Source organism: Mustela lutreola, chromosome 3 (assembly GCF_030435805.1).
Source record: "Mustela lutreola isolate mMusLut2 chromosome 3, mMusLut2.pri, whole genome shotgun sequence".
Lineage (NCBI taxonomy): Eukaryota > Metazoa > Chordata > Mammalia > Carnivora > Mustelidae > Mustela > Mustela lutreola.
In genome coordinates, this window is record NC_081292.1 from 38,610,445 (window position 1) to 39,184,315 (window position 573,871).

Here is a 573,871-nt window from a genome sequence, read left to right on the forward strand (position 1 = left end):
AATCAAGAAATGACAGAATAACCAACCATTAACAACGCCTGGATACCTTTAGTCTCCAAACAAAGTAATCAGCCCTGAGGAGGATTTCTAATGAAAGCATCTTTATTTGCCAATTGTGGTTTCCAACCCATTAGCGAGTTGTGAAACCAATTTAGTGGGCGTATGATCAGTATTTTTAAATTTATTTTTTATGTACTTTTTATCCTTTCCCCCCCATTTTTAAAAATTTGTATTTAAATTCTAGTTAGTTAACATACAGTGTAATATTAGTTTCAGGAGTAGAATTCAGTGATTCATCACTTACATACAATACCCAGTGCTCTTCACAAGTGCCCTCCTTCATGCCCATCCCCCATACCCTGCATCCCCGCCCCCCATCTTCTCCGACCCACCTCTCCTCCATCACCTCCCAGGTTTTTTTCTATCCTTAAGAGTTTCCTATGGGACGCCTGGGTGGCTCAGTTGGTTGGACGACTGCCTTCGGCTCAGGTCATGATCCCGGAGTCCCGGGATCGAGTCCCACATCGGGCTCCCAGCTCATGGGGAGTCTGCTTCGCTCTCTGACCTTCTTCTCGCTCATGCTCTCTCTCACTGTCTCTCTCTCAAGTAAATAAATAAAATCTTAAAAAAAAAAAAAAAGAGTTTCCTATAGTTTATTTTCCCTCTTTTTTCCCCTTCCCACATATTCATCTGTTTTGTTTCTTAAATTCTACATACGAGTTAAATCAGATCAACACTTTTTTTAAAATATGAAACACAACAAAATAAAAATGTTAGAATGCATCACAAATTACAAGGATGTTGTTTCATGAAACTTTCGTTTCAGTGGGTATATTTGCATACATGTATGCACTAGGTTACAATGTAAACATCTTCTTGTGTGTTACAGTCGAAAAGGCTTGAAAAATTTAGGGCAGTAAAATATGCTTCCTGCTGCCTAAAATCAATAGCAGACAATTCCATCAGCTTATACTGCCTTCCATTATCCTAGCTAGTCCCAAAGACGCTGCTTTAAAACCCCTGCCCTCTGCCTGCCGCTCCCCCCCCCTTCTGGGTCTCTCTCTCTCTCTCTGGGTCAAACAAATAATAAAATAAATCTTAAAAAAAAAAAAAATTCCTCTGACTCCTCAGCAACACCTTCAGTGCATTCTTACACATGTGATTCTCAAAGTGCTGTCCATGAATGCCTGGTGGTCCCTGAGATCCTTTCAGAGAGTCTACAAGTTCAAAACTATTTCATTATAAGCTTCTGACATTATCTGCAACTTTTAAAGATATTTTATTTATTTGTTCACGAGAGACACAGAGAGAAGCACAGAGCAGGGACCCTGACGTAGGACTCAAACCCAGGGCCCTGTGCTCAGAACCTGAGCCAAAGGACAAAGCTTAACTGACTGAGCCACGCAGGCGCCCTGAACGTGGTTTGCATTTTCAGTGTGTGGACACCTGCAATGGTGGAGCAAAGGCAGGACGGCTGACGCTTCTTGGAGCGCTAGCACCAGCCACCGCAGCGGCCCCAAATCGTGGCAGCCCGTGTATATGGCACTGCCATGCACTTGCAGATTTGTCTTAAAATGCCAATTTCACTTAACAGTGACCTTGATGAAGCAGTAAAAAGTATTCACTTTATTAAATGTTTACCCATGAGCGCATACCATTTTAATCTTCTGTGTGAGGAAGTGGGAGGTGGTCACAAAGACCCGGACGCAGACCGATTATGACGGTTGTGTCAAGGACAATCATTTGTGCGGTGAGCTGAATGAGCTGTTTGTCGGTGGAATGGCATTTTTACTTGAAAAAGCTATGCTTATTCAGATGTCGGTATTTGGCAGACAACGTCTCTAAAATGAACAAAGTGAGACTATCACTTCAAAGAAAACAACTCAAAGTATTTATTGCCAATAATAAAATTCCAGCTTTAGCGCAAAAATGAAAATTTTAGAAAACTTGACAGTATACCAATATTTAAACAATTTTAGGATGAAGTCAGTGGTGATATTGATAAAAGTGAGTGAGTGATGCTGTATCAGGAAATATTTGGAACATTCAGAAGATCTGCATAACTCAGTGAACCAATACTTTCCAAAGGACCAATGCGTGGATTCAAGTAGGAGATAGACCCTTGGATTTTAAAGTGATGGGATGCAAAAAGTCACCGATATGGTTTTAGAATGCACCAACGTTGAAGAAACTAAGCTTTAAGAACTATCACTTGCTGAGTTCTGGTGTCAAATCAAAAGGGAAAATCCAATTATCTAAAAGGGTTCTTAACATATTTCTCCCTCTTCCAGCTACCTAGTTGTGTGAGGCCAAATTTTCTTCACCTCCTTCAACCAAAAACGATGTATCACATCAGATTGGACACAGAAGCAGATACAGAGCTACAACTGTTTTCCGTTTAGCTAGACATTAAAGAGGTTTTTAAGAATGCAAAACAATGCCACTCTTTTCACCTCTTCTCATTAAACGTCTCTTATCTATGTTACTCTGCAATGAACTTCTCCGTTTCAGTGAATAAAATAAATTTAACTTTTTTTCCTGGCTTCCATTTTTAAATACAATAAACACTGGTAAATATAACACACATAAACAAAGTTCTCTGGGGTCCTTAGTGATTTTTAAGAGGAGAAGGGACCCTGAGACCAAAATGTTTGAAAACCACTATCCTGGGCGCCTGGGTGGCTCAGTGGGTTAAGCCACTGCCTTCGGCTCAGGTCATGATCTCAGGGTCCTGGGATTGAGTCCCGCATCGGGCTCTCTGCTCAGCAGGGAGCCTGCTTCCCTTCCTCTCTCTCTGCCTGCCTCTCCATCTACTTGTGATTTCTCTCTGTCAAATAAATAAATAAAATCTTTAAAAAAATTGTTAAAAAAAAAAAAAGAAAACCACTATCCTGGACCTTATTTGATTCCTCTTTCAAAAGCCAGCAAATCCCAACAAATGAATGTATATTTGAGCTTCTGAGTCAATAATCAATTATACTGGGCACCTGGGTGGCTCAGTGGGTTAAGCCTCTGCCTTTGGCTCAGGTCATGATCTCAGGGTCCTGGGATCGAGTCCCGCATCAGGCTCTCTGCTCAGTGGGGAGCCTGCTTCCTCCTCCTCCTCCTCTCTCTCTCTCTCTCTCTGCCAGCCTCTCTGCCTACTTGTGATCTCTCTCTGTCAAATAAATAAATAAATTCTTTTGAAAAATAATCAATTATGCTGAAAAAAATAATAATCAATTATACTGCTCAAGATCAGCTTGCTAATAGGTAGGGACTGGGGGTATTGAAAGCCACTGCCAGATTTAAAAAATGAATTTCCTAATGGAAGAGTGTTTAATGTACGTGTCAAATAGTAGGTAAGTTTCACATAGGGCTTCCAAAGAAAACCCTTAATGTTCTCTCTCCTGCTGATCTTGATTTTAAAGTGTTTGCTTTTAATTACTGCATTATCAAGCTGGGTATCATATAAAAACATAACCTTTATGCATTAGTAGAAGCCACAATTCTAATCTGGCACTTTAAATTCCTCATCTTACCTGAGCCGTGTACAAAACACAATGCCAAATGCCTGTCACCGGGCTCCAGACACCACGCTCAAGAACCCATTCCCCCAAACATCTCCAGAGCACTCCAGAACAGACGTTACCCTGCAATGAAGGTTTGTATGAAATCAACATGACTTAATTACACTCATCATACTGAAAGTCAAATTCTATGCCAATGATACATGGCACTTGGAGCTTATTTTACAAACATTAACTAATTAATCTGCAAAACATCCCTGAGAAGCAAGGCATAATGATATATGAGCTGACAACCTAATTATATCTAATTATTCATAAGATTTTCTCCCTTCCAAGTGTTTTCTATTGCCAGTTCAGAGAAGCAGGCCTGCTACGTGCTTAAATCAGTTGTGGAAATCAGCTATCACTTATTCCATCCAGAATACTCTTGCTACAGAGTGCCCATTTCCTTTTAGAACAGATCATCCTGCACCATTTTCCACTGGAACAGTTCGTAGAAACCCCAGAGCCCCCAAACATTAATCTAGTGCTGAACTCACAGTTCTAGGTTGTACATGGCCATCTTTGCTCCAGTTTTTCCCCCAGGCAATTTTGGTCATTATCCCAATTGCTCTGACTAGTTTTGCTTTACTGTCCTTTCTTCTCACGGCATCTTTTTCCACCGTGAAGGTACTCGGAGACGCGAGACCAATCATCCATGCAAATTTCCTCCAAATTTATTTCCTCCAGATTTCGTCAACAGAAAGCCAATACGGACTTCTCTATCATTTCTGTCACCTGCTTGACTCGAACACTTGGGGTTTCCTCAAGCTCTCTGCATTCCCCCCCTTTCTCATCCCACTTGAAATTAGGCAACTTTGTTCTAGCTGATAATTCTACTTCGGCTTCTAAATTTTCTCTTTAACAGCAAGTTGGGTCTTGAAAGTCAATGCCATATGTTTAAAAACATTGCTAGAAGACATATTTGTGAAGTGTGTTGTTACGATGTGTGTGTGTGGGGGGGGGGAAGGTATTATACAATTCTGAACATGCATAGATTATCTCAGGAGTGGGAAATAAATAACAATTCTTATGAGAGCTGCATTGGGGTTCTCCAGAGAAACAGAACCAACAGGATGTGTGTGTGTGTGTGTGTGTGTGTGTGTGTGTGTGTGTGTACAGAGAGAAGAGAGACTTATTTAAGGAGCTGGCTCACACGATCGTGGAAAGCAGTAAATCCAAAATCTGCAGGGTAGGCGGGCAGGCTGAAGATTCTAGCAGGAGCTGGTAGTGCAGTCTTGAGTCTGGAAGCAGACTTTTCCTTTCTTGGGGGGATTTCCAATCTTTGCTCTCAAGGCCTTCAACCATTTGGATGAGGCTCATCCGCATTATGGAGGACACTCTACACGACGTCTACTGATGTCAATGTTAATTGCATCTAAAAAAATACCTTCTCAGCCACATCTAGACTAGTCTTTGACCAGACAGCTGGGCATCATAGCTTAGCTGAGTTGACACATAAAATTAGCCTCACAAATGTTTCAGGAAGCATTTTAGGCAATTGTCTATATTTTTCATCTCCTTGACTTTACCAGCTACCAAAGTACCCCCTATACGAGGGGTTCACTATTCAGTAGCCAAGTAAATAAGTGTGTGTTGGGCTTGTGTTTCCAATAAAATTATAAACTTGAGGGATGATACTTATCTTACATTTCCTATAGCTATGGAAATCATTTGACCCAAATTTTCCAGGGTAGTAGTGATTTCAAATCTCTGTCCCCATTGTCACACCAGTGTCCTCATTTTTAATTATGGAAAACATGGTTAACATCCCTCGAACAAGTAGTTTCATGCAGAGCACAGTCCTTAAATCTAACTAAATACTGACTGATTAAAATGCAATTTCGAGTCAGTGGACATTTTGCTTAAAATATGACAAAATACAACTGAGGGAAATTATCATTTCTCTTCTCATTTATTCATAAGACACAAAGTGCAGTCTGGTTCTTGTGTTTTAAATTTTCCATGTCCAGTACAGGGTGTGGTTATAATGAATTGCCGAGCCAATATGAAGAAAGATGTTTGGTAATCAAGGGCAAGTTTAAACAGTATTAAACATTTTTCTAGGGTGAGTGAACATGCAGGTAATGTACCCAGGAAAGGGCTTGTGTGGAAAGGGAGGGACACAATTAGACAAATAAAAAACCCCTCTTTATGGATTCTCTGTGCGGGTAATACAACTTTACAACTTCAGAAGGAAGGTTGATGATTTTTTTTTAAGATATACGAAGACATTAGAATCAAAAAATAAATAAAACATTTTTTCCAATAAAAGTTGCTTGGGGCATTTCTGGACTGCAGGAATTATTTTCCTACTTTATAATCTGATGTGATTTTAAAAACTGCTGGTTTGTTCCAAAATGATATCTCAAAGGAGTACAAGTTATACCACTTGGAGTTTGGATAACTCTGGTGAAAATTTAAAGCTATTATAGAAAAATGAGTGATGAATGATCTTCAAGGAAGCCAGAAAGTGCTTGAACCAAAAGCCTTCAGATATGCAGTCAAAAAATTAGTGAGTTTTAGTAATGGTTTGGGTACAGGGGTGAAGATATGGAAGGAAATGAGAGATGTCTCAGCTGTGGCGGGAGACTGGAACTATGCTGATCTCATTATGAGAGACAGAGAAATTAAGGGAGAGAACCGGCTTGGAATATTTAGCAGAGGAGTGAAGGTGATGAGTGATTTGGAGCATGCTGAATTTAAGGGGAACATGGAGATACCCCGTAAAGCAAGCAAGAAATCAGAACCAGAGCTGAGTTCCCAGGATCTTTACAATAGAATTTAAATAAAGCCCTCACTATTAACCATGGTTAATCCCTTGCCTCCTCGACATCTACCCAAGTCACAAATGTACCCTTCCATCCAGCTAGATGGGGTGATTTGCAGGCCCCCTACTTTGAACCTTCTGGGACATGGGATGGTTCTCTCCTTACCTGGAATGTTCTCTTTCTTTCTCCAGCTCCACTCCCACAACCCCCTACTCCAATTTTATCTCAAACTTCAGATTTTATTTTAGATGTTGCTTTCCTAATTGCCCCCTTACACACACACACACACACACACACACACACACACACACACTACTGTGTTAGGTTGTTTGCCCTCCTATGAGCTTCCAGCGTACTTAGTATTTATTTTCCCCATTACACCAGGTAGGATCCTGCTTATTCGCCCTCCCATCCCACTCAAGTTTAACGTTCCCAAGGGCAGGCACTGCATTTGTCCTGCCCCTTATAGCATTCCTAACTCCATTACATGTTGTAGGCCCTCGCTAAATTGAATGAACAAATGAATTACCGGAGAGGGTTAAGCATAGGGCAGATCGCAGTGGACAAAGCCCTCCAAACGCATGACTGAAAAAAGAGGATGATCGTGGATGGTCGGTGATAGTTGATATTTCAATACAAGCTTGGAAGTGCTTTGAACAATCAACTCCCTCTTGTATGTGTGCATCTCATGGAATGGGTGTTGAGGTTATGGTGTTGTATTCTGATGTGGTCTTTCTAGTGAGACAGGGCACCCGTGTCAGGAGTGGGTGTATCTTCCAAGAAGCCCGAACACTTTCCCTAGAGCACCCACCTGGAAAATCAGAGGGTCCTCAGACAGGAAGTGGAACTGAGGGGTGGGCTTGAGGGTGGGCGGAAGGAGAGACTTGATCATGCTTTCTTGGTCTGGAGCCATACCTTCCAATATAGGGGCCCCTCTACTGGAACTGGATTCCTTGAGGCTGCTGAGCACTTGAAATACGCTATCTGAATTGAGATATGCAGCAAGTATAAAAAACACACCAGGTGTCACACTTAGTACCAAAAATATTGAATAATTTTGATTTTGATTTTGATTGCATGTTGAAATGATCTTATTTTGGATGGAGTGGGTTAAATAAAGTACATTATTAAAATTAATTTCACTTTTTTTTAACTTTTTTTTTTTAACAAGGCTACTAAGACTTTTAAAATTCTGTGTGCAGTTTACATTATATTTCTTTTGGACAGCGCTGGTCTAGAGTGAAGAGGAGGTCTCGACATCTCCAAATGTCCTCCTGGGTGGTGTTGTGAAGGCAGCAGATGGAATAGGTCTGAAGGCCTGAAAACTAAGCCAGGTCTTGTAAAAGCAGAACGACTTACAAGCATCTCTCTCTCTTGTTTCCACTCTCAGTAAAGGCTTTTTTTCTGGTGCCTGAATGTGCCGGACACCACCCTGGAGGATAAACCAGGTGGAGAGGGTCCTGCTCTCACGAAGCGTGCTGTCCAGCTACACGATTCATTCCATCTCCTCAGTCTGGAGATTTCCTTCCACTACTGCCGACCTCGACCTCGGAGGAAAGCCGGGGGGGGGGGGGGGGCAGTGCGCGTGGGGGGGAGGGATGAAAGCACAGCAGTTATTATTACTTTTGTTTATTTGTGGTTGTGATTAAATTTGTTGAATGTTTACTCTCTCTTGTGCAGGCTAAGTGAATGCCTTGTCTTGCTGAATCTTCCTTCAGAATTCTACAAAGCAGGAACCATTAGGATTCCCTGTAAAGAGCAAGAAACTGAGGCTTGAGGAAGTAGAATCGCTCACCCAAGGTACACGGCTGGTTAGAGACAGAGCCCAGACTGAAATTCAGATCTGCCTTGATTTGGTGCGTGCACCTCACCTCCCCCCCCAACCCCCCAAGCCCCCTCACACCCCCCGCTAACCACCATAACACCACACTTCACCTCCTCACGGCTACACAGATGACAGCCACACTGTGTCTCCAGCTTGTGGATATTTACTATGGGTAGGCACTGTCCTGAGGATTTGATACTTAACAGATTTAATCTTCATAGTTACCCTAAGGACTGTGGTTGTTGTTGTTGTTGTTGTTGTTATTATTATTATTCTCATTCTACAGATGAGGAAACTGAGTCCCAGGAAAGTGAAGTATCTGGTTCAAGATCGTACAGCTACTAAACTGTGGCATTATTTGAATCTTAGTTCTCCTACATAGAAAGTTCTCTATGGGTTCCATCTCTCTAAAATGCCCGTAAAAGATACTTTTTTTTTTTTTTTTTAAATGTGTCTCAGAGTGGGATATTTTTTTAACATGTGTCTTAGGGTGGCTCAGTTGGTTGAGCCTCTAACTTGTGATTTAGTCACAGGTTGTGATCTCAGTCGGGGTTCTGGGATGGAGCCCTGCATGGGGCTCCATGCTCAGTGGGAGTCTGCTGGAGACTCTCTCTCTCCTCCCTGCATCCCTCCACCCTCCCCCTGCTTGTGCTTTCTCTCTCTCTCTCTCTCTCTCTCTGGCTCTCTTTCTCTCTCTCAAATACATAAATACATCTTTTTAAAAGATGCATCTGGTAGGTAAAGGCCAACGCTCTTTGATTAGACACCAATATCTCAAGACATTTTAGGGAGAGGAACCTAGTACCTTCCAGAGTTGCCCTCTCCTCCCCTACGTAGCCAGGGGAGAAAAACACTGTCTGATATAATTCGAGGAAAATACAATTCCTCCTAGACTCAGGCTTCAGAGTTGAAACATGCCAGAAGGTCATCTACTCCAAACCTCTCATTTTACGAATGAGAAAATGAACCCCAGGGGGGTGGCTTGTGGAGGGACTTGCCTACAGCCATCAGCTGGGTCATGGCAGAGCAGGACAGGAGCACGTGGGTTTCTTACAGTGTTTCACTCTCAGTGACCTACACAACCTCCTGAGGACCAAGGAGGGTCTGGAACAACTGCGGGGAGGAAGGTGAGCTGCCCTACTTGCTGATGGGGGTGAAGCTTACACTGTCTCCTCACACACACAGGGTTTCCCTGTTGTCCCTAAAGCAAACCAAGCCCAACACTGAGCAGGGGCTATGGACCCAGACGAACAAGACAAACCATATAAAAATAGCATTCACTGCACGTGAAAACAGGTAGAGGCTTTTTCTATCGTTGCTTTTTTTTTTTTTTTTCTTTAATCATATGCAAATCCAGCCTTTGCCAAGGGAATAAATAAAACTGGGAGAGTCAGGGATATCTGACCGGCTAGACAGGTTTACAAAGTTGTGCTTTGGGGGGGCGGGTAGGAGGGGGGCAGGGAGAGGGTGGTGGAGATGCCTCTCGGAGATGCAGATGACTCTCCCTGCTGATCCTGGAAAATTAAACGCACAGTGAAAAAGTTTTAATTAGCAACCTGGCCCTAAAGCTGTTCCTGGATGCTACTCTCCAAGTATCAAGCTGTTCGGTGGCTCAGGAAGGAGCCCACCCAGCCTCGCCCCGCTGTCTCTGCACACAGTCACACTTTCCACAGTCATCCCGGGGGCTCTCCATCGTTCCTGACAGTCTCTCTCATTTTGGATACACCCTTCCCTCAGGCCCTGCCCAATGGTCACAGATGCCTTGAAGCTTTTCCAGACTACTCTGAGCCTACTAATCACTCCCTTTTTGTGACATCTGAAGATGAACGTCCTCCTGCACTTACCCCTAGTTAACTCGTTTACAGTCGGTTTGCATTTATTTATCTCTTTATGTGTCTGTTCTGTCTCCTAAACTATAATTAAGCCACTCAAAGCAAGGGACAGATCTAGTTTCCCATGTGAGTTCTGAATTCCTTCCTGGTACAGAGCCATGAGAGCAGAAGGCACCCGGTAAACCTCGGATGCTGTCGATGACGGCATGATGGTAATGACGGCGGAGAGAGAGAGAGAAAGTAAATCCTATTCAAGTAAAGCGGTCATAGAAAACCTACAGCACAAATTGGATTAGAACAGAAACCAAACTCCAAGCTAAAGAAAAATGGTACAAATAATGAAATTCATGTCCGTGAAACTTCTGCCAGTCACATTTGTCACACCTGGTTCCATAGGCCATTTCATTGGTATTCAATGCAATACAGGACTTTTTATTTCCCTCTTTGAGGCACTCACTGTGATGGTTCATTTTGTATATCAGCCTGAGTGGGCCACAGGGCACACAGACATTCAGGGCACTCAGACATTATTCTGGGTGTTTCTGCTAGGGGGTTTCTGGACTCATCCCGAATCCAGAGTCTACCCAGTGCTTGCATCAGTAGACCAAGTAATGCAGACTGCCCTTCCTAATTTGGGGAGGCCTCCTCCAATCAGTTGAAGACCTGAATAAAATAAAAGATTGAGTAAGAAGGAACTCCTCATCGCCTGACCAATGAGCCGGAACACCAGTCTTTTGCTTCCTTCAGCCATGAACTGAAAAGCTGACCCTTCTTGGGTCTCAAGCCTTCTGACGTTGAGACTAGAACTTCCATCAGCTGTCCTGCATCTGTATCCTGCTGGCTACAGATCTTGGGACTTCTTAGTCTCCATCATTTCATGAGATCTGTGTTCATACCTACATCTACATCTCCTGTTGATTCTCTCTCTCTCTGGAGAACCTGGATTCATTCTCCCATGTAGCAAGACTTCTTAACAGAGCAGCAGAAGTCCCAACATTAGATGAGCACTTTAGCTTCCCTAAGCTGAAATCTTTTGGTTTTGTTTTTTGTTTTATTTTATTTTTTTAAGATTTTATTTATTTATTTGACGTCACAAATAGGCAGAGAGGCAGGCGGCGGGGGGTGGGGGGAAGCAGACTCCCTGCTGAGCAGAGAGCCTGATGTGGGGCTCAATCCTAGGACCCTGAGATCATGACCTGAGCCAAAGGCAGAGGCTTAACCCACTGAGCCACCCAGGTGCCCCGGTTTTGTTTTTTAAAATGACTAATTTTTTAAATGCTTTTAAGAAACACAAATGCCTCACCTACTTCACAGAGCTTTTGTGAGGAGCAAGTGAAAGAACAGATGTAAGCCTGGGGGAGATATGAACTGGAAGAAAAAGGTTAATACTAGGATATGGGTAACTGTACCTTGACCTTGGCGGCCATTCAGCTAACCCTGTAATTCTCACATCAGGGCATTTTCATTTAGCAATTACATCTAAAATCTGTCATGTTGGGGCCTAAAATTAAATATTTTATTTCTAAAATTAGGGTTCTTTTTTTTAATTAAATTTATTTATTTTCAGCATAACAGTATTCATTATTTTTTCACCACCCCCAGTGCTCCATGCAATCTGTGCCCTCTATAATACCCACCACCTGGTACCCCGACCTCTTATTTAACTTCCCTCAGTGCCTTCTCCAGTTTGGGACAAGCCTCATCAATGACAAACGTATTATGAGGTAAGATTTAAGAGGCAATTTTACACGCCCCGTTTTCATCTGTCCAATTCTTACTCCTTTGACAGAAATACTCCTTTGGGTTAAGACGTCATGGTACAGGAGAGTCCATTTGGAAAGCAAATAATCACGGAAGAAGTTAATATCTTGGCATGGATCCATTCCCAGATGCCTCCTTGAGAGTGGAGAGCAAAGGAATGAGACATGAGACAATACAGTTTAAGAGGAGGCAGAGGGAATGATGTTGGGGGTACCGTCTGGGGAGGACCAGCCTGGGCGGGACACAGCCTTGGGAAGTCATACATTGTCAGACGTCAGTAAAGGCAGGCGGGATGGGGTGGGACATGTCCCCATTAGGGAGGTCAGAAAAGAGGACAGGGCCTAAGGAAAGGGGCCTGAAAGAAGTCAAGACAAGGTCAGAGTCCCAAAAAGGGGTGGGCACTAGATTAACCTTTTGCCAATTGGATACTTGTGCGATGGCTGGCTCAGACACTGTTTCTCTAGGCCGGAGACCAGATCTTCTTATCAGCTCTCTCCTCCCTTGGCCTCGCCCACCTCCCTCGTGACCTCTCACTAAACCCTGCTATTTTAATTTCCGCGTTGCTTGGATCCTGCCTTCACATCTGGTTCCCAAAGATACAATTCTGCGGCTGCAGGCCCTGAGGGTCACTCCAGGACTGTGCTCCACCTTTCACCCTGGTTCCCCCGCTTAAGGGCTGCATCTCCCCCTTCAAGAATCTTCTCCCTCTAGTGTAGATGACCCCAGCACCCCCTTTCCCAGGAGGCCTCCCATGGCTTCACAGTGCTTCGCTAATTAATGAAACTCCTGACCCCCAGCTTGCAGACCTCTAACCTGCTCCTAATCTAGGGTCCTTCTTAGGACTAGCTAATGCTCCCATAGTGAATTGGAGTTTATTGAAATATAATCTTCAACCATCATTTGGCGGGCGCCCCCAATACTCAGCTGGAACTGCTCAGGCAAAGATCACTAAAGACTTTTATTGTCATTATTGCCAAAGCACGCATGAACACCTTTCATTTATTGTCACGGTGTCCTCTTGGCCATCTGTGGCCCTTGCTCTTGCCTGTGTCCCTGGCACGACTCCCCACAGCGATGACTACTGCTTTGGTCTGCTCGGCCCGCCTCTCCTCGCCTTGGTAACTGCTCCCACCTCCTTCAACGAATGAGCACAGGATCCAAATCCCTCTGCCCTTGGTAACTGGTCCCGAGATGGGTTACACGTCCCCAGATCAGGCTAGTTTTCCACCAGGACTTTCTAAATGCAGCTGGCTGAGCACACCCTTAATCAACTGGTGTTGCTCTGTAACAGATACTCTCAAGATCTCAGTGGCTTATAACAACCAATACATATTTTCTCATCCATGAGTCCTCGGGCCAGATGTGGCAAGGGTTGGCTTTAGGTGGGCTCTGCAGGTGTCTTCATTCTCTCTGGACCAGTGGCTACCTAAGGCCCCTCTTCTCAGGATAGAGCCCAAGTATACAGAGCAAGCAGAAACATGGGATACCTCTTGAGGTCTCGGCCCAGAACTGTCACATTTCCAAAGCAAGTCATGTGACCAAACCCAGCATCACTGAGAGGCTGTCTCTGGTGGGAGGAACTGTAGTCATTTGGCAACTGGCTGGTAGGGGGTAGGAGGGTAGCGGGGAGGAGTTGGGGTGAATAATACATATATTCCTGCATTGGGGGTGGGGGGGCATGAAGACCTGGGAACAATAACCCACCTGTCACACTCTCTTTACCTTTCTGAACCCAGGCTCTAAGGACAGACACCAGGAGTTGCTGTGGCCATATCCCCACCAGGTGAAGCTGCCCTGAGGATGAAGCCCAAACCCAGAAATCAGGTTCCTGGATCTAGTGGTCTGGCTCCATCCCGGCCGTCCCAGGTTTTAGTTACGAGTTACTGAACTTTCTTCTGGTTTGGGACCTGTCGTTCATGTGCCAAGAGGCCTAGCAAACATACTCTCTTACCTCTCAAGTGGTCCTTGTTGGCCTTGGGTTCTGCATCAGCTCTTCTCTCTCTAGAAAAGGGGTCAGCAAACTATGGTCCGTGCCAGCCACCTGTTTTTGTAAATAAAGCTTTATTGGGACGCAGCCACGCACTAATTCACATGTGGTCTGCTGTTGCTTCTGCATTACAACAGCAGAGCTGAATTGTTATGGTAGGAGACCGTATGGTCCACAAAGCCTGAAATTTTTTTTTAAGATTTTATTTATTTTTTTGACAGACGGCGATCACAAGTAGGCAGAGAGGCAGGCAGAGAGAGAGGAGGAGGCAGACTCCCTCCTGAGCAGAGAGCCCCACGCGGGACTCGATCCCAAGATCCTAGGATCATAACCCGAGCTGAAGGCAGAGGCTTTAACCCACTGAGCCACCCAGGCGCCCCCAAAGTCTGAAATATTTATTCTCTGGTCCTGTATAGAAAAAGCTTGCCTAGTCCTACTCCAAAAGACAGGGGCTGTCTGCTCTTCCTGGTCTGTCTCATCCATCTGCATGCTGGTGGCTCCCAAATCTCCCTGGCCCGGGACGTCACCCCTGCATCTTAAGATAATCCAGCACATGCTTTCTGCTCAGATGCCCCACCAGCTGCTCAAATTCAATGAGTCCTCAACTCAACTGAACTCACCCTCTTCCCCTAAATGCAATCCTCTTTCCTAGTCCCCGTGTCGATAAGTGGTGCTGCCTTAGCACACATTAGTCCAAACTGAAACACAGCTTAGACCCTCTCTTCTCTCTGTCTCCCCTGCATCACACCTCCTCTCCCTCCTTTCCTCTCCCTTCCCTGCCCCATCCATGGGTTGTGCTGGCTTCACCTGGAAACATTTCTGAAATCTCTGCACTCTCTAGCCTTTGTCACGTGTCCTCACTTGAGCCATTGTTGGCTCTTGGCTTGGCTCTCCCTCTCTGGTATGGTTCCCACCTAAACCATCACTGCTCTTCCAACAGGAATCTTTTAAAGCACCTGTCCTGGGCACCTGGGTGGCTCAGGTGGTTGAGCAACTGTCTTCAGCTCAGGTCACGGTCCCGGAGTCACAAGATCGAGTCCCGCATCGGTCGCCCAGCTCCATGGGAAGTCTGCTTCTCACTCTGACCTTCTCGCCTCTCATGTTCTCTCTCACTGTCTCTCTCTCAAATAAATAAAATATTAAAATAAATAAATAAATAAAGCACCTATCCTGTATGTTGGCTAATTGACCATAATAAATAAATAATAACACATCAACCCTGTCCTCCTGTTCCCTTATGTAAACTTGTTCAATGGCTTCCATTAAGAGTCAAGTCTGACCTTGATAACCCAGCACACAAATTTTCTTTTCCCTGGCCCTACTTGCCCTTCTGTCCTTATTCTCTGGTAGATCTCATCCCAGCCATGACTAACATGGAAACACGCACGCTGCACTGTTTCTGGCCTCTGGCCTTGGTTTCTGCTCTTCCTTCAGTCAGCCCTGCTCACTCCCACCTCCCTTCTGCCGTGCCTAACTCATCCTTTGGGATTCGGTACACTCAGCACCCATTTCTAGGTGGCCTTCGCAGGCTGCATTGGCCTTTGCAAACTGAGCTGAAAACAACTAGCTTGTTGTCTCCCCACTCTCACGCTAAAGTCAGTTGGAGTCTACCCGTTTACCTGCCCGTCTGCTCAAGTCGGTGTGAGCCGCTGGGCTCAGAGCCCGGGCTTCATTCGTTCTGGTGCCTTCGGCTCCTGGCACCGAGTGCTTGGGGAACGGAGCTGAACGATAAAGTGTTTTTCACTCACATTACCCTGTAGTGAATGTTTACAACAGTTTTTGAAACAAAATTACTATACCCAGCTTTATGAATTAGGAAACGGAATCTCAGAGAGTTTGTCTAAAGCCACGCAGCTGATAAGGAGCAGAAGACCAAACTTAAATCTGGGTTCTACCAACCTTGAAATTTCAGGAACTTTGACCACAAAACCTTGCATTTTATTCTTCATTAATCTTTTGTATTAGTTATAAAATACACTACACTTATAAAAATTATGTCATGTGAGACATAAATGCATATCTTTTATAATAATAATAATAAAATAAATGCCCACGTAGTCCATGACTCAGTTTAGGAAGTAGAATATTGCCAATACCTTTGAACCGCTATCCAAATTTTGTGTCTATCATCCCCTTGCTTTTCTTTAGATTTTCCTACATATGGATGTACAGTGTATTGTCTGATTGTGCATGCGTTTGAATCACACTGTATATAATCTATGGACTTGCTTTTTTAACTCAATATTATGCCTAGTGTGGCAATTTCATTGTTGTTTAGTAGTTTATTGTACAAGAGTATCAAAGTTCACTTGCCCACTGTTTCTGTGGATGGACACTTGAGGTATTTTCAGTTTTTTTGTTGTTGTTTTGCTTTCACAAAGAGCAGTTATCCTTGAATGTCTCTCCTGCTATCCATGTTTCTCTGGGGCATATACCTAAGAGTGAAGTTCAGAGAAGCACTTTTATCTTTACCAAATCATGTCAAACTGTTTCCAATATCAATAGCATCAACAGTGAAAAGAAATTTGTTACTCCACATCCTTACCAAAATTTGTATGTGTTGTGATCTGAATGTTTGTGTCCCCCCAAAATTCATGTGTTAAAATCCAAATCTCCCCAAAGGTTGATGATATTAGTAGGTGAGGCCTTGGGAATTGGAGCCCTCATTAATAGGATTGGTAACTTATAAAAGAGCCTCCAGAGAGATCTCTAGCCTCTTTTACCACGTGAGAACATTGCAGGAAGGTGCTGGCTGTGAATGAGGAAGAGGGCCTTCCTTGAATGTGGCCACGCTGGTGCCTTGATCTTGGACCTCCCAGCCTCAGAACCGTGAGCCATGAATTTCTATTGTGTATAAGCTACCCAGCCGGTAGTATTTGGGGAGAGCAGCCCAAATGAACTGAAACGATATATAAATTTAAAAAAATTTTTTTTTTTTTTTGCTAACTAGGTGGGTATACATTGATTCTCATTGGGCTTTTTAATTTGCCTCTTTCTGATTATTGGTGAGATGGAGACATTTTATATGTTTATCAGCCATTTATACTTTATTTAATGGAATATGTTTATTTATGTTTTTGCCCATTTTTCTGCTGGGCTATCTGGCATTTTCTTATTGACCTATGGGAGTTATTTACATATTTTGGATGTGAACCTTTGTCAGTTACATGTCGTGACAAATCATGTTCCCACTTTGTGACTTATCTTTTTATACTTTATGGTTGACTGATATGCGAAAACTCTTAATTTTATTGCAGTTGTGTGTATTAATCTTATCCTCTGTGCTTTGTACTTTAGTGTGTATTTGTTTCTTTAAAGAATTCTGCCCTCCCCCATGGTCATCAATAGTGAAAGACAGCACTGACTGAGTACTTTCTATGTTTCAGTACTCATTAGCTCCCTTTCACAGAGGATGAATGCAAAGCACAGAGAAGTTATGCACCTTGATCAAAATCACGCAGCCAATCTGCAATGGAGTCAGGATTTAGCTTCAAGTGATGTGGCACCAGAATGGAATTCCTTGAATTAACTGTGGAACAGACCTCCACCATTTCAGCGCTCAAAACAGGCAGTTGATCAAAGGCTTTTGGCATCCTGTAAAGTGAACAGGATATCCCCTGAAGAAACCCCACAAGAGGCAGAGGCCGTCATAAAGCCCTGAACAGCCTCCAGCAACTCCTACGCTGCTGGGACCAAAATAGCTCACGCAGCATTCCTGCCGCCTCCTTGTGAACTGTGTGGAAAGGAACACTGGTCACGAATTCTTTGTTCCAGCCACCCCCACGCACGAGGACAGCCACAGGGACTGCGGTGGCATCTTGGAATCTGGAGAACAGCATGTCACAGGCTACACATCATACTTCTTCTGTACCAAGTGTTGTCTTCCTCCAAAATTAGAGGGTTTTAAACAAATGCAAAGAAACAGAAAATGGCCTTTTTAATTAAGAGATAAAATGAGAGTGATTTGAGCTTAGCAGAGTATGGGGGCCAGATCATAAAATATCTCATATGCCAAGCTTAAAAAGTTGTGAACTTTATTGTGTCTGTGGGGAGGTTTGGTGGTGTTTGAAACAGGAAGGTGACATGATCCACTTATTATCTTGCTTGTTAGAGACCATGTGACTAGTTACAATCTGGCTGATAGAATAGACTGAGGAGTGGCGGTGCCAGGCTCTGCTGATAGTACCCTCCCACCCCATCCTGGTTTCTTCTTTGCTGGTAGAACTCTCCTCCCACTGTGAAGGCTGGAGATGCCTGAGAGTCACTTTCCCTGCTTCCCTCGCATGTAGAGCATGGATGAGCCTGTGACCCAGTCCTGGCTAGGGGGACCTGAAAGGGAGTCTGCTGGGGGATTCTGCAAAAAGGTTTTCCTCCAATCAAAAGATGCATAAGAAGAAATCCCGCTTGGGCACCTGGGTGGCTCAGTCTGTTAAGCATCTGCCTTTGGACTCGGGTCATGATCCCAGGGTCCCTCCCGCTGAGTAGGGAGCCCACTTCTCCCTCTCCCTCTGGTTCTTCCCCTGCTTGTGCGCGCGCTCTCTCTCTCTCTGTCAAATAAATAAATAACATCTTTTTAAAAAGAAGAAAAAGAAATGCCTCACTCCCCCCCCCCCCGCCCCCAGATGTTTACATGTAATGCCTGGAGCTGGCACCACGGAAAGGTAAAAGCCTGATGGTAGAGCAGAAAGATGGAAGTAATGACATCATTGAGCCACACAGAACAAAATTCCCTCCGGGGATAATAGATGCTTGTTGTCTACGCCACTTTTACTAGGATATTCTGTTACTGGTACCCTAAAGCCGCTCAGCTGAAGGAAGCATTAACAAAGTCACCAACACAAGTTAATGTGATATTATTAGAAGATATTTTAAAAGGCACTTTTCCTTCAGGTATTTATTTGAAATAAATGAGCCTCTTAAAATTACAAATAATTAGCTACCATATTAGCTGTTCATTATGCATTTTGGATGCTCAAGCAGGAAACTACACAGCTTCCCAGATGGCATGTCTTATTATTTCTCTAAAAATGATATTTTTCTCATTGTCTTCTCGCATTCGCACGCTTCCCCTAGTAAACACTGAAAACTTTCTCCCAGTTTTTCACTAGGCGGCAATTCTCTTTTGGTGAAGGTCTCTCTGTAATAAAGTCCTGACGGTCAAAATACATTATGTAAGGAGAATCTCGGCATTGTGTAAACAAAAGAACTGCAAGTTCCGGGGCTTCAGACAACAATATAGAATCACAGGATTCTCAAGGTCGGTGATACCTTACAAGCCATCTGTGTAGTAACAGTAGAATTTGAATATAGACAAAAACAAAACATCTAGAGTTCTCTGAGGCCATTAACAATGATCTCCCGTTCCAAAATCTGATATCCAGCAGCTGGCAACGTTTCAGCAATTCCTTCTGGTTCCACCTGAAGGAAACCCCGTTTCTGAAGGAGACGTTGGGGTCCTCCAGCTACCACCAGGAGATTCCTTCCTTCCTTGCGGGAATGATTTACTAAGGACCTATCAGTCCTTGACAGAGATTTAGTGGATCCACCTTTGTTCTGGAGTTGCTTATGGTATTTTCGGGAACATGCAAACAACTTCGCAAATTCAAGTGATCGTGAGCTGGAACTGCCCGATCCAGACGGGGTGAAGGGGGCAGCTCTGGGCTAGACAGAGGGGGTTCTCTTCCATTCCCTTCAGTGCGTACCGACCGAGCGCTCGGGGTGGGGGGGGGCTGCAAGCGCCTTTGGAGGCCCCGCCCCCTCGCCCCAGCAGGTGCGGCCACCCGCGCGCACGGGGATCCGGTTTGGCCAGCGAGGACGCCGAGCGCCCAGGCCCCGCGGCCCCGAGGATGCGCCGCAAACCGGGCCGCCCCGGGAGGCCGCAGACGGCGGGGGTCCCCGCGGGTCGCTGGCGCGGGAGGAGCGGGGTCGCGCCGGGGAGGCCGGGGAGGCCGGGGTGGGCGGGGCGTGCGGGCGGGCGGGAGCCGCACCTGCGGCCGCGCGGGGGCGGGAGCCAGGTGCCCGCGGCGATCCCGCCGGCCCGGGCGCGGAGCAGGAAGTGGCCTCGGCAGGGCGCCCCTCCTCCGCGGCGCCGGGCGGAGCGGAGGGGCCGGGAGGCAGCCGGAGCCTGAGCCCGCGCGCCGGGAGCGAGCCCCAATGGCCGCCGCCTCGCCTGCGGTGGACGAGCTGTCCCGGAACTTCACGTACTGGGCGCTGGGCGCCGCCAACGGCTCCCTGTCGGGCGCGTGGTACCGCAGGAACCAGGTAAGGGGCCGGCCGCCCCCGTCGCCCGCTGGGGACACGGGCGAGGCCGCGGCGCCTCCTGCTCCTCGGCCGCCCGCCGGCCGGCTCTCAGAGCTGACGTGATGTTTCCACACGTTCACTGAACCGCCCCTCATGTGCGAGAGCGCGGGGCCCCCTCCGCCGGCCTAACTCTCCCCGGCATCCGCCCCTGGGAGCGGGGCGCCACCGACCTCTGCGGGGTCATTCCTGGGCCTCTGGGTCCCGCACGATCCCGCCTCTCCGGCCTGAACCCGCCTTCTCCCCCGAAGGATTCTCGGAGTGTGGGGTGACTCCCCTCCACCCGTATTCAATCCCCCTCCATCCGGATCGTTTTACAGTGAAAATACGTGACACCCCGTTCTCGGAAGCAGGGAACTTGTTAAGGGCTCGCAGATGTCACCTCCGCGCTCCGCAGATGCTCTGCGCGCGCGTGTGTCCCCGCTGGCTCAGCAGGGTGCTTCCATTTCCGTGCAAAGAACACCCATATTCTTGGGGCTGCAACTGCATGACTCTCTCCTTCTGTTTCACGGATCGTCAGCCTAAACATTGCCAGTTTATGCTGGAAAGATACACCGAAGGAGATCAAAGAGGAGCGGAGCTGCCCATTTATTTTTGTCTTGGTTTAAGATCAGAAAAACGGCCCTGGCCAGCCCTTCCTCTAGCCGCCTGTATATTCTTTTAAGTGGGGGCTAGCGATCTGCATGGAGTGGACCCCGAGCCTCCTCCTGGGTGCATAAGTGTGTTACTTTTTTCTTGCTCTTTAATAAATCCGTGGGCCTTTTTGGTTCACAACAAAGTAATAAGATATTTGTTACTGTTGAGCTAAGTCGTCTTTAACCAATAATCAAAGGTCTAGAATTCCTCTAAGAACACTTGAAAAGTGTTTTGAATGCTAATTTCTAAAACATTAAAATTTTGTTTTCAGAAATTTAACACAAAATTATTTATATAAAGACAAAATAAGCATGTGTCCACCTTATGCATTTTCAGCAAAGGAGATGGTATTGCTTTAAGTCTGTTTTGCCACAAAACGCACTAACATAGGAAAAATGAGGGGACTCAGAGCCCCTTGGTGGCTGTGCGTAATCTAGTCCACCTCTTTCTTGACAGGATTTATGAAGAAAAGAATTGCTTCTTATGGAAAGCTCTTTGTCTATCTGTTAAATTATGTTTATGCTAGTATATATTATAAGCATGCTCTAATGTGCTTATGCTAGAAGCACTCCCAGGAAAGGTTTAAGAATGAACTTTTTATCTTTTGGTAAAGAAATTAGAGGCTTAGTAGTTGTGACTTAAAATGGCATCATCTGAAACAGGAGAAAACATTGTTCTCATAGTTGAAACTCCTGTAGTCAGTTTTCCTTGCTATTTCCTGGAATTCAAGATTGTCTTGGCTCTCTTAACATCAAAACAGATTACCACGTGACATAAATGTGGGGACCTAATTTGACGATTGCAAGGCCTAACTTGCCTTTGACAGTGTAAATTTGTACAGGTTTAAAAGGGTGTATCCAGAATATGCTAATTGAAATTACTCAGCGACATATAAACTACAGCTAGTTTGAGATGAGGTTGTATCAAGTTTTCCCATTATTATGCAAATTTAGTTTATTTTTTTTTCCCCCTGCCAAATGTAGATGACTGAAAATGGGAGCAGCTCCAGAAAAACTAAGTTTGAGGTATCAGCTTAGGACTCTTACACTCAAAATTAGCCTGGGATGCTGGGTAGTCATGGTTTAATCAGTTTTATCACAACTGAACTACTTGATGACAGTGTGTATTCACCCAGAACCCAGCTCTCTGGATCTTTCCACGTGAAACCATCAGACTGATAAATTAGCCTTACTCCTAGAGAAAGACCAATCCTCTCACATAACAGCTGGATATTTAACAGTAGTCTCTTCGAATCAACATTGTCCAAGGCAAACAGTAGTCTCTTCGAATTAACATTGTCTTCTATAGGAAGAAATCCCGAAGCAGATAGAAAGTGGGAAAAATGTTTTGGGAAGCCAGAGAAGTGAGGTCTTTGGCCCTTTTTTGTTACTCAAGTGTCTGTCTATGGAAGCACAGACACAGGGGAGTTCTGCCAGCATATTTTCTTCATGTTTGATCCACAAGTTTTCAGTATAAAAGGGTAACATTTCTGAGATAGTTATCAAGGCCCCTGCCTAGTATGAAACACGGGTATACATTCACTCTTTTTTCCAGGAGTGTTATTAGATGGTTGGGTAAATGAGCTATGCTGCTACCTTCAAAATAAGGCAGTATGTTTTAAGTATCATGTGAGTGATATAAAGTCCTGTGGAAATTTGGAGCAAGGTGGCTTTGCACAGAGGCCATCAAGGATGTTTTGTGGAAAGGTGGTATTTCAGCTGTGCACTTACAGGTGGACAGAGTTTCACTCTGGGAGTGCACAGGTGGAGGAACGTCTGGAGGCTAAGGATAACCCATGTGGCCTAGAGGTGACTTTCTGACTATTGTTGTATCTGATGTGGAAATCGGGCCATTCTGGTTGCAGTGGAGAATGGAGACTGTAAATTGGAAATATAATTTGTCTTAAGTGTCTTAAGTGTACGCATGGATTGCCTTGAAGGACTGGTTAAGAAGTTTGGACTTTTATCTTGTAGGCAACAGGGAGCCCTTTTTGTTTTTTGTTTTTTGTTTTGTTTTGTTGTTGTTGTTGTCTTTGGCAAGCAGTGTGAGAATCAAATCAAATTAAATAAAAGAAATTTAACTTGGGGTTAGCAAAGCTGATTCAGAGGCCTCAAATTGGCTAAATCCGGCCCACAGATGTGTCCTGTTTGACCTGCAGAGAGGCTTAAAAAAATGTGTAATACATTGCCAGCATTTAAAAGCAAGTAGATCATATATAAAGTTTCAAGTGCCAGTGATGTCTTTAAATGTTAAAAGTTCTAGGAGCACTTGGCTCTCTCGCCCACGTGGTAACTGTGCTGAAGTTCAGTTTAGAACAGCTGTGCTCCCCACCTAAACCCCTCCCTTGACTCTCCTCTCTAACCTACTAGCCTCTGTAGGCACTTAATTTGCAACCAGTGTTAGGAGCTGTTCTCTAGTCTCTGCTGTGAATTAGTGTGTGCTTGGGCTTCAGTTTTCTTTGCAGGAAAACAGGGTTGGAATAAAGGATCTCGGGTCTCCCTTTTGCTATCTGCTTGATTAAATAGTGCCAAACCAAGATTGTGGAGAGAACGGACAGGATAGGATGAACGTGGTAAATATTGTGAAGAAGGGGTTTTGTCCCTGGTTCTTAAAATTTAAGGATATTGCTAAGTATCTAAATTCACAAGCACATTGTCAAAATGGTTTATTCTGCATAGGGTGAAATGAAAATTTGGAATTTTTTATCTCCCTTATTTGAACTTTTGATTTTCAATGGTTTGAGTGTTTAAAGTCAAGGTATTTAGAAGAACATTGATACAAACTTGGCCAGGAAGAGGCAAAGTCAAGAGTCTGACATTTGTTATACATTTACTATGTAACACTTTGTAGCTATTATCTCAGTGGAGCCCCCAACAACACCTCTTGTAAGGTACATATTAGCCTCACTGTTCATGTAAGGAAACCCTAAATAATTTGCCCCAAGATCAAATAACAAGAGTAACTACACAGCTCTCCTTTTCCTAGGCCATTGCTTAGAAACTATGGCTTGAAAGAATGTGGTGGTGAGAGAAAGGAATGAGTGTAACTTACTTCATTGCACTAAAGAAAATCATACTGAGTTTTATATCGCCCTTTTATTGATTTTGCTTTGCTATGCTACTGTCTATTTCTTTTCTGCTGGTAGCTGCATCTCTGTATCTTGAAGAAAGAAAGGTGCCAAAATTTGCAGATAACCAAAGTGCTGGGTAGAGATTGCTGGTCCTTTCCATTTCCTTTCCAAGGAAAAAATCCTTTTTTTGTTTCATTTATGCTTATTGATTTTTTTTTTTTTTTTTTTTTTTTGCCTTCCTTATATCTCCAACATGGCATTTTCCTGTTACCAGATTTTCTACAAGATGTATGTATGGGGCAGCAAGAGGAAGGAAGAAACAGATTACCTCAAAACAACTATATCAAAGCTTTTCTAAAAACAAAATAAATCATCATCATCATCATCATCATCCCACAGTTTTTGTTAGAGGCAAAGAGTCTTACTGCTCCTGTGAATTTGGCAGACAAGATGTTTGCATTTCATCCTACCTGATCTCCTCCTTATGGCTTGATTTATACTAACTAGTTATAATATTTGTATTGATGCAATCAACAAAATTCAAGCCATGGGAAACTTTGCCATTTTACAGGTTGAAATGGCTCCATTTCTTTAGAAATCATTTTTACAAGAAAGAAAAGGAAGAGAATGGAGAGGTTGTAAATTAAGAGACCTAAAAAACCTATAGATTAAAAAAAAAAAAAAAAAGCCTTCAACTATAGTGTTGAAGGATGCCCACTTGGGTGATGAAACTATAAGAGAAGGCAAGAAAATGATTGCAATAAAGTTGAGCCAGTAGTTTCTTGTGGGAACGGAGCTGGTGTGATGAGATGGGGTGAAGGGAGGGCTTTGGGTGGGGCTTCATTTCTTTTAGTGTCTTGATTTGGATGGTGTAATAAGGGTGTTTGCCTTATAATAATCCATTTTAGTGATTTATTGATCTGTATCATTCTCTTTGCAGTTGTTTATATCTATTTTCTATAATTTTTTTCATTTTATAAATATTATTAGCATTGCAATAACTGTTCAACTTGCATGTTTTACCCAGGTAGATAATGGTATATACCATATTCACCTTGTGGGAAGTCTGCTTAACCAAGCAATTGAGAATTACTTAAACAATTTCTTTTAAAAATGATGATGACTGTTCAAGTTGGCCTTTGAGAGCTTTACCATGGAAGGGATGGTGTTCCCCCAGAGCCCTCCTTTCTGTTGTTGTAGAGTGCAGTTTTAAAACTCAGCCTTTTTACCAGAGGTGTTGACAAGTTTCTTAATTTCTCCAAATCTTGGCTGTCTCTATTGAAACGGTAATAATAATAATACATACATACCTTGCAGAGTTGATGTAGGAATAGAATAATGTGACATATGTCTGAAAGTTAGCAAAGTGCCAGACACAAAGAAAGTGCTCCAATAAATACTAGCCATTATTACTAGTAATATTACAGTCAACCTAGTTTATAGGAAATGTCATAAAATAATATTTCTGATAATTAGTAAATCTTGGATTCAGCTCATTGCAAATGGAAATAAGAGGAATCATGTCAGATGTTTGATGTAACCTTTCTTTTTTTAACCTAAAGCTGTGATTTCTCTGTATCTAGCACCTTCCTCACTCCCTTTGGTGTTTCCCTCCCCGTCACTCTGCAAACACATTCACATTCCGGAGCACTTCTTAACTGCAGTACTTTCCTAATTGGAACACTGGTTATTTTGTAGTACTAAGGGAGGGATTCTTCCTCTGTCTTCTGCCACTTCCCAGACTACTGGGCTGGGGAGATGGGTGTGTGGCACTGGGAACCATGACAGAGAGCCTAGGTAGCAGTAGTGTGATCGTATTACAGACACTGATTGTAACTTAACCAGCAAGACCAGCACTCCCAGCTTGGGAGGGCTCAGATGCTATTAATGTTGAGATTTCCATGGCATTTCATTTTAGCTTGGGTTTGCCTGTTTGTTTATTTGGGTTTTTTTCTGAAGGTCCAGTATCACTCTATTCCAGTTACACCTCTTTATAACTCATCTCCCACTATGTTCCAGATAGACTTATATTTTTCCGTAAAGTCAGAGCTCATCTTCCAGTCCTTCCTGGTTCTCCAGAAAGCCCTGATGGCCTGGCTGCTGACAGATAACATTCCACTTTCCCTCACACAGTTCTTAACATATGCCTTCTCTTGTCACTTGCCCTGCCCTTGGTCATTCTTCCAATGGCCTCCTGTCATCTTTGGCACCTGTCAAGAGGTGTGGACTGTCTCCTTATGTAAATACAAGCTAACATATGCTTAGTCCTGAGTGCCACACCTCATCAAAGATTGTGTTTGTCCTGGCCGCACTCCTTCAGAGATCTTGGCCTTGACACGTCCTTCCAAGGTCTGCCTGCCTGCAGCCTCAGCCCTGGTTTCCGAAGTCCCCCACCCCTCTTTCTTCATACCTCTCCAACTGGCTTCTTCTTGCAGTAATGTGGACCGCTGGCCAAACTAAGTTTCTATAGGAGTCTGTCTGTCTTCCAGCTTAACTTCGTTTCCCTAAGCAAGAATGCTTTGTAATTAAGAGGCATTAGTGTGCAGGTCACAGGAAACCTGACACTAACTGGCTTACACAACGAAGGAAATTAACCAGCTTAACGTGAAAGTCCAGGAAAAAAACAGGTCCAACCAAAGCCTGACCCAGAGGTTCTGACGACATGGTGCAGGCCCAGTACCTCACTGTCCTCTTCACCTTTTGTTCCTTAGAGTTTGTTGTTTCCACTTTTAGAGACTCACCCCACTAGCCCACGTTCTTCCTTTCACTTCCAGGAGAGGAAGCTTGACTTTCTCCACCAATGAAAAGAAATGGGCGTTAGCCTGACTGGACAAGGTTAGGTCCGTGGCCTTTCCCATACCAGTCACGAAGGCCAGAGTTACTGGGTTTAGCCTCCCCAAAGAACACGGGCACCTTTAAGAAGGGCTCGCCAAAAGAGGGGTCCTGTAACTAAGAGAAGGGCATACTGTGTGGCCCTAACAACAATGTCCTCCTATGGATTATTGTCGACTTGGGCAACTCTCAAACTAACACCCTTCTCAGCTCATGTAGGACCTTCCCTTTTTGTCTCCTGCCTCACATGGGCAGCCCTGAGAAGTTGCCCACTATTTAGCCTGCCTACCTTTGTGGGTGAGACCAAACAGGATGATCTCCTTAAAAGCTCAGATTATGGGATCAACTTCTGAAATATTTTTATTAGCATCATGTCAAGTAAGTGGTGACTTATTTCTAAATTCTAGATTTACCCCCTAAGACATCACCCAAAATAAATAAATGAAATAAATAAATAAGTAACCTGAAAAATAAAAACCAACAAGCAATCTTCAAAGAGTTCCTGTCTTTCCTACTGATGGAAAAGTCAAAGGAAGTCATCTGGCTGAAGTAGTATCCCTTGCTTTATCTCTATCTTGCCTATACTTGCTCAGAAATTTTTTTATCATCAACAATCACCTCTTCAGTAACTTGGAAACTCCTAAAAGTTTAGTGGATTTAGATGGAAAAAGTATCGTGTATGAGTGCAATGCTATATGGGACCCTAGAAGCCGTGTTAGCATTTCCAATAGTTTATTCAAGTTTAAGGTGAATCCTGTGAATTCTGGGGCTGCGGGGGGGTCTTTATTTCTTCTTCAGCCTCTGGGCTTGCAAATCTCTGATTGTTCCAGGGATGTTAGGGACATAGCTGCACTGTGTCCCCTGTTGTCACAGCCCATGTTAAACTCGATCAGCAGATCAACAAATGAAGGCCTAAAATGCAGTCAGCATTTCAGACAATAAAAATCACAAGCAGAGAGCTGTTCTTAACAGATAGTGTTAGACAGTGATATCACAGAAATCAGAAAACACGGACTGTGTCCTCAAAATGTAGCTATATGTATGTGACATACATTGTGTGTGTGTGTGTGTGTGTGTGTGTGTGTGTGTGTGTGCGCGCGGGAGAGGGACAGGGAGAGAGAGAATTCTTTATAATTACTTGATAAACAATATTTGGAGGACTGGCATGAAGCTATACTATCTGATAGACTATGTCCATTAAGCTTCCAGACTAACAAAGCCCAGCTGTGTAATGGTAAATAAGAACACCAAAGCAGAAGAGGAAACTAAAATGCACCTTTGGATGTGGCTGGCTGAGTCACGGCAGTGGAGAAACGAGTGGTTCTTTGTGGGCAAGGTACAAGCAGACCTCATGTTATAAGCAGCTGCTGCAGCCATAACGTTGAGAATAAAATCATGAGTTACATGTAGTGTTTTATTAATCTTTGGAACAACATTTGCACACCCAAATCACCGTTACCATCACTGGCCGGGAAGGAGGAGCTTGTGGATAGGGGAGATTATCTGGGCTACGAGGACTGGCCCTTTGGAGGCGATGGAGAGTGCAAGTCACAATACCTAAACGGTGTAGAAAACTTGAACTTGATTCCTGCTTTGCTGTCAGAAAGATCTGGTCTAATGGGTGGCAAGGGCCGCAGGCGTCTTGGCAGAAGTCTGTCAGAGAGCAGCACTGTCATTATCTCTCCCTCCTACTGAGGCAGAAACTCACCCATTGGCTGATGCCTGACATAGACCATAGAGTTCAATCTCCAATCTCCAGGGGGGATGGAGAGCTCAAGGCAGGCATCCCTCTTCAGAAGGACAGAGACTCCAGAAACCCAGGCAGGTGTGAAGGAATGACTTAAAACTACAAGAATTCTCAGGTTCCCAGCTTTCGGGTAGGAAGCCTCTTTCAGCCTGGGCTAGCCCCACAGAAGGCAGAGTACAATCCTGCTTCTTCAAAAACAAGGGATTACAGAGTTTTTTAATTATTATGAATATGCTCTTGCAAAATTTGAAAGTTATGGGACCTTTGATCTATCTGGATAGAAAAATAGCATTCTTTGTGTTTGGCATGTCTGCCCTTGTTTCAAAATTCCCCTCACAACCTTCTAGGGGCTTGATTTGTTTTATAATAGAACCAAGTTTCAAGACTTCCTGAACCAGTATTTCACCTTTCTTGACAATTGTTGCTCTCCTTTTAACAAAGTGTTAAAGGTCCCCAAAGAATGTGTTGTTAAATATATTACTTTTCCCATAATTTTTTTCTACTGAAACTTAAATTTCTCAAAGGCAAAAGGTTTATCCTTAATGGAGTTTATAAAAATAATGAATGCACAATTATGTAAGTCAGTGTGTTCCCAAGCAAAAGACAAGATGTAATAGTTCTTAATTGTATGGGGAGGCAATATGTTGGGCTTTTTCTGCCTAGGTTTTAAGGTTGATTACAAACTGGCATGGAACCACTTGTAAGAATAGCAACGATAGACTGTGTTATGTAACCCAGATCTATTCTGTGGCTTTAAATCACCAGATTTGGATCCAGTGCCATGAGATTTTCTCAGGATGGAAAGGTAATAACCTTATAGCATACAACAACCGAGATAACGAATTAAAAATCTGTATCTGAACATTTTCTTTCTTTCTTTCTTTCTTTCTTTCTTTCTTTCTTTCTTTCTTCCTTTCTTTCTTTTTTCACATATGGTATTATGGTTTTAACTCAGTTTGGGTTAGTATTGCAGACAACTCAATTATCTGCAAAGGCAAAGGAAATTAGTGGTAAGAATAGCCAACCCATTCAGTAATCCAAAAAGCATTCCATGTTTCAGGTTGTCTCCAATGTTTAACCACGATGAATATGAATATTGATTCTCCATGGCCCTGTTGTAATTAACTCTCCCTTTGCCCCTACTTCTCTGAACTCCTGACATTGTCTCCCAAATGGTTTTCCTGTTCTCTGGTCTTGCTCCACGCCAGTCCATCCCTCACACTACAGCCAGGAGGAAACTTCTTCCAAGTCAAATCTGGATCTGTCCTCTAGTTTGGAGTCTTTTGTGCCCCTTATAGATTCATGGCAGATAACGGCTCCTGCCTGCCTCTCCGGTCCAGCTCTCCTGGCATCTTCTACTGGAAGGCCCTTCAGGCACCCTGTTGACTGCAGATTGGATTAAGTTAAAGATCTTGAGATCAGAAGACTATCCTGGATTATCTGGATGGACCATAAATGCCACTTTAATATAAGAGGGAGACAGGGAGATTTCATACAAAAAAAAAAACAGACGGTGATGTGGCCGTAGAGATAGAGATTAGAGTGATAGAACCGTAAACCAACGATAGGCCAGCAGCCACCAGAAAATGGGAAAGGCAAGAAACAAATTCTCCTCTAGAGCCTTCAGAGGGAATGTAGCTCTGCCATCTTGATTTCAGCCCAGCGAAATTGATTCTGGGTTTCTCGCTTCCCAAACTGTGAAAGTATACATTTCTGTTACTTTAAGCCACCGAGTTTGTGGTAATTTGTCATCACAGCCACGCCTGTGACTAATATACGCTCCAAGCTAGGCAGATTCGCACTCTGCCCCTTCCATTCCCATGGGTTCTGTAAAGCATCTACCTCTGTGACAGATTTAACAGGTGGTAGTCTGTTATCAGGTGCTTTTTCTTCTTCTGAGCTCCTTGAGGATCCTTTGCATCCTCAGGTCCTGACATAGAACCCAATATTGGGCCGTTTGCCAAATAAACCCCAACTGGATGCATGACCGAATGAATACCTCCTTTGTGAGCATCCTCGAGTTGTCTCTGCCGTACTTACCATTTTCTCTCCGACCCCTTGCATTTCGTGTCCTTTTCCTCCACATTGTGTGTTTCTCCCAAGCAGTATCTGCACGTGGTTTTCAATCGTGCACTTGTTTTATTTTCCCCCCGTTTAAGATCGTTCCTTGGTTTGGCCGGCTTGCTTTATATTTCTTGCTTTTCTTATTATCATCTCCTCTTTTAACTCTTTTTAAATGAATCCATATTCTCTTTAACGTCATTGAGTCTGTAAAGCAGTTTTTTTTTTTTTAGCTTCTTAGTTTGAAAATTTTCCAACTCATAGAAAGCGAGGAAGGGTAGAGCAGTAAATACCACGTGTCCTTCAGCTGCAGATTCGCCAGTTGTTAACACTGGGAAACATTTGTTTGTTCTTTCTCGCTCTCTGTATTTTTTTTTCACCTTGTACTGTAATATATCATTTCAAAGTAAGTTGTATACACTATGAGTCTTCACGCCTAATATTTAGGTATTTTAAAGTATTACCAAGAATTTGGATGTCCTCCTGTCCCTTCCTGCCTGGTCTGGAGGTGAGGGAATTGTCTACCAGTTTACAAGGTGCAAAAGCAAAACAATCCCAGCTCATTCCTAAGAGTTTCCTGTGACATGGGGTGAACTGAACACCCATTTCTCAGACATGTCATCTCCTTGCAGATTGAGGTTCTTAGGGTCATTCCCGCAGGGACTGGTTGACCTAAATCACTCAACCTGTGATATTTCCAGAACTAAAACTAAATCTGTCACTTGCGTGCTCAGGCCTATTTTACTGCCCTGGAACAGGAGACATAGCATTATTCCAGTTGCAAGGTGAATATGACGATTACAGCATTCCAGACTAGCTCTGAATCTATGGTTCTTTTGAACCACACACTAGCTCTTATTGGGGTAGAATTTATGTTCTGAAGGCAGAGCCAGGAATATGCTTGAGTTCAAAGTCAGAAACAGGACAGACTACTCGCAATTCCACACACCCGTGTTATACCCCACCTCCATCTGGCCAAACCACCCCACCCATGGATTATAGGTCAATAACTTTATGCAAAATATCTAAAGAACACTCTTGGCACAAAAAGTAGGATAGAAGATTGTTATTCCAAATAAAACAAAAACATCCTTGATACTTATCAGCGCTGATATTTTGAATCTCATTCCAGATAAATTGTTTGCTCTGGCTCCCACCATCTGTTTGCCAAGACATCCTGGAAACGTCAGGAATTAAGCTACAGTGGTGACAAGAGAGAGCACTGAACAAATTCAGGGCATCTTTCTGTGTGTCCGGCCTGTACTTCTAACTGCATTATTGAGCAGTGGAGAAACTTTTCCTTTTGATTATTATCTTTGCTTTATTTGACTTGCGCTGAGAAAAAGAAACAGATTTTGCGATTTTAAAATTGTAGTAAATTGACAATGACTAGCCAGAAGGTTACTGATTGCAGTCGGTGAAGACATAGTGATTCAGGCATGAACGGGATGCCTTGGGGCCAAAATTTGCCTGCTTCTAGCTATGTGAATTTGCACAAGTCCCTCTTCTTCTGTGGCCTTCTGTTCTTTCCTGAGCAGTCTCCAAATCAGCAAGGGGAGAAAGGGAGTGGGGGAAGGAGAGGAGATCTCAACTCCCATTAATTCTAAAATGCTAGAGAACAGAGAACACTGAGTAAAGTAATGATGTAAATGAGACATCTTTAATTTAAATGGTGTTTTATAAAGGTCTTCTCACTGTATGCAAATGATACTCCTGACTACAGATGAGGATTTTTGTAGTAATTAAAGTACATTTACCCGAGCCTCTAATTGGAAACAGCGTTTAATACTGGTTACTTCAAGTTACTGTACGTTCTTGAAGGTAATTAAACCATCTTCTTTTAAAAACATTGCAAATTTGAAGTATCCCTCCCCATCAATTAGGGGTATTAATGAGGATTTACTGTATTACTACTATTTACAATCATGTGTGAAATGAATTTAATGAGTATGCAATTAACCTTGAATAATTAGGGAAAGTTTCAGAAAAATGAGAATAAGATATGCTGAGTTTATCAGGAAACTGTTTCTGACACCTGCTTCAATACTATATATTACTTGTTTGTATGATAAGAATTAACTAGATTTTAAACGTTAACAAGCACCTTTTTATTGCATACTAGTGGAAACTCTTCATTGTCAAAATCTGATTTCTGGGACAAGCTTGTGTTCTCACAAAAGCTGAGAGCTTGGAATATTTAAACTCCAGCTGATTACAAAGTATTTCCTTTGATATCCTCCTAGGACCAAAGACCAAAATGTACTATTTCTAGATAGTTTATAATCAGTTCAAATAACATTTAATAAGCAACTTCATTCTGTCAGGTCCTATACTAGTGATTAGGGTTACAAAAATGAGTTGACAAGTAAGTCACAGCTCTGCCCTCAAGGAGCTTGTAGTCTGGAGGGAAAATGAACTTGTACAAAATCATCACAATATTGTAGAGTATATGTAGACATAGAAGTAGATGAAGATTCAATTCAGAGGAGGAAAGTCAGAAAAGCTCATTTAGAACTAGTCTTTTGTCAGAGGGAAGTCAGAGGAAATTGTCTGGAATTCAGTATAAAGAGATAAAGAGTTGGAAATATGATATTAATAGGAAACAAGGAGGGAGTATTTAAGGGTCTAACATTACTAATAACAGGAGTTCTATGTGGAGAGAATAGAACAAAAGGGAGAGGACATTCAAAGAGATAATAGTTGAGAACTTAGCCAAATTGGTCAAAGACATGAATCCTCAACTTGAAGCGTGAGTCCTAAGCAAAATGTAGTTCACACACCAAAAAACTGTAGTGAAACTGCTGAAAACCCAGGACAAAGAAAATCTTAAGAGCATCCTAAGAAAAATGACAGACCATTTGCAAAGGAACAACAATTAGGTCGACAACCTTCTTCTAAAAACAAGCCGCACCAGGAGACGATGGAATAATATTGTCAGAGCACTGAATGAAGCAACTATCAACCTGCACGTTCAAAGGGAAAGGTGACATAAAGGTATTTGGAGAATAACTGAGAACTAGAATTCAAGGATTTCATTGACAGAGCTACTAAAGATTTCTTCAGGAAGGACACTGAACCCAGAAAAAAATTAAGATGTCAGAATATAATATCCAAAAAGTAGGAACAACCCAAATGTCCACCAGCGGATAAATACATAAATAAAATGTGGTATACCTTATCATAGAATGTTCCATAGCCATACAAAGGGATGATACACTCTACATACTTGATACATGCTGTTACATGTTACAACATAGTAAGCCTTGAAAACAACATGCTAAGTGTAGAAAACGGGACACAAAAGGCCACATATTGTTATGAATAACTTAACATATTGTTATGAGTCACCTTATATAAATTGTCTACAATAGGCAGATCCATACAGATGGAAAGTAGATGGGTGGTTGCTAGGGACTGAGGAGAGGAGGGAATGGGAAGTGACTGTTAATGGGTGTAGAGTTTGGTTTTGGGGTGATGAAAATATTCTGAAATCAGTGGCGACAGTTGCATAACTCTGAACATTCTTAAAACTATTAAGTTTACTATTTAAGTTTTAAAGGGTGATCATGATGGTATGTGAATTGTATCTCAATAAAGCTATTTTTTCAAAAGAGCAGTGATGAGCAAAGCGATAAACATGGGTGAATAAAGCAAGTATTGATTGTATGACACAATCATAACAATGATTAATTTGAGGATCTAAAAGCAAGGTGGAACTAACATACCATCAACACCCTGTAGGATAGGAGAGGAGAGAATGTAGTTAAAGCAAAATTTTTTTTGTAGTTAAAGCAAAATGTTCAGGAGGTTAGAAATATTGATTAACATTAGAATTTATATCAAGAATGCAAGATAAATTTAATAGAGAAACTGCATTACTCATATATTGCTTTGAGGGTTGTAAAATGGGACAGTTACTCTGGAAAATAGTTTGGCAGTTCTTTTCAAAACTCAAAATAGACTTACCCCATGGTCTACCACTTACACTTTTGGCATTTATCCCAGAGAAATGAACTTATTTTCATACAGAACTTGTACACGGTGTTCATAGCAGCTTTATTTATACAGCCCAAAACAGGAAACTACTCAGAATGTCATTCAGTGGGCGAATGGTTAAATAAATTGTGGTACACCCATACCGTGGAATGCTACTCATCATTTAAAAGGAATGGACTGTTGATCCAACAACTTGGATGAACCTCAAAGCTAATGCCAATTTTAAAAGTAGTTCCATTTAAGTAGTTCCATTTAAGTAGCACATGTAAATTAATATAATTCTAGAAATGGAGAACAGATTAGTGGTTGCTATAGGTTAGAGATGGGGAGGGGAAGAAGATGGGTATATCAATAAAAGCGTAACACAAAAGAGAATCTTAATGGTAATAGTACAGATGAGTATCTTGTTCTCACATACATCCACATACAAGTGCTAGCATAAATGGTAACATTTGAACAAGATCTTTACCAATGCCGATTTCTTGATTTTGACGTTTCATTATAGTTGTGAAAGATGTTAAATTTGAGGGAAGGCTGGGGAGGAGTACACAGGACCTACCTTTACATTTCTTTGCAGCCTACTGTGAGTAATTATTTAAAATAAAAAGTTTTTAAAACTTACAGTAATTACTAAAAGAAAATAAATAAAATGTATAACTTCCTAGCCAAAAGAACAGGGGAAGGAAAAAAAGAACAATCAACCAAGATCCAACAAGATTGAGGAAAGGAGAAAATAGAAAGCAAAGAAAAAACAAAATAGCTACAAATACAAAGATGGTGAAAACAAACAAAAGTGTATTTATAATCACAATAAATAAAATGGACCAAACTTCCCATTTAACAGAAAGTCTCAGGTTTTGTTTTTTTAGTTCAGTTATTTTCAATGTGTAAGAGGCCTGACTAAATATAATGACACAGAACTATTGAAAGTAAGTGATGTGGAGGGGCGCCGGGGTGGCTCAGTGGGTTAAAGCCTCTGCCTTCGGCTCAGGTCATGATCCAGAGTCCTGGGATCGAGCCACACATCAGGTGAGGTCATGATCCCAGGGTCCTAGGATCGAGCCCTGCATCAGGCTCTCTGCTCAGCAGGGATCCTGCTTCCTCCTCTCTCTCTGCCTGCTTCTCTGCCTACTTGTGATCTCTGTCAAATAAATAAAATCTTAAAAAAAAAAAGAAAGTACGTGATGTGGAAAGTGGCTAATATCCAAAGAAAACAGCTATATTATGACAATAGCAGATAAAAGAAACTTTAAAGTGAAAACGTTATTGAGATTAAAAGAGTCAATATATAGTGATAAAAGGAACAATTAACTGAGAAGATAAAACAATACTGATCTTTTATATACCAATATATAACACTTTACATTTTTTTAACACTTTATATTTTTTAAAGCAAAATTCAATATATTTAAAAGGAAAATGGATAAATCCATGTTCATAGTTATATTTTTAGTATACCTACATTAGTATTAAGAGTAGAAAAGATCTGGGGCGTCTGGATGGCTCAGTGGGTTAAGCCTCTGCCTTCGGCTCGGGTCGTGGTCTCAGGGTCCTGGGACCGAGCCCCGCATCGAGCTCTCTGCTCAGCGAGGAGCCTGCTTCCTCCTCTCTCTCTGCCTGCCTCACTGCCTACTTGTGATCTCTCTCTCTCTCTGTCAAATAAATAAAATATTTTTAAAAAAGGTAGAAAAGATCTGAGCAATGAATTGATGGAGATAGGTAGATAACAAAATATATATCGAATGTATTAGCCCAACATACAAGCATACACGGAATACTTAATAAAACTTGACCATTCACTATTAGGTCACAAAATAAATTTCAGCTTATACCATACTAGGTCAAAAAGCAAGTGTTACTTTATACACAGCTTGTTTTCTGCCCACAATTCAATAAAATTGAAAATTGGTAACAAAGTAATAACCAACATCCCCATTCATTTTTAATAAAATCAAAGAAAATTGCATGCCAAAAGTTAAGCATGAAGCTAAAACAATAGAGTGTACTTATGGAAAACTGTAGAGCTGCGCTTGCATATATTATTAGATAGGAAGAAACAGGAAAAGCTAATGGGTTAAGTGTCTAAATGAAGATGAAAAAAAATCAGTAAACAAGGGTAAAAGCAAATCTAGGAAGGAAAAAATTGATCTCTGTCAACTTGAGAAGAACATTATCTCTGGAAGGGAGAAGAGACTATAAGAAAGTGAGCTATATTGGTGGTATTTTATTTCTTTGGGGCAAAAAAAAAAGTATAAATACTTTGTGTATTAAAAATAATTCTTTGGGGATGGCTGGGTGGCTCAGTCAGTTAAGCGCCTGCCTTTGACGCAGATCATGATCCCAGGATCCTGGGATCAAGTCCCACATCGGGGTCCCTGCTCATCGGAAAGCCTGCTTCTCCTTCTGTCTGATGCTCCCCCTGCTCACAGATACACTTGCACTTTCTGTCTTTCTCTCTCCGACAAATAAATAAAATCTTTATTTTTTTTTTAATTTATTTGACACAGAGAGCGAGATCACAAGTAGGCAGAGAGGTAGGCAGAGAGAGGGGGGAAGCAGACTCCCTGCTGAGCAGAGAGCCCAATGCAGGGCCCGATCCCAGGCCCCTGAGATCATGACCTGAGCCGAAGGCAGAGGCTTAAATCACTGAACCACCCAGGCGCCCCTAAATTTAAAATTAAAAAAAAAAAAAAAAATCCATGGCCAAATCCAAGATGATGTAGATTTATTCCTATGTTTCTTCCTGAGAATTTCATAGTTTTAGCTCTTAACTTGGGTCTTTGATTTGAATTAAATACTATATATAGTTTATGATCAGCAGCTGTACCATTTAACCTCCTCTTCAGCAGTGCACCTGGGTTCCAATTTCTCCACATCTATCCAACACTTGTTACTTTCTGTTGTTGGTGGTTTTCTTAAATTGTAGACATTCAAATGGGTGTGAAGTGGTAGCTCATTGTGATTTCAGTTGGCATTTTCCTAGTGATTAGAGCTGGTGAACGTCTTTTCATGTGCCTTTTGGCCATTTGTGTACCTTCTTTGGAGAAATGTCTATACTTGCCCATTTTTAATTGGGCTTTTAATTTATTGTTGAATTACAGGAGTTCGTTATGATGGATATCAATCTTTATGAGATACATGACTTGCAAATATTGATTCCTATTGTGTAGATTGTCTCTTCACTCTATTAATAGTGTCCTTTTAGATTTTGTTTATTTATTTGACAGACAGAGATCACAAGTAGGCAGGGAGGTAGGCAGAGAGAGGAGGAAGCAGGCTTCCTGCTGAGCAGGGAGCCCAATGCGGGGGCTCAATCCCAGGACCCTAGGATCATGACCTGAGCCAAAGGCAGAGGCTTTAACCCACTGAGCCAACCAGGCACCCCATATAGTGTCCTTTGTTGAACAAACAATTTTAATCTTGGTGAAGCCCAGCTTATGTGTTCTTTCTTTTGTTGCCTGTGCTTTTGGTGTCATATCTGAGCAATCATTGCCAATTTTTAAACAGCCTGGTGGTGTTTAAACTACTCAGTGAATGATTTAAAGAACTGAAGTAAGTTATTTCTATTCTACGATTTACTGTTATAATTATGGAAGATTTCATCATCATCCATTCAATCCCAAACTTCTTCTGAATCTTTATTTTCCTGATTACTGCCAAATGCATTCGATTATAAATTGAAAGCATGGAAATAGCACAATTGATTATGATACAGTTTTTCCCCATGAGGAATAGTGATCAAAATTATTGCCAAGTGCCTTTATTAGAAAAAGAAAATTCTTAACTGATTAAAGGCTATGCATATTATATATCAACTATTAAATGGGTTTTCAACTTTTCTGCTTCATTTTTTAAAAACACTGAATTTCACTTCAGCACATATAATAGAGTTCTAAAACTTCAAAGACATTTTGCATTCTGAAAAGGGTTCCTTGTGGTTATAATATTCATTTGAAATTCAAATAACTCCTTGGAATTTGAAGCTAGCTAGGAGTTTTGTATTTTTTAAAAAGAGAGAGAGAGAGAGACAGGGAAGATCCCTGATACCATTGCTAATTTATACTGCTGTAAGATGTGACACATTTGTACCTAGATAGGAGCAGCAAACACATCTTCTGAAGTCATCAGATAATACATGCATTCTCTATAGTAAACATCTTAGACAATGTGTAAGAACTTATTTTTAAACTCTTTTTGTTCTACTTTTAAACCATTATATACTTTTTCCAGCAAGTATTTTTCAAGAGCTCTTAATTTTGTAAAGTAGATGATGTAGATGATCCAATAGAAGCCTAAGACTTGGTCCTCTTCCCCCAACTTGCCATCCATCCATCCATCCCTAGAAAGTAACGATGCACAAGACAGTATAAAAGAAGAAATACAAGCATTTACCGTGTAGAGTCTCAGAAAGTAAGGACGGACTGCAGTAGAGTATGAACAGGTCTCAAGGAGGTGGACCTCAGCAGGCCAGGAGGGTGAAGTAGGCTGGATGGACCGAGGAAGGGCCTGTTCTCTCTAGGCGAGAGGGGAGATAGGAGCCAAAGTGTGACAGACTGGAGAATGTTGTGTGCTGGGTACCGGAGTTAGAGGGTACATTAAATAGGCTGCGGCCAGTTGTCAGGGCAGAAAGAGGACAGATTATGGGGAGCTGGTGTGGAGTTTTATATTCGATGCAGCTGACTGTGGAGAAACACTGAGTTCTTGATCAGAGGAGTGGTGGGAAGATGTAGTCTCTCTCCATGGAGATCACAGAACTTTAGAAGTAAAGGGATTTTGAAAACATCTTATTCAACATCTTCTTGTTTCCTGAAGCCAGGGAACTGAAATAACTTACTCAGAGTCACCCATTAGAAAATAGCAGATCTGATTCTCAAACACATCATTTCTTCCAAGGCCAGCGATCTTTCCTTCATTTCACCCTCCTCCAGAATATAGGCAGAGAAAGGAGTGAGGGAGACCAGATGGGCAACAATTATGAAGTCCACACTTGAGGCAATGAACACCACAATCAGAGGCGTTGCTGAGGAAAGTCGACTGAAAGGGCAAATAAGAAGCACCCTAGTGAGAAAAAGTCAGAACCTGGTAACTGTTTTCTTTATTTGAGCCCAAATAGGCAAAAATCTAGAGAACTCAGTACAGGATTGTGCTAGTTCTAAAAAATAATATTTGACTAAAGCGAAAAAGACAAATCCTAGTAAAACCACTATTCATAATCCAAGTGGCCCTAGCAAATGGGTGCTAAGTAAATATTTGCTAATGAACAAATAAATAAATGTATCAACTTAAATTTTGTTAGTTTTTGTTTCGTTTTGGGTTTTGGTTTTGAGGGGGGGTGTTGTTTAGGAAGTAGCTTACAAGTGTTATTTTAACAAGAAAACATTTTCTTTTACAGATTCACCTGTTGGGAGTTTTGCTAGCCATTTTAGGAAATTTGGTAATGAGTATTTCCCTAAATATTCAGGTAAGAAGTAGTTTATTTTTCTAACTCTGTAGTTTGATCCAGGAACACATTATGACTTCAGGAGGCCTCGGGTACTTCCTGGGATCCTTCCTCCACAAAAATAAACAAGTATATCTGATGACCTCATTGATGTAAAGACAAATAGAGTCTAGGATAATTGCATTCACTTTCTTCTTCTGATTAAAATTAAATTTTTTTTTAAAAATCAAATGTTTCTGTGGACCTGTTAATAATATCACATGGCCAAGGCAACGTGCTTCAGTGGCTTGTGAATCTATACCACAAATTTGTACCTAAGAAGTTCACAGTCTTGGCACAAACCAAGATTTATTTTTAATGTTCTGTGCTTTCTTCTAGTACTCTTATTATTTTTTTAGTTTTTAAATGTAATGTAGAGTGGTACATATGTATTAATAGAAAGTACGTTCAGCCATCATCAAATCAATAATGAAATAGAGCTTTATTTAATGGCCAATTTTCCAGGAATGTAGATGTTTCAAATACAAGGAAATACTCAAACCATGTGTAAACAAGAGTCCACCACCCGACCCCCTACTAGCAAAGCATCTGCCCTGCTATGTTACTATGGTAGCTGTTTGACTCATCCATTGAAATCCCTTTTCCAAGGGGTTTTCTTGAGTAACTTATTATTTTCATTTCATCAATGTTTATTTTGGCATCTGGACTTTTTTTGACCTTCTAAAGGAAGTGCTGTGGTGTGGTGGACTAAAAGGGCACTTAATTCTTTAGCACACTGCTCATCTTTGGAGAGCAATTAGTAATGCTAATTTTACAGTTATGAGAATTAAGCAACATTCCTATATAAGGAAGGCCCTTTCCACACAAAATCCCCCATCAGTGGCAGTGACTTCTGCAGTTAATATGTTTGGAACAAGCAGAAAACCATAATAATTGTTCTGTAATAATCAGTAAGTAAATTTTAAAAACCATGATGCAAATGCATAGGACCAAAAATGTTCAAGGCAAGTTTTAATTGGATAGAATATGTTCTTACTTACTTTCTGATTTACTTCCAGAAATATTCTCATGTCCAATTGGCGCACCAGGAACACCCAAGGCCCTACTTCAAGAGCGCGTTGTGGTGGGTTGGGGCTGCCCTCATGGCTGTGGGCGAGATGGGCAACTTCGCCGCCTACGGATTTGCTCCCATTACTCTCATCGCCCCATTAGGCTGTATGTCTGTCACAGGTGAGCCATTTCTCTGTGTTTTAACAAAAACAAATGTTTAGAGATCAGAATAATTGGCAAAAAAAAAAAAAAAAATCCACACACATATAACATGAACAACACATGAGTAAGAGAAGAGAGTCGACTTCCTGTTTTCTTAGCATTTAACTTAGAAAAATTACCCTAACTTCACTGATCCGCAGTCAGGCTGCCCCCTTACCCATAAAGGAACCTGCACTTTGTAACTGTAGTATTTATGTTTAAAAGCCTGATTTCCAGGGGCACCTGGGTGGCTCAGTGGGTTAAAGCCTCTGCCTTCGGCTCAGGTCATGATCCCAGGGTCCTGGGATGGAGTCCCACATCAGTCTCTCTTCTTGGCAGGGAGCCTGCTTCCTCCTCTCTCTTCTCTGCCTGCCTCTCTGCCTCCTTGTGATCTCTGTCAAATAAATAAATAAATATTAACTTTTTTAAAAAAGAAAAGCCTGACTTCCAGTATCTGCATCTTAATAAATTAACAGGAACAGCAAATGTTATATCATGCTTTTTAAATTATCAATGAATTATCTAAAAGCGTTTGTGATGCATCATGCTTTATTCATATGTGAAACTGACATTACATGTACTTAGAGTGTTTGATGCCTGATCCTGACTCCATAGTTCAGTATCTCTTTTACATTAAGAATTAAATATTGTCATGTGTGGGGGGACACCTGGATGGCTCAATCGGTTAAGCCTCTGCCTTTAGCCCAGGTCATAATCCCAGCATCCTGGGATTGGGGCCGCATCAGATTCCCTACTAATGGTGGGGCATGGGGGTCTGCTTCTGCCTCTCCCTCTGCCCTTCCTCTCTGCTTGTGCATCATTTCTCTCTCTCAAATAAATAGATAAATAAATAATCCTTTAAATAATCCTTTTTTTAAAAAAAAGAATTAAATATTGGGGCTCCTGGGTGGCTCAGTTGGTTTAGCATCTGCTTCTGGATTTAGGTTCAGCTCATGATCTCAGGATAGTGGGATGGAGCCCTGTGGGCTCCGCCCTAGGCCTAGAGCCTATTAAGAAACTCTCTCTGCCCCTCCCCCTGCTCACGTGCTCACATCCTTGCAGACTCTCCCTCTAAAATAAATAAATATATCTTTTAAAAAAAACAATTAAATATTGGTTATTCTACATTACTATAAGAATGTGTAATTTTATAGTACTGCCAGAATTAACCTACTTTCAAAATTTATGATTTACTAAATATATCTAGAAAAGAGAATATGAGATGTTGCTAAAGACTAAAAAATAAAAGAGCAAAAATCACTGCTAAAAAGATGAATAAATTTTCTAAGCCTTGTTAAAATCAATAAAATCTTTTTAGATTTACTCTTTATTTGCTGCTATGGCAACAGCATGTTTTTAAATGTGAATTTGAAGCCTCCACTGAAGTAGAAAGGAGTTGATGGTTATTGTCTGCTAACAACTAGATCAAGTGTAAGATGCACTCATATGCTCCAATTTAATATTTCTCCTTAAAAAAATGATATTCTTAAAGAAAGCATAGTTTAAACCAAAATAATATATATTTGAAAAGAATGTAATTTATTTTGATAGTAGTTTCCCCCTCTTAATCACTCAAAATATTGTATTTAAAATATTTTCATGGTATACTGTAGTAGGATATCTAGCAAAGAACACTTTTTCAGCTTTCTAGGAATTGCTCACGTAAAATTGCCATCCTGTTATTACTCTGAATAGGCACACCATTTATGTAATCATTGCTGTCTTTAACATTCTAATAAAGTGAGCAATTTTAGCATATCTTCTCTTTGCTATACATACCATGTATACAGACATTGTAGATTTCTTCTTTCTTCTCAAAATCTGAGAAATAATAGATAAAAGTTCTAGTTATATTGTAACCTTGGGACCTCTACAGGCCCCAATTATTCTAAAAATGTTGTATTATTCTTCATAATGACTATATGTTTAGAGCTGGTTTTCATTTTTATTTCTTGTTTTGCTTCATGCTTAGCTTCCATGAAATAGGCAAAAAAGTGTCCAGGAATATAAACAGACACCTGGGGAGGGTTGAGTGTACCATATGATAATGAAATTTTCCATTTATCTTGAGTCTCCCAGGTACTGGTAATCCTTTTTTCTGGGAACAAGAAAAAGAGAGCTACTCCAACTAGCCCAAAGAAAGGGGAGTGTGGCTGGATTTATTGCAATGATCAGGGATTTCACAGAAATAAAATACAGCCAGGCCCTGTTGGGACCTAAAGTGAGAATTTGGAAGTTACCAGAGATTAAGGGTCCCTGGATACCCCTCACAGACCTTCAGGGAAGCTGCCTGTGAAGCTGCTCATCTTGGCCGGACTTGCTCAAAGCTCCCATTAATAGTAAGAAGCTTAAGTTTTCTCACTCACCTTAGACAGTGTCCTGTCCTCCCCAAGTCCTCATGGGGCCAGTCTACCTACTTTCAAACTCTGAGCCCACTGGTTTGACAGATGGGACTACTTTCAAACTCTGAGCCCACTGGTTTGACAGATGGGACTTTCTCATTGTTACAGAGCATTTTTCGTTCTGTGCTCTTGGCCCCAGTTAATATTTCAGTGTTAGAACCTTTTCAGCAACCTCCCTCTCTGCCCATAAAATGATTCAAAGAAGTAAAAAAAAAAAAAAACAAAAACAAAGACAAAAAACTTATAGCTTCAAATACAAACCATTTCCTACTTTACAATCTTTGCAAACAGCAATATATGCTTATAATATTCCCACAGCATTCCGGAGCTGAATTTAGGTTACTGTGAAGTGTTTTGGGTGGGTTATGGGCCATTGGTGATTGGCAATATTCCCCAGAACAAACCGCTACCACCCTGAGATTCTTTTTTTTTTTTTTTTTTTTTTAAGATTTTATTTATTTATTTGACAGAGAGAGTTCACAGTAGACAGAGAGGCAGGCAGAGAGAGAAGCAGGCTCCCTGCTGAGCAGAGATCCCGATGCGGGACTCGATCCCAGGATCCTGAGATCATGACCTGAGCCGAAGGCAGCGGCTTAACCCACTGAGCCACCCAGGCGCCCACCCTGAGATTCTTTATAAAGATTCTAGAAACTCTGAAGGACCTGAAGCAAAAAAGGAAAGAATTTTTAAAATAGCCATATCATATGGCTCTGTGTACAGATGAGACAGAAGAGTGTCCATGTTTTTCTGTGCTGGAATTTTTCCTCTTATTATTTCTTGGGAGATTCATGAAAGAAATCAGACTTCCTTCTGAGTTTTAAGAAAACAGACCAAAAAAGATACTGTATTTTGGATGGAATGGGAGCTTGCATATTCTTTTCTGGCCTTTCTTCTATTTTTTGTTGTTTTTATTTAAAAAAAAAAAAAGAAAGAAAGAAAGAAAATTTTAAAAAGCTGGACCTCCAAAGTAGAGTAAGTGTTTTCTTTCGTCTTCCTTCCTCTGCTTAAGTGATCTGGTTCGCACCAACCCTGTGTTCCTTTCACCCTTCCAGAAGTAAGGAGAGATCCTATGGAGGTCATCCTGTGCTCTGATCTCACTGCACACAATATGCCAGGCCTGCTAATATGTCAGACCCTCTGTCTTGTCTTCAATCATCAAAATTCTTTTTCCCTTTGTAACTTCAGTTGAACAGATTGTTCTCAGGACTCGTGTAGAAGAAACACTATGATAAGCATTATGGCTCTTTCAGTTTGGGCTCTTCCCACATGGCGGTCTCCAGCCATCTTCCTGTCTGTCCTTTCTTTCCCTTTCTGTGTGCGTGTGTTCTGCTGACCCCGCTGCCACGCTCACCTTGAAGCAGCCAGTGCTCAAACGCTATTTTACCGGTGGCTCCAAAGGTGTTCTGAGAAACAAAGAGCTCCACGATCAGAAAGATCTCTGCCGTATTGGATTTTCAATGTTAGCCCGGTTTCGTGAGGGCAGGGCTCAGCAGGGCTCAGCCCAGGACAGACCCACGCACACTGTGAGTCTCCCAGAGACAGATGCAGTAGGCCAGGTTTCCAGAACCTGCTGACCACACAACATTTTTACATGAAGCACCGCAAAGGACAGCAGTTCTGCAGAAAACCCTGTAAGGAATTCTTAAGGCAATGCTCACGTGAGTAATTATCCAATCTCCACTGCCTGGCTTGGGCAAGTTATCCAGCCTGCCTGAGTCTCAAGGATTGGGTAACAGGCCATAATCCTGGCAGATTTGAATGCCCAGGCCTGGGTCTGGCTTTTGGAGAAAATGCCCTGGTATCCTTGTGTCGCCTTGCACTTGGAATCTGTTTTTCTCACTGAAAAATCGGTCCAAAGGCTCATTCTGACTAATACGCTCGTTATGCTGGCAAGGTGGTTAATTCTGGATGTTGACTTGTGTCTGTGTTTCCATTAATTAAGAAAGCTTAATGGATGTTTTTCCTTTTTCTTTCTTTTTTTTTTTAAAGATTGTATTTATTTATTTATTTTAGAGAGGGAGATAGAGCAAGTGAGTAGGAAGAGGAAAGAGGGAGAGGGACAAGCCGACTCTGTGTGCACTGAGCAGGAAGCCCAACACAGGGCTTGATCTCACAACCCTGAGATCATGATCTGAGCCGAAATCCATACTCGGACACTTGCTTTCCCAACTGGGGCCCCCAGGTGCCCCTTAATGGATGTTTTCAATTTCGTCTACAGCCTAGGCTGGATATTTGTCCCAATAAAACAGGGCAGGTAAGTGGTCAGGAACACACGCTCTGGGGCCACACAGCCCAGCTCTAGGATTGACATCTCAGTTCTGCCGCAGGAAAGCTCTGTGACCTCACACAAGTAGTATCAACAGGTTGAAGCCTCAGATCCCTAATCTGCAAAATGGGGAGAGAAAAGAGTTCTTACCTCAGAAGTTGTGCTGGCGAGATGAGGATGGCAGGAACAGAATAAACACAAACACCTAGGAACAGTGTTGGACGCAGACTACAGTGTTTGACATAATGACAGCTCTAGTGGTTGTCGCTGTGACTTACAGTAATTATGATCACTCAGAAACAAAGCATGTTATTCTTTCTAAGGGCATCTGTTCCCCACCCCCAAAAGATGGCTGATGATTAAATTCTCTAAAATGGAGGAGCCAGTTTAAGAAAAGCTCTTTATTGTTCTTACCCATGTAATAGTTAGTTTTCAGGGAGTGGAAAAGTAGGATCCTTGCAGCTCATGGGTCCAGCCATTGAACTGCAATTACCCTTTGACCTCTCCACATGCTACCTATCAAAACATGTTGGAAAATACCAGAATTTCTGAATAACCAACCAAGACAAAATACATTAAACACACACAGATATTTGTCAGAGGAAAAGCATGGCAGCCTGAGGTGTGTGTGTGACTTCGTGTCTTTTCACTCTGGCTTCATAGCACTTTTGTGAACTTGCTAATTGACTTCAGAGAGGCTGAAGGACCGATTTCTTTCAGGCCTAGCTGCAATTTGGGAATGTGTGTTTGGAGAAACTATTATACCAGAAATCGAGTGAAAAGAAAGAAGTTGGATATTCTGTGCAGTTTGTAATAAAATTTTAAACTGCTGCTAATCCTTCCCTCCTCAGAAGGCCTTTCTTGGCTTCTAGACTAAATTAAACAGGCTTATTCTCTATTCCCTTAACACCCCACGTGGGCCCTCTTCTTGTCCATGTGGTGCCTTTTTGTGACTAGAAAAAGGTAGCCTTTCTCGTGCTGCTTTATTTCTGTTTGTCTGGAAATTATTATAGTATGGTGATGTCATTAGTAAAGGACACTTTGGTACCACCTGTCATAAAATTGTCCTGAAAAATACACAAATCGACAAAATAGGCGATGTGCTTCCTCAGACGTTGTGTCTTTGTGCACTCTGCCACCAGCAGTCCTGGTCCTACATTTCCCCTCCGTCAACTTTTGTCATTCTCATAATGATCTGCTTAATGTCTTTTCCTCACCATTTAACTGAGACCCAGGGGACATGGCTGTGTATGTCTGCTTGCATTCCATCTTTTTTTCTCCAGGAAAGCAGAGTGCAGGGAAATCATATAACACAGCTTTGTAGACCTGGTTTGAATTTGAAATTTGATAAAATGAGGATAGGATGTTCTGTTCTAGGGTGTTAGAAGACAAAAACACTTACTTAAAAGCATGATAGTTGAGCATTTCATTGCAAGGAGCTCATGGAAATTCACTTCTGTACATGCTTAAAAGTTTATAAGCTTGTCCTCTGGGGGTTAAGTTAAATTATTTATGCATCTGCAAAGTCAAGCCTTACATTTAATGTTTTCCTTTTCCCCCTCATCTTCATGATGTATCTATGCTCTGCTTAAGCATTGAAAAAAAGGATGCAGCCATCAACAGTCAAAAGAATTGAAGTCCCATGGAATTAAGGAGATTCATGGTAGACCTTAGTCAATATAAAATTAATTTTTCTGGGGGTGGCAAAGGAGATTGTTTCAGGGGCAAGGAGAGTAGGAGAAACAGAACATAATGAAAATACCAATGACAATTTTCAGTTCTAATATCCCTGAGTGTATTGACTTAAATTAATCAGAAGAGAGTTCACAGAATATACCACCTCCTTCCAAGTTAAATTCAGGCAGGACTTGAGAAATAAAAGTAAGAAATGAGTATGGAACGAGCAGCCGCTCTGTCGGTAATGTATGAGACACATAAACTTGCTATTTTACTTCATTCTTGCCCAGATGACTAGAAGCTGGTAATGGATAGATTAGGCTTGAGATGAATTACATGAGATCAAACACTTGGAATCTTACATGGAATGATCGAATCAATAGCAGCAAGATCTCTTTGGCCCTGGAAAAATTTCCTAAGAGAAGTAGTCACCGTGTGACTGGGCTAATTCAGATGACAGCTGGAGAGCCAACTGCACGGAGAAAATGAGGAGAGAATGAGACCTATGACCGATAAGGCTTTTCCGTCTCCATTTTCCCCCAACGTACTGGCTTCGGCTCCAGTGGAAATCCATGGTGTGAAATATATGTTGTTTCATGTATCTGTCTTGTGCTGTGATGGAACTCTGAGCTGAAGTGTATCTGTAACCCATTAGGCGATGGTCATAGTGTAGCCAGAAAACCCTGGTGAGGCCTTGGGAACGCTAAAGAAGTCATCTCAAGCAGAAACTTTGGTCTCCAAGATTTTTATTAGAAACAAATGAAAGGAAACCTAAACAGACCAATAAGCAAGTGACCTGTAGCATTCCACGAATCTAGATGCTGCGAATTCTCCCAGACCTCCGGAGCCCCGTGCTTAGTGCCAGGCTGGATGAGATCACTGGAGCTCCAGACCACAGCGGCTGCCTCTGGGCACTGCACATGGGCATTTATTTTAATGTCGGAAATATTCCTTTTTTTTGGTGGCTTGCTGGGTTGTCTGCTTTAGCAGATTTGTCCCCAAATTTCAGAGCACAAGATGAAGCCCTGAAGTTCTCATTTTATGTCTGCTCATGCACTCAGCTGAAAGCATCCCTAAAACCTAAAAAGCTCTATTTGTAAGGTCTTTCCCACTCATGCTGATTTTTTGAGGACGCCATAAATATTTCTAGAGAAATTACTCCTGCTGAAATAATACGCTATTATATAAATTTATAATACAGAGTTAATCTTCTCAATAATGGAGTTTTTACTTTTTTGGAGTCTTTTCAAGTGTAATCACTAATGTGTGTCAAGAAAAATGTAGAAATGAAAGAATGATTACTCTTAATCCAGGTGAATTTCCTTATTTGAAATTATACAAATTACCTATGAACTATTTCTATTTCTATCTTCAATAAATGACAATAGCAATTTTTTTTATTAACATGAATTACTTGACACTTGTATTCCTGCCAATATGGTAGAGCACCTTTTTTTTTCTCTACAAAGAAACATTTCTCAAACCTTCACATCCTCAGACTTTCAAATCCAAACTCCATGGAGTACGTTGTAATTGACATATGTTCCCCCTACAATGCTACAACTAAGAGGGAATAATAATTTGGGGGTAGTCAATACCACCATACGGTTATAGTTGATTGAGCCTGGGAGCACACTGAACATGTCCACATGTTTGAAGCTTGATTGTGAGTGACAGGAAAGTGCTTTCGTGGTTCACTTTTTAGCAGTGCAATAAAGTTGCCATTATAAGTGGTCAGAAACCACAAGCCAGATATTTACATGTGAAGATCTGTTTATAGCATTATTATATAAATATGTTCTTTTCATGTCAGGGACTATTTTTTTACAAAAGGGTTTCCTTTACTACTTTGTCTTTTGCTTTCCCATTGTGTAAAAATATACCCCAGTTTCTCTTCAGATCATAGAGGTTAAACAAAAAATTGGATGACACTAAATGAAAATTGATGAAATGTTCACTGTGGGCTAGATGAGATTCCAAAAACTGGTGTCCTGTAGGTCAGATCTGAACTTTGCTGTGTTTTGTTTGGCTTAAACAGTGCTTTGAAAGACTATAAACTAATTTCCCATGTTTAAAAATTGGACCATGACACACAAAAAGTGGTTTGCCTTAAAGAATCAGACGTGGTAGTCCTGGACTTGCATTTGGCTAGGGCTGAATTACGGCTGTCACCTTTCACTGGTCTTGTATAATCTAGGTCACTGGTCCTCATAGCTACAGCAACCCACCCTCGTCACACCAGTCTACCATCCACAGCCCATCCCCCTTCATTGCCCCAACCACCACCTTCATTATTTTGCCCTCTGTAGAGGATTGCCTAATTGGACCCCTAAACATTTGAATTCATAACCCATGGACCAAAGGTTTTTTGGTTTTGTTTTTTATAACTGAATCAGATAAGAATATTATATCCATATCAGAGTTGAATAAAGTGTAATTGATCATTTTAGTTCAGGGTTAAATTTGCCTTTTGAGGAATAGTCACAATTGCATGAAAAAGAATAAAATACCTAGGAGTAAATTTAGCCAAGGAGGTAAGAGACCTGTACACTGAAAACTATAAGACACTGATGAAAGAAATGGAAGAAGAAACAAATAAATGGGAAGATAGTCTGTGCTCCAGGATTGGAAGAATTCATATTGTTAAAATGTCCATACCCAAAGCAATCTACAGGTTCAATGCAATCCCTATTAAAATTCCAGTGGCATTTTTCACAGAGCTAGAAAAGACAATTCGAAAATTGTTGGAACCACAAGACTCCAAATAGCCAAAGCATCTTAAGAAAGAACAAAGCGGGAGGCATCATGCTCCCTGGTTTCAAACCACATTACAAAGCTATAGTAATCAAAACTGTATGGTATGTCATAAAAACAGACCCAGATCAACGGGTCAAAAGAGAGAGCCCAGAAATATACCCAGGAATTTATGTTTAATTAATTTACTACAAGGAACCAAGAATATATATTGGAGAAAGGCCACTCTCATCAACAAATGGTATTGGGAAAACTGCACAGGCACATGCAGAAGAATGAAACTGGTCCACTATTTTACACAAAAATTAACTCAAAATGGATTAAAGACTTGAATCTAAGACCTGAAACTACAAAACTCCTAGAAGAAAATGTAGACAGTAAGCCCCTTGACACTGGGCTTGGCATGTTTTTTTTTTTTTTTTTTTTTTATTCGACACCAAAAGCAAAGGCAACAAAAGCAAAAATGAACAGGTGGGACTATGTCAAACTAAAAAGCTTCTGCACAGCAAAGGAAACTATCAACAAAATGAAGATGCGAGCTACTCAAAGGGAGAAAATACTTGCCCACTATATATCTAATGAGGCATTAGCTTCCAAAATACATAAAGAAGTCACATAACTCAATAGCGAAAATAACAAATGACCCAATTTTAAAATGGGCACAGGCTCTGAATAGACTCTTTTCAAAGAAAACATGCAGATTCCCAATGAGCATGTAAAAAGATGCTGAACATCATTAATCAGTAGGGGATGGCAAATCAAAACCACAGTGCACTATCACCTGACCTGTTAGAATGGCTGTCATCAAAAGATAAGAAGTAACAAGTGTTGGTAGGGATGTGGGGAAGAAAAGAACTCTTGTGCAGTATTGGTGATAAGGTAAATTGGTGTAGTCACTTTGGAAAACAATATGGAGATTCCTCAAAACTTAAAAATAGAATTACCATATTATCCAGCAATTCTGCTTCTGGATATTTATCTAAAGAAACAAAAACAGTGACTTTAAAAGATAAATGCATCCCCATGTTCATTGCAGGATTATTTCCAATAAGTAAGATACAGAAATAATCTGGGTATCTATCAGTGGGTTAATAAAGAAAAATAAGGTATTAATACACAATGGAATATTATTCAACCATGAAAAAGAATGAAATCTTATCATTTGTGACAACATGGATGGACCTTGAGGGCATTCTGCTAAGTGAAATAAGTCAAAGAAAGACTAATACCATATGATCTCACTTCTATGTGAAATCTAAAAAAAAAAACAAAAACAAAAAACAAAAAACCAAGCTTATAGATGCAGAGAACAGACTGGTGGTTGCCAGGGGCAGGGAAGGGGGGATAGGTGAAATGGGTGAAGGAAGTCAAAAGGTACAAAGTTCCGGTTATAAAATAAATAAGTCATGGAATGTAACATACACACCATGGCAACTACAGCTAATAAAACTGCATTGCATATTTGAAAGTTGTTAAGAGTAAATTTTAAAAGTTCTCATTATAAGAAAAAAATATTCTGTAATTATATTTGGTGACTGTTGTTAACTGGACTTAGTGTGGTGATCATTTTGCAATCTGTCAAATAGCGACAGAAGTAATGCAATCCCAATCAAAATACCAGCATTTTTCATAGACCTAGAATGAACTATCCCAACATTTGTATGGAGCCACAAAAGAACCTAAATAACAAAGCAGTCTTGAGAGAAAGACAAAGCTGGAGGGATCACAGTCCCAAATCTCAAGGTATACTCAAAGCTGTAGTCACCAAAACAATATGGCACTGGCACAAAAAAGGACACATCAATCAATGGGATAGAACAGAGTCCAGAAATAAACCTATGCTTATTTGGTCAGTCTATGAAAAGGAGGCAAGAATATACAGTCTTTTCAATAAATGGCGCTCACAAAACTGAACAGCTGCATGTAAGAGAAAGAAATTGGACCCCTTTCCGACACCACACACAAAAATAAACTCAAAATGGATTAAAGACCCTAAGTGTGAAACCTGAAACCATAAAAATCCTACCAGAAAACATAGGCAGTAATTTCTCTAACATCAGCTGTAGAAAAATTTTTCTAGTTATGTCTTCTAAAGCAAGAGGAACAAAAGCAAAAATAAACTGTTGGGACTACATAAAAAACCAAGCTTTTGCCCAGTGAAAGAAACCATCAACAAAACAAGAAGGAAACCTACCGAATGGGAGAAGATACTTGCAAATGATATATCCAATAAGGGGTTAATATCCAAAATGTATAAAGAACTCAACACCAAAACCCACAACAATCCAATTAAAAAATAGGCAGAGGACCTGAATAGACATTTTTCCAAAGAAGACATACAGATGGCCAACAGACATGAAAAGATGCTCAATATTTTTAGGGATACTTAAGGGAATCCCCACAAGTGGAATCTAAAAAAACAAAATGCATAAACAAAGAACAAGCAGAATCAGGCCTATACATAGGGAGAACAAACTGGTGGTTCTGAGGGGAGGGAGTGGGGGTTGGGCAAAATGGGTGAAAAAGAGTGGGAGAAGCGGGCTTCCAGTTATGAAATGAGTAAGACATGACAGTAAAAGGCACAACATAAGGAATATAGTGTTTATTGTAATAATGAAGTAAAAGGATAGATGGTAGCTACACTTGGGGTGAACATAGCATAATGTATAAACCTGTCAAATCCCTGAGTTGGACACCTAAACTAATGTAAGATTGTGTGTCAGCTATACTCAAAAAATTAAATTTTAAAAGAGTACACTAACCTTGATGAGCTCTGAGAAATGCACAGAATTGCTGAATCATTACATTGTATCCCTGAAACTAATATAACACTGTATGTAGTTATACTTCAATAAAAAATAAAAACAAAAACAAAAACAAAAATCCATGGGTGCCTGGGTGGTTCAATCAGTTAAACTTCTGCCTTCCACTCAGGTCATGATCCCTGGGTCCTGTGTTCGAGCCCCGCTTTGGGCTCCCTGAGCAGCAGAGCATCTGCTTCTCCATCTCCCCCTCCCCCACTCGTGTGTGCATACTCCCCCCCCCAAATAAATATATAAAATTTAGAAAAAGAGGGGAAACCCCAAATACAAATATCAAATCATTATATTGTAATGTCTGTCAATTATAAAGTATTTTAAAAGATTTTAAAAATTAAGTTGTCATAAAGGGTAAAAAATGAGAAGTAGTAAATGTGAACAAAATATTTTTAAGTGCCATAGTATGACACATTAAATAGTAATCAAACTCTTCTGTACTGTTAAACCTTTAGCAAAAAGAGAGTTAAGGGGTGCCAGGCTGGTGCAGTGGGTTAAGCCTCTGCCTTCAGCTCAGGTCATGATCTCAGGGTCCTGGGATCGAGCCCCACATTGGGCTCTCTGCTTGGCAGGGAGCCTGCTTCCTCCTCTCTCCCTCTCTCTCTCTGCCTGCCTATCTGCCTACTTGTGATCACTCTCTCTGTCAAATAAATAAATAAAATATTTAGAAAATAAGAGCTAAAATTACACATATAAATGTAAAAATGGAGTCCTCAGTTCTCTATTCTTCAGACACAGAGATCTAAACTCACCTGTAAAAATCTACCTATGAGTTTTATTGTTAACATATAGAAATATGATGCTTAACTTCTGATTTATTAATTCCTATAGCAGTTATTACAGAAGAAACCCAAATCAAGTTCATGTGACCTTTCTGAATTCCCATGCCCCAGATTATTTTATAGTTATCTTTTTCTTTCACTTGTGGCCTGCTATGGATCTTAGAGCGTCAACCCTTGACCATGTTAAGTGAAATAACTCTTCCATAATAACAGCCAGTCCTTGGACAAAGTCTCTGAGATGTTATAGAGGAGGCAGAGAAAAGACAAACAAACTTGGCGTTCATTTCGGGGAGCGTTATGAAGCTGAACACCAGGGCACGTGGCTACCGCTGGAACTGGCACCCTCCCCCACATCTAGACTTGGTTCAGCAGAAGCCACCAGAATCTTGCTTGGCCTTAATCTGTTTTCATCTGGTAACCTGATTCAGAATTCCCTCATGTAAGCTTCTCCGTGTCAACCTTGACTGGAAAGGACCTCCATTCTTTATATTTTTTTTTAATATTTTTTTAAAGATATTTTTTATTTATTTGAGAGAGAGAGAGGTCACAGGCAGAGAGGCAGACAGAGCGGGGGAACCAGGCTCCCCACTGAGCAGAGAGCCCGATTTGGGGCTCCATCCCAGGACCCTGGGATCATGACCTGAGCCAAAGGCAGAGGCTTTAACCCCCTGAGCCACCCAGGTGCCCCAAGGACCTCCATTCTGATTGCTGATCTGAGTGACACCTGAATGGCTAAAAATAGAATAGTTGACTGTCCTATAATTGTTGAGAGTCTTCCTGACAGTGAAGCATTAGAACTTTAAGGCCTAGTGAATACATTAATAAAATGCCTCATGGGAACACCATTTTGTACCAGAGAAAGTACTAGAAGCTTTCTTATTTTTTCCCCTTACAGAAAATATTCCTGGTGTCTTTTTTTTTCCCCACCATAAGTTCTACGTAACCACTGTTTAAATTTTGGTATATTATCTTACAAATGCTACCTCTCACTTTTTCTTTTTTAATGCATTATGTTCATTGGGGTTCAGTGTCTGGCTCTGGAGTCCCTGTGTGACACCGTGTCATGAATTCAACCCCAAGTGCCCACAGATACGCTCTTCGTAGACCTGTCTGTGAGCACTCTGTTTCGGTCTGCGTCCGTATGAGGGCCAGAACGGAAAAGGGTTCTTGAACCTCCGCCCAAATACACCCCCAGTCAAAAATCTACACAAAACCATGAGTGCTAAAGTGAATGCTCAGTAGTCACTATAGTTTAATCACACCTAGCACAAATCTGTTTAATTCACAACTGTGGTCTGTGTTAATGCTTTTTAAACTATTGGTCTTGAAATGCTCTATTTCCGAATATTAACTTTTACTATAGGAGTAAAAGCAGAGTAGTTCTTTCCTCTTCCTAGGTGTTTACTAGGCAGTAGTGGTTGTTACAGCAGCAATGAGACAGGGTTGAGCTTGACAAATCTCTGATTGCAAATATATACATGGCACATTTCAGATTATTTATTTTTTCTCATTTTAAAAATTTACTGCTCCCCTTAGAAGTCATGTTATAAGCTGTTGCTCAGATACTGTCTTTTTGCACAGCACAGCTCTCATTTTAACCATATTTTGAAAGATAAATGAATTGTGTTTCTTAACAGAATGTTCTTTTTTATCACTTCCTTCGCTAGATAAATAAAACTAAAAATCTAATTCTTTCATCTAACAATTTTGTAGAAAAGTTCACATTCTCTTAAACAAAAACAATGAGTACAGAAGTATATTAGACATAAGATCTTTCAGAGAGTAAAAGTAGCATATTTATGTTCATAAAATGCTGACAACTTTTATGGCAATTGATATCATTTCGTGCATATGGTATATTTCAAGTTTATTGTTACCAATCCTGTCCCTTGTTAGCAATGAAATTGTCCCCTACAGAGCAATTCCCCCATCCCTTCTAAAAGTGAAATTATTTACGAAACTGGTTTAGCAGCGAGAAGAGAAGAACAATGCTGTTCTCCCTTCCAGGGAGGCAATGGAGTGTAGTGTCTGTGCAAGAGCCCTGGACCAGGGTTGAGGAAATGTGAGCTTTGGTTACAGTTGTGCTATAATACAAATGTTTGTTAAATGAATGGATCAGTGAATAAACAGACCACTTCTGTGGACCTACCTCCCAAATACCATGTTTAGGACCTGGAGTACATTGTCTCTGTATCTCCCACCAGCTCTAAGTTGTCCCCATTCTGGGTAAACCATGTCTCCCTTCTCCCTGGACTCATTTGCTGTGAGGCAGTAGTCTCAAGGATTGTTGTCACGGAATACTTGTGGCATGTGTTAGTAGTGACTCTTCACCTATTTCTTATTAATCTACCTCTCTCCACTTGGACACATTCCTTATGTAATCACACAGGGAGTCAGTGATGGGATGCGAACGGGGTCTTGGTTTTGATACCTTCTCTAATTCCCTAACATATGAAACTAGTTTCCCTGAATTGTTTTGGTTCAAATATGAAATGGAAAATTTTCCGATGTTTTTACACCTGTCCCAAACTCAATTCTTAATATAATGGGCTATGTGTCTGTACGGAAAACATTGCTTTAGTGTTTGTAAGCCACACCACCCAATTAAATTCATGCTTGGCGAATGTTTTCCATGCTCTGTTTATTCTGTGTAAAACATCCATTCCGATAAATAACTCGCCCAGGAGAAGTTTGCAAGGACACAGCTCAGCTTGAATAAGAGCTAGTTGAGAAAAAGATGGAGAAAGCATGAGAGAATCCCAGCTTATCTTGAATGGGGGCTTCTGGTGTGGTTTTGTTTTAAATCAGTTGTTAGAATACCAAATATAGTGATATTCAAATTTAACTGATTTAATGAATTATTATACAGACTCATTAAAATTTCTATCTATATAGAATTTTAAGTGACATGGCACGTGTAATAATATGCTAACTAAGGAAACTGAAAAAAAATTTGCATTACAATTTTATCTCAACTAAGGTAAAATAAACACGCCAACATATTAACAGCAGTTTTCTCTAGATGATGAGTTATTTTTATGATGACTTTTCTTCTGTATATTTTTACTTTAAAAAAATCAACTTAAAAACATCGCTAACAATTTCTGTTAAAAATTTAAAATACAGGGGCGCTTGGTTGACTTCATCGGTTAAGCATCCTACTCTTGACCTTGGCTCAGGTCATGATCTCAGGTCGTGAGATAAACCCTACCTTGGGCTCCATGTTGGGTGTGGCGCCTACTTAAGATTCTCCCTCTTCTTCTCCCTCTGCCCCTCCCCCAAATTTAATTAAATTTGTTTTTAACTTAAAAATCTAAATACAAATTATGTTGTGTATTATTTTGTATTATTGCAAGTTTGGATTTTCCCAAGCCTCTACTCACAGAGGAATGGCTCCATGAGAGGAAATTCAAAGAGATTCAACATATCCTATATAACCTGATGCCATAGTAGGTCATGGCTCGCTGAAGGTTGAGGGTTCAGTAGCATCAGTCATGGGAAAGAGGATCTTATGCCATGAGGGCCAGCAAATAGCAGGGCAGAGATCCCACAAACTCTCTTCTTTGTGTGCTAGGCAGACCCAGGAGATCTTAGAAGACATATCTCAGAGTCAAGGGAACTGATGGTCTTTGAGGGGAGACAGGCAAATAAACCTTCGGTTTAATAAGAAAGCTATATTGCAGGGAGTAAGTACACAAAAGGGTGGTTTGGTCATCGGTCTAGGAGAATCCAGAGGTGATTCTTGAGTCAAGAGCTGGTCACAAGAATGGAGGCAGAGTTGCAAAGGGGAGAACACAAATCAAAGTCCTTTAGAATGAAACTAAACGGTGTTTCTGGGAATTCTGATGATTTGAGTAAGGATGGGCGTAGAATATAAAAGAGATCAAGAACAAATATGGTGAGTAAAGTGGCAGGAGACGGAGGTCTGAGCCTGAGGTGAAGCTGGCCTGAGCAGCCCAGGGACACGGGACTGAAGAAAAGGGGATGGGCTGGACGGAGGGTGAAATTCAGACCCAGCAAACCCGAGATCCTTTTGGATGTGTAGTGGGAGGGGGGGGGGTGGCAGGAGTCCTAGGAGTCTGGGGCTCCTTAGAGGTAGCATTAGAATAGGAATTATCAGAGGAGATGAAGGCAAATCATGGGTTTCAGTCTGGTGTAGATTTAAAGTTAAAACGTCCTTCCTTCCTTCCTTCCTTCCTTCCACTCTTTCGTTCCGTCTCTTCTCGCTCTTTCTGCCTTCCTCCCTGACTCTCTCCCTCTCTTCCTCCCTGACTCTCTCCCTCTCTTCCTCCCTCCCTCCCTCTCTACTTTCCTTCCTTCCTTCCTTCCTTCCTTCCTTCCATTTATTCATTTAGTTACGTAGTAAGCTTTTATTATGCCATTGCTGTCTGCAGGGCACTAGCTCAGCCAATGTCCTTGGTCCATTGTAAACCAGGCCAGTTTCTATGTATCCTCAAGCACCAGGAAGAGAAAGTTGTTCTCACAGCCACAGCTACTGGGTGCCTCTGACCAGGACATAGCTAGTCCACGTATAAGACACAAAGGGCTTAACTCCTTTCAAACAGCACCACATAATGTATGTTTTTATACTGGAAAAGCCACTAATGGCCATTTTCTTTCTAGGTAGCGCCATTATTTCTGTTATGTTTCTGAAAGAAAACTTAAGAGCTTCAGATTTACTAGGTAAGTAATTGGTTAATTCATGTAATTGTAGCGCTGCTTAATCAGGAAACAAATAATACTATCGATAAAAAAAATAGGTGCATGAAAAACTGGGGACAAATTACTGAAATGGGTAAATCGGAGATGAATGGTGTTTTCCTGGAGCTGCCTCTCCTCCTTCTCATGAAATAGTTCAGTTGTCATCATGCCCGTGGCTCATGCTATTGGCCACAGTAAATTATTATTTTACATTACTATTATTATGAATGTTATGAAATTTTCATGAGCCCAATAAAATCCAAGAAAACATCTGTGTTACCTAATAGAGGAACTCCACTTCAAATGCTGTATTTGTTTGACTGTTACATGGAAGAACTACATAAAAATGAAAACCACACAAAAATCAGATGCACCAATTAACTACCTAATTTGTATTTCGCTCTTTCCAAAAGTAACACAGAACATTCCCCCTTCAAAATTTTATTTAGAAATACAGCTACTAGTGGAAAAGAACAGCAACCTTCCTGACAGAAAGATTGTTCTTATATAGCAAAACCATCATGTGTTGGTTGTGTCTTCCTCCTCTTATTGGAAATATCCCTTGTGAGAAGAGTTCTGGAACTTCATATTTTCTTCCTTGACAAAATGCTCTCTGAATTGCTGCTGACATCCGATAACAAATATGATACTTTAGGCACTTTAAATAAAGGCAATGTCTGCTCACTTCCAAGGAGATCAGATTTTTTGTAAAATCTGAGCTTTAAATGTGACTCCAGTTTTGGTATGTTGAGAATTCGTTTTCCCTTATTGTGTTTCCCTTGAGCCCAGTGTCTTGAACGTGTTTTCACTTCTTCTTCCTCCTTGGTTTGAGATTCTGCTAGTAGAGTTTTTAGTCATCATCATCAGATTTGTCATAGTTACAATGTTTTCCCAAATATAGTCATATGTGCATTGTATCTTTTCACATATATTATTGTTCTGTACTCTTTTTTAAATATATCACGGCTTATGGAATCATTTGGGGAAGAGGCATAAAATCAGAAAGGAGAATGAGCATTTGTCTGAGTTTTACGAATTAAAAAAATTAGGTCCTGAATCACTTTTCTCATTTATCAAATGTCTCCAGGAAACTAAATCATTTTATCTAACATATGTCATCTTTTGTAGTTAATGGTTGCTTGAGTTTAAATGAAGCTGAGGCATTTAATGAGGTAGTACAGGTGGATATGTAGGCAGACTTGCTAATTATTGTGAACACTGGTGATAAAAAGATGATGGCAATGGCATCTCTGCCCTCAAATAATACAGTCAATGATACAATGTATAGAGTAGTAAGTTTTTTAAAAGCAGAAATTAATATGTGTCTTAATGCCTTGAAGATTTAGTTTAGAAGAGGGTTTCTCAACCTCAGCACTGCTGCCATTTTAGGCTGGAGAATTCTTCACTGAGGGGGGTTGGCCTGTGCATTTCAGGGTGTTCAGCGGGATCCCTCCTCGCCTTTACCCATCAGATGCCAGTAGCACCGTCTGCCCTCATACAGCAACCAAAAATGACATCGACATCACATGTTGCCAAATGTCCCCTGGGGGATGGAATCAGCCCCAGTTGAGAACCGCTAGCTTAAAATAAATAGAGGTTACTCTAGCTGAGAAACTCAGAGAGAACGTTTTAGAGCGGGAACATTTCAGTCAGTTCTGCTGGCTGGATAGGGCAGGCATGGGCCATTCCTAAGCATTTGGAGGGTGATGTACAAAGGAACTAACATGAGAAATATTAACAAAGGTATAAAAAGGCAGGGTAAGTTTCTACTTAATTCTGCACTCTAACTGCTGCCAATCAGCTTAGGGAAAAAAAATCAAGTCACAACTATGGAAAAGGAAGAAATAAAAATATCAATGTGTGCAGATGATTTGCTTATGTACTTGGAAATCCCAAGACCAACAAAACATTACTAAAACTAGCTCAACATCAAAGGGTATAAATTAAACTCACTTTCATAGGCTCAAATCTGGATTCGACTTTTTCTGTCAACTATGTGGCCACGTAATACTATGTAACTTCCCTGGGCCTCAGTTTGTTGACAAATACAGAAGACTGTTCAAAGGATCAAATTGGATAATTTGTATAAGCACATAAAGTCTTGTTACTATAATTGTCGTCATTTCTGCAATCAACTTCATTCCTGAGAGGTAATACTAAAAATGTAATATTGGCAATAAGAAACACACACACACATATACACACATACCAAAAGACAACGATAATATAAAGAATTAAGCCTCTGTTAACTCTTTGATTCTTCGCTAATTTCTCCTATTTTAAGAAGAGTTAACATTTACTGAATAGTTCCTCTTCCCAGGTGCTATTAGTGTTTTATATGAACTATCTCATTTAAATGTAGGAGCAACCTATCTACAGAGCTGATACTTAGAGAGGTTAACTAACTTGCCCAAGGTCCTGTAACCAGTGAGTGGTAGACCAGTATTCTAATAGTGGCAGTCTGATACAACCACAACATGATGGGTAAGGGTGAGTCTCTAGTGACAGCTGTGTGACCTTTTGAAGTTACTTCATCTCCTCTTTCTCCTCACCTTTAAAATGAAGATGATATTACCTACTCTGTAGGATTAAATGAGTTCACAGAAGCAGAACTCTTAGAACAGAGCCTGTCACGTAGTAAGCGTTCCGTATTATGACCGTTATCACTGCTACCTCAACCCCCCACCCCTACATGTCCTCCCGTGGTTCATAGGAGGAAACCTTGATTAGGATATCTTTGCAAACTTCAGTAATCCAACTAATATTTTTCACAATTCCTGTTGGGTATTTTTGCTTTCCTAATTTAATGCTTTTTAAGTAGGGCTGTATAACTGATGTCACATTCGTTTCATACTGAAGTTACAAGTGATCGATTCTTAACTTTAGTGGTGTAGGAAGAAGAAACAAGGGAGCCATCCATCCCTTACCCACACCTCCCACAGCAATGTCACAACATTATCGTGACCTGAAATGCAATAACCCACTTCAGACTAGGGGAAAAGGACTTCTCCCCAACCTCACTCAGTAATCTGTTAAGTCACAGGTATTTTCTTTGGGTCTGTATTGCTGTTGCCTTGAGAAAATTTTGCTCTTTCTATAAAGAGCTAAAAATTCAGGCTATTTTTTTTTCCTTCTCTACAGAGACTAAAACCAAACAGGGAAAAGAGTACTTAGTGGCTTAAAAAAAAAAGATTAACATACAAGCATGCTAAAAATTAAATTGTCAAAATGTGCAAAAGAAAATCATTTATTTTTCCCTGCTTCAAGCAAATGAAAGTTTGTTTTTCATGATGGAACAAATGAAGATTTTGGGGCCATGTGGAAACAAGCTGAACTAATTTATTGCCAAATGTTGCTCTGTGGCTATGAAGCTTTTCACCACTAGCCTCAAAAAATGACCTCACAAAAGCTATGTCTGAAAGGAATCGCCAACTATTATTAACTCAATGACAGGCTTTGGACTGTGCTCTGATTCTTAGTGGACTAATAACTTTAAATTATTTTAATGATTATTTTTCCTTTAAAAAGCTCCAGATTTCTCTCCCCTTCAATCAGCCAAAACCTATATAGTACTTTCCCCTCTCTTCTCCCTTAGTCATCAAAAGTACTAAATCCAATAGAATGTGAGATCCTAGTTGACATAAGTCCAGATAGTATCATCATTAAAAAAAAAAAAAAGTCAATTCATCAGTACTCTCCAGAGACCAGTAACTTGATTACTTCAAGTGACCTATAAATGGTTTCCCCAGATAGAATGTCAAGAGATTAATAGTGACATGAGGACCATCTCTTTCCTTCCTTCTCCCACACCAAATGGTCAGCTTGGGTAAGGGCCAGTATTGAGAATACTGATCTAGCCAAAACAAACATCATTTCTGGTTGAGAGAACAGATTGGCTCTTTTGGTTTCAGACCTGCCTCAAGCAAAAAGGTGCTTTCACGATAGCACAGGACGGGACCCATGAGCAGAAAGAGCTGCCAATTTTCAATTAAATTTTAAGCGTAACTGAGATAGTTTTGGACTCCTAGTGGTCAGTATCCTGAGGTAGCTCTGTGTCAGGGCCCTCTGTCACATCAGACCTCCAGGTGAACCTTCAAATCCAGTCAGCTCTTCTTGTCCAACCAAATTCCTGGAATCTAGCAGGTGTGGCAATTAATTTGTACCTGGAGAGGAAGAGACTAAGTCACAGAGAGATAAATAACATGCCTAAGCCTTTGCAGCCGGCAAGCAGCAGTGAAATTTGAATTCTGTGGGGGCAGTTTCAGCGTGGTTTAGACTTTCATGATCTAAGTTTTGACCTGGAATTTAATCATTTATGTGGGCAAAGAGCAGACCAAGTGCAGCTTCCCCTCCTTGAGTATGTTAGTGTTTCTAGATGACTCTCTTGGGCAAACGGACCAGTAGAAGGTAAACTAGCAAGTTTTCTAATGTAGAGACCTGTGTCTTTCCAAAGAAAGAATATTTGTGGCTTTACTGAGATAAAAATATTAGGAAAAGACATCTCATACCACTTTTAGAAAAATATGGGGTATAAATGCATTTTAAGGAAATTTATATAAGGAGCTGCTAATGAGTGTCTTCAACACTTTTAAACACTCAGGAAACCTGGGCACGTGATCCATAAAGGAGACTGTGAGTCACACAGACAAATACAAACGACACCCCGTAAACAAACATGTAACAGCCGTTCTCTGGAACTACCTCTGTAATTGTCAGAGGAAGCTGAAATTAAAGTTATTAAGAAGAAACAATGGGTGACCTATTGATCTGCCCTAGACTCATTAAGTAGACCCACAGTGAAATGGGGCTCCGATGATATAAGGCACGTGCAGAAGGACTTTAAAAGTATAATGGCAAAATCGTGAGTCATTTTATTTGTTTTCAAGGAGTTTTGAAACCCACTGAAGATCTATATTGGTAGAAATGGGCAGAGTATGCAAATGTGGAAGCAGATGGGAAACAGGGACCCCCTGTAGGAAAGTTAAGTTAAATAACACTCCCTCCAGAGAATGGGACATCATGCTGATTTAAAAGGAATGAGGCTGCCCTAGATACACTGATGTGAAATGTTCTCCAGGATGTTCTGCTACATAGAACAAAAGCAAGGTACAGAAGAGGGTATGTAATATGCTGCCATTTGTGTAGGAAACTCAAATGCGTGCTCTCTCTCACACACCAGCATAAAACACCTCTGAAAAGGGAAATCAAAGAATTGGTGGCAGTATTAATTTCCAGGAGGGGAACTAGTGGGCCATGAGGATGTATGAGAGATTTACCTTTTTACTTACAACCCTTGTGTGTCTTTTGAATTTTTTACCATATGCTCATGTTACCCAATCAAAACTCAATTTTAAAATAAAGAAATGTAAGGACACTAGATACAGTTAGTGGAGATTTTTTTTTAAAAATCACTGGCAGAGGAACTCAATAAAAATAAGAAATTTGGATTTCACAAAAGTAAGCTTGGAAGTCTCCAAGATTTTTAAGTTGTATTCAATCCATTTATTCTACATCACCATACCAAGTTTAGAAATCTGTTTTTTTGTTTTTTTTTTTTAGAATCCCATCCTCCTAGCAACCCTATATTGAACAATTATAAGATCTTTTTTCTTCTCCAAAGAAGAGGTGGGGCTGACCAGTAGTTTTGCCCAAGTTATTGGGTACCTGTAAAATTTATTCTTTTCCTTTTATTGCAATGCTTAATAATATATGTTGGGTTTTTTCATTTTTAAAATTCTCGGTAGAAGTAGTTTTTAAAATTTATGTATATGAAGGAATATGCCAGACAAACGTGAAGATGTGTGAGCTGTTCATTTATGTATTCAGGGGGAAATGTATTCAGGGGGGAAATGTATTCGGGGGGGAGAATAACAATGCTGAAAAAATAACAAAATAGTATTGAAGCGAAAAAAAAAATTTTGTGTATAATTTCTGCCTTCACAAAGTATTACAAAGTAAGCTCTTACATTAGAGGAAGGTTATTTTATAGTTTCTACAATACCTTGAAAGCTATCATCTAGCTTTTGTGAAGAGCCAAATGCTGTTTGTTCTCAGAAATAAGAGTTCAAAACCTTAAATCATTGGTTAAGAGGAGTAGGAAGTTGGTGTCTTCCAGTTGTGAGATTTTATAGATAAACCAGATTGCTTCAGGTTGGAGTCAATGCTGGTTGTAAATTACACACACAGCAATGCTGACCTTAGTGATGAAACCAGTTGAATTAGGTTTTCAAGGGTGCTGTCTGAAAAATCCTACTTACCTCAGTTTTTCCTCTGCCGATTATTAGTAAATAAGCAGTTTTCAGTGTTATTTGGAATGTCAAGGCCCCCCTTTACTCCTCTTTACGTGACCTCTCTTCCCACACAGATTCCTTTCCATTATTTTAAGTACTGTGAAAAGGATGACAGTAACACATTCTTTACATAGGTTTATAATGTGGATATTTTACTAAGTTACCCCTAGAATTCTAGATTCTAAATGGAATGAAATAAATCTTTTAGCAAAGCCAACACTCACCTTTATTATTTCTGCTAAAAGGACTTCAAAACATGGCAGTGATGAATGAAAGTGATCTTTTACCAGTTTCAAAGCGTAAAATTGTGTGTGTGTGTGTGTGTGTGTGTGTGTGTGTGTGTGTAAAGGCTTCAAAGATGAGGAAGTACAGAGTAGATCATCAGGTCATCCGGTGGTGGACTTCCCTACTCTCTGGGCTCTGATGGATCTAGATCTATCATGCACTTACTGGTCCACATAGAAACAAACAACCAGCTTGCATATGTTTTCATGTGTCCAAATACACGTGTTCTGATCTTTCCCACCTTTGGGGAAAGGTTTTCTGAAGAGGCTAGGATTCATCTGGAACAACAAAGAAAAATCAGAAGTTATGACCCACCCCATCCTTTCCCTGGCCCTTATCCTCCTTTTAAAGACAATGTTATCAAGTGAATGCACAATGCTATCTAGGGATGGCTTGATGAATTATTTTATTTTATTATTTTTTAAGATTTTATTTATCTATTTGATAGAGAGAGCAAGACACAGTGAGAGAGGGAACACAAACAGAGGGAGGGGAGAAGCAGACTTCCTGCCAAGCAGGGAGCCAGATGTGGGGATCCAACCCAGGACCCTGGGTTCATGACCTCAGCTGAAGGCAGACACTTAACAACTGAGCCACCAAGGTGCCCCTGATGCATTGTATTTTAATAAGGAGGGACTATAGGCAGTTTTATAAGTAATTCTCCATCTGCAGGTAATGTTTGCATTGATGAAAAGGCTCAAATATCCCTTTTCAACTTGGTTTGTCTTTTCAATTTTATTTAAAGGTATGACATTGGCATTTGCGGGAACATATTTATTGGTGAACTTTGCTCCAGATAGAAATCAGTCTATCTCTGCAAGAACAGTCCAGTATTACTTTGTTGGCTGGCAGTTCCTGATCTATGTGGTAAGAATCTTAAACATTTTACTATCCCAGAAGTTATATTATCTAGGCCACTGGTAATGCAGACGTTAGCAAATGAATCAAGTCTTGTCTTCTCAGCATTAATAATCTCATTAAATTGTAAATATATTTGACCAAGACCAAAGTATTTGAAATACTAAATCAACAATAGAACACCCCCAGTTTCCTGAGTATCCTATTCCTGGGGGTGACTTGTCACTGAAACAATTTCCACAATATTTAATCCAGCAAATTCCAGAGCAGCATGTTTTAGGACAACTCAGAGTAAAAAACAAACCCAAAAAACTTTCTTCCTAGGTCAAAGGGAAATGCCTGAACACACATTTAACCTCACTGGCTTTTATTCGAGATAGAGATTTTCTTCCAAAAAAGTATTCATTGAGACCAATGCAACAGGTTGTCTGGGGAGAAGTAGACAGCAGTAGGATAATACTGGGAGATGTGTAAAAGAAAGAATGGAATGAGCTCATGTAGAAATTTGAAGGCACTAATTGGGGTATTTTATTTGACTCAGTGATTGTATTCAGTGGGTATAGTGAGAATGTGCTGGAGGTAGTTGGTTTAGGGTGAAGAATCAGTATGTTCCAGGAAGGGCAGGTGGTGAGAAGAAAACTGGGGTAGACAACCTGACCATCTAACCAAGAACCATATTAGTAAAATAACTGTGAATTCAACAAAAAGAATCAAAGCACAGAGAATCACACATCTTTAAGATTAGAAGAGACTTCAAAAAGCTATCTGTCTAGTCCTCTGCCACTATAACAGGAAACTCATATGATCCTACTTCATACACCTATTGTTCTAGATGTGACATTGGGATTTGTAGGGACATGTATTTTTGGTGAAGTTCACTCTAACTGTAACCCAGAATACTACAGTGGAGACTATGTAGTACTACATTATTATCTGACAGTCTTTAGTCTGTGTGACAGGAATTCTATGTATCTTGCCATCTCTGATATAGAATTCTGACCACTGGAACACAAATCCTTACAGGTATTTTCTCTTTCTAGCCTCCCACTATGCTCCTTTCTTATTCAACAAAGATACTTAGGTTTCTCTGCTTTAAAAAAAAAAAAACATTTAAAAATCCTCATCTTTACACACTCTGTCATAAACTGTCCTGTTTCCCCTCATTCCACTCTCCCCTCTACTTTCCCAGCTCCTAGTCACTCTTTACTCATTTTAATCTGGTAGATTACCCCCCGCACCCACAAATTGCCAAGTGGAATTGCTTTTTTGGTACTGCTTCTTCTTGAACCTTGTGCAACATTTACTCATGACCCAACATCTCCTTGAGGCCCTCTCTTTCCTAGCTTTCTGTTTGTTTTCCCTATTTCTCCTCTTCCTCTCTAACCATCCATCCCATACTCTGGGTGGGCACCTCCTTCTCTTGTGCCAGTCACTCTTAATCTATTCATGCTACATACTCTTCCAGGGTTTGCTTGGGCGATCCCATTGTCAACCCCATAATCCTATAGGAGGACCTCTAAATCCAGACCTACACCTCTTTCCCAGTCCTCCTCTGAGTTGCAGATCTATGTTCTCATCTGTCCACTTATGACTCATCTTGCCTGGATGTCTCATAGGTTCCTCAAATGTATCATCTCAAAAATTGAACTCAATGTCTTCTCCCCTGGGCTCTCTTCTTTTTTGTACTAGAAGACTTCCCTTCCTCCTGCTCTCTATCAACCTTTAGGATTAGACTTTCCAGCTCAGATTAGCCTTCCCTGGGCCTATCACACTTTGTGCCTCCCCTCTGCCCCATTGTAATCCTCCTGCTTATCCACAAGATCTAACCTTTGAACAGATTTCATCAATCAAATCCAAGGCTCTAAAAGCACTTATCAAGTGTTTCATAGTAGCCTAGACTTGAAGTCCTTTTGACATGTTATTATTCTTTGCCTACAAGGCAAAACAAATTCTTAATCCAGTAAGAAAAGGGTCACATACTCTGTGACCAGAAAATGAATAGCCTGAGTCGAATCCTTTGGAGATTAAAGTTGCATCAAGACTTAATTTCCTGAATAAACAGCATTGTTTGATGATGACATATATTGTTTTAATAACAGAGGAAACATTAAAAAGAACAAACCAACTTTTTATTAAACCTTAAATTTCCATTTTAAAAAAACCCTCTGGCATTACTTGCATTTTTTGCAACTTTCCAAAGTCAACTCTTAAACTCATTTATTCATTTATTCACCAATTCATTCAACTGATTAGACACCCAGGGTCTAGAGAAGAATTCCTGTAATAGGGATTTTAGAGTTCTGGGAGAGGCCCGTATTCCTATAAAATAATGAAAGTATATTTGAAAATAAATGTCACCCCCAAAATGTAACTAATTTCAGATATTTATAAGGTAGCATAAAATAAATCTGTAATAAAGTCACATTTGATTTAATTTTTTTAAAGATTTTATTTATCTATTTGAGAGAGAGAGAAAGATCACAAGTAGGCAGAGAGGCAGGCAGAGAGAGAGGGGAAAGTAGGCTTTCCCTGCTGAGCAGAGAGCCCGATGCTGAGCAGAGAGCCCGATGCGGGGCCTGATCCCAGGACCCTGAGATCATGACCTGAGCCGAAGGCAGAGGCTTAACGCACTGAGCCACCCAGGTGCCCCAATGAAGTCACATTTGAATAACACTATTGGCAGTAGATTCTAAAGGGAATTATCTGCGTTATCTTAATTTGGAATTTTAATCCATTATATTTTGCATCTCTTAAGACTCTAGAAGTTATCAATTATATGCTAAGATCTTGAGCTGGAGTTGGATTTGAATCTGTTAAGCATTGAAGTAATTAATATTTAATCCTTGGAGGGGGAAGTCTCTGTGCTGTTTCTCCCAACCATGACTGCAAAGATCATAATTATGGCCATTAAGACCCTTCTTTGAAGTGTCATTCATCCAGCTGTTCTTGGATTACACCAAGGATAAATGCAATACCTGAAGTGCTTTTCAGGACAGATCAAATAACTAATACCATGAGTAAAAATATTTTAAAGTCTGGATAAGTTTTCCATTTCTCAAAAGCGGACCATTAAATCATAACCCAGCAGGCCAATAGCATCTCCAGGCTTACCTGTCCCAGGCGGATGTCCTGGTTACCTTTCAGGCATGCACGAGTTGGAGGCCTCAGAAACAAGAGCCCAGGAGCCTATCCTCTGAGCTGGTTCTTTTTCTGGAAGGAAGAGGATTTGAGAAGCCTGGTGTCAACGGGCTGGCGAAGAATGATGCATCTTCTGCTCACCCACTAATATGGCCTTTCCCGGCCTGTATTCATAGATGGGCGGCCCCAACCGCTGCTTTGTCAAAAACCAAAAACAAGTTCATATTGGAGCTTCAACTTGCTAGGGAAGCGGCTGCATAACATGGCCCTGTCTGAGAGATTCACCTCTGTTAACATGTTCAAAGCCAGAGGTCCTTTAGGAAGGGAACAGACTTGCCGACCACGGCGTCCTTTCCTCGAAGGACCTCAACCTTTGGTTGAGTGACACCCGTCTATGCAGGATGCAGAACCGGAGTGAGGAAATTCGGCCCTGACCCTCATTTACTTCGTGTTCTTTTGCAGGCTTGGCTGTGGCCCTTTTGCCCACCCAGACTTTCCAGCAGAGCATTCAGGTGGAAACTTGGGTCATGAACATAAGATCCTTCACAAAAGAATCTCCATGGTGCTCACTTTCCCTCCATCGGACAAAAAACTAAATCCGCAGAAGCAGCGGCGAAACGCTATTGCTTGGAGTAATTCTAGACTGTAGCTGATTATTATTAAGTCAGCCTTTCCAGCAGAGTTGCTTCAGAACCCACCACCAAGTGTCAAAAACCTGAAGGGAAAAAGAGCGGTTTTCCGCAGACATCACTCTGTATCTCATGAGGTTCATTTGCTTTGCCGTCAGGATACATGCACGCTCACGGAGCAGGCCGAGCTCTGTGCAGAGCTCTGACTCCCTTCTGTCCTTTTCCTCTGCAGCATATCAGGAAACTGAGGCAGGTAATTTGCCCAAGGTCCCGTAAGAACTAAGTGGCAGAACCAGAATCCAAAACCAGGGAGCTCACCTCCAGGGTGCATGTTCTAGTCCATTTCAGTACAGACCCCTCTATGCAGAATTAGTAAAAGCTGACCACTGAGAACCACATCTTTGTCCTCACTTGATCCTAAGGAGAGCCTTGGCAGAGCTCTTCCCCCCCCCCCCAAGGAAGTCATCTCAAAGTCTTGACTTTCAAGAAAGGACTTGGTGAGAGAAGATGAGGTAAACATGGGCTCAGATTTTTGTACTGCAAGTGGGGCACCCAGCGGTGAGATTTTGTGTCTCTCTTTTGTCACATCATCCCATTGCCCAGTGCTCTTTTCACTGCCAAAAACAAGAAGGTGAATTGCCTTTAAATCTAATGAGATTAGAGAATCCATGCAGAAAAGCCGGAGTCAACTCAGAAAATTCATCCCGAAGATTCTATTCCCCTGGAAAGATGTCAGACAACAAAACCTCAATTCATTTCCTCTTATCTCCGTAACAAATTGTCACAAGCTTCGTATCTTAAAACAATACAGATTTATCGTCTTATTTTTGAAGGTCAGAAGTCCAGCGTGGGTCTCACTGGACTAAAATCAAGGTATTGGCAGGGCCATATTCCTTGCTAGTGCCTCTGGAAGAGAATCCGTTTCCTTGCCTTTCGCAGCGGCTTGAGACCACTAATATTCCTTGCCTCTATTCTTTCTCACGTTACCTCTCTCTCTGACCAGGCCTGGGAAGGTTCTCTGTTTATTAGGACTCATACAATTACTTCAAACTCACTCAAGGTTCCCCACCTCAAGGTCCGTAGCCTTACTCACATCTCCAAAGCCCCTTGGCCACATAGAGTAACGCACACACGTTACAGAGATTAGAACGCAGGCGTCTTTGGGAAGCCATTATTCTGTGTACCAGACCTACATCACTTAACGCTTCTGAGCCTTGGTTTCCTCTTCTGCCAAACAGGGATAATAGTGTGCGCCTCCTGGAGCTGTGAGGATTCAACAAATTAATGCAAGTTTAGCGAGTGGTGAGCCTGCTGTCAGTGCTGCTGTTATCTCTAACCTCTGAGGTAGTGATCAGCAAAGCAGCCTCCTCCTGGGTCACAGCAGCCTGTGGAAATCACAGCTGTTTTAATATTGGTATTTTCAGAGAGGAGGAAATAATGTTGCACGCAGGGAAAAAAACTAGCATGAATTCGTGCCGCTTGAATATTTTCTTCCTGGGAGCTCCATGACCTCTTGCAACAAGACAGAACATAGGGCAGCTACAGTCATTCTGAGTCACAGGAGCTCATGTTTTATTTATCTGGAGCCACAGAGATGGAATTTGGAAAAATGTCATATGTGATATTTGAACTGATAACCACCCTCATTTTCCCCCACCTCCTCCTGAAAGTAATCATCCTCTTGCTAATAGATTTAACTAACACACTCTGTGCATTAGGGCAGGAAGAGCCTCCTCTCTCCAGCAATGAATACAGGGTCCCTAACACTGCTGTGAGTCGTTTGTGATCATATCACGTGAGAAATGGAAGCCTGGGGTTGAAGCGGGGGGGATGAAGCCGACAGGGATATTTCTGTTAATAGTTGGTGATCTGTACAGGCATTGAGACATCCAACGTTTTGATGGCAGCTTTGGGGAAAGCAAAGTGATAGGAGTTTAATAGCTTTTGCAGCATGATTTGATTAAATTAAAGGCCTGGCAAATAAATCCTATAAGAAAAAGTTTAAGTAATTAGTTTAATTAACCAGGAAAAGACTGAGGGATGACTTAATCTCCCATATGAGATGAAAGGTTTTTAAATGAGGAAGATATGGTCCTGCTGCTTTCCATGCCCACAGAGGATTAAGGGGGGGGACAAGCAAACCTTGAACTGAAACAGTAGAGATTTATGTTGAATTAGAGAGGGCTCCATAAGTAAAATGCAGACCTAAATGTAGTGAAGTCCTTAACTCTAGTACTTTAAAAAAAATATGTGTATATATAGCCGTGGTGTTTTTACTTGTCTGACATCAGAAAAGTAAGCATTTGTATTTATGATTTCAGTCCAGGGTTCCTGCATTCTTGAAAAAAAAAAAAAAATGCTTAGCTTTAGGTTATCTTAAGGGCTTCAAAAAAGAAAAACGTTAAAACCAAAATAAAATTGAGAACTCAAAACTACATTAGCGTTTTCTTAAGGGTAGGAAAATTTTAGACATTCAGTCAATTAATATTTATTGAACACTCAGTTTATTAGACATTAGGTCTGTTTTTCAGCAAGTTGCTCATAATAAATATGAAGTATAATTTATTCATTAATTCCATAAATACGTATTGGGTGACCGACAGTGTCCCAGCACTGAAGTCCATGGTGAGGAGGACAGATGAGGTCCCCATTCTCACAGAACTGGTGTGCCAGTCTGAGAGACCGAAAATAAACACATAAGTGGATGAACAGGATATAGTCCAGATGATGATAAAATGCTCTATGGTAGATGAGGGGTGGCTCTGTTAAATCAGAGTAGTCAGAGAAGACATCTTGGAAGAGGTGACCTTTAAGCTGAAATTAGAGTGATTGGAAGGAGCCATTGTAGGGAGATCGGGGAAGGAGTATTCCAAGCAACTCCAGTAGCTAGTGCAGGGGCCCCAAAGGCAGGTGCCATCTGAGCTCTGCCGAGAACTGGGGTGAGGGGTGTGGGGGGGAGAGGCCCTCTGTGACTGGATCATGTGGGCCATCCCGGATTTTATTCTTAATGGGATAGGAAACCATAGGAGGTCTGAGCAAAGAAATGATTGGATTTAACATGTATTTCTACTACGTGTATCATCCTGGATAGACCTCATAAACAGTGCACCGTTAAAAGCCAGGAAGTGAAAACAAGTATGATTCTGCACATATGAAGTCCGAACATATGCAAAAATAAACAAGGTGCTATTTGAGAACACATAAAAGGTAGTAAACTATAAAGAAAATGACTAGTAAACACAAAAATTCTTTGGAGTGGTTGCTGGAGGGATCCTAGAAGGAGTAGAGTACAACTGGGGAGAGGTGTGCAGGAGACTTCGAAGGCTGTGGTAGGTTCTTTCTCTCTGGCTGGGTGCAGGGCATGTGACTACTCAACACACTATGTAAATACCTTATGTGTGTATCATATATGTTCTGTACGAATGACATATGTCATTATTCAAATTCTGCTTTGAAATTATTCCTCTGGCTGCTTAATGGCTGGATGGTAGAGGCAAGAGTAGAATCAGAGAGAAGTTGGAAACTCTTGCAGTGGTTAGAGAGAAGGTGACAGGGAGTCGGGGAAGGGAAGGAGTTACTGGCTGGTGCAACGAGGTATGTATTGATGCCATTCTTGGGTGGAGGTGAAGGCCCCAGGAGGGACAGGTAGGGAAGGAAGGCACTCAGGAGTTTAGCATTGCCCATATTTGTGTGATATGGCTATGAAACACGCATGGGGAGATGCCTTGAAGATAGTTGGATAAAAGAGACTGGAGTGGCCCATCTCAGGGTCACTGGCATATCGAAGAGGGGAGAGCTCTGGGTCTGGATGGCTGAGGCTCTTTCTGTTGTTCTTACATGTTTATGATTGTCCTCAGGAATGCCAGGCATCGTCAGATCTCACAAAATCAGAAAGAGAAGTGTGGCATTCTGAAGACTTCGTAAAAATAATTTACAGCTTACTCTTTTTCATCCTTTTTTTTCATTTCTAGATTTTAGAAATATTAATTTTCTGCACTCTGCTGTATTTCCATAAGAGAAAGGGAATGAAGCACATGGTGATTCTGCTAACCCTGGTGGCACTTCTAGGTAAGGACGTGCGCTGTTTCCTAATCCTCTAATCGAGCCTCACAGAATCAGGAAAGAGACTCAAGCATTCTATTCCTTTCTCATCGTTTCTACTTTTGAACTCTGATCTGTTAAAAAGAAACCCAGTCTCAATTATGCAAGTTCTATTTTGAGTATCACATGGCTAGAATTGGTCTGTTTAATTCTTTTAAAAACCTATGGAAGGATCTTTACTTCTTGGTAATTTTATTTGCTCTCTAACAATTTGAGGATTGTTCTTCTCAGTATATAATTGAAAATTATTAAAAGAGGAACATATGAACCATCCCAACTGAAATTTTTGTATCAGGAATTATTTATCAAGACCTATCTTGTTTATAGGTTTAAAAAAAAATTTTAATAAAATATGGCTAATAAGAAATGTAAATGTAAGCAGTATGATTTTCTTAACTACAACATTTCTTTCATTCATTGTTGATCTGCCCATCTCCTTTTCTTTCCAGAGGCACCTTCTAAAATTTGAAAACGGTTGCTTCTATAAGCCCACCATGTATTTTTAAATCTACGTCCTTTCCTCCTCTCTCTCATACACACACACACACACACACACACACACACACACACAATATAAATCAACACTAGGAGTTTTCACTAATCATTGGAAAATTACCTTTTAAAAAATTATTTATAATTCTTCTTTTGCCTCTTCTTTGCAGAGAAGACGATCCATGCGTCATGTGTTGTTTGCTATGACTCTATGATTATGCTTATACCGCTGGGACAGGTAGCAGCCCTCATGTTAAGGAAGGGCTGGAGCTTTCTTTTTTCTTTTTTTTTTCTTCTTTTTTTTTTTTTTTCCATTTCATGAACTAGTTCACTCCTTTGAATCAGAAGATTTGTATTTCTGATAGTTCCTTGTACAAACAAATTTATACTATGTTTAAGTATGCTGTTGATCAAATGAAAAGAAAAAGAACTCTATATTTGTTTCTTTCCAAAGTACCAGATAGGGAGAACAAAAGCAAACAAGAGACAAAATGTACATTATATAGGAAAATACTTAAAAAATCAAGGAAATTTTATTTATTTTTTTAAGGAAATTTTAAATAGGAAAGTAAGATAACCATATTAAGATCTGACACATCAGTTATGATCGTAGATGTAAATGGAGTACATTTACCTAATAATAAAGAAAGATTGCCAAATTGGATTGTAGAAAAATTCCCAGATTGATTTTGATAAAGATTCTGAAATTGGATTCAGCCAGTGTTGTCTGGTTCAGATCTGTGAGAGATGTAGAAATAGTGCCCTTTCTAACTGCCCCTTGCTGGTTGTTAAATACTTTGGCTTCATACAGAACAATCATCTAAAAAAGTAACTCAGTTTGAAAGTAAAAGAAAACAGAAGGCCATACTATGACGATCTAAGTTAAAACCAAGGTGGGAGCATTAAATGCAACAGAGGCTCCTAGAGGCCCCACATTAGTATTTAGCTGCTCAGCAGGGTGGGCCCAGGGCTTGGGAGGGGGAGACACCAACACCAGGAGGCCTCAGGAGACTAGAACAGCAGCTCTTTTGAAAACTACATTCCCAGAAATAGGACAGGAGTAGGAGACTTCTCTTAGCTCATGGAAGGTAGGTAGACAGAAAGGTATGTAAAAATAGAGGAATGAGTCCTTAATTTTGATCTAATGTTGAACTCTAAATAAATCCTGAAAGCAGACCATACACCTGCTTCAAATGCCTGTGTGACTTTTACAGAAGTTAATCGTATAATTGGCCACAAAGAAATCCTTGATGAATTCCAGGAAGCTGAAATAGTACAGACCACATTCTCAGATCACAGTGAAAGAAAAACAAAATAATAACAAAAATAGAAATGAGTAAAACCGTAACATCTGGAAACGTTAACACTACTCTTAAACTGCAGCTGGGCCCAAGCAGAAACCAAGATTTCACTGCAGCATGTATTTTTAAAATTATTATGAAAACACTTAGTATTAAACCTATAGTTTATGATGAAAGCTGTATGCAGAAGGAAATTCATTGCTACAATGTAAGTCAAGCATTCCACTCAAAAAGTTAGGGAAGAAAAACACTGAAATAAAGCTGAGGCAAGCAGAAAGAAGCAATTAATACATGTAAAAATTAATGAAATAGCGACTAGAAAAGCAATGAATTGATAAATAAACCCAAGAATCTATTCTTAAAAGACATTAAAATAGATCCTCCGTAAGACCAAAAAAAGAAAAAAATCTCAAATACCCAAAATTAGAAATAAAATTGAAAACAGATATGAAAACTTGGTTAAATTGTTAATTTTTAAAGGAAAATAACTATCGAGCAAATAGAAGCTACATCCTGAAAATAATAGGACTATGTACTTTACTTTCAACCTAGATGGTAATGCATTTAAATCTTTTTTTTTTTTTTAAGATTTTATTTATTTATTTGTCAGAGAGATAGAGAGAGTATAAGCAGGCAAAGTGGCAGGCAGAGGCAGAGGGAGAAGCAGACTCCCCGATGTGGGACTTGATCCCAGGACGCTGGGATCATGACCTGAACCGAAGGTAGGCCGCTTAACCGACTGAGCCACCCAGGCACCCCAGGCCTTTAAATCTTTAGGAAACAGATTATTCTGATACTGTTCACACTATTTGAGAACCTAAGAAGATAGTTTGCACCTGTTTTTTTTTTTTTTTTTGTATAATCAGTATAAATACTGACCCCAAACAGCACACATAAAGAATACCGTGGACTAATTTCCCTACTGAATATTAATGTTAAAGTCTCTAATAAAAAATTAGCAGGTAGAATCCAGAAAGGAAAATCATTCTTCACTTAACACCAAGTGGTCTTAATGAAACTAGTTCTTTTTCTTTGTAACACTTATAGTAATTTGTACTTGCATAGTCTACTCATATGCTTATATTCTAGTTATCTCCCCCACCAGATTAGTCATGTGTTATCCTGTATATAATTACCTAGAACTGAGGACAGTGAGTACAAAGTAAACATTTTGAGTTAACTAAATTAATTACGGGAATGAACGGATGGTTCCTTAAGAGATCCATTAACATAGTTCATCATGTAAATGACTCAGAAGGGAAATATCATGTAAATAGATGCTGAAAAGACATGCTGAAGTTTAATATCCATTCCTAATAAAGAATTCAAAATGCAGGGGCGCCTGGGTGGCTCAGTGGGGTAAAGCCTCTGCCTTCGGCTCAGGTCATGATCTCAGCGTCCTGGGATCGAGCCCCACATCGGGCTCTCTGCTCAGCAGGGAGCCTGCTTCCTCCTCTCTCTCTGCCTGCCTCTCTGCCCACTCCAGCCCCCGACCATCACCATTCTCCTCTCTGCTTCTGTGACACTGGAAAAAACCTATTTCTCTTAACCCAGAAGCTGGAGCACACCCATTGGTGAAAGCCAGGAAGTGTTCTCACTACAGTAAGAAAAAGGAAAAAGACACCCACTCTGCTTTCTGCCTACCTGTGCTGGCTGGGCATTTTACAATGATCAGCAATGACTTTTACAAGAAAGAAGTGATTGTGAAAATCCTGCAGCAGCTTTGAAAAATATGTAGAGTGTCAGGTTAAACAAAAAAATGGCACACAGCTGCATGCCTACCTCTGTTGTGATTAAAAGCATGCACAAGGCGTACGCTGGAAATGAATGAGAGGCAGTAGGCAGGTGGTTTTTTTTTTTTTTTTTTTTTTACTTTATTGTCATTATTGTTTGTGTAACAGGTTAAAAAATGAATTAAAAAAGAAAAGAGAAAATGAGGGCTACTGGGAAGAAAGAGATTTGGTGTCTGGTGGGTAGCGCCCAGACCCGTGTGGCTGCAGTCTTCTTCCTTAAAGGAATCTTAAGACTCCCAGCAGAATGCTTTTGGCTCATCAGGAAGCTAGGAAATCTTGGAAGTCCTTCTCTCTATTCTGCATACTCAGATGTAGAGAAGCCAAATTAATAAATGAAATATTAATGGCTCTAATAAGGAGATGTTGATGGCATTTGGGAAAGTCTCTGGAAGGAGCAATTGATGAAGTAGGAGGGAACAGAGAAGGCCAGGTTTCAAACGCAGGTCAGCTCTGTCAGGTAAAGACAGCACGGCTGTCATGTCTGTTGTTGAGAATTAAGAAAATGGAGAGACCCATCAAGAAAACATATAAAAATCCATGTAACTGAGCACTGCCGCACGGTATGATGGAGTGTGACTGGTATTCTATAGAAGGCAGCATATTTCAGTATATTTCAGAGGAACAGCAGCTGTTAACAAAGTCCCCTCTAGGTGATTTTCCTAGGCAGTTGGCAGAGAGGTATGTAAAGATTTATGTTCAGGAATATTCATCACAGCCTCATTTTTAATACCAAAAAAGAAAAAAAAAAAAGATGCAACCTTCACATGCAAAAATAGGGAATTGCCAAGATAAAGTATATATTGATGGAAAGGTATACTCCACAGCTAATGAAAATCATGCTTTAGAAGAATATTTAATGACATAGAAAATACTTAATGGCAATGGAAAATAGGTTCCTAAATAGTATATACTGTATGATTCATATATTATAATATATTCATACATAGAGATGGAAAAATAGCTGTAAAGAAATACTCCCAAATGTTAAAAATGATTTGGGGATGAGTGTTGAGATTACAGGGGATTTTCTCTTTTTTTCCAGGCTTTTTCTGCATTTTTCCAAATTTTCTTAAAGGAACATGTAAACTTTTATAGCTTAAAATAATGAGTGTGGGTTTTTTTTTAAGATTTTATTTACTTTTTTGACAGACAGAGATCACAAGCAGGCATAGAGGCAGGCAGAGAGAGAGGAGGAAGCATGCTCCCCCCTGAGCAGAGAGCCTGATATTGGGGGGGGGGGTTCAATCCCAAGACCCTGAGATCATTGCCCAATCTGAAGGCAGAGGCTTTAAACCACTGAGCCACCCAGGTACCCCAAAATAATGAGTTTAAAGATTATTCATGGGCGCCTGGGTGGCTCAGTGGTTAAGCCGCTGCCTTCGGCTCAGGTCATGATCTCAGAGTCCTGGGATCGAGTCCCGCATCGGGCTCTCTGCTCAGCAGGGAGCCTGCTTCCTCCTCCTCTCTCTCTGCCTGCCTCTCTGCCTATTGTGATTTCTCTCTGTCAAATAAATAAATAAATAAAATCTTTAAAAAAAAAAAAAAAAAAAAAAAAAAGATTATTCATAATCCAAGTGCCTAGAGATAACCACTGATAGTGTCTGGATATAGTTTCTTCCAGCATTTTTCCTAGCCTCTTTTTCTGTATATAAAAAGAGAAGATACATAAACACTTTATATTCATATATATATATATATGCATTTAAATTTTGTATTTTCACCTGTCCTCATTAACCACATGTCCACCCGAAACTAAAATGGAAATAGTCACCAGCCTTGAAGTAACTTGCAGAGTTCCAATAAAGAGTGATTAATCAGTTGATGACTGTACATGCTTTGAAAATACATTGATTAACTGTAGCAAACCGATAGCTGGTGTAGCTGTTGAATAAAGAAGTCTAGTTTTGTTTTTGTTTTACAGTTAAGTATAATTTAACATCAGATGGTAGTTGAATTAGATGACCTTGAAGGGCCTATGCAATCCAGAGGTCGTGAGGCTAATGGAACAGTGTGTTCAACTCCTTCTCATTAATGATCCCTTTGGGAAACCTGGCTGTTCAGAACGGAAGGCCATACACACATTGTGCTCTAATTTTAAGCAAAATTTTGAGGAGGAAGCCAAGGTCCCTCAAAAGCTAACCTTACAAACTTAAACCATCAAATGACACACATCACAGTCCATATTTCAAATTCCTGGATTAGCTAAAGTATGACTATTGTCATAATCTGTAGAAAACATGTAAAACGATGAGGTCAAAAGACATTTTAAGATGAAGAGGGGCCTGGTTGGGAGGGCCTCTTTGTTCAGATTAGGGGTTTGTTTTTAGAATTTATCACCTGTTCTCCTCTGTTAATTATGACTTTTAATGGAAAGAAAATGCCTAACTTGGAAGTATGCCCAGTACTCTTCAAATTAAAATATATTTTCATTTTTTTGAAAAGGAGATGAGAGGCTTTCCCTTGTTAGCCATCAGCTATTTTAACACACACACACACACACACACAGACACGTATATGCATATACATATATGTGTGTGTATATATATATATATAATATTCAAAAGCTTAAAGGGATAAAGCCCAGATATATTATGACCTGGTAGAGCAACAGCACCAAAGATAATGTTTCTCCTTCTCATTGCCTTTGACTTACAGTTATTTGATTTCATGTAAAAATCATGTTTTAATTTTCTGTAGGTTTCAGCTAAGTTATGGAATTACATGTAACATTAAATGACCAAAAACAAAAAGAAAACACTATTTTCTTCCTACAGAGACATGGTGCCTCTAGAAAATGCTTCATTGCTTTCACATTATAAACTTATCAAGTCACTTCATTGCTATTTGGAACCTATGAAAAATTTTTTCTCCTACAGATAGTTACCTCTTTAGCATAGAGAACAGACGTTGCTTGTGTAAATCTTAGATTTATGGTTGACTCGGAGAAATACATACTCAGCTCTGGCCCCTCTTCCTACCACCATCTTTGTCAAAAGAAAAAAAAGTTGTTTTTTCATGAAACTTCTAGACATTTATGAACAAAAAGGCTCATATGGAGACTCAGTACAACTCTTAGTAAACTCACAGAGTGAACTGACTTCCACGTTCCAGTTTTCTCATCTGTTTGGCTTTCATTTTTTTTCAGTATAGTTTAATAGTTATTTTCCCTTCCGTGTCACAAGGACTGTCTGACTTTTCTTCTGTCCCCACTTCATTGTTTTCTACTCTCCCATCTCCTAGTAATTATAACCTCTGCGGCATCCTTTCAACAGTTGGGGCTGGAAAATAAGCATCTTGCTGCAAAGATAAAAAGCACCCCTTCGCACAGCCCATCTTTAGCTGATTTAAGCAAATTCAGGGTCCAGCGCGGCTTCTAGAGAGAGCTACCGGTCGTCTGGAGCCCCGTCCCACCACCGCCTCACGCGAGCCTGCATTCCGAAAGCCTAATGGGGGTTATCGACGGCTCCACTGTGCGAACGGGAGGTAGTTCTGTGTCATTCTATCTCAACAATGTTTTTTGTGTGTGTGTTTCTTGTTTTCTTTTTCAGCCTCGCTGACTGTTATTTCGGTAAAAGCCGTCTCCGGCATGATCACTTTTTCTGTGACGGAGAAAATGCAGCTAACTTACCCCATCTTCTATATCATGTTTATCATCATGATCGCGTCTTGTGTTTTCCAAGTCAAGTAAGTTAGCTTCTGAGAACTTTCACCTTTCAACCTTCCAGGGCTTCTCTGAGCATTAATCTTTATTGGCGTCCATTGATAATTAACATGAAGTGTAACTGGTTTCTAAGGGTGCCGGGTCTACAGCTGATCCTCAGCCAGCATGCCCTGTTTTCTCCTTCATGCCCAATAAGAAGCTTTTGCTGAGCCCTGCCTTCATGTCTTGTGAGTTCTAAAGTATGGCCGTAATCTAGCAAAGTGTACTTTGATACTTTCCTGATGCTCTTCTGCTTGTAATTAATATCCGTCATATGCAGGTTGTCATTAGCAATAAATCAGAGGGGCAGGTCCACAGCCAGGATTTCATTCTAAATATAGGAAATGCATGAACCCTTCACCTTCATCCCTAGCTCAGGCTCATTAATTGCCCAGGGATGGACAAAACCAGACATTTGGCCGGGAGGGAAATCCTTTCCCCAGAACCCTGCATGCTTGGCCAGAATTTTCTTTGTACCCCTGGGATCGCGGAATGATTGCTTTATGTTTCTCTTGGGGCCTAATAGTGGTGACATGGAACTTTTGCGATTTCTGTTCTTCTCTCCCCCCACCTCCATCTGCTCTAGTCACTTCTCCTCCACTTCACATCGTGATTATGCCTTTGCCTGCAGAGGCTGTCTTTAGTCAGCCAGGAAGTTTTCTGTTTATCCCAAAATGCTATACAAAAGCACTATCCTGGTACCAGGAAATCAGAGCCTACCCTCCGGAAGAGAGAGCTTCCCTCCATGGGCACCTGCAGTCAAGTCTAACCTCCACGGGTCAGACATGGGCAAGGACTGGGGAAACTCAGTGTTCGGTCACTGCTTCCTCTGTCATCTCCTTACGGGAATGAGTGTGTTTCTCATGCTTGACCCTTGCTACTTTGTTTCAGCTCCCTTCCTTCTTTTGAGTTCATCAGCAGAGCTAGAGTATCTCTTGAAGTTTCGTGACTAACATCGTTATCTTTCAACTGGTTGTACGAATTTCAGTGGCAGGCACACGGGAGGGTGCCCCGCACTCCCATCCCCCTTCTTCTAGTCCCTGCCCCTGCCCCGATGGAGCTGCGGTGAATGCACTCCAACTGTAGGACTGGCCACTGGGCAAAACCGCCCGAGGCAGTGTTTGTTCATAGATTTGTGCATATATGTAAGTGTGTCCACGTGGACACCTGTGTATACACATCCTCTCAGGTACACCTGGGCTCTATCCACAAACATTTTTTTTTTCAACTGTGCTACAATAGGACCTAAGCGTTTTAGTTTGGGTTTTTTTCTTTTTTTAATTGTCCAGTTGGTGTCAGTGACAGGGCAGCACGACTTCCTGGTGGGGGCTGGAATCACACTGGTGGCCAGAGAGAGACGGCGAGCTCCCACATGTGCTCTGCAGCTGGAGCCCTGAGCATTGTTTTCGAAACGTTAAACATTCCCTCACTCCTCCATCTTCTTTCTTGGCACGTGGCATGTCAATGGATAGCTACACTATTCCCCAGATATGATATTTAACAGATTCTAGGGTCTATCCTCATGAATCAGCTCCAGTGTGATACTGGTCCAGCAGCTTGAACCGCTTCCAACTCAAACTTCTGTGGCCTCAGAATATGATTAATTGCTTTTCATTGTTACTGTTGTTGGTTTAAACAGACCATAAAACCTGACATCTGATCTCATCCATCAGACGCATATAAGCTATGACTGCTGATTGGAAATGCCCTTTTACTGCACTTCCTCTCCCTTTGTAGTTGTAGCTTAAGGACATGCGTTTCTTGATGTTATTGTTAACTTATTGCTGAGCGTTCCTTAAAGCCAGAGCTCCAGTCAGTGCCTTCTGCTCTAGGTTCCTGAGTCAAGCCACGAAGCTCTACGACACAACGATGGTGGTGCCGGTCAACCATCTTTTCTTTACGACCAGTGCCATTACTGCAGGTGAGCCTTGGTTTCCTACCCTTCGGTGACTCCACCCCCACACCAGGCGTCCATCAAGTTTCTCTCAGGGTAGACGACACACTCGAGGAATCTTCAGGTTATAAGGAATTGTGTAGGCCACGTCTCATCATCCTCCCCTCCGCCCAGGACTGAATTTCCTCCATGACGTCCTCTAGGACAGTCACTCTGCTTTGTGTGAAGGCTCCCCGGGGCTCTTTGTCTCCGGAGACAGCACAGTCCTCTTTTGGATCACTCTAATTATCTGGAGAGCTCAAATTATTGGGAAGTGTTTCCTTATCCTGGACTTGAAACTACCCTCCCTGTGAGTTTGAGACTCTCATCTTAGTTCTGCTTTCAGGAGTCTTCTCCTTGCCAGCCCTTCTGATAATCAAAGCAGCTGAAGGGTCCTCTCGTGTCTTCTCTCTGAACCAAACATCCCTATTCCCATGAACGCTTCCCTCCATGTCCCTCACTGCCCTGATCAGAGAGAGGGGTCCAAAACTGAATCCAAAACTGAATCTGGTGTTCCAGGGCAGGCCAGGCAGATGACAATAGAAACTGCCATCTTTGCAGCTCTGGCCTCTATTTTTCTACTATTATAGTTCTTTGGTATTTACTGACAATTTACTGACAATTGGTATTACTGAATATATATATATATATATATATATATATATATTTCTTAAAAAATCGTAAATTTGAAACTTGATCCAAATCAAAATACAGTAGATACCAGTATCTCACTCCTAAGTCTAGTACTTATGTAGCCTGGCTTATTGGATGTATTTACTACCTTCTCAGATTGGACGTTCATTTCCCAAAGCAAAATGTATGCATTTTAGAAGCAGTTAAGGATTAGGTCTCCTAATTGGCTCATCTTTCTTATTTCATGGTAGACAATGTGACTGCTAGTGGGCAGTTTTTAAGAGTAATTGATGCCTTTCTTTTATTTCCTAAAATTGAAACTTAAAAGAAAGATCGTATAGCAAGACATCTGATTTTTTTTTTAGCATTTGATGCTTGTTGACAGAAGAAAGTAATAAAAGATTGCACATTTGTGTGCCCTAGAATTACTAGAAGAAAAAAAATAATAGGGCCAAAAAGAGTTACAGGCATGACAGACAGCCTAATAGTTAATATTAATGTTGTAAAGATGTGTAAAAAAATGTAGTTCCCTTGAAAAGAACATTTTGTAGGAGGACCAACAGGGTTGGAATGTCAATACTCAGCACACCAAGTAATTGATGAGTCAGGGAGGCTGGAACTTTCTGGGAGCAATCATTCATCTGCTGTTGCTGAAGTGTGGAACGGAGGTGAAGCTTCTTGACTAACTTGCCCTTTTTGCCCCCATCGAAAAGTCTAGCTTAAGATTAAAACTCAGTACCACATTTTGCCTGCAAACTAGTAGAGTTTCTGTTTCATTCTTTTTATTGCACTAACTGGTAGCAGCAAGCTATCCCAGGTGGACTCGTGGAGCTGGGCGGCACGGTGCCGCCCTCCCGGAGCTCCGTTTCACAGTCTTTACCGAGAGTCCGAAACATGTTTCTAGTCTCTGATCCTACAGCTTACCACCACCAACAACCCAAACAACCCAATCTAAAACTGGGCAAAGGACTTGAATAGACATTTCTCCAAAGAAGATGTACAAATGACCAATAAGCACATGAGAAGATGTTTGACATCCCTAACCACTAGGGAAACCTAAGTCAAAATCACAAGGGGATACCACCTTAACACCTATGAGGATGGCTACCAGCAAAACAAAACAAAAACAACAAAATTAACAAGCACTGCTGAGGATGTGGAAAAATCTGAATTCTGCGCACTGTTGGGAGTGTAAAATGGAGTAGCCACTATGGAAAACACTAGGGCAGTTCTGCCAGACATTAAACACAGAATCACCATACAGTCCAGCAATCCCACTTCTGGGTGCATACCCCAAAAAATCAAAAGCAGGGACGTGAACAGGTATCGGTACACCAGGGTGGTAGCAGCATTATTTACAATAGCCAGAAGGTAGAAACAACTCAATTGTCCATCAGTAGATGAGTGGAAAAGGAAAATGTGGTATGTCCTATGAGGAAATATGATTCAGCCTTAAAAAGGAAGGAAATTCTGGGGTGCCTGGGTGGTTCAGTGGGTTAAGTCTCTGCCTTCGGCTCAGGTCATGATCCTGGGATCGAGCCCCACATCAGGCGCTCTGCTCTGCAAGGGATTCTGCTTCCCCCTCTCTCTCTGCCTGCTGCTCTGCCTACTCTGCCTACTCTGTCAAATAAATAAATAAAATCTTAAAAAAAAAAAAAAAGAAAAGAAAGAAAAGAAATTCTGACCCATGGCGACAACACGGATGAACCTTGACGACATTATGCCGAGTGACAGAAGCTGGTCACAAAAAGACCAGTGTTGTATGATTTCTCCTATATGAGGGATCTGGAGTAGTGAGACTTACAGAAGAGGGAAGCAGAGCGGCGATGGCCAGAGGCTGGAAAAGGGGCAAATGCAGAGCTGTCCGTTAATGGGTATGGACTTCCATTGTGGCAAGGTGAGAAAGTTCTGGAGATAAGTTGCTCAACAGTGTGAATATACTTCACACAATGACTGCAAACTTAAAAATGGTTATGACGGTAAACTTCAGGCTATTTGTATTTTACTACAAACTTTTTAAAAGATTTTATTTATTTACTTGTCAGAGAGAGAGAGGGAGGAGGGGTGTCAGAGCAAGAGGGGGAAACAGGCCATCCCAGGACCCCGAGATCATGACCTGAGCAGAAGGCAGACACTTAACCAACTGAGCCACCCAGGTATCCCTTTACTACACATTTTTTTTTAAAGAGTCATTTCTACTCTTTACAAAAGAAATTCTTCTTTAAGCAGCAATAACAGAAAACAAATCCTAAAATACTGAGGAGGAAAAGAAATATGTACAAAGAAGTTTGTTGCTACTTGACTAAAGCAAAAAAAATTCAAAGCAGCTTAAAATGCTCTTAGAGAAATGAATATTATGGTGCATCTGCTTAGAATAACATGGAAACGTTAAAATGATTACAAGGAAGTATGCCATAACATGGAAAAATGCTCTCAAAATGTTCATCTGCTCAACCAGTATTTCTTAGAACTGGACGTGGCTTCTTCCTGGGCAAAGTTTATTCTCTAGGTGAGGAGGCAGGCTTGTGAGAGCACTCCTGGCCATAGGACTCTGTCTTGTCCATCATGGTAGGCCCAGCACCTCGCACAATGGCTGGCATGCAGAACTCAACAAATATTTGTTGGCTGATGAGCCAAGCTAATGCCACACAAACACACACATGCACACACAAATTCAACTCCATGTGATACAACATTTAAAGATAACTTTATTTTTTTAATTGAAGATTTTACTTATTTTTTGACAGAGAGATAGCAAGAGAAGGAACACAAGCAGAGGGAGTAGGAGAGGGAGAAGCAGGCTTCCTACTGAGCCAGGAGCCTGGTGCAGGGACTTGAACCCAGGACCCTGGGATCATGACCTGAGCTGAAGGCAGACGCTTAATGACTGAGCCACCGAGGCACTCCTTAAAGATACCTTTGAAAAAGAATAACTCTCTGAAGGCTTTGGGACCTTAGACCAAGAGGTCGTCATCAGGATCAACAAGGAGAGAAGACAAGTTTATCAGAGTAAATAACACATCCAGACTTTCCTTTCCCCAAAAGGGAAGACCAGAAGGAAGCAAAAGAAGAGGGTGTTGGCAGTGAGAAACGGAGCTGGAGAAAATGGCTTCCGTGTCCTCTGGGGCGTAAGTGTGCATGGAGCATTGCCAAGAGTGTCAGCCTGGGTGGCCAGCCGCTGAGCTGAAGGAGATGCTGTGTCCCAGGCCCCAGAGTCTGCCCAGAGCCTCAGGTCAGGCCTGCTGACCCCTGGCCTAAAAGTGTAGGTGGGAAAGGTCACTAGAGGTTTTTTTTTTTTTCCTTGCCTGTTCTGGTGGGACAAATCCTAGACTGGGTAGGTATTTTCTATTTCCAAAAGTTATGTCAACTCTGTTAATTTTAGAATAATAATACATCATATGAAGTCTACGAATCTGTGTTCTTTTTGAAATCATGAAAAATAGAAGTGTGGCATGCACATATTTTTAAACATAAGCTACTGAACGTGCATTTTAAGGGTAACTATCCTTAGAAAAAATAATACATGACCATAATTTGAAAAACCATGTAGCTAGTATATATGTATTCTTTCCCTAAAATCACATTTGTCTTTTGTTCTGGTTACAGGTATCATATTTTATCAGGAGTTCCATGGTGCAGCTTTTCTAACTGTATTTATATATATTTTTGGGTAAGTAGATGTCTCATAAGTAAGGAATGTGAAATCCTATTACTTTTATGTGGGTTTTGGCATTCTACCTGAGGTATAGAAAATTGGAAGACAATATAAGAAACATTAGTTCCCTGAGCTCTTAAAAGAAACCTAGTTTTCATTTAAGATCCTCCACAGGACCCCATGTCTTTGACTTGGTAATTTGGGTCTCTCTCTGAGGCTTCTGAACCTGGGGATTTTCAATCCCAGCCATGGTCTAGAAAAATCCACCACTGGCTGTTGTAGCTACTCCATGATGTCTCTCTGCTAAATTAGACCTACCTCGCTCTTGGAAATTTCTAGGTTAGAACCCAGCCAGGAACCACGGATGCCTGTAGGATCCCCTAGAATAAATGTTAAGTCTAGGGCAGATTATTAGCTTTGGACCTAATAACTTCAGATTGGAAGTATCCCTTTCTTGTGTCTGGGTGCCCATCTTCAACCCTTTCTAGAGATCTGGTAGGCATCGTCACTGACATTCTTGCAAACAGAGAGCAGACCGTGGACCGACTATCGTCCATGTATCAGATCGTCTGCGGGATCTGACTGGCACTCCATTCATGCTTAGCTGCTTCTTGATCTCGTGTTCTGCATGGCCATTATGCAGACTCGAGCCCAGGCTATTTTCAGCATAGAAAACCATCTAGCTTGAAAATCCAATTTCATAAGATACTTGGGCAAGCCTAAACTTCTAGGATCTGGAAACTGTGACTATTCTTATGGCCAAGGACAATTAAATTTCTTAGAAAATTAAAATATATATATATATTTGCTCATGTTGCATGCCAGTAATGGGTCTGGGCATGCATGGATAGAAAATGAGACCTAGTGTCTACCCAAAGGGTTTAGAGCCAGAATTAGCCTCCAGATGGTAAAAACCTGGGGCAGAGATTTATTGGAAGCTTCCCAGGTCTTGGTTCTGGGGAAAAAATATAATTGGCTGCAGCAATTAAGACAAGTTCTAGAAGCTTACCATGAGAAACAGGAAAAACAAAACCAGTGGAATTTATGTCATCATGTAGACTATGGAGCTGGTATTTAACACCACGGGTTGTTTCAGTGTTGTGTTCTTTATTAATATCACTCTTACAGGTGTTTTCTATCATTCCTCGGTGTGTTTTTGGTCACAAGAAATCGAGAAAAGGAGCATCTGCCGCAGTCCTACATTGATTTTGGAAATATTCCGGGTAAAACTGTATATTCTTTACTTATGATGGGAAACTTGATCCTTATAAATTAGTAGTTGCTGGCATTATTGGGGTGTTAAAATTAATATAAAACATAATTTTTATCCTCAAGAAAATGTCTTTTTAACAATGAAACCAGAGGCAACGTTTTAACTGTCAGTGTTAATAATCATTTATTTGAACGTCAGTTTTGCACAGACCACTGGGGATATAAAAGAACTGGCCCCATTTTCTTGATTTGGGGGATGTTACAAATTTCTTTTTGTGCTTCCTGAAACTGAAAAAGGGTGGGGATAGGAGGAGGGAATGGCTACCAGGAGAGTCTTTGAAGGAACATCCCAGGAGAGGAGCTTAGACTGGTAAGGACCATCGTTCTGGAAAAGATTGCAGAAGCCTGTGCACGGTGGGGCCGAAAGGGACATCCTTCACGGTCACCTGAACACGGAGAGCTTCTCCCCCTCCACTTTGCCTTCTTCATCCCGATCCATTTCACACCCCCCATCTTTTCAGTCCTCCACTCTCCTTGGGAAATAACTTGCTGTTGTCATGTAGACAGCAGAAGCGTTGTTCAGAACAAAGCCAAGAGTTGGCTGTATCTTCACCTCCTCCCCAGCCTACTCAGTATGTCCAGTTTTGCTAGGCATTCGGGGCAACCTATGGGTTTCTAGACAGAAGTAATGATGATCTGACAGCTTCCTCTCCCATTCTGTTAGGTCCCCAACTTTGAAGCAAAAGCCATTAACGCCTCATCCTTACAACTGAGAAAACATGACCTAAGGAGCTCTGTGTTCTCTTTCCCTCTTGGGCCCTCTTATCCCCTAAGAGCATTCCAGGCCAGAACTGGCTCTGGTGGCAAAGGTGGACATTGTGAGTGACTTCTGTGGTCAGAAGCTCTTGGGTAGAAAACACCATTTAACTCGATTTTCCAGTTCACAAAGCCCCATACACAGGATCAGCAGCAGCTTTTAGAAGCTGCTGTGGAAGTCTGCTTTTCTTTGTTGTTACACACATTAGACCAAACACGGAAAAGGGGAAAGGGCACTGGGAAGGAAGGTGTGGAGATGAGTGGACGCTTCACGTTCATCTCTTGACCGAGCCAGCCCAGTTTCCGTGCCCCGCAGAGGAGGCCCTGTGTGGGGGGAGCCCGCTGTCTCCTGTGGAGAGCATGTGGTCACCACAAGGGACACAGAGTTCCAGGGCCCTTTCTTCCTGATGTTGATCTCTTCTGTGTAGAGGGTAACGGCAGAGCACTATAAAAAGGGACTAAAATGTGGCCTAGAGAGAGGAGAAAACATTATTAGACGCATTCCTTTCTAAGAGCACAAAAGATTTTTTTGTGTGTGACTATTATCTCCACAGGGAAACAAATGTTGGACAAAATACAGCCAGATTCAAATGGCTTATCCTACGGAACCCTGCCTGATGGAAGTGACTCAACAAAGAGCCAAAGTGGAGAGAAGAAAGAGGTCTGAGCTGCTGAGAGGGATGCCACTGGCCTGTTATTCGATCCCACCTTTAAAAACCCTCCCCTTGTGTCCCAGCTAGGTCGCACTGATGTGCACAAGCATCACCATCTCCGGGCCCTCGACCCCACCTCCGTCTGCACGGACAGCTGGGGCCTTCCTAAGCTTTGACAGTCTCATGTCTTCACAGAAGGGGATTTGAAGTGTTCCCACATTCTGGATGCCCCACCTCGTGAACATCGACCCAGCTAGATCTTAATTAGAGCCTGGCTTCCTGAGCAGGACCGTCACACAAAAATGTGCGTTCACGACTTGGCTACAGAACACGCACAGGCTGCTTTTCCCACACGACTTCGAGCGTCGGCTGCTTGGCTTTAAAGAGTCACGTTCATCCCCCAACCTCGCTCCAGTACCAAAGGTTTGAGAGGATCCGTTTCTCCTGCGACATCTTTTATGAGTCTTCGCCGTAAGGATCTCACCTTTCTAGTCCTGAGTTAGAACGGTGAATCATCTTTTTCTGTTCTAACTGCTCTTTGAAAATTAAGACTATCTTTAAAATGAGAGTCTGTAAGTGGCCTTCCGTGATGTGTATATCTTGACTGGTGGACTTTTTCAAATGAAGAAAGGAACAGTTTAAGAATTAAGACCAGTTTTTCAAAAAATATAGAATGATGAGCATTTTCTTCAGCTACATGATCTGATCATACTTGAATTGAGACTGAAAACTTCATCTCCTATGCCGGTATTTCTGTGGGTCTTATGACTTACCTAGGAGGTTTATTGTATATTTTAACTCTTGACACAAGTCTCAAAAATTGTATTTAAGTTCTAAGTGTTATTTTCACGAGCACACCATTTCCTCCCCCAAGTTATTATCCCAAGCTTTATAAATTCTTCTCGGCAAGAGTACAGCCATGAGTAGAGAATTGGATTTTAGCCATTTAAGTCTGTAGATGTAGCCAGATGGCCCAACCTGCGTCTAGAGAGGAAGGCCATGTGCTCCTGGACCTGAATGGCTTTTCTTCTGTGACTGGTCACTTACCTACCAAGATTCATTTGCAGATAGAGTTCATAATCCTATATGTTAGTTATGATCTACTAATATATTTAAATGACAAGAAAAGAGCTAGCCTTTACGGTAAACAACATCAAGTCAGAAGCCCTATCCTTAAAGACATGTCAAAAGCTTCCCCTCACTTCTGATGTGCCAGTCCAAGGCTCTTCCAACCAGCTGTCTTGCATTTGTGAAGGTTGTATAACTCAGAGCTATTGAGACTGTAATCTTAACTGCTTTGGGTCTTTGAGCGTTGTTCTTTGTCATAACCTATAGTGCTGGCCAAACTGAACCACAAAGGCGAGATTTGAATCCATCGCCAATGTATGAATAATAACCTAGAGCCCATGTCTGGCTTTTGAACTCCACTATTGTGGAATGTATCCCCTAATTCAAATAAAGCAGTCCTATAATGTATGGCATGTTTTACTGAATTGGTCCAACATGTTGGCACCGTAAGGCTCTGCTAAGAAATGCGTCTGGTGTCTTAAACTGCAGATTTTTGATGACTCTCAAAACTGGTTTCAAAGATGGCAAAAATATTTAGACTAAAGAGTTTCACTTGAAGTAGGACTACACTTATAGCTACAGCACGTGGTTTTGAGCATTGTAGAATTTTGTGCAGACACAAGCGTGATGCCAATATTTTAGTAGTTGCCAACATCTGCATCTTTTAAAAAGTTTTGAGAAATGACATCGACTTACACACTTTTAAGCAATCCAGCAGTGTTTTAGAAGTCCAGGCAACATATAAAATACATTGAGACCTAATTTTACTTTCCATACTGTTTCTTCAAAGCAAGATGAAGAGGAGTTTTAGTTGTACTAGCTCGTAAGATTTTTTTAAATTACAAAGTGCATGACAACCACCAAAGCCAACCCCGTACTTCTCTTGGCATTGTGAATTGGGGACCTTTAGCCAACAACTTGACTCATTGGACTATTTGTCTAGACGAGGGGTCTGCAAAATTTTCCTGTAAAGACACACAAAATAAATATTTTTAGGTTTATTGGCCAGTGTTGCCTGTCACAACTACTCAACTCTGCCATTCTAGCATGAAAGCCAACACGGCTGATATGTAAACGAATGAGCATGGCTGTAGGCCAGTAAAGTTTTATTTACAAAAACAGGTGGTCAGCCTTAGGACTGTAATGTGCCAATCCCTGATCTAGATTCCTTTGCTCTTGCCATGCAATTTTGTTCTTGCTCCTTGGGCATTCAGGAGTTGAAAAGGTGACACTTCATGATTCATGACAAACAAGGATGCTATAGGATTGTGGAGCTGTGTCTTGATATTTACATTAGGATCTTGTTGTTTACATAAGATACAGATGGAAGTGATGAGCTTGTTTCTCTTGTAAACAATAGTTCAGAGGTACCTGGGTGTCTCAATCGGTTAGGTGTCTGCCTTTGGCTCCGGGCATGATCCCAGGGTCCTGGGATGGAGCCCCATGTCGGGCTCCCTGCTCAGCGGATGGGGAAGCCCGCTTCTCCATCTTCTCCCTGCTCATGCTCTCTCTCAAACAAATAAATCTTTAAAAAAAAAAAAAAAAAAAAAAGCAGTGATTCTTTTCTGAGCACCCTTGCCTATATTGGAAGAGCTTTTCCAATCCCACATTGCAAGTTGATAATAGCTTCGGAAGTGAGTACTAATGACCTCTCATTAAAGCAGAGGACTTTACTACCCAATTGTTTTCAGTTTAAGTGTTTGCTTGTTCTATACCCATAATACTTTCACTACCAGAATCACTTGGAGAAAAAAAAAACACAATAAAAACTTCTCAAGCGGTGACTCAGAATGTATTTTTCAACACCCCCTTGCCACCCCCACAAGCTCCTGGAAATTCTGTTTCGTGGCAGAGAAAGACTGGGCAAGGACAGATTTCATAGATTATTGCAATTTCAGTGCTGTTGAAGAGTAATGGAGATGATGTGCAGGTCTGGCTCCGAAAGGAGCAGGTGTAATGGTGGACACGACTCAAAGGGGATTGAAACCCTGAGCCACATTCCCGAAAGCCAAGAACCCTCGTTACGCTCACTCCTCGTTTCCAAGCACACAGCTCATCCAGGAGTGTATACGCTCCGCCACACTCAAGGCTGCTTCATACTTGCCAATTTAATAATGATCTTGTGGACATAAATATAGCAGTTACTTAAAATGAACCTTCCCAACACCCCTCCAGACTGCTTTACTTAAATTCCATGGCTAGTTATAGGGACAGTCCTTGCACCGGGCAACCACAATCGTCACACACGTGTCTGGCACTGGTGGCTATGAGTGCTTCCGTGAGGTTGCTAGATAAACACCACGCATTTTAAACTTTTCAAATAAGATCTCAGAATTGAACCTACCACGATTGTGTGGGAAGTTTAGGAACTGTTTCTAATCGTTAGACTCATCAACAGTCTGGCTCTTATTATGGCCATCTTGAAATTTAAAAAAAAAAAAAAAAAGGAGAATTCCACACAAACATGGTTTCCATGCAAATATAGACCAGTCTTGGGCTATTAAACCTAGTGTTTTAGCAATTGTGGTAAGCGCAGGGAAAAGCCTTCCCACCCAGGAATTCTAGATCCTGTCTCCTTTCTTACCAGCCTCAGGGTACCACACAACACGCAGCCCTGTGCCAGGAGAGCAAATCAGTCACAGGAGCTATGTCCTGTCCAGAGAAACATTTTTTTACATTTATTTTTATTTTTTATTTTTTGTGAGAAAGGGAAGAAACTCCTCCTTCGATGTCGGTCCTTATTGGGAGTTAATGAGTCCCAACCACAATGTAAAAGAAATATCAATTTCGATATCAAATAAATGTGGTGTTTCGGGATGCACCCAGCTGAGCCGAAAGCTGCCAACAGTTTCGTGGAGTTCTAGGCAAGATGCAAGATAGTCTCCGTGTTCCAGGAAAGAATCTCCTTCCCAGGGAACTGGCAAGTGCCTGATGGAGAAGGAGGCCATCCTTTCCCGATGTGACCGGCCCGCATGAACCCAAGCCACTTTGCACATCTGAGTGGCTGCTACCCAGACGCGAGCTAATCCTTCCAGCCTGCACGCATCCCACTTTTGGAGCTGTTTCCTTCATGGTTCTAATTTGAAAACCAACCTCAGCAATTTTCTGAGGTTTGGACTCTACTCCTTCTGTCCAAATCTCCTCACCTAAACCTCCTAAATGCTCAGCATGGACCAGGAAATGACCCAGCTCAAGAGCTGACTCGAAGTTGGAGCTGGCTGCCTGATTATCGACCCGACCCGGTCACCACATGCCTCAAACTTAGCAGCTATTAATTCACTTCAACATAATTAATCACATACTATTTTTGATGCAATGTGTTTAAAGTTATTAGGACTATAAAAATGAGTTAGACAGGAAGACCAGCTGTCCAGGCACTTACGGTATGGTGGGAGAGAGCATCACTGTCCTCTCTCGAACCCTTCTAATGCGCCAGGCACGAGGCTAAGTGGCTAAGTCCCATACTTGTGTGAGTTATTGAGTCCTTACACTTTCTCTACCAGGAATGTCACTGTCCCTATTTTAGAGATTAAAAAGCCAGGACAAGGGACAGGGAAGGAGAAAAGAGGCATGGAATTTAAGGAAGCTCATGGAAACGTCCCTGTCAAAATAGTGAGAGGGCTCCCCCTGTACCCATTGGACCCCAAGAGTGAATAGCTCCTAACACGTTGTTCCCTAAGCACCTCATGGCATCCTGGCCCTAGCCAGAAAAGGAAAATGGTTTGACCAGTGTCATTCAGCTGGCAAGTGGCAGAGCTGGGATTGGAACCCAGGACATCTAATTCTGCAACCCTCACTCTTACCACCAGTACCAATATGCCTACACTACACAAGAGAACATCAAGACTGCCCTGGAACACCTGGGTGGCTCAGTCAGCTAAGTGTCTGACTGTTGGTTTCGGCTCAGGTCATGATGTCAGGGTTGTGAGATCGAGCCCCACACTGGGCTCCGCGGTCAGCGTGCAGTCTGCTTGAGATTCTCTCTCTCCCTCTCCCTCTGTCCCTTCCTCTGTTCTCTTAATTAATTAATTAATTAAAATCTCTAAAAAAATTTTTTTGGCGGAGGGCTCCTGGGTGCCTCAGTTAAGTGTATGATTCAGCTCAGGTCATAACCCCAGGGGCCTCAAGCCCTGTATCAGGCTCTCTGCTTGCTGAGAAGACTGCTTCTCCCTCACTCTTGGCCCCTCTTCCCTCTGTCGTGTGCTCTCTCTCTCATGTATATAAATAAAATCTTAAAAAATGATTTTTTTTTTAAACTTTAGGTGCCTTCAAAGACTTCAATAAAGAGCATGGAAGCCCTGAAGAGAAAGAGGTCATTTTTGACCAGGAGGCAGTCTTCAGAAAAGAACTAGGGATTATAGTAGATTAAGGCATGCTCCCCCCAAAAGATATGTCCACCTCCTAACCCCCAGAACCTATGAATGTGATCTCTTTGGCCAAAGGGTCTATGCAGATGTCATTAAATCAAAGATCTCGAGGCGATATCATCCTAGAGTACATCCTGGATTACCCGATCCAGTAACAGGGGTCCTTATAAGAGATGGAAGAGGAAAGGACACAAACACACTGCGGTGGGGGTGGGGGGAAGCCACATGAGCACAGAAACAAGGATCAGAGCCACAAAGCCACAAGCCAAGGAATGCTGGGAGGAGGCAAGAAAAGACTCTCTCCTAGAGCCTTTGGAAGGGGCACAGGCCCGCTGACACTCTGACTGCAGACTTCGAGTTTCCAGAACTGTGAGAGAGCACACTTCTGTTGCTGGAAGCCGGCCTGGTGCGGTACTGCGGTATCTTGCTGTGGCAGCCCTAGGAAACGAATGCAGATCCTGAGCTGGTCTCTGACGCTCATGTAGAATTTAGACGTAGAAGAGAAACTGAATAGCTCAGAGTAAGCCTGGGGACATCTGCCACATGGAGTCACGCAAAGAGAAAGGCAACTGGTGGGATGAGAAAGGCAGGTTAGAAAGACTTGAGTGGCCAGCTCTGACACAGAATGAAGAGTTTGGGTTTGGTTTGGGAGGTACATGATGGCATTAACTTCAGTTCTGGGGGCTGGGGGATGGGTGGACCTAGGCACATTAAAAAAAAAAACAAAAAACTTGCCAGTCAGAATTTAATGATATTCCCCTTTCTCTTTCTTAGTTGTTCACCATCGATATTAGATGGCATCAAAATATTCAGAAAGTCATGGGGCGCCTGGGTGGCTCAGTGGGTTAAAGCCTCTGCCTTCAGCTCAGGTCATGATCTCAGGGTCCTGGGATCGAGTCCCGCATCGGGCTCTCTGCTCAGCAGGGAGCCTGCCTCCCCTTCTCTCTCTGCCTGCCTCTCTGCCTACTTGTGATTTCTGTCTGTCAAATAAATAAATTTAAAAAAAAAAAAAAAACTTAAAAAAAAATATTCAGAAAGTCAAGGCTGAACTCAGACTCTGCATCGGTGGTACATCACAACCTGCCAGAAATGTCCTGTGCAGCCAGGCCGTGAGGCTGGGCGGTGCCCTTTGGGATGGCTTCAGGCAGAAAAGCTGGGCCCCAAGAAGGATGCACTGGGCCAGCCAGAGCTGCACTCCCCAGAACCTGAGCTGAGAGATGTGGAGTCAAGGGGTCAGGTGGGGAGCGGAGATTGGAAGTTTCCTGGTGGGGTGGCTTGGGGGAGGGTGTGAAGGTAGAAGGGGCAGCAAAGGCATAGCAAGCCACAGTGGGTGGGACATTGAAGTTAGAGGGAAGAAGGAATTATAAGCATTAAAGAGCCACATTTGTTGGCGGTGGAAGGGGAGTAAGTAATATTGTAAGAGAAGGAGACACACAGTGGGGTTGACCAGAGAGCTGTGGGGACAGACTGCCACAGCCCAGGCCCGTCCTGGGAAGGCCTGGGTGTGTGACCTTACCCCCCTCCATTCGGGGGCTTACAGTAACAGCCAACACCTTCTCCAGCTGGCTGGAGAGACTGTGTGTTCCTGGCCACCAAAACAGTCTGATTTTCCCAAGACTCACGGGGTTTATAGAAAACCTCAGTTAGATGTTTGAGAACAGTAGGAGAGTGTTCAGGTAGGGGCCCGATAAACAGACCACAAGTGCCTGGGAGATCCTCGGCTTAATCCTAATGAGCACCAGAAACCTGTTCCTTTTTTTTTTTTTTTAAAGGCGGAGCAATCCTGAATATACGGTAATTTAAGGATGGCCAAGGCATCTGCTGAGAGGGAGGATGAAGACAGGTGTTCAGGGGAGCAGAAGACACACTGGGAAACCTCATCGTGGAGAGAAAGATCAGTCACCCCTAACCATACAGACAGGGGAAATCCTTGGAGTTCAAGGGCAAAAGAGCCTTATAAACCCCTCATTCCCTGACTCCACCAGGGAGAGCAGATGGAAACAGGGAACCCATGGCCACAGCAGAAAAGAGGAAGGCGTCTGTCTGAGCAGTACACCTCAAGGCCAAACAAGCTTATGGTGCATGGAGCCCGTCTTGTGTGCAGGACCCGCCTGCATCCCTGCAGACCGCAGAGCCACGACCACCCTCTCTCTGGGGCCCAGAGATCTCCGGCCACAAGCTCCAGGCTGACTCGGGTTGGGGGGCGTGGGGGGACAGGAGCTGGGGCGGCCCCCTCCCCCGCGGCTGCTAAGAAATCAGGCTTCTGCGGGGGAGACCGGGGGGTGCCCCTCACTGGCCTTCTCTAAAGCAAGCCACCTGCTTCCTGCCCCGCGAGGCCCCAGCCTCCAAGGTCTCCGCAGAGGAAACAGGTCCAAGCCACCGCTCAGGAATGAGGGCCTTGGCACCGCCTCCGTGTATATTTGCTGTTCGCTACGGAGTTCTGTGGAATCCAGACTCATTTTCCATTGAAACAAGGGAAAGTAAAGACAGCACCAAATAAAAATAGATTTCTGGCGTTTCCTGTTTACCCAAGGCCGCTGCTCTCTGCAGGCTGGGGGCTTCTCTGGACATCTGGAGAGAACACCCCCCTCCAGCCCCCCCGAGGAACATAAAAGTGATGACTTCTCTTCTTCCATGTTTCTATTTCCTGTTCTTTGGTTGCTAGTAGGTTTACAGGGCTGCGGGCGGGGGGGTCTCCTGGGGGAACTCCCAAATATCCTCTCTCTAGCCCTATTTGGAGGAAAACCAATTTCTGGGTGCCTGTCTGCCTCTAGTGACCCCTTCCCCCCGTTTACCGAGTAGAGCTCCTTATTCTGGCCTGCTGGGCCTCAGCGAGAAGACACAGGAGGACGAGGGGGTGACCACAGGAAAGGGGGATGTAAGGCCCCGGCACAAAGATCTCAAGTTCTGCTTCAGGATAATGTACACAGTGCCCAGAGTCCACAGCAAAGGCACAGGTGACAGGACAGGAAAAGCTCATCCAGAAGGACCGGGCAGAGATGCTGTGGATATCAGGCCTAAGGACACATGTGCAACTTCATGTCCTTTTGGAAAACCATGGGGATGTCCAACATGTTTGGGGAAAAGGTCTGAGTGGTGAAGCAGAGGTTCCCGGGTGGGCTGGGGGTGACAGGTCCTTGCTCCGAATCAGTATGTGGCCCCTTGGCCCAGCCCACGTGCTGCACATGTTTTCCCCATCCAAAAAACAGTGAGAGCGGCCCCGCTTCCCTGACTTGAGTTTTGCATCACAACAATAAAGTTAATAATGAAAAAAACATTCCCCCCGTGGCCAGGGGCGCTCTCCTCGGGCAGACTCTCCTCAGGCAGAGCGTTGGATCTCCAGTCTACCAACATCAATTTTTCAGAGTAAACCAGAGCCTATTCACTGATTTTTATGAATGATTGAAACAACAAAACAGATTGATTTCATTTCCGTAATTTAGCAATTGACAATTACATAAATATCTTTCTAAAGCCATCAGGATGAAAACCGTTCTGTTCTTCAGCGCATGGGAAATGAAGTTAGAAGAAAGCCAAACCAAGACGCTACTGGAGGGAACTGTTATGGGCTGAAATGTTTGCCCCCACACCCCGAATATGCACTGAAGTCCTAACCACCACTACCTCAGAATGAGACTTGATCTGGAAACCGGGTCGTTAGATTACCCCCTATAGAGGTAATCAAGTTAAAAATGAAGTTGTGAGGCCAGGCCCTGCCCCAGTATGACTGGTGTCCTTTTAAAACCGGGAAATTTAGACACAGAGACACATGGAGGGAAGACGATGTGACAATGAAGGGAGAAGATGGCCAGCTACACCCCAGGACACACCCAGGGCTCCCGGAAGCTAGGAGGGAGGCACAGAACAGAGTCTACTTTTTTTTTCTTAAAGATTTTATTTATTTATTTGACAGACAGAGATCACAAGTAGGCAGAGAGGCAGGCAGAGAGAGAGAGAGGAGGAAGCAGGCTCCCTGCTGAGCAGAGAGCCCGATGTGGGGCTCCATCCCAGGACCCTGAGATCATGACCTGAGCCGAAGACAGCGGCTTAACCCAGTGAGCCACCCAGGCGCCCCCAGAGTCTACTTTACTGCCCTCAGAAGCGACAGCTCTGCTCAGACCCCGATCTTGGGACTTCTAGACCCTGGAACCGGAAGCTGAGACATTTCTGTATTCCGCACGTCCAGTCTGTGGCACTCTGTTGCAGCAAAACTTTTGTTTCCATCGATTCCCAGCATGTGGTGCCCATGATTGGGTCGATTCCCAGCATGTGGTGCCCATGATTGGGGCACCTCCATGGTACTAACCTGCATGGGAAGCAGAAGCCCCCCAGCACCACCACCACCCCCACCCCCACACATTCCCACTATAAAAACTGGAAAAGCAGGACTCCCTGTCCCCAGCCAGAGAGTTCACACTTCTTCCCACAACATTGAGTCTGGAACTGGAGGCCATTAAGGCCATTAAGCACGCCCCCAGGAGGGGGCGTCCAGCATCCGGTTATCACCCTGCGCTCCCATAGGGGTGATGCCACTCAGTGTTGGCCAGAACCCAGCCATTGGGTTTCACATGGTTCCTGCCCCCTCTCCAAGCCCAGTCCTACAGTCTTCCCACTGATTCTGCGAGCCACTCAACGAACAACTCAGCGCAGAGCTGCAGAGAGCTGAGTGTGGCCACAGCGTCTTGACCTGCATTTCCAACCCCTGCTTGACCAGTGTCCCTCGGACAGTTTGCTCTCAGTATGTCCAAAAGCAAAGTCATCACCCTCCTCCTCTTCTCTTTGCTCCAACCCTGGCACCAAACCGCACCCCTGTTCTCCCTGGGCCCAAGCTGGGCCTCACGGCCATTTCTGACTCCTCCCTTATTTGCCCCCTAATCACTGGACAGATCACGTTTGACCTCTCTCCCAAGCATCCCACTCATGCCTCCCCTTCTTCCTAGACTCCCAGCTTTTGCCTTCATTTTAGGTCCTTCTTCCCTCCCCCAGCTCTCCCACCAGTTCGCCCCACGGTCCCCGTGCCCTCAGATTCCACCGCGTGCTGCAGGCTGGCACAGAAGGGCAGGCATGGACTCAGGACTCAGCCTGAGCCTGTCTCTCTCACCTCCCCCTTTTGCCCAGGCTGTGACTCCTGCCCTAGTTGTCTTCCCACCCCTTGCCCTGGATGAAATCTTCTACCCTGCAAAGCCTAAATCGAACACAGAGATATAATGATTTTATCAGCCAGATGTACGCCTTCTTAGCTTGTCCCACTCTGAGTTAGTCACGGGCATGCCCATCTGATTCCTGCTGTCCAATTACAAGTCTGTGAAACAAGATGGGCCCTGGACTTGTCACCACCTCCACTGCCATGACTTCTGTCTCACACTGGATCATTGCTCCATTCTGAGTGGCCATTCAGTAGAAAAGCCCAAGTCCAAAAACCTGATGTAATCCAACCTCCAGGAGGTTGCCCTGGAAAGCCCCTCCTACCCCCTTTCCTAATTCCTTTCCACCTTCGTTGCCTCCTTGAACATACCACATATACCCCTGCCACGGGGCCTTTGCACATGCTGCTCTTGCTGCCATGTTAACGGTGAAAGTTCTCTAAATCTTTGCTCAAATGTCACTGACCATCTTATTTAACATCACAAACCATCCTAGCTTCACCCAGCACTCTTAGGCCCCGTGACCTTTTCCTCTTCTTCCTCTTTCTTTCCATAACATTACTCACCCCTACAATACTGTATGATTTATGTAGTTATTATATTTATTATTCACCGTCTGCCTCTCCACCCTTACCTGCCACAACAGGAACTCCCCCAAAACAGGGATCTGTGTCTGTTCTGTCCACTGATGCCTGGTATGTGGTAGATGCTCAGAAAATATTAGTTACATAAATGACTCTCTGTATGCTGCATACACAGAGCTCTAACAATCACTGGGTTCCCAAATCATACTACTTTTTTTTTTCAAACATAACTGCCTGGTTGCTTGGCTGCTCTTCCTGGCGCTGCCATGGAAACCAACAGCCCAGGGACAAGTTGCTTCCCATCAAGTCAGGCAGTGTGTATCACCCCCCGCCCCCTGCCCCCGAACACACAGAGGTGTGCCGTGCCCCCCACAGCCCGGGTACAGGATGCCATGGCCAGCCAGCTGAAAGTATCCAGGATGCAAATGACCTAGGACCAGTACCTCTACTGCTGGGGCGGCCTCGGTCTTTCTCCAGGACCCCGAGCCGTGAGCCGTGGAGGATCTCAGGAGGACTCGCCCCTGGCTGACATCTGCCCACACAGACCACACATTCTGTTCTCGGGAGATTCTCCAGTCCGAAAGTGCCCATCGCCTCCCCCAGGAATCGTTTTTTTCTCTATTCCCAATAATAGCAGACATTTACGAAGCACTTTCTAAGGACAAGGCACTTTACGGGTATTATCTCCGCGCCTCAAAACACTGCAAAGTAACCATTATTATTCCCCCATCAGAGCTGAGGGGCTGAGGCTCAGAGAGACTGAACAGCGTGCCCTGGGTCACAGAGCAGTTCTGTGGTGGGTGAGTCCAAGGCAGAACCCTGGGCACACTGTTCCCGCCCTCCGGGTTTGCTCCGCACACCTGCGGGGGGGTGGGCAGAACCCCTGGAGCATGCGCATCCCACATATATGCACACACATGCACATATACACACGCATGCACACACGTGCACAGCGCAGCAACACGGCCTGGGGAACACGGTATCACCGGAGGGTTTTCCGAGGGAGGCCCAGCTCTCTCTGGAGGTCTTTAAAAACTAACAACAGAGGGCGCCTGGGTGGCTCAGTGGGTTAAGCCGCTGCCTTCGGCTCAGGTCATGATCTCAGGGTCCTGGGATCGAGTCCCGCATCAGGCTCTCTGCTCAGCGGGGAGCCTGCTTCCTCCTCTCTCTCTCTGCCTGCCTCTCTGCCTACTTGTGATTTCTCTCTGTCAAATAAATAAATAAAATCTTTAAAAAAAAAAAAAAAAAAAAACTAACAACAGAGAAAAGATCACTCCTTCTCTCTGGAATGACTTGCGCACAGTCGTGCCTGAGAGCAGAGATGAGCTGACCCCTAATGGTCCCGCTTGGCTTTGTGACAATGACAAACCATTACTGGACAGGCGGACTGACTGCCCGAAGCATTACTAAATCTGTTTTTAATAACATTACCAACCCAGGACCAAACCCTAACCCGGCCCTGCAGTCAAGTCCGTCATCGCTGGGGAGAGAGAGAGAAAGAGAGAGCACTGGGTCAGGGAGGGCAGAGTCGGGGAGACTGGGGACAGCCTGTTTGTTCTGAAGAATGGTTGGGGCTTCTTGAGTCATAGACCAGCTCGGGGAGGAGAGGAGGGCTTGAAGATTTATCTCAGAGGAGGGCTGGGGAATGAGAAAGTCAAGGGCGAGGAGACCATGTGGGGGCCGCAAGGAGAACGGCCGGCCTGGCTTGAAGGTGGCCTAGGGAAGGGGCGCAGAGACCGTGCGGTGGGCGGACACACAACACGTAACATGTGTGAGTCAGGAGCACAAGGAGAGCACCAGGTGTGTCTAAGATTATCAGGCAAAGTGTGTCTGATGAGCTGATCGCATGAGTCAGACCTTAAGTACTGCCTTGGAGGTCCCCCATGGGTCACACCCGGTAGGTGCTGAAGAAATCGATGGGCCTTGAGGGGAGGACAGGAGCCAGCCCCAACCTTCCAGGAACTGCAGGGCAGTCATGGGGACCCGGAAGGTGACAAGGGGAGAGGAGGGTAGATGGGATCTCAGGGCAGTAAGGCCAGCCTCCCAGGGCCTCTGGCCTCTGGCCCAGGCCCTCAGACACCGCTGGTGTTGACAGCCCTCTGTCTCCTCCCATAATGCTAGCATCTGGCCTTTTTGTGTCAAAAAAGAAAAAAAAAAAAAAAAAAGGACAGTGTTCATATTGGGCAAAAAAATGCCAGACTGAGCAGGAGAAAGTCCTGGCTCCCGTGTGTGAGCTCTCAGAGAGCTGAGAGCGAAGCTGCGGAGGCTGCTGGTGGGGACATTGAGCTGCCCTGTCCCCCAGCAGTGTGGCTGGGCATTACCACAGGTGACACAGGCAGGGCAAGATGGCCTCCTTTCTGCCCCGGCCCAGGACCTGCCCTTGGCTGACTCCAAGAATGCAGGGACTAGGAACATTTGCATCGGTGTCCCCAGCCGACAAGCCACGGTGTGGCTCCTGGTGGCTCCTGGGAGAGCGCGTGTCCGAGATCCGGGCGTGCCTGCAGCCCTGCAGCCTTGTAGCCCTGGCCGAGGGCTCAGAGCGTGATACACCTGATGCCCCCTTAGGAAGGAAAGGTGAGACCCTTCATCAGCAGACGGGGGCTGGAATTTTAGATTCCTGTCCCCATCTATCGGAGGACACCCAGGGACAGGGGACACAGGTGGAGGCCACACTGCGGTAAGGAGCTCCGGTGCTCAAGATCCTCCCATGGCTACCCAGCTCGCTTGGAGTAAAAGCCAACGTGCTTGGTCTGCCCCCTCACCCTGTGACCTCGGCCCCCACTTCCCCTGCTGGTTCCCGAGGCAGCCACGCAGCTTCCGTGGTCTCTCAAAAATTCCTGGCCGCTCCTGCCTCAGATAGGATGCTGGCTGCTCAGGCTTCTGCCGCCACTGCTCCTCCGTCTAGAACATTCTTTCCTAGGAGTCACAGCCCTGGGCCCTTGCCTCCTTTGGGCCTCGACTCAGATGTCCCCTGCTCTGCCAGCCCTTCCTGACTCCCTCACTAGACCCACAGCCTCTCCTGACACTCACGCTGCCCCTTCTTTTCCCCACAGTACCTCTTGCCACCAAATACCCAACTGAATGTCTTTTATTTTTTGCTTATTGTCTACCTCCCCAAGCAGAATGCAAGCGCCTGGAGGGCCGAGATTATTGTCTGTTTCATTCCTGCCACTCTGTCCAGGGCTCACCACGATGCCTGGCAGCTAGGATTTACCTGTGCATTGTCGAGAGGAGGAGGGCAGGGAGGGAGAGAGAGAGGAGTGGACAAATAAGAAAAAGAAGAAAAAGGCACACAGCCCCTGCTTCCAAGGCCCTTGCTGTCGGGCTGAGTAGGTCCTTTTGCTTAGAACATCTTAGGAGCAATACAGCTCATTTCTCTTATCCAGTGTTTAAAAATGTCACTGCCTTTGCAGCCCTGCCCTGCCCATCCCAAGCAGAAAACCCTATCGATCTCAGTCCTTTCCTCCTAAACGTTTGGTCATGATCCAGCCGGAGACTCTGAAGGGAACAAAGAGGAAAGTCATCTGCTGCCTTGTGGTCCTCGCCCAAACCCGCCGGCTTGGGGGCTGAGGCGGAGTACTGAGCACGGGGCCTCACTGAGGAAGGTGGGTGCCCCCTGGGGGGGCTGCGCAGCACTGAGGTTGCAGAAGGGGAAGCCCGGCAGTGGGGCACAACCCGGAGCAAGTAATTTTAAAGTTCTGCGGGGCTGCACAGCTCCACCCTTAGTGCCGAAAGTTTTCTCCAGAGCACGTGATTCAAGGCCCAGGGCAAAGGCTGCATTGTCTTTTTTTTTGACCTTCCACTGTCTTCTGTTCAGCCTGCAGGCCAGCCCGCCCTGATTCAATGTGGGGGAGGGGATTCCCAGGGCAGGGATGCCCAGAGGTGAAATGTACTTGCTGCCTTGGAAGTCAAGGAGCAGCACTGTCTCCTGTGACCTCAAGTCATGGCCCACAGTTGGGTTACAGGGCCTCTGGGAGAGGCAGCAATTAAATCTTGTCAACCCACTTCTGATCCTACTGGAACTGACTTCTTGAGGTTCCTTCCAATCAGGTCTTTTTTTCCCCCCCAGGCCGGAGGCAAAGTCTAAGAGGAGGCTCAATGGACATGACAATGAGGGACAGTGGGAGAGGTAGGAAGGGAAGTGAGAGCAGGAGAAGCAGGGAAAAGCTGGATAAGGGTCCCCCCCTCCCCCGCATGCCCAGGGCTCCCCTGATGGTTCATTCATCTCTAGAACAAACTACGATGGTACCCTTGCAGTGCTAGGGATCCGGCAGTGACCCAGCCCGCCCATCCGAAATTCAGAGTTCCGTGGGACTTATGCTCCCATGTGGGGATAGTCAAGGTCTGTGCAAGGAGCACAGAGAAAGAACTACATGGAATCTGTAGTGGGGGGTGGGGAAGACCAGGAAGGCTTCACAGAGGAGGCATCACTATACACACCAGTGAAGTGAGTTTTCCCAGTCCTTGTCAGTTAGAGAAATAGGCACAAAAGACTGAACATCTCATTCACTGTCAAAGCGGGGTCGCAGCCAAGTCTCCTGACCTCTAGCAAACATACGGCACATTGGCAGGCTGTCCTGTTTGACACGGCTCTCGGCTGTCGCCAGGGGCGTGAGGCTGTTACAAAAGAACAGGCAGAGGGCTAGGACCCAGCAGAGACCCCACGGCCATTTACCAACATGAAGCCCAGCAGGACCAAAGACGAGCGGCTGTCCCCGTGTCACCTCCGTGACCAGGGAGATGAAGCTCGGTAGCACCTTCGCCCGACTCCATCTGGGCACACAGCCCTCGCTGAGGTGACAGTCTTCCAAACGCCCGGTGCCAGCCTCGCTGGCTGGAGGTGGAAGCTAATTCTTAGCATGAGAATTGTAATAGTTACTATACAGTGTATGCCTTTTTGTGCTGACTTGTTTCACTCCCCAAAACGTCTTCAGGGTTCATTCGGGTGGCAGCAGGTGGCAGAATCCCCTTCCTTTTTAAGGCTGAATAATATCCCATTGTATGTCCAGACCACATGGCGTTTATCTGCTTATGCCTTGACTGATATGTGGGGTTGCCTCCCCGTCTCCACGGCTGTGAATCACGGTGCTTGACTCTGTTCAAGTCCCTGCTTTCAGTTCCTTTGGGTGTGTCGGGCAAGTGGAATTGCTAGACCCTATGGTAATTCTGTTTTTACTGTCTGGAGATGGCACCTTATCATTTTCTGAGATCGTTATTATCTAACAGCTATGAATAATAGAATCATTAGTGAAAGCAGCCTCAGGCAAAGCACCTTCACTGGGTCTCCATCCCACAACTGGTCGTCTGGGCTCAAATCCCAGTAGAGAGCCTTCCCTCACTTGCATTCAGAGCTGCTGCCGTACCTTAAGCTTTCCCAGCTCTGCTCACTTCTCGCGCGAACAGTCTGAGGAAAGGAGACTTGCCAGGGCAGGAGGGTAAAACGTCAGGATTCAGACAGAGGCTGGCACCTGGGCGACGCAGCGCTCCCCTGGCCCTGGGAGGCACGGTCCTGAGCCGGGGTTAGAACTGGGGCTGGTGCGGCTGTGCTGCCCAGGTCATGTCACTGACATGTACACGTCACATGTACCGACCTGGGCATTTAAGGATTAAGTTATGTAACTATGTGATCCCTAACAAAATACTACAGCCCGGGTGGCTTCAACAACTCAAATTGATTTCTTATCCTTCTAGAGACTGGAAGTCCCAGATCAAGGTGTCAGTAGGGGAACTGAACTCTCAGTCTGAGGCCTGTCCTCGGGGCTCCTAGGTGGCCGCCAGCTCACTGTGTGCCACGTGACCTCTTTGTGCAAACGTGGAGAGACCACTAGCTCTCTGGGGTTTCTTCCTAGGAGGAAACAAATCCCATCTTGGGGGCCCAACCTTCATGAGCTCATCTGAGCCTAACCACCTCCCAAAGGCCTCAGCTCCAGAAGCCACCACTTCGATAGACGAATTTGGGGGCGGGGACAACATACTTTCGTCCATCCCAACATCTCACCCCGAGGTGTCCCTGGGTGCCAGGCGTGGCATTGAAGGCTTTTCCCCATTACCTCATTCTGCCCTCACCTCACACGGCTGCGCAAGACAGAAGAACTTTGTGGCTAGCGGGCCCAGGAAACCAACAGCCGGACGGAGGGTAAGCGCTCAACCAGGATTTGCCATCGCTTGCCCCCACTTTACAGATAAGGACACTGAGCCTGAAAAAGTCTATAAACTTGGCCCAGAGGGGAGCTGGGCAGAGATCCAGGCTTCACATGGACGGCACACCGTAGGCTTCCTGGCCCTCGGTCAACACTCAGGGGACAGTAGGCCTGGCCCCGGATGAGGGTCATGATGTTTCCTTCCAGTTCAGACAGCTGTCCTGGCCGCTGTTGCCTGGGTATGGAGGGGGGACCCCACACAGACAAGCCCCTGTCCCGGAGGCCCATGCCCCCTTCCCCACACTGATGTCTCAGCCTCCGAGCCTTCCCCCTCCCATGAGCCATGACCTGACTGCAAGATGCAGCTTCCTCCGTTGAACTGGAGCTCGCGTGGGGATATTTATTTGAGAGAGAGAGAGCGCACTTGTGAGGGCACGAGTAGTGAGGGGAGAGAGAGTAGCAGGTTCCCACTGAGCAGCGAGCCCGACACAGGGTTCAATCCCAGGACGCCAGGATCATGACCTGAGCCAAAGGCAGATGCTTAACTGAGTGAGCCACCCAGGCCCCCAGTGCAGGCTTCTGATGGCCAAGGGAAGTCATATGTCCCAGCGTGCACCGCAGCTGTGGCCAGTGACTCCAGCCTCCTCCCCATCCTTCCCTTGAACTTGGCTTTGAGAGTCCCCTGCGCCCCACAGTGCTTGAGAGAGCTTCCGTGGGCATGCGCGTTAGTCTTTGCTCTTCCCAGGTCAGAAGGGTGAGTCATAGCCCTGCTCCGAAGCCTGGTCTGAAGACGCCCACACACCCTCCCCCCTGCGCACCCGCGCAGGCACGCGCGCGCGCACGCGCGCACACACACACACACACACACACACACCCTGCAGCCACTTTATCTTAGCGCGTGTGTTATCTTTCTTCCAAATTGCAAGCTCCCTGCGGGCAGAAAGCAAGAGAACATTTTGTCCGGAGTCCCCTGAGAGGCACCGAGCTCCAGCTGTCACTCCAGGAAAGCTGATCAAACCAGATTGAGTTGCTGGAGTGAAACCAGAAGCTCCCTGGGCATCTCATCATCACCCCAGAGGGGCCAGAAATGTCCTGGTGAAAGAATGTCTTTGTGTCTCAGACACTCATTCCAGGCCTCCCCCGAGAGGGAGAGGGAGAACTCAATCAACAAGAAGGGCTAGAAACGTTTGCTTTTTTCTCTTTTTCCTTTTAAGGCATGTTTGTTTTATAATTGGCCCAAATATTTTAATTCCCACAAAGACGTGTCACCTCCAGGCTCCATAATGTTAAAATGTCATCGGGTAACCTCCCTGAGGTTGCTTTCCACCTCCCCCATCGGCTGTCAACAGCCCCCTGGAGGGCACAGCACAAAGCCGGGGTGAGGCAGGAGGGGTAGGTCTCTCTCCTGCCACTCCTGCTTCTATATATATGCAAACTAGGGATACGCAATAAAACAACTGTCTCAGATGCTCAAGCTAAATCTTGCAAGGATTATGTCTTGCTCTTCTCTGTAAACCGCCCAAGAACTGCTGTCTCCAGAACTATTGTCCTCAGACACGGAGAGAACATCATCCTCTCCCAGCGGCATCACCCTTTCGCCTGCGGCTCTAGGAGTTTTCTCCCACCGCATCTTTCTGTTCTCAGTCGTAAGCACACTTTGCTAAATAATGGTGCGGGGTGGGGGGATCTTTTATTGCTCTTCAGAACATTCATCTAAGCCCTAGAATCCTCAAACACGACTTTCAACTGGGGATGACCCACCCTCCGTGAGCAGCCAGGGGTGGACAAGGGAAAGCATCAAGTTTTTCTGGTCTTGGTAAAGAAAATTCAGGTTGGTTTTTTTGTGTGTATTTGTGTGTTTGTTTTGTTTTTTAAGATTTTATTTATTTGAGAGAGCACGCAGGCATGAGTGGGAGGCAGAAAGAAGCAGCCTCCCCACTAAGCAGGGAGACAAGGGGCTCAATCTCAGGACCCTGGGATCATGACCTGAGCAGAAGGCAGATGCTTAACTGACTGAGCCACCCAGGCGCCCCAAGAAAATATAGGTTTTCGTTCTTTTTTAAGGCTGTGAAAAACTGTCCTGCTTTCTTCGTATTCATTCTGAAGAGAGCGACAATGTGCTCCTCTGCCTCCGCAGGTGGGGTGTGTACCCACCCCCGGGGGGCGGGGGGACGCCAGGGACAGACCTGTTCCCACAAGCCCCTGGGCTCCCCAAGGCCAAGGCCCGGTCTGCGACTAGAGAACTCCACAAACACCTGCTGAGTCCAAAGGAACCTAAGGCTCAGCCAGTTCTTGGGGCTGCAGCACTGAACTACAGAACCCAACGCCCCTCCAGGGGCTACTTTCCTGGGCCTTGGAAATCTCTCCGGCCACAGTCCACCGCAGTCCCGGGACTGAAAGGCGGCTCCTCTCCCTGGGACCTACGAGGTCTCCTGTGTCGGTCCACAGCGCCACCCCGCGGTCAAGCCTGGGAACTGCGCCGAGAAGGCCCCTGTCCCCTGTCATTGCATCATCCTCTGGGGCCCTGGGTTTGAAGAAAACCCAGATCCGGAGCTGCTCTTCCTCAGCCCCTCCCTCTTCCCCTACGAGGTCTCTGACACTGGACAGGCGCTGCTTGGACCAGTTATTTTGATCCTTATACGTTAAGCCCTTGTTTAACCAGATACTTAAAATGGGTCACTGTGAGAACCCAAAATGTATGAGAGAGACACAGGAGCAAAGAAAGGGTGCCGTGAACTCTTACCAAAGAGCATGTCGGGTAAGGATGCTGACAGATGCGGGCTCGAGCCCAACCAATTGTGTGACCCTGGGAAGCTCTGTCACGTCCTCGAGCCCTCAGCTTCCCTTTCTGTAAAATGGGGATGGTAAAGCTCATAGAATTGCCTTGAGGATAAAAGAGCAGATGCCAAGGCATCGTACACAGCAAGTGCTCAACAGACACAAACATAAAACACGTGTGCTTCTCTGACTGCTCTGAGTCTCGACTTCGGATGGTGAGGTGGACAGCAACTTTAGTTTCAGTTTATGGACAAGAACACTGAGGGTCAGTTTGCTTAAGTGACCTGCCTGTTGTCTTTCAGCCAAGGAGGGACAGGAGTTGAAGGCAACTTCGGTTCTTGCCTCCCTTGAAAGAAGGTGGGCAGAGGGCAGAGCCCCTGAAGGAAAGTCAGAATGGTCGAAAGACAGTACAGAAGAGGAGACACAGAATTTGCACCCAGCAACCTCCTCTCTTCCTTCCTGGATTTTAGATTCTTTCTGGAAAATTCTTTCTTCAAAAGTTGGTCTTGAAGAAGCCCAGTCAGGAGATGTGCATTCTGGTGCTAGCTCTGCTGAGGGGCAGCTGTGGGACTGGGTGAACTTCCTCGCCGGCCAGTGGGACTCCCCTGCTCCGGGCCTCTCGTCTTTCACTAGTCACTCGTCAACGGCCTGTGCCTTGCAGGTGGGAAAGCTGCCCAACAGTCACCCTGCACTGTCCTTGGGCAGGAGTGTCACCATTTGCCCTCAGAGACCTCGGGGAAGGAGGAAGAAAGGACACAGAACTCTGGCTTGAGGGACGACAGATGGAAAGAATAATTCTTAACTCAATCACATGAACGGGAGATTAGCATTAATCCTTGCTGGGCCTGAGTGACCGCCCGAAGAGGCCGCACCAGCAGCCGGGGGAGCAGCAGGCTGAGCGCGATGCAGGCTGGGGAGCCGGGCCCCCTGATTTATGGGCAACAGTCAGAAAATGAAGTGAGCGGAGGCTTTGGAGACCAACATGGGGCAGAGCGGGAGGAGAGGCAGACTTCGTGCAGACTTTTCCGGGTTCAAAAAGGGAGGGCTCCGTGGTGTACCCGCTCCTTTCTGGGGAAGGGGTGGCCGTGTGTGTGTTTTCGTGTTTTGCTTTTGGCTGATGTTTCAAACATGAGCGGGCCAACTGGGAGACGTAATCACAGGCCTTTCATAACTGCCTAACGATGGCAAGATGAATGGTTTGGGTGGTGCTGGAGTCATAAATAACAGCAGCATATCAGGGCAAAACTAAAGAGCGAGAAAAGGGAGTGAAATAAATCTACTGGGATTCCAGGGCCATCTTTCCCAGGAAAACATCGGGATGAGAGACTTGGTTCCTGTGCCAGACCGAGAGCCAAAATCCTCAACACTCTTCACATGGCACCAAAGCAGCACGGCATTGACCTTGAAGCACTTGAGGGCAAGTCCAGGCCTGATCGAGGTTGGGATCTAACCCCTCGGGTGCCCAGCCTGGGACAGCAGACTCGTTGTGCCTAGATGGATGGCAGGAGGCAGCACGGCCTCATCGCAGACCAGGATGAACTCAACCTTGAAGTCAGCTGCCTTGTGCTTACACCCGGAATCTGTGTCTTTCCAGCAAATGATTAAGCCTCTCTAATCCTCACTTTCCTGGTCTGTAAAATGGGGATAATAATAGAAATCTGGCTTCCAAGTTTAACTGGAATATTGCACACAAAGCCTGGCATATAGTGGGGTACCCAGTGTTCCCCCTTTATCATTACTAATGACCGCATGAAGTAGCTGGAAACTAAAAGAACCATTCCACTGGCCAAACTGGTGAAACTAATTTTTCTTACACCTCGGGGAGATGCAGGCTGAGGAGCCATGACCATGAAAATGGAGGTGTCCTGCTGGGGTTGGGGGCTCCCTAGCCTTCCCTGCTCTTGGCCTGACTCTGTGGTTAACGCAGCCCCCTCCTCCCCCTGTCCTCTCGGCCTTGACTAGGGGAAGTATCCACAGATCAGGACTGGGAATAGGGTGGATACCCTGTCCACAGCCATCCTCATCTCTGGCCTTTGGGGAGGGCCGGGAGGGACAGAGCCCTCTGTGACAATGCTGCCCCAGGAAAAACAAAACCCCAAATTCCAGTCCTCACTGACACCACCCCCACCCGCGTCCTGAGAGAGCTCACTTCTCTTTCGTTACCACTTCGTTCCCAGCCCTGGTATGTTTGACAAGCTTTCGCGGGAGCCAAGCTCTGCCCTTGGTAAGAAGCAATTCCTAAAATTTCCAAAAAAAGGACAGCTCTACAGACCCCTGACAGAAAACAATGAACGATGCATAAAGGAATTTCATGGCTTTGCACAAGAGCCCAAGTTCCAGGCCTTTCTGAGGAAATCTTTCTTTTGTTCTGGAGCCTCTGGCCAGCTTGTCACCTCTCAACCTGGTGCGGGTGCCCTGAGGTCTTCAGCCTCCCTTCTCTCGCCTCCCAGGGCTCAGTGGTCCCAGGGCCAGCTCAGGCCAAGTGCCCACTCGGCTTTTCTCCTCTCAGTGGGTATCCACATAGACGTCCCAGCCACGGCTCCCAGGGCAAAGGAGAGGAATGCTCCCTCAAAGGCCACTCAGGCTTGCGCGGGCATGATGTGGGTGGACAGGAATGACTCGGGGCCATCCAAAATGCTGGGTGAGACCAAATACCAACACACTCTGACCTCTCTCTGGACACGCTTCGGGCTCCATCTCTCAACAGGGAGTCAGGACCTGACATCCCAGACACATCCCTCCAGTGCCTAACAGCTGAGGGGTGAAAGCAAAACGCCATCCCAGGCGCCACTGAAGGATCCCCTAAGTGCGAGGTCGTGGGAGCTTGCAGGGCCTGGCAGAGTACCCACAGATGGCTTAAAGGGACATCTATTAAATGCTGGAAGAAACTCAAGTTCCTGACAGAAGAGTCAGCAGCCAGAAACTAGGCCTCGCTATTAAAACAAACACACACACACTTCGGCCCCATAAATACCTAACTCCCCAAAAGGGTAACATTCACATTTGTGAAAAGTCAGTGTCAAAAATACCAGAATCTTTGGGGGCACTTGGATATCACAGTCGGTTAAGCGTCCGACTCTTGGTTTTAGCTTAGGGTCGTGAGATGGAGCTCTGCGTGGGGCTCTGCCCTGAACACAGGGTCTACTTGAGATTCTCTCTCCCTCTGTCCCTCCCATTCGTACACACATTCTCTCTCTAAAATAAATAAATCTTAAAAAAAAAAAAAAAAAAAAGAATGTTAGGAGTGGGAAAAAAAAACCCAGAAGATGCCTATCCTGGTGATCCTCAAACACGATCCCATGATTGGCCTGTGTTGGAATCATGTCGGGCGCTTAATAAAAATTACAGATTTACAGATTCCAGGGCCACGCTGCAGATGCTCAGAAACGTGTGTCTGTAGCAAGTTCCCCAGCTGCTTTGGGTGATAACCAGGTTTGGAAGCCACTGACTCAGTCCACACCGCTCCTGCAACTTTTCTGTGACTAGAAGCCCCTAGCGGTCTTACTCAAATGCAGACCTGTTTCAGGTCTGGGCTGCAGCCCGAGAGGCCATGTTTCTCATGCTGATGCTGCTGGTGTCAGGCCCACCCCCTTCCCCAACCTCCTCCATCCCACCGAGGACACAGGTAGACTGAGTGGCAGACACGGTGCGGGGTGGGGGAGGGGTTAGAAAACAATGAGGCGGGCAGGGGGCACGCACACGTGCCCCTTGGCTCCTAGAAAAGTTGCACCAGGTAACAGCCCGTCTCCTGAGGGCTCGGGTGCAGGTATCTTTTATCCCGACTCACGTTCCCGCAGGACACTTCTTGTCCAGCCCTCTCTGCAGCAACCAGCCGGCCGCAGGTGTGGCCCCAAGGCACCTTGCCTTCGCTGCTCCTCTTGTTTCTGCCCTTGGGGCTTCTGGGGGCCCTTCCCTGCGGTGCCCACATAGCCGACTCAGCCCTTCTAGCACCTGTGCGAAGATGCGAGGAAATGAGCACTCCCTGGGGCAGCCCTTGACCGGGGGGCCTGCAAGCTGGTAAATACAGACTGTCTCCTCTCTCAGAGGTGCGTCCCCTGTCTCCATAGGTCAGCAGCTGAATAAAGCTCGCTTGGATCGGCTTCCACGCCTTCTCAGTTCGCTCTGCCAGGCTCCACATTCCCATCTCCTGAAGTCACCTGAAATAAACTACCTGCAGGTCCGCTATCCGGGCTCTGCTTCTGAGAACTACCACGCTCATGCTTGCCTCAAGTAGTAGCTGCGAAACCCTGCAGAGCAAGGGAAGAGGAAGCTGGAGACTTCAGAGAGGGCCCCCGGTGACCCAGAACATCTGAGACTCCCTGAGGCCAGAGGCCCTGCCCGAGGCTCACGCAGCTGTGCAGGATTGTTCATGGAACAAATTATGCTGTGTCCAAAAAGTAAATTGAAGATCCTCTGTGAGATGTTGGAAACCAGAAGGAAAGCTAAAGAATGAGGATTGTTTCGTTCTCCTGGAGAGGAGAAAGCAAAACCCGCTTCCTAAAATTAGGGGCTAAGGGGCACCTGGGTGGCTCAGTGGGTTAAGCCTCTGCCTTTGGCTCAGGTCATGATCGCAGGGTCCTGGAATCCAGGCCTGCATCCATCCTGCTCTCTGCTCAGGAGAGGGTTTACCTCCCCCTCGCCCTCTGCCTGCCTCTCTGCCTACTTGTGATCTGATAGCGTGCTCTCTCTCTCTCAAATAAGTAAAAATAAAGGAATAAAATGTTTAAAAATGAGGGGCTAAAGGCCCTAAGAAAGGGCTGGCTCTCAGTCTGAGCTGACAGAAGTAAGGATGAGGGGTGATAGGCTTATGCTGGGGCTGAAGGGGCCGTGCAGCCATTGTACAGTGCCGAGGGGAGACTGTCTCCCTGTCACTGGGGGCATTCAGCTTGGAATGGAGGGAGGGCAAACTTACCAGGGATAATGCGGAGGGGATTCATTTTTCAGAAAAGAGCTGAGAAATTGTTTCTTATCTAGGACCCTCTTTTTAAAATCCTGGAGATTAGGGTGCCTGGGTGGTTCAGTCGGGTAAGTGACTGCCCTGGGCTCAGGTCATGATCCCAAGGTTCTGGGATCAAGCCCTGCATTGGGTTCTCCGCTCCGTGGGAAGCCTGCTTCTCCTTCTCCCTCTCCCTCTGTGATCTCTCTCTAGTTCACACTCTCAAATAAATAGATAAAATCTTTTTTATAAAATGGAAACATCTCAAACCAAGTCTTTTTAAAAAGATTTTATTTATTTGACAGAGAGAGCTCAAGCAGGCAGATCGACAGGCAGAGGGAGAGGAAGAAGCAGATTCCCCACTGAGCAGGAAGCCTGATGCAGGGCTCCACCCTAGCACCCTGGGATCATGACCTGAGCCGAAGGCAAATGCTTAACAAATGAGCCACCCAGATGCCCCTCAAATCAAGATTTTTAACAGTATGTTTCTGCCCCAAAAGAAGGAATATTGATTGACCCATAACTTCATAACCCCCCGCGCCCCAATTTACACAATGATGTACACAACTGAATCGTATTTTAGTTCTGATGTTTTTCCAAAGTGTCTGTTTTCTCATGAGGTCTTGGCACCACCTAGTGGCGCATTAGTCCATTGCAACACATGCCTGGGTTAAAACAGGCTCATACAATTTACTATCAACACGCTCTTTGATTAGCACAGCAATTCAACAAAAATAAATGCCAGGCATAAGTTAGGGACTCAGCTAGAGCCTGGAGTGCAACAGTAATCAAATAAGACATAGTAGCCCCTTCATGAGGCTCACAGCTGTAGACAATGAAAAGTAAATAACCAAAGTATTATAGCTTGTGATGCCCTTCAAGAAATAAACCCTTCTGTGATAAAAAATAACGTAGGCAGGAGGAAGCCTCTCCGAGAAATATGAAATCAACTAGGAAGGATGGGGTGAGAGGGGACAAGGGTGCAGCGAGCGGGGAGGAGGGGCTCTTCCACAAACACGGCTCCGTCTTCCAAGTCCTGGGGGCACCAAGGGCTTAGCTGTCCAAGAAGCCAAAAGAGGGCGCCTGGGTGGCTCAGTGGGTTAAGCCGCTGCCTTCGGCTCAGGTCATGATCTCAGGGTCCTGGGATCGAGTCCCGCGTCGGGCTCTCTGCTTAGCAGGGAGCCTGTTTCCTCCTCTCTCTCTCTCTGCCTGCCTCTCTGCCTACTTGTGATCTCTCTCTGTCAAATAAATAAATAAAATCTTAAAAAAAAAAAAAAAAAGCCAAAAGAACAGCGATTGGAGGGAGAAACTAGGAGGATCCGGTGTTTATAAACATTTCCTGAAGTGAAAGCACACAATGGTTAGGGTAGGTTCTTCTAGAACAGTACCTGACTGGGGTTAAATTTTCATTTTAAAAAAGCAGGGAAGGGAAATGCCATTACATGAACTTGGCTGTTCATTCCGACCCTGCAGGACCCTACTCGTGGCCATCAGTGTCAGCCGGGTGCCTCACTCAAGACAGCCTACGTCTGCTCCCTCCCTGCAGGTTTCCCCGTCACTGATAGGCTTCTGTGCTCTTGCCTAACTACATGGGACCCTCACATTAAAAGTCTAGAACAGCGGTTCTCTATCGTGGCTGCAAGTCACCTCAAGGGGCTCTTAAGAATCCCAGTGTCTGGGTCACACCCCTCACCAGTTAACTCAGCATCTCTCGGATGCGGGCCCCAGGCACCCGGGCTTGGAAGACTCCGCAAGAGACTCCCGAGATGGAGCCAAAGTTGAGATCCCAGAGGCTCTGAAAGGGAAGAGAAAACAGAAACCTCATTTTGTACTCAGTGGTGAAGGTTATGTAAGTCATGAGCCAGGCTGTTCTTTCAAGCCCAGGCCTTCTCCCCAGGTGGAAGCCCCCACTCGGGGCAGCCCAGGCCCACCACGACATTCCCATGAAGTTCCCACCTGGCTGTTTCACAGCGCAGTGCACAGACCTGTGAGCTGGGCCTGTTCCAGCCACAAGGGTGGTAAGGTCCAGTCATACCTTCCCAAGGTGCAAGGGCTCAGAAGAGCCAGACCTCCCACCCCTACAGCCTCAGCCCAAGTCACATGTCAGAGCAGCCTTGGGGCTTTTGAAGAAACACCGCTGCTTGGGCCCGACCCAAGATGGCTTTCTGGGCAGTCAGGATTCTAACGAGCAGCCAGGAGTGAAAGTCCTGGTTGTCCAAAGGACAGTACCCATACCCCTGAGTTCTGGACTGGCCCTTGGTGGCAGGGATAGCTGTGTAACAGGGGGTGTGACTCTGAGGACCCCCGGTGGTCTTTGTGTGATGTACTGTTCCCTGCTGAGCAGCCCAGTCCTGACCAGTTAAGACCACCCAGCTGTCCATCCAGCTGTCACCTGTCCACCTCCCTTCCCACTGGCCCTCCCTAGGCCTGCAGCAGCTCCGCCAGCAATGCTGCGGCGAGTTTCCAGCAGAGCCATTACCTACAAACTTCCTCCTACCAGTGAAAGAGGAGGAACATTCGGGTTCATGCTAATGAAGCTCCGTAAGGAACTGGCAACGCGCTCTGAACCTGAGAGGTACCCAATGGATTTTTATATGAGCAATTACTGACGCTGTTTTTCTTTTTCTTTTCTTTTTTTTAAGATTCTATTTATTTGTTAGAGAGAAAGAGAGAGAGAGCACGCGCATGAGCAGGGAGAGCAGCAGGCGGAGGGAGAAGCAGGCTCCCCTCCGAGCAGGGAGCCCAATGCCGGGCTTGAGCCCAGGACCCTGGGATCATGACCTGAGCCGAAGGCAGATGCTTAAGAGACTTGAGCCACCCAGGCACCCATGACCCTATTTTTCTTAAAAGAAAGCTACTGGTACACATCTCAAGGTCTAGAAGGGTATGTGCCAGAAAGATAACGTAGGTTACATGTCGGTGATTTTAACTGTTGTTGCTGTTGCTTACCAGCATATTCTAGGTTTTCTATGATGAATATTAATACAAAAATATTACTTGTGTGTAATATTTTTGAAAAGCTGGGCATCATCTTACAGAAGGAGTCAATTCTGTCTTACACCACTCAGGTGGTGTGTAGCTGGTCTCCAGGTGCTGAGCTCACAATGCTGCTTTTTGGGACACTTCCTGACTTGGCAAACTCCGGAGGCTTCACCCCTATGACAAGAGTCCAGGGGCCACGTCGTACTTTTTTGGCAGTTCTGCAGCACCGGTAGAATCAAAATAAACACATTTATTCATTTTTTGCTGTGGACAGTAACGCCCTTCCTGTGTCTTTTCACAGGAGAAATGGGTTCCTTCCCGCATATGTGCAGATTTTGTCAGTGATTCTGCGAAGTATATTCCCTGAAACTCATGTTCTCTGGATAACAGGTATGCCAAAAGAAGAACAACGGGGGAGAGGGGGGAGTCTGGGAGAGACAGCTCGATTTCCTTCCTGGAATCTGCAGGGGCTGGGTGACACTCGTGTGGTGTGAACCAGCGAGAGGAGAATGCGGACTGCAGCCCTCCCAAATCTGTCTGGCCATCACTTTCCAGGAGACAGCTCCAGGGACCAGCGCTCCCATGAACCAGTTTTGGGAAACGTGAATCTATCCTTTCAGCACATAGTTCCTGGGCCTTTTGACACAAAGCAGAGTAAGTGTGCCCTGTCCTGTCGTGACGGCAGGGCGGCAGGCCCCAGGCGGGGTGCTAGGCAGAAAGAGGTTAGGGGACTCAAGGCATGCTCAGGCATCTCTGTCATCCAGCGAGCTGAGCCACAGACGGAGTGGCCTAGAGCCAAGAAAACCAATGAGGAATGGCCCAATAAACACTCACAACTGAACATCAGGTGACATTTGAATGTATTCTGTTTACAGACACCACTAAGTCACACTGGTGTTTTTTTCTTTCTTTCTTTATTTTTTTGCAGTCTCATTTGGGTTGGACACAAATACATCCAGAGGCATGGTGAGAGGGAGACACATGGGACAGCTCAGTAGCCACTGGAACACCTGCTGTCTCTCCCCGCAGCCCGTCTCCCCCAGAGACATTTCTAACGACTGCTACTGCAAAACCCAATACATTTACACGAAATAACGCCTAACTGTACATTTAAATTAAGAAACAAACCCCACTCGGGCTCTGCTAGAAATGGGGGGCGGGATGACAAGGGTCTGAGGGTGTGAGACACACAGGGTAACGAAACGTGAATGAGCACCCAGTTTCTCCGCAAGTGAAAAAAGCAATGACGGCACTCCTGTGTGGGACAGGACAAGACCTCTTTGACACCCTGCTCCATTGTCAGGTGGACATCGTGACTGCATGAGTGTCTAAAAGAGGCCGTCCTTTTAATCACCTGTCAGAGAGGTAAGTACTACAATGGTACGGCCACGTTCCCCAAAGTGTGTCCCTAAAAACACTGGTCCTACAGAGTGCTCCTTGCAAAAGGAGTTTGGGAATCAAAAAGATTTAGAAAATACTGTAGGCTGTTATCTGCTTCCTGGAGAGACACAATGCATATTATCAGATGGAAGGTTCTAGAAATCCCCCAAAAAGAAATGCTTAGCTTCCTTTAACCCATAGTTTCCCAAATCAATGAAGTTAGAATCTTTTTTTTTTTTTTTTTTTTTTTAGATAACACACTTCATAGAACATATTTTGAGAAACCAACCTCCATGGCTTTGAAAAATTTTTTGCAGAAACAAAAAGCACAGAAGAACCAAGTAGCTTCTAGGATCATGTATCTGTTGGTCAACAGCAAAGGGACAATGGGTCCTAAAGACCAGAGCCCCATTCTGATTCCACCCGAAACCCTCTGCCATACACCGAGCCTGCCTGAAACAGGCAGCAATTTTCCACGGTTTCCTTCTGCATGGTGTCAAGTGTTAGGCACGCTGATTCCAGGACGGACTCGAACATAGTCCAGATGGGGGGACCCTATGTCATGCACAGAGGCCAAGTGTTTATAGCCTTTCCCTCGCCTGTAACAATCAGTTAAGCAACCACTGTTGCTTATCTCGTGTCTACAGGGCTTACAAATACACTTGACAGTCCTTTGTTCCTACTGAAAAAGGAACAAGAAAACATACAGAGCATCTAATGATTTTCAGCAAGAGTGACACAGACCAAGAAATCAATACAAAAGCTATCCATGCCCAATACTTTTCAAGTGTTACAGTAAGGACAAGGAAAGATGGAAGCAATCCAGGAGATTACCATGAGATTACCGGAATGATGTCAGTATCCCTTCGTCTGCATAATGCCTTATCTTTATTCTCATTTCCAAGGAATTTCGTGTGATATTTCGAAGCAGAGGATGGCAAAAACAAAACTCTCCAACGGGGGGACTTGGCAAACAAGCAGTTAGTCTGTCTCTGCTGTGGGGTGTCCATGGGCGCTCACACCTCCACGGCAATTCTCGCAAACCGATACTGCGGGGAGGCGGGCGCCCTCAGCAACACGAGCCCCCTCTCGGCTGCCGGCTGGGTGGACAGCATATCCAGCAAGCCCGTCAAGCTGACAAACCCCAGGGCTTCTCCGCCGCCGACGGCCATGGAGAAGTCTCCTTGCGTGACAAAGCCGAGGAGAACTCTGGAGCAGTGAGAAGTCACCCCAGGGAGGGGGCCTGACCACAGGCCCAGGGTCAGAGCTTGGTGTCCGGCTGCAGGGGGGCCCCCGGCCAGACCCTCACGCTCAGTGGGCGCCTGTTTGTTCTGCCTCTTCTCCACTTTCTTCCTCTCTTTCTGCTTCCGAATCTCGCTCTTGAAGGGGTCACTGTGCTTGGATTCCTGGGGCCCACAGTACAGCTGATCCTGACGGAGCCGAAGGAAGTCCTCCTCGGTGGGGACACAGATCATGGAGTGCGGCTCGGGGCTGCCCTTCCTCAGCAGGGCCAGGCTGACCCACACCAGCGCCCTGGGGAAACGCTCCAGGAGGGGCAGGCAGGCCGCTCTCGTCAGTGCTGGCTCCCCGCTGCCGGAAGCCCGCCGGGCTGCCCGCTTGTCCCTGGAGCTGGGCCCACACCAGGTCGACAGCTGCTTCAGCCATTTCCTACTCCTACGTGAAGTGGGAGACACATGTTTGAGAAGATTTTGTTTGGGGAGAAAACATGCCGTCAGAAGACTGGGCACTGTTGGGAGTTAACTTGGTTTTTTTATAATCCATGTAGGGAAGGATCAAAATGGTAATTTCTTCAAAAATTGAAAACAGACATTAATATATTTTTGTCATATTTTTCTTCTTATGGGTCTACCATTTGTAGATGAAGGCCTAAAGGTTTAAGAAGCTGAAGGTAGAGAAAAATGAGACAGAATCTAAGGCTGAGAGAGACAGCTCTGAAATGAAGGAAGGACAGGAAATGAAGTTACTGTACAGAAAAGAAGTGCGAGGCAAGAGGGCTGAGCACAGACCAGAGCGGGACTGGGAAGCCCCATCGAGCAGGGAGCGGCAGGAACACCCTTCGTACAGTGGCCTCTCTGACAGGACCATGTTACAATGAGGGGACATGGAATCACTCCTAAACTCTGGTCATTCCAAAGGAACCAGAAGAAACGGAATTCGGGGATGTAAAGGGAAGAATGCTTACTCAGAGTTCACAGAGGGAACGTTCCTTGTTACCTCGGGGCACCCTCTGGCGCAAGGGGACAGCTTTGTCAGCAAAGACTGAATGAAATAGGTCACAGAAAACAACTGCTTTGGTTTATGTCAGTGGGTGACGGTACTTTAAACCATCTGGGCACATTAGTATCGTGCCCCATATCAGATGTGACTCAGCTATGTCCCCGAGCCCTCTGTGGACTGGGTGACACAGGACTGGCTTGTCCCCCACCCCCACCCCTACCCAGAAAGTCCAGATGTTCCCCAGGGCTTTGCATAAAGGGACAATGAGAACCTTTACAGCCTATAGCCTGGTCAGAAGGAAAAGAGACCACGTAAACTGTATCCAGGGGTCATGGGCACTTACCGCAGAACACAGAGGAGACTGCCGGTGGCATCCTGGCACGCTACCCACTCGGTCCCCACCCGGGCTGGGCACTCTGTGTCCATGGCTTCTCGGGGCTCACTGCAGCTGCTCAGAGATGTGCCCCCTTCGTCAGACCACAGATCCGTGTTTTCAGGTGTGGGAGCGCAAGGCAACTTGTCTCTCCTCGAGTCACTGTCCTCACCACTTGGAGAGGAGGCCACAGAGGGTTCCTCTTGGGCCTGGACTCTTGACTCCCACTCCTGAGCTAACTGCTCCCAGGGACAGCAGAAAGGAGCCAGGGTGCCAAGCTTCACATAGTTGGGCCGTTTTGCAGGAGGGCGCCTAGTGAAAATCAAGGAGGAGAACCAATTTTTGAACAATTTAGGATCGGAACCACAAAAATAATTACGGCCATTGCACTACATCTCTACTTGAAAAACAAACCTACAAAACAAAGTTTTCCAAGAAGTATGATAAAGATAACAACCAACTCTATTGGCCAAGCTTCTTTGTTTCCTTTGGTTTTACTTTTAAAAGGTAATACATCCAGCAAAGCGGCCCCACGTGGCCACCTCACAACTCCAGGGGACGCCCTTCCTGAAAGACCACAAGTTCACAGTGTCCCTGGAGTCGTGCTGCAATGTCCCAGCGTGTGACAATGTTCTAAGTTCCACGGGAACGGAAGGGGTGCTGGTGAGGTTTCTCCCCCCACTCGACCTGTAGCTGGTGAAAAACGGCCCTGGGGTACTTGTCTCACTTGGGGACACGGAGGAGGAAATGAATGACCCAGCCACCCTCCAAGAGATCATGTCATTATCTGTTTTGTAATGCATCCTTCCAGAGACATTTTGTGGACCTATGTGCAGATATGTACCCTTTTCTTTCTGTTTTGTTACCCATTTTACACAGGTGGTGATATCCCAGACTCGGTACTTCTGTTTAACTGTTTCCATTTCACAACATACCTTGGAGATCATTTCATATGAGTACACGAAGAGATCCCTCATTCTTTTGCAAAGGGCTGCCTATCTTAGTCCTGGGTTATACCCTAGCTGATGAGATAGTCCCCTACTGCACGGCATTTTGGTATTTTCAAATCTTTGCTTCTAGAAACAATGCTGCAACGAATGACCTTGAACATGTCACACAAGCACAAGTATATCCGCAGGATAAGTTCCTGAATGAACTGCTAAAGCAAAGACAATGAGCACTTGCAATCTGAGAGAGATTTCCAAAATCACAGGGTGACAGTAATCAGCTTTTTTCAGCAATGTATGAAAGAAGAGCCTTTTAGCAATACCACAAGCTAATGAGAACCAGGACCCTGAAAGGCAAGGAGCAGCCGTACCGTTGGCCATTCTGGGCTGAAGGACTCTTAGGGAGTCCCAGACCCCATAGGACAGCATCCTATGGGACAGGCCCTGATACTCCTTCCCTCACATGCTTCTTACTTTGTGCCATGCCCCAGGGCCCCAGGCAGACAATGAACCTGCAGATTTAATCAGGGGTTCAGTTTGAGCCTCTGCTCTGAAGTTTGAACCAAATGTGTTCTGGCCTCCCAAGACAGGCAGCTGGTAAAAAACACCCTCACGGTAATTGCCTCCCCTGAAGACCTTTACATGGAAATAAATGAGCTAGTAACAAGAAAAAAAAAAAAAAAAAGGTGAAAAACACTTAAAAGTAAATAGTTTATACTCATTAAACAAAAAATTAAAACAATAAGATGTTACTTTTTCCATCCATCAGTTCTATCAATATTATAAGTTGGTAATATCCTATATTATTCGGAGTGAGGGAAAACAGCCACGCTCCTAACTACAGGTGAAATCCTAAATTAATACAAACGATAATTGATGGATAGTACAAAAAAGTCTTTGGGCTATATATATATTTTTTTAAACGAAATCTTATTGGTGGGATTCAGCCTAAGGTGTGTGCTTTCTTTCCTGTCCAACTCCTCTCCAACGACCGCAGTTTCTTTCTTACATGCCATGGGCCTGGGGGGCGGGGGGGGGGGTGTCAGATGATCCCCTGATGCCCCCAGACTTTGTCTTCTCCTTCCTCCTCCAAGATCCCAGCTCCCCCGAAGCACACGCCCTCAGCCGCTCTCCCTCCTCAGCCAGGTCCTCCTCTAGCCGCCCACACACCCCCTCCCCCGCCCTCTCGACTCTGGTCACTCAGCGGCTTCGACACCTACCAAGATCAGCTCTGACGCCCTGGGCTACCAGAAACTTCATGTCCTCATTTCCCATCTTTTACTTCAACTCAGACACCCACTCTCCTGGTGCCACTTAGTTTTTGGTCACTGCTATCACCTGCTCCTCCTTAACATCTCAATTTCAAGTGTCTACCCTCAGAGCGATACCTCCCATTCCAGCCCATCTGCCCCTCCCTCACCACAACTCCTCAAGCGCTGGAACTTACTATTCCTCCACCATCTCCTCATAGCTCACCACCGTTCTTGCATGTCTTTTCTTTTTGTTTTTTAAAGATTTTATTTATTTATTTGACAGAGAGAGAGAGAGAGAGAGAGTGCACAAGCAGGGGGAGCAGCAGAGGGAGAGGGAGAAGCAGGCTCCCCTCTGAGCAGGGAACTGGCCGTGGGGCTCGATCCCACGGCTCGATCCCCTGAGATCCCCTGAGATCATGACCTGTAACCAGCTGAGCCACCCACGCACCTTCACTTGTCTCTTCTTAAGCTTAAACTCTCCGGTTCATAAGAAGAATCATTCCCTTACAGGTACCCTCAACTCCCTTGACCTGGTAAAGCCCATCCTGGTTACATCCAACTCTCTAACTACCTCCACGCCAGCCCCGATCAACAGAACAGGGCTGGGGAAGAACACCCAGAAGCCCTGAATGGTCCTGCTGTAAACAAGTGCACGCCCTGACATTTCTCCAGTCAATTCTATCTTCTGCTCATCCAGAAAATGGTCTCTATAGATTCCTCTCTCCTTGAATCTCCAACAGCCTCTCTCCCCTTCTTAGTCCTAACTGATAACCTCGCCTCTCTTTTCACTGAGAAGCCGGTCATGATCAGGAGAGTTCTACCTATCTCTGGGCCAGAGTCTACCCTCCCTAAATCTGCATTTTGCATCTCAGAGTCAGCCTTCCAGTAGACTAAAATGAACGTTCTGAGCCTCTCTCTTCCCCACTCAAGGGCTTTGCTCTTGCAATGTCAGCCTCCCTCCCTCTGCTGGGTCCCTCCCCCACCAGCCTAGAAACATGTGCTTCCATCAAGAACATAAGCTCCATGGGGAAAGGCACCAGTGCCTAGAAGACATTTGACACATGGTAGGCTCTAAATAAATACATTAAATGAATGAGTAAGTCAAGACAAACAGGTAAAGATGCATATGGAAAGCAGAGATGCATCACAGAAGCGCAGAGCAAAAAATTAGAAATAAACTAAAGAGCCGCTGATAAATTACAGTTCAATATATGGGAGCCCTGGAGGTAACTGCTGAGTTCTATTTTGAGCAAGGTTGACAGTTGATGACTCACAAGCCAAGCCTGGCCCACTGTCTGCTTTTCTATGACCCAGGAGCTAAAAATGGCTCTTGTGTTTTGAAATGGTTAAAAAAAAAAAGACGAATTTATGGCACATGAAATTATATGAGATTCAAACTTGTGTGTCCACAAACAGAATGAGGCCGGCCCACAGCCACGCCCGTTCCTCTGTGTATCATCCGTGATCGTCCCTGTGCCACAAGGCAGAGCAGAGCTGAGTGGCTGCCATGGAAACCAAAGGGCCTGCAAAGCCAAAAATATTTATCATCCGGCCTTTTACAAAAAAAGTTTGCTGACACTTGGTTTAGAGTCACATTTATTGATACAGGAAAACTATCCATAATAGATTGCTAAATAAAAAGTACAGGTTTTGAAATAGTATATATACTATAATCCCATTTCAAGAAAATTTGTACCTAAGAAAAATCCGCATGGATAAAGAAATCTAAAGGGTGAGAAATAAGTACTATTGTCAAATAGTACTTAACAAACACATAGAAGACTTAGTATTCTGGGAGGCATGAAATACATGATTACTGCCTTCAAAAGAGCCCATAAGCCAGCAATCCAGGAAAGCACTCCTGTCTTTCTACTCATTCATTCACCTGTCACTTGACCAAGTCCGAACACGCACTGCCTGCCTCTGTGGTTGGATGGTGAAAAAGAAAGCACAATCATGGAGCTCATGGTCAAGGAACTACACCATCCCACTATCTCTCCATTCATCAGTCAACAAAGACAGTTACTAAGGACACCATGCACCAGGCACTGGCTAGATGCCACTGACGCCACAACAAACAAGGGAGTCTCTGTGCTCCCGGAAGCCTGGAATGGAGGTGAGAGTCAGGCTCTAAAAGGTGGCATGCACTTCACAGTGTAAGAGATGCAAACCCCTTCGCTGGCCAGTCCCCCAGGGAGAGAAAAGAAAGGAAAAAAATAAGGCTAGCTGGATAGATACCGACATGTAAAAATAGTTACTTATCTGTCTGGATGGAAGGAATACACCTGTTTACAAAGCACTTTTACACATTCCCATAGTTTCATTAAAGTCTCATAAATACATACCTCTATAACTGGTAGTAAAAAAACGCAAATGCTATTTGGAAGGGACAGGCCCCCAGTTTAGGCACGCACCAACATCAATGTTAGCAAATGACCGTGGGAAGGGTCTCTAACCTGGACAGGCCTACAAGAGCCACATATAAGACGATCTCCTCACTTCACTACGTCTTGTTTTATTAATTCAAGGAAAAGTCTATGAACCCTCCACGTTATGTAAGAGTTACTGAAGCCATTCCAAGCATCACTGGCCAACATTGAGAAGGCCCTTCTCTTCCTCACAAGATGTTAGGAAACTGGAGAAGCTGGTTTCTTACCTTTTGTATTTTTCAAGGAGGTTCTTGGCTTGCTCCTCGGCAAACACAACACCCGCGGGGCAGTCTGGGAAATCTCCAGGGATGTCCGGTGACCTTTTGTACTGCGAATGCATCACAGACTCTTTTAACCCGCCAACTCTTGCCCCTCGATAGATCTAACAGAAATGTCAAAAAGACCCTATTAATACACCAACCTACAGTAAAATTAGTGTTTAATGTTTGTATGGAGAAAATGCAAAACCACCTAAATGCCCATCAAAAAGAGAATGGGTGAGTGTGGAATAATCCTAAAAGGGGTTATACACGAGCAAAAATGATGGAACAGCTTCATCCATCAACACAGAAAAAATCTCAATGTTGAGTGAATATAGTAAGTTGCAAAAGCATAAATGTGGTGAGATATATAAAGTCTAAAAACAAAATATAGTTATTTTATGTGGGAATACAGAGCATACTTAAGAAAGCTATAAAAATAGGCAAGGTAGTGACAAACACTGAAAACAGGAATAGTGATTCTTTCAGGAAGAGGACGGGCAATGGAGCTGGAGAGAGTGCTTCCAATAATTCTGTCATGTTTCATTTCTTTTTTTTTTTTAAAGATTTTATTTATTTGTCAGAGAGAAAGAGAACACAAGCAGGGAGAGCAGCAGGCAGAGGAGAAGCAGGCTCCCCACTGGGCAAGGAGCCTGATGTAGGACTTGATCCTGGGACGTGGGAATCATGGCCTGAGCAAAAGGCAGACACTTAATAGACGGAGCCACCCAGGCTTCCCTGTAATGTTTTCTTAAGCTACAGGATGGGTGAAGGGTCCATATGTATTATTTCAGTATCTATACTTTTTTGTATGCTTAAAACAGATCATAGTTTAAAAATTAGAAGTGTTTTAAAATATTCCCCTTCTTTTTATTATTATTATGATGATGATCATTTTATTTATTTGACAGAGCGAGAGAGAGTAAGAGAGTACAAGTAGGGGGAGCAGCAGGCAGAGGAAGAGGGAGAAGCAGGCTTCCTGAAAAGTAGGGAGCCCGATGCAGGGCTGGATCCCAGGACCCTGAGATCATGACCTGAGCCAAAGGCAGTCCACTAAGCCACCCAGACACCCCTATTATTATTTTTTATTAAGTAAGCTCTACACTCACTGTGAAGCTTGAACTCATGACCCCGAGATCAAGAGTTGCATGCCCTACCAACTGAGCCAGTCAGGAGCCCAAGAAATGAATCTTAAATGATTAACCGAATGTCTATTATACCAAGCATAATTGCTAAAATTTACCTATGTGATTCTAACAGTCTTATCTATTATACTCTCTGGTTCAAAGTAATATTTAAACTATCAAGAAGAGGGATGCCTGGGTGGCTCAGTTGTTAAGCATCTGCCTTCAGCTCAGGTCATGATCCCAAGGTTCTGGGATGGACCCACATCGGGCCCCCTGCTCAGTGGGGAGCCTGCATCGCCCTCTGCCCCTCCCCCTGCTTGTGCACACACGCTCTGTCTCTCTCAGACAAATAAATAAATAGAATCTTTAGAAAATAATAATAATAAAAAAACTATTGAGAAGGAAAAAAAGCATTGGATTTTAATAAAGCTTTTAGCTGCAGCTAGTAGGAATACATGGTCAGCACTTAAAACTAAAAAAGTTATGCTATACATCTATAAAAATTAGAAAATTATAAAAACTGCTTTTAAACTGTAACAAATTCTTTTGAGTAAAAAAAACACCACACACATAAAACAAGACAAAAAGCTATCTCAGGGGCGCCTGGGTGGCTCAGTTGGTTAGGCATCTGCCTTTGGCTCAGGTCATGATCCCAGGCTCTTGGGATCAAGTCCCATGTCAGGCTCCCTGCCCAGTTTGTTACCACTACTATTCAAAAATCAAGACACTTCTGGGGTGCCTGGGTGGCTCAGTGGGTTAAGCCTCTGCCTTCGGCTCAAGTCATGATCTCAGGGTCCTGGGATCAAGCCCCCGCATTGGGCTCTCTGCTCAGCGGGAAGCCTGCTTCCCCTGCTCTCTCTCTGCCTACCTTGTGATCTCTGTCTGTCAAATAAAAATCAGGACATTTTCAAAATCTCAGAAATTCATACTGTGTCAGCCCAACTCTTATTAATGACAACCCGGCTCTGGGGACATTATGAAGTACCCTGGATCAGAATTATAGCTCCAAGGGTAGAAAAACAGCCCTCGATTTCTAAGTGGGGCATGCAGTGCGGAATACTTTCAGCATGTGGAATGGACTAGGAATGTATTTTACACTCTACAGTGGGAACGGAAAAGAACTTACAAATGGAATCCAGAAAGCCATGCCCCAGCCTTTGGGGAACAGGATGTCCCAGCCACTTCCCCAGCCTCGTCGGTCATCACCGGTCACCTTCCCTGGCTGCTGAATCAAAAGTATAGGTATCTTGGATTCCTGGGGACCTAGAACAAGCTGTGACCCGGGCACCAGCAATTCACTTCTTCTCCGGTTTAAATCCTAAAGCGGAAGAAAATCATTCAAGACAAACAACCCTAATTTTCTGGGAGATTCTACTGGCTCTCCTGATGAGCAGCTTTAGAAAGTTAAATGCTCTTTCAAAAAACAAGGGAAAAAAATGTTCTCAGTAAATAAATGGAAGCCATTTGAAATACATGGTATTCCTCCTTCAGTGATTTTCCTCTATACAAGTGTTTCGGTAGAAAATGCCAAATTATCTTAAATTTGAGCTACACTATACCAGATGATTCAAAGTTATATAATAACCCACATCCATTCTGCTAACTCTTATGTCAGGATTAATTTTGTATTTGGATGTTCAGTCCTTACATTTACTTTGGTTAAGGTTCGTTGTCAGGAGGTTTAAAAAAAAAAAAAAATGGTGGGTGACATAAACAAACAAACAAACAAAAAAAGGTACAAACAATAACTTCTCAAGGAGGGGTGACTGGGCAAACACTCTGGGGCGCTTGAGAAATTTTTTCACCAGGTCTTAAAGATTTAAAGATGCTATAAATTACTTGTTATGTGGACTGTAGGGAGTGGTGCACAACAGCCCCTCAGACTTGTCTTGCCGGCTGTAAAAAGAGATGAACGGGCAAGAGAGAGGCCTAGCACCCACAGGAAAGACTACACAAGAGACCGCCGCCACGCAGCCAGTCTGCCTCCTACCTCATGGATGCTCCTTGATCATGACCAAGTCCTGAGTAATCTTCTCACCTCTGGGCTGAGTTTCCACTACCATCTCTACATGGTGTTGATTCTAAAATATCCATCTCCTAGCCCCAGCTTTTCCTCCTGGGATCAAAACCCGTCTCCTGGGCATCTACTCCGACGGCGAAGTCCTGAGGACCTTCCAACTCAAGTTTATCCAGGACTGAATTCATCTTCCCTACAGCATCTGCTCTCCTCCTGTGTTCCCCACCTAGCTGGGGGACTGACTCACTCACTCATTCATCCATCCATTCACATGTCTGCTCTTCATTCATTGAATTCCAAATGTTTACTGAGTACATTTTATGTGACAAACACTCTTCTAGAACTTGGGAATACAGCAGTGATAAATCAGGCTCTGGGTCTCTTTTACCTGAAGTACTGAACTCAAGCTAGCCTCTTAGGAGCTAATTTACATGTCTCCTCCTTTCCCACTTCCCGCCATCCAATCCACTCCACCCACATGGTCTCAATTCAGGCCCCCCTCATGTCCTCAATTAAGGACTATTTGCAGGGTCTCTTTTAAGGCCATCCAACCACAAGCCCTCTCTTCAGTTCCTCTGCTGGAACCCCCATTCCTAGTCTAATCTACCTTCTACAGTGTTGCCGGGTGAAATGTGATCACGTCACAGCCCAGCTTCAAACCATCAGTGACGCCCTATGTCCTTTGCCCAAATCCTTTAAATACTTCAAGGTCTCTTATACTCTGAACCCTTTTACTTCTTCATCTCCTGCCCCACCCTCAACTCCAAGCTACTGACTCACTTAGAGATTCCTGAACACATCATCCTGGACCCTTGCACATGCTGGTCTCACTTCCAGCAGCCTTGGCTCCTGGCCCTCAAGAAGTCTGGTTTAAATCTGTCCACCCACCTAAGGGTCAGGTCAAACACCAGCTCCCCCATCCAGGAAGCTTTTCCCAACTTCCCTAGTCTGGGCTTAGTGTCCCTTCTTTGGGCTTCCTTTGACCCTGTACTTTCTCAAACACATCCTAGCCATCTAGCCCATCAATCTACTATAATCCCTGATCTGGGTAAGAGCTCAATCACTGTGAGATTAAAGATAGAACATTTAAGGGAAAAAGAAAATAAAAGAAAAACATATATTTAAATCGTGGAATTATCATTTTAAGAAAAAGTCTTCGTAGTAAATTTTTCTTGAGATTATTCTTCTCTAAGAACAGAAAAAAATCATAAGTAAGGCATCAATAAATTGAAAATAAAAGGGAGTCTATGGGATTCTCTAAAGGACGAAATAACTTTTACGGCATCTCGAGTGAGGAATTTCAACCTGTCTTCAGGACTTGACCAACAATCCTTACACCATTAGTTACCTGATCCGAGATTTTATTCTCTGTGACATTCTTACAGATAGCTTGGCTCCAAATAAAGCTATGCGCACAGTCCACAGGCACACCCTCCAGAAGCAGTTGTCTAACTTTCTCATTATCTAAGAGGGAAAAGAAAGAGCCTTCAAACTACATCCTTTAGATCAACGAAGTCAAACTCTCAACATTGCTGGTTGACCTTCTGTTACAAGAAAATATTTTGTAGGTGCTCACTTAACTTCTCTAGATGAATTTAGTTAACTAGAAATTAAGCTACTCCTATAGTTGGTTTCATAAAAGAGCAAAGGCTCCTAAACTTATTTTTTGACATGTATTTTTAATGTATAAGATATAAAGATCACAATCAGGTAAATAACTGCCTAATCCCACATTTAAGATAACCAAATTCTAGGAACCCCTGCACAGTGAACAATTTCTTTATAACACGCTAGGACAGTACAAGCCATATTTTAACTGTTCATTTAAGGGCTCTTTATATCATTCCTGTCCCAACAGCTGTGAGCCAATAGATACCAGCTTTTTCTTCTGCTCTATTATTTCAAGTCTCTTATAATCCTTTTCCATTCAACTGAATATTTATTCCTTCTGTAAAACATGTTTTTCTCATTCCTTTAAAATGAGCCTATTTTCTGTGAAATGTATTGTTTCATCCCTTTAAAGAAACTGCACCATGCAAAAAAGTACTCCAGTGGGAAAAAAAGGAGAAACTTTTTCAATTAGAAACACATATACTGATAGAAGAGATTTCCCACATGAAGTCATTGAAACACTAGGGGGAAAAAAATCTTCCAACTCTCTTTTATTGGACTGAAAAATTAAAAGAAAGAAAATCAGACAATTCATGAATTTTGGCTAAAGTCTAAACTACCTACACAGAAAGGTCACACTCAAAGGCACATACCTGCATGGGTCTGATGGCTGGAAAAAAATAAGGTGGAATCGACTGGCCCACAATGTGACAGATTTCAGGGGAGAGCAAAGATAGAGAAAATTACATTGATGTAAAGATCTGAGATCAAAGCTCCTTAAAGCAGAAACTGCTTCTAGTCCTCTATCTTCCTCATGGAAGATAATAACCAACAGCATCTTGAGTACCAATGCTGTGTATGTGAAAGTTCCCACGGCCTGTCTAGGAGCAAACGGGCTCCGTTTCAAACAGCCTCTGTCCACCCAGAATCGCTTTCCTGTGGAGAGCTGCCAACAATGTGAGTGTCAGAACTGGGACTCTACAAAAGACAGGGCTGAGCCTGAGGCTTGCAAAGGCACAAAAAAGATGCCCACAACTCCAAATATTCTAAAAAATAATAATAAATAAATAGATGAAACAAAGTAGGTAGGACATCCAGACAATGGAATATCAGTCAGTGTTAAAAAGAAATGAGCTACTGAGCCACGAAGAGACATGGAGGAACCTGAAATGCTTACTACAAAGTGAAAGAAGATATCTGAAAAGGCTACATACTGTATGATTCCAATGCGATGACATTCGAGAAAACACAACTATGAAGACAGTGAAAAGATCAAGGGCTGGGAGAGAGAGGGAGGAATAGGCAGAGCACAGATTTTTAGAGCAGTCAAACTATTTCATGATACTACGATGATGGACTCATGCTGTTCCAAATTTGTCAAATCCCACAGAATATAAAACACCAAGAGCGCACCCTGATGGAAACCGTGGACTTTGGGCGACAATGATGTGTCAGTGGAGGCTGTGTGTATGTGAGGGCAGGGGAATACAGGAACTTTCTATTCCTTCTACTCAACTTTGCTGTGAACCTAAAACTGTTCTAAAATATGAACTCTATTTAAAACATATCAGAGTATGCCTGAAGGCAAAGGGAAAGACCCTTTTAGGTCAAGAGTCTAGTACTGAGGGAAAAAGAATGTTACCAGCTGAGCCAGCATGTACCTAAGTGGGCCTAGAATGACAATTGATTCTGAATGGAATTCTAAATCCTTGACCCAAGACCCAAATAAAGAATACTTTCTTTCATACCAGGCAAAAGCCTTCTAATTCACTGCATAATTACAGAATAACTTAAAGGTTGAAGAAAATAGTTTTTCTTTCTTAAATGTATTTGAAGATGACCAAATTTTAAATTAAAACTTTCTTAATAAGTTTTCCTTAGGGAAGCAAAGGAAATTAAAGTTTGCCTCGTTTGGGAATCAAATAAACCAAAGTTAGTCTTCAAATTCACTCTATTCTAAATTAAACCTGCAGAACAGTTAAAAGAGACCAACTGAAGCTATGAGGGCTTTTTCTCCCAAGAGCAGAAATGGAGGAGTCAGTGCAAAATGACCAATAATTGGACACTTCATGAAGTCACCTGAGGCTCCGTGCTCTAAAGGTACTTGGAAAAGCTGTAAAAAGGGATGATCTCTCACCTATCCCTCTAAAGCCAACTCGATTCTTCCTGTGTTTTGGGTAGACACTATCGAAGAGTACATAAAGAGAAAGATTAAGGAGAATAAATCCTACAATGACAGTGCAACAGGAATTATATTTCAAAAATCTCACATGGAAAGCCAGTTACTTACATAGTGCAATGCTGTTGTTAAGTTGAAAAGATTTGCAAAAACAAATTAGTAATATTCAAATCAAAATCCAGGATCAAACGATCAAGTAAACTTCTTCAGCGCATCTGACAATATGCACCGCTACTTCAAGTTCTTCACCGAAAGACTATTTCCCTCCCTACAGTCTTGCTATTCTACTCCGAACACTTCTGACACTCAAACGTGCAGCCATTTTCCCGAGAGCAAGCAATCCTGCAACACGGGCTGGGTGTCCTACAATTCACACCAGTTCTGACACACCTTCCTGGAGATGGTGTCAGATCCCAGAGGTTAAGGACTCAGTCCCACAAGACTGCCCCTTCTTCAGATGCCAGTTGGAAGTCCCTGGTCTCCAATACCTCTGACCAGCTGGCTAGAAATTGGTCCCACCTATACGACCCCCTCCTCAAATTCAGTAATTGGCTAGAATGGCTCCCAGAACTCAAGAAAAGTTTACTGACTCCATTACTGTTTTGTTTTGCTTTGTTTTTTAATGAAAAGATTTAACTCGGCCAACAGCCAGATGGAAGAGAAACACGGGGTAAGTATGAGGGAACAAGGGAACAAGGAGGCCCTGGCCCTCTTCAAACTCACTGCCCTCCCAGCATCTTCAAGTGTTCAGCAAACGGGAAGTTCTCCAAACCCCAACTGTATAAGATTTTACACAGTCATAATCAAGTAGGCATGACCAATTAAATCATTGCCTGTTGACAATCAAACTCAATCTCTAACCCACCTCCCCCTCCCAGAGGCAGGTCTGGATGGGGCAGGGGTAGAAGTGTCTGAGAAAGTTCTAACGCTCTAACCTTGAGGTTGGTTCCCCTGGTTAACCAGCCCACCATCCTAGAGACTTTTTAACCTCATTAACATAAAAGTTGTGACTGAAAGGGGCTTTAATGAATAAGAAAAGACACTCCTTTAGCCTTTAAGGCTTTAAGGCTGTTATCACTTAGGGAATTACAAGGACTTTAGGAGCTCTATACCAAGAAAGGGGCAGCTGCACGAAGACCAAAATACATATTTCTTATTATATCGCAATATCACATTCATATACCCCTTCTTTTCAGAATCCTCAAATCCCCAGTACACACAAGACAGTTTGTCCTGCAAATAAGAAGGGCAAACCCTTCTTTGTGGTTTAAGTAGCACCAAAATTGGTCCATTTTGTCCAAGTTAAAATAGGCAGAGAACGACTTCAGATGTAGAAAGAGAAACTGGAAGTACATCAGAGAATTAAGTTTTCAATCATCATGACACCGAGACTTTTCCAAGGGATTAATCTTTTATTAATTGACCCGGCTCATCAAAGTCTATTTCTAACTTTAGTTTTAAGTTATCATCCTAGATGATATGTTACATCTATTAGTGATATTGTTATAATCCTAATTCCTCAAAAAGTTTAATTTTTTATGTAGCTCACATACCATTACTTCTTCAATGAAATTACCTAAAACAGGTTTTAATAAAATACAACAAGGACTACCAAGATGGTAGGCTCTTAAAGAAATTAAATCATATGTCTTAAGGTAGACTTTAATTTTCCTGGAACTGATTCATATGAAGATAAAAGCATTAAAAAGAATTTAACACGTAACTACCTCATTCCAAAAAGGGATCTGAGGCAGCAAGGGAAAGTAAGTGGAGTTGAAACTACAGCTTTAAGGCAATTAAGATAGTCAGTGTTTAATGCTCAGTCAACACTGCAACTTTGAGGGTTGCATCAGACAATAATGCCATTAAAAAAGAAAAGAGGCAACAACTCACTGAGTAATATCTGAGGCTCCATGATTAACTAACCTGCCGACAGAGCTTCAAACTCCTCTCATCCAACCCCCCTTTCATGTAAGGATCTGACAGACTAATTTGTTGCTCCTTTAATAAGCTATTAACTACATGTGGAGGTTAAAAAAAAAAACAAAACTGAAGTTATTACTACACATACCTGTATTTTTCCTCTCAAAATTCAGAAGGTAATTTTAATGATTCTTCCAATTCAGTATTTAAATGACAGTAAATACAACACGATATTATCACCATTGTTGAGAATCAGATCAGACTAAAATTTTAGCAGGCTCCTAACCACCATCTGATGCCACCCCACCCAACAACCTCCCACAGGCCACTCTACTGAGTCTAAACCAAGACTTCTTACCCTTCAGCACCTGGGATGGCCTTGCCAGGATTCGAACCTGGATCATCTGTATGGTCAGACAGAGGCTTCCAATGAGCACAAGACCAGCTGCGGGTGCAGATCCCTTCCTCACAATTAAAATTCTGAAATGCCAGGCATTTTCAGAGAACCCGGTTTGCAGAACGACAGGTTTTTACCAGATACTAAAAATAAAGAACTCAGGTGAAAAAAAAAAAAATGAACTTAAGGATAAGGCTACACGTCTCCTAGCTAAAAGACACTTCCATACACACCATCTCCTTTGGTTATAATCACCTTGAAAGGGAGGCAGGTAAAGATCACCCTAACTTTTTACAGATGAAGTCAATGCAGACCTGTCAGAACTCTTCTCATAGAACTAAACTACTCAAAATTGAAAGGAAAACCAGGAGTGTTCTAGAAACTTTACCTTGGCATTTTTCTGGATTGGGCAAAACTTTGGACCTCTTTGGAGGCAAATTTATTCGAGGATCCCCAACAGTCAGTCCCAAAATAGTACCGGATGGAATTTCTGCTGGTGATGTAATTCCTTTAACAAAAAACAAATAAAACCCAACCTTTTACAAAGTCATTCACAATATATACACTTGCTTGAATATTCAAATTTTTTAATAAAAATTGCTTCTTGGGCTAATTATTAAAAAACCTACATTCCTCTTTTGTCCCATTAATACTTGAAGAGAGTAAATTAACATTCATAGAGAGTAACATTTCTTACCAAAAACATTAAGTTAACATAACAGATTATTTTACAACATGGACATGTAGATTTCCATTAGTGATAACTACAGTAGCTTCACACACAAACGTAATTGTGTACGGATAAGTAGAGACCTTCGTTTCAGTACCTGAGCTATGTGTTTACCTATCATATCAGAATGCCAGTTATTTGGCATATTAACATAAACTCAGAGTTTCCTAATTCACTGAGTCAGGCACCACTCTTCCATGTTCTCTTGCTGTATTATGACAAGGAGTTCCAAGTTAAAAAGCACTGCTCCATGTAGTTAGCTCAACTGTAAAACACTCTTTTAATGCACTTCCCACTCCTCCCTCCGTCCCCAAACCACCCGGTCAGTCTTCCCTCTGAATACCTCCCAACAACTCAAAAATGGCTTCTTGTCTGTGATGAAGGGAAACGCTATCAGGATTCTTACAGGTTTCAATCCACCAGTGGTGAGGTGTCTTCTCCGTGTCTTCTCCCTCCTGAAAAATAACAACTCCTATTCACCAGAGAAATGATGAATCAGACTTGATCATTGTTAGGGCTGAGATTCGTAGACAACTGCTCCCCTGTTTAACACACTAATTCATACCAACCTAAGTGCTCTTCTAATCAGAGGCATGGACATAGCATTACACTTCTCTCAAGATTTCACACACTAAAAACCACACCTATGGTTTTCAGAGAGACACCTGTGTTCTTCTCTCAGCACACTACTGAGGAAAGAGGCCTGCCCCTTGCTCCTCTCCCACTACTGCCAACTTCATACCAATTTAAGCAATAAGACTTTCCCCACAAAAAGAAACACCAAACCTACACAGTCTGAAGAAATCTTTGGTAAAAGGATATCTTACAATTGCTTTATTCCTAGAAACTTCAAATAAGATACACAAGTCTTCTACTTGTATTTTTCCCAGATAGAATGAGGAATTGAGCAAGGTTTCAAAAATCATCTCAGCGGTACTTGGCTGGCTCAGTCAGAAGAGACTGAAACTCTTAATATCAGGGTCATGAGTTTGAGCTCTATGCTAGTACAGAGATTACTTACATGAATAAAAATATAAGAACCTGGGGTGCCTGGGTGGCTCAGTCAGTTAAGCATCTGCCTTTGGTTTGGGTTGTGATCCCAGGGTCCTAGGATTGAGCCCCGTCTCGGGCCCCAAGCCCAGCGGAGAGCCTGCTTCTCCTTCCCCACCCTGGTTCATGCTGTTGCTATCTCTGTCTCTCAAATAAATAAATAAAATCTAAATAAATAAATAAATAATTTGAAAAAAGAAAAAAGAAAACCAAAAAGCACCTCCTTACCAGGTGCACACAGAGCACAAGACTTACAGCCATGATTCATACGGAAGTTCACTGAAGTAGGACGTGCTCCTACAGATTCTATGGAAGCAACCTGTTAACATACAAGCTATTTATGTCACTCAGATAGCATAGCTTATTGGTTTAAAACACAGGCTCCGGAACCAAACTTCTCAGGTTCAAATCCTCCCTGAGCGACTTACGAGCTGGAATGGAGCCCCTCCTCTGTGCTAAAAACTGGGGGACAGAGTCCTTGCCCTCACCAAGTTCAATATGAACATCGCCTAAGTACACAAGCAAATCTAAACATATAAACTGAGAAATGTACAAAATGCAATGAAATACAATATAATTGATTTCATTTAACTTGAGGGTCAGGAAGGGATTCCAGAGAGAAATGAGATGAAGGCTGAAATCTGAAGACTAAGGAAGGTTTACCAAGCAAAGAGGGTGCGAGGACAGAACATTTGGCCAGGTAGGAAGAAAGGAGGTGTGAAGGCTTTAAGGGAGCGGAGACCTGACATATTCCAGGACCTGAGAGAAGGACAGCACAGCTGAGCTGCAGTGCGGAGAGACAGAGCCAGAGGCAGGAAGCCACGAGAGCACGCAGTCACATGAATGACCACAAATACAGTAAGAAGCTACTCAATAGCTTTAGATCGGGAAATGACAATATATGAACCAACTGGTAAGAGACCATTCTGTTCCCTGTGTGGAGGCTGTGGTGAAAGGAAGGAAGAGCAGAGGAAGTGAGGAAGCTGCTTCGGTGAGACACACTGGTTGAGGCCGGTGTAGAAGCAGAGAGAGAGAGAGAAGTAGCTTTTGATTTTTAAAGTATTTTTCTTCTAACAGCTCAAAATCTGTTCCCACCTACATCTTGTCTAACCACATGAACTCTGTGGGAGGCCCCGGCACGCAAGGGTCAGCTGTGCTAACACAAGGAAACAAACCAAATCTGAACCTGGAGCGTCTGATTCCTAACCTCGTTGCTCTTCTCTAGACCTGCAGGGGCAACTTGGTAGCCACCAGCCACAGAGATCTATTTTTATTTAATTTCTAGGTAATTAAAATTCAATGAAGGTACAAATTCAGCTCCTCAGTCACACCAGCCACATCTCAAGTGCTCAAGAGCTACATGGGCTAACAGCTACCACACTCGGCGCACCCTTGCCGAAAGCTGGACAGGGCCACGCTAGACATACTGCTCTTAACCTTTTCGGGACCACAGACCTTTAAAACTAGCCCCAGAGAGCCTTCTTACATTGCTGGAGGGAATGCAAGCTAGTGCAGCCACTCTGGAAAAGAGCATGGAGGTTCCCCAAAACGTTAAAAATAGAGCTATGACCCAGCAATCGCACTACTGGGTATTTACCCTAAAGATACAAATGTAGTGATCCGAAGGGGCATGTGAAGCCGAATGTTTATAGCAGCAATGTCCACAATAGCCAAACTATGGAAAGAGCCCAGATGTCCATCAACAGGTGAACAGGTAAAGAAGATGTGATATAAATATACAATGGAGGGGCGCCTGGGTGGCTCAGTGGGTTAAAGCCTCTGCCTTCAGCTCAGATCACGATCCCAGGGTCCTGGGATCGAGCCCTGCATCAGGCTCTCTGCCCAGCAGAGAGCCTGCCCCCACCCCTTTGTCTGCCTCGCTGCCTACTTGTGATATCTGTCTGTCAAATAAATAAATAAAATCTTTAAAAAAATACACACACACACACACAATGGACTAATATGCAGCCATCAAAAACCTGAAATCTTGCCATTTGTAACAATACGGATAGAACTAGAGTATGTTATGATAAATCAGTCACTTATGATATGATAAATCAGTGAAATCAGTCACTCAAAGAAAGTCAAATACCATACGATTTCACTCATGTGGAATGAGTGGAATATTCCATTCATGTGGAATAAGAAACAAAACAGAGGATCAGGGGCACCTGGGTGGCTCAGTGGGTTAAGCCACTGCCTTCGGCTCGGGTCATGATCTCGGGGTCCTGGGATCGAGTCCCGCATCAGGCTCTCTGCTCAGTGGGGAGCCTGCTTCCCTCTCTCTCTCTGCCTGCCTCTCAGTCTACTTGTGATTTCTCTCTGTCAAATAAATAAGTAAAATCTTTAAAAAAAAAACAAAAACAAAAACAGGGATGCCTGGGTGGCTCAGTTGGTTAAGCAGCTGCCTTCGGCTCAGGTCATGATCCCAGCATCCTGGGATCGAGTCCCACATCGGGCTCCTTGCTCCACAGGGAGCCTGCTTCTCCCTCTGACTCTGCCTTCCACTCTGTCTGCCTGTGCTCGCTCCCGCTCTCTCTCTGACAAATAAATAAATAAAATCTTTAAAAAACAAAACAAAACAAAAACAAAAACAAAAAAAAACAGAGGATCAGAAGGGAAGGGAGGGAAAAATAAAACAAGATGAAATGAGAGAGGGAGACAAACTGTAAGAGACTCTTAATCATAGGAAACAAACTGAGGGTTGTTGGAGGGGAGGTGGGGGGATGGGGTGATGACCATTAAGGAGGGCACGTGATATAATGAGCACTAGGTGTTCTGTAAAACTGATGAATCACTGAACTCTGCCTCTGAAACTAACAATACACTGTGTTAAATGAATTTAAATTAAAAAAAAAACAAATAGCCCCAGAAAATATGCACCACACAAGTACAAACAAACAAAAAATGGCACAGAATTTTACTAACTTTAAGGGCTATGTTACCCACAAAACTCACAAAACTCACCATCTACATGGATAGTCTGCATTTAATAAGAACAAGTCTGTTTACTTATTAGATTCACTGAGATCTGTTCTTCTAGAAGTGGAAGGTGACCAAGTCTTTGATAAGAAGCAGAGACAGAGAAAGAAACATTTATAGGCCGTGGCCCCAAACGGTACCGAAATATGTTAGGTCTCACAAATTTGCTAAGAAGGACATGAGTGGAATAAAGCACCACAGTCGCATTTACTCTCACGGTCTGGACAGAAGCGGCCTTCAGTGCCTCGGTCAGGATGGAGTGGGAAAGCGGACCAATCAACCGGAGCCTGTTCATCTCCATCGTCAAATCACTGAAAGAGAGAAAAGGTCTCGAGATGGAAACGTCCACCGTACACAATGTCTGAGCCACTGGTGAAAACAGAGCAAGTCTTCACTAAAACTATTCAGTGGGTTCAGAGCGAATCCAGCCTGTACCTGATTATAATGCCTGTGGCTGCGGAGATCCAAGAAGATGGCTGGTGTGGGTCTCTAGTTCCGTCACCGATGACTTTTTTAACAGGTTTAGCATTTTCTCCATCATCTTTCCGTTTTCTTTTCTTGCCAATTTTCTCATCAGGCAGTTCAGTTTGGCTTTTTTCTTCGGATGTTGTCAGCAGGGGGCCGGGGGTGCAGATGGTGGGTTTGATGGGTTCCACACACTGGCACGCTGCTTTGAGTTCCTCTAAAATATCCTAAGGAAATATTGAGACACTTCAGGGGGTTTAGTTCATATGATTTTTTATTCCCTTTAAAAAATTTACATCTTGGGGTGCCTGGGTGGCTCAGTGGGTTAAAGCCTCTGCCTTTGGCTCAGGTCATGATCCCAGAGTCCTGGGATCGAGCCCCACATCAGGTCCTCTGCTCAGAGAAGAACCTGCTTCCTCCTCTCTCTCTCTGCCTGCCTCTCTCCCTACTTGTGATCTCTGTCTGTCAAATAAATAAATAAAATCTTTTTAAAAAATAAATAAATAAATAATAATAATAAATAAAAAATTTACATCTTTATCCCTTTACAAATTAAATGAAATTCACCATCATCAAAAAGCTTTTGGGGCGCCTGAGTGGCTCAGTCGTTAAGTGTCTACCTACAGCTCAGGTCCTGATCCCAAGGTCCTGGGATGGAGCCCTGCATTGGGCTCCCTGCTCAGTGGGAAGCCTACTTCTCCCTCTCCCACATAAGCCCCCTGCTTGTGTTCCCTCTCTTGCTGTGTCTCACTCTATCAAATAAATAAAATCTTAAAAAAAAAAAAAAAGCTCTTTTGTTGCTTCTAAACATGGCATGGCATTTGAAACAAAAAAGCTCCTAAGTGTCAGAGGCGCCTGGGTGGCTCAGTTGGTTACACCTCTGTCTTAGGCTTGGGTCATGATCCCAGGGTTCTGGGATTGAGTCCCGCCTGATTGTGCACTTCTCTGTCAAATAAATAAATAACATCTTGGGACACCTGGGTGGCTCGGTTGGTCAAAATCCCACAGTCTTGGGATCAAGTCCTGCATGGGCTCCTTGTTCAACAGGGAACCTGCTTCTCCCTTTGCCTGCCTCTCCCTCTACTTGCGCTCTCTCTCTCTGACCAAAAAAAAAGAAAGAAAGAAAGAAAAAATCTTAAATAAATAAAATCTTTTTAAAAAACCAAACTCCTGGGCGCCTGGGTGGCTCAGTGGGTTAAGCCACTGCCTTCGGCTCAGGTCATGATCTCAGGGTCCTGGGATCGAGTCCCGCATCGGGCTCTCTGCTTAGCAGGGAGCCTGCTTCCTTCTCTCTCTCTCTCTCTGCCTGCCTCTCAGTGTACTTGTAATTTCTCTCTGTCAAATAAATAAATAAATAAAATCTTAAAAAAAAAAAACAACCAAACTCCTGGGGCGCCTGGGTGGCTCAGTGGGTTAAGCCGCTGCCTTCGGCTCGGGTCATGATCTCAGGGTCCTGGGATCGAGTCCCGCATCGGGCTCTCTGCTCGGCAGGGAGCCTGCTTCCCTCTCTCTCTGCCTGCCTCTCCATCTACTTGTGATTTCTCTCTGTCAAATAAATTAATAAAATCTTTAAAAAAAAAATAAATAAATAAAAAATAAAAAATAAAAAACCAAACTCCTAAGTTTGTGAAGGTTAATGAAAGAGTAATGAAAACAACATGACTACTCTGAACAGTTAACATTTTTTTGAAAATGAGGTTAAAGAGAAAATTTACGGCTTACCATATGAAACCAGTGAATAGACCAAAAAAAAAAGATTAACAGAGATTAAAAATCATCAGACTTACTTAAAACAGCTACTCCTCATCAAAGAGGCTCTGACAAGCACATAGATACCAGTGAATTCAGTCATCATGGGAGCATCAGACCAAATGCAGCCCTTCAAGCCACTATTTATTCAGTGGGTCTTTATCTCTACTTTTGCATATGGTTTACCAAAACGTAAAAGGTCAAGATTTGCTTCGTTTCATATTCACATAACATTTTTTTCCCTCTATTCAAATACCAAGCTATCCACCCAACTTTTATACTACTTAAACTTCCAAAGCACTGATTTCAATGGTAATTAAGAATGCAGTAATAGGGGCACCTGGGCGGCTCAGTCATTAAGCATCTGCCTTAGACTCAGGCCATGATCACAGGGTCCTGGAATCAAGCCCCACATCGGGCTCCCTGCTCAGCGGGAAGCCTGCTTCTCCCTCTCCCACTCTCCCTGCTTGCATTTCCTCTCTCACTCTGTCAAATAAATAAAATCTTAAAAAAAGAAAAAGAATGCAGTAACAGAGTTGTGAGGAAATCATCTCAAGGATTATACCTGTTTAAGCGTTGGATGAAGCCAGATCCACAACTGCCTGCTCTCAGAAGTGTGACTGGGGGTCCTCTCAGACTTCCAAATAAACGTGACAGGCCCCAGCATCTCTCGAGGGTATCTGTTTGCCCGATAGAGCAGGACACTTCCTTGGCACTTCCCAGACAGGCAGTGAACTGCCGCGAAAGTCAGTCCTGATGTAAACAAAGACAACACGTAACACGTCATGATCTCGGTGCTTAGATGGCGGTGCTATCGCTCAATTGCCACACTGTTTCTTGTTGTCTATCTCCCTGAGGGATGAGGTTTGCTTTTGATCACTGCATAGATCAAAGCCTGGCACACGGTAAGTTCTCAATAAACAGTGAATGAATGATTTGAAGAGGTTTCTGCCTGACTGAAGTCACTCCACCCGAACAATGGCTCTCTCACTTAACACCTGACAACGTTAGAAATGATCTGAAACAACCCCTACTTCTCTAACATTAACACGCTCCTTGGGAACAAGAACTCTCGCATTTTGATATATGTTTAAATTCCAAAAAGCTTCCTTGCTAGGGATATGAGTAAATACTCAAAGACTAAAATAGTGCTCAGCTTTGAAAAAGGTTTACCTGCATCTATGCTACACATCGGAGAAAGAGCCTTCAGGATTTCTTCCTCTTTGCCCTTCAACTCCAAACAACAGTAGTAGGATAAATCCTGCACAGAGGGAGAGACATAATTAAATACTCAGGAAAGGACATGGGGGAAAACTGTGAGAAGCCAAAGGCCACATCAGAAAAACTTCCACAGGTCCATGACACAGACCAAATTGCTAAAGCTATCATTTCATAAATCAAAATCTGAAATCTGTCTATTCCTAGCACATTAGCAAATATTCTTTTTTTTTTTTAAGATTTTATTTATTTATTTTATAGACAGAGATCACAAGTAGGCAGAGAGGCAGGCAGAGAGAGAGGAGGAAGCGGCTCCCTGCTAAGCAGAGAGCCCGATGCAGGGCTCAATCCCAGGACCTTGGGATCATGATCAGAGCCGAAGGCAGAGGTTTTAACCCACTGAGCCACCCAGGCACCCCAAATATTCTTAAACCAATCTTAAGCAAAGTCAAAATGAATTTTCATTTAAAATGTTAAGTTACGGTATCCTTGTCAGAAAGAATATCTGTGAGTGCTCCTAGCTGGCTCAAATGCCCACTGTTGGATAAACAGATAAACAAGATGGGAGTATCACATACAACGCAGTACTATTCAGCCTCAAACATGAGGAAATTCCAACACATGAGACGACATGGCTGAACCTTGAAGACATTATGTTAAGTGAAATAAGTCAGTCTCAAAAGGATAAATATTGTGTGATTCTACTTATATGAGGCATCTAGAATGGTCAAATTCCTAGCGACAGAAAGTAGAATGGTGGTTGCTGGGAGCAAGAGGGTGGGCAACGGGGAGTTACTGTTTAACAGGGGTAGTTTCATTTTGAGAAGATGAGAAAGATCTGGAGATGGACGGTGGCCATAGTTACACAACAACAGGACTACGGTTAATGCCACAGGAGTACGCACTTAATTAAAGGGCGTGCCTGGCTGTCTCATTCTGTAGGGCATGCAACTCTTGATCTGAGGGTTGTAAGCTCAAGCCCCATGTTGGGTATAAAGATTATTTAAAAAACAAAATCTTGGGGCGCCTGTGTGGCTCAGTTGGTTAGGCATTGGCCTTCGGTTCAGGTCATGATCCCAGGTTCCTGGGATCAAGCTCTACATCAGGCTCCTGGCTCGGCAGGAAGCCAGCTTCTCTCTCTCCACTCCCCCTGCTTGTTTTCCCTCTCTTGCTCTGCCTCTCTCTGTCAAAATAAAAAAAACAAAAACCTTAAAAAAGAAAGTAATTAAAGTGTACAAATTTGATGTTATACACATTTAACCACAATTTTTTAAAGGTTCTTATATTGATTATTTTGCTATATTGCTCTCCAGATCTTGGTATCAAAGAATCACAGTATCAATGGCTTTCAAAACTTGGTCAAGGCTTCCAATTATGGAATGAACAGGTCACGGGGCTAAAAGGCACAACAAAGAATACAGTCAATGATACTGTAATAGCATTGTGTGGTGACAGATGGCAGCTATGCTGCGGTGAGTGTGGCATAACAGAGAGAAGCAGAATCACTGTTGTACACCTGTGACTCATTAAGACTATGTGTCAACTACACTCAGATAAAAAAGTTAAAAAAAAAAAATCTGGCCAAGGTCACCCTGCCATTGAAAGATCCTCTGCCTAGAGGAGATTTCTAAATATTTACTGGGAGAGAGAAAGCAATTTGTTAGCAACTGGGATAGGGGAGAGGGACAAGATTAATACTACCACCAGCTCTACAACAAACTGTCCTCTCAAAGAATTTGGAACAAACTTCCCAGCATCCCACTGAATCATAAGCATCCAGAGCAGCATTTTGAACATAGCTCTAAGGGCACACAAATATTTGGTGTGGAGCAATGACTTCTAAATGAATCAGTACTGAAGAAATCTCAAATGTGACCACCAAGACCCTGCAGGACCTGGTTCCTCCTTATTTTTCCCAAACTAACCTCCCCTTCACGTTATCTTCAATCCCACTCTCTTCGTCTTAATCACACCGAATTTATTTCCGTTATTCCGTCTTACCTGACTTCCTCTGCCTCCCCGACTCTCCCACTGTCTTACCCCTTAGGATTGAGCCCAGACATCACTTCCATTTTGTCGAAACAAATCGAAAAAGAAACGCAGCCGGAAGCACACACCTGAAGGAGGCAGCGGTTTGTCATGGCTCGGTAGCAGGCTCTGTGGCTCTTCACCGTCGGCCTCTCCCCCAGACAGTAGCCCCACTTCTTGACCATGTGAAACCGCTTGGCGTGCCAGATGTGAGTCTCCAACCATATGTTCTTCTTTTGTCTACGGTTGAATTCTAGCACCCGGTTTTTGTGGCATCTTCGAGCTTTATGGCATTTATTCTTTGAATGTTCTTTTTTCTGATGTACTGCTTTCTCGGCCTGCGGTTTCAAGGACAGAGGCAGATCCTACTTTGTAACAGTCTCAAAACAAAGTTATGTGTGAGGAATTCAAACGACTAGCTTTAGATTAGGTAGACTCCATTAGTACGCTTAATTTTTTTTTAAAGATTTTATTTGAGAGAGACAGAGCACAAGTAGGGGTAGGAGCAGAGGAAGATGGGGAAACAGACTCCCCGCTGAGCAGGGCACCCGACACGGGGCTCAATTCCAGGACATGGAGATCATGACTTAAACCGAAGGCAGATGCTTAACCCACTGAGCCACCCAGGCACCCCAGTATGCTTATTTTTTTAACTTGGTTATCTCTCCAAAGAGCAGAAGGGGAGGCAACAGAATGAAGACCTCAGAGATGGGCAAACTTAGAGAGGAAGCCCAGTCCTATCACTAACTGGGCAAGCTTCGTGGACTATGAGGATTAGAATATTTATAAAAGGCTCCACACAATAACACAAGCTTACTGTGGCTATTCATTGAAAGAGCAAGACAACAGTGAGATGCTAGCTTTTTTGTTATTGGGCTTTTAACCTCTGAGATTAGAACGAAACTCAAAACATAGGATGAAAAATATCAAGCGAGGAAAACCTATATATTTCACATTGGCTAGGTCCCGAGAGACAAATGCCAAACCTGATCACTAGGAAACAAACCTTACTTTATGTCTAGAAAGCACAAAATCCCTGTTCAGTTTTCACTCTTAATCTCCTTCATAGCAGAGCAAAACTTTCAGGCGGGGGGGAAACAAGCCCCAAAACTCTTCCCCTTTAGTCTGCGGATCTCTTAGGATAAAGAGTTTATGTTGATGAACTCTAACCCCACCACCAGAATAATACCAGTTCAGAGAAGGTGTTCCATGGAGAACTTTTGAATCAACTAGCAGAGACATGAGTAGCCTAGACATCTGACAATGCCCAACCCAAGGATTTTGGTGAAGCTGAAAACAACTAGACTTGAATGACAAACCCTAGTGTCAGGTTTTCGATGTTAAAAAACTCAAAAGGCAAATACCAGACACTGATGCTTTTTTCTCTTACCCTTCCAACTTTGAGCTGGCCACACTCCCAAAATACAGAATTAAAATCGCTTATTTGGTAAGGTTAGGATTTTATTTTAAATCTGGCAGGGGACCATCAACTATTTAATGCCATTAGAAGGGCTTCCAACCTGAAAATAAAAAAAAAAGGGGGGGCTTCCAAATAGTATGTGTAATATCCAAATGCCCGCTAATTAGATAGCAAGGGGTAGGGGAGGAACCATGATTAAATCAAAATATGCAAAATGAGCACTTTGCTTTTTTCATTTTAACTCTATTAGGTTAGCAGTTCTCAATTTTTTTTAGGAACTACTAACTGAAACATTTACACTAAGTGAAATTCATACCTCTTTCTGGGCAATCTCCCGCAACCGCCTGGGAAGGCGCTTGACGTTGTGGCTCATGGCTCTCCGTCTCATGTGCCGGGGCAGGGTCTGGAAAACCAGCGAATTAGAAGACTTCTGGGTCACTGCTTTCAACATAGCACTGATTTCCGCAGCTCGGGCTTGAGCAAAAGTAGAAGCTGTCAACAAAACCAGCACCATCAATAAAGATTAAGTCTCAAATCCGTACTTCTGGTAGATCTCAGAAGGAAGAAAGAGCTGAAGTCTGTGGGCTTACAACTCACCCACCACCTGAACCCCCAATTAGATTAATACCAAGGGTGGTTATTTCTGTATTAAAGATTATGAAACTATTCTGTTTCAACTTCTCTTTTCTACCAGGATTCAGTGTTACTTTTCTAATCAGATAAAAAGTTTAAAGCAAGTTTACAAAGAATTTCTTAAAACAGAGGCCTTCAGGCAATATAATCTCAGCCATTTTTAAGGGCAACAATCCCATAAGAAAACAAAGAAAAAGCAAGATTTTAACAATGGTTGTGACTTCAAAGGCTTTTTTTTTTATATACATATATATTTTCTGCTTTTTCCAAATATGTACCCATAACTATTACTACTTTTCCTTTTAGGAAAACAGAAATTTTTTGGATGTAAACAGGAGGCACAGAGGTTAGAAGACACACCTACAGAATACAGGGCTGGGGGATAGCAGAGGCGACAGGAGACAAGGTCTAAAGGGCCTGGAGGTCGTATCCTAGGACTGTGTTAAATTTGGTTTCATCTTTGCAAAATGGGTGCTGAGACGCAGAGATGGCATTTTATATTTTAAAAACGGGTAGGGGAAGGGAAAAGAAGATTTTAGGACAAAAAGGAAGAGTTCACAGATACGGACTTATAAGAAGACAAGCAAGAGGGAAAAGAGAGACTGAAGAGAGGAGATCAATCAGGTTCAGGGAAGCTACAGCCAAAGTCTAGGCCGGAGGCGAGAAGGGAGGAGGAGAGGGGAGATGGGGAGGCAGGGCCCAGACAGATACTGAAATCCGGCTTTATCGGAAACGGAGAGCTCATCGTGTAATCAAACTTCACTTCTTCACAAACACCTACCAGTTATATACTTGGGAATTTCCTGAGACATGCCCTCGGGACCTGCTTTCCAACCTCCCTTCTTTTTAAACATGATTTTGGAGGAAGACTGCTCCTTCACATCAGGATCCACGGGGGAGTGGTGGGTCATTTTGGTTTGCCGCTGTCGTGAAGTTCCGGGGAAAGGCTCTGATTTATTTTCAGAAAGGAAACAGAAAGAAATAGGTCAGCCTTACCAGGGATCTGCATTACAGTAGAGAACATTCACTAAGTGGCAACACTAATCATGTTTTTAATCCTACAACCACCCTGTAAGGAGGTTATTACTATCTTCCCTTTAAAGAGGAGGCAATCTCAGAGAGTGAGGTGAATGAATTACCTTGCCCAAGGTGACCATGCTAGCGGGCCTTACACTGGCTAATGTTGTCAGCATGACAAACTAACCTTGCATATAACTGATACAAGGGACCTTTTCTCCAAACAGTACAAAATAGATTTTTAAATCTCAGCTCTCTTAAATGCTACAATTTACATGATTTTGTATATTTAATCTTTTATCATAATTTTCTGGCACACTCAAGTTGGGAGCCCATGCTAAATTAAAGAAAGAAATAAAAGCAAAGTCTCTATACAAATGTCTGGGCGATGAAACCACTGACTTTGAGATAATATTGAATCCCTGTCTGTAAATGGAGGGAGACCTCAATAGAGAATTTTATGGTGTTCCAGCTTACTTCCATTATAGTTTGTCGCTAGGAGGTTTAAATGAGATAGTATGTGTTAAGGCTTCTGACATGGCATAGTAGGCATCAACTATTGGATCCGAATCTCAAATTTTGAACATGTGTCTAAAACTCAGTTAATCAGACCCAATCCATGCTCTTCTTTGAAGTGTCCCCATAAAGTTCTTAGTCACCGACTTGCTGTCTTTCCAAACTGGCATTTTCTACTGCTACCCAATGAACAACTATTACCTTCATATCATAAGGTTCTAAAATCAGCACATAAGTTAAACGCATATAAAATAAACATACTGTGCCTCTTAGGAAATAAAATAGTGTGAATTTTTTTTTAAGATTTTATTTAATTATTTGTCAGAGAGAGAGAGAGTACAAGCATAAGCAGGGGAAGCAGCAGAGGGAGAGGAAGAAGCAAGCTCCCCACTGAACAGGGAGCCCTATGCTGGGCTCCATCCCAGACCCTGGGATTCTGACCTGAGCTGAAGACAGATGCTTAGACTGAGCCACCCAGGTGCCCCGAAAATAGTGTGCTTTAATAGTAATTGTGTTGAGGCAGAGTTATAACCTACCCACTCTAATATAGCCAATTATATTCCCAGCAGTTATGTACTATAAAGTCACAAAGAACATTGAATTAGCAAATACTGAACCACTGTTCCTAGAGGAAATACATACACATATCACACTGATTGCCATCTCACACCATTAAAACAACTCATCCTGGTACATTCTGTTTCCTTTATTTACAAAGGAAAAAAGAGATTCAGAAGTGCTAAGTGATCTGCTGGAACTCAATCCCCAGTGGGAGACAGAGCTCCCTGGGCTCTGCTGCGAAACCCTGCTAGTGTCCCCCATCTGGTCATCTCTGTTAGAAAGCAGAAGCAAAAAAAAAAAAAAAAAAGAAAGCAGAAGGAAGAACACAGTTGGGAATCTCAGCTAAGAACGTCCATATGGAGCGACTCAAATTTCTCCCATTTCTTCACAAGTCCACGAATGACCACCAAAGTACCATAAGTATTAATTTGGGGGTTACAAATCAACTTATTTGCAAATATAAAACGTGGGAATAATGAGGGTCAACTGTATCTGTTTTTAATGCAGGTTATTCACTATTTTAAAAAAACTATCAAAAAGAACTGACAAAGGACGCCTGGGTGGCTCAGTTGGTTAAGCGTCTGCCTTCAGCTCAGGTCATGATCTCAGAGTCCTGGGATCGAGCCCCAAGTCGGGCTCCCTGCTCAGTGGGGAGTCTGCTTCTCCCTCTCCCTCTGCCCCTCCCCCTGCTTATGCATGTACTCAGGCTCACATGCACGCTCTCTCTCTCTCAAGTAAATAAAATAAAAGTCTTAAAAAAGAGAGCATTTTTATCCAAACAGAGTGGAGAAAGTACTGTGTATCTTACCTTGTTTTTGAGCTTGGTGGAAAGGTCTTCCACCTCCATTATGGTACTTTGTGCCCCTATCGGCCACAAAGCCAGAAGATAAAGTCACATTAGTGGGCTGGTTCCTCATTTTCTTAGCATGTTTTCTTTCTTTTGCATTAGACATTTCTGGAAAGAAAGTAATAAATTTAGTACAGGCACAGGGAACTTCCATACAAAAATAGAAATACGTGTAGTAAACAAAAATTCATGTACAAAATCTGATTCTTCACTATAACGAATCTTTACTTAGAGGTGGGCTGATGAGATCAAAATGTTATCATGATACTGATCCACAGAAGATGCATCACCAGGGGCACCTCTAGGGGAGCCATGAATGGTATTAACACCAAAAAACCAATTCAACAGGAAAAAAATAAGTCTACTGATGGAAGAGACCATTATTAGTATATTCCAGAATGTATCGCCAGATAATTCAATCACATCCCAATGCTGACACTGCACAAAGTCTATTGAAAGAATGAAAAATAAGTTATGAGAGAAGATCCCTCTGCCAAGGCAAAAAATTCTTAGTTGAAACAAGAGCCACCTGAATCACTGATCTAGACTACTCGCTACTCTGATATGATGCCCTCTACAAACACATAAATTACTGATGTTTTCATTTCTGCCACTGAGACAAGGCCAGCTGTACCTGTAATTCATAATAGCCAAAAGATTTCAATTTAAAACAAGGATAAAGGACAAAATCCTTCAGTAGCCTCATGGATTTACTCAGTAGTTCTCAACTCTCAAACTCAACAGCCCTCTTTTTCTTTCTGTTTTCCAGTTTATTTATTTATTTGAAAGACAGAGCAGTGGGGAACAGAAGATGCAGAGAGAGACGCCTGGGTGGCTCAGTCAGTTAAGCCGCTGCCTTCAGCTCAGGTCGTGATCCCGGGGTCCAGAGATCGAGTCCTGCATCAGGCTCAGCAGGGAGCCTGCTTCTCTCTGCCTCTTCCTGCCACTCTGCCTGCTTGTGCGTGCACTCTCGCTTTCTCTGACAAATAAATAAATAAACTCTTTAACAAAACAAAAAAAAAGAACAGAGAGAGGGAGAGAGAGTCTTGGGCAGACTCCACACTAAGCATGGAGTCCAACATGGGGCTTAACTTCATGACCAAGTTCATAACCTGAGCCGGTATCAAGAGTCAAACCCTTTAACCAACTGAGCCACCGGGGCGCTCCTCCCTCTTCTTTCCTGAATGGTCTGAAACATCTGTTTTCTATATTGAAATTAAATTAATAACATAACCTACTAGTCATCTAACTTTTGACAATATATACCCTACAATATGTGGCCTAACTATAATGTAAAGGAGAACTGGGACGCCTGGGTGGCTCAGTTGGTTAAGCAGCTGCCTTCGGCTCAGGTCATGATCCCAGCGTCCTGGGATCGAGTCCCACATCGGGCTCCTTGCTCCGCAGGGAGCCTGCTTCTCCCTCTGCCTCTGCCTGCCATTCTGTCTGCCTGTGCTCACTCTCTCCCCCTCTCTCTCTCTGATAAATAAATAAAATCTTTAAAAAAAAAAAATAAAAAAAAAATAAAGGAGAACTAAAAAGTAATTTTAATAAAATAGCGTGTACCTTCTGCGTGTAACTATGTCACCTCTACTGGGTGGCCTTATGTAATAGGGAGACAGTCTGAACTCAGGGGTGTAATCACAACACAGGCCCAAGTACAGGCACTGCTGCAACCTGTAGAGCTGGAGAAGAGGCCTGGAAGCCCCCATGCCATGGTCATTAACTCTTTTCTTACTGACTATAGGGAATCTGAAGAGTCTGGAGCGAAGAAAAGAAGCTCGGAGTAGCAGAGCCAAGCCGTTCTCAAAGCATTTCGATATTTTAACACTAGTCCTTACTGGTACCTATACATGGAATTACCACGAATGCAACAGCTACAAAGGCAAAGTAATATAGGTGGGTTGTACCAGAGCCTCAAAGAGAAGGCAGCAATGCCACTGTCAACATAGCTTTCCAAACTAGTGAACATCCCTTGCTAAAGCAGCGAAAGGAAGAGAGGTGGAAGGAATACAACCTTTAGATTTACTGCACTCCGAGAAAGTTCAGTGTCTATTAAAACCATGTATCGGATAGTTTGTGCTTTTATGTAAAACAGGTACTGGGCTACTTACTGTGACACTTCCCTGCACACACCAGCATGTGTAACATCCCTGGTCCCTGCCCGAGAAATGCCAGCAGTGTTACCCCACTAGTTATGCCAACCAAAAACACTGCAAAAACTAACAGACTGCCACATCAAGACGTGCACCACTCCCACCGAATGCCACTGAATTAACTGCCACCCATTCACTTACCTCCTTCCCAATGCAGGGCTTCATTCAAAATAAAAGTAACCAGTGTTGTATAATATTTAAGGACCCTTCCTTTGGAGTTAGAAAAATCTGGACCAAGTATGTTCCTTAACACTTTTTAGTTACATAATCTTAGGAAAGTTACTTTCCCTCTTTGAGCCTCAGTCCCCTTCTCTATAAATGGGAATCATCACAACGTTGCTGTGAGAATAAGGTAATGTACATAACATACTGAGAATGGCACTTTGCAAAAACTAAGGGCTTCATTTACGGTAGCTATTACTCTCAAACAGAGGAGAGATAAAACTGAGCAGGCCCAGGGAGGCCAGATTGAAATTACAAAGATTATGTCATCTCACTTTCACCTAAATGAAAGACAAGTACATGTACATCCAAAACCATCTCTCAAATTTAAAAAATATATAGGAAGCAAATGAAGTTCTGCAGAACCAATCAGCTAGTGAATGACATGGCTCAGATCAGTCTGCATTAAGAACGATTCAGAATGATTTCACAAAACAATTTCATTCAGCTACTATTATCTGCTTGAATCAGAACTTACCTAGCAAGACAGAGCACACTGCCAGGGAAGTATGCTACTGATTCAATCTGGATTTGAATCTACTGAGCACTAAAACAGACAGGAGGAGGCTGGCACTCGGGGACTGGAGTAAGCTTTGATACCAGACTGAAAAACTAGCAGATTGAACTAGCAGTGGTCCTCTAACAGTTCTAACAGCAGAAGAGAATGACTATAGATTATATCCTTATGAGGTCTAAAGATTTTGCTTAAAAATAGCTTCCAGAAGATATTTTAACTCCTACCTGGACAATCAGGTGAGTTTTACATCTATTCCTAATATTCAGTTTGTGTGTTTCCACAGTTACTCCTTTAGCTATTAATGAGCACTAAGTATATGCCAGTATTTTCAAATGTGTTTTCCCTAAAATCTTCAAATAAATTGGACATAGGGGTGCCTGGGTGGCTCAGTGGGTTAAGCCGCTGCCTTCGGCTCAGGTCATGATCTCAGGGTCCTGGGATGGAGTCCTGCATTGGGCTCTCTGCTCAGCAGGGAGCCTGCTTCCTCCTCTCTCTCTCTGCCTGCCTCTCTGCCTACTTGTGATCTCTCTCTGTCAAATAAATAAATAAAATCTTTTAAAAAAATAAAATAATAAAATAAATTGGACATATCATGTTTTCTCACATCGCTTACTATCACCTGGTTGACCAGAGATATACCCCTTTAGAACTACTTCAGTTTGACAACCTGAGCATTAACCATTAACCTGATTTCTCCCAGATCTAAAAAGTTGGTGATTTGGACAGATATACAATTTCCCTTAAGAATACAGGTATCTTGGGGCGCCTGGATGGCTCAGTGGGTTGAGCCTCTGCCTTTGGCTCAGTTCATGATCTCAGGGTCCTGGGCCCACAACGGGTTCCCTGCTCGGTGGGGAGCCTGCTCCCCCCTTTGTCTGTCTGCCTCTCTGCCTCCTTGTGATCTCTCTCTGTGTCAAATAAATAAATAAAATCTTTTTAAAAATATTTAAAAATAAATAAATAAATAACACGGTTATCTTGGAGCACCTGGGTGGCCCAGCTAGTTAAGTGTCCAACTCTTGGTTTTAGCTCAGGTCATGATCTCAGGATTCTGGGATCAAGTCCCCCTCCAGCTCCATACTCAATGTGGAGTCTGCTTGTCCCTCTCTCCCTCTGCTCCCCGCCCCCCCTTATACACACAGTCTTGCGCTCTCTCTCTTTCTCAAATAAATAAATATCTTATTAGAAAAAATGCAGGTATCTTGTTTCACAAGAAATATTTCACACAAGTTAAATTATTTGTCATGCCCCAAGAGAGCTTCTTATTTAAAGAATCATATCGTGAATTATTTTGTATTTAAAAGTACCTCCTAAATTGTCCAGTTTAATCAAATTTAACAGACTTTTGGTATCTATTCTGTGCTTATTAGTTTCAGGCTGTGTGTATACAAAAGTAGCATAAGGTTGTAGCTTCTTTTCTTACAGAATTTGGTTGTCTTAAACAGCTAACATTTATGGAGAACTGTGTTAAGTGTTAAGCATTATTCTACATGCCTTACTCATTCAATTCTCAAGACTCCATAAGGGAAATACTAGCACCACCTGTATTTTATAAATGAAGAAACTGAAGCATAGAGAGGTAACATAACCTCACCCAGGCCAATAAGATTGTAAGTGTGCTGGGAGTCAAACCAGGCAGTCTCGCTCTAGTCACTATTTTTAAAAACCAAAACAATTAGGAAAAAAAGACTACAACATTAAAAGACCAAATTTTGCAGTGTGGTACAATAGGAAACTGAGTAAGAAGGGAAAATGTGAATCCACCGGAAAAGTCAATGAAAAAATAGGATTTTAGGGGGTTGGAATTTGGATGGGGAAGAAAGAGTATTCAGGAATCTTCTGTGTGATTTCTGGAGCGAGGGCTCTGGATGTCCTGAGTAGGATGAGACAGTAGGAGGGGTAACACTGAGCAGGCCAGGGAAACCATACTGGAAGTTCTATTTCATTCCGTGCTTGGAGCCCCAAACCAATGAAAAAGCTCTGAAGGCTCTTGAGCAGGAAGTAAGAAAACCAAACCGTTGCAGTATGCAGGACAAAGGAGAAGGAATAACAAGGACTTTCTTAACATTACGTTTAGAAGCAGGGCAGGACAGGAATCTTACCTGTCTTTTCCACTGTTGTCCCTCCAGCTCCAAGCAATGTGCCTTGCACAAAGCAGGGCTCAGTATGTATTTGTTGAATGTAAACCTGCACGCATAAATGGAGTGGAGCGTGCTTATGATGCCTTTATTAACAGAATAAGAAATACCTGGCTAAGTACCACGCCTTCTGACACGGCAGGACTATCTGCCAAGCGACCAGCCTATCTTCCTTTTTGAAATCAGACCCCAGTCACTCGGGATCGGTTCAGATCTAAGGAGAATGCACAGAGCCCCTGCAAAGCCGGAGGAGCCCCCAGGAATGGGATATGGGAGGGGCGGACGGTGGACGACGCCCAGATTCTCAGCGCGGTCCCCTTAAGGACTCAACTCATTCCTTCAGAGTGCCCGGCAGGACGGGGGCGCAAGCCCATTCCAAGGGCGGCGTCCGCCCGGCGGGACAATACGGAGAAATGACAAACGCAGGGGGCTTGAGCTCAGGGACCGAAGGAGGCGCGGGGCGGCAAGCCGGGCCCAGGCGCCGGCTGCCAGAGGTCAGGGGGGTCTGAGGGAAAACTGGGAGGAGAGCTGGGCCGGTGCGCGGGCCGTCGCCCACTCCCCCCAAACTCGCGGACCCTGAGGCACACCAGTCCCGCACGACCTACCTGCCAGAAGCTCTGAGGGAGAAATCCAGGGCTCCCCGAGTCAGAATGACAAGGCTCTGCGACAGTCCCGTCCGTGGAGACGTGTGCGGCGAGCAATCTGCATAGCGCATGCGCCAGTGCCCCCGCGGCCTCCACGTGGCCGGGAACCTGGCTGAAACTACAACTCCCAGAATGCCGAGCGAACTTGCTCCGGGAGAAGAGTTACTGCATGGACTGGCCCCTGGGCTGGTTAGTCCTGGTGAGACGCTACTGGAGGCGGTGTACGGGTTTGTTCTCTTGGAGGGACGGACAGCAAGCTAAAAGGGTTAGCCATGGCGTCTCTGATAAGAAAGGTGATCAGCACTGCGAAAGCCCCAGGGGCCATTGGTCCCTACAGGTAACGAGACGTGTGGGAGCGCGGATGCACTCTGGGCATGTGGGGTCGGGGGTCCGGAGCGGCGGCCACTCCGGGCCAGAGCTGGCGCCGGCCGCGGGCTTCATCCGGTCTAACCTAGCTCGAACTCGCTGAACCCGGGAAACAACTCAGGAAAGAGGCAGCGCACCTGGAGATCCGTAGAGCGGGAGCCTGTGCTCCCAGGGACTCTACCCCGGACCTGGAGGGCCAGAGCGCTTCGCCGGCCATAAGCGGTCAGGTTTTGAATTTTTTTTTTTTTTTCCCGGTAACCATTTTATCGAGATATAATTCACATACCCATAAAATTCACACCTTTAAAGGGTACAGTTCAGTGATTTTTTAAAATTCTACTGACAAAGTAGTGCAACCATCACTATATAATCTCTGAATATTTTAATCGCCTCCAAAAAAAAAAAGCAAACAAACAAACAAAAAAGCACATATCCATTAGCAGTCACTCCCCAGTCTTTTCCCCTAACCCCTGGCAACCGCTAATCTATTTTCAGTTTCTGTGAATTTGCCTGTTCTGGACTTCTTGTGTAAATGACTACAACATGTGGACTTTATGATTACAGCTTCCATTTTAGCATCATATTTGGTCTAACCCTCTCAATTAAAAGGAGTAAATTCCATGAGCAGATGGATCTGGAGAGAGCTGAATTCTTTTCACAGAAATGCTTAGCAGATACATGCCCATCTACCGAAGGCACTTTTTTTTTTTACGACCGATACCGAAATGCATTGGGATGTTTATGAATTCGTTGCCCATGCTCATTTCCCACTAGTAAAGTCAAATACAAATCACAACAAAAATCGTTTCCTAAGATTGCCTTGACATGCTCTAGCTAACTATATGTATACTGGCCAGAAACCCTACCCTGTGTACATGCATTTCCACTTGTCAGAAATGCTGCAAATATAAAAAGGTTAATTTCTTTTTTTAAAAAAAATCCCTCTTTTTTTCCTTAAAACGTCTCAGCTTTAAAACAATTAGATCCTCTCCTATGCCTTCTTGGAGACGTTTTTCCCTTAATGTAATTTTTGTTATTTTAAATTCTTCGCTAAAGTATACCGTGTAAACCTTTTCTCATTTTTCCTTTTTAAAATATAGTGTGTGTTCACTATTAAAAGAACCACAGATGGAAAACTTCTACAACTGAAACACTTCAGCTATGATAGGCATATATTGAGCACCTACTATATGCCACGCACTGCAGAAGCTACAAAAAAATGTGTAAGAATTAAAGGAGTGTGAAAGATACTCGGGCATGTGGGGGAAGAAAAAGTAACATTTTCATTTGGGGCATGCATCATGACAACTGACCTCCTCCTTCTCTGAGTCCCATCTTCATTTTGCAAAAAGAAAGCTTAACCTGAAAGTGAACTTGTCCAAGGTCAGATAGTTCATAAGTGGCAGAGCTTGATTTGATTTGATTTCTTGATTTGAGCAAGTGGTACAGCTTCCTCTTCTGTACCACATTGCTGTGAGAAATGACACTTAGAGGTACAGAACAATAATTATTATAGCAGGGTTAGAAACAAAATGCAATGGAAGTAAAGGGTCGGGGGGTGAGGGATGGGAAAAGAGAAGAAAGAAATTCATGGAACTTGGGCAGAGGAAGAAAAAGATCTAGGAGGGCTCCTGCAAGAGGTAGTCCTTGGGCTGGGTTTTGAAGGTTCTGTTTGCCATCTGTATAGTACTGTTGTAAATGATTTTTAAATTACTTTGCTAAGGAATTAAGTGGGAAGTCAGAGGGAAGGACATGAGGCATAGTTGTAGAAGAATACATGGCATAAAGATATTTTGGAGGAAATTTTAGTAATCCAACAACGACTTCTCTCTTTTTTTTTCCCATTTGCCAAATCTGTGTACCACCTGTATCATAATTTACTTAGCATTTTTATTTAAGCAGGCTCACTTTAACAAAATTAAAAAGGAAATTTTACAGCAGTACTCTAAATAGAAGACAACCCAGTGGAAGGTAACAGAAAAAAGAAAATAAGCTCAATTAAATAAAAAGCATAATTAAATCCTAGGAAGCTGCTGCAGTTGGCTCAGAACCCGAGGCCAGCTCTCTTTGTTAAAAGTGATACATTTCTTTTTTTCTAAAATTGATCTCTTTTCTCCTTGATGTAATCAGAGGATTGATGTCATAATTGCTAACATTTACTGATGCTCTCTGAGCACAAGGCACTGTTCTAGGTGCTTTAATGCTTTATGTGCACAGTTATTGTGACAGTACTTATTTTTCAGATGAAGAAACTGATAGACATATGGTTAAATAAGTTTCCCAAGGTCAACCACCAAGATGGGCTGTGACAGAATTTGAACTTAGGCAGAGCTCTAGAGCTCAATCTTCATCAGTTAGTTTGCTGTCTCCTACCACGGAGGAACTCAAAGAGGATTTAAAAAAGAATCCTTTCCTTACTGTGATTCAGTTTGCATGTGACTTATACTTTGGGAAACCCTGGTTCACAGTTGGACTTTGACTCTGAATTGTTTTGTCTCCTGCTAAAAATTAGCTTTTACCAAAGTCTGGATTGTGATCCTTCCCAACTCTAACCTGGAGAGTAGAAACTTTATTTTGTAGGCACTGAAGAGCCTTCAGATGTTTTTGAAGAGGAAGTGACTTGATCACTTTTCTTTTTGAGTACTCTGATAATTATTTGGGAAGGACATTAAGACTAGTTCAGGGGGTATTACGATAAAAGTAAAAAATCAGTAATATTTTAGCTCCTCTGCCTGGTCCCTCTTCCTCCATTACCCACTGGTTTTACTTCAGAGCAAAAGCAACCCTTACCAGAAACAAACACGAAGTGATTATAGAGCCTGGAGCATAGACCTTCCTCAAGTGTGTACTTTGTTCAGGAAAGCAAGCATAACAGCAATATTCCTGATTGACCTGACATCAGCTAACTTTATAAAGCTGCAAGGGGAAAAAAAGGGAATCAATGAATATACCAGTGTGATTAAAGACAAAACATCAACCAGCTTCACAATGGGCAGACGTCCTAGGACGTTGTCCTCTTGTGCTTTTTTCTACCCAGAGATCATACAAGGCCACTAAAAATGGTGCTAATATTCAATATTTTATCTTGAAGAAAACCACACTCCAACTAACTAGTCATATCCTCATAAAGTTAATTAGACATATTTGAAGAACCATTTGGAAACCAATTTTTGTGCATGGAGCTGGTAGTGAGCACAGTTGGAAAATTCTGGTCTTCAGGAAGAATTCAAATGTGTTGAACCTCCAGTCCCTGGCCTTGTGACAGACAGGGTGTTGTCACCAATTAGCTAATCAGCTCAGCCCATTTCACTTTTCAAATCAGGACGGAACCTTGAGAGATTTCAACATCACATTGCCTGGCTTTCCATTTTGCCAACACCCCACCAAAATAGTCGTGAAATTTGGAAGTGATAGTCCAGGTGGCATAGATTATAGTATGAGAATTCTTACTAAGATGCTTTTGAAAGTGTTACTACCCTTTGACCTGGAAATGGAACAGTAGACTTTTAAATGTTTTAGAGTCTAATGACTTGTCTATGGATAGTAGGATGCAATGATCAGAGGGTCAGCTATTTAATTACCTTTATGAACGATCTCTTTACTAATCTGTAAGAGATTAACTCACATAGGTCAGATAGTCTTAGACGTCTGTTAATTTTCTAAGAATAAATGAACTCCTTTTTACTATCACAAATTTTTTGACCAATGGTAATGTATATGGGCTTAATCTATGTTTCATATATGGGGAGAGCTAAAGTTACTTTTGCAAAGGGTCTAGGGTAGCCTAGTTCTACACAGGACAGTTAATAAGAAACCTTGTTAGCTGATGATACTTTTCAACCTGAGGAAAGCTTACACATTAACAAATTCAGTAGTTACCTGTTTCTGGGCCGGGGTGAAAGCCAGGTAGTTGAGAAGAATTTCTAGACTTTCTAAGTCTTGTTACCAAGTTTAGATCTACCCTCTTCCACGCTTCAAAGCCCACACAATAAGCCAGTAGGTCCTGCTAAAAAGATTCTTTACTGACAGTCAAAGTCAATTAAGCTAGTAAGTCATTAGCAAAACATCAACAAGAAGGTATTGTGTGCCCACTATGTGCAAGGAGTCACCTGGGCCCTGTGCAGCTGGAGAAAGTGGGACACAGCTCTTGTAATCCGGGAGTTTACAGTCTGGCATACCCCAGAGATAAGATAACAGACTGAGCTATGCTGTGAGGCAGGATCCTGCACGTGATATAGGAAAAGCTCCTCTGAGGTTTAGATGAAAAAAAGGCTTAGTTACCTGCCCAGGGAAAATGTATGTGTGATGGTTTTCGGTGTCGTTTTGTTTACAATAGCAAAGTACTGGAATCAAAAGTAACTAGTTAAAGTATGTCCACAGGGTGAAATACTACACAACTGTTAAAAGAGTAAAGATGTATTCTATATACAGTTATGGGAAGGTCGTGATATACAGTTGAGCAAAAAAAGCAAAATGTAGAGAACGGTTTAATACACTTCATGTTGTATTAAAAAAAAGAGCTTAGTATACTACATGTACAAACAGGAAGAAGATAAATATATTCATTTTTATTTGCATATAAATGAAGAAACTTTGGAAGACTCTGTCAAGAAGAGCACTGGTTATCTGTAGGGACTGGAAATAAAGCAGGAAGAAGATAAGGAAAGAAGGGAGGAGATTTTTCATTGAGATTCTTTGAATAGTTTCTAGATTTTTTAACCATGGAATGTTATCTTCTTCAAAAAATTTTAAAAATTTAAAGGGGCCCGTGGCTGGCTCAGTTGATAAACTCTTGATCTCAGAGTTATAGGTGCAAGCCCCACATCGGGCACAGAGCTTACATACATCCATACATACATAAATGCCATTGTTTAAATTATAAAGAAAAAAACATATGCTCAGGAAAATCAGGGGAAACATCATGAAATAAAAGAAAGCTTGGAGCATATTGGAAAACGCCATAGGGAACTAGATTAGAAATGAGGATGTAATATTGGAAATATAAAATTAGAAATGAGGAGATGCTATTACTAGATAAGCATGGAAATGGTACAACATATTTTATTTCTGAATTTAAACTGCTACTAAGGTTTCTTTATCAAATTTTAGAAATGGTGGCACTTATTACCACTGAATTGTGTACCTAAAAATCGTTAAAATGGTAAATACCTTTTACCACAGCTAAAAAGAGAGAGAGGATTTCTTTATCCAAAAAGTTTTTAAAAAAAAATTGAAGTTGATGTGTTTGGTCCTTTTTCAGGTCTCAGTGTGGCTTATTCTGTTTCTTGTTATTTTATCCTAATTCTGAAATCTAGTGTCCTCATTACACAAGTCATTTCCAAAAGCAAGTACTTGGCAGAAATGAAGTGTGTACCCTTCCAGATGAATCTTGTCTGAGAATACTTATTTTCTTAGGGTGCTCTTGGCATTGTGTTTTTGTTGTTTCACAGTTCTACTGAGGTATAAGTTACATTAAAATTCACCTTTTTAAAAAAAAAATCCCCCCATTTTTAAGTGTAGAGTTCCATGAGTTTTTGTAGGTGTCTGGACTCGTGTACCTGCCACCACAGGCAAGTTTCAGCACATTTCCGTCTCCCCCAAAAAATTCTTTCATACCATACATTTGTGGTCAATCCCCACTGATTTAGGAAGCCACTAATCTACTTTCTGCTGCTATTCTGTCTTTTCTGGAATTTCATGGAAGTGGAATCAAATACTATATAGCCTTTGGTTGGATATCTCTGGATTTTTAAAAATTTTTTGTTTTTCTTTTTTGCTTTTGTGAATAGTGCTGTTCTGAACATTCCATAGGTCTTTGGACATATATTTTCATTTATTTTGGGTAGTTGCCTAGGAAAGAAATTACTGGGTTGCAGGTTAAGTATATGTTTTAAGTTTTTAAGAAATTTGCCAAACTGTTTTCCAAAGTGTGTACTGTTTTGCATTCTCACCAGCAATGTATAGGGTTCTGGTTGCTTCCCATCTTCACCAATACTTATTATTACCAGTGACCTCTACTTGTGGATAGTGATATCTATTATGGTTTTGCACTACATTTTTCTAGTGAGTAAAAATGTTGAACTCCCTCGCTCTTGTACTCCCTAGCTCTTCATGTGTCTTCTTTTTTTTTTTTTAAAGATTTTATTTATTTGTCAGAGAGAGTGAGCGAGAGCGAGCACAGGCAGACAGAGTGGAAGGGAGAGTCAGACGGAGAAGCAGGCTCCCTGCAGAGCAAGGAGCCCGATATGGGACTCGATCCCAGGACGCTGGGATCATGACCTGAGCTGAAGGCAGCTGCTTAACCAACTGAGCCACCCAGGCATCCCCATGTGTCTTCTTTTATGAAATATCTTTTCAAATCACTTGCCTATTTTTTTGCTGGGTTATCTTCTCTTACTGTATTATAAGAGTTCTTTATATATTCTGGATACAAGTTCTTTGTTGGATATATGTTTTGTAAATCTTTTCTCCCAATCTGTGACTTCTATTTTCACTTTCTTAAAGATCTCTTTCAAAAAGCAAGTCTTTTTAATTTTAATGCAGCCCAATTATTAATTCTTTTATTTGACATTTTGTGCTTTATGTGTCTTAGCAAAGAAATCTTTGAGCATTGACTTTCATATTTTGTATCTTATACATACACCCAGTCTCTCTTTATTGCAGTCAAGCCGTGTTAGTCGACAGGACCATTTACATTTCAGGACAGCTGGGCATGGACCCTGCAAGTGGACAGCTCGTGCCAGGAGGGGTGGCAGAAGAAGCCAAACAAGTAAGTCATTTTTTTCACATTTGAAATTCTCTTCTTTACCACTTTTTCATGTTAAGCATCCATTTGGCTGACATTTTTTATAGAGATTATCAGGTAAATGCCTTTAGAGTTACATCCTGACTGATTGAAGACAGTTCTTTGTCAGTAGAAAGTTCGAAATTTGAGGAATCATTTAACAAGCAAAAGTCTACCGTCTAAGGTGACTTCAAACCTGAATTATTGGGTATTCACTAAACTGTGGTTATCCTTTTACAGTATATACATATTATTGAATTATATTATATACTTAAAACTGATACAATATTTTGTGTCCATTATCTCAGTAAAATTACTTAACTCTCAAAGTATTGAAATCAGATAGTATCTTGTCACTTCTACATGGATTGGGATTTTTTTTTTAAGATTTTATTTATGGGGTGCCTGGGTGGCTTAGTCAGGTAAGCATCTACCTTCATCTGAAGTCATGATCCCAGGGTCCTGAAATTGAGCCCCGTGTTAGGCTCACTGCTCAGTGGGGAGTCTGCCTCTGCCTCTCCCCCTGCTAATGGTGTCTCTCTCAGATAAATAAATAAAATCTTTAAAAATAAATAAATTTATTTGTCAGAGAGAGAAAGAGACAGCACAAGCAGGGGGAGTGGCAGGCAGAGGGAAAAGCAGGCTCCTCGCCAAGCAAGGAGCCCAGTGCAGAACTCAATCCCAGGACCCTGGAATCATGACCTGAGCTGAAGGCAGACACTTAACAGACTGAGCTACCCAGGTGTCCCTGGATTGGGAAATTTCTTATCATGGCCACTGACCTACAAGAAAAACACCACAAAAGTAAAAGTCAACATTTGTTAGTAAGAACTATCAAAGATAATGTGTAATGTGTTTTTCTAAATGAGAGTGGGGAGTACAATTCTAATCCAATAAATAGAATTAAATTATAATTTTATGCATTCACTGAGTCATTGGTATTATCCAAAGACACAAAACAAACCAAATGTCTGTCTGTAAGAACTAGTGAAATAAATCATGCTGGAGCCATACATTAAATTAATGCAGAAAAGTCCCCCAAGGTAAATTGATATGTGATAAAATAAAACCAAGATGCAAAACAGTTTGCACAGTGCGCTACCATCTGCATGTGTGTGCACATTCCTGTTCATGCTGGTATAAGCACTGACTGTCTCCACCATGATACACAAGAAACCAGAAGCAGTGGTTCCCTCTGAAGGAAGCTGGGCAAAGGGCAGTCAGGGTGAGAAACATCCTTTCAATGGATATGCTTTTTAATAGCTTTTGAATTCTTTGCCATATCCGTATGTTACCTGTTTAGAAGATGGATTTTAAAAATATTTATATCAAATATTATAATGTGATCAGTAAAGTGGAGGGGAGCAATGAATTGAAAAAAATAATACGTTAAGGAAAGAGTGAAAAATGTTTTTCCAAAGTCCAGAGTGTCGAACATATACTTAGTTTACTGATTTTTTTTTTAGAAAAAGACAGAAGTACTCTTTAAAGTGAATTTTTGCTTTAAAAGAAAATATGTTTTAATGAATCTTGGAACACTGAAAAGATAAAATTAAATTAAAAATAAATAAATAAAAGAAAGTATGTTTTAATGCTCCCAGCCCATACTTATCCTCCAAGTGATGATTAGGAACTCTAAGGGCTTTCTCTGTTTCAGCTGAGTGAACATCGGCTAAGAACTTCACACACTCAAACACTGAAGAAGAAACCTCAGTCTAGTCTTTTTACTCACAAAAAGAGACAAAGTCTCACTGTATGTCAGAAAGATCCATTTCTGTTAAAAGCCAAGAAGCAATTCGATTGTGTAAAGGTAGGCCTAGAAAGAATAGAATTTCCTAGAACGGGAGAGTTTTTCTGCAGCGTAAGCTATTCGAGGGGTTATTAGCAAAAATTGATTAATTGCATTGAATTGAAGCTTTGCTATATAACATTAGTGCCTTTGGCCTTTCTCGCCTTGCTTCCTAGGCTCTTAAAAACATGGGCGAAATTCTGAAAGCCGCAGGCTGTGACTTCTCTAACGGTGAGCGACTTGATCCTCCTTCAGATTACTGTTTGATGTTTCTGCGGGCTTTTTGAAGAGCACAGAGCACTCAGTAATACATCATGCCACATCTTCCTTGCTTTTGAAAGTTGTTTTAATTTCAGGCCCATTTTAATCAAGACCGTCAGAACTGTATGTTTCTCTCAGTAATGTTTTGGGTGAGACCGAAAAGCTGAACCTGCTAACAATGTCTCTCTCTTCTAGTGGTAAAAACAACTGTTTTGCTGGCGGACATGAATGACTTCAACACTGTCAATGACGTCTACAAACAGTGTAAGGAATCTGGCGTCTGCTGTATTCCATTTTAACAAGACATGAATCTTTTAACCTTACTGAATGTCTGTTAGGCATCAAGAGTGATAGGAGATGCTAAAGAAATGGTCATAGATTCTGTCCCAAAAGAACAGTCAGATTGAGAACATGCAGTGAGGCCCCACGAAAAAGATCTAAGACATTTCTATGGCACTCCCTAGGAGAATATACTACAACCCTACGAATTCATTTTCCCCAAGCTTAATATTGTTATATGCTTCTCAGGTTTTTTAAGCCCTCCTGATGATTTTTTTAACACAGAGATTTTATTTTTTACTGCTGTGATAAGGCCTCACCACCACCTCTGTTCTCAGAATCATTAGCTGGTTCATTAACATTTTTTATGTTTTGGTTTCCTCACATGCAAAATAGGGATAAAGCTTTAAAAAGTTGTTGGGATGCTTAAATAAGAGTTCATACAGCAGTAAGTATTGCTTTAAACATAAGATCCCGTTCATATCAAACAAGATCAAAGTCTCAAAGGATGTACTTTCATTTTTTTCCAGAAAGTATTCGAGTATCATAAAGTATTCAATATGAGTATTATGAATATTATTATATTATATATAATATAATATTATAATATTATATAATATTATGAATATTATTATGAATATCATAAAAAGTATTCAATATCATAGGAATTTAGGGCAAAATATTTTATCAAACAGATACGAAAGTGAGCTTTTCTTAGTGTTGCTTATATCTAAGAATGGACAGATCTATGAAGCACTTACCAGAGTCTTAATTGTGTAGTCACAATACAAGCTCTGAAAACTAAAATGAAATTCTTTCACATTTAGATTTCAAGGATAGTTTTCCTGCAAGAGCTGCTTACCAGGTTGCTGCTTTGCCCAAAGTAAGTACATCTTAAACTGACTAATGTACATGGTTATGAATTTCTATGTTGTTTTCTGAGTATAACAAACTAAGCACTTTTGCAGGAAATTTTTTAAAGAAAAAAAAGGAATAATCTCTGATTTCCAGGATCTTAAAGACTAAAAGGAAATACCCAATATTATATGCAGGGGGGGTATTAAGAAACTGGAGAAATTTTTTTTTTTTTTTTAAATTTTATTTATTTATTTATTTATTTGACAGAGAGAGATTACAAGTAGGCAGAGAGGCAGGCAGAGAGAGAGAGGAGGAAGCAGGCTCCCTGCTGAGCAGAGAGCCCGATGCGGGACTCGATCCCAGGACCCTGAGATCATGACCTGAGCCGAAGGCAGAGGCTTAACCCACTGAGCTACCCAGGCGCCCAAGAAACTGGAGAAATTTTTTAAATTTGTCTTAAAAATTAAGAAAATGAGAACTCAGGGTCACACATGAACATGAACACAACAGAATCAGAGGGACTTGAATTGTAAGAAAAAGTGAAATATCAGCTGTATTGTTTTCACATACTTAAGAGACTATACCCTGAGCCAGGGTAGTGAGCTCTGCAATAAAAAATTTGCCTTGAGGGGTGCCTGAGTGGCTCAGTGGGTTAAAGCTTCTGCCTTCAGCTTAGGTCATGATCTCAAGGTCCTGGGATCAAGCCCTGCATCGGGCTCTCTGCTTAACAGGGAGCCTGTATCTCCCTCTCTCTCTGCCAACCTCTATGCCTACGTGTGATCTCGCTCTCTCTGTCAAATAAATAAATAAATAAAATCTTTTTTTTTTTTTAATTCACTTGCATAACGAAATATCCAGACTTCCATTCGAAAAATAATCTCAAAACCCATGTCCCACATATTCTCTCACCATTGTTACCGTGATACTCGAATGTGATGAGAAGCCCCTAGCAGCACAATATTCCTACCTACAAAAAAAGCAGCCTACTGACTTCCCTATAAAGAAAATTTGTCTCCTGTGAGTGGTATGTTTGTTGTTTTAATCGGTTGTTACTTGGAGTGGTCAGTATTCTCAAACTAAGGTATTGGGTGTAGTAGAAGGAGCTCTGAACTTAGAATCTCAAGACATGGGTTTGAACCTCTGCCATTTAGCATGGTGTCCTGGGACAGGTTAAAACCCCCTCTCCAAGCTTCTCGGGATGGAAGGGAGAACACTGTCTAACAGAGCTGCCTAGAGCGTCCTGTGAGCTAAGGCACATGAGCACATCTGGCATGGGAGCCTGGCCTGTCCAGGCTTCTCCGTGAATGCTTCCCTATCCTTCCCTTCTTTGGAAAATGTAATGTTAATAATGCTGTATCACTATCAGTTGTATATGTTTTTAGTAGGTATTCTAGAGCTCTCTTCATTTGTAAAAAATTACCTACCCATTGCTCGATGATTTTCCTTGCAGGGAGGCCGTGTGGAGATTGAGGCAGTGGCTGTCCAAGGACCTCTGACAACAGCATCGCTCTAAGTGGGCCCAGCGTTATTTAGTCTGGAATTTTAACAATGTTTTCAGATTAACATCTTAATTTTTACAGTTGACGTTGGAAAGTGTATGACTGACTTAAAACATTTGGGGCCATTATGGAAATAACCATATAATAAGGGGAGTTAAGCCTGAACTGGGGATCAGATGACAACTCCAGTTACTGGTGTCATAAATCACACTCACACTCATGTTCCTAGATGTGGGGAGAGAGATGCTCGTTACATCTTTACACAAATAAATGAAAGGAAAGGGAAATAAATCATAGGAAAGAGGGGTTACTATTCTTGATAATTAAGAGCACACGCAGTTCAGTTAAATCCTGTTAATTGAATGATGTGAAATACTTAGTTCTCACATGAGCTATATAATTCTGCTTTACTTGAGTAAAATTAAAGTACTAAAATTTGAATGGTAGAAGTGAAGGAGAAGAAAGTGGACCACAATTTTAATAGATAATATTTTTCTAATGGAAATAAAACAGACATGCAGATTTTCCTTGGTGTGATTTTGTTCACTTATTTTTTAACAGTTTAATTTGTACAGTAAAGCACATTACCTAGTGGGGGGGAGACCATGAAGTTAAAACCCCAATTATTTTTTCTCAAAACTTAATTCTGACTTTGTACATTTCTACATTTCTACACTGTTAGTTAATCAGGCTATGTATAATCATTTTGTGTTTGCTCCTTTAAAGTCTCTTAATTTAGAAGACTGCAAACATGAATACCTGCTTGCTGTAGGATAAATTCCAACACAGAAGTATATAGATTAAAAAGGTAGAAATAGGGGCGCCAGGGTGGCTCAGTCGTTAAGCGGCTGCCTTCAGCTCGGGTCATGATCCTGGCATCCTGGGATCGAGCCCCGCATCGGGCTCCTTGCTCAGCGGGAAGCCTGCTTCTCCCTCTCCCACTCCCCCTGCTTATATTCCCTCTCTTGCTGTGTCTCTGTTAAATAAACAAACAAAATCTTTAAAAAAAATAAAATGTAGAAATAGTCTGCACTCACTCTCCATTCCACTTACCTCCCCAAAGAGAGCCACTGCTAAAAGTTTTGAGTATAACCAGCGGTTTTCTGTTCTTTCCATACTTGATCATCCAGCTTGGTTTTGGCTTGTTCACATAATGGAACTGAATATATTATTCTACAGATTGCTGTCTTCTGCCTTGAAGATCTTCCATGTACATGCATTTTTAAAGCTCATTTTTAAAGCTGTTGCAGGGTATCCTTATGGGAGAATATCACCAGGTGACTTAACCACTCCTCCAAACAATTCAGTGTTTTCAAGAGTATGGTATTACAGCAACGCTATAATATTCTTATAAATTCTCATACATACGCATACCATTCTTGGGTGTGCAAGAGCTTATTAGGGCATCAAACATTACAAGCATCCCACTTTTATAAAGATAATTTGGTGACCCACTTCTAAGTTGTTTCACAAATATTTCAGCTTCTTATAGAAATGTCATGTTAGGGGCACCTGGGTAGCTCAGTGGCTTAAAAGCCTCGGTCTTCGGCTCAGGTCATGATCCCAGGGTCCTGGGATCAAGCCCCGAATCGGGCTCTCTGCTCAGCAGGGAGCCTGCTTCCTCCTCTCTCTGCCTGCTCCTGTGCCTACTTGTGATCTCCATCTGACAAATAAATAAATAAAATCTTTTAAAAAAAAAAGTCATGTTAATCCAGAAAGCTTAGTCAACCAAAAGATGATACTAGAGGCAGTTAAGGCAACAGTTTTTAGAGCACAGACTTTGGAGTAAGTGGGGTTTGAGGCCCGCATCTATCACTTAACTAGCTCTATGACCTTCAGCTAGGTATTTAAGCTCCTTAATTAAGCCTCAGTTTCCTGAGAGATAATTGTACCTCCTCAAAGGGATATAACGATGAAATAAAATAATGTATATAAAAATGACTTCGCAGAGGTTAGCATACAGGAAAGGCTCAAAAAGAGCTACATGTATTCAGCAGTACTGGGGAATTGTGGATCGTAGAGAATAATGTGCCAGGTAGGAAATTTTCTGCTGCTGGATAACTGACCTTATTAACAAAGACTGAGTATGACAACTCTTAAGTAGGCAAAGTTGGGGATTATGGGAGTGTGAGCTGATAAAATTAGGCACTGGACATTCTCTTGGACATCTTTAGATGAAGCCGAATAGTCGAGTGCTTCATGGTATGGACTCTCGAGCCAGACTACCTGAATTCAAATCTTCCACCATTCCTATGCTTTATAACTTGGGGCAAGTTATTTTAAGTTCTCTGTTTTGTTTCTTCTCTAACATGTCTGTTTCATCTGTAAAATGGGGATAATAGCAGTACCTACTTTGTAAAGTTGTAAGGGTCGAACTGATGTGTACAAAGCACTTGGAATAACGCCTGGCCCGCAGCTGTGATGGTGAGGATCATCACAGGAGCCTTGCCATTATTCGACAACAAGAAATAAGCTGCCAGGCCATATGAACTGTGACTGCACGTTGCTAAGTGAAAGAAGCCAGTGTGAAGAGGTTCCATACAGCGTGGTCCCAACTCCTACATTCTAGAAAAGGCACAACTGTGGAGACGGTCAAAGATGAGTGTCACTAGTTTGGAGAGCGGTGGAGGGGGTAGGGGAGGGAGAAAGAGGTGAAGCACAGAGCTTTTTAGGGTGGTAAAACTTGTCTGTAAGGTACAGGCTTGGTGGATGCAAGCATTATGCATTTGTCACAAAGCATAGAATGAACAACACAAACAGTAAACCCCAGTGTCAACTCGAGATTTCGGTTAACAGGGTGTATCAGTGTTGGTTCATCAGTTGTAACAAATGGACCACACTCATGAAAATGTTAATAATCAGGAAGACTGTGGGCCATGGGGAGAGAGAGTATGCATGGGTCCATTCTGTACATAAAAATGCCCTAGAAAAAAACAAGCTTTGTCGTGTTTTAAGGACTGTAGCAATGCAGTCTGTGGTAAGGTATTAAATAGAAAGGTTTCCTTTCAATTAAAATGGTTGTTCATAGTTAACCAGCATTTCCTAAAAATACGAACACAAGTAAATCAGCAAGGGACAGATTCCACCCCCCACCCTGAAATGTGCTGGAGAAAATGTTGACAGGTGATGAAATTTGTCTAGGATGACGCCTGAATTTAAGTTACCCAATAAAACCAGTTTGTTTTTATGTTATCAAAGAGACTAATTTTTATGCATGGTTTAGATAAAATAAATACCAAATCCAGCTGAAGAAAGGAACACGACCAACACTTTCTGAGCCTTATATCAACCATTCTCAGTCCTATTATTGTTGCTTCCCCCAAAGACAGCTGCAGTCCCAGATTTTATGTTAATCATTCTTCTTTGGCTTTATTGTTTGGCCACATAGAAGTTAGGCATACAAATGATCATTTACTTTTGCCTGATTTTGCATTTTATATTAATATACTAAACATGTTTGACTTGCCCTTTTCACTTAATATTATGGTTCAAAATTTTTTAAACGTCTTTTAATCCTGAGTAGATACAAAGGAATATTAACCACACATGCTTCCACCACAGTTTGAGAAAAAGAACATTCTTATTGCAGTAGGAGACCTGACGTGATGCTCCAGTCCTGTCCACCTCCCACGCATCTCAGGAAACCAATGTCCTGAATTTTGCATTTATCATTACTTCCTGTATACGTTTGCGTCAGAGGGAGAAGCAGACTCCCCATGGAGCTGGGAGCCCTTCTCCTCGCTCATGCTCTCTCTCACTGTCTCTCTCTCAAATAAATAAATAAAATCTTAAAAAAAAAAAAAAAAAAGGTTTCCTTCTAGCCCCACTTTGCTAGAAGTCCTTTCTTCCCTTCTTCCTTCCCTCCTTCCTTGAATAATTGTCATGAGTGCTGTCAATTTTGAAATAAAGATCCCAAAACTCTTGCCCTCAGGGAGTTTAACTTCTAGTGAACAGACAATAAGAAAACTGGTAAATTACCCGTTAGGCAAATTGGTAGTGACAGAATGAGTAGAGGTTACCAGGGGTTGGGTGGAGGGCAGGGGGAGCTATTGCTTCATGAGTACAGAGTTCCCGCTGCAAGTGATGCAAGAGTTTCAGAAATGTGATAGTTACATAACATTGTGAATGTATTTAATTCACTGGATTATGTATCTAAGGATAGCTAAAATGGCAAATTTTGTTATGTATGTTTTCCCACAATTTTTAAAAAGTTAAACAAAAAAATTATGTTAGCTTATGGGGAGCTGTAAGGAAAAGTAAAGCAAGAGGAGTTGGAGAGTGTTGGGGATTACAATTTGTTGGTTTTTTTTAAGATTTTATTTATTTATTTGACAGAGATCACAAGTAGGCAGAGAGGCAGGCGGGGGGGGGGGCAGGGAGCAGGGCCCCCGCTGAGCAGCTACCAGAGCCGAAGGCAGAGGCTTTAACCCACTGAGCCACCCAGGAGCCCCGGGGATTACAAGTTTTAAAAAGATCAGTGGGGGTGCCTGGGTGGCTCAGTGGGTTAAAGCCTCTGCCTTCGGCTCAGGTCATGATCCCAGGGTCCTGGGATGGAGTCCCACATCGGGCTCTCTGTCCAGCGGGGAGTCTGCTTCCCTTCCTCTCTCTCTGCCTGCCTCTCTGCCTACGTGTGATCTCTGTCAAATAAATAAATAAAATCTTTAAAAAAAATAAAAAATAAAAAATAAAAAGGTCAGTGGAAAGAGAAGGTGTCACTGAGATGATACTGGAGTTCAAAGTGGCTGTTGAAATTTACTGAATTTTTTCTGTATCTGTAACATCATCATGATTGTTCTCATTCACTTTGGTAATATGTTAAATACAACTGATAAATTTTTTATAATATAGAACCAACCTCCCGTAAAATAAATTCAACTTGGTCAATATATGTGTTTATATATGTTCATGTGTGTGTGTGTATTTATATGTTTTGTACCCTCAAATTTAGAGTGATACATTTTGTTTAGGATCTTTACATCTATGTTCATCCGTGAGATTGGCTTCTCCCTCCTGGTTGTGAACCATCTATCCTTGAACATTTGATAGAATTTACCTATTAAAAAGTTTGGGCTTGGGGCTCCTGTGTGGCTCAGTGGATTAAAGCCTTTGCCTTCAGCATGGGTCATGATCCCAGGGTCCTGGGATGGAGCCCCACATTGGGCTCTCTGCTCGGCGGGGAGCCTGCTTCCCCCTCTCTCTCTGCCTACTTGTGATCTCTGTCAGATAAATAAATAAAATCCTTTAAAAAAAAAAGTTTGGGCTTGATAGTTTTCTTTGGGGAGAATTTGTGAAACCCTGATTCGATTTCTTTCATGGTAGCAGGAACATTCAGCTTTTCTAGCTTTTCCTTCAGTCAGTTTTGATGATTTACATTGTTGTGGAATTTGCACACTTCATCTAAATTTTCACACTTGTAGGCATTTTTCCAATCTCTTGCATCCTAATATGGCTTACTTAGGCTTCTGTTTTGTTTTTGTTTTTAATCAGTCTTGTCCAGAAGCTTATCAATTTTACTAATCTTTGTACAAAATTGTTTTGAGGCTCTGTTGATCCTTTCTAGTATATCTTTTCATCATAATTCATTTCTGCTGTGATAGCTAATATTTTCTCCAGCTCATTTGTAAAACACCTCTTTCTACTTTTTTTTTTTTAAGAAGATTTTATTTATTTATTTGACAGACAGAGATCACAAGTAGGCAGAGAGGCAGGCAGAGAGAGAGGAGGAAGCAGGTTCCCCACTAAGCAGAGAGCCCAATGTGGGGCTCCATCTCAGGACACTGATATCATGACCTGGACCGAAGGCAGAGGATTTAACCACTGAGCCACCCAGGCGCCTCCTCTTTCTACTTTTAATATCAAGACTCTTATGTGTAAGTGACAGAAACCCAACTCATACTAGTGTAAGTGGAAAGGAATTCATAGGCTTGTGTAGCAGAGAAGCCCAGAGTACAGCTGGCTTTATTTATGCATGCATACTCCAGAAATGTCCTGGCTCCAGCTGTCTCTTAGGGGAACTAGCTGCAGGCCCAGGCATACAGACTCATAAGGTTCTAACACCTGCACTAAGACATCATTTTCCGTTATCTCTGGCAGGAGCTTCCCAGAGAAAGGTCTGACTGGTCCAGCTCAGGTTAGGGGCCCATTCTTAAACCAATCTCCCTGACTGGCCAGGAAATTAGACCAGGCCAGGCTGGGCGTAAGGGGCACAGTTATATAGGTCTTGGCTTCAAATCAAACCCTAGAAAATAAAAGCTAGAAATAAAATACTGGTACCCAAGTTAATCAACTTGTTAGTGGCTGGGTTGTGGTTTTTTTTTTTTTTTTTTTTTGGACAGAGATTACAAGCAGGCAGAGAGGCAGGCAGAGGGGGCGGGGGGAAGCAGGAGAGCCCGATGTGGGGCTCAATCTCAGGACCCCGAGATCACGACCTGAGCCGAAGGCAGAGGCTTTAACCCACTGAGCCATCCAGGTGCCCCGGCTGGGTTGGGATTTTGAGTCTTCTTTCTACACCAAAGGAGAATCACTAGATTTTGCTAAACGTGAAAAAGAACAATTTATTTCCTGTTAGTCTTTCAAACATACAGAATAGCAATCTCTTCAAAATGTGTTATCACTAATGGATCATGAGAAGTCTAAAAGGAGTCACCCATCTTTCTCGGCTATCGGCAGATTCCTTACCTTTCACAGAGGGTGTGATTTAAAAAATACTTTTCTTATGGAAGGATACAATGAGTCAAAGGTAATTTTGTGTGTTTCTGTAATAAAAACTCAGATAGAAAATACGCCACAAAAAACTTTCAAACATTTTATTTCTAATAAAAATTCAATCAAAATTGTAAATATTGAACCAGCAGTACAAAATAATTCTATAAAAATTTTGGCCATATTTTCCTCTACAGCCAGTTATATTCAATTCTGAGGAAATCATCAAGATTATATAAGAATAAAAACCATTGGTCATCAATAAATATTTACCGAGTGCCAAATTTATACTAGGCTCAGTAGGGCACTTTCTCTGCCTGCTAAAGAGCTTACAGTCTTTTCTATAACATTGGGTTAGCAGTTAGCATTAAAAGTAATTCCAAATAAAATATTAAGTTGCAGTGTTTTTCCCTAAGATATCAAAAAATTATCATAAATTGTGGTCAGCTAAGTGCTAATATACTTGGGCACAGCTTCTCTCCCTATAGCACTAATCAATATTTACTAACATAGCAAGTATTACTGGAACATTCTCTAAAACCTATTAGCCCTCATAGAATCCAATGAGGAAAATCCAGAAATGCTGCACTCAGCCGTTCAATAGACTTAAAGTTCTATTAATAGTTGAGCTTTGGCTAACTTTGTATTTTGTGATGCTAACAGGAAAAAGAAGCCCTCCAAAATACATCAACATGATTTTTGACTGACCCAATCATGTGAAACATTTAGATTTCATCTTTTAAAATTTATATTTTTTGAAGTTTCTACCATGAACATGTATTCATTTCATACTAAGAAAAACGTGATTATTTTAATAATAAATCCCTCCTTGGAATTATCACCTAAATAATCATTATGTCACATTCAAATACTTAGACAATACCAGTGTTATTTTTACCAAAGACACTTTTTAAACAAAACTCTAATATCCAGAAAACATGAAGCAAATCTGGACTGACTGACTGAATAACTACTATCTATGGTTGAATTAGTTAGTCCATGCCCTCACTGAATTCCTGGGAGGGTGGTGATGGTCAGAAAAGTCACCTTGTGGGGCGCCTGGGTGGCTCGGTCATTGGGTGTCTGCTTTTGGTTCGGGTCAGGATCATGGGATCAAGCCCCGTGTCAGGCTCCTTGCTCTGCAGGGAGCCTGCTTCTCCCTCTCCCATTTCCTTGCTTGTGTTCCCTCCCTAGCTGTGTTTCTCTGTCAAATAAATAAAATGTTAAAAAAAAAAAAAAGAAACCCCTCCCAACCCAAAGCCCCCCTCAAGCAGCTCAGCTGCCATAGAAAAGCATCTGTTCTTGTCCTTGAATAATTCTTTTTTTAAAAAATTTTACTTTTTATCAACATACAATGTATTATTAGCCCCAGGGGTACAGGTCTGTGAATCTCCAGGTTTACACACTTCACAGCACTCACCATCGCACATACTTCCCCAATGTCCATAACCCCACCACCCTCTCCCTACCATGAATAATTCTTTTTAAATGTTTGGAATCAGGGTTGCATAAATCAACTCAATATAATATGCATTACTTTTTTCATAAATGTATATAATAGCACGATGATATTTTGCTGGTTACTTTTATTTTAAAAAATCAGAGAACCACCTATGTTCTACAGGAAAAAAAATGAGGCAGATTTCAAACCAAAGTGAGTATCCCTTTGTCAATTATACTTCAATTCTTTAAAAAAAAAAAAAAATAGCATCCCTAACTGGTTTCTCAGAACTGTTTTTTTCTGGAAACTGGTGAGACTTGCTGATCTCTGTTCCCAATAGTAGGTAGGAAAATCATGTTTATTCATCTCAATTTAGCACATTATTAAACCTTCTTCCACCTTCAAAAGTTATTAAAACCTGGCTTTGATGTCTGGAGACTTCTTTCATTAGTCACAGAAATAATGATATGGGTGTGAGCTTACAGTATTCCCTATACTGTCCAATAAGTCTGCTGAGTGGCGACGTATTCCTCTCCTGGTTCCCCCCACCCCAGGGCACAGCTTCTGGGCTCGAGTTCTGGAGGAGACTGGGTATTTCTTAGCCTTGCGACTGGCGCCCTCTGTTGGTAAATCAAACATTCCTTCCTTCCTGGGACTGCCGGCCGGCAAATCATTTCTTCACCATTTCCCTCCCACTTATTTGTAGAAAATACTGCGACTAGCTTAGTAGAACACAAATGGGGCTACAATCCTGGGGCTATATAGCACCCCAGGATGAAAGAATCCACCCCCAATGATAGTTCCTCTATTAGTTCATGACAAAACAGCTCAAGCCTTTGGTCCAACTTCTATGTTTTAAATTTGGGGCAAAACTGATGACCTCTTCTCAGAGTGAAGAATGCCCTGGGCTATGCTGTCGGTCGGTCTTGGCAAAAGAGAAAAATTCTAACACGGGAAAGGATAGATTAGTCGTTTTACGTGTACTTTTCACAACACAAGGGCTATGTAAATTCTTATTTGTCTTTTAAAATGTGGATATAAATACACACTTGTGTTTTAGCATAGGCATAAAGCATGGTATATATATCACCTTCTTGTGGAAGTATATGCAAGAAAACTTATCTTTTCATGGAAGGACTAAAGATAAGGGAGGGAGAACTTCACTGCCCATTTTATACCTTTCTGTATTGAGTTCTACTACAGGCACTTATTACTTTATTTAAAAAACTAAATATTTAGATGACATGTTTCAATTCTAGAATATTCACATATTATGGAACATTTTAATTTGAATAAAAAATACTAATATCATCTAAAAGAACAGTTTCTAAAAATGTCTAGTAGCCACATTAAAGGCCAAAGTATAAAAAGTGCCAGAAATGTATATAAATTTAGATACAAAAGCTAAGAATAAATTATTTTAGTAATTAATGGAAATTGATAATAGAATTATTAATTTTAATTTATTATTAATGGAAATTAATAAGTGGGAATTAATGGGAACTAGTAAGATTAATAAACAATTAGAAAACTTATAACTCTATAATAATGCCTTTGAGACAAAATTCGTTCAAGAACTAGTTCTGAGCAGGTCTCTTTAACACATGCTACCAATAAAAAAAAAACCTACACAACAGAGAATGGACCTTCATGTCTATTAAGTAAACGAAGCCTACTATTTAAGTGCTTCACACAAAGAAGAATTCCACCTTTTAAGGAGATCATTCATAGTTACACTAAGTGCTATCATTTCTCCTTACTAGATATCTGTTTAAAAATACCTTTTGGTCAGGGAAAACCCCCTTGGATTACAAAAGGCAGCTTGAAAGATGTTATATCTGTTCTGATTTATTTCATTTCCTGGCCACGCCATAGTGCCATTTTCAGAACTACACTGAATACACAGCTTGTTACTGAGCTTAGCAGCCCCCATGAAAATGTCAGTGTTACACAAACTGATCTGTAAAATCTACTCTTTTTAAATGAATTCAATGTAAATGGGAGCCCTTGGTATTCATTATTCATTTACTGATTTGACAAATATTTATTAAGCACCTTTCGTGTTCCACTGAAGGGGCTAAATGCCTGCATTAAAGATAGATAAAAAGTTCCAAGACTGCAGCAGCAGTTCCAAATCACAACCCAGCAACTCAGCAGAAAAGAGGATGTCACCTACTCAAGTACTTTCTCTTGCTGTCTACTTCTACTCTTTAAAGTCACAAACATAAACTAATATTAAAATCAGAATAAAGATGATAATTCTTCCCTGTAGCCTATATTCTTGAAATTACTTACAGATCATCTTAGTAGTCATTTTAATATCAAAGCTAAAGTAAAAGAGTCTAGTTAATTCATTTGAACAGTTATCGTAAAAAATAGATATTTGCAAATAAGAAAAGACACCAAGTGTTTCTAAAATATAATTCTATCCTGATATTAATGAACACAAGGCACTCAAGGGTAGACAAGATTGCTATCATCGTTACCATTCACCTATAATCTTTTACCAAAATCCCTTGGAAATTTTGGAAGAATTCTTAAAAAGTAACTTTCGATTTTAACATTAATGAAATATTTTAACATTAATGAAATATTATAGATGGTTTTTATTTATTTTTTCAAAGACTTTATTTGCTTATTTGGGATAGAGAGAGCACAAGCCAGGGGAGAGAGGGAGACTGAGAAGTAGGCTCCCTGCTGAGCAGGGAGCTAGAGGCGGGCCTTGATCCTGGGATGGAGCCAAAGGTTGAGATGCTCAACTGACTGAGCCACCCAGGCGCCCCATTATAAATGGTTTTTAAATTCTAATTGCTTAGCTCCTTTCTACCTCTAATGCCTAACATTAAATCACAGTAATCTAAAACCAAACAAAAATAATAGTACCCAAGGAATAAACTTCACATAGGCAACTAAACTAGGTGTTTTGCTTGTTTTTAGAAAGTGCACACACAGGCTGTGCAGGAGTGGGGGGGAGGGGCAGAGAGGGAGAGAGAGAATCTTAAGCAGACTCTAAGCTCAGCACAGAGCCCCGTGCAGGGCTGGATTTCACAATCCTGAGATCATGACCTGAGCCAAAATCAAGAGAAGGATGCTTAACCGACTGGACCCATCCCGGTGCCCCTCTAATCTAGGCTTGAATTCTTATTGTTTGTTGCTTCTGAAATACATTTAAAAGTCCATTTATTTAAAATACCTTTAATGTCAGTCGAAAGGAGAACACCAATTAAAATCCTTCACGTAAGTTCAAAATTCAAAATGGCACATGGAAAATGTGTAGCCTTTCGGTGTCTAAATACCTGATCTTACAATAGCACCAGAGATGCGTTCCTTTGATGAGGATTTTGTTAACACATTGAACACACCATGATAAATGAGAGCCGGCTGCAGTAGACAGACTTCAAGTGAGACGTAACTAGAGGGACACACTTTCCAAGGTTCCTCCCAGCTTTAAATTCTGCCACAGGAAAGCAACACTAGGTAGAGTTTGCCCTGACACTGTGTTCTTTCTCATCCCATTGTAATTATAACCGTGTAACCTTATCATCAGGAGCTCCCTAATTTGTGCTAACCCCTTTCTCCAACCCCCTACAACTAAGGCTTATACCTTCTTTTCAGAGTCTCATTTTCTAAACAGAATAAACCTATTACCACAATGAAGAAAACACCCTCACCCTCCAGTAATTGTACACCCTACTTGTCACGGGCAATGGCTGCTGCAGTCTTGAATGCATTACTGTTCTAAGTGCCTAAGACAACTGTGTACGGCTTAGAAGTTTTATGGAACAACCTAATCAAGAACACGATAACCACACTCTTTGTATAAAATACGTACACATGAAAAGATAAGATAAAAGATAAGATCTATACCCACACACTTCAGTCCATTTTTTTTCTCTGTTATAACACAACTGTGTCCGTTCATCCTTCTACGATCACGCCAATCTATGTGGCTGCGGCAAGACCCACGGCTTCCCCTGTTTCTTCTTCTTTTGTTCCAGGCCCTTCACTTCCTTTCTCGTTCTCCGCCTCTGTTTCAACCTTTTCTCCTGTCTCACCTGGAAAAGTAACCAAAGGAGATAGTAAGAGATGCTCATTTGTCATTAACAATAAAGTTCCTGACAGCTGGTTTCCAATGGGGCAGCTTCTGTTCTCTAGGTCTAATTAGTAAGTTTCTCTGGTGGGGTCAAGAGAGGCAATTGCCTTGATTCTCTCAGATCCTCTGAATGGCCAATGTCACTTGACATCTCCTACCTTGGCATCCCCCTATATAAAATGAGACTGCAGAATTACCCAAGAAGTGAGAGCAGAACATAATATAAATAAAAAGTTCCATTTATATTTAAATGAAAAGGTGGTCTAGGCATGCCCATAAACCTATTTTGTTGGGCCATGATGGTGTTTAAAGAAAATAATCATTAATTGCAAACAGTTGAAAGTCTGAAAAATAAATAAATAAAAGTCTGGACATTGTAGATACAAATTTGTCTCCCTAAGAAGTCAGCATGGGCAACATTGGCCCCCATGCTCATGGACAGAGCCAAGAGGCAGCTGCTCTTTTAACATGTTGGTGCACCTGTTCAGTATCATGCCCACAGCTCCCCAAGATACAACACATGGCCCTCACTTGACTCACTGTCGTTCTCCTAGGCCTGAATGACCCAAGTTTGCTAACTCTAGTCAGACAAATACATGTTTTTACTTGCTCCTCTCTTGTTATACCTGGAGTATTTTTATACACCTTCATTAAAGCGCTTACCTCAATAGACTGTGGTAATTTATTTAAATTCTGCCTTCTTCCCACCAGACTGTGAGCCCCTGGAGAACAGGGCCTATCCCTCACCCCTGCAGCCCCCGCACTTGGCATATGACTGGGACTCCAAAACTGCTGCTGTGGTCGTAAATGAGTTAAGAAGCAGATGAATGAATGCTTTCCTCAGTTACCCAGCAGTATGCAGCTAAAACTCACTAAAATGTAGATCATGGCCTAGAAGACATTTTTAAAAAAATTATGACTGTAATAAAGGTCAAGTACATTTTAAAAACACATATGCCAAGAGATGATGCATTGTCCCTAGTCTTCTCATAGGGACAAGAAGCCAGCGGGAGAACAGCAGCAGACTGACAGTGATTTACTTTTTCCTAAGGATAAATTGGCAAAGATGAAAACTGCCCTGTTCTATCCATTCGTTGGCATTCTTTCATTAGGTGAGTTCCCCACTAACCACCTATTCATCTCTACTTCGGATCTTCATCCCATACATGGGCCCAGTGAAAAGTAAACTTGGAAAAATTCAGAGTAAGAGAGAGAGCATGAGAGGGGAGAGGGTCAGAGGGAGAAGCAGACTCCCTCGGAGGTAGGAGCCCAATGCGGGACTGAGCTGAAGGCAGTGGCTTAACCAACTGAGCCACCCAGGTGCCCCGCTTTAGAAAATTTTTGCTGGATTGCTTCCCAGCCATTTGGCTAAGACCAAGTGTAGAAAATTTCTGCTGGAGAGCCAAAAGCCTATTTTCCAGGTATGGAAGCCTTTTTGGTCTGGGTCAAATGAAGTCCAACCACCCAAAACAGCAATCCCCAGTGATGATCTCTCATGCAACACATCTAAACAACCATCATAAATTTACCTTCAATGTGTTGGTCCTCTTCATTAGTGTGCATTTGCTTGACCATTTCCATATTTGCTCCTATTTCTAGAATTCCCACTGGATGCTCCATGCTTCCAACTATCATTCCTTCAAGTTGACTCTGCTCCATGTTTCTGGGACCTTCAGGAGTTTTATGGAGCAACTCACTGTTTACAGCTTTTCCCACAAACTGACTTCCTTCCAACACTTCCGGTGTTTCATTCTCTCTGGGATTGGTTTCTAGAGGTTGGGACTGTTCATCTTTTCCCAACATTTCTTGAAGTTGCCGCTCTCCAGCTGTTCCCACAAACTGACTTCCTTCCGATATTTCTGGTGTTCCATTCTCTCTGGGAATGGTTTCTAGAGGTTGGGACTGCTCATCTTTCCCCAACGTTTCTTGAAGTTGCTGCTCTCCAGCTGTTTCCAAAAACTGACTTCCTTCCAGTACTTCTGGAGATTCCTTCTCCTTGGGAACTGTTTCTGGGAGTTGGGTCTGTTCACCTTTGCCCATTGCTTCTTGAGGTTGTGGCTCTCTGGCTGCTTCCAGAGGAGGGATTTTATCAGATGTTCCTAGAAGTTTCATCTGTCTGGCAGTTTGTGGATTCTCAGTACCCTCCACTGCTCCTGGAGAGCTCCTCTCTCCTGTGGCCCTCAAAGGCTTGGTGTACTTGAGGTCTGTTCCTCCAGATTCGGTCTCAGCATTTCCTTGTAAAGGCTGAGCCTCTGCCACTGCTCCCATGTCTTTCTTCTTTCCTCCCATAACCAGAGTATCATCTTTGCCACCTGGCTGGGGTGGCCCCGACTCCTCGGGTCTGTCTAGAGGCTGAGCCTCTTCTGTGGATGCTGGTGGATCCGCAGCACTGTTTGCCAGGGGCCATTCATGGACAGGTTTAACTCCGTTAGCTGTAGACACTGCTGAAATCTTGAGCTTCTCGAAGGGGGCTGGACTTTCCTTTTCCACCTTGCCAAAAAGAGTGGATTCTTTTCCCAGTGTCCGTGGTTTTGGTTGGGCAAAGCAGGACTCACTTTCTTCTGTGATTGAAAAAAATACACATTTAAAGTTGTTTTTTGATCATTCATTTGAAAGAGAAAAAGAAAAAATCAAATTGTTGATTCGTTTCTATCCTGAGAAAGAATATCACCATCAAGAAATAATGGACATCGGGGGCACCTGGGTGGCTCAGTGGATTAAGCCTCTGCCTTTGGCTCAGGTCATGATCTCAGGGTCCTGGGATCAAGTCCTGCATCGGGCTCTCTGCTCGGCAGGGAGCCTGCTTTCTCCTCTCTCTCTCTGCCTGCCTCTGACTGCTTGTGATCTCTCTCTGTTAAATAAATAAATAAATAAAATCTTTAAAAAAAAAAAAAAAAAGAAAGAAAGAATGGACATCATTGGGGAAGGTATGTGCTATAGTGAGTGCTGTGAGGTGTGTAAACCTGGCAATTCACAGACCTGTACCTCTGGGGCTAATAATATATTATATGTTAATGTAAAAATTAAAAAAAAATAGATGTAGGGGTGCCTAGGTGGTTCAGTCGGTTAAGCGTCTGACTTGGGTTCAGCTTGGGTCAGAGTCTCAGGGTTGTGGAATCAAGCCCTGCATCGGGCTCCAGGCTTAGCACAGAGTCTGCTTGAGATTCTCTGCCTCTTCCTCTGCCCCATGCCCCTCTTTCAAATCAATAAAATCTTTTTTTTTTATTTGACAGAGAGAGAGATCACAAGTAGGCAGAGCAGCAGGCAGAGAGAGAAGGGGAAGCAGGCTCCCTGCTGAGCAGAGAGCCCGATGCAGGGCTCGATCCCAGGACCCTGAGATCATGACCTGAGCCAAAGGCAGAGGCTTAACCTACTGAGCCACCCAGGCGTCCCAATCAATAAAATTTTAAAAAGAGTAGATTTAACATTCAAGAAAGTCCTGTGTACAACTGAACAAAGAAAGGCCATACCATGACCCTAACACTCCCTAAGTCAAACTTCTTTACTGTCTTCAGCTCAAACACCTTATCTGAAGCGTTAAGGTCCTCCAAAACCACGGTGTTTTCATGTTTGCTCCTCAGACATCTTCTCATAGTTTCTGTCCCATTTTCTAAGTAAGCATATTTCACTTTTTTTTCTCCTGTCCCTTCTGCTTCTTGCTCTTTCTCCTCCTTAGCACTGATAGAAGATTTCGAGTGTGGTTTTGGGCTGCTAGAGAGGTCTTCCTTTTTCCTGAAGAAGAATGGCCCTCAGTGAAAGGAAAGGGTCCCATGACTGAGACGCTCCACTAGGTGAAGACCAAGACATCTGGGAAGGGAAAGTACAGGGATAGCTCAGCCTGGGTTTCATTTCATTTTGGAGGAGGAGCAGAAATCATGAAAGAGTTGGGAACCATGCATTTTAATTCTGGCCCTTCCACCAGTTGTGTGACCTTGAAGACTTAGCTCCTAAGTATCTCATCCATAAAATGACAGTGACTCTCTCTCACTACTTGTCTCCAAGCTGCATGAGGCATCACATTAAGCACTGAACGTGAACATGCCCTAAACAGTTAAGACAAGCAACTTGGCAACATAATTCTACTCTATGACCCAGGAATCCTCTTTCTGGAAATTTATCCTAAAAACAAAAATGTCAGAAAAAAAAATACATGTCAGGAAAAAGCTTTAAATATATCATCTCAGTATTCCTTATAAGAGCAAGAGGTGGCAAACAAAAGTCAAATAATTTGGGGGAAAGATACATATTCTGCTGGATGGAATATTCTTATTCCATGAAAAAAATAGGATTATGAAGACCATATGCTAATGTAAGAACATAATTATGATAGAAGTTAAAATATCAGCACGCACAGTGGGGTTAATCAAATGAAATGGCGCATATAAAGTGTGTATTAGCACACGGTCTGCTGTGCCCCTAAGTGCTCAGTAAGTTAGCTATCAATTTTATCACAGTATGATTACAGCATTGTTAATCACTGGAAGGGAAAGAGGGGGTAAGAGAAAGACAATCACAAACAGAGGGTGAAAATAACTGGGAGGAAATAAACAAACATGCTAAAATGGGCCTCTAGGTAATATATTTCTATTTTTTTCCCCTGAAAATTGTTTTTCTTTTCATTATTTTTAATCTTTTTTCCCTAAGTTACTCCCCACCCCAGTTATATATGTGTACATACATCTCATTACCTAATGTAAGATGCATGGCTAATATTTGGATCTCCTGGGGCATCTGGGTGGCCGGCCCAGTCATTAAGTGTATGCCTTTGGCTCAGGTCATGATCCCAGGGTTGTGGGATCGAGCCCCACTTTGGGCTCCCTGCTCGGAGGGAAGCCTGCTTCTTCCTCTCCCACTCCCCCTGCTTGTGTTCCCTCTCTAGCTGTGTCTCTCTCTGTCAAATAAATGAATAAAATCTTAAAAAAAAGAAAAAAAAACCTCGGATCTCTTCTCACTTCCCTAGGGGCAAGTATCTTAATTCATTTAGCTGTTTTGGGGGGATGTTTTTCTTCTATATCTCTAAGCAAATTGTTACTTCATAATCTCTCAGTTTGGGCATTTCTGTTCAGTCCCACCATAGAAAATAAAGATTTGGGCTCCTTCTTCTCCCACTTCTGTCACCCCTACCCTCTCCCTTTACACATTCACATTTCCTTTCAATTCAGCCATTGTATATAAGCAATCATTGAAAATGAGAATTATTTGTTATTTGGGTAATATCCAGGTACATGTCCATAGAACAAGTATGTCTGCTAGGAGGAACTGAGCCAAACAGTAAGCTATTACCTTGCATAAATTAGTTTTCATTTCTCCCTGAGTTAATAATGTCATAGTTCTTCCCTTCCTTCATTTGTGTATTATCATTAATTCAACTCATTGCCAATCGTTTCTCTTTTTATTTATTTTAAAGATTTTATTTATTTATTTGAGAGAGAGTGAGTGAGAGAGAAAGTGCACAAGAGGGTTGGGTCAGAGGGAGAAACAGACGCCCTGCTGAGCAGGGAGCCCAACGTGGGGCTCGATCCCAGGACCCTGAGATCTTGACTTGAGTTCAAGGCAGACACTTGAGTTCAAGGCAGACACGTAACTGACTGAGCTTCCCAGGTGCTCCTGTTTCTCCTTTTAATACATTTGTTCACATCCAATCATTTCCCATCTTGCCTCTGGGACTGGGCTTGAAGCCCCAGGTGGAAAGTAATGTAAACCGAGGCTTGGAGCAACAGAGTTTGGGAAGGACTGGGGGCGATTCTGGGCCCTGGCAGTGGGTGCCCCTGGGAGTCAGATGTCAGAACAGAGAGAAGGGCTATCCTTTGGCTCTCCCTCAGGTCTCAGCATGAATGAAGCTTTCAAATGAATAGCCCTTTAGACCACTTAACAAAAGGGATTTCTCAGGCTTATAAAGAAATTTCATTATGACGAGACGATTCATTAAGATCTCACAAGGGATGTTCTGGAGATGGCTGCCTTAGGGAATTAACAGGGAAATGTGTTAATATACTAATCACAGATGTCTGCCAAATTATATTTGCCGGTAAAATAGTTATTACAGTGATTAGTACTGTCAGTTATAGGAGACAGACGATTTCCATGCAGCTGGGCCTGCTGTGGGTGCATTCCAGAGGCATCAATCTTCTAGAGCAGAAAGCCGTGGGGGATGTCACAACACACCCCAAACGAAGTCACTCAGTTGTATATTTTGAAAGACATATTATGCCATCAGACCGAGCCAAGTTTTTCTCCAAAATCAAAAGCTTTGTGAAAAGTTCTCTATCCACAGAGAATGTCACAAGTGTCCAAGCGATCTATCAATTTGTGCCACATAACTAGAACATCTATGCACGTGATCACCGTATCAGTTTTCATTCTTAGGTATTTTCCTAATCTTACAGATAAGCTTGAAGTAGGCAAATGTCCTCAACACAGAACATTTTTATAATATAGTCAGTCTGAAAACAGCCAACCAAACTGGGAAATGTTACAGAAGAATGCCACTGTATTTTCCTACAGTAACCCAAAGGAGATAAAACATCTTTAAAATGACCACCAATGGGGTGCCTGGGTGGCTCAGTGGGTTAAAGCCTCTGCCTTCAGCTCAGGTCATGATCCCGGAGTCCTGGGATCAAGCCCCGTGTCGAGCTCTCTGCTCAGCGGGGAGCCTGCTTCCCTTCCTCGATCTCTGCCTACTTGTGATCTCTGTCTGTCAAATAAATAAATAAAATTTTTAAAAAATAAATAATAAATAAAATGACCATGAAGTATTAACTATAGAGAATAAATGGATGATTACTGGAGGGGATGCGGCGGGTGGGGGGTGTTAAACAGGTAATGGGTACTGAGGAGGGCACCAGTAGGGATGAGCACTGAGTGCTGTTTGTAAGTATCACAGTTACTGTTTGTAAGAATCACTGAATTCCACAACTTAAACTAATATTGCAGTGTATATTAACTAGCTGGAATTTAAATAAAAACTTAGAGGAAAAAAGAAATAAAATGAACACCAAAAAAGAGAGAGAGAGAATGTTCTAAGTATAGTGACACATTCATTTTATATTTATATCGATTAATTGCATTCTGCTTGAATTTTGAAATGAATGTATTTTGGAAGTCATGGTTCTTAATGAACAGCCCCAAAGTTCTTTCTCTTATGTGACAGAAGAGGGTAATCTGTTCTCAAGGAGAGGACAGAGATCATATGACCTTAAAAACAACACCCATAAGGTAGGGGGTCTGAGTCCTGATTCCTGTCCTCACTAGCCTGATGATGGCTCTTTGTGCCTCAGTTTCACCAGCTGTAAAGCGGGAACAGTATTAGCAGAGTTGCTGTGAGGATTCTGTGTGTCGCCTTGCATGTGGAAAGCACTAGCTCGTGACTGGCACTGCTGGGGGATAACACAGAGGGTGTCCTGCCGAGGGGCGAGGGAGAGCTGAACTCCAGCCTTTGTGCATCTGCAAAGGGGTGTCAGGAGTGGGAAGGGCATCTTTTTCCAATTTCACAAAGGTCCTTTATGGCCTCCTGGTGGCCTTGCCAATAAATTACAGCTAACTTAGCAACAGAAAGAATGAACTGCAACTTAAGGAGCTGGGATAAACATGCCCCTAAACACTGGAAAGTGAAGAAGGTACGACATCCTTTCTTCTAGCACGCAAACTTGGAAAGCAGTGAGATCTTTGGTCCACCCATAGGAGACATTCTCGGCCTAATCTGTATTATTATGTAATAAATACTGTGGAGGGACGCATTGTTTCCACATCCAAAGTTGTTTAAAGATGTATGTGTTGGGGTGCCTGGGTGGCTCAGTGGGTTAAAGCCTCTGCCTTCAGCTCAGGTCATGATCCCAGGGTCCTGGGATCGAGCCCCGCATTGGGCTCTCTGCTCGGCAGGGAGCCTGCTTCCCTTCCTCTCTCTCTGCCTGCCTCTCTGCCTGCTTGTGATCTCTGTCTGTCAAATAAATAAATAAAATAAAATAAAATAAAAAAAGATGTGTGTGTTTTCTGAACCCTACATTTTATCAAATCATACACTGCTCTGGGCCTAATCCTTTGGTGCTCATTATTTCTCTTGGTTCTGTTGTAAGCTGATCCGTGAACAAATTTATTGTGACAGCTGAACTAACAGAACCCTTGTTGTAAGCACCGTTGTGATAGGCACACAAAGAAATGAAATACTAGGCAACATTACAGAAGGGATTAGAACGAGAGCTAACATACCTGAAATTCACATTATGATGGAAGCTTTTCAACTCAGTTCATTACCCTGATCAGACATGAAAAGTTTCTACCCAGCAAGGAGGAAAACTTGAGGTCAATATTTCCTATCCCATGGCTGTGACATATTAGACATCCCAAAGACCTCCAGGTTTTCTAAAGAATTGGTGAGAAAGGGGCACCCTGGTATTTTCCCTTGCTGCCACCATTTCTAGTTTCTTTACTTTGGACCTTTGGGAACCAAGACGCAGCAGGCATCAGCCCCCAGGCAAGAGTCTACTCATCTTCTCCTTTTCTTACTCTGCTTTGTCCTCAATTTCATCCCATCATTTATCCAACAAACATCTGTGGGCCCACCAGTGGTGCTGCTCTAGGTGTTTCTGCCCATTTCTCTCACCAAAGTGTCTACAAACACTGTCCCTGTGGGCTCATCCCCAACAGTGCATTCTGTCATGAGTAGATGTGAACAGGGCGCTCATTTTGAAGAGAGAGGAACTTATGCAAACCCCCACATAACTGAAGTATAAAACCATGACCAAAAAATCCTATAAGAGGGTAAATAAAGACTAGAGAAGCCATCCTTCTAACAGAACTCTCTAAGATGAGTTTTCACCATCCCAAAGTAAATTCGATCAAGTTTGAAGGTAAACCTGATGTTGAGGTTTAACTGTAGAGGAACAAGACCATGTCGTTGGGGAGACACTTCTGGAACACTCGAGGCAGAGATGCTGGGCCGGGGAGGGGAAAGGCTGATATTTAAGAGCTACAGGGCCAAGTAATGACAAATTGTCACCTCCTGCAGAAATCGTGTTCCAACTTCATTTCCTTTGGTTATTTTTCGACTCCTAGAAGAGACACTCTTATTTCAAAGAAGCTGTTGCACAAAACGTCACTTTTGAAATGAGCAACAGAATTCACCACTGAGAAAGACATTTTTTTCATCGACTGATGCTCACTACTGGCACCTGGGGATCCAGCATTTGGGCAGAAATCTAGTCTTAAAATCAAAGGCATTTCAATGAATGAGGCAGAGGAGAGAGAAAGTGAAGATCATGTCTCTGACAAGCCCACACTGTGACACTTGACCAACCTCAACAGACCTCGCCCACCCTGCTTCTCCAGGAGGTACTACAGCGGCTCCTGTTCATTGAGGCACTTTGCCTTCAGCTTTTTTTTTTTTTTTTTAAAGATTTTTTTTGATTTGGGACACCTGGGTGGCTCAGTGGGTTAAGCCGCTGCCTTCGGCTCAGGTCATGATCCCAGGGTCCTGGGATCGAGTCCCGTATCGGGCTCTCTGCTCCCGGGAAGCCTGTTTCCCCCTCTCTCTCTGCCTGCCTCTCTGCCTACTTGTAATCTCTGTTAAATAAACAAAATAAAATCTTTAAAAAAAAGATTTTATTTATTTGACAGACACAGATCAAAAGTAGGCAGAACTGCTGGGGTCATGTCCCTCACTCCCCATGGGCATTGCTGCTCATCCTTAGACAGAGGGTCCGGGCTCCATCCTCATGCTTGCCTGTCATATAGTCAGCACTGGGGATCAGGTGAGTACGCTGATTTAGTGATGTCAAGGGCCCGGGCTGGTCTAAGTAAGCTCCACACCGGAGAGGGAGATTTTTCTCAAGCTTCCTTCATGTCACAGAACTGGCTGGGTTTGCTAAGCCCCCTCCTCAGGGAGGTCCAGGAAAAGGAGCCTTCTCATTTCTCCTCTGAACTTAAGGTTAATGGCATGTTCTATTCCACCCTGCGCTCCAAGGGCAGCGAGCAAGTGGCCACACCGGTGTGAGCTGGCTGTTCCCCTAGCTCAGCCACGGTGCCTGTGCTTGACTCAGGGGGGGTGCAGGGTATGAAGGCCTGTGGGCAGGAACAGGTGCCCGTGCCTGAGAAGCCGAGTATTCCCATGAGCAGTTAGCAAATTGGGGGCTGGGATCAAATATTAAATTTTACAGCAGAGCAGTCGTATTCACAATGGACGGGCGGGTAGTCAGTGCCCCCCTGAGGCCCTAGGACTAGAAGAGCAGTGGCAGACGGAGTAGGACCCCAGGACTTTCAGGTGACCACTGCTGTGACTCTCTCAGGTTGCAGACCCACGCTCTGTTCAGATGATTTTGCCTCCACAGAGAGGGAACAGTACAGATCGCACTGTGGGAAGTGAGGGATTTTATTTTCCAGAATGAAAAGCTACTTGTCTTCCCCTTACAGTCCTAAGCACCTGGGAGGCCAACATGGGGCTCTGGAACAGACATTTGAAAATTGAATTGAATGAGCTTCTTCATAAAGCAGGGCATAAGAAAAAGCTTTGATATAGGAAGAGGCAGTTTTTTTTTTTTTTTAAAGATTTTATTTATTTATTTGACAGAGAGATCACAAGTAGGCAGAGAGGCAGGCAGAGAGAGAGGAGGAAGCAGGCTCCCCGCTGAGCAGAGAGCCTGATGCGGGACTCGATCCCAGAACCCTGGGACCATGACCTGAGGTGAAGGCAGAGGCTTTAACCCACTGAGCCACCCAGGCGCCCCGGAAGAGGCAGTTTTGACCAAGAATCACGGCAATGATTAAGCTAGAAGATTTCAGTAAGACGAGAGTATAAAATAAATTCCTACACTTACCCTTTCCCAAGCTTCAGAGTCTTCAAACAGAGGATTAGAGAAGCTTAGGGAGGCAGTAATAAGTCACACTGAGAATGTGTACCCTTGAGATGATGTGATGATGTGGTGTGAAGGGCACTTTACTTCTGTCATCTTTCTCCCAGAGCCCACAACCCCAGGAGCATTGTAAAAAAAAAAAAAACAAAAAAAAAAAACAAAAAACCAGCAGACAAAACCCAACTGAGGGATAGTCTAGAAAATACCTGACCAGTACTCAAAACTGTCAAGGTCATCTAAAACACGACTGAGAAACTGTCATAGTCAAGAGTGGTCTAAGGAAACACAATGACTAAATGCATTCTGGAGTCCTGGATGGAACTCTGGAACAGAAACAGGACATTCGAGAAAAACTGAAGAAATCTGAATAAAGCATGGACTTTGGATAATAATAATTATGTACGGAGGGCACCTGGGTGGCTCAGTCAGTTAAGTATCTGACTTCGGCTCACGTCATGATCTCAGGGTCCTGGGATTGAGCCCCTCATCGGGCTCCCTGCTCAAGGGGAGACTGCTTCTCCTGCTCCCTCTGCAGCTCCTCCCCATCTTGCTCTCTCTCTCTAAAATAAATAAATAAAATCTTTTAAAAAATAATGTATCTGTATTGGTTCATTAATTGTGATATGCATGCGCTACTCACATAAGATGTTAATAATAAGGGAAAGTGGGTATGGGGTCTGTGGGAGCTCTCTGTATATTTTCATAATCTTTCTATAAATCTAAAGATAAAAGTTGTGGTTTTTTTTTTAAAGAATAGCAGCAAAAATACAAGAGCATGTAACCTAGCAATATAAGATCTGATAACTGTAGAAAAAACTTTGGTCATTCACATACCACCTTTTTTTTTTTTTAAGATTTTATTTATTTATTTGACAGACAGAGATCACAAGTAGGCAGAGAGGCAAGCAGAGAGAGATGAGGAAGCAGGTTCCCTGGTGAGCAGAGAGCCCAACGTGGGGCTCGATCCCAGGACCCTGAGATCATGACCTGAGCCGAAGGCAGAGGCTTTAACCCACTGAGCCACCCAGGCGCCCCCATATACCACTTTTATGATTTTTAATTTTTGTACCACTTGTGTTATTACTTAATATATATATATATATTAAGTAATATAAAAATATTACTTAATATTTTTAACAGTCCCTTTTCTTTTGCAAATTTACTAAAAAGAAAAAAAGTCAGAAAGCATTCCTTTTACTAAAAAGAAAAAATAGACTAGAGGAGCATTAGCTGGGGGAGACTGAGAAGATAAGGACAGATCAAACAGGGCAGTCTGCATAGTGTGTCATGTTTTCATCCTGCAGGGACCCTTTATAAAAACGTTTTAAAAACAAGCCTCTGAATAAAGCAGAAATGTCCTTTTCACTGAATGTAAGGACAAATATATTTTAGGCTTGAGGAAGTATTGTCCCCAAATGGGAAAATGCTGGTAAGAGGAATAGGCAATTAGCTCATAGACAAAAACAAAACAAAACTAAAAACACAATAACTTGGTTTGATGGTGCATCCAAAGAAGTAGATCCTGAAGACCTTCCTTTTAATGGAGAAGAGGCAGGTCAATCACTGAGAGAGAGGTTCACTCTGGGAAGCTGGAGGTGGGGGTGGGGGGGTTGGGGGGGGAGTGATGAGTTGATGGGAAGGCTAGAGCTCAGGTCATAGGGAAGGCTTGTTGAAACACAGAGAAGTTTCAATCTTTGGCTCATGAGGTCAAGTTCATTTTATTCTAACTGATGTTAATTGGTGCTATTTTGATGCCCACTTTGAACTACACTGTCAGGGCTACAGAGTGTGCTGTTTGTAAATGAAATGTGACTTTTGGTGACCCTAAAGTAGATAGAGAGGGCAGGAATACCATTTTGCTGTCTATGGATGCTTTTTGATCTTCTATCTTGACTTTCCTATTTAAGGCACATTTGGACACTTCACTTTCGTAACCAGCCTTATATGATGTGCTCATCTCAAAGCAAGTGTTCAGAACCATACATACTCGAATGTTGAGGAGTGTTCAGCATGAATAAAGAACATGTTATCGAGTCTTGAGGTCTTTGTCTTATTGGAGAAGCCAGCCTAGAGGAGCAGCCAAAGGGACTGCTGAGTATGTAGTCTGAGAAAAGAGGGTCATCTTCCCTAAGATGTAGGACTCTAGCCCACCCAGTGACTGCAGCCCAGCCCAGTTATCCTGGGGACCCACAGCCCCTTGGGCCCTTCCATGGGGAAGAAAGTGATGTCAGTTGAACTTGCCCCTCTGACACAGGCTGACCTTTCTTTTCCTTGCCTATTTCCAACGACCATTCCTTGTTTCTGAGCATACAATCATCACCTGGCCTATTTTGTCCACCTTCATAAAGCAATTCCCATAGATATTTAGCTATCAAAAACAATGTGGGGCACCTGGGTGGCTCAGTCGGCCCGGCCCTTGATTTCAGCTCTGGTCATGATCTGCCGGTCCTGGGATGGAGCCCTGTGTGGGGCTCCTCGCTCAGCAGGGAGTCGGCTTGAGGATTTCTCTCCCTCTGCCCCTCCCCCTGGCTCATGCTTTCACTTTCTCTCTCTCTCAAATACATAATAAATCTTTTTTTTAAATGTGGGTTGGGGGCACCTGGGTGGCTCAATGGGTTAAAGCCTCTGCCTTCGGCTCGGGTCATGATCCCAGGGTCCTGGGATTGAGCCCCGAGTCAGGCTCTCTGCATAGCGGGGAGCCTGCCTCTCTGCCTACTTGTGATCTCTGTCTGTCAAATGAATAAATAAAATCTTAAAAAAAAAATTAAAAAATAAATGTGGGTGGGTTTTTTCCTTCAGTCCTCACCCTTAAAGGGCAAATCTCTGATATCCTTGAATATGCACAAAAGAATGAACTCTAGAGCTACACAGCAACTCCCAGGGAGGGGATCAAGCAACATCAACAACAGCAACGTCTCTGGGAAAGTAAAGAGGTTTCTGAGGTTATTTTGATGCTTTCCAGACATTAACACTCACTTGGAGAGCTATAGTCTGGTATTTTGCTTTAAAAAAAAGTTACCTGGAACTGCATACCCTTAAACACACCAGGTGCTGAAGCCTGGCCAAGTTTGGTGCTCTTTATCAGTTTTGGTGAGCCCTGCAGGAACCCCCCACAAGTGGTAGGTTTTTATTTTAAACCCGATGTTGTAAAACATTAACACAGAAGTGAAACTGTGCACATTAGCTGGGACGTGGGGCAACCTTACAGGTGCATGATTTAAAAGAACACAGTGAAGCTTTGTTTGGCTGTGTTGACTCTTGCCTGCCTGATGAGGAGACCCTCTCCACAACCCACTCTCATCCCAAGCCCACCGCAGCCAACGTTGCCTTCCAAGTTTCTGTTATTCCCTGGGTCCCGATTCCTACTCTCCCTCGGCTTTTCTATGTGGTACCTTCATGCCCTTGAATCCCCATCTCTGTCAATCCAGCCATCCACCCATGCACCCACTGGACAGACAGGGATTGTGTTCTGCCTACAGGTCGGGCCATACAACAAGTTTGGCAGAAGAGGGGCTGGACCCCAGAGGGAACTGGACTGTGAGAAGAGCAGGGGCTCCTGAGTCACACGAACTGGGCTGCAGCCCCATCCCTTGCTAGCTCTGAGATCTCGGGCAAGTGATCTCTCCTCGCTAAACTGCAGTTTCCTAGCTGTTTTTGCTGATACTGATGTTTGCTTTAGAAGATTCTTGTGGGGATCAGAGTCTTAAATACCCGGAACCAAGTGGGAACTCCTACCTGTCTCCTGCCTTCCCCTCCAAGCCCATGTTTTTTTTTTGTTGTTTTTTGGTTTTTTTTTTAAAAGATTTTACTTATTTATCAGAGAGAGAGAGGGGGAGAGAGCAAGCACAGGCAGACAGAATGGCAGGCAGAGGCAGAGGGAGAAGCAGGCTCCCCGCTGAGCAAGGAGCCCGATGTGGGACTCGATCCCAGGACGCTGTAATCATGACCTGAGCCGAAGGCAGCTGCTTAACCAACTGAGCCACCCAGGCGTCCCCAAGCCCATGTTTTGATGTGGCTGCACTAATCTCGAAAATCCTTCAATTTTATTAAAAAAAAAAAAAACTTACTGTATCGTTGATGAGAGAGTAAACTGGTACAAGTCTTAAGGAAGGCATTTACGCAGTTATCCATGAAAATCATAACGGCACATACCCTTTGACTTAGTAATGCCACTTTGGGAAATGGTTCCACAGCTACTCTTGCACGCATTCAAAATGATGTATATATAAAGGAATTCACTGCAGCCTTGTTTGCAACAGGAAAAGATTGGAAACAAACCAAATATCCATCAGTAGGGAACTGGCCAAACAAATCACACAATATATTGTTAAGCAAGGGTAAAAAAGGAGAAAGACACTCTCTATATATCAATATAGAAAGATCTCCAATTTGTTTGGTGAAAAAAACACAAGGTGAAAAATAGTGGGGATGATACATTTTATAGGGACACCTGGATGGCTCAATTGGTTAAGTGTCTGCCTTTGGCTCAGGTCATGAATGATCCCAAGGTCCTGAGATCAAGTTCCACATCTGGCTCCTTGCTCAGTGGGAAACCTGCTTCTCCCTCTGCCTGCTACTCGCCCTGCTTGCACTCTCTCTCATTTGCTCTGTCTCTGACAAATAAATAAATAAAATCTTTTAAATTTACATTGTATATTGTAGATGGGAGTGGGAAATGATATTTGCAATGTATAAACAAATTTTGGAAGAGTATCCAAAAAACCTCCACTCAATAAAAGTATTTACCCATGGGCATCATTGGAACTAAGCAGATGGTGGGAATAGGGCAGGAGGTATACTTTTCAAAGCATGCATTTTTCAAATGTTTTCAAATTTTTGAGCCACGTATGTGGTTCTTATATTCCATTTTAATTAGCTGTATATAATAACCACCCAATCACAAAGACCTGCCAAGCTCTCTGTGCCAGGCTCTAGAAGGGACACAAAGACATACTAGACTTGGTCTAGACTTCCAGCATTTTTTTTTTCTTAAAGATTTTATTTATTTACTTGACAGAGACAGAGATCACAAATAGGCAGAGAGGCAGACAGAGAGAGGGGGAAGCAGGCTCCCTGCTGAGCAGAGAGCCTGATGTGGGGCTTGATCCCAGGACCCTGAGATCATGACCTGAGCTGAAGGCAGAGGCTTTAGCCTACTGAGCCACCAGACTTTTTTAAAGCCACCCAAATAAAAAAGATTTTATCTATTTATTTGACAGAGAGATACACAGTGAGAGAGGGAACATAAGCAGGGGGAGTAGGAGAGGAAGAAGAAGACTCCCCACCAAGCAGGGAGTCCGATGCAGGGCTCGATCCCAGGACCCTGGGATTATGACCTGAGCCAAAGGCAGACGCCCAACAACTGAGCCACCCAGGCGCCCTGACTTCCAGCATTATAAAGGAATAAATCCCATTTTTATATATAATATCTGCAGCCAAGCCGATTAAAATGAGTTATAATGTTGATGATATTTAGACTTCAATTACAAAGAAAAAACGTTTGTCTACTTAGGACTGAAATATCACTGTGTGAAAATATTGGCTGAAGGTATCTCCACAGTACAAAGAACAATTCACATAACAGTGTGAAATTCAAGCCTCGTTCAATTGCCTTGGTAACACGGACTCCAAGCAGCTAGTGGAGAGTTGAGGGTAGAATAAACAAATGATTATAGCTAGCAGTGGAAATGTACCTATTAACCTAGCAGTGAAACTGTCAATAATGACCATCTATTTACTTCGTCCGTGCTGGTGCTGAAGCTGGAAGATTTCAGGAAGAAGTCTGCCAGAAATAGTTGGCATTTATATTAGGGAAGAGCAGGCAAGGATCACACATGGACATAGGAGGCTGGCAGCACAGGGGGACGCTTCAGGTACGAAAACCTAGAGACTTGTGAGTCCGTTAAAGTCCGTAAAGTCAACAAAACCTTTGTGTTCAATTCCACCGGACCCTCGGGGTGCTGAAAAGAAATTTTGAATATGGCCCCCAAATTTAGACTTGATTCCACAAATACAAGAAAGTCCACTCAATCTGTATAATCGTCCTTTTGGAAAGAAAAGCCTCTTTCCTCCTAGATTTTAGGGCATTCAGTAAAAACCTATGTGTGACTAGCATATACAGGCCCTGTTCAACACTTTGAAAGCACTGACTACCCACTTGTGTCCTGGTCCCCCACGTCTCTTTCCATAGTCAGTCACCTTCAGAGGTGAGGGAAAGAAGCTTGGTGGGATTCCATGTCTGATGGGTCCAAGCAAACACAGCCATGTGATCAGTGGAAGGGCTTTTTCTCTTTAGCCTAACAGCTACCTAACCAAACAGCTGCTATCTGACTTACATTTAAGCCCAGAAAATAAGTACCTTCATATTTTGATGGTACAGGAAAAATCCTGTAGAGTCATAATTGATCTCAGAGGTAATCTAGCCCAAACCACTATTTAATGATTATTTTGCTTGTAAGCTAATATTATGTCATGTATGACAGTTCTTAAGCTACTTAACAGAAAATTCAGAATTTGTCAGTGCAAATCCAGTCTACAGGCTAGTTCTCATATTTTAACATCAACCCATGTGGGTTTAAGGTTGATATTGTGAATTTATTTATTTTTTTTTTAAAGATTTATTTATTTATTTATTTGACAGAGAGAAATCACAAGTAGATGGAGAGGCAGGCAGAGAGAGAGAGAGAGGGAAGCAGAGAGCCCGATGTGGGACTCGATCCCAGGACCCTGAGATCATGACCTGAGCCAAAGGCAGCGGCTTAACCCACTGAGCCACCCAGGCGCCCCGATATTGTGAATTTAAAGAATGTCTGGTAGGATATGAGGATTATCTGTATCCCTGTGGAAGGGACCAGAAGTTTCTCTACATCTATGTACTCTGCTCAAAATAGCTCTAGGGTTAAATAAATGTCTTCCAAATATTCCTAGTTTATATTTGGAAGTAAATACAAAGTTCATATTTTACTGACTCATTTGGGATAAAGAAATACTTATTAAAATATGTTCATTATATATTAATATAGAACAAATGTATTTATTACATATATCACAACTGTATCATATTTATTACTATAGATCTTATCTAGGGATTTTGATAAAACTATAATTATATTATTAAACTTATTAAATTATAATATTATATTATACTTAATTAGATTTCTTTTGTTGTTTGGAAAGTGGATGACATACAAGTCTAATGGGGATCCAGAGTGATCTGAGGCAAAAACAGATTTAAATCTAGTTATCAAAAAATGATTTAAGGAGAAACAGGTCAAGCTCTGGAAGCAGAGGACTTGAATTCAAAGCCCAGCTCTGACTCTGAAGAGTAAATAATTGTCCAAGGTCACAGGGCTCCTTATCTTTGAAATGGAGATAACTATACTTACAGTATTGTCATAAAGATTAAGTGAAGTAATTAATTCAACAACTATGTGCCAAGTATTGTTAGGCACCAGGGGTACACTTAATAAAGGTACTTACAGGACATTTAATAAACTTGGATTTTTATTTTAATCTAAAACTCATACACACAGACTTAGGATTGGATTTAGGATTTAAAGAAGTTTTAAGCTGCACAAATAGGAATGAATTATTTATTGAGCCTCCAAGATCATGGAGTTGAAATGCTGATGAACATACAATAGTATCCAATTACAAGAGAGTATTGTGTGATTGGGGATCAGAAGCAAAATACACCTGTTGACTGATTCAATATGTGCATTGAGCAATTTATGCAGTGGATTAATTTTCTATACGCTTAACCTGGTTGTTGGGCATTTTAACATTTCTTTCAGAACAACATCCAGGAAAACTTAGAACAATAAGGAAAGCATGAATAAAAAATGAAAGGGTGTGACTTATATTGATGGTTATTAATACTGGCGATAAAATGTTTTTTTTTTTAAACAAAGTTATTCATTATGTTTTGAAAGGATTAAAAACTCATTCCCCTTATTAGATACTTATGCCCTTCCCTAAGAGTAACATTCCCCAGAGTCATGTTTTTATCAGTTAAAAAATATCTGTAATGGGGGGGTGGTGTCTGGGTGGTTCAGGTGGCTGAGCTCCCTCTTGAATTCAGCTCAGGTCATGATCTCAGGGTCCTGGAATCAAACCCAGCCTCCACACTCAGCATGGAGTCTGCTTATCCCTCTTTCCCTGCTCTTTCACATGTGTGCATGCACTTTCTCTCTTCAATAAATAAAAAAACTTTAAGAAGTAAAAAATAAAATCTACAATGATGATACAGTGCTCAGCTTTAAGAAAAAAAGATTTATTTATATATTTTTTAAACATTTATTTATTTATTTATTTGAGAGAGATTGAGAAAGCATGATCAAGCAGGAAGAGGGGCAGAGGGAGAGAGAATCCTGAAGCAGACTCTGCACTGGGCGCAGAGGCCCACTCCAGGGATCCCAGGACCCTGAGATCATGACCTGAGTGGAAATCAAGAGTCTGTGGCTTAACCAACTGCGCCACTCAGGCACCCCCATTTATTTATGGGGGGGGGGCATGAGACAGCGTGCACATGCAAGGGGAAGGAGCAGAGGGTGAGCCTCTTCAAGCCCACTCCTGCTGAGTGTGGAGCCTGAGGCATGGCTCAGGATGGGACTCCATCTCACATCCCATGAGACCACGACCTGAGTCAAAACCAAGAGCCAGAGGCTTAACCCACTGAGCCATCCAAGTGCCCCTAGTGTTCTGCTTCTTAAATCAGTATGCTACTCCTGGGATATCTGGGGCCACAGAAGGGGATAAGAGAAACCAAAATATGGTCTACCTTCTTGAAGCATCAATTTTCCTCAGTTTTTCATATTGAAAACAACAAGGATTTGTCATGGAACAGAATGCAAAATCTACCCGGTTTCATAAAATAAAGTGAAATATCAAAGAAATTGTTCCTTGTTCTAGCCTCTTTAAAATTTTTTAAAATTTATTATTATTATTATTATTATTATTATTTTGCACTGACCTCTTGAGAGCATGTTTGAGGTATGAGGCTTTCGTTTCTTTAAAAGAAAGGTTAGCATGGACGTTGAGGAGGGTATGTGCTTTGGTGAGTGCTATTAAGTGTGTAAACCTGGCGATTCACAGACCTTGTACCCCTGGGGATAAAAATATATGTTTATAAAAAATAAAAAATTTTAAAAAAAAGAAAGGTTAGCGAGTATTGTACATTAGGAATGGATTTTTCCATCACTTCACATCGTTGTCAATGACAAAGGGTTTGGAATCACTTTTATATATATGGTTTTAATGACTTTGCCTATTTCCAAACTTTTTATTGCTTTTAGAAATAAATTTATCATACACCATGAAAACAACTGCAACACAACAAACATACTTCTGACTAGGACACGGCGTCTGAACTTTGAAACAGCATTCACGAGAATCCTGTGCTCTCTACTTACAGAATCAGAGGGGAAGGCGTTTCTGTTATTGGAATAACACAAGGTGCTAAAAGAAGACCTCTGAAAAGGAATTAACTGGAATATAAAATTTCCCCTAGCGTTAGCCTTGAGTATGACTCCAAAATAACTTGAAGGAATTTGCCTACCCTTCGAAACTTTGTCTAAAAATGTTAGCCATTCAAAATCTTAGAAGTGCACATAAAACCCAGTCACTCTCTAGTTAATTAATCTGCTCTTACTCTTTTCATAGCACTTCTCACTGTCAGAAACTTAATCATTTAACTTGTTTATTGCCTGTCTCTTTGACCCCTAACACCCCTCCTCCAAGAAGGTCTCTTATATCTCCAGCATCTAGCCAGACACCTGGCTATGACATAATAGACGTCCAAAATACACTTGTTGAATTTAGGTGATGACCACTTTTTATCCCATGGATATTCGTCAGGAAATACTGAAGCCAAGGATAGGGGAAGGTGTATCTGACCTCTTTAATAGAGCAAGAACCTACTTGATGGAGTGAACGTCCGTCCACCTGTACCATCTTTGATGCTGAAAGGCTGACGAGAGGGCAAGGTCTCAAAAGAAAAATGGGTACCACGTCTCTCCTCACGACCAGACGAATAGTTACCAGTTCCCAGTGAGTTTGCAGCTTTATATAATCTGAAAGTTCGTACTTTGGGGAGATAAAAGAGCACCTCTTTTAAGGGTCGGAAAACACTCATCTGTTTAAGGGAAGCCGCCGCCAACCGCGGTAGGGATTGAACGCCATCTCCCCGGTCGCCGGCGGGTAGGGCGACCCCGGGCCCAGCCCTCGGCCTCCCGGTTCGGGCAGCGTGCGCGGCGGGGCGCACGGGGACCTCCACACCGCGGGTCCAGCGGCTTTCCCGAGGGAGTCGCGAGGCGCTCAGGGCCCACTCCGGTCGTCAGCGAGCAGCCCGCCCCCTGCCGGACGGGGCGGACACGAGTCGTACCTTTCGGACCCCCGGGGAGCAAGCCAACTCGAATCCCGAGGACCGGGCGGCGTTGGGGCCGGGTCCCCTGCTCACCTCTGCGGAGCCCGCTACTGTCGCCGGCCGTGTTGAGGGCGCTGCTGGAGCAGCCCATCGCGGGCAGAAGGGCGGCCCTGTGGACCAGCGCAGCCACCTGTCCCGGCCCCGTGCGGGCGTCGGCCCGGAGCTTGGATCCCGTGCAGAACGCACCAGCGGCGGAGCGCTACTGCAACTCTGCCCGCCCAGCACCGGCGGGTGCGCAGCGCAAGCGCACGGCGGCGCGGCGCGGTGGCGGTGCGCACCTGGAGAGGGGAGGGTGCGCGGCAGAGGTGGAGGGGGTGGAGGAGGTGGTCCGGGAGGCGGGAGCGAAGAAGCTGGAGAGGACAAGGACAGGGAGCCAGGTGGGCAGAAGGTGGGGAGTGCAGTCGAGGAGGAGAGGGAAAAGGCTTCAGAAGCAGGGATAGGGATGGTGTCCCTAACGGCGAGGGCGAAGGGCTGGGAGGGCTCATCTGAATCATCACTAAATAGCTGGAGAGGGGAGGAGGCGATTGTGGTCAGTGGATATTGATTGGTAGACTAGCTTCGGATGGCAGTCTTATTCTTACATAACGTCAGTACTGTTACCACGAGGAAGTTTGCTGTTGATATACTATTTAATCCACCTGGTAGTCAAGTTCAGTCAATTGCCCAATCTGGGACCACACATCACATTTAATTGTTGTGCCTCTCTTTAGTTTGCTTAATATGAAGTAGTTCCCCCAGTCTTTGTCTTTCATGACCTTGACCTCTTTTAAGAGAATGGGCCATTTATTTTGTAGAATATTTCTCGGTTTGGCTTTGTGCGGTGTTTCCTTAGGATTGTTTTCAGGCAGTGCAGTTTTGGCTGGAATGCGCGATGTTATGTCGTCTGTGAATTCCCACCGAGAGCAAATGATGTCAGTTTCCTCCATTATTGGTGATGCTAACTTTGACAGGTTAGTTAAGGTAGTGTCTGCCAAGTTTGCCACCAAAAAGTTACTATTTTACTCATTGTAATTTATTGTAATTTACTCCTTGTAATTTAAGACTAACATCCTATATCTCATCAAACTTTTATCTGCCCCTGTTAGCATACATTAATATTCTTGCTGGGACCAATTATTACTATGATGGTTATCAAATAGTGGTTTTTCTAATTACATATTTCCTTCTACATTTATTACTTGGCATTCTACAGTAAAAGGGAGCACTTTCCCTTTTCCTCCATTTATTATTCACTTATTTATAAGAAATAAAAACTCATGGATTCTTACATATTCAATGGGTCATGTTACCATTTGTGTTGGTTTTTTAGAGCTGTGATACGACAGACTGATCGATTTAAACAAGAAAAACTTACTCTCTCGTAGTTCTGAGACTAGAAATCAGAGAACAAGGTGTCAGTAGTGTTGGTTTCTTTTGAAGGCCTTTCCTGGGTTGGGATGGCAGTGTTCACCATATATATCTTCACATGGACTTCCCACAGTAAGCATCTCTGTCCTCATCTCCTCTTCTTACAAGAACACCAGTCATATTGGATTAAGGCCCACCCATATGACCTCATTTTACCTTAATTAACTCTTTAAAGGCCCTGTCTCCAAAACAGCCACATTACAAACTACAGGGGTTTAGAACTTCCAACATATGAATGGGGAGGGGGGGGCACAATTCAGATCATAACACCATCATTATTAACTTGGATGCTCAAATTGTCTAAAACTTGACAGATTTCCCTGTATGAGTCACGGCGGTAGACAACTATAGTCTTCACGGTGTGTAGAGGCCTCCCTCCCTCCCTTCTCTACCTCACTTCTCCCCTTTCTTACCCTTCCCTTCCCTTCTTCCCCTCTTCTCTCCCTCCCGCAGCATAGGCCTGACAAAGCCTGGGCTGCCCAGCAATCAACTCACAGATCCCTTCGAATGAAGAGGAGACAGGGAGGAGACGGGGGATCTTTGAGCAAGTACACTTTGTAACATTACAATAGGCACTGTAACTCACCTTCTAACATTATGTCCAGGGTTACTGTGCCTCAAGGAAAGAGAAGTATTTTGTTTTTGTTTTTAAATATTTTATTTATTTAGTTGACAGAGAGAGAGAGATCACAAGTAGGCAGAGAGGCAGGCAGAGATAGTGAGGAGGAAGCAGGCTCCCCGCTGAGCAGAGATCCCAGGATGCTGGGATCATGACCTGAGCCAAAGGCAGAGGCGTTAACCCACTGGGCCACCCACTTGCCCCAAGAGAAGTACTTTGAAAGTGGCTAAGGATTTGGCTAGATTCCAAGTCCCTGGGCAAAATTACAGAATTTGTGCAAGGAAGTTTAGGGGGAGAGATACGTGGATGGACCTTTCAGTATAGGCCAAAATTTGGGAAATATTTATGTCTTGTTTAAATGCTATTAAAAGGACTTCATAAACTGTGCTGCCATAACAAAATGTCATTAACTGGATGGCTTAAATAACATATTTATTTCTCATAGTTCTGGAGACTGGGAAGTCTAAGATCAAGGTACCAGCCAATTTGGTTTCTGGTGAGAACTCTTGCTGGCTTGCAGATGGCAATCTCCTCAGCGTGTCTTCACATGGGGCTGGGGCAGGGGAGACTTTTGTTGTTGTTGTTGTTAAGATTTATTTAGTTATATTAGACAGAGGGCAAGTGGTGGGGGGGCGGGCAGAGGGAGAAAATCTTCAAGCAGACTCTCCTGCTAAGTGTTTGACTCAAGGCAGGGCTGGATCCCATGACCCATGAAATAGATCAGAGCTGAAACCAAGAGTCAGACTCTCAACCAACTGAGCCATCCAGGCATCCCTGGGACTTCCTCTTCTTTTTTTTTTTTTTTTTTTTTTTTTTTTTTTTTTTTTTTTTAAAGATTTTTATTTATTTATTTGACAGAGAGAAATCACAAGTAGATGGAGAGGCAGACAGAGAGAGAGAGGGAAGCAGGCTCTCCGCTGAGCAGAGAGCCCGATGCGGGACTCGATCCCAGGACTCTGAGATCATGACCTGAGCCGAAGGCAGCGGCTTAACCCACTGAGCCACCCAGGCGCCCTGGGACTTCCTCTTCTTACAAGACCACAGTCCTAACACATTTGGGCCTCACCCTAATAACCTCATTTAATCTTAACTACCTCCTAAACCTACCTCCCCACTGAGTCACATTGGGGGGTAAGGGCTTCAACATATGGATGGGGTACGGAGGGGACACAAGTCAGTCCACAGGCAGACTCCCACTTCAGAATATGCTCTTTTTTTAAAGTTAAAGTCACATTTAATTTTACTTAGCTAGTGAAAGTTTTCCAAAACTCCATTCTTCCTTGAAAGAGATGCAGTAACTCACAAATTAGTTAAATATGAACACTATCTTGAAATTCTCTGAATCCTAATGCTTTCATGCTAAACCAGGGCTTACTGGGCCCAGTTATAAGTACCCACTTTCCCCCCATCAATTATCTTTTGGGAGTTGACTGGGGTATCTTACTTTTCCTTGGCAATAATTTATCAGCCAAGCCATGGTCTCTTCCATTTTCTTCAGAGGAAGCATTTTATAATCAGGTGAACAATAATAATCTGGTATCCTGTGGATGGAAGTCTTTTTCATGAGCCCCTCAATGCTTGCTCAATGGGCTCAGGACTAGGATGGCTCTAAGAACAGAGAAAGAAGCCCTACATGAGCTCGACTGCATGTTCCTCTACTTAACATGATTTACCTGGCTGAGTGCCCAGTTTGCCAGCTGCACTAACAATGACCATAGTAAGCCTCCGAAATGGTACCTATACCTTGAGCGGCCCTATGACGCACTTCGTGAACGAATTATAGGACCTCTTCAGTATTTTTTTTTTTTTTTTAATAGACATAGGGTTAGGGGCACCTGCGTGGCTCAGTGGGTTAAGCCGCTGCCTACAGCTCAGGTCATGATCTTGGTGTCCTGGGATCGAGTCCCACATCGGGCTCTGCTCAGCAGGGAGCCTGCTTCCCTCTCTCTCTCTCTGCCTGCCTCTGTCTACTTGTGATCTCTGTCAAATAAATAAATAATATCTTAAAAAAAAATAGAGATAGGGTTAGATTTGTTTTTCCTGTACATCATTATAGTATCATCAAGACATTACACCAAGACACTACATTCATTATCTTATCAAATAACTCATTTCACTATGAGACAAGTAAGGTAATGGGTTAATTTCTATGGGATTTACTGGTCTTTTCATCTAACTCCACAGCCAGAAGCTAAACCTATAGGATGATGGAGGGGCACATTAAACACTCAGTTATGGCACCAGCCAAGAGAAAACATCTTTGAAGGTTGGGGTACTGCCCTATGGTTTGCAGAGCATGTTTTGAACCAGTGACTAATAAATTGGACTGCTTCTCCAATGACCAGTATACACAGATCTGGGTCTTGCTCTCCAGGCTTCTTGTTCATTTGGTAAACTACAACATATGCTTAACTTCTTATGCTTAACTAAGCTAGTTTGTTTCTGTTACTTACAACTTAATTATCTAGACTAATATACAATACTTACCCTACCTCCCCTCTCCCTGACCACTCTCCTTCTTAGCAATTACTTGTCCTATCTTAATCCTTCAGTCTTACTGTGATAATACCTGAATATAACTTATACTGTGATTTTAAATGCTGATAGTACCTTGATGGGAATAGTTCATAAATCTTTTCACCTCCAAGTACTCCTTTTATCATTTTTCTTCAACATAGCCATGTTTTGATGTTGTCCCAAATTTGCATTTATTATTTCACCATTAACTGATTCTGATCAGTATTACCATATTAAATTAATTAAGTTCTAGTTAAAAGCAAAAACATCAGTGTTTTAGCTTATGTATCACACCTTTATTAAGGAAGAAAGTACATGTACATGGCAGGCTTTTCAAATTATTGAAGATAATATGTAAAATGTCACATTATAGAAGATAATATGTAAAATGTCACATTATAGATACATAGGAACCCCATTTATACTAAAATTTCAAAAACTGACTCTTAGAAATATAAAATAACCTAAAAACAAACATTTATAGACATCATCCTACGTTCCAAGTTTTACTCCTTCACAGTAAAATAGTGAACAAAGTACTCTGGGTTCTTCGTATCCAAGAGTATAAAAAACATATGCTCCTTGGATGGAAAAATTGTTTTTAAAAAAAAAGGAGAAAGCATTTCTCTGGCCTATTTTTTTAATCCAGTGCAGTCTGGAGCATTTGCAGTCTGGACAGAGGGCATAGAAGAAATATTTTGAATTCCTTATTATTGTCCTTTAATGGTTCAGAATTCTTGTATTGGTGTATCTGTGTTTAGTTAGTTGAAACATATCCAACATTCATTAGGTTTACAGGCTATTTTAACTTAGAATGCCCATCCCTTACTCTCTTCATCAGATTTCTAAGCATGTATAATGTCTAGGGTGATTTAAGACTGTAAAGGTTGGGTTAAACAAATAGAGTTCCAAATTACAGTTGACCTTTGAACAACACCACTTAAACATGGATTTTTTTTTTCTGGTACAGTACTATAATGTACTTTCTCTTACAGTTTTCTTAGTAACATTTTCTCTTGTTTATCATAGAGTACATAATATATAGAATATAAAAAATGCATTGTTTATGTTATTAATAAGGATTTTCTGGTCAGCAGTAAGTTATTGTAGTTAAGTCTTTGAGGAGTCAAAAATTATACATGGATTTTTGAAATGCATGGGGGGGGGTGAGTGCCTCTAGCCTTTGAGTTGTTCAACAGTCAACTGTACTAATGGGCTGCTTCCAAATCTGGACATTGAATAACTCATAGCTGATGATAATATAATCGTTTTAACTGCTTAACAATAAGGGGATGGGCTAGTGTACAGAACTAATGAACATCAAATGAACTTGTTAGTATTTGCTCTAAGAGGGAATGCAGCCTGTCACTTTTAATTCCAACAGCAAGTATGAACTTTTGCACAATGAAAGCAGGTGCTGCAGAGTTCTCAGAAATTTGGAGCAGCAATTTTAGTGAATGAAAACCGAAGTCTTGGGTTAATTCTGTTCTATCCCATTTACCTGTTGGTATTTTTTTAAAAATCACTCTGAAATGCTACCAACTGATATCCAGAAAAACAAAAATAATATCTAGATGGCAAAATCCTTCTTAAAGCGTATATACTTCCCAACTTTTTAGTATGAAGATTTTCAAACTCAAAAACGTTGAATAGTGAAACTACCACCTATGTATCCTCCACTTTAAATTCAACAGTTGTTAACACTTCACTGCATTTGCTCTAATGCAGTAGAGCAATCTGTTTATCTTTGTTTTAGATTTTATTTACATTTATTTCAGCGACTCAAAAAGAAGCTGCAGGGGCGCCTGGGTGGCTCAGTGGGTTAAAGCCTCTGCTTTCGGCTCAGGTCATGATCCCAGGGTCGTGGGATCGAGCCTCGTGCCTCGTATCTCGTATCGGGCTCTCTGCTCAGTGGGGAGCCTGCTTCTTCCTCTCTGCCTACTTGTGATCTCTGTCAGATAGATAAATTAAAAAAAAAAAATCTTAAAAAAAAAAAAGCTGCAATCATGACACTTCACCCATACATACTTCAACAGACATCTCTTTAGAATAAGGGTATGACTTAACGCAGTTATTTTTAATAATAGTTAAGAGTAATCTTTTAATGCAGGGGTCAGCAAACGATGGCCTGCAGGCCAAATCTGGCCAGCTGCTTGATTCTGCAAACGTTTTATTGGAACACACCCACTATATATTGCCGGTGGCTACTTTTGTGCTACGGCAGAGCTGAATCGTTGCCACAGAGAACATATGGCCCCAAAGGCGTAAAGTATTTATTCTTTGGCTCTATAGGAAAAGTTTGCCAATTCCTGCTCTAATAAGCACAAGTGTGGAAAATTTTATAAAATCTTCTTGAGTCAAAAGATATGTCATTTTTGCATGGTAAGTGCTTCTTCCCCTAGTGTATAGGTTTTGTAAAGTTGTGAAAGACTTCAGATGTGGGTGGGTGGCTATGGTTGGAAGGTTGAAGAGATGAGAGTTGGAATGACGAAGAGTTCTAACATTCACTGCATATGTGTTCTGTACAAGGCCCTACGCTAGGTGCTTTATTTTTTTTTTAATATTTTAAAAAAGATTTTGTATTTTATTTATTTGACAGAGAGACATCACAAGTAGGCAGAGAGGCAGGTAGAGAGAGAGGAGGAAGCAGGCTCCCCGCTGAGCAGAGAGCCTGATGCGGGGCTCCATCCCAGAACCCTGGAATCATGACTTGAGCCGAAGTCAGAGTCTTTAACCCACTGAGCCACCCAGGCGCCCCGGCTAGGCGCTTTAGACATCATTACGTTTACTGGGATCCTCACAATACTACAAGGTAGACACTATTTTAGTTTTCTGATGAAGAAACTGAGGCTTAGGGAGCTTAGACAATTTGCCCCAAGTCATGCAGATATTAAATAGAAAAACTAAGAACCTAAGACTGTCTCCAAAGAAATGTAGCAAAATCAGTTAAGATTCCTTAAGCAGAATTCTCAAATATTTTGTGATCATGTTTCATACATAAAGTGCTTTGGGCTTCTCTGGCTTCCAGTACAAGACCCTAGTAAGATTGCTGGGATCTTTAAAGTATATCAAGGACATATATAGTTAGGACCAGAAACTTGTTATAATGAAAAGCACCCCAGATAAGTCTTACCAAGTACTTTAGTTATTTAATCTCTAAAATGGGGGTACTGGGGCGCCTGGGTGGCTCAGTGGGTTAGAGCCTCTGCCTTTGGCTCAGGTCATGATCCCAGTGTCCTGGGATCGAGCCCTGCATCGGGCTCTCTGCTCAGCAGGAAGCCTGCTTCCTCCTTTCTCTCTGACTGCCTCTCCACCTACTTGTGATTTCTGTCTGTCAAATAAATAAAATATTTAAAAAAAATAAAAATAAAAAAAAAAATAAAATGGGGGTACTAAAAAGCTTTGAAAATATAGGGCTCAATATAAAAGTATAAAGCCTTATACTTAAAGAACAAATTAATATACATTAAAAATAATTAAATTTTATTAAATAATATATTTTAAAAAACCAAATAATATACATTATTTCATTTTTGTCTTTACCTAAGCAAGTATGCCTCAAACTCAACTTGGTTATCTCATTCTTCAGTTTTTTTGTGGTTTTTTAAAAGTAACCTTTATCCCTAGCATGGGACTCAAACTCACCACCCCAAGATCAAGAGATGCATGCTGTACCAACTGAGCCAGCAGGTGCTCCCTATTCTTTACTTCTCAAATTCTAATATTTATAAGAATCCCCAAAGATGCATATTAAACACAGATTCCTAGGCCTCATCAGGGATTTCTTCTACATACCTGGGTGGAGTCCAAGAGTCATAATTCAAGGTATTTTTTAATCAGGTGATCTGGCAGCCATACTTTCAGATATAACTGGTGTTTCAAAAGACCTATTTAAAATCACCACTTTATTATTAAAAAGGAACTTTACATAGCAATTCATGCTATACAATAATTCAAGTAGTACTGAAACATGTAAGGTAAAAAAATGTCCTCTCCTCACCCACTCTCCTCATAACTTATCCAGTGGTTAAGTTTTGGTGGTTAGCTTTGCAGACTTGAATTTTCTATGCATATACAAGCACATATATTAAGAATGATAGGGGCGTGTGGGTGGCTCAGTGGGTTAAAGCCTCTGCCTTCGGCTCAGGTCATGACCCCAGAGTCCTGGGATGGAGCCCCGCATGGAGCTCTCTGCTAGGCAGGGAGCCTGCTTCCCCCTCTCTGCCTACTTGTGATCTCTCTCTGTCAAATAAGTAAATAAAATCTTTAAAAATAAATATTAAAAAGAACAGCTTTTTTAAAAAAGTGCTAAAATCAGGACGCCTGGATGGCTCTGTTAGGCGTCTGCCTTCTGGTGGGGTCTTGGCCCCAGGGTCCTGGGATGGAGTCCCCAGTGGTGTTAATTGCTCAGGAGGTAACCTACTTCTTCTGCCTACCTCTCCCTCTGCTTGTGTGCTGACAAATGAAAAAAAAAAAGGTGCTGAAATAAGGGGCGCCTGGGTGGCTCAGTGGGTTAGGCCTCTGCCTTCAGCTCAGGTCATGCATGATCTCAGGGTCCTGGGATCAAGGCCGGCGCTGGGCTCTCTGCTCAGCTGAGAGCAGAGAGCAGCTCCTCTGCTCAGCTGCTTCTCCCTCTCTCTGCCTACTTGTGATTTCTCTGTCAAATAAGTAAATAAAATCTCTTTTAAAAAATGTTGAAATATCCTTGTTCACATGACTTTGAGAAACTGTGATTGTTTCTGTAGGATATATTCCTAAAAGTTGACACACGATAACGACTTACCTACCGGTACTGGTCCGATTTTAGTTTTTTGGTACTAGCGAGAGACGCTCTGTGCGTGCTATTTTGGCCCATCCGTCACTGGACATTGATACCAAGGTCCAACGTTCACAACAAAAACATTTGTAAATTAGGTCTGTTTATTGAGCTCTCTGAAAATTCGGCTTATAAAGTTGCGCTAACACCGCCACCCAAGAGGTGCGTTTGGGGAAGTCTGCGTGGGGCTCCACCTTTCTCCGAGAGGCCGGCAACTTGGGCGAGGGCAGGAGAGGGCACCCAGCTGCTTCGGCCTGAAGGGAACTGACGCAGGAGGTTAGATCCAGGAACTGAGGCTCACCGGAGTCCTCCCCAAGAGACGCGGCTTCGGTATAGATAAGCTCAGACGCTCTAAGACCATAGTCCAGCCGCCGCCGCCCCTTGCCACTGTCCCCTCCCGCCTCACTCTCAGTCGGCTTCTCCAACTCCCTCCTGGTTTGACGTTCCCGGTTCCTCAGTCCGCAACTCGGAGCAACACACTAATGCAACTTCAGGACCGGCAGGAAGAGGGAATGCGCAGCTGTACCGCCATTCCACCTACCAGAATCAACAGCAGTCAGCACCGCCCTCGTCTTTTTGCCCCGCCCCTTCCGCCTGCGGCTCACTTCCGGTTCCGACGACTCGGCTCGGCTGTGAAGAGCTTTGCATTGTGGGAGCTCTTTCCTTTCTCTCTCCCGGCCATTTTGGCGGCTGCTCTTGGTGAGTGGGCTCCGCGGGGCCCAGGTTTCGGCAGTGTGGGGATCCCAGCGAGTTGCCGTTTGGAGCTGCTATCCTAAACTTCCTGTCCTGTCCTCTGTATGTTCTAGGTTGGGGCCGTCCCGCACCTAAGACAGGAAGATGGTGGCCGCAAAGAAGACGGTGAGTGAAACACGCCGGGGCCGGAAGCCGATTCACGTGGAAGACTTGAGTCTTGGCCCCGGGGAGGCAGATCCGAGCACACTGGGGAGACAGCATGCCCACTGGCATAGAGGGGCTCAGGAGGAAGCCGAGTGGTTCTCTCAGTGATTTAGGACCCTAGACTTAGGAAGTTTATTAAAGGGCTCGGTTTCCAGAAAGCTGGATGCTGTTTGAGATGGTTCAAAAACAAGGCCTTAAGGTCCGTCTGAAATGTTTGCTTTGTAGAAAAAGTCGCTGGAGTCCATCAACTCCAGGCTCCAGCTCGTTATGAAAAGTGGAAAATACGTGCTGGGGTACAAGCAGACTCTGAAAATGATCAGACACGGCAAAGCGAAGCTGGTCATCCTCGCCAACAACTGCCCGGCCTTGAGGTAATGGAAAGGAACCTGGAGGGGGTGGGTCGCCCACTGTATATTGATCGGAGTGAATACCCAGGAGTGCTAACCATGGGCAGTCTGCGTAGTACGAATTCGGTTTTATGTAGAATTTTTACAAGCGAGCACTTGGAGAATTCACGGTTTCTTAAGTGGTGTTTGGGGCTGACCGCCATCATGTTTTCTCGTTGTGGAAGCTTCTCTTCGGGGGAAAAAAAGTGTGGCAGAGGGGTAAAAACCACAGAACGTCGAAGTTTGAGGGAAGCACAGACACATGCTTGTATTTCCATGTGTTTTGTGTCCTGCCTTTTTGGTTATTTCTTGAAAAATCATTTTTTGAACTCGTTATCGTGTAGAAGAGCTAATAGGATAAAAGTTGAGGCGGGCAGTGGAGCTGCAGGTTTCTAGTTCCCCAAGTGTTTGCTTGACTTCACTGTTTGGAAAGTGAGCTTAGTATGGAAAATAAGTTAAAGAAACTTGGACTGTGGAGTTCCCTACGGCACATTGATTTTTCTGTGGTAATGCATAACTTCACAGGATTTTAGGTAGGGTGTCTGTACATAATTGGCTTTCCTGGAGTACTCCATCCTCCATGCCATCCTGTGGTTTGGTCTTCAAGCTTAACCTCCTATGTGCTTCTCAGCACAGTTACTGGTCATCTTGTTAAATGCTGGTTCTGATTTCGTGGGTTTGGGATGGGACCTGACATTATGCATTTTTAACAAGCACTCCCACGACTGCTGGTCTGCGGATCCATAATCTGAGTAATGGTGCTGTTCTATTAGAACTCTTCAGATTTGTAAAACCTTCAGTGTCCACCTGTTCAGTTGACACAGAAGTGTTAGCTTTGTGTAAATAACATCACTCCCCATCTAAGATTCAGCACCGGAGAGTAACAGAAACAGCTTATCTTTTAAAGATAACATGTGCTTGAATTTGGAACCTTCACTTACTATTCTGTGCCTGAATGTCTTCATTAGTTATAAAAAATGGAGTATATACTACTTAGGAGGTTGTCCTGGAATTCTATGAAGTGTCTGGTGACTAGTGATTGTTAAGTAAATACTTTATTTCACATCTTACTCTCTTTTCCATGAGCATAATTTACAAGTGTTAAATGTAGATATTCAGAAGATACTTGATGATTCTTGCTGATACTTACGGACCCTATTCTTACAGGGGATCAAAGGAAAGGATGGTTTGTTTTGGCTAATGGATATGGTACTTTTTTAAAGAGTAACAACTGGTTTAGTTACTTTTGGAAAGGCTTACCAACATTAAAACTAATGAAGAAAGTAGTGACATTTTATTTGTCAGTCATTTGTGACCCTATTCATTTGCTTGTCTTCTGGTTTCTGAAGGAAATCTGAAATCGAATACTATGCCATGTTGGCCAAAACTGGTGTCCATCACTACAGTGGCAATAATATTGAATTGGGCACAGCATGTGGGAAATACTACAGAGTATGCACGCTGGCTATCATTGATCCAGGTATTTTTTTTTAAGTCAGAATAATTTTTTTCCTTTATAATGTAATTACAGGTATTCTTTGCTATACCAATGTCTGATCCCTAGGTTCAGATACTGAGAATTTGGATAGAGCAAGTGATATCCTGTAGTTTTATTTCACAGAGAATTGATAATGAATATCAATACATTGTAATAGATCTTGTTATAAGTGAAATCTTTTTACTTTGAAATGAATTTGGTTTGAAGCACTTACATAATTAGGACCTTGGTAAAGGTGAAATTATAAATGGGGAGAGTATTCAAATGAAATAGTTGAAGAAAGGAATTTTTACTGTCTGCCTAAGAACAGATAAAATTAAGTTGAGGAAAAGAAGTTCCTACAAATACAGATCATGTTATATTTTGAACTTACGAGTTTTTAATTCATAAAATACTGCGAATATTCTCGCTGTTCTGATTTTGTAATAATCAGGGCAGGCTAAACATTCGCTATATTAAGACCATGCATGTGTCCCCAGACCTAGTTCTTTCCCTAGGTTTGGTTTTATCAATGCTGGTGATAAACCACGTCTGATTGATAGATATATCTTATATGGGAAATGCCTATGACTAGGTATCTGATCATCTTGAGAAATGACAGCAAAGCTAGTGTCAGAACTTTTAAAGATAACCATTGCTAATTTGATGATTACCAGTTGTGATTAAATGACTTGTAAAACTATTGTGTTTTATTTTCTAGGTGATTCTGATATCATTAGAAGCATGCCAGAACAGACTGGTGAAAAGTAAATCACACGCAATTTTTCTTTAATAAAACTGGCCACAGCTTGTTTTAAAAACATGGTATTTGTTGCCGTTTTTTCCTTTATATCTTTTTGTTTCCATACCCTTTCTGAAGATAGGATTTGAGGGGATAAGGCAGTTAGATGTGGTGGCAAGACTTTTTGGTTAAGAACTCTATGTCCCAGTATTTGTTTTCCTTTTTATAAAGGGAGTGCAGAGTTCCTTTCCTCTACTAGATTTTTTTTAAAGATTCCAGTCTTTTAAAAGTGTTGATACTATTGGCATTTTATATTTGAGTATGTTTGAGAGGCAGCAAAGATCAATATGTAGAATTTAATCAGAATTGCAGTTTGTAATCTGGCTTAGATCTACAGATTTGAGTAGTAGAGAGGGTAAAATGAGATTTGTACTCCCCTTCCAAAATTTTGTGTGTCTGAGAAAAGTTTTATTGAACTTTAATGAAGGATTTTTTTCTATGGGTGTGCAATGGTTGAGATAGAAGATCTATACTTGGAGCGCTTCAGAAGAATCCCAGGTCTTCAATAAGTGCTAAGTCCACAGTTGCCCAAAGTTTGTTTTATATTTTATTCCTAGAAGATACATTGTGAAGTATGTTTGGTGTTCAGATTTTGGGGAAACTGCATTCCATATCTTCCAAATATGTCGGACTGGAACCCTTTTCCCTCTTTTATTTCCTTGGGGACATTTTCAGGAGTTACTTGGGAAAAAAATATATCTTGATTTACGGAGTCATATGTTGCTGGTAAAGTATACTCTACACATCCGTGCTGGGCTTTCAGGCTGCAGCCGTGTCAGAATTAACCTTTTCTTTTGGACTTAAGATCTTAAACAAAGATCTTAGCTCGTAGGCAGTTCAAGTAGTAGATGAGTGAGACATAGGAGATGAGGATGCCATCAGTACATTGTACAGAGTGTCCATGTCCCAGTATTTACTGAACTTGGAATCACAAGAGTCCTTTTTTAATAGCTGTGGAACAACCACGGGTGGGTGAAATTCCCAGTTTTGTATAGGAAAGGGAATGGGTTGATACTGCATGATTCTAATTTGTGTCTGAAGTTAATCTGAGGTCGTAGATAAAATTTGAAGAATAGTTGTAACTAACTAGTTTTCTTACTGATTGTTCAGTTAACTTAGTATTTCTCAATCTGGGAGCACTACTGACATTTTCCCATGGGACAGTTCTTTGTTGTGGAGGACTGGATACTGCAGGATATTTCTCATGGTTTTCCATGTTATGATACCCAAAATATTACCCCATGTTTTCAAAAGTAGCATCTCCTGGTTAAGAGCCACAGAGCTGTGGAACTCTGTTAAGCATTCTAAAGTGCTCGTATTTTCATATCTAGAGACTAGTGTGCCCAAGGTGGTTTAAGATGTTTGAAGTTTGTCCTTGAAAAGAATTGCTTGGTCAGAGTATTGCTGGCCTCTAGTGTTATTAGTCTGTTCAACGGTTGTGAGAACTGTTTGTCTTTGGGTTAAGTAAGTTTGTGTGCTTATTTTCTACTTGGTAAATTTTGCCTTTCAAATTGAGCTTGCAGTGATACAGGTTAATTTTGGATTGTTTTTCCCTCCAGGTTGATAAGTTACAATTTAATTTCTTCAGGAATGGTTTCTGTAGGATACAATATCACAGGTACCAGTATACCATTTCTTTGTAATGATTCTGTTGCAGGATTTTTGGCTGCAGGCATTTTAGAATGATGGCTTTTAGGAAATAATTTTGTGATTTCTTGGGGCTTCTGTATAGTGATAATACACTATAAGGTCATTGAGCTTTTGCCTTTATCTGTGTTTTTTGTGTACTCATTGTTTAGGAAGAAAGGAATTTTTTTTTTTTAAACACACAAGATATTTTCTAATCTTTTTTTTTTTGAAGATTTTATTTATTTATATGACAGACAGAGATCACAAGTAGTCAGAGAGGCAGGCAGAGAGAGAAAGGAGGAAGCAGGCTCCCCGCCGAGCAGAAAGCCTGATGCGGGGCTCGATCCCAGGACCCTGGGATCACAACCTGAGTCAACAGCAGAGGCCTTAACCCACTGAGCCACCCAGGCGCCCCGGAAGAAAGGAATTTAAAGTTTAGAGAAAAGGAGATTAAACCTCACTCATGCTGGCTTAGGACAGCTGTGAAGAATGCCATTAAAATGCTGCCAGAAATAGAGAAAATACTACTGGCCAGGAAGATCTGGGAAGGTCTAAGTTGGTATTTTTAAATGTTATTTTCTGATTATAATCAAAGTAATGTGTTTGGCTGGGAAGCTCTAGTATGCGGGAGATTGCAGGAAATTCCAGCCAACTGGATTTATCGCATACTTGTGCTAAGCTACCTGTTAGGTTTGGAGATAGAAATGTCCCAAAGAAGAGTTTGGTTATTGTGGAGTGTGTTAACTGCAATTGGTATGGTATCATGGCAGGGGCAAAACGTACTTAGAAAAGAAACCAAACTCTAGGCTGGTCTCGAATGCAGTTAGTTGGGCCTTTTGGAAGATCTGGTCCATGGAAAACAGTTCTCTTTGCTTTCATACCTTATTTCCAACTGCCGCTTCACACTTGGGCTCCCCATGTCTGCTGTGGCATCTGCTTTCCTTTCCTCTTGCCCTCCTTTTCCAGGCCTACCCCAATAGCCTCTTCCAGTCTAGACTGGGTGCCTCTGAGTTACTATAGAACCTTTTTTATGGCATTAATCACACCTGTTTCTCACTAAACTAAGGAAGGCCCTAGAGGACAGACTCCGCTTTGTATCACATGAGTTCAAACAGTAGGATGAATAATGACTTTTAGGGCTTAAACATTTACTTAATTCTCTTTGATAGGCTTTTGACTTTCTAGGCCAGAATTTCATCTTCATCTTGTTTTGATAGTAGGCCTTGAGCATCTATACATGTACTGTAATTTACTACCTCCTACCTGTTTGCCTCAAAAGAGAATTAAGGAGTAGGAATCTGCCAAAGTACTTTCCTGAGCTAAGGTAAGTAAAGCATTCATTCATTGACTCAACATATACATAAATTACCATCTTTGTGTCAGACATCATGGACTGCTGAAGAGTAAAAACATAATGGCTAATAATTGAGTATCTAAAATGATACTTTACTAAGTAATGTGCACATTAAGCCATTTAATTCTCTTGACAATTCAGTGAGATCATACTTCATTCCATTTGACAGTTGAGGAAATCAAGGCTTGTAAAGGTCACCACAATAAGCCTGAATGTAAAACTTTTACACCTAAGACCTGTGTAGAGCCAAATGAGGAAAAAGGAGAAATACTTCAGATTTTAGACATATGTAAATTTTGATTGGTTGGAGGCATTTGTTTCCTTTGAAGGCCTTCTCCCCAACATGAAGAAACTTGAAAACTGATTAAATGTATTTAATAGCTAAACATTAAGGGTTGGGGGGGGTGCAGTCTAGAGCCACTAGGGGGAGCTGGGACTCAACGGAAAGTGAAGTACAGTTGAGCTAAGGAAGCAATGCCTTACCTTAACTGGGAGTACATCTCAGAAGGTAATGCCAACCCAGGCAGTACTTACTAGCGAAAGCCCATTCAGGACCAACTGGGTGACTCAAATACAAATACATGGTTTAATACTTTGAATTGCAACTTTTCTATTTGGAGAAAATCAGATGATTTTTCAGATAAGATTGAAGATACACGAAAGAGATGTTCTCAGTCTACCACAATGCCCTTTGGGAGAACATTCTGATGAAAACACTCCTCTTGAAATATTTAAACAAACTTACTGAAAGTGTTCTGTGTAAAAAGAATCACTTGGCATCAAATACAGTAGCTTCCATGGGAAGGGGGGTCTTTTTTTTGGTTAGAGATTATGGGAGGGGGGTGGGGGGCAGAGGGAGAAGGAATCCCTAGGCAGACTCCCTGCTGAGCACGGAGCCATACTAACACCCATCCCAGGACCCCAAGATCATGGATCATGACCTGAGCTGAAACCGAGAGTCAGATGCCCAACTGACTGAGCCATTCAGGTGCCCCTGCCTTTGGCTTTTTTTTAATTTTTAAAGATTTTATTTATTTATTTGACAGAGACATCACAAGTCGGCAGAGAAGCAGGCAGAGAGAGGGGGAAGCAGGCTCCCCGATGAGCAGAGAGCCAGATGCGGGGCTCAATCCCAGGGCCCCGGGATCATGACCTGAGCCGAAGGCAGAGACTTTAACCACCGAGCCACGCAGGCACCACTACCTTTGGCTTTTTAAAATTCAGCTTTGAGTTTTACTATGTATGCATGTAGGTCTAGTGCCTTCCTTTTAAATGTTGTATGGTATTTCTGAGGTAGGGATCACATAATTTTATCAGTTCCCTTTCTGATGATTTCAGTTATTTTCAACTGGTGGTTTATAAACTCAAGTAGCGTTCTTCTATGGGTCGCCTTCTGTGCATGTGCTGAAGTCCTCTAGTTAGATGCTTGTGAGCGCAGCTGCTAGAGTGCAGGCTGGTGTGCCTTTTCAGTTTTACTACGTATTGACAGATTATACTCCAAAGAGCACGCCTATTTGCATTTTCACTAGTGTACAAGAGCCCCATTTTCTTCATCCTTGCCAACACTGTAGTCCAATGCTAATTTTTGCCAAGCTGATTGTTTTAACTTGGGTTTTCCAGATTGCCAGTGAGAGTCGAGGTTGACCGTTTCCCACATAACCATATTTTGCATTTAAAGTGAACTAGGAATTTTACACAGAATACCATTCTCTGAAGTGGTGAATTTTAATATTGTATTAAAAAAATCCAACTTAATTCAAGTACATAGGTTTTATGAATTTATGCATACATCCATATACATATATCAAGATAAAAGTCCAATACAAAAAAATAGTCTTCCTATGGCCAGTGTTCTACAGAAGTAAGACTGCAAACTAATTTAGTCAAATGAGATCACAACACTAAGGCAGGATAAAGCAAAAGCAAATCATGTCCACAGTATGTTACAGAATAGCTTGCATAGCTTATTTATTCTCACTCGTTAATCTCATTTTAGGGTTCTGAAGGACTTTTTCTCAAATTTATACAAGTTAGTGTTGCACTTTTGCCTTTGTGTTCTATAGCAAACCAGCTTTCTAAGTCCTAGTCCTGTTTTACTTTACAACTTTTTAGACTCAATAGCCTGAGCTTTGGGGCTCAAGCTGCTTCCGTTGTAACATTTGATACAATGGCATACAAATACATAGCACATTTCATATCTTCATCTGTATCTCAGGCGGTTTTCCAGGGCTTCCATCCTTTGTGTCATTTCTTCTAGTAAATCTCAAATTAAGGAAGAGGAATCTGAATTGTCTATTTTTATTTACAATCAAATACAATTGGATGTCGCTATGTAAAAATTTGTCCTCAAAGATACAAACCTCTGGTTTTCCCCATTTAGAAAAATTTTTTAACTCTGATTGAAGGTTTATAGTAAGCCATTTAACACATGCTATCAAGACTATGAATCCCTTGGGGCATCTGGGTGACTCTTACCAGTTAAGTGTCTGCCTTTGGCTCAGGTCATGATCCCAGGGTCCTGGGATCATGTTCCACATCAAGCCCAAGCTTGGGTTCCCGGCTCAGTGGGAAGCCTGCTTGTCCCTCTGCCTGCTGTTCTGCCTGGTTGTGTTCTCTCTAATAAAATCTTTTTTTTTTTTTTTTTTAAGATTTATTTATTTATTTGACAGGCAGAGATCACAAGTAGGCAGAGAGAGAGAAAGAGGGAAGCGGGCTCCCCGTGGAGCAGAGAGCCTGATGCGATGCGGGGCTCAATCCCAGGACCCTGGGATCACGACCTGAGCCGAAGGCAGAGGCTGTAACCCACTGAGCTACCGAGGCACCCCAAATAAATAAAATCTTAAAAAAGAAAAAAGACTACAAATCCCCTTCAGGTTAAACACTTCAACATCAAAGCAAAGTAGTTGAGTTACCAAAAAAAAAAAGTTTTTTTTAAATTTTTAAAATATTTTTTTGAGAGAATGTGTGTGAGGGGGAATGGGGCGAGGTGGGGGGAGAGGGAAAGAGATTCCCAAGCAGGCTCCACCCTCAACACAGAGCCTGAGGTGGGGCTCAATCTCACAACCTTCACATCATCATCTGAGTCAAAATCGAGTCAGGCTTAACCAGCTGAGCCATCCCTTTAAAAAATGTTTTTAAATTTTACTCACACCTGTGTTGCTTATAAATTAGTTTGCAGTAACATACCTTTAGGAGCCAGAAGTGACAATTTGGGGAATAATATAGTAAAGAGAATTGGGTTTTAATAAGATGATGTCACGAGAGTAAAGAGATGGGAGAGTTTTCACCCATGATGCCAGATAATGGCCAAAGGGTAGCAGCACTGAAGACTTCTGACCTATGCTCTTTTACAGATAACTTCCTTAGTCTCTCGTGAAGCAGACCCTCTGAAGTGTGGTGGGAAAGGAGAGAGGCGAGGGGCATTAAAACAAGCATTTGTTTTCATGTAAGCTCCTTAATACCCTCCACCAGTCCCCCTGGCAGAATGAGAGCCTGGATTCATCACCTACATTAACCACTGTCAGATTATTTTACTTAGGGGAACAGATTTCCAGCTTTCAGAAAGGGAATCGCTACATCTGTTCCTTATTATATAAACCCATTGGCAAAGAGAGAGTTCAGAATTCAACCTTCTCCCTATAGGCTAGTTGATGCATGCTGAGATAGAAATGAGCCAGCTTTAGTAAGCTTACTGAAATTTTAAGTTCAGAGCAACTGGCCATATAAAAACACTGAATCCTCATTTCTCCATTATCTCAAAGCATTCCTTTTATGTGTAATATTGGTTTAATGAATCATTGAGTCTGCTGTTCCCTTGATAAAATGTTTCATCTTAGAGTGCTGATATAAAAGATCCCAGCTGCCAAACAAACAAACAAAAAACCCCAGTCCTCTAGAAACTACATGCTTACCTACTGTGGCTGGCTGCAGTGTGGCCTGGGGCCGAAAGAAAGGTTTGGAATTTAGATGGGAGTTTGAAACTTCATCATTCTACATTCTTTGCCGAGACTTACCATACCTTTGATGAACATCAGACCTGTACAGACCCTTTTCCTCCCAGCAGAGAGGGAGTTAAATTTTAACTCTGTCTTCTCTTATTTTGTGTACTGACTGGCTGGCCTCAAACGCTGAACCCTAGAATGGCAGAGAGCAACCAAATTCTTGACCCAAGCTTGCCATGAAGCTTGGCTTGCCCTTGATGTTCAAACACCTAGCAGGTTGCTTAAGAAAAAAGCCTTTCTACGAGTTCACTACTCATGGATTTATGGAAATGACTTCATTTAATACATACCGACAGATAGTATCTGTGAAGTTCGGTGAAATTCTTCAAATCACACAGACAAGCACAGTATTAGAAAAGGATATAGCGTTGAGTTAACTTTCTCACTTCTTCATTTGCAAGGTTCTGGAACATGATAAGGTTTTCACATTTGCATTGATCGTGTTTTTCTTCCAAAGGACTTCCTGAGAAAGCACATGGAAAGTGTTCACTCACCTCTGTAACCCACCAGACTTCCCAGATGCATAATAATAGGACTGAATCAGCATAGGGAAGAAACCAAAATGAAAGAAATGTTCAACTTTTTCCACACAGCCAGATCCAGTAAATTTCAGGAGAGGGCTGCATGGATTTCCAACACCGAGAGCTGCCGCTAGTGTGGACTGCAGGGAAGGCTATTCCCATTTCTTTCAGCTAATTTTTCTAGTTCTCATTTTACTTAAGCCCCTCTCTTTCCCCCTTTCCCATTTCCTACTTCCTCCTTTCCTTTCCTCCTTGCAACTGAGTCTGTTGGCAAGCTAAGGGGCTGGTATCGAGCCACTGGAAGCAATACTGTATTTGGAATTACCTGGAGATTTTGTTGAATGGAAAAGTTTTTGTGTGGACTGTGAAACACTGTCTTCTTCAAACAGATATCGATGTTGCACTGCAAAATTAGAACAGGAAAGTAGGTCTCGGATATTTATGGTGCCTGGCTCAGATTCTGTAAAGAGAAAGAAAACTGAAGTCAAACCTGCTTTACATGTTTGTGATTATAACAGCTGTCAGTGGTCAGAGTAAGGTACTTAGTATTCCTAGCTGTGGCACACAGCTCTACTTTGGGACATACTGTGGCCAAAGACTGGCAGTAGAGACATTACCAAATATGGCTTAAAAGTATAGAGTAAATGTTTCCTATCTGATCGAGGAAAAAAAGCCATAGTTGGCATAATTCAAATCTTACTGACTCACTTTTTATGACTTTTGTCTGGGGGAAATCATGGTAGAAGCATCCACCAAAAGTTCTAGAAACACTGCTTTTTAAAATTTACCTGTTGGCTTTTTTTAATTTTACCTGTTGGCTGGTGGATCCTCTTTGGCAGTTCCTCTGCGGGGGAGTCCTGACTTCCATCAGAGTCTTCCAGAGCTGAGGGGGAAAAGATGACCAAAGGGAGTGACAGTCGTCTGCGTGCGTGTGTGTTCCTTAGGAAACGTCCCAGACCAGCTCCCCACCTACCTGCTGTCACCCAGGGTGTTTCAGTTTTATTTGGTAACACCAGTTTCAAAAAGCAATTGGTTTCCAGGGTAATCCAAGACCACACTAGGGACATTCTCTAGTAAGAGAAACCTGGACCCCTTAAGTGCATCTTACTTAAGAATGCCCTCACAAATTCCATGCCTAGAAGTTGGGGTGGGAAAAAAAGTCACGTTGGCCAAGGACTAAAACTGCAGGGGGACCCCCTCTAAGAGGTATTTCAGTTGGAAGGAAACAGCCAAGAGGTGAAATCTCTCCTGGGCATTAAAAAGGCCCTCTCACCCCATCCCCCTCCCTCTTATTGCTTTCCTTCGGAGGAGTGAAACACATCACTTAGCTTAGGATTTGGCTGGTGACCGAACCTGGGGCAGGAGTAGCGAGCCAGGGCAGAGCTGCTCTACCTGTCCTGGCACAGTGAGATCAGCACGGAAAGCTCTGGGACAGAACAAAATGGAGGTTCTAAAGGGCTGGCTTGTGTTCTGTAAACAGAAGAACCACTCCTTGCAGCAAGGTGTTCCTTACATTTGAAAGGATTCCCTTCCCTTTCCAGTCCAATTACAGGCATCTCCTAAAATGGAACCTCAGCTCTGTGCTGTGTATAATGGTTGTGTCTTAGCTCAATGTTTTTTTCTAGAGGGCTTTTGTGGGGATGAACTGTGCTCGTGTGTCAAAAGATTGATCACACTGCCAAGCCCAGAGCAAGCGCTCACGCAGTGTTAGCTGTGAATCAATCCTGTCTTCTCTCTCCTGTTTCCCCCTTTTTGGTATAGTGTTTCCAGACATTACTGGCCCCAAACACCAGGGAGGCACTTTTTTGAGCACTTGGGAGGAACAGGTTGAGAATTGCTCCTCCAAGCGTTCATAGCTGCTCTCCTCGAGGTCAATTACAGTACCTTCACATATGCCCTTCTTTAGTTTTTCACTTATCTCTCCCATCGTGCTGAAATCTTCGGCATAGAAGAGATGTTTGTCCGTGGGCTCAGAGGCAATCTCCTGTAGTTCTTCCTCAATGGCTTTTCCTACCCCGACAGCATACATAGTTATGCCTATGTTGCAGAGCAAATGAAGAAGGTAGTTAGAGCTATGTTCCCAGGGTCTGGAAGTTGCGTGTACCATACCTAAAGCCGGGGTGCATGTTACGTGGTGTGACTTGAGGGGTCCAGGTCAACCCCCCTTTATCTTTCTGCCATTTTTATTTCAGCCCTATGAACAAAAGAAGGGGTTCCAATGAGGGTTCCAATGAGGCACTAGGGGAGGTTGGGAGCTAGACCACCAACCTGTTGCTTGCTCAGCTCTGGGCAAGGTCATTGAACAAATCTTCAACTTCTGCCTGAATTAGCCTTGGGGATAAAGTAGAAAAGAGCAGTATCTTATGGCTTATTAAATGGGAATCTCTTCTGGGAGAATTCCAAGAAGCAGGTCAATTTATGACCTTCTAACCTAGTTTCTACTTCTTAAAGGTACAGGATAGGAACCTTTAATGATGGGGCAGGGGGTGTGCAAGGGAAGCTGCATTCTACCTACTTCTCTTGAAAGGACAAAGCCTTATGAGGAGGTGCTGAGCTGAAAAGGAAAATCTGCAGACCCTTGGAAATCCTCTATGTCAGACAGAAAGAATAACCCAAGTACCAACCTTAGATATCAACAGGGATATGAGATTGCTCCAAAACCTTTTCTAAACAACAGAAATTAGATTCCCTTCCTCCATATAGGCTTCACTTGAAAGCAAAACACAGTAAGAACTTAAATTCTCCTTCATTTTCAACATTTTTTAGCCTTGATATCTTGTTCTGGCTAATTCATTAGGCCGGATTAAAAAAATACACATAAAAGTGCCTCGTTAAGCCAAGGGGCAAGAGTTATGCCTTGTTCTAAGTCTATGTAGGTTCTATCGGCAAGATCAACATATTTGTCCAGGAGCCCAGTGACTTCATGCAAACTTCCTAAAAAGGATAATTACTATTTTAAGATTATATTAGCTATGCATAATTTAATTCACTTGAATTATATTGAATTCATTAATTAAATTCATCAGAGGATGTCACTTCAGATAAATTTTGTTGATTTTAGAACCAAATAAACATCAATATCTCCTACCACCTGCCCTTGGGTGATTGGTGGAAATCTAAATGGGGGAAAGAGGAAAGTAGACCAGTCTCAATGAGGCAAATAAAAGGAGACAATACTGTCTTTGGAGACAAGCTACTTCTCCCAGTACACTTTAAAAATGCAGGCTAGAGGGGTTCATGGGTTTGATATGCGTTCTCAGGCTATTTTTACAGTTCACTCAGAGGATTCAGGACAGGACACTTTTTGGCTACTATTCTATTGGCCTAGAGGAAAAGGTATCAATCCGTGAGGTACACAATAACAGTAAAATGGCCTCCATCACAAAGAGTGTTTGAATGTCAGTGTGAGCCAGCCTTTCTGTGAGGAGGGACGGAGTCCACTAATAAGACTGCTAGTACTTTCTCTCCTTGTTCATTTACTCTCAAGTATTAGTCACACATGGACTATGTGCCAGGCCTGGTCTAGGTACTAGGCCCATAACACCTGAGATGAAGCCCTGGTCTGCATACCTTCTCCCCCCTTACAGCAGTTGCTAAAGTAATGTACCCTCAACAAGTTCTTAAAGAAAGTGGCTTTCAAGCAAACTGCTTCAAGACCTCAAATTTTCTCATTTCCCCCAAGGAATCCAGTCACTTCGCCTTCTTCTAGCTCTACCAACCATCCTAGCTTTGGGGTTTCCTTTTTCTGGGGGGCCACAGCTCCTCTGCCACACTTTGCATCTAGGCACAACTAAAGAAACTTCCCGTCCTCCCCTCCCCCACATCATCCATGAGTCTAGAAAACATCAGAGAACAGGCTTTGCTTTCCTGAGTTAACTGAGTCATGCTCTCTCCCAACATTTTGACTTTCTTTAAAGCTAACTTTTGCCTCCTACAAACACAAGGGTGTTCGCTATCATAAGGTGTGCAGGGTCGCTCCTGTCCACTGGAGGTCCCACACTGGCCAGGAAATGGCCAGAGACCGGTCAGGTGTGGTTGGTGTAGACTACGCGGGGGTCCCATCATGGCCTCTAGGGGGCAGTACAGGAAAGGTGTATCTAAGCTTGACCAGCAGCCTCTCCCAAAGCTCAGGGCATCTCTCACTCACCACCTGGCCACCCAGTGACTCTAAGAACCCTGACCCTGGACTGACCTGCACCACACCTCTACCCCTTATTACCGTTGGCCTGGGCTTTACTGGCCCACTCTGAGACGTCATCCTGAGCCCGTCCATCCGTGAACACGATGGCCACTCTGGGCACCCGTGTGGAGAGAGGTCTGGCCCCTTCCACTTGGGTAAAACTTCTCTCAAACATGTGTTTCAGAGCCAGCCCCGTCATGGAGCCCTTGCCCATGTATTTCATGTGGGCCACGGCTTTCTTCATGTCCTTGGCCGACTTGAAGCTCCTCAGGGTAAACTCTGTGCGGACCTGCGTGGAATACTGGAGCAGCCCCACTCGCGCGGCTTTCGGGGACACCTCCAGAGAATCTATGATGCCGGTGACAAACTGCTTCACAATCTCAAAATTCTCTTCTCCGAGGCTCTTGGATCCATCGATCACAAAGACCAGGTCAATTGGGCCTTCAGTGCATCCTACAGGAAGGAAAGGACAGTCGAGATGGCCAAGTGGTCAAAACGCACTTGGAGTAGGAGACAAGCATGCTTCAGGAGGCAGGACCCCTTTGGAAAGCCCCCTGGGTTCCTCAGATCAGACACAGGATGGACAGAAGGGGCTTGGAGAGTCACAATCCACGGTAATTTTCCCATTTGCCTTCCCGGTGGCTTGTTAAATTTTTTTTTTTTAAGATTTTATTTATTTATTTGACAGACAGAGATCACAAGTAGGCAGAGAGGAAGGCAGAGAGAGAGAGGAGGAAGCAGGCTCCCTACTGAGCAGAGAGCCCCATGCAGGGCTCGATCCCAGGACCCTAGGATCATGACCTGAGCTGAAGGCAGAGGCTTTAACCACTGAGCCACCCAGGTGCCCCATTGTTAAATTGATTGAAAGAATATTCTTCACAAGCAAAATCACAAGACAGAGGTACAAACTGTCAGAGAAACCAGGCCCACACTGTACTCTGGGTCACTGACAGCCAAGTCTGGGAGGGGCTGTGGGTAGAGTACACTGTAGGGTCTGACAGCACAAAAGATTCCTACAACTTCCCTCCAGGAGGGTGACATCCCCCCAGGGCTGGCATTCTGACAGACGGCAGACAAGGAAATTCTTAAATTCTTAAATCCGTCATCTCTTCCTTCCAGCGAAATTTCCTAGTCACTGAGCTGATATTTGTTACTCTGTGTCTTCCTAACAACTACTAATTTATTTGACAAAAACTGGCTTCTTGAGCACCTGCTTCACGCCAGGCAGTGGACACGGCAGGAAGACAATAGGGACTGAGGCAAAATCCCTGACATGCCGTAGCTTCCAGCCCCGCAGAGTCGGTTAGCCCCCCGTACCGCCCACCAGCTGCTACCTGGTTATGTGTCCTTCTCTCTGCTCTGCCAGCTTCTCCTCAGCAAGGGCCATTTCTTTCCCCCCATACCTGGCACACAATAGTTGTTCAGCAAATGCTTGTGGACGGAGTAAGTGAAGGAGGTGGTGCCCTTTGGGTGCCGTACCTGTAAACACCCCACTGACCCATTCAAACTTAGAAATGAATCATCGCTGGGAAATTTTTTTTTTTTAAGATTTCTTAAATGTATTTGTTTGACAGCGAGAGACACAGTGAGTGAGGGAACATAAGTAGGCGGAGCAGGAGAGGGAGAAAAAAACTCTCCAATGAGCAGGGAGCCCAGTGTGGGGCTCCATTCCAGGACCCTGGGATCATGACCTGAGCCAAAGGCAGACACTTAATGACTGAGCCACCCAGGCGCCCCTTCACTGGGAATTCTCTATACGGAAGCTCTTCAGGCAACTTGGACGGCTGACAGGAAAGCCCGCGTGAATACTTAGGCAATCTGGGTGTGGACAGACTTTTTGTTATTTAGGGCTGCATAAAAGAATTTACAGATCCCAGATGAATGATCTCATTTCCAACGGTCTACGGTACGCAATATAACGTTCTCTTTTCTGTATCAAGCAGTTGTCTGATTTTGGAAAATGGAGCACAATAATACAAGCAAGTAAGGACACACAAAAGCAAATGATATGCTAATGCGTGTGTGTGTGTGTTGTTGGGGGTTGAATTCTTCTCTTACCCCATTAAGTGCTTGTTCCTGTTACTCAACTTATTGATTATTAGCAAAAGAGGAAAAAGCCAAGTCTCCTCTTCATTTACATTCACAGCCTGTTCTTGAATCAAAAGAATAAAAATTTAAGACTCGGGCAGCACACACATGACTCTCCAGCAGCCTGCAGAAATACTGGAATAATTTTCCAGCAGTAGGTCTGTTTCCCTCTCTTCCCCCCCACACTCTTTTCTTACAGAACAAAATCAGTCCTTGCAGCCTCTATGCAGAGAGAGAGGCACAAAAGGCTTCCAGGAAAGAAGGATGCTGGAGGGAGTGGAAGAACTTCAGGGCCAGAAGGACCAGACTTCTGCTCCCAGACCAGGAAGAATGATAGCTTCCTTGTGGGCTACTTGTTTGCAGAGGGCTGTCCAACCGTACTTGGGCATTTTCTTTTCGTGGTTAAGTCAAGGAGACTGCAAGTGGGGCTGTGATTTGCCTCCGGAACTTCATTTTCAAAGAGGTCCCCCATTTCAGGGCTGGACAAGACCTTTGAAGGTCATTAGTGCTGCCCTCTTGTTATTTATATCCTTATAACATCCTTACGCAGTAGCCATTCAGCCTGGCCTTGAACACCTCTCCTGATGGAGAGCTCATCACCTCCCCGTTAAAGCCCTGTCTCTGGACATGTCTGCTGCTGCTCGATACAAGAGCTACTGTTTGGCGAGTGGTTGGTAATGTGCCAGCACTGGGCTAAGCACCTGTAAATACACAATCTCCTTTAATCCTCATGAAGATTCTGTGAGGCATTGTTCTCAGATTATAGATGAAGAAACTGATGCTCGGAGAAGGGAAATAATTTGTCCAAGATCACACAGGTAGTATGAACAGGGGTTGAAGTCCAGGTCAGTCTGACCCGAAGTTCATGATCTTAACTAATCACACAGCTTCCCTGAAAGTGTCTTTGTCCTCATGCTGAGCTGCAGTTTCTCCCCACTGTTCTCTCCTTCCCCAGCGCTGTCCTATAAATCACCAATGAGGTGACTGTCACTTTGGTAGTTGAATGGTACCTCGAGTCTTTTTCTACAAAGATCCTCAGTTTCTTCCTTTATTTTTCATTTGACATTGTGCTGAAATTCTTAAATCCTGCTTGTCATTGTCCTTTTTCTTTAAATATTTTTTTCTAAAAAATAATGCATGCACATGGAACAGAATTTAAACATTACAAAAGGATATATGTATGTATGTATGTGTGTGCATGTAAGTATGTGTGTGTATCTATATATTTAGATAATACAAACAGAAGTGGAATTGCCTTTTAAAATTGCCCAACTGCCTTCCTCAAGGCTGTACTGATTCAGACACCTAGTAATAAATGTATTGTCATTACAATACACCTTTGTCAACCTAAGGAATAATCAACCTTTTTGATCTCTGATAATAGGTTTTTAAAAAAGATATCATAGCTTTAATCTCCTAGTAGACATTTTCTCTTTTTTAAAAATGGTTTTGTGGGGGGCGCCTGGGTGGCTCAGTGGATTAAGCCTCTGCCTTCGGCTCAGGTCATGATCCCAGGGTCCTGGGATCGAGCCCTGCATTGGTCTCTCTGCTTAGCAGGGAGCCTGCTTCCCCCCGCTCCCCATCGCCTGCCTCTCTGCCTACTTGTGATCTGTTGTCTGTCAAATAAATAATAAATAAAATCCTTAAAAAAATGGTTTTTGGGATGCCTGGGTGGCTCAGTTAAGCATCTGTCTTTGGCTCAGGTCATGATCCTGGGGTCCTGGGACTGAGTCCCGCATCAGGATCCTTGCTCAGTGGGGAGCCTGCTTCTCCCTCTGCCTGCCGCTCCCCCACTTGTACTCCCTCTCTAGCTGACAGATAAGTAAAATCTTAAAAACATAAAAGTAAAAATGGTTTTTATGTTTCATGTCATGTTTAGAAAGGTCTTCTTTTTTTTTTTAAGATTTTATTTATTTATTTGACAGAGATCACAAGTAGGCAGAGAGGCAGGCAGAGAGAGAGAGAGAGAGAGGGGTGGAAGCAGGCTCCCTGCAGAGCAGAGAGCCCGACGTGGGGCTCGATCCCAGGACCCTGGGATCATGACCCGAACTGAAGGCAGAGGCTTTAACCCACTGAGCCACCCAGGTGCCCCTAGAAAGTTCTTCTCTACTCTGAGATTACAAAATAATTTACTTAAGATTTTTTTTTCTGCTACTTGGGAAGGCATTTTTTTTTTTTAAGTGTTTAAACATAGATCTCTCTTTTCCTAAAATGCAATGCTCAGACTGAATGTAATTCCCCAGAGGACAAATTTTGCCTCTCTCATTCCAGCTATGCTTATTCAGTCTAAGATCACTCCAGCCTTTTGGCACATAATGAACTTACTGTCAACTCAAACAAAGTTTTTCCACAGGTGCCTCAGTTAAGCTCCATGAAGGGAGAAGCAGAGGTGAGGGATTTGTTTCCTGAAAATACTCCAAAGAGCGATTGCTCCCAAGCCAAATTCAAGCAGAAAGCCCAGTTCAGATCACTTACTCTTGCACCGTCTTCCATCCTCAGCTAGAACAAATCCCTCTGAGCATTTGCAGATGTAGGAGTTGCCACTATTAACACAAATGTGTTCGCAGCCGTGGTAGGTCGACTTGCAGATATCCTTCCCTGAGGGAAACACGGGGAGATGAGCAACTCCATCTGTGCAGGGATGAGCCGGACTGAGTGGTCATGTCAGGACAGATCAAGGAATTAATCCATTTTTTAAAAAACCCATCTCTGTTTAAACTTTCTTTTATAATATGCCCCTTTTTTTTTCATTCTAATACTCAGGATGGGGCATGGGAAAGGAGAAACTCCTCTCAGAAAGCCCCAGCCTCCACAAGCCTGAGTGGTGAGATGGATGATTGGGTATTTCTTATTAATTTCTAGAATTATTTGATGTTGCTTTGGGGTTTGATTTTCCCAAGCTACTGATTTTTTTCCCATAGATGTCCCAAACACTCCAGTTTCAATTAACAGACATTTCTCATGTGTGAGGTACTTTGAATGCTTCAGAGTAGTTACAGCCCTCCAATCTTAACAATATGCTGTGAGAAGACGAAAACAGGAATAATTATACCCAGTGTATACATGAAGAAACTCAAAACATGTCACGGAGCCACCTGAGGCCATGCAGGAAGTTGATGGCAGAGCTGAGACACGCGTCTCCCATGTGCCCCTCCCCCATCACATGAAAGCCTACGGCTCTCTTCTGTCATTAGCTCCCTCAAAGGAGAAGCTTCCTATAAAGTTGGGATTGGTAACTACAGATCCCTCTAGAAGTGGAAAGGGTGGCAATTGGTCTAGTAATCAAATTGCAGAGGTTGTGCCTGGTGTACAATAGCTCAATTTACTGAGCAAAAAAATACATTGTGTGGCTAAATGGCACCCATGTGTACACGTGCGTTCACAGAAATAAAATCATGAACATTCCGCTGGGGCAGACACAATGGGCAGAACGGCAGGCATGACCTCCACTGAGGGAATGCTGTAGTGTGACGGTAAAACAGGGCTGTGCAGGCAGATCTGCAGCGTTAGGCCAGGGTCCCGCCAGCATCCTGGAACTCAGTTGTTCAAACAGAACATCTCACTAAAGATAGGAGCCTCTCGTCCTGGTGGAGGAATGAGGACAGTGAGCTCCACTCAAGCCAGCTTTGTTGACATGTGGGAGTCCCAAGTTATCTCAAAGGAGTCTCTGAGGTAATGCCCCAAAATCAACCTGAAAAGCAAATGAACTGATTTTGCCTTAACTAAAAAAGAGCCATCCTGCCCACTAGAGCAGAGTGTCAACAAAAGCAAATACAATTTCAACACCAACACCCCCTGCCCAACGCCCAAATAGGGACTAATAGCTCAGAATCTCCCAGTGGGGAAAAATCCTTGCCCTGGGCTCTTCTAATGCCCACTTCACCAAGCTCATGTGTCCCATCTGTCTCTTTTTTGGGGTGCTGTGATGGTTAATTTTATGTATCACCTTGCCTAGGCTATGGTGCCCACCTCTTTGGTCAAACACCAATCTAGATGCTGCTGTGAAGCTATTTTTTAGATGAGTTAACATTTCAGTCATTAGACTTTGAGTGAAGGAGAGCACACTCCATAGAGCTGGCCTCATCCAACACTTGGAGGCCTTCAGAGCGGAAGACTGAATCCCCCACCACCACCCCAAGGAAGAAGGGATCCTGCTTCCAGAATGCCTTTGGATGAGAACTGCCACATCAGCTCTTCCTGGGTCTCCAGACTGCTGGCCTGCCCTACAGATTTTCTCCCTGTCCATCTGCCCCTATCTCCATGACTATCTCTATAAATAGACACATGCGTGCATGCGTACACACACACACACACACACACACACACACACCCCTATGGGTTCTGTTTCTCCAGGAAACCTAATGCACCTTCTAAGTAAACTCTCAGAATTCTCTCAGACAGACCTACAGAAGCAAACAATAGCAAAAAAGAATAAATAAACCCACAGAAAAATCCCTTAGTCCCTCTCCCACCCTCTACCCTTACTTATAAGGTCTTCCAAGAAGAAAAAGCACTGTAATTATCCTTTGATCCTCATAGTAATTGCTGGCAGAGATTCTAATTCTGTCCAAGATTAGCCAGGCTCTGTGGGAGGCTCTGGGCATCCACACAATGGTTGTGCAAGGGCCAGCAACTAGGAGAAAACGGAGAGACGCAAAGAGCCTGACAACTCGTGACCTTGACTGAGAAAGTCCTGAAGAACTAAGGGTCTCCTGCATGGGTCACTAGCAAACACTCTCAGAGCACCCAAGGCAGGAACTTGTAACAACAGGGGGAAGATTTTAAATACGGAATGAAGTTATCTAAGTGTCCAAGTCCCGCCGATGGACGAAGTCATCTCAACCTGGAGGCAACTTACTTCGGCAACGCTTCCCATCCTCAGCAAGCCTGAATCCTTCCCGGCACTTGCAGAAGTACGACTCATTACTGTTCACACAAATGTGCTCACAGCCATGGTCTACTGCTTGGCAGACGTCCTTCCCTGAGGACAGCAGAGCAAGTCAAATCAATTTCACCAACATAAATTTTCCCCTGGGCTTCCCCTTGGAGGATTCACCCATCTCAGCTGCCAGACCCCACACCCACGGGAGCTCAGTGATCCATGGGAAGAAAGTAAAATTGAGGATGAAGTTCAGTGGGTCTAATTTAGGTAAACTCTTCCAACTTCCTCACTATCATCCCCCCCCCCCATCCCTCACCATCACCACTTCAATATCCCATTAAATGCAATCAATCATTGGCTTTCTGCAGAGGCAGTTTCTGAAAGCAATAGGAAGCATTGTGGGTCTGATGCGGTAACTTTGAAGATTAAACCTCAATTTAGACTGGCATTGAAATCTAATTTTGGTTTTGTCCCTGACCTATAGCTTTGGAGAATCACTTAATCACTTGGACCCATACCTTTCCTGTCTGTGAACTATGAGAGTCATAATTCCAATTACCTATCTTTTCTTGAAACGTGTCAGCACAAGTTGCTCTTTGCAAGTGCTCTGAGAAGCTTGAGGAAAAGATGACTGATAGGGATGAAAATCATTTGCTCAGGGTAACGCACTCCCCTTTGATGAAACAGAGATGCATCTTGGCCCCATCTAAGAGGCTTTGCTTTCTGACACATAAATATGGACTCATCATAAGGTGGGTCTCTACAAGAGATTTGTGCTCCCAGCAACAACACGATAATATTATTAAAGAAAAACAGAGGGTCAGAGAGGTGAAACAACTTGCCCAGCTAATAAAGGGCAGGGCTAGAAGCTGCTAGAATCTTGTTTCTGGCCATAGGGCATAAATGAACAGCTTCAGTTGTACCTCTAGCCATGGCTTTTCTCATCTGTTCATTTATTTGTTTTCTTTTAACAGGCTTTATTTTTTAGAAAAGTTTAAGATTTACAGAAATTGGAGAAGATAGCATAGCGTTCCTATAAACCCCAGACCCAATTAGTAACTTATATTAATGTAATACATTTGTTATAATTAGTGGACCCATACTGATCCATTAAAACCAACTAAAGTCCATGTTTTTTTTTTTTTTAACATGTCCTTAGTTTTTAACCTGATGTCATTTTTCTAATTCCACCCAGGACCCCACATTATATTTAATAGTCATGGGGCAGTGGCTTTCGAGGGGAACTGAATTCAGCAGAGATCAGGATGGCAGAATTCATGCAAAGGTCAGACACAGTCATGTGAGACAACCCCAGTAAAAACGTACTTCTGCAGGTTTTCCCATCTTCGCGGAGTATATACCCTTCAAAGCACTGGCACACAAAAGAGTCTTCATTGCTTACACACGAATGTTCACAGCCGTGGTCCCCCAAGGCACAGGAGTCCAATTCTGGGAATCCAATTGGAGTGAGAGAAACAGAAGGAAATGGTTCATACATTACTGACTTATTCAATCTTTTTTTAGTAACTTATTCCATCTTAAAAGATATTTGAGACACCTTAAATTAAAACACTGTCTTATCCCATGATGCACATTTCAAAACAGAAAATATGTCTAGGGACAAAAAATTCTTCATATATAAAGAGTACACAAAATAAAATCATTTCTATAAAAAATGTACAAAACACATGAAAGATGATTTATAGAAGGAGAGCTATAACATGGCCTATAAATATTAGAAAATAAGTGCATCTTTGTTGGCTATCATATAACCATGATACCAACTTATCCAATATCTACTTATGTACGCAGGTACGTGTCACACTTATGTAATCCGTTCTTCATCTGCTCCTGCTGTCATCAACTCTTTCATGCGTTCCTACTCTGAGTCAGGTACTCTTCTAGGTTCTGGTGATTTAACAATGAATAAGACACCGTTTCCTCTTCTGTGAAGCTTACAGTTGGCAGCAGGTATGGGAGGGAAGAAGGGGAAAGACAAACAATAAAACAAATAAATATGTCAGACAGGGAAATGGCTGTGGAGAAAAGCAGGAGAAGGGAGAGAGAATGTGCCCAGGCTGGAGAGGGCTTGTATTTCACATTCTGCAGGCAGATACAGTGCCCCTGAGCAGAGCCCTGAGGAGACGAGTAAGTGTGTGGTATTTGGATGGAACAGCACCCTCAGCAAGGAACAGCATTTGCAAACTGCAGAGGTGGGAGAATGAGTGGCACATTTCAGGAAGAGCAAAGAGATAGCTGGGACCCACGCAACCGAGCCTGGCAGGGGACGAGGCCGGTAAGGCCAGCAAGGGGCAGACCCTATGGGCTTCACGGGCAGCAGTGGGATCTGACTGAGGAAGGGTCCCTGGAGGGTTTTTGAGCAGTGAGGTCACATGAACTGGCTTTGTCATAAAAGGCGTACTCAGTGTGGGTGAGGTAGAGCATGGAGAGCTGGGAGAAACCTCTTCCCGGAAGTCGGGTGGCCCCGATCAGGATGGTGACAAGTGTCAGACTGTTGGCTGTATATTGAAGGTAGAGCCTACAAGCTTTGCTGATGGGTTGATTCACAGAGGCCATCTTCATATGGATAAGAGAGAAGAGGCATGGATGCCCAAGGTTGCAGGACAGAGCAAAAAGAAGGGCTTTGCCTCCACAGTACGGGGGTGGCTTCTGCTTGTGACTCTGTGAAAACCAAGCTGGTATTTTAAAAGCCTGATACCGAGGCCACGGGGGAAGTGACTTCTTATAAGAACAATACACAATTCTGAGTCAACGCCATCAATTCAGATGGAGAATTTGACAATGGATACACATTGAAGTTATGAAAGCAAGGCTCCAAAGTACTTAATCATTTGTACAATCAGGCACAGACCATACACTTATTTCTAAGGCATTTTTGCAGTATTTCTTTTTGGAGGGGAGTCCTGTGAACCGCCCCGTCGATCAGTCAAGGCAGCTGTTCTTATTCTCACTCACTGGGAGACTCGGGCTGGGGAAGGCTAATGGCTCGCCAAGATCAATTGCTAATAAGTGATAGCATCAGACTCAACATGTAATCTTCTGATAATAAATCCCATGTTTTCCCCCAACTACACTGCACTGCCATATGGTAAAGTAAGCCTTCAAACATGAAGGGAATTTTGCCCATCTTCTTTTGGGCAGATGTGCTGCCAAAATCTTTGAACAATGGGAAAATATTATGTTAACTAAAATTATAACTGCAGAAGAGAGTCAAAGCAGAGCTGGCCTGTCATGTTTGCTCTGAACATGACTGACTTCTCCGGGCACAATCTAGACTCATTATTAATGCAGAACATTCCCCAGTGGCTTCGGGTCGTTCCTCACATAGTGTTGAGTGGAAATACAATTGAGTGATCCACAATACAGACAGCTGGCTGGCTGTGGAGGTGAGCATTTTTTTCCTCACCATGAATTTATATTAAGAATACTCCATTTTCCAACATAATGAAACAGCTGTAACTCTTTCAGGCCAGCCTTGTCAAGCCATAATGCAGACAGATACCCTCCCCCCAGCCCCCAATCCAGGACACCCTTTCTTTCTGGAGCTTCCCCCATGGCCTGTCCTGGCTCCGTCTCAGACCGTCATGGAGAAGAGTGGCTAAGTCTTGCCACACAGACCCTGAGCCATGGTGGTCTGCACCTGCACTGGCCAGATGCATCAGGAGCCTGCCGAGCCCAAAGCCACTGTCTACGTCACCCTTGGCTATGTACAATCACAGCAGTTCCCAGCCCAGAGTTTCTGAGCTCTCCTGAGAGCTCGTTCACATTAGCAGCTGTTTGAAATTTTATTGAGTGCATGCTTTTTTTTTTTTTAAGATTTTTATATTTATTTATTTGAGAGAGAGAGAGAGAGAGAAAGAGCAAGCACAAGCAGGGGGAGGGGCAGAGGGAGAGAAAGAGAAGCAGGCTACCTACTCAGAGGGGAGCCCAACATGGAGCTTGATCCCAGGACCCCAGGATCATGACCTGACCCAAAGGCAGCTGCTTAACCAACTGGGCCACCCAGGCGCCCCAACTGGGTGCATGCTTTGAAAGCCCAGGTGGAGTTTGGGTTTTTAATCTTTTCCTTCCTTATCCCCTTAGAGCATCTAATCGGTTGACAGTAGAGCTGTGGTGAGCTCTCCACCTCATGTGAACATTAGAATCACCGGCAGAGATATTTTTAAAGGCAGAACAGGCAAATGGTTCAAAATTCAAACACATTAAAGGGATATGTCCCCTAAGGAGGGGTATCTGGCATCATCTACCAAAGTTACACAATGGACATGTGACCCCGGAACCTCAATTCAAGAATTCTCTCCTACAAGTACCTGGCACCACAGGAAGGGATATACTTTCAAGCTATTCATGGCAGCATTGTTTGTAATAATGACAAGTGGGAAACAACCCAAGTTTCCGGCAACAAGGAATTAAGCAGCTGTAAAAAGAATGAGAATGTTCTCTCTGTAAAGATCTGAAATCTTCAAAAAGTACCATTGAAGGAAAAAAAAAAGGCAGAGGATGGGGTATATAGAGTACAACATTTTTTGTGTGGGTAAGAAAAGGAGTGGGTATGTAAAAGCATATACTTGTATCTGCTTTTACTCACGTAAAGAAACATGAAGGATAAATAATAAACTAATGAAAATGGTGTATTAGTTATCTGTTGCTGTGTAACAAGCAACCCCAAAACCTAGTAGCTTAAAACAACATTCATTATCTCACACAGTTTCTAGGGGTCTGGAATCCAGGAGAGGCTCAGCTGGGGAGTTCTCTCTCGGGGTCTCTCATGAGTCTGGGGTCACGCTGTCAGCAGGGACTGTGGTGATCTCAAGGCTCTACTGGAGCTAAAGGATGTGCTTCTGAGCTCACTCACGTCATTTTGTTGTTGTTGTTGTTTTGGTTTTGGGGTTGTTTTTTTTTTAGATTTTATTTATTTATTTATTTGAAAGAGAGATCACAAGTAGGCAGAGGGGCAGGTAGTGAGGGGTGGGGAAGCAGGCTCCCTGCCGAGCAGGGAGCCCAATGCAGGGCTCAATCCCAGGACCCTGAGATCATGACCTGAGCCGAAGGCAGAAGCTTAACCCACTGAGCCACCCCGGCGCCCCTCACTCACATCTTTATTGGCCGACATCACTCAGTTTCTCACTGGAAGGAGGCTTCAGTTCCTCAGCATGTGGGCTTCTCCACAGGGCAACTTATAGCATGGCTTCCCCGAGAGCCAATGATCCAAGAAATGATTGAGAGGGCTCCAGATGGCAGCCAGTGTCTCTTATAACTTAATTTGAGAAGTGACAAGCCATGGTTCTTTCCATATGCTATCGGTCACACAGACCAACAGTGAAGGAGGGGTCCATACAAGTGTATGACTACCATGAGATGAGGATCACTGGTGGCCATCTTGGAGGCTGGCTACCACCACTTACTGATAGGAAGGGAGGTAGGGAATAGGATGGGAGGGCAAGAGGGGGAGCAAAGCTTCTTCTTCTTGTTTTTTTTTTTTAAGATTTTATTTATTTGTTTCTTAGAGTGAGCACAGGCAGACAGAGTGGCAGGCAGAGGCAGAGGGCAAGGAGACGGCTGAGCAAGGAGACCCATGTGGGACTTGATCCCACGATGCTGGGATCATGACCTGAGCTGAAGGCAGCCACTTAACCAACTGAGCCACCCAGGCATCCCAGGAGCAAAGCTTCTTAATGTACATTTTTTCATATTGGTTTGAGTCTTAAGCCCTGTAAACCCCTTACTTATTCCTTTTTTTTTTTTTTTTTTTTTTTTTTTTAAGAGAGCTAGAGAGCATGTGCACATGGTGCAGGGGGGCAGGAGGCGGGGCAAGGAAGAGGCAATCTCGTGACCCTGAGAGCATGACCTGAGCTCAAATGAAGAGTCAGATGATTAACCGACTGAGCCACTCTGGCGCCCCAACCCCTTACCTACGTCAAAAATAGGCCAAAATTTAAATAAAAATTCTTATGGGGAGCAAAGGATTTACAATGAAAAGTTTGCCTCTCTCTCACCTTTGACCTTCTACATCATCACTTTTAAAGCCAGCACCATCATTTAACCAGTGTTTTATTCAGGCAGGCATTTAGGCGGTGCCTAGTCTCCTACTATTATAAACATTATTGTAATGGATATTCTTGCGTATATGGTTTCGCCTACAACATGAAGACCTATCTGAAAGATAAATATCCAGAAGCAAAAATGCCCAGTTAAAAGGTATGAACATTTAAAAGCTGATAAACATTTCCAAGTTGTCCTCTAACGAGGTTACACCAGTATAAGATAGTCCTGGCTTCTGGGGGTCTAGGGTGCTTCCTGGGCATCTGGCTGTCTTGAAAGCCTCACAGGTGATTCCAATAAACTACCCGAGGAGAGATGCGGTTGCTGGACCCAGACCTTGTGTCCAGACACCTTCTCAAGCATCTAGATTACTCTGCGCCTCCACCACCAAGAACCAGACACCGCTGTCTTTTTCTTGGGCTGCTGCATCTCCTGACTGGTTTCCACACACTCTTTTACCCCCTCCAATCCATTCCCTCCCCTTGTCCTAAGACCTCTTTTCAAAATGCACATCTTCTCACATCACTTCCGTCCTCTGCCTGAGATCCTCAGAGTCTTTGGAAAAGACAGAATCCCTGAAACGTCCTCTGGGCCACCCTCCCCCAGCTCTGAGCACCATTGTTCAATGCGTACCTCAGTACCAAGCCGAGGGCCCAGTCACCACCATGGTCGGCACAGCCACTCCTCTGCCTCTCCTTCTTCAGTCTCCCTGCCCCCCCTCCATCTTCTGAGGTCTTCCTGGACCTCCCCACACGGGGCCTCAAAGCAGCAGGCATCCGCCCCTCTGATACCACTGCTGTCACTGAACAAACCTGCTGGTTTGGGTCTTCACCTGTGCTCTCCCTGGGCTGTGCTCGCATGGGCTCTGATCAAGAGACCACACGCTCACTCCGCCTGCCCTTTCCTCCTGCATCTCCCATTGCCCAGTGCAATGCCTGGTGCACCACAGGCCCTGTAAACACCTGGTGAGTAAAAGGAAACATTTCCTCAGTTTCCCACTCTGAAAGTTAAGGGTAACCAGACCGTCCACCCAGGGGTTTTGTGCAGATGTTTTATTTTATTTTATTTTAATTTTTTTTAAAGATTTTATTTATTCATCTGAGAGAGACAGAGAGAGAGCATGAGTAGGAGAGGGGCAGAGGGAGAGGGGGAAGCAGACTCCCACTGAGCAGGGAGCCCAGTGCAGGGCTCCATCCCAGGACCCAGAACACAACCTGAGGCAAAGGCAGATGCCTAACCATCTGAGCCACCCAGGCACCCTTTATTTTTCTTATTTTATTAAAGGCTTTATTTAGGGGGGGTGCACCTGGGTGGCTCAGTCAATTAAACATCTGACTTGACCTCAGCTTAGGTCTTGATCTCAGAGTCACGAACTCAAGCCCTGCATTGGATGTGGAGCCTACTTTAAAAAAAAATTATTTTTAAGTAATCTCTATACCCAACATGAGACTTCAACTCATCACCCCAAGATCAAGAGTCACATGCTTTACTGACTGAGCCAGCCTGGTGCCCCTAAGATTTTATTTTATCATTTTATTAAACATTTTATTTTTAAGTAATCTCTATACCCAACGTGGGGCTTGAACTCTCATGACCCCAAGATTAAGAGTTGCATGGGCAAGGGCACCTGGGTGGCTCAGTTGGTTGAGCCCCTGACTTTGGCTCAGGTCATGATTTCAGGGTCCTGGGATCAAGCCCCCTGTCAGGCTCCCTGCTCAGCAGGGAGTCTGCTTGTCCCTCTGCCCCCACCACTCCCAGCTTAGGCTTGCTCTCTTTCTCTCTCTCAAATAAGTAAATAAAATCTCACCAAAAAAAGAGAGTTGCATGTGCAGATTTTTTTTTTTTTAAGATTGTATTTATTTATTTGACACAGAGAGAGAGAGACAGTGAGCAGGGGAACACAAGCAGGGGGAGCAGGAGAGGGAGAAGCAGGCTTCCCGCCGAGCAGGGAGCCCGATGCGGGGCTCGATCCCAGGACCCTGGGACCATGGCCTTAATGACTGAGCCCCTCAGGCGCCCTATGCAGATGTTTTAAATGAGAGCCCTGTGGAGGCTGGATGCTGGGGGGTCCTCACTCTCTCCCCCACACCAGCCTTTCAGAGTGCACACTTCACATCTGCTCAGCAAAATGTCCAGTTTCTATCAATCCCATCGAGGATGCTCTGGGTCACTCATAAGTTAAAGAACCACATGTGGTAAGTTAGAAAACGCCCAAAGTGCACTCCAGTCAACTTCCTGACCACAGGTTCTAGCTGCTTCCTCTTCAACCAAGAGGGAAACCAACTTGGAGTCAGCTTCCTCCCAGAGCCAGATGGTCCCCTATGGGAAAGTACTTCAGTGTTTCCAGAACAGGCAGAGGGAGCCACCATTCCTGAGTCATCATCATGGGGCACCTTCAGCCCAGGGAGAACGTCAGTACCCCAGCAAGGAGTACATCCATTCAGCAAGTGTTTCTGGAGCACTTTGCTGAGCACCCCACAGGCCTTGTCTTGGGGCTGGAAGGGCCCGGGAGATTAACTGGTCCAACCCTTTATTTTAGAGCTGAGGAAACGGATGGCCAGAGAGGAGAAGTGACTTTCCCAAGGTCTCTGAGTCTGCCGAGGTGAACTGTGTCAGCTGTGCTGGGGACAAAGCTGGGATTAGACCACAAATCTACCACCTTCGTGTTTTCTGGTCCAACAGCACATCGGAGCTCAGCAGAGTCTCCTCAGGCTGGAAGATTGTCAGAGAACAGAATCAAATCATTTCCTCAAAGGAGGCTGGGCCTCCAAACAGTATCATGTAACTCTAGAGGCTGGAGGTGGTCTGTCCCCCTGCTCCTCAGGTCCCGCTCTCCCCCCGCTGCCCTCGAGCACTCGGTACTCAACACTCAGCACACTCACTCTCTGGGCTTCTGCATGCTGTTTCCTGTGCCTGGGAAGCTCTTCCTCTTCTGTCTTAGGCTGTTCTGGCTCCTATATCAAAACACCATAGACTGGGTGGCTTGTAAAGAGCAGAAATTTATAGCTTCTGGTTCTGGAGGCTGGCATCTGAGATCAGAGTGCCGGCATGGTTGGGTGAGGACCCTCTTCCAGGCTGGAGACCTCTCTCTGTACCCTCACATGGTGGAAGGGATTGGGGGAGGTATGGGGGTGGTTCTGCGGGATCTCCCCTATTAGGCCACTAATCCCATTCATGAGAGCCCCATGTTCATGACCTGATCACCCCCCAAACCTCACCTTCTGATACCATCACCTGTGGGAGTTAGAATGTCAACATATGAATTTGGGAAGAGAGCAACACTCAGTCCATCATACCCTCCATCTCTGGCTAGCTCACTCCTTCAATCTCCAGATGTCAGATCGACCATCTCCGTCTCAGGAAACTTTCTCTAGACTAGCTGAGGGTTCCTCGGCCCCACGCCCCTGGGGTGCCTCTTCTTCCCACATCACATGAAAGGTTTTTAATTTCCTTCTTCCCTGAGAAACTTTAAACGCTTGTCAGGGCAGAAACAGAACCGGCATCCACCCCAGGAAGGCAGGCTCAGTGCCCGGCACAACGTGCCCAGCACGCTGCAAGTTCAGGGTCAATATCTGTGGAGAATGAGAGCAAACAGATGGAGAGCTTAAGGAGGTGTCCAGACTCAAATCCAGAGTCTAGACTCCTAGGACAAACTACTGAGAAACATCACTTAAATAAAACAGATGAGGAGGTATGAAAATCTCAGGAGGCAGGAAAAACACATTTCCCTCCAGGAGAAGAATGCGCTTCCTTTCATCCTTAAGGAGGCAGGTCCACACCTTCCATTCAGCTCCCGTCTTGAAGGGGATCTACAATCTGTGATCAGGATGATTACAGGTTTCAGGACAAAGCGGGGGTGTTCAGGACCCACATCCCACGAGCCTGCGCGCTGATGGAGACAGCAGCGCTTCCATCCAGATTCCTCATCCGGTGAGTCACGGACGTCTGTGGCATGGCTACGGCTAGGTCATGTGTTCCGTGGTCTCGCACCTCTGTGGTGCTGACAGACGGCAATCCTGTGTCTGCGGCTCCACGTGGGAGGTTGTGAAAACCAGCCCAGCCCCGGAGGGAGAAAGCCACCGTGGCCTGCCAGGAGGGTTAATGAGGCCCTGGAGATAGAATTACACCATTTTGGGGCGTTTCTTATAATAAAACTAGGAGCAGCTAATCATTCTCTAACTCTGTAATGGCTTTTGCTCAGACAACCCCAAAAATGGCTCAGCTGAGTCGTCCCCTTAGAGGGCACCTCACTCTGGGCACCAGGTCCCGAATCAGGGGACCCAGGTTCTGGTCCTGACTGTGCCGCTGACCCTTGGGCCCAGCTTGGAGTGCTGTCTTTACCTTTGGTCTTTCCCACCAAAGAAACGTTAGACCTCGAAGCTTCCTTCTCCTGTCATGTGAATACACTGAGGGTGAAGGTGGTCTTCTCCCCTCACTGCATGCTAAGGACTGAATTGTGTCCCCTTCCCCGCTACCAAATTCATACTTTGCAATCCTACCCTCCAGTGTGGGGGTTTTGGGAAATGAGATCTTTGGGAGGTAAGGAGGTAATGAGTTGCAGATGAGGTGGGGACCCCATGATGGGATTAGGGTCCTTAGAGCTTGTTCTTGTCCCACCCCCACCCACCCGCCCTCCAACTACCACCATGAGAAGATGGAGCAAGAAGGCAGCCATCTGCAAGGCGAGAAGAGGGTTCGCATCAGAACATGACCATGCCGGCACCTTGATTTGGGACTTCCAGCTTCCCAGAGGCTCCCGGTAGCGGCTGGACAAGGATTCCCAGTGCTCTGTGGCTTGTGGCCCAGATTCCCGTCAGCACCCTGCCCTTGCCAGAGTCTGACAGCAGCCTTTGGGGCTCCTGAGTCTGACTTCTCCCAGGGTGGCCTGTCTCTACAGCCCCTCCGATGGAAGCGGGCCCAGCCCTAGGAGGTAGGTCTCTAAGGCAAGGTGCTACCTCAGCCATTGCCTCGCTGCAGAGCAGTCTAACGGTGGGAGGAAAGCTAGGGTTTAAAGCAGTTTACAAGTTCCCCAAACATTTCAAATTTGTCTCTCCCTGTGCCACTTGGCAACCCTGACGGAGAGGCAGAAATCATCATTCCAAGTTGACAGTTGAGCAATCTGATCCAGAAAGGGTCAAGTCTTTTGGCCAGGGTGGAAGCAGCAATATTTAAACCCAGTCTCTGGGCTCTCAGTTCAGTGTTCTTTTGACTCTGTCACATTATTTCTCAGATCTGGGCAAAGGGTAGCATGGGGTGAGAGGGCAGAGGAGACGCGCCCAGTGGGGGCTGGCAGCGGGAAGTTCTCCGTAGGGAATGTCGGCTACGAGCGGGGTCTCCACCAGCAAGGCTGGGAAGGGAAGGTGGCGCTAAATGGAGAAAAAACAGCCTGGACGTACAGTGGTCCCTCAGAGAATAATGGGACTTACCCTCTTAAGGAACTGGAGCAATCGGGGAAGACCTGGGGTGGGGCTCGAGAGGTGGAGGAAGGGATTCTCTGACATTGCCAAGGTCAGAAATGCAACTGGAACTTTCTTTGGGGGACAGTGGGGAGCCACTGAAGGCTGCTGCACAGAGAGCAGGGCCTATGCCCGGTGCCACAGGAGAAAAAGACAGGTGGTCTCTGACCATTCACTCTCTCACTCGATGAACTTGGTTGAGCATCTCCTGTGGGCCAGGCCGGGGAACTCTGACTCAGAACAAGACTCAGCGTCACCCCAGGAGCTGGCCCCCTAGTGGACAGTGGGTTCTGCGCACATCCAGCCTGCGGAGTCTTTCCTGATGCTGGGACGCCCTTGCAAAAGTCTACCTCAGGGAAGTCACCAGGAGCTAGAGGGGAGGAGGCCTCTCCGCTGCAGCTTCTGTAAGACACTACCTCATTCCCCTCCCCACCATAGCCCCCAGTCTGCGCATCAACCCCACAATGCAAGTCTCTTGGGGAGAACCTACAATCACAGTTTGGGGGCCAAGGATATGAAGAAGGGAGGACAGGCTTCATCCCAGGGGCTAGAGAGCCCAGGGTGCCTGCAGGTGGACGGGGTAACAATGCCCACGTAGTCTGAGGGCCCTGGGAATGTGGGTCTGCCCTCTATGCTTCAGAGAACTTCTGGAAAGTGAGTGAAGTGTTCTTCAGGCCACCCGCTATCAAGGCTCTAAGAGGAGGCCGCCTGTCTGAAGGGTGAAGGACACCCTCACACACTGAGCCGGGCCTGGCTGGCCCGTGGCGGGGCCCCCCCTTCCCCAGCACAGCAGATTGTTCCAAAAAGTTGGGAGTCATGTCGTCAGGCTTTTTGTCAACTGGCACAGAGCTGGGAAACTTAGCCCCCAGTTAACGATGGCCACACTGGAAACAAAGGCTATTATTATAGGACGGGGTGGCTGAATCATCCCGGGTCAGACAGATAGCCTTCAATTAGGGGAAGAGTTCGATGCTGGTGGGTAAAATTCATTTCTTTATGAATGGGAACCACCATTCTCAGAGGATAATTCTGACCTATCTGATCATCTCAGAAGCCTTCAGAGTCACAACCACATATAAATAGATACACATCAAAATTCACTTCTGATTGCACTGCACTTAAATGGCCAAATGTGCAACATTTAAGTGTCAGAGGCCTCACTCCTATGGACCTGGGTGAGGAGGGACGGGGCGTGCGACTATAAGGGGCGGTGTTCGCTGGGAAGGGCTGTGAGAATTTCTTAGGCACCCTCCAGCCAGCTGATAGTGGGCTCTTGATAATCACAGTAAGGTGTGGGGCGGGGAGGGGGGCAGAAGTCGGGAGGGGGGAATAGACAAAGGAAGGACATGAATAATCCAAAATGGGGGCGCCTGGGTGGCTCAGCGGGTTACGCCTCTCCCTTCAGCTCAGGTCATGACCCCAGGGTCCTGGGATCGAGCCCCACATCAGGCTCTCTGCTCGGCTGGGAGCCCGTTTCCTCCTCTCTCTCTGCCTGCCTCTCTGCCTACTTGTGATCTCTGTCTGTCAAATAAATAAATAAAATCTTTTTTAAAACAACCCAAAATGATGGAAAATTAAAGCAAAGCAATAAAAAAAACCCATGCCTCTGGCTCTGGCATGCAGCCCCATGTAGACGCAGTTCCCCGCGCCCACCCTCCTTCTGTGCCCCAATGCCCTCCCCGTGCCAGTGGCAGTAGCCGCAGGATGGGATGACCCATCCGCAAGAACCTATCGCTAACTCGGAAACCGTTATCTCACCGTCTGCAGGGAGGGGCGCACCGCCGCTCAGCCGCCCATGTGAAGGGCCACTATGGTACCCGGAGTCGGGAAAGTTAGTCCTGTCACCAGGGAGACTAGCAGGCTAGGGGGAAGGACATCTGTAGCCCTTTCCCTCCATTTCTGACACCATCTGTCAAAATAACTATTTTTTCTGTCTTTACCTTAGTCCACTGGGAGTACAGGGCAGAACAGACAACATTCTCCAGTGAGGAGAGAGGGAGATCTAAAGGCCATTTTTTTTTTTTTTAATTAATGGAACAGTGGGGCGCCTGGGTGGCTCAGTCATTAAGCATCTGCCTTTGGTTCAAGTCATGATCCCATGGTTCTGGGATCGAGCCCCACATTGGGCTCCCTGCTCAGCGGAAAGCCTGATTCTCCCTCCACCCCCCCCCCCCGCTTATATTCCCTCTCACTGTCTCTCTTTGTCTCTGTCAAAGAAATAAATTAAACATCTGTTTTAGATAATTAATTAATTAATTAATTAATGGACCAGGAAGTGGGGCTAGCTGCAAGGATATATGTGCTCAGGAATCATCACTGCCAACCTCTCCATCTGCTGACAGATTATGTGGTTGGGGGAAGGATGTTTTCTCAGGAACCTCCCCCTCTCCCAAGACGGACTTCTATGGAGGCCCACAGACCAGGGCTGGGACCCACTCCTTTAACAGAGGGAGCCTTAGACTCCTGACTCAACCTGAGCTGCGGTTTCCCCGCAAGGGGGACTCCACAGTGGGGAGAAGCACTAGGGCTCAAATCACTGAAGGAGGCCTTTAATGCCCACTCGCACAGGCCCAGCGAAACCCTGCCTGGCTCCGCGCTCCACCCACAGCCAGCCCGTGCCAAGTCCCGCTTGTCACCAGACCCAGAGCACTCACTGGCACAGGTCTTCCCGTCCCCTCGGAGCACGTGTCCCTCAGGACACTGACAAGCAAAGGACCGGTCCGTGTTGACGCAGGCGTATTCACAACCGTGGTCACTCAGCAAGCAATAATCGGCCCCTACAAAGCCAGACAGCCAGGTGAGGTGGACAGGAAGGCTCTGGGCTCCTGAGGATGGCCATCAAGGGACCCCCGTCTTGTCTGTCTCTCCCCACTCACCCCACAAAGTCATGCAGTCTGCTCCCCCACCCCTCAAGGGCATGCAGTCCCCGGACATCCGCCACCATCAGTCCCCAGAGCACAGAAAAGGCCAGAGGATCAGGAGGGCCCTGAACCACCCTCCTCTGAGGCGGCCATGTTTTTCACTCCCATTGCAAAGCTTTTCCACCAAAGAGAAGCATAGGGGGAGTCTTACTGGAGCAGGTCTTGAGGTCCTCGTTGATGAGGAAGCCTTCTGAGCACTGGCAGACGTAGGACTCCTCCGTGTTCAGACACAGTTGCTCACAGCCGTGCTCCTGCTGTGCACAGTGATCCACTCCTGCGTTTGTCACACAGGAAAACACAAAATAACCCAACAATAAGGCTCACCAGCCACGGACATTAAAAACACCAACTGCTGTGTGGGGGTGGAGGGGTGGGGTCCTAGGAGCTATTGACTTCGTTGGCATCACAAAGAGCGCTGCTGGAAGATTCCATTCCACCTGGTGCAAGGGGCCTCTAGAAATTCAGCCTAGTTTGTTCATTCTCGCAGTGAAGTGTCTACACCTCCCGTGTTGGGGTTAGTGACAGCAGCACTTTGTGCCAGGGCCTTGGCGCCCTCATCTACAATCCCCAGTGCCACAGGCAGGTGGGAGTCCCATCTCAGAGAGGAAAGCAAGGCTCAGGGAGGCTCAGCTGCCTGCCCAAAGCCACAGAGCTTAGGAATGAGAGTGGTGGCATCACACAAGCTGGGCTCAAATCCCACTGGTACCACTTCCTGGCCAGGCAATGCTGGGCGGTCCCTGGGCCTCTGGGCCATGGCTTCCCCACCTGAGAAGTGGGGATGACGACAGCTGCTTTCTTAGAGGAATGTGGTGAGGAGAGGACCTGACAGAGGTACGGCCCTCAGACTAGAGCTGACACACAGTAATCGCTGAGGGAAAGCTTACTAAGTATTGCTGGGAAAGAATTAATAGTAAAGTTTCATTTTTCTCTGAAAATGACACAGAAAAAGTGTTTTCATCCCCCCCTACCCAGGACACCCAGATGCAGAAAACCACCCAGAGCCACAGGCTGCCTGTGTGGCCAATCCTGGTACCCGAGCCCAGCACAGCTGGCCCCGCTGGGCAGTGAGCAGTGAAGGACAGTGAACACAGACCTGTGGTGAGCGGCTCCCACAGACAGCCCCACAGGCTGCCTCCCAGATTTCCTTGATGGAGAAAATGCATACCCAGGGACTGGAGACACATTGAAGGCCTTGTGCCGGGCCTTTGGCTCCGCAGAAGGGCCCAGGGTGGTGCCTTCTAGAACATTGCACTATTGGATGCACCTACTGCAAACTCTTGCAGGATCTCAGGGGCCAGAAGCCTGGATTCACATCTTGGTTCCACCGTGAACCAGTCATGGGACACTGGGAAAGTTACTTAATCCTTTGGTGCCATAGTTTTCTTGTTTTTGAATAGGGATAAGGCTGTAGATGTCTCCTATGGCTACAGTAAGGATAGAGTGAGTGGGTGCCTGGAAAGGGCTCACCACAGCCTCAAGGAGTATGCACTTCACCAGTATGCTTGCTGTCATTAGGGCTGGGGCTCCCTGAGTACTTGAAGGGAACAGGTTACCATGGCTTTCTTTGGGAACTAACTCCTAGGAAGAAATGGTTTGGTTTATACTCTCTTGAAGCAAAGCGGTCATTCTTATTTGATCCAAGAGACAGTATGGCCCAATCTCTTCTGGGGCCCATTCTGAGCCCTGCTAGGTTCCCCCAAGGCAGGCTGGGAGAGAGGAACAGGCTTGGCCCCTAGGGCTCTAGGTGGGCTCCATCAGGTTGTGCCAGGTCTGTCCTGGGACACTTGCCAGGGCGGTCAGCTGGCTGACCCCTCACTCCTGGAAGAAGGCAGAATGTACCCAGATCCATCTTTACCAGGGCATCCCTGCTCCCCACAGGCTTCTCATCAGGACTCAGAGATTTCCAGAGGCAAGTGCAGAGCAGCGCTAACTTTCTGGTTCAAAAGTTCTTTGACCTCCGAGATCAGTCCTTAGAAAGCCTACTGGAGGCACTTTGTTACCTCTACAGACTGAAGGGGCACAAGTTTTCCTGGGGATTGCTCTATACCTAATACTTCATCTGTGAAATTTCCCCTTCTGGCAGTCTGAGGTCCAAATGTTCAACAGCTGCTCTGTTCTCATCCACAATCTCTCTCTGTCCACAAAGCCGGAGCAGATGTGCGGCCTGCCGGGTAGAGAGCCGCACAAAGGGCCCCTTCTGTGCTGGGCCATGTCACGGAGCCCCTCTCCCAGTGGAGCAGGGTCACAGTGCTCATGAGCCCCCACCCCCGCTGGCCTGGACCAGTGGAGACTGTGCCTCATAAACCATGATGGAACCTTCCAGCTGGCAAAGCCTACAAGTTTCCATGCATTTACATCACCAAATGGAGATTTGTTGTGCCTCTTACACAAGAAAATTAAGAAAGGCTTCACAAAAAGTCCCATATTTCCCAGCTCTGCCCTCAGACCAGCTCTGTGGTAGCCCACGTACTTTCTGAAGTCTGTCCCTTTTGGCCCCTTGTCCTAGCCTGCAGCCACACTGGTCACTCTCCCAGGCTCCGTGGTCATAATGAATGATGATCTTTCATTGTGTTTTCCTTGTGCCAGGCCCAGGCTAAGAGACTGCTTATTCCCCTTAAAAACTTGAGCACATCATTACTGCTACTACTGTCACTTTTTTTTTTTTTTTTTTTTTAAGATTTTATTTATTTATTTGACAGAGAGAAATCACAAGTAGATGGAGAGGCAGGCAGAGAGAGAGAGGGAAGCAGGCTCCCTGCTGAGCAGAGAGCCCGATGCGGGACTCGATCCCAGGACCCTGAGATCATGACCTGAGCCGAAGGCAGCAGCTTAACCCACTGAGCCACCCAGGCGCCCCACTACTGTCACTTTTTTAAACAGATGGGAAAATCAAGGCTTAGCAAAGTTATATACCTTGCCTGGGAACACATGTCTGATAGGTAGTCGTGCTTGGATTTTAGATTCCAGCAGGTCTGGCTTAATCAGCACTCTCAACAGCGAAGACTAACATTAGCTGATATTTATTGAGCGCTCATTAATATGTAGCAGCACTTTGAAACATTTCCTCAGTTTCCTACTCTGAAAATTAAGGGTAACCAGACCCTCCAAGGAGGGGTTTTGTGCAGATGTTTTAGCAGCACTTTTCTTTTTTTAAATTTAAATTCAATCAATTAACACATGGTGTATTATTGGTTTCAGAGGTAGAGTTCAGTGACTCATTAGTCTTCTATGATGCCCAGTGCTCATTATGCCACATGCCCTCCTTAAAGTCCATCACCCAGTTACCCCATCCCCATCCCCCTCTCCTCTCCTGCACCCCTGTTTGTTTCCTATGATTAAGAGTCTGTTTTGTCTCTCTCTCTCTCTGATTTAGTCTTGTTTCATTTTTCTCTCCCTTCCTCTATGATCCTCTGTTTTGTTCTTAAATTATGAGTGAGATCATGATAATTATCTTTCTCTGATTGGCTTGTTTTGCTTAGCATAAGACCCTTTAGTTCCATCCACATCATTGCAAATGACAAGATATCATCTTTTTGATGGCCGAGTAATATTCCATGGTGTATACATACCACACCTTCTTTACCCATTCATCTGTCCATGGACATCTGGGCTCTTCCCATAATTTGGCTATTGTGGATATTTAGCAGCACTTTTCTAAGTGTTTTATACATATTGATTCTTTTAACCCAGTCCTGGAGGTGGGTAGCATGAATAGTCCCATTTTATGGATGATGAAACTGAGGCAGGGAAAGGTACCTGTCAGACCATCCGGCCCTTAGGAGACCTAGCAGCTTCAGAAGTGAGCCCTGGGGACTACGTGTGAACCATGTCCTCCCATCCGAACTGCCCGCTCCAGCACACTCACGGCTGCAAGTCTTGCCATTGGGGTCCAGGGTGTAGCCCCGGCGGCAGCGACAGTAGTAGCCTTCCTCCGTGTTGATGCATTCATGCTCACAGCCTGGTTTGTTCAGTGCACAGTAGTTGATCCCTGAGGGGAGAAAGGGCAGACTCTCCTGAAAATTCTGAGCTTCTCCCACGGCTGTGCGGTCAGCCCCTCACGGCACATACTCAGTAAACAAGGCGCTCTACAGGACAGAGAAGACAACTCTTGCTCTCTGGGAGCTGGTTTGAAGGAGAACCTGGGATCAGAAGTCTGGATTCCTCCAGCTTGGGTCTTTCTGCCTTTTGATGATCAAAGGCAGGTGAAATGAATTGAGGACCATAATCCCTAGCCTGTCCCTTCACAAGAAAGAAATACCCAGAAAATCTAGTTAGTCTTTCTTCCAGTTAACCTGATCAGTAGGGCTCAAAGCAGTGATATCTGACAATGACATTGAACAGCACAAGGCAGAGCCAACAAAAGTTCATCGTGCAAAACACATCCAGCTCTCTAGGGGAGACAGGCTGGGGTAGTTCCATTGAGAAGGGTCCAAAGGCTTAAGCTCGCTCCACATGAGATCATGGCGGCCTCCATATCAAAAAAAGTGGAGAAGACACATCTGATGTTGCCCCGGGTTGTGGCAGTTGTGTCCTGTATAGACATTTGTCCCGATCCAAGCTCAGTTTCTGCCCCTAGATGGGAGTGGCATCATAACCAGGAGCCAACGAGCATTTCATTTCCTGGTAGAAAATGTTTGAATCACAGGAGCTCACAAAGAGCAGGTTATAGGGGAGATGGAGAACAGGGAAATCAAATGACCTCGTGGAGGGCCTTCATGAGACTGGTGTTGGAAGAACTGTCACATTCGTGGCTGAACTGAAGCTGTCTAACTCATTGTTCTTTCTTCTGGGGATGTGGTAGACACTGCTGGTTGCCTTGACAACAACCATTACCCTGTATTCTTGGCACTAAACCCTGACCCCCAAGACATGAGTCATGACTGATCTAAGCCAGCCTGGCAACCATCCCTCCAAGGGGCTATGATGCATCCTCCCAGGTGACTGGTGAGTGGAACTTTCTAAGGGCACAGAGTTTGAGCAGAAGTGGCTGCAGATGGAGCATGCAGAGAGCATTCTCTCCACACGCAAGGAATGGCCAGAGAGGAGAGACACCACCACAAGCGTCATTGACCCCTTGGCACACTCTGTAACTCATCGCTTCTGCATGAGGGGAGCTGAGCGTGGTTTCAGCCCGGAACTTGTCAACCACATTACCCGTGTGGAACAGAATTGAATACTGGGAAACAAGCAAGGAACTTCAGTGAGGAAAAAGGGGTCTGTCAATAAAACACTGGCCACATACAAACAGACCAAAAAAAAAAAAAAAACCAAAACAACAACAACCAAGCAAAAAGACACAGAGTGCAAAGAGCCCTATAGTCTGGGGCCACATAGCCGAGGGTCTGCAGGAATCATTTCCTTACACATTCAAAGAAAGGTCAAATTGTTTTCGGTAAATGCTGTTTTTATAAAGCCAGCATTCAGCCACTATGGAAAGCAGTATGGAGTTTCCTGAAATAGAGAATTATTCTACTTGTGGGTAATTACCCAAAAGAATCAAAAGCAAGGACTTGAATTTAGCCTTAAAAAGGAAGGAAATTCTGAGATATGCTATATTGTGGATGATGCCTGAAGGCATTGTGGGAGGTGAAATAAGTCAGACACAAAAGGACAAATATTATATGATTCCACTTATATGAGGTAACTTGAACAGGCAAATTCAGAGACACGGAAAATCGAATGGTGGTTGCCAGGAGCTGGGAGGCGGAGATAGGAATGGAGAGTCATTGTTTAATGGGTATAATTTGGAGAGATGAAAAAGTTCTGTAGTTTAAGGATGATTGCACAATAATGGGAATGTTCTTAATGCCACTGAAGTGTACACTTAAAAATGTTTAGAATGGTCGTTTTTATGGTATGTATATTTTATCACAATTTCTTAAAAACCAATCTCTGTCTCTCTCTTTTTAAGGATTTATTTACTTATTTGCGAGAGAGGCAAGACATAGAGAGAGAGCATGCCCACACACAAGTGGGGGGAGGGGCCAATGGAGAGGAAGAGAATCTCAAGCAGGCTCCCTGCTGAGCCATGAGAGGACCCTGAGATTCTGACCAGAGCCAAAATCAAGAGTCAGACACTCAACTGTCTGAGCCACCCAGGCACTACCCCCAGCATTATTTTAAAGAAAGATTTACATATGAAATAATTAAACTGAAAATCATTCAGAGTCTTAAAGATGTTACCACTCAGCTATCTGGCAAACAGCAAGGCAGCTCTTCTCCAAAGGGTTCCTGACTGCAAAGGTTTAACCGTGGATCTTGGCCGCCTTTACATGCTTGAGTTACATTTCTTCACATGTGCATCACTTCATCAGTATTTACTGAGTACCTACTATGTGCCCCAGATCTGGTTCAGTCTCCTCGCTAACCGTAAGTGCTACACACAGGCCGGGCTAGAGGGTAGCTTTACCTGGTGAAGCCCACGTGAGATCAGTTGGCAAGACCATCAGACAAAACATTTTAAACAGAGCTTATAGGGGCCAACTCACAAGAAAGCTGGAGACGTTGCTGAGAAGGTACAACATAAAAACATGAAAGAGTGGGGACCCCAGGCAGTGAATTATAATGCCCATGGAGTGGCTGGCACAGAGAGCACATTTCAGAAAAATTGTACAGGCTACCAGATGTTAAAGCAGGACGTCCTTTGGTTTAGCAAATCCAGGTCCAGAGAAAGAGAGTAGTATGTTCAGGGTCGCAGGAGCAGTATGAGTGACACGGCTAAGACCAGCCCTCACATCTCCCAGCTCTGTCCAACCCGTGGACGCCATCCCAGCTCTTCAAGTATGATGTCTCCGAGCAACGGCGAGCACAGCCTTGGTGCCAGCATGAGCCATCCTGGAGCCCAGCACACAGGTCACACCCACAAAGGATTCTACCCGCAGGCCCCACCTCAACAGCCAGGCCAGTCCCAGTTTCTGCGCTTTGCACCACCGCCTTAATAATTTATGCTTTAAAATGATGACAGTACTTTCTAGAAAAAGGAATTGTGCCCAGATGAGGAGGAAGAAGAAAGCCCAGCCAAGAGAGTTTTCTTCAGTAGAATTCTGTCTTGAACAGAACTTTGTTTTCCACCTTAATTGGATGACATCAAATTCCTTGGAAAAACAGATTTCTTATTAGATTTGAAAATCACCCATATCCATCCACCATCAATTAAATGCAAATGGCTGTACCCTGAGCTCGAGGTCCATAACGCTCTTTAGATCTTCAAACTCCTAATAACGAACTGCAGATTTAAATTGAATTGCTTGTTTCCTTCTTCCATGTAATGCCCCAGAGAGACAGGGAGCGCTTACTTCCATTAACAGCTGTCTGCCATAATGGACAGAGTGCAAACATTCAGTCAGGGGAGAGGCTGACCTCCTGAGCCCAGGGCTGGGTCTGCACAGACAATGGAAAATGTAGCAATGAGAGAGGATGTTGGGAGAAGGACTGGTGAGGATATGGGGTTTTAGAAACAAATTCCATTTTTCTTGGATGAAAAAGCAGGACACCTGGCTAGAGAACATGGAGCTGCAATTGCTAAACAGAAATGAACCAGCATTAGAGACTCGGGACTGGGCCACAGCCTGGAAACAGGCCCATCTGTGGGCTCCTCTGTGGTGGTCAGGCTACTCCCCACGGTCACCTCCTCTCCACTTGCACTTCTGATCTTGACCTCCCTCCTCGCCTGATGACTATGCATGTGTCCACCACCTTAGACCCTCCTCTTACTCCAAGTGACTCTCCAGGCAGGATGTGGGGGAGCGGCAGAGGTTGAAGGAATCCTAGATGATTGATAAGAGACGAAGAGCTTCAGGGGCGCCTGGGTGGTGTGGTCAGCTAAGTGGCCGACTCTTGCTTTTAGCTCAGGTCATGATCTCAGGGTTCCATGCTCAGTGTAAATCTGCTTGAGATTCTCTCTCCCTCTCCCACTCGTGCCTGCTTGCTCGCTCTCTCCTCTCTCAAATAAATAAATAAATAAGAGATGAGAGCTTCAAGCAAATTCCTCTGTACTGATGGCCCTATCTCTAACTTGTTCCCTTTTCCCTCTATTAGTAACACACATGAAGCTGGCAACCACAACGTGTGCCTGAGTTGAACCAGATCTAATGATCCCCTACTAAGAACTTTTGGTCTGCAACAGAGTCCACCTGGGACTGATCTTCCCTGGGTATAGTTAGCCACGGACACACTTATCCCTAGAAAAAGGTGTAAACAGCAGAGAGGAGTGGCCTGGCCAGAAAAATTGGCCCTTCACCATAATGAACGCATGTGTGGTCTAATGGAAAATATTCCACCTAACTGTTTTCACATTCTGAATGCTCTCAGTGCAGATTCTTATATAATACTCGAATTTTCCAGGGCTTGCATCTAGGCAAGACCGTAGGAATTATCTTTTATGAGAGAGGCTCAGTTTCAAAACATGGGCTCTGCAACCATCCCACCATACAAGGTCTAACGCTTATTAGAGTGAGTGGCTAAGTCCGTATGTCCTGGGAGCAGAATGGGCCCTGTCTGGATTCAGTTCTATAGCCTACAGGGCTTTTTCAAGAGAAATTCATGGTCAAACATTTGAAAATTCAGTCCTGCCTACAATACAGAGCCCTGCTGTACATGTCGCCAGGAAGAGGCAAGGGAAGAAGTGCATGGGAACATACACCCCTAAGTGGGGCCTCCAGAAAGTTCTGTAAACGAGACTGCCAGGAGAACATGAGCAATTTGGTGTCGACTGACTACGGAAATACTTCTTTAAAAAGTTCACAATCTGCACACCTTAAAAGGGCCATCTTTCTAAAGAGATCGAGTAATTCAAATAATAGTGACAATTTCTCAGGATGATAAATCTCAAAGAGATCCGTTTACTCATTCCTTCAGTCATCCGCTCAATAAGTCTTGTGTTACACCTCCATGTGCCAAGCCCTTGGGGAGCTGAGGATTCAAGAGTGGGAGAGTGAGAAGCCTCTCTGTCCTTGTGGACCTTCCATTCTAGTGGTTTCTCAGGGACAGTCTGGTTTAAAGAGATCCCATTTGGGGAAATGCTCTAGTCCCCCTTGATGCGCCAGCTGACTTGAGCCACGCAGCATCTCATTCATTTCAGCCTGTTGACACCATGTACCTCTTGAACCCTGCAGGGATGCCCCAGAATCATAGTTTTTCCTTCCTTCATGTCAAAGAGGATAGAGCAGCAATTTCCGCCCCCTTAGCAACCATCAGATATCTCAACTAGTATAACGGGAAGAAACTAACCTCTTTTACCTCCTGTCTCTGGGCCCAGACAAGTCCCAAATACACGTTGTGGTGCTAGTCAGTCTCTAGAAATCATCCCTATCACAGAATCAAGGATGACAAAAGGTAAACTCAAGGGCAGAAGAGTGTTCGTGAACACAAATGCTAAGTACAAGTAAATCTGCTTAAGACTTGCAAGGACAAGGAAAATTAGCAGGGCATTGAGGGAACAAGCCCTTCTACACCCAGGGCGACTTACTTCTGCAGGTCTTCTTGTCTGGATTCAGGGTAAAACCTTTTAGGCAGCGGCAGAAATAGGACTCATCTGTGTTAACACACTCGTGCTGGCATCCATGACGAGACGAGGCACAGTAGTCTATCTCTGGAGAGAAAGAAAAATCATAATAATGATGAACGAAACAATAAGTCAAACAGGAAAACCAAGGGATATTCAGTCTTCACTTTCCCTAAACAAATAAATTCCTGTAACCTCAAACACTCCTGCTATGAAGGGATCTCTCAATAAAGCTATTTCCATGTTTAGAGATACGGCCCCCCAGCGAGAACTTTCTCGGCATGTTACAAAATGTTTATGCAGCAAATGAATTTGTGAAAATGCTTTCCTTGTCCTGGTTCATGTAAGAGCCATTAAAATAGAAGAGTGTGATGGAGAATCTGTTTGTTGTATCAAAGGCTGGGAAGAGAGAGCTTACTTAGTTCAATGCTTTATGGAATTTATGCAATTAAAACAATGAAATCTTCCCAAAGCCTAACTCCAAACCACTTAAATCCCTCAAACACTGAGCCAAACAACAGGACACCAAGTCAGATCCTGGGAAAATGGAGTGAACAGCATAGATATTCGGATAGCAAAGTACTGTTCTCATTATTTCACTGGACTCCTCTTCGCTTAGATTTTTCTCAAGCCTTCCCAGTCGGAGAACATGATCTCTTGATTAATTCAAACCAAAACATCAAGAAAAAACAAGGTTACATGGAATTTTTTATAATGGGGTTTTAACTGTATAAGCATTCTTAGATAAGGAAAGTGGCTTCTATGGAAGGGTCTGATCAAAGTTTTTTGCTCTCATGGGAATTGGACCCACTGCTTAAAATTGCTCGAAATAGTTGGCCACTGATGGGGTCATAAAAGAAATATTTTTGTTGTGATGAAGATTTTTATTGCATTAAGGAATACGTGACCTAAGGATATCACTTTCATAATGAAACATTTGGTATAAATGAGCTTTCCCAGCCAGTACCATAGGAAACAAAATGAGTAAGAGAAAGGCACACAATATCCTTAAAAGGAAAAACATTGAGTGAATGCCAATTCTTCCCAATTTAAAGTCATGGCATGTTAAAGGGACAGAAGTGTATAATAAACTCATGTACATCGCACTCAGCTTCAAGAGAATCAATCTGTTTCTCCTATATTAGGATTCCATGTTACTTTGAAACAAACCCCAGATGTTCTATCATTTTGTCCATAGATACTTCATAACGTATCCTTAAAAGATTGGAACTCTTTATTTTTTTAAGATTTTATTTTTAAGTAATCTCTATACCCAATGTGGGGCTCAAACTCACAACCCTGAGATCAAGGGCCAGCCGGCCCTCAAAAAGACTGGAAGTTTTTTAAAAATATATCATAATCACATATGAGGTTATTTTTTTTTAAACTTTTAATTTGGAGACAATTTTAAATTTACAAGAAGGAGCAAACATAAAAATTCAAGGATATAAATACAAGAAACACCCATATACTCTATCCAGATTTACCTATTGTTAACATTCTACCCCATCTCCTTTATCATTTGCTCATCTTTCTGAACTCCTTGAGGTCAGTTACATACATCTTGGTCTTTTTTCATTCAATACACTGTGAGCTTCCTAAGGGAAGGGATATTCTCTTGCATCACCATAGTATAGTTATAAAATTCACAAATCTACATTAATATAATACTTTAATCTACCATCCATATTCTAGTCATATGAGTTATCTAATTGGGCTGTTTATAGTGTTTTTACTCTTCCATTAATAGGATCCAGTATAGGGTCAGAGATATATTTAGTTTTCATTTATGCTTAGCTTCCTTTAATCTAGAACCATGTGTCGAATGTGGCCATTTAAATCAAAATGGGTTAAAATTAAATTACATTGGGGGCACCTGGGTGGCTCAGTTAAGCATCAAACTCATGATTTTGGGGTCATGAGATCTAGCCCCTTTTTGGACTCTGTGTCTGCTTGTCCCTCCCCCTCTGCTCCTCACCTCCCCACAAGCGTGTGCACCGCACGCTCTCTCAAATAAACACAGGAATGAATAAATAAATAAATCTTTTTAGAAAATTAAATTAAAAACCCAGTTCCTCAGTCACACCAGCCACTTCTCAAGTATTCAATAGCCACAGTAGCTTCTGACGATTGTACTGGGTAGTGCACATACTGGACATTTGCTTCATGATAGTAAGTTCTTTTTTTTTTTTTTTTTCAGATTTTATTTGTTTATTTGACAGACAGAGATCACAGGTAGACGAAGAGGCAGGCAGAGAGAGAGAGAGAGGGAAACAGGCTCCCCGCTGAGCAGAGAGCCCGATGCGGGACTCAATCCCAGGACCCTGAGATCATGACCTGAGCCGAAGGCAGCGGCTTAACCCACTGAGCCACCCAGGCTCCCATGATAGTAAGTTCTATTCAGTGGTGATAGTCTAGAACATTCTTACAGGCTCTCTGGGTGTTATGACATGCATGGTTCTGAGTGATACAGTCTCCCCTACCTGTTTTGAGTTGTATTAAGAAACAACAGGCAAAAAGCACATATTTAGGATGAACAGCTTGATGAATTTTCGCAAATGTATGCTTCCACGAAACCACCACCACCATCGAGATAATGAACTTACACGTTCCTCTCTAAAGTTTTCCAGTGTCTCTAATTCATTCTTCTCCAAATCCTCTGGCCCCGTATAATCATTAATCTTTCAAAAGTTTCAGTTTTCAGAATTTTATTAAAATGGAGTATTCTTACTGTAGGTCTAGGTTCTTTTTTTTTTTTTTTTAAGAGTTTATTTGAGAGAAAGAGAGACAGAGCATGAGCAGGGGGGAGGGGCAAAGGCAGAGGGAATGGAACACGCAGACACCCTGCCTAGCAGGGAGTCTGATGCAGAGCTTGATCCCAGGACCCTGAGGTCATGACCTGAGTTGAAGGCAAACGCTTAACTGACTGAGCCACCCAGGTGCCCCCTGTCTAGATTCTTTCACTCATCATAATTATTTTAACATTCATCCATGTTCATGAATATCAGTAGCTGTTCATTTTTATAGTATTTCATTCCATGGATATACCACAGTTTATTTATCCATTTACCTAGTGTAGGGATTTGAGTTATTTCTAGTTTGGGGCTATCACAAATAAAGTAGCCAAGAACACTCATGTATATAGATCTTTACGTAGACATCGCTTTTATTTTTCTTGAGTCAACATCTATGAGGAGAATGGCTGGGTCATATGGTTGACATGTGCTTATTTCTTAAACATTCTCAACAGCACTTTATGAGAGTTCCAATTGCTCCACATCCTCACCAACACTTGGTCATGGTAGCCATTCTTTTAGGGTGGAGTAATTGTCTCACTGTGGCTTTATTTTGCAAAATAAACTCAACTAACACTGTTGCATATATTTTCATATGAGTATCTGCCATCTCTATATCCTCTTTAGAGAAGTATATGTTCAAATCTTTTGTCCATTTTTGTTGGGTTGGTTGTTCCCATTATTAAATGTCAAGAATTTTTTATATATTCTAAATATAAATTTTTGTTGGATATAACTTTTGCAAGTATTTCTTTTTCAGTCTATAGTTTGCCTTTTCATTTTAATAATGGTGTCTTTTGAAGAATAAGAGCTTTAATTTTAATGAAGTTCAAGTTATTCACTTTTAAATTTTTATCAATTGTACTTTTCGTGTCCTATTTAAGACACCTTTGCCTAACCCAGGGTCACTAAGATCTCCTGTTTTCTTCCAGAATTTTTATAGTTTTTATTCTTATATTTAAGTTTAAAATCCATTACAAGTTAATTTTTGTATGTGGTATGAGGTGAACTTGAAGTTACCTTTTTTTTTTCTTCTTTTTTTTTGCAATCCAATTGTTCCATTTGTGGAAGACATTATCCTTTCCCCCATTAACTGCCTTGGCATCTTTACTGAAAATCATTCCACCATATATGTGTAGGTCTATTTCTGGACTCTCTGCTGTCCCGTTGACCTGTATGTCCATCTTTACACCAATACCACACTGTCTTGATTACTGTTGTTTTTTTTTTTAAGATTTTATTTATTTATTTGACAGCAGAGATCACAAGCAGGCAGAGAGAGAGGAGGAAGCAGGCTCCCCGATGAGCAGAGAGCCTGATGTGGGGCTCGATCCCAGGACCTGAGATCATGACCTGAGCCAAAGGCAGAGGCTTAACCCACTGAGCCACCCAGGCGCCCCGATTACTGTTGCTTTTTAATTAGTATTATAAATCAGGCAGTTTAAGTTCTCCAATTTTGTGCATTGTTTTCAAAATTCATTTGACTTTTAATCCTTTGCATTTTCACATATGTTTATTTATTTATTTTTAAAGATTTTATTTATTTATTCAACAGAGATCATAAGTAGGCGGAGAGGTAGGCAGAAAGAGGGGAGGGAGGAAGCAAGATCCTACTGAGCAGAGAGCCCGATCCTGGGCTCGATCCCAGGACCCTGAAATCGTGACCTGAGCCGAAGGCAGAGGCTTAATACACTGAGCCACTCAGACACCCTTCACATATGTTTTAGAATGAGCTTGTCAGTTTCTTCTTCTTTTTATTTTTTTAAGATTTTATTTATTTATTTAATTGACAGAGAGAGAGAGAGAGAGAGAGAGACAGTGAGAGAGGGAAAACAAGCAGGGGGAATGGGAGAGGGAGAAGCAGGCTTCCCGCTGAGCAGGGAGCCTGATGTGGGGCTTGATCCCAAGAGTCTGGGATTATGACCAGAGCTGAAGGCAGACGCTTAACAACTGAGCCACCCAGGCGCCTCCAGCTTGTCAAATTCTGCAAAAAAGCATGGTATGATCATGATAAATATTGCTTTGGTGGGTAGATCACTTTGGAAAGAACAGGCAGTTAAATATTAAGTCTTCGGATCCATGAACACGATATATCTGTTTTGCTAAGTCTTCTTTAATTTCCCTTAGCGATGTTTTGTAGCTTTCAGTGTATAGATGTTTCACATTTTTGGTCAAATTTATCCATAGATAACTACATATTTTGATGCTATGGTAAATGATATTTTTTAATCTTAATTTTGATTTTCCATTAAAAAAATATAAAAAATAGTTGTGTTTTGCATATAGACCTTGGGTCCTACAACCTTGCTAAACTCTTAAAAGTTCTAGTAGCTTGTTTGGTAGATGCCACTGAATTTTCTACACAGATGATCATGTTGTCTGTTAATAAAGACGCTTTAATTCTTCCTTTCCAATCTACATTTCATTTCTTTCTTTCTTCCTTATTACAATGGCCAGAACCTATAATACAATGCTAAAAAGAGGTGGGGAAAATGGGTGTCCTGTTTTGTTTCTAATCCTGTAAGGAAACTTTCAGTCTTTCATCATGAAGTATGATGTTACCTGATGGTATCTCCACTGATGGACTTTATTAGATCGAGGCAGTTCTCATCATTCCTGGTTTGCATAGAGGTTTTTTTTTTTTTTTTTTTTGGAAAATTGTAACTGAATGTCAGGTCTTGTCCAATGTTCTTTCTGTATCTACTGAGTTGGGCTATATGGCTTCTGCTTTTTTTTGTATATTAATATTGTGAATTATACTGATCAAGGTTTGAATCTTAAACAAACCTTGAATTCCTGGGATAAATCTCACTTGGTTGTGATGTACTCTCCTTTTTATAGACTGTAGGATTTGATTTTTAAAAAATATTTAAAGAACTTTTACATGTATTTGATGAGGGATATTTGTGCGTAGTTTATTATTTTTCTGAGTTTTGTGTTGGGGTAATTCTGGCTTCACAGAATAAGTTGAAAAATGGTCCCTCTTCTTTGATTTTCTTGAAGCATTTGTGTAAAATTAGTATTAGTTCTTCTTCAAATGTTTGGTAGAATTCACCAGTTACGCTAACTAGTCCTAGGGATGGTTTATAATTTCTTTTAATAGATAGAGGCATTATTTACATGATCTATTTCTTCTTGAGTTAATTTTAATTTGAACAGACTTTTCATTAATCAAATAACAACACCAAAAACATATATATTTGTCAATTATCTCTACATATTACTATATAGTTTTATGAAAAAGGTAATTAGATACGATAATAAAGCAATGATAAAAAAATTTTCTCTTAGCAAGTTAGCAAAAAAGTTTTAAATCGCCTCCTTAAAACACTTAGAGAGGAGTATAAGTTGTTACAAACTTTTTGGAAAATAATTTTGCAATACAAATCAAAAGACTTAAAATTGGGGTGCCTGGGTGGCTCAGTCATTAAGTGCCTGCTTTTGGCTCAGCTCATGATCCCAGGGTCCTGGGATTGAGCCCCATATCAGGCTCCTTGTTCAGCAGGGATCCTGCTTCTCCCTCTCCCACTCGCCCTGCTTGTGTTCCCTCTCTTGCTGGGTCACACTCTGTCAAATAAACAAATAAAATCTTAAAAAAAACAAAAAACCTTAAAACTGTTAACAGTCTTTGACTCCATAAATTTCCTTTTATGCTTTATTTCTGGTCAAAAATGCAAAGACTCACATATGAGGATGTTTATCACAATACAATTTGAACAGCCAAATTGTTGAACAGTTTGTGATACATACTTACAATGGAACATCATGCAGAAATTAAAAATGTTTTTAGATGTTTTTGATAAAATTTAAATGACACGTGAAAATGCTCATAGTTTAATGTTATCCCATATGACCTCAACTCCATAAAAATATATGCATATGCCTTAAAAAAAACTGTAGAGAAACATAGCAAATCAGTATTTTTTTTTTTAAAGATTTTATTTATTTATTTGACAGAGAGAGATCACAAGTAGGCATAGAGGCAGGCAGAGAGGCGGGGGGGAAGCAGGCTCCCTGCTGAGCAGAGAGCCCGATGCGGGACTCGATCCCAGGACCCTGAGATCATGACCTGAGCCGAAGGCAGCGGCTTAACCCACTGAGCCACCCAGGCGCCCCGCAAATCAGTATTAACCATGGTTGTCTCTGGGTGATGAGAGTATAAGTCATTTTATTTGATATGATTTCATTTCTATATGATCCAGTTTTCTACAATAAGTATATATTACTTTTATAATCAAAAAAGGCATTAGAAATAAGTATACATGCTCTTAATTGTGAAATGAGTTGCCATGGAAAAGAGCATTAAAAAAATAGAAAAAAAGAACAGTGTGGGAAGTGCCCAGTAACAGAGAAAATAATAATCAGGGAAAATTGCTGGGGACATTATGTATAGCTTCTGATGTCTATATCCAAAACACAAAATATGGGCAACAAACAAAGCCAGTTTGGGTTTTTAGAATAGGGAAGTGACTATGACCTCAGTATCACTGGAATTTGGGGATTCAAAGATATGACTATGGAGAGCACAGGCTCTATGTTCCATGGACCATAACACAACATAGTTATGTCTCACTCTGTTGTCTGCTGTCCCTCAACATTACAAAGACTCACAGTGCCTGCCTCAGGGCCTTTGCACTGGTGCTATGTTACCCCTGCTTCAAAAGTCTCCTCTCCCTCCTCCTCTTCCTCACCTCTTTCAAGTCTTTGATCAAACGCCAGTTTCTTGTGAGCCCATCTGACTCCGCTCCAATAGAATGTCCATACGCACAGTGTTTTGGTCTGTTTTTCTTACCACAGCATGCTGTCTCCAGTAGTTTCTGGTTACATAGTAGGTGCTCAACAAACATTTGTTGAATGAATAATGGTGATCAGGATCACTCTTAATCAGTGTTACTCTTAGATGTGTAAACATTGCCCACTAAGAACCAACACGGGGTCACTAAGGATATAAGACACCCTTCTTCAGGCTTCTTTTTGCCAAGCTCCTTAAAAAGCCTCCCTCCATGAGGATCTCAGCTCAGCAGTTTACATCTTCTGGGTCCAGACACTCAGATGGTCACAGACCCAACCAATTATTCTTTCATCCGGCACACATTTCTCCATCTGGTCTATGGGGTACAGGGCTTTCGTCAGCAAATTGGCTGAATGTCTATGAAAGTATAGATAGTTCCTACCACATTTTCCATGCCTGACTAAATTATTCTGATATGACTCAGTTTTAGTGACCAAGAAAATACAAGAAGCTTAATTTGTTCTGTCAGTTTGAAAGTGCAAGGAAATAGTTATCAGCTTAGTTTAAGGAATCATGTCCTAAGAGTCAGAGCTGCACAGAGTGGAATGCACTGTGTGGGGTGTTGTGAGTATCCTGTCAGTAGGAGTATTCAAGTGCAGGCTGGATGATGGCATGGTGGAATGTTGTAGGACAGGTGGCTGGGCTAGAACTAGGTTGAACTTTAAGGCTGCCTCCAATGGAGAGTCACTGATGCACACAGGTCTCACAAAAGTGGCTTATTACAGTAGCTTAACCATGAGCTGGCCAGGAAACCCAAAGACTGATATATTTTACACAATCTGTATTTTATGTTGCTGACTCAGTATAAAATTACTCCCTTTCTCCGTGTTTCACTTTTAGTGAAAAGTACAAATATTCATGTAGTACTTTCAAAGCATTCCTCTTTGAAAAAAAAGGATGGGAATGTCAACCAAGTTATCAGTGGAGTCTAAAACACAATGAGTATAATGCTCTCAAAGTCAGTAAATAATAAAATAACAAAATAACAAGTAGCAATGCATTATTATGTAAATTACAAATGTTTATAATTGCCTTAACTCATGAATTCCTGTCCAGTGGATGGAAGCCCTCTATCTTTCCCATGAAAAGACCCCGAACATCTGGAAATGTTCTCATGCCTGGCTCAGTAGTAATGGTTTCACATTAGACCTCAAAAGGTCTTACCATAATATGATCTAGCGATCTGAAAGCAGGGCTTGAACAGACACTGGAACATTCACGTTCATAGCAGCATTATTCCCTATAGTCCAAAAGTGGAAGCAAGCCAGGTGTCCAGTGACAGACGAATGGATAAACAGAGTGTGATGTCTACATATAATGGAATATTATTCAGCCTTAAAAAAGAAGGAAATTCCAACACAGGCTACAACATGGAAGGGTGAATCTTGGAGACATGATACTAAGTGAAATAAGCCAGCCATAAAAGGACAAATGTTGCATGATTCCACTTACACCAGGACCTAGAGTCAGCATATTCATATGGACAGAAAGTAGAAGGGTGGTTGCCAGGGGCTGGGGGCTGAGGAGGGAATAGGGAGTTATTTAATAAGGAGGAGTTTTAGTTTGGGGAGATGAAAAGTTCGGGAGCTGGATGGTGGAGATGGTCGTACAACAAGGTGAATGTTCTCAATGCCACCGAACTATACACTTCAAAATGGTCACAGTGGTAAACCTATTACATATATTTGATTATAATGAAAAAAAGTCTTGCCAATATTTTGCAAATTAATGGTACTTGCATATTTCTACTCTTCTCCCCTCTACAAAATATTCAAGATAGCTTTGGATGGGTTGCTACAAGGTACAGGATTGATATAAAAAGTGCTTTTTTTTTTTTTTTAGTACTTATGTATTTTAAATTATTCAGGAACATAAAGCTCTATTATGTCTATTTTGGCTTAAACATAAATTGATGATGCTTGGTAAATCACATTGACATTCTCTTATTTCCAGACAATAATTACATACTTAGTGATTAGATGAAGCCCTCAGATATACTCTTGGTTAAAAATAGAGACGTTTAAGGGACTGAGTATCTTTTGTTTTATTTCATTTTCTGCAAGTTTATGAGAAGTGGAAAAATGTTTTAGAAGATCTCTCAACATCACAGCAGCAGCCAGGCCGACTTGGCTGGAAGCTGACATGATGCCTCATTAATTACTAACAGGTTGGCTGCCTAGATTCTGAATTTCTGCCCCCATCCTGTTTCTGTCTTTTTATCTGGCCCCTCTTTCACGGTTCTTGCTCTTGTCCCTCACAGATGTGGGGTGCTCCCAAGGCTCTCAGTTCTTCCTGCTGGATTTCACTTTATTTCCTGCTCTCGCAGCTTTCCAAGTAAGCCAGGGGGGCCCTTCCTCTCTCCAGTAACCTCCCCAGGTCTGGGTCTCACGCTGCTCCTGAGTATGGGAGGAAGAGGGTCCCTTTTCTAGGGGACACATGTCCCCAATGCTGCCTGCCCAGACTCCTATAAGTGCCTAACACTTCTCTCTGCCCATTCCTGGGTCTTGACTCTACCAGGGTTCAGAGGCAGCTGGACTGCTGGGCTCCGTGCCTAATTGGAGAGGCTCCCAACTGGACCAGTCCGTCCCCTGCCTCCCAGACAGACCTCTCCTCCCAGTGCCCCTGTGCTTCGGTGTCCACTGCCAGGGTCCCCTTGCTGGCATCATCCTGGGGCTTGTAACCCTCCACGTCCCAAGAGCTTCTGGGATAGGAGACATGCTGAGCCACAGGGTGGGGGTGACGGTGAGGCAGGAGGGAGACGGGATGGGATGTGTGTTTGCCTCCAAGTCTCATCCCAGTGGAAGCCTGGGGCCCGGTCTTGAATTTTTTATGCACGATTAAACTTAGCTCAGGCGTGTGGTATAAAATAAATACCGATTTAAAATCTTTGAAGGCAGTATCATCCCTTCAGAGAACTGGCTCAGCACCGGACAATTTGCCCAATGGTTTCTGCGGATGATTTCATCTAGTTTTCAAGACAACACTCTGAAGTGGGCAGGATTCTCATCCCTATCAGTTGAGGAAACTGAGGCGCAAATAACTCGCCCAAGCCCACCCAGCGAAAGAAGAGAATTCAATCTGAGGCTGAAGGCTGCCCCTTGGTGCCACACGGCCTCCTCTCTGGAGAAGAGAACGGACCTACCAGCCCAGCGACCACGTTCCCTGCCACGACCACAGCCCAGGCTGCTGGCTTATGGTTCCGAATGTTCAGAAGGGAAGGGAGACGAGAACAGAGGAGTCTTCGCCTTCATTCTCTTCTTCTTTCAATAAACTGCGTGGAGGTCCTGGGCCGGGCGTGGGCCTGAGACTGTCTGGTTCATATCTTTGCATTTCTTTCCTCCTCCAGGCCCCCACCCTGTCTCAGCCTTCTTCGCCTGGTCAATAAATGAAGGCTTTGCTTTCAAGACTCAGCCCAGATATGCTATCGTCCAGGAAGGACCTCGCCTTGCAGTTGGCCCATGGTTAGGACTCCAGAAATGGTGTGTTCTGACTGAAGGTGTCCCTTGCAATTTCATGCTCCAGCCCATCCTCCAGCTCCAGTGTTTGGAAGCTGCTGGTATTTAGGGATCGAGGGGCAAGTTCATATGTCAGGAGTTTTGTGGGGGATGATTTTTAAAATACTGTGCAAGTATATCCTGCTTTATATCGTCAATTTCTTTTAGAAAGGTTATGGGTAAAAGAACTTTTTATGAATTGAAATCCTATTTTCTCATTGATGTATGTTTCAGAGATGACTTATGCTAATCCGCTGTTGAACTTCATTTTTTAGGGGCACTGGGTAGCTCAGTCGGTTAAGTGTCTGCCTCTGGCTCAGGACATGATCCAGGGTCCTAGGATTGAGCCCCACATCGGACTCCCTGCTCAGCCAGAAGCCTGCTTCTACCTCTCCCTCTGCTGTTCCCCCTGCTTGTGCTCTCGCCTGCTCATTCTCTTTCTCAAAAAAAAATACATAAAATCTTTTTAAAAACGACCAAACTTCATTTTTTAAAAATGCTGGACCCTAATACTTTAAAACCAAGCTTCTCTCAGGTGAACCCCTCTACAGGACGATAATCCATACACAACCTCGGAAGTGCGCTGAACACCTTCACGCGTAAAAGAATGCTCTTGCAATCCTTTTGCAAAACATCTTTAATTTATAATTTTTTTATGGTCAGATTTCAGGAGCTCAAATTAATTCTGATTTGTGTATGTATAGTTAAAATTAAAGAGAACTAAATATGTCAAACAAAAGCATGAGCAATTCTCGGCAAACCGCCTTCTGGCCACCCCTCCCCCACCCCAAAGCAACCAAAATCAACTCCTTTCAACTCAGCGATTTCCCTGTACTCGTGTGGAATCGGAGCTGAACCCACAAGCCACAAGGCTTCAGTGAAAGTATTCCTTAAGCTCTGTTAATACTGATGGGCATGGCCTGGCTGAGCCAGCATGAAGTAAGATGGTCCAGTTGTCAGCACACTCAGCAAATGTTGGAAGAACATTCCCATAGGGGTCTCCAATAAAGGACAGATACCTCTGTCAAATGCCTTGAAGAGTGAGGTCGAGACAGAGTGGGCTAAAGTCCCAGGACAAGTGAAGATAGGCCTAACAAAGGAGGAATAGAGGCAGGTCTCAGACTCCCCAGCACATAATCTTGTCTTACAACATGCTTGGGAGAGGTCCCAGTGCCACAGTGCCCATAGCGAGGGCACCAAAAAATGCCGGTGGTGTTGCTGAATGACCATATTGTACATCTGAAACTGATATGACACTGTATATTAATGACACTGGGATTAAAATAAATGTAAGTAAATAAATAAAATGTGAGGTCCAAAAACAGTCCCCCAAAACACAGACACACAAACTTTTTTTTAATGTAACTTACTTGTGCAGGTTTTTCCATCTGGGTTAAGAGCAAATCCCTTAGGGCACCGGCAAAAGTAGGAGCCGTCTGCATTCACACACTCGTGTTCGCACCCGTGGTTCTCTGAGGCACAGTAGTCCACAGCTGTAAATATTCAAACACAGAGTTGAAGTAGAAACACAAACAGGAAAGCAAATAATTGGATGGAATGGAGATAGCAGCATACTTATACCACATATAAATGAAGATTAATATCTTTGCCCCCCCAAAGAGTATGGAGAAAAGAGGAATGAACCAAGGCTTCTCCCTTCCAATAGCCAAAAAATAATCAGGGATCTAGAACAGATAGTTTATAGCAGAAGACAGACTTAAGAACCCAGGACCAACTGTATTTAAATGTTAAAGAAATGCAAATCAGGGGCACCTGGGTGGCTCAGTCAGTTAAGCATCTGAGGTCTCAGGTCAAGATCCCAGAGTCCCAGGATAGAGTTGGGCTTTAGGATTCCTGCTCAGGGCGCCTGGGTGGCTCAGTGGGTTAAGCCGCTGCCTTCGGCTCAGGTCATGATCTCAGGGTCCTGGGATCGAGTCCCGCATCGGGCTCTCTGCTCAGCAGGGAGCCTGCTTCCATCTCTCTCTCTCTCTCTCTCACTCTCTCTGCCTGACTCTCCATCTACTTGTGATCTCTCTCTATCAAATAAATAAAATCTTTAAAAAAAAAAAAAAAAAAAAGATTCCTGCTCAGCAGGGCGTCTGCCTCTCCCTCTGACCCTCCTCCCTCTTGTCCTCTCTCTCTCTCACTCTCTTTCTCTACAAAAAAATAAAATCTTAAACAAAAAAAAGAAATGCAAGTCAAAACCATCACAAGGCTTACAATACTTACAACTATTAAATGGCACAAATAAAGACAGGACAAAACCCAAGAGTGGCAAGGTAGCCTGGAAAGAGAGTCAGAGCTATTCATGGTGGTGGCATCATAAATTGACAAAAGTCCTTTTGGAAGGACATTTGGCCATGTTCATTGTGGAAATGTGACCCAAAGAAATCATTAAGAAAAGGGGGAGATAAACTATATGAAATAAGCTATTTATAGCAGCATTATTTATGGTGACAAGAAAAATCTGGAAAATAAGATGAACATTTAATAATGGTAAATGCTTTAGTAAATTATGAGACGATGTTTTGTCCTAATTCTCATTAATTCTATAAATGTTTACTGAACACCTACCCCGGGCCTGGCCCTGTTTTAGGGGCAAAGGATAGAGCAAAAAAACAAAACAGACACCAATGCCAGTCATCATGGGGCTCACATTTGGATGATGGAGGTAGTGGTCAAAAAATAAAGTAAATATGTAAATCAGATCGTCTCGTAGGAGGTGGAGAGTATTCTGGGGAAAAGAAATAGAGCCTGTGGGTGGTGGGAAGGATGGTGGAAGTTAATAGAAGTGGCCAGGAGAGGCCTCGGGAGAAGGAGGCAGTGGGGTAGAGTCTTGAATGAGGAAAGAACAAAGCAGATAACTGGGAGGGAACAAGCACCGGGGCAAAAGGAACAGCAAGCACGAAGGTCACGAGGTGGGCATCTGCCTGGTGTACTGAAGGACCCGCAGGGAGCTCAAGGTGGCTGGAGCAGAGACAGGCGGGAGGTGAGGACAAGCGCATCGGGAAGCACTGAGGTCCACTGTGATGACTTTGGTTTTTACTCTGAGTAAGCAGGGAGTCCCTGAAAGGTTCTGAACACAGGGATGGAGAACAGACCACAGAGAGCAAGTATGATAGTAGAAAACCAGTTAGAAGGCTACAGTCATCCCAGTGAGGAACAAATGGTGTGGGACAGGGGTGGGTCGGGGAGACAGCGGAGGCATGTTCTGGGTCTTCTGGGCTAACCGTGTTTCCCAAGAAGATAAGTTGAAGTCCTCACCCTGGTACCTGTGAATGTGATCTTCTTTGGAAATAGGGTCTTTGCTGATACAATGGAGTGGCAATGAGGTCCTATGGGTGGGCCGTAACCCAATATGGATGGTGTCCTTCTAGGGAGAGGAGAATGCTACAGGAAGACACGGACACACAGGCGGAACACCCCACGAGGATGGCGGCTGGAGTGATATGGCCGCAGGCTGAGGAATACCAAGGGTCAACAGTCACTGCCAGAACCAAGGAGGATTTCCCCTCCAGGTTCCAGGGGGAGCATGGCCCTGCCAGCCCCTCAGCTTTAGACTTCTAGCCCAGAACTAGGAGGCAATACCTTTCTGTTGAGTTCAGTCACCCAGTTTGGGGTCTGTTGAGATGGCGGCCCTAGGAAGCCAATACACCAGGTATAAGTTGAGGTGGGGACCGTGGGGGGTCCTGCTGGAATAGAAGTGGGAAGGAGCAAAAGAGAGGGAGGAAGGTTGACTTGGGGGATCTGGCGTGAGGCTGGAGCTGCTGTCATCCAATGGGGGGAGGCACAGTGGGTTTTGTGGGAAAAGATCAGGAGTTCCATTTGGGGCACTAGATAGTTATCAATATTCTCATCCTAATATAATTGTAAATAGGAAGACAGATATAATTTGGTGAGAAAAGTAGATCTAAAAATGGAATATTTACAAGGATTACACCCAGGTGAAATAGAGCTTCTAGGTATGTCTAAAGCCTAGAAATCAGAAATAAAAATTCTTGCAGTGTTTAGGTGGTAGCATTATGGATGATTTGTTTTTCCTTTTAAAAATATTTCCTTGGGATGCCTGGGTGGCTCAGTTGGCTAAGCGGCTGCCTTCGGCTCAGGTCATGATCCCAGCGTCCTGGGATCGAGTCCTACATCGGGCTCCTTGCTCGGCAGGGAGCCTGCTTCTCCCTCTGCCTCTGCCTCCCATTCTGTCTGCCTGCGCTCGCTCTCTCACCCTCTCTCTCTCTGACAAATAAATAAATAAAATGTTTAAAATAAATAAATAAATAAATAGAAAATAAAAATGTTTCCTGTGGGGCCTGGGTGGCTCAGCTGGGTAAGCATCTGATTCTTGGTTTGGCTCAGGTTGTGTTCCCAGGGTCATCAGATGAAGCCCCAAGTCCAGCTCTGCCTGCACTCAGTACAGAGTCTGCTTAAGTTTCTCTCTCTCTCCCTTGGCCCCTCCCCCCTTTCCAAATAAATAAATAAATAAATAAATTCTAAAAAAGCATTTCCCAAATAGTAAATTTTTGGTATTTTAGAATGTTGCATTTTGTTTTTTTAAAAAAACTTTTGTAATGAAATTATGTATATTTTTTAAAAAAGCATTTCCCTCTATAATATTTTAGGATATTCCAGTATCAAAACCTTGGAAATAATAAAAAGGAAATAGGGTCCACAATTACTACGTGTGTGATTTACAAACCAAAACCTCTCCCTGGGAGGATAATGGCATACTTAACATAGCAATCAAAATATGCAAAGGAAAAATCTACAGACTCTTAAAGGCTGTGTTGTGCTTATCCTTTTACTTCCAGGCTTCGTTCATTAAGTCTAAAATATCATTTTTGTGACTCTGCCTCCCTAAAGAGTTCTAACAGCACCTAATATTTGAGGGTTTAATACACAAGTCATTGTGGGAACAGGACATTCACATAGTTGCAGGATCTGCGTGTCATGGGACCTAAGCCAGTTGCTAGAGTTGAGTCATACCATAAATAGTGATCTAGCACCAGATTCTTCTAAAAGCTAATGTCTCATTATTTAAGAACCATTGTAACATTGCGCAAATAGTCGCGGAAACAGAGGACCCTGAGACCAAGCCCTGGCATGGATCCCGGTTTGCAGGTCACAGGAGCAGGCCATGCTGTGGCCCACACTGACCTGTGTTGGCACTGGTCACCTCCCACCTCCGACCTCCCCATGCTAGGCCTCATCTGCCTTCTTAAAAATTTCCCAACCACTGACAAGGGGCACCTGCTTGTCAGCTTGACCCACCTTAGGCCACTTTTTAGTGTCCCCACCGAAGAGAAGAGTTGCTCCTCTGATTTCCAGGTTCCAGGATGGTGATAATACCACAATGATGAATGGAATGCTATCTATATCTAAAGTCAGAAACTCAAATTCTCCCTCTCTCCTGAAACTTCCTCTTACATGCCATGAGGTATAATTTCTGAGTCCAGCCAGCTCTGTCCCTGAGAGAGACACCAGAGTATGCTGGCTCCTTATTAGAGTGAGGACAAATTGGAGGCTTTGCTTAGGCCTAAAATCTAGGCCCTATACTCCAAACTTGCATTTTTCCAGAATGCTCTAGAACATTCAGTGTTGGATCAGGTGGTTAACAGAGTTGTACAGAAGAAGCTCTTTCTTTTTTTTTAAATATATATATATTTTTATATATATATATATATATATATTTTTTTTTTTTAAAGATTTTGTTTATTTATTTGACAGAGAGGAAGATCACAAGTAGGCAGAGAGGCAGGCAGAGAGAGAAGAGGAAGCAGGCTCCATGCTGAGCAGAGAGCCCGATGTGGGGCTCGATCCCAGGACCCTGAGATCATGACCTGAGCCGAAGGCAGAGGCTTAACCCACTGAGCCACCCAGGTGCCCCCAGAAGAAGCTCTTTCAACTGACCTCCACTTCCCCAATGCCTGATCAATCAATGCTTTTCATTCCCTCTGGGAATATGGGACCTGATGCCCAGAGCATACAAAATGCTCCAGGCTTTTGGAACACCTGTGCTGCTGAACAGCTGTGGCTGAGCTGTGTGGTTATAAAGCAGCTGTGGTGGAACACCTGCGCTCCAGAACACCTGGGTTCTGGTGTTCTGTTATTGACTGACTGCATGCTTGTAAAGTTTTGGTTCTCAAAACGTGGTTGTGAACCAGCTGCAAAAATCATCATTTGAGACCGTGTCAGTCATGCAAATTCTCAGATCCCACTACAGACTCAGTGAATCAGAAACTGGGTATAGGACCCAAGAATCTGTGTTTTAACAAGCCCTCCAGATGATTCTCATGCATGTTAAAATTTAAGAACCACTGCCAAAAAGAGCCAAAGTTGGTTTTGTTCCCAAACCTATATATGCCATTTATATATGTTATTGTAAATAATTATAAATACTATAAAAACCAATTAAACATAGGCATTAAAACAAATTGAGCTTTTTAAAAAAACAACTGAATTGAAAGCTTTGGAAAGAACTAATTAAAGCAATTTGCTAACCAAAATTGCGTGGAAGCGGGCATGGATAAAACATGTAAAAGATTGGGAAATTTTCATGAAAATTTACAAGGATTCTGCCCTTAGACTAGTTTACAGAAGTCTTCCAATTCTTGCTTCAATTTAAGGAAACCAAAGTTGAAAATCGTGGACAGTACATTATGGACATGATTTATGTAAGAAAAAAAATTTTAATCATAGATTTTAGAAATGGACTTCAAATTAGTACTTTTTAAAAGTGTAATTAAAGGTAATTTTTATTAAAAGGACATTTATGTGTTTTCAATAAAAACAAAAAGGTTAGGATAGGTTTGGATATGTGGTTTTTTTATGATTCCACTCTTTGAAAGACACTTTCTACCAATCGGCCAACCACAGGCTCAAGCTCATGGCTTCTCCTGGACTTTGATTCTCTCGCTGGTTTTGGTTTTTGTGCGCTCAGCAATCTAGGGAACTGAAGGGGGGAGGGGAGGTTGGCAAGGCGGGAGTCAAGCATTCCTGGGCTTCAAGACCCTGGCCTGTAAAACCCCAGAGTGTCCAATCCCTGCCTTGGCTTGAGAGCCACTCACTGGCTTTCTGCCAGGCTGCTGGGGGACAGCAGAAGAGGCCATTACAACATCAGATGTAGAGGAGCCCACTTCAAGAATGTGAACCTCAAAGCTTTTTAAGACCAAGAGAGTTCCAGTCCATTCAACTCTGACACCCTTTGTCACATGCTTTGGGTTCTTGGCCTAATTTCCTTCGTTGCAAAACTGTACTTGTAAAAAGAGAGGCCAAGTTCAGGGGCAGATATATGGAGGTGCTCCATGTGTGTAGCTCAGAGATGCTCCTTGTTCCAAGTCTTCATCTCCTTCAAAAAAACCTTTTCTCAGTTGTTTTGCCTGACATTTCCATACAATCTCCTTTGCCTGCAGGACGTGTCATTCCCTAATTGTAGGGAATCTGGCTCTCCAGATCACAAAGGGTTAAAATCACAGGGTTAGAAGTGGTCTCCCTACATTCAGGCTCTGTGTCCAAGGATAAATGATACTTTGGTGCAAGGTAATGGAGCCCAAGATGGAGGGTCTCCGGTTTACAACCCGGTCACATTCCAAAGATTTCTCAGGAGGCATCAGTCTGCAAGGGGATGGCATCAGTAGAAATAGGATATTTCAAAGAGGAACATTTGGGTTTTAAAGTTTGTTGACGACAGAGTAAAAAAAAAACAAATTCATCGTTGGAGAAATGGTAGACGCATTTGACTTGCTGAGTATACAGGAGACACCCACATAGAGTCAGGGTCCTAAAAGCTCTCTGCTGAGGGCCCAGCTGGGTTTCTATATGCAGGAGTCTGAAACTCGGAGAGTTTCTTATTGATTTGGGAACAACAGGGAAGCATTCTGGGCTGAATAGTCTTTCCCACACTAAATACAGATGTTTAAGTCCTAAACCCAGTCAGGATATAACTGTAGTTGGAGGTAGGACCTTTAAAGAAGTGATTCAATGAGGATGAAGCCATTTGGGTGAACCCTACTCCAGTCTGACAAGGGTCCTTATAAGAAGAGGATATCTGGACACTCAAAGAGGCACCAGGTAAGTGTGTATCCAGAAGAAAGACCACACGCAGAGGCAGGAAGGGACCGACCTTCTACGAGTCAAGGAGAAAGACCTCAAAAGAAACCAACCCTGGTGACACCTTGACCTTGGAGTCCTGGCTTCCAGAATGAGAAAATGTTAAAGCCACTCACTCTGTGGCTTTGTTATGATCCTAGCAAACCAGTATGGAGAGAAATCCAATACTTAACAGGTTGGAATTGGGGGAGGTCACACATCAAACATGGGTGGTTAGCTGATGGTCTAAAAAGCTGACGTTTCCATATAAAAATGGATCGTCCCATCCCTTGTCCCCAACTCAACTACCAATCATCAATGAAGGTGACTGGTAGAGCAGAATCCAGGGGGAAAGCTCTGAAGGTAGCAGTAATGCCCCGCTAAAGCCCCATGGCTATGTGCCACCATTGTTCTGAGTACGTGCCTCAATCTGATTCTGTAAACGTAGCATACATCTGACATGCTGTTAAATGGAAGCATTCGAAAGAAGACAAAAGTTAATAAAGGTTATAGAAATTCAGGGGTGCCTGGGTGCCTCAGTCGGTTAAACATCTGACTCTTGCTTTCATCTCAGATCATGATCTCTGGGTCGTGAGAGCAATCCCTGCATTGGGCTCACGTCAACACAGAGTCTGTTTAAGATTCTCTCTCTCCCAGAGCACCTGTTTGGCTCAGTGGGTTAAAGCCTCTGCCTTTGGCTCTGGTGATGATCCCAGGGTCCTGGGATTGAGCCCCACATCGGGCTCTCTGCTCAGCAAGAAGCCTGCTTCCTCCTCTCTCTCTCTCTCTGCCTGCCTCACTGCCTACTTGGGATCTCTGTTAAATAAATAAAGATCTTTTTAATAAATAAATAAATAAAGTGTTAAAAAAAAAAGATTCTCTCTCTCCCTCTCCCCCCTCTCTGCACACCTCCCCTCCCACACACTCGTTCTCTCGTTCTCTCACTCGCTCTATAAATAAGTAAAATATTTAAATAAAGAGGATACAGAAATTCAAATTCAGCTAGTGTTTATCAGTTGCCTCTGTATCAAACAATATAATGCCAGTAAAATTTTAACAAATGTCTTACATATATCCACTTGTTGAACCCGCACAACATTCCTTTGAGGTACAAAAGATTTGAGGTACAAATTATTGTTATCCTCAATTTACAGATGAAGTCACTGAAACAGAGACAGATTAAGAGACTTATAAAATGTGGTAACATGGGGCGCCTGGGTGGCTCAGTGGTTTGGGCTGCTGTCTTCGGCTCGGGTCATGATCTCAGGGTCCTGGGATCGAGCCCCGCATCGGGCTCCCTGCTCCGCAGGAAGCCTGCTTCCCTATCTCTCTCTCTTTCTGCCTGCATCTCTGCCTACTTGTGACCTCTGTCCTTCAAATAAATAAATAAAATCTTTAAAAAAAAAAAAAAATAAAATGTGGTAACAATAGTACCTACCCCATAGAGTTGTTACAACTATACACCAATTATGACTTTGTAACATTCAATAAATGTGGCTTAGGTTTTTATCACCCTGCATCTTTATTTAGATAAAACTGAATTTGGGGGTTAAGAAATACCTTAATGCCATTCATTTGTTCTACAACCACTTACTGAGCAATGACTGTACAACAGGCATTGTGTTAAACCCTGGATAGTCATGACAAGCAAATACTACACATAAGACATCTTAGAAGAAAGGCAGAAAGGAGAAGCCAAGCTTTTAGCAAAGATTACTTCCAGGAAGTGAACCTGAAGAGGAATGGCTTTCAGAGTTTGACTTTATACACATTTATTCTGACAATTTCTTTAATATGCAAAAGCTGACTTTGGAACTGCAAAAGCCATAGAAGGAACAAGGCTTTTTAAAATATATGACGGCTTGAGATTGTGATCAATCACTCAGCCTCCGTCGATGTACTGAAACACACAAGTCTACTCTGTGAAAGATGAAAATGACACTCATTGGCCTCTCCCCAAGAGTTTGCAATCTGCTTAGGCAGATAAGATGCAAACTGGACTAGAGTTACCCCCAAAGACAAGACAGTTGGTAAATACCAGAAGAACAAGTACAGCAGAAAAGTAGAGGGAACTCAATTAAAGCAAAAGGAGAACCTAGGCTGGGAATCCATCCTCGATCACCTGAATGTGGAATAAATTCAGTACTGTCCAGACTGAAATGAGCAATTAGGGACATGGGACTCCAACACTAGAATTTAATGTTCGTCTAACTCAACAATGGAAATTCTGTCTTGAAAAGTCCTGAGGATGGCTAAGAATTGGATTTTCATGCAGGTCACAGTCATAACTCTGGGATGAGTCAAAGTGCTAGACCCACAGCTTTGAAGGTTTGGTCCTTTCACCTGTAGCTGGATGTAATGAATTTCGACCACACGTCTCTAAATAGATAACTTAGAGTTGCCGGCCCCGCTGTCTCACCACCTCCCCTCCCCCTGAAATCGGCCCTCTGTTCCACCTCTCTTGGTCATTCTCAGTGGGTTTCTGGCCATCGTTGTGTCCCTAATGGCCAACAGAGTGTCTGGCAGAGAGTTTGGAAATATTTGCTGAGATGAATCTGTGACTCAACCCAATGGCTTTTTCTCTAAGTTCTGTTCCCTTTGGCCTTGCTGGAGGATGACATTGATATTGACCTGGCCTAGAAATTCTCTTTCCCATCATATTTCATGACTTCTGATTCTTTTGCCCACCTCTCCCCTCCCCCACCCCCACCTTAGGCTGTTCCTTCACGGATATTTCTTCTGCCCAACTTGTCCCCCCGGCTCATTACATGTGGCTCAGGCCAGCAGGCTCGGGCTTTCACTCTCTCCTCACTCCATACTTCAGGATAGCCAGGAAATGATGACGACGACGATGATGATGATACACATTGTAATCATGATAATAATGGCCTTGTGTGTATTAGAAACTTGACTCCTTACCTTATTTAATCCCACTACAATATGGATGAGAAAAACAGAGGGTCAGACATGAAATGACCCATGACCAGTGAGCAGCCGAACTGGGATGGAAGCCCAGGTCTTACTGTACTGAAGGTCAAAATAGACACACACACAAATACGCATTTAAAGTGAAAAGTAGATGGAAATTAAAATTTACAAGAGAACGCACTGCGTGGCTTCCCAGCTGTGCTGTTGGTTCTAATCTCCTCTCATGGTGAGGTGACCTTACCTCCTTCCTCCTGACAGTTCTTGTCAGGGTCCCACCTTAACTTCAGACTCACCTTGTCTAAAACTGCTCGTTATCTGTCAGAATCAATGGAGGCTTAAACTCAGGAGCGACTTCAGACTTTTCCTCCGCCGCTTTACTCACAGTGTCACCTCACGCCTTCCTCCCTCCCTCTCCATCTCTTCAGTCGTCCCTCAAACTCTGATCCTTGTCACCTCTCCTTGAGGACTGCCAGAGTCTCCTGACTGGTCTTTCCATCCCTCACCGTCTTCCTTCCGGAATCTATCCTGCAGTACACCCAGAGATTCAGTTTCCTCAAATGAGGCTTTACATTTGTCACTTCCGATTAGAAACCCTTCAGTGTCTCTCTTCCAGAGATGAAGTCCAGACTTTTCACCCTGGTTTTCGAAGCCCTGAACGCTCTGCTTGCAGCTGGTATCTTCAATTCCTTCCTCTACGTCACACCTGCAGGCGCTCTCTGCTTCAGCAGAGTGGGTCTCTTCCACTGTTTAAGCCAGGCTGGCCTTAACTGGGGTGACCCTGTAGTTTGTCACCCCAGACTAGAACTCTTTGAAAGCGAAAGGGAGGGCTGTTGAGAAATAAGCCAACAGGCGCAAGCAGGGATCATGCTGGATGAACTGGGATTTATGGTCCCCATATTCTTTTTTTTTTTTTTTTTAAGATTTTATTTATTTATTTGTCAGAGAGAGAGCAAGTGAGAGCGAGCACAGGCAGACAGAGTGGAAGGCAGAGTCAGAGGGAGAAGCAGGCTCCCCGCGGAGCAAGGAGCCCGATGTGGGACTCGGGGACGCTGGGATCATGACCTGAGCCGAAGGCAGCTGCTTAACCAACTGAGCCACCCAGGCGTCCCTGGTCCCCATATTCTTAACGTTCCCATCTACACACTGGTCATCCAGACCAGCTGCTGACAGAGAGCTTCCAGAGTCCCCGCCAGCCTTTGCTTCACTAAATTTCCTGTCTCGGTCTGACACCTGGAGTCTCCATCTTTGACAAGCCCCTTCCGACTGCTGTCCTCGAGTAAGATCACCTGCTTAGCTTTCAGTCTGGCATCCCTGTGACAGTCTCCCCCTCATCTACCTACTCTCAGGAGCAAGGGCTGCCCCTCCCAACCCAGCCTTCGAGCTTGGAGAGCTCCGCCGTGTCCACACCATTACCGCCCTTCATGTCTCCTTGGACACCTGTCCAATGGCTACCCTTCCTTCCTTTCCTAGATTTTCCCCACCCTGGCCATTAGAATGACTTTCTTCTCTGACCTTCTCTAGTTTCTCTTACTTCCGCCATTGGCTCTGCACTCAGCATAGCTCCACCAAGCAGCTCTGGACCTCTAGAGACACCAAGGTTCTCTACCACACAGGGACGACAAGGCAATTATTTGTGGCAACGCTCAGAAAACTGGGTTCCTCACCACCCTCCAGCTTCCTAAGGCCCAGGGCAGGCCTCCTGCCCCAGCCACAGCCCCTACTGCCCTTGCCCCATCTACTCCTTGTTGCCCACACAAGCTCTGGGCCTTCCCGGCTCCTTCCCTCTCATGATTAACCAAACACACTCCCCCTTCTTCTTGAAGCTTATCCACTGGCCTTATTCCCAATGGCCCAGGTTCCTTCTGACCCAACAGCCCCCAATGTTTCCACCCATTTAATTACCGATAAAGGAAAAAATATGTTAGACACAGTAAACAGCATGACCTCATTTTGTTCAACATTAACAAAATGTTTTGAATTAGATATTTTTGTAAGTTTTTATTTTATTTTTTATTTTTATTTTTTAAAAGATTTTATTTATTTATTTGACAGAGAGAGAGATCACAAGTAGGCAGAGAGGCAGGCAGAAAGAGAGGGAGAAGCAGGCCTCCCGCAGAGCAGAGAGCTCAATGCAGGGCCTCGATCCCTTGACCCTGAGATCATGACCTGAGCCAAAGGCAGAGGCTTAACCCACTGAGCCATCCAGGCGCCCTTTTGTAAGTTTTTTAAAAGATTTTATTTATTTATTTATAGCACGTGCATGAGTGGGGGGAGGGGCAGAGGGAGAGAGAGAATCTCAAGTAGATTCTACACCGAGGGGCTCGATCTCACAGCCCTGAGATGGTGACTTGAGCCAAAATCAAGTGTCAGGTGTTGAACCCACCGAACCACCCAGGTGCTCCTTGAAGTAGATATGTGTGTGGGGAAAAGTCTGGCAGAAAATACAACAAACTATTAATAGTGATTTTTCTCATCTGCTTAATCCCTTTTTTTTACATTTAAATTCAATTAGCCAACACACAATACATCATGAGTTTCAGATGTAGTGTTCAACAGTTCATCAGATGCATAAATCACCCAGGGCTCATCTGTTTAATCTGTTTATCCTCAATGAAAGTATATTACTTGCAGGATAAAAATGAGTGAAGCATGTTGACTTCTCTTTTGCCCCCATTAGTGGGTGTGGTAACTTGCTCCCTATCACTGTCACCACCCGCAGATTAAGAAAAAAATAAATAAAATCTCCAAGGCTTAGGAGACCAATTCCATTTGTGGACCTCTGATGAGGGCAGCTTTCATTCCCGTCAGCGTGTAAAAACAAGGAAACAAACCCACTCGATTCTCACCTGCGAAGAAGATGCCACTAATACTTCTGTTTTGTGGCTTTTTCCTTCTGCATCCTTAGCTAAGAATCAAAGAGTGCTGGAAAATGTAAATTCTATGTGCAATATAAGAATCGTTCACTGTGAGAAGCAAGACGTAAGGGGAAACAACAACATATCCCCCTGAAAACAATGGGATATGGACGAGAAAATGCAGGATTTAGAGTCAGTAGCTTCCCCCTCTGACGTCAGTCGAGTCCTTTCCCTTCCTTAGCCCCCAGATTTTTTGGCTTAGAGGTACTGAGTTCAGTTCATTGAACACCTACTTCTTGCCAGTCACTGTTTGCTGGAGGAAGGACGAATGAGACCATGTGAGTTTAAGGACACACTGGGAAGTGGCATTAGGGACTTGCTGGCGCGCTCTCTAAGTGCTTAGGAGAACCATTATCCTTCATTGAAGAAATCAAATGCCACCCCCAGCTCTTCTACATCCCACCAGGTCACACAAGGTGGGGTTGCCCCAGTGGGAAGCCACTCAACTGATAGCAAGCAGTTGCCTGAAATTCCAAGCACTGCCCTTGCAACTTCTTCCCAGGCTTGCCTTTGAGGCAACTGTTCCTTTCTTCTGACAATGGTGTCTTCTCACAGATAGCTGGGCTCTCATTCCTGGTGATCCCTTGGGCCCATCGCTGGCAGATCCATGCTTAGCAGGAAGGCTGCTTCCATCTTTGAGGGGCCACTCAGCAACCTCACCCACCAGCAAGGGAATCTCATGAACAACACACGAGCTGTACTGAAGTCAGGCCACCCCAGACAGCCTCCGCGTTTGCTGAAAATCCACCCAGTCCTTTTCAAGGGAGGCAGTATATAAAGGGATGCTTATATTTACATAGGTGATCATAAATCTGCCTTTTGTTGAGGACCTCGAATGAGATCATGCTAGCCTCAGCTGTAAAGGAAGTCTTCAGAGTTCAAATTCAGACTAACAACTAGACCAGAGAAAGGAGCACTTTGTTGAAATTCAAAGGAGAGTACTTGGATCTGTGGGAGGCTCCCCAGCCCCCTCACTGTGCCCAGCTTGCCCTTCCTCATTCAACAAGGCAGGGGAATACTCACCCACACATCTTTTCCCGTCCTCAGCCAGCATGAAGCCGCTGTAGCACTGGCAGACGAAGGAGCCCAGCACATTCACACAGAGCTGCTCACAGCCGTGGTCCTCCGCCGCACACAGATCCTGGACTGGGGCAGAGTCGCACCATGAGAACACAGCTCTGAAGGACATGACTCTCAGTACACCGCCAGGCAATTGTTAAAACCACTTTTAACATATTAAGCCACTGTAATCCTACCATCCAGAGGCAACCGCTGTTAACATTTTGATGCATCTCTATGTATAAATAAAAACAGAGCTTTCGAAGTGGGACTTATTCACCTCTAGGAAACGCATTGAGTAATTTCAAATTAACATCGGTTTTGTATTTGCCTCATGTTCTTGAAAGTGCTCTGAACCATTCTGGTGCCTCCTGTTAAGTCATCACAAGCAAGCATTTGCCCTCATCTGCATCAAGTACCCTTCCTGTTGTTCGAGAACAAAAATGCTTTGTCATCCCCGTCTCAGCAGCATACGTGAGATCGTCTGGCACGATCTTTGACACTCTGCAGACGGGGAAGCCAGAGAGAGAGCACTGTGAAAAGACCGTCTACTCTATCCACCCCAAACATGGCAGGTCCCAATTCTGCATCTGTCCCTTTGGAAAATATTTCCCCTCACTCCATTTGTCTACCCGAACGATCTTTGGAAATCCTCCTTAAGCTCTATTTCTTCACGCCACTGACAAAGGAAGAAAATGTGATGCCAAAGGAGGTTAGATCGAGGTAACAAAGATTACTAGGGAGAAACGGATACCTGGTTCTTAGCAGAACTCTTCAAGTCGCATATTTATTACGCGCTGAGCCCTGGCTATCCACGCAAATGCAATGTGAGAAGGCACTAGCAGGAATGCATCTACCGCAAGCAAACTAAAAATATATCAGAGGATGAAAAGGTTAAAGGCATTTTCAATCCATCACTGACTAAGTCTCTCTTTTGAAGAAACAGGCTGATGTGATGACATTATTTCTCAGCAAGGAGAATGGCTTGGTGTTTTATCTAGCTCTTCCAGTGACTTAACCATTAAAGCTGGAGAAAACCAAAGAGCATTAAAGGGATCAAATATGTTAAAAAGAGTTTTCACTGGTTAAAAGCTATCACTAATGACAGCTATGATAAAAACTCAATTAACTAGAAAGCTCGATTGTTCCCCGAATCCAATGGTTATGCTTAAATGTAATCTCCAGTGTCATTTGAGTTTTATTGTTTATTATGCTTTTAGATAAATACAAAATATTAAATTGATAAAAAGATAAAAGCTGATTTATTCTTCACTTCTATTAAATGCACTAAATCATTTTTAAAAATAAAATCTGCCTCATTATATTAAAAATGTTTATGTCTAAGATTGTACAAATAGGGGCTCTGGCTTTTAAGTGCTAAAAGATGTATTTTCATTCCCGAAGCAATGAAGTAGATGAAGAAAACTATAGATGCAAATTCTTCTATCTCTTACCAGTATATTTATAGCTTAGATTTCCAATTGGGAACTCCAACTGAGATTTCCAGTGGATTTAGACAGAAGAAAAACACCAATAACCAAAACAAAAAACAAAAACCACTTTAGCTCACGTAAAAATCACAGTGAATAATTAATAATAAAAACCTTCAGTTACAAGCCGAAGCCAGAGATCTAATAAACATCTGAATCACACGTGCACCCGAATGTTTATAGCAGCAATGTCCACAATAGCCAAACTATGGAAAAAACCTAGACGTCCATCAACAGATGAATGGATCAAGAAGATGTGGTATATACACACAATGGAATACTATGCAGCCATCAAAAGAAATGAAATCTTGCCATTTGTGACAACATGGATGGAACTAGAGCGTATCATGCTTAGCGAAATAAGTCAAGCAGAGAAAGACAACTATCATATGATCTCCCTGATATGAGGAAGTGGTGATGCAACATGGGGGCTTAAGTGGGTAGAAGAAGAATCAATGAAACAAGATGGAATTGGGAGGGAGGCAAACCATAAGTGACTCTTAATCTCACAAAACAAACTGAGGGTTGCTGGGGGGAGGGGGGTAGGGAGAAGGGGGTGGGATTATGGACATTGGGGAGGGTATGTGCTTTGGTGAGTACTGTGAAGTGTGTAAACCTGGTGATTCACAGACCTGTACCCCTGGGGATAAAAATATATGTTTATAAAAAATAAAAAATTTTTAAAAAATCTGAATCATAGGATATTCTTCATTTATTCAATAAATGAAGTACCCCTTTTGTCCCAGGCACTGGGGATATAGGGAAGAACCACAGAGACAAAGGGGTTCCTGCTGTCACCCAGCTTGTATTCTAAGGGTCAGTAATGGGAAGCTCTAGGAAGAGCATTTCTGATTAAAAGAACAGCAAATACAAAAGTCCTGAGGTAGAAAAAACTAGCCCCATGGCCAAGGGTGGATTGAAAAAGGTTGTCAGGTAAGCATTAGAGAATGCAGAAGGGCCAGGCATTCTGGGCTGAGGGAAGAGTGTGAGTAAATGTGCAGAAATGAGGAAAACGGGCCAGGCCTGGTAGCTGAATTCCATGCTGGGAATTCCAAGGGAGGTGGCAGGAGGGAAGATGGAAAGGATACCTGACGCGAGATGACAGAGGGCCAGAAGGCTGAGAAGTCAATTCCATTCAGCAGGAGACCCAGATGAAAGTGTGAGTGCTAGAGTGGCGCCCAGAGGGAGGAGGCTCCAAGCCCAGCCAACCCGAAGAGGTCTTCCTGGAAGAGGTGCCACTTGATGGAAGTCATGAGCCATGAGTGGGGGTCACCAGGGAGAGAAGGCTTGAAGGATAACGGGAACTCAGGATTCGGTGTTTCCTCTATCTCCCATAGTTTTATTACCCTTCAGTGAAATGGATCAAAAGGAGCATCTGACGGTTTCTTTAGCTCTGGTGAAACTTATCAGACTTCTAGCTGTTAAATAAAAATCACTGCTTTGTTTGGGAACAGTGGTAGTTTTTTTGAATTCCATGCTGAAATAGCTCTGGTCTGCTGGAACAGTGATAGAAAAATTAACCTCCTGATAGGAGGACCTTCAGCTGTTCTCCGGAGCCAGAGCTATCCGCCTCCCCTATCAGCAGTCACCTCTCCCCTGGGCATGTACCACAATGTCAATTACACAGGCATCCATACGCCATCTATTCATTGTGTCTCCCTCGCTAGTCTCTAAGCTCCCTCACGGGGAGGAGAAAGCACCTGCTTGAAAGCATTGTGGCTGGAAAAGGTCATTCCAGCACAGTGGAACAAATTACATCCCCAAATCCCAAGGCCATCTCTGAAGATGGGGGGCCCGAGCTCCTCCACCTGGGTATCCCTTCTCTGCTCCGGCTGCTGCTCTGCCTCCTTTGGTGTCCAGTGGGAACCCTGCCTAATGGCGGTTACAGAGGAGTGGTAGGAGCAGAGGTGCTTTTTATTCTTACTTATAATGATCTGCTTTCAAATTTTCTAACATGGGCTCTTAACAAGAGCTTTTATAATAATGAAAAAAAAAAAAAAACCAACATGTTACAAAAGAACCCCTTGGAAAGCAGCATTTTGAAAGCAATGAACCAAGGCCTTGAAGCAATCCTCTTTTTGTGCCCCCCTCCCCACAAGACTTCTCCTCACAGGGTAGGTAAGAGAAGCAATGCCCATTCCTTTCAGGATGGGGCTGGGACCCCCACGGAACAGTCTGTAAATAACTACAAGGTTTGGCTGACAGAAGCAGCAGCGCCCAACCTTAGCTACCCATTAGAACCATCTGCGGACTTTGGAAAATCGTGATACCCAGGGCACCCCCCTCCTTACCTCAAACGGGCTTGGCCAAGGAGTGGGGGGAGGGGGTAATGCAAGCAGCGGTGTTTTGTTTAAAAGCTCCCCAGAGAACTCCAGCACCCAGCCAGGATGAGAAATGTCGAACTGGATAAAAGTCCTTGCAATCATCTGAGGGGAAAGTGCCCATACCCAGGAGGCAGTCTCCCCCTTTATTAACTGAGACTGCCAGGCTCAGTTTCCTCTTTCAAATAAACCTCAGAATGAATGCTGTCTTCCCTTCCCTCTCCAAGTGGCTGAGAGGACTGCAGACACTACGTGAGGGCGCAGAGCGTGGTAGGACCAGGAGGCTTATCGCTTGCATTCCAGAAGCCCGGCCCCACAAACAGTGCGCGTGCCAGCTGGCTTCCTGTGTGTTGTACTTTCAGACTGTTTTTATAATGTGGGGGATTTATGGCCCGTAGGATCTGCACTGTCCCAAGGGAAACCACTGAGGGATTAACTTAATTAAACAAAGACTAAGGAAAAAATACAGACTAGGTTCTGACAAAACAATGTTGTTTTTCTGGCAGTGCTCACTTCTATTTGAAACAAATACAGATACTTTTTGAGGATTCCTTATGCTTTTGAAAAACAGCGCTTCTTTTTCTCACAGCCCAGGAGGGTTTCCACCCAAGGGTAATAAAATGATGGGGGATGGGAGACGCACTGAATTCTGAATTCTCATTATCCTTCCAAGCCTCCTCTACCTGGTGATCCCCATTCATGACACATGACTTCTGTCAAATAGTACCTCTTCCAGGAAGACCTCTCCTGGGTGGCTGGGCTTAAAGGTTCCTTCCTCTGGACTCCACTCCAGCACTCACAGGTTTATCCAGTGGTACTAGAAAGACCTGATCGTGTCTGCCTGCTTCACTGGAACATGAGCTGATTTTACTCACTGATTTGCCAGAGCCCGACACAATGTTCTCACGGGTGTCATTGGTGTTCTGTTTAGTGTTCATCTGCTGAAAGTACAGTGACAAAGGCCCATACTCCCTGTCTCCCAACAGGGATATTCCTAGTGTCCAAAATGCATAAAGAACTTATCAAACTCAACACCCAAAGAACAAATAATCCAATCAAGAAATGGGCAGAGGACATGGACAGACATTTCTGCAAAGAAGACATCCAGATGGCAGCAGACACATGAAAAAGTGCTCCACATCACTCGGCATCAGGGAAATACAAATCAAAACCACAATGAGATACCACCTCACACCAGTCAGAATGGCTAAAATTAACAAGTCAGGGAATGACAGATGCTGACGAGGATGTGGAGAAAGAGGAACCCTCCTACACTGTTGGTGGGAATGCAAGCTGGTGCAACTACTCCGGAAAACAGCATGGAGGTTCCTCAAAAAGTTGAAAATAGAGCTACCCTATGACCCAGCAATTGCACTACTGGGTATTTACCCTAAAGACACAAATGTAGTGATCTGAAGGGGCACGTGCACCCAAATGTTTATAGCAGCAATGTCCACAATAGCCAAACTATGGAAAGAACCTAGATGTCCATCAATAGATGAATGGATAAAGAAGATGTGCCATATATATATATATATATATATATATATATATACACACACAATGGAATACTATGCAGCCATCAAAAGAAATGAAATCTTGCCATTTGTGATGACGTGGATGAACTGGAGGGTATTTTGCTTAGCACAATAAATCAATCAGAGAAAGACAATTATCATATGATCTCCCTGATATGAGGACATTGAGTGGCAACGTGGGGAGGTGGGGGGTAGGAAAAGAATAAATGAAACAAGATGGGATCGGGAGGGAGGCAAATCATAAGAGACTCTTACTGTCACAAAACAAACTGAGGGTTGCCGGGCGGAGGAGGGTAGGGAGAGAGTGGTGGAGTTATGGACATTGGGGAGGGTATGTGCTATGGTGAGTGCTGTGAAGTGTGTAAACCTGGCGATTCACAGACCTGAACCCCTGGAGCTAATAATATATTATATGTTAAATAAATAAATAAAATTTAAAAAAAATATATATATATATATCAATTGATGTCTGTCCCATGAAGATTATACTCAAGTGGGGGCTGGCTCCTATCGACCTACATGACAGACTGTGCACGTACGTCTCTGCCCTACCCTGCATTCAGCAAGGACAGGCAGGGGCATGAAATCACCAGCACTGGCTGTATATACCCCACAGGAACCTGAGAACCTTCCCACTCAGGGCATCTTCCCCTGGAGATCTGATTCTTAAACATTTTCCAGCACACCACTGACAGAGGCCAGACATAAAATAAACAGGTAAACCATACATTATGTTAGATCTCTCTCTCTTTTTAATATTTAATTGGTTTATTTATTTGACAGAGAAAGAGAGGGAACAAACAGCATGGGAGCAGCAGGCAGAGGGAGAGGGAGAAGCAGGCTCCCCGCTGAGCAGGAAGCTCAACAGCCTGGATCCTAGGATTCCAGGATCATGACCTGAGCCTAAGGCAGATGCTTAATCTACTGAGTCACCCAGGCTCCCCACGTTAGATCTTACAAGTGCTTCAGAAAAATATTATCTGGTCAAGGGAGTTGGGAATGTGGAAGGAAGGGAACTTGTGTTTTATATGCTGTGGTCAGAAGGTGGTCTCACTCAGAAGATTCTTTTATACAAAGACTTGAGGGAGGAAACATGGAAAAGGAAGGAGCCAGGGAACTGAACCTTGGAGAAAAAAGAAAAAGGGCAGTTACGGGTCTTGTGGCGCTGGGCGAGGTGGGGGCGGGGGGGGGGATGGAGACAGAGTGAAAAGAAGATCTTCTTCGGAGCCAGATCTGCCTCCAGCTAGCTGGCTTGTGTGACCTCACATGAGTGATTTCTAGAAGACCCGATTTTCCTAGAAGTTAAATAATTAAGTGGAGAAAACATTGCAGGGCTGAGATAACGAGACGAGTTAAGCCCCTGGCAGATATATGGATACTCAGCAAATGCTAGCCTCCTTCTTCCTTAGACGGGTACAGAAAGGTCTTGGAGGCACAGGCCCAGTTCAGCATGCAGGAGAGGTGGGCTCCAGACAAGTTTCGCCCACAACACCATTACAATCAAGTGTCAATTTACAGACGCCTCTGAGAACGCCACACATGGACGTAGCTTCAGATTTCTTTAAATAACGTCGACATATCCTTGACTAAGTTTTGCTTTGTTGAATTGCTGAATTGATCTGATACAGCAAAGCAGGCAATTTTGAATTTTATAACAAAAGATCTCACCACATGCAAGCAATGTCTTGCCAGAAGGCAATCATTAGCACAGAGCTGACAGTCAGCAGAATTTACTTGCTTTTAGTTCCTTGTGAATTGTTGGGAGGGATATTAACTGCAGCTGCTTAGTCTTACCAGGTGAAATAAATCAGTGAGGATTTGATAACTCAGAGCCCCAGTGCTGTGCTCAAATCCATCCCTAGTGTTTGCCCCGGGGCTCAAAGGCATCCTAGATTTAAGTGCCTGCCTTCATTTATGATCTCGAAACCCTGACGCCGCGCCTCAGCCAGAGAACTTGGAAAACCTCCATCTGGTTCCGCCGGACGAAGAGCACGGGACAAGGGCTGGGGGCTGCCGTGGCTGACATCATGCCAGGCAAAATCAAAGGGGTTTTTATTGGCTTTTCAGAGCTTTTGACAAGCTACACTGCGTGCTGTTCCCACCAACAACAGTTTAATCTGTCCTTTGGAGTTAAAGCAAAATGAACACCTTTAAAGACACACTCCACTTTTTTAAACAGCTCCTGCTGTTACTCGGCCGGAGATGTAGAAACCACAAGTTATCCATCCCAGCAAGAGCGAAGAGAAATGTATTATTAGGGCTGTTACTTCACTCAAGTGGGAGACAATGGGGTTTCCGCCCACACCAGTGTGAAAGCCCTCCCGGAATCAGGCCTCCACAAACCCGAGCCTGGGTTTTGGGGACCATCCCCCTTCTTTCATGGTGCCTGAAAGCACTAATCTTATTTTGACAGCTGCAGTTTGGACTTAAAGACTCTCGACAGTCAATGTGAGTCATCGGCCTTGTGCTTCTAACGCTGGAAGAAACAAAACAAACCCAATGTCACCGAGAAAAACAAACCTGTCCTTTGGGCAAATCCCAGCTGTGCCTCTCCCCAACTGTCGATTCCTTTGCCAGTCAGTTCTCCTAGTCACTCACAAGATTTTCGTTCTGAGAAGAGAAATGGGGAAAGAATCCCCCCCGCCACACACCTCCCTGTAAAGCCTTAAAACATAAGTAAATCTGACCCAATGAGGTGCATGGAAATAAACAAGCATGCACGAGTAATGCCCTAGTCTTGTAGAGCGCTTTGCAATTTCCAAACAAGGGCCTTCATCTCGTTCTTAATATTAACTCCCTACTGAGTGGAGTCTTTAAGATCCGGTTTAAAAGGCCTCGGTGGTTTCCAGAGTTGGGCTTAATCAGGATTGCCTGGAGAGATTGTTCACACACCCATTCCTAGGTACCACCGCAGAGTCCCCATTAGGGAACTTTAGGGTTCTCCCCCCCTCCCGGGGGGGCGGGGGGTGTTGCCTTTCCAGCCAGTTCCTCTGCTCAGCTGCTGCTTGTCTGGGGGGCCACTTTGAGAACCACTTATCTGGGCGCTTGTGAAACCAGGAACGCAGAGAAGAAGCTGCACGAGCCTCAAACTCACTTTCCCCTGACCGGTGCTGATTCTTTTACAGCGTTCGTCTCCACTCGCACCCGGGCAGGACTGCTTCTCCCATGAGAACGCCACCCAGCCCGGATTCCTTTGTTTTCTTTTCTTCTTTAAAAAAAAAAAAAAAAAAAATCCTGCAGCCTGGCCCAACCAGAGGGCGAGCAGGCTGCACGTTACCATATTCAGGTCCCCGGACCTGGACCCCCAGGGTGGAGAGGAGGCCTGTGGCCACGTCACCCAGCTCAGCAGCCTCTGCTTCCGCTCAGGGCGGTCCTAGCAGCACCTGGGCCCTGCGATTCCACAAGCGGCAGGCTGGCGGGCTGTGGGGGCAGCCTGCTCGCTCTTCCACACTCTCTCCTTGCTCTCACCATGGGCAGCCCCGAAGCTCCGACCCTGACCTTCTCTTTCCACGCTCCCTCTCTCCCTCCAAGATATGATCCGTTTTCAGGGTCAATTACTACCACCAGGCATATCCAGCCTGGGGTTATCCTTGAACTCTAATGCCTCATCTCCAGCTGCATCCAACCACTTGGGTGGGCTGCTTCCCAGACTCGCTAGTTTTGCCTCACTTCAGGTTTCCTTTCTGAAGCTAGCTGTCATTTTAAATTCTGCTACCATCCCCTGACCCCCATCCCACAAGCTTCTGTCATAAGCTCCTCCCCGGGGTGGGGCTTATTGCGGTGGACTCCTAATAGATTCTGTCACTGAACGGACTGAGCGGATAGGAATTGTAAACTGATTGCTTCTTTCATCTTCCGCTCCATAGGTGCGGAGCATAAAGGAAACCAAGATCTGAGTGTTTCTTGGGTCGCCAACATAAAAGAGAAGCACTCCTTTTTCTCCTACTGCCCAGGAAGAGTGCCTAGAGGGAACCAGTAAGTGTTGGATGAATGAGTGAACGGGTGGATGGTACTTCTCCACCCACTTTCTACCAGTTTAAATCCCATGTATCCATTACTGCTAAAATCAATTTACTAAAATGTGGATTTACCATCGACACCCCATGACCAGCTCCTTCTACCCACCAAAGACCAATGCTGGGACTCAGCTTGAGAAACTAATTGCTCCATAATTTGTTCCAGCTTGCATTCCTTCCCTCAGCCCCCACTAATGCCCCAAACAAACTGTTCCAGACAGGCAGGCTGGTCTAGTTAGCACCCTCAAAGACAGCAAGCCCTGCCTTTCTCTCAGACTTGTTGGAAAAAACCCTCTTCCACAACACCTTCCCTCATTGTTTCCCGATCTTTCTCCAATCTTTTGTCTTGCAGCCTCCGTCTCAGCATCACTTACCTTCCAAAACCACCTTGTTCTGACTTTCTTTCTCTATGTTAATAACCTTATTGAGTTGTAAATGGCATACAATAAACTGTACATGTTCAAAGTACGCGCTTTGATAAGTTTGTCTTGTCAACATGATCATCACAATCAAGATAATGAGCATATCCATCACCCCCAAACCCTCAAAATGTCCTCATACCCCTCGGTAATCCCTCTGCCCACTTCCCCCGCCACTGCCCGCCTCATCCTCAGGCAACCACGAATCTGCTGTCACATAGATTACTTGTCATTTTCTAAAATTTTCTATAAATGGAATCATACACCATGTACACTGTTTTGTTTGTCTTATTTCATCCAACATGATTATTTTGAAATTCATCTAGCGTGCTGCTTGTGTCAATAGTTCATTCTCAAAAAAAAAAAAAAGTTTATTCTCTTCATTGCCTTGTAGTATTACAATTGTGATATGCAAATATCACAATATGTTATCCATTTACCTATTGATGGACATTTGGGTTGTTTCCAGTTTGGGACTCTTACAAGTAAAGTTGCTGTGAACATTCATATTCAAATCTTTGTTTGGACATAGGAACATGTGGGCGACTCAGGGCTCAGTTGGTTAAGAATCAGACTCTTAGATTAGGCTCAGGTCATGATCCCAGGGCTGTGAGATCAAGCCCCACCTCGGCTCCATGCTCAGCATGGACTCTGCCTGAGAGTCTCTCTCCCTCTCTCTCTCTCCCTCCTCCTCCTACTCGAACACTCTTTCTCTCTCTCTCAAATAAGTAAATAAATATAATCTTTAAAAAAAAATCTTTGGACATAAACATTACTTTCTTTGGGGTAAATAAAGTTTGAATGGCTAGGTCATACGGTAGGTATATATTTAACTTTGTAGAAAACTGCTAATCTGTTTTCCAAAGAGTGAACCATTTTTTACATTCTTGCAAGGGACAATGATAGTTCCTGTTGCCAACTTTGCCACCATGTATTATGGTCAATGTTTTAAATTTTATCCAATCCAGTAGAGGTATGGTAAGAATCTCACTGTGGTTTTAATTTGTATCTTTCTAGTAATTAATAACTGAACATCTTTTCACAGGCTTCTGTGCCATCCATATGTCTTCTCTGGTTTATATCTGTTCAGATTTTTGGCCCATTTTCACTGGGTTGTTTTCCCATTATTGAGTTCTAAGAATTCTTTATATATTCTAAGGTCCTTTGCTGGGTGTGTGTTTGCAAATATTTTATCCTAGTCTATGGCTCACCTTTTCATTTTGGTAGTAGTGTATTTTGAAGTGAAAATGTTTTGATTTTTTTTTAAAGATTTTATTTATTTATTTTAGAGCGAGAACATGAGCAGAGGGAGAGTCAAAAGGGGAGGGAGAGGGACAAGCAGACTGCACACTAAGCATGCAGCTCGATCCCCCGACCCCCGAGATCAGGACTGAAGCAGGAATCAAGATTCAAACACTCAACCAACTGAATCACCCAGGTGCCCCCAAATGTTTTAATTTTGATAAAGTTCTGTTAGTTGAGTTTTCTCTTTGGTGTTCTGTATTCTATTTTTAAAAATCCTTGCCAAATCCAAGGTCATTCATTTTTGTATATGGTGTGACGTGAAGGTCAAGATGCATTTTGTGCACATGGCAATCCAATTGCTGTAGCACCGTTTGTTGATGACATTATTCCTTCCTCATGAATTGCTTTGGCGCTTTTCTCAAAAATCAGTTCACATATGTGCGTGGGTCTATTCCTAGACTATATATGCTGGTTCATTGATGTCCACCAACACACACTGTTTTGATTGCTGTTGTTTTATAATTAGTCTTGAAATCAGGTCATCTAAACCCCCCCACTTTGGTTTTTTTTTTTCCTTGGAGTTTTCATTGATCTCATTATTCGCAGATTCCATATTTGCAAAGTCACCTACTTTCTAAAATTTACTTGTACCCCAAATCGATATTTACCATATCTTCATGGCCATCCATGGATGTGCACAGAATGGTGAAAAATTTGAATTACCTGAAGCACACATTCCCAGTTGAGGTCCAAAAAGACAATGCTTCGCCTTCCTGTTTTCGTTCTCATACTGCCAACAAACATCCTTTTTGTGTTCTATTTGGTGCCATGTTTTGTTTTTTTCCTGCCTTTTATGCATTTTGTTAGGTGATTTTACTGTTTAAAATGGCTCTTAAGGGACGCCTTAGTTGGTTAAGCCGCTGCCTTCGGCTCAGGTCATGATCCCAGGGTTCTGGGATCGAGTCTCGCATCTGGCTCCTTGCTCAGTGGGGAGCCTGCTTCCCTCTCTCTCTCTTCCTGCCACTCAGCCTGCTTGTGATCTCTCTCTCTCTCTCTCTCTGACAAATAAATAAATAAAGAAATAAAATCTTTTTTTAAAAAAATGGCTCTCAAGAGTAGCATGGAATGCTGTCCAGTGTTCCTAAATGCAAGAAGGCTGTGACGTGCCTCACGAAGAACAGGTGTATATTTGGTGATCTTCATTCAGGCCTGAGCAATAGTGCTGTCAGCTGGGAGTTCAATATTAACCAGTGAACAGTATATACTCAATAAAGTGTCTTTACATAGAAACACACGTAAAACAAGGCTATGTACTCATTGATGATGTGGCCAGAAGCTCACAAGAATGTAATTCTGTATTTCTTCCAGGAGCATTGATCTAGTAATTGCTAGTTCTGAGTTCACAGAGGCTTCCAACCATCATGAATAATGAGAGTCAACTGTATTTGACTATTATGGTTTGGGGTTTTTTTTTTGCATTTTCATATATATATTTTAGAATCAGATTGTCAGTTTCTACCTAAAATCATCTGCTGGGATTTTTTTTTTTAATTTTTTATTTTTTATAAACATATATTTTTTATAAACATATATTTTTATCCCCAGGTCTGTGAAACATCTGCTGGGATTTTGATAAGGATTGCTTTGAATCTATAGATCAATTTGGAAAGAATTGACATCTTAGCCATATTAAAGCTTTCATTCCTTGATATGATATGGTCTTCTCGCCATTTATTTAGGTCTTTTGAATTTATTGCAGAAGTCTGTTATACTTTTCAGTGTACAGATCATGCACGCTTTTGTCAACTTTATCCCTAAATTACATCTTTCCCATGCTATTATAAATGGCATTTCAATTTCTTTTTCTTTTCTTTTCTTCTTTTTAAAGTAGCCTCTTTACCCAGCACGGAGCCCAATGCAGGGCACTGACTCACAACCCAGAGATCAAGATCTGAGCTGAGATCAAGAGTCAGATGCTTAACCAACTGAGCCACCCAGGCGCCTCTGGTATTTCAATTTCTGATTTTTGTTGCCAGTATGTAAAAATATAATCAAATAATTTCATATATTGACTTTGTATCCTACAACCTTATTCATTTATTAATTTTAGTAGCTATTTTTTAAGATTCCACCCACTCTCTACAGAAGCAATCACATAGTCTGTGAATAAAGACAATTTTACTTTTTTCTTTCTGACCTATATGACTTTTTAATTTCTTTTTATTTTTTTATCAGTTAGAACTTCCAGTGCAATGCTGAGAAATGGTAAGAATGAACATACTGTCTTGTGCCTTCTCTTAGGAGGAAAACATTTATCTTTCACTCTTGAGTATCATATTAACTATAGGTTTTTCCATAGATACCCATTATCAGGTTGAGAAATTTTCCTTTTATTGCTAGTTTGCTGAGAGTTTTTATCATGAATGAATGCTGGGTATTGTTCAATACCTTTTCTGCATCTACTGAAATGATTATATATTTTTTCACTTTTTAATCTGTTAATGTGGTGAATTATGTTAAAGCAAACTTGCATCCCTGCAATAAAACTCATTTGGTCTTGATTAGAGGATATAAATATGGATTCTATTTGCTGAGTTTTTAAGAATCGCTGCATCTAAGTTCATGAGGGATGTTGGTTATGATTTTCTTTTCTCTAACAATATGACTATTTTTTATGGACCAGGCCCCTTGATTAAACTGTAAAATAAAAGCTACTAAATCATCTGTGTAGCTTGGAAAAAATAATGTCAGGAACATATTCGACGAATGAAAGCAATAAAATGCATTTGGTATGGTTCTTGAGAGAGAGAAAAAATGAGAAAGCTGGATAAGAAAGTTTACATTTTTTTGCCAAGTGAAATTTTCTAAATGTTGCGTTTTCAATATTTTTCCAGATAGGTTAAATATTCAAGAAGGGAGGGAAAATTCCTTATTTAAAAACGTAAATAAAGAAAAGAGATAAGAGATAAAGTTCTTTCTTATTAGTGGGAAAGGAATTCAAGGGAGGGGGATGGTAGGGGAAAACAGAAATGTGAAGACAGGTGTACTTCATGGGGTTTTTTCCCATTTTTTTTAAATGGGAAAAATGGGAGAGGGAAGGACATACACGTCTTTTTTAAAATTTTTTAAAAGATTTTATTTATTTATTTGACAGAGAGAGAGCACAAGCAGGGGGAGCAGCAGAGGGAGAGGGAGGAGCAGGCACCCCACTGAGCAGGGAGCCCCAAGGCGAGACTTGGTTCCAGGACCCTAGGATCATGACCTGAGCCACAAGCAGATGCTTAGCCGACTGAGCCACCCAGGTGCCCCGAGGACATAAACTTCTATTGAGCCCTATGGGCTAGGTACTATGCTAATGCTTCTACATAAATTTCATCTAATGGTATTGGATAGGGAAGAGTTTTTGGAGGACAGAAGAATCCACAATGTTGACTTCCAGTACATTCCAAATTGCTCATATGAGCAGACTTTGAGGGTAATATTTAATATGCTTGATCTAGTCTTTGAATGGAAGGGCACATTTTGAGACAATGACCAACTAGTATGCAGAAGAGGATTATTTGGACAGTGAAGAGACCCCAAATCCAGCTACTTAAAGAGCTGTTTATGCTTCTCCCCAAAAAGAGAAAATTAATAAGGGATGTGGGATAACACTCTTCAATAATCAAAAGGTTTTCTCTTTTTATTTGGAAAAGGAAATATACTTTCTGGTATAGAGCTTTAGCTAGCAAAATTGTATCAAAGGTGGGAATTACAGGGAGTAGGATTTCAGCTTTGTCCACTCTATCTGGAGGTGGGATGGAGGTGTTTTGCAACAACCTGGTATCCCAGGTGGTGAATGGACAGGCAACATCATCCATCTGGGGCACTAGGAGGGAATAGAATTCTTGGGTTATGTGGAGGAAGGGAGCTAAAAGTCTAACAGCTAAGGTCCATTTCCACTTGCAGAATCTCTGAGTTAGCTGTGTTGGCCTCCTCCCTCCACACAGACAGGTACCAATACAACAGGGTGGGTATGGTGTGTGTGTGTGTGTGTGTGTGTGTGTGTATGCACACACGCACATCTGAAAGCAATCACCTAAGAGGTCCTCTCAAATCATTCTGTAGGGTGACAGTGTCATAGCAGTTGATAGTGGACTTGGGGGAAGGATAATCATTTGAATATGTGTCTTGCTGAATTACTACTGAGCGAGCCTCCCTTGAGATCAGTGAGCCTTGGAACCTGCCTGTCCTCCTGGGGCTAGAGGAATTTCTCTGGCTGCAGGGTTCTCTTGTCGCCATCTGGGGGCCCTCAAGGATCATGGGACAGTATCCAATGGTGGTTAAGGGCTAGGAATATGGAGTCCTGCATAACAAGATTTGGATTCTGCTTTGGTCATAGTATTAGCCATATGACCTTGAGTAAATTGTCTGACCTTTTTGGGGGGAGGTACCTTATCTTCCTTATCTGTAAAACGAGAATGATAGAATCCACTGTGAGAGCTCATTGTCAGAATTAAATGAGATAGCACGGATAAAGCACTCGGAGGGCTCCTGACACATGGAGAACACGTAATAAGTGAATGGGCTCTAGTTCAGCCCGACCTGCGCAGCACACGCCACGGAGCAGAGCACCGGCTGCAGTCACTTTGGTGCAATCGCCAAGGGCATGGTTGCAATTACATTAGTTATTTGAATTACTCCCATGCCAGAATGTGAGCTCCAAGAAACATAGACATTGCTGTTTTATTCACTATTTTATTTCCAGTCATGTGCATGCTGCCTGGCCCATCTTACATGCTCAAAAATGGAAAGAAGTGTGTCTCATTCCTCTCCAGGCCCAGAGTCTTTCTCCATGTTGACAGGGACACATCCCTGCCAGCAGTTCCTGAACAGAGGTCAAGGAATGGCCCAGCCTTCGCTTGGCACAACTTTTAACTGTCCACCAGACTACAACCACAGGCTAACAAGGACTTATCGACGAGGTAGATATGAATTTGTCACCAGCTTCCCCATTTTATGGGTGAGGAAGTTGAGTCAAGGAGTTTCAATAACCAGCTCGGGAAGAGACAGGCTGACCTGCAGCAATGCTGGGATTGACATTGAAATCTGGTTCATGTACCATTTCAGACCAAAGAGTCAGAGAGAGAGAGCGAGCGACAGTGAGCAAGGCTCTCTATGACTGTCCCAGCGCAGCTAAGTCCAGTCCTGCTAGTGCAGGTGGTTGAACTACTTCCGGGTGACCAGAGGGGCTGGGTCAGAGGGACACCAGAGTCCTGGTTCCAGCTCCTTCCCTTCCCCCCTACCTTGAAGCCCTTCCCTTCGGCTCCCTTGTTGCCTGACGCCAGTGAATCTGAGTGTGGCAACCATTCATGTCAGAAGTTCACAGGAAATGCAGACTCCTGGCCCACACCCCCCTCAGACCCACTGACTCTGCCTCTCTGGGGTGACACCTGGGGCTCGGTTTCCTGAGTGGTTCTTGGTTATTGGAGCTGGAGCCCCTCTGCCCTGGACCACCTTGTTCCTCCATCTAGTCAGTCTGTCTGAAGCCCTGGGCAGTTTCTGCACCCGCAGCCCTGAACGGGAGGGAGCCCAGGCCAGACCGACACCAGGGAGGGCCCAGGGGGCCTGAGGGCTTGAGGTGGGACCAGGCAGGGCCTGACAGAACCTGGAGCAGGAAAGATTTTGCTCAGGACTCTGAGGGGAGAACATTTTCTTTTTTATTTGCTAGTCTCAAAATTCCTCTGACTGGACCAAGCCAGCCCCTGGAAAGTGGCCATCAGCAGAAGCCCCCACGCAGCAGGGGACTGGGGCAGAAGACAATGGGAGGAATTTCTTGAGCTGCTAAGAAGGGAAGGGCAAGAAGGGAGTTAGCAGGGGGCCCAAAGGCTGAGCATTCTTCAGAGAAACCCCTTGGGGGCGGGGGAGCTCCTGAAGAGGCTGGGAGAGGGGACAGGCAGACCGCGCAAAGAAGGTATAAGGATCCAAGAGACGTTTAGGTTGTTTGCTGAGCAGTGGGTGAGATGACCTTGCCAGAGCTGCCCCAGCTCTCCAGAGAATTCTATTAAGCCCATGAGTATTTGGTGCGGGTGATTTTTGTTGTGGAAACTGAAGAAGGGTCAGAGGTTCAAGCAGAAGATGGGAATGATTCAGGCTGCACTCAAAAAATCTGGGATTTTGCGGTCGGACAGGAGCCAAAGAACACAGAGCGCCTGAGATTCAGAGTCCGAGGTCTCGATGCTTCCATGGGCCACAGCACTGGAGGAGTTGAGCAGATGTTACCTCATCGTGGGGAACAGGAAGGCCCCTATCCAACTACTCTCAACCCCGAAAATGAAGTGAGGAGAAAACAGGAAAATGTGGTTTGGCTCTATAAATGTGACACTAATTACAGCCGTTTGTGCAAATGCTTCCCATTAATGCTTAATTGCTTACCATGTGGTGTAATAATTATGCATTGCATGAACTGTGTGCCAGATTAGCTGAGTTTTATTTCCTCTGTAGGGGCCGGTCTTCCTCTCAAGTCTTGAATCTTGAATCCTGAGAAAGCCTGGTTTGGTGGCCCGGTTGTCTATGGGCAACCAACCACGCGTGGCTTTTCTTACAACTTAAAAATATATAGACGTAAGCCCACACTCAGCATCTAAGCAATCTCTCTAAGAGGCGGATTGCCGCTTGCTGGCTCCAATGTCAGTACATGGTCTGTCCATTTTTGGCCAAAAAAAGAGAATGTGAGTTCTATTTACGTCTTATCTATTTGACCTTTTTTTATTTAAAAGACCTATAAAGTGTCCTTCACCAAAGCTACTAGATCCCTGCACACCTCTAAAACAGAACTGGAATCATCATTCCCAGCCAGTGTTAATAACTCATCCAGAGTCAATGCTTCAGAGAAGAGAATAAAATAGAGAAACAATTCCTCGAGGTACAGTTAATAGAGACAGTGGATAAAAAGTCTCCCCGGTGGGTCCCCTTAAAGAACAGCTTGGAAGTAACACAGACCAGTTCATGAATTCAAAAAGGTTATTTCTAAGAAGGTGCCTTCAACGATTTTCCAAACTCTCTCTGCTTGCCTACTATGTGCCAGGCTCTGGTCCTGGCACTGTGATGGTGGGGGGCGGTGGAGTGGGGGAGGCCAACCTAAAATGCACGAGTTATAAAGCCTCTTTTCTTTCCTTAGGGAGATGATGACTTGGTTGAGTGAGGGGCCACAGATGAACTCAAGAGGCCCTCGAGAGAGTGGGGGAGGACAGTACGATAACATTAGCAAAGCAATCTTACTTCTGCAAGTCTTCTGATCCGAGTTGAGGATGTACCCTTGTTTGCACCTGCAGACGTACGAGCCGGGGGTATTGATGCAGAAGTGGGCACAGCGGTGCTCCAGGATGCTGCACATGTGGACCGCTGAAAAGGAAGATACACCAAGTTAAGGTGATGATGACGCCTTCTCTGCCTTCACCCACCCACGTGTATCCAGAACCTGCTGTGAAGGAGAACGCAGGACCCAAAGGAAAGCAAAGTGCTGTCCCTACCCTCAAGGGGAAGTACAGCCTCTGGCTGGACAAGACAGTCTTAGATAATTGCCATTAGCAGTACACAGATAAAGGCCCACAGAGGGTTCAAGGGAAATGATGCCAGGTTAATATATGAAACTGCTGATAAAAACAGGTCAAAAATGATCAACCAAAGAACAGACATTTCATGGTTCAATGAATAATGCTTAACTGGGGAATCAGAAAGTTTACTGATACCGGAGGGGGCTTTGGCTAATGCATAGATTTTCAGCAGCAGCAATGGGGTTGAAGGAGAAGCTATTAGTTAAATGAGGACGTGGCAAAGAGTCAACAGTTTTTCAGGACCATAAATCCCAAGAGAAATCTTTTACTATGCAAAAGTGTCATACAGAATATTGTGGAGTAAAGAATGCATTCCTAAGTTCCATGTTTCCATAATCTTTTAATCTGATCTTAATTTTTAAATATCTGCATTTAGTTTCTGAAGTCCTTTGGCTTTCAGATACATCAATTCTTGCATAAGTCTATCAGGAGCTCATAAAAATGCTCACTGTTTTTTACATCTTAGTTTATTACTTTATTCAATGTAATTCAACTTGAACGCATTTAAAATTAACAAGCATCATTATCCACAGGGTACAAGTTATGCAAGTGTTCTCATAAACAAAAAAGATGCCTGCGTGTAGAAATATATTTTTATGAAGCTGAAATAAAAGAGGCTTTCAAAAGCTAAGAACAAGCCCACTAATCCAGTGCTTAGGAAAACCGAGCTACTGATGAGACTGATGGTGTATGTTACAGAGATGTCTCGTTACCAGTAGGTAGGAAATAAATAAAGGGAGTAAAACTTCAAATTCTGAACAATACCATTTAGGATGATGGTTGTGAGCTTCCAAATGCAGTGTCGCCATGACTTTAGAGAACGTGATTCTGAGAATAATGGGAATTGACTGCCTATCTCAGATATGATCAGATACGTGAGATCTAGCTTATTCCCTTCCAACACTTGATCTATCGGTCCTATGATTGATTCTTCCTCGTTGTATTTCACCATCTCCCCATCAGCCATCATTTGAGCAGTGCCCAAATTTTCACACTCACTCACGATGCTGTGACGAACGTTCTCAAACGCATCTCCTTGAGCCCAGATGCAGCTGTTTTGCTGGGACCGGGTCCCCCGTTTGAATAGTGTGGCCTACTCGCCTTGCAAGGTGTCCCATGCCAGCTGTGCATGAGGGTAACGATGCCCACAGCCCCCAAAACTTCCGCACTTGGGATTATCAAGATGTTCAGTTTCTGACAGTCCTACAAGTGGATCATCATTCTGCTTTTAATCGGCACTTGCTCTGCACCCCGGAAGGCTCTCTTCCTACCATGGACTGCTGGAGCCCAGTGACCCACAGGCCTGGGGGCTTTCCCGAGGAACGTTCAGTGTGTCCCTCTCCTCTGTAGTGAAGGCAGTCTAAAGTCCAGGCAAACAGCCACATAGCAGTTATCCACCAGTTGAAGCCCCGGTGACGAGCCTAGTGCCTGTCTTCTCACCAGGACCCTGGCAGATGAAGTAAGGGGACAGGAGATGTGACGCAGAGCAAACATCCATTGGCAGCAGGCAGCACAGGGGTGAAGAGGGAGGGGCCCAGAAGCAGATGGCCTGAATGCTCCGCCTCACCACTTACTATGACTTCGTATGAATTACTTAATTTCCCTAAACTCCACTTTCTTCACCTGCCAAATGGGGAAATTACAGGAACAACTGCAGAGGGTTTGGGAGTGATAGCTTGTTCCCAAGGCTCGTGTTGGCCGTGTGCCATGAAAGAATGGGAAGCAGGAGACTGGAACTTGGTATAATACAAAGGGCATAGGATGAAAAGCCGTACTTGTGCCCTAGTTCCCCTCTGCCTGAATGAGGGAGGGGAGTTCAGGTAAGTTGGGTAGCTCTTTAGACCTGTTTTTTACCCTGTGGAATAAAGGCATGAATGGTGTCTAGGGACCCTCAGTACAGACATTTAGTTTTTTGTCTGTGTAACACACCCCCCTACCTTTTTCTAGAAGCTGCCCTCCCTTCTCACCTCAAATGCATGGGGACTGTTGAACCTGTCCCCACGCATTTGAGGTGAGAAGGGAGGGCATCCAGGAGGGGGCTGCACTCTTCTCCTGATTTCCAGGAGGTAATAGAATATAATCTCCCCCACCCCCAAAGCTGGTTCAAATTGAATTTCTGTTCCTTCCTTTCTTTTTTTTTTTTTTAAAGATTTTATTTATTTATTTGACAGAGAGAGATTACAAGTAGGCAGAGAGGAGGAAGCAGGCTCCCCGCTGAGCAGAGAGTCCGACGCGGGACTCGATCCCAGGACCCTGAGATCATGACCTGAGCCGAAGGCAGTGGCTTAACCCACTGAGCCACCCAGGCGCCCGAATTTCTGTTCCTTTCAAGCAGAAGAATCCCAACCGTTTTTACTAAGATAAAATAAAAAAATTTCCATCTGTAAAATTTTATGGATGAGTGATTGGTGTTTCCAAAGAACATCAGCTGTCCCCTGGGACTGGCCTCTGAGGTGGGATTGAAGGGGAGGCGATCATCTTGCCTCCTCCACTGGCCTCCAGAAGGTCTAATGGGTTGCAACTGGGTCAAGGCACTGTGTTCTGGGGAAGGAATCACTAATCAGCAGACTGGGTCATTGGCAGGATTGGACTTTTTTACACTAGGAAATAGGAATCTTATTAACAAATGTATAAATGACCAAAGGAGTGCTAGGGCTGACTAGGGATCTAGAAAAGAACACTTATTGGGTATATAGAGTCAACTTTTGTGGAAGTCAATCTTATCTCCCACCTAACATTAGAGGGCCAAAGGGCTGTACTAAGCGTAGGCTTTTCCCAGGCTTGTTCATGAAAGGTGTGTCTTAGGAGCACTACTAGAGCCTTCATCTGTGCCGGACCTGGGTGGGATGGAGCTATTAGGGGAGGAAAGGCCTGCTGATAGAGCAGGGACTGATAGAGTAGGGAGCAAGAGGTTAATTAAAATCAGCAAGTGAGTCACCAGGAAGCTCAGGATAGACCTGAGTTTTTCAGTCCCCAGATTCAGTGCCCCCTCTCACTGGGAGGCAAAAATGGCAGGCCCCGGGATAGTGTAGGTTTGGGTCATCTTGTATACAGGGCCTCAATTCACAGGATGCCTCGTTTCCAAGGCTCTCTGGTGCTCTCAGGGGTGGCCTGAGAATGCAACCTCAGCATTCTCCCCCTTGCTGTGGCTGGTGTAGGAATTTACTGCTCAGGGATATAAAGCCACCGCTGTGCCGAAGTTCATGTCCACACAGCCAGTGAGAGCCAGAACGAGGTCTCCCAATCAAGGGCAGTCTGGCTCCAGAGCCTGAACTCTTCCTAGTTTTACAATACAGTTTCCTGCTTCCATCACACAGGAAGACTGCCTATCTCCTCCGACCCACAGATCCAGCACGTTTTTCAGCTCTGCTGGAAGTGCAGAACCCCAGCCCTCTTCCTTCCGAAATCCTCTCCCTACCTGCACCATGGCCTCCATTGCCCTGCCTACCCCTTCGTCCGCCTTTTTCACACTGTGGGTCACATCTCCTTAGCAGGCTATAACATTAAGAGAGAATCTGGACTGGTTCTTTGCTGCTGTTGTTATTGCTTTAATGACACAGAAAATCCATCGGAAATATCATTCCTTTCCTGGCTTCTTGCCATGGTGCAACCCCACCTCCCCAAGTGGCCAAGAAACTCCTACTCATCTGTCGAGTGTGGGTAGCACACAGTGGTCAAGAGGTAGGCTCTGAACTAGAATGCCTGGGCTTACACCTCCACTCTACCACAGTGCTGTGTGACCCTGGACAAGTCATTGAACCTCTCTGGGTCTCAATTTCCTCTTCTGTAAAATAAGAGCTGTAAGAGCACTTACTTCACAGATTTGTTGTGTGAATAAAATAAGCCAATGTACGCTAATAGCTCAAATCAGAGCATTAATATTATGATATTAATAACAATAAATGGTAATGATTATTATTATCATCTCCTTTCCACAGCCCTCCTGGAGCCCCTAAAGAGACCCAGGTGTTCTCTGATCAGAGGTCCCTCAGTCCAGGTGACTTTTCAAAGAGCACATTTTGGAGAGCTGACATCCCGTTTCTCTGCGGTGAGAGAGAGCATCTTCGCACAAGCCTGGAACCCTCGGGCCTGGCATGTGGAGGGTAAGAGCTTGGGCCAGAGAGCGTGCAACCTGAATCTCCAACCCCGCTCTTTGAAGTTGCTTATCCTTCCTAAGCCTCAGTTTCTGCTTCTGTAAAATGGGAGCAATAACAGCACCTGCCCCATAAGCCTGTTATAAGCACTAAATGAAAAGACAAGTGGAAAGTACCTAGCCCAGGACAAAATTAGCTGTTATTCTCAGAGCATAGCTCAACGAATGTTTAAGGAAGAAATGAGACTTCCAAACCCTCACAAAGCGCCGAAACTTGGAAGAGGCTCATTCCTGCTGTCTGATAATCGGAGTGCAGATCAAAACCGAGCCCATCTGCCTAGCCTGCTGGTCCTCCGAGTATCTGACTGCAGTCACACACAACATGGTGCACACTGAATGGGGCTCTACAGTTGATAACCCGCATTCCCACATCTAGTCTGGAGGTAAAATCCCCATTTTACAGATTTGCAAAGTACCCTAGGGCCGGCAGGGGGCGACGCTGAGATTCGAGTCTGCTCCTCCGCCTCCCACCCAGCTCCCGGTCAAATTCTGAGGTGAATGCCAACCTCAAAGCTGGTTTACCTAGTGTGGCTTGAACTTGGGCGGGGGGCGAGGGGGCGGTGTCAGAAAATGGCTTACCTTTATTTTCATCTATTTATTATTATTATTATTATTACTTTTTTTTTTTGACGAGAGAGAGGTCACAAGAAGGCAGAGAGGAGGCGGGCGGGGGGCGGGGGTGGGGGGAGCAGATCCCCGCGGAGCTGGGATCCTGATGTGGGGCTGATCCCAAGACCTTGAGATCACAATCAGAGCCGAAGGCAGAGGCATAACCCACTGAGCCACTCAGGCGCCCAAGGCAATGGCTTACCTTAAAAGAGGGATTTACCACCTCAGAGGTGCGGAGGAGTGGAATGAGCCAGACCTTTGGAAGCAGCACCCACCTTCGCCTGGCAGCTCTCGGGGAATTCACTTGAGCAGTTTACTAGGGTGCAAAGAGGGAGGGATCCTACTGTGTTGCCTCCCCCCCCCCCCCGAGTTTCGTGAGGATCAAATACAAGAACAGAAGGGGAAGTGCTTTACAAATGTCGGTTATTGCCATCTTAACTGCTCGGTGGATGACGAGGCCTCGGGGCCTCCTCAACCTTTGAAGATGGCTGGCGAATGGCTCCGCAGAACCGGGGATGCTGTGGGAGCAGAGCTGGTCTCCTGAGGCGGCCATGCAGAGAGACGAACAAATGGCAGAATACCGATATTTTCTTCGAGCTTCCAGATGACAACAAAGTCCGGGGTGGAGGGTCCAAACGGCCTTTTAATTTTGCCGACAGAGAAGCTCCTTCTTCAGACAAGTCAACAGCCTCCGCCTCAGTCCGCCTTTCCATTTGCTGATCAACCCAGAAGGCCTCCATTGACATTTTCCGAGACAAATGAATAAACCCATCAGAACGGTTACGGAACCAATTTCTGTTTTAGTATTTCCAGGAAAAGGGGAACATAAATTCTGCAGAAGTCATTTAAAGTCATAAACCTTAACATGTTTGCAGCGCATTCTACTGGCTGAGGTTGACCAGGTGACCGGCAGCCAAGGCTCGCCTCAGCCTGGCCCTTCAGAGCTGCCCGGCCAAATGGCACTATTGAAAATTCTCCAAGTGACACTGCAGAGAAAAAAGTTCTTTTGCCTGCAGGGCATTGTGGTTTTGTTTTGTTTTGTTTTTTTAAGGAAATCTTTTGATTTGGGCATCAAGACACAATGGAGTCTCTGCTTTTTGAGGTTAGTTCTCAGCCAGGATTTTTTTTTTTTTTTTTTTTTAAGACGCAATGAAACACAGTTTTTGCCCCCAAGACTTCGGTGGGGCGGGGGGAGGGGTGTTCCTAGGCTCTGTCAGAGTCTGAGAACAGGGTCAGAGTCCTCAGAGCCCCCAGAGTGTCAGTGTCCTGCTCCCGGGGAGCTGGAGATGAGTCTAGTCCTTAAACTCATTCTCCACAGCCACGCCTGGGGAACAACAGTCATCTCAAAATAGACATTTCCTTTTGCTTGCCCACCAAGGAAGCATGGCAGCTGGAGGGGACAGGGACAAATGGAGGTGGGCGAGGCAGGACTGGACACTGTTTACCAGGCCAGGAGGCAAGTTTCCAGTTTCCCGGGACTAGCGAGGAGACTGGGTGGGCCCCTTGGCACCCCCACTTGAAGGAGGAGATGACAGGAAGCCAGGGGAAGAAGGAGGAAACTAGGAGGAGGGCAAGTTAGCCCACAGGGAAACGCTGAGTCAGAAGCTCCAGGTGAGGGTCCCTGAGAGCCATGCGGTAAGGAAGGGAGAGCAAAGCCTTGTGGAGACTAGGGCCAGAAAGCCAGAGAGAGTGGAAGAGCCTTGTAGCAGAAGCAGCTCAAGGACATGGGGAGGCACCCCCCTTGCAGGAGGAGGGGACCTCAGCTCCGTCCTTCCCGTGCACCGGGCCTCTTAGAGGAGAAAAGCGCCACCACTTGCATCGCCATGGGCCAACACTGCTTGGTATTCGACCCCATCCAAGGAGATGTTGTGGTTTCTTTTTTTTTTTTTTCCCCTCCTGATCCCATCTCTACTCCAAATCATAAAGTTTAACTTAGGGAATGCCGGAGCAATCCAATGTGCTGGAGAAAAACTTTGCCTATCTGCTCCTCTTCACTCAGCAGTTTGGGTTTGAACATCCCTTCTCCAGGGAATTTTCCCTGAGCACCCTGACCTGGGTGAGGTCCTGGCCTGAATTCTTCCTCCATGCCTCTGTCACAGCTTCAGGTACTTCCCTGGGTCATTATAGCCTTACTCTCTGACCCCTCAGCCAGCATGCAACCCCAAGACACGCTGTGTCTATCCTGGCCTTTACCCAACACCCTTGCCAGCGCAGTACCTGGGACGAGGTTAGCCCACTCTGTGCTAGAAGATGAAAGAAGAAATCCTAATGATTCCCCTGAAAGAGGCCCAGAGGAGCAGGACTTACTGCACAGCTTGTTCTGGAACACGGAAGTCAGTGACTCCATCTGGCTGAAGTTGGCCACCAGAAAGACGTGGTCCTCATGGGGCTCACTCCCGATGGCCTTCAGTGTATTGAGGTCCACCTGGCCCACACCGATGGCAAAGATCAGGATGCCCGTGTCCCGTGCCTTTGCAGCCACCTCGGCCACGGAGTCCTGTGGCCTCCCATCGGTCACAATCATTATGACCCGCAGCACATTCTCCCTCAGGGGGCGGGCCCCCTCTGCTTCCGAGAATGCGATGTTCAGGGCGTACTGGATGGCCAGCCCCGTCATGGTGCCAGTGGACAGGTGCCTCATCCTCTTGACCGCACGCTCCACTTCGGACTTCCTCTTGAAGGTCTTGAGGGAGAACTCGTTCTTGACGGTGCTGCCATACTGCAGGAGGCCCACCCGGGTGACATCGGGGCCGATGTCCAAGAACTGCAAGATGTCCACAATGAACTCCTTGACCTTGGCATAGTCATGGGTGTTGACACTGCGGGAGCTGTCAATGATGAAGACCAAGTCTGCCCGCTTATTCTCACAGGAGCTCTCTGGGGAGAGAGGAGAGGTCAAACTCATTAGAGAAGCACTGAGGGCCCCTGAAAGCTGGCTGTTCCTAGAAAGCCCAGGGGTCCGGAATCACCTTGCAGAACTCTGATTTTCCTTGGTTTTTCTTCCCCCCTCGGGAAAGCATGAAAGGTGTAATATGCATGACTGGGAGATCATGAGTATTGGCTACAAGGAGAAACTATTTGTGCAGGATAAACTAACACTTCAGTTCCTAGAAAGTCATCCATACAGTTTGTAGGTGGGACAAATACCTGATCGGGGTCAAGATGATTTGATGATTGACTAACTGCCCCATAAGCTTGGATGGATACTGCAGGGAATACACCACAAGCCAATGGCCCATGTCAAGGAGCTTACAATCCACCTTGGGAACTTAACTAATGGACCAAATGAAAGAATAATTACGTGAAGCAGTGTGGTGCTTACACTAGATGTTCCGGGAACAGGAATGTTAGTGGGCTGGGATCAAGGAGATAGGATATGAACTAGGTTTATGCAGTGTTTGGATCGAGAGAAGGAACACATGGAGAGAGGCACATGAACAGAAGCCCAAGATGGCAGGAATATGGTGGAAATGGAAACTACTAGGAGGTGCAGAGAGGAATGGAGCTGGAGGGTAACCTGAAGCCAGCTATGAAGGGCCTGAGAATACCTTAGTGTCACATTATGTCACTGAGCTGAGCTGTAGGGAGCTCGCATAATAATAAGTCAATTGAAGATGTTGCAGACAATTGCTGCCCCAATCTTGCTGAGAGGGGGACTCAACCTTAACTGGAGGGGGTGGGGGAACATAGTGGAACTGGAAAAGGGACCGACCAAAAAATATTTCTATCTTTTTTTTAAAGATTTTATTTATTTGGGGTGGCTGGGTGGCTCAGTGGGTTAAAGCCTCTGCCTTCTGCTCGGGTCATGATCCCAGGGTCCTGGGATCAAGCCCCACATCGGGCTCTCTGCTCAGCAGGGAGCCTGTTTCCCCCTCTCTCTCTGCCTGCTTGTGATCTCTGTCTTTCAAATAAATAAATTAAAAAAAAAACCTAGTCTGTTTAAAAAAAAAGATTTTATTTATTCATTTGACAGATTTATTTGACAGAGGGGCAGGTGGGGGCCAGAGGGATATGTGGAAGCAGGCTCTCTACTGAGCAGAGAGCCCAATGCGGGGCTCGATCCCAGGACCCTAGGATCATGACCTGAGCCGAAGCCAGAGGCTTTAATCCACTGAGCCACCCAGGTGCCCCCCCAAAACATTTCAACCAAAGACACCATTAAATGGGAAAAAGGCCAATGTCAAGTCTCTACCCCACTCCCGCCATACTTATTCCTTCAGCCCCCAAGCAAGAAGGCTAAAAGAGGTTTGAGTCTGTGGCTGAAACTCATCACATTCTGGGAAGAGGCTGATATGGGATGAGATGAGAGGCCTCCTGCCTCAGAGGGTGGAAGCTGGGTCTCCCTGCTGGAATTTCTCAGATGTTCTGAGCTACTGCCTCCAGCCAGCAGGGAGTCCCTCCTCCCCTTCCCAGATTCTGTAGCTAAATCCAGATTTGACAGGGATTAGAGAAGGGATCCCAAATGCTTGTCCTAAATCCTAGTCACCACAGCTGCGAGAAAGAGAGAGAAAGCCAAATATGAAACAGTGAGCCCAGTCATCAAAATGAAAAGTGGGAAATGCCATGAAGTCATCCTGTCCACCCCGGCTTGCCAGGCTGTGACTCGCCCCGAGCGAGTCACACACCTCATCCACTTATGGCCTCATAAGTCTTTCGATTTGGGGATGAGGAAGCACCCCTGAACAGCAGCATCCTGGCAAGGAGACCAAGCTTGTGCTGCACCCACGTCTAACACTGGGGCTATGTGAATTCAAAGTGAGTTTCTCAAACCAGAGGCCCCAGACGCCACCTTTGAGGACTCTGGGAGAAAGATCAATATAAAACCTGCCATTTGTGTGATGTTTTCAAAATCCTTTCTCCAGAGCACATTCATCACTATGGTCTCATCTGAGTTTCAGAATAAGCTCTTAAGAGGAAAGTACAGTGTCATACCCATTGGATACATAGAGGTACCAAGAATTGGAAAATCTCTTCTCATGTAGAAAAAAGCCTATATGGAGACACACCAACACCCACCACATTAGGGGTTAGTGAGAATTCAATGGGAAGAGGGTGGCCTTGGGCCCCACAGTGTGGGAACCCTCTTGTCTGCCCACACTGCCCCCCACTTCTCCCCAGGGGAGAAGGCTGCTACTCCTGGCCACGTAGTCCAGGTTGCCCATAAACACCTGCCTTATGAGGCAAATGGCTGAAATCCAGTCCAGCGCTGGGCCCCCAGGGCTGCATCCATCCTGAGAAGTACCTAGAAGGGGTGCCTCTTTTTATTTTCACAAAAGTGCCCATGGTCTAGCATATAGCCCTTGGTTGGAGCCGGAGGACAGACCCACAGGTCTCAGGAGCCAGGCTGGCCCCCGTCCAGGAGCCACAGGCCCTCCACCATTGATGTGTGAACTTACTGCAAGGAGAATGTGGCTCAATGTTCTCTGCCTGGGAGGGGGAACGGAAACCAGGCTCAGACCCTGCCACGGCGGGAAATATAAAGGAAAGGCTGTTTGGAAGGAGAGGAGACAGCTGACTGGCCCCCTAAGAACGCTTCCTCTGGAGAAGTTTGGAAGCAGGAGGTCATCTGGGGTTGGGATTCTTGCTGTGGGTCTAGGTCACCATATCAACATCACATCAAACATCACAGTCAATTTAAAGGGAAGCCTGGAGGTTCCACGGGGAATGGTGTGCTCAACTGGGTTAGTTTCCGTCAAAACAAGTATATCATTTTCACAACGCCTGGGCATTGACCGAAACACCACAAAGGTTCGAAATGGTGTTGGAGTTCCACAGGAGCCGTGTCTGTGAGTGGAAAGTGAGTCTTGGCAGCCCAAGTGAGTGAGTTTTCTTCAAGACAATTTCTCAGGTCTCTTAAGGGCTAAGAACCACAGTCTTGCAGCTTGTCCCTGAGAGGACCAGTTCAGTGGTTCTCAGACTGCAGGTGCCTCCCAAGCCCCCAGAGAAGCATTAAAAACTGAGATCGTGGACCACACTTCCAGAGTTTCTGACCTTGTAGATCCAGGGTGGCACCAGAAAAATCTGCATTTCTAGCAAGTTCCCAGGTGAAGTTGATGCCGCTGGTTAAGGAACCACACTTGAAGAACCATTAGTTGTAGGTACTAGAGAGATCGCTAGAGGAAAGACGTTCTGGCAAGTTTGTTTGTTTATTTTAAGATTTTATTTATTTATTTGACAGATAGAGATCACAAGTAGGCAGAGAGGCAGGCAGAGAGAGAGGAGGAAGCAGGCTCCCTGGTGAGCAGAGAGCCTGATGTGGGGCTCCATCCCAGGACCCTGGGATCATGACCTGAGCCGAAGGCAGAAACTTTAACCCACTGAGCCACCCAGGCACCCCGTTCTGGCAAGTCTTGACCTCACTATCTCACTGTGAATTCCCCAAAGTGGGAAACTAGTCTCATTCATCTTTCCAACCATGCAGCTGGGAACAGAGTTAAGATTTCCGTCAACATTTATGGAATTAAATAGAATTCTGGCTGGCAGAGCAAGGTTCTAGGTGGAAGGAATTGAACCAGAGCAGTCATTTCAAGGAAGTGGATGAAAACCACAAAGTCAAAGTGCTCTAGAGCAGGTGTGGCTCTAGAGTCAGATTCTAGTCACAGATTCTAGACCCCAATATTCACCATTTTATGAGGAAGTATGGCCACTTTTGAACTTTGGTTCACAGACTCACAGACTAATAAATTGTTAGAGCTGGAGGGGTCTAAATAAAGTCAAGTCACTCAGTGTACACAAGGGAAAACTGAGGCTCAGAGACGGCTCATTAGGGTCAGACTTGGGATGATACTGATGGCTCTTCCACCATCTCATGGTGGACATCTTGGAAAATTCACAATACAGGTGGCGTTACCACATGAGCGCTGTAGATGCTTGGGAATATTTGCTGGGAAGAGTCCCCATAGCTTTTCCACATGGGGACTGCTAAGAGGTGTTTCCAGAAAATGGACTCTCCTCTGTGTGTATTCCTTTCAAAGATTGGTTCTGATTAAGAGCATCCCCGTCTCCCAAGCCTGGGAAAAGAGCACACAATCATCCTTCTGGCCCCTCATGACAGACTTTCAACAGCACTGGATGAGGTTTTGTGGGCAGATCATAAAATGTCATCCCTTGAACCACAAAGTGACAGTCTGGACCTTGTCAACTGCACTTCAGTACTGTCAACTTGCCTTCAAAGCCCACAAGTTAGGCAAACAAGTGTCTCTTACTGTTGAACTTGAGCCAGGACAATTTTAAAAAACATTCCACTCCAGCAGGATTCCAGTGTGCAACCTTGGAGTGATTTCCATTGCTCAGGGTTGCAGACTTGTCACTAATCAGCCTCCCTTGCTCTGGCTAAATTCAGTCATGGCTGTGGAATTGGACAACAAATATTTGGTACCATCTGCCTGGGATCAAAGCATGCTTGGAGAAGGAAAGTATGTGAATATCTGTAACTTGCAGAGAATCAAAGGGGGCTCCGAAACGCTTAGTGAAGCGACGTATAGTCCTATGACCTCAGTGTAAGTCCAGTCTCTGCCACCTTTTGTCCACGTGATCTGAGCCTCTCCTTGACCTCTCTGACCCTCAGTCTCTTCTTCTGCGAAATGGTGATAATAATACCTCCCAGTGATGTGGTGAAACTCAAAAGAATAAAATAATAATTTATAGCTACTCTTTATTGAGCACCTAATATGTACTGGGCCTTGTTCTGAACACTTTCCAAGTGTTGGCTTATTTATTCTAGACACTGTTACTATTGCCATTTTGCAGATGAGGACAGTAAGCCTCAAAAGACCAAATAATTAGCCCAGGATCTCATACTTAGGAAGCAGAGGAGCCAGGATCTGACCCCATCTTGTCTGGCTCTGTAGCCCATACTCTTAACCGCCAAGCAATACTCAAAAAGGATTTTGTCCTTTTCAACCCGCCATCGTCAGCATACTCAAGGTGCCCCAGGAATGCACCGGCTTTTGGGGGTCAGTTCTTTCCTTCCCTGGAATCCAGGCCTGAAAGCTATGGCTCCAACTTGCCTGCATCCTGCCAAGCGCTTCTCCCTGCAAGATGCCTATCTGCATTTTTAAAAATGTAATAGAATGATAAAACAGATGCTTGCCTCCCTGAATAGCAGCAGCGCTTCTGTCAGGCTGCTGGTCACTCCCATTCTCACTCACCTGACAAGTGCTTGTTGAGAGAGGAGTAGGAGTAGGAGCAAGGCCGGGGAGGGTGGGGTGGGGGTGCTGCGGGATGGGGCAGGTGTGAGGGAGAGCTGAGGGAACTCGCATCCCAGAAGCATTTGGTGTCTGTGAATTGAGGCTGGTCAAAGACAGCCAGCCAGAGAGACGAACAGACTGAGAGAAAGAGACTGCCAAGTAGAAGGGCACCACAGGCTGACCCAGTTCCGTGCTCAAGGAGGTCTCAGAGGTGCCCACAGGAGCCTGAGGTGTGGCCCCCAGGGCCACTTCATGTAGCTTTGTTGCCATGGGCCTCCAGACCATGACTAGTGGTTGGGACTTACAGGTGATTTCATGGACATTTCAGAGGCAATTTAGCCTATTTTTTACTTTTGTCCCTGATGTGACTTCACCTGAAACTCCCCTGTATTTAGGGCCCTTGACTGGGGCCTGTGATTCTTGGCCTGTGCTGGAAAGACCGCGGTCCTTCCCTCCCTCTCCGATTCCCTTATTAGTCAGTCGCCAGCTGCTGCAGGACCTTCGGCCAGACACTCGGCAGAGCTATTGATGAGCTATGGCCTGCTTTGAAAGCGTTATGCTCTACTCACATCTTCCTAAAGAACCACTGGGGAATACCCTGCAAACTTGATTACCTTCTATTAGGGAAACACCCTGGCCTGCTTCGTGGTATCTAAAACATACCTTGGCCCCGTTAGCAAATCATTCCCCACTTGCTAAGATTTTCCAAACGTGTTTCCAAATTCTGGGGCACTTATGGTTCTCTATACACCATTACATACGATTCTGGGAGCAGTGGCTAATAAACCGAACAACAGAGTCAGGAGCAGAAAGGATTTCTGGGCACTGAAATAATGAGTCAAAGCTGACAAGATGAAACCTAACTGGTATAAATGTCAAGCCCTGCACATAAGGCTCAAAACCCCAAGTGTATAAGCCATAGGAAATGAACGTCTGGATTGATAGCAAGTCACATGATAAAGTCTCAAGGCAAGGCAGCAGATCCCAAGCTTTACCCATTGTCCCCCAGTCTTCCGGTGCTGGCACCTGTGAGACTCCCTAATCGATCCCAGGCTAAGGATCAAAGTTCAGCCACAGAGTAGCTCCTAACACAGCTCCCCCGAGTTCCCTGGAGGGGCCTGGAGGGGGCTTAGGAGTGAAAACTATTTGCCAACCAGACACTTTGCAATGAAGCCCATTAGATACCCCCCCGTTCCCCCCCACCTCCACCCACCAACCTTAATGCCCCAACCATCTCATCAATGGCTTTCCTCGCCTGAGAGAATAGAGAGACTCTCCGAACCAATGGAACACACACTTCTTCTCTTTACATCAGAAATTTCCTATATGTAAATATTTTGGTGAGTTTCATTGATCAGAGTCACCGTAGCTGAAGGTGGCAGCTGTACATTCTCAGGATGCTGTTTCATCAAAGCAATTTCTCCAAAAGCCACTACCATAAGGTTCATGGACAGCAAAGTCAATAATGTTCATGGGAGAATGAACTAATGAACTCTTTGGCCCAGAACTCCCCGCCCTCTACCCTATACCCCAGTGATATCAAACGGTCTGTCGTTCCCTACATCCTCTCTGAGCTGCCTCCTCAGCTTAAGACTCAACCCTGTGGCCACCTATTTTTTAAAAAACCCTTCTTAGATGCCCAGCCCCCAAACACTGGCCTAAATGAGGCCTTTCTCTGAGCCCCCTGGTACCTCCCCATTTATCTCTATCTGAGCATGTTCCTCCCTACGTCTCATGCGTGGAGCTACCCAGCCACAAGTGGTATCTCCTGTGAATCCCTGGTTCCCGCACAGTGTCAGGCATGACGCGCCATCATTCCTTTGATGTACATGTGACTGGGAGGAGTGGGAAGGTGGGGAAGAGAGAAGGTGCAAATCCCTCTCCATGAGCTGGGAAAACTGGTCAGTTTTCCAGTATCCTCAATGTCTTGAAGACATCTTGAAGACATCAGAGACACCTCAGTTGTGTATATGAAATGCTAAGCCCTAGGCAGCACCCTTGACCCAGGGAATATGAATCTCTGGGGCCAATGCCCAGTAATCTGCACCTGTGACTCCTTCGGGTGATTCTTGGACACAACACATCTGAGAACTCTATCCCGAGGGGTATGTGAGCCAGGGAGAGACTGGCCACACACCCAAGAGACCAGAGAAGGCGGTATCAGGGGATCCCTTCCCAAGACCAGAAGAGTCCTTGTAAACATGACAACCGTACATCCTGGGTCTTCTCACATGCTCCGACCCACATTCTGCACCGATGTTGGACCATGTACATGTCAGATATGTCCTGGCTTTCAATTAGGTTCATAAAATAAGTAAGGCAGACACCACTGTTACCCCAATTCTGAGGCTTAGAGCTTGAGTAACCAGTCCACTGGTATGGAGCAAACGAGTGGGGGCAGAATGTCACACCCACATCAGTCTGACACTAGCACCTGTACTTTGTACCCTGTTTCCCGGTCGGTGACCTAAAGTAAAGAGTCTCCTCTGAACAGGAAAAAACAGAGAAGAGCCTTACCCAGTGGCCCTCCTCATTGCCAGTTAACACATTTTTCCCTGGACAGAATCTGGGGAGGACTGGCAGCAGAGACTGGATGAGCCCCAGGAGTTAAAGGTCAACCCAAGGGGCACCTGGGTGGCTCAGTGGGTTAAGCCTATCCCTTCGGTTCAGGTCATGGTCTCAGGGTCCTGGGATCGAGCCCCGAATTGGGCTCTCTGCTCAGCAGGGAGCCTGCTTCCCTTTTCTCTGCCTGCCTCTCTGCCCACTTGTAATCTCTTTCTCTGCCAAATAAATAAATAAAATCTTTAAAAAAAAAAAAAAGAAAAAGGTCAACTCGAGACACATCCTTCTCATGCACATGTCCCCTTTACCCTCTGCTCTGAGCCAGTGCCCTGGGAGTCACCACTGTGCCTCAGCCTCTCAGATTCACCTGCTGCGCTTATCCGTGTCCAGAAGTGTCTTCTGCATCACCAGGCAGTGGGGACAGTAAGCACTATTAATGGCAATGTACAACGATGTCATCCCACAAACACCATACCTACTGGCCCACAAGCCCACAAAACAATAGGACAGACCTCTGAGGTCACAATTAGCTTTATTCATTTTCATTTCACCCATGCCTGGCTCACAGCTGGTACCCAGAAGGTAGTGAACCAAACAAAGACACTATGGGCAAAATACAGTGCTGGAGGTGTGGGGAGGGGACAGGGAGAAGATGTGGCAGTCCCTGCCCTCAGAGGGCTACCATCCAGGGTTTCGGTGAGACAAGCCAACAGAAGCTTGCAGAATGAGTCAGGGGAAGGTGAGTCATTGTTTGGTAATCCTATTCATAACAGACACGTGGCCAGAAGAGCCTAACAAGTAGTTACCAGAGACAGGAACTCTGAACGAGGACGCATGAACAGCCAAAATACAGAGCAAACACATGCTCTACCCCTTGGCCAGCTCCTGAAGAGAATACCCAGTACCTCCAGATGGAGGGCATTTCCATGGACTTCCTCCTCTGCCCCCATTTACCCTGCTTTGAATGCCTGGTTGAGGAAGAAAAAAGGTAGAAGACAGCTGGGGGAAAGGAAAGAGTGGCTTTTAGCCTCTCTGGTTTTCTCCTCCCTTCTGTGTGGTCTTTACCATGGACTTGCTTGTCCCAATGAGCTGTGCAAAAAGCAGTGGATACCACTCAAGATGCCACGTACCACATGCTTCTCTCAAGAACGCATGACCTAGGGTCAGGATGTCAACCCTTCTTCTAGTAAGTTCTTTCCAACAGCCTCAGAGCAGAACCAAAGTTCAAGGGCAGCAGCTGAAATTTCAGTACCGTCAGGGTTGCTCTGCAGACACTTTCCCAAGCTGTTACCAAGGAGAACATTGGCAGGGCAGACAGAGATGAGTGTGGCTGGGGGAGATGGATGTTATCTGGCTGTGGAAAAACATAGCGGGAAGTTTTTATGCAAAAATATACTCTCCAGTGTCACAGTGAGATTTTTGTTGTTGTCGTTCTTTTTTAAAGAAGGTTCTGGTGAATGATCTTGCATCTTTTGGGTCACAAGGAGGGATTCTGGATTGACACCAGCTCAAATTTCAGTTGTCCCTGCTGACTGTCATAAATTCCTTGAGGAACACAGCTCTCTAAGGCTCTCAGGGAGTGTGCACCAATATGCCAGCAAAATGGAAAAGAAAAAGAAAAAAAGGAAAGAAAGAAAAAAAGAAAAAAACATGCCACATCACACCAAGTCTCCCTTCGTAACTGTTAACATGAGCTGAAAGAAAAGACATCATATGAGGTTCAACAACCGTGGTTTCCAGAACCCTGGACAATTTTCTTTGCCAAGAAGCCAAAGAGAAAGCTGCCCCAGTTTAGCCCTGGAGAAAACAGTTTCCAAAGAACTGAATTTCCTTGCAAGGTAGCAGTTTGCTAGAGTTTCACTAAAAAAAAAAAAAAAAAAAATGCTCCTCACATCTCTCAGAGTTTGTCGTACAAACAGGTTTTCTCCCAATTTATAAAAAGATGTATAAAGAAGCCCAGAAATCATCCATGGTTTTAAAACTCATTGGGCTAAATTTGGTTCAGAGTGAATTTGGTAATCTCCACCAAAACCCCTCTCACTGTCTTTCTTTCTTTCTGAAACTGAGAAATGCCTCATATCTTAAAATCATAACCTAGGGGCACCTGGGTGGCTCAGTGGGTTGGGCCTCTGCCTTCAGTTCAGGTCATGATCCGAGGGTCCTGGGATTGAGCCCCGCATCGGGCTCTCTGCTCAGCAGGGAGCCTGCGTCTCCTCCTCACCCCTCTCTCTGCCTGCCTCTCTGCCTGCCTGTGATCTCTGTCAAATTAATTAATTAATTATTTAAAAAAAATCATAACCTACACACACACACACTCAAAACCAGCCCATCCCCCAGTACGAGACAGTACAGAAAGTACTGGGGAACAGGTGATTTGTCCTCTCTGCAAAGTGAAAAACATCGTAGGCAGCTTGAAAAAAGCAACTGGCATTTAGCCCACAGGAGCGTTTTAACTTAATAAATTGAGCAAAGGCCTCCTCTGCTTTCTGGGCGTTCGGCTCACGGAAGTCAGGAGCGAGCAGAGAGACCTGTGAGGAGCAATGCAGGGTCAGGCTGGGAGAGATACTAGCCAGGAGAAGGGGGCCCTGGGGCAGAGTGTGGCACGCCTTTCCCTGGAAGGGGAGAGGAAGGTGCGCACGGAGGCAAGGGGCGGAAGGTTTCCAGGGCCCTGTACCAGCGAAGGCAAAGTTGCTCCTTGGAGTCACCTCTCTCATCATTTTGGTTTGGCTGAGTTAAGCCAAGGGCTCCCTTTCTTTCTTTTTTTTTTTTTTTTTTTTGTTACTGAGACATACAGCTTTTATTTTTTTTTTAATTTTTTATTTTTTCTAAACATATATTTTTATCCCCAGGGGTACAGGTCTGTGAATCACCAGGTTTACACACTTCACAGCACTCACCAAAGCACATACCCTCCCCAATGTCCATAATCCCACCCCCCTTCTCCCAACCCCCCTCCCCCCTTTCTTTATGCTAGGTGCTGGGAATACGGTACGAGAACCCACCTTGGTCTGGGAGGAGCTTACAACCTTTGAAAGAAGACAGATTCATGAAAAACATAAGCAACAAGAACCAAAAGGAGGACACTGGCTCCCAAGACGGTGGGCAGGGAGATTGCTGGAGAAGCTGATGGGTGCTATATTATTTTATGGTATTATTCTATTATTATCAGATGAGCAGGGTTGGCCAGGCAGAGTTGGGGGTGGGTGCTGTAGGCAAGGGGTCAGTGTGAGCAAAGACCAGGAGGCCGGAAAGGAGTAGGGGGCACGTGTGCGTGGGTAACTGCAGCGGGCGTGGCTTGGCTGGATCTTAAAGAACAGGATGGGGATGACAGGGCCACAGAGGGAAGGTCACATGTGCCTCCTATTAAGAAGTTTGGACTTCACGGGGTGCCTCCCTGACTCAGTTGGTAGAGCACACGACTCGATCTCGGGGCCGTGAGTTCAAGACCCCATTGGGTGTAGAGCTTACTTTAAAAAAGAAAGAAGAGGGGCGCCTGGGTAGCTCAGTGGGTTAAGCCACTGCCTTCAGCTCAGGTCATGATCTCAGGGTCCTGGGATCGAGTCCCGTATCGGGCTCTCTGCTCGGCGGGGAGCCTACTTCCCTCTCTCTCTCTCTCTCTCTCTCTCTGCCTGCCTCTCCATCTACTTGTGATTTCTCTCTGTCAAATAAATAAATAAAATCTTAGAAAAAAAATATTAAAAAAAAAGAAAGAAGAAGTTTGAACTTCATTAAGGAGCCAGCAGGAATCCCCTGAAGGGTCTTACCTGTGCTATCATCCTCCTTCAGGACATATCCGAAGGGCTCCTGCCTCAACCCAGACTTCACTCTTCTTCATCCCTGACCCAACCCAAAACCCGTCCCTCCAGGCCCGCGCCCCTTGAATGGAACCCAGCCTGGTCTCAGACGTGAATTAGTATCTTCCATGTATAAAGTAATAGAGAAGGCATCAGAGAGGATTTGAAGACAACTCCTTCATCTTTAGGAGCTGAGTTTCTACCCTTTTGCTACCTAATCCTGGAGTGAGTCTACCCGAAGGACTTTCAGTGGTGGAGCAGAGAACTTAGGTCAGCAGCTGGGCCCTCCCAACTCAACTCATCTCTCCTTGGGTCCCCACTCCTTCCCCTCTAGTGCTCACCCTGGTTAATTCAGAAAGAACTATTGATTGAATGTCAGTTGGGCCTCGGCATCGACTCCCACCTCTTTCATGAGTCTTCCTTTATGCAGAAACGAGAAAGACAAGAAACCCACTTCCCAGACCCCCTTGCCGCTAGGGTTCTGGGTAACTGTGAGGCGCCACCAATTAAATATACCCACAAAGCAGGAAACAAAGTGAAGGCTGTTTCTACTGGCAAGCAAGGCTGTAGAAAGACAGGTTTCGTGTTCTAGTATCTGTTCACCAGCTTCATAGATCCAGTTATAGTGGCTGCAGGACCCTGATCCCGGCAACAATTTTTTTTTTTTTTTAAGATTTTATTTATTTATTTGACAGAGAGAGAGCACAAGGAGCAGAGGGAGAGGAAAAAGCAGACTCCCTATGGAGAAAGGAGCCTGAAGCAGGACCCCATCCCAGGATCCTGGGATCATGACCTGAGCCAAAGGCAGATGCTTCACCAGCTGAGCCACCCAGGCATCCTCCAGCAACCAATTCTCGAGTGATGGTTCCAACTCCCACTTCTCTGATCTTTCCAATAATCATGTAAATACCTTGTTCGCAGAACGAAATCGTTTTCTGTTTAAAATGCCTAGAGCACTTTGCTTCCTGCACTGGTCCCAGCGGTCCCCGCCACTTGTCAACACGTCTGCCTTCTTGCCACCTCCCTCATTCACAGTGGGTTCCAGCGGAGTTTTGGAAACACACCAGAACAAAGGAAAACACAAGTGGGCATGCTCGGTCCTCTTCACAAAACTCATCTGAAGGGCTAGTGGCCCCAAGCTTTGTGGAAGCGGGGCCAACTCTCTTGCCCTCCCCTGAAACCTGTCATCCTTCTCTCCACGGGGACTCCCCCAGGCACCTAGACTGCTGGCATTCTTCAGTTCCTTTGGAAACTGTAGCCTCTCCACTTGATCTGATGCGTCATCTCCTCCATCCTTCCTGAACTTGGCCTAGACCTCCGCTCCCTCAAATACACTGAGATGGTGTATTAGACAAAAGGAAAACGATGGAGTCAGCTCTTTGTTTCCTCATCACTCAGAGTGCTTGGGTGAACACGCAACTCCAGCTGGTACACTCGACTCCGTGAAGCTCAACGCCCTATGTTAGGGTTGCCATGGAAGCCAGAAATAACATTTCAAGCATCCCTCACAGCCTTGGTGACTTTGGTTTCTAGGCTGTTCTACAAATAGTCTTTCTTGCAGCTGCTCATTAAAATGAAGATCGGTTAATAAGACAGCGTGTTTAACAAATGAAAATGGTATTTGTCACAGACCAGATAATCACGAAGTACTTAGGGTATGCATACTTTGAAACTGAAAAGGGGGGCCCCTGGGTGATTCAGTCGGTTAAGCATCTGGCTCTCGATTTCAGCTCAGGTCACAATCTCGTGGGTTGTGAGATCCAGCCCTGGCATCGGGCTCCGTACTTGAAGATGCTCTCTCTCTGCCCCCTCCCCATACGCATGCATGCTCATTCTTTCTCTCCGTAAAGTAAATAAATAAATCTTAAAAAAAAAAAAGAGAGAGAGAAAGAGAGAGAGAGAGAAACAACAGAAAAGGGATCTTCAAGACTGGATTCAATTTCCCTATTCCAGAAATGGAGAGGATAGATCACGTAGTATAATGGTAAGGTAGCCTCCTGACTCTTGGGCCACCCTCGTTCCCCTACCAACATGCACTCACCATCCTGGGCAAGTGACCTGCTCTGTCTAACTTCAGGTTCCTCTTCTAACAGATGGGGACAAGGACCTGGCTTATAGAGTTGTCATGAGGATTAAGTAAATTAATGTGTGTAAGATACTTAGAATGGTACCTGGCACAAAGAGTCAAAAACTCACTTATTGTTGTTATGATGATGCTTATTATTATTACCACCTGGTATTATGTTGAATGTTGTCCAGAAGCAACATGGCGTAATGCAGAAATCACTGGACTGGGAGTCCAGAGATTCGTGCTCTGATCCCTGTTCTGCCATCAGCTAGATGATATTAACCACATAACCACCTTCTTCTTCTTCTTCTTCTTTTTCTTTTCTTTTTTTGACCATGTCACTTTGATCTCTAGGGTTGGACTAAATGACACCTCAGTTCCTTTCCAGTTCTAGCTGGGTCTAGTTTACACCAGGGTGTTAAATAAGTTAAATGGAACTGTTCCTTGACCTTTATAAACGGTTATATCCATATCTATAATGATGGCTAATATTTATTGAGCAATGGTTATCTATCAATACAATGCTAAATGTTGTACATGTATTAACTCCTTATTTTTCACAACCTGTTGTCCACATTTAACAGGTGGGAAAACTGAGGCACAGAGAGTTTTAAGTAATTTGCCCAAGGTCACATGGTTGGTAATTGGTAGGGCCAGGATTTAAATCCGGGAATCTGAGGCTAGACCTCATGCTCTTCATGATTAATCTACAGGAAACAACAAAATCAGATACTACAAGTAGACAAGGGTGCAAGCTGCATGACTTTATAGGACATTAACGCTCTCTAGTTGTAACTGTAGGGTACTCTACCGGCTGTATCCATAAATTCCCAGCAACTGGTACTGTTCAAAAAGGTTTCAGGAAACTTGCCACAAAATAAAATAGTTCTTAGTTCTTTGTTACACTCCAGAGATGCTCACTTCTACCAACATCTTGCACCTCCATATTGGCATTAACTTCCCACCTGGCATTTCTTTGTCCCTCTAAAGACTGTTCTCAATCCAGCAGCCATAGTGATTCTGTGGCAAGTGAAATCACCTCACTCCTTTGTTTAAGACCTTCCGATGGTTCCCATCTTTCTCAGAGAAAAGACAAAGTCCTAGACATGGCCCCCCAAAGGCCGGCTTGTTACTTCTCAAAGAAATACTACACTGGCATTGCAACTCTGAACACTTACGAGTTGTTCCCTCAGCCTGGAACATTCTGGATTCCGTTACTTATCCCCTCACCTGCCTTCGGGTGCCTGTAGAAAGCAACCCCCCTCTGGGTGAGGCCTCCCCTGCCCCGGTCACGATCTAAAACTCCCCACGCCCACGCCCAGCACATCTATCCCTCTTTCTGGCTTTTCTCCAAAGCATTTATCAACTTCTCTCTTATGTATTTTACTCATTTATTTTTTATTATCTGTTTCTATTGGAATACATGACCTGAGGTTGAGGATTTTTGCCTGTTTTGTTCCCTGCAATGTTCCCAAGACCTCCAGTGCTAGGTGACACAACTCTTTTTGTGAGATGAATGGATGAAAGGGCGACTGAATAGGTACATATCTAGGCATCTGTAATGCGAGAAACCAGCATCGGACTCCGACTTGAAGACTTCTCAGAACTCTCCTCTTACCTCTCAAAGGTTAGTCCTGGGAAAAAAGACCTGAAGCATGCCTGGATATTTATATTCCTAAAATTATACAGAAATAGGATTAAATCTACTCTTGCAGGGAAGAAACCTCCAAGAATCCAACAGACGACAAGGCAAAAATAAGCACATGTTACTTTCATAACAGAAAATGTTTTTTAAAAATGTTTAAAAGTTGGGGATGGATGTTTACTCTAACTTTTGAGGCCAAACCAGAACTCAAGGATGGAGGTTATAGGATCAATCTCAGCCTGCTACAGAATAAGGAGAGTATGTATGGATTTCAGTCAGTTATGTTTCAAGATTTCTAGAAAAATTCATGAAGCATTTACTACACAAGTTTTAAATTGCATTAAAAACATTTAAATTGCATCTAATACATTTCTATTTATCATACAATCCTTAAACTGCAAACAAAACAAACACAACATACAAACAAATAAAAAAAAACCCAGTAATAAAATCTATAGCTTTGACATTCTTTTTTTAGTTTTTTTAATGTGCACCAACCATTTGGGTAATTCTTTTTCTTGTCCTCTCTTCTTTCAATTTAATTATCACTGCTCTCTTCCCATTTTGTGTACTTTCAAGACAATGGCTTAACACAGTACAGCAGACAACCCTAGTGGTTGACTACTTAAAATTCATTTCTCTCCCCCACTCCTTTCTGCTCCATTTGCCTAAGATTTCAAGCAACTAAGAGGCAGCCATGGGCTCCATAAGGGCAGGTCCCTCCCCACCAGGAAGGTGTCCTTACTGAACAAAGCCGGTCGTGGTTATCCCACTATCCAGACTCAGTAGCTGGAGTAAGCACTTGATTCAGTTTTGGCCAGTGGGGAGTAAGGGAAACTCTCTTGAAATTTCCAGGAAAGATTCTGGTCTCTGATGAAAGGAACAAACCAAGGGATGTTCTCTTCCTGACTTTGTTCTCTTCCTGACTTGACTGTGGTCATGGAACAAAGTGATGTTTGGAGCTGCAGCAGTCATCTTGGGACTGTAAGGCAAAAGCCTAAGGAAGGAATGCCAATCTCCTGGGATGACACAGCTAAAAGCTAGAAGGAGTTCTGGTCTCGATGACAAAGCTGAGCCACAGCCACGGACTGGGGATCACGGACCTCCATACTTCTTGTGAGGTATTCAAATATCTTTTCATAAAACCACTGTTAGCTTAAGCCAACTGCAATCTACCTATTATCCAGAGATTTCTCTAGTGATACCAAGCTTGCTGCAGAGCACCTCCTTAATGAAAATGTATGCCATGTATGAAGGAATGGATCTGATTATACAGATTTTGACATTTTAAAAAATAAAATGTATTAAACTCTTCTGCTAAGTGTGCATATTTTCTAAAATGCTCATGTTATCAACTCAGTAGAGGTTCTTCTCTAAGACCAATATCTGATTTAAGCCTCAAAGAAAAAAATGCTGTCTTATAGCTAAATCAGTAGATGCTCAAATAGATAAATACAAGTTAATAATACCAATAATTACTATTATTGTCACCTCTCACAATTCATTCAGTATACATGTATTTTTTTAAAAGAACCATTTCTTATTTTTTTTAATATTTTATGGGGCGCCTGGGTGGCTCAGTTAAGCCTCTGCCTTCGGCTCGGGTCATGATCTCAGGGTCCTGGGATCGAGCCCCGCATCGGGCTCTCTGCTCAGTGGGGAGCCTGCTTCCCCCTCTCTCTCTGCCTGCCTCTCTCTGACTACTCGTGATCTCTGTCAAATAAATAAATAAATATATATATATATATTTAAAGATTTTGTTTATTTATTTGACAGAGATAAATAAATAAATATATATATATACATATATATATATTTAAAGATTTTGTTTATTTATTTGACAGAGATAAATAAATAAATATATATATATACATATATATATATATTTAAAGATTTTGTTTATTTATTTGACAGAGATCACGAGTAGCCAGAGAGAGGCAGGCAGAGAGAGAGGGGGAAGCAGGCTCCCCGCTGAGCAGAGAGCCCGATGCGGGGCTCGATCCCAGGACCCTGAGATCATGACCTGAGCCGAAGGCAGAGGCTTAACTCACTGAGCCATCCAGGTACCCTACTATACATGTATTGAGAAGTTACAATGCCAGATGCTTTAGACCCAGAGATGAAAAGACCTAATTCCTAGATTTAAAGATGTCACAGTAGAGTGGGCTCTGTTAATTCCACTTTGCAATGTACAAAGTGTTTTTTAAGAATAGATTTTAAAATAGACAATAACAACAACAGGCGTTTATTGAAGGCTTACTCTGCGCCAGACTCCATGCCAAACTTTTATCTGCGTGGTCTCCTTGTGTCCTCTTTCCCACTGATTATCATCCCTGTTTTATAAGGGAGACAAGGTGTTGAGGGTGATTGTGTTACTTATTCATGGTCACACAGTGGAAACCCAGCATTCACACTTATTAAAAGGCAGCTACTGTTATTTTTAAAACCAAGCTGACAAGTGCAGTGGCAGGTGCGGGAACATTCAAGAGCCACAGTCGATTAGAAGCTTGTAGGAAAACAGGAGGATCATTAGGAAAAAGGAAGCCATCTTGGGCTCTCTGAGGAGCTGGAGGCTCCCAATCAAGAAATGACAGTTCAGGACACCATTCTGTGTTTAAAGGAAACATAGGCAAGGTTCTTTTCCCTTCTTGAACTTTAACCTGTAAACCAAACTATCAGTCGAGCATCTCCAAGGAGTGTCCCTGTGGATACCCCCTAGACACTGAAACTAAACATGGAGTTTGAGCTCACACAAGGCACTCAGTGTTTGTTGAGTGAATAAAGATTTAGCTGCTCTGGTTATGTGTGGTAGTTTTACGTGACAGCGGTTTGTGGACAGGGATAATGTCTGTCTTGTCTGTGTTTGTGGCTCACCTCAGCTTCAGTGGCTGGTTGGTTGATGGCTTTGTTCCAGCCCTGACTCAGTCTGACCACTGGCTGGGGCAAATGTCTACATGAGAAGACACTATGTAGTAGGAGGAGAAAAGGGCTCCTCTGAGCCCCAGGTGACTTAGTCCTAAGCCTTAGGTGCTGCTGGTGAATCACTTCACCTTGAACAAGGAACGGTATCTCTGGGCCGTGGTTCCTTCTTCCTCATTTCTTAAAATTTATTTGTACCAAGGATTTCCATGACAGTGTGGGGAAGCCCATGACTCCTCCTCCGAATAAACTTGTTAAATGCCTGACATAAAATGCAACACCCACTAGGATGGCTACTATTTAAAAAATGGAGAATAACAGGTGTTGGAAAAATACAGAAAACTTGGAACCCTTGTGCATGGCTGGTGAGAATGTAAAATGGTGCAGCCACCGTGCAATTTGGTTGGGCAGTTCTTGAAAAAGTTAAATGTAGATGGGGCACCTGAGTGGCTCAGTCGGTTAAGCATCCGACTCCTGATTTCGGCTCAGGCCATAATCTCAGGGTCGTGAGATCAAGCCCCAGGTCAGCCTCCATACTAGGTCTGGAGCCTGCTTCAGATTCTCTTTGCCTCTCCCTCTGCCCTTCTGCCTTTCTTCCCAGCTTCTGTCCCCACTCACACACTTGTGTTCCTTCCCTCTCTCTCAAAAAAAAGTTAAACATAGAATTTCTATATTTCTCAGCAATTTCATCCTTGATACATAGCCAAGAACAATTTAAAGCAAGGACTCAAACAGACACTTACCCATGTTCATGGCAGCATTATTCACAATAGCCAAAATGTAGAAACAACCTGTGTCCATCAGTAGATGAATGGAGACAGAAAATGTGGTGTACACATATAATGGACTATTACTCGGCCACAAAGAAAAAGTTCTGACACCTGCTATAACATGGATGAACTGTGAAAACATTATACTAAGGGACAAAAGTCACAAAAGCGCCACTATTCTATCACTCCACGTATAAGAAGTATCAAGAATAGGCAAATCCATAGGGACAGGAAGTAGAAAAGAAGTTCCTGGGGAAGGGAAGATGGGGAGGTCCTTCCTAACAGGTAGTTTCTGTTTGGGATGATGAAAAGTTCTGGAAATAGACAGTGATGATGGCTGCACAACGACGTGAGTGTTCCTGATGCCGCTGAATTGTACGCTTCAAAATGTTCGAGATGGTTCATCTTATGCTTTGCGTCTCAATTACCACAATAAATAGACAAGTAAATGCAAAGGGTAAGAAAGGAGGCCAAGTATTTGAATTTCAGTTATCAAGTTATTTAAAAGTTGGGGATGTAGTAATGTATGGACTTTCAAAAATAATATTGAGTAACAAGGTCGGTGGGGCACCTGGGTGATGCAGTCAGTCAAGCATCAGCCTTTGGCTCAGGTCATGATCCCAGGGTCCTGGAATCGAGGCCCCCTTCCCCCCTCCTCCCTGTTCATGTACTTTCTCACTACCTCTGCATCTCTCTCAAATAAATAAATAAAATCTTAAAAAAATAAATAAATAACAAGGTAAAAAGGGGGGGGTCTCCTAACTAGTGTTGCATGTCAACGGTATTTTTAAATATCTCTGCCGAGTCCATGATGCACCATGGAGACATCTGCAGTTTCCTTTGGTGACATGGTGCTGCTGTTTCTCCTGTGGTTTGTGGTTTACAATCATAATAGATGGAAATGCTCAGCTGCAGTTAGAGGTTAGTGAAAAAGTATGTGATTTTTTTCCAATCCAAATTATAGGCCCAATGAAGTCTGTCTAAAGATTCTGGTGGTCCATGGCCCCTGGGGTTAAAAACCTCTCAGCTCTCTCTAGGTAAACCGATGTGATCTAGGAATGGCTTCATTTCTACATCATCAATAAATTAACATCTCTGATCAGATCTTTTCTTATCTGTAGTGAGACTGTCATCAAATCTACCTCTCAAAGGCTCTGTGAAGAAAAGGGAGATAAGGCTAGCAAAAGATGCTTTCAAAACCTGTAGAGCTCTCTTAACAAAGGCTAGGTATTACCAGAGAAACCTAATAGTCAATGGAGACTTCTTCCCCCCATACCTGGCACATCAGCCCCCAGGTCTCAGTGTTCCCTCAGAATTTTGGTAGGAGTTTTGAGAGCTATGGGAACAAAACGCTGAGCACTTATTGTTAAATACCATGCCCTGTGTTAAATAGTGCTATGACCTGTATTTTGTATGTATGCCGATAGATTTGAAAATACAAATTAAGGAAAATGCCAATTACCAAAATAGACTCGAGAAGAAATAGGAAACCCCAATAAGACTCATGACTGTTAAAAAAAAAAAAAAATTGAATTAGATGTCAGAAATACCCTCTCTACAGAAGGCATCAGGCCCAGATGGTTTTATGAGTGAGTCCCACTGGCCCTAGAGGCCATCTCTCATGGATCCCATACCAATTTTCCTGTGCTGCCTACAACTAGGGAATTTGCCTCAAACCCCAAAGCATGGCAGGTAGGGGTCCAGAAAGGACTCTGCCATACCAACAGTGCCCGAAACAATCCTGGCCTTGCCCACTGTAGATCCTCAAGGTGTATCTGTTCAATGAGTGGATGAATGATAAAACTGAGGCAAATCATGAAACAAAAAAATAACGTATTAGAGCTAAACGATTTGGGCACAGAAAAATAGCTAGGTAAAATTGATGTCTTTTCTAGTCCTCTTCATTTTGGAGATGAATTCAAGTTTGCCTGGACCAAGAGGGTGGAGGAGCCTGCTTCCTTCAGTAGATGGGACCATCATACAGGACAGCTTTAGGAACACTGGCCCTCTGGACACTTGTGGATAAATAGTACCTATAAGGGGAGGGCATGCTTCCCTGGCTACCCCAGCAGTGAGTCCTAAACACTGAAGGATTCTGCATCTTTCACTTGGCCCAGCACAGCTCTTGTAACGTGGGGATTCTCAGGTCATACTCCTTCAGTGAATGGATCCCATCAACTGGAACAAGCCTTAGGGTCAGGGCGGGGGAATTAAGAGCTAGAGATGGAAAGCAGCCTCTCACGGTCTTTGCCAGCTCTGAGCCCTCTGGACTGGATTCCTCCACAGTTACATTATGGGCCAACCTGACTTTAAAGACCTTTGAGGTTCATTCTCCCCAGGATTCTCATGGTCCAAATGCCCCACATGGCACGTAATGCATCCTGCCTTTCCAAAGGTCCCTCCTGGCCCTGAGCCCATGTCATCAGATGCCTACATTCCTCGTTTCTCCCCTGCATCAGCTCCTTGTACATCTGGCCATCAGCTCCCTCTTTGATGTTCTCACTCCTTGGCTGGGCTTCGGCCTTACGATAACTTCTCCCTCCTCCCCCTTTCCCGGCCCCACCGTCCTCTGTGAAGCCAAAATACACACATGGCTCTCCTTTCATCTTTCCCTATAAATCAGTCTCCTCTGGATATACTGAAAGAAGGCTGTTCTGAGCTGGTGGTTCTCATTCTTGGCTCTTGAAAAGTCTTACTCGGACTTGGCTTCACATCCTGGCTACGCTGTACTCGTTTCCCATCTCCAGCCCTAGGAAGTCGGCCTCCCAACCCACCATGTTCGTCTAAGGACTCAGAAACCTCTGGAGTCTCTTTGAACATGCTTCCCCGGCATATGTCTGCAATATTCTAGCACCTTGAAATGGGAATACATGGTAAGTCAGAAAGGAGAAAGAAGCTCTTCAGGAATGTGTCAGAGAAGACGTATTGTCATCCATGATGACAGTGAAGAGCAGGGCAACTTGTTTGGACCTGCATCACATCCCCCCCAATTCCTAAGTTGAGGTCTTAAACCCTAGTACCTCCGAATGTGAGTGTATTTGGAGATCGGTTCTTTAAAGAGGTCATTAAAGTCAAATGACGTCATCAGGATGGGCTCTAATCTGATCTGACTGGTGTCCTCATAAGAAGAGGGAACGTGGAGGTAGACAGGTCCAGATGGAAGGCCACGTGAGGACACATGGGGCAATGGCAGCACTTTGGAAGGCGGCAAAAGAGGTCTCAGAAAAACCCACACTTTGCCAACACCTTGATTGTGGACTGCTAGTCTCCAGAAAGGTGAGAAAACAAATGTCTGGAGGTTAAGCCTCCCAGTGTATGGTGCTTTGTTATGCCGGCCCTAAGAAACTAATAGACAACTCAGGTCTCTGTATTTCCTCTTGAGAATACATGAAATATGTATGGGTTGATCACTCAGGAGACTTTCTGAAATAGCTCCTCTTATAATTCCAGTATCTAGGGGTCATGAAATATTTAAACATGAACTTTTTAAAATAAAGATGATTATTCTTTCTAATCATTTCGAAAGAATATAAAATGTTCTTTTAATATTTTCAGGGGAGACATGAAGAAAGATATAAGAAAGCATTTTATCAAATTTGTAGATGATTCTGAATTGCTATGTTAAGGAAGAAAAAGATTTTAATCAAGAATGAATAACTTAAATGAAGAAGATAAAATTAATGCAAAAAAAAACCCTCAAAATGTCCCACTTAAGTTAAAAACACCTGCTCTAAGATGGCTATTAAGCCACTCAAAGTAAAGGTCTAGTCACATTCACAACTGCAAGCTGTACATGAATTAACCAAAAAAGCAAAAACAATTAACCTGTAATCATTCTTTTCATTCATTCAATTAACATTGCCAAAAATGAAGCCCAGGGATTCAACAAATTATATGTTGCCAGTCACTAAAAATTTCTCAGTTTTTCTCTTGCTTAAAATTTGTTACTGGAAAGGCTCCTATGGCAGATTGTTCCTGGAAAGAAAATACTTAGCTTTTTTTTTTTCCTTTGGTAGGAGAGAAAGTTCTTATCTCCTAGTTCAGTTCCTAATTCTGCAGGCAACTCCATAGAATCCTAGACCATGAGGGTTCACAGATTAGAGGCTTATTTTAAAACCACACAAGAGGGGGTGCCTGGGTGACTCAGTGGGTTAAGCCTCTGCCTCAGGCTCAGGTCATAATCTCAGGGTCCTGGGATTGAGCCCCCCATCGGGCTCTCTGCTCAGTGGGGAGCCTGCTTCCCCCTTTCTCTCTGCCTGCTGCTTTGCCTAGTTGTGATCTCTCTCTCTCTCTCTCTCTCTCTGCATCAAATAAATAAATAAAATCTTTTTAACAATAAAATAAAATAAAAAATAAAAACCACACAAGGCTTTCCGCATCCCCGAAACCCAAGGAGGTAAACTGTTTCCTTCCTGGGCTACAGAATTTCCCATGGAAGGAAAACCTGTTTCCTTGAAAGCATGGGTGTTTAGCTCTTCCTTGCCTCTGTGAGGTCTTGACAACAAGCCTGGACCCCTCTGTAACACAGCCTTCAGAGAGCCCCTCGACCTTTTCAAGCTAAACATCCTAAGGTGTTTCACATCTTTTCCACATGCCCTGGCTTCAGAAACCTTCACCACCCTGGCGGCTCCTCTCTAGACACTCCTCTTTGCTCATTTGTTCGTTCATTTACTCCTCCAGGTGTTAACAGAGTCCCCGCTGTGGACCTGGCATGTTACCGGTCACTGCAGATTCCACACAGACGATGAAACAGCCAATCGTGGCACAGCCTAGAATTGCCTCGCTGGGACATAGAGCCTGCTGGGGGAAGGCAGTGTTGGAGTATTAAATCCTGACCTAAGAAGATTAGGAGTGCTTCCGTTGAGCCCTGAAAGATGAGTCCAGTTGGGTGGGACAGAACAGAAGAGGTAGGGTTGCGGAAAAGAATTTGAACAGAAGAAAAAGCCTGTTGCGTTCTCATATCCCTCCTCCGCTGCTCAATGGTGACTGACCTTGAGCAAGACATTTCACCTCTCTATGTTTCAGTTTCTTCATCTGTAAAGTGGGGACAATAATACAGAGTGACGTGTGAAGTGCTAGCACAGTGCCTGACACATAGAGATGCTTCTCCCCCTCCCTCAAAAAAAGACAGCCCTCATTATCCTCACTTTAATTATTATCATCAGTTAGGGAGACCTCGGATGTGATTGGCCAGAGGGGTAAGATCGGGTGCCCGCCCTCGGACAGGACAAGCCATCAAGGGAAAGAAGAGAGGCTATGTCACCCACAGGGAGGGTGCTCCCCACTGCCACCTCCTCATAGACGGCACTACACAGACTAAACACATGGGCAAGCTGAGGATAAAACATCCTGGGACTGAAGAAGGAAGTAAGGGAGGGAGGGAGAGATTTAAGAGGGAGAGAGAAAGGAGAGTTACAGAAAAGGAGGATGAAGGGTTTAAGAGAGAAGAGAAAGGAAGAAAGAAGGGGAGACAGGAGAATCTGTAGGAGAAAAAAAGGTCAAGTTACTTATTCACTGGCTAGGAAGGCTTTTTTTTTTTTTTTTTTTTTAAAGATTTTATTTATTTATTTGAGAGAGAGAATAAGTAGCGGGGGAGAGAGAGAGAAGCAGACTCCCAACCAGCAGACTCACTGCCCTGCAGGAAGCCCGATGCAGGGCTCAATCCCCAGACCCAGAAATCATGACCTGAGCCAAAGGCAGATGCTTAACCTTAACCAACTGAGCCACCCCGGGGGACCCCTGTCTAGGAAGGCTTTGTAACTTATTGGAAGTCACATAGTAGGCTTTTCTTTCTTTCTTTTTTTTTTTTTTTTAATTCTTCCAGTATAATTACAAGATAGGAATTCACAATTCATTTTATACAGTTTATTCAACATGAATGCTAACAGAGACACTGGTTTGTACAAGAAGCAGCGAGCACAGGCAGGGAGAGAATTATTTTATGCATCTGGCCTGAACAGCAGCCACGTCAGCCCCTCCCCCCCAACCTGAGTCCTTGTTTCTAGCTGCCATTGAATAGCCTGGATGCACACTGGAGGGCTGAAGAGGGGGTGTGATGGCACTTCAAAGGACTTTACTTTTGAAAAGCCTCTGCTATAGTGAAAACAATCTGATAAGCTCTGCCCTTCATTTTTATAATCAGATCTGATAACAAAGACACACACCAGCCACTGGATTGCTTAGCTGTGTGTTAATCCGTCTGCTAGAAGAGGCTGGCTCCCTGCACGGCGGGGAGGACCCCTTCACCAACTCCCCATGGAGAGAAAACTGCCAGCAGCTTATTTTCAAAGCTTCAGACGGGGTGGACCCAGCCTACAAGTCAGTTAGTTGATACTCTCCGACTACAGTGTTCTTACAGATGTTACTCACCCCTGCATTGTGTTTCTGGCTCGTGCCCCACAGCATCTCCTCCTAAAATCCTTTCCTCCTGCCCATCCCCCTGACCCCACTTTCTAGATTTCTCTTCTACAGTGATTTTCCAATGGAGAGCTCCAGAAAGGCAACCTCTCAGGTTCCCAATTCAGACCTACTGAATCAAACCCCCTGTGTTCCTACTGTCCCCTCTACCTCCCTTTCTGATCCTGCTACTCCACCCCACCCGCTGTCCTGCCCCCTCTCCCCTACTTGGTCCTTGCCGCTTCCAGTCGGCGATGAGAGAAGAATTAGGTACAAACAAGTCACAAACAAAAGGGGGGAGATGCTGCTGCCCAGCCTCCTACCTGATTCTACTGCTCCACCTCTTCTGTTTCAAAACCCTCCTTAGCCTCCAGATTATGGTTCCCCCTTGGCTCTCCCACCTGCAGAAAGTGAAAGAAAGCCAAGGACTGCACTGGGAGGTTCAACCACAGAAGCCAGAGAAGGGACATCAGGAAGGCACAGGAATTTAGATCTGTCATCACATCCTAGATGAGACCTGAAGATCACTGACTTCAACCACCTCCTTTGGTAGACGAACAAACCAGAGGACCCAGCGACTTGCCCAACGTCACCTGCTAAGCGTAAGTGGAATCAAGACTACAACCGTCCACATAGGGATGAAATCAGCCACCTGTATGTCTCATCCACTCAGTCATTCAACAAGCACCAAGCTTTACTGTGGGCTGGACCCAGCACCAGGGCTTGAGGTCCACAGACCCCAAGGGAACCAGCAGCAGCAGCATCTCCAAGTACGGATGGACACTTCATGGTTTGCTCAGAAACTCCTGGTCAGGGAGCAAGCTCGAGTGTGAGGTGCCTTTTCCTTTGTTCAAACACACCTACCCTAAGCCATGCAACTTCTCCCTAAGAGGCATGGGGTGGGAATGGGCACCTTTTCTTCCTGGGTTTGCAGAAGTTTTGACAAGCTTGCCAAATTGCTTAGCTTCTCTGAGCGTGGGCTTCCTCTCCTGAAAATGAGATAAACCAATAACCACCTTGCAGTGCTTCATCTTTTTTCTCTCGGATTCAATGAGCTAGCAGGGTCCTACTCCCAGCAGGGGCTCCGAAATTGAGAGCAGCCTCCCAGAGGTGCTCTGAGACCTGAAAAACCGTCTTGATCTTCAAAGGTTTATAGTCTGGTGGTAAAAACAAGGCAAGTAAAAAAATATCCAGAGTAGGAAATCCATCTTGGGTAGGCGCCGCTCTGACCCCTTGGAAGATAAGGCAGACAGGGTCGACCACTTAGCAGAGGACCCGTAGGGGGCGTGGCCCATCCCAGGAGGGTCCTGCCTGACTGTGAGAGGGACAAGTGGCATTTGGACTGGCCCTGACTGATCACTGGCCTTGGCTAAGGAAAGAAATTCCAGGTAGAAGAAAGAGGCCGAACAAAGCCCCTGAAAGCTCAGGGAAGGAGACAAAAGTTCAAATCGTGATAAAGTGGCTCCAGGGAATATAAAGCCTGTGGCCTCAAGGGGTCTCTCTCTCCAGGAGCCAGAAACTCTGACGGCCTGTGGCATCTGCTGTTCTTCCCTCATTGAGAGTACCAACATGTGTCAGTTAGGAGGATTGTTTTAGGACGCTGAAATTCATTTGCTGGCAGCCAACCCTTGAAAACGTTAATTATTTTCAACTTAGGCAAAAACCTCCATTGGCAAGAGAGTAGGACATTCTTAAACTCAATTCTCTTGGCTGGCCCCTTCCTTCAGGCATGTTGCTAATTTTGCAGGCTTCAGGTCCTTATATGAAACACATTGCATTCTCACTAATATTTTGATGTCAGATTTCATTAGAAATGTATGTAGGAATGGAAATAAGTCCCTCATAAGTGCTGTGATTTCCAAGGAACAGAACTTGGAGCTGTATATGGTGAGTTTTTGGAGTGTCTCCATTAGCTTTATTTTTAAGTAGCAAATTAACTGTTGTGAAGAAATTTCACTGAATTCTGTAGCCCTGACCTCTGGAATTTTCCCTAGAGAGTATATGTTGGCAGGAGTAGAGGGGGTGCATCAGGAAGAAGGGGTTCAGCTCCCCCATCCCTTAACCGTATTATGGGGCTAGCCTCCTTGAAAACCTCTACCTTCCACTTAAAGCGCTCTCTCTTAAATCACAAACACGAACTCTGTGTGGGTACTATTGCTCCAAAGGTGTATCTGTTACAGGGAAGGGAAGAGCTTTCGAGGTTAGCAGAAATAAAATGAGCGAGGTTGGTAAATTTAGAAAAGAACATGCATGTCAACAAGACCTTGTAGAAGGCAAACAAAACAGGGAGAGCCAGCCCACAGAAGTGGAGACACTTTGTGGACTCTCATTCTAGGAGGGAGGAGTCCAGTAGAGTGGGAGTTTGGGCAAAGGGTTAAGGTTTCCAAAAGGCTGATAAGAATCCTGCGGTTCCCCTGGCAACAGCTCTGCCCCCATAAGGCAGTGATAGAGTAAAGAGAAAAACTGTGCACAAGCAAAGGAGGCAGTAATTGGGGTGGAGACAACATGACTTCTGGTGCACCCCACCTTGAAGGGAGCCTAAGGAGGAGTTGGGAGTTTGGGAGGGGATGTGCGCCGCTGATAAAGAATGAGGACAGAGGGATGAATCTGGAAGCTTTCGCTGGCTTACACTCTGGGTACAGCCCATCCTGCAGCACCGACCCCATTCGCTAGCCAGGACGCCTGGAAGGGACTTGGAGCTGGAGAATGGGCTCCTTCATTCTCCTGGTGGCCTGTGCATAGAGGCTCTCCCTGCCCTTTGCCACGGCCCAGGAAGGCTGAGGCTCTCCAGACGACACAGAGAATGGAAAGCGGGTCAGCAGTGATCACTACCGGTGCCCAAACTCTTTGTTGGAGCCCCGGAGACCCCGGCCCTCAGTGATTTGGTTCCCTCCTCCAGCTTGTCTCCGGTTCACACCACCCGCCTCATGGTGTGGCAGTCCTCCAGGGCCTGACCGGGTCCCACCTGACGCTCGAGCCTCAGTGCTCCCGCCCGCTCGTCCCTCAGCGGGGAGCTCTGCTTTCACCAGGAACGCTGCCCTAAAGCAGCTATTTTCCAAGGGTGGTTTAGGGGTCCCTGAGGGTCCCTGAGATCCCTTCAAAGGGCCCATGAGGTCAGAACTATACCCATAATAGCACGAATATTTGCTTTTTATATTACTATTTTCCAATGAGTACACAGAGCATGAAAAGTTTACTGATGTGGTTTTCATTTCCATATTGCAGCTAACCTTTAAGAAACCACCATTTGCCAAGTTTGGGTGTTATCTCAAAGAAGAATATCCGCAATTACATGAAGAGGAAATTAAAATGCTTTTCCTTTTTCAGACTACGTATCTGCAGGAGGCCATAGTTTCTTCATGTAGTCCAACCAAAACATTTCATGACACACTCAATGGACAAGGTAAGAATCCAGCTATCTTCCTTTAAGCCAGACACGGAAGAGATTTGCAAAAATGTAGAAGAGTGCCATTCTTTTTTAACTAAGAAAAGGTCGCTTTTTATGCAAGTATTTATATGTACGTTAGGGGTTATGTTGTGGGTCTCTTATCGCTATTTTTAAATTAATTAACTCATTAAGGAATTTTTTTTTAAGTTCTCCACTTTAGCTTATGACCCAGTAAATGTCAATAGATCTTCGAGGTCCTCAATAATTTTTTACTGAAAAGGGATCCTGAGACCAAAACGTTTGAGACCCACTGCCTTACATCGAGTGAACGGCAGGCCGCATGGAGCTGTAGGTTAGCTAATGTAATTTCTGCTGCACATCAATGCACCAAATTAACGATCTTTGTCCATGTCTGTCTCCCCCACTACACCTGTGCTTCCTGAACCCACAATGTCTGCCACACAGCAGAACTCGATGAATGAGGGACGTAGAAGATAAGCCCACAGGACACACATCACCCCAGACTACCGCCTGGGCTGCCTGCAAACATTCATAAGTGGGGCACATACATACATGCATTATTTTTTTTAATTGGCTCAAGTTGTTACTGGAACTCTGATTTGACTTTAGACATACAGTATAATTTTTTTTAATCAAAACATTCAAATGAGGAATTAACCTAAGAAGCAATTCTGTTTCTCTGTTAAAACATTTGGAGATATCCTTGCAAGTAAGTAACTAGTGAAATAAGTCACCCAGGGTATGCGTTCAATACAGACACAATGATTTGCCATAAAAGTGAAATGTGCCTGGGCAATGTTTAGAACATCGAAAACAAAAAGCTGAGAAAAGCAAACGCCCATAAGAGGGAAGATACAATATCCTGTGAATGAAGAGGAAATCAAGTATTGGGACAAGGACTCCAGTGAATGTGGCTTCTGCATCTTTGTTCCCTGTCAAAGGAAGACCAAAAGCAGATGACACTTAGAATCCAGGCCAAAGCTGTGGTTTTTGACGTCCGGTTTCATGATTCTCATTCAATCACATTCACAGGTCCAGCAGCCCTCCAAGCACACCTGGGAGTGGCCACTGGCCACTCTCTGGAGTGAGAAGAGGCGCCCTGTTCCATCCTTTTTGTCTCTGGCACATTCTCCAGCAAAATGAGGAATAGGAGGCAATACTGGACGTGGGGCTGATTTCAGACAACGAGGGGTTTCTACTTCAAAGCCTGAGCTTGGGGTGACAAAGAGGACAGTGAATGCTGACAGCTAGCTAGGGAAGATGCAGTATGTGTGGGTCGGGGGGAGGAGGAATTTGGGGCCAAGAGGAGTTTGTTTTTCCAGCTAAGTGTGTGGTGGCTCATTCTGAAAGCCGCATCAGAAACCCAACTGCGGGGAGGGGTCCTCCTGGTTGCTCAGTGGATTAAAGCCTCTGCCTTTGGCTCAGGTCATGATCTCAAGGTCCTGAGATGGAGCCCTGCATCAGGATCTCTGCTTAGCGGGGAGCCTGCTTCCTCCCACCCCTGCCTGCCTCTCTGCCTACTTGTGATCTCTCTTTCTCTGTCAAATAAATAAATAAATAAATAAATAAATAAATAAATAAATAAATAAAAAGAAAGAAAGAGACCCAACTGGGCAGTTGCGGCTGGTGCCATATGAATCAGGCATTTTAAGTGTTATTTTTTTTCCCCTCTGTGTGTGTGTGTGTGTGTGTGTGTGTGTGTGTACACATACACGTTTATCATCTTGAATTTGTTTTTAAAAAAGCCCTTCTGTGTACTAGACATGCCCGAGTCCAAGCCACATCTGCAAAGGTCTTTTGCTGATGTCACTATGGAAACACATTCTCAGAAGACTAAAGACAAGAAGGCCCGATATCATGGGGCCAACATTTAGTGAAAGATTTTAACCTCTCAAAACAGAGTGTTTGATCACTAGCCATCAGGGAGATTCAAATTAAAACCACATTGAGATACCACCTTACACCAGTTAGAATGGCCAAAATTAGCAAGACAGGAAACAACATGTGTTGGAGAAGATGTGGAGAAAGGTGAACCCTCTTATACTGTTGGAACCCTCTTACACTTTGGAAAACAGTGTGGAGATTCCTCAAGAAATAAAAAATAGAGCTTCCCTATGACCCTGCAATCGCACTACTGGGTATTTACCCCAAAGATACAGATGTAGTGAAAAGAAGGGCCATCTGTACCCCAATGTTTATAGCAGCAATGGCCACGGTCGCCAAACTGTGGAAAGAAACAAGATGCTCTTCAACGGACGAATGGATAAGGAAGATGTGGTCCATATACACTATGGAGTATTATGCCTCCATCAGAAAGGACGAATACCCAACTTTTGTAGCAACATGGACGGGACTGGAAGAGATTATGCTGAGAGAAATAAGTCAGGCAGAGAGAGTCAATTATCATATGGTTTCACTTATTTGTGGAGCATAACAAATAGCATGGAGGACAAGGGGAGATGGAGAGGAGAAGGGAGTTGAGGGAAATTGGAAGGGGAGGTGAACCATGAGAGACTATGGACTCTGAAAAACAATCTGAGGGTTTTGAAGGGGCGGGGGGTGGGCAGTTGGGGGAACCAGGTGGTGGGTATTAGAGAAGACACAGATTGCATGGAGCACTGGGTGTGGTGCAAAAACAATGAATACTGTTATGCTGAAAATAAATTTAAAAAAATAAAAAATAAAAGAGTGTTTGGGGGTTCCCCTGGTCTCTGATTATAATTTTGAATGCTGAGGCAAGCAGGCAGTAGGGCGCTTCTCTCAATAGCCTTCAGAGGGGGTCAAATTCTGCCAGCTGGCCACCAAGCTATAAAACACAGCTTCCGAGAACTTCATAGAACAACAGTTGTCATAAAGCTATCACTCATTGCCTCCCTAGAGTTTACATTTAACTTATTTTCTCCTCACAAAAATATTCCAAGGTCAGCATTAACATTCCCATTTTTATGGATGGCAAACTGACCTCAGAGGGACTACACCGCCTAAGTATACGCACGTAGTAAGTACCAGATCTATGCCAAAACCCATTCTCTTTCCACTGGCCAACCTTCCTATTACCTCCACATCTGGGCTTGCCAGAGCCTGTACTTACAACCAGCTCCGTTTATCCACACTCTGTATGTTTTTAGGATCTCTCCTTTCTCTTGCAGAAAGAGAAAAATTCACCTGAAGAAAACATGTCCATAAGAGAACCCCGATATTTTCTACTCCAAATATCTTGATTCCATTCACAGTGTCCACATCTCTCTTCTGAGTCTGCTCCCACCTTCCATGAACCCACCTACTTGTTTTCCCACGCTACCATGCAGGGGAGCATTATTAACATGGATTAGCTGGACAAATCCAATTAAAAACTCTCCTAACATCTTTGTTCAGAGAAGTACCACCAGGACCTTTTCAGATCTTTTCCTTGACCTTTTCAGATCTTTTCCTTGCATACTGGAGAAAAGTCATGAGCCTCAGATTAAACGGAAGGATCTGAAATAGAAGGGTTTCTATTTCATTTTGAGAACCCCATACCCTCATTGCCGATGAGATCTACTCCCTCTGCCACCCCACCCCATCCCCCAAAACCCAGGGATAAGAGCGCTTCCCTACTGACATGTGTCCATCCCCGGTCAGGAGGTCCGCCCATAAGCCCCTCTTCCTGCTTGCTTCAGAGGCAGAGCCCCGATCACTCACCCAGGAGGGCCGTCTGGGGGTGGGTCCGAGAGTGTCTCCCTCTAGAGATGGACCTCGAGGGGGGCCGCTCCCTGGCCTCAGTGGGGAGGAGAAGAAGGGTCTGTCCAAGCACCAACAGAAAGCAGCCCACCAGCATCTTTTCCATCTTCGAGAATAGGAGGAGGGGAAGGCTGTGACAGACACAACAGGAGAAGGGAGCAGGGTGAGATTTCCAGGTCTCCTTGAACTCTAGGCGCTGCAGACCCGCTGTGCCACCTTTTCAGTATCAAACGTGCCCCTTGTCCTTAACATGTCATTTATGTGTTTGATCCTTAAGAACCCAAGGAACTTCCATTGGGAGGTTCTTGAATACTCTGAGCAGGGCAAGCGTATGAAAATTTTTCATCATTTTGTTCTCTCTGAGACTGAATGGAAAACTTGACAGGGGAAAAAAAAAATCTAACCTCAGGTTTCTCTTTAGTTATTTATTATCATTTGTTTATAATCATATTCTATATCTTGGATTTGAAAAAGGAAAAAGTATATCTGAAGATTCCAAATACCATTACTCCTTCAGTCTGATAATAGGGTATCCTCCAAATAAATATATATAAATTCCCAAGGCATTCAGGTCCGGCGGACACAAGGTAGCATCCCATAGCGAGCCTCCCTGCCTCCCCCACACGAAAGTGAAGAGGCAGCATGGTACACAGTGGGCAAGGGCCTGGACTCCGGCACCAAACTTCCTGGCTTTGAATCCCAACTCTGACACTCACCAACTGTTTCTTTAAGACCCTGGCCAAGCTACTTAACCTCCCGAGCCTTGTGGGAATATGGGATACTATTAGTTAACTGAGTGAGTTAATACATGTAACTGAAGCATTTAGCATAGTGCCTGGCACACATGGGGAGGTGGGGACAAGCAAATGAGCAAAGGCGCTGGGGGACCAGAGAATAGGATCAAACCCAGTGTTGAGCAGGAAGCTCGCAGGTGCGTAAAGAACTCTAACTCTGAGTTGAGCTCCAGGTACCCCCAGGAGCAAGGGGACTTAGAACCAAAGGAACCCTGTCTACCAGGACAGCACTGCCTTTACCCATTTTCTGTATTGGCATAGGCGGTATAGAGGCTCAGAAGGATTCTAAGCAGGGAAGTGACAGGGTCAGAACCAGGTCTTTCCAGGATAGCCAGTCTCAACGCTTCACATGGGACGAGAAAGGAACTTGGCCACATGGTGAGTGACATCAAGACTATTCTGTCTGGGGGCACTTGGGTGGCTCAGTGAGTTAAGTACCTTGACTCTTTTTTTTTTTTTTTTTAAGATTTTATTTATTTATTTGACAGAGAGAGATCACAAGTAGGCAGAGAGACAGGCAGAGAGAGAGAGGAAGAAGCAGGCTCCCTGCCGAGCAGAGAGCCCGATGTGGGACTCGATCCCGGGACCCCGAGATCATGACCTGAGCCGAAGGCAGCGGCTTAACCACTGAGCCACCCAGGCGCCCCAGTACCTTGACTCTTGATTTTGGCTCAGGTCATGATCTCATCGTCGTGAGACCGATCCCCACGTCAGGCTCCATGCTGAACATGGAGCCTGCTTGAGATTCTTCTCTCTCCCTCTGCCCCTGCCCCTCATCTACTAGCCACCACCACCCCCTGCTTGCACTCTTTCTCTCTCTCAGGTAAATAAATAAATCCTAAAAGAAAAGACTGTCCTGCTTGGCAAAACCTCATGAAGAAGGCAATGTCCTGAGACTAGGTTTAAATTTCCCACTTTCTACGCATATAACGAGTGTCTTTGCAATTTATTAATTTACATAAATTAGGTGGGGAGGAGGGAAGACTTAAGGTGGAACAACATTTAAGTAACATCACATGCATATAAAATCTTTACTGAGTTCTTATCTCGTGCTTGGCAATTTCACCCAACTGACTTCATTTTATCCTCATGCCTAACTTGCAGAAATCAGAATGATTACCTCTGCTTTTTAGAGATGAGGAAACAGAGGCTCAGAGCAGCTAGCTCAATCACTTGATCAAGGTCAAACAGCTAAAGTAAGTAGCAAAGCAGGGATTCAAACCTAGGGTAAGCAGGCCAATTTACCAAGTCAGTGATTAGCAGAAAACCCAATGAGCTGCTGGTAAAATGCGCAGAAGACAATTCACAAAAGGGCATGGCTGTTTTGCTGTCAGAGGCAGGAACAAGGCAGGGCCAGGCCAAAGACCATTTCCCAAAACTTAAAAACAAAAACAAAAACAAAAACAAAAACCCACCTCGGAAATAAGTGAATAGTTTGTTCAGCAGATTGCTTTTAGGAGTTGACCTGGCAATAAACCCAGGCTGTCAACCTTCAAAGTCCACAGTTTTGCACACTTGCTATGTACAGCTAAGTCACTTTTCCCCTATGCATTAAAATTATATTAAAAATAGCAAATGGGGGTACCTGGGTGGCTCAGTGGGTTAAAGCCTCTGCTTTCGGCTCAGGTCATGATCCCAGAGTCCTGGGATCGAGCCCTGCATTGGGCTCTCTGCTCAGCAGGGAGCCTGCTTCCTCCTCTCTCTGCCCACCTCTCTGCCTACTTGTGACCTCTGTCTGTCAAATAAATAAATAAAATCTTTAAAAAAAAAAAAAAAGGAGGAAATACTGTATTTTTTAAAAATATAGCAAATGTTTGGGGGTGTCTGAGTTGTTCAGTCGGCAGGGTGTCTGCCTTCGGCTCAGGTCATGATCACGGGGTCCTGGGATCTAGCCCAGCATCAGGCTCCCCACTCTGCAAGGAGACTCATTCTCCCTCTCCCACTCCCCCTGCTTGTGCTCTCTCTCTCTCTCTTGCTCTCTCTCTCTCTCAAATAAATACAAAAAATCTTAAAAAAAAAAATAAATAAAAACAGCAAGTGGTTGTACAGCACTTACTATGTGCCAGGCACTGGGCCAAATGCTTAATTTAAGTGTATTAAATCATTTAATTCTAGCAGTGACTCAGAGAAGGTAGGTGATTTACCTAAAGTTATGCAGCTGATAAAGCCATGAGGCTCAGGGGCATACGGGCTCATTCCTGAGAACTACAGCCCCCAGCTTTTTAAACAGATTAAATTCTTCACTAATTAGATTGGCCCCTTTTCATAGCTTTAACTGTGAGATTCTTTCCAAGAAAAGGAACACTTAGAAGATTGTGCCTCTTTCTCTAGTCTTAAACCTACTATTTACTTTCCAGCTTCCTGGGTATTCATCACATTTTATGTGACTTTATAAGTGTGTTATGTCATTTATATGTGATTTATTACTTTACTGCTTTCTCCCTCCTCCAAACTGAGAAATACCAAGGCCCCCTTTATTTATTTTCAAACGTATACAACATGTTCTCTAGGCCCACTTCCAACCTGACATATTTGCATTTAAATCCAAACATTTGGAACATGATGTGGTGGGTGATTAGCATTTTCCAAAAACAATTTCATGTGGTTGGGGTTCCTGCTGATTTCAAGAGGTATTTGTATTTTGAGATCACCATCACTAACCAGAAGGCACTAAGGATAGGGGAAGGGTAGGGAATGAAAAATAAACAGAGCTTGGGGCCCCTGGCTGGCTCAGTCACTAGAGCCTGAGACCCTTGATCTCGGGGTGGTGAGTTCAAGCCCCATGTTGGGTGTGGAAATTACTTAAAAAAAGAAAACACAGAACTAAGCACTTCTAGGTATCGAACACCAAACAGGTTACTCTTATCTTCTTTGTGCCTCAGTCTCCTCATCTTTTTTTTTTTTTTAATTTATTTATTTGACAGAGAGAGATCACAAGTAGGCAGAGAGGCAGGCAGAGAGAGAGGAGGAAGCAGGCTCCCTGCCAAGCAGATAGCCCGATGCGGGCCTCGACCCCAGGACCCTGAGATCATGCCCTGAGCCAAAGGCAGAGGCTTAACCCACTGAGCCACCCTGGCGCCCAGTCTCTGCATCTTTAAAGTGGGGATAAGAAATAGACCTGGTTGTTGTATGGATTAAATCAATCTATATATATAAAGCACATAGAACAGTGAATGGCACATAGTAAGTGCTCAGTAACTACTTGTTGTTCTTATCATTATGCAATCAAACCAATTAATATAAAGTACACAATGGTTGTTTTGTCATATTAAGCCATTTAACACACATGAAATTAACATTTATGCTTATTTATTTATGACCAGTATAATAGAACGATGACATACAAATACATAACTTAAAAATAACACTAGTATCTGAAAGTATTTAAAACGTTTCTTTTTCAAACTGCAGTGGCATGGCCAGTCACAAGCTGGTCGAAAAGATTTGCCCAACATTTCTGATCTGTTATTTATATCTGACTGTATAAACTCTTATAAACCCAATAAAAAGAAGACAAAAAGCCCATCTGAAAATATGTGAAATATTCACACCAGCACAGGTGACCTACTGTCCTAGTTTACCCAGAACCGCCCATGTTTGAGCACCAGACATCCTGCATCCTGATAAACTCCTCGTTCCTGGTGAGACTGAGATGTTTCCTCTTGCTACCAGCAACCTCGCTCCTCGGAATTCACCCAAAAGATACAAAAATTCATCCACACAAAGACTTATACTCAGATGGTCCTAGAAGCTTTATTTATAAAAACTAAAAACAGGATACCACCCAAACGTCCACGTATCGATGAGCGGATTAATTAACTGCGGTACCTCCGTACAATGGAATGCTACTCGGCAACTAACGGTTGGATTTTAAAATAATTATACTGAGTGCAAGCAGCCAGACACAACAGATCACATTTGGAATGATTCTGTCCATGTGACATTCAATAAAAAGCAACACTACAGGACAGAAAGCAGATCCGTGGTTCCAGGGTCCTGTGTGTCGGAAGAGAAGATCAGCTACAAAGGGACATGAGGGAAATTGGGGGGGGGGGTGTGTGGAAATTAAGTGTTTATATCATGATTATGGTGGAGGAAACATAGATGTATGCATTTGTCAGAACTCCTCAACTGTCCCCTAAAAATGATGAAATTTATCGGTATGTAAGTTATACTTCAAAAATGCTGTTTAAAAGAAACTAAAGGGATGTGGGAAAGAATATTGTACACACGCCCACATAAAGCCAGTAGGACAATATTAATATAGACAAGATAGACCTTTTTAAAAAAATCAAGTGATGGGGTGCCTGGGTGGCTCAGTGGGTTAAGCCTCTGCCTTCGGCTCAGGTCATGATCTCAGGGTCCTGGGATGGAGCCCCTGCATCGGGGTCTCTGCTCATCAGGGAGCCTGCTTCCTCCTCTCTCTCTCTGCCTGCCTCTCTGCCTACTAGTGATCTCTGTCTGTCAAATAAATAAATAAAATATATTTTTTTAAGATTTTATTTATTTAACAGAGAGAGATCACAAGTGGACAGGCAAGCAGAGAGACAGAGAGGAGGAAGCAGGCTCCCTGTGGAGCAGAGAGCCCGATGCGGGACTCGATCCCAGGACCCTGAAATCATGACCCGAGCTGAAGGCAGAGGCTCAACCCACTGAGCCATCCAGGCACCCCCATAAATAAAATCTTTAAAAAAAAATGAAGTGACAGTGAAACAAGAGAAAAGAAGTCAGGGCATGGAACCCTTATTCATAATGTTGCTCAGCTGGGCACTTAGAGCTGAGAGCATTGAAGGACGGGCGCCAGTTCTAGTTGGGAAATGGGCTGAAGCTTGAGAAACGGGTCTTTTCATGTATGGGCATAGGAGGATGGTTGTGCTGGGAAACAGAGGTTAATTCAATCTGAACAGATTCCATGAAGCATTTAGGGGCACGGAAAGAATATTTTTTAAAAAATACAACAGCTTTGACTTTTGTTTTAACTGTGTTTCTCCTCTCCATGGGACAATGAGTCTTTTCATTAAGCTTTAACAAGGGGGTAGGGGAAAAGGGAGAGGAGACTGCTCTGACCCTCTTAGCCTTGGGTTCTTCTACGTGTCCCCATTCCAAATAAACTGTCCGGCGAGTAGAATCACAGCAGAGCCATCAGGATGTGCTGTGGGCCTTGAGAGGAGAGGCCCGGCCTGTTAGAACACCCTGAGGGATCTCAGTGCGATGACTTCTCTCTCTGGGTTTTAGGGAGCTGTAAAACGAGAGGCGTGGCGTGAGAGCCCTGTTTCTCAAGCCAAACCAGGCCACAGGCCAGCACAGTCCTGCGATCTAAAGAAGATTGGGCATGACTTTCTACAAGGTGGTAAACTCTGTCTCTGGACAGGAAGAGAAGGTGGAGGGGGTAAGCCGTTACTATTTTTTAAGTGCCTACTATGTGCCGGGGAGTGACCTTGGGCATTCTGGGTATTATCAGCTCACTAGATCCCTACAATCCTTCTGCGAAGTGGACGAGTTCCCAATTTTATGCTACTCTCCAAGACACTCTCCCAGCCCTGAGAGCTAGCTAAGGGACAAAGCCAACCTTCTATCCCTGCCATCTCCCCAGCCGGAGGAACTCAGATTCTTGTCATAGCTGGTGCCTCCCTCCACGCTGGTCCCCTTGGCCTGGGAGCCCTACGTTAACCAAAACTGCGTTCATTCCTCAAGGCTCAGCTCATCGTGTTACCCACTCTCTAAAATGTTCTCCAATTTTCCAAAGAAGGATTGATGTCTCTGTGAGACCCGAACAATGGGTCGGTTGTCCGCCCTAGCCCTCGGTTTCTTTTTCTTGCTACCAGATCTGTCTCCCTGCCTTGTCTGTGAGCTGACCGTACCTGGTCATTGCTGTATCACCCACATGCTGGGGGCCGAATTTAATAAATAAGTCCTTAGAAAATAGACAAATGTTGAACAAAAGCACTTATTGAACAGCAAAAGATCAATAAATGTTGAATCAAACGGGCCCAGTTCTACAACCGACGACTGCCAAAGTCTCAGCTCATGTCTTTCTCTACATAGGATATTTGTCTAAATACAGGTGACCCCAATGGCTATCTCCTGTGACAGGAGGACCCCCTCCCTCAAATTTCTTGGCCAAGTTAAATACATAATTTTAAAAGGATATAGACAAAATATCAGCTATCGAGTCACAATAAATAATGCATCAACGTAGTCACAAATGCCTATTCAAAATGCTTTAAATTACAAAATAATATATCACTTTAGAATTAAGGCTTTTCTCCTTAAAAATGTTCCATAAAACAATGTTTGAAAATGCTTGCCTTTCGAACATCACTATTTTGTCAACAGTGAAGATATGTTTTGAGTCTTCCAACCTCGCCACCTGTGTCTAAGTTATCTGAGCTACAGAACTTTCCAGACCTGTATATGATGCTGTCCTTGGACATTTTATCTCGGGCCAGCAGCTGTCACTTACCCACGTAATATGAAGACACCATATCTCCACCACTTGCTCCCTCATGGTGTTCTTCTTTAAAGGATTGTATCCAGCATCACCCAATCCTTGCTACTGGGAAATTGTGCCCTCGAGCATAATTACAAAATCTGTGTCAATTTGTTTATTTTTGCGTCAATTTGCTTATTGTTTCGGTGTGTATCTAGATGTATACATGAGAACATTTTGAACTAGTGTGTCTTCCCCAAACAGCACTTTGCTTAAAATCTTTTCTAGATTCCCTGTACTTTGAGAGACTTTGCAAGGACTCAAAGGGCAATTTCCTCTTTCCTAAGGAGTAATTTTGGCGGGGGAGGGGGGGGGGCTCCCCTCATATTTTGGTATATATGGTCATTCCTTCCATATCTTATTTTCCCTTCCATGCACTTAAGCACCAAGTCCTGCCATTTTTTTTTTTTTCCCTCAGTGATGTCTTCTCACTCATGTCTCTTCCCTTTCCATCCATACCGAAGTCACAGCCCTAGACCTTATTCCCATCAGAGAGACCACTGGTGGTTATCCCCCAATATCTTCCTACCTCTCCTTCTTTGGTAATACCCCCACTTTTGAGCTGGATGTGTGATGGGCTGGAGTAAAGACCATGGCTCCCAGTCCTCCCTTCTTGCCAGCGTGACTACATGCTGGCCAGTGGATGACCACAGTCATGGTATGTACAACTTCTGGAAAGTGTCCTAAAGGAGGGATGTGGGATTGACCTCCTTGCTTTTTGCCTTCCTGCTGGCTGGAATGAGAACATCCTGGCTGGATGCCCAGCAGTCATATTGAACCATGACCCACGACAGACATGGAAGCCACACTCTGTGATAAAGCGAGGCACAGGAGTATTGGTCCCTGACCCCACTCACACTTTGGACTCACCGCCTCCAGGCTTCTAGAATGCAAGACAGAAATAAACTTCTTTCTCTAAGCTGCCATTATTTCACCTTTTTCTGTAAGTTGGAATGGAACATCAGTCCTAATTAATAGACTATTTCCAAGTCTCACCTAGTGAATCCATTTAGCACCAGTGCTGAATTCAATCTCCCCAAAACACTATTATGCTTATCATGTTCCGGCCCAAAAACAGCCGGTAGCTTCCAACTTCCACATGCCTATAGGATAAAATCTGGAGTCCTTAGTTTAGCATTCAAAGCCATGTTATCTGGCCCTGGGTTATAATGCTGACCTCTGCAAGTCCCCCCACCTACCCCACCAACACACACACACACACACACACTCTCTCTCTCTCATTAACCCTTCAACCGCATAACCTCATACAATGTTTCTTACTCTCTGCTGGTTGGATGGAGTTTGTAACAACAGACACATGGGTAGGTGGTCACCCCCTTTCAAAATGAACTGTGAATGGAAAGAACCCAAATGCTCCTTAACAGAAGAACAGATACACTGAGGTAAAGTCATACATGGGATATTATACAGCAAGAGAAAAGAACGAATTACCACTTTATGCATTAACGTCATGAATTTACAAACAAAATACTGAACAAAATAAAATTCAAAGTGGGCAAAGCTAATCTTCCATCACAGCAATTAGGGTAGTGGTTACACTCTGGTGTCTGTGTGCAGAAGGAGGCATGAGGGGAGTTTGGGGTGCTGGTTCTACTGATTCATCAGAATGCTGGTTACACAGTCATGAAAAGTAATCCTGCTGTATCCCTAATTGTGGCTTCCAAAGTCCCCAAATCTGGCCCTCAGGTGCCCAGATCAATGTGCGTTCTGGGCTGTGCCCATGCTACCCCTCACCACTGACATCATCACTGCCGCCAACTTCTGACAACGGCCCAAGCCTCTGGAATCCAGCCCAGACCTGCCTTTCTCTCTGAGTTCCTTTCAGGGTCCTGCCAGGTAAGGCAATAACGGCCGTCTGCCAAGCCACATGGCAGGGTTCAAAGATGACCTCACAGTCTGGAGCTCCAAGTGGCAACTGGTCCCTTGGAAGGGCCTCTCTGGCGCTATTTACTAGCAACAGTGACGACATGCTCCATGCTCCTTAGTGCTTCAGCCTCCCTCCTCCTTCCTCCCACGACCCTCCCAAGCTACCTCACAGGCGTGTGAAATAGGGCAGCCCTCCCCAGCGTCCCTAAAGACAGGGAGTCCCAAGAGACAGCGTTCTCTTGAACACGGTGCCACAGGCCAGAGGGCTGGAGGTCCTGGGGGAAAGCGCTAGAAACTCTGACCCACATGACTGGTCTTGAACTCCACCACTCACCCCTGAGTCTTAGCATGTCTTCTGTCACTGCATGCCCGGCTTCACACCCACCACCTGGTGCCCGCCGGCATTGGCACCCATCACACCCTATGGCCTGCTTTTCCTGAGACCTGAGCCTGTCTCTACTCCCCTTACCAGCCGCACCCCGGCCTTACTCCTGGCCTTCTTTTAGGCACCCGTCAGAGCTCTTTCCAGGAAAATTGTGGGATCCCTTTCTAGAATCTCCAAAGACCCTCTTATTTCTTTGCTATCTTTCAAAAAGCAATCATCTGTTTTCCTTTTCTTTAAATCTTGGGCCTCATCACAACTACTTCTTGCGGAACAGAGATACCTGGTGCTTGCTGTTGAGAGCTTAGGGCATGACTAAGAGGAGGGAGACCCAACAGGGCTGAATTCTGCTACGGCATCTCCAGTGAGCAAACCCAGGCCACACTGGCTCCCGTTTGCCTGGGTCTGGATGCTAGGAGCAAGGAACTCTGGAGCCCTGATTTATTTTTTAAAAAAAGAGAAAGAGAGAGAGAGAGAATCCTGGCAACTGGAAGGCCTAAGGTGGAATTCTCATGGCAGGAATAAAAGTATGGACAAACAGTGAAAAGCCATAGATCTCTGCATTCTTAAGTGGATTCTCCTCTTCTTCTTCTTCTTCTTTTTTTTTTTTTTTTTTTAAGGTCTTATTATTTGACTCATACAGAGAAAGAAGAGCACAAGTAGGCAGAGCAGCAACCAGAGGGAGAGGGAGAACCAGGCTTCCCCCTGAGCAGGGAGCCCGATGCGGGGCTCAAACCCAGGACCTGAATGGAAGGCAGGCATTTAACTGACTGAGCCACCCGGGTGCCCCTCGTAAGTGGATTCCAAGGGGCCAAGCTTCAGGGGGCTAAGAGGAAGCTTTCCAGTCCACTGTCCATAAACCCACTGTGGTATCTTGACATGGTTTTATGAAGCTGTCCCTTAGAAAGCAGGAAGGGAGAGCTGTGGAAGAGTGGTCTCCAGACTGAAAAACCCCAGTTAATCACGTGTGGATTATCTGTCCCCGTCATGTACCTGTGGAGAGGCTATATTCCTGAGTTGGGAAGGAGGTACTGCTCATAAGAACTCCTTGCTTTTTCTGGAAAGAGAGGTAATAGAACTCACTACCTAGCTTTAGGACACGTCTAGAACTATTCTAAGGACCTTAATCCTCACCCTGAAGGTGAGGATTTAATTCTGCCCTGAAGGTATTAACATCTCCACTACACAGATGAGGAAACTGAGGCATAGAGTAGTTGGGTTACTCCAAGGTTACCAACCTGTGAGCTTCCCAGCCAGGGTTTGGACCTAGGCAGGCTAATCCCAGATTCTATGACCTTGACCACCGACCCCTACAGCCTCCCCTCTCCTGGAAGGCCCATTCAATGCACTTGGTGGAGATGCTTCCTGGCCCCCTGATTCATGACAATTTGGAACTTGGTCAGTTGGGTTAGTCCGGGGGGAGGGGGGCGGTGTCTGTTCCCGAGAAGCTGCCTTCCTGGGCGTCCAGTCCTGGCCACCTTGTCTCCTCCCCAAACTGTCCAGGGTTTCTAGCAACCACCACAAAATACCCCCCGCTTTTTCTCCCATCTCCACATGGAGAGACAAGGGAGAACCAAGAACAAAATCCAGATAACAGGGCATGAAAATACCAGCCGACCGAGGGGAGGAATCCGATTCGATCTGGCCTGCCAGTGAGAAAGAAATCTCACTGGATGCCTGCTCAACAAGTCTCAGCCTCCCCGTCCCCGCGGCCGTGGGAGCCCAGGTCCGGAATGCGCGCTGCGGGGCACAGCGCCCCCACGGGGCACTGCGGGTGCGCCCGGGGCAGGGAGCGCTCCCCGCTCGCCCGGCGAGAGAGTGGCCAGTCTTCTCCCCGCCTGGGGGGTCCGGGCAGCGCCGCCCGCCACCCGCGCGCGCCCAGCAGGGTCGGGAGCCACAAGCCCCCGGGCGGAGGGGGCGCCCGGACGGAGGGGCCGCGCCAAGCCGCAGGCGGGGGCCGGGGCTAGGCGGGCAGGCAGGCCTGGGGCAGCGCCCGCGTGCGCCCGTCCGCCCGCGCTCTGCGGGTCTGGATGTCGGTCTGTCAGGCGGTCGGCCGGTCTGTCCGCGCCTCGGGGCGGCGGGGCCGCGCGGAGATCCCCGGGGAAAGCGCGCCCCGCTCACCTGCAGCCGCCGCCGCCGCGGGCGCCTGAGCAGCGAGACGGGCGCAGCCACCCGGGTCTTCGTCGCCGACCTCCTCGCCGCTCGGGGAGGCGCCGTTCTCCTCGGGGGTCGCTCGCGGGAGCCGCGGAAGAAGCCCGAGCCTCGGCCGCTGTCTCCTCCTTCGCCGCTTCCTCCAAGTCCCATCCCAGAGCGCTCCCCTCGCTCGCTGGCTGCCTGCGAGGCTCGGGGCCAGCGCGGGAGGGCGGCGGGGAGGCGGCGCCGCGGCGAGGGTGGGGAGCGGGCCGGGCGGAAGGAGGGGTGTCGTCTTCGGGGATGGGGAAGGCGCGGGAAGGGAGCGGCGGCCACTGCGGCCCCACCCTGCGGGCAGCGGGGGAGCCGGGCACCCTGGCCGTGCGTCCTGCCTGCTGCCACCCCGGTCCGCTCGGCCCCCTCCGCCAGCCCAGGCGGGCTGCGGACTCCAGGGGTCCGGACCGCAGACTCTGAACAACAGAGGCTCTGGGGGACTTGGCGGGGTGGGGTGGAGGGACAGCATCTCCTGAGGCAAGGGGGGCATGGCAGGGGTACTGTGTCCTGAACTTGGGGTCACGATCTGCAGGAGGCATCCATCGATGATGGTGATGAAGAAAAAGTGGTGAGAATGGGGATAACTGGTGACAAGTGCCAGGACCTGTCTTGGCAGTGCCCAGAACATCCCACCAGTGCCAGTTCTTATTCACAGAACGTCCACTGGCCGGGGACCAGACCAGGCCGGGGTGGGGTAGCGGGGAGTAAGGATGCCAGGACAGAGAGGAAACAAAGTTCCTACTCTGAAGGAGCAGAGAAAATCTAGTTCAGACAAGACTTTTTGTAATTATGCGGGAAGATATTTCCAACTTTATAAGGTGGGAGTACATGACCTTAGAGGTCCCCGCAGAACTTCGGAGGGATGCAGATGACAGGAGGGGACCCCGGCATGGAAAGGGCCTGGTGTGCCGCTCCACACCCTACATGCGTCTCCTGACCAGCCCCATGAGGGGGCAATGTACACCAGGCCAGCACATCTCCTAAGGATGGCTCCAAAATTCTATCCCCAAACCACTAACCCAACACACCCAGGTCAGGTTTTAACAAGCTATGGGGGAGAGGCAGCAGAACTAATGAATTTCAAAACCTTTGGAGGTGCCAGAGTCTGATAATTTAAGTGCTCTTGGCTGCCTTTATTCCTAACCATCCCTTCTATTTTATGATCGAGTTGGTTTCTGGAATATAAATGAGCACCATATACAAAATCAATTCCTTAGAAAAGCTCCAGGAGCGGGGAGTAAAAATTCCAGTCATAAAGCGACAGGTTAACATACTCAAACCACCAGGCAACTTCGTCGTGCCATATTGCAGAGAGAGACTCTTGGATTCATGTTCCTTTGTTCCCCTAACCTGCACCTTAGGCCCCCGGGGCACTCCTGACTGCCTGTGCAGGTCAGAAATGGTTTCTTTCTTTGTCTCTGGGAGGAGGTAGGTAGAAGTCAGAAAGCAGAGGAAAGTCTTCAGGAAATGTTTGGTCTCTGAGGTCTTGGATCCCACAGAAGAAAATTCTTCCTGAGTCTGGGCCAGTGAAAATCCCTTAGGAGCTGGGGAAGTTGAGTTGCAGTTTCTGGAAACTTGCATATAAAATGCGTTGCCTTATTCCAAGACACCAGTATGTCCAGTAATTTATCAAGAAAACAATGGCTATTCCTAAATCCTTCCAAATTTTAAGGAATTCTAAGTAAGTAACTGATTCCAGGGACTCTAGGATATGCCAACTAAAATGGGTGTTTTTCTCCAGGGAATTCTGTCAGAATTCTTCGGAATAGGAAATTTCTGTACGAAGCACTCCTGGGGCCAAGTCAAATAGGTCAATGAGTTGTTCTACCTTGTGGAATGATCCTCAGGTCTGCCAGAAAAAATGAAGCGTAAGTGAGCTCAGTGTCCTGAAATACCAAGTCGGAAAATATAGTGCCTTCACTTCCTGGTCACCTTCTAGGTGAATGCAAGTTGATAACACCAGAGGCTCTTGGGGAGAACCCAGATTTACCTTTTCTGCCAAACGCCTTGCTACCAGCTTAATGTACAGAGAATCTTATTCAGAAGAAGTGTGAGTTTAAGATTTTCAGTTCTCATGCAGGCAATCGTATGCCCACAGATAAGAATGAGGGTATGTAGTATCTGAAAGTTCAAGAGTTAGTTGGAATGGATAGCCATCCAGATTCATTATACCTGGTAGCTCTACCAGGTTCCAACCTCAGCTCTCTATCTCCACATGTGGTCTATGGTGGCGTAAGGACTGGGGTGAAGGGGACACCATTTGACCCAGGGCTCACAATCATGACTAACTTCATAGAGAATTTTGACGTAGGAATTCATCTGTTCCTTATAAACATTAAGAGTTTCTGTTTTGTTTTGTTTTGCTTCCTAGAGGGCAGACTGAAATGAGACTATTAAATGGGAAGGGTTCAGAAACCAAAGAGCGGACAGGTTGGTTCATAGACCCATAACCTAAAATAAGCCTTGTACTAAATGGGTGAGGAGAAATATAGAATTGTGGTCTCTCCTCCCTTACACTGTGTTTCTCAGTGACTGATGACGTTTGAGTTCCATGTAAACTGTTGGCACACCACCCCTCCCCCCACCCACATCAAGGAGAAGGGCAAGATGTCTTACCTAGGAGACACTTCCCATTTGGGCCAGCTGCCAGTCGGTTGGGACTGGAAGTTAAGAGAGGAGCATTGCGAGGCGGTGGCTGGGTTTGTACTCCAGCCCAAGGCAGTGCTTCCTCTGGGGCGTCCCATCAGCATGGACAATCAGTTCCATGTCCAGAAGATCCTCCTTGAGGACAGGCTAGCTGTTGGTACTCTTGACCCAGGTGAAATGATTTCTATAAAAAAAAAAAAACTACTACCCCACCTTGGAAAGACAAGATGAAAGTGATCAGGAAAAATCTATAGCCAGTCAAAATTTTATTTAGGAAAACAATTTATGTTTTGAAGAGGACTCACATGTTTATATGTGATCTTGAACTTGGGCCATTTGCTCCTGAGGGCAGGGACCAGGCCTTCTGCTTGTTTTTGGATATTGCCCTATGCCACACAGTGGAGGGGAATGGGCTGCTATGGCCTGAGCCTGGAGTTTAGAGCCTTGTAATGTTTGTGAAATCAGATTGATGAGTCTCCCTATCAAAAACCAGAGATAATAGCAGGACGTGAGGAGTTTCAATGCATAGGCAAGAGCTAGTGGAAATCTGACTTGTTTTCCTGGATATTGGCACAGCTAAAACACTGCCTATCTTCCTGGAGACTAGTTTCCCCTTTAGAGTGGAGGATATGGACTTGCTATGGATGGAAGCATCATTCTGCTACTTCTTTCATCCTTAAACCTAGGAATTGCACAAAGTAGTCTGCTGTTAGAAGCCAATCGCCTCGGGGCTCCTGGGTTGCTGAGTCGGTTAAGCATTAAGTGTCTGCCGTCAGCTCAGGTCATGATCCCAGTGTCCTAGCACGGAGCCCAATATCTGGCCCCTTGCTCAGAGGGAATCTGCTGCTCCCTCTTACCCTACTCGTGTGCTATCTCTCTCTCTCAAATAAATAAAAATCTGAAAAAAAAAAAAAAAAAGCCAATAGCCTCATTCCTGTGACACTCAATTGACTACTTCCTCTCAATGCCACTAATAAACCAGTGTCTACGTTGGTTGTCCAGTGTGAAATCCGATTGCAAGATCCTCAGGCGAGGACTCTGTGTGTCTGTCCTACCGAATCCTCTAGGATGCTAACAGAACTCAAAAATGACTCAAGAATAACAAAAGTAGGGGTGCCTGGGTGGCTCAGTGGGTTAAGCCTTTGCCTTCGGCTCAGGTCATGATCCCAGGGTCCTGGAATCAAGCCCTGCATCGGGTTCTCTGCTCCGCGGGGAGCCTGCTTCCCTTCCTGTCTCTGCCTGCCTCTCTGTCTACTTGTGATTTCTACTGTCAAATAAATAAATAAATCTTAAAAAAAAAAAAAAAAAGAATAACAAAAGTATCAGAAGTCAGGACTTTTCCATGTTCTCTCTTGCTGAAGAAAATAAGTGGGTGTGGTTATTACTAGGGTTCAACAGAAGGGGAAACACTACAGAGAGTCCAGTGGGAAGAATAAGGCAAAGCACCGGGGAGAGCTGCAATAAGTCATAAGATGGGGAAAAATCAGAGGTAGTGAAACAAAGTGACCAATTCTGTTGGGAAAGCAGTCTTTGAAAAGATGCAATGGAAATGTCTTGACTCATTTAAAAGCAAGAATGGACAAAGCAATTCCCAAGTACAGAAAGTGCCAGAACATTACTGGCTACGTGTATACTATATGAGAAGGGAAAGAGGTTGAGAAGAGGATGGAATAACCAAAGTTTTAAAGAGTTGAAAATTTCTTTCAGTTAGAGCAAAATGTCTAAGACAGCTCTGCATCCCTGGGCAGGACTAATGAGAGAGCCCTGCCTAGCACTGCTTTACCATTAGCGCCAGGCTTTGCATGCGGGCAGAAGAATACTGTCAGAACCATTGCTGAAGATCAATTACAGGCATACTCAGAGATACTGTGAGTGTGATTCCAGATCGCTGCGGTAAAGCAAGTAGCACAATAAAGGAAGTCGAGCAAATTTTTTGCTTTCCCAGTGCATATAAAAATATTTTTATATATTTTTTAACCCACTGAGTCACTGGGGTGCCCCCCAAATTATATTTTTAAAAATGTTTATTTAGGGATACCTGAGTGGCTCAGTGGGTTAAACCTCTGCCTTCAGCTCAGGTCATGATCTGAGGGTCCTGGGATCAAGTCCCATATCGGGCTCTCTGCTCAGCAGGGAGCCTGCTTCCTCCTCTCTGCCTGCCTCTCTGCCTACTTGTGATCTCTCTCTCTCTCTGTCAAATAAATAAATAAAATCTTCTTAAAAATAAATAAAAATGTTTATTTAAATTCAATTTAATGAACATATACTGTATTATTAGTTTAAGGGGCAGAATTCAGAGATTCACCAGTTGCATGTAACAGCCAGTGCTCATTATTTCAAGTGCCCTTGTTAATGCCCATCACCCAGTTACCCCATCTCCCATGCATCTCCCCTCCAGCGACCCTCACTTTGTTCCCTATAGTTAAGAGTCTCTTATCATTTACCTCCCTCTCTGTTTTTGTCGTATTTTATTTTCCTTCCCTTCCCCTATGTTCGTCTGTTTTCTTTAATTTCATATATGAGTGAAATCATATGGTATATTTCTTTCTCTGACTTACTTCGCTTAGCATGATACCCTCTATGACTATCCACGTGATTCCAAATGGCAAGATTTCATTCTTTTGATGGCTGAGTAATATTCCATTGCATATTTATACCACATCATCTATATCCATTAAAGATGGATATCTTTATCCATCTGTCAATGGACATCTGGGCTCTTTGCACAGTTTGGCTATTGTGGACACTACTGCTATAAACATCAGTGTTCATGTGCCCCTTCCAATCACTATATTTGAATCTTTTGGATAAATTCTTAGTAGTGTAATTGCTGGGTCACAGTTCTATTTTTAACTTTTTGAGAAACCTCCATACTGTTTTCCAGAGTGGCCGCATCAGCTTGTCTCCCACCAACAATGAAAGGGGCTTCCCCTTTCTCTGCATCCTCGCCAACATCTATTGTTTCCTGACTTGCTAATCTACACTATAGTCTATGAAGTGTGCAAAAGCATTATGTCTAAAAAATGTGCATAACTTAATTTAAAAAGATTTTATTACTAAAAAACGCTAACCATCATCTGAGCTCTCAGCGAGTTATAGTCACTGATCACAGGACTTCAAAAGCATAAATGAGAAAAGAAAAAAATAGATAAATTGGAATTCATCAAAATTAAAAGCTTTTGTGCTTCAGTGGACACGATAAAGAAAAGACAACCCATAGAATGGGGAAGATCTTTTCCAAACCATAGATCAATAAGAGATTTGTACCTAGACTATATAAAGGACCATACAATTTAATAATAAAAATGCAGTCCAATTTATAAATGGCCAAAGTTTTTGAATAGACATTATGGCAAAGAAGGTATCCAAATGGTCAATATGAGAGTGAAAAGATGCTCAACATAATTTACCATTAGAGAAATTCAAATCAAAACCACAAGACATCACTTCACACCCACTTAAATGACTGTAATAAAAAAGTCTGGCAAGCAGTTCTACCAAAACCTGCGGGCCAGCACCTGCCCTGCCTGGCACCAGCCCCGTCCTATGGCCCTGCCACGAAACAATGAGAGAGACAGTTCTTGGCAGGCTACTGCCCCAGGGCACTGCACAGAAAGGAGACTGAAACACACCCCATTCTTCCTGTGAAAAAGGCCTATTTACTTGTCCTGGAACATCCGCCCATGGACCAGGCTTCAGGTTTACCACATATCTAGAGGCTTTGGAAATGCTCTCAGGGAATGCAGGTTGGGAGGACACTCTCACTTGGCCTTACTATAGCTTGTCAGTACCACCCAGCAAGCAGCTTATACACTTGTCTGGAACCCCAGTTTTTGCAACTGTCACCAACGGAGCACCTCCAGATCACCTGGTCCGGAGGCCAGCAGCATTAACAATTCTGGTCTCATAAGTCTGCTTATATTTGCAAACCTTAAAAGCTGCCACCTGAAGGAACAGCTTCCAGTCAACCTGAAACGAGGTGCTGAGTGAGATCCTTCTCTGGAACACTTACAGGTCTTGGCGTTCTCTTAACAACTGGGACCTATCAAGAATAAATCAGGCTGCTCAGACAATCACAAAGTTTCCAGAGACAACCAAAAGCTAGGGCAAGGTTCAACAACAAGTTTTATCTCCTAGACAAGACCATGCCTTCAAGATGAAGAGGTGACTGTTTCATCAATACACAAAAACAAACACAGAGAGTCAAGCACAATGAGGAAACAGAGGAATGTGTTCTAAATGAAAGAACAAAATAATAAAACTTCAGGAAAATACCTTAATGAAGCAGAAATAAGTAATTTACCTGATAAAGAGTTCAAAGTAATGGTCACAAAGATGCTCACCACGTCTGGGAGAAGAATGTGGGAATAACAATGAGAACTTCAACATGGATAAAATACCGAACAGAAGTCACAGGGCAGAAAAATACAATAACTGAACTGAAAATACATGAGAGGCATTAAACAGCAGACTGGATGAAGAAAGGATCCACAATCTAGAAGACAGGGCAGTGTAACTCACCTAAACAGAGCAGCAAAAAGAAGAGAATTTGAAAAACTGAAGATCATTTAAGGGAACTGTGGAATGACGTTGAGTGGAATAACATAATAGAGGTCCCAGAAGGAGAAGAGAGAGAGAAATGAGCAGAAAACCCAAGTGAAGACATAATGGCTGAATTCACATTCTTCTCAAATGTCCATGAAAAAAGACTGGAAATAACAAGTGTTGCTGAGGCTGTGGAGAAACTAGAACCCTTGTGCATTGCCTGTGGGAACAGAAAGTGGGGCAGCCACTGTGGAAAACATCTGGGCAGCTTCTTAGAAAGTTAAACATACAGTTATCACATAACCTGGCCATTCTACTTAGGTATATACCCACACAGAATCTTATACACAAATATTCACAGCAGAATAATCCATAATAGGCAAAAAGTGGAAACAACCCACATGTTCACCAAGTGATGGATGGATAAGTAAAATGAAATGTCATCTGCAGTCTAAAGGAATGAGAGACTGATATATGCTGCAAAATGAATAAACCTGGAAAACATGCCAAGGGTAAGAGCCCGTCACCAAAGACCACTTGTTGTATGATTCTATGTCCAGAACAGGCAAAGCCCGTAGAGAGAAATAAATTGCCTTGCGCTGGGAAGGCTGGGGGTGGGGATGGGGAGTGACCATTTGTGGGTATGGAGTTTCTTTTGGGGGTAACGAAAATGTTTAAAAATTGTGGGGATGGTTGTAAAACTCTGAATAATATTAACCATTATGTTGCAGCCTTTGGTTTGGTGAATTGTATGGCATGTGAGTTACATATTAATAAAGTTTTAGTTTTTAGGACTCATTTCAATTCTGAATCTCCATGCAAACATTTCGGTTTCTCCTGGAACCAGACTGCTCCTCTTCTTCATTTGCACACCCTGTTTTGAATGCTCTTTTTCCTGCAACCATGTCTCTCTCGCATCTCTCGCATGAAGGCAGGAATGGCTTCCTGCTCCATTCCTCAGCTTCCTCGCCTGTTTTTTTCTGATTATTCTGTGGCTCTTGCTTTCCACTGCTGGACTCGCCTGCTGGTGGGGACTTTCGTACTTGTGTACTATGGTCCCCCTCACAGGTCCCCCTCACACATCTTTACTAGAAGACTTGTGATATTCTTATAAAGGATGAAAGGCAAACATGCTTTATCACAAGTAGCCTTCCAGGGGGTTTGTTTAAATCCCAAGCGCCCAGGAAGTGGATGAACACATCAACCGTACGTCAGTGGCACATCTGCTGTTCAGATTTTTGCCACGTACACCCAACGCCTCAGAGTTCCGTAGGGTCTCATATTTGGTCACTGAGTGCTTTAACAATACACTGATCTACTGGGAAGGGAAAAGAAGTTTTGAAGGAGAGGCACATCGAGCGATTTACCTTTTCATTCAGAGCCCTACTGAATTAAGCTCACATGTAAAAGGAAACTGATCACAAGAATATCACGACCTAAGAACGCTGTTTTCTTTTGATTTCAAACAGAAGTAGAGCATTAGCTAGCCTCTCATCTTAGCTGCTCTTTAATCTTTCCTCAGAGATCAATCCTTTGATTATTGTGTTGTTTTTAACTCATCACCTTTACAGCTTTTACAGCTAGACGTCAGGATGCCCACTCCCCAAATTACACACAACTGCAGCTGCTGTGTTGGTAGGCTTTTCTGGAAGAGGGACCCTCTCTGTTCCCTTGCATGGTCAATAGGAATGACATATTTTCGGGGTGCCTGGGTGGCTCAGTGGGTTAAAGCCTCTGCCTTTGGCTCAGTTCATGGTCCCAGCGTCCTGGGATCAAGCCCCACAAGGGGCTCTCTGCTCAGAGGGGAGCCTCTCTCTCTCTCTGCCTGCCTCTGCCTACTTGTGAACTCTGTCAAATAGATAAATAAACTCTTAAAAAAAAAAAGGAAGGAATGACATATTTTCTCAGCAGGCCCTTCTGTGAGAAGAGAGCTCTGTGGAGCCTGAGCCCCACTGAGCTGTTCTTCAGAATTTGTCACACTGGAGCCAGAATTTGGAGCACTGGATGCCTCAGTCAGTTAAGCGTCTGACTTTGGCTCACGTAGTGATCTTGGGGTCCTAGGATTGAGCCCCACATCAGGCTCTGTGCTCAGCAGAGAGTCTGATTGTCCCTCTCTCTGCTTCTCCCCTCTCTTGCTCTCTCTCACAAATAAATACAATCTTTAAAAAAAAGAGAGTGGGAGGCACCTGGGTGGCTCAGTCAGTTAAGCGTCTGCGTTTAGCTCAGGTCATGATCCAGGTTCCTTGCTCAGCAGGGAGCCTGTTTCTCCCTCCCCCTCTGCCTGCCCCTCCCCCTGCTTGTGCTCTCTTGCTCTGTCAAATACATAAAATATATTTTTTAAAAATTGCCATGGGTGGTATTACAGGTGTTTTTAATTTCTCTCGTGTGCTTATTTTATTCTTATTCTAGTAACTATTTGTGAATTTCTTCCGTTCACCAGACAAATACCAGGCAGTGAAGACAGAACCCTAAGGAAGAAAGACACAGACTCGAGTTTTCTTACCAACTGGACAAGGAAAGCAAGATTAGGGACACCTGGGTGGCTCAGTCTTTTAAGCAGCCAACTCTCCATGTCTGTGAATCGAGACCCTTGTCAGGTTTCATGCTCAGTGTGGATTTTTTTTTTTTTTTAAGATTTTATTTATTCAGTTGACAGATCACAAGTAGGCAGAAGCAGGCAGACAGGAGGGGAAGCAGCCTCCCCGATGAGCAGAGAGCCCGATGCGGGGCTCAATCCCAGGACCCTGGGATCATGACCTGAGCCGAAGGCAGAGGCTTGAGCCCACTGAGCCACCCAGGTGTCCCTCAGTGTGGATTCTGTTGAGATTTTCTCCCTCTTCCTCCGCCTCTCTCCTCCCCAGCCCCACAGATCATGCATATGTGCTCTTTCTCGCTTTCTCCCTAAAATAAACAAAATCTTTTAAGAGGCTAATTCATTTAGGCCTTAAAAAGAAGAATAGCAACAGGAATCAGTGTTAAGACGTGCATTGGCTGGTCACTGGATATACTATGGAAGATTGTAAAGTGAATCACTTCCAGACTAGTGGGTCGTAAAAGCTTCCAGAAGGGGGTTTCTCAAGTTGAGATCCGAAGGATAGATTGTTGGCTTTTTTTTTTTCTCCTTACAATACATGACTTACGTTATTTTTTAAACGCCCACAAGTTTACAATGTTTCCTGGTGCCGGCATCATACCTGGATTCACTGTGAAGTTGCTTAAGGAAGATGGCTTTCAGGGATGCAGCCGTAAGACAGAAGAAAGCCTACAGCCCCAAGGGAAAGGACTGCTCTATTCTGTCTCCTTCTCCTTAGACCAGCAGGAAAGGCTTGTTGACACAAGCTTCCTGGGGCAGGGGCAGGGAAGGAAGGTGAGTCTCAAGGCCTCCAACTATTACCCCAAGATGGTACAACAATTACAACCCCATTCTACTCACTCACATACTAGTCTGAGTTAGAATGCCGGAAATCTTTTTTTATTTTTTTCTCAGATGTATTTAAGTGGGGGGGGGGGGTGTAGAGGGTGAGGGAGAGAATCTCAGGCAGATTCCACAGAGCATGGAGCCTGACCTGGGGCTCCAACTCACGACCCTGAGACCACCACCTGAGCTGGAACCAAGAATCAGACACTTGACCGACTGCCACCCAGGTGCCCCTTCCTGAAATCTTAGTATGTTATTTTCCTCAACAAAGATAAATCAGTGCAGTTTTAAAATGGTGTCTAATTTCCTCAAAAGCAATTGCTCACTTAAAACGATGAACCGCTCTGAAAGGTCCACTATATCTGATCTTTCTTCCTGCCTGAATCAATTCTTTGTTTTTTTAAAGATTTTTTAAATTTTTTGAGGGGGGAGGTGGTCAGAGAGAGTGAGCACAGGCAGACAGAGTGGCAGGCAGAGGCAGAAGGAGAAGCAGGCTTTCTGCTGAGCAAGGAGCCCAATATGGGACTTGACCCCAAGACACTGGGATCATGACCTGAGCCAAAGGCAGCCGCTTAACCAACTGAGCCACCGAGGCGTCCCTTTTTTTTTAAGATTTTATTTATTTATTTGACAGATAGAGATCACAAGTAGGCAGAGAGGGGGAGAGGGAGGGGGAAGCAGGCTCCCTGCTGTGCCAAGAGCCCAATGTGGGGCTCGATCCCAGAACCCCGAGATCACGACCTGAGCCAAAGGCAGAGTCTTAACCCACTGAGCCACTCAGGCGCCCTGAATCAATTCTTTATAGTAAGAATTAAAAGGTGGTATTTGCAGAACACTTTCCAGTCCAGTTAAATAGGAAACTGACAGCTTTACTTACGTAATGCAAACCTCAAGACAAAGGTCCACCCCAAGTTTACAGAGCTCACATGGCTTTGCATGACATGTTTGCCTTCTTGGAATGCATTCATTTTAATAACTGGAAGTCAGCCGTTGTTAGTAAGAAGTGAGAGGCATATACAGGATTCTGGGATTCTAGATGTCTTAAATACCAACACCCACTCACATGGCCTTAATTGGCATCTAAACCCTGGCTCTGCCAGTAACTGGTGTGACTTCGGACCGGTTTCCTTCCTTTAGAAGTCTCCTTCCCTCCTCTGTACTATGCAGATGAAGTTTGTACATGCGCAGTGCTCAGCAGAACGGAAGGCACACTGGAGGGGCTCAGGAAGTGGTACACGTGGTTTCACCTGATCTAAAGGTGGAAACCACAGGTCTGGAGACTAATCAGATATGAGGAAAGGGAAAAAGAAGAACAAGACAGAGGACCAGTGATTTCGCTCCAAGTGGCATGACTGGAAGGATGACTGGGAGGATGGGGAGGCCACCAGCTGAAACGCAAGTCAACAGGAACAGATTTGAGGTGAGAGGCGCCAATTTTCTATTTGGGGTACAATGAATAGGTCATGTCAGTAAGCCACCGAGATAGAGAAGACAGAGCAGGACAAAAGCAGGGCTAGAGCTGAGCCCATTATTTATTAAAGGGAGCTCTACGTAGGAAAGATGTTAATTTTTTTTTTCCTTAAGATTTATTTATTTGACAGAGAGAGATCACAAGTAGGCAGAGAGGCAGGCAGGGAGAGAAGGAAGGGAAGCAGGCTCCCCGCTGAGCAGAGAGCCCGATGTGGGACTCGAAAGATGTTAATTTTAAAAGGACTTAACTTGGGGTGCCTGGGTGGCTCAGTCATTAAGCATCTGCCTTCGGCTCAGGTCATGATCCCAGAGTCCTGGATCGAGCCCCATGTTGGGCTCCCTGTTAGGCGGTAAGCCTGCTTCTCCCTCTCCCGATTCCCATGCTTGTGTTCCCTCTCTCTGTCAGTCAAATAAATAAAATCTTTCTTAAAAATAAGCAAATAAATAAATAAATAAATAAATAAAAGGACTTAATTTAAACTAAAGAAACATCCAGTGAAAGTAAAACAGTTGACAAAGAATAATTACAAATACATTCCTTTGGCTAAAATGAATACTGGGTGAAAAGCCACATCTCACACAGGCCACCACACAGAGCAGAGTCCTTTGTGCTGGGGCTGGTGGCACGGAGAGCAGATCCATTTGTTCCCTTTGTTCTTACCACAGCTGGGGGCTCCTGCAGGTGGAGGCCACAGGTGGAAGCATTATGGGCTCTTCAGGTTGGATGTCCCATATCTAGGATTCCAGCAATCAGGGAACTTAGGACTTTCCAAGCTCTGAATAGGCACAGGGGTTGCTGAGATGCCATACCACATGTGGGACTAGTAAGGGGCAGACAAGATGAAGACCCGTCTAGTCTGGGCCTTTCCTGGAAGAACTGTGGCTCAAAGCCACCACGCTGGCGAGCCATGTCCAGTCCACTGGGCTCACCCTGTGCTCTTCCAAACTCGCTTTGCTCTGTTGGAGAAACAGACCCCGGGTGTCTTGACATACACCAAAGAAGAGAGGTTATAATTTTGTTTGCTGAGCCAAAGAGGTTCCCATCTTAATACGCTCACTTAATAAAAACTGTGTGTGTACTGTAATGACTTTTTAAAAAGCATGTGTTAAGTTTGAGCTGGGCTAAAACAAGCAAGCCTGAGTCCATTACTCTGTTTTAAGTCCAACCCCGGGTTCTGGAGCAGCAACTGCTCTTGCTAATTAGGATCACATTGATGAGGGGAGAGTGCTAAGATGGCTGCCTTGATGTGATTTTTTTCCTAGGTTGGCCAACGACAGCTTCCCTCTTCTGATGTCTGGGTGCTATAGTCAGCAAAAGGCGTGCGTGGGCTTCTGGGAAGGTCACCGATCTGGTTGGCTTCCATACTCGTCATTTGGCAGAAAACTTGGCTAGTGTGCAGAGACACTTTTAAGTGAATTCCATGGGTGTGGAGACATCCTTGCAAAGCCCTTTTCCTTCCCTTCCACTCCGAGCTGCCAAAAAACCCATTTTACACGGCTCTAGGTTCTGGCTCTGTGTTTGATACATGTTAGGTCTGAAGGTGGCAGCCCGGGGAGGGCTGAGCCCGTATTTGATGCTGGCAGTCCCCTTGTGCAGCTCTTTTGATAGTCTGGCAAAGATACCTGCCCTCTCCCCTCCAGACCATTAGTGACTGCCTATGTAATGAGAAGCAATATTATTTAATGATATTTAAGCCCGTTTCTAGATGGGTTGTGAAAGCTACACGTGTTTTTCAAGAACTGGGAACTATTTTCACAGTCTCATTAGTTTTCCTTGATCACAAACGCTCAGTTTGCACAGCAGGGTTTTATTCTCCAAGGATGAATATTTCAAAGACAATACATTGCTCCATGGAGAAAACAACTCTAATGGGGACAGTATCTATACAGATGGTCTAGTGAGATCATTGCTAGTAAGTTATTGTTGATGAACGAACTGAGAGTGAAAAGACACATAAAATGAGGTATGGTTTGGGTCAGCAAACTTAAAATAGTTAGGGCCAGAACAGATGGAGTAATTAAAAAAAAAAAAAAAAAAAAAAGGTGGAGCAAAAAAGGCGAGGAGAGGGAAGGTTCTTTACATTCTCAGGGGGTTAGTAAGACCCGGGCGGGGGGCAGGGGGAAAGGACGAGGAGACCAGATGTGGAAGAGATCCTGCCATGAGGTTTTGTGTTGGAAGAAGGTACAGGAAGGGGTGGGGGGGTCTGTTGGTCTTAAAACTCTTCCATAGGACTGGGCCTTCTGGGAATCTGCCCAGCTTGTTCAATGGAAGCTCGGTTCCTAGGGTGACAGATCACATCTTGGGCAAAAGGTGTCCCGCTTCCTGTTCTCTCTGGCCCAAGGAACAGACCCCCAAATCTCCCACATGGGCTGTCTCTTGGTGGGTCCACTGGCACACCTTTGGGCGCCGGGCTGAACATCCAGGATCTAGTCATAAGGATCTCCAGAGGATGGTCAAGATGAAAAAGGCTGAGGCGCTCTCATCAGTAGAGTGACCGAGAGGCATACCGGCATGCGGACAAATGAGGGAATGACTGTATACAGCAAACAGAGGAAGAGGGTCAAATATTAAAGTTGGATTTAAAATACATTTAAGGGGCGCCTGGGTGGCTCAGTGGGTTAAAGCCTCTGCCTTCGGCTCAGGTCATGATCTCATGATCTCGGAGTCCTGGGACTGAGCCCCGCATCGGGCTCTCTGCTCGGCGGAGAGCCTGCTTCCTCTCTCTCTGCCTGCCTCTCTGCCTACTTGTGATCTCTGTCAAATAAATAACATTTAAGAAGGGCACCTCGGTGGTTCAGTCGGTTAAGCGTCTGTCTTCGGCTCAGGTCACCATCCCAGAGTTCTGGGATTGAGCCCCCCATCAGCCCCCCCCCCTCGGGGAGCCCGCTTCTCCCTCTCCCTCTGCCTGCCGCTTTGCCTACTTGTGCTGTCAAAAAATAGAAATAAAATCTTTTTTAAAATAGTAAAATAATTTTAAGAGAAGTATTTAACTGGACTGGCAATGAGATAAAGACAAAGTAAACTGCTGAGTCATGGAATGGGCTCCAAACACCACCACCTCACAGGGGAGCTGAGAGGACAGGTCATCACTCAGAGGAACTACAGATGCGGCCTTCCCGCACAGCCTGGCTTATGCTGTGCGTCAGGAAAGGCTGCTTCACCAGTTCCAGATGGGACATCTGAGAGTGACAGGATATCCTGGTGTCTTGTGGTGTGCTCTGAGCATAACACGAACAATATTCCCTCAGAGGACGGCCCCCAGACTCAAAATCAACACTTCTACTTAACCATGTGCCATTTTCTGGAACACAGAAATTAGCAGGCAGACGGCTGGAAAATCACAGGGAGGTCCATGCAAGCAACTGTGATGTCCTATGAGCCTTCCAGAGATCAGGGAAACAGTCCGAGAGGCCTTTTCCATTCCCAACAGCTCTTAAAATGATTAACTTACTGCGACTTACTGCGACTCTTATGGGCACAAAGCTTCCAGGAAGAGAATTTCTTAGGCTGAGTTTATAAAGAATACTAATGAGATACACCAAAAGAAATCACTGAGGCTGAGTCTCAGGGGTTCAAAAGTCCCCCCCTCCTACTCCTCTATTTGATCTCCCTTGGAATGGAGTCAAGTCTGAACTGCTTATTAAAAGTACACCATGCACAGACCCGTACCCCTGGGGATAAAAATACATTATATGTTTATTAAAAAAAAAAGTACACCATGGACATAAAGCAACCGTATGCAAAACAGCTGAGCACACCGAGCCTGGCAGGGGTGGGGTTTGGAAGTGTGAGCAGCTCAGGTCTGTTGGGCTCCATTTCTCTTGGCCTGAGATGCTCTGGTTTTATCAGCAATGAAACAGGGGGTAAAAAATTACACACACACACAAATGTGTGTGTGTGTGTGTGTGTGTGAGAGAGAGAGAGAGAAACAAGTTGTAAAGGTGCTTCCTTGGGCCAAACTGTGTCTGCATGGCCACATGTGAGTGGGAAAGGTCCCTAAGCACGATCACCACAAAATCAAAAGGTTACTTTCTCAGATGTGGGCAAATCTCACTTTAATTGCAAAGCCTTCATTTACAGCACACTCAACAATGAATAAAACAATGAAAACCAGGAGAGCTGTGACTTTTGCACACATGACCTTGAAATTCGGTAGTTGCGATAAGAACATTCCACAAGAAAAGCACCCCTCTCCTCATTTCTCTGAAGACCGTTTTACATTTGAACAGATGACTGGGCATACTCGGAATTTCAAAATAGCATGCTATACCTTGCAAGGAGATTAGAAGGAAATCTTTTTTCATACTCTTAGGCAAATAAATCCTTAGTGACTAGGGTGGGCATGATAAACTAGAAAGGGAGCACCAAGTGGTACTAAACGCATCAGCTCCTCTCCCGTGACACAGGTGAGACCCGCCTATCCGTGACCCCAGCCGTGGGTGTTTAAAACCAGCCGTCAGAGAGCGGCTGTGAGTCACTGCCTGGAATTGTTGAAAGGTCTCAATTTCGCCCGCAGACAGAATCCTTGAACAGCAAATACAAAACTGCCACTGAATTTAAGTCCTAAAGAATCTTCAGGAAATTCTCGTTTTATTTATATAGACAGGGACACCTACTCCGTCATTAGAGCAATAATCACACAATGGACACGCGTGCTCTGTAAGGTGTGAAGGGTTTGCTCCAACACTGGCTTAAGAAAAGCATCATCTAATTCTCATTTTATTTTACACTCTCGAAACAGAAGGAACACAAAGGGAAGGTGTGATGATGAACTCCCGGCCTCTGACGCGGGGGGCTCATCCCGACTGCTGGGAAGGGAACCCCGGGGAGGACGCCGGAAGCCCAGCGCGCCGCCCTCCAGAGGACTCTACACTGAGTCCATCAACGTGCTCTAGCCACAGTGTATGCTTAAAACTAAAGAGGGTTTCACTTAACGTCTACATTTTAAAACTGGAGCATTTCAGCAACAACGAAGCTCAGAGAGCTCATCCCAGAAGAGAAAAAAAAGGACTATTGCTCCGACGTCCGGAACTGAAGTCGCTGTGCTCAGTCCCGCTGCGCTCGCGGGCTCAGGCAGACACGTAAGGGGGCGGCGGCTCCTTGGCAGCCCCATTCACAGCGGTGTCATCGCACGGCGGTAACAGCACCTGAGAAGACACACAGCAGACACCCGGGTTAGCGCGCACACGTGCACCCCCGTTCCCCTGAGCTCTCACGGCAACGGGACTCTCACGGAACGGAATGCTGGTCATCACCTGTGCCAAATTTCAACTCGCCAGCAAGTGGCCACACTTCCAGGAGACGTTTTTGTTCACTTTTTTTTTTTTTAAGATTTTATTTATTTATTTGCAAGAAAGAGACAGAAAATGAGCAGGGAGGAGTTGAGTGTGAAGCAGGCAGTCCGATGCTGGATTCGATCCCAGAACCCTGGGATCACGACCTAAGCTGAAGGCAGACATTTAGCCGACTGAGCCGGCCAGGTGCCCCGAGACGACGACGACTTTTTTTTTTAAACATCCGTCGGGGCGCCTGGGTGGCTCAGTGGGTTGAGCCGCTGCCTTCGGCTCAGGTCATTATCTCGGGGTCCTGGGATCGAGTCCCGCATCGGGCTCTCTGCTCAGCGGGGAGCCTGCTTCCTCCTCTCTCTGCCTACTTGTGATCTCTCTCTCTCTGTGTCAAATAAATAAATAAATAAATAAAATCTTTAAAAAGTATATAAAAAATAAAAAAATAAAACATCTATCAATTGATGAATGGCTACATAAGATTTTATTTATTTGCCAGAGAGAGAGAGAGAGAGCGAGCACACAGGCAGAGGGAGAAGCAGGCTCCCCGCCGAGCAAGGAGCCCGATGTGGGACTCGATGCCAGGACGCTGGGATCATGACCTGAGCCTAAGGCAGCCGCTTAACCAACTGAGCCACCCAGGCGTTCCCCCAAGACGACTTTTTAAAGGAGAAAGTGGGAAGAGATTTCTGGCCCCTTCTAGGTTTTCTAACCCTGCTCACACGAGCCTGGATGTCAAAGTACCTGCAGGGCCAAAGGGCTGTGTCTCTAGGACTAGAAAGGAAGCAACTGTCTTTTGAAAGGAGAAAGGCTTCTGGGAGATGCCTACGTGTGCACACGAAGAGGGTGGGCACCTGACTGACCATGGGAACCACTCATGGGGAGATCGGCCACCTTTTCTCAGCAGAGCCTCGAGTAATTAACTTCCCCTCCATTTCTACACCTGTAATACAGGGATGCCAAAGATTTGGAGGTCTACAGAGTAGTTAACACTGCTCGATGCACACCTGAGATGGGCGATACCATCCGTAAATGGCTCAAGAGGAACAGCACTTGTGCTGACTGACAACCTTCCTGTTCACATCTCAAGTAAAAAACAAGTGCCTGGAATGGTTCATGAACTGGCAACATAAGGAAACACCGACTAATTCTGTAGTAAAAAACCAACTGGGGCATTTGAACTCAGTATCATCAGCCTAGTAGTATAGTCAACTACCATTTACTAGGCACCTACTAGACAGCAGGCACTGTGGGTACAAGGTAATTAAGAGAAAGGACAGTCCCTGCCCTCAGGCATTCAGAGATGAGATAAATGAAAACCTTACCCACCTCAAGTGCTTTGTCCGAAGACAAAGAACATTCACAAATGGAAAATAACAAAATTATGGAGATCACTTACACTGAAAACGGTAAACATTTATCAATGTTTGCGTTTTCATTTATTTATCCTTTTAGCTTCCAGAGTTACACACTCACGTTTGAAGTTTTTTGTTCTAAGTTTTTGTCATCCGCTATTCCCAGCAATACCAGACACAGACACACACCCACTCCTACCTCTCTACTTTAACCCACTTGACGACTTCTCCTCTTCTCCCAGTCTCGGAGCCCCTGCTGAGCTGAAGCCCAGTCTTTCTTAACGCCAGAGTCCGGCCCAGTGCGTACTGGGCACAGAACTCCGATGCTGGTGGAATGAATGAGTGAAGCATCGCCTGGGCTGGCCATGGGACACTGTACATGCACACGACTGCCAAGTGCAGCCTAGCATTGCAGGCAGTGGACGCTGGCACCGGTAAGGGTCCAATTAGGAGACAGAAACCACCCAGTCATTGGAACAGAGTAGACTGCAGAAAGAATGATTAACAGAGGACCAGAGGCGAAGCCATAAAATCGGGCATGATCAATGCGTGGGTGTGAACAAGACATCTAAGAACACATAGGGAACACTTTAGGCGTCTGGAGAAGAGGGATAAGGCCAAGAAAGGCGAGGCGGCGCTGCGGGTAGACAGGTGAGCACACAGCCAAGGCTGGGCAGTCTGAAGGCAGAGCGCCTGCTGGGACCCCAGTGAGAAGGGGCGGGGGTCAGAGCATGAACAGAGCCCCATCTTCCACCCAAAGGCCCTTCACCCAGTGTGTGGCAGCAGCATTCTCTACAACAAAGCCACAGCTTCCTTCCCTGAGTCTGCACACTGGCGTTTGTGTATGTGTGTGCGCGTTAGATACGGTAACTTACAGCCAGCAGCACAGCTGTGAGCGAAACTAGAAATACAAAATTTTGCATGACTGAGCTCCAGCACTATGCTCCTCAGCCTCATTAAACAATTACCTGATTCATATCTACGATTACCCTTGGAGAGATTACCCTCAAACACAGCGGAGCTACTTAAAAGGGAGTGAAATCAGCCGCTGCATCCAATTTATTCTCTTTCCCCAGCAAAATGCAACACTCAAGATTCTGCAAAATGTACACAAAAGATTAAACACGACTTTTTTTTTTTTAAAAGAAAAAGAAGTACTGTAACTTTGCCTTTTTTTAAGATTTTATTTATTTGAGAGAGAAAGAGAGGGAGAGAGAGCACAAGAAGGGGGAAGGGTCAGAGGGAGAAGCAGGCTCCCCACTGAGCAGGGACTCAATCCCAGGGCTCCAGGATCATGACCCAAGCTGAAGGCAGTCACTTCACCAACTGAGCCACCCAGGCTTTGCCTTATATCAAAATGGGTTCACATTGAGTTAGGTAGTTTGTCACTGCTTCTTGCAATTTATCTTCAAACTTGTTTTAATTATTTATAAAAGTATTGGAGAGAGAGGGAGGTAACATGCAAAGCGGGGGTGGGCCTAGAGGGAGAGGGACAGGCAGGCTCCCCGCTGGGCTGGCAGCCGGATACAAGGCTCCATCCCAGGACCCTGGGATCATCACCAGAGCTGAGGGCAGATGCTTAACCAACTGAGCCACCCAGGCACCCCTACAGGCGCCCCTTCAAACTTGTTTTAAAGTTTCACTTTATGTCGGAATTTTAATATCCCAATATTGGCTTTTGTCTCAAATATCCTACAGCCTCGGACTCTTTACCCAAAGTCAAGATGCCTGGTGTATGGCATCGTACAGACAGAAAGAAGAGTCTGTCCTTTCACCAGGGCTTGTGACCGCCTCACCTGTCTCTGCTTCCTCACCACCACATACTAAATGCAGCCCGAAGAACGGTCTTCACACAGTACCTCATGCTCTTTTCACTGACAGTTGTCCAAATGGAGTATAAGTTTTACATTCTGAAACGACGTCATCTTTTTAAAATATAAATGATGTTAATATTATTGACAATTTCAAGGAAGGGGTTGGTGCCATCAGGGCCACCATACTTCCTCTATTATAGGCTGTCGATACTGACTGGAAACACTTCCTCTTGTCCTTTTCTACTAAGATCAATGAAGTACTTGGAAATCTGAGAAAACTGCACTAGGGTCAATTAAGACAGAACATGCTAGTTAAGATGCCATACAACAAAAATGGTTGAAATCCGATTATTCTGACATTTTTAGAAGTTGGCATTTAAACTCCATCTTCCACATTTCGAAATTTAGTCATTCATAATGAATGGCTAAAAAGTAATCTCTCAGGACTAAGAATATAGGTCACAGCCTACTGCAAAAGGAAGTCACTGTCTGGTACGTGGCAGCTACTCAGTGAGTCGGCAAACAAAGACACATTACAAATCTCAGCCACAGACCACTTTACTTGAAGCAATATTCAATACAATGAAATTCTAATCTAAGTACCATCCCTTGCAGTCTGTCTTAATAGGAGCTCAACCATGGAGTGACTGTGTGAAAGTGTAACTTTATTCCTTGCAGATGGAAAAATCCCTCTTGCCAATGACCCCAGAAGGCAGCGGTTCATTAGGAAGATTAGACTCTGTCTGGAGTGTCTCTTTAACTGGGAGTTCTCTTGCTCGGTTACAGTGTGCTTGTGGGAAAGGCAACTCCTCAGTCATTTCAATTCAACTCAACAAATACTCAGAGTGTTACCAGAGCAAACTTCATTTTCCTAGCTACATCGATATATAGAACAGTTGGAGGGAGAAAGAAATTAATATCAAAGGTTGCAAAATGTAACAGAGAAGCGATTCCAGCTGGCCATACATCCACCAGTGATTAAAGCTTGGAAAACAAATTCATTCCATCAAATACTAAGAAATGATAAAAATGCTCAAGAGAAAAGAACTATTTATTGGTAAAAATAGGAGATTTTTGGATACTATGGTTAAAGTTGGACTTATGCTATTAGAGCTTAGGCACAATGAAGGCGAAGGCTTATTTGGAACTCTATAGTTGCTAAGATGACATCATCCAAATTGTTCCATGTAAGTTACACAAATGTCTTCAGACATTCACAAGACAACAGGCCAAATTTTGTGTTTGTGCAATTATTTCCCGGGAAGCGTGTTCAGAGCTTTCATCAGATTCTCAAAGAACCATCCCTGGAGATTCGGAGGTCCAAAACCGGGGGTCAGAAGAGGCACGTGGGAAATGGCACCTGAAGTCAGCTTGCTGGCCTGCACCCTAACAAGTGGTACGTTAAAATGAAACCAGTGACCCGGATGACAGCTGTGTGCCATCTCGTCTACCCTGGGTTAGGGAAGGAGAAGCCCTAGGAAAGGAGAACTGACAGATCTGAGAGAGTCAGTGTTAGTAGATAGTTGGCAGATCTCATAGCTACAGAGACAGGATGGGGACTTAGGTTAACAGGTAAAAAACTTGGCAGCTAAAAAAACAAGGCAAATGTTTGCTGGGGAAAATCCAACACCATGTAAGAGAATGTCTATCCCAGAGCTCTGCACCGAACCATACATATGTGCCTTGTCAAAGGTAAACACTGAAGACAGCACCGGAGAATCTGGTATGATAGGAGAAGGACAAGGGAAGCGGAGAACATGAGGAGGAGAGTAAAATCCTGTTCAACAATAAGCAGTCAAAAGAGATCTTGAACAGATCATCGAATAGCAATGTAGACATTATTTTTTTAAATAGAGAGGCAAGGGGCGCCTGGGTGGCTCAGCCGTTTACGTGTCTGCCTTCAGCTCAGGTCGCAATCCCAGGGTCCTGGGATTGACCCCCTCATTGGGCTTCCTGCTCGGCAGGGAGCCTGCATCTCCCTCTCCCACTCGCCCTGCTTGTATTCCCCCTGTCACTGTTTCTCTGTCAAATAAATAAAACTTTAAAAACAAATAAAATAATAAGATAAAATAGAGGCAAACACTAGAAGAAACAGGAAAAGGAAGTGAGCGATGCTCACTGCTGGGGTGAGAGGTAAGAGACAGGCAGGGCAATTAGGGAGAAATCAGTCTTTCAATGCCATGAGCTCTAGCTATGCACATGAAATACCACATTGACAACACAGATGACGACTACTAACTTAAAAAACTGAAAGAGTACTCGTGGCAGTGTTAAAGGGAAGAGGACTCCGTCATCCAGGGGCAACTTTCAACCTGAAGATGGGGGCAGGCTGAGGGCCACATGGCTCCTTTTGCCTCGCTGGCTGGCAGGCGAGCCGTGGGCATGACAGGAGCTTCTGCAGGGGCCTGTAGATGAGCCAACTTGCCAGGTTTGTGACTCTCAAAGGCAAGAGAAGGGTGGCAGGGTCTGGACCCCGTGCAGTATAGACACAAACAAAGCAACAGGGGAATGTGGTGTGGGCTGAATGAAGTTAGTATCTCGGGTGAAACGTGCTCGCCTGGAGACGGTGATCAGGACCCGCCGCACCCCTGCCTGAGAGTCTTCTCCGGTCCTCTGAGCTCCCAACTCCACATTAAAGCACAATGCAGCACACCCTGTGCACTGGTGGGAACTAGAGAACTATGGTGCCCAGAAGTAGCCCCACGGATACACGTGTGCGATGGGAAAATGAGCAATTCCCTCACTTACTACCACACCCTCTGTGCTGCTCATACCCTCGTCCGTCCTACCCAACTGCTCAGCCCAGGATCTGCCTCTACCCGACCAGATCTACTCCCAGACCTCCCAGGCATAGCACCTCATTACCAATCCCACTCCGGCTCCTGATTTTTCTCTCCTGGAATGCTTTTCTTTCTCACGTTGCTCCATATAAACCCAAACAACCCACGGCCCAAGTTAGGTTCACTTCTAAGACGGAGATCTGAAACAGTCCAGCCTCGACAACACTCTTCTCCCCATCTTCATGCCACACAATTACAGGACAGTAAATTCTTGGAACAAAAACACTATGATGACAGATTTCCAGATTCCTTGTAGATTGAAGAAGTTCTAAGAAGTCCTGGGTGGCTCAATGGTTTAAAGCCTCTGCCTTCGACTCGGGTCATGATCTCAGGGTCCTGGGATCGTGCCCTGCATCGGGCTCTCTGCTCAGCGGGGAGCCTGCTTCCCCCGTCTCTCTCTGCCTGCCTCTCTGCCTACTTGTGACCTCTGTCAAATAAATAAAATCTTTAAAAAAAAAAAAAAAAAAAAAGTCCCAAGAATCACACTGGAAATGGCAGTCATTATAACATAGCCCTCTGAACTCAAGACATAAAATCACTTTCCTGAAGCACTTATGTAATTTATCAACTAAATTATTGATAATTCTATACTATTAACCGTCTAATATACATTTACCTTTCTCCTCTTCAAAAAGTTTCTAGAAGGTGAGAGTCTTATATTTCCATATCCCTTTCTCAGAACTGGTTCGTGGTCACAAGGGTGTTCAAATCTGAGTTCTATCACTCAGCAGATGTGTGGCCATGATCAAATTCTAGAGGTAATATGGTGGTGGACAGTCAAACACAAGACCTCAGTTCAAAGGTCTTCTGTGATTTATGGTCCTCCGTTACTGAATCTGCCTGAATTGCAGTTTGCGTATCTGTAAAATGAAGACCATCACAGGCTTCCTTCCAAGCGGCGTTTAAGGATCTAAGGGAGTTAACACACCTAACATGGAGTAGGGTGCCCTGTGTCAGCCTAGCAGCGCACTCAAGCCAGGGGGGGTGGGGAAGGCACATGCAAACTGTGCGTCATGAAAGACCAAGGCACCCAGGTCAAGGTGTAGGCAGTCTGCTGTCTGGAGAGCTAAGAGCCTTAGTGGCATTACAGAGATGAGCCTGGAACAACGGGCATGATTCCAGCTGGTCTTGTAAGCAGAGACAGAAAAGTGGCCCCTTCTTTCACAGAAGCCAGTGGTCCTCACCATTTTGGGGGGCTGTGGGGGACCTTTGGGAACTTTGGTAACGTTCTCATGTGAGAGAACTCTCCTCTGTGGTCATATACAGATTCTGTTTACAAAACCAACTGCCCTTTTCTACCCACAAAATGTGAAAAACTACAGAAAATACCACTGGGAATGGAGACTTCTCTTGTGCTGTCTTCTTTGGGGAGCTATGGGGTGGGAGACAAGGGGTCCGGTATTCATGAAAGCACAGCCACAACATACCCATGAACAGTCCCTAGAAGTTGCCTCACAAGTAAGAGAGAGTTGGCAGGACAAAGTTACAATTCTGCTCCCTCCTCTCGTTTTAAGAAAAATTTTTAACGCAAGCAGCTGAGACGGATATTAGGGGTAATCCTAGATCTGTTCCTATATACCAAAAAGGCAAAAAAAAAAAAAAAAAAAAAAAAAAAAAAAAAAAACCCAACATAAAACCACTGGTAAACTTATTTTAAGTATTACCTCACGAGTCACAAAGGCCATCTACATAGCAAAGTGGGGGACATCACCACTAAGAAATGCTACAGTTAAGAAATGGCAGAACCCCCAAAGACTTTTAAATAAGGGGTTGACAAATCGGGTTTATGATTTAGATCGATCTGGCAGCAACGGAGAGAAAAAAAAATGGAAGAGAAAACAGAGCCGAAAAGACCTAAGAGACTAAACGTTAACAAGTTGAGAGAGGACTCCCAGCTCACTGGCCACGGTGACGAGGAAGAAATGGAGTGAGCCCCGCAGAGTGCTCTCTCGGGATGACTGCTGGCTGGGTGGTTGGGGGTACGGGCTCAGAGCTGATCTAGTTCACATAACCTAAGCGATTTCCTCTGACAGCGATCAAGAAGAGAGCGAGACAGACAATTTGTTAAATACTTTGGTTCATTTCGTCAATGAGCGTGGGTCCCATTGTGTGTGGGCACTGAGGACACCACACTAACTGAAACGGACGAGGCCTGAACCAGTGGACAGGTTATCTGCTAGTGGAGGAAGCTGATGAATGGAAATTAACTGGGATATAGTTTTCATTCCATACATGAATGGATAGCTAGACACAGAGATGGATATAACAAGAAAGAACAGAAGGGGAAGGAGAGAGAGAGAAGAAAGGAAGTATGTACTATTCTTTTTGACAATAAACTAAAACCACCATTTATGGAACAAATCTTTGTAAAAAAGTGAATGACAATGCATGTAACAGCTTTAACTACTCTCTTACAAAATTTTAGTGACCGTTTTACAAGCAAATTATTCTTATATTCATTTTCTACTATAGTTTGTTAAATATAAGCCTGATTCAAATCCATAGACAAAATCAGAAATATGGGAGAACTGTAACTTTCTCAGGAAAGAGATATCCTTTGCAAGAGCCAAAGGATTAGGGGCTGCTCTATGCCAACTCACTTGCAGGAGGGGAAAATTCAACTCGGAGGTCTTTCAAGGCCAAAAGCCAGGACCATTAAATTCCTCGGGATGGTTCAAATAGTTGTCCTACAAATGCCTAGAAAACTTGGCTGAAATTCCCACTAAGGCAGAGGTCTCTGAACTCTGTGGGCCAACTCTGGCCTGGCACCTGTTTTTCGTGTGGCCTGCAACCTAAGAACAGTTCTTAACATTTAATGGTTTAAAGGAAAAAAAAAAAACGCTTTGTGATATGTGAAAATTACATAAAATTCAAATTTCAGCATCCATAAATGCAGTTCGATGGGCACACAGCCACACTTACTCACGTATGGATTACCTACAGCTGGTCTCACACTACACCAGCAGGGCTGAGTTGTTACGACAGACACCATATGGCCCACAAAACCTAAAATATTGACTCTCTGGCTCTTTATAGAGAAAGTTCACTTTTGCCTGTTCTAAGGGAAAGCACTACCCTGAATCTGGCCCTTGGAAACAGGCTACTGTCAGATGTGAAATTACACAGCCTTACAACCACCTCAGCATTTAGAGGCACTTAGGGAACTCTTCCAAAGGTCCATTTCTATTACTCACAGGAAGTCAAAATTTTCTCTTCTTCGCCATTTGTTAAACCCCGTAACAGTCCACAATGTATCTTGTTTAAAACAGGCAGCCGTTAAATTAATGCTTGTCTTAAATTGGTCACACCACACCTGCCTGTTTAGAGGAGCTGCCTTTATGCACGCCTAACAGCAAAGGGGAGATAGTGGACTCACAAGTCTTCACAATTAACTGAAATAACCATTTGGGCACTTGGCACGGGGTTATCACAAACAGAAAGTCTGGGTTATCTTTAAGGAATCTAGATTTAACTATTTTCAAACTTTGAAAAATATCCTCACCAATAATATAAATAAGTAAAATATCCTCACCAATAATATAAATAAGTAAAGACATACACATAACTGCATTTTTAAAATTCTAAGGTACATGTTTCTGTACACTTGAACATCTAAATTTAGGCTTTGCCTTGTAATCGACAGCATCTAAAATAATGGTGCAATTTACAACTGGCGGCATCTTGTATCCAGTGAATCCAACCCACCAGGAGATGAGGTAAGCAGATTTTAGGAGGTTCTAGTGAGAAATCCCCCTGCCGAGCCCTGCCAGCCAACGGAATCATTTCCAAAAGCCAAGACAGAGGATTTTATCCTCAATTCACTGCAAAACTACTATAAATTGTACTTGTTTGGTATTATAGGAGGAAGTCATTATTTCTCTTAATTCTCAGCAGAGAATTCAAGTTCTTTTATAGATTATACTCATAATATAGAACACATACTTCAAATAGTTCAAATTGGGTCAAAAACTCTCACTAGCAAGGTATTTGGTCTGGAAACACCAAAATAATACAGCAGCTGAGACTGAACGTTAAGAACCTTCTGAGCACTTAAGTATCTAATGCTTAAAAAACTGTATCTAAATAAATACATCTTTAAAAGCCTATACTTTTTTCTAAAATAAAAATACTTAATTTAACTACAGAGGAGATGGAAGAAATGGCTGGCATGCATCACCATGGGAACCTTCTGGAAAACACGCCGGCTGCTTCCCCAGCGGTCCCCCAGCCTGATCTCCCAGCCTGAACGTGCGACGCCACCTACCGCGCCATCTCCTTAACAATTCTACACCATTCCTTCCAGAGGCTGCCAAGGCAGCTGTGGAACTGCTCACTGCCTCACATCTCAGCTTCTTTCCCATTTTACCCAGTTCCCCCTTCCCTACACACCCCCCTCCCTCCCTCACATCAGTGGAAAGGGAGAAATGTCTCCTGCTTTGATTTCCAGCATCCAATGAATCAATGTTTAATTTTCTATTACAATCTAATTTGTGCCTACGAGCTTGGTTTTTTCCTAGCTGTTAATTGCAATACAAACTTCCGTATTCCGCTTTTTAAAACATCACAAGCCTTTCTTCCATTACTACGTCTGTAGTTCATAATAATTTCTATGACAATAAAGACATTCTGTCAAGGGGATGGACCCTTATTTTACCAAACCACTCCCCAGTTATTAGACAATGCACTTTGATACTTACTTTTGCTGTTAAAAATGATGCTGCACGAACATCCTTATACATTTTTCTTATTGCTTCATTAAGATATATACCCAGAAAATTTTCTTAAGTTAAAAAATAAAATCCAATGTCTCCTTTGTTAGAGTAAAAATCAGTATGAACTCTACCGCGGACATGAGTGATACGTCAGTCAACTGCTGTACGTGTTTTAAAGTAAAATACAATGAAAACAGAGGTTAACTATATCCTCAATTCACCATAAAACTACTGTAAGTTGCTTTTGCTTGCTATATTATAGAAGGGTTACAATTAATTAATATCCTCTTATCCAAGGTCACAAGGAAAACTGGGTTTGTCTGAAGTGTTCTTCCAGAACTTTTAGGTTTCAAATATCTATGTGTTGACTGACCACTCCAGATGCTTGCTGGATTAAAGGACTAAAAAGCGGTATGGGTCACAGATAATTTCTAGCAGACCGGGATGTTTTTTAAAGTGCTGTATTTTACTAATGGAGGGAAGCAGTATGAGCAGAGTTAATGTCATATAATGTCAGCTAGAACCGTGGAAACTACGTGAAACTACGTGAAAGCAGGTGAAGAGCTTTCAGGAGGAAATCTCGTGCACCACGCTTTCCCGCTCGGACCGGTAGGTGGACACCCCTGCAGCTGTGTGCACACAGCAGGGATCAGGATGCTGGGGGCTGCGTCACCAGAAGTGGACTGTTCAGCAGCACAACTCTGAAGGAGGCGGCTGCCTCACTGTTATAAAGGTTCCTTTAAACCTGTGCTTTTCTTCCTCAGTCACCCTCCCATCCCTTCCACTGTGCTAAGAAAAAGCAGAAGTAAGTGAGCGAAATTAAAAAGTCCCACTGCTTCTCAAGTTTGCGACTCTCCTTGAGAATGAGCTGTGTGGCTGCTTCACTCCTCGCTCCAGGGAGGCCTGTGCCAGGCACCAGTGCTGAGAAGCCCTGGTCCTGGCTGCCATCTCAGCAGACGACAGTCTAGGGGGAAGGGGTTGCCTAAGAACAGACAGAAGCCAGGCTGCTCAAGGCACACTGTCCCTCCTGCCTCTCGTGAGCCCTGTCATCTTGTGAAGTGACCGGACTCTCCTGTGTATAGGGATTAGGAGAACCTTCTTCAAGGGATCTTGGGAGACAAAATGAGCTCATTTACATGAAGCACCCAGCTTAGATCCTGGCAGATGGCAACCGCTACTCAAGTGTATGGGGAAAAGCTGTGTTCCCAAAGCCATGGACCAGGGAGGTGTTAAGAGATGCAAAAAGCAGAGCATCACTGGAATTATTCAGCCCTCAGGTAGATGGCATCTGCGGCAACAGCTGTGGAGACAGCACACCAGAAGGTGGCTGGGCAGGTAACTTCCAAGGTCTTGTCCTAGCCTCAGAGTAAGGGGTTTTTATGTTTCAGGTACAGTCATACACAAGAGATACCCCTGAGAATCATCTCCCTCCACAGCCCCTCAATGATCAACTTTCATTTCTACCTCCTCCAGCTCTCTCAAATCCTTCCCCTCTTCCTCACAGTATCTCAACTGTTGCCCTGATCAGACCCTGAGCATCTCCATCCTCACAGGAACCTTAACTCTGGAAATCGTCTAATTGCTCTCTGCTTCTCTGAGATTTTGCCAAAGGTCTATCAACTTCTCAGCTCTCTTGGCCTTTTAAAATTAAAGGCTGGGTGGGGGAAGCTTAAGGAGGAGAGATCATACAAACTATTAAGCTGCAAGGCAAAAGGAGACCTACCACTGAAATGTTACAAGTAAGACCCCCTTTTTGGATTCCAGTATGTGGTATGCCAGAAGTTTCTGAGTCTAACCCACAGGCTACTCTTTCAAACTCTACAGAAAGTCCTCTTCTTAAACAACCTTGCCCTCTGCAACCCACCACTGCTTCTGGACCCTCTGGTTGCTACAGGCAGAGGTCTGATGAAAGGTTATGTGTTGCTGGTGAAGTGTGTTTAATGAATCCGAAATGGCCAGGACTTGAAGAGAGCTTGAGAGCCAGATTAGTAACTCGTCTTCTGGGGGAAGCCCTCTCTTAAACTTTCTGAAAGTGATGACCTTTCCTCAAGAATCCTCAAGATTCCACAAGAATCTGAAAAAAAGAAAAAGAAAAAAAAAAGACTCTGCAAGACAGGAATCAGAGATTCATCTTGCCATCAGTCTAGCTTCTCCAGCATGAAGGACCTTCTTCTGAAGTCTAACTAAAAATCTCTCCTGTTGGCAATTAGTTTATTCCCTTCCCTTTACCTCTCTCTACAGCGGAGAGGAGGAGGGGGAGAATAAAGGGACTCGTGTTCCATCGTCAGGAACCTGTTTCTAACCATAGCCAACCTAGGCAGAAATGCCTGATTTTTAAAAACAAGAGGAGGAGGGAAAAAAGCAGCAGATTTTTTATGCACAAATTCTGAAAGTTGTTAGGATCACTATTAAATCCCACCCAACCCCCAACCACCTCAGCCAAACAGGAATTTGTGTTGTGGCTTTTCTGACAGCCCAAGGTCAGCCTTTTGTTAATCTCCGGCTGCCAGGGAGATAATCTGGCTTCCACAGGGTCATTGACTTCCCCCCACCCTTTTTCTTTCTTTCTTTCTAACATTTTATTTATTTATCAGAAAGACAAGAGCATAGGTGGGGGGGGCAGAGAGAGAGAGAGAGAGAGAAGCAGGCTCCCCACTGAGCAGGGAGCCCTGATGTCGACACAGGGGCAAGATCCCAGGGCCTGGGATCATGACCTGAGCTGAAGGCAGACATTTAACGGATTAAGCCACCCAGGTACCCCCACTGCCATTTTCTTAACTGTGTTCTTCAACCACTCAAACTCAAAGCAAGGTGCCACACAGCAAAATACTTTCTGAAACCAACACAATAAACCCGTATGTAATGTTAATCTGGATTAGCACCCACAAAATGGCATGGCACAACAGGCTCTACGAAGTTTAAAATTTTCCTATTTATCCCTAAATAGGAATTTTCCTACATTACTCAAGTCAATGAGATGCCATTTTGGCTAAATAGTAATCTCGCTGCTTTTGGAGTGCTCAGACTCCAAAGGAATCATGTTCCCTACTCTGGGATTTAACTAAATACCGGGTATTACTATGATTCCAATCTTCACTAGTATTAGCAAGACAGATTAAAAGAGTTTTTAAATCTCGATTTGCATAAATTTTAATGTGAAGAAAATCTGTTTCTATAATCTACATGTTTGGTATTTAACACATTTTTCCTTTTAGGGCCAAATTTTGGTTGAGGCGGAGAGAGAATGTGGTATTACATAACATATATTCAGAGCGTGATTTCTACCACGGTGTCCAAAAAGGAGGGTGCTTAGGGTACCCTGTAACGGAATTCAGCGACTCAAGGGGGCACTGTGGGATTTTTTTTAAGTTCCAAGGAAAACACAGCAAGAAGTGGCAGGTATCACACTCACTTCCACTCTTAAGTTGTTTGGACCTGACTACTTAAAATGCAATGGACAGTTAGGTATTTCGTTTGACCTATGGGCACCATGGAAAAAAAAAACCAAAGATCATAGAGCATTATGAACTAATAGAGTTTGTGTGCCCCCTATGTCTTAAGCATTGCTTTCCAAGGTTTTGCTATGGTTTGGTTGGGAAACTGGAGGTTAGATTAACCCAGGGAATGATTCCAGTATCTGGTAACTCATCCATCCTCCGTCTCAGTAGTGTTTGAGAAACTACATATCCGGCTAATAATATGTGTTCGTTTTTAGAGGAGAAAAAAAAAAAAAAGAACATTTATTTTCTACCAACAAGAGCCCCCAGAGGATGCGTCCACAGAGGTCACCCTGAGACTATTCAGCCTGGGAGAAAAGCCATCTGGCTTAGAATCTGATAGGAAGTGAAAGCAACATGTTATTATGTCAGTGTGGATTCCCAATAAGACAGGGACAAAAGAGCAGCATACATTATTACATGCTACGAGGATCTTAATACAGCGATGAAGACCAGCGAAAATGACAGAACTAGATCATTCCAACCCCCACTTGGGGTCTCAGAGTGTGGCTTTGGTATATTTAGAGTTTTTAAGTTGGAATGCAAGCATTAACTCCTTTCATTCGAGTCTAAACAGTCTTCAAACATGGGGAGCCCTGCTTAAAAAGAATTACGTTCTCCAACCCTGGAAATCTAGATATGGTCTCCACCTAATTAAGCAGTGCTCCTTGAAGAAATGGCTGATTCCGGGTCTGGGATTATAAATGGACAAGAGGAGCATCAAGGATCCTGTCAACTAGACAGCCAAGAAGCCATGGTTCTGTCAAAAGACCCCAGGGGGCCGACCTGAAGAGGCTCCCACTGCCCAAAGATAGTACAATTTGAGCATCAATAAGGATTTTAACTAAAATGTACAAGCTTTTTAGAGAAAGCTTTTATTTTTTTTCCTTTGAAAGTCTCAAAGGGTACGGAATAATAGGTTATGGTTTTCTTTAGGCTTACTGGTAAAATATATCAAGATAGTTTACTTTTCAATTGGACACCCCCAGCTCTTCTCCTCATAGGCCTCTTTTCATGACTTCATGTGTTACATAAAAACAAACAAGCAAACAGAAAAACCTTCACTGGTCACCATTAGAGAATGACAGACCAACTTGCCACTGGGACAACTGATAAATAACAAAACCAAGTATATGCACCCAGGTCACAAGTACCACTGCGTAAGCAAATCACATATGAGGGAAAATTGCTCTTTACAGAAGTATTCCAGCTAATGAATGAACAAGGAGTGATGGCATGTAATTATATTGCAAACCCTAATGAGTCACTGAGTCCAGGTGTTAGATATTCATGGCTGCTGGCATCCCCAAAGACAGAATCAGCCAGACATTATCTGCCTCTTGCTTGAAGAACCAATAATATTGCAGCAAAAAAGGGGGGGGGGCGGTGGATATGACTGTGGGAAGCCTCTAGATCCGAGCGCTGATCTACTGGGAATACAGAGGACTACATTACAGGCAGTCAGACAAATCTAGTCTGTAGGACGAACTAGTTTCCGTAACAAAAAATGAGAATCTTTATTAATACAGATTGACCCATAGCTCCTATTTAAAATAAACCACTAGAAAAACATGTATGAGACAGCTGGAAATCTGAGCACTTAATAGATCTCTTATGCTATTAAGGAGTTATTATGTTAGGTATAATAAGGACTTCTTAAAAAAAAAAAAAAAGCACATCATCTTTTTTAAAAAAAGCTTTCAAAATACTGTCAGAAGAGCTGAGATTCGGGTGGTATATTTAGCCTACATTTTGGAGTAGATTACAACCTACTTATGAGAAATAATAAATCTTTCTTCCCCAGGAATATGCTTCTATAAGAAACACACACACACATACACAGAGAAAAAGAAAGGTTCACTGGGAACTTTGAGAAAGTAGAAACATTATCAGCAACACAGTTTCCTGTCTTAAAAATGTCAAGTTGGTAGAGCATGATGACCAAGAAGATAATGACCAGTAACCACTGCTGAACAATTCCCCAGCCCCTCCTGTCAACAAACCAGGAAACCATCACAGTTGGCTTGAGTCTATGGTCCCAAATCCTAGTGACTCCAAATCACCTGCAACCTGGAAGCTTTTCTGAAGAAAAAAGTCTATTATTAGTGGAGCTAGGGAAGTTCAGTTGAAAGTGTAACTATTTTGAATCTATGTTAGTTTGAATAAAACCTCCCTGTTATTCCATGTTTAATTCTGAATCTTTCAATGGGAGAAAATAGAAAGCTTCCTCTAAAAAGCCAAGTTGGGTGCACTTTAAGGATTTACTCATGGTTCTTAAATTCTCTCAGCACCCCAATTCCTACAAATGTCAGAGTATCCTTGGATCTGGAGGTCTATCTATACAATGCATACCTTTTCAGCCATTCCACCTGGCTTCCATTAAAAATACACACCACCCTTCAGAAAGCCGTGAGCAAACCACGCCCAACAGCGCACTAACACTAACGTGTGAGGCACAGGCATTATCGTCCCTGCAACACTTCTCAAGGCTCACAACTGCAACATTCAGGTGACATTCTGATGCATCTTTACTGTTTAGCAACTCTCTTAGTTCCTCAGACTCAAAAACCTCAAACTTGGTTTAGATTTCTCATTACATCAGCAGGACAATAAATGTACCCTGGGATTTCTTGTTTAGGAAGAAAGGCAGGAAAAAAACTTACAGCTAACTAAATATCCAGAAACTCGGAATGAAGGAAAAAGTTCCTTAAGCCAGTAATTTTACCAAAATTGTGATCATTACAAACAGCTATTTCTTTAAAGAGACTTACTGACCAAGAGGAATTATTTAAAGGGTTGAAGGAAAACATGTGTTTACTGTGATCAGGACACAGGATTCTGCAGAACTGACCCCCCCCAACCCCAAGAGCCCCCTCAGCGTCTGACACGCTGGGCTTTGTGCACCTGGTGGTGGCAGAGCCTCTTCTTAAACCACTGCTCAAACACAGGACGTGCTGGGTGAACACGAAGAAGAACTATTCACGTGCAGCATGCTTTCTCTCAGAAATTCCACACTGTTCTCAGTGTATCAGCTGGTACACATATATGTAATATAAGGAACGAAACTGTTTTATTCCCATTTTATATACAGAGAAATCAAGTCAGGACCTGTCCTGACTTCAGTGAGGTCACAGAGTGACCCACCACAATTTAAGAAACAGAACAAATATGTCAAACTCTGTTCTGGTTTAGACTTAACACGCCCTTGGTATTTACCCTTCCATGCGTGCCGTCCGTTCTAGATCCCTCCAATCCTGTCCAGTACGAGCGCCATCCCACATATGTCGTTTTTGCATTAACCACTCCTTGAGCACCTACTTGTTCCAAGCACTGTTGTCAGGCACCGTGCTGAACACAAAGATGATGGGACACGGAGAGGTTAATACCTAGAGGACTTATACTTTTCTTATGAGCCAGGCAGTTTAAGATAATCTATATAAAGGACGAATGACTTTGAGGACTCTTCCAGTAAAGACATGTTTTCCATAATCATATTAAATAGGTTAAAAAACTTTAAGTATGAACAACGAAGAACAGAACAAGACTTAAAAATGTAGCAACCTCTGCTATTCTCATTTCTCTAGCTCTACAACCAAATTTCTGGGTTCCAATTCACATGTCAAGTCAGATAGCAGTCATACTAAGCCGAACTGGTATCTAGAGTTTTATACCCTGGCTTAGTAATTCGAGTTTGAGATCTATAAATATGGGGAAGGTACATGTATTATCCATCTGTAATATTTTTTTTAAGAATAAGCCAGAACTTATTTAAATAAAATACATGAACTATCTACATTTTAATATCCTCTAAGAAAAATAAAACACATTTCACTCTACTATCAATCTTTTGACTAAGCAGCTCATAAGTTTGTTTCAACAATGTAAAAATAGAGCAAACACACTAGAAACATCTAGAAGCTGTCATACAGTAGACGTGTGAACATCTCCAGGTTGAATGACTTCACACCTACCGTAGTGTCATTGCTGGTAACATAAACCAGGACATCAGAGGAGTTCCTGCCATTGATATACCGGTAGCAGTTCCAGACACAGCTAATCAGGTAACCCTGTAAATGAGTAGTGATTATTAGGTCTCTGATTTCCAAACTTCAGACAATTTTCAGTCCCCCCCCACAGAAAGCTGTATTACAGAACTTTTATTTACTAACTTGTAAGTGCACATAGTAACTCTACTAAATCAAGAACTCTTTACAATTACAAATGTTCGGTATAGAACTTTCTGGCAGCTTATCCTATCACAGCCGCCCTCTCCCAAGATGGTAGGCGGTGGTGGTGGGGACACGGGAGAGCAGGAGAGTATGTAGCTGGAAGGCACAGTTGCCACAAACACTTGCTTTCCTCAATGTCACAGATCAATCCATGCGTTAACCCATTTTTCATCACTTTTTTAAAAAAGATTTATTTATTTATTTGACAGACAGAGAGACCACAAGTAGGCAGAAAGGCAGGCAGAGAGAGAGGGAAGCAGGCTCCCCGCTGAGCAGAGAGCCCAATGCGGGGCTTGATCCCAGGACCTTGAGATCATGACCTGAGCCGAAGGCAGAGGCTTTAACCCACTGAGCCACCCAGGTGCTCTTCTCATCACATTTTTAATCTCCGTCTTCAGAATTTTTCTTCTACATGATTATATATGATTAAACTAATCACATTCAAGTTAATTTTTAAAAACCATTCACAGCATATAAATTTGCTTTCTGGTCAACAGAGGTCACTAAATCATCTCCATCTTCATACTAAAGTATCCGGAGAAGACCATTAAAATCAATGCCCAGAATAAAGCCAAGGATAAAAGTACAAGTTCATGGGAGACGTGCAGACTATGAGCCTCTTGCCCTTCCACTCGGAGCACCTAGGTGTGGATTAGAATTAGAGGATGTCAAAATCCCTTTCCCACTTTACACTTTTTTATCAAAAAATGTAAAGATGTGGAGAAACCGGAACCCTCGTTCGCTGTGGGTGGCAATGTGAAATGATGCAGATGCTTTGGAGAACAGTTTGGTGGCTCCTCAAAGGGTTAAAGAGTGACCATACGACCCTGCAGTTCCACTCCTCCGTGTATGCCCGTGAGAAAGGAACGCGTGCCCACACGCACTCTTGTACACGAATGCTCAAGCAGCGGTATTCCTAAGAGCCAGAGTGGGGAAGTGACTGCAACGTCCATCAACCGATGATCAGCTAGACAGAATGTGGTATATTCATGGGGTGGGTATCATTCAGCCGTATAAAGGAAAGGAATCCTGATACATATACAACATGGACGAACCCTGAAAATATGCTAAGTCAAAGCAAGTCAGTCCTAGAGGACCACATATTATAGAAATCTATATGAAATGTCCCCAACAGACAAATCTGTAGAGAGATAAAGTTGATTAGTAGTTGTCAGGTATTGGGGATCTGGGGGTGATGAAGATGAGGGATAATAGCAGGTCATGAAAATGCCCTCAAGTTACCCTGTTTACCATAGAGCTGGGTTCACACAACTCCGTGACTATACTAAAAGCCACTGAATTGTACCCTTTAAATGGGTGAACTTTATGATTTATCAATTATATCGCAACAAAGCTGTTCTATATCAAAGATGTTAAAAGACAAAAGGAATGCCTGTCAACATTTCTTTGACATTTCTTGGAAGACTGAGGTAAAATATTTCGTTGTATACTCAGAATGCTGTCTCAGGCTGCACTCATCCTTAATGGTGGTTATTTCTCATATTTAAATATTCTGTGATGATGTGAAGATGAAAATGTGTAAAATGGTACTTTATGAAATGTTTCTGGACAGCAATAATCCAAAACCGGGTATCAGCAATGACAAAAAGAGAGACAGGAAGGGAGTATTTCTTGAACAATGCACATAATATGTTCATTTTACTCAAACCTTCAGTTTATTCAATCCTGTCATTCCTTTACTGAGAAAACAAGAGCCTTGGACTTTCTGAGAACTTCAGTACAAACGAAAACAAATGTTTGCACGTACTCATAAATTATGTGTTCTGTGAGAAGACTACAGGCATCCATGATTTTAGCATGAGCAGTAGCTTCTCTTTGAGTCCAGCTGAGACCTCTGCACTTGGCATGTCTACAACACAAGCGTTAAACAGCAGAAGGGAGGCACCTGGGGGCGGGGGCTTCACAAGCCCAGCCAGCATTCTCAAGGGTTCCTGACACTATCATATGCATTCACTTACTGATCACAGCAAGGGGGAAGAAACCCTCTGGCCTATTGCCTCTAAAAACCCAGTAACTTACATCAATGACCTTCTTTCTTTCTTGACATTTCTGTCATCTTCCTCAATTTCAAGAGAATTAAATATTTAGTATGTTTCCCAAATAAACATGCAGTGACAAATCATCCTAAGGAACCTGTGTGGTGATAAACTTTATCAAACAGTACCCGGGAATTTAGGTCACAAGAGCCACTCATCAGGTAAACTGATACATCCAATCACAGCATGTAGACTCATATTTATTTAAATGAATAATCACCAAGTCTCTAAGTGCAAGGCATCAGCATAGCGCTAGGACGATGATAAAACTTAAGGCACAGTCTACCTTTTCAAGGAAATGCAGTCTGGTTAGTAAGCAGGTATTAAGTGACGAACTACTGAGACAAAGGCCTATCTCCTACAGGCTAGAGATAGGTCTGTATTGTACCTTTCATTCGATCATTATAATTAAGTGTTTTGCAATTTATAAAAGCACCACGGGGCAGACACTGTTCTTACAACCTAACCCTAGTACTAGAACAGGGCCTGGCACATGGGAGACCCTTAATAAATATTTACTGGAAAAAAAAAAATGAATGAATGATGCATCTTCTCAACCACTAATACACTCAAACTTCACAGTCACCCCCACAGCATGTTTTCTTAACCATTACTGCTGGTTATTAAATAAAAAAAAAAAAAAAAAAAAAACAAGGCTCTGGCCACATGGACAGAAACAGCAGTGAGAGAAGTGAACTCTGACTCAACATCCCAAGGTAAAGCATTTCTAAGACAAAGGAAAACACCTACAAAGTTAAAATGCCTCCAAGAGCACTAGGAGGTTCTGGCTTCTGCGCTGGTAATGGCAGAAAGTGTGGTGTGGTCGACCAACCCTCCTACATGTAAAAATGGTAAAATCGGCAATAAGATATACACGCAATTTGAAAGCATGAGGGAGGGACCAAAACAAGCAGAAATTAAAGAAAAGTCTGCCTTAAAAAGAAAAGAGAAAAAAAAAAGTCTGCCTTTGGAAGACAAATTGTCAGGGGTTTGAGAGTTTGCAACCTTTTGCCAGGTAGGGCAAGGGACCATATTCAGGGCCCACGGAGAAGCCAGAAGGTTGGGGTGAGGAGAGCAAACTGGAGAGGCAGGAAGCCTCAATATGCACATATAAAATCCGCCCCCATCCCGAGCACTGAGCACCACAGTAGGAACATGTTCAGTTCATGGGAAAAATGCTGACTCAGACGACTCCCTATGGATCATCATTTCGCTCCTCTTCCTATTATCTGCTTCGAAAGATTATTCTCTCTAAATGCAGCTTCTTTGAGCTTATCAAAGCTTGGCTGTTTAAGAACTGGGTAATTTTAGGCCAACATAAAGACAACAAAGGATGTTAGGAATTAAAAGTTCAAAGTATAGTAATGACTTAGAAACTTTCTACTTCGTAGCTGCACACAAGCACTAAGTACAGTGATGTTTTTATCATCAGGTTCACAAAGATGAAAAAGAGGAGCAGCACTCAACTGCTGAGGGCGTAGCAAATAGTGCTCTTGGGGTGCCGGTCACCTCATCTCAGGGGGAGCTGTTGGGCACCCCAAAAGAAGCCCTCCAATTATGCACACCCTCTAATTTTAAGAAATGTTGTCTGGAAGAAATACATACGTAAGTGTGTGAAAGATGTCGTGAAAAAAATAATAGCACTATTGAGTGAGAAAGCAGAAACTGTCTTGATGTCCAAAAATAAGTAATTTATTAAATATTGATAAATTCATATACCAGATTGTGAGAGAACACTGTTAAGACTGTATTACATTGTAAAAACAAAGTACAGAACAATGTGCACACATTGTAACGGCAAATGCAGTATCCGACTCACTACCTAACGTGGTGAATGTATTCCCCTCCAAATGGATTTTGGAGTAACCCTTTGGCCTGAGGGAAGGTGGCTACTATTTCTCTCTCACACAGATAAAAGAAACGGAACTGTTAGGCAATCAAAAGGCAGTTCAGAAATATAAAGCAACATAAAGAACTAACACAAGTTTGCTTACTTTCTTAGCATTCATGAATACACTTAACAGTATCTAGGCTGTAAGTAAAATCTTCATGCTTACCTTAAAAGTCAAGATAATGCTGATGAACAGAAGAATAATAAGGACCAAACAGGTAGGATTCACGGACATGATATCATCTCTGTAGGGAAAATTCGGAGGCTGCAAATAAAAAGTGCCTCGTTAATAAATTTCATTAATCATTCCAGATTAGACCCCTTAGGCATTAACCAGATATGCTTATTAAAAAGCAATTAGTTAAAGCAGACAGTTATTATTTAAGACCACTACACACTTCCTAGCCCACTTCTAATGAAACAGTGACAGTGTGTAGAGAAAGGCCAGTGTGCTCGTAATTCCACAGTAACTCGTGAAAAGTCAAGTCAGAGAAGATTCGCGAGGCTTGGAAATGTAACTGTGCCCTCCTTACTGCACAGAAAGTCAGAAGTCAGTAGTTCTCCATCCGCCTGTGACACTGAGATTCGCCGCAAATGGCGGACCACACTAAGGGGCTTGCACAGGGCAAGGAGGGAAAACCTATTAAAACAGTCTTATTCATACAGAGCATTTTTTTGCTGATGTTTTGTCTCAAGGAGCAGAATCTTTTACACTAATAGGTATTTATAGCATTAAAAAAAAAAAGAAGAAGAAGAAAATGATGATGATCAAGTCCTACCATCTGGCCATACTGATTAACTATCAGGTCAAAGGAAACCTTTTTCAGGAGGCTCCGAACCAGCTCCTGTGGTTGGGAGTGGCCGGACAGTCCGCTGGAAGCCCTCCATGTCCCCGGCCGGGAGCGTGATACAGGGACAGCACCCCCAGCTGCCACATCCCCCTAACCTCTTCCTCATCATCAAATCCACGGCTTTGGACTCCACATTAGCAGTATTTTGAGATGTAACAAAGAGGTTCCAAATGTTAAAGGAGAATGGAAAGAAACTTCTCCTCCCCACGGTCAACATCACCTAATGGTTTTCAATCTCCACTTACTTTGGGCCAAAACCCCAAGAGATAAAAAAATCTGAGTCATTCTTTGTGATCAGCTCATGGGACTGGTCCTTCCCCTTACAGACTGGAAGGGTTTGCGTACTGCTAATCTTACAGGTAAGAATAAAACAACTTGGTGTCAATTCCTAAGATCAACACAAATCATACTGTTTCTGTGTCTAATTTTTTAAAAAAGGGATTAAAGTGGAAGTATGTGGCTCCTTCCACAAAGACCTCCACACTCCTTCCCCTCAGAAAAGTGAACAGTTTCTACAGCAAGAGCTGTAAAACAGAGGCACAATTTATTTTAACTGCATTTTACAAGAACATGCATGAGGAGAACAGGCGTTCATGTGAAGGGGTGATCTCCCCCAACCTCAGGTAAGCGTCCCTTCAGACAGCAACCTGTCAGTGGGCCTCGCTGTCCACACAGCTTTACCTTCGTCCTTAGGCAACCTCATCATCCGTGGGCCTCACGCCTTCAGCTCAAACTGATTTTTGAGTAGAACACACTGAAGACATTCACTTGGATGATTTGGTTTGTAATTACAAATGAAAGATGGTGATTTTATTTCATTTTTGTACTCATATTGTGCTATCAGCATCACCAACATCATCATTTTACCACCGGTGGCTCTAAAGCAATGAGCATGAAGTGACTGAGCAGGGTATGGCAGAAAGTCAAGGTAGCCATCTGAGAGTTCTCCAGGCTCGCCTGCATGTTCCATGCTTTCTGCTTCTTCTAAGTCTCCGCAAAACACAAAGGGAGCAAACAACACACGCTTCAAGGGGTCACAGGGCCACCACAGGGCTTTTCTTGGTGTCTCATAACTCGGCACCGCCCTTTCCTGGCCCCTCACGTGACAGGCTATGGGGAGGTCATGTCTCCTCCACATGTCCAAGGTTGACTGGAGGAGCCCGGCACTGGGTCATCATTACAGAATAAAAACACAAGTGCTTAAAGACTGAGGTCATTCTCCTACTGCCCGTCACATAGAAACCCTCTCAGGCAGAAACGCTCCAGCTCTACCATAAGAGAGAATACAGAGTAGCACACGGGACATACACAGTATTTTTTTTCCTCGACACTACAGGATACCAAAACACAGATCTGTTTTCTAAAGCAAAGGGAAGCTGTTGCTAATAGCTTAAGAATGACAATCGCAACAGCAGTGGCGAAAGAACACTTTTAAGGAGCAAAGAACATTAGAGGCTTTCCAGTTGGCTCTTCTAGGTCTGCTGACTACTGGATACGCATCCTGGGCATGCCAGCCGCGAGATCACAAACTCCGGCTGCCGCCATTCCTCCCTGCCCTCCCTTTTCCACTGACCTTCTGGCCTCCGCTGTCATGTCAAACCCCCAGCCTTGAACCTCCCGTCCCAGAAAAACCCTGCTCCGTCCCCCATGCTCACAAACAATGCAAACTTCTAAAGGGTCAACATTCTCTCCCTTTGAAACATGCTAAGATTTTGAAGAAATTAAATTTTAAGGCACAGTCACAATCGTAACAAAGGTGAGAGATACAGAGGCATAGAGGATTACATTCTCCCCCAGCTTCTGAATACCCAGTTACCCACGTTTGCTCAGATGGTCACAAAGAACATTTAACAAAAACGAGGCCTAAAGAGATGCTTGAGCAGGAAAGGGTTCTATGGCCAAATAAGTTTGGGAACCAGTGTCCAGTACAGTTCCACTTTCTCCGTACAAGAGCAGAGGCAAAAAAACAATCCTCTGCTGATAACTGAGCAAACTACATTTTACAAAGTAAGAATTAGTAACTAGTTTATTATTTGCATAGGTACATCTAATACAGTCATCGCAGCCCGCCCCCTTATCAACCTCAAGAAGTTATGTTGTTCCAAAAAGCATTCTAAGAAACCAGAAACCTAAAAGATAACACTCAAAAATCTCTAATCGGTAACTCAGATGCAAGTGGAAAAACCCAAAAATTCGTGTGTGTGTGTGTACACAACCAGATCCTGAAGGGAACAGCGATGGGGATGGCCACATACCAGCTGTCGTATGTATTCCTGAATGGAGTTTGGATAAACAAGCACAGTGACGGCAACCAAGGTGTTGAGGGCGAAATCAAAGATCTGGTAACAGAAGAACGGGATGATCCAGGCAGCACGTTGCTAAATATGAGAGAAAAGATGTTGTTGTTGCGTTCAGTATCATAAAATGTTATTTTTTCCCAACTCAGACAAATCGTTTCTTCCTCTGAAGGGAAGAGGAAGACAAGACATTCGATACGCCAGGTCCTGAGGACAACTGGTCAACCACACCAACGAGATTAACCAACAGGCCTCCATGAACACTTCTGGTTTTCCACAGCACTGGTTTTCCACAGAATAATAATATGAGACTGAAACTTCAAAGGCTCTTAGAGGAAACTGAGAATCACTTTTTCCTTCTCACAAGTAGCTGCCCAGGCTACAAGGGTAAGGGACCAAGGAGAAGGCCCAGCCCCCTACTTCAAAGCCACTTACCTTGTACGCTCCGTAAGTGGCCATGGCACATATCAGGATCATGAGAAGAGAAATTGCAATTGCAATGCACATGTCTGCCAAAGGGTTAGGAAAGAAAGAAGAAAATCAGTAGGAGATCCACTATTTTCACAATTTGTCTTTCCTCAAAGGCATTTTGTTTATAAAACAATTGTAAGCGAGAATTTAATTATTAAGTCAAACACCCAGAGCTCTTTTGGAATTTGAAAAAGTTAAGGCATTCTCCCTAGATCACATTAAGTGTCTACAGGTAACATGCTGACTTGCATGTAAGTTTATTTTGGAAATGGGAAAGAGGGGGCGCCTGGGTGGCTCAGTGGGTTAAAGCCTCTGACTTGGGCTCGGGTCATGATCTTAGGGTCCTGGGATCAAGTCCCACATCGGGCTCTCTGCTCAGGGGGGAGCCTGCTTCCCCCTCTTTCTCTCCTGCCTCACTGCCTACTTGTGATCTGTCAAATAAATAAATAAAATCTTAAAAAAAAAAAAAAAAAGAAAGAAAAGAAAATGGGAAAGAGATATTGGTTACATATGTTTAAAAAAAAAAGGTTTGGAATTCTGGTTCACTGAATGAGATATATAATAAATCAGGTAGCTTTGAAACATGAGTATCTCACTTGTATTTTATAAACTCGTGTGTCTTGTGCCCTTATTAAAATCCTCCACTGGGGGCACTAGGGTAGCTCCGTCCCTTAAGTGTCTGCCTTCAGCTCAGGTCATGATCTCAGAGTCCTGGGATTGAGTCCCATGTTGGGTTCCTTGATCAGCAGGGAGTCTGCTTCTCCCTCTCCCGGCCTCCCACTTATTCTGTTTCTCTCTCAAATAAATAATAAATATATATATATGTATTTTTTTTAATTAAAAGATTTTATTTATTTGACAGAGAGAGAGACAGTGAGAGAGGGAACACAAGCAGGGGGAATGGGAGAGGGAGAAGCAGGTTTCCCGCTGAGCAGGGAGCCTGATGCGGGGCTTGATCCCATGACGCTGGCATCAGGACCTAAGCTGAAGGAAGATGCTTAATGCCTGAGCCACCCAGGCGCCCCTCAAATAAATAATATATTTTAAAAATAAATAAATAAAGCCCTCCACTGGCTTCCCATCTCATTTAAAATGAAATATCAATTTCTTATCACAGCATTTATGTCTGTATTTCTTCTAGAGCATGTCTACCTCTCCAATCTCGTCTATTACTTTCCCACTTCCTACAATCCAGCCACACCACTTGGTTCCTTAAGTACAAAGAGGAGAACATCCCATCATGGGGCCTTATATCTGCAGTTCCCGCTGATTAGAGGCAACATCACTCACATTTTCACGGGAGTAGCTCTGCCTTTTTATTTTGTCTAAGATTCTATTTGCTTGAGGGGCACCTGGGTGGCTCAGTGGGTTAAGGCCTCTGCCTTCGGCTCGGGTCATGATCCCAGGGTCCTGGGATCCAGCCCCGCATCGGGCTCTCTGCTCAGCGGGGAGCCTGCTTCCTCCTCTCTCTCTGCCTGCCTCTCTGCCTACTTGTGATCTCTGTTAAATAAATAAATAAAAATCTTTTTTAAAAAAAGAATCTATTTACTTGAGGGGGAGAGAGAGAGTACGCACACAAGTTGGGGGGGGGGGGTGGAACCTGAGGGGAGCTCAATCCCAGGACCCTGAGATCATGACTGGAACCCAGGCACCCAACCCTAGCTCTGCCTTTTTAATCATTCAGGCCATAGCTCAGAAATCAACATCTCCAATAGCTTTTCCCTGAGTATTATAGGTAAGGCAGCCCTCACACTTCCTCCTGAGTTGGTATCGTATTTTCTTTCTTAACATTTTATTTATTTATTTGACAGAGAGAGAGAGATCACAAGTAGGCAGAGGCAGACAGAGAGAGGGAGGGAAGCAGGCTCCCCACCTATCAGAGAGCCCAATGCGGGGCTCAATCCCAAGACCCTGAGATCATGACCTCAGCCCAAGGCAGAGGCTTAACCCACTGAGCCACCCAGGCGTCCCAATGTTGTATTCTCTTTATAGCACTTATCTCTACTATCTAACATATATAAGTTATACATAACGTCTGTTGTGTCTTGTCTGTCTCCCCATGCAAGAACCCTTCTGGGGGAAAGAACTCTCTGTGTCTTGTTTACTCCTACAACCCAACACACAGAAGGGGATAGATGCCCACCCCAGTGGCCACTAGCCACAGGGAGGCACTGAGCACTTGCAGCGGGCTCAATCTCAATTAAGATGTGCTGTAAAATTAAAATGTACTCAGAATTCCAGGTCCTGATTTAAAAAAAAAAAAAAAGTGAAGTATCTTATTAGTAATTTTTGTATGATTACATGCTAAAATATTTTAGATATACTGAGCTAACTAAGGTAAATTTATTGAAGTTTATTTCACCTGTGTTTTTAAATGCGGCTCCTAGGAAATTTTAAATTCCATTATGTATTTGCACTCTATTTCTATTGAACAGTCCGATCTGGAACAATGCCTGTTATCACAGCAGAGACAAACCGAACATTTATTCAAGAGGTCATGTTACCGTTATCTTTAGGGATTCAGATGACGACACATGACTGGGGTACCCGGGTAGGGTGCTCACAAAATCCCACGCTGTAAAGATCCGTACAGTGCTGACAGTGCCAAGGCCCTTCACAGACACCTCATTTAGTACTCCTGACTCTGAGACAGACCTGTTCCCACCGAGCGCACTGCACAACCAGGATCGGAGCTTATGTGACTTGCTGAGACAGTACTTGCATCAAAAGGCCGAACCTGACTAATCCTCGCTTGGTGGATTTCAGATCTCTGCCTCTTTGTGCTAAGACTCTGCAGATTCCACTTCAGCTCTGAATGCTGACCAATGACCTAACCTGGCCTGTCACTTCCTATAGGTATTTCTCCAAAGGAAAACATTCCACTTCTAGAACCTTCCTCTCTGTATCCTCAGCTTTAGAGATGAGAGGACATTTTAAGTAGGAGGTCTACATAAAATGCAGATCAAAAAAGACCATTCGCCATCTTAAGAAAAAAAAACAACTCGAAGGCTCCTGAGATTAATCTACAGATTTAGTGCAATAAATTCATAATGATGCTGGTCACTTTAATTAAAGGAACGAAAGTCTCATTCTCAAATAAGAAAAAAAAAAAAAAAATCACTCAGAGGGTGATTAGCCCTAGCTAGTGCTTAAAAGATCATGGTTTCTGCGGTGTCTGGGCGGCTCAGTGGGTTGAGCCTCTGCCTTCGGCTCAGGTCATGATCCCAGGGTCCTGGGATGGAGCCCCACGGCAGGCTCCCTTTTCTGCGGACAGTCTAATTCTCCCTCTTTCCGCCCCTCTCCCCTTCTCGTGTTCTCTCTCACTTCCACTTTCTCTCTAAGGAAATAAATAAAATCTCTTAAAAAAAAAAAAAAAAAGAAAATCATGATTTCTTTCAGAATACATACATATTTTGTCGTTAATAATTTCTAGGCTACATTAACTTAGCTTTTTCCCTCTAGTGAGGTAAAAGATACCTACAAGGAAAGTTAATATATGCCTCACAGCATCCTCGCAGATTAGTGGGGGAATAAACCTGAATGCATTTTCCATGCAAAATGAAGCTCAAGAGGCTGACCTAACCCCTTACAGGCAAAGGTCAAGCCTCTCTGTAGGGAGCCACATATGTAAATACACACGGATGCATTCTAGTGCCTTTGTTTGCATGTGAAGCAATGAAGCAGTGAGGGTTATCAGGTTCCTCGCACCTACAGAAAGCTATGACCAGAGTGGGATGTCCATCATCTGCTTTGTTTCCCCACTTCATAGATATGCTTTCTTTCCTCACTGAACTGGGCTGTTGTGTTATTTCATTTAATCCCTATAAGAAACCTAAGAGATAGTAAGTACTAATATTATCCCCATTTTAGATAAGAAAAAGATGGCTCAGAGAAGGCAAGTAATTTACCCAAGGCTGCCCAGCTAGTAAGTGGGATATTCTTCCCAAGCAGTCTAACCCCCCAGTCAACTCCCTCAGGCAGTATGGGGCCCAGCTGGGAAGGAGGTAGATCACAGTGACACAGGTCAAAGTGCAGGGAAAGCCACACAGCAGCCCTCCAAGGAGCTGGACATCAGTATGTACTTGCTATGTGCAAAACCGATCTGAATTTATAGTGACCTTTGAAACCTGCATTCAGGCAAAAGTTTATTATTTTCTTGCCAACTGAGACAGTTTCCAAATTCTGTATAAGCATATTTTATAATGAGAAAAACATTAATTTAGGGGGGCCTGGGTGGCTCAGTGGGTTAAAGCCTATGCCTTCCGCTCAGGTCATGATCTCAGGGTCCTGGGATCAAACACTGAATCAAGCTCTCTGCTCAGCAGGGAGCCTGCTTCCCCGCACTCTCTCTGCCTGACTTTCTGACTACTTGTGATCTCTCTTTGTCAAATAAATAAATAAAATCTTTTTTAAAATTTTAATTTAATTTAAAAAAATAAAGAAAAACATTAATTTAACAGAAGCCAGCCCATTTAGAGGATATTTGCTACTTCATGGATCTTAAACGAGATAGATAGGTAGACAAACTCAAAGCTGTATTCAAAAATTTTAAATATTAGTGTCACCACAAAAATTGATATAACCTGCATATCCTACTCTGAAGTAAAAAGAAACTCCAGAACTAAATCTCACATAATCATAAACAATGTTTAAATGTACATTTTTCTGAAGGAAGAGAAATTTATTTTTTTGAAGATATTTATTTATTTGACACAGAGAAAGCATAAGCAGTGGGAGCTGTAGAAGAGGGGGGAGAAGCACCCCCAGGGCTCAATCTCTAAGATCATGACCTGAGCTGAAGGCAAACACTTAACCAACTGAGCCACCCAGGTGCCCCGTCAAAGAAGAGAAATTTAAAAGGCTCAAGTAAAAGTAGTAATTGGTATCCTATTACCCAGCACAATGACACACTACTTACAATTATGAAAATGTTAATTTGAGATGAGAAAATTTTCAATATTCTGTTCGTACAAATTATTATACCAACCACAATGACCAGACTGAATATATGACAAGCATGTGAAATCCCTTAGGTAGAATCAAAGTGTAAACTGAATAAAACCACAGAGCGGGCTAAGATAAAGCAGGTTCACGTGCCTTCTCTCCTAGCAAATGAGAGCACAGGCTGATTCCTCTGAAATAATGCATAGGGCACCATGCTGAACATGAATTACTCTGAGGGATTAGAATTCCTTTAATTTTATTTGTCTTATTTATTTAAGCAGGTTCCACACCCAGCGTGGAGCCCAACACAGGACTTGAACTCCCGACCCTAAGATCGAGACAAGAGCTGAGATCAAAAGCTGGGCGCTTAACTGACTGAGCCACCCAAGAGCCCCTAAAATTCATTCCTTTTATTTTTAATTCATTCCTTTTAATTACGTCATGTAAATGAGGTTATTATTCTAATATTCGTAATAAAAATTACGATCAGTAATAGTACTGTTCAGTGACAGGGACAACCTTTATTCTTGGCACAAGGAGCTCCCAGTAGCAATCTAGTCAGAGCACACTGTCCTCATGTTGTTCCCTAAATTAAATTCCTGCTTTAATAATGCAGTTCTAATTTGAAAAGGATCCCAAGAAAACCTACACCACAGGCTACAGAAGGCTAATTAGACCATGTTTTCTGATACTTAGTCAATCATTGAAACAGAATAGGCATGTAAAGGAGTTCTCTGAAATGCCTTTCTCTTTCTAAGTCACTGTATTGTCAATTATTGGTGAGACTGAGTATTTTTTCCCAAGTAATTACCCAGATCTCCCATTTCTTTCTTCTGCTCCTTTCCCCTCACTTTTTCCTATTTGAGCTGCGTTTCTATTTCTTGTAACTGAAAGTGTTCTCCTAATGCCATTTGCTATGGTTCCTGAGTATATTAAGAACAATCCCTTTTTGTCTATCATCAATGTTGCCAAGTCATTTTCCCCATTTCTTTCTTTCAACATTACTATGCTGACCTCTGATACAAAAAAAGGTGTATGTAGGCCTTGTTGGTATGTGTGTTTTCATATGATTCAAATAAACTCTTGCATTGTTGTCTCTTGGCCTTAATGTCATGGGAATACCATGGTATTTATGTTTAAATACCCTTATTTCTAATTCCACTTTCCCTTATATCTCTTCAATTTGGTTCTTCTTCCATAGAACTTGGGAGCTAGCTAGATAACTACTTGATTCATGTTCCCATCTTACTTCCGTAGTCATAAGTTATTGTTTCATCTCAAGTTTCTCTCATTTTTGGCCACATTCCTGGCACCGCAGTTTATGAAAACCAACACTATCTGGGTCTATTCTCACTGTTAGGTTTAGAGAACTATTTTGAGATGGATCTGCAGCAACACTATGAGCTACCCACGCAAAATACGAAGCTCTGAATGCCCACGGGGGCAAAGAGAAAACACAGGTTCAGCAAGTCCATACTATATAGGGTCCCACATTCTAAGACTGAAAAGCTTGGGGAGGAGAACGCAATTAGGCACTAGTTTTATTCCATTAAAATTACACTTTTTGTTATGTGTGTGGCAACTATTTACAACTTTTTATTGAAGCAGATTCAGACGGAAGAGTTTTTTGGTAACCTGGCTAATTTACAACTTAATTTTTACTTTAATTAAATTAAATTTAATTTAATTTTAACTTTAATTTTTTTAAGGGTTTTTTATTTGACAGACAGATCACAAGTAGGCAGAGAGATGGAGGAGGGGGGCGGAGAAAGCAGGCTCCCTGCTGAGCAGAGAGCCTGATGTGGGGCTTGATCCCAGGACCCTGAGGATCACGACCTGATCATGACCTGAGCCAAAGGCAGAGGCTTAACCCACTGAGCTACCTAGGCGCCTACAACTTTATTCTTAAATTCAGCATTTATTTTCTGAACACTCAACAGGTATGTAATATGAAATAAACACCATTAAGGATATAATCTAGAGAACCTCTAGATTCCTCTCTTCTGATGCTCAGCATCTACTGGGGAGGGAGGAAGAATTCAAGAGGAGGTAACTGACGAAGAGCTAAGGGAGGTCAGAGGGCACAGTATTATTTTCAGAAAAAGGGGAATAAAGAATTTATTGGAGGACGTGATTATTTGGAGAGGGTTGTTTTCTTCCTCATTTTTTTTTTTTGAGATTTAATTCAGAGGCCATAAAAATTACTTTTTAAACCATGTATATAGTTCAGTGAGTTTTTGGTATCATCACAAAGCTGCACAGTTCATTACCACTAATTCCAGAATATTTTCACTCTCCCCAAAAAATCCCCCACACCCTCAGCAGTCACTCCCCATTCCCCCTTCCTCCTCTAAGATAAGGAAATTAGCTCTTGCCAGCTATATGCTTATACTGAGATATATACTGACATAATTAAGTCTCTATTGAAAAATAGAACCAGGGCACCTGGCTGACTCAGTCAGTGGAGCAAGGGACTCTTGATCTCGGGGATGTAAGACCGAGCCCCACACTGGCTAGTTTACTTAAAAATGAAATCTTAAAAAAAAAGAATGAGAAAGAAAAACTAATAAACATCATTTACATTTTTTTGGTGTGATTATGCTCACCAGAGAACCAAGATACATATGTGTCTAGACCACATGGTGAAGAAAGCAAAAGATTTTTAAAATTTTAAAGACATTTAATGAAAAAATATGAATCATCTATGGATTTAATGGAATCCCTATTAAACTACAAAATTTTTCACAGACCTAGGAAAAAAAAAACCCTAAAATTTATATGGAACCACAAAAGAGCCCAAATAGCCAAAGCAATCTTGAAAAAGAAAAACAAAGCTGGAGGCATCACCATTCCAGTCTTCAAATTATACTACATCATATAGTACTGGCACAACCACAGACCCATAGATCAATAGAACAGAATAGAAAACCCAGAAATAAACCCACAATTATATGGTCAATTAATTTTCAACAAAGCAGAAAATAATATCTAATGGAAAAAAGACAGTCTCTTCAACAAATGGTGTTGGGAACACTGGACAGCTACATGCAAAAGAATGAAACTGAACCAGTTTCTTACACCATACGCAAAGATAAACTCAAAATGGATCAGGAGCTAAATGTGAGACCTGAAACCATTAAAATCCTTGAGGAGAACACCAGCAGTAATTTCTCTGTCATCGGCTGTAGCAATGCTTTTCTAGATACATCTGAGGCAAGGGAAGCAAAAGATAAACTACTGGCCCTATGTCAAAATAAAAAGTTTCTGCACAGTGCAACAATAAAAAACTAAAAACGGGAGAAGGTATCTGCAAATCACATATTCAATAAAGAATTAGTATCTAAAAAAAGGAACTTATCAAACTAAACATCCAAAAAACAAATAATCCAATTAAAATATGGGCAACAACATGAACAGACATTTCCCCAAAGACATCGAGATGGCCAACAGACACATGAAAAGATGCTCAATGTCACTCATCATCAGGGAAATGCAATCAAAACCAGAGTGAGATACCTCCTCACACCAGTCAGAATAGCTAAAATCAACAACATGTGGACCAACAAGTGTTGGTGAGGAAACCCTCATGCACTGCCGGTGGGGATGCAAACTGGTGCAGCCACTGAGGAAACCTGTATGGAGGTTCTTCAAAGTTAAAAACAGAACTCCCTGAGATCCAGTAATGGCACTACTGGTTGTTTACCTCAAGAGCACAAAAAAAAGAAATCAAAGGGATATATGCACCCCTATGATTACCTACATTACCTACAATAGCCAAATTGTGGAAGCAGCCAAGTGTCTGTCAACTGATGAACAGATAAAGACAATTTGGCATATATACAATGGAGTGGAGTATTACTCAACGAGAAAGAGTAATATCTTGCCTGTTTACAACAACATGGATGGAGCCAGAAGTATAATGTTAAGTGAAATAAGTCAGTTACCGAAAGAAAAATACCATATGACTTCATCCACATGTGTAAGTTAAGAAACAAAACAAATGAGCATAGGAAGAGAGAGAGAGACACAAACCCAGAAACAGAGTCCCTGAACTGTAGTAAACAAACTGATGGTTACGAGAAGAGGATGAGGGAATGGCTTAAACAGGTGCCGGGGATTAGGGAAGACACTTGTAAAGAGCACGGGGTATTGTATGGAGGTGCTGAAACACTGTATTGTACCCCTGACACTATTATAACACTATGTGTTAAATACTGGAATTAAAATTTTAAAAAACTAATAAAAAAATAAAAACATGTACAATCCATACATATGGGAAAAGTTTTAGAAACATTACTCATGGGACACTGAAGAAGATCTGTATTAACTAGTAAGTTTTAAGTTGTAACCAGACATTTTATTTACTAACTTATTTTTAGACAGCATGTAAGCCTGAGCAGGAGTGGGGCAAAGGGAGAGAGAGAATCTTAAGCAGGCTCCACATCCAGTGTGGAGCCCAATTCAAGACTCCATCTCACAACCCTGAGATCATGACCTGAGTCAGATACTAATCAACTGAGCCACCCAGGTGCCCCTGTAATCAGATTTTTTTTTTTGAGATTTTATTTATTTGACAGAGAGAGAGACACAGTGAAAGAGGGCACACAAGCAGGGGGGGTCGGAGAGGGAGAAGCAGGCTCTCCGCTGAGCAGGGAGCTTGATGCAGGGCTTGAGCCTAAGACCCTGGGATCATGACCTGAGCCAAAGGCAGACGCTTAACAACTGAGCCACTCAGGCGCCCCTGTAATCAGATATTTTAAAAGTGTTACGTATCTCTGTAAATTCACTAAAACTCATTGACTTGTACATTTTAAATGGGTTAAGTTTAGGGTATATAAATTATTACCTCAAAAATGCCATTTTTTTTTCTTTAAGGATTTTACTCATTTGACAAGAAAGCAAGACAGCGAGAGAAAGAACACAAGCAGGGAGAGCGGTAGAGGGAGAAGCAGGCTCCCTGCCAACCTGGGAACCCGATGTGGGGTTCCTGGGATCATAAGCATCTGCCTTCGGCTCACAGCCATCCAGGCACCCCTCAAAAATGCCGTTTTTTTAAAAAAACGTGTAACCAGACAAAATACCACATGTAAGGTGTTACTTCTCCCTAGTTAATCAGTAAGTTTAACATCTGTAATTAACAAATATGCAACAGAACTGCCCAAGAACTGGACAAGTTGATGCTAAAGCATAGGAGAAAAAACAAAGAATAGTTGGAAGATTTCTGAAAAAGGAGGACAGATCAGGCTCACTGTACGCTATAGCATGTCTGCAGTGGGGAACTGGCACTGAGCATTCACTCCCACCTTCTAGTGGGTCTGCCTATTCTGCAGAGGCTAGAAACCTACCATCTGCATTTTCCAGACTTCCTTGCAGCACGGTGCTGGAAGCAGAAAGGACCCCCCAGATAGATGGAGACACGTAACGACAACACTCTCCTCCGAATACCCGGGGCCCTGCCCATGGCCCATTCCGTCTAGTCTGAGCAATAACCTGCTGACTCAGCTCACTGATAACCCTTCTCCTTGGTATTGGATCATCCTGGTATCTGATCAAATTCCTCAACTTGCCACTCTGGTTTGCCTTCAGCAAGAATCCTATTGAGCTGTCTAGCAACAAACTCTCCAGCCTTGCTGTTTCTACTCAGTCAATTTCTATCCACCCCCCCCCCCCCGCTGCCCCATGGCTATCATCCTTGCTGGAGGTGGAGTTGAGCTTGACCTTCTTCCCCTACTGTACAACCCCTCTTGACTAAAGTTGTCCTTACCATCTTTAACAAGTGTCTGAGTACCTTTCTCATCAACACAACTGAAAAAGAGAGTCTCAGGAGGCAGACTATGTGAATCCAGCCTATGATTCAGCATGAAAATAAACAGTAGATCAATCAGTGATACAAATATATGTATATATCTATGAAGAAAGGCAAAGAGATGGTCAACAGTTCAGTAAATGGCTACCTCTGAGATCAGAGGAAAGCATATGCATCAGAAAGGGACCCACTGGACTCTTTCGAAAGTAAGGTAAAAATTCAACTTCTTAAAATGAGTGGTGGGTACACAAGTTATTTGGTATTCTGTAAATACTGCTTTATACTCGGAAACCTGTGTGGCTCAGTCAGTTAAGCATCTGTCTTTGGCTCAAGTCATGATCGCGGGGTCTGGGGATCCAGCCCCTGAGCCCACATCAGGGTTCTCTGCTCAGTGGGGAGTCTGCTTCTCCCTCTCCCTCTAACCCTCCCCCCTACTGGCACTCACTCTCTCAAATGAATTGAAAAAATATATATATACTGTTTCATACCTAGTCACTATTTAAGAGATAATTCTATAAAAAATAAAAACTCCAAATTATTACTAATGAAAACAGCAAGGTAGATATTCATTGTACACCAAACTTTTCTGAAAGGTTTGAATTTTTCCAAAACAAAGATGTGAAGAAAAAACAAGATCCTCACACTAAACCCATGCTACATGGTAGATCACATCCTGATTTCAAACACATTGGAACTCAAACACCAATAACAAAATTCATCATCAAAGAAGCTGCAGGGGGGAAAGAACACAGAAGGAAAAGCACAGGATGCTTGAGCGCATACTTCTGGTTCCTGCGCACTCCCTGTCCAACCTGGAACCTCAAACCAATCAAAGGAATCTGCAGGGGGAGCCCCTGGGGCAGCTCAGTTTGTTAAGCACTCAACTCATCTTGCTTTCAGCTCAGGTCATGATCTCAGGGCTGTGCGATCAAGCCAGCACGGGCACTGGCTCTGGCTCCGCCAAGTTCAGCCAGGAAATCTGCTTTAGGATTCTTTTCTCTCCCTCTGCCCCTCCCCTGCCAGCTCGCACTCTCGCTCTCTCCCTCTCTCTTTCCAATAAACCTTTTTTTAAAAAGAGGAACGGACTCTAATTTTATATATTTTTTAAAGATTTTACTTATTTATTGGACAGAGAGAGTGTGTGCATGAGTAGGGGGGAGCTGCAGGCAGAGGCAGAGGGAGAGGCAGGCTCTCCACTGAGCAGAGAGCCCCCCATGTGGCATTTGATCCCAGGACCCGGAGATCATGACATGAGCAGAAGGAAGACACTTAACTGACTGAACCACCCAGGCGCCCTGGCTTAACGTATGTAACTTTAAAAAAGACACTTAGCAAAGTTTTAGGGTGGGAGGGGGTTGTGAGATTTTATTGAGACAGAGACAGAGAGAAGGAATACAAGCAGGGTGAGTGGGAGAGGGAGAAGCAGGCTTCCTGACAACCTGGGAGTCCAATGCAGGGCTCAATCCCAGGACACTGAGATCATGAACTGAGCCAAAGCTGAACCACCCAGATACCCCATTAGCAAAGTTCCTTGCTCCTGTAGGTGAAGTGGGAAAATGCGCACCACGCCGAACAGTCGGATTACGTGAACACCCAGGTAAGTGAGTGAATGATTGTTCTCAGATGTCTTCATTGGCCTTTCACCATCCAGTTCTCTGGCCCAGAAAAGCAGACCTGCATGGGCTATCAGCAGCCTCTGGTGCCCTCTGGCCTGACTGGATTCCAGTCAGCAGTCCAGACAGGAGAGCAGAGGCAAGGAGAGGGTGCCTTGGGCTGGCTGTGGCCCTAGACCAGAGGCCACTTGTCCTAAATAAGAGGTTAACCCTGTAAGAGTCTCTCATTCCCAGATCCAGTAACCACAGCCTCCCACCACTCCTTCAGGTCTAGGACAGTCTCTGTGGCTTTGATTATCCACGTCACTTCATTATCCCTAGTGGTCTTCGTACATCTACATCTTAGTTTAAAAAAAAAAATCTCCCTTGACAATGTTCATTGGATTATCTTTATTTAAAAAAAAAAAAAAGCAAGATGTGGTCAATGTATAGAATATGCAACCTTTTGAGCCACGTGATTTAAAAGGTAAATACACAGATGGGAGGGTGGAGGGTGGAGGGTGGATGATGAAAGTAAAGGGCCAGGAAGGTTCCTACGGCTCTACTTCCCCAGCTGCTGCAACATGGGTATGTCTACTTCCTCAAGACTGCGGGGATCCTTATGCACAGTGGACAAGCTGTGCAGACTGACTGTCAGGCTATGGGGGTATGTGAACAGACAGCAGGCAGGCAGCCTGGGATCCTCTCCAAATGACAGAGCAAGGAAAGCTCTACTCTGTGATGTCAAGAGCCATATGGAGTGGCACCTGGGTGGTTCAGTGGGTTAAAGCCTCTGCCTTTGGCTCAGGTCATGATCCCAGGGTCCTGGGATCGAGCCCCACATCGGGCTCCCTGCTCAGTGGGGAGCCTGCTTTTCCCTATCTCTCTGCTTGCCCCTCTGCCTACTTGTGATCTCTGCCAAATAAATAAAATCTTTAAAAATTTTTTTTAAAAAGAGCCATATGGAAAGCCCTAGCCAATCATTCTCCCCCCCCCTCAATTTCTTAGCTTTTCATTAATTAATGAAAGAGAGAGAAAGAGGCATGCACGTGTTGCAGGGGATATAGACAGCGGGAGGAGGAGACAGAGAATCCCAAGCGGACTGAACACCCAGTGGGGAGCCCAACTCTGGGGTCAATCTCACAACCTTGAGATCATGACCTGAACCAAAACCAAGAGTCAGATGCTTGGGGCGTCCAGGTGACTCAGATCTTGGGGTCCTGGGATCAAGTCCCATGTTGGGCTCTCTGTTCAGTGGGAGCCTGTTTTCCCCTCTCCTCTGCCTGATTCTCTGCCTACTTGTGATCTCTATCAAATAAATAAATAAAGATCTTAAAAATTAAAAAAATGAAAAAAAAAAAAACAGGAAATTAACACTTTTATAGTACTCTTAATTAAACTACAAAAATCGTGTGAACTTATCATGTCTCCCTTTTATTATCCTTTTTCTGTTGCAGAATCCAAGCCAGGATCTCGTACTACATTTAGTTTTGTCTCTTTAGTTTCCTCCAACCTATGACAATTCCTCATTCTTTCTTAGTGTAGTCAACTTGGGGGGGGGGGCATAAAAATATTTATTTATAAATTATAAATATATATTATCACTAATATTTTTACATCATATAACATATATAAAAATACAAATGTTAAAGAGCCAAATTTTTTTTTTTAAAAGAAGAAATCCTACTTTCTTTCTTTATCCCAGAGGATTCTCCCATATGCCTCGTTTTGATGTAAACAATAAATCTTACTCTACCAGATCATTTTAGGAAAATACCATATGGGAAAAAGTGAGAACACATTCCCGCTCTGTCCTGGATAAAATCTGCAGATCGCCACCACCACTCCAAAAAAGATAGCAACTTAAAATTGCTATTTAAAGCAATTGCTTGTACCCATTTCAAGAATTATTTAATTCTATCCATGTGTGAGTTAAATATAGAAAGGCTTGTCAAACATAATGAACTCTGACCTAAAAAATTTGTTTTAAGAAGGAGATGGGGCACCTAGGTGGCTTAGTGGATTAGGCATCTGACTCTTGATCTCAGCTCAGGTCTTGACTTCAAGGTTCTGAGTTCAAGCTCCACATTAAAGTTAGGGGGCAGTGCATGGCACCTGGGTGGCTCAGTCAGTCAAGCATTAGCCTTTGGCTTCAGGCCATGATCCCAGGGAGTCTCAGGAAGAAGTCTGCTGCTCCTTCCCCCTTTTCCCTTGCTCCTGCTCTCTCTTGCACACATGCACATGTTCTATCTCTCTCAAATAAATATTGTTCTGTTTAAAAAAGGAGATCCAGGGGCGCCTGGGTGGCTCAGTCATTGAGCTTCTGTCTGTCTTTGGCTCAAGTCATGCAGGATCCCAGGGTCCAGGGATCGAGCCCCGAGTCGGGCTTCCTGCTCCATGGAAAGCCTGCTTCTTCTCCCTCTCTCACCCCACTGCTGGTGTTCCCTCTCTCGCTGTTGTCTCTGTCAAATAAATAAAATCTTTAAAAAAAAAGAAAGAAAGAAAGAAAGAAAAGGAAAGGAAAGGAAAGAAAAGAAAAAGAAATAAAATAAAATGTCCTGTTTAAAAAAAGGGGGGGGCGATCTAACCATATGAAAAGGAATATAAGCAAAGAAGTTAAAAAAAGACTCAAGTTGCTATCCACTCTTCTGTACCTTTTTATAACATGTGACTTAAATGACTGATAGAGTCCTAACAGTAATTACAAACTCTTCATTCATTTCTTTTAAATATATGACATATGAGAGAAACATCCAATGCACTGGAATTAATATCCAGGACATTAGAGAACAACTACTATTTTAAACTCTTAAGTACTAGCAAGTCATTTAAGCCAGCTAAATTAAGCCTATACTGTCAGAGACTCATTACCCAGCTTAATCTCTTGCAATTAGATCAAGGCATATAGTGTTACTATATGATTCAGAGAACACTATAGCTGTATCATTTAAAACTTCTTTTTCTAACCTCAATTACTTTAGAAATGGAAACCCGCTACTGGAAACAGCTAAAGATCGTTTGTTTTTAAATGTCAACCAAACATTATGTCTACAGCTTACATCGTCTTTTAGCTCAGGGGAAGGAAGGCAGAGATATTAATTTAGTATTAATGGACTCATTATCCTTTTTGGAAGAATCCATGGGTTATTCAAAATCATGAGAAGGAGCGATGTTATAGCAGAAGTCCCGTCTCAGTCTGACAAGGTCCCACACCCCAGGAGAATGTAATGTCCTGACGATTTAGTACAGATCACAAAGCTAGGGTGGTAGAAGGTGACAAAAGGCTATCTCCTGGGTGCGCCTGGGTGGCTCAGCAGGCTTGGTTTTGGCTCAGGTCATGATCTCAGGGCCATGAGACTGAGCCCCATGTCGAGCTCCATGCTCAGCGCAGAGTCTGCTTGTTCCTTTCCCTCTGCGCTCCTCCCTCCCCCAATTCATGCTCTCCCTTTTCCCTCTTTATAAAAACTAAAATAAAGAAATCTTCAATGAAACAAAAAGAAAAGAGGAGAGAAAAGAAGAGAAGAGAAGAGAAGAGAAGAGAAGAGAAGAGAAGGGAAAAAAATAGAGAAGAGAAAAGAAAAGCATCTCCTGGTTTTCTGTTTATTTCATTACCAGTTTGCTCTCAGGCTCCTGTTCTGGCCTCTACCGATGGGACTCCTCCAGGGCTCAATCTGGTACCCCTTTCCTTTTCCCCTTCACTATGTCCTTAACATAAATCCCATTTCTAGGCTGATGTCCTCAATTTACAGCCCAGACGTCTGGGTTCTGCTTACAGAGTCACATACCCAACCACCTTTTTAATCTCTCCGCAGCTCGTGTTTTAGCTGCAACATACCTAAGTAAGAATGGTTAGTAAAAGAGCAAAATATACTGGCATTTACTATGGGCCAGAACCCATTCTGTGTTTTGTTTTGTTTTTTTTTCATGTATTAACTGATTTAACATGTGACTTAAATGACTGATAGAGTCCTAACTGTAAGTACAAACTCTTCATTCATTTCTTTTAAATATATGACATATGAGAGAAACATCCAATGCACTGGGATTGTCACCACGACAATCCCACGAGGCAGATACTATGATCACCCTATCTCTCAGTGGGGGAATGGAAGGCACACAAAGGTAACTGACTAGCCCCATGTTAACACATTTAATATATGACAGTCAGGATTTAAACTAAGGTCTTCTGCTTCAGAGCACAGATTCCTAACCACCTCTCTGAGTTACTCAAAGCAAAGCCAAGTTCCCTCCCCTAGATAAGCACTCATCTCCCGAACCCAGACTCTCTTCCCCCTAGTGATCAGTCTTTTATTCAAGCTTGAAAGCAAGGATCATCTGATTCCTCCCTCTCTTCCTCACCCACACTAACAAGGTCTATCAATCCTACCTCCAAAACCCACCCTCTCTTCCCCATCCTCAGTGCAGCCTGGATCACAGGGAAACACCCCGGAACTAGTCTCCAGGCCTCTATACTCATGCACCAGTCCCTAAATGCATCCTCCTCTCAGCAAATGAAAGGGATCTGCATAAAACACACATCAATGCATAACCGCTGAATTACTAAAAGCCACTGAACAGTGATGTTCTCACCCTGGGAACAGAATCCACAAGCCTCCGTCTTCTGAATGTTCCCAGTCTATCCCAAACCTGCATCTCGAGTTACTGTCTCCCCAACCTTACTCATTTTGCCCCAACATTTTTCTTAAAATGCATTTACAGTTCTCCAAAGCCAATGACAATTACATTCGCATGATCTTTTGTTTGGGATTATGCATAACACTGCCCCTTTCAGGCAGTGTGGACACAGCATGACTGTAATTACAAAATGTTCAGGTGTCAATGACCTTAAAGCTGGAGGAGACCAGCCTCCTCCTGGTCTATCACACATCCACATTCCTGTGTATGTTTCTACTTATTGGAAAAAGGCCCAAGTCCACCAAATAATGAGCAACAGAGCTTCTGGAACAGAGAATGATCATCTCCTAGAAAAAAGGTAAATACAGAAACATAAGAGAAGAAGACACAATGAGATAGATATGATCCTTATGACCCTGCTTCCTGCCATTTACTCCCCATCCTCTTAAAAAGGCCAAAAGGTGGGGGCACCTGAGTGGCTCGGTCATTAAGCACCTGCCTTCAGCTCAGGTCATGATCCCAGGGTCCTGGGACCAAGCATCATGTTGGGCTCCCTGCTCCAGGCGAAGCCTGTTTCTCCTTCTCTCAATTCCCCTGCTTGTGTTCCCTCTCTCGCTGTGTAGATGACAAATAAATAAAATCTTATTTAAAAAAAAAAAAAAAAAAAGGCTATGGGGCACCTGGGTGGCTCAGTGGGTTGAAGCTTGTGCCTTCAGCCCAGGTCATGATCCCGGGGTCCTGGGATCTAGCCCCGCATTGGACTCTCTATGCAGCAGGGAGCCTGCTTCCTCCTCTCCTCTGCCTGCCTCTCTGCCTACTTGTGATCTCTATCAAATATATAAATAAAATTTTTAAAAAATTAAAAAATTTTTTTAAAAGAAGGCTAAAAAGGCCCAGGGTAAAAAACAACAAAGCAATAATTTAAAAAATTAACTTTCTTTAAACAAAGAAAGTTAATGTAAGGTGGGGGGGGGGGAAGGAGGGGTCAGGGGAGGGTGGTTGGGGTTATGGACATTGGGGAGGGTATGTGCTATGGTGAGTGCTGGGAAGTGTGTAAACCTGGCGATTCACAGACCTGTACTCCTGGGGTTAAAAATACATTTTATGTTTATAAAAAATTTTTAAAAATTTAATTTAAAAAAAAAGGGAAAGAAGAGACATCTACTTAGACTCCTGCACTTAGAACAGCAGCAGAGCTCAAGCAGCACGAAAGTATCTGTTGATCTGATTTGTAACGACGGAAAGAAAGGGAAGTATCAGTTCAAATGGGCCCACAAATCAATATTTGTAAATTAACAGGAAGACCTGGCGGCAGGATTCCCCGCCCTTGAAAAATACCCAAAGAAGAGCGACGACAGCTGCTATCTGATGTACTTACTGGCATCATCCATGAACTCAAAGTCGCCTCCCAGCTCAGAACTTGAGAAGTGGTACTGGTCCGGGTCCGCCAGGGCGCTCAGCAGAACCAGCAGCACCACAGCGTTGATGACCTGCAGGGAGAGAAATAAGCAGCCCAGGAAATGGTCCCTATCATAAGAACTTAAACTGACCACATGGAACTTAACATCAGCAGAGGGTCCTCCCACCCAACCCTGCAACACCCACCCCCACCAGCACCCTCAGGGTGCACGAGGACATCCAGGCAGCCAGGGAAGGGCAGGCTTGGTTGTGGCCAGCAGGCAGATTTCCGCTCCTGCCGCCTGGGGGTGGAAACCCTAGAGTAGGTGAGCAGCCCATCCGGACACACACAGCAGTCCTGACGCCCAACAAGGTGGGAAACACACACAGACTCCAGTTAGCCAAGTGCGCTCTGATAAGCAACCACAAGTCTTTCCAGGTGATCCAACATTTCCACAGCGTCAGACAGTGTGAGTTTTGAGACCAGCTAGGACACAAGAGTCAGAGAATGGTACAAAACCACGGCAGCAGAGCCAGGATCCAACCCCCCCACTGCAGCACAGGTGAGCCCCTTTGCACCCCAGGCCCAAGGCTCTGCCTTCCGGATACCACAGAATACACACGTCCCTCAGGTACTTCAAACTTAGATAGTCTGAACGGAAATCACCTTCCCTCACCGTCTCCCAACTCTGCTCCTCTTTTTATGTTCTCTATCTTTAAAAAAAAAAAAAAAAATACCATCACCATTAATAATTAAAAGTGCAACACACTTGGGCACTACGCTAAGTGCTGTACTTGGAGTCTCTCTCTTAAGCCATCCAAAGACCTAGTGAACCCGACACTAAATTATCCCCATGTTATAGACGAGAAAACTGAGTCTTGGGGGGTAAAGATAATTACCAAAGATCAGACCAGTAATGATCTGCAGAAATGGGATCTGAATCCAGGAATTTTTAATTCCCAAACCCAATCTCTTTGCCTCCTGTTTATACTTGAAGCCTAGTCATCTTTGGGCTTACGTAACATCTTCCTCATCCCCACATCCGACCAACTGGGAAATTCTGGCTCTTCTACTCTGCATTTCTGTTTCCTTTGTTCTTCCTAACTGCCCCTGCTGCATGCTGCGCACGTGTACCCGCTGTAGGCAGGTGTACCAGCTGTGGCGGGGCTGGGGGGCAGTTGTGGGGATAGCGTAGGTGAGGCCTGAGACGAGACTGGGAGTTTTACTCTTCTCAAAATGGGGAGGAGAAAATGAATAACCATGAAGATTATGGAGGAAATTCATTTACTAACAACAGTAAATAAAGGCATATCCTACCATAAAATCTGTATTTGGTATTACCTATTTACAGAAAAGGTTCAAAGGGAAGTGTCAGGTTGTTTGTTCTATGAAACAGAATTTGTTCTACTCCAGAATTTTTCTTCCCCCCACAAACGGTTCATTCATTCATTCATTCATTCATTTGAGAGGGAGAGCAGGATGGAATGGAGGAGAGGGTTAGGGAAGAGCAGACTGTGCTGGGGACTGAGCCCAACATGGGGCTTGACCACAGGAGACGGAGATCATGACCTAAGCCAAAATCAAGACTCAGATGCTCGACCAACTGGGCCACTCAGGTGCCCCAGAATTCATTTTTCAGTGGCAATACCAAGTGGTTGTTTTAGAATTATTATAGGACTTGGAATAATTATTTTTCTTCTCTTTTTTCCAAACTGTCTCATATGGTCTGACTGCTTTTTGAAAAAAAATTAAAATAATGAGAATGAATAGCAATGTCACAGAGTATACATACATACATTATATGTATGTAAAACTCATACATATATACATGTATCTCTATGTACATACATATATCTAAAGCTAATAAAAATAAATACAAGCATGTGGTTAAAAAATTTTTTTAAGGCAGAAAAGGGTAGATAGTGACGAGTCAGTGTCCATCCTACTGCTATCCACCAATCTCCCTCTCCACTGTGGTTATTAGAACTACAAGTTTCTTGTTTCCCTTCAGAGATCCAAGAAACCTCCTAGCCCGTCTTAAAGGGAGTGTGGTTAGCTGAACTCTACTTGAAGAAAGCTTTTCAGAACACAACTAATGCTTAAAGGAAGGCACAAGTACTCTCACAACTGGCATGTCGTATTTGGCAAAGTGAGCTTTTATACACCCTGTCCAGTGTTATTGGCATTTCATTCCCTCTGTACTCTTGTCTCTGCAAAAGACAGTCCAAAGATTATGGATGGACATAAAACCAGATAAAACAACCTAAGAATGTGTTTTTGAAAAAGGCACCATACAAAAACAGCAAATTCACAGCTACCTTAACGGGTGGGTTTTAAGGTCTGAAAAGACAGACCGACCTGGGAGACGTAGGCAAAGCCTTAGGGAGGGGTAGAGTGAGAAGGCAGGGCACCGGCATCCTGTTAAGGAAAGGCAGGACATGTTTAGGGCTGCAGAGCTACTGATACAGCTCGGACTTGATTCTAAGTGTTAACAAGGAACCAATGAAGAGTTAATTAAGAAAGGGAAGAATGCAATCTGACTGAGGTTCAAATGAGTGAATCAAGTAAAACATCTAGAAGGGTGACTGGCATATAACGGCCACTCAAGTCAGCTGGATTGCCTCTTCCCAGCTCAACAGCAACCACAAAAAGGCTTGTGGCTGGCTGGGAACTCGAGCTGTCCGCCAATCGAGGCCAGTGCGACGCTGCTGCTTTTTCCTGTCCTTTTAGTTCCAAAGCACCCATCGACTCTTTGTTTTGTCTTTTTTCCTGATTTCTTATTTTATTACAAATTTACAGTCCTCAAAACAGCGTAGCCCTAGCATAAAATGGACACATGGACCAATGCAACAAACTGAGAGCCCAGAAAAAGCTCAGGCATACATGGTCAACTCGTGTTCGCCAACAGAGCTAAGAATACTCAGTGGAGAAAGCATCTGTCAGCCCTTCGTCAGCGCGTTACCATCCCCATGCCCGGCTGACTTACGACAATACCGACTGCAACAGATGGGCACTGTGCTAAGCGCTTGGGAAGAATTCACCAGGACTCAGAATACAAGAGGTTGTAAGTCATGTGCCCCAATACCACAAAACATACAGCAGTAAGCGTGCCAAGAGTCCAGACGAAGATGAATAGAAGCTCAGAGAAAGGAATTACTGAAGCCTAAGGCTGAGACCAGAGGCCCAGGGAGGTGAAGCAGAGATGGGAGCACGTGGACAGTGGCTGGAAAGACAGCGAGATTTTGGAACCACAGCGGTGTGGGAAAGAGCACCTTCAAGTCTGCATAGGGACGCTTGTATAGGGGCCTGTATGGAATGTGGCAAAGCGGCTTGATGCGGCTGGACACAGCACACAAAGTTAAGTGTAAGGGCATGAGAAAAGAAGTGCAGGCAGGGGGTGGAGGCGGGGGTGGGGATGGGAGACACCTGGGTACCTCCATTGGTTGAGTAGGGGACTCTTGGTTTCAGCTCAGATCAGGGGATCAAGCGCTGCATCAGACTTCCTGCTCAAGGGAAGTCCGTTTGTCTACCTCTCCCTCTGGCCCTCCCCCTACTTATGCTCGCTAGAGGTCTCTCTGAAACAAATAAATCTTTAAAAAAAAAGAAGAAGAAGAAGAAGAAGAAGAAAAAGAAGAAGGAGGAGGAGGAGGAGGAGGAGGAGGAGAAGGAGAAGAAGAAGAAGAAGAAGAAGAAGAAGAAAGCAAGAAAGCAAGAAAGCAAGCAAGCAAAACTCGGGATTTCAAGGCTGGCCAATGCGATATACCTTATTACCAGATACAAGGGAGATCACAGAGAGATGAAGGGGAGGCGGATTTTAGACACACTGTGCTGGAAAAATACTTCCAGGATATCCAAAGAATCATGCTTTCCACTTGTTTTTAGCCCACCTCTGGTGCCCAGGCCTGCCCTCAGTTTTGCTCTGACCACCTGATGCCCAGCCTTGGTGACATTCCTGCTCTCCCCTGCTCAGTTTGCACACCTCCCAACTCTCCTGACAGTAGAGCTCTGGCCACTGGTTCAATGTTCTTCTTGCTCCACAGTAGGCCCCGGTTACTGTCCCTGGCTGTGCCCCAGCTGCTCTGCTCACTGTCATCTCCTCTGTACCACAAGCCATCAGGAGCCACAGACCACAGTCCTGGGGCCTACTGTCCTTCCAGCTGCCCTAGTTCTTCACAAAATAGTCCAGAGAGAGGGGATATTGATAAAACAAAGATGTGATAAGGGCATTACCAATCACAGAAGACTAGTCACCACTATGCTCTTCTCATCACAGAATCAAACTTTCATTAGAAAAATGTATGCTGGGGCGCCTGGGTGGCTCAGTGGGTTAAAGCCTCTGCCTTCAGCTCAGGTCATGATCCCAGGATCCTGGGATGGAGCCCTCCATCAGGCTCTCTGCTCAGCAGGGAGCCTGCTTCCTCCTCTTCCTCTCTCTCTCTCTCTGCCTACAATAAATAAATAAAATCTTTAAAAAAAGCAAAAACAAACAAACAAACAAAAAACAATGAAATGTCACCCCAAACGAGAACCAAGACGACGTCAGGACTTGCCAGGAGCAGATTATATAACTACCACCGCCGATGTAAATGTAGAACAAAGAGCAGGCATATTTATGATCTTGTTCAGCTAATGCTCACTTACACTTGGACTTCCTTAGTATGTTTTGGTAGGTCGTGTACAAACTGTTCGCATTCTATTTACAAAGTGTTCCCATGGTGTCCCATATTTTTTCCTTGTTCTTGACAATGATTACTTCCATATGTAAATAAATTCAACTTCTGTCCAATTACTTAAATGGTTAGGCCCTTGTATATTCTCCAGGCATCAAAAATGCTCTTTAACCTTAAAGCATGTATCACATCTAAAGGACCAGTGAGGGGCGCCTGGGTGGCTCAGGGGGTTAAGCCTCTGCCTTAGACTCAGGTCATGACCTCAGGGTCCTGGGATCCAGGATCAAGCCCCCATGTAGGGAGGGCTCCTTCCAGCAGGGAGCCTCCTTCCCCTTTCCTCTCTGCCTGCCTCTCAGCCTACTTGTGATCTCTGTCAAATAAATAAAATCTTTAAAAAAAATAAAAATAAAAAATAAAGGAACAGTGATATCTACAGCTTTCATTTAAACAACTGAAAATGTTACATGTAATTATCAGCTCATTTTTTAAAAGCCTCAATAAGAGAACCTTAGTAACACTCAAACCCACTGAGATAATAATTACACAACCACCAGAAATTCGCACAGAAAGTGCTGTCCAAAAATGACTATATACTTATCTATAATGAAAACATGAAACAAAAGTAGGAGAATGGCTTAATAATAAAATCCTAAGCATTAAAAATCGTATTTCTAAGTGTTAACAATAAAAAATGTTCATAGTATGTTAAATGAAAACTAAAATATAAAAATGTTATATGATTTGGGGCACCTGGGTGGCTCAGTGGTTTAAGCCTCTGCCTTCAGCTCAGGTCATGATCTCAGAGTCCTGGGACCGAGCCCCGCGTCCAGCTCTCTGCTCAGCAGAGAGGCTGCTTCTCTCTCTCTCCCTGCCTCTCTGCCTACTTGTGATCTCTGTCTGTCAAATAAATAAATAAATCTTAAAAAAAAAAAAAAAAAAACTATTAAAATCCTGGTGCAGAAAGATAATCAGAATACAGCAGACAGGAAAAGACAAGACTCTCAGAACAAGAATCAGCAAAAAGAACAGACAAGAGAAACATAGCTACTCTTGACACTGAAGTTACTGAGCATGCCCTTTAAAGTTGGTATGTTTATGAAAATCGAGGAGATAAAGAAAAAATACAAGGAGAATTTTGGAAGGGAACTAGCAGCATTGAAAAAAAAAAGGATAGGATAGATTTGAAAATAAAGAGGCTCTAGGGGCGCCTGGGTGGCTCAGTGGGTTAAAGCCTCTGCCTTCGGCTCAGGTCATGATCGCAGTCAGGGTCCTGGGATCGAGCGCTGCACTGCGCTCTCTGCTCAGCGGAGAGCCTGCTTCCCTCTCTCTCTCTGCCTGCCTCTCTGCCTACTTGTGATCTTGTCTGTCAAATAAGTAAAAACAATCTTTAGTTAAAAAAAAGGGGGGGGGGCTCTAGAATTAAAAACTGCAGTAGCCAAATCAACACAGCCGACGAATTTAGCCCATTAGACAAAATGCAAAAAAATTAATGAGTTATCCTTTTGGACAAAACTGAGGGAATGTGTTACCAAAAGTTTAGCAGTAAAGAAAGCACTGAAGGGTATTGGTTTGGCATAAGAAAAATGATGTCAGAGAAAAGGATGAAGATGGGGGCACCTGGGTGGCTCAGTGGGTTAAGCCGCTGCCTTTGGCTCAGGTCATGATCTCAGGGTCCTGGGATCGAGTCCCCCTTCGGGCTCTCTGCTGGGCGGGGAGTCTGCTTCCCTCTCTCTCTCTCTGCCTGCCTCTCTGTCTACTTGTGATCTCTCTCTGTCAAATAAATAAATAAAATCTTTAAAAAAAAAAAAAAAAGAATGAAGATGTACAAAGAAAGAATAATAACAGAAATGGTAATTATATTCTCAATTGTGAACATTGTTAACACAGTAACAATGACTTACAGGTGCAAAACAGTAGCAGATTGAAAATAGATAACAGCATATAAATCAAGAGCCAGTAATCGGAACTGAACCGATCTTAAATCCTTGCATTGCCCAGGAAGTGGATGAAAATACCAGTTAATGGGAGATTTTAAAAAGTCAAGGGTTGGGCACCTGGGTGGCTCCTTGGGTTAAGCCTCTGCCTTCAGTTCAGATCATGATCCCAGGGTCCTGGGATCAAGCCCCGCAACGGGATCTCTGCTCAAAGAGGAGCCTGCTCCCAAACCCCCCCAACGCCTGCCTCCCTGCCTACTTGTGATATGTCAAGTAAAAAAATAAAATCTTTTTTTTTTTTTTTATTTGACAGAGAGAGATCACAAGTAGGCAGAGAGGCAGGCAGAGAGAGAGAGAGAGGAGGAAGCAGGCTCCCTGCTGAGCAGAGGGCCCGATGTGGGACTCCATCCCAGGACCCTGAGATCATGACCTGAGCCAAAGGCAGCGGCTTAACCCACTGAGCCACCCAGGCACCCCAAAAAATAAAATCTTAAAAAAAAAAAGCCAAGGGTTTATGTGGTCATCTCTAGGGTGACCTTTAAGAGTCAGACTTACATAACTGTTTAGCAATAACCAAATTGTTTGTATTTGGTGCATTTTCTGAATGTGTGCAATACAGTAAAAATAGTTAAAAATAAAAAATATAGATTATATTCAGATGTTTTCAGATAATTGGCAAATTTAAAAAAAAAAAAATTTTTTTAACGTAATCTCAATGCCCAACGTGAGGCTCAAACTCATCATGACCCCAAGATCAGGACTAGCATGCTCCATCCACCAGCTGAGCCAGCCAAGCGCCCCAGCTGGGTAATTTTTATACTCCAATATTTGAAAAAAAAGTTAAAGCTAATAATGGCAGGGGTACCTGGGTGGCTCAGTCAGTTAAACTGAGGTAGCTTAGTCTGACTCTTGATTTTGGCTCAGGTCATGATCTCAGGTTTCTAAGACTGAGCTCCACCCAGGACTCAGTGCTAGGTATGGAACCTGCTTAAGACTCTCTCTCTCTCCTGCCCCTCACCCCCTTTAAAAAATAATAATAATTTTAAAAAGATAATAATGGCAGATGTGCCTTTCACTTGGGTCCAACATCAACAGACAAAACAAAATGAAGGTTTGAACTTTGTATTTGAAGTACCTTTAAATCTAATTTTAGAACTCTGATCCACACATGCTTTCATGTTCAAATCACACCATCTATATGGTCCTTTTCTGATACTGAAATAAGTTTCTGACACTTACTATTTCAATTCCATCAACTGTGGTAAATACATTCTGGATTTTTGGTGAAATCCTATTTCCCTAAAAAATGGACTATATCGGGGCGCATGTGTGGCTCAGTGGGTTAAGCCGCTGCCTTCGGCTCGGGTCATGATCTCAGGGTCCTGGGATCGAGTCCCACATCGGGCTCTCTGCTCAGCAGGGAGCCTGCTTCCTTCTCTCTCTCTCTCTCTCTGCCTGCCTCTCAGTGTACTTGTAATTTCTCTCTGTCAAATAAATAAATAAAATCTTTAAAAAAAAAAAAAAAAGAAAGAAAGAAATGGACTATATCAATTCACCTACTATGTCCCCAATGCTCTGTCTGAGACTAGGCTATACACGTGGTCCTTGACCCCAAAGATGAGTAGTTTGGTGGGGTAAACACATCAACAACCAAGTAAAATGCAGAATGCAATACCATTCATTAAATAATTCATTCAGTTGTTCAGAAATGATCTATTAGGCAAGAAATAGAGGCCAAGCACTATGCTAAGCATCACATACATATGGCCAACACAAGGTAGCTTACGGTCTAGTGGGGGCGACAGTCAAATAAACTGGATGTTTCCTTCACAGAGAAAAGGAATTCTGCTATACTCGCTCAGGGAGAAGCTAAAGACTTCACAGGGAAATGACATTATTAACACCAGAATGTAACAGACTTCTGGAAATCTTGAGAGACAAAAGATTACAGCACAAATAATTTTAGGGTATCAGACTAAATGACTAAGAACTGAGTATCAAGGGCACCTGGGTGGCTCAGTGGGTTGGGCCACTGCCTTCGGCTCAGGTCATGATCTCAGAGTCCTGGGATCGAGTCCCGCATCGGGCTCTCTGCTCGGCGGGGAGCCTGCTTCCTTCTCTCTCTCTGCCTGCCTCTCTGCCTACTTGTGATCTCTCTCTCTGTCAAATAAATAAATAAATAAAATCTTTAAAAAAAAAAAAAAAAAAAAAAAAGAACTGAGTATCAAGAGACAGTCCTAGGACATAAAAACACGCCACTCTTGTCAGTCCTCTGAACTGAATGATAATTACAGCTGATGCTTTACGCTGCTGAAGCTATAATAAACTAATAAAGGGCTGTCTCCAGGTTACATTCAGGTAGGGGAAAAAGTTAAGCAGTAAAACGGAAGTTGTACCTTGTATTAGAGCCACATTTTAATAGGTAAATTTTTTAAATGTTTTCCCCCCAATTCAAGGAGCTCCTCCTGATTCACCTTGTAGCCCACGGTGCCATCATTTGGAACATGTCTTCCTCAAGAAAACCACCACCACCACACATACCAACTTCTGTCACTGAAGCAGTCTTGCTGCCCTATGAAGTGTGACTATTATTCCATTCCACAAACGAGCGTGCTCAGCCAGCAGAGGAAACCCCACACAAGGGCGGAGTTCTCAGCTGAGGCTCAGTCATTGATCTTTGATGATGAATGCCACCTCAGGCTTTATCTAGTAACCACCACACCCAGTTCACAGACTCCAGCTGCAAGAATGGGCCAACCAATCCCCTGGCGCATGCTCAGAATTCTTTCCAAGGGAATGTTCCCGCTATCCACCCTCAAGCAGGTTAAGAGCAAGCAAAAGGAAACCTCTATGGCACCCCAGCAGAAGCATGCCCATTTCTCCGAATGGACTTGGTTGTGATCTGAACATCACTCTCAGGCTTGAGGCGCCATTTGATGCTCTCAGAATACAGGGCCCATGTGATCTATGAGTAGCTGGACATTGGACAGAAGGCAAAGTTTGGTCCCCCAGAGGAGGCCAGAGAGAGAAATACTGTCCAAAGAGCCTCCAGGAGACTTGGAAGTGGAGGAGGTAGTTGAGGAGAACAAGCATGCTCCCTTTTACATCTTGAAGAACATTCTGGATCTCTGAATATGAAGAGACTGACCTCGCCCGGAGCCTGTTTTGGAACAGGCTATGGAGACCTAAACTCTGCATAAGACAAAGTATCACAAGGTTGCCTGGCTAGCTCATTCAGTGGAGCACGGGACTCTCGATCTCAAGGCTATAAATCAGAGGCCCACACTGGGTGCAGACCATTACTTAAAAGTAAAAAATCTTGAAAAAGAAATAAGAAAAAGTATCACATACTAAAGGGTCAGAAGGGGGTGCCTGGGTGGCTCAGTGGGTTAAGCCTCTGCCTTTGGCTCAGGTCCTGATCTCAGGGTGTTGGGATCAAGCCCCGAATCAGGCTCTCTGGTCAGTGGGGAGCCTGCTTCTCCCACTCTCTCTTCCTGCTGCTCTGCATACTTGTGATCTCTGTCAAATAAATAAATAAAATCTAAAAAAAAATAAAGAAAGGGTCAGAAGACTAGCATTTGGAAAAGATATAAAAGTGCAAAATAGCTAATTAATTTTTTGTATAGCAAACAACAGTCTCTGTGTTGACTGGCTCTATTCATTAGGTCTGTTAGTCCTTATCTGTAACCATCCTATTCCAACAATCTGGATTACCGTAAAATATGCTTTCAAAGACTGTTTTAAGTGATTATATTCTTTACTCCCTGTTTAGTTTTAATATATACAAGGACACTTGATTCCTGCAGCAATTCATGAGAAAGGGAAACGCATAAATGCAAGGTCTTCGCTAATCAAAGTGCAGTCTGTAACAGACACCTACTAGACTATAAATTTTGCATCCAATTCAATAACAGGGTTGTTATATTGTACTTTATAGAGTTAAAATCTTCTAACGAAATAGCAATATATTCAAAACATCCCCAAGCAAAAACGAATGTAAGAAATTAAAGACAAGGGCGCCTGGGTGGCTCAGGCTCCGTACTCAGTGCAGAGTCTATTAAGGACTCAGTCTCTCTCTCTCTCTCTCTCCCCCCCTTTACCCCCCAACCCGCCCCAATACATAAATAGATCTTTAAAAAAAATTGAGACAAAAAACATATACTTCTATAGTTGAAACATAGCCTGGAATTCTAGAAAACAAGCTACTTAAGTATAACCTGGTAGCTAACCTCTTAAAGTCTTTACTGTCAAATTAAAATCACCTACAATGATACAGTCTAACCATCTCTTAGACATGTTTTAGAACCATAATGCTGAACTGTTTATATATGGAAAGAAGCATTTATTAAAGTGTATGTCTGGGGCACCTGGATGGCTCAGTGGGTTAAAGCCTCTGCCTTCGGCTCAGGTCATGATCCCAGGGTTCTGGGATCAAGCCCCACATCTCTTCCACTCCCATCCCCAAACCCTCCAACACGCCTTATCACAAGGCCACACGTTCTTCTCTACCATCTTCGTCACCCTTACATGCCAATATTCACTTGTATGATTACTATTTCTATTAATTCTGATTAATACTTATTTCCTCCACTAGACCACAGATTGGATGTTGGCAAGGACTGGGTTTATGCTGAATCACCACTGTACTCGGCACACTTCCTAACACACAGTTAAAAAAAAAAAAAAAATCTGTTAATGGACAAGGGAGAAAGCAAGGAGGGAGGGAAGGCGGGAAGAAACTGGGTTAAGTATTAGCGTTAACTTCTAGGCTTAAATTTCCTGCAATTATTTTCTTCCAAGATGGGAACTCCTTAACCCAGAAGCACAATGAACAGTTTTCTAATCTATAAGCTAGCTGCCTTTTATGTCTGATATAGATGACCATATGCAGTTTCACACTGAAAATGATGTTTGTGTGGCCTTCATTTTGTCTTTTTAAAAAATTCTTATGCAGCCCATTAAAAACCCCGTTAGTGCAGCACACCTTGGGAAAAATGCATTTGCATTTGTATACTTAGTTTTTTCCATAGTCATAACTATTTTTATGACCTATTTAAAGTGTTCTGTGATACTTTTTAGTAACAATTTATGATTATTTATTTTTAGTATTATTAACTCCCAATTTGGAGAGGAACGCCGAAGTACTGAGAACCAACCAGTACCGCTTTGTAGACTGGAAATTAAAGAAAGCATCCTGCTGGCAGTACAGGTTTGCCCACTGGGCAACAGGATCTTAAAAATTAGGCCACCCTTCGGGGGCACCTCAGACTAGTAGATATCCCCCGAATCTGCTCTCCCTTCTTTCACAGTCATAGGCTTATCCGGATACATAAATGCCCAGCGCATGTAACATCTCCCAGCCTCCACTGCAGTTAGGTCATAGGTCTCACTCTGGACGACTGGTATGTAAGTGAAAGCAATGTGTGTCATTTCCATTTCACATCCTTAAAAAAAAAAAACAAGTTGCTTGTCCTCCAGGTGTCCTTTGTCCCTTCCAGCAGGTCAGAAAACACAGTACTGGTGAGCTGTTTCCAGCCCTGCAGACAAGGCTAAAGGACGTAGCCTCCTCAGAACCAGAGAAGGAATCCATGAATTTGGGATGGCACAGGTGCCCCAGCAGAAGAGATCTCTGAGTGACCTCATAGAACAAAAAGCCTACCAACCCTGGAATGTTACATGAGAAACGTCAATCCTGCCTAAGTACTGCATCTGAAATCTCTGTTACAAAATTCTAGCTACACCGTAACAAATACAAAGGTTAAAATTAATAATAACACAAAAGAGACAGATATCAGAAAATCCAATGATACCTTAAAAGGGAAGAAGAAGAAAAACAAAAACAAAAACTCCTAGACTAGCAGTGCTAGATCAAGATTGGGGTAATACAAACCGAGGTCTCAACAGAGGTCTATCAAGAAGCAAACCCTTCTCTTTAAGCCCAGTCAGAAGACATACTGACTCAGATTGGTGACCTGGTATTTTTAGCCCTGAATATTATCTTTTCTATGAAGCTGGACTCAACAGATGGTCTTCATAAAAAGTTATTTAACTACTCAAATCATTCAATACTAATTTAGTGCTATGTAATTTTAGCAGCTCAAGCTCAATAAAAGAAAGAGCTCAAACTTATTTTTACTAATTAAAAAATATATTTCTTTTAAGCATCTTTTGGTGCTCACATTTTCCCAGGAAATAATTCTCCCTTGGAAGCTGCAACTGCCAACAGGCAACTCTAAACCTTTAGCATGTTGTTAAAAGCAACTAAAGAAGTGTGATTTTCACTTAATTTTTGTTTTTCTTCAAGTAAAAATAGCTTAACCAGTTTACAGCTTTTTAAGAACTCTTCTTAAGGCTCCAGAAACTCTACTAAGAGCCAAGGCATCTGGGAGAGAAGTAAAAAGTAGTAAATTGTGCTGCTAGAGCTCACGTATTATGTCTACTAGCATCCTTTTTTTTATTAAAGACTATTTATTTGACAGAGATCACAAGTAGGCAGAGAGGCAGGCAGACGGAGAGGGAGAAAACAGACTCTCCACTGAGCAGGGAGTCCAATGCGGGGCTCGTCCTCAGGACCCTGGGATCCTGGCCAGAGCTGAAGGCAGATACTTCTTAACGACTGAGCCATCCAGGCGCCCTACTACTTTTATAGCATCCTTTTATGGACAATAATGTATCTGCCCCAAAGGGGACAAGGTGAGAAGAGAAAAATGTGGCCTCTTCCTTTATGACAAAGATTCAAAGTTAACAAAGTAAGTATGTTGTACATTTAGTGAAACATAATACACATCACAGTGCAGAACTCATGTTTAATACTTTAATAATTAATTAGATATATTTAGAGTGGGCCCCAGAGAAGTTGATATTAATGACAGGTTTGATGGCAATCTTTATTTCTCGGCCAACGTATCTTTAAAACATCCTGCAGAACATCTATCATAATGTGCAACAAAAGCCGAAAAACATATTAGATATTACTGGATACAGAGAACAAACTGGTAGTTACCACAGGGAAGGTGGGTGGGGGAATGGGCAAAATAGGTAAGGGGCATTATCTTGCTGAATACTTAGAAATGTACAGAATTTTGGGGGGCACCTGGGTGGCTCAGTGGGTTAAGCCTCTACCTTCAGCTCGGTCATGATCCCAGGGGCCTGGGATCGAGTCCCACATTGGGCTCTCTGCTCAGCAGGGAACCTGCTTCTCCTCATCTCTCTCTCTATCTCTCTGCCTATTTGTGATCTCTCTCTCTGTCAAATAAATAAATAAAATCTTTAAAAAAAAAAAAAGAAATGTACAGAATTTTTGAATTATACTGTACACCTGAAATAATATAACACTGTATATTAATTGCATTTCAATTTAAAAAATAACTAAATACGTATCACTGAAATCTTCCCCAGCCAGTATTTTATAGAGCTACCCTTGATCCTTTGTATTAGGTGGTGGCAGAGGGTACCTATGCTTTGTAAAAAGAGCTCACTGGGCATCTCTCAAAATTTCAGTATTCCTCACTACCCAAATCTATTTGATTCCTGAATTCAGATGGACAAAGTCTAGATGTCAAGTCTAGATGTATCATTCACTAACTGATGAAAATCCCCAGCCATATTATCCACAGCCTTAGCCAATCAGAGACTGATGGTGGAAAGAACTGGTATTTTCTACACATCGTATCTGAAGGACTCTAACACATCCTTTCTAGTTTTTCAGCCACCTAAATGAGCCTGCTATTTTAACATCCCTTTTTTTTTTTTTTTTTTAAAGATTTTATTTATTTATTTATTTGACAGAGAGAAATCACAAGTAAGCAGAGAGGCAGGCAGAGAGAGGAGGAAGCAGGCTCCCTGCTGAGCAGAGAGCCCGACGCGGGACTCGATCCCAGGACCCTGAGATCATGACCTGAGCCGAAGGCAGCGGCTTAACCCACTGAGCCACCCAGGCGCCCTATTTTAACATCCCTTAAAAACCGAGTATTAAAAGCAGCAAGAGAGGCACCTGGGTGGGTCAGTGGGTTAAGCATCTGCCTTCGACTCAGGTCATAGTCTTAGGGTCCTGGGATCGAGCCTCACATCAGGTTCTCTGCTAGGCAGGGAGCCTGCTTCCTCCTCTTAGCCTGCCTGCCGCTCTGTCTACTTGTGATCTCTGTCAAACATCTTCCCCCTTTCTCTCTGCCTGCCTCTCTGCCTATTTGTGATCTCTCTCTCGCTCTCTCTGCACCAAATAAATAAAATCTTTAAAAAAATAAAAATAAAAGTAGAAAGAGAAAAACAACTTGTTACATTCAAGGGACCCCCCCCCACAAGACTATGAGCAATTTTCAGCAGAAACTTTGCAGACTAAAAGACAGAGGCACAATATATTCAAAGTGCTGAAAGAAAAACAACTTCCAACCAAGAATACTCTATGCAGTGAAGTTATCTTTCAGAAGTGAAGGGATGTATAGAGTTTTCCAGGTGAGCAAACACTAAAGGAATTCATTGCCACTACACCAGCCTCCCAAGAAAGGTTGAAGAGAAAAAAACAGGTACTACTTAGAAATAAGAAAACTTAAGAAATGATAAATCTCACTGCAAAGGTAAATACATAGTAAACGTGGTGGATTAATCATTTATGAAGTTAGTATGAAGGTTAAAAGACAAAAGTTGGGGTGCCTGAGTGACTCAGGTTTAAGTGGCCAACTCTTGGTTGTGGCTCAGGTCATGTTCCCCCATGGGTGTGGGATCAAGCCCCACACTGGGCTCCACGCTCAGTCTGGAGTCTGGAGACTCTCTCCCTCTGCCCCTCCTCCCACTTGCATGTGTGCACATGCATGCTCCCTCTCTCCAAAATAAACAAATATTTCTAAAAATAAATAAAAGACAAAAAAGTAGTAAAAATGCCTTTAATTACAATAATTCAGAGGAGTACATGTGTAAAATGTGACTTCAAAAAGCAGTAAAAAAAAAAATGAGAAGCTGTTATCAACTTAAAATAGACATTTACATGTAGAAGTGGTTATATGTATGATTCATGGTAACCACAAAACAAAAATCAATAGTGAATACACAAAAGATAAAGGGAAAAGAACAGAAGTATACCGCTAAAGAAAGTAAGAGAAGAAAAAACAAAGAGAACAGCCAGTGAGCAATTAAGAAAATGGCAATACATGCCTATCAATAATTATTTTATATGCAAGTGTACTAAATTCTCCAATCAAAAGACCGAGTGGCTGAATGAATTAAAAAAATGAGGCCCATCTATATGCTCCCTATAAGAAACTAACTTTGGAGGTAAAGACACACAAAGACAAAGTAAAAGGATGGAAAGATATTCTATACAAATGAAAGCCAAAAGCAAGCTTTACATCAGATAAAATAGACTTTAAAACAAAGTCTACAGGGGCGCCTGGGTGGCTCAGTGGGTTAAAGCCTCTGCCTTCAGCTCAGGTCATGATCCCAGGGTCCTGGGATCGAGCCCCACATCGGGCTCTCTGCTCAGCAGGGAGTCTGCTTCCTCCTCTCCCTCTGCCTGCTTCTCTGCCTACTTGTGATCTCTGTCTGTCAAATAAATAAAATCTTTAAAAAAAAAAACAACAACAACAAAATCTACAAAAAGAGACAAAGAATATAATTATATAATAGTAAGGGAGTAATCCAACAACAAAATATAACATTTGTAAATATTTATGACACAACCTAGGAGTCCGTAATACATAAAGCAAATATTAACAGGTCTAAAGAGAAAAACAGACACCAATACAGGTGGGTATATCCCATTTACATCAAAGGATAGATCATGTAGATAGAAAATCAACAGGAGGGGCACCTGGGTTGCTCAGTGGGTTAAGCCTTTGCCTTCAGCTCAGGTCATGATCCTAGGGTCCTGGGATCCAGCCCCACAGTCGGGCTCTCTGCTCAGCAGGGAGCCTACTTGCCTCCCACCCCCGCCTCTGCCTGCCTCTGTGCCTATTTGTGATCTCTGTCAAATAAATAAATAAAATCTAAAAAAAAAGAAAAAAAAGAAAATCAACAGGAAACATTGGTCTTAAATAACATATTAAACCTAATGGACTACAGATATACACAGACTATTCCATCCAAAGCAACAAAAAACACCTTCTTCTCAAATGCCCACGCAACATTTTCCAAGACGTATCATACTTAGGCCACAAAGTAAATCTTAACAAATTTAAAATTACTAAAACCATACAGTATCTTTTCTGACTATAGTGATATGAAACTAGAAATTTTAATTACATGAAAAAAACCTGGAAAAGTTATAAATATGTGGAGATTAAATATGCTACTGACCATCCAAGGAGTCGAAGAAGAAATCAACAGAAAAATTTTTAAAAATCTTAAAATGAGTAAAAATGGACTCTAACATATCTAAATTTGTGAGATGTAGCAAAAGCACTTCTGGGGCGCCTGGGTGGCTCAGTGGGTTAAGCCTCTGCCATCGGCTCAGGACATGATCCCAGGGTCCTGGGATGGAGCCCCGCATCAGACTCTCTGCTCAGCAGGGAGCCTGCTTCCTCCTCTCTCTCTGCCTGACTCTCTGCCTACCTGTGATCTCTCTCTGTCAAATAAATTTTTAAAATGTTAAAAAAAAAAAAAGGCACTTCTAAGAGGAAAGCTCACAGTGGTGAACATCTACATCAAGCAATAAGAAAATTCTCAAAACAATCTAATTTTACACTGCAAGAACTACAAAAAAGGAAGCCCAAAGTTCATGAAAGGAAGAAAATAACAAATATTGGAGCAGAAATAAATGAAATAGAAATGAAAAAGACAATAAAAAAGACCAATGAAACTAAGAGCTGGTTCTTTGAAAACCAACTTGACCAGACTTTAGCTAGACCTAATTACCAGGGGAAAAAGAAACTCAACATCAGAAATGAAGAGGAAATGTTACAACTGATGCCACAGAAATACAAAGGATCATAAGAGACTGCTATGAAAAATTATATGCCAACAAACTGGACAATCTACAGAAAATGGATAAATTCCTAGAAGCCTACAGCCTACCATGACTGAATCATGATGAAACAAAATCTGAACAGGCTGACTGCTGGTAAAGAGACTGAATTCATAATCGAAAACCTCCTAACAAAAGGCCAAGACCAGATGGTTTCACTGATGAATTCCACCCAACATTCAAAGAAATAATACCAATCCTTCTTAAACTCTCCCAAGAAAATAGAAGAGGCAGAAACTCCTCCAAACTCAATTTTATGAGGTTCAGTACTGACCTGATACCAAAACCATACAAGGATGCTTTAAGAAAAGCAAATTACAGACCACTATTTCTGATGAGCATAGAAGTAGAAATCCTCAAGAAAATATTAGCAAACCAAATTCTACAATACATTAAAAGAATTATGTATCATAATCAAGGAGGATTTTTCCCCCTCAGGGATGCAAGGATGGTTCAACCTCCACAAATCAATGTACTGTATCACAGTAATAAAACAAAAGCTAAAAATCGGATGATCATTTCAATATATGCAGACGAAGTTAATCAACAAAATTCAACATACATTTATGATGAAAACTCTTCAACAGAGTGGTTGGTTATAGAGGCAACATACCTCCACATAAAAATGGCCACATATGGGTGCCTGGGTGGCTCAGTGGGTGAAAGCCTCTGCCTTCAGCTCAGGTCATGATCTCAGGGTCCTGGGATCAAGCCCTGCATCAGGCTCTCTGCTCAGAGGAGGACCTCTCTCTCTACCTGCCTCTCTACCTACTTGTGATCTCTGCCTATCAAATAAATCAATAAAATCCTTTAAGAAAAATGGCCACATATTACAAGCCCACAGCTAACATACTTAACAGTGAAAAACTAAAAGCATTTCGTCTAAGATCAGGAACAAAAGAAGGATATCCCACTCTCACCACTTTTATTTAACATAGTATTGGAAGTCCTAAGCACAACAAACAGGCAAGAAAAAGAAATCAAAGTCATCCAAATGGACAAGAAAAAAGTAAGACCGTCACTATTTACAGATGACGTATTATATACAGAAAGCCCTGATGACTCCATCAAAAAACTGTTAGAATAAATGAATTCATTAAAGTTGGAGGATATAAAAATCAATGTTCAAAAACATGTTGCATTTTTATTCACTGATAATAAAACTACTGGAAACAGAAATAAAAAACAATCCCACTTACAATTCTGTCAAACAGAATAAAACACCTAGGAATAAACTCACTCAAGGAGATAAAAAGACTGGTGTACTGAAACTATGAAGACATAAATAAACGGAAAGATATTCCGGCTCATGGATTGGAAGAATCAATGGTGTGAAGTTGTCCATACTACCCAAAGCAAGCTAGATTCAGTATAATCCGTAACAAAATCCCAATGGTATCTTTCGAAGAAAGGGAACACACAATACTAAAATTTGTACGGAATCACAAAAAACCTCAAATAATCAAAACAAACTGGAGAAAGAGCAAAGCTAAAGGCACCATACTCCTATTTCATACTGTATTATAAAGCTGTAATAATCAAAACAGTATGGTATTGCCATAAAAAGACACACAGATCATGGAAGGTAACATAACAGAAACCCGTGTATATATGGTTAATTAATTTACAAAACAGAGCCAAGAATATTCAGTAACAAAAGAAGAGTTTCTTCAATGAATGGTGTTCAGAAAAGAGCCAAATGCAAAAGAATGAAACTCGGCCACTATCTTACATCACACACAAACATTAACTCAAAATGGGGGCACCTGGGTGGCTCAGTGGTTAAGCTTCCGACTCTTGCTTTCGGCTTAGGCCGAGATCTCGGTGCCAGGCTCCACGCTCAGTGGGGATTCTGCTTGGGATTCTCTCTCTCTCTCTCCCCCTCCAGCCCCCTTCATTCTCCCCCTTTCTCTCTCAAATAAATGAATTTTTTTTAAAAATTAACTCAAAATGGATTAAAAACCTGAATGTAAGACCTAAAACCTTAAAACTCCTAGAAGAAAATACAGGTGATAAATTCCCTGACATAGTTCTTAGTGAGGATTTTTTAATCTCACACCAAAAGCAAAAGCAACAAAAACAAGTGGGTCTACATCATACTAAAAAGCTTCTGCACACCGAAGAAAACCATCAACAAAATGAAGAGAGCCTACTGACTGGGAAAAAGTACTTGTAAATCATGTATCTAATAAGCCACTACTTTCCAAGATATATCAAAAACCCCTATACATCAACAGCAAAAAAAATTTAATTTAAAAACGGGCAGAGGATCTGAATAGACCTTTTCCCACAGAAGACATACAGACAGCCAACAGGCACATGAAAAGATGCTCAACATCACTCATCATCAGGGAACTGCAAATCAGAATCAGAGAGATGCCACCTCACATCTGTTCGGATGGCTAATATCAAAAGGAAAAAAGAGGTTAACAGGCATTGATGAACATGTGGGGAAAAGGGTATACTGGTGGTGGGAATGTATACCAGTATAGCCACTATGGAAAGCATCACAGAGTTTCCTCAAAACGTTAAACAGGGACGCCTGGGTGGCTCAGTTAGTTAAGCAGCTGCCTTCAGCTCTGGGATCAAGTCCCACATCAGGCTCCTTGCTTGGCAGGAGCCTGCTCCTCCCTCTGCCTCTGCCTGCCATTCTGCCTACCTGTGCTCTCTGACAAATAAATAAAAATCTTAAAAAAAAAACCATTAAAACCAGAGCCACCATATGAGCCAGCAATTCCACTTCTAGGTATTTAAGAAAACAGAAACACTAACTTGAAAAGGTATCTGTACCCCCCTGTTGATTGCAGCATTATTTACAACAGCCAAGATATGAAAACACTGTGAGTGTCCATCAACAGACAAATGGATAAAGAAATTGTGACGTTTTATACACGACAGAATATTACTCAGCATAAAAATGAAATCTTGCCATTTGCAACGACATGGATGGACCTTAAGGACATCATCCTAAGTGAAATAAGTCAGTCGGAGAAAGACAACGCCATTTACATGCAGACTCTTAAAAAATAAATAAATAAATAAATAAATAAAACGAGATCAGAGAACAAATGAGGGTTATTGGAGGCAGGAGGTGGGAGGTCAGAGAAATGGGTAAAGGGTCAAAATGTAAGGAGGAAAAAAATAAATACAGTGCATTACTGACCAAGAGAAAACAGAACAGTCTTACACTGGGGAAAGAAATTGCTTTCATCCTATCACTCTTGTTCCTAATTCTGCAATGCCTCCCTGCTGCCTACAGAATAAAATCCCAAGTGTATGACCTAGTATTTCAGGCTTTTACACTCTAGTATAGTAGGGAAAACACTAGACAATAAGGATCAGGTTAAGTACTATGTATTTAGTTCATATCTTGTCCTGGACTTAAAGGTTAAGTCATAGAATCTGACAGCTAAAAGGAAACTATCGATCTTAAATGAGCATATGACCACCTACAAGCCCCAACCTACTGCCTTAAGGTTTAACTAAGAATAAATGGGAAAATCCACTAAAAACTATCAATCAGGGCGCCTGGGTGGCTCAGTGGGTTAAGGCCTCTGCCTTTGGCTCAGGTCATGATCCCAGGGTCCTGGGACTGAGCCCCACATTGGGTTCTCTGCTCAGCGGGGAGCCTGCTTCCTCCTCTCTCTCTACTTGTGATCTCTGTCAAATAAATAAATAAAATATTTTTTTTAACTATCAATCATTCTACAAATACAAGCTGTTGGTTTTACTATCCAGTATTATCACCCAGACCCCCCCCCCCCAAAAAAAAAAAAAAAAAGAAAGAAATCAGTATTTATCACACCAAAATTTCTCAGGATACAAAGAAATCCATCAGGCTTGGGTACACTAGCATAGTGGGACTTTCAAAGTGAACCGGTTGGTTATTTGAAAGGTCAGGTTGTAAAGCTAATGATGCTAGCTACTCTGACCTCTCTTATCCTTTATAATCTGATACATGGCCAACTACCTTATGAATAGAGTACAAATACAAAGAGGCATTCAGTACATATTTGCTCAAAGACTACGTGCCTAAAACACACTTAGGTGATGATGAAAAGGATGACATAAACAAAGGCATACTCATCCCATGTGTCAAGTTCAGATGCTTTCAATTACCCGTACACCTCTTTTAAAACATTCAAAGAAAATCACGTAATAGGGACGCCTGGGTGGCTCAGTTAGTTGGGCAGCTGCCTTCAGCTCAGGTCATGATCCCAGCGTCCTGGGATCGAGTCCCACATCGGGCTCCTTGCTCCACGGAGAGCCTGCTTCTCCCTCTGCCTCTGCCTGCCATTCTGTCTGCCTGTGCTTGCTCTCTCTCTCTCTCTCTCTGATAAATAAATAAAATCTTTAAAAAAAAAAAAAAAAAAAAAAGAAAATCACGTAATAAAACAATGAAAGAATAGTAGTTTTGTGTGAATATGTCAAGGGAAATTCAGGTCCCTGGGGTAAAACACATTCCGTAAAAAAAAAAAAAAATGGGGGCTTTAGCCTAAGGATCAGGAAGCATTGTTCTGGTGTCTTCCTCCCAGTAACAATCTCAGATTCTCTGGGAAATGACTCATCCCTCTGCTTTGGAACTGGTGTTTTGAGCCAAGTTAATCCCATCCCCAGCTCACATCTTTCCCCAGTCAACAGTTTAAGGGCAGGAGAATACCCAGACCTAAATTCATCTGATATCCTTGTCACATATCCCTGGTCTACTATTTGGTTCAGGGACGGAGAGATAACTTAGGTTTGTCGAAATCAGAATGAACCTTGGGATTTTTGCAATGACTTGAAACTGAGGGTTTAAGCCAATTGAAGTTGGCTTACAACACGCGGGTCATGAAATACACGGACTTCCCTAGGACAGAGAGCCAAAGTTTTTAGGAGCAGGCCAACAAGTTTGTAATTGTGTCTGAGAAAAATACTTCTGGGAACTGCATCTATAATAGGCTTTTTTAAAAAGGGTTGTTAATGGTAAAGCTAGAAACAGAAACACTACTGTAACAGCCAAGTGAGTGCTAATGGAAGCCTAAATGAGGTGAATGATAGCGAGAAGAAAGGATAGAATAAGGAGGTAATCTGGAGGCAGGACACAGACAGCGAATCAAGAGGAGATCACGGTGGCAGGAAAAACAGGTGCACAGCTGAGGAATCCAGACAGATGGTGGGAGAAAGGCTAGTGTGTGGGGGAACTTGGGGAGGAAGTTAATGGATTCTGGTTTAGAACAGGAAGTTTTGATGAAGAAAGAGTGGAAACCCCAGAAGACTATATAGCAATCAGCCCTCATCAAGTGCTCTATTATGATCCCTCTGCAATCCACGACAGATCCGTCCTCTTTCCCTGAGAAGATGGATAATCATCTTACTTGTCTCTCTGAAAACATTTACAGTTATTAAGGGTTATATAATCATTCTACTTTTTAGGCTAAGCGATTAACCTGCCCTTTAAAATAAACAAAAACAAAACTCTAACACAAAAATCAGAGGTGGATCACAGATGGAAATATAAACGCTAATAAAGCCATAAAGCTTTAGAAAAAATATACGAGAGTATCTTCACAATCTGGGGGTAGGCAATAATTTCTCGGTTTATCTTTTGGGTTTATTTTTTTTTTCTTCTTTTTCTTCTTTTTTTCTTCTTTTCCTGTATTAGAAACTACTAACCAGGGGAAAAAAAAATTGACAAACTGAACTTAAAATTAAAAACTTCTGGAGTGCCTGGGTGGCTCAGGGGGTGAAGCCTCTGCTTTCAGCTCAGGTCATGATCTCAGGGTCCTGGGATCAAGCGCAGCAACTGGCTCTCTGCTCAGCGGGGAGCCTGCTTCCCTGCGCGCCCCCCCACCCCCACCCCCACCCCCACCCCCGCCTACTTGTGATCTCTGTCAAATAAAAAATAAATAAATAAAATCTTTTTTAAGAAATTAAGAACTTCTGGGGGCGCCTGGGTGGCTCAGTGGGTTAAAGCCTCTGCCTTCAGCTCGGGTCATGATCCCAGGGTCCTGGGATCGAGCCCCACGTCTGGCTCTCCGCTCGGCCTGGAGCCTGCTTCCCCCTCTCTCTCTGTCTGCCTCTCTGCCTACTTAAGACCTCTATCTGTCAAATGAGTAAATAAAATTTAAAAAAAAGAAAAAGAAATTAAGAACTTCTGTTCACTGGGGCACCTGGGTAGCTCGGTTGATTAAGTGTCTGCCTTTGGTTCAGTTCATGATGTCAGTGTCCTTGGATCGAGCCACAGCTAGGCTCCCTCCTTAGCAGGGAGTCCGCTTCTCCCTTTCTAACTGCCCTCCTTCCCCCCCACCGACCAGCACTTGTGCACCTGTGTGCCCTTTCTCTCTCTCTCTCTCTCTCTCTCTCTCTCTCGTTCTGTCTCAAAACAACAACAAACTTTTCAGCAAAATACACCATTAAGAAAGTGGGTAGAGGGGCGCCTGGGTGGCTCAGTGGATTAAGCCGCTGCCTTCGGCTCAGGTCATGATCTCGGAGTCCTGGGATCGAGCCCCGCATCGGGCTCTCTGCTCAGCAGGGAGCCTGCTTCCCCCTCTGTCTCTGCCTGCCTCTCTGCCTACTTGTGATCTCTCTCTGTCAAATAAAATAAATAAAATCTTTAAAAAAAAAAAAAAAAAAAAAAAAAGAAAGTGGGTAGACAACCTCGCGCTGGAAGAAAACATTCACAAAATGAATCTTTAACAAAGGACCAGAATCTAAAATACATGAAGAGATCTTACAAATCATTAAGGAAAAGAAAAATAAAACCCAATTTTAAAATAGGCAATAAGTAACAATTCACAAAGGAAGATTTATGACTGACCCATAAGCAAAAGATACACCGCCCCACATCGTTAGTCCTAAGGGAAATGTAAACTCAAACTACCAAGAGCTGCAACTACATACCCACCAAAATGGCTACAATTAAAATGACTGACATGCTGAATGCTGACAAGAATGTGGTACAATTGGAACCTCACACGTTGAGGGCTGCAGTGTAAAAGAGAACCACGTTGGAAAATTGCTTGGCAGTTTCTTATAAAGTTAAACGCACTTCTACCCAATAACCAGCAACTCCACTGCTAGGTATTTAGAGAAATAAAAAGATATGTCCACAAAATGTCTTGTGGAAGAGGGGGGCCTGGTGGCTCGGTCGTTGGGCAGCTGCCTGCAGCGAAGGTCATGATCCCTGGGTCTAGGGATGGAGCCTTGCACTGAGCTTCCTGCTCAGCAGGAGCCTGCTTCTCTACCCCCCCCACCTCCCCTCACCCCTGTTTTCTAATAATAAAATCTTTTCTTAAAAAAACCTTGAGCAGGGACGCCTGGGTGGCTCAGTGGGTTAAAGCCTCTGCTTTCAGCTCAGGTCATGATCTCAGGGTCCTGGGATCAAGTCCCACATCGGGCTCTCTGCTCAGCAGGGAGCCTGCTTCCTCCTCTCTCTCTGCCTGCATCTCTCCTACTTGTGATCTCTGTCTGTCAAATAAATAAATAAAATCTTTAAAAAAAAAAAAAAAAAAAAAAAAAAACCTTGAGCAATAATGTTCAGAGCAGCATTATCCAAAATAGCCCCAAACTGGAAATAACCCAAATGTCCACCATCTGGCAAATGGACAAATAAATTGTGATTTAGTCATACAATAAATACTCAGCAATAAAGCATCAAGCTATTAATATACTCCAATTAACATGATTGAATTTAAAGGACGGTAATGCTAAGTGAAATAAACCAGATACAAAACACATAAAGTATAATTCCACTTATAGGAATAGTAAAACTGTCGTTTAGGGTGAGGATAAAGGGGTAGCAGGGATTAACTGGAAAGACACGGGAACTTTCTGAGGTTTTGGAAATGTCTTCTAGGCGTGTGGGATACACAAAGTGCATGCCTTTGTCAGCATTTGTACATGTCTATGGATTCCACCATATGTAAATTAAGCCTCATTAAAAGGAAAAAATAAGAAACTGATTTCCAATATAAACACCTGAAATGGGCGCCTGGGTGGCTCAGTGGGTTAAGCCGCTGCCTTCGGCTCAGGTCATGATCTCAGGGTCCTGGGATTGAGTCCCGCATCGGGCTCTCTGCTCAGCAGGGGGCCTGTTTCCCTTTCTCTCTCTCTGCCTGCCTCTCTGCCTACTTGTGATCTCTCTCTGTCAAATAAATAAATAAAATCTTTAAAATAAAATAAAATAAAATAAAATAAAATAAACACCTGAAATCAATATGCTTTATTACTGGACTAAAGGAAACTTTTGTTATTCTAAGGCAAAAGCAAAACACACCCAAAACTTTTAAAAGGTAAGAACAAGAGGAAACAGGCTGACTAAAAACATCACAGGGACCACAAACCCACCATGGGCCTGTATGCAAATCACTTATGCTCTCTGGGCCTCTATTTTTTTTAATTACGTTATTTTGTCATTCATAAAACAAAGTTTAGAAAATCTACCGCACCAGGAGTATGTAAAAATTGAGCATATGCCAAGCATCTGGTATAGTACGTGGCACACAGGGCCTTAGTAAATGCTAGTGGGGTAGGAAACAGCAATCAGAAAAGGCATGACAAAGATCCACTTTACCTTTCTGGTGTAATAGGCAATAATTTTTTTAATGAAGATTTTTAGTTATTTATTTGACAGAGATAGCAAGTAGGCAAAGCAGCAGGCAGAGAAAGGAGGGGAAGCAGGCCCCCTGATGAGCAGAAAGCCCGATGTCAGTCAAAGGCAGAGGCTTTAACCCACCGAGCCACCCAGGTGCCCCTGTAACAGGCAATAATTCATTTAAAGAGTTTTATTTGGGGACACCTGGGTGGCTCAGTTGGTTGGACGACTGCCTTCGGCTCAGGTCATGATCCTGGAGTCCCGGGATCGAGTCCCGCATCGGGCTCCCAGCTCCATGGGGAGTCTGCTTCTCCCTCTGACCTTCTCCTCGCTCATGCTCTCTCTCACTGTCTCTCTCTCAAGTAAATAAATAAAATTAAAAAAAAAAAAAAGTTTTATTTCAATATTTTCCCATAGCCCTATCCTTTTTTTTTTTTTTTTTTAAATTAAAACTCTCCCCATCTGATAACTGACCCTATGCCATCCAGCTGGCTGGTGGAGTGAGAGGGAGGAAGAGGTGCCTTGCTCTCAGTGACCCTGCTCCTTCATCTTAGAAATGTTCATGTGGAGCGCCTGGGTGGCTCAGTGGGTTAAGCCTCTGCCTTCAGCTCAGGTCATGATCTCAGGGTCCTGGGATCAAGTCCCACATCCGGCTCTCTGCTCGGCAGGGAGCCTGCTTCCTCTCTCTCTCTCTCTCTCTCTCTCTCTCTGCTGGCCTCTCTGCCTACTTGTCATCTCTGTCAAATAAATAAATAAAATCTGTTAAAAAAAAAAAAAAAAGGAATGTTCATGAGATGAGGCGCCTGAGTGGCTCAATCACTAGGCATCTGCCATTGGCTCTGGTCATGATCCCAGGACGCTGGGATTGAGCCCTCTCCAGCTCCCCCTGCTTGTATTCCTTCTTTCGCTATCTCTTTCTGTCATAAATAAATAAAATAAAAACTTAAAAAAAAATGTTCATGTGAAATCAAGTTTTGAATACCCAAATTATACGTAAAGGTATGAGTGAAACTCGCAAGTCCAAATTGTTCTACAAAATGCAAAAGACTTCTTAGGAAGAATACTAGTACTAAAGCCAGGTTTCCCATTTATTAGGTTTACCAAAGGGCACATCCTTCCATCTGCTAGAAAGCTTTCTAATTATCTTTCAAAAGGCCATGCTGTTTCCAAATGCTACAACACACACAGCAGTAACTACTTTCCACAAAGAGCAAGTTCAAACAGTAGACGAAGCATGCAGAATGTTTTCCTTTTCTCACACCAATGCTGTCTGGTTGGATTTCAGCCAAGAACAGGGCTCAAGTAGATTTATCTTTCCTGTAGATCGTGTAAGTACATTTGCCTAATGCAGTGCCCTAGATTTTACAAATTACATTTGCTGGTGTACTTGCAAGTCTGCAGTTTTGAACATTTTCAAGGAGGACACAAGACATTTATATACAACAGTCCACCTTGACTATCAATAAGAGCCCTATTCTGAGGCCACCTACCATCCTTTTGCTGTAATTTTAAAATTTCTGTAAAGCATTTCTTGGCTCCTAGCGAAGTCTGCGTTGAGCCAAGATGCTGATGTTCTATCTGCATTCAGACTGCACAGAAAGAATCCACTCATACCAAAGATCTGTTTGAAAGCTTTTAAGGCCAAAAGATGTCTATTGTGTGGCCTATGATAGGCACTGACTAAAGGAAACTTGAACTATACTGCAGGGAACACCATAAACCTGGGGGAAAACGTTTGGCTTAATATGGCACAACACCACAATTCGACAGGATGTTCATTCTACATCGAAAAAGTGACTATGAACCAACAACAACAAAAAACTCTTATGATCAAGAATTTATTCTCACTAAAAAGTTCAATATGCCGTCTTGGCACCATGATTTCCTCAGGATGCAGTGGTATTCACTGCACAGTGGCTCGGGTCTAACTCCCCATCGTGATGTCACAAAACCCGAAATGCAACGGAATCTGACTCTGTTGGTGCATGCGGTCCTGGGATGCCAACCATCAACCTGGAGCAGGCACAGGGCCAGAAAGCTCCATCAGGTTTCCTCACTGCCCCCAGGAATCACTGCTCCCCCAAACAAACAAGTCCTTAAAAGATCCGACCTATAAAAAGGAGAAAAAAAAAAAAAAGATCAGATCTGCTGGCTGTGGCCGGTAAGAAAGGTACAGGGATCACCTGTCAACGGGCAGGAAAGTAAGTGGGTGTAAAATGGCTTCCCGGGACGGACTGAAACGCAGTCAACCACAAGCAAATCCCTTCCTAGAGTAACGGCTTTCCACCAGACGTGGAGGGGCTCGGGCACCGAGTGAGCCAAGAACCCCCCCAACCGTCTCTCCTCCGGACCCGAACGCGCGCAGGAGACGGTCCCGCAAACCCGACGCCAGACCGGCGCGGGCAGGGAGAAAGGGCACGTCCGGCCGCCAGCGTGACCGCAGCGGGGAACACGACGCACTCGGTCACCCACCCCAAGACCCTGCCGGTCACGGCCCTCCGGGCGCGGAGAAGAAAGGAAGGGCTGGGAAGCACGTGGTCGGCGGCTCCGCCGGGGGCTCGGGGGCCGCAGGAGCACTTCTCCCGGAAGCGGCGGGCTCGGCCGCGGCCACACAGCCCCCGACTCCGGGCCCCCGGCCGGACCCCCGCCGCAGGCTGGCCGCGCCGGGGATCGCGGACAGGCTCGTGCAGGGAATTAAGTTTCTAATAATACAACTTCAGGCAGATTAGCGCCGGCGTCGCCAGACACCGAAGCCACACTTGGCGCAGGGGGGAGGGGGGAGGCGGTGTGCAGGGCGCGCGGGCCTGGGGCCAGGGGCCGGGGTGGGGGGAGGGTCTCCCCGGCAGGTGCGCCCCCCGCGCGTCGTCGCCGCGCTCACCAGGTACCAGACGCCGAGCAGGATGGTGCCGGTGCGGACATGGCAGCACAGGCAGCAGCTGTTGGAGTAGAACCGCGTCCAGGGCGCGACCATCTTCATCGCTCCGGCTGCGGGCGCCGTAGCGCGAGCGCGCGCCCAAGTTTGCAGGAGCGTCGGTCGCGTCGCTCGGGACTCCCTGCGCGGCCGCTGCCGGCTCCCCCGCCGCTGCTGCCGCTGCTGCCGCGGGTCCCGCTCGCCAGTGGCCTGCGCCTCCCGGGAGAGCTCCGCGCGCCTGCTGCGGCCGGACCCTGCGCTCCGAAGGCAGCGGGAGGAGGAGGAGCGGGAGGGGGGGAGGGCCACGTGACCCGCGCCGGGGGCCAGTGATGTCACCGTGGGCTCCAGCCAGCTGCGGGCGCCGCCGGCCCGGGGCAGAGAAATCAATCATCCTGCACCACCGCCCCGCACCCCTTCTCCTCCCCTCCCCCCTGCAGTCCCGGGCCGGTCCCGGAGCAGCCCCGCGGGGGAGTTCCGGGCCTCCCCCTCTCTCCTGTGGTCATTTGTGTAACTCTGTCCGGCGTTTTGGATTCTTTTCTAGTCTCCTCGGTTGCGGTTTCTTCCCTTCTACTTCAGTTTTGCAGATAATCTGTAGATGCAAATACTATCATTGTTATCTTATAAACTGCGAGAGGAAAAACTGCAGGGTGTGTGCGATTCCGGTCAACAGCAGTCCTTTGAACCCGCTGCTGGAACCCGGAGCAATTTGTCTCCGCTTCCCAGCTCAATTACCGTGGTAGTAACCTTTTTCCCAGAAAATAGGATGTGTGTCAAGGACATCCTCGCTGTGCTTCGGGCAGCATTTTTAATCATGACTGCAGCTCTGAAGAAACAATCAAGCCAATTACTACCGCATGGGCTCTGAAGGCCACAACGCGGACCGGGGGAGGGGGGGTTACTGGAAGATAGCTCCAGCTGGGGGTTATTTCCTCCCATTTGTTGTTTGGTCTCAAAGAACCCTCGCCCTGGGTTAGCATCTAATTACCCTTCAAGCCAAACATCTCCTGAGTTAGATTATTAGTGCATGTCAAAGTTTGGTTTCGGACTTGGAGCAAGAGAAAAACGGGTCAGATTTAAATTTCTTAAGGAGGGGTTATACTGGAGGGAAGGAGAATGTGCGATGAGGTGGTTTCCGTGCAGGACCAGTTAGTTTGATAAGACTGTAAAGCTGTCACATTCTTAGTGTGTCGCTTAAACCTGGATCCAAAGGGACCGGGGCGTCTCCAGAGAATGTCAGATGTGGGCCCTTAATTGGAAGTAATAAGTAACATGCGAGAGATCATCAGAAAGGAGGATGAAGATCAGTTGTTGTTTTGTTTTGTGACTACAAATTTCTGTTTTCTCTTACACCTGAGATAATTTTCTCTTTGGGGTCTTTAATGTTCAGTTATACCCATAGGTATTTTTTTTTTTTAAGATTTTATTTATTTAGATCCTTTCATAGTTCATAAGCATGATGATTGGGTGTTCACGCTTCTGTGTGACATGTGCCACCCTCTAAACCTTGTTACAACCTCGGCACATTACTCATCTGACGTGAAAAAAAAAAAAAAAAAGATTTATTTGACAGATGATGAAGTTCTAGAACATAGGTGAGGTTCGGTGGGGTGAGGTCCGGAGCCGATGACTAAAGAAAGAATTCTTGAGACATCTTTGGTGCAAAATGGTGATTTATTAAGCATGGGGACAGGACCCATGGGCAGGAAGAGCTGCTGCCCCGCTATCCTGAGGAGTGCCTGATTATATACACAGGAGTTGGGTAGGTGAGGACAAAGGGGATGTTAAAAAGGGCTGTCACGGTAAAGAAGACGGTCAGGATATTGGAGGCCTAGTTATTGTTAAGCCAAGGCTGTTTTTCCCTCTGATGAGACACTAACACGAAGACAATTGGGAGTTCCTGGTGGAATGTCACATTCCTCCTAACAAACATCCTCGTCAGTGAGTTTTAGGTTTAGAAGAAATTTAACTTTACATTTCCTTCAGCCCCAACCTCCTTCAGTTTTTCTGGAGGGGAGGGCGACATTAGGGCTTGAGGAACTGAGTTATTTGTCTAAGGAACTTGGGCTATTGATAAGATAGCTTCTTTATTGTAAATCAGTAGGACACTTGTAGACCGAGGGAGACTCCTGTCTTGCAGGATTGTGATCTTGGCAAGTTAACTAGTTGTTTTTCTTTTAGGGTAGCCAGGGGTGCCTGAGGAATGTCACACATTCTCTCCTCACAAAAGAGGAGAGATGGAGAGTAGAGGGGAGCGGGTCGAGACAGGGTGCAAGGTGCCAGCTTTTGCTTTGTCCTCAGCCAGCCTTCTGCTTCCTCATCACAGAGACAGATCATAAGTAGGCAGAGAGTCAGGCAGAGGGGGCGGCGGCGGGGGGGGGGGCAGGCTCCCCGCTAAGCAGAGAGCCTGATGCAGGGCTCGATCCCAGGACCCTGAGATCATGACCCCAGCTGAAGGCAGAGGCTTAACCCACTGAGCCACCCAGGTGCACCACCCTGCTCTATAGGTACTTTTAAACTGCTGTGGGATGATAAGCAGGAGTCCTCTGTACAGGATGGAAATAGAGAATCAGGCTGAAGAGTGGTACTTTCCAAATTCAAACTACCAACATGTTCCTCTAATTACCTCCAGCTTTGCCCCCCCACCAGGATTTCAGATTCATTAGGCAAATGATTCATTGATTAAAGGGAATTTTGTATTTCACAGAGCTTACTATTCAAGATCTGAATTTGCAGATACTTGCTACATGGCACTAGAAAAGAGGAGAGATGGAGAGTAGAGAAAATCTGGCTGGAGAAAGGAGATCAGGAGAGAAACAGTCCATCTGCAAGCAAAGTTTATGAAATAAAACATAATGTCAGGGTCTCTGGAGTTGTAGTTATTTGAATGCGAGAGGACTGGGGAGGATTGGCAAAAACAAACAAAACCAGAAAAACAAAACCCCAGAGGGTTCCCAAGGAAGTTAAGTCACAGCCATTCTCAAACAGCGACGTATTTACTGGAGCACCGATCACACAGCTGGACCGTTCTTTAGACAAATCAGCTTGTTCTCATCTCTGGGTGCCTCAGCTTCTGGGGCCACACATGCTCTTCCCTGCTAGAGTACACCTCTCCTGCCATTCTTCTCTGTCTCCATAGTGCCTTTGTTACGGAGATGGGCAAACAGTAGGGTCTCCATTTTAGAAAGGCCCCATTTACTGGTGGTGTTAATTCACCTGGCGTGAGTAAATTCACCTTGCATCTGAGTAAACCAGAGAAACTATGTTCTCCTGCCAAGGGGGAAGCAGGGAAGTTCTTTCTCTGCAATCCACCCTAGGTCCCCAAACACCTGATTAACATCTAAAAAGATCCCGAATGCTGAACATGTTCCAGGACATTCACCTCAAACCAATCTCTGTGGACACTGGCATCAGTATCCCCACCTTTGGTGATTTATGGAATAGCATCTATCGTTTACCTGGCACTTGTCTATGATCTGATCCAACCCTGGGTTCCTAAAGGAACACGTACCCTAGACCTCTTTCCAATAGAGACTCCTAACCCCAAGCGACCAGAAGGCTCACCTCTCTTTTTCTGAGTCTGCCGGACACTCTGTGTGCTGTACTCTATCACTTACACTATTCAGGAAACTCTGTTTTCTTCTGGCTCACTTCCATCCTTGGGAAAGGACCCTCTCTGATCCTTGGATAGGGCCTGCCTGCATCCTTACCAATTGTTAAAGGCTTCTTACCTCTAGGACTTCAGGCCTTGCAACTTCTTTTGTCACCCAGGTCCCTTCCCTTGCCTTCTCAAAGTCCCCATTTTTCTCTCCCTGAATCCTACCCTCGCCCCCTTCTTCCAAGCGCATTTTCCAGTGAATTGATAAAAACGTTTCCTTCCATCAGTCTATCTGCTATGATCCAGTATACCAAGGTCAGTTAGAGTGGCAACTGGGTACAGGAAATAAAGACATAAAAGCTGCAAAGATGAGCGCATTCTGCCCTCACCCCTCCCTCCCCGGCTCCCAAAGCCAACTGTGTGGTCTCCAAGGTGCTAGTCAGAACGTCTGTAGAGTACCCCTACAGGTGAAAAGGAAATGCAATGGGAAAGCAGATAGGGGTCATTTACATGACAAATATGGGGAGTTAGCATTTCAGTTGGGTCTTGAAACGGTGAACAGAACTTAGACAGGGAACACAAAGGAGAAGGAAGAAACACTTGATCCAGGATTTACATAGGGCCAGATACTCTTTGGAGGTAGGGAAGGTCTCCCTGGAGCTGCCTCTAGGACCTGGGTAAGGGTCTGTCCCATGAGAAACCTCAGAACCGCCCCTGCCTTCAAAGGCTGAGAAATTCAAGGAGCTTCTACCGTCTAGCTATCCTGGAAAGACCAAGGGGAGGCAGTGCCTTCTGTGGTTGTGTTGGAAAAGGACTCCATGTGCCTAAGCGGAGGGTGCTGTGGAATGTCTTCTTCCATGATGTAAGTACTTCTCAGTCGTCGGTGATGACACAACAGAAGGGTAGCTAAGGACAAAGCAAAAGGCTGAGACCTTACAACTTCTCCCCCACCCCCACTCTGAGATGGGACATATGTGATTCTTTTTTTTTTTTTTTTTAAAGATTTTATTTATTTATTTGACAGACAGAGATCACAAGTAGGCAGAGAGGCAGGTAGAGAGAGGGGAGGGGAAGCAGGCTCCCCGCTGAACAGAGAGCCCGACGCGGGGCTCGATCCCAGGACCCTGGGATCATGACGTTGGCTGAAGGCAGAGGCTTAACCCACTGAGCCACCCAGGTGCCCCGACATATGTGAGTCTTTAGGAATCTCCCAACTATCTTAATAGCCTGCTAAAAAGGGCAAAACGGCCTTGGCAATGGCGAGGCCTCTGGTATCGGGTTTCTTGTAGATTCTGTTTAGCATATGAAAGTGTAAGGGCCTTATTCAGCCAGAGCGGCCCCACTCCAGTTGTATTGCCATTTTGTTGTTTACACAGTAAAACTTAAATTGACCCTGCACCGCCCACCACCACCACCTTCCCGCCCCCGCCAGAGGAACTTCCTTAAAAGCAAGTCTGTGAAACCAGTCCCAGGTAACAAAGCCCAAATACAAGCAAGCGTCAGGTCAGGTGGAGATAACAGCCCAAATGCCGGGATGAGTTGGGTCAGGTGGAGACATCCTATCAGTAAAGCGTGCGTACTGTCTCCCTAGTTACCAAGGAGTATGGGCCCCGCCCTTTGGGCCCCTTTTAGGTGCCAATTCTGCCGAAGGTGATAGGCTGGTTCAAATATCTACTAGGGTAAATTGTAATTCAATTGGTCACTTATGTGTGACCTAACATGACTGTGCAGGTTTCTCTGTTTGTTACAATTTCATTGGCCACCTGTGCGTGGCCAGGCCCAACCACATGGCCTTTGACCTTAAAGGCTAGTCTGTGAAACAAGAGAGGGGTCGCCCTCTCTGTAAGAGGTGTGGCCCCGAACGTTCGGTCTGATTTTTTTTTTTTTAAGATTTTATTCATTTAGGGGCGCCTGGGTGGCTCAGTGGGTTGAGCCTCTACCTTTGGCTCGGGTCATGATCCCAGGGGCCTGGGATCGAGTCCCGCATAGGGCTCTCTGCTCAGCAGGGAGCCTGCTTCTCCTCATCTCTCTCTCTCTCTGTCTGTCTCTCTGCCTATTTGTGATCTCTCTCTCTCTCTGTCAAATAAATAAATAAAATCTTTTAAAAAATAAATAAATAAAAAGATTTTATTCATTTATTTGACAGATGGAGATCACAGAGAAGCAGGCTCCCAGCTGAGTAGAGGGCCCAATGTGGGGCTCGATCCCAGGACCCTGGGACCATGACCTGAGCCAAAGGCAGAGGCTTAACCCACTGAGCCACCCAGGCTCCCCACGTTCGGTCTGATTCTTGATGCTTGGCGGGGAATAAAGCTTTGCTTGACCTTCGCTTTGTATCAGTCTCGCTCCTTTAATCACGGACCCATTATTGGGGGGCCTAACAAAAGTTCTGTTGAAACCTCCGTTTTCCTTACTTCCCCCACCCCCATGGTACATAACCTGCCACCCCTGACAACCTGGGGCAGCAACTCTTCCTGCCCAGGGGTCCTGTCCCCATGCTTTAATAAACCACCATTTTGCACCAAAGATGTCTCAGCTCTTTCTTGGTCATCGGCTCCAGACCTCACCCCACCGAACCTCACCTATATTCTAAAACTTCATCAGTTGGTGGTACCAAAGAAAACCCAATAGGTCTCCTCACACACTCTCCAAATAAACCAGGGATCTGTGCATTCATGCAGTCATGAATTTGGGGAATGAAAACTTTCCAGGTGAGGGAAATAGAGAAAAAAATGGAAAGTAACATAATAGCAAGATAAATGCTACAAGGTGCTATGAGAGCCCCACCTCTCAGTTCAGGGAAGACCAGGGAAGTGACCTCTAGATCCCTATGTGTGGGGTTAGTTGGAGCTGGCTAGGGAGACAGGCAGAGGACAACCTCGGACAGGATGGGGGCAAGGACATGCAAGGGCCCAGCATCTGGCAAGCCCACAAATTTAGAAACAGCAGGTAGTATGATAGCCGGGAGTTGACATTTGAAGGGAGGGGGTGCAGAGTAGAGAAGATGGGGCTGAGGAAGTTTTATGGGTGTCAGTATAGGCAGGGGAGTTAACAGCAGATGAAAAGCTTTTCATCCCATGTTGCACTGAGAGATTTGGAGCAAATCTCCTAAGGAAAATGGGGAGCTTCTGAACTAAATATTGAACCCATATTAAATCCATATGCCTCCATGATCAATTAATGTCACAAGCTTTAGGCACATACAAATGACACAGGCAAGACTGGCTCTATTATTTGTGGGCTCCAGTCCAACAGTGAGAATAGGGATGGGGTTCTCATTTAAAAGTATTAAGCATTTGGGGCACCTGGGTGGCTCCGTTGGTTAAGCACCTGCCTTCAGCTCAGGTCATGATCCTGGTCCCAGGATGGAGTTCTGCAGGGGGCTCCCTGCTCAGCAGGGAGTCTGCTTCTCCCTCTGACCCTCCCCTCTTCCATGTTCTCACTCCCTCCTCCTCTCTCATTCTCTTTCTCTCAAATAAATAAAATCTTAAAAAAAAAAAAAAAGTGTTAAGCATTCCCAAAAGGCAACATGAAACCATGTGTGGGATGTCCTAAGGAGGGGGACCCTGTGCTACTGCCGGGGTCACATGCCCATGAGGCTGGCCTTGGAGATAGGTCCCATGTCTTTCTTAGAGATTAAAACAACCGACAACAACAAGAAAAGGGAAAGCTGTCCGATAACAAAGAACTGTTTCATGGAAGCTGTGATAAATGCCAATTTTATAGGAATGTGTGGAAGAAAATAAGTATGTCAGATGATTCATCGAAGAATCTGGATCTTGTCCAAGACAGGGGGCAGGACTATGAAGGTCAGAGAGAGGAGCTGGCTCCAGGCCTGAATTGCTGCCAAGGTGGAAGTCAAAACTCATGATTGATGTGCTCTCAGAGATGCACGTAATTAATCATGTATTTATTAAAGCACACATTTGGGGTTTGGTCAGGTTCTGGATGGGGGTTGTGAGAAGGAATGCATAAGACACAAACCCTGCCTCTAAGAAACTCATGAAATAGTGAGAGGGCCAAAGATGGCTGGAGGGATTCATTTGAGGGAGATAGCGTGGCTAACGATGAAGCAACAGTAGTCTGATCCCTGGTGATATTAATACGATACCTTAGTTGTTTATCGGTGTGTAATGATCTGGAATGTGATCAAATACATCTGCATCGGTCAGAGTCCAGGCAGCGAAACAGGGGCCATTCTAGAAATTCTACACAGAGGGAAGGTAATATAGGGAATTGGTTGTGTAATAGTTTCCAAATGGTGTTTTGTCCCAGTTTTGTAGTCCTACCTCAAAGCTCTCAACTCCACCTTGTAGGCCGTTTGCTAAGCCCCCACCCCAATTACTTCCCTTATCAGACCCTAACACACCTAGGTTATAAGACACACTTACCCAAGGCGAGAGGCCCCAGATACTTAAGAGATAGGATCTGCAGGATTTTTCGAAATACCCAACCCCCAAGGATCCCTCACAACCTAGCTAACTTCAGCCTGCTTGCCATACATAAGCTCTCACTCTCTCTCTTTAAGATTTTATTTGTCAGAGAGACAGAGCACAAGCAGGGGTAGGGGCAGGCAGAGGGAGAAGCAGTCTCCCCACTGAACAAAGAGCCAGATATGTGGCTGGATCCCAGGAACCTGGGATCACGACCTGAGCAGCTGTTTCACTGACTGAGCCACCCAGGCGTCCCCATAAGCCATCTTTTACAGTTCCAACTTGCTGTTCCTCCGTGCACGGGTGCAAACCCTTCCCCCCTGCATGACATCCTGCCTGGCTGTCTTCTTTCATTTGGAGCTATGAGTAACAAAGAATTCTGCCTTTCCTCTATCCTGAAGTGTCACTGTATTGTGTCCCACCATCAAAAGAAAAGTTAAATTTTACAGCAGAGATGCACCCAGGTGAGAAGTCAGAGGAAAGACAAAGAGGCAGCCCACGTATTGGCCAAAGGAGGAAGGAAGCCACCAGTGCTCACCTGACTAGAGCTGGGACCATGGCAAGAAGGGTGACGGACTGAGATGGCACTGCCACTGTCAGATGTGTGGCCACTGTTGGGGATACCTCCCAAAGCAGAGAGAAAAGAGGAAAATGTCTTGACCTCTCCCCTGCACCACCCTCTAGTCTTTTACCAGTGCTTCCCATTGGCTGAACTCCCAGAAACCACCTGACAAGGGTCTGGGAGAGGTACTTTCCTGTCATACAAAACCAGTGGGGGTGACACCCATGGTCGTAGCAGCACTATTCCCAATAGCTGAAAGCTGGTGTCAACCCAGGGGTCCATCATGGAAGAACGGATGAACCAAGGGTGGTGTACTCCTACAATGGAATATTCTTCAGCCTTCAAAAGGAAGGAAATCATGTGGTGTGCTACAACATGGATAAACTAAGTGAAATAAGCTAGTCACAGAAAGACAAATACTGTCTGGTTCCATTTATAAAAGTTATTGAACATAGTAAAATTCACAGATAGTAGAACAGTGTTTGCCTGGGGCCAGTGGGGAGGAGGAAATGAGAAATTGTTGTTCAATGGGTATAGAGTTTCAGATTTGCAAGATGAGAAAGTTCTGGAGATCTGTTTCACAGCAACATGAGTATACTTAAAACTACGGAACAGTACACTTAAACATGGTTAAGATGGTAGATTTCATGTTACGTGGTTTTTTTCGCCATAATAAAACGTTTTTTAAAAAAGATTTTGTGGGGCGCCTGGGTGGCTCAGTGGGTTAAAGCCTCTGCCTTTGGCTCAGGTCATGATCTCAGGGTCCTGGAATCGAGCCCCGCATCGGGCTTTCTGCTCAGCAGGGAGCCTGCTTCCCCCTCTCTCTCTGCCTCTCTGCCTACTTGTGATCTCTCTCTGTCAAATAAATAAACAAAATCTTTTCTTAAAAGAGAGAGAGAGAGAGCACAAGCAGGGGGGTGGCAGGCAGAGGGACAGGGAGAAGCAGGACAATCCCAATATGGGACTCGATCCCAGGACCCTGGGACCATGACCTGAATGGAAGGCAGTCACCCACCCAACTGAGCCATAATAAAACTTTTTTAAAAGAAATGAAATTCTTCTTTATTTCAATTTTTGTTTAAATTCTACAAAGAAATGAAATTCTGATACATACTATCATATCATTGAACCTGGAACACATGCTCTGTGAAATAAACCAGTCATAAAGGACAAATACTGTAAGATTCCATTCATAGGAGGTACCGAGAGTAGGCACATTCATAGAGACAGATCACAGATCGGAGGTTACCCATGGTTGGGGGATGTGGGGATGGAGAGTTAGTGTTTCATGGGTACAGAATTTCCTTGTGGGATGATAAAAATGTTCTGCAAATAGGTAAGGGTAATGGTCATAACACGTACATGTACACAATGCCACGGAATTGTTAAGTTCAAAAATGGTTAAAAGGCTAACTTTTGTGTTGTGCGCATTTTACCACACAACCCAAAAGAGCAGGGGGAGGGAGGGAGACGCATTGAGAACAAGCAGGCAAGTTATCTAGGCAATGTGACATCTAACCCCGAAATGTTATCAAGTACAATTTATTTTCGTTGATGATCTAGAAAGGCAGAGTCTTGCAATGACTTATTTTCCGAGGCAGAAAGACCAGTTAATCTCCCCTTTCTCAGTTTGCAGCATCTCATAATAAATGGGCATGAGTTCGAGTCATAATTCGCCAATGGTTGTGTCTTTGGGGGAATCGCTTAATCTCTCGGACTTTTCGAAAATGGGACTGCTAGTCCTACATTTATGGTTGTTGGGACGTTATCACAGAGCAAAGCATGTTAGATGCTTTGCACAGAGAAAGTGTAGTAAATGGTAGCCTTAGACAAATTAACATTGTGGAGCACCTGCTGGTGTTTTACATTTATTAAATAAGGCTCACAACAAACCTGGGAGCTAGGGATTAAGCCGCCCATTTTTCAGATGAGAAACTGAAGCTGAAGGACTTTAAGTGTCTCACTGCAAGGCGGTGTCCGGGCCAGGACTTGGATCTGGGATGGTCTCACAGAACTTGAGTGCATTCTCCATTCTGCCACTTAGAGCCTCTCCCCAGGGATTTTGAATCTGAGAAAACAAAGCATGTGTATAAACCACTAAGTAAAAAAGTCAGCCAGTATCGAGAGCTCCTATATAAGGTGTTCCTGAAAATAAGGATATGAAACAAGATGTCCCAATTTGATGCAATAATTTCTGTTCCTAGAGAGTTAAAAACTCTTTTATTCTTTTCTTTTCTTTTTTTAAAAAGAATTTATTTATTTATTTGACAGGCAGAGATCACAAGCAGGCAGAGAGGCAGGCAAAGAGAGAGGAGGAAGCAGGCTCCCTGCTGAGCAGAGAACCCGATGTGGGGCTCGATCCCAGGACCCTGAGATCATGACCTGAGCTGAAGGCAGAGGCTTTAACCCACTGAACCACCCAGGCACCCCTCTTTTATTCTTTTTTTTTTATTTTATTTTTTTTTTTTAAAGATTTTATTTATTTAACAGAGAGAGATCACAAGTAGGCAGAGAGGCAGGCAGAGAGAGAGGAGGAAGCAGGCTCCCTGCTGAGCAAAGAGCCCGATGCGGGGCTTGATCCCAGGACCCTGGGATCATGACCTGAGCTGAAGGCAGAGGCTTTAACCCACTGAGCCACCCAGGTGCCCCACCCCTCTTTTATTCTTTATATAGATTTTATTTTTTGATTTGACACAGAGACAGACAGACAAAGAGAGAGCACAAGCAGGGGCAGCAGCGGAGGGAGAGGAAACTGAGCAGGGAACCTGATGCGGGGCTCGATCCCAGGACCCCAGGACCCCAGGATCATGACCTGAGCTGAAGGCGACACTTAACTGCTGAGCCATCCAGGTGTCCCTATACCCCAACCTTTAAACACTAGCTTTGATGATATTGCTCTAGCTTTTTACAAGTTTCTTAATATATTTTCTTCTCTAAGGAGGAACCTAGATTGGGCAGGAAACCTCTGGGGTATCACAGCCTAAGGCACACTTAAGGTCTCCTCGCAAGCAGTTTTCAGTTTCTGAGACCTATGTTTCTTATGACTCATATCAGCACTTTAATTTTCCATTTTCCATCCATGGTTATAAATTAATAAGGGCTACAATGCAATAAAATATTTAAATGCTTGTACGAATAGTTCCTTAAGAGGACGACACTGCTGATACTGGCAGCATCACCAGGTGAGCTCACAGGATGATTGGTTGTCAGCTGAAAGATGAAAGTCCACAATCCAGCCGAGGAAACATTTCCCAAGAGCGTGTGGAAGACTGTGTCACTATATATTCCCCAAATGATCAGATTCTTGCTCCCTGGTGCCCTTCCCACCAGGAAGATTGGATATCCCCACCCAACTGCATTATTACGTCCAATAATATGGTCTGAAAATGTGTGCGTGGAAGTTTTAGTAATCATATGTGGCTTATGGGGCTCTTTCTTCCTCTACCTGGAGACAGGTGGTGTGACAGGTCAGACTGTGCCATCCACAGTCTCAGAGTGAAGACCACTGGGTGGGAGCCACAGCCAACCTATTTTGGACAGGGAGTGTGGGCAAGAAATAACCTGTGGGGTTGTTTGTTAGCGGGGAGTGACCTCGCCCCTCCTGAGGGTACAGAATGTCAGTGTTCCATACAGGAAAATGTGGCTTGGTGGACAAGCCCAGAGTTCCTAACTAAGTAGGGATTAAGTGCCTCAAAGGGGTCTCTATAGCAAAAAGCACCAGAGAAGTTGACTAACAAATTTCTGCAGGAGATCAAGGTCAAAAGAAAAGCCTCACAGAGGAGCTAGAGCCTAATGGGAGCTTCAAAGAAAAAGGTCCTTGGGTGCCTGAGTGGCTCAGTGGGTTAAAGCCTCTGCCTTCGGCTCAGGTCATGATCTCAGGGTCCTGGGATCGAGCCCCACATTGGGCTCTCTGCTCAGCAGGCAACCTGCTTCCTCCTCTCTCTCTGCCTGCTTCTGCCTACTTGTGATCTCTGCCTGTCAAGTAAATAAAGAAAATCTCAAAAAAAAAAAAAAAAAAAAAGTAAAAGAAAAAGACCCTAGACGAGGGGGCTGCCTCTTCCCAGTCCTATTTTAATGCCTGGCTCTGTGTGTTCAAATACCAGACGATTAAATGGTCAACAAAAGGAAAAACAGGGATATGAGATGTCAAATTTTATTCCTTTTTTTTTTTTTTTAAAGATTTTATTTATTTATTTGACAGACAGAGATCACAAGCAGGCAGAGAGGCAGACAGAGAGAGAGGAGGAAGCAGGCTCCCCTCTGAGCAGAGAGCCGGATGCGGGGCTCGATCCCAGGGTCCTGGGATCATGACCTGAGCCAAAGGCAGAGGTTAGTGGGATCATGACCTGAGCCAAAGGCAGAGGCTCTAACCCACTGAGCCACCTAGGCACCCCTCAAGTTTTATTCTTCAGAAGATGATATGATTAAAGTCAATAATACTCATGGTAGGGGTGCCTGGGTGGTTCAGTGGGTTAAAGCCTCTGCCTTCTGCTATTGTATCTGTAATACTTAGTTCCTTTAAAAAAGGAACTAAGGTCTTAAAGATTAAACAAGATGGTAACATTTCAGAGCTGGAAAGCGTTGGAGTCAATTGAATCAGTACCTTTATTTCACACTAGAGAACCTGAGGCCCAGAGAGACAGAGCAGACAATTTGCCTCAGATTGAGCTGTGCCCTTACACCGTGGGACCTCCCAAAACTGATAAGGAAAAGACCAAGAGGGGACGGCCCACTGTCCGACTCTGTGAAGACAGGGCAGCTATAGCAGATGTGAGAAAATTCCTGAGGTGTTGAAGGTGATGGCATGGAAAGAAAGCAGGGCACTTCTGTGGAGAGGACTAGTCTCCCAGTAGAGCTGGACACCTTAGCAAGTCAGGAAATGTCTAGTAACTACCCCAAAACATGGTCTGTAGTGCTTTTCTGAAGGTGAGTGCTACATGTGGGGGGTCCCCCTGACAGGCAGGAGTTCCACTGGAAGCTACCTTGAGCTGGCCTTAGGACTTGGTGAGACCCGTAGTGAAACTAAGTTCTTGGGGCCACAGGATTCCAAAGGCTCCTGGCCATGAAGTCTGGCCAAATCATCCACCGGCATTGCTGTTGTTGGTGTGTTTATTTTTCTCTTAGTAGTCTGAGGGAGGTTTCCTGTCTTTTTTATTTTTTTTCATTGATTGTTTATATTTTGCTGTGGTTTAAGTAAAACTCAGAAATAAAGAGTGCATTTAAATTTCCTTTCCTGGGGCACCTGGGTGGCTCAGAGGTTAAAGCCTCTGCCTTCGGCTCAGGTCATGATCCCAGGGTCCTGGGATTGAGCCCCACGTCGGGCTCTCTTATCAGCAGGGAGCCTGCTTCCTCCTCTCTCTCTACCTGCCTCTCTGCCTACTGTGATCTCTGTCTGTCAAATAAATAAATAAAATCTTTATAAAAAATAAATAAATAAATAATTAAATTTCCTTTCCTTCCTAAAATGGCGGATTTAGATTAAGTAAATACCAGGGAAGTTTTCGCAAGGGTATTTTAATTTAGTGAGTCAACCATTTTTGATGACAGGGAGCAATCCCTCTTTACCTGTGCCAAGTCCCTTGCTGCAGAGAGGATTTAACGCATTCCGGGGATGTGCTGGAGAAAAGGCTGAGGGCATTTTGTTATGCAAATGTTTGGCAGCCTCTCTTGTTTTCCCCCGTGGGGAGAAATTTGCATTTTGAAAAATGAACTGTGCTCCTACCCCTGAGTCCTTACTGAAATAAATAAATGATTGAATAAATAAGTAGGGAAGGAGAGATACATTCCTTGGTGCAGGAAAATCCCAGATAATTTATTTGGATACTTTGTCTGCGAGGAGATAGAGCACAACTTCCCACTCCGTGAATGTGGGCTGCGCACCGTGGCTTTCTTCCAAAGAGCACAGTATGGAAAGTGGGGCAAAAAGTAACATGGAGAAACCCGACAAACCTTGGCCAGGTAGTCAAGGTCAACAGCAACAGTGATTGAATCCGGGGGATGGCATGTACCCTTGATATGGTGTGAGGAAAATGACATTTTGTCTCTATGATCTTTTAAGCCCAGTCTCATGATGAGAAAAATATTAACAAATCCCACTGGAGGAACCTTCTCCATAACATCTGACGAGTACTCCAAGCGGTCAAGGTCATCGAACATGAGGAAAATGGGAAACTGTCACAGTCAAGAGGAGCCTAAAGAGATGTAACGAGTAAACATAATGTGGTATCCTGGATGGGATCTTGGAACAGAAAAAGGTTGTCAGAGGAAAGCTAAGGACATCTGAATAAAGTCTGTTATCTTACTTAATAAGAATGAATCAGTACTGGTTCATTAATTAAGACAAATGTACTGTGCTAACAGAAGGTGCTAATGGGGGAAAGTGAGGATGGGTATATGGGGACTTCTGTATTATAGTCACCGTTGTTCTGCAGATTTAAACTATCCTAAAAGAAAAAAAAAGTACATTGCAATGACCACAACAGCCAAACTATGGAAAGAACCTAGATGTCCATCAACAGATGAATGGATAAAGAAGATGTGGTATATACCTGCAGTGGAATACTACGCAGCCATCAAAAGAAATGAAATCTTGCCATTTGCAACAACGTGGATGGAACCAGAGGGTATCATGCTGAATGAAATAAGTCAATCAGAGAAAGACAATTATTATATGATCTCTCTGATATGAGGAATTTGAGAGACAGGGCAGGGAGGGGGTTGTAGGGCATAGAGAAAGAAAAAAATGAAACAAGATGGGATCTGGGAGGGAGGCAAACCATAAGAGACTCTTAATCTCAGGGAAAAAACTGAGGGTTGCTGGGGGGTTGTGGGAGGGAAGGGATAGGGTGGCTGGGTGATGGACATTGAGGAGGGTATGTGCTGTGATAGTGAATGCTGTGAAATGTGCAATCTTGATGATTCACAGAACTGTATGCCCGGGGCAAATAACACATTATGTGTTCATTTTAAAAAATTAAAAAAAAAATAAAGTGCATTTTAAAAAAGAGAAAAAAGTGAATTGGGCAGTAATGAGGAAAGGAGGAAACAATGGTAAAACAGTATTCGAGAAGGGGCCTGGCTGTCTTGGTCAGTAGAGCTTGTGACTTCTGATCTTGCGGTCATAAGTGCAAGCCCCACTTTGGGTATAGAGATTATTTTAAAAAAATAGAAAGTAAAAAAAAAAAGCAAACAAACTGGTATTAGACAAAATTCTTAAATGCTCAGTTTTTTTGAAAACAGAAGTTTTGGAAGAACTCTGAATTTGCTTTGACACCACTTACAGTCTTAACATGCTCCTTACAGAGGGAGAAAAGGATGTTTTGTGATTTAATGAAAATATGACAAACATTTAAATGAACTAAATGAATCTATAATAGTCCTCAAAGTGCATTTTGTTTATCACTGTGTAAATGCCCCCTTTGAAAGCCTGGTAACTTTTTTTTTATTGGCTAAAGGATTTAAAGCAAAAAAACATGCCATTTTTGACTTAAATGTTCATTGAGTTAGCCCATTTAACTTTTCACCAAGCCTCTATTATTCTGATAAAGTGCTCATTGTGTGACAGCTTTTATTTTGCAGTTCATTTTATTTTATGGTTTTCTTGGGATTGTTTTTGGGCAACAATTTGCCTGCCACTCCCCACTTAGAAGATTATTTACATCAATACTTTCTTCATTGTGCTCTTTCAAGACCCGACACAACGTGCAAGGTTGGAGGATATCACAAGATGTTTCAGAAACTCAGAATCGAGGGGCACCTGGGTGGCTCAGTGGGTTAAGCCTCTGCCTTCAGCTCAGGTCATGATCTTGGGGTCCTGGGATTAAGCCCCACATCGGGCTCTCTGCTCAATGGAGAGCCTGCTACACCCAGCTTGAAGCAGCTAGTAGCCGTCTCCATTATTGTTCTGAAGATGAGTAGTGGAGAACAGCTCATGTTCCTTTTAGGTCCAGGGACCACGGTAAGAGTCCCTGGGGGCAAAGAGACGATTTCTCCCCAGTATACAGAGATTAAGAGATAACCTCAATGGGCAGATGAGGAAAACCCTTCAAGCTGACCTTATCCATGCCAATATGGCCCTTTGGTCGCACAGCATGGCCCAGCAGGAGGAAGCTGGAATTCTAACAGTAGCATCATCTCTGGGACCTTCAACAATTACTGGGTCTTTACCTCCTGCCGGGCACTCCACTTCATGTAGATTGAACAGGAAGCCCCCAAATCCACTTCTCTTCTCTCTCTACACATGGGTAGATCATATTCCTCAGGTTTCCTTCAGCTATGTGAGGCTCTATGTCTGAGTTTAGAGCATGGACTATGGTTGAAAGTGGCATCCTTCTTCTAGGGCCTGCCCATAAACATGCCCTATGCAAGCCTCCACTTCCTTTCTTCTCTGACCATAAATAAATAAATAAATAAATAAATAAATAAAATAAAAAATTTCAGTTTAAAAATGTCTGCTCAAGGAGCACTGTAGTAACTTTTAGACAAATACTTGGTGGGTGATGTGTGTGTGTGTAATTCTGTGATTTCAAGAGGCTAACACTTGGAAGAGATCTCTTGGGTAGCTATTGGCGAGATTATTAAAAGTCAGTTAGCACTTTTCATAGTAAATTCCCTCCAAAATACATTTTGAGAGTTTGTTTGACCAACTGAGTGATGATTGAAATAAAATTCCTAAGTATCATTTATCTCCTATTAAGTCAGCTATCCCTTCCATTATCTGTTCCATTATCAATTCTATGCTTAGTGACTTGACAGGGGACCATTGTTATCTCTGTAAAACATTTTGCTGCACAGCAGAAACTTCTAGATTTAGGGAACTTCTGCCATTTTTTTTTCTCCTATGCTGTGATTCTCTGATCAATTACTGCAGTTACTGTTCTTATAGATTCCAGGGAATGTATACAACTTGCAACAAACAGCAGCAGAAGCCAGACAGAATTCCTAAGTGTTCGGAAGCAAATGTATCCACATTTGTCTTACTTATTTATTTATTTTTAAAAGATTTTATTTATTTATTAGACAGAGATCACAAGTAGGCAGAGAGGCAGGCAGAGAGGGGGGGAAGCAGTCTCCCCGCTGAGCAGAGAGCCTGATGTGGGGCTCGATCCCAGGACCCTGGAATCATGACCTGAGCAGAAGGCAGAGGCTTTAACCCACTGAGCCACCCAGGTGCTCCCACATTTGTCTTATTTAAAAGATGGCCCATCCTTGTGGTACTCTACAGAACAAGAGGTCAGAATTCTCCTGTGCTTCTTTTGGGGCTCAGTGTCCCATCCATGAGTAGGTCAAATGATGTCCCTCATCAAACGAGGATAATGGTAGCAAGAAGAATCATGGAGATGGACACTGGGATTGTTTGCATCCAAGCAAAATGTTGTTATTATTATTATTATTATTTTGAGAAAAGACGTTTCTTAGACATTGACTATCATGATTTATTCCTCTCCTGGAGTTCAGTGGCTCTGAAGTTCTGGCCTACCCCTAAAATTTTTCCTGGTGTCATTTTCTGCCTGAGGGAGTTCTGTCCACTCTAGGAGACAGTTGGTGTTTGTCTCCCCATGAAATACCCTGGAGCCTTCTCTGCGCCCTTCATCTGCCACGTCCCTCTCACCTGGAGTGCTACAGCGGCCTTAGGGTGACCCGCTGTGCCTGTTTGCATGCGACTCAGGGTTGGGGGATAAGGGGGGAGGTCCCAGCATGCAGAACTTCCAATGCGAAGCCTAGGAAAGTCTTGGGCAACCTGGAGGAGTTGGTCACCCCAAGCAGTCTCTTACCTGTGTCCTTGCCACTCCTCTGGTTCCTTTCTCTGATCCATTGACCACAGAATGGCCCGAATTCAAACTAATCTGGTCGTGTCGCTCCCTTGCTGGAAACCCTTAGAGGGCCCCCTAGCGTCTTTATTTTTTTTATTTTTATTTATTTATTTTTTTAAAGATTTTATTTATTTATCTGACAGAGAGAAACCACAAGTACACTGAGAGGCAGGCAGAGAGAGAGAGAAGGAAGCAGGCTCTCTGCTCAGCAGGGAGCCCGATGCGGGACTCGATCCCAGGACCCTGAGATCATGACCTGAGCCGAAGGCAGTGGCTTAACCCACTGAGCCACCCAGGCGCCCCTCCCCTAGCGTCTTTAAAGCTAAGTCACTCCACAGGGCATACAAGGTTCCTATGAGTCAGTCCCTGCTGTCCCTTGGCTCCATCATTCATGGACACTCTTTGTCTTCCCACCTGGCGGACCCCCTACCCCCCCAGCAAGCTGCACTGTGGGCTTCCTCCATACGAGCTTTCTATGGCCCATGCTTGAGGCTCCCTTCTTGTCCCCAGGCCTTCTTCATTCACGTGGGTTCCTCTAACCAAATGCACTTCTTCACTTCAGTGATCCGTCTGCCCTGGTCTCGCCCTGCCGTCGCCTCCCGAGGCCAGTCTTCTCTGACTTACCCTAATTTCGTTAGGTGCCTCTATCCATTGGCATGCTGTGGGCTCCCCATGACAGAACTGCGGTCACTGTGGCTTTATAGGGTGGAAATCCAATTTCTCTCTCATGTGGAATGGACGCGGAGCTGGACAGCCCGGGGCGTGCGGTCCCTGGAGACCCAGGCTCCTTCCTCTCCACAGCTCCGTCCTAGCCTGGAGTAGTACCTCGTTGGCCAGGCTGAGATTCTGTTTGAGATTCTGTATTTGCCTGATTGGCCGCTATTCATCCTAAGACCAAACTAACAGTCAAGGTCATTGGCATCTCCCAGTGAACCAGGGCCCATTTCCTGAACTGTCTCCTTTACCTGACGGTTGCTCACTAGGCTGGTGGTGCCCCTGACCTACATCACCCCAAGGCCAGGGACCATACAACCGGGGACAGCCCCTGCCCCAGAGGCAGCTGGAATTATTCCAACCCTCCAACCCCAAGCTTGCCTGGCCCTCAGAGGACACGATCAAGGCTGTGGCCGGTGCTTCCCCTGACACCTGCTTCAGCCTGCCGACTGAAGATGGTGGCTTCCCGTGTGGCCCCGTGCGGCGTGGGTGCCCTTTCTTCCTATCTATCACTGCAAGTCATACAAGTCATAGATTCTTCTGCCCGCGGCATTAGCCTCTCCATGCCACTACTCATTCCCTTTATAAATGAAGCCCCAGGCACAGATCAGAAAGTGACCCCCGTCCTTTCAAGCAGCCTTCCCGGACGCGCGGCACACACAGCGTCCGGCCTCAACCTGTCTCCTCCCGCAACTAGCCCCAGAGGAGGCTGGAGGGTGCAGCATCCTTCCCAGAGCATCAGGGTTCTGCCACCGCGACCTTACGGTTGGCTCCCCAGGCACTCTGCGCTTCTCTGGCGGGGGCTGTTATTCCCTTGCCCTCCGCCACCTGCCTGTTGTTTGTCATCTAGGTTGGTGGGACGAACAATTGATCTGTCATGATGCTGTGGTGACTGCGACATCCCTGTCCCTAACGCAGGACCCTGAGCCATGGAGACACTTCGAGCCACAGAAGGAAAGCGCCACTTCTTAACTGTTCGCTTGGGAGCACAGGGGACACACAGTGACACTGTTCAGTTCAGCCCACCTTTATTAGAAAACGGACAACATGCTGAACACGGATCCATTTATTTATTCATGTGGTCATTGAACAAATACTTTTTTGAGCCACAGAGTCAGGCTTGTTGTAGTTCCAGGAGCCCAAGTGAGCCAACCAGACATGGTCTCTTACTCAGGGCTGTGTCTAGAGCAAATTCGCCGGCACTTTGAAGCCTTTCTGGGCGCACCTTCCTTTTCCCTTCAGACCTGTTTAACGCTGTGCTTTTTATGGTAAGTATTCAATAAATCTCAATGGAGCCGCGAGTTGGAACAAGAAGGACAGAGTGGGAGATTTTTAATGTCCTCATTATCATCCCAATTTCCTCCTTAAAAATGTTACTCCGTCATTCTTCCCTTTTAAGTTTTATAGCCCCAAAGGAATGAACAATTGGATAATAAGGGCTAGATATAAATTCTAATTCCCTTTCCTGGAATGTGTCTTTGTAACACTCTGTACTGTTTTCCTTTGAACTGTAATATTGTAGAAATTGATGGAGGTTTTTGAAGTGAGCTGAGCCCCACGGTGTCACACAGTGTTATCTTTTCCAGTGCCAGGTTCTTTTTTTTTTTTTTTTTTTTAAAGATTTTATTTATTTATTTGACAGAGAGAAATCACAAGTAGATGGAGAGGCAGGCAGAGAGAGAGAGAGAGAGAGAGAGAGGGAGGGAAGCAGGCTCCCTGCTAAGCAGAGAGCCCGATGCGGGACTCGATCCCAGGACCCTGAGATCATGACCCGAGCCAAAGGCAGCGGCCCAACCCACTGAGCCACCCAGGCGCCCCCCCAGTGCCAGGTTCTTATGTTTAAGGTCTGGTGTGGTGGGAAAGTGCCCAGCTACCATCATCTCTCTATACAGATTCTTTTTCTTTCTTCTTGAGTGTGAGAGCGCTTGGGGTGGGGAGGGGCGCGGGGGCGGAGGGGAAGGCTAGAGGGAGAGAGAATCTTTTTTTTAAAGATTTCATTTATTTATTTATTTACTTTTTTTTTCTTTCTTTTTTTTTTAAACAAAGAGAGAGCACAAGCATGCAGCAGGCAGAGGGAGAGAGAGAAGCAGACATCCCGCTGAGCAGGGAGCTGGATGTGGGGCTCCATTCCAGGACCCTGAGATCATGACCAGAGCCGAAACCAAGAGCTGGATGCTTAATCGACTGAGCCACCCAGGCGCCCCTCTCTGTACAGATTCTTACAGATTTTTTTCCCCTAGAACTGATATCTGAGAAAATAAGTTCAGTTCCAATCAGTTATTCAAATAACAGTATTTTTCTACTTTTAATCATATATATATGCACATCTATATTTCTTTCTTTCTTTTTTTTTAAACCATCAGAAGGGACTAATAGCTTCTTTTTTTTTTCTTTTAAGATTTTATTTATTTATTTGACAGACAGAGATTATAAGTAGGCAAAGAGGCAGGCAGAGAAGGGAGGAAACAGGCTCCCTGCTGAGCAGAGAGCCCATGCGGGGCTCCATCCCAGGATCCTGGGATCATGACCTGAACCAAAGGCAGAGGCTTTAACCCACTGAGCCACCCAGGTGCCCCCACATATATATTTCTTAAATCTTTGTTCACCTGCCTTTCTTACGGTGGTGGTGATAGAAATGAATTAAAGAACTGTGTCCTAACTTGAAGGTCTCTCAAACAATATGTCACTAGTTTATTAGTATCTGTGCAATGGGGCATAGAACATGAAATAGGGTCTCCCAAACAAGATAACACCATTTTAATTAGTTAATAATAGGGCCGTAGGTTCTAAACACAAAGTGGTTTCATTCGTTCCCTCGGTGCCTTCTGTCATCTGTTTTCTGTTGCTTCCCGCTTTTCTGTCCTGTAGAGACATCCAGAAGATTCCATCATTTCCCAGCCATTTCCAGTCCTTAAAGCTTAAGTTTAAAGTCCCTGTATAGCTCCAATTTAAACTTCATCCCACTCCCTCTTCCCCTTTCCTGCCCTCAGCAGGCTAACAATGGCTTAGGGGTGTGGAGGTAGACAGAGCTTGTCTCTGCTTTTATTTCTTTCTTGCTCCCTCCTGGAGGGGCGGAGGGGGCTTGTGATCGAGCTTGGAGCCTCCCCACCAACCATGCTCCAGTTTCTCCAATGTGTTAGGGTGTCAGCTGTGAGGAAAGACAGGCTCTGAGCCTTTTTCCTACTGCTGATCTTCTCTTGGGGGCTGTGATGGTTAATTAAAACGAACCATGGTCTCTCGCCTGGGCTACAGCGCCTGGTTCTTTGGCCAGACACAAGTCTAGATGTTGCTGTGATGGCATTTTTTAAGACGTGATTAACATTTAAATCAGCAGATTTTGAGTAAAGGAGATTATTCTCCATCACGTGGATTGGCCTCATCTCATCAGTTGAAGGCCTTAAGAGAAAAGCCCAGATCCTCACAAGAGAAGGAATTGTGCTTCCAGACCACCTTTGGACTCAAGACGGCAGCATGGATTCCTGCTGATTCCTGCTGGGATTTCCAGGCCGCCCACCCGCCCGCCTGCCACGCACTTTGCAGACTTGCCACCTCCCACCACCACATGAGCCAGCTCCTTAAAATAAATCTCTCTCTCAGAAATGAGCTATCCAGCCAGGAAAAGACACGGAGGAACTTAAATGCGTATCACTAAGTGAAAGGAACCAATCAGAAAAAGCTACATATGGTATGATTCCTACAATAGGACATTCTGAAAAAGGCGAAACTATGGAGACCGTGAAAGGATCGGTGGTTGTCAGGGTTTGGGGTGAAGGGAGAGACGGACAGGTAGGTGGAGGACAGAGGATTTTTAGGGCAGTGAAAATAATTTGCGTGAAACCATGATGATAGGTACATGTCATTATACATTTGTCCGAAAACATACAAGGTCCATGGCTAGAATGAACCCGAAGGTGAGCTAAGGACTTTCAGATGATGATCATGTGTCCCTTGTCCTCCCCCCGCAAGCATACTGCCCTGGTGGGAGACGTTGATAATAGGGGAGTCCGTTCATGTGTGGGCACAGGTAGATGGGACATTTTTATAGCTTCTGCTCAATTTTGCTGTGAACCAAAACTGCTCTAAAAAAAAAAAATAAAGTCTGTTTTAAAATCATTTTATAAAATTTTTAAAAGTTTTTTTTGTTTATTTGACAGACAGAAATCACAAGTAGGCAGCAAAGCAGGCAGAGAGAGAGGGCGATGCAAGCTCCCTGCCGAGCAGAGAGCCCGATGTGGGGCTCAATCCCAGGATCCTGGGATCATGACCTGAGCCGAAGGCAGAGGTTTTAACCCACTGAGCCACATAAAATCTCATATATGTGTGTGTGTTTCCTCTTAGGATCTTCAACTGATTGGACGAGCCCACCCACATTGTGTGAGTGTGTGTGCCTGTTGTGCCAAGCACACACATTTTATTGGTTCCATCTCTTTGGAGAATCCTAAGAAGGTTTTCTCTGCTTCTCTGCCAACCCCAACTGGTCTGTGCCAATGGCTTCTGTGTGTAGTGCAGACACCCTAATCTTCAGAAGAGTTTCTCTTGGAATACCTCTTTCTTTGGCTGGGGTGGTGGGGGAGAACGCCTCCTCCTTCCTCCTCACCGAGACGGTAAAGACAGCCACAGTGCACTGCTCGAAGCCGACAACATTCCACTCTTGTGACTCTCTTCCCATCTCCCCTCCACAGTCTTTTTGGGTGGGAATCAAGTATTGACAACATGGGAGGGCATGGACCAAAATGGTGTCCAGTGGTAGCAGTTCTCTTCAGAATGTGTTTTTTTTTTTTTTTTTTAAAGATTTTATGTATTTATTTTTCAGAGAGAGAGAGCACAAGTAGGGGGAGCAGCAGGTAGAGGGAGAAGCAGACTCCCTGCTGAGCAAAGAGCCGGAGATGGTGGACTTGATCTCAGAATCCAGGAATCGTGACCCGAGCCAAAGTCAGATGCTTAACCGACTGAGCCACCCAGCCACCCCAGAATGTGGGGTTCTTGATGCTCCTCAGTCCTCAGCTATAGACCTCAGTGGTCAGTTCCAGGACAATGGGAAAACTTTAACTCAGCTTCTGTTACAGTGAGTTTTCAGGATCTGCTACCAGGCTTTCCTTGAAAAAAAAAAAAAAAGTTCCAAGTTCTCAATATATATTTGGGGTAACTAAGTGAAATAGAGTTAAACACTTTAACACAAGGCTTCTCTGAAGCTTCACCACGCTGATGTGAATGGTAAGCTCCTTCAAGAGGAAACATGCTGGAATTCCTGAACCTTCACTCTGGAACTCAACTTTGAGACTTAACTAGAAATAACTCCCAGAAGCGTTTCACAGGACACCAGGTTGGGAAATAGGGAGTTAGTGAGGCAGCTGAGACCCTGGCTCTCCTTGCTCCTTTCCAACTTTGCAGCCTCTCTGGGATTTGGGACTAATTACTCGACTTCCTGAGATTTGTGAGCAACTGAGGACAAAGCACAAAGCACATACCAGAGAATCAGTGTTCCCTAAGTGATAGCTATTACTGTGAATAAGATCTGGTGTTCATGGGTATGGGATCAACTCATAACCCGTCCTATCATCAATAGGTATATTTCACCAATGACTCTTTTGTTGTAAGAACAATTGAATGTGTGATGTACTCTTTTTTTTTTTTTAAGATTTTATTTATTTATTTGACAAAGATCACAAATAGAGAGGTAGATAGAGGGTGGGGGAAGCAGGCTCCCTGCTGAGCAGAGAGCCCAATGCGGGGATCAATCCCAGGACCCTGAGATCATGACCTGAGCCGAAGGAAGAGGCTTTAACCCACTGAGCCACCCAGGCACCCCAAATGTGTGATGTACTCTTAAGGGGTCTAAATTATGAACTGTGGGTTTTTTATTTTCTTTTTAAGATTTATTTATTTAGGGGTGCTTGGGTGGCTCAGTGGGTTAAGCCTCTGCCTTCAGCTCAGATCATGATCCCAGGGTCCTGGGATTGAGCCCCGCATCGGGCTCTCTGCTCGGCAGAAAGCTTGCTTCCTCCTCTCTCTCTGCCTGCCTCTCTGCCTACTTGTGATCACTCTGTCAAATAAATAAATAAAATATATATAAAAAAAAGATTTATTTATTTGAGAGAGAGAGAGAGAACTCGTGAGTTGGGCTTGGAGCAGAGGGAGAGAATCCTCAAGCTGACTCCCCACTGAGCATGGAGCCTAAGGTCAGCTCATTCTCACGAATCCCCAGGGATCCTGACCCAGTCAAAACCAAGAGTTGGCTGCTTAACCGGCTGCACCATCCAGGCACCCTTGAATTGTGTGTTAAGCACATCTCTGCTATCATCACTCTTTATTTTTCTCTGTTTCAAACTGGACATGGAGGAAATCAGAGCATTTTTCCTAACTCCAAGCTCTGGATAGTTTTTCTACTGGCCAGGTTAACTTTATTTATTTATTTTCAAACTTATTTATTTGAATAAATTGGAAGGGCAAAGGGTAGGGGAGAGAGAATCTCAAGCAGACTCTGAACTGAGCACAGAGTCCAACCAAGGGCTCAATCCCACAACCTTGAGATCCCAACCTGAGCCAGAAGCCCTACCAACCATGCCTCCCAAGGGCCCGGAAAGGCGGGGCTTATTTATTTATTTATATTTTTATCTTTTATTTTTATTTTTTTAAAAAGATTTTTTATTTATTTATTTATTTGACAGACAGAGATCACAAGTAGGCAGAGAGGCAGGCAGAGAGAGGGGGGGAAGCAGGTTCCCTGCTGAGCAGAGAGCCTGATTCGGGGCTCAATCCCAGGACCCTGGGATCATGACCTGAGCCCAAGGCAGAGGCTTAAACCCACTGAGCCACCCAGGCGCCCCTACTTATTTTTAAACCTATTTATTTATTGGTTTGACAGACAAGAGATCACAAGCAGGCAGAGGTAGGCAGAGAGAGGGAGAAGCAGACTCCCCGCTGAACAGGGAGTCCGAGGTGGGGCTTGATTCCAGGACCCCGAGATCATGACTGGAGCCGCAGGCAGAGGCTCAACCTACTGAGCCACCCAGGCGCCCCTCAGGTTAACTTGAAAGAGATCAGTGAAGTCACAGAGAATGGGTTAACTGTTAGAAAACTTGATTTGCTACTACAAACATGCAATGAGTAAATACGATTTCCTACAACAAACAAACCAGTGAAGGCGACAGGACATCCAGAGATAAGAGGGGTTGGGATACAATTACACTGTCCCCATCCTCGGCTCAGCCCCCCTCTCAGGGGCAAGAGGGGGCTCTGAAGGGGAGCTCTCCTCTTCTGTCATTCAAAACCTCACCCCAGGCTTTGGTCAGATATGTGAAAGTCCCATTATCTTTACTTTTGTGCTCTTTGATGTATACAGATTGGCTGAAAACTAGTGTTTTTTTGTTAGTTTGCAAAAATACCGCCACCTCATCTTTTATGTGATTTATGTGATGAAATATTTGGAGTCCACACATCCGTTATTACTGTATTACACAGCATCGAAGTTAAAAGCTATATAACATTTAATCATTGAAGGTCTCAGAAAGAGAGCTCCTTGTACATAAAATATTTACATTTATGAGGATAGTATACAGAGTACCATACATTTTCCAGGAAAGACTTTTACCCCCAACTGACTACTGCTTATATCCTTGATGTCTTCAAGGCATGTGACGCGTCATATCCTCCAGCCTCTTATCCTCCTTGTACAAGAAAAGGCAACGGCCGGGGCTGTACTTTCTGTTCAGGAGTCTAAGTTTCTCCATCTCTCAGACTCTGTCAGAGACAATCTCATGTTCTCGATTTTCATCAAGGTTATCTTAAAGATGTATTTATTTATTATTGTGGTAAGAATACAACATGAGATCTACCCTCCTAACAGAATTTTTAAACATTTTATTTTTAAGTAATCTCTATGCCTAACGTGAGGCTCAAAGTCACCACCTCAAGATCAAGAGCTGCATGCCCCCCTGACTGAGCCAGCCAGGGACCCCTACCCTCTGAACAAATTTTTATTTTTTTTAATTATTTTTATTTTTATTTTTTAAGATTTTATATATTTATTTGACAGAGAGAGAGGCAACAAGAGAGGAAATAGAAGCAGGGGGAGCAGCAGAGGGAAAGGGAGAAGCAGGCTCCCCGCTGAGCAGAGAGACCAACGCGGGGCTGGATTTGAAGACCCTGAGATCATGACCTGAGCCGAAGGCAGATGCTTAATGACTGAACCACCCAGGCATCCCTGAGTTTTTAAGTACACAGTATAGTATTGTGGATTATAGGCACAACACTGTACAGTGGATCTCTAGAACATACTTGTTTGGCATAACCAAACCTGTGTACTTTTCGCCCTCGCCCCGCAAGGACGACAAGAACCCTGGTTCGGATGCATCTTCTCTCTCCTTATTTCTGCAAGTCTACACACTTATATACGCTTACATGACCAATCAGCGAGCAGGGTACAAGAGGGAGCGAATCAGGCTGTGCACCTAAACGAACAACTTCACTAGCAACCAATGCTGTTTACTTCCTCTTTGGGCGTTCTGCTTAGTCTCACGAGACAATCCTAACCTGGCAACTAGCCAGGCGCCATCTTTTAATGGCGGAGGCCGCCCTGGCCAGGGGCCTGCCTCTGACATGTACTCATTGAACAGTCATTTCTCCCTTCCCCCGGTCCCTGGCAACTACCTTTCTGCTCTCTGTTTCTAGGAGTCTGACCCTTTTTCGTATCTTCTGTAAGTGGAATCATGCAGTATTTGCCGTTCTGGGGTAGGCAGCATTAAATTCAATTTAACATTTCGGCCTGAAAAATATCTTTCTTATTTTGCTAATATATCTCCAACGCCCACTGTCAGCCCAGAACCGCCTGGCCTCACCACATTTTTTATCAGTGACCCGTGGGTTGCCTAAGGAGATGACTATTCAGAACTCAGAACGTAACATTCACTTCAGTTATTCTGACACAATCCAGCTTTAGGTGATAACAAGCCAACCAGCTGTCCCTGAGGGGATTTTATGGCCTGTTATGCAGCAGCAGAATCTGTGGAAACTGGAGCTTACCGTAGTCTAAAGTCTTACCTTGGTCGAATTTACTTGAAGACGACACCTGATTGTCAACAGAACTTGAACTTACTTTCAGATTGGCCTTTGTTTTGAAAGCTTTGCTGTTGGGAAATGTAATATGGGACCTCCACTTTGGAAAAAGAGTTGAACAGTTTCTTAATAAAATGAAACAAGCAATTACCGTGTAATATAGTTAGCAATTTCCCTCCTGAGCGTTTAGCATAGAGGAATGGAAACCTATGTTCACACAAAAATATGGACACAAATGTTTATTGCAGCTTATTCATAATAGCCAGAATCTAGAAACAATCCAACTGTTCCTCAATGGACGAACAGTTAAAGGACCTTGGTACATATATACCATGGAATGCGGAATGAACTATTTAAAAAAGAAATTTTTTTTTAAAGATTTTATTTATTTATTTGACAGATATCACAAGCAGGCAGAGAGGCAGGCAGAGAGAGAGGAGGAAGCAGGCTCTCCACTGAGCAGAGAGCCCGATGCGGGGCTCGATCCCAGGACGCTGTGATCATGACCTGAGCTGAAGGCAGAGGCTTTAACCCACTGAGCCACCCAGGTGCCCCGAACTTTTTTTTTTTTTTTTAATATTTTATTTATTTGGCAGAGAGAGAGAGAGCAGGAGAGCATAGCAGGGGGAGCGGCAGGCAGGAGAAGCAGGCTCCCTGCTGAGCAGAGAGCCGGATGAGAGACTGGATCCCAGGATCCTGGGATCATGACCTGAGCCAAAGGTAGATGTTTAACCGACTGGGCCACGCAGGCACCCCAGGAATGGGCTATTTTTGATACAGTAATTTGGACTGATCCCAAGTGAATTATGCGGGGTGGAAAAGGTTACTCCCCAAAGGTACATACCATGTGATTCCATTTATATAACATTTTTCAAATGACAACATTATAAAGAACAGAGCCCGTGTTGCCATGGGTGAGGAACAGGGGTGGGGCTGGGAAAGAGGGTGTGGTTATGGGAGGGGTCGCATGGTGAGGGGCTATTGTGTGCCTTGACCGCTGCTGATTTCATGAATCTTACTCAAGATAAACTTGCACCGTCATAAATACCCACCAAGAAGAGTGCCTAACACCGAGGGAATCTGAATAAGATGGTGGAGTGTATCAGTGTCCGTTTCCTGTTTGCAATATTGTCACTACAGTTTTTTTGCAAGATGCTCTCTTGGAGGGAGCATCCTCAAGGGTTCGGTCTGATTTCTTAGGAAATCTTTGCACACAAATCTACATTTGTCTCACAGTAAAGAAGTTTAATTGAAATAAGCCTTTACTTATTGTCGAAGACCGTGCAGGGAAAGCAATCCCTTAAATTTGATAGACCGTTACAGGGCAAAGGAAAGTTTTCCTCTGTTCTTCCTGAGGAACAGCATGCGTTGCAGAACAGAACCATAGGCGTCAGAAAGTCAGAAGCCACTTCTGTTACCTCAAAAGCAATGTGGTATCAGCCTCCTCCAGAAGTCAGTGCAAGGAGAACAGCAAGAGAGGAGAGTGACCTCAAGAAATTCTCAATGAGGGGCGCCTGGGTGGCTCAGTGGGTTAAGCTGCTGCCTTCAGCTCAGGTCATGATCTCAGAGTCCTGGGATCGAGTCCCGCATCGGGCTCTCTGCTCAGCAGAGAGTCTGCTTCCCTCTCTCTCTATCTGCCTGCCTCTCCATCTACTTGTGATTTCTCTCTGTCAAATAAATAAATAAAATCTTTAAAAAAAAAAAAAAAAAAAAGAAATTCTCAATGAACTCCGAAGATGAACTTCTCAATTACCTTTCTTACTCTTTAAGCTCAGAATGGGACTCTGTACTTGAGCAGGCCCAGACTTCAGACGGCACATCGGCCGGTCTCAGTGTTTGGGCGTTAACCAGTATTCTTGCCACTTAGGAACAGTCTATGCAACGGATGGTTCTTCAATTCCTGCCGTGTGGAAGGCACTGCTGGGGGCCGGGGGTGAGGCAGAAAGATGCTGGACAAGGAAGTCTCCAGGAATTTACAGGAATCCACTGAGGAAGATAGGGCAGCAGTGACAAGGAGCGTAATGAGAACACCTCTGGACAGGTAGAGATGCGGTCCAGGGCTGTGTAGAGGGGGCTGTGGGGTGTGTGTGTGTGTGTGTGCGCACTCATGCGTGTGAGAGAGGGAGAGAGTTAGAGATGAGGACTGAGACAAGGGAAGGATTACTGGAGACAGTATTTAAACTGACCTTGAGGAGTGCCTGGGTGGCTCAGTGGGTTAAGCCTCTGTCTTCGGCTCAGGTCATGATCTCAGGGTCCTGGGATAGAGCCCTGCGTTGGGCCCTCTGCTCAGCAGGGAGCCTGATTCCCACACCCCCCCACCTCTCTGCCTACTTGTGATCTCTATCTCTGTCAAATAAATAAATAAAAATATTTCTTTAAAAAATGACCTTGAAGTGATTGCCTGTGCGGGTCTTGAAACATAACACAACACAACTGAATTAGAAATTCAGTTCCTCAGCAGCAATGGCCCCCTGTTCAGTGCTCATCAGCCCCATGGGGCTTGTGGCTCCTGTGTGTGACAACACAGATACAGGACCTTTCTGTCACTGAGGAAGTTCTGGAGGGCTGTGCCTGCCTCCAGTTTGGCTCTGTGGCGATGGGAAGGCAACTCTGGAGGAGGCCGCGAGAAGAGGCAGAAGGGTGGGAGGGTAGTGCAGCAGTCTGAGGTAACAGGGGAGGGGAAATTGGAATCCATTTCTGAAGGACCCAAGGGCACGCTCAGGGGTATGAAGAACAGGACCTCTCTTTCTTCGTTTGACAAATAGATCCTGGGGATCATACCCGTAGATTGGGACTGTCCTTATTCTTTTTCACAGCTGTGTAGAACTCCACCCCTGAGCGTGGTTTACTCCAGGAGCACCTCTTGATGTGGACCTGGGCTGATTTCCAGAGTCTCACTGCTACCAGCAAATGCTTAATGTAAAAATTACTTTGTATTTTTGGTATTGTCCTCTTGAACCCCGTGCTTCCAGGGGTGGCGCCTGGGGGCCAGCCTAGAACCCACTTCTCTAGCCCTTTCTCATTTAAATAGCAGGGGTGGGGTGGGGGTCGAGAATGCCCTGTGTTCAAACCGCCATCTTGTGGTGGTTTCAGATTCCTTCTGAAGGTTGTTTGTTTTTTTTAAGATTTTATTTATTTATTTGACAGAGTGCGGGAGAGGGAACACAGCTGGGGGAGTGGGAGAGGGAGAAACAGACTCCCCCCGACCCCAGCAGGGAGACTGATGCGGGGCTCAATCCCAGGACCCTGGGATCATGACCTGAGCCAAAGGCCCCTCCTCCTGAAGGTTTTAAAATCTGCCCTGATGGGGTGCCTGGGTGGCTCAGTGGGTTAAAGCCTCTGCCTTAAGCTCAGGTCATGATCTCAGGGTCCTGGGATTGAGCCCCACATCGGGCTCTCTGCTCAGCGGGGAGCTTGCTTTCCCCCACCCCTTCTCTGCCTGCCTCTCTGCCTACTTGTGATCTCTGTCTGTCAAATAAATAAAATCTTATAAATAAATAAATAAATAAATAAATAAATAAATCTGCCCTGAGGTGGGCAGTGGCCGAGGCAGGGCTGGAGGCCAGGAGGCCAGCCATGAGCAACTTACCAGCAAAACTGCTTGGAGTCAAAGATGTCCTCGGTATCTGTCAGCACCATGGTCTTCTTTAGCTCTGATGAGGGAGCAGAAGGCTGGCTGAAAACAAAGCAAAAGCTGGCACCTTGCACCCCCTCTCCACCCACTGCCCTTGGTAATATGTGTGACATTCCTCAGGCACCTCTGGCTGCCCTAAAAGAAAAACAAATAGTTAACTTGCAGAGATCACAATCCTACAAGGCAGGAGTCTTCCTTGGTTTACAAATGTCCTTGAGATTTACAACAAAGAAGTTACCTTATCAATAGCCCAATTTCCAAAGGCACATAACTCAGTTCCTCAAGCCCTAATGTACCCTCCCCTCCATAAACAAAACTGAAGGAGGCTGAGTTAGAAGCAAAAGTAAATAAAGTTAAATTTCTTCTAAACCCAAATCTCACTAACAAGGACGCTTGATAGCAGGAATGTAACATTCAACCAGGAGACTCCCAATTGTCTTTATGTTAGTGCCTCATTAGAGGGAAAGTGGCCTTGGCTTGACAGCAACCAGGCCTTTAATACCCTGACAGTCTTCTTTACTCCAATAGCCCTTCTGAACACCCCTTTGTCCTCACCTACCCAACTCCTGTGTATATAACTAGCCACTCCTCACATCCCCTGGGCAGCATCTCCGTCTGCCCTCAGATCCTGTCCCTGTGCTCTAATAAACCACCTTTTTGCACCAAAGACGTCTTAAGAATTCTTTCTTAGCCATTGGCTCTGAACCTCACCCCACCGAACCTCAACTAGGTTCTAGAACCAGCTCTTAGGTTGGACGTGATATCCCACCTGCCCCTCAGCTCTGGGTTTGCATTCAAGCCCAGCGAAGGGATAGCGTGGCCCATATTGGAGCTTAGCGTCTCAGCCGAAGCCTGTCTTTGGCTTATCTCTCCTGCATCGTCCTCAGTTGGGCACATAAGACGCCCCCCTTCTAACAAGATGAGAGGACACAGTCTTGGTCCCACTCTACAGTTCTCAGGGCACTTTTTATTCTTCATATCCCCCAAATCACACTTATAAGTACTTTGAGTTGATACATGATGCTATTTGTAATTTACTTTAAAAGACTTTTAGAAGTGCTTCCCTATAGCCACATCATATAGGAATTTGTCCATGTTTTCCTTAGTACTTGAACAGTCTGGTGTCTTACGTTTGGATTGTTGATCTGCTGGGGTTTATTCCTGTGCATGGGATGAGCAGTGGTTTGCAATGTCTATTCATGTGCGCATTAAATACAGAGGACTTGGGGGTGCCTGGGTGGCTCAGCCGTTAAGCTTAAGTGTCTTCCTTTGGCTCAGGTCATGATCCTGGGGTCCTGGGATCGAGCCCTGTGTCTTGAGCTCTCTGATCAGCAGGGAGCCTGCTTCTCTCTCTCCCAGTCCCCCTGCTTATGTTCCCTCTCTCTCTCTCTGTCAAATATAAAAATCTTTAAAAAATAAATAAATTTATTCAGCAGGGAGCCTGCTTCCCTGCTCATTCTGCTTTTCTGCCTACTTGTGATCTCTCTCTGAATAAATAAATAAATAAAATAAAAAATCCAGTAGTCAAAACATACCACCCAACGAAAAAACAAGCAAATCAACAGACATTTCACCAAAGAAGATTGTATGGATGGCCAATGAGCAGGAGAAAAGATGTTCAATATTATTAGCCATCAGGGAAATGCAAATTAAAGCCACGATGGGGTATTACCACAGCCTTATCACAATGTGTAAAAAAATAACACTATCAAATGGTGTTGCTGGGACGCCTGGGTGGCTGAGTCCGTTATGGGTTTGCCTTTAGCACAGGTCCTGGCATAGAGTCCTGTATCGAGCTCTTTGCTCAGCAGGGAGTCTGGCATCTCCCTCCAGCCGCTGCTCCCTCTGCTACTGTGGGAATGTAAAATGGTACAGACACTCTGGAAAAGGATTTGGCGGTTTCTTTTCAAACTAAACCTGGGCTTACTGTTGGCTCCCCTGGCGCTGTGCGCTTCTCCGGTGGGGGCCGCTGTCCCCTTGCCCACCATCACCTGCCTGTTGTTTGTCATCCAGGTTGGGACGAGCAATTATCTGTCGTGAAGCTCAGGTGACTGTGGCATCCCTGCTCCTAACACAGGACCCTGAGCCTTCGAGACACTTTGTGCCGCAGGAGGGAAGTGCTGCTTCTTGACTGTTCGCGGGAGCACGGGAACACACGGCGACACTCTTCAGTTCAGCCCTTCTTTAGAAAACGGGCAACACGCTAAACACGGATCCGTTTATTCACGTGGTCATTGGACAAATATATTTTTAAAAGATTTTTTTATTTGACAGACAGAGATCACAAGTAGGCAGAGAGGCAGGCAGAGAGAGAGGAGGAAGCAGGCTCCCTGCTGAGCAGAGAGCCCCATGCAGGGCTCGATCCCAGGACCCTGGGATCATGACCTGAGCTGAAGGCAGAGGCTTCAACCCGCTGAGCCACCCAGGTGCCCCTGGACAAATATTTTTTTTGAGCAGCCAAGTCAGGCTTGTTGTAGTTCCAGGAATCCCCGTGAACTAACCGGACATGGCTTATTCAGTACTGTTCTAGAACAAATTCTGCTGGCACATCGAAGTCTTGCTGGGCCCTCCTTCCTTTTTCCTTCAGACGCATTTAATAGTGTTTTTCATTTGTTAGATTATCTGTCCTTTTTTAAAAGGCTTTATAGTTTCCATTTGGTCATATCTTTCTTGAAACTTTTATTAAATATGATGCTTCTAGATGTGATGTAATTGAATTTTTTCCCAATTCTCTAGATGCTTAGTCTAGTACAGAAAATTCTATTGGTTTTTGTATATCTGCAGTTTGAGTGTACTCTTTTCCTAGTGATTATAGCATTTCATTAAAATCTCTTGAGCTTTGTCGGTGTACAATCAGGAATAAATACTTTTTCTCTTTTGATGTTAGGCCAGTTTTAAAATTTTCTGTTAATAATTTTGTTAATAGGTACACCTGGGTGGCTCAGTCGGTTGAGCCTCTGCCTTCATGGTCCCAGGGTCCTGGGATTGAGGACTCACATCGGGCTCACTGCTCAGCAGGGAGCCTGCTCCCCCACCGCTCGCCTGCCCCCCTGCCCACTTGTGATCTCTGTCAAATAAATAAATAATATTAAAAAATAATTTTGTTAATAATCTTTTAATACCGCTCAAGACAATCTTGGCTAGCAGGTAACCCTGCTTTGCTCTGATTTCAATTGAGATGACTTTAGTATTTCCCTTTTGTTTTTGTTTTTTAAATCTAAATTGGGAATGGCTATTGGATTTTGTGAAAATATTTCTTCTGCAGTGTCATGATCATAGGCCTTTTCTGCTCTAGGTTTGTGATAGAATGAAATGTGTCACTGGATTTCCTGGTATCAGCCCACACCTGGCATCTTTCACACACTAGCAGTGTGTTAGCCTGTTGATAAATTATTGGCTTTTGTTTGCTAGTAACAGAAATGCCCCCAAGGTTTTGGCATTTGGGTAATCCCCTTTCCACTTCCAGTACTAAGGTGGGTTTTCTTCCATCTTATGTTACTGCGATCATTTCAATTTTGATGAGAAACGGGAATAGTTGCAGTATCTCCAGGTAATCCTGTATTTTAGGAAGTTATTACACAGTTGCAAAGACAAATCATTCATTATTACACTATCTTAGCTCCTGTGTTGCCAGAAACCCCTTTTGTGGTGTTTGTCAGAATCTGGCAGTGCCTCAAGAAACTTCATAAGGAATTTGCGCTCTGAATGGGGTCACAAGCTGCTCTTCTGACTTCAGGGTGGGATGGGGGTGGGGTGGGGAGGGGAGGGGGAGCTCCTGCTAGCTAGAGCCTTGCTACCCTCCTTCCCCATGGAAGGCTGCTGTGGAGCATGCGCACAACACAGCTCTGGGGGCGCCATTCACATTCAGACATTGTGCCTGCCTGTATTTACTATAACAATTTCCCTGCAGATGGCCGTGGAACAACTTGAGGAAGGGGCGCCAGTGAGGCCGTGACTCCCTTCCCAGACAGGCTAGAAGTTACCTGGACCCGCAGCTAGTTTGGGCTCGAGAAAGGACCAGGGCCAGCTTAGGGCACCAGGGAGCCCGAGCGCCCATCTTCGTCAATGCCTTGTCTTGCCCCCCTACCCTTGAGCCTGTTAAGTGAACAGCAAAAGTCAGGCTCACCACCCCCCCAATATCCCCTCTGCTGGTAAGGTTCTAGTTCTTAAGCAGAATGGTGGTTTCAGAGGTGTTCATTTTATTATGCTTTATAACTTATGTACATGTTACATATATTCATTTAGAATGTTTTGATACAATAAATAAAAAAAGCATACATATACAAGTAAGAATGCCATTATCATGGGGAAGACCTTGAATCTGCTGAAATTTTTCTTCAGTTAGCCTATTTATAAATCTCAGTACTGTAACTATTAATAGCAAACATGTCACAATGTACTTCCTGTCTTGATGCTGAGTTAGAAATCCTTCTCCTATTAAGAGCATTTAGAAAGAATCGTAAGGCTTATTTTTTAAAGATTACTTTATACAGCAGGGCAATTTTTCTAAGGAAACTTGTAACTGATACTTGCAGGACAGGCATGACAGCAGGCTATTGAGTTTCTGTCAGCCTGTCTCTAGAGTTTAAAGCAGTCCATGGGAGGGCAGGAATTTCTTCCAGAAGGCTATATTACATGTAAGTCTGAACATTCCTTGCTGCTGCTCTTGAGCAGTATCTTGAGATTTCAAAATTTCCGCTTTGCTGGGAACACTACAACCTGACCTCAGAAAGGACGCCTGGGTGCAGGGTAAACGAAGCGAACGTCCAACCCTGTGAAGGGGACCGCCAGCTGGGCTCACTGTCCACCCCACTGCTTCCTCCAGACCGAATCCTGGTTTCAGGACTCACTGGCCCACGACAGCCAGAATGAAGACTAGGATTTCCTGTTCTCTTTGTAGTTAGTAAGATCGCGTGACTAATTTGAGTTGATAAGCTTACATGGCGGAACTTTTGAAAAGTGTTCTTAGAGGCAGGGGCCAGAAATGCCAACAGATTTCCCGCTGAGCAGCTAGCTATCTGCAACCTCGGCATAGAAGCCGTGTGTTGACCGTGGGGAGGGCGGGCTGCAGTCCAGAGGACCTGGATTCCCGACCCTGTGGTATTAGAGCAGCCCCAGACCACCTTCCCGACTTTTACCTGCACAAGAAATAAAACTTCTATCTTGTTTAAGTCACTACTGTTTGGGGACACTAATAAATAGTGCCCGATTTGAGTCTCATTTCTTTAACCTAAAAAGCTGATGCAAGTTAAACACTGCACCTGGTGGCGGTTCTGTCCGCTGCTAAGATGACGTCAAGTGGAAGCAGGTTCCCACGGAGAACATCATGCATCACGAATGGCTATTGTATGAGGTGCTGAACTCCAAATGACTTTCCACTGGTAAAGCCTGCAAATGCATCTATGGTTTTCGAAAGAAGCATCAAGAACATCACAAACTAATTGCCTTTAGACTAGCTTAAGATGCAAAATGACTTAAGTCCCTTCCCGTAAGAGAACTATAACGAGCAATTTAAACAAAACAGAAATGATTTTTTTATTTACAATACTCAATGCATTTTACAAATAACATATTTGCATTCCCTAAGTCTTTTGGAAAGTAATTCCAGTTTGTGCAAGGAGTTTACAGAAAAGTCTTAAGACATCTCTTAGACATCTTACACCTAAATTCTCAATTTTGAAAGATATTTCATACGTTAATAGAAGACTGTTTTTAATTAAGAAAAACTAAACTCTGTAGTTAAATATTGCCCTTCAATTATTTTTAACCCAAATACAAACTGGATTAGCTTGTGAAATAATACCATTAGATTTGGATAAATTATTTCCACTGCTCCCCCCACCCCCAAAATGCATGCACAAAGTAAACATGGTAAATTACATTAACGACATTTTATTTCAACACTTTTTTTTTTTTTTTTGGACTCTCTCAACTATTGTTTTGCTCAGTCTGGGGTACATAGGTAGGATTCTAGTCTAGGGAAATCCTAAACCCCCGCTCCAGGATAGGGAAGGATTTTCAGTAAGCATGCGAGACAGGTCAGGATTAGGGAGATTTCTAAGCAGATTCTCTGAGGAGCCCTCCTTTGCTAATCAGTACAAGGTTCCCCTTCAGGCCTGACAAAGCGCAAAGGGATCAGTTACCTCCCTGCTGACGGTGTGGGGAGCATCTAATGTAAGTCACCAAAGGACAGTAGGCTCCTCCCTTTCCCCCTCCTCCCTGAATTGCTACCTTCATTTTGGTGCCTTTTGAGGTGGACGATGGAGAACAGTTCCTGTGTTCAGACCCAGAAACTGATTTAATGCCATATAAAGATCTGGAACAGGTAAAGAGCAATGAACAATGATACTTTAATTGTGCAAGAGTTTTCATCTCATGCACGTGAAAGAAAATTCCTTTTATCACTCATAGCTGCCATCTCTTAAAACATAAAATTCTTGTCCTCGCTCTGGAGCAGGAGAGGAGAGCCAGCGGCAGATGCACCCGCTTGGCCACGCCCTCCTCCATCTCCACACCAGCTCTCTCCTCACAAGACAGCGTCTCTAACACCCGCTATAGGTGGCTGTCGGGGAGATACGAAGCCAGAGAAAGGAAGTCCAATGTCTGACACAGCCAACAAAATTCTAAGACAAAGAAATGGTGAGGTAGAGTTGAGAGAGTTCAACTGATTTTTCTGAGCATAGATCTTTTGGCACATTCTAAAATTATACAGACTCCTTCTCAAATTCTCCTCTGTGACACCTTTACAAAGTGCTGGCAACTTCAGGAATCCTTGGATCTAGTTAGGAAGTATCTATGTAAAGCTCACAGAATAAAGTCATTTGAAGAAATGCATTCCTGGCAGTTGAGCTTATTTACCCCGATATTGAAGCAAATAAACACAATGCTATCCGTTTGCTGAATTTATTTAAACAAATCAATTTAGAAATCTCATAGAATGAAACAAGACTTCTGACATGTAAACATACTGCCCTGTTCCTGAAACAGATGGTAACACCTGATAGAAGTTACTAATCGCTTGTTAGGAAAGCTGTCCGTTAATAAGGCCAGTCTTCAGCAGTTACTAAAACCATTGTGTTTCTTCAGCTTTCCTAGTGTGATGATGCAATACTATCAAACCACAATCAGATCTAATAAAGACAAGATTGGATGGACAGATCAGTACCATTGGTTACAGCTGTTCAACAGTTTCATTCTTGGCGCCACGTAAAAACAAGCCAATCACATCAAATAAATCATGGCTTTTTTTCTTTATCACAATTCACTAAGTGATGTTAATTATGGTCCTTGTCAAACACGTTTGGTAAAGACTATTTACAGTGTACATGGCTGAGCATGCACTATTTATAGTTACAAAGATACCTGCCAGTTTATTACAATAGAATTACACAGTGCCTGAAAATGGTGAAACATCTCACACGTCATTTAAATCAATAGTTTCAAGCAGAAAACGTTCCTTATTTGACCACGATTGCAATAATTACATGAAAATTCTTATAAAAACACGAATCCCCCTCAAGAAATTGATGCATATTCTACGCACTATTGGTTAAGGCAGTAAAAAAATGTATTCCTGATAACTGGAGGTCTTGACAATGTCAATTAAAGCTGTCTGACTCTAGTTTTTCATTCTCCATCATATACTCAAAGTTCTGTCTGTATGACTAATTTGTGAAAGGTTTCATTTTTAAAGTCGAAGAAGTATTAGCAATGAAGAGAAGAGTTGACGCTGGAAAAAAGAAACTGCTAGGGAAAGGGAGAAATGTTAAGTTGGACTTGGCCTGGAAGTTTCCAAATTCTAAACAAGAGCATTATTTGTGAGTCTGAACCTTCAAAGTATAAAACAAATACATATAGTTTACCTTTCTTAATTTAAAATATACTGAACTTTGAACAATTCAAGTAATGTAAGACTATCAAAAATAACTTCATAAGCCATACAAGCATCAACTGCATGTTCAATGTTTTAATTAAGAACTTTTTAAAAATTGTAAACTAAACCATGAGTTTAGTTAACAAATGATAAATGACCTTTTATTTGCACTTGTGATTCCTTTAATACAAATCGCTACCAACATATATGTAAAGATATGGCAGATTATGCACTTGATCAAAGCACTTTGATTTAAGCATAAAACAGATTCAAATGGTTTAAGTTCCGTGCATAAGATTGCAGATGCTGCCTACGCACCCGTAGGCAGCTCTCTCTAATCAGAATCCTTTATTCCTCCGCTGCAGATGAGACAGGGCACAGGCTGTTGTAAACAGGGCACTGCTGTAAAACCAGGATAGTATTTTTAAATTAAGATCGTTCTTGTTCAATTGAAAAGACTTTCCCCAAGTCTTCCAGCACTGGAGTATATTCTGCTGACCTCTGAATTTCATAAATTAACTTTCCTTTGATTCCATTTTTACGGTGGTTGTGTTCACAGTTTTGTTTTAAAAATTGGTTTAAATTTATATAAAACTCTGTACATGTTCACAAATTATTGCATAAACAGCATAATCTTCCAGACAGTGTTTGTAAACACATGTCCAATTCAGGAAAAATATATTCACGTTTCCCGTCTGGCTTTTTTCTTCTTTTTTATTTGTTTGGGAGATTCCCAGCTAGTTTCAGACTTGGCTAAAAGGACAAAAACAAAGAAAAAACAGTAGTAAATACTATTATGTCTCAAAAATACAAAAGCAGCATCAATGAAAACGTGCTTTGAAATCCACTAAGAATGCTTCAACCTTTACGTTTAAGTTTTCAAGTTCCAGAGACATGTTTTGTAGATTACTCTATGGCTGCCATCCTCTCTTCCTTTGAATCCCAATGTATTGTACTGGTTTATCACATGGAAGATATCTCACTGGTTTTGATCTAAAAAACCCATCATTAATACGGCTCAATCTAAGTAATGAAAACGAAAAATGGGCAAAATGGACACTGCAGGTAGCTGAAGGGAGAAAAGGAGGGGGAAAAGGGGCTCAGAACCATTCACAGTCCCAAGAACATGCGCATGGAGAAAGGGAGGGACCAGATGGACAAAGGATCTAGCCAATCCTCTGCCATCTCTGTCCCTGGCCACCCCCTCTTGCTTAGAGTGATTTCAGTCCCCTGGCCCTCAAAGCTGAGGTCCATAAGGTTCCAGGGAATCTAGCCTTTGCGCCAAAGGAGGACGGACTACTAATCGATCAGACTTCTAAGATCAGAAATCTAAATATTTCAGACTTCTAAGATATTAAGACTTACAAACAGTACAAAAACATACAAAAGAACCAGAAGTGAGGATTACTTACTCTGTGAAGGAGGCACACTATTTTGCTTAGTATTTGACTTGGATTTATCTGTCTCTTGTAGTATTGGTGGCACTTGGGAAGAGCTCTTGTCAGAATCACTTTTTGATAAAATAACAGATGGCTCGGTAGGAATAGCAGGTGGAAGAGTCTTGATAGGCTATTTTGGAATAATATTATCTTCAGTTCTTTTGTAAAAAGTTTCAAATAAAATTAAATAACACAGGAACAAGTAAACACTAAACGGTTTCCAAATTCACCAGCCGAAGCACTACAACTCATGCCTGCCCTCTAGTGGCATAAACAAACAAATCTTTACCTACAGTAGCCATCAATGTAAGTTGCGATAAAAATGGATGAAAGCATAAAATTAAAAATGTTACAGAATCTCAAACAGGAATGAATAATTCCATTTTCATGAACCTTTACATTTTTCTTTTTCATTACAAATAGAACAATTTTATATTATTTTAGTGATTCAATGTTTTGTGCACTTCTTACCAACTCTTAATTCCTCAAAACTTTTTCATGTGGAAGACAAAAAGAAAAAAAGCTAATTTCTGAACTACCAGTAGATGATGCTTCCTTCTCTGCTTTTAGAAGGGTAAGGCAAACTCAAACAGGGCAGCAATTGCTTCCATTTCCTACCCATGGAAAGTGATGGGTCTCAGACAAAACTAGGGCTACTACCATTAAAAGAAGCAGTAAAACTTGGGTCCAGATTTTCAGAGTTTTATCTAGTCTGGTAGTGAAATCATAATGCAGAGGGCCTAGACTCTTATGCTCTGCTTCTCCTCTCCAACCTGGAAGCAGAAAGGCCTCCATGAGGCCTGTGAATGCATGGTCAGGAGAGGTAAGGATGGAAACTCTAGTCTCTGGAGTGCCTTGAGGTAGTAACAGAAGAGGAGATGAGATCAATTCATCCTTAGCCTTACTTACCATCATGATTGAATATGTAAACAAGGGTAAGTCATGTTTCTCTTGCCCTTTGTTCTTCAGGCTCTCTGGGTGTTAAAGAAAGCTCAATGGAAAAGGAACTGAGAGGAGGAAGCTGTGTGCACGCAGGTAATTACAAGGATTCCTTCCTTCTATTTCAGGTACCCCGAAGCTCCATGTGTCTAGCTCGGTTCAGCTTTCTTAGTGCTCTCTATATTTATTTCATACCCCAAAGTTTTAGTATTTATTTCCAGTATTCTCCCCTCTTTCACTTAATCTATGTTAAATCACAGAAGGACTCAAAACAGTCTTTACAAAATGGCTTCTGAAAACGACTTACTTTGATAAATAAAATATCAAAATGTCAAAGGACTCTTTGTAGCCCTACAATTAAACCTATGCATGTACTGAGACCTCATCCTTACATCTCAAAAGGGAACTCTTCTCTTAGGGAATTAAAAGCATAAAAAACAAATAGGAAGTATGGTTAAGATTTTATTTTAGCACAAGACTGTTACCAATTACTTCATTTAGTAACTCAGGTTCTTTTTATTATTATTATTTTTTAAGATTTTATTTTTAAGTAAACTCCACACCCCCCCGGGGGGCTTGAACTCACAATCCTGAGATCAAGAGTCATATGGTTTACCAACGGAGTCAGCCAGATGCCCCTGTAACTCAGGGGCCGGTCTGAAGCTGTTTCATTAAATATGTACACTCCACAAAGGCAGAGACTGTTTTCATCTGCTTTGATCTCTGATACATCCTCAAAACCTCAATTACTGTGTGGCATGTAGTGGGTTCTCTACATTTTTTTGAATGAGCATATAAATGAACCATGCAACTCTAGCAGGATTTCATAGATTTCTGTGCAATTTACCTTTTTAGAAATTAGATTTTTTTTTCCCAAAGACTTTATTTATTTATTTGGCAGAAAGATCATAGGTAGAGAGGCAGGCAGAGAGAGAGAGAGAGAGAGGGAAGCAGATGCGGGACTTGATCCAGGACTCTGAGATCACGACCCAAGCCGAAGGCAGTGGCTCAACCCACTGAGCCACCCAGGCGCCCCTAAATTTTAAAGAACTATGTGTCACTGGCCTAGACCTTTTGTAAAATGGTCCTTTCGGACACATCAAAATTTTTTACCAATGGCACATATTTCAAGAACCTGTTAAACAAATGTTACATTTGAGAGGATGGATTTCAGGAAAATGCAACCAGTGACATTTTCTCTAAGCAATCTATCCCCTGTATGTTTAGGTATTTAGTAGGAGAAAATACACTCTAGTAGTTCTGGTTTCACCACTGATAGTTACGCAGCTTGGGACAAGTTATTTAAGTTCTCCAACCTCATTTATATGATAGCTCTTACTTTTCTCATGGGGTTGTTATGAGGGTTAAGTTAGTGTATTTAAAATGCTCAGCACTTTATTAGTGATTAGCAATGCTTAGCATTTAGCGCTCTGATAAAATAGAGGAGTTAGGGCACAATTCTCATCAAAATTTTATTCCTTAAATACCAAAAAATCACCTGGCTATTTTTGATGAGTGCTTCAGCTGGATCACTAGTGCTTATGGTCTTCAAAGGAAAAGTCTTTTCCTGTTTTGGACGGACTTTAGAGGTATTCATTGGAAGCTCTTCTCTAATCTCTTTTTCTAATTCTGTGTCCTATGGAGAAAAGTAGTCTATTATATGATATAAATCACTCTTTTTTTTACTAATTAAAAATCGATTTGGTTTGTAGTATTAATGTGCAGAAGATATTTCAAGAAACTAATTTCACTTCAGTAACTGTCTAAACAGTTTAACAGAGCATATAGCAACAATCATTTAAAGATTTAAAATATACAGGCACATCTGGAACAACAGTGATCATCCCTGCTCTCCCCAGGGACTTAAATCAATTGGAAATTAAAAACCAATACACTCCCATCCCCAAATGTAAACGATTCTAATTTACAAACCAATTCAAACAAAATAAACGAGAATTTTTTTCTTTTAGACAAAATATACAGTGAATTAGGTGATACTTGAACTAAGACTTTAGAAATAACATTTCACTTAATGACTTCTTCAAGGAACAAAATATTTGTACATAAGTATAATCTGTAGATAAATGAGGCTGACATAGCAGAAAGTACATTTCAGTTCTGGGCTGCTGTAGCCTAGCTGTGTACTGTCAAGGACAAATCATTTCATTTCCCTGAACCTTAATTTCTTTGCTCAACTATAAAATAAAATGTGCCTAGATAATTTCTAAGGTCCTATCCAAGCTTTACCATTTCCATTCTTAGGCCTTCAGACTTTATTTTTAAAAATATTTTATTTATTTAACACCGAGAGAGAGAGAGACAGACAGACACAGAGAACACAAGCAGGGGGAGCGGCAGAGAGAGAGGGAGAAGCAGGCTCCTATCCCAGGACCTTAGGATCATGACCTGAGCTGCAGCCAGACTCTTAACCTACTTAGCCACCCAGGTGTCCCAAGGCCTTCGGACTTAAGTTTCAACAAAGCAATTATAAAGCATGTTACATGCTTAGGTATGTGAAACAAATATGAACTAGAATACATTAAACAGGACCATCATTGCTCGTTGTATTGTTCTTTAGTCAACACACACACATGAACAAATGGCTAGGATGAGCTTTGAAAGTCTTTAACCAGTACTGGTAGTTTATAAAACTTCTTCAGGATGGTAGTGGGTTTAAACAGTAATGGAAATTTTATTGTGAATTTAAATGGAATGAGTAGCTCTGGAAGCACATATGTAAGATTTGCAATCTGAACAAAATTAATGTGAGAACATCGGTTAGTTTTAAACTAAGCTATACTTGAACAGTAAAGACGCCCACCAAACATGCATACTCAACTAAAAAGAACAAATTCCCGGGCGCCTGGGGGCTCAGTTTAAGCCTCTGCCTTTGGCTAGGGTCATGATCTCAAGGTCCAGGTTTCTAGGCCTGCATCAGCCACTCTGCTCAGTGGGGAACCTGCTCACCAACCTCCGCCACCGCCCCGGGCCTACCTCTCTGCCTATCTGTGATTACTCTCTCTCTGTCAAATAAATAAATATAATCTTAAAAAAAGTAAAATAAAAAATAAAAAGAACAAATTCCCAAATGTATTACAGATAGGATACTATGTTCTATGAACCTGACAACAGAATTTCAAGATGTCTCATTTAATTCTCTAAGCAACCTCCACAGTTAAGCCACTGGTGCAAAGAAAAACAAACGAACAAAAACTAGTAAATGGCAAAACTGAAATTTGAATGGAGATCCGACTCCAAAGCCTGTATATCTACTGTTATTTATTTATTTAAAAGATTTATTGATTTGAGAGAGAGAGAGAGACGGAGGGAGGGGGAGAGGAAGAGAGAGTTTCCAAGCGGACTCGGCAGAGAGCCGGATGCGGAGCTCAATCTCTCGACCTGAGATTATGACAGAAGCCAAAACCAAGAGTCAGATGCTTAACCAGCTGTGCCACTCAGGCGCCCCCATATTCACTGTTATTTTTTTAAGGTTTTATTATTTTATTTAGACAGAGAGAGACACAGCGAGAGAGAGAACACAAGCAGGGGGAGTGGGAGAGGGAAAAGTGGGCCCCCCACGAAGCAGGCAGCCTGATGTGACGCTCCATCCCAGGACCTTGGGATCATGACCTAAGCCAAAGGCAGACGCTTAATGACTGAGCCACCCATGTGCCCCCTCACCGTTATTTTTAAAGACATATCAAACATTTTAAAAAGGAGTATCAGAATACTGAAAGAACTTTCACAAGTTAATGACCTTTGCCAGTAAGTTGAAATATATAGATGACATCTATCTCACAAAATTGCTTTTAAAAGGAACTCACCTAATCCACAAACCAGAAAGTAGTCTTAGTAAAGGCTGTAATTTAAGTCACAGAAGTCCAGGAAGAGTTTGGCTAAACATAGTTTTAGATTTTCACATCCATTGGTCTCTGTTACGTTAACCTTAACACTCAACTATTACTGTGAGAAACAACTAGTACTGAAAATGGATTAGTGTCACTTACGAGGGGCTGTGCTTCCCTCAACAAAAAAATGAATGCAATTTGTATTTCCTTAAAAAGTCTTATGCAGCAACTTTTCCTGAAAAGAACAATAAATAGGAAAACTACTCTGTAGACTATCCTCTAGGAATTCTGGCTATCTCCTACATTTAAAGGAATAAAAATAACTAGCCACATGGCTATAGGTAAGGAATAAGATTTTCCTAATTTGTAATGTAATGGTGATGCTGCTTTCAAAGAGAAACCCATGCATACTTCTAGTAATCTAGTATGTTTGCAATTAAAATAGCTTTGTTTCCATCTATACTGTAATTTTAAAAATTTCCGAATAGGAGAGAGCCATGAAAAAAAAAGGAAGGAAAATGGAAGAGTAACATACGTTCAAAGTTTCTGTTAGAAGCCAAACAAGCAGAAGATTCTAAGATGCTAAAAGTGGAGAGCAAACTCAGAGTTAGTGACACTCTACTTGTGACCCACATGGCTATACTGAGCTAAAATTCTAACTTGCTAAATTTGTTTTTCAAAAGGCATTTCTGTATGTGATAAGTATTGTACCTTTTTTTCCATTTCACCTTAATATAAACCAAAATGCATCTAATTTAATTTATACTTTTGGGTCTACACCTATGGTATGATTTTTTTTAGAGCAATACAGTTATTATTACAATAGGATACAAAAAAATCTTTAAAATATTCTGTAACTTTTTGAATGCTACTCAAGTAAACCTATCTCCTATATTGTGTCTTTCATCTACACAGTCTTAGTATCTACCTATTACCTTTTCACATTTGAGCAGCAGGTGCTTAGCGAATGACATCTGTCGTTTTGATACTATACCTGTGCAGGAGAGTTATCTTCACCTTGCTTCTTCTTTTTCTTTTTTTTCTTTTTCGACTTCCCAGTTGGAAGAGCTCCCTCTCCCTTTTCTTTATCATCATCTGAAACCTGATGTTAAAAGCGAAAGTATTAAAGTGAACAAATTGGTTTAGTTTTCTTTATTCACAAATTATGGCATAATTTCATTCATTAGGCTCAGTCTTTATCTCCCAAACGCTAAATAAGAATTAGTACTGTATAATTCTTATGAATCTAATGATAAAATGAATCTAAAATTACATATTTAAAAAGAACCAAGTAGATGGAACTTCATTCTCTTATTGTCTATGATAGACCACTTTTTTCCCTTACATCTTTCATCCCTCCCTGCATAGTAAATTAGAGAGCTGTGCAAGACTTGGTTTTTAAAAACTCATTGGATAAGGGCGCCTGGGTGGCTCAGTGGGTTAAGCCTCTGCCTTCGGCTCAGGTCATGATCTCAGGGTCCTGGGATCGAGTCCCACATCGGGCTCTCTGCTCAGTGGGGAGCCTGCTTCCCTCTCTCTCTGCCTGTCTCTCTGCCTACTTGTGATATCTCTGTCAAATAAACAAATAAAATCTTAAAAACAAAACAAAACAAAAACTCATCGGATAAGTGACTGTTTTATTTCAGAGTTTAAATGCAGAACTATTTGCAATAAAACTGAATTTAACCCTGTTAAGAGAATGACAAGCTACCAAATGGGAGAAAATATTTGCAAACCATATATCCAACGAAGGACTTGTGTCTAAGACTACCTAGAGAACACTCAAAACTCAATAGTAGGGCGCCTGGGTGGCTCAGTGGGTTGAGCTGCTGCCTTCGGCTCAGGTCATGATCTCAGGGTCCTGGGATCGAGTCCCACATCGGGCTCTCTGCTCGGCAGGGAGCCTGCTTCCTTCTCTCTCTCTCTCTGCCTGCCTCTCAGTGTACTTGTGATTTCTCTCTGTCAAATAAATAAATGGGATCTTTAAAAAAAAAAAAAAAAAAAAAAAACTCAATAGTAAACAAACAATCCAATTAGAAAATGGGTAAAAGATATGAACAGACATTTCATGAAAAGAGGACAGACAGGTGGCAAAGGAGCACATGGAAAGATGGTTCAACCTATTCAGGCATTAAGGAAATGCAAATTAAAATCACAATGAGTTCACTACACACCTATCAACACCTCAAATAAAAAACAGCAACAACAACTGCTGGCAAGAATTCAGAGAAATAGGATCACACATTCTTTGTAAACAGGAATGTGAAGGGATACAACCACTCTGGGAAACAGTTTGGCAGTTTTTAAATGCACTAAATATGCAGCTATTACACAACCCAGGGACTGTACTCCTAGCTACTTATCCCAGAAAAATGAACACTTAATGTTCACACCAAAACGTGTACACAAATGTATACAGCAGCTTTATTCACAATAGCCCCAAGCTAAGAACAATCCTGATGTCCTTCAACAGAATGGTTAAATGAGGTGTATCCCACCACGAAGTAAAAAAGTAAAAAAAAGTAAAAAAAGAAGTAAAAAAGAACCAACTCATGATACACAACAGTCTAGATGAGTGTCTAGAAAATTATGCTGAGTGAAAAAAGTAACAGTATGAAAAGGTTTCATGCTGTATTATTCTATTCATAGAACATTCCTGAAATGATAAAATTATACAGATGGAAACAGATTACTGGTTGCCAGGGGTTACCAGGGGGTTGGTGACAGGAGGAAAGAAAGGGTGGCTATAAAAAAGGACAACATGAGGGGTCCTTGCAGGATGGGAATGTTTTCTGTACCTTGATTGCATTAATGTCAATATCCTAGTTCTAATACTGTACTGAAGTTCTTCAAGATGTTACCAACTGGGGGACGCTGGATAAAGAGCACAGGGGATCTCTCTGTATCATTTTTCACAAGTGCCTGTCACTCTACAGTTATCTCAAAATAAAAGGCTTAATTAAAAAAAACTGAACTTGAGATGGAAAGGCACTGAAAGTAACACGCCGCATGACAAAAGCAGTGAATTAGACCAGTTTAATTAGTATTCATGACAGCCCTTTACACATACCATATAGTTGGACTTTTTTTTTTTTTTTTTTTAAAGATTTTATTTATTTGACAGACAGAGATCACAAGTAGGCAGAGAGGCAGGCAGATAGAGAGTGAGAGAAGGAAGCAGGCTCCCTGCTGAGCAGAGAGCCCGATGTGGGACTCGATCCCAGGACCCTGAGATCATGACCTGAGCCGAAGGCAGCGGCTCAACCCACTAAGCCACCCAGGCGCCCTAGTTGGACTTTTCTATGAAGAAAATGCTTTTTGTTTCTTCTGCACAGATGACAGCCGAGATTCCCAGCCTATCCTTCTAGGACAAAATAATGGGGTAACTACAATTTCTCTGCTCAGCAGCATAGTCATTAGGATGACTCTGGAGGTCTTGTGAACCACCAAATAGTTCACAGAAATTATTAGCAGATGGAAAAACAAAATCTTATATAAACTTAGCTAAAAAAAACAAAATCTTATATAAACTTAGCTAAGAAATGTTTAGTACAAGTTGGTTGCCAGTTGTGGAGAAACTTCCATAGAAGTTTCACCACAAGCTCATAGTGATTAAAATACCATGTGAAAAAATGCATCCTATAAGGAATATTCAGGTCACAAGGACTCTGGTCAGTCTATTTCTCAGCTAATTAACAACCAATTGTAAAAGAAATGTAGTTCCTTATGGCAAAACACTATTTTTGCTCATGGGGAAGAAGGCTGAAATCAATTCCACACCATATTTTAACTCACACAACAGAAACTGACATTTTGCCACATATATTTTAGATTATTAAACATTAATGATAAACTTAAAATTCCTCTGCACTCCTTCCCAATTCCCATTTCCACACCATCTCCCCTAGAAATGAACCATTACCATAAACTTGTGTGTCCATCCACTCAAGTTTCTTTTTATAAATTCTTGCTTGTTCACACATACAAAATATACAAATGGTATCATACTGTACACCTCTCTGTAAACCTGAGTATCATTTCACATTTTTGAGATTCTATTCAAGTTGATATTAATGTAACTTATTTCTTTTTTTTTTTTTTTTTTTTTAAAGATTTTTTTTATTTATTTATTTGACAGAGAGAAATCACAAGTAGGCAGAGAGGCAGGCAGAGAGAGAGAGAGGAGGAAGCAGGCTCCCTGCTGAGCAGAGAGCCCGATGCGGGACTCGATCCCAGGACCCTGAGATCATGACCTGAGCCGAAGGCAGCGGCTTAACCACTGAGCCACCCAGGCACCCTAATGTAACTTATTTCATTGATTTTTAACATCTAATATGCGACTGTACAAATCTATCCCATTTTATTTCTCCATTCCTTTACTGATGGGCATTTAAATGGTGCCCCATTTTTGCTAAGAAAAATGAAAGATGATCTCTGAATATGTTCTCAGAAAAAGAACTGCAATGATATGATATGTAACAGTCTTTACTCCATTCACTGATTCTACTCTGTAATTCTGATGATTGGGCATTAAGGAAGTTTTAATTAGAGAAACAAGATTTTTGGTTGCACATTCACTAAACATTCAACAAATATCAGAAAGATTACGGTGTGTTAAGATACTGTACCATGAAGCTTTTCTTTCCTAACAGACTTTATTTTTTAGAGCAATTTTAGGTTCATGGCAAAACTGAGAAGGCAGAGATTTCCATATACTCCCTACCCCCACACAAGCGCAGCTTCTCCCACTATCACTATCCCTCCCTAGAGTGGTACATTTGTTACAACTGATGAGTCTACACTGACACACGATTATCACTCAAAGCCTCTAGAGTTTACCCTAGGGTTCACTCTTGGTGCTGTACATTCTACAGCTTTGGGAAAAATGTGTAATGACATGCATTCATCATTACAGTGTCTATACAGAGAAGTTTAACTGCTCTAAAAACCCTCCATGCTCTACCCACTCATTCCTCTCTCCCTAACCCCCTCAACCTTCACATTACCTATCACATCCCCCTCTACACCTATTTACACCCTTAGTAATAAATCCCATTTCTTTTTTTTAAAATGTTTTTTAAAAGATTTTATTTATTTATTTTATAGACAGAGATCACAAGTAGGCAGAGAGGCAGGCAGAGAGAGAGGAAGAAGCAGGCTCCCTGCTGAGCAGAGAGCCCAATGTGGGGCTCAATCCCAGGACCCTGGGATCATGACCTGAGCCAAAGGCAGAGGCTTTAACCCACTCAGCCACCCAGGTGCCCCAATAAATCCCATTTCTTTTTTTTTTTTTTTAAGATTTTATTTATTTATTTGACAGAGAGAAATCACAAGCAGACAGAGAGAGAGAAAGGGAAGCAGGCTCCCCGCTGAGCAGAGAGCCCGATGTGGGACTCGATCCCAGGACCCCGAGATCATGACCCAAGCCGAAGGCAGCGGCTTAACCCACTGAGCCACCCAGGTGCCCCATAAATCCCATTTCTATCTCTTCCTTTCTCTGGTCTCTAAAGATCAGAGGTACTACCATTCTATTATACTAAAGGCCAACCCCAAATCCACTCATGTCCAAGTTTCCCCCACCTCTACTGTCAGGATCTTACTCTATTAACCAAATCTCCCATTTATGTTTAACCTTTACTTTATTCTAGATCCTTTCCCTCTGTGTCTACAAGTAAGTTAAAGCAGGGTTGACAAACTATAAATCTGGCCTGATGCCAGTTTTTGCAAATAAAGTTCATTTCCATATTGTCTAAGGCTGCTTTTGCACTACTGTATGGAACTTTAACAAAAAGTCTACCGACCCTGCACTAAAATCTCTATCATTAAAACACAAACACCAGGTGCCTGGGTGTTTAACCCACTGAGCCTGAACAGTGGCTCAGTGGGTTAAAGCCTCTGCCTTTGGCTCAAGTCATGATCTCAGGGTCCTGGGATCGAGCCCCACATTGGGCTCTCTGCTCAGCAGGAAGCCTGCTTCCCTCTCTCTCTCTGCCTGCCTCTCTGCCTACTTGTGATCTCTCTCTCTGTCAAATATATAAATAAAATCTTTTAAAACCAAACCACACCAAACCACACAAACACCCCCCAACAAAACCCTTCCTGATACTACAGTGTGCTCTCATCCACTACCTCTCCTCCATTTCTATCCAAACTTACTTTAGAAAAACCTTATAATTGTCACTATGCTTTCCTAAACATTTACTCAGCTTACTGCAATATGGTTTTTGGTCCAAGATTTCTTTCCTTTTTTTTTTTTTAAAAAAAAGATTTTATTTATTTATTTATCTGTCAGAAAGAGAGAGAGAGAAAGCACACAAGCAGGCAGAGGTGGAGAGAGAGGCAGGCTCCCTGCTGAGCAAGGAGCCTGATGTGGGACTCGATCCTAGGACCCTGGGATCATGACCTGACCTGAAGGCAGCAGCTTAACCCACTGAGCCACCCAGGTGTCCCTGGTCCAAGATTTCTAATAAAACTGTTCTTAATTACCAGGGAGCAAGACTCTCAGTTTCTGTGACCCAGAACTCTCTTCTTTCAGTCTCTTTCATAGGTTTTTTTCTCCTTAAATGTTGGGAGTTTCCCAGATCCCTATGTTCATCCCACAGCTCTCTCAAGTATGCAGATTCTTCCTAAATATTTCACCTACTCTCACAGTATTTAATAACTGGATACTGATAATGTCCCAACAGATCTTTTCCCTGAGCTTTAACCTGGCACAAAACCGACTTCTCTTAGGCATTTCAACAAAAGACTCTGCATTTAACATACCCTAAATGGAACCAACTACCCTTCCCAATTAACTAGCCTTTGCTCCTTTATTTTTTCTGTTGGGAGGACTACTTCCACCTTCCCAGTTATCCAATCTAAAATCCTGGAAGTCTTTTTGATGACTCTTCATTTTGAGGAGATTTTGATGACATTCAATTCTAATCATACGTTCTGTGGATTTAATTTCAATGTATTTTTCTTTTCTTTCTTTCTTTCTTTTTTAAAGATTTTATTTATCTATTTGACAGAGAGAAATCACAAGTAGATGGAGAGGCAGGCAGAGAGAGAGAGAGAGGGAAGCAGGCTCCCCGCCGAGCAGAGCCTGATGCGGGACTCGATCCCAGGACCCCAAGATCACGACCTGAGCTGAAGGCAGCGGCTTAACCCACTGAGCCACCCAGGTGCCCCTCAATGTATTTTTCAAGTCTGTTCTGTTTTCCGTGTACCATTCTTACCACTACTGCCATGGACTACTAAGCAAGCTCTAAACTGGTCCTCCTGCCTTTTCTCACATATGCCTCCACTCCTTTTTCTACATGGGCTGCCAGTATAACCCATTAGAAAAAAACACTTCAGCTTAAAATCCTTTTATTACTTATAGAATAAAATCCATGGCTTTAAATATGACATTCAAGAACTTCTTTTTTTTTTTTTTTTAAAGATTTTATTTATTTATTTGACAGAGAGAAATCACAAGTAGATGGAGAGGCAGGCAGAGAGAGAGAGAGAGAAGCAGACTCCCCGCTGAGCAGAGAGCCCGACGCGGGACTCGATCCCAGGACCCTGAGATCATGACCTGAGCCGAAGGCAGCGGCCTAACCCACTGAGTCACCCAGGCGCCCCGAGAACTTCTTTTTTTTTTTTTTTTTAAAGATTTTATTTATTTATTTGACAGAGAGAAATCACAAGTGGGCAGAGAGGCAGAGAGAGAGAGGAGGAAGCAGGCTCCCTGCTGAGCAGAGAGAGCCCGATGTGGGACTCGATCCCAGGACCCTGAGATCATGACCTGAGCCGAAGGCAGCGGCTTAACCCACTGAGCCACCCAGGCGCCCTGATCAGCAGTTTTGTATCTCTAGTAAACACCACTTTCAGTTATTTTTCAAAGCTATCAATTTAGTTCATTATCTCCTACCCGATTCATGTAATTGCATCTTTAACACTTACCCCAAAATAGTACAAAATAGCTTCCCAAGCTTTCTTTCCACTGCATCCAGCCAGATTTTCCTAACCCTACTGATAATTAAGTTATTCCTAGTTTAAAAGCTGTCGACAGGTTATCACTTATAAAATTTTACAAAAATGTGGCAAGGTATGTATCATTCCTTTTATTTATTTACTGAGTGCCAAGCATGTTGCTAAACCTCAAAAATAAAAACTTCATGGTCCCTTTCTTTAAGGAACGTATAGTCTAGAAGGAACGTACTTTTCATCAACTGATTCCACAAATGTGTATTATTTACCTTTCCACTAAATGATTTACTATTTTCCTGCCTTGATGGCTTTTTCATGGTGTTCTCAATCTTGTCTGTTGCTATGAAGCCTTCCTAAATCTTTCATTGGCCACCAATCTGTTCTTCTCTAAACACACTAAGAGTTGATATATTATAATATGTATTATTAATTCTGATGAGGAGAGGAACTGTGTTTTCTTATCAGTGCCTAATAGTGCTTTCCATGTATCAGAAACCTCGGTAATTTGTGGAAAGAGAAAACAGTGATACAGAGAAGGCATGCAGGCATAAGGATTGAAGCAAATAAAATCAGAATGGCTCGGAAACAATTCTACCACTGGATGTATTTATAATACAGAATGTAACCCCTAATAATTATAATATAGTTGGGTGCACAGAGAAATAGACATACTTGCCAATGCCTTTACTCACTTTTTGATCATCAGGAATTGGTTCCTGGGACTTTAGAAGTGAAGCTCTTTCTTCATCTACCCAATTTCCCCACTCTTCTGCTGGTGCATTCCAATCAGAGCTGGGATCAGCAGAAGACAGACCATCTAAAATTTAACAGTGAGAATTAGGTATCTATCATTTCTGTCAAAAACTAAAATGCAAAAACTAAGATTCCTTATGTTGAACTAAGCTATAATTTTAAACTATTGTTCTTCCTTCCTTCTCCCAAGCACATTTTAAGAGCTAGAAGAAAACCCAGTAATATGAAGGTAAAAACCTTTGCCCCACTTGTGCTAGGCACATCATATGGCTAATCAAATGGAATTCCTAAGACACTCTAGGAAACTTAAGAATTACCCATTTAATTTCACTCTAATTCCTTTGTGATCAACCTCCTGAATTTGGTCTCTTTGTACTGTTTATGTTTAACTTGGTCTGGTTTCTGGTCATTTTTTCCCTTTGGTCATTCCATTTTTGTATTTGATTTATTTTCTAGGGTATACATCAGTACATATCTTTGACAGCGGTGCCAAAATTATGCCCCCCATCCGTCCTTTTACACTACACCTCCTCCCCTCTTTAGGAGCTTTTTAAGATTAGGTTCTTCTTCGAATTCATCAAGTCATGACAGAATATGTAATTTCTATTTCTAAAAATTTCCTATTTTTTTTTGAAATAATTACTTTATGACTTTTAATGGCTGTAACCCCTTCTTACTTTAATATTTAATCTGTACCTTCTTACGTTTTCCAGATTATTCAATGCTACTTTGATAATTCCAAAATATCCAAGTCATATTCAGGGCTTCTATCATCTACCCTCAAGAGTAAATTTTTATTCCAGACTTTCAGATTCCTTTCTTTCACTCTAGAAGGCAAAGAATTTTACCTCCTTTGGGAAGCTATCACTTGCTTATTCTATAAAGGGTAAAATATAAAATAGTCTTTGGTTTTATCCTGGTTAAGCAGCTCTCAAAGTCAATTCTTCTCTCCTTTCCCTGGATTTCAGAAATGCTTCCATATCTATTTCTGCAATCACTACTTACAGCCAGGTTTCATTTCCAGTGGTTTAAAGATGATAGGAGTTAAGCTCTATTTCTAAATGGAGAACAAGTAATTCCAGCAGTGCTTTTTTTTTTTGAAAAATCCAAGCTTTTCCCATTAATGTCAAATGCTACTTTTATTAACTACTGAATTCTTTCACATACACTTCAGTCTGTTTCTGGAATTTCTATACTATTTCACTGATGGTGTGCCTTATGTAACTCTGTATTCCATTTTAGTAACTTGAATGACATCTGCCTGATTCTTATTTTCTTTGCTATTCTTATTTCTTTATGTGAACTCTAATATTTTTATTTAAACAGGAGGTGTTATGATACCTCATGACGGCTTTAAAAACCTGTGTTTTGGAAGAATATAATGACCTGAGAAAATGCTCACAGAAAAAAAATAGACAAAACTGTCTTTAAAACATGTTCCCAAATTTATATGAGAAAGAGATTGAAGAAAATAATATAGTAACAAGAGATATATCTTAATAGTGGAATTACAGAAATTTCACCTTATTAAGCACTTAAGATATACTAGAACTTGAGCTGGGTAGGTACTAGACATACAAAAATTAGTACAATATACTCCCTCACACCCCCCCCCCCCACCAACATGGAGCTCCTGGTCTTATCTATTCAGAGATGAAAATAGGTAAGTACAAGAGACATTTACATACAGAGTGAGACTTTCTGTCACAGGTGTATGGAAAGGGAGAAGAAGGGCTAAACTAGTAGAGGATGGAGAGAGACTGAAAACATAAGAATTGATAGTCTAGTGGAGGAAAAACATGGAACAAGTGATGACAACCATGAAGTATGTTACAATAAAGGAAATCCCTTCCTAATTTTAGTACCATGAGCAGGAATGCACAGGCAGCAGAACACAGTATTAACACAGGGGTTAAGAGCATGGAGCTTGGAGTCGACCAGATCTACATCTGAATATTGATCTACCACTTTCTAACTATGTGATATGGGTCAAATTTCATTATCTTCGTGGGTTATACACTTAACTCTACAAGATGGCTGAGAAGATTATACTAGATAAACCTAAAGCAGTGCTTTAGCAATGCAGTATGTGCTCAATGAACGGTAGGTGCCGCATTTATGTAGCACTGAGGACATTAACAAGAGAGCCAGTTTCTAAGCTACCAGGCATACACAACTAAGAATTTCTTTTTTTCTTTCTTTCTTTCTTTCTTTTTTTTTTTAAAGATTTCATTTATTTATTTGACAGAGAAAGACAGTGAGAGAGGGAACACAGCAGGGGGAGTGGAAGAGGGAGAAGAAGGCTTCCCGCAGAGCAGGGAGCCCAATGTGGGGCTCAATCCTAGAACCCTAGGATCATGATTCAAGCCAAAGGCAGAAGCTTGGCTGAGCCACCCCGGCACCCCCCAAAATTTCTTACAATCCCAATAAATCTCTCAGAAAGATACATTTGGTGTGTCGTAATGCAGAAATCATTTTTACAAGTATAGAGACATCTAGTAGACATCTGGAACCAACTGCTCATCTTACATTAAGCATTCATTAAGAATACTGTTAGGAGACCTGAATGTCACAGGTTTTGTTTAAACCTTACAAATAAGAAATGCAGATTTGGAAAACTGCTCTCCATAAGCCAGGTCTCTAAGGCTGCTGGCTGGAAACGACACTTTATTTTCTTTTATAAGAAAAAAAGTTTACATAGGTGGGTGGGCAATACACTAACATAAAATATTTTCTTAATAAACATGGTGGTGTGGAGGGATAACAGGTAAATATCTAGTAAAGTATTTCAAAACATTACTTTTTCAAAGGCTTAGATAACCAAAAAGGTTGGGGAATGACAGCAACCTATGGTTTAACTTCTATAAGAACATTAAGAGAAGCACAAATCTCTATTGGCTTTATAAAGGTATATGGTGATTTTTTTCCAGGTTTATTGATTTCAGGTTTGTTTGCTTGTTTTTGTATTAATTGGGATCAAATATAACTACTTCATAAATCAAGAGATCACCTTACATAAAAGTTGTCACCAAGAGACTTCTAAACACATAATTCTTAAGATTCATGGGCCTAATATGCTAATAAACTTCCTTTAAGGAAACTATGCAGTATAGTTTAATTCACTGGATAGTTTTCTCCATTTATAAACAGATTAACTTTTCATTTCTCAAAACTCTCCTATTGGTATGCAGATATCTTTTCAAACAGCTGTATTAGTGTCTTTTCAAAATGGTAAGGGACTTTAATGTTTTAGGTTTAAGCATCTCATAGCTAATCACTTATTTTATCTCAGTTAAAAAAAATGGCTGTCAGTCGTTTTTGGTCATAACTTATTTTAGTATTAACTTTAATTCAACAAAACAATTATGTTAGAAAGACTCTAGTGTTCAGACAGTACTACTCCACTGAGTAGACAAATGTTGCCCCAGAAGAATATCAATAGCACCATAGCACTGATTGAATATTTACTGTATAATCAGGCAGTGTTCTAGGTGCTATATATATATTTTATCATTTAATTCTCTCACAGCTGTGGGAGAAGTAGTATTCTTTTTACAAATGATGAAACTGAGGCATACAATGACCACGCTACGCACCTGTCTAAGGGTAAAGGCTAAGTATTCAAACCCAAGCAGTTGGTCCTCAAACGCTTGCTCTCAACCCCTTAACTATGCTGCAGCAAATTCATTCGCTCTGGTGTGCCAACAAAAACAAAATCCTATCAAAATCGGACTTGTTACAGGGGTTATGATGATGTTGTTCCTTTACAAAGATCAAGACAACTAATAAAATCAACATTCTCTTTAAAAAAATGTTATCTTGGGGCACTTGGGTGGTTCAGTCGGTTAAGTGGCTGCCTTTGGCTCAGGTCATGATCCCAGAGTCCTGGGATCAAGACCCATGTCGGGCTCCATTCTTGGTGAAGAGCCTGCTTCTCCCTCTCCCTCTGCCTGCTGCTCTGCCTACTTGTGCTCTCTATCTCTCTGTCAAATAAATAAATAAAATCTTAAAAAATGAATTAAAAAAATGTTATCTTCTGTAGTTTAGAATCAACTTTATATTCAAGCATTTGGGTAAATTCAATGCCTTTTTGTCAGGTAATGATGTTTATGCCTCAAACCAGATGGTCAGTATCTTAATCAGATCACACTATTATATGTAAAGCTAGCGTATGTGTGTACATTCACACACACATATACATACTCTGTGGATTAGTTATCTCAAATACCGAGTCACGCATCTTGTAAATTTAGAAGGAATAATTAAGTTCATGGAGTATCAAAATTAGCCACATTAAAGATGATAACACAAAAAATAAAATTCACAGAGAAAAATGAGGTTAAAACAGAGACTTTGGACTTAAAAGACTTCCAACAGCCTAACCACTGAAAGACAGTGTTTCTGATACTTTTATTTTGCAATAGTGTCCTGTGGATACATGCTTTTTCTTCAGTCTTTTATATTAGCAGCCAATCGTGTTTTCCATGTCATTAAGAACTCTAAAATGGATAAAAGTGGAGTTACTCTGTGCAGGCAGGGAAACCTAGAGCCCTGATGGCTTGGATGTTCTCCGCCTCAGCCCCCAGTTGCTTCGCTGCTCTTCTCTAGCATTCCTATAATCGCTCTTCAATTCTATTCTGCACAAAGCTGACCATTCTTCCCAAAGTACAGACTTTTTTCCCCCATAATCGTTATCTTCACATCCTGTAATACCTTAGGGATTTACATGGTACTGTTTAATCTGAAAAAAGCTTTTTTTCTTTTTTTTAAGATTTTATTTATTTATTTGACAGAGAGAAATCACAAGTAGACGGAAAGGCAGGCAGAGAGAGAGGGAAGCAGGCTCCCCGCTGAGCAGAGAACCCGATGCGGGACTTGATCCCAGGACCCTGAGATCATGACCCGAGCTGAAGGCAGCGGCTTAAGCCACTTAGCCCAGGCGCCCTGCAAAAAGCTTTGATGTTCATTCATTACCACATTAAAACCTCACAACGATCTACAGAAGTAGATAGGACAGATTATTTGCTCCATCTTACAGCTCAATTATCCAGATTCCAAGGTAAGTGCTGAAGTCCAAGCCATAGGAGGTACTATGTATTAAAGTAAGGACTAGAAGTAGGAAATACATTCCCAGGTAGCACGCCAACCCCACTTCCCTAATCTTTAGCCAGCAATTCAAGGCTTTTTATGGCCTCATCTACCCTTTCCAGCTCACTTCCTTAAATCTGCAAGAATTGTGCTTCAGTGAATGTGTAGAGACTAAGTAGTCCACAGACTACTTTTTTGTACTGCATTGCAAATTTACCTCCGTGATTACAATGATCACTAAGGCTGGACCATGTGGTGAGATTTTAAGAGCATGAACTCTGGTGTCAGACTACCCAAGTCTGATACCATTTCCTCCACTAGCTGTGTGTGGGTTAGGTAAGTTTCCTTTGCCTCAGTTTCTTCATCTGGAAAGTGTGGGGAAAACACAGATACCTCGTAGAACTGCTGTAACCATTAAAATAATCTAATAAAATGCACAAGACTTAGACCAGTGCCTGGTACAGTCAGCTATTTGCTTTTCTTATCATTATTACTACTGAACACCTGTGTTTTATAAAGCACTGCACTAGGTACTGAGGTTCCAGGAGTAATGGGAAGTTCCTAGTTTTAGAGAGTTTCATTTCAACTCTACTTGAAGAAACACAAGATATTCTTCAAGAATTTCTACCCCCACACATGCTGACCAAACAGTGGAGAAGTTCACAAGGTAACAAATGCTAAATAAATAAAAGGATGGCTGTAAAAATTCTGAGAAAGGAGTACATTTTGAGGTTTGAAGTTGCAGGGGAAAAAAATCTTATCAGTTGTGTTTTTTTTAAGGTGAAGATGGTGTAAGTTCTCTGAACATAAAATCCATCTTCTTTTCTCTTCCTTTTTTTTTTTAAAAAAAAACAAAAACAACAACAACAAAAAACTAACTCTTGTTTTTAACCTTCCTAAGATTCCAGTGGGAATCAGGCTAAGAAAATGATTTTATAATACGAAACTTGCATTACCTCACAAATTGAAAGCCATTCCTATATGTTATATTCATTCTATTAGACTAAAATTAAGAGAAGCAGAACATTCATTTAAAACAAAAAAATTTAAAATAAAAACTACAGAACAACTATAAGAAAACATCATGTTTAAATATTGCCTCAATCACAAAAAGTATAAATTTAAATTCTACAGATATTCAATCATCAGTTTACAAGTAGTATACACATTTAGTATTAAATTATATTACTATGGCCTAAGAGGTGAAAATTAGGATTAAAATTAAAACATAAAGCATGAATTTAGGGTGCTAGAAAGAAAATTCTGAAAAAACAAAAACAAAAACATAATTTTAAAAGGACATACTTAACCCAGACCATTCATCATCGATATAGGGTTGATTACGGCTAACATCCCACTGATAATCAGAAGTGGTAGAATGAGAAACTGGCTCAGCAGTAGACCCTTAAATGAAAACGAATGCAATAAAATTAAAAATGGAATTTTCTAATGATGCTTTATAACAATAGTTCTATACTTTGTACACGGAGTTTAATTTTTTTTTTCCCCTAAAAGGAAAAATTCAGACATTAGAAAAAGAGTTAAGGAAAAGTAGAATTGAGAGTAATTTCAGATTAAGCATGATAATCACTTGATTGAATTAACTGATTGGATAGTATATATTGTCCTTAGTATCAATCCACTAAATTTAGTCTTTTATAATACCTATTTTAAACTGATAATCTACAAATTTCAAGGTGAAAAAAAGTTCTTTTATTTTTTTCTTAATGAAAAATAAAAAAGCATAAAAGAAATCCTGAATGTTTCAGGATATGCCTATAACCTGAGAGAACCTTAAGAGAGAGCTAGAAAATACCTGGGTTTGCGGGAATGTTCTGCCTAAGAAAAAGTTAAAGAAACATGATTATCTAGAGAGGTGAGACAGAGGGAAGGGAAGCTGGTGGTTTAGAGATCAAGTTAAGTTCAGGTGCACTTAAAGAGAAGAGACTATTATCTTCTAAGTTCCTTCTGTCTTCATTTTTGGGGAGGAGGTGGGGTGAGAATGGGGTCACACAGTCTTTAGAATCTGATGAAAGCTGTGACGGACTACTGTCCAGAACTTACACAAAATTTTGCAGATAATTTTGGGGGCACAAAAATTCATCGGTACCAGGTCAAAAATCCTTGTTCTACAGCTATAAATTCATTTTAGAATGCAAACATAAAAGCAGGAATTCTCCTTCAGGGATACCTATACCCCAGACCTTCTGAATCAGAATTCCCACATGTACTAAAATCCTTGGGAGACTCTGATACTCACTTTGGATTCAGAGCCACTGATACAAAGAAATGGTTAAGAAAACCAGTTACCATAAAAGACTTATATACAATTATGACCTCTTATAAAAGTCCTTCCTAACTTACACGTTTTCACCTGGTTAAAGATGATCTTACCAGCCTTCCACTAATATAATGGCTTGTTACACACTTAAAATAGTTACATATTTTTAAATATAAATTTAAACAAGTAGAATAACACTATAAACTCATGTATTATTAGCATATTAGCTGCCTATAAGCACCAGAGTAACATTACTGCTATTTCCTTAGTAGCCCATGCTGCTTTCTCTTTCCCTGAATATATGAAGAGAAGAGCATCTGTGCTATGCCAAGTCATCAAATGAAAGGCAATTAATTCCTATCTCTGGAACTGAAATGTAGTCTATGAGAGCAAGGGGTTGGCAAACTACGACCCACAGGCCAAATGCAAACACTCCCTTTTTGTGTGACCCATGAGCCATGATCAGTTTTTATATTTACAAATGACTTTAAAAAAATCGAAAGAATAGTATTTCAAAACCAGACACAGCCATCTGTTCATGTATTCTCTCTGGCTGCCTTCCGGCTATAGTATCAGAACTAAGTAGTTCCGCAGAGACAGCAGGGCCCACAAAGCCTAAAATACTTATTACTGTGCCCTTAGAGAAAAAGTCTGCTGACCTCTCATTCTAGTGACTCCAGACACTGTGGAGCTACCTAATTAGTAAACTGGGTCCATGAATTCCACAGTGAACAAAAGGTTACAAGCTAAACACCTCCCACATTTATGTAGTATTTGTTAAGTACATTGGACTTCTTTATGATTAATAAAAGGCACCTCCATTTAAGTAATGCTGAAATGATAACAGATTATTAGTAACACTGTATTTTCTAAATCAACAGATACTCTAAGTAGAGTTATTATGTGAGGGTCTATATAACCTAAAAGGCTTACATGTAAACTCATAACGAGTAAAGGTAAAAATAGAAATTGCAAGCAGAAGTACGGTAGAAATACGCTAGTAACAGAAAAGTATCATGAGCCTGAAGGGAAGGCCTTCTCTTTTTATTTGTCTGTGTGCCAAAGAACTTTCAGTAATGTTAGGCCACAGAATCTAACTATCTTCACAAGAGAAAGGAACCAAGCCACCTATATTTAAGAATTTAGGTCTTCTTTTCTTCCCTTTTATTAAGGCCTCTGCTACTTTATATATTATGTTGATAGCAGTACTTGACTATTTTTCAAATAGCATGAGCTAAAAAGAATTTAAACAGAAATTCTTTTGTTAACTAAATGAAAGACTGTTTTCACATACCAGAAACAGCAGAGTTAAGTGTGAGAGATGCAAAAGAAGAATTCTGTTCAGAGGTATTCATTCCCCTATCCACACTAGACCAAGCAGCTGTTAAAATAAAGAACGTCACTTGGAACCTTCAATTTGCAAAAGAAAAGTTGAAAGATACGTACAGATTTAAACTATGATAATAATATTTAAAGATAACCTTAGAAATTAGGACAATACAGCAATAGCTTCTATTTACTGGATGTCTATTATAGGCCAAGCTCTTCATACCAAACACTAATCCTTAGTGTAAGCCTGCTAGGCACAATTTCAGAGTAGTTAAGGTACTTTCTGACAGCCAAAAAACAGCTGACCCATGACTGGAACTTAAGCTGATTTCCAAAGCCTATGTCTTTCTCCACTTTAGCAAGCTACCTTATTATTTACCATAATTATGCTACAACTTGGAGCCAGGCACTGCACTTGGTACTTGACATTCATTACAGCCAATCCTCACAACTATTAAAATAGGAGGTTCATACATTGGACTTCTTTATGATTAAAAAAACTAAGGTTAAAAAAACCAAGCCTGATTTCCATAAAAGTTATTATGTGGGAAAACAGGGATTCATTCCAAATAGGTCCATTTCTACTAGTCCACACTCATTCCACTGTATTATACTATTTCCTCAACATTTTCAAGATCTTTCTTACAAACATAAATGAGTATTTTAAGCAATATATATATATATCCATGAGACCAGTCATACCAGTCTTTTCTTAGAGATTCACTATAAACCCAATTTAATATAGTTCCATTTCAATTTCAACAAAGGTACAAATCCACCCAGGAAGGAACTCTAACCTGATGCTTAATTTTATCTGTAGCAACCACTAAGCAGAAACCATCTAATTTATGTCCTAATTAGGAAAATGCTACGTAGCTTTTATAAGTAAATTGCAAATATCTGAAAAGGCCATAGTTTTTAACATTACTTGATAAAAATCTGATGATCTTTTGTTAAATATGAAAGGGTGCTTTAAAGCACAGACATTTCTGCTTTCCTCACTATGGAAAATGAGGCTGGGAATGAGGGACTGTCTTCTTCCAAACAAATTTTGGTATTTCTACACAATTTCTGGACATTTCAAGGAAAGACAAACTTAAAAATAATTGTCAGTAGATCTAGAGTAGGCTTCTTGGGGACAATAGTCAACTTGAGTCTTCTTAGATTTAAAAGTGATGGGAAAAGCAAATAACGCTGGAAGAAAGTTTTTTCCACTTAACCACTAAAAACCCTGTAGTGTCTATCACTCTCCCAAATAAAAGAACTAAAACAAAAGTATCTGCAACAAGCACAACAGAAAAAAGTGTACATTTAATATACAAGGAATTACAACTTGATTAAAAAAAAAAACAAGAGGCCGTTAGACAAATGGGCGAAGAACATGAATAGACAATTCATAAAATAGAAATGATCAAGAAAGTTGTGAAAAATATTCAACCTCGTTACTGATTTTAAAAAGTTAACCAGAACAATTTATGTATTTTGTATCAAGTTAGAAAAGATTTTTTAAATAAGAATACCCAGTCTTGGTCAGCACATGATAAATGGCACTCATATTGATGCTGACAATTTAGCATCACCAACTGATGCTAAATTAGAACTACTCTCTTAGAAAATACTTTGTCAACATGTCATAGAGCACTGTATGTTTATAGTCTTAAACCTAGTAACATCACTCCCAAGACTCTATGCTAAAGAAATAACCCAAAATATAGTCAATTCAATGTTATTTACAATGGTTAAAAAACAGAAAAAATTTTTTTGATATTGTGGGAATAGCTGAATAATTTATATGCTATGCTTATATGATATAGGGCTTTCAAATAAATAAAATACAAATAGGAAAATGTTTATGTTACTATATTAAGTGTGTGTGTGGGGGGGGGGACATAAAATTGCATATCCATTTTAGATTATGTAAAACAAAACAAAAACAAAACAAAACCCAAAAAAACTACATGGGAAAAAAAGACCATTAAAAAATTAAAAAACAGTGGTTGTCACTGGGTGGTGTGAGAACAGTGCGGTTTTCCTTCTCTTTAGTTTTCCATATTAAACATGGACTTTTCTGTAACACACACACACACACACACACACACACTGGAATTTAAGTTGCTTTTTATTTGATAGCTTTCAACAAGAATAAACTTCTCAATTACTGTCTGTATCTTTAAAACCAAAGAGGAAAAATTAATTATAAAAAGGCATTTTGCAGACTGTGAAACAGTATAAAAGTGGATGCTGTAAACTACTTTTATTATTCTTAAACTCAACAGAAAAACTGTTGAAATTAATTAAAAAGTCTGCTCACACATTACATTTATAACATCACCAAAAACACACAATTATACCCCTTAGTTATACTGATAATTGGATGATAATCAGATAAAAAGTATGTCAGAACACTAAGTAAAGCTACTACTGACTTTTTTAGTTCCCACTTTGCTCTATGTGAAGGATTTGAATGAGTTAGTTATTACTATTAGTTCTGTATAGCTTTACTCCTATTTTCTACTCATGGGTTTTTTTTTTTCATTCTTCAAAAATTCAAAATGTACCAGAAAGAAGCAACTGTAAATGAACTTAAAAATTTCCAACACTTCTTACCAATGCCAGAAAATATTGAACGGTCACTCCAACTCCTTCCCCAGTCTTTTCCATTTGCATTAGCATCTCCAGTGTCTTGGCCCCAGGCAGATGGCTCACTTTTCCTCTTGCCTGCAGAGGCAGGTGAAACAGAGTTCCACTTCTCCTCACCTGCACTGATCTGTGAGGAGAGTTTTACAGACTTTTCATTCCAGCCTCCTCCATTTACAGTGAGGTTTTCGTTCAATCCTGAAGAAACTTAAAGAAAAGAAAAGAAGGTTAAAAACTGATAAAACTGAGATATGTTCAAATTTCTCTGATTGCCTGGCTTATATTTATCACTCCTTTTATCCCCTACTGTCCTCTAAATAGCTTGAGCTTTAAAAATAAAAATGAAAACTCTTAAAAGTGACATGACCACCATGAATGACTTTTAATTTAAAAACTAAGAGTAGGCTTGAACTTTATATATTACTGATGCTTTCAACAGCAGAATGACTTGCTCAAAGAAAGTACAAAAGAGCAAACAGGAAAACAGCACATACTCTGCTGTACTCAGAATACTCACCCACTAAAAATATGAGCACTTCTCCTTAGTTACATGTTCTTTTCTTAAATATTTATACACACACGTATACACACACACACGAAGTATAAGGCAGTGATTCTGAAACCTGGCTGCACATTAAAATCAACTGAAAAACTTCTTAAAAGTAGACACTGGAGCCTCAGCCCAGACTAATTAAAATCAGAAGCTCTAAGGGTGCTTGGCTAGCTCAAGTCGGTAGAGCATGTAACTCTTAATCTTGGGGTTGTGAGTTCAAGACCCATGTTGGGCACAGAGATTATTTAAAAAAATAAAAATAAAATTAAATCAGAGTATTTGTATGCTGGTACACGTATGTATGTGAGTGTGTCGTTTTTCAAAGCTTCCTAGATGACTATAATGTATAGCCAGGATTGAGAACCATGGGAATGAAAGGAAGCTGACAGGATTAAAACAAGCCTGAAACAAGAAGGTGCTTTTTCATTTCCGAGTTTATATTTTACTAGCACACTTTTAGTTTTTAGGTAAGGTATACCACTCTACTTAATTCAGTCTTTACCACAAATGAGCAAATAAAATGTATTTTCTAATTGTGAAGCATGGTATAACTTCAGACTGTAGTCCCATTTATTGTAAAATATTTGATATTGTTAAGAATGCAATTTGAACAATTATAGGTTTAAAAACGATTTTCTTCCCTTAATAAACAGGGGTAAAATATTTTATCCCATAAATGTTTACATTGAAACCAAGTCCTCCCCCACCCCAAAACTTTCTTTTCTCTATTGGCTTACACAATGCAAGCAAGAATAAAAATAGCATATAAACTATTACTAAACTATTACTAAAAAAAAACTATTACTAAACTATTACATATGGGGAGAGGGAGAAACAACTAGAACATACCAAAGACTGTTAGAAGTGGGAATGATTTTTCTTTTTATCCATTTTCCAAAATCTCTGGATTGTGATTATGTTACTTTAGTAATTAAAAATCATTTCTAAGCCTTTTTTTCCTTCTGTATCATTCATGTGAGGAAAGAGACATGTACACAAGTTTCTATTCTGATGGGCCTTCAATTTAAGTTACATGTAATTTCTCTCACCCTGAAGTGTAGAATCTCCTTTTCCAGACTTAAAGTTGCTAACTTGAACATTTAGATGAGAATCACCTGGTTGAAATAGAAATAAAATTTATTTAATACTAAATAGGCCACTATGCACATTAAATTAGGAGTTAACATACAAATTTATTTTCACTTATTAATTTTAAGAAATTATTTCTTCAAGTACTAAATTCTTATATTGGAAGAGAGTGTTACTCACAACATACTTGACATGTCCTTAAGGAACTATGTTCTATAGTTACCATATTCTTAGTCAACGAAAATGGCAAGATAGGACCTGGAAAATCATTCAAGTATATGTGGAGTCTGCTGTTCTGTAATGTTTATGAGATTCTTTTAAATAGGAACTGGAGAACTGGGGCTTTGTAATTGGATTCAACTTTGCCATCTCTCAACAATGCCAGCTGCCTTTTCAATAATCCTGGAAGCAAATACATCCAACTTAAAAAGAACACTGCCAGTATTTGGGACCAGGACTTAGGAAATACGGCCAGGGGTACGGCAAGGGGTATGAAAACATACTGTAACAAAGATACCATTTCTCTGACACTAAAAAGCATTTAATGATTACAATGTATCAAAAAATCAGCACGACACAGGATTGTCCTAGCAAGGAAGGCATGCACAAGACAGTGAAAAAGGGTCACCAACAGAAAGAAGCACTAAAGCATGGCTAATATGTTTAACAGTGAAAAAGCATAAATAGAAGTCATTGCTATATCAAAGCAATAAATTCCAGCAAGTCTTCAAGCAAAAAAGTAAAAGATAGCAAGACTAAGAAAGTGGCCTGGAGACAAATGCGGGGTGAGGAGGCAATTAATAAAAAGGTAAAGAAAGAAAAGTCAATGCCCAAGTTGAACGGTATCACTTTGCAGATGGCAATGTAAAGAGCTTTAGCTAAGAAGCCATCAGTATTGGATAGTGTGAGCACTTGAAATACTTGGGAAGAACATTAGCTCAACAACCTCGGAAGTTCCAGTCCAGCTTTATCAAACACGTATGGCATTCTCAAAAAGTCAGGGTGATAAGAAGTCCAGATAGAGCCTGCACTACCCAGAACATGCTTGCTTCATCTTGGAATGAAAGCATCCAACATGCAGGATTGGTGACAATTTTATTTAATAAATGTCTTGTCCACTAAAAGAAACGGAGATGTAAAAGAGCTGGGGTGAAGCAACGCACACAAGAAAAAAAGGCAACATCATTTTCTCATGTGACTCAAGGCAGAAAGGCAATTTTAATTTAGCAGGCCATTCATTGGGCAGTACGGAACAATTAACACTGCTAGATATCAAGTAAACCAGTATGTGGTCCACAGTGCTCTCACGAAGAAGGGTATATCAGCACAGTGATGTAAGCAGTTCAAAATAGTCAAATTTTGACAGAATGATATTTTGTACATCTGATTAAAAGGAGCTGGATTTGATGTATGACTCTTATGTTCCACCAATATACCTTTATTCTTCTTGGAACCAACAGGAAATGATGCAGTTGTAAGTTGCTCGGTGGTAACTGTGATGGTATTTTCTATCCCAGGGATAGTTGAATCCAATGAACCAGAATCAGTCTGCACCTTATCACGTTTACGCTGCTGTCGTTTCTCTCTGTGACTAATTTTAGTTTCCCAGGCTCCTGACATAGCCCCAGAAAAAAAAGTGTTATTCAGTAAAGGGGAAGACAAAAAGTTGTAGTTTTGAGGGGGGAAATGGGACAGGGCACATAAGATATCATGATAAATTTAGAGAGTAAGCTAAAACCCCAGAGTACTGATTATATTAATTTAATCTAAGAATTTATTCTAGTCCTAATATGCTGTTTTAGGCAGCTAACTGCCATTATTATTTATTCTGGTAATTTTTATCAACTGTCATCTATGATTTAGGAAAAATGAGAAATGTAAGTCATTCCGTATGTTTTTTTATCCTGCTAGAGAGAACGGAGAGTGTTATAAATAATTACTAACAAGTGGGTTTATTTGGTGATGACAATAAAGGGCTTCCTAGGGATAGTGTATTTAAAAACAAGAGGGGGGAAAAGTCCAAATCAAAGAAACAAAGACAAAATAACTGCCCAAGACACTGAGCTAGACCTTAAATCTCAAGGTGGTTCCCTTCAGGAAAAGCACTATTAGATTCTTAAGTAATTTAGATTAAAAAAAAAAAAAAAAGTGTTTTCTAACAATGTCAAAGATCTGTACATTAAAATCTGTAATTATTAAAAGAAAAGCTAGATACAAGATTAAGCGATACAAATGCAGCTCTTATATAATGTACCATGGTAAAAAAGGATTACAAATTTTTCTATAGTCCTTTCACTTGCTCAAGTACCTTCATCAACTTCCTTTCCATCATGGCGTGAACTGTTTTGCACTGCTTTAGCATCTGACTTTGATTTCTTCTTATTTTTCTTTGACTGAAAGTAAAATAGAATGTTACTTAATACTTCATTATGTTTTTGAAAAGGTAGGAGTCAGTAAGATACATAATGAAATGTATGATGCTGACAACCAAAAAATTTAATATTTGGTTAAAAAACTTAACATTAAATGGCAATAATAATATGAGGTTACCATTTATTGAGTGGTTACTCTATGCTAAGTACTTTGCATTCATTTTCTTCATTCCCTAAAAAAACTCACTACAGAAGGTATTATTCCCATTTTAGAGTTGAGGAAATGGAGACTTAGGCTGTCTGGGGTCACATTAAGAGTTAGTAAATGGTAGCGTCAAATTAGGAAATAGGTCTATCTGGCTCCAAAGTCTGTGCCCTTAGATACATGCTGCCCTAACTTACATTATAAATAAGGTACTATAACACAATGTGTTCAGAACAATAAAATAAAGACCTACTGTTAATGTTTAGAAAGAAAATGATGCACTGATTATTGGTTTTTGGATTTCATAAAGCACATTGTTGGAATACCCTATTATATAGCAAATTAGCGAGTCAACTGTACAAAGAAGGTAGTATCTTGTCGGTTTCAGAGCAATGTGAAAATACCTAGGATTTGCATGTGGTAGATGGTTAGTAATTCATTAGAGAAAATACCTTTACACACACAAGATACAGATATTTTGAAATAGCCTTCCAATTCCCTTCTGCTAATATTTTCTCCTCTCAAGAGCTCATTAAAACTATAAAGCCATGATTTCTATCCTTAGATTAGTGCTTCGAGAAGAATACTAACATTCATGAAATAGTGACTTTATTTATAATTTGCATTCACTCATTTAACTATTTGTTGAGACTGGCTACATATATGTATTATTGTACACTATCTGGAAGTTAAGTTTACCACACAAAAAGATTGTATCTAGATAGTAAGTCTTTTTCATGGGTAAAGCAGTAAATGATAGTCTAAGCAATAAATGACAGCTCTTAACAGTGAATAAAAATTCTTTGACAACAGGGGTATATAATAAACTATTCAAAACCATGTTTTTTATTTCCCATAGTTGATTTGTACCTGTTTCTTGGCATGGTCTTATGAACATGTAACACATCTCAGGTACTGCTTTATTACATACACCTACCAAACCAGGCTCATATCCACTTATAAAAATTGAGATATCATCTACATATCATATTTATCCTTCTTAAGATACAATTTGGTGGTTTTTAGTATATTTGAGGTTATACATTTATCATCATTATCTAATTCCAGAATGCTTTCATCATTCCAAAAAAGAAACCTGGTACCTATTATTAGTCACTCTCCACTACCTTCTTCCCACCTGCAATCACCAGCAGTCATCTTCCTGTCTGTCTCTCACAGCCACTCTTAAGTAAACACAATACATGGAGCACTGGTTAATTACAGCCTAAAGTAGGGGTCAGCAAACTTATTCTATAAAGGATCAAATAGTAAATATTTTAGTTTATGCAAGGCATACATATTTCTACATGTAGCAACTGAGAAACTCTGCTGCTATAGCACAGAAGTAGCCATATACAATATATAATGGAATAGGTATAACTGTGTTCCAACAAAATTTTATTTACAAAAATAGGTACCTGGCTGGATTTCGGGGGCCAGAGTTTGCCAACCCCTGGTCTACAGCAGTACTGTCCAATAGAAATATACTGTGAGTCATGCTTGTAATTTAAAATTTTCTAGCACACAGGTTAAAAAGCTAAAAGAAATAGGTAACATTAATTTTAACAATATATGTAAATCAACACTTTCAAAATACTATTTCAAAATGTAATTAATATAAAAAATTATTGATAAAACCGTATAACAAAGAGTGCTAAATAGCCATCCATGGAAATAGTTACTACATTGGACAGTACAGACCTACAGGAACTAACTAAAGTTAGTTAACTTTAACTAACTTATGAAGTGTCTCTGCTTCATTATTTTTTAATAATCTTCTAAATTCATGCATTTAATACCTTAAACCTCAAACCTGACAAAGGTACAGAGATCCATTTAAATGAAGGCCATGCTTTCTAAAACATGCCATTAATTCTTCCACCTCATCTTTTAAGTAGGCAACGATTTTTGTGGAATTTTAACTAGTAAAATTTAATCTTCCTCAGTACCAGTTGTTCCTGCAATTGAATCTGATGGTTCTACTTTATTCTGGCATTTTTAACAAATGGACTCACTAAAAACATTTAAGCTTAAAAAAAAAAAAGTGACTGTATTGCTATCACTTACAGATCTTTTTAATTAACCCAGTTAAGTCTCAAAATAACTCTATAAGGGGCGCCTGGATGGCTCAGTGGGTTAAGTGTCTGACTTCAGCTCAGGTCATGATCTCAGGGTCCTGGGATCCAGCCCCGAATCAGTCTCTCTGCTCCCTGCTGAGCTTCCTCCTCTCTCTCTGCCTACCTCTCTGCCTACTTGTGATCTCTGTCTGTCAAAAAAAAAAAAAAAAAGTATTGAATCTTAAAAAAAAAAAAAAAAAAAAAAAAGACTTCTATGAGACAGATGCTATTATTCCCACTTTACAGATGAGAAAAGGGAGGCACTGAGTGGTTAACTAGCCAACCCCAAGATCACATAATTATTAAGTGTCAGAGTTGGGATTTGATAAGCATGCTCCAAACCTGGGCTGCCACGCTATTTTTGTTAGAAACTGCTCCTGAGCTGTTAAATTATGGAGATATGATAATTTTCACAAGTAATAGACAATTTTAATAACAAAATCACACAATGATGTAAACGTCTCAGAATACCCTTCGTTGCATGAATTTCTTAAAAAAAAAATCAGCTACTTTCTGACACATTAGCAGAAAAACTTTAATAAATTTTCTTAACACTGATGGGACAGGTTAACTACAAATTTTTCCACAAAAGATCTGCTAAGTAGACAACCATTTGTCATTATCAAAAAGGTCAACATATTTGAAACACTTGAATTTTAGTAAAAGAAAAATGTGTGGCTTGCTTTTTAAGTTGGTCAGCTTTATAAAAGTATTTTGACATATATAATCAATCAATCTCTTCTTTGTAGAATAAAGAATGATTCCCACCTTGCCCTTACTATAAATTAAGGGCATTTTCCAATTTATAGTCTGGCTTTATACCTCTTTTGCCATCATAGATTTCTAGAAATAATGTAGTGAATGAATTTCATGCATGGTGCTACAACTAAAACTTCATCTCCCTACTCCTCAAATTTTATTTTTTTAAATTAAATTTCAGTTTATGTGGGCTCTCCATCAGTGGCTTTTATTTAGTTTTTCACACCAAAAAATTTAAATTAAGTCATCTTTTCTTGAGAATGTATCTTTGTAGGTATTTTTTAATCTTCAGTTGCTCACAAAAGTAGTTCTTCATGCATTTCATTACTGAAATCTAATATACCAAGTTCCCTAGGTGTAATGTCAAAATCATCTGTGCATTTTTCCAATTTGCAATTTGCTCTGCTACTGATTTACTTAATTCACCAGCAACATTTTTATGCTACACCCAACAGTATATGCTGATGAAAGAATGTGTTCTGGTTGACTGTCATACTGTTTTCTACAAATTTTACCATGGCAGAAAGAACAAGTATTTCTCCACATACGTCTTTTCCCCTTTAAATCAGAAACCTCAAGAGTGGCTTCTAAGCATTTGTAACTATATTTAGTGAAATTCTGTCCGACTGGGTACTGAATAAACAATCATCTTTTTAAAAAACTGCAGAGGGACGCCTGGGTGGCTTAGGCTAAGCGGCTGACTTCTTGACCCAGAGTCCTGGGATCAAGTCCCGCTTTGGGCTCTTTGTTCAGCAGGGAGCCTGCTTCTTCCGCTGCCTCTGCTTGCCTCTCTGCCTGCTTGTGCTTGCTTGCTCTGACAAATAAATAAACAAACAAATAAATAAATAAATCTTAAAAATAAATAAATAAAACTGCAGAGGTCCAATCTTCACATTTGGAATGCTTAGATAACCTGCTAATTGAGACAGTTTCAGAATATAATTAGCTAAAATCTCAAGTCACAGTATACATGGTCAAGGTTTCTATTTCAAAAATCTTCCTTGATGATTTCAATTTTTCTGACCAATTTCTTATCAGGTCTGATTAAATCATCTTAACCTCATGATGATGTGGTTGACAGAGGTCTTAGTAGGAATAGCAATGCTCATTTTATCTAATTGTTTATTTGCATTATCATCAACTACAATCTATAGCTTCTTTGCAGCCTGTTCACTGAAGGTTAGTCTAGTTTAAGCTGGGTGACACAATCAAGAAGCCCACAGAGCTGAGCACGTATCAACTGCAATCCGTCAAAATATGTTATGAGAAAAGAACCAATGAGGGCAGTCTTTCCATTGCCGCTTCCCGTTCTCAGGATCTGGCCCATGTAGCATCTTACTACCCTCTAATATTCCAAATGAGGATGCCAATGACTAGCCATATATTGATACGAATAAAGATTAATTTAATAAAAAACTAAGTATAAATAGAAAGTCTAATATTTTCTTCCTTTATCCCAATGGCTTTTCCTGTGTACTTCACTTTGGAGACAATGGTCTTAAAAAGCACATGTTGAAGTAGTTCTAGGACTACAAGTAATATGCTTCTGAATTCACAGAACTTAAAATATTAAAAAATTACAGGCTACTTATAAAAAAAAAGACAAAAAAATGACTTCTATAAATAAGCTCATCCTTTACTTTTACCTTCCTGACATGAACGAATATTTTTAGTACAACACCCAAAGTGAACATTTATTAGAGCAGCAAAAGGTATATATTGGCAGCAAAAGTAGATCTACTGAAATGGCTAACTGCTTCTTAGCAGATTTTGTTTAAGGAACTGTGAAGTATTTAAAAAAAAAAAAAAGGAGTGTTCAATTCAACTCAACTTAGGGAGTCTAATTTAATATTTGTATGGAGACAAAAACTATTAAGAGAGATACTGTACAAATTTTAATTTAAAAGATTTTATTTTGCAATTAATTCTTTACACCAAGGTAGGAAGCCAGATTCTAAATGTAATCCTTACTCAATTTCTTAATTGTCCTTAAATACTGGTCCTTAAAATTTTGGTGAACTGACATAACATAACATAAAAGCCCTATAATTATCTAAAGCCACAGTTGACAAAGTCAGGACTGTTAAAGGAAATGAAGCCTGAAAAAAAGGAATGCTGAGTATTTCCTAAAGGTTTTAAGTGGATACTATGATGCTTTTGTCTATGGATGAGTGGCTAGTATGTTAAGATTTTCCACTAATTCGGGGTGCCTGGGTGGCTCAGTCGTTTAAGTGTCTGCCTTCAGCTCAGGTCATGATCCCAGGGTCCTGGGGTCCACCCCGCATCTGGCTTCCTGCTCAGCAGGAAGGCTGCTTCTCCTTCTCCCACTCCCACTGCCCTTGCTTGTGTTCCCTCTCTCCTTGTGTCTCTGTCAAATAAATAAATAAAATCTTAAAAGAAAAAAAAAAAAAAAAAAGCTTTTCCACTAATTTATGGCAAAAACTATTCTGTTTTCCGAGATTTTTGTTTTTTCTCTTTCCACCGTGTCAAAACTGCCTTTTTTTTTTTTTTTTTTTTTTGTTAATGGTGACGGTGGTTTTATTACTTATTTTTTTTAAAAAAGGCTGTGATTTTTCTAACATCTCTACAACATAAACTGATAGAACTTTTTTTTTTTTTTAAGATTTTATTTATTATTTATTTGACAGAGCAGAGAGCCAGATGCGGCTAGATCCCAGGACCCTGGTATCATGGCCTGAGCTGAAGACAGAGGCTTTAACCCACTAAGACACTCAGGCGCCCCTATACCAGCAATTCTTAATCTAACTTGGTGACACAATATAAGGATGAGATTAATTGTAGAAAGTGTCACAAACCTTTTTAAAAGTGGAGAGAATTGCAACTGATGTTCCCCCCTTCCCTGGCGGTGGTGGTGGTGGCGGAGGCAGTGTAATTAAAACTAGAGCCAAGACTATTTTACTCACTACTATTCTGATGCATTTTCCTGAATGCAAGGAATAAACAGTATTGCAGGTGCAGAGAAGTGCCCACACTTCTACTTCACCTCTTTCTCCTTACCCTGATTAGTTATATCTTCTTTCACAGCAATTACCACCATCTGACACGAAATAATATATTTGCTTGTTTTTAACTGTCCCCTTGCCCCATTTTATCCTGTTCTATTGACCGTTATATTCCTAGTGTCTAGAATAATGTATCTTGCAGACGAAAGGTATTTAATTAATAGTTGGTTAGTCAATGGAAGAGTCTTAAAGTAGACTGGATTACTTATGGCCCTATCTGTCCAACTTTCATTGTCCCCAAAATAAAACCTCTAGGCTATTATATCTGTACACTTGATTCCATCATCTAAGCCACTAAATTATTTAAATATGTTTCGTGTGAGCTTATGAATTATGGCACACCATACAAGTTGTATGAATCTTAAAAAGAAAATTACAAGAAGCCTTTCTTTTCTTTTCTTTTTTTTTTTAAAGATTTTATTTATTTATTTGAGACAGAAATCACAAGTAGACAGAGAGGCAGGCAGAGAGAGAGAGGGGAAGCAGGCTCCCCGCTGAGCAGAGAGCCTGATGCGGGGCTCGATCCCACGACCCTGGGATCATGACCTGAGCTGAAGGCAGAGGCTTTAACCCACTGAGCCACCCAGGCACCCCATATTAACTCTTTTATATTAGCCCCAAACTCTTTCCCAGATGTAGGCCTCATATTTCTGATAGCTAATAAATTAATTCCACTTGGAGACCCCATTTTCACAACAATCTTATTACATTTAAAACAAATTCACTGGGGCACCTGGGTGGCTCAGTGGGTTAAAGCCTCTGCCTGGGTCATGATCCCAGGGTCTCTGCCTACTTGTGACCTTTGTCTGTTAAATAAATAAATAAAATCTTTAAAAAACAAACAAACAAAAACCCCCAAACCCAAAGTCATTATTTTATTGTATTTCAATCCGCTCTTGCTTCATACAACTATAGCATCATGAAAAATGATGGGCTAGTGTGAAATTCCTGGTTCTGATCTCATTTCTGCTATTCGTCAGAGTTTAGACAAAAAATTTCTGCTACTTGTCGGAGTTTAGGAGCAGAAGTGAGGTTTCTCTGGTAAGATATTCCCTCTTTTACAGAAAATACTGTGGTCACCTTAAAGGGGACACTGAAAACTAATTCCTTGGATGGGAACCCAAGACTCGAAGCTATAGATTTTGTGGCCCAAGGAGCCTGAAAGGTCAAGAGTCCAAGACCTATACAATCAACACTCAAAGCATTCCAGATAACAAAACATTTTAATGAACCCAAAAGACTATATTAGGAGTTTAAAACAGGGTTTCAGTAAAAAAAAAAAGTCAGGGAGTAAACATTTTAGGCTCTGCAGACTATAAGGCCTCTGTTACAACCACTAAACTTTGCTGCTGGGAGTACAAAAGCAGCCATAGACAATAAATAAGTAAATAAATATGGGTGCATGTTCCAATAAACTTTCAAAAATAGGCAGAGAGCTAGACATGGCAAATAGGTCATGGTTTGCCAACCCCTGGTTTTAAATTAGTTTCTAAGATGTATTATGGAAGGTAAAACACAAATGTGGTGGTCTCTGTTTTACTAAGAGCTGCTATACTACACTTGTTTAAAATCTATGATGCCTTGGAACAAGTTTACTTTGGTTTCTAAACATTGATCACTCCTAGAGTAGTGGTTCTCAAACATCTTGGATATAGGGTACTCTTAAAACAGACTGAGGATGTCAAAGAGCCTTTGATTATGTGGATTATACCTACTGATATCTACCATATTATAAATTAAAAGTGAGATATTATTTGGATATATATTATTTCAAAACAATAATAGACTAATTACATATTGTATAATTACACCTATACGAACAATAGCAAAAACATTTTACTGAGAAGAGTGGTATGCTTTACATTTTGTAAGTATCTTTAGTGTCTGGCTTCATAAAAGACAGACTGCATACCTGCTTCTGCATTTAATTTTACTGTGTGATACACAATTTGAAGCATATGAAGACAATCTGGCTACATACACATAGAAATGTAATTGGAAAAAGGAGTGTCTTCAGAGTTTTTTCAGATAATTGCATTCTTCTTTGCTATTACACCAAAGATTTGTGTCGACAGGGGCTGGGGCTAAGGGGAAAAGGGGAAAAGGAGGCATGACTGGTAATGAGCAGAAGATTTCTTTTTGGGAAGAGGAAGAAGTTAAAAAACTACATGGTGAGAGCTGTACAACTCTGCAGAAACACTGAAATCTTACACTTTCAAAAAAATAAATTTTTACAGTATATCCAGGATAAAGCTGTTTAACAAAAAAGAAAGACAAAAAACCAACATGTGTGGGCTTAGGGAGGCTCAGGAGTAGGATGAGAGACGGGCAGGGCTTTTAGGTTATGTTCAAGGCTGTGGAGTAAAAGCAATGGGAAGTCGTGAGGAGCTTTAAGCAGAGGAAGGAGGGGCGCCTGGGTGGCTCAGTGGGTTAAGCCACTGCCTTCGTCTCAGGTCATGATCTCAGGTCCTGGGATCGAGTCCCACATCAGGCTCTCTGCTCGGCAGGGAGCCTGCTTCCTTCTCTCTCTCTGCCTGCCTCTCTGCCTACTTGTGATCTCTGTCTGTCAAATAAATAAATAAAATCTTTAAAAAAAAAAAGCAGAGGAAGGAAAAAATGTTACGCCAAAACTTCTCAAGTGGTAGTTTCTTAAAAATTGTTGCAACATGAAATCTGTATCAATGAGCTTTCCCATACTCTACTGGTCTATCTTGCACTTTGAATGAATCTTTTACACTTGCTTTGTAACATGCAAATGTCGGTCATTTGGAAAATATGGGTTCAGTGAGTTACACACATCTAAAATGTTAAAATATTCCATTATATACAGTATTTTTAAAAATCACATTTATTAACATCACAACTGATCTCATCAGAAAGTCTTTAGGCACTGGGATGCTGTCAAGCTCGTGGTGGCAGATACAACTTTTCCAAATTTCTAATTTTCACTTGGAAATAAATCATTGTGTCATTTGCAATAAATAATAAATGTAGTTTTCCTTGAAGTGACAGGATCATCTTGACTGTTTTTGAGAAAATGTCTGCCAATACCCAAGTCTAAATCACCATGGCCTCTCTATCAGCTCTTCTTTCAAGTTAAAATGGATGAAGTGACTAGTCCAGACTGCAGCTCAACTGTATGGGTGTTTTTCCTCAGGACAACCCCTGTTCTTCACTACACAGCACACTGTATGTATACTTCCCATTTCATCATATAAAATAATTAAAAGGCAAGTGTGCAAAGGTCATGATTTAATAAAACTAATAATGATCATTTTTACAGCTTAAGGATACTCTTAAGTGAAACTAGCGTTCTTTTTCTTTTTAATTGTGAGTGGACTGCAATAAAGAATCAGCTACTAGTGGTTTGGTGTCACCGTCATGATTTGTGCTAGCAATATTGTTTTTGTACCATTAATGCAAATTCAACACAGCAAAAAAGGCAAATAATGTCTCTATTACTATGAAAACAGTTTTGTCTTCCAGGACCCAACAAAAGGTCCCTGATACCCAGGGGTCCATGAACCACACTTTGAGAAATGTTGCCTGCACAAAATTGAGGGATCGTTGTTTACTAGCTATGTATTGCTGGGCAATCCACTGAACTCTTTAATGAGCTGGATTTGAAGAAATGATTATATTCTCCTCCATCCCCAACCAAGAGTTATTCAACTGGATTAAGAGATGTGCAAATATTTGTATTATTGTAGCATCATAAAATGCAAGAGCTTATTATTACTTATGAGTGACACTACTATTTCAGCAGGACTCCACTGACTTTGTCCTGAAAAACCTGACAGTGACCAAATTTCACACATTTTTGTTTCTATTGTCTCTCTTACTGACAATCTTTTAACCTTCTATCTTAATTCAGACCCTTATAATCACTGATGCAAGCCTGATTTGTTTTCACAAATGTTGCTGCCAGCTGAACACATCTATTTTTATCATACCCTCACCCATCCTGACCAAACTTGTCTAGGGCTTTCTGTTGAGTATGTCTGAATATGTTCTTTTGCTCCAGCTGAAGTGTGTGATTGTTGTTCATTTGTTCCTCTCACCTGCCAGAAATGGCCTCCTCACTTCCAGTTACTGAAATACCACCCCCAACCTTGAAAGTCCTATTAAATCAATCTTTTCTAGCCTCCCAAATAGGATAATCTTATTCCTCTGAATATCTGGCACTCAGAGACTTGTTACCTATCTTTTCTTGTGCTTGCATTTCCTAACTAGACTGCAATCTCTCTGAAGGTTAAGTATGTCTTCCATTCTTCTTATTCCCTTCAGCATCTAGTAGCACAATGCATTCAGCCTAGCTAACGGTACTGTATAGATTCTGCTAGAGACCAGTATCAATGAAACACTGACCTTCACAGCCAAATAAAGACCTAGAAAACTACTGTACTTTAACTTTATAGACCCAAGGTCTGTAACTCTTGTCATATATGGTTTTTAGCAATGTTTTTCTCTATGAGGTTTACTCAAGTGACAGGGCTAGATATTCAATATCACAGCTGAGAGGGCAATTATTCTATAGGCAAACTGTACCTCTCAAATTGCCCAAGATACGGCTCTGAGAGGAAAACAAATACACAACAATGCATATAAAGGTTTATAAGTAGATCTACGACAAGCATCTTACAATTAGCAATAATTGCGCCTCGGATAAACCTCATTGGCTACGATACTGCCACTGCGCAAAGCTTACGACAAGCATCTTACAAAAAAATAGAAAGTCTTAAATATATTTAAAACACACAAAAACATACACAGTGCAAGAGCATAAAAAATTAACCGAAATGAGGTCTCTTGGACTGAAACAAGTTAAAAAGTGTAAATTCCAAGATGCAGATGGCAAAAAGAAACACTAGCCATGAGTTGTAGCATTTACTATTATGCAAAAAGTCAAATAGAAAAGGCAGCAAACCAAAGGCAGAAGCTCTGTCCTGAAAAAAGCAACAGCAACTGAAAGGAGGCGGTACCATCAAGTGATTCACAAGTGCACGGGCTTTGGCACCAGAATGAGCCGGATTCAAGTCCTACTTCACAAAACTATGAAATGAGTGAAACTGTAAAATCCCTCTATGCCTCAGAGCCCTTATCAGCCTTGCAGAGTTTATGAAAGGATCAGAAATCATACAGAGCAGTAAAAATCACAGACTTTGAAGTCAGATGGGTGGAAGATAGAACTTTTTTTAGTAGCTTTGGTTAAGTTATGCCTCAGGTTTCTTATTTGTAAGATAGGTATAATACCACCTCCTCAGTGCTCTTGTGAGCATAAAGGAGCATATAAATTTTCTGTAAGTCTTAAAAGTACACCCAGTGGGTACTGAGTAACTTGTCTCTACTAGATACATGTAAATATACTCATACACATACCTCACCTTGCATAGTGCCTGCCATATCACAGATACTAACAAATATCCATTACTGTAATTATTTTCTATCACTAATTTCTGAATGATTATAAACTCTAAACTGTAGTTTTATATCCTCATACACCCAGTCACTATATGATTCATTAATCAGAAATGGATGGTAATTCATCTATCATTCTAACTACAAATTTTTCAGGGTAATTCAGGAACTAGAAGCAAGAACAAGCATAAAATGCTCACTAGTAGAGAGAAAACCCAGAAATAAACTTTAGATGGAAGAAGTATAAATCCATATTAGACACATGAACTACTCATCCTGTAAATTCATAATCCTGAAACTGTATCCTTATTTGCTAATATAAGTCACTTACTATTTATTTTTCGGCCAAAGGCAAAATCAGGCACAAATTTAACTCTTTTCTACAAATATCCTTCATTTTAAGCCATCCTACATGCAGCTATAGTGGCCCTAGACCAATTGTATCGGATTAAAGGGGAGAATTGATCTTGCCAGTTTTTTAGACATTTTGAAACTGCAAGCATGAAGAAACTGTAGCAACCATTTCATACTACTATTCTATAGGACTGGAATGTTGCATGCTAATTCCTAGAAACCATTTACCTACCTCTGATTATTTTTTGTTTTGTCTTTCTTGAAAAGGAGTATGCCATGTGTAGGGTTTTAAAAGGGAAAGGGGGTGGGCAAGTAATTAATATACTAAAAGGATTTAAATCAAAGTTCCTCCCCCATAGCAGAACAACCCACTGTTAACAGTTTTTTATATTTTGCCTACTTGCAAACTAAACTGAGTCAAATAAAAACTGGGTCAGTTCTAACGCTGAAAACTGAAAACTGAATAAAATCCCAGGAATGTACCATTTATGGGGTATGATAGGTTATCTTATTTGAAAACTTAAGAGTGCACATCTAAACCTTTTACTAATTATAATAATAATGAATATAGAACATTCTCTTTTGTTAAACAAAGTCAAACTGCCTAATAAGAATTGTATCTCCATCAGAACAGAAATCTGTTTCAACCCTTAACACCACAGAACATTTTGGTAAGCTCTTCATGTTAGAAGTGCACTGTTAAGAAAGATAACGCAATTTGGTTTTCAAATAAGAGGGATGTTACATACCTGGAGTCTTACTCATAAAAGATGTTCAACACATGAGTAAATTATTTTGGCAAAATGAATTTAATAATGCCACAGCATGTTTAAAATACTTGGTGATATCCTTCCTTTTAAAAGTAAAAAAATAAAACAACTTACTTAGACCTGCGCCACCTATCTGCTACGACAAATTCAGATTTTCAGTTGTCCTTAAATGGGGAGTATATGTACACTTTAGTGAAACAGAAAATTATCATATTTATATGTTACTCTCTTTATTAAGAGCTTTGCATATAATTTCATATGTTCTCAAGCTTACCTTTTCATTTTTCTTATCTGCCTCTAAGGGCTGCTTTGTTGTAATACTTCGAGGAGTTCGGACAACTTCCTCGTCAGCCACTTCAACAGTCCGTCCATTAGGCTGCACAGGCAACAGAAAGAATCTTGTTATCAAACTACTCGATAGGTCAAACCAAAGATTTATACTCAGGAAACAGAATATACTACAATCAAGTTCTACCCTGACCCAAATCTAAAAGGTTTCTGTATAGGCATGTTATGTAAGACCTGGCCTACTGTTCATAGTAACTGTGTTTCATAATAGAATTAATAATGAACCTACAAACAAAACTCTGTACCACAATATATTTTCTGTCCAACAAAAAATAATGGACTGAAAGCAGGAAAACAGGGGACTAACCTGTACTTGCACTCTGCCAATTAGTTATGTCATCTCCGAATGTTTCAGTCATTGTCTTTGAATCTTATTTCCACATATATAGAATGACAGATCTGATCTACTCAATATTCGGCACACTTTGTCAGTAAAGGAACAGGAAATATTTTAGGCTTGGTGGGCCATACGGTCTCTGCCGCAACTACAAAACTCTGCTACTGTAGTACAAAGGCAGACATAGATGAATAAATGAATGAGTTTGGCTGTGTTCCAATAAAGCTTTATTTACAAAACACAGGTAGAGGACCAGATCTGGTCCATGGACCATAGTTTGTTGGCCTCTGTATTAGATTATCTCTAATGTCCCTTGTAATTCTAATTACTGTAATTATCTAATGGACCTACTGTTCTGGGGTTAAGAAATTTACCAGTCCACCCCTACAGCTTAAGAAAGGCTACCTCAACTTTGACACTCCTCTAAAATAATGATAGTTCTTACAGGTGCCCATGAATAAGATTAAGTCTGTGAATTCCAAATCTGGCTTTTAATTAGAGTCACTCATTTTGGGGTTAAACCCCACCTACTCCCCCCCCAAAAACATTTCTGAGCTCTATCACCAGAAATATATTTAGAATGGAGTCGAGGTATCTGTATTCTAACCTCTTCTTTATGGATCCTACTACTACTTTTTACTTGGCTAGTCCCCTCATATTCCAACAGTGAGTTAGCAAATCAATATACATTCGTTTCAGTTGTCTTATTTCCCATTCTTACAGAACAGACTTCCACCAACCAGATTACTCACTATAGCTAAGCCAAACTCAAGAAAACAACACAAATGTTCAATTTTCTACAACTTGACTTTCCCTGAGTTTTTTCAAAATTATCAGGGACATACAGTTAGAGAAAGAGACCATTAATATTCTAAAACCCAATTTGTAGGCTTCCCAAAGATTTATGGCAGAAAAACCGAAACAAAAGCTGTCTTTTAGCTGATGAAATTTCCAATTAATCCCAATTTAATCAGCTGGCTCTTAAGCAACTTATTGAAGTCAGATGCCAAAACCAGGTCTCCTCATTCTTCATTCAGTTTTCTTTCTCCTGTGCTGTTTTGTCACTTTCCTGCTGCTTCCTCTAATCCGCCTTCCTGTGTATGTGTATGTGTATGTTTGGGGTGGAGGGGCAGGGGTACTACAAAGAGAAAGGTAAGAAAATCCTGAAAGGAATTTGGACTTAGAGCCATAACAACAACAGGAATAGGGGCACCTGGGTGGCTTCAGTGGGTTAAAGCTTCTATCTTCAGCTCACGTCATGATCCCAGGGTCCATCGGGCTCTCTGCTCAGCAGGGAGCCTGCTTCCTCTCTCCGCCTGCCTCTATGCCTACTTGTGATTTCTGTATGTCAAATAAATAAAATCTTAAAAACAACACCAACAACAGGAATATAAAACTGTTTATTTCTACTTTCTTCTTTTTTTTTTTTTTTAAGATTTTTTATTTATTCATTTGACAGACAGAGATCACAGGTAGGCAGAGAGGCAGGCAGAGAGAGGAGGAAGCAGGCTCCCTGCCAAGCAGAGAGCCCAATGCGGGGCTCGATCCCAGGATCCTGGGATCTTGACCTGAGCTGAAGGCAGAGGCTTTAACCCACTGAGCCACTCAGGCGCCCCTTATTTCTACTTTCTAATATCACCATCTTACCTGTCAATTCTCATATGCTAGTTCTTAGTTCTATTCTCTTTAGCCAGACCTTTTCTGATTTCCCATGGTTGGCTTTACCTTTCTATACAAGCCTTAGGCCACCTAAGCCATCTTGCAGCTCCAACTCCAGTTTCCCACCTCTAACTGGCAGCTCGCAAGCTTACATTTCTTTTCTTTCTTTCTTTCTTTTTTTTTTTTTTTAAAAGACTTTATTTATTTGACAGACAGAGATCACAAGTAGGCAGAGAGGCAGGCAGAGAGAGAGAGGAGGAAGCAGGCTCTCACTAAGCAAAGAGCCCGATGCGGGGCTTGATCCCAGGACCCTGAGATCATGACCTGCGCTGAAGGCAAAGGCTTAACCCTCTGAGCCACCCAGGCACCCCACAAGCTTACATTTCTAAACACTTCACTTAACTAATCCCTCCAGGAAACTTTCCATCAAAGTCACTCAGACAGCACTTCCATTTTACTCATATAAATGACTATACTAACTCATTTTAGCTTATCTATTAACTGCTAAAAGGTGAGAAATTAAGTGATTAAAAATACCTAAAAAGTTCAAAGCAATTGCTTTGAGATCAACTGCAAACATTGCTGATACAGCTTCCCAAATGAAAGATGAAACAACCTTTTCTCTTAACTAGGAAGTCTGAAGTCCTTTGTCAGTGACTTATAAAGGGAACACTCAGTTTCCATTTCATAGATTCTGAAATGACCACCATGCAGAGATGTTGGTCCTACATGGCAGACCTGTGCCAATTTTACTTCCTTCTCTGCAACAGAATAAATGTAAGCAATGGCTGTGACTGTAGCTGTTCCTCTGTCTATGCAGATTTCCCAATGTTACACTAACCCTCGGGCTTTAAATCGCTCTCGCTACTACCAGGAGCAACAACCCCCCCAATAAGCCTGATATTATGAAACAATAAGCCTCCTTTCCCAAGAACAGAGTCAAAGAGCTCTTGGGCAGCAGGAGAAAAGGATACACTATGGTGGCTATGCCTCTTCTACGCATCAGAAACACTAATCTGTCCTCTTACTCCACTAGCTGGAGAAGGCCGCATCCTGGAAAATCATTAGCCATATTTAAATCAGCAAATCCAGTAATGGAAGCATATCACGTAAATTGCTCACATGAAAAATAACTAACTGCAAACCAACACTTTAAATACAACCTGACTGCCAATCTGGGTTTTACACAAAAGTATTATCTTCTCTCATCGCGAAGCCTTAATATATATGGTGTGTTTCCACAGATTAGCAACTACATGGGCCTCTTATTGCATGCTAGTATAAAATTTTCTGGAACACTCTGAGGGTTCCTTCCAGGGCCAACCAAGGTTAATTTCATATATAGCATACAATCTATATTTTAAATTAGACAAGAGCATCCTCCAAATCTAAAGAAAATCAACCAGTAACAGAAGAATGAAATAATCATTTCGTACACGGATAAACTCCGTGTAGGCATCGCTGTGTCTGTCTTATTATTATATATTCCCCAACTCCCACGCCAGATTCTTTCAAAAAGAACATTGTGTATGTGTGTGTGTTGGGAAGGGTGGGGATAAACCAGAATGAAAATACCTAGCTGACAAGAAAATAAAATGCAGAAGGGGGACACATAGAGGAATAGGGTCTCTTATTTAATAATGCCTGATTTAAAGGAAAGAAAATTCTTCATGTCAGTCAACCTTCAAATTATTAAGTCCATACAATTCCATAAACGTTTATTAAGTACTTAAGTACCAGGCACTGGGCTAGGGACCCCAGGAACAAGGACAAATGAAAGGAATTTGCCCTCCAAGCATGTTGAAGTTCAGAATAAGAAGATATGCTGAACAGACATCTACGCCATTTGAGCAGCCTGCACATATTTGTGGAACTGATTCTAAATTGCAAAAGAATCTACCTCTAAGATAAGCATATATGAAGTCTAACATTTGACTTTTAAAATGAAATCATTTAGAATCCCATTTTCACTTAGCTATGTAAATTTTATTTCTAGACATAAAATATAAAAACCATGACTTCACATTACTTGGAAACGCTAGAAGGGTAGTCTACCAACTACCAAAAAAAAAAAAAAAAAAAGGGAATATGAAAAGACCATGGGCTTTGGAACTGGACAAAACTGGGATCAAGACTCAATCTCTGCATTTACTCCTTGTGGTTATAAGCATTTTCCTTGACTTAACACTGGATTTCATCATCTGTAATATTAAAAAAAAAAAAAAAAAAGTATGTACTTGTCTTATACAAGTTTCTTATTAAAATGACAATAAAGGAGAGAACAGGGCTATGATGGCTCAAATACCCATCCCCATGTTCTAGCATTCAGGTCACTTTTCAAACCAGTGAGCTCAAAATAAATGTTAGGTCTTGGTGGTTAAGAGGGCCAACAAACAGTACACATGTTCAGTACTCCAGACACAAATTCTTTTGGGAAGTTAACAGAATACAAATGATAAGTAAATGTATCCTCTCAGAGGTCAGAAATAGTCCAGACTTGCTCTGGAGACAGCAATGTAATATTATCTTTCTTTAAAAAAATCCAAGAAACTGCTTATAGTTTCACCATTTTCTAAGAAAAGAAAATTGTATCATTCACTTATGTTCATTAACTCAACATCCAGTAAGTGAACACAGTAGAGTAATATGTAGAACCCTTAAAACCTTGAAACAAAGGTAAGTGAGGCCCAAAAGCTGCCTTCAAAAAGCTTAGAACCTAACAAAGGAAGAAAGTAACATCACATATTAAAATACAAGACAAAAGGTGGGGCGCCTGGGTGGCTCAGTGGGTTAAAGCCTCTGCCTTCAGCTTGGGTCATGATCCCGGGGTGCTGGGATCGAGCCCTGCTTCGGGCTCTCTGCTCAGCAGGGAGCCTGCTTCCTCCTCTCTCTCTCTGCCTGCCTCTCTGCCTACTTGTGATCTCTGTCTGCCAAATAAATAAATAAAATCTTTAAAAAAAATAAAATAAAATACAAGACAAAAGGTATACTCTACCCTCTTCTCCCTACCTCTCTAACCCCACCCGTTAAAGGCAAACAGTATGGGTTTTGAAGGCAAGCCGAAACCAGAGTTGAATTCTCAAATGCGTACCACCCTAGAGAAGTTATACTTCACTGGAATTTATACTTCACTGGAATTTCAATTTTCTTGGCTTAAAGTTATACTGAACATACAAGAAGCACAAGTGTATATATTACACCCTTCCTAAAGAAAATAAAAGGCAAGATGTTACAGAAATTCAAGGTGCATCATCTTTAGCTGACAGATTAGACTAGAATATAGCCTGACAATAACTGGTAATTTCCAAGTATGTGCCATGTGCCAAGTACCTTGCCAGATGCTTTATACACATCAACTTATCTGATGAACAAGACCTTGCCTCAGTCAGTTTTAGTCTGAAGAGTTCTGATAGAAATTCATGATAGAACAATTCCTTGTCATTTATTTGAAAGCACGAATTTTGTGTCTTTCCTCTGCCTAATGTGAATGTATCAATCACATACACTAAATACACAATAAACTACAGCTTCAGTCATAGTAACTTATGAAATTATTTTTAAATTCAACTCCAGGGCGCCTGGGTGGCTCAGTGGGTTAAGCCTTTGCCTTCGGCTCAGGTCATGGTCTCAGGGTCCTGGGATCCAGTCCCGCATTGGGCTCTCTGCTTGGCAGGGAGCCTGCTTCCTCCTCTCTCTCTGCCTGCCTCTCTGACTACTTGTGATCTCTCTCTGTCAAATAAACAAATAAAATCTTAAATAAATAAATAAATTCAACTCCAATTTTAAACTCTTAATAACTGAGAGAACAATCTTACAAACACGGCCTATAATTCAAATTTGCAAAATCTTGCTGTATATCCTGAGATATTTCCTTTAGTGGTAAAGATTCTTTTTGCCTTCTAAGCAGCTAGCCAAAGACTCAACTCTTTTCAGGAATTCCAGATTACCTGTTGACTGCATCAGGGATGCTCAGAGCTACTTTCACAGGATAGAGAGATGACTCTCCATACCTATCACCTGGCCAAATTATACTAAGAGGATTTCTGAAGAGTTCAATACAGTATTACTGGTTTCTAAGGTTTGACTTCTGATGGGTACTGAGGTAAGAACTATATATGATACAGCAGAGACACAGCCATGTACTTTCTCAGAGCTTGCTGGATGCTCTCTGGAATACTGGCATTCTGTGGCATAGTTTGAAAACGACTAGCATAGCTGAAGAGAAAAAAGTAAACTTTAAAACTGGTCAAATAACACCAATTCCCTATTTAGAGTTCTTGAGTTTGCCTGAATAATAATAATTTGAAGATACTGTCAAAGCTTTCATGAACTTGAGAAGTACGGCATCAATCAGTAATGTCCAAATGCAAAAGAAACCCCAAGTGTTCAGAGGGTTTACTGCTGCTCTCGGTATCTAAGATAAGCAGAACTATTTTTTTCTTTTTTTTTTTTTTTTAATATGAACTTCTTTTTTTTTTTTTTTTAATTTATTATTATTATTTTTTTTTTTAGATTTTTTATTTATTTATTTGACAGAGAGAGATCACAAGCAGGCAGAGAGGCAGGCAAGAGAGAGAGAGAGGAGGAAGCAGGCTCCCTGCTGAGCAGAGAGCCCGATGCGGGACTCGATCCCAGGACCCTGAGATCATGACCTGAGCCGAAGGCAGCGGCTTAACCCACTGAGCCACCCAGGCGCCCGATAAGCAGAACTATTAAAGGTCTTTTCTACTAGGCCTCTGGCAGGATAAAATGACAAGATGAAAAAGCCCTGTCATACAACCAAGCAAATGGAGCCAAAATCTGGAGCTTCGGTAAAAGTCGTTACAATTTTCAGTATAAATTTCTGATTCTAAAAGTAAATTTTAAAAGAAATACATAGAGTTGTAATTCACTGGGAAAACTGGATTTGTTCTCTGAATGCAAACATGCTAGGAAAACCTGAGAGGAACAGCAGAAATAACAGCTGAGTTTATAGACTAACGATCAGGATACTGTTTAGCTTTTGAAACTCCTTTGCTCTATCACCTTGAATAAGTTATTTAATCTTTATGAATCTCAAGATTCCTTTTCCTACAATAGGGAATATTTGTTTTAACTATGACTCAAGATTTTTTTCACTGAATGATTATTTTTATTTACTCATTTTCAAATGACTGTTCTTTTAGTATTTAGAACTAAGGGGACTAGTGAACAGAGGTAAGAAGAAAATCCTATAATGTAGGTGGCAAGTGATATAATTTACCTTTACTAATACCTGGGGATTGATATAGAAAAACCACTACTTAAGAATAAAAAAAAGTTGGGGCGCCTGGGTGGCTCAGTGGGTTAAAGCCTCTGCCTTCGGCTCAGGTTATGATCTCAGGGTTCTGGGATCCAGCCCTGCATTGGGCTCTCTGCTCGGCAGGGAGCCTGCTTCCTCCTCTCTCTGCCTACTTGTGATCTGTCTCTGCCAAAGAAATAAATAAAATCTTAAAAAAAAAAAAAAAGAATAAAAAAAAGTAATTCTGTTGGAGTATCTTAAAAGATTAATTTATTTAGCCAAATAAACTATCCAATTAAACTGTGAAATATCATTATAGTTACTCTGTTAAGAATTCAGTTCAACAAATAATTATTAAAGGCTCTTACATGTGCTGGGCACTGTTTGCCACTGCATTTCGAGGCCAGCGAGGCTTTCCCCACTGGAGGCAGAGGATCCCCCCCAAAAAATTACTGGATGAGTAAATAATAAGCAAACTGTGATACTTACAATTAAAAAAATACCCACATATCAAAAATTGAGACAGAAAATAGAATGGGATGCCTATGTCAAATAGGGTGATCAGAAATAGGTGATCAAATAAGGTGATTATCTAGGAAGGTGGGTTTTAAGGTAAGATCTACGGGCTGATTAGAATAGTGGGGGAAAAGATTACTCCAGAAGTGTTAATAATAGTTCACATACAGGCACTGGGTTGTGAAAGAATTTGTGGAACTGAAAAAAGATCACTATAGCTAGAGGTAATAATGAGAGGAAATTAACTCAAAATCAACGTAGAAAGAAACGCAGGTGCTGGGCCACATATGAAAGAAGTTGAGGTTTAAAATGCAAAAGCCCTTGAAGTGTTGGTTTTAGACAAATGTTGTGTTGGCTTTAGGATTGGAGGCAGCCTGCAGAAGCTATTGCTACAAAAGTGAGCTAAGGAGCCAGACAACAGAACTGAGAGTAAGTAGTCAGACTGAATACACATCTTAGGTGATAAAGTGGATGGTATTTGCTCAAAGATCAGACATAACGTAGGGAAGATACAAGGTGAGAGAAAGGGAAGAATCGAGAATGATTCTTAGATTTGGGACTTGAATAACTGAATGGGTGGTACTCATTTACCATTTATAGAAATGAGGAAGACCTGGAGAAAGCAAGGAATCATGAATTCTTTTGGAGATGTTAAAATTTGAGACAAATGCCAGATTTCCAACTGGAGAAGTCAAGCAGATACCTAGATATGAGGAGGTGAAAGGAAGGGTCCAATTACAGATACAGACTAGTACAAAGTTGATCCCCATTATTCAGGGATTCCTTATTGGCAAGTTCACCTACTCACTAAAATTAATTTCTAATCCCAAAATCAATTTTGCTTCCCTGATCACTCACGGATGTTGCACAGAGCTGGGGAAAAAATCTCAGTTGCCCTACAGTTACATTCCTAGGCAATGCTCTGTTGTCTTTAGATATCATAATAAAATACAAAATAGATATATAAAAAAGAGACTAACTCTACCTGGGGAGCTAGAGAAGGCTTTATAGTGGAGAGAGAACCACAGCTAGGCCTTCCTTGAAAGATAGTTGAAAACTTTACAGATACAGAAAGACAAACTTTCTAATGGAACAAAATAGTATGAATAAAGAGATAAGGCAGCCTAGCTAATGGTAATGCATTTGGGATAATGGTTAAGAGATAAATCTAAGATGGGGTTACATCATGGCCACCTCATAGATTGGATTTTACTCAACATGTGATGGGGAAACAACTGACAAGGTGTGAACATGAAAGTCATGATCAGAGCTAGGCTTTAAAAGATTTAACTAGCAGGAGTGGGTAGAAAGGAAAGGCAACAGAGACAGGAAGCAGGAAAACCAGTTAGGATGCTGTTAGTACAGTCGAAGCAAAAGGTAATGAAGTCCAAAAGTAGGGCAATGGCAATGAAACTGGAAAAGCAGTAAGAACTACAAAAGACACGGCATACTATTAGAATGATTTATTGGCTGTAGAATGATGGACCTCACAAAATTTCAGTCTGAAGAAGCAAACACAGCCATCATCCACTGTAAAAATAAAAAGATGGCTCAGATGGCTGTTTACCAGGCATAAAGAATGGGAATGAGTTGTATAAATACACTGGCAGGACATCTTACTACTTCATGCATTCCGTAATTATTTATTGAGTGTCAAGCACCATGCAAGGTTACACAGCAGCAAACAAGACAAAACACTATTCATTGAGTTTACTAATATCAACAACTGCACTATGGCAAATCTTTATGAGAAATCCTACACTAATATAAAAATAACCTTTTCACTGAAATAAATTTTTATTGAAGTTGATCCTGGGTTATAGGCTTCCAGTTGAAATTCAAAACAATGATTGTTAAAGACCAGTTATCTGAGATCTCATATCTATCTAAAGCACTGCTCAGAGTAAGTCAAGTTAAAAACATTTACTGATTGCTTGGGTGCCTGGGTGGCTCAGTGGGTTAAGCCGCTGCCTTCAGCTCAGGTCGTGATCTCAGGGTCCTGGGATTGAGTCCTACATCAGGCTCTCTGCTCAGCGGGGAGCCTGCTTCCTCCTCTCTCTCTCTCTGCCTGCCTCTCTGCCTACTTGTAATCTCTCTCTGTCAAATAAATAAATAAAATCTTTAAAAAAAAAATTTACTGATTGCCTATTTAATACTCACATTGTACTACATGTCATGGAATCTATATAACAATAATTTCCAAAAATCTCAAGTAATAAGCCCAGAGAAAAGTGCCACTCCCTCCACTTTAAATAGGGAAATAAACTGCATTCATACCTTAAAAAAACCTATGCCAAGGCATTATTAGGGGACAAAAACCAAAGTGATATAAAAATGTCAAAAAGTCATTATAGGGAGATATTAAAGAGCTAAATAACACCTATTCTACAGATGAAAATAAGTTATTAGAAACAAATTTTAAAAACTTGACTTGCAAAATTTGAAATGGCTTCAGAGAGAACTAAAAATCATGGGGTAAAATGATGAACATAAAATATTTAAGTATATATGTAATATCCTTTCACAAACCCATAGTAGTTTAGTTGGATCAGAGTAAGGTATATCCTAAAGTGTGTATCAGAATGATGTAGTAATGAAGAGACGGATTATAAGATTAAACACGATTCCACTTAGAAACCTCTCCTTCTCTGTGGATCTTATGATCCTACACCAATGAGTGACTTTTAAACTAACAGCAAGGATTTACCAAGGCAGCTCATTAAAAATTCAGCTTCACTGGACTCTGTTCCAGAGATCTTGAATTGATAAGATCTTTCTGGTGCTCAGGAATCCATAAATTTTAATAAACATTCTAAGTAACTCTACTGCAAGTAGTCAGAGATAACATTTTGAGGAATTCTGCAGTATTTTAACTCAAGATTCTCAATTTATATACAAGACAAGCTAAACAGAGCAAGGTTAAATGCTTTACTTAAGTTTAGTCCTCATTCCTACCAGGCTGACAGAGTGTCTTCCTCTAATGGGCCTTTTCTGTTGCTTCAGCCTCTTCCACTACCTTGCTCCTACTCACATTCAAAGCCAGATTATATGATAAATCCGTTCACAGCATCCTGGGCCCATAATGGGTCTGCACTGTTAATTTTTTTTTTTTTTAGTGTCTCTTTTTCCACAACTGGAATAAAAAGCTCCCTGGGGAGTAAGTAACTGAGCTTTTACTTTTGTATCCCCTTCACAATGAGACATATGAATATTGTATTCCTTTATACTGCCTTCGATTTGCAAGCAGTATGCTGCTTTTCTCCAAGTAAATACTTAGCACAGTGCAAAGCGTTTGAGTACTGCACAAATGGATACTTTCACTTTTCAATCCCATAGAGCAGTAATTTTCTGTGGGTCATACCTTGCAATGAAATGTGAAGCCAATCTGATGGGTCACAAATATCATTAAAGAAAAACAGAATGGTTTGGTTTGTGTGTAGGGGAAGGGTGGAGACAGGTACTACAATGTAAAATGTGTTTCTTACTGTAAGCTGCAGTCAAAAAAAGTTTGAAAACTAGAATTCTGTTAATGTTGACAAGCTTCTCCAACACCTCTATACCATGAAGTAGGCAAAGATATTTTCTCACCCAATTAACATTCAACCATTTGATCAGTCATCCCATTCTCCACTCCCCAAAGATTAATATTAGATTTATTTATTCACTCACTTCCCCATTCCTTAACTAAAATGAAAAAGAGAAGCATTAAGTCCTAAGTTTGATGAGTTTTTTTCACAGGACAAGTTTCACAGAAGCCTGTTCCTTCTTCAGACAGGTCATCTGAATGTTATGATGCACTTCAGATGGGATCCCGGGGCACCTGTCTCTGCACTCAAGTCTTTCTGAAATTCTAGACATCCCAAACAGGGCTTTGCAATGTTCACAACCTGCTTCATCCACACAGGGTTTAGGCTTACTAATGTATGTGGTTTTTTCAAGATCACCTTCTTTGCTTATTTTGGAGCCAATTTCTCTGTGTTCACCATACATTACTTTCTGGTAACATTTGATATGCTCAACAAATTTAATTACATATGTTCCAAATCAGTTCTATTTCCTCTTCTAACTTAAGGCAGACTTCATACTGACAAAGCTGTACCTTGCCCAGATTTTGTATGTATTTTACATCCTCTTAATCAGCAGACAAAATGTGATCATTTACCTAGGTCTAATAATGCACTATGACCTGTCACTGCTCCAATACTGACTTATTCTTTGTACTGGTACCAACAATACTCTCATTGCTTTAGTTTGAACTCAAATCCCACTTCTTCCAATCCCTTCAACAGAACGGGTCTCCCACATTCCAGACCTTATTAACACCACTTGCGCTCCTACAGCACCTGTTTATGTACTACAGGCATGACTTATGAATCCGTCTCCTACACTAGTCTCCAGGATTGATTCCAACTCCTGTGTGGGTACCTCCCACTCCCCAACACAGACCACAGTGCATTTCACAAAGTATGGCCTTGGTTACATTTATTGTACTGAAAGGCAAAGAACTTAATTCAGTGTATATAAAAATGGGCTAAGAGCGGTTTCTAATCTTGCACATCCTCCAAACTCTGCTCAACTATGTTTAAAAAACAAAACAAAACAAAACTATAAAAGATATCATGGGGAAACGGCAATTAAAAAAAAAAATAAAAGAGAAAGGCATGATAAAATGGACGTGATGCTCTCATTTCCACACGTGGTCCGGTAAATGGGTGCCTAAATCTCTCTTTCAGACTGCACCATTCTGCTCTGTCATCCCCTTTTACTCTATTTCAAAACCTGAATGCGGTTTCACACCGCTGAATGGGCCTGAGCTCGCTCTCATGGGGCCACGTACCCCAAAGTATATACGGCAACCGACTCCCTCCTGCCTTGCCTCCATCGGCCACATTCACAAGAACAGGAGTGGGCAACCATTTCCCTTAAACAGTCTAACTAAAATGGAAGCGCGTCTAGACCTGGGTACTTTTAATCCTCCGTAAGCCCCAGATTTTTTAGGTCATCGTATTTCCTCCACTGGCTACCGTCTCCATGTGACTTGACGCTGTCTTCCAGGCGCAGTCTTTCCACAACTTCCCAACACCACCTTAAGGTCCCATTACTTTCTACACACGCAGCCTACCCGGTAGGCCCCGAGAAGGGCTGGTATGTATATCCGGCCGTCCAGGTCCCCGCAAGCTGCTTGACCTCTGGGCGCTTCAATTTAAACGTACCCCCACGCCGTCTAACTTCCCTCCTCGAAGCTGGTCTTCCCCACCCGTCCTACACTTCCGCAGTCTCCACGATCCCCCAGTAACGTGTCCAGATCACCTCCTCTGGCTAGAGAGATCAGAGTCCCAGCTCTGGACTAACCTCACTCTTTCCTCTTCCACTCCCGGCTGGGGGCGGCTGGGGCTCGGCCGGGGTCGGCCTCCCGCTCTCTCGAGGCTTTCCACGCCGGCCCCTGGCCCCTCGTCTACCGCCGCTCCACCCCTACTCACTTTGGGCTTCTCGGGCAATTTCTTCCGGTTCTTCTTCTTCTGCTCCTCGCTCCTGAGATTCTTCAACAGGGCTAGATCGTCAGGGGCCGCGGCCGGCACTGCCGCCGCCTCCTCCCGCTTGCGGGGCGGGCTCCTCCGCTTTTTCCGGGCGCCGGCGCAAGCCGCGGCCCAGCCGTAGCAGAGCAGGACGAGCAGCAGTAGCCCCAGCGCGCCGGTGCCCACCAGAATCACCCAGCCCGGGTACCGCTTCGGCTCCAGCCCCAGGTCGAGGCCCAGCTCGGTGCGCAGAAAGCCCAGGCCAACCGAAAGCATTTCCCGCAGCCGAGCCGAGCCTTCCTCGGCCTGTCGGGCCAGCTCGTCCTGCCAGCTCTGTGCAGCCATCTTCCCTCCGTCAGCGAGACTCGCAGGATGACGCCGGGGCGCACGGACGCAGTACAAGAGTCAGAGGAGGCGAAGAAGGGCCGGGCCGGACTGCCTCAGGCTGAGCGCATCGCGGCCGCCCCTCGCGCCGGAGCCGGGGATCGGCAGCTGCCGCCGCCAGGAGAGGGGGCTCCCAGGTCCCCCTAGTCAGCCTCGCTCCGCCGCCGCCAAGAGGAGGGGGGCGGCGGGAGGGAGTGTCTCCAGTGGCGGCCGCTAAGCGGCGTCTCGGCGCCAGTGCCAGGCCCCGCTGTCGTCCCTCGGCGGAACAATGGCGGCTCCGGCCGCGATCCACGCCGCGCGCGGGGATGGCCGCGGGTCACGTGGGCGCCATGGGCGGGTCGTGGGTGTCACGTGGGCCCGGGCGGGGCGCGGCGGGGCGGGAGCCGTTGGGTCGAGGGCGCGGCTCCTGCAGTTGGCAGTGACCCGTCTTGGCCTAGGGGAGGCTCGGAGCCTGGGGATCGCAGACCTGGGGCGGGAGTCTGGGAGGGGTTAACGGCAGGAAGCCTCCGCGGGGTAGCTGGTGCTTCGGCGTTAGGAGACGTGGCGCTTTGGCTGAGTCCAGGGGAGGGGCTTTCGAGGAAGTCGGGGGTGGGGGGCGGGAGAGGGGAGAGGGTGAAGAGCGTGAAAGCGGGTCGGGCGGGTGTTTAGGTCAAAGGCGCCCTAGTAGGTGTAGGTTTTCTCCATTCTTTTTCTGGGAGTGGTGTAAATGGAGTCAGCGTTTTCTCCCTGGGTCACACGGCTAGGTTCTTCTAGAGTGGGCTTAACCCGAGTATGAAGCTGGACGTTCCTCTTCCAAGCCCCAAGTTTCATTCACAAACTGGCTTTTTCTCTTCAGGGCCAACCAGCACGCCGCGTGCCTATCATTCGCTGGCCTGGCTGGGGCGGTTCGCATCAATTTCCCTCATTCACTCCTGCTCTGGGTGTTCCCCGGAATTCAAAACTTGCGAAGCCCGTGGGCGGCACTATTTTCCTACTAATTTGTAGCTTTAATGAGAAATAACAAGAGAAGCACATTGGACTGTGTTTACGCGTCCTTGTTTTATTTTAAGCTTTCATTCAAGACCACAAAAGGAGTTTGACAAAATTCTATTTTTAGAATCTGTGTTGACCATTTCTGGGTAGAGTTAGGAAGAAATGAATTGCCCTTTCGGATTTTGATTACAAAGATGATGTTTGCGGGGTGCCTTAGGGTTTCTTTCCATGTTGCTGTAAGGAAGCTGTTTAATCATTAAATAATTAGCGTGTAAACAAGTGTCTTAAGTGGACTAGATACTGTTGACCCTTGAAAAACTGAGGGGTTAGGGGCACTGTCTCCTGGACAATGGAATGTAACTTTTGACTTCCTCAAAACTTAATAGTCTATTGTTGACCGGAAGTCTTACCAAGAACAAGAACAGTCACCTAACATATTTTTGTATATGTATTGTGTATTATATTCTTACTGTAAACTAAACCTGAGAAAAAATGTTTAAAAAAATCTTAAGGAAAATACATTTAGGGTACTGTACCGTGTTTACTGAAAGAAATTCACGTGTTGGTGGACTCAGGCAGTTGAAACGAGTCAATTGTCAAGGGTCAATTGTACAGACTGTTTCTCAAAGACTAGAAAAGAGGGTAAGGTCAATAAGCACCTAATACTCAAAATGTATTAAAGAGTATTTTGACCTACTTTCAGTAGTGTTATAATGCATGTTGATTAGTGGGTGGAAGGGAGTTTTGTAAATAAACAGTAAAAATGAACTACTACTCTTGCTAAGCTTTATATAGACTAATAATTAAAGACAATGTAAGTTACAAGGCCAAAAACTTGATGATAACATTAGATCTTCTTTAGCCCTAAAAGTTTCCAAATTCCATTTGTATTTATGAAATTAGATTTTTATGGGGCACCTGGGTATCTCAGTGGGTTCAAGCCTCTGCCTTTGGCTCGGGTCATGATCCCAGGGTCCTAGGATGGAGCCCTGAATCAGGCTCTCTGCTCAGCAGGGAGCCTGCTTCTCTTCCTCTCTCTCTCTCTCTGCCTGCCTCCTCTGCCTACCTGTGATCTCTGTCAGATAAATAAATAAAAAATCTTAACTTTAAAAAAAAATTTATTTACTTGACAGACAGAGATCACAAATAGGCAGAGAAGCAGGCAGAGAGAGAGGAAGAGAAGCAGGCTTCCCGCTGAGCAGAGAGCCCCATGTGGGGCTCGATCTCAGGATCCTGGGATCATGACCTGAGCCGAAGGCAGAGGCTTTAACCCACTGAGCCACCCAGGTGCCCCAAAAAATCTTAAAAAAAAAAAAAAAAGAAATTAGATTTTTAATCTCACATTTAACATTTTGTTTCCAGAGATGGGAAAAATGATTACTTTCTTAAAAAGTTCAACTGCCCATTCTAGGATCACACCTATGGATTTATGAATTAAACTATTATACGGTAGTAGTAACACAATGTGTCTGTTCCTTTGGCAGCCTAGCAAGTATTGATTATGTAAAATAATTTCACCTTTTTTTTCCTGACTGTCCCTAAAAATGCCTTTTAAAAAACCTTAAAAATACAGTAAGGTGTATTTATAATACAAATACCATTTTTCATATATAACTATATAATCATCCTTCCAAGTATTTATATATATATATATGTATTTATTTAAAGATTTTATTTATTTATTTAACAGAGAGAGATCACAAGTAAGCAGAGAGGCAGGCAGAGAGAGAGGGGGAAGCAGGCTCCCCGCTGAGAAGAGAGCCAGATGCCAGGACCCTGAGATCATAACCTGAGCCGAAGGCAGAGGCTCAACCCCCTGAGCCACCCAGGCGCCCCCCCAAGTATTTATATTTTAAAAACAGAAATAAGGTCATATGCTATTTACCGTTTTGCACTTAATGTGGTCATAAACATTAATGTCCATTGATAAATACCATTTAAAACCAGGAACACACCTGTGGTACCACAAAGTTGGGTTTATTAATTTGTGGCAGAATGATGTGTATGTAAAGCTTAAATGAAGCAATGCTTTGAAAGACTCTAAGCAAAGCAGGCACACTGTGTAAGGAGTTACCAGGCCTGGCCCAAGTAGATGCAGAACCCTAATTCCTCAGAAATGGCAAGATTAAGGTAAGTGTGAAATGTTTTTGAAAACTCTTACCTGAAACTGGGTTGGAACTAAAGACTGCTTTTTCTAGGTGTCAAAGTGACTCATACAACGGAATACCACTCAGAAAGATAAAGGAATGAATTATAAACATATGCAACAACATAGACAAATGTCAACATAATTATGCTGAGTGAAAGTAGCCAGGCCCCCCCCCCAAAAAATACATACAGTATGATTCCATTTATATAAAACTAGGAAATGCAAACTATGGTGACAGTGAATCTAGAGTTACTTGGGGAAAGGGGGAGGGAGGGATTCAAGGGGTACCAGGAAACTTCAGGGAGTTATGGATAGGTTCATTATCTTCATTGTTGTGTTGGTTATATGGCTATGTATGTATGTGAGAACTTATCAAGTTGTGTACTTTAAATATTGTAGTTTAAATTGCTACACCTCAAAAAAGCAGTTCAAAGAAGTTTTAAAAAAGTGATCTGCATGGCTCAGATTCTTATAAGAGTAGGATGTTCCGTGCTTACTGAAGGGGTTTCTTTTTTTCTTTTGTTAAGACTATTTATTTGAAAGAAAGAACACAAGTGTGGAGAGGGGTGGGGGAGAGAGAGAAGCAGGCTCCCTACTGAGCAGGGAGCCCTACATGGGGCTTCATCCTAGGACTCCAGGATGATGACCTGAGCCAAAGGCAGACATTTAACTGACCGAGCCACCCAGACACCCCACTGAGGGAATATCTAACAAAATTTTTGCCAATCTGTGATTTTAAAAAGGTTTCTCAATACTATATCCTTGATGTTTATTATTATTTTTTTAAAGTAGGCTCCATGCCCAGTATGTAGCCCTGTTCAGGGATTGAACTCACGAACCTGAGATCAAGACCTGAGCTGACGGGGCGCCTGGGTGGCTCAGTGGATTAAAGCCTCCACTTTCGGTTCAGGTCATGGTCTCAGGATCCTGGGATCGAGCCCCGCATCGGGCTCTCTGCTCAGCAGGGAGTCTGCTTCCTCCTGTCTCTCTCTCTGCTTGCCTTTCTACCTACTTGTGGTCTCTGTCTGTCAAATAAATAAATAAAATCTTAAAAAAAAAAAAAAAAAGACCTGAGCTTAGATCAAGAGTCAGATGCTTAACTGAATGAGCCACCCAGGTGTCCCTATACTTGATTTTATTAACAAAGGCAGTTTCTATAGGTTTGCATAATAAATATTCCCTTATTCTATTGTCTGGTTCTACTGTAATTTAACATCATTGATGGATAGTTAGATTACAGGGTTTATTATCTTTTAGGTTTTTTTTTTCCTATTGATTGCAATTTTGGCATGAACATGCTTACAACTAAATCTTTGTGACTATTCATAATTACTTCTTAAGGATAGAATCCTGGCAATGCAATTGCCTGAGTCATAGCCCACAATGTGTAATCTAACCCTTTTAATTAGGAAGTTTTAAGGGACCCGAAAAAGTTAAGTCTCTCATTTCATAGAAGAGAAAAAGGAGGCTTCAGAGGGTTGTCATACCCTAGAGTCAGAATGGCCAAGCTCAAGAGTAGAACGCAGTCTTCCCATTGCTGTGGCCCGTTGGCTGCCCCTCTTTTTCAGTATCCTGTGTGATTCGTTCTTGGGATTAGAATATGTGTTTGTCTGCTCAGGCTGCCATAATAAAATTCCATAGACTAGGGAGCTAAAACAAAAGATTTGTTTTCTCACAATTCTGGAGGCTGGAAATCCAGGATCAAGGTGTTGTCATGGTCAGTTTCTGGTAAGGACTCTCTTTCTGGCTTGCTGATGGTCACCTTCCTGCTATGTCCCAAGAGGTGGGTAAAAAGCTGGTGAACTTTCTCCTGTCTCATAAGGATACTAATCAGATCAGAGCCCTACCCTATAACTTCGCTTAACCTTCAATTATTTCTTTAAAAGCCCTATCTCCAATTACAGTCACATTGTGGGTTAGGCTTCAACATATGAATTTGAAGGGAGGACACAAACCTTCAGTCCATAACAGTACAGGAAGCTTCCACTCAAGTAACTTATCTTTAATGGCTGATGAAAGAAAGATAGAGACTTGGGTCTTCAAAATATAGACTATTACTGGGGTGCCTGGGTGGCTCAGTGGGTTAAAGCCTCTGCCTTTGGCTCGGGTCATGATCCCAGGGTCCTGGGATAGAGCCCTGCCTCTGGCTCTCTGCTCAGCGGGGAGCCTGCTTCCTCCTCTCTCTCTGCCTACTTGAGATCTTGGTCTGTCAAATAAATAAAAATCTTAAAAAAATATATAGACTATTATCATTATAAACTCCTGGGCCACGGGATCATATACCTAGAAGGGTGATTTTACGGTAAAGCAGGAAACTACAGTTGAGTGTGCGAAGACTTTGGAACTATGGTCAGGAAAGGATCATCCTCAAATCAGAATTAGTAAATAATGAAATATCTACAGAAGTATCCCAAACTGAAAAATAATTTATAAATGTGTTGCTGAAAGGGCCAGGATATTTCTAAGTCTCTTTAAAAGATCAGAGGATATGCTAAGAATCTGTATGAAGGTAAAAACTGGTTTGGGCATGAATGGAGTGGCCCAGGGAAGCAGAGAAGACTGAATGTGATAGCAAAAGATTCGCTCAGTGGAATGCCATGCCACAATAAACATGGCAAAGGAAATTTACATTCTGATATCATGTATATAAAGTTTAAAAAGCAGGTTTATAAATAAAAATGTAAAACGATGCAGGGGAATAATGAACAAATTCAGGATAGTGGTTATTCCCAAGGAGAGAGAGAGAAATGAGACTGGAGTGAGGTATACAGGAGGGGAAGAGGCTACAAATTTATCTATAATGCTTTATCTCAAACTAGATTATGGGTACAGGAGTCTCATATCATTTCTACTGTTTATATGTCAGAAATACCTTTTAATTAAATATAAATGACAAAAACTAAATGACTAAAGCAATAGTTTGCACAGAATAATGGAGGCTCCCTTGACAACTCAACTCTTGGGTCACTATCATCTTAGAATGAGGAAAAGGGTCTCAGACCATCAGCTCCTCAACAAGGAGCTGCTAAGGTCATTTAACCGCCTTTGCATGGATTCCATGCTCAGCATGTGGCCTCTCATGTAGACTCTACTACATAACAGAGAATGGGCTGAAGAGCGGACTTAAGTACTTTGATCCTCTTTTCTTTTTTTATTTTTATTTATTTATTTTAAAGATTATTTATTTATTTATTTGACAGACAGAGATCACAAGTAGGCAGAGAGGCAGGCAGAGAGAGAGAGAGAGGGAAGCAGGCTCCCTGCAGAGCAGAGAGCCCAATGCGGGGCTCGATCCCAGATCCCTGGGATCATGACCCGAGCTGAAGGCAGTGGCTTAAACCACTGAGCCACCCAGGCGCCCCTCCTCTTTTCTTTTTTTAAAAGATTTTATTTGACAGTATTCACAAGTAGGCAGAGAAGCAGGCAGAGAGGGAGAGGGAGAAGTAAGCTCCCTGCTGAGCAGAGAGCACGGGGCTTGATCCCAGGACCCTGAGATCATCACCTGGGTGGAAGGTAGAGACAACCCACTGAGCAGCCACCCAGGTGCCCCTACTCTGATCCTCTTAACAGTTACATTTATTGATCTAAATCATGCATTCTTAACGGACCAGTGTTGCTCCCATGGGGATGAAAATTACTGGTTCTCGGGGCGCCTGTGCGTTAAGCCTCTGCCTTTACTTTAGCTCAGGTCATGCTCTCCGGGTCTTGGGATCGAGCCCCGCTTCAGGTTCTCTGCTCAGCAGGGAGCCTGTTTCCCACCCCCGTCTCTCTGCCTGCCTCTCTGCCTACTTGTGATCTCTGTGAAATAAAATAAAGAAAATTACTGGTTCTCAGGGCAAAAAACACTTTTAAAAATGTATAACATACAGATAAAATATACTAGATGCACAGATATGCAATATACTTGTGGCACTAAAATTTCATAGGTGGTGATTAGGGAAAAATATCTAAAAAGGCACTTAAAGGGGTGATAATTAAAAAGTGGTTGGGAAATCCTGGTGTAAAGGAAGAAATTAGTATTTGGTTTCATCAACTAGGCGCTCATGTTTTGGTTAATCAGTCTCTTTTGGTCATTTCTTTAACCATTTCTTTAATCATTTATTCACTGTACTTCCATGAAATCATAACTCTGAAATACGTACTGTCCTCAGAAATCTCAGAACCTAGTGAATATGATGGTCCCTTTATTAAATAGCCTTAATACAAGAGAGTATTGCTATAGTAAGTTGATTTGAGCAGGGGGATTAGACTGGACGCTGTAAGGCATCTCCTAGATGCCACTTCAGTAATGAGAGATTTATTCCCCCACTCTGTACTCTGAGAGTATTAGCAGAAAACATCCATTAGGTGTCAGACTTTTGGGGTGATTAACGAGGAAAACCTCCTCAGCCAAGGTCATGTCTCCTTCCAGGGATAGCCCATATCCAGTCACTAAATAGCCTGGCCTGCTTGCCCTAATGTGGGACAATTTTAAAGGACCATCTCAGCCCCAGGGCACCACGTAGGCTTGGTTGAGAATTGCTAGCACTGCGTGACAGCTCAGTTTTTTCCTCTGCCCAGTCCTGCTTCCTTCTCTCCCTTCCACAGACATTGTTTCCAAGAGCACTTCCTTTATGCTGATCTATCTTAAAGCCTGCTTCCCAGAGAACTCAACCTATAACAGGGTTGATGAGGTATATACAGTGTTTGGTATCATCAAGGAGGGAGAGATTATTTCTGCATGGGGTAGCGAAACGTCAGTGTGGTATGTTTAGGTTAAGTCTTGAAGAATGAGTAGGATGTTGCTAAGAAGAGAAGGGAGGGGGTGGAGACAAATTTCTAAGCATGGACACCAGAGAAAGTAAAGGCTTGGGACATGAGAAAATATGGTATATCTGGATTATGGTGAACTCTGCTGTAACTAGTGATAAAGTCCTTAAGATTTTGGTGAGATGTTGAGGAAGATGGAATTGTCAAGAATGACTCCTAGGTTTCTTACTTCCAGCTGGACAGATGGCGGTGCCATTCACTGAACTAGAGAATACTGGGAAAGAACTAAGCTTGGCAAGCCAAAATCAGTAGCGTGGTTTTATAGGCATTGATTTGAGGAGTATAAAATACCCAACTGAATATCAAATAAGCAGGTGAATATATAGGTATAGAGTCTAAAGGACAGATGAGAATTTGAAGGTAACTCTTTGTTTCTTTGCTCTAATCACACTTTTCATTTCTCAATCACTTGATGCTTTCTGCTCTTACAAGCCCTTTATATTTGTTCTTCCTTAGGTCTTTCCCTGGTTAATTCCTGTTCATTCTTTGTACCTCAAATGAGACATCCTCCCACAGGCTGTGCCTAACCACCAGATCAGGTCACTTCCTCATGTTGCATATTTCCAAAGTACCACAAATTTTCATAGCATGTGTCAAAATTGTAATTTCACATTTATTCATAGAATTATTTTTTCTCTCCTTCTGACTATAATTTCCATGAGAACAGGAACTGTGTCCAGATTTGCTCATCATTGAACTTCAACCTGTACCTAGTATAATGCCTAGCACATAATCAATGTTCAGGACATATTTAAAAGAATAGTTGATACTCATAGTTTTGTTTGTTTATTTTGAGAGACAGAGATCAAGAGCATGTGGGCATGCATGTGGGTGGTGGGAGTAGGGAGCCTGGGGGCAGAGGGGGAGGGCAAGAGAGAATCTTAAGCAAGATTCATACACAACATGGAGCACAATGGGGGCTGGATCTCACCACCTTGAGATCATCACTTGAGCTGAAATCAAGAGTCAGACACTTAACTGAACCACCAGGCACCCCCATACTCATGTTAATGTGAATAAAAACCCAATAGCCATTTATACACAAGGCAAATGTAGATACATCCCCAATTGAAGGCATCAATATTTTGTGGATGAAAGACAAAATATTGGGATGCCCACCAAATCATCTTGACTCCTGGTATTATTCATATCTTTGTGCAATCTCTTCCCCTTGAACATGGAAGAAACCTGTGACTTACTTCTAACCAATAGAATATGGCAAATGATGATTATATCACATAAAATGTAGCTGCCATTTTGCTAGAAGATACTATTTTCTCTTTGCTAGCTTGTTTGGTGAAGTGAGCTTCCCTGAGGAAGCTCTTCCCAGGGGGCAAGAAACTAAGTTTGGCCTCCTCCCAGCAGCGGCCAAGAAAGCAAGCAAGACTCTCAGTCTGAAGAACCAGAAAGAACTAAATCCTGCCAACAACCACATGAATCTGGAATCAGAATCTTCCCTGGTTGAGTATCAGGTAAGACTCCAGTCCTGACCAATACCAGTCTAAGGGCACCAAGGCAGAGTAGCCAATTAAGCTGCATTCATATTTTTGACTTTGCAGGAACAGTGAGATAATATACGGGTATTGTTTTAAGTTATTAATTTGTGGTAATGTTGTTTTATAGCCATAGATAACTAATTGTGGTATTTGGGTACCTGGTAGAGGAGTACCCTTGTAATAAATACCTGAAAATGTGGGAGTGGCTTTGAAACTAAGTAGTGGTCAGAAGCTGGAAAAATTATGAGGAGCATGAAAGAGAAAGCTCAAATGCATTGGCCAGTTTGTGAGAAGAAATATGGACTTCAAAGATAATGCCAGTGAGGCTTAAAAGGAAATGAGGGGTGTGTTTCTGGAATGGACATCTTTGGAGGAAGGGGTATCTTTGTTTTGTAATGGTAGAAAAGTTAGCTAAATGTTGCTAAGGAATAAACTTTGATATATAGTCATGAAAAATTTCAAGGAAAACGTTGAAGGTGCCACTGGGTTTCTTTTTAATATTTACAGTAAAATGCAAGAGGAGAAATATGAGAGAAAAACTGTGAAATAAAAAAAAAGCCAGGACTTGATGATTTTGAAAAATTTCAGCCTCTTCAAATGGAAAAAGACGCTAAGGCAGAGGAATGGCTTCTGAGCCCTTACTGGGAAAGTGGCATAGAGAAAAAGCTGAGAGTGTGACTATACAATCTTTTGTTAAAACCTCAGAAAGATCAAAGGATAAGACTATTCAGTCACACAAAGGAGCTTGAAAGAGATTAAAGGTAGGCTGTAAGAAACCTCTCAATTAACCCACAGGCCTTTTAGGGAGTTTAAGGGCATTTTTAACTCAGCAAAATCAACAGGGGCCCAAAGTGTAGAAGGTCTTACCCAGAAGAGATTTTGGATTGGCTTTTGTCCAATGGACTCAACCCCAGTGAAATTCATAGTTGACCCACCAAGTTTGTAAGAAAATCACATCACCCTAGGGGCACCTGGGTGGCTCAGTGGGTTAAAGCCTCTGCCTTCGGCTCGGGTCATGATCCCAGGGTCCTGGAATCGAGCCCCACATCGGGCTCTCTGCTCCGTGGGGAGCCTGCTTCCTCCTCTCTCTCTCTCTGCCTGCCTCTCTGCCTACTTGTGATTTTTCTCTCTCTGTCAAATAAATAAAATCTTTAAAAAAAAATTAAGAAAATCACATCACCCAAAACACTGCCACTTTGGACTGACTGGGACAGAGGAGTACAAAATGAGAAGAAGGTGTTGGGCTTCCAAAATTCTACTGGCAGGACGCAGGGTGAGAAAAATATGTATACTGCAAACTTATACTACCCTTTATGAAAAGAAACAGAGATTCAGAATACGGAACCAAGAATCTAGAGGGTGGAGCCAAGAACCCCAGAGAATTAGACCTTGAAGCTTCCTCAAAGAGCGTTCAGCATTTGCTGAGATGTATTTCTGAGTGCTCTGGACCGTGGCTTTGTACCTGCCATTTTCCCCACACTGATTGGGAATGCCCATGCCTGTTTTTCTGTGACTGTCACATCATTGTACATTAGGTGCCTAGGAGGAAAACAACTTCTCTCACAGTCTCCCCAAACTAAAAACAATTTTGTTCCAGGAGATATACCTAGCAGAACTGCAGCTGAGGAGTTCGTCTGTAGCTGGACTTGATTTAGATGATGGGATTCTGTTCCCTGAGCAGATGCTATAATGGAATGAAACTCTTCAGGGAAGATGATGTATTGTGCATGTGGAAGTGATGTGAATCATCGGGGCCAGAGGGTGGACTGTGGTGGGCATCTTCCAAGATGGTTACTAACAATCTCTGCCTTCTGGTATTTATGGCTTTGTATAATCTCATCTCCTTAAATCACTTGCTTCTAAGAACCAGTAGACTACCTCAACATTGAGGAAATGTCATTTTTCTTCTTTCTCTCTCTTTCTTTCTTTCTTTCATGGAGGAGAAGGAGACGGAGATGGAGAAAAGAATCTCAAGCAAGCTCCACACCCAGCATGGAGCCTGACTAGGGGCTCAATCTCACAACCCTGAGATCATGACCTGAGCTAAAATCATGAGTCTGATGCTTAACCCACTGAGCCACCCAGGCACCCCAATGAAATATCATTTCTGTGATCAGATTACAAAAGATCTGAGTTCCATCTAGCAAGCTGACTTACTCCTTTGATGGTTTTGATGAAGCAATTTGCCATGCTGGAGTGACACGTGTGGCAAGGAAATGAGGGCAGCCTCTGGCCAATAGCTGCAAACCACAGCCCTCAGTCCAACAACCCAAAAGGATCTGAATCCTGCCAACAACCACAACAACTTCTAACAGTGAAGTTAGAAGCAGATTTTTCATTATCAGAATGGTAAGACCCCAGATAAGACTCAGATGATATCCTAGCCCTGGTACATGCCTTGATTGCCGCAAAAATTGTGAGGGAACTTAGCAGACCCAATGAAACTGTGACCAAACTCCCAGTTCACAGACCCTGAGAGATAATGTATGTTTTAAGTTTTTAAGTTTATGGTAGTTTGTTACACAGAAATAGAACAAATACACTTACTGTATTTCCAAAGTTGGACAAGATGGACAAAACTCAGTGTTTGCAAGGCTGCAGGGGAACAAATATTCTCACACAGTGTTGGTAAGAGTACAACGTTCCTGAAGGCAACTCAGCAATATAGATTTAAGAAAAATCAAGAGCTCAAATGGTAGATATTTTTGATCGAGCAGACTTCATTGCTAGGAAATTGTCTGAAAGAAATATTTGGACAGATCCATAAGAGTGAAATCACAGAGTTATTACCTTGTAGTTTATTCTCTCAAAAAATTTGAAAAAAACCCAAAGAGGGATTATTTGAATACATTGTGACATATACAAGGATAGGAATATTGTGCAGCCATTAAAGAATATGACATGTATCTATGCATATCAATTATCCACTCACGTGGAAAGCCACACTGCTAAGTGAAAAAAATCAGGTTGCAAAATAGCATGCTTATTGTTAGGTCATTAATATTTTAGAATGTGTGTATGTGTATACATGAAGAGAAAGACATTTGGAAATATATTCCCCCAAAATCTTTATAATAGTTTATAACAGTCATATTTAGGAACTAGAGTTTTTAGGTGTTTCTCCCCCACCCCTTTTTTAAAAGATTTTATTTATTTGAGAGAAAGAGTGAGTGAAAGAGAGAGAGAGACAAGGAGCAGGGGGAGGGGGCAGAGAGAGAGGGAGAAGTGGACTCCCAGCCCGGTGGGGAGCCTGATGTGGGGCTGGAATCCTGGTCCTCTGGGATCATGGTGTGAACTGAAGGCAGGCAGTTAACCAGCTGAGCCATCTAGGTGCCCTGTTCTTACTTTTTTCTATATAATCTTTAGAACTGTTTGAATATTTTATACAAACATACATTATCCTTCTAATCAGAATAAAATAAGTTTTTTTTTTTGCTTTGTTGAAGCTTAACCTACAGAATGATTGTGCATCACATCATATAAACAACGTCAAAAATTATAGACCCAGAATGGCATAGCTACGTCTATATGCTCCAAGAAGCCATTGAGTTTTTAAAATCTGAACTGTGACTAAGAATGGACACACACTCTGAATCACACAAAATTATTCATTGTCTCTCTACCAGATAGAGCTGAAGCAGAGGGAACTATTTTATATGGTACACGTTTGGGCTTCACACATGAGTGGGGTCCCTGAAGGAACCTGTTCAGAGAAGCCAACCTCTTTTCTTCCTTCTTCCTAAAAGAAGTTTTCATTCGCCTTTTAAAAATCGGAAAGAAGCTTATTATTGATGCATAGAAAAATTTCTCCCAAGAAGATAATCATTTTCTGGGTAATATATATTAGGCCGTGTAATTTAAATTTAAAATGCCTTCTTGGGAAATGCTTCCTAAGAGTTATAATATTTATTTAAGTATTATATTTCATTGAGGCCCACTTTGCTGAATAATGCCAGTACTAAATTTGAAGATATGCCAGGCCATGTCATTTATTAATATAGCCAGTGGCTGCTAAAGTTCCAGTTAAATTTCAAGATTTATTTCTGAACCTGTGAAACGTTTATTACCTAAAGGAAAACTTCTTTAGAAGGTGATAAGTAGCCTCTGCTGGAAGAGAGAAAGAAAATAATACTTCAAACCTCCTTTAAGACCTTGTGTCCTTAAAAGGGAGTAGCTATTTCGGTAGCTGAGCAGAAAGGAAAGGCGCAGGTGCGCTTCCTGGGAAAGACCAAAGTGTTTATGTAAATGAGGAATCTCAGATACACAAAAGCTCACAAAGGAACCGATATTGTAATCTAAGAAAACCCCAACACCCATAAAACAAAAAACTTGGGCAGTTAGTAAGTTTATTACTCCAATGCGGTCTGAACTACATCTAAAAAGTCCTCAATTTGATGACTAATTTGATGTCAGTGTGTGTATGTGTTTGTATGTTTTGTTAAAGCTTAGAATATGGTGGAGGTGAATTGCAAATATGAAGTATGGTTGCTGTTTGGAGAGATTCCTTTTGTCCATCTCGTGACCCCTAATCCTGAGGAGTCATGTTGTGAACGTATGTGACAACTTCAACCACTTCTGTACCAATCTATTGTGCTCACTAAAAAAAGGATACATTATTTTTTAATTTTTTTAAAAAGATTTTATTTATTTATTTGACAGACAGAGATCACAAGTAGGCAGAGAGGCAGGCAGAGAGAGAGAGGAGGAAGCAGGCTCCCCACTGAGCAGAGAGCCCGATGCGGGGCTCAATCCCAGGACCCTGAGATCATGACCCGAGCTGAAGGCAGAGGCTTTCACCCACTGAGCCACCCAGGCGCCCCAAAAGAATACTTTTGATAAATAACAAATCTTTTTCAGATAAATATGTTATGACATGTTTTCTTGGAAAAATAAAAACAAAAAGCTGTAAGAGGGAATACCTAATTACTTTAAAATGCGACTTCATGGCTGTATCTACTTTGGCCAGTTATCAACCTCTTACTCTTCTATTGGCATCGAATGAAATCTATGTTTGTGAAAGGGATGGACATATGCAAATATCCCAAGGAGGCAATTACTTTATGATTCCTGCCCTTTACAGGTTCTTTAGTTCCCCATGTTCTTTTTCCTATTAGTAAGAAATTCCTATTAGTGCTTGAGTTATGGCTTCTTCCAAATAGACTTCAGTCACTGGCAGGAAGAACCAAGAGAGAGATTAATGAACTTGGCCTACGACTGTGCCTTAAGAAATAAGGAAGTCTTTATTACAACAGTCGGGTAGAGTGATGATGAGGAGTTACATGAACAAAGGTTTAGGATAGAAAAATGGGGTGTCTTTGGAGAATTTTACATAACTGGAGCTGAGGACTGGCATTTGAGATCAGTGCCTGTGTGGTGGGAACAAGGGTAATAGGATGTTTTTGGTCAGCTCAGGCTGCTATAAAAGAATGCCACAGGCTGGGTGGCTTAAACAACAGAAATTGATTTCCTCACAGTTCCGGTGACTGGAAGTCTCTGATCAAGGTGCTGGCATGGTTAGTTTGTCTTGAGGCCTCTCTCCTTGGCTTGTAGATGGCTGCCTTTTCCTTGTGTCTTTGCATGACTTTTGTCTCTGTGTGAATGGAGGGAGAGAGAGCTCTTTTTATTCTTTATTTTATTCATTCATTCATTCATTTAATGTAAGCTCTATGCTCAATGTGGGGTTTCAACTCACTACCCTGAGATCAAGAGTTGCACACTCTACCAAGTGAGCCAGCTAGGCGCCGCCTTCCTCTTTCTATAAACCTACCAGTTCTACAGAATCCTGGTCACCCTTATGACCTTATTTAACCTCAGTTATCTCCTTAAAGGCCCTAGCTCCAAATGCAGTCACACTGGGGGTTAGAGCTTCAAAATATGAATTTGGAATGGGGTGGGGGGTGGGGGATAAAACATTCAGTGCATAACACAAAAGATCTGGGATTGTTCTAGAGAATCTTGGAGGACAAGATATCATAAAATTGATATCTGATATCATAAAATTGATACGCTGTCTTCCTTTGCTAGAACATAAGCCTCATGAGGGCTGGAAGAATGTTTGGCTTGTGTACTGTGGTACCCTTAGCATTTACAGCAGTGCCTGTTAGTAGAAATGTTCCGTAATGAATTAATGGACATAGTGACTAGAGAGTAGGGTGGAAGGGAGGCTGTTTCAGTGGTCTGGTACCCAGTGCCAGAACTTAGTGGTGGTGGAAATTAAGTGAAAGGATGACAATGAGTGGCAATAAGCAGTGACAGTAAGAAGATGGGATAAAAGGGAGGGAAGACTCATGGATGACTGACATCCTGTGATTAAGTGACGTGGTGATGATTATCCGATTTCTGAAAATAGAGGCATTGAGAGACTTTATTATTATGAATCCTCATTTTGAAATGAGCTGCCTCTTAGGACTTGCCCACGGTTTATGAAACTGAAAGTTCTCCTCGCTTCTCCCAGATGTCCCCTAAGGTTTCCCTGAAGGCCATGTGATTCCTTTCTCTTCCAGCAACATTTATGGCTTCTATTTTCTGACTTAGCACTCTCACCCCATTTTGGTAGCCCAAAGAGAATCAGAAAGACTGGAAACACACATTTCTTCTCTTTTTATTAACACTACTTTTCCCTTTATTGCCTTTTATTTGTGGTAGCCACAAAGAAATAGGACTTATAGTCATACTGGGCATCACAGTGAAATAAAATTTCTAGTCCTGAGTGCTATTTATTTTAAGATGACTCCTCTTTTCCTGACTGCTTCCTTCCTTGTCTGCATAATTCTAATAGAAATTACTCATAACCTTCTTTCTCACCTAGTTCCCTAGCTGAGTTATTTGAGAGTAGAAATCTGTATCGAATAGCAATCTACTTTCTGAAATTTCTGGTAGTTACAACAGCCTCAGTTTACATCAGAAACGTTTTGAACTCGCCCGTTACCTCTTCTGAACCAAGGAATCTTAGCCAACTTCACAACTGAAACTCAACAGGTTGTTAAATATAGAATTAGAGTAATTTGTTTACGTGGGCTAAGAGGATTTAGCAACAGGAAATTGTTTATCTCGAATAATCGAAACCCATTCTTCTAGCTTTTGCCCTAATTGCACCAAGAGTAAAACATGAGGGTGCACACCCCTACCAGCCTGTGTTCATTGCCCTCATGAATAAACAACACTGTGCATAACTTTTAGAATAGGGTTTGTTCCCTAGATATGGACTTTTAAAAAAGATTATATTTATTTATTTGAAAGAGAGAGTAAGAGAGAGCACGAGAGGGGAGAAGGTCAGAGGAAGAAGCATACTCCCCACTGTGTTGGGAGCCCGATGCGGAAAGGGGACTTGATCCCAGGACTCTGTGATCATGGCCTGAGCCGCAGGCAGTCGCTTAGTCCACTGAACCACTCAGGCACCCTGGATATAAGCTTTTATAATCAGCCAATAAAATGACCATTTTGAACTGTTACATGATGTCAATGTCCATCAATTTTAACAAATTATCAGCCTTCTTTGTATAGAACTTTGTGTAATTCTCTGAATGTTTCATTGCTCTTTGTCATACTTTTAACCATTAGTGAACATGAAAGAACAACGAGTCACCAAAACCAAAAATTCTAAATGTAATATAATTGAATAATATTCAATATATTCAATCGAATATATTCATTCAATATTCAATATATAACATTCCTTATAATTGGATAATATTCTGAATGTAATATAATTGAAATTGAAACTGTAAGGTGTTTCAATTAGGATACAGATTAATCTGCTTTAACAAGGACCCACAGAGATTTAAACAATATAGAAGTTTATTTTCATTTAATAGTCTGATTTCTCACATTATATTGATTCTATCCTGCAATGTTCCTTACATATTAGCCCCATCTGCTTGTTCTTAGGTGGCTTCCCACCATGTCCAGACACTAGGATAGCAGAAGAAGAGATAGACTAAAAAGACGCATTTTCCATTTAAGGAGCACAACTCAGAAATTGTCACTTCTGCTCACATTCTATTGGTCAGAAATTAGTCATTTAACCACATTTAGCTTCAAGGGAGCGTGGGAAAGAGGCCCAGCCAAAACTTGGGATTCTATCTCTTAAGGGAGTATGGGAAGACAGCTGTGACATGCCAACCTGTGCGACCCTTCAGTCTCAAATAAATGCTCTTTGGATTAAGCTGGCTGGCTGTGGATTCAATTGTGAAGGAAAAAACTGGGGTAAAGGTATGCATCATTAGGAAATGTTGAAAATATGTTGTCTAAAACCAAGTCTAAAAGATGTAGTATAAAGGGACGCCTGGGTGGCTCAGTTGGTTAAGCAGCTGCCTTCGGCTCAGGTCATGCGAGTCCCACATCGGGCTCCTTGCTCAGCAGGGAGCCTGCTTCTCCCTCTGCCTGCCATTCTGTCTGCCTGTGCTTGCTCTCTCCCCATCTCTCTCTCTGATAAAAAAAAAAAAAAAAAGATGTAGTATAAAAAAACACGTTATAAAACTTGTGGGTCTCAGCAGTAGAAGCTCTCCTTATAATTTGCAAGTTTATTGTTTGACTTAAAAAAATTTGGCCTTTGAATTTATTTAGAGTAACACACTTTGTATGAAAACTAAGAGCAACATATCTGCATGAACATTTCTGGCTGATCCCTTGTTTGGAAGTTTTAGGGTAGAATCGATGTTACTGAGAAAGCTAGATGCCTTGAGCATCCAAGTTTTCAGTCAGGAGTATAATGTGGTGGGTGTCAAGACCTTCTAGATGAAGCTTCTCTATTGAGCCTTAGTGCTTTTGAGTTTGTGTACAAGGAAGACTTGGTCATCAGGCATTATCAGGGTCCATCTTAACCAGAGCTGCTCTGGAGGGAAGCAGTGTTTCCTAGTATCCTGCCCGGGGTTCTGGAGGGCATTGTGGGCCTGCCTGGGGAAGGGAAGAGGAGCTGAGCCCGAGAACAAGTGAAGCGTCAGGAAGCGTGGAGGCCAGTGTGCCAGCCTGGGCTCCAGTGTCCTGGAGAAAAAGATCACAGGAAAGGTCAGGGGTCCCACCTTCATACAGAGAAGAGTCACATGATACTTTTCTGCTCTGGTCCATTTGAGAGCCTCGGAACCTTAGCCTGTGGTGAGGGAATGACCTGGGTGGCCATCTTGTTTGACACCAGAGCCACGATGGCTTGAGGTGTTTCATACCAGACTAGGCCTAAATAACCATCTGTGTGGGGTTATTTGAGAAGTCCTCCAAGTGTCCCCCAGCCATTTCACACTTCATTTAGTAGTCTATCACAGCCCTTAAGGTCTCTAACAAATAGGAGATGCCTTAGCTTCCTTCTGGCTCTAGAGGCATGAATTCTCTACCACTGAAAGCAATCCTTCAGGTTAAGCCATAGTAGTGAAGACATCGTCTCTGAAAGCCACAGTCCGTTATATTTCTGGGAGGGCCAGGGAGTGGATGTTGCATCTCTAGTTTTCTTCAGTTCATAATCATTCATAACTGACCTGTTTATCTGATTAACTGGTTGCCACATTGGGAGTAAGAGAAGTTTAAATAAGTATGTCTCCGACTCTACAGTCTGACTGGGCAGGGGCTGTTTAGGGGCAAGGGGACAAGCTAAGGAGGGCAGGGTCTGGGAATTGCTTTGTTCAGAGGTGGGTACCTTGTGACTATGGACCAGAAAAGTAGGAGTGGCACACACATTTCATCCAGGGAAACATATCCTCCAAAGCTGCGCCTGCTCTGACTTCTTCTAGGCTTAGAATGTCTGGATTGGAAGCAACATACATTATTACGGTTGTCCAATTCACTGTGGTTTAGTAAGTGGAATATTTTTTCCTCCAAAGATTCATACATTTTTTTAGCTAGTCGTGCCACTGCATTTTCAATACTGTGATCTTTAAATAGATATGTTATGATGAATTATGAATTTGGGTTAAATTTTTTCTTACTATGAGCTTAGTGTGTCTCGATGTGATCTGTATCTTAGGAATAGTACAGATCTTTAATGATATTATGTCTCTTCATTTAAGTCAAACAAGTTAAAAATAACTACATTTCTTCATGTATAAATATTTTTATAAGCCTTTATGGGATTAAAGATCATTCTTTGATAATGGAAGAGAGACTGTCAACAAGGGAAAGCACACCACAGGCAGAGTCACAGACCCTAGGCTGTTGCCACAGGTCCTGCCGAAACGATTTTGTTGTGTTTTGATCAACCAGATCCCTCGTTAATAACTTACAATGAGAGATACATCTTCCCCATGATCAGAACAGTCATGTCAGCATCTATGACCAATGACCAAGGGTCTAATCCTAGTATTAGTGTATTGAGAAATAGGTATCATATTATTTCTGATGTCATTTCTCATGTTCTTAATTTATCTTCTCTGATGTTAGAGGTTTGGATAAGATGACCTTTAAAGTTCCTTTCAATTCTAAAAATTCCTGTTGCCTGGTCCGCATCATGGATAAGGGAAGCCACACACATATCATGGCCAGTTGATGGGTTCAGTGCCAGGCACTGTGGTAAACACTTACTGGACATGATTTCATTTCATCCTCACAATTCATGAGGTAGGTATTATTATCATCCCCTTTTTACAGATGAAGACACTGAGATCTATAGGCATTAGGGAACTTGCTTAATATCCTACAACTGGTGAGGGGTTGAGTTGAGATTTTTTTTTTTTAAAGATTTTATTTATTTATTTGACAGAGAGAAACCACAAGTAGTTGGAGAGGCAGGCAGAGAGAGAGAGGAGGAAGCAGGCTCCCTGCCAAGCAGAGAGCCCCATGCGGGACTCGATCCCAGGACCCTGAGATCATAACCTGAGCCGAAGGCAGCGGCTTAACCCACTGAGCCACCCAGGCGCCCCTGAGTTGAGATTTTGAACACAGGCATGTGTGGCTCTTGGATTTGGAAGCTGAAGATTGGGCTTCTTCACTCTCATGTAGTAGCAGTTTTGAGGAATGTTTAACTACCCAAGAATAATAAATAGTCCCATTAACAATTTTAACTTTTTTTAAAAAAATAATTTTTTATTAGACAGAGAGAGAGAGAGAGAGAGAGAGAGATCACAAGTAAGCAGAGAGAGCACAAGCAGGCAGAGAGAGAGAGGGGGAAGGCACCTCCCTACTGAACAGAGAGCCTGATGTAGGGCTCGATCCCAGGACCCCGAGACCATGACCTGAGCCAAAGGCAGAGGCTTAACCCACAAGCCACCCAGGCACCCCAACAATTTTTACTTTTTAACAAATTATGGAGCGGAGTGGCAATATTTCTCCAAATGTTTTCTATATGCCTATTATTATAAGTTCATAAGATCGGAAAATCGAAAAGGCAAAGTGACCTCTAAATACAAATGGCAAAACAAAGCCTGAATAAAGCTAATGAAATGAACAGAAGCAGTGAAAAAAAAAAAATAAAAAAGGCAACAATTCATGAATGAACGAAGAACAACTTTACACTTTACTATAAACTTCAAAAAGTGATGGCTAAGGAAAGTAACAGCAGTTTTGCTGTTGCCCCTTTCTTCACACCCACTTACCAGGAGAATATTGAGAACTCTGATCATTTTTATCAATGTCATCCACTTTGGACAGAAGCAGTCTGAGGGAGAGAACCGGGAGCTGTGGCTACTTTAGTTGTGTAGCTGACTCTACTTTTCCCTAGGGGGACCTGGCCAGAGGCAGGAAGGGCTTCTGGGGGAGCCTGAGTGGCTCAGTGGGTTAAAGCCTCTGCCTTTGGCTCAGGTCATAATCCCAGGGTTCTAGGATCGAACCCCTCCCCCCCCAAATTTGGGCTCTCTGCTCAGCAGGGAGCCTGCTTTCCCCTCTCTCTCTGCCTGCCTCTCTGCCTACTCATGATCTCTGTCTGTCAAATAAATAAATAAATAAAATCTTAAAAAAAAAAAAAAAAAAAAGGCAAGGGCTTCTGATCTTCCAAGTCCCTGAGTGGGGTTGGGAGGAGGGCTGGGATGAATGAGAGGGGTATCCCCACAGCTGGCTGGGGTGGGGCAAGTTGCTTCACTGGACTTCAAAGGGGAAATCAGAGGTTCCCCTGACCTACTGTGGGCCTGCCCTCACTCACATGCCTCCCACGGTGCCCTCCGTGGATAACCAGATTGAAAGCTTCTCCAACACACTGAATTAGCTCCAAATGGGGCAGACAGACTGGTCCTAGATAAAGTGGAAGCACTGTATCAGACCAAATAAGAAGTCAGGACAGAGCTATCTAATGAAAAATGAAAAGAAATGGCATGGTGATAAGCAAAACCCCTTAGGACAAGACGGAGAAATAGGAGGAGGAAAAGAAAAATGAGAACAAGAAAGAAAGAATATGGTACAAAAAGGCAGATGTTTTAAAGGGGAGAATGTGTTTTAAAATAATAAAAATGTAGCTTCTCCAAGCAAACAAGATTCCCCGAGAGAGCTTTAAGGCACAGAATAGCTTTATGAGACTGCTCTATAAAACTTGGGCCCTAAAATGAGATAATAAAAAAACAGAATAAAATGAACAAGGAAATTTCAGAGCTAAGAAAAGTAGTTGTGACTCCAAAGAGCACCATTACAGACTAGTAAATTATTTAGAAAGAGCAAGGAACAAGAGAGACAGTGGTTGGAAATAAAATTAGTGGAATGGAGGAAATGCTTGTAATAATCAGCTTAATGCAGAGAAAAAGGGACAAAGAAATGAAAACATGTAGAAGGCAGTCAGTACGGAGAACAAAGATCAGTCAACATAGACAACAAATGGAACAGGAAAAGTAGTTGGATATGTAATAAAAGAAACTTTCCCTGAAATTAACAAACTAAATCTTTAGCTATAAAGGCAGTCCCCATGCTAGAAAAATTGATACAGCACAGTAAACATGCAGACATATTTTGGTTATGTTATTGAAATTAAAGGATAAGAAAATTCTTTAGCTGTTCAAGAAGAAAAAGTAAGTCACCTATAAGGAGGAAAATTAGAGTTGCCTTAGATTTTTAAGCAAAATTCAAAGCCAGAACACAATGGAACAATTATTACAAACTTCTGAGGATGAGAAAGTGTGACCCAGTCAAAATTTGTTTAGTTATAAAGTCATCAAGCAGGCTTTTTCAAATGTGAAAACACAGGGAAAATAGTGTTTAGAATCTGGTGTATAAGAGGTACAAAACCTGAGAGCCTTTTGTGCGGGGAAAAAAACCCCAAAAAACAAAAACACATTTGACCTTAAAATTCTGCCAAAGAAATGAATGAAGATCAAGAATTTAGGAGTGGTAAAAGAATCAGAAATAAGCCCTGAATCCATTTTTAAAAAAGAACAAAGATTAAATAACTATGAGTATCCCAATTATAGAACACAATATGATGGTTTATAACCTAGCAAAGTAAAAAATATAAGCAATGAAAAAAAGCAGGAAACGTGTAGGTAGGAGGAATAACAAAATTGTATCACTTCATCTTTCATAGCCCAGAGTCAGTTCATGCTATCTAAAATTAAACCACAGGGGCGTCTGGGTGGCTCAGTGGGTTAAGTCTGGGCCTTCAGCTCAGGTCATGACCTCAGGGTCCTGGGATTGAGGCTTGCATCAGGTTCTCTGCTTGGCGGGGAGCCTGCTTCCCCCTCTCTCTGCCTGCCTCTCTGCCTACTTGTGACCTCTGTCAAAAAAATAAATAAAATCTTAAAAAAAAAAATTAAACCACATAGTTAAACACACACACACACACACACACATACACAAAAACAAAACAAAACAAACAAAACAACCAGCAAACCAGCAGCAGCATTTCCAAGGCTTTGATGATTTTTATAATCTCTTTGCTAACCTAAGAGCTGGCAAGGCAAGGCAGCCTATGTGAGCCAGATTTGCATGCAGCTGTGTTTGGGGTTTGCAAGGCCAGTTCAGGGTTTTAAAATATTTTTAAATCTGCATGTTTTTAGGTGGTGGTGAACTTGACAGTCAACCCCCTTAGTTTTCAACTTATTTCACACTCCTAGGGGTTGGTCTGGCTCTGCGTTTGGACGACTCTTGAGGAACTAAGGTCTCTTGTGAAGAATCCTAGTATCAGAACTTCAATTCCTAGGGTAAGACGAAGTAATGATTGATCAGTAGATACACTCCTCCCATTTGTTTTGAAAAGCAATGCATTTTCCTCTGGCATAACAAATGGCATTTTCCCATAGGTGATAATGACTGAAATCTGTCTCCTGGCAAACAGAGGCAGGGCTGCCCACTGTTTGCTTAATTTGGCTGCCACCAGGCATGGACTCCTATATAGTCATCAGTGATTAACAGAGTGACTTTCCTGAAAGATCCCTTTGACCACGGAGGTACACTCCAGGGAAGCTTTTCCAGAGGCGGTGCCGCCTTCTATTTAAAGCCTCAGGGGCTTAGCTGCTGTCACCTGCTAGCTATTTCTTTAGGTCCGTTTTAACTTTCAGCCCTTTAAATAGAGTACAGACTGGGACTGAAACAGAGCCAGAAGAAACAGCTGATTCGCTGGGAAGGCACTGTGGGAGGTTCTGACACTGGCCTTAGAGGCTGAGCGGGCCATTCTAAGAAAAACTGCGTGGGCAGCCCCCAGGGTCTACTCTGATGGTTAGAGGAGGGTCGTCTGATGGGCATTGGTTGGAAGGACTAGTACTCCGGCAGGAGACCAGCCATGCGGCTCGGCAAAAAGAACTGCAGAATTCGTAAATTACTATTTCCACCTTCACCGACCACATTTGTTCTTCAAAAATTTGCTGATGACAAAAGATGCTAGCTTAGAAAGGCAAAACTAGGGGTGCCTGGGTGGCTCAGTGGGTTAAGCCTCTGCCTTCAGCTCAGGCTTCAAGTCCTGGGATCCAAAAGTCCTGGGATCGAGCCCCTCATCGGGCTCTCTGCTCAGCGGGGAGCCTGCTTCCTTTCCTCTCTCTCTGCCTGCCTCTCTGCCTACTTGTGATCTCTGCCTATTAAATAAATAAATAAAATCTTAAAAAAAAAAAGAAAAAAGAAAGGCAAAATCAGACTTTTATTTAAATGAAATCCTGCAATAATCAAGAGAGAGATGCCTCTGGCAATTAGGTTTTGCATTTGTCAATATTTCCCTCTTCTGCAGGAGAGAACAAAGGCTGGGCTATATGGGCGTGGCGGTGAGAATGGGGGTAGGCTCATGGGAAGGGCTCACACGGACCTCCTCCCCTCCCATTCTCATGGCCACCATCATACAGTCAGGCCACAGGAAGGGGAGAATGAAGTTTGTTTCCTGATTGAATACCGGCACGGTGAAGAAATCAAGGCCTATTTCTTGAATGGTAGGTAACATGAACCATGGACAAGTGGAGGGTTTTACACACTTTCTGCAAGGTGTACTCACTTCCACACTGATCGTTTTGGCAGGTACTACCAGTGTCAGAGTGTATCCTCTCGTAAAATGACTGTCCTCTGTCTTTGCAGCACTTACCATGACAATTCTCTTAGGACAACCTCTGAAAGTACCATGACAAATTACCTGGGGCAGATGGACTCCTTGTACAGAATATTTTTGTCATGGAAAAAAGTTCATAAAAAAATTGTGTACAGCTGATCACAATTAACCCGTGGACTGACTTCGAAGTTCAGTACGGAGAAAGGTAAATTGCTTGCTGCTATAATATATCAGGTAAATATAAAGCCAAGGGTAGATATTTTTTAACCTTTTGGATGGAGACTCTTACTCTCAGTCTGCAGGCTGTCCTGTGATGTCCTTTGAGTTTGTTGTATTTTGTGGTGTCTGGTTGTCCCCAAGGGCAGTTGTACTATGAAAAAAAAGCAAACAGTCCGTTTCCTCTGTGTTTCCTTTACTACTCACACATAGTACTTTACTTCTGACCCTCTGAGACCAATGTGTGGGGGCTTTCTCCCATCAAGCAATTCTCTGTAACACCAGCTAGGTGTCCCGCAATTTAATTTAATTCTGGCACTATTTTCCTGGAAATAGCATTGGCTCCCACTGTTTAGTCCCACTGCTGCTGCCCACTTCAGATGGTCCCCAGGTCACCCATAACTTCAGCTGGATGTGGTACAAGTTGGAGGTTTCCATGATCTCTTTCTCCTTCTTGGATTTGACTATTTGCTAGAGTAGTTCACAGAGCTCAGGGGAATGCTTAACTTACCATTTACCAGTTTATTAAGGAATATGATGGATGGAGATGAACAGCCAGATGCCGAAACACATCAGGCGAAGTCTGGGAGTGTCCCGAGCACAGGGGATTCTGTCCTCATGGAGTTAGAGCGTGTCACCCTCCTGGCACATGGATTTATTCATCAATCTAGAAGCTCGCTGAATCCCATACTTTCGTGATATATTGAGGCCCCATCAGTGAAGCATCGTCAGTCATTAACTCCATTTCCAGCCCTTCTCCTCTCACTAGAGAAGTGTGTGTAGGGGAGTAGAGCTGAAAATTTCAAGCTTCTAATCATGGCTTGGTCTTTCTGGTGACCAGCGCCTATCCAGGAGCTGCCCAGGGTCACCTCATTAGAACAAAAGATGCTCCTAGTGTTCTTATCGCTTAGGAATTTACAAGGATTTCAGGAGCTCTGTGTCAGGAACTGGAGTCAGGGACCAAATATTATAAGAGGTGCTCCTAGTGCTTTTATCACAGAGGAAATTACAAGGGTTTTAGGAGCTCTGTGCCAGGAACTGGGAGGCAGAGACCAATATACATATTTTTATTATCTGATAGTGGTACTGTGCATGGAAAGGACCGCCCACATTTGTTGCATGGAATTAACGTCCAGTTAATTAGAATTATAAATAGGAAATATTTGTTTTTCTTAAGTCCCTATGTCTAACTTGTTATTTTATTAATAAATCTTGTGAATTTTTATAAAGGTTAAGAAAAATTGTTTTCGTTTGCTTTTGAAATCAATGTTCCATTAATTAATAAATTCAACAGATTAAACTCCCCTAAATAAAACTAGTTTATTGAGTTTCCTTGAACGTTTTAAGCTAATATCCTAGCATCAAATCTAAGATGCCATCAGTCATAAGATACACCATTATTTTATGTTCTGTCATGGAAGGGAGAACACTGCCAACAGTATCTTATCCCACTGACTGTAAGACACACTCAGGTTGCAGATTTATCAGAATGAGAAAAAAAAATGTGCATCTTGGAATTGATAAACCACTGTATATACACGTGAATATTTCAAACAGCCCAAATGCGGGGCATTTTCTTTTGTTAGTTTTATATCAAACAGAATCTTTTAGGCATTTAAGCAACTCTTGTAAATCTAAACACATTTAAATTAATACACGTGCTATGGAATGATTATTTGTATCCCCCTCGTAACTCATTATGTTGAATCCTAAATCCCAAGGTGATGGTAGTAGTTGGGCCTTTGTTAGCTGATTAGGTGAATGGGATTGAACGAATGGGATGGGTGCTTTAATGAAAGAGGCTAGAGAGAGAGAGACCCCTTACCTCTTCATGTAAGGACACAGAACAAGATAGCTATCTATGAGCAGGAAGTGGGTTTTCACTGGATGCTGAATTTGCTGGTGACTTGATCCTGGACTTCCCAGCCTCTAGAACTGCGAGAAATACATTTTGTTGTCTCTGCGCTATCCAGTGCGTGGTATTTTTGGGTTAGCAGCCTGAATGGACTAAGACAATACAGATTCCTAAATGTAGGATATCTTAAGTGTTTAAATACTGTTTACGAATGTAATCAAATGTAGTTACCCATTCTAAAATAAGGGAAAAAAATGAAAATTTCAATAAATCATAGGGTTCTAGAGGTAATATGTCAGATTCTCCTAAACATTTCAAACACCTTAAATTTAAGCACACAAAGATTTTCTTGATGCTTATAAAATGTATTCCCAAACCTCACACAAAATAATAATGGGTTTGGTTACTTTACCATCCTTGTTCTTCTTTTAACGTCTTTGTGTTATGGTCACTTATCCCCGAGCAGATTTACCACCTCATTTGGGCTGGGGTTACTGGTTCTCAACCCTCAACCCGCAATTGGATTACGCATTAAGATCAGTGGTTCTCACACTTACTGGTGTCAGGATCCTTTTATACTTCTAAAAATTATGGAGAACTACAGAAAGCTTTTGCTAATGCCCTTATACCAATGACATTTACTGTGATAGAAGTTAAATCCAAGAAATTTAAAAAATATTTTCATTGATTCATTTAAAAATAACAATAGTAAACCCATTACATTTTAACATAAATAATACATTTTTATGGGAGAAAACCCTATTTTCTCTAAAACAAAAGAAACTTTAAAAAATTAAGATGGTATTATTTTACAATGTTGCAGAGCCCTTCCTGGCAAATTCCACTTTATATTAGTGAGAGAATGGGAAAGAAAAAGGCCAATAATTTGTTAGCATTAGTACGAAAATAGGTTGACCATTGAAAGGGTCTGAAATGCTCCCAGGAGTCCCCGGACCACATTTTGAAAACCACTGTGTTGGATAATAATGAGTTAGAGAATCAGGTCAGGACCTGAGTGCTACGCACCAGGATGATTCTACCACAGCCACAGGTTAACTTGCTGAACTTCCTCTCACAGCTGACTGTCACCTGTGTCAATGGGGTGGGGGGTGAAGGGCAGGTCAATGTCTTTCATCATGTGTGTCCCCCCCATACAACTTCTATATTTCATCCTTCCTTAGTTTTTTTTCAACTTTTTAATCATCTGATTTAGGAAGATGGAAATCTTTTTACTGCATGATTGGGACTCACTCAACTCTGCACTATCTCACGTAGGTCATAATATTCACCTTCGTTGTCCACTTGGACCGTGCGTTGTTTTTTATATTTTTCATTTCTGGCTCTTGACCATAGTTCTCTAGGCAATTTGTTGCTAGGCCTCCTGGCCCAGTTTCTGTGCATGTAAGAGTGAAGCATCTGGACACTGCTTACGTTGTCTGTTTTCACAGAAGCTGGATGACCATTTGTGAGGGAAGCTGTAGACGTGGCTCCTTCATTAGGCAGGAAATCAGACTAGATCCATGATCTCAAATTTCTTTCCATTTGAAGATTCTCTGAGACTTCTGCTTTCCCCTTGCAACCATGAAAAACTGGGTTGCTCTGAGGCTCACTGGAGGTCATGATCTCTGCTTGCTTATTTCATGTTCAGTCTCTACTCTTTCCTTCATTGTAAAGACTCAGCGGTGTTAGAGCATTACTGTGTCCAGTTGGAGAGACATAATTTTCTGGATTCTTTGCAACCAGGGATGGCCTCATGACCTGGAGACCCCCAGCTGCAAATGATCCAGAGAATCAGAATGGAATATATGGAATGACATGCAAGCAAAATATATGGAATGAATGAATGGTCTGCTTCCTTCTGGACTTCTTGGTACCCGAGAAAAAGAATCCTTCTATAGGCCACTGTAATTTTGTTACATGCAGACTAAATTTAATCTCAGCTAGCTAGTACATGGGTAGTCCTGGCAGCCAGTGCCTGGGTCTGTCATTCTACCACCTGGGCATTCTTGACGAGGTTAACACATGGTATAATGCAGAGAACGCTAGCTTTGTATCACTAGCTATGTGACCTCGGGCAGGTTCCTTAATCTCTTTGAGCCTTAGTTTTCTCATCATTGACTTGAGACTAAGACATGGCACAGGAGTCAAAGTACGTCTTCAACAAATACAGGCTCCCTGTCTCTTTCCCTGTTGCTGAAGAAAATTGGTTCTATTCATGCTCAATGGCAAATATTCCAGACCCATCTCCCACTCGTCTGAAGTGGAATAACAAAGATAGAACAGGATTTTGGTATGCTGATGCTGAGGTCGTTTATTGTACAATAAGCCAGGTAGGTAAGGGGTTGCCTGGGACAACTGGCAGGAGGAGTGGGTGGGAAAGGTGGTGTGCTGATCATCTACCCAAGCATTGAATGGTGACACTGAAGGGAGATTAACAAAGATGATGATGCTGATGATGATAGTAGCTAATAATTTTTTTTGGAGAGGGGGAGCGGTACAGGGAGGGAGAGAATCTTAAGCAGGTCCACACCCAGCAGAGCCCAACTCGGGGCTCGATCTTAACACACTGAGATCATGACCTGAGCCGAAACAGGAGTCTGACCCTTACCCGACAGAACCACCCAGACACTCCAGTAGCTAATACACCAGTCTTTAATATACAAGCACGTACTATGTGCTAGTCACTATGGTGAGCACTTTATACACATTACCTACTTTCCAACACTCAAGAACTATAAGGTAGCTACTGTTATTCTCTCCAGCTTATGGAAAAAGAAGTGGAAGCTTAGAGAGGTTAAATAAGTTGTCCAAAGTTACCCAGTGCTAGAGCTGGGGAGAGATTCCAGCTCTGTCCAACACCAAGGTCATGCTGATGACGGTGGCCTACTGATGAGTCCTAAAACCAACGGTGAGCTGAAGTTGGTGGTGAGGGCCCATTATGTGCATTTCTTCTCCGCTCTGAGCTCAGTGAAGTCACACTGGTGGCTTGAAATCAGCCACAGAGAGAGTATTTACGCCACAGAAATTGGCAAATGCTAGACATCAGGTCTCTCCCCTCCTTTTCTGCCCTGAGACCTGGCTGTTAACCATTTCCCAGTACACCACCGGATGGACTATACACCTGCTTTAGAAAAGCTATGGATCAGGAAACAGTGAATCCGGTGGATGGCAGCTATCAAAGTATTGAGTAAATGAGGGCAGTTTGGAAAGCCTCTTGAACATTTGTCTTGAGTTGTTTGCCAGGCAAGACAGATTCCTGTGAACAGAGGAATAGAGGACCATTGGGGCTACAGAAAGGGGAGTCAAGCTGGAGTGAGGGTCTGAGCATCTCAAAAAAAGGAAATAATGTACATTTCCCCATTATTCCAAGACCCTTTTTTCAAGCCCCATCTCTGTGTAAGTACTTCTGTGTGTCACATAGAGAAACATAAATAAAATAGCATCTCTTCTCTTGGTGAAGCCAACAGGTATACAAATAATTACAACGTAATTTGAGAAAATGTAACAAAAATCTGGGCACATACATTTTAGTGAGGTGGTGATTTGTCATAACTACTGCAAATAACCCTCTTGGTGCTTCACGGATCTTCTGAGACAAACCTCTTTTATTATGGATTACGTTAATAAATAAAGACGCGTGTTGTACAACATTGTCACGGTGTTATCTCAAGCCATGGTGTAAGCGTGAATGACTATCGGCACCAAAAACACCCTCATAACATCTATTAGTCCAGGTGAGGTGATAAACAAAGGGCCAATTCTAGCCCTTTGAGGTTGACCTACTGCCCCTCCTCAGCAGCCTTCATGTTTCCCAGGGTTCTTTTCCGCTCATCAAAGAGGGAAAGGATCAGGAATGTCACTTAAATATTTATTGATGCCCTGCATGCTTATCCCTACTGTGGACTGTTTCCATCACCGTGTTACTTTTATGCATTTTTAGTCTTTTCCTTCATGATGTATAATTGCCATAATGTTATGTTAGTTTCAGGGGACAACATAATGACTCGGCATTTGTACATATTGCAAAATGATCACCACTGTAAGCCCAGTTCACGTCCCACACCGCACAGTTATGATATTTTTTTCTTGTGATGAGAACTTTTAAGATTTACTCTCTCAGAAACTTTCAAATATGCAATACAGTATTATTAGCTGTAGTCACCGTGCTGTATATTACATCCCCAGGACTTATTTTATAACCGGAAGTTTGTACCTTTTGACTCTCTTCACCCAATTTGTCCACCGTCCACCCCTCACCTCTGACAAGCACCAGTCTGTTCTCAGTATCTATGAATTTTGTTTTATTCCTTCGAGCATTTCAACAGCTATTATTCCTCGGACTGCATACAAAATACTGACATATTCTCTGTAGTGGAAAAAATGATTAAAATGGAAAATCTACTGCAACAATTTTAGATTTCCTAATTTACCTACATTTATATTACTCTATATTATCTCAATTTTTGTTGTTCTTTCTTTTTAACACCCTTTTGGGGTTTATTATAGATCTATAATCTTGTTACAAGATAATATATATAATCTTATTATAAGAGAATTTTTTTTTCATTTTTAATTGAGGTTTTGTATTTTTTAAAAGATTTAATATTTATTTATTTGACAGAGAGAGACATAAGAGGAGCGAAAGAGGGAACACAAGTAGGGGGAGTGGGAGAGGGAGAAGCCAGGATTCCGGTGGAGCAGGGAGCCCGATGCAGGGCTTGATCCCAGGAACCTAGGATCATGACACCGGCCGAAAGCAGATGCTTAACGACTGAGTCGCCCAGGTGCCTCTTATAAGAGAATCTATGTGGGGGTTTTTCCCCCTAAGGTTTTTATTCTTTACCAGAGGATTTGCATTAAACAGTGATTGATTCTGAATTTTCTCTACGCTCTCTCTCTTTTTAAAAACCTCTTATTACCATGTGACAGCCTGGAAATTCAGTAACAGTTTGATAAAACAACTCTGGTTGTATATCTTTCAAGATGGGGAAAAGGCTATTGAAAATCTATTCCACACTCACTTCTCCCTCGGATCTTGTAAGATTTAAAACTCACCTTTTTCTTTAATGATCAAGTATTTTATCTCTGGTGTCTGAAGGA

At 43.1% G+C, this 573,871-nt stretch overlaps 8 protein-coding genes, 1 long non-coding RNA gene, 2 other non-coding genes and 1 pseudogene across 22 annotated transcripts; 5 read left to right on the forward strand and 7 right to left on the reverse strand.

The window, feature by feature from the left end:
• Positions 1 to 9,485: 9,485 nt before the first annotated feature.
• LOC131828027 (uncharacterized) lies at positions 9,486 to 15,445 on the reverse strand. Its single transcript, XR_009352194.1, has 3 exons — positions 15,344 to 15,445; positions 13,689 to 13,778; positions 9,486 to 9,658 (listed from the first exon to the last, which is right to left on the reverse strand). It is a non-coding gene; the product is annotated as an uncharacterized LOC131828027 (long non-coding RNA).
• A 4,243-nt stretch (positions 15,446 to 19,688) lies between these two features.
• Positions 19,689 to 92,793, forward strand: NIPAL2 (NIPA like domain containing 2). Of its 2 annotated transcripts, none has more exons than XM_059165946.1 (11): positions 19,689 to 19,985; positions 39,756 to 39,824; positions 40,862 to 41,033; positions 58,375 to 58,434; positions 65,773 to 65,894; positions 73,624 to 73,720; positions 80,888 to 81,023; positions 82,872 to 82,960; positions 87,212 to 87,275; positions 88,389 to 88,483; positions 89,843 to 92,793. In XM_059165946.1, exons 1-11 carry the CDS (start codon positions 19,878 to 19,880, stop codon positions 89,953 to 89,955), a joined length of 1,125 nt encoding a protein of 374 aa, XP_059021929.1. In that variant the 5' UTR covers positions 19,689 to 19,877; the 3' UTR covers positions 89,956 to 92,793. The 2 variants fall into 2 exon arrangements, with proteins under 2 accessions (XP_059021929.1, XP_059021930.1); XM_059165947.1 differs by lacking the exon at positions 19,689 to 19,985 and adding an exon at positions 38,435 to 39,445.
• A 25,377-nt stretch (positions 92,794 to 118,170) lies between these two features.
• On the reverse strand, positions 118,171 to 157,017 carry POP1 (POP1 homolog, ribonuclease P/MRP subunit). Of its 3 annotated transcripts, none has more exons than XM_059165949.1 (16): positions 156,929 to 157,017; positions 151,252 to 151,398; positions 149,131 to 149,298; positions 148,033 to 148,208; positions 146,386 to 146,634; positions 144,224 to 144,311; positions 143,616 to 143,803; positions 141,272 to 141,528; positions 141,054 to 141,147; positions 137,148 to 137,259; positions 136,463 to 136,582; positions 131,313 to 131,428; positions 129,074 to 129,265; positions 126,788 to 126,942; positions 121,902 to 122,243; positions 118,171 to 120,994 (listed from the first exon to the last, which is right to left on the reverse strand). In XM_059165949.1, exons 2-16 carry the CDS (start codon positions 151,394 to 151,396, stop codon positions 120,337 to 120,339), a joined length of 3,060 nt encoding a protein of 1,019 aa, XP_059021932.1. In that variant the 5' UTR covers positions 151,397 to 151,398; positions 156,929 to 157,017; the 3' UTR covers positions 118,171 to 120,336. The 3 variants fall into 3 exon arrangements, with proteins under 3 accessions (XP_059021932.1, XP_059021933.1, XP_059021931.1); XM_059165950.1 differs by having other exon boundaries at positions 126,788 to 126,888; positions 141,048 to 141,147; XM_059165948.1 differs by having other exon boundaries at positions 141,048 to 141,147.
• Positions 157,018 to 157,114: 97 nt separating this feature from the next.
• Positions 157,115 to 169,330, forward strand: RIDA (reactive intermediate imine deaminase A homolog). Its single transcript, XM_059165951.1, has 6 exons — positions 157,115 to 157,304; positions 163,997 to 164,102; positions 166,083 to 166,137; positions 166,363 to 166,431; positions 167,274 to 167,329; positions 168,755 to 169,330. Exons 1-6 carry the CDS (start codon positions 157,240 to 157,242, stop codon positions 168,815 to 168,817), a joined length of 414 nt encoding a protein of 137 aa, XP_059021934.1. The 5' UTR covers positions 157,115 to 157,239; the 3' UTR covers positions 168,818 to 169,330.
• An 8,139-nt stretch (positions 169,331 to 177,469) lies between these two features.
• ERICH5 (glutamate rich 5) lies at positions 177,470 to 202,922 on the reverse strand. 2 transcript variants are annotated; one of them, XM_059165954.1, is made up of 3 exons: positions 202,340 to 202,922; positions 182,569 to 183,600; positions 177,470 to 181,001 (listed from the first exon to the last, which is right to left on the reverse strand). In XM_059165954.1, the coding sequence occupies exons 1-3, from the start codon at positions 202,395 to 202,397 to the stop codon at positions 180,889 to 180,891; spliced, it is 1,203 nt and encodes a 400-aa protein (XP_059021937.1). In that variant the 5' UTR covers positions 202,398 to 202,922; the 3' UTR covers positions 177,470 to 180,888. The 2 variants fall into 2 exon arrangements, with proteins under 2 accessions (XP_059021937.1, XP_059021936.1); XM_059165953.1 differs by lacking the exon at positions 202,340 to 202,922 and adding an exon at positions 201,802 to 202,148.
• Positions 202,923 to 212,275: 9,353 nt separating this feature from the next.
• RPL30 (ribosomal protein L30) lies at positions 212,276 to 215,251 on the forward strand. The gene is made up of 5 exons (XM_059165955.1): positions 212,276 to 212,364; positions 212,472 to 212,523; positions 212,788 to 212,933; positions 214,298 to 214,428; positions 215,147 to 215,251. Exons 2-5 carry the CDS (start codon positions 212,503 to 212,505, stop codon positions 215,194 to 215,196), a joined length of 348 nt encoding a protein of 115 aa, XP_059021938.1. The 5' UTR covers positions 212,276 to 212,364; positions 212,472 to 212,502; the 3' UTR covers positions 215,197 to 215,251.
• Positions 214,841 to 214,972, forward strand: LOC131828430 (small nucleolar RNA SNORA72). The gene has a single exon (XR_009352438.1). It is a non-coding gene; the product is annotated as a small nucleolar RNA SNORA72 (small nucleolar RNA).
• A 4,665-nt stretch (positions 215,252 to 219,916) lies between the features above and the next one.
• Positions 219,917 to 354,816, reverse strand: MATN2 (matrilin 2). 5 transcript variants are annotated; one of them, XM_059165958.1, is made up of 19 exons: positions 354,422 to 354,816; positions 342,709 to 342,878; positions 309,583 to 310,152; positions 302,179 to 302,301; positions 283,854 to 283,976; positions 270,276 to 270,398; positions 257,789 to 257,911; positions 252,188 to 252,310; positions 248,474 to 248,596; positions 248,056 to 248,178; positions 235,209 to 235,331; positions 233,859 to 233,981; positions 231,476 to 231,631; positions 226,952 to 227,365; positions 224,617 to 224,769; positions 223,544 to 223,615; positions 223,058 to 223,192; positions 222,576 to 222,674; positions 219,917 to 220,466 (listed from the first exon to the last, which is right to left on the reverse strand). In XM_059165958.1, exons 2-19 carry the CDS (start codon positions 342,851 to 342,853, stop codon positions 220,411 to 220,413), a joined length of 2,907 nt encoding a protein of 968 aa, XP_059021941.1. In that variant the 5' UTR covers positions 342,854 to 342,878; positions 354,422 to 354,816; the 3' UTR covers positions 219,917 to 220,410. The 5 variants fall into 5 exon arrangements, with proteins under 5 accessions (XP_059021941.1, XP_059021942.1, XP_059021940.1 ...); XM_059165959.1 differs by having other exon boundaries at positions 231,476 to 231,598; positions 354,422 to 354,686; XM_059165957.1 differs by having other exon boundaries at positions 223,058 to 223,135; positions 231,476 to 231,598; positions 354,422 to 354,554.
• A 15,786-nt stretch (positions 354,817 to 370,602) lies between these two features.
• LAPTM4B (lysosomal protein transmembrane 4 beta) lies at positions 370,603 to 445,569 on the reverse strand. Its single transcript, XM_059165961.1, has 7 exons — positions 445,251 to 445,569; positions 416,219 to 416,330; positions 397,828 to 397,901; positions 397,351 to 397,473; positions 394,411 to 394,509; positions 390,039 to 390,134; positions 370,603 to 371,711 (listed from the first exon to the last, which is right to left on the reverse strand). The coding sequence occupies exons 1-7, from the start codon at positions 445,347 to 445,349 to the stop codon at positions 371,634 to 371,636; spliced, it is 681 nt and encodes a 226-aa protein (XP_059021944.1). The 5' UTR covers positions 445,350 to 445,569; the 3' UTR covers positions 370,603 to 371,633.
• A 1,146-nt stretch (positions 445,570 to 446,715) lies between these two features.
• On the forward strand, positions 446,716 to 446,820 carry LOC131828459 (small nucleolar RNA U13). The gene has a single exon (XR_009352465.1). It is a non-coding gene; the product is annotated as a small nucleolar RNA U13 (small nucleolar RNA).
• Positions 446,821 to 482,597: 35,777 nt separating this feature from the next.
• On the reverse strand, positions 482,598 to 542,326 carry MTDH (metadherin). Of its 4 annotated transcripts, XM_059165962.1 has the most exons (13): positions 541,491 to 542,246; positions 528,165 to 528,266; positions 515,181 to 515,265; positions 514,309 to 514,485; positions 512,833 to 512,898; positions 511,201 to 511,437; positions 508,559 to 508,645; positions 506,289 to 506,387; positions 499,835 to 499,959; positions 492,181 to 492,288; positions 488,837 to 488,974; positions 486,373 to 486,529; positions 482,598 to 485,713 (listed from the first exon to the last, which is right to left on the reverse strand). In XM_059165962.1, exons 1-13 carry the CDS (start codon positions 541,869 to 541,871, stop codon positions 485,643 to 485,645), a joined length of 1,833 nt encoding a protein of 610 aa, XP_059021945.1. In that variant the 5' UTR covers positions 541,872 to 542,246; the 3' UTR covers positions 482,598 to 485,642. The 4 variants fall into 4 exon arrangements, with proteins under 4 accessions (XP_059021945.1, XP_059021947.1, XP_059021946.1 ...); XM_059165964.1 differs by lacking the exon at positions 488,837 to 488,974 and having other exon boundaries at positions 541,491 to 542,326; XM_059165963.1 differs by lacking the exon at positions 508,559 to 508,645 and having other exon boundaries at positions 541,491 to 542,244.
• LOC131828264 (U4 spliceosomal RNA) lies at positions 525,896 to 526,053 on the reverse strand (annotated as a pseudogene).
• Positions 542,327 to 573,871: the final 31,545 nt, after the last annotated feature.

Excerpts from the sequence above, each read along its gene's own strand:
- NIPAL2 (XM_059165946.1), top strand. The coding sequence starts at position 19,878 with ATGGCCGCCGCCTCGCCTGCGGTGGACGAGCTGTCCCGGAACTTCACG. Across the intron at positions 73,721-80,887 it reads AACCCTGGTGGCACTTCTAG|CCTCGCTGACTGTTATTTCG; the intron begins GTAAGGACGTGC and ends TTTCTTTTTCAG. Across the intron at positions 81,024-82,871 it reads TCTTGTGTTTTCCAAGTCAA|GTTCCTGAGTCAAGCCACGA; the intron begins GTAAGTTAGCTT and ends CTTCTGCTCTAG.
- POP1 (XM_059165948.1), bottom strand. The coding sequence starts at position 151,396 with ATGTCTAATGCAAAAGAAAGAAAACATGCTAAGAAAATGAGGAACCAG. Across the intron at positions 144,312-146,385 it reads CAAACCGCTGCCTCCTTCAG|GATTTATCCTACTACTGTTG; the intron begins GTGTGTGCTTCC and ends CCCTCTGTGCAG. Across the intron at positions 141,148-141,271 it reads GCCACAGGCATTATAATCAG|TGATTTGACGATGGAGATGA; the intron begins GTACAGGCTGGA and ends TCTCTCTTTCAG.
- RIDA (XM_059165951.1), top strand. The coding sequence starts at position 157,240 with ATGGCGTCTCTGATAAGAAAGGTGATCAGCACTGCGAAAGCCCCAGGG. Across the intron at positions 157,305-163,996 it reads GGGGCCATTGGTCCCTACAG|TCAAGCCGTGTTAGTCGACA; the intron begins GTAACGAGACGT and ends TCTTTATTGCAG. Across the intron at positions 166,138-166,362 it reads AGGCTGTGACTTCTCTAACG|TGGTAAAAACAACTGTTTTG; the intron begins GTGAGCGACTTG and ends TCTCTCTTCTAG.
- ERICH5 (XM_059165953.1), bottom strand. The coding sequence starts at position 202,015 with ATGAGTGTTTTCCGACCCTTAAAAGAGGTGCTCTTTTATCTCCCCAAA. Across the intron at positions 183,601-201,801 it reads ACGGACGTTCACTCCATCAA|AAGAAAGTGAGTCCTGCTTT; the intron begins GTAGGTTCTTGC and ends TTTCAATCACAG. Across the intron at positions 181,002-182,568 it reads AGAGGACCAACACATTGAAG|GTGAGACAGGAGAAAAGGTT; the intron begins GTAAATTTATGA and ends TTACTTTTCCAG.
- RPL30 (XM_059165955.1), top strand. The coding sequence starts at position 212,503 with ATGGTGGCCGCAAAGAAGACG. Across the intron at positions 212,524-212,787 it reads TGGTGGCCGCAAAGAAGACG|AAAAAGTCGCTGGAGTCCAT; the intron begins GTGAGTGAAACA and ends TTTGCTTTGTAG. Across the intron at positions 214,429-215,146 it reads GCTGGCTATCATTGATCCAG|GTGATTCTGATATCATTAGA; the intron begins GTATTTTTTTTT and ends TTTATTTTCTAG.
- MATN2 (XM_059165958.1), bottom strand. The coding sequence starts at position 342,853 with ATGGAAAAGATGCTGGTGGGCTGCTTTCTGTTGGTGCTTGGACAGACC. Across the intron at positions 302,302-309,582 it reads GTTCCAGAACAAGCTGTGCA|CGGTCCACATGTGCAGCATC; the intron begins GTAAGTCCTGCT and ends CTTCCTTTTCAG. Across the intron at positions 223,193-223,543 it reads GAGGATCCACCAGCCAACAG|AATCTGAGCCAGGCACCATA; the intron begins GTAAAATTAAAA and ends TTCTCTTTACAG.
- LAPTM4B (XM_059165961.1), bottom strand. The coding sequence starts at position 445,349 with ATGAAGATGGTCGCGCCCTGGACGCGGTTCTACTCCAACAGCTGCTGC. Across the intron at positions 416,331-445,250 it reads TGCTCGGCGTCTGGTACCTG|GTCATCAACGCTGTGGTGCT; the intron begins GTGAGCGCGGCG and ends CTCTCCCTGCAG. Across the intron at positions 397,474-397,827 it reads CCACTTACGGAGCGTACAAG|CAACGTGCTGCCTGGATCAT; the intron begins GTAAGTGGCTTT and ends TCTCATATTTAG.
- MTDH (XM_059165962.1), bottom strand. The coding sequence starts at position 541,871 with ATGGCTGCACAGAGCTGGCAGGACGAGCTGGCCCGACAGGCCGAGGAA. Across the intron at positions 514,486-515,180 it reads TGGAAAGGAAGTTGATGAAG|GAGCCTGGGAAACTAAAATT; the intron begins GTACTTGAGCAA and ends GGGCTATGTCAG. Across the intron at positions 506,388-508,558 it reads ACTTAACTCTGCTGTTTCTG|GGTCTACTGCTGAGCCAGTT; the intron begins GTATGTGAAAAC and ends TTTTCATTTAAG.